Source organism: Lacerta agilis, chromosome 12 (assembly GCF_009819535.1).
Source record: "Lacerta agilis isolate rLacAgi1 chromosome 12, rLacAgi1.pri, whole genome shotgun sequence".
Taxonomy (NCBI): Eukaryota; Metazoa; Chordata; class Lepidosauria; order Squamata; family Lacertidae; genus Lacerta; species Lacerta agilis.
This window is the reverse complement of record NC_046323.1, coordinates 19,288,405-19,770,751: the sequence shown is the minus strand read 5'-3', so window position 1 is coordinate 19,770,751 and position 482,347 is coordinate 19,288,405. Positions and strand designations below refer to the sequence as shown.

General features: G+C 40.8%; 3 protein-coding genes and 1 long non-coding RNA gene across 17 annotated transcripts in view; 1 reads left to right on the top strand and 3 right to left on the bottom strand.

Moving 5' to 3' along the window:
* Window positions 1-11,779: 11,779 nt before the first annotated feature.
* Window positions 11,780-29,251, bottom strand: DAZL (deleted in azoospermia like). Its single transcript, XM_033165865.1, has 11 exons — window positions 29,153-29,251; window positions 24,913-25,047; window positions 23,457-23,548; window positions 22,418-22,469; window positions 21,875-21,941; window positions 19,872-20,002; window positions 18,371-18,448; window positions 17,574-17,624; window positions 15,762-15,863; window positions 14,424-14,522; window positions 11,780-12,655 (listed from the first exon to the last, which is right to left on the bottom strand). The coding sequence occupies exons 1-11, from the start codon at window positions 29,153-29,155 to the stop codon at window positions 12,602-12,604; spliced, it is 864 nt and encodes a 287-aa protein (XP_033021756.1). The 5' UTR covers window positions 29,156-29,251; the 3' UTR covers window positions 11,780-12,601.
* A 57,655-nt stretch (window positions 29,252-86,906) lies between these two features.
* On the top strand, window positions 86,907-168,846 carry PLCL2 (phospholipase C like 2). Of its 4 annotated transcripts, XM_033166085.1 has the most exons (8): window positions 91,908-92,046; window positions 92,176-92,775; window positions 141,879-144,365; window positions 148,242-148,445; window positions 157,936-158,011; window positions 161,422-161,531; window positions 167,547-167,702; window positions 168,640-168,846. In XM_033166085.1, exons 2-8 carry the CDS (start codon window positions 92,464-92,466, stop codon window positions 168,649-168,651), a joined length of 3,357 nt encoding a protein of 1,118 aa, XP_033021976.1. In that variant the 5' UTR covers window positions 91,908-92,046; window positions 92,176-92,463; the 3' UTR covers window positions 168,652-168,846. The 4 variants fall into 4 exon arrangements, with proteins under 4 accessions (XP_033021975.1, XP_033021974.1, XP_033021976.1 ...); XM_033166084.1 differs by lacking the exon at window positions 91,908-92,046 and adding an exon at window positions 86,907-86,973 and having other exon boundaries at window positions 167,547-168,835; XM_033166083.1 differs by lacking the exon at window positions 91,908-92,046 and adding an exon at window positions 90,761-90,932 and having other exon boundaries at window positions 167,547-168,835.
* On the bottom strand, window positions 149,410-438,756 carry TBC1D5 (TBC1 domain family member 5). 11 transcript variants are annotated; one of them, XR_004427683.1, is made up of 24 exons: window positions 438,669-438,756; window positions 428,238-428,300; window positions 347,388-347,522; window positions 314,503-314,569; window positions 299,908-300,016; window positions 298,588-298,677; window positions 298,424-298,495; window positions 294,682-294,749; window positions 292,253-292,355; window positions 285,628-285,716; window positions 284,400-284,453; window positions 284,235-284,304; window positions 283,085-283,257; window positions 248,370-248,512; window positions 243,609-243,715; window positions 237,987-238,072; window positions 233,496-233,758; window positions 228,372-228,461; window positions 223,824-223,987; window positions 214,931-215,030; window positions 209,421-209,500; window positions 207,746-207,922; window positions 150,527-150,614; window positions 149,410-149,490 (listed from the first exon to the last, which is right to left on the bottom strand). XR_004427683.1 is itself a non-coding variant. In XM_033166095.1 (24 exons), exons 3-23 carry the CDS (start codon window positions 347,485-347,487, stop codon window positions 201,456-201,458), a joined length of 2,316 nt encoding a protein of 771 aa, XP_033021986.1. In that variant the 5' UTR covers window positions 347,488-347,522; window positions 428,238-428,300; window positions 438,669-438,756; the 3' UTR covers window positions 201,249-201,359; window positions 201,454-201,455. The 11 variants fall into 11 exon arrangements, 10 of the variants coding, with proteins under 10 accessions (XP_033021987.1, XP_033021977.1, XP_033021983.1 ...); XM_033166095.1 differs by lacking the exons at window positions 149,410-149,490; window positions 150,527-150,614 and adding exons at window positions 201,249-201,359; window positions 201,454-201,566; XM_033166096.1 differs by lacking the exon at window positions 149,410-149,490 and having other exon boundaries at window positions 150,442-150,614.
* Window positions 438,757-476,287: 37,531 nt separating this feature from the next.
* The window catches only part of LOC117056053, a 14,802-nt gene continuing 8,742 nt past the window's right edge, over window positions 476,288-482,347 (bottom strand). Inside the window, exon 2 of the long non-coding RNA XR_004427684.1 lies at window positions 476,288-476,411. This is a non-coding gene — a long non-coding RNA (uncharacterized LOC117056053). The remainder of the gene's footprint in view (window positions 476,412-482,347) is intronic.

The following is a 482,347-nucleotide window of genomic DNA, read 5'->3' as shown; positions in this document are numbered from 1 at the left end:
CCAACAAAAATCCTGGCTATGCCCATGTAGGCTACACCTTGTATTTTATATTTCACGTGGCCCACTTAGGTAGGCCTGTGTTGCCTGACGCCCTTCGGAGCCCCTTTTGGGTGAATGTTGCTCACCTCACAACCCCTGAAGCGACTACCTGGGTCAAGGTGGGCAGGGACTGCTTGGGAGTGGCGACTTTGCCCTGTGAACTGTTCAGCAGGCCCTCCCTAAATTGACAACTGGCTAGGCCCCTGAAGAGCCTGCCCTGAGCGCTCCGATGCTCTTGAGTCTGCTGCTTCAAACCATGACAGACGCAACATGGAGAGTCGGTGTGGTGCAGTGGTTAGAGCGCTGGATTCAGGCGTGGGGAGACACAGATTCAGTCATGCGCTGGTTGACCTTGGGACCGTCGCTATCTCTCAGCCTAACCCACCTCACAAGGTTATTGTGAGGATAAAATGGGCGAGACGGAGAGCCATGCATGCCACCTTGGGCTCCATGGGCAAAGGTGGGATATGAGTGTAATAAATAAATAAATACAATACAATACAATACAATACACTCCTCCACACCCTGTCTCCTAACCACCACCCGTTCTCTCCCTGCTTCCTTTCTCTTGTTAAGATCATAAGAAGAGCCCCATGGCCCATCTAGGCAAGTTTCCTGCCCTCACAATGGCCAACTGGATGCCTGTGGTAAACCCACAAGCAGGATCTGATCTGAGCATAAGAGCATTCCCTGATCATGGGATTTCCAGCAGCTGGAATTCTGCTTCCTTTGGAATTACAGCTCCTTCAGCGCCCTGGTCTAGGGTCAGGAAACCTGTGGCCAGCGCCGGATTTAGGGTAGTGTGGGCGATTATTCCACATAGGGCACCAAGCCTAAGAGGCGCTATTATTCATTAGTAGTAGTTGTAGTAGTAGTAAAAACACATATTTATACTCAAATGTACCAAAATGAATTATTGTGAAAATAATAAATATTAGGAGGGCATGCCAAATATTGTCCTCCCTCAGGGCGCCATATTACCAAACTCCACCAGTACTGTGGCCTCAGGCTACAACTGACTGCAATACAACTCTTACTACCTTGACCATGGCCTGAGGTTGACGGGAGCTGGAGTCTAGCATCAGGTTCCCAACCAGTGGGTAGCGACTAGGGCAGAGCAACCTGTGGTACTCTCAAGTGTTGTTGGACTCGCAGCTGCAGCCAGCATGGCCAACGGTCAGAGAAGATAGGCAGCATTTGGAGGGCTACAGCTTAGCCATCCCTGATGTATAGAACTGCAGGCTAAAAATGCTGTTCAGGAGCATTGACACAGAGCCTACTATTGCTTCCTGCAGTTACAATGAATTTCAACTCGCTTATTACTACCACTTGTCTTATAAGGTATAAGGACGTGGGTGGCGCTGTGGGTTAAACCACAGAGCCTAGGGCTTGCCGATCAGAAGGTCAGCAGTTCAGATCCCCACAATGGGGTAAGCTCCCGTTGCTCGGTCCCTGCTCCTGCCAACCTAGCAGTTCGAAAGGACGTCAAAGTGCAAGTAGATAATAGGTACTGCTCTGGCAGGAAGGTAAACGGTGTCTCCGTGCACTGCTCTGGTTCGCCAGAAGCGGCTTAGTCATGCTGGCCACATGACCCGGAAGCTGTACACCGGCTCCCTCGGCCAATAAAGCAAGATGAGTGCCGCAACCCCAGAGTCGTCCGCAACTGGACCTAATGGTCAGGGGTCCCTTTACCTTTACCTATAAGGAGGTAGGTGGAGGTGCAGAGTTAAGGCACAAAATCATATTGTCTCTGCAGGGAAAAGAGTATTAGTGAGCCTACTCTTTAGCATGGACATAGCCAGGATTTTTGTTAGAGGGGACTGAGCCTCAGATTTGTATTGATTTTTAGTGATTTGGGAGGGGCAGCTGCCCCCCTGCCTCCCCTTGTCATCTTACTAGCCTAGATGTTAACAACTGAATTCAGGCTTCTTTTCATCAGATAAGTCCTAGTCCCTTACAAACTGCTTAGATACTCAAGTGTGTAGGAAACATGTTGCTTTCTATTCTGCCTGTATGGAGGAAAGTGGGTCCTACCATCTGTAAGTGGGGGTTTATCTCATATGGCACATGCTATGCTACCACAACCAATTTATCTTTATCACCTGAAGAGCACTATTTGCATTTTTCTGCTGCAGGTACCAACATGTCCTGGACCATGGCTGATACACAAAACAGAAAATGACAAAATCTGGTTCAAAACAGGTTTACTCGGAAGCAAGTTCCACTCAGACCCACAGCGCTTGTAAGTAAAATGTGTTTGGAACTTGCCTAAATGCAAGGCTGTAACTAGGATGGGATAGACTGTACTATACTCTCACTTTACATAATAATTACCATCTAATTAGCCTTTCTAACCTTGCTGTCATGTGCTATAAAAGACTAACTATATAGGGCACAGGCTCTTCTAAAGGTTTTTACTTGCTGCCACCTCACAATAGAAAGGAAGCTGCATTGAAGGCTTATTGAGGGATAACAGGTCTCATTTGCAAATAACAGATAATCTAAATTATGCCATCTAGCACAAAATAGAAGGAAAAATAAAAAAGCTGCCTAAAGGGAACACATTTAGAAAGAAGAGCATAAAACAGGCTCATGTCCTTCATTATGAAAACACTGCCAGGGCACATACATTTTCCAGTCATTTTACCACCTGACTTTTTATTCTTATTATCTCTTTTCTTCTTTCTCCCCTTGAATTTTCCTTTTGTGTTTGCACTGTTTTCCTCTCTCACACTCTTCCTTTACCTCATCATTTTTCCCCACTCGTTGACTTGTCTAGCTTTCTGCCTATGCGAGAAAGCAGCATGCACTCCCAACAGGGGGGCCATATAATTGCACAGGTTTTTGATAGTGGCGTTAAAGCATCTGGGGAAGAGCGAAAGTGCAGCCTTTTCAGTATATTATTACAATAAGTCGGGTCAGCAGCACTTCCAGCTCCAATCTCATGGGCACTACACCAGTGGCTTCTAATATCACCCTGTGGATGGTTTTTAACATCAAAGGTGAAACTTGAGGAATATCTAGAGCATCAAAGCTATTAAAAGTTAAAACGTAAGAGATGTTTCCTAAAAATAAAGTGGATATATCATACCAAAATGAAGCTATTTATTGTGCACTTTATTTAATTCCTGGTATGAAGCACAATTTGGTCAAGCTTTATGTGATTCAAAAGACAATATAGAATATTCTTTCTAGTCCACAGATAATAATGTTATCAGCAGCTACATAAAGAAATCATGTGTCGTAATAGTTACAGATGGAACCGGGTCTGAAATCTGCAGCACTTTTAGCCCTCACACACTGTCTTATTTGTAGGAGATTCCAGCACATACTGGGGAACTTAGGTTTGCACAATTAAAATGGATTAAAGCGCTCCATCACCCTAGCAGAACAGATTCACTTTTAAAAAGAAGCAGATTTTTTTGAGGCTAGGGAAATGATGGGAAAATGCATTGGAAGTATGGAATGTAAGAATCAGGACCGGACCACCCATGAGACAAGGTGAGGCTAGTGCCTCAGGTGGCAGGATCCACAGGGGCAGCAGATGTGGTCTCCCAATGCAGCCAATCCCAACAGAAACCAAGATTGTGGAGGGTGGGGGAATTTGATGCATCAGTTATGTGTACACATTTACTAATTTTTAATGTAGCACCATCAGAGTGCACAGCACATCACCAAGTTCAAGAGGGTAGGTCCCTACTCTGGAGAGCTTTCAGTTCAAAAAAACACTGCACAGAGGAAGAGGGGAATGGAGGCAAGGGTAAAGAGAAAGAATGTTCAGTTATAGGTTTTACCACAGGCTCAGTTTTAATGGAGAACTTGGATTTTGAAGGGGAATTTCAAGGAATGATTTGGGCAGTGGTTCTCTGCTTCTTGTAGCTCTCTGAATTTTAGCCTACATTAATAGTCCAGAAGAGCAACTCCTGTTTTTTTTTTAAATTCAAAATCAATAAAGCGGATTAGAATCTATGCATCATCCATAAGCGTACACTGAAATTTATAAACATTTATCCTTTTACCTGAGTGCAAAAGAATAGCTTAATAGGGCTAAGGAACAGATAATCTGCTCTCTTTTTATGTTATCTATTTATTTTTACTATTACGAGTAAATGGATTTTCTGCAGACAAGCATCCCATTCCATGTGGTGCTAAACTTGCAGCTCTCTAATTGATACCAGCTAAACCCCATCAATATAGTATTATTATTATTATTATTATTATTATTATTATTATTATTATTATTATTATTATTATTACTTACTGCCCCTTCATTCGAAGATCTGAGGGCGGTTAACAGTTTGAGTGTTAGACAGAACAGTATCCAAAGCTTTCTTAGTTGTCAGTGTATTTTGGGCCACATGTGTACCTTATGTTGCTTTCTAACAGTAAAGGTAAAGGGACTTCTGACCGTTAAGTCCAGTTGCAGACGACTCTGGGGTTGCGGTGCTTATCTCACTTTACTGGCCGGGGGAGCTGGCGTTTGTCCGCTGACAGCTTTCGGGTCATGTGGCCAGCATGACTAAGCCGCTTCTGAAGAACCAGAGCAGCGCACGGAAACACTGGAGTGGTACCTATTTATCTACTTGCACTTTGACGTGCTTTCGAACTGCTAGGTTGGCAGGAGCTGAGACTGACCAACGGGAGCTCACCCCATCATGGGGATTCAAACCGCCAACCTTCTGATTGGCAAGCCCTAGGCTCTGTGGTTTAGACCACAGCACCACCCGTGTCTCTTATGTAGCTTTCTAGCTAATGTCAAATTGCCTTCACCATTTTTACATTCCAGGCAGTGAATCAGGAAAGGGAAGACAATACTAAGCTGATTATTTGTTGTTGTTGTTGTTGTTGTTGTTGTTGTTGTTGTTGTTGTTGTTGTTGTTGTTTTGTCACTTTTTAACCAAGGTAACTCAAAGCTACTTACAATATATAAACACACACACATTAAAACTGGCATAAAATACAACAAAAATCTAAAAGACAATTCCATTTTTAAAGAGCTGAATTAAAACATCCCACCCACTCAAGAATGTAATTAAAAGTCAAATGCCTGGCAAAAAAATAAATGAGCTAGATGGACTAATGGTCTAAGTCGGTACAGGGCATCTTCCTACGTTCATGTGTCTCGCATTGGGACATTTCCCTTGAGGAGAGGAATGCAAACAATCTTTCTTGCTTTATTTGTGGCTTTAGAGGTGTTTGAGTTGTGGCTCTGAGCTGGCACAGATCTCACGTGTGTCTACATTAGAGACCACAAATAATAAAGTATAACTGTCTCAACTGTTTTGATACCCTAGCAGTGAGTCAGTACGCCCCAAGAATATTTGTTTGTTATAACTTCTCTTTGTTATTTGAAATCGTCAAAACCCAATATACACTGCAGTGACTAGCGCAAGGAAAATGTCAGCTCCGTGTGCAGCAGATGTGAAAAAAAGGCAAATGTTATGTTAGGGGTCATTAGGAAAGGGATTGAAACATAAAACTGCCAATATCACAACTCTGTTAATTTCTATCTATGGTATACAAGAATACTCTGTAGTTTTGGTTGCCACAGCTTAAAAGGTTTCGACATTTTGGGTTTTTCAGTTTAGAACGAGGGCAAGTCAAGAGAGCCACCATGGCAGAGGGGTATGATGTGGAAAAAGTTGACAAGGATAAGTTCTTCTCCCTTTTGCACAATACTAAAACTCAAGGTCATCCAATGAAGCTGAATGTTGGAAGATTCAGGACAGGGGGGGGAAGGAAGTACTTCTTCCCACGCTGCATGGCATAGTGAAACCATGGTACTTGCTATAATAATATGCACACCCTCCAACATTAAAATAGGGATTTTCTATAAATAATAATACCCTTCCAACTGACTGGGTTGTCCCAGCCACTCTGGGCAGCTGCCAACATATATATAAAATATTAAAACATTAAACTTCCCTATACTGGATTGTCTTCAGATGTTTTCTAAAGGTTGTATAGTTACTTATCTCCTTGGCTTGGGGGGTCACATAGTATGTAGCAATAGTCACCGACTTGAATGGCTTTAGAAGGGGATTAGATTCAGGCTAGCAACAGTTACTTGCCGGTTACTTGCCATGATGGTCATACACTACCTGGAGGATCAGAGGCAGCATGCCTCTCAATGCTGATTTGTTGTTAGGGAACAGCAACAGGAGAGGGCTATTGCCTATGAGCCTTACTTGTGCTCCTTCCAGAGGCATCTGGTAGGCCACTTTAGGCAACAGGATGCTGAACTAGATGGGCCTTTGGTTAGATCCTGCAGAGCTCTTCTTAGATTCTTACATGCATAGAGAGCATCAAGAGCAACTGGGAAAATATAAGTTTATTTATTTTGAAAATCTGCAAACTGCACCTTCATCCAAAACATGGATTACAAGGCAGTGCCCGTTTTTTAAAAAAACCCCACCTCAATACAATATTAAAACAATTTTTAATAATCAAAGCATAATAAAATCCAAGAAGAAAACAAACAAAAACCCAACCAGCTAAGGTAACACAGTAAATTTAAATAACACTCAGTGTTAATATACAAGACGTTAATTACGCATTGTGTGCTTAACCCTCTGGAACAGATTTTAGAGGTGCATGAGGAGAGGACTGTAGGGGGAGGAGAGGAAGAAGCAGCCCCCATTAGTAAGGGGATGCACTGGATTTCACGCAGTGGGAGTTCTGGCAATTCAGACTTTTCAGAGATGTTTTGCGTGTGAAAGTTTTCTCATGCTTTGTGTAGAATGCTGGTTTTAAATTTTTATTTTCCAAGTACTGGATAGCACATTTATATATAATTTTAAAAGTGTTTCCCCATATTTCTTTATGACTATGTACGAATTTATTAATTCCAACGGTCTAAATAAATTACAAAGTGTGCTACTGCTCCACAACTTTTATCTTCTACACAGCTATTAAAAGTACACAATCCCTGATCTCCTTTGCATCTTGTATTCATCCAACGGCCAGACTATTTACTTGCATTTCTCAGAGTTCAAATAAGACAGGTAGCTCTTTCTTATTACAAGTTATTTTCCATGTGGTTATGTACTGCATTTGTGTTTGCCTCAACAATCAGGATGTGGTTTCTGTTTTAGTTATCTTTCATTTTCACCTTGTTATCCCCCATATTTAAGCCCATTTGTGTATAGTCCTACAACCTTCCCATAACTTACGTTGAGAGGGTAAGCTGAAGTATAAAGAAGCTCATGTCAAAATAAACCAATGGGTCTCTAATGCACTGCAAGCAACTCTCATTGTTCCTAGACCAAGTCATGACAGTGCTTCTGAAATTTGTAGTAATACTTAAGCCTAACACCCCATCTGCTGGCCAGTGATTATGTTGCAGTGGAAGCACAGTATTCTAGCCCATGCTCCAAGTTAAAGGAAATATGCATCTATTCTGTCACTTCTTATATTACAATGTGCTATCATGCCAACCAGCAAGATTCCATTATGTTTGTGAGGACCTAGGCTAGATATATCTAAACCTATAAATCTATCAGAAAATCAGTTACGTTTTATCATTGTTTGGCGATGCCCCACTCTGCTAATAAGCACATGTATATTAAAATATTTGCATTCTGCCTTTTCACACGCATACGCGCACACACACTTGTACTCCAGCATAGCTAGCAATGGTTAAAAGCAATGTACAGGCAAAAATATTAGATTACACAAAACAAGGCTGGCAAACCTTGGGTCCAGGGGCCAAAATGTGGCCCTCCTTAACTTTTGTATCAGCACTCTCCCCGAGTCACATCCCTCACTGGCCTTTCTTAGCAAGTGTTTGTGCCAGCTTTAATGTGCCTTTAAACCCTAATAACTCATCCTGCTTGTCAGGGTGGAAGGTAGAGAAGGGCATGTGCAGAACCCTGCCTACTGTACAGTGGATTTTTTTTTTGCATTTGTTGCACCACCCACTTTGCCTCTGGCCCCGCCCACCCCTGGCAATGTGGCTCCCGAAAGGTTGCCCACAATGAAATCTAGCTCCTGGCCTGAAATTTCACGAATGAAATGATGCAACCACATTGTTAGTGTCTGTTCTGGACACCCAAAAAGCTATTTAAAACAGGATCGCCTTGGCTGGGTTCCTAAAAAAGATGAGGGCCAAAGTGAACCTCCCTGGGAACCTCCTCAGTTTTGTTGATGCCGCACAGAAGGCTCTGTGCCGCCCTCATAAAACACAAGTTCATATGAGAAACAGCAGGCAGTAACATATCCTAGACCTGAAGTGTAATTGTTGTTGTTCAGTCGTGTCCGACTCGTGACCCCATGGACCAGAGCACGCCAGGCACGCCTATCTTTCACTGCCTCCCGCAGTTTGGCCAAACTCATGCTAGTCGCTTCGAGAACACTGTCCAACCATTTCATCCTCTGTAGTGTAATACAGTAGTCTAATCTGGGTGTCATTTAAGACGCAAATTACATCAACTAGGTTTTGCTTCTCAAGGAAGTGATGCAACTGGCAAAGAACTGGTAAAAAAAAACCCATTTCTGGCCATTATTTTTGCTTGTGAACTTTCAGATGCAGCCCTGGATCTGAAAGCACCCCAAGATGCAATCCTGAGTCAAAGGAGAATGTTAGCCGCTTTGAGACTCCTTCGGGTAGTGATAAAGCGGGATATCAAATCCAAACTCTTCTCGAGTCGGAGTACAATTCTTTCTGGCACTGGATGTAAACCTCCCCTCAGATCAGATGTATTCCTAATCAACAGCATTTGTTTTGCTGGATCTATGTGCCCTGCAATCCTTGTGGCCATGCTTTAACTGCTATCTGAAGTAGCAGCCACATTACAAGATATTTAGTAGAAGTAATTTAGTACAAGTTATTTAGTAGAAGTAATCCATCCTATAATGGGACTGCTTGGCAACTGCTTTCTGCACAGGAAGCATTTATCACCTTAAGCTGTTACACATTATATAAGTTACAGGTAGGTGGCCGTGTTGGGTCTGCCATAGTCAAAACAAAATAAAAAATAAAAAAAATACTTCCAGTAGCACCTTAAAAGACGAACTAAGTTTGTTCTTGGTATGAGCTTTTGTGTGCATGCACACTTCTTCAGATACACTGAACCAGAAGTCACCGGACCCGTATATATAGTGAGAGAGTGGGGAGGGGTATTACTCTGAAGGGTGGTGGGAATGGGCGACTGGCTGATAGGTGTGGGAAAACCTGTTGACAACGGTTAATGACTGCAATTGGTCTTACAGGGAAAGGCAAGGGGTGAGATGGCTGAAGATAGCTTTGTCATGTATAATGAGATAAGAATCCAATGTCTTTGTTCAGACCAGGTCTCTCCATGGCTTTAAATTTGGTAATTAGTTGCAATTCAGCAACTTCTCTTCCCAGTCTATTTTTGAAATTCCTTTGTAGTAAGACAGCTGCTTTGAGATCTTGTATAGAATGTCCTGGGAGACTGAAGTGTTCTCCTACTGGTTTCTCTGTCTTGTGATTCCTGATATCAGATTTATGACCATTTATCCTTTGGCGTAGGGTTTGACATGTTTGTCCAATTTAAGACAGTTTTATGGATGCTGTTCAAGTTTGGGACATAGCAAGTTGTTTTTTTTGTTTTGTTTTTTTAAAAAAACATTCCAAACTTTTGGGAGGCAGCCTTTAAAAATGCTATAATGGTGCATGCATAATAGCTTCACTGAAATCAAAGCAGTATATCAAAGTTTGAATTTTATCACATTCCATAACCACAAGAGTTGCTGTGGGCAGGGGCGTCGCTGGGGAGGGGCGGTGGGGGCGGTACGCCCCCAGTGACAGGGTGAGCAGCGGCGGGTGGGGGTGACAAGCGGCGGCCCCTCCCGCCACTCCCACGTGCCGCTGCGCCCTCCGTCACCCCAGGAGCAGCAGCACACGGATGGGGTGCTGCCGCCGCTTTTTTCGGCGGGGGGGGGTCGACCAGCGAGGGGGGGTGTCACGCTTGTCACCCCCTCATCGCTGGTCACCACCTCCCGCCGAAAAAAAACCGCGGGGGGGGCGGGAAAGGAAGCAGAGCAGGCGCGTTTAAGCGCCGCTCTGCTTCCTTTTCCCCTTTCCGCTGCTTTTTTTCGGCGGGGGGGGCCCGACCAGCGAGGGGGGGTGTCACGCTTGTCACCCCCTCCTCGCTGGTCACCCCCCCGCCGAAAAAAAACCGCGGGGGGGGGCGGGGAAAGCCTGGAAAGGAAGCAGAGCAGGCGCGTTTAAGCGCCGCTCTGCTTCTTTTCCAGGCTTTCCGCCCGCTTTTTTTCGGCGGGGGGGGGGGCCGACCAGCGAGGGGGGGTCGCGCTTGTCACCCCCTCCTTGCTGGTCACCACCCCCTGCCGAAAAAAAACCGCGGGGGGGGGAAAGCCTGGAAAGGAAGCAGAGCAGCCGCGTTTAAGCGCCGCTCTGCTTCTTTTCCAGGCTTTCCGCCCGCTTTTTTTCGGCGGGGGGGGGCCGACCAGCGGGGGGGTCACGCTTGTCATCCCCTCCTCACTGGTCACCCCCCCCGCCGAAAAAAAACCGCGGGGGGGGCGGGGAAAGCCTGGAAAGGAAGCAGAGCAGGCGTGTTTAAGCGCCGCTCTGCTTCTTTTCCAGGCTTTCCGCCCGCTTTTTTTCGGCGGGGGGGGGGCCGACCAGCGAGGGGGGGTCACGCTTCTCACCCCCTCCTCGCTGGTCACCACCCCCTGCCGAAAAAAAGCCTCGGAAAGGGGGAAATCCCCCCTTTCTGCATACACGTGCGTCGTGACGTCATGATGACGTCACGACGCACGCGTCGTGCCCCTCCCCCAGGGGGGTGCCTCTGCGCTGCCGCCGCCCCCAGCAGCGCAGAGGCTAGCGACGCCACTGGCTGTGGGAACCAAATCTATGGCAGGATACTCTTGCTCTTCTAAAATATTTCCAGCTCATGGTTACAGGATTCTTAGAATATATGTTCTCTTGCAAGTGTAAGTTATCTGAACCTAAAGTCCTGTATAAAAGGTAAAGCTTTAAGTACGCAAATAAGTTGTTTCTGGCACACAAGGGTTTATGTATAGCTGCTTCTGATCCATCAGCTCAGGACTGCGATGAGACAGCTGGCAAGTGAAATGTGTATTGTTACCGGTAGATGAGTTGACCTTGGAAAGTACAGACTATAGTTACTTATTTGTCTGTATATTACTCTTGACCTAACTACAAGGTTGGAGCCCATGTACATCCTTTTGTCTTGACAGACTTGGACTGCTGCAGCCCAGGCCCCTAGTATATTAGATTGTTATATGTGGGTCTATGCATGGAGGCAAGTTCAGAGGTATGCTTTTTGAGATTATAAATTCATTCCCACCCAAGTGGAACAAATTATGCCTATTGTTGCCCCCTGTGCCTTGTTTGACTGATATCAAATGTACAAGCAGAGAACAGGACCAAAACATGTGGGTCAAAGTGGGGATAACACTATCCTAATGACTTCCTAATTGCTTTCTGGAGCAATGACTTCAGTTAGAGGCATGGGCGTAGCCAAGGGAGGGCCGGGGGTCAGCTGTCCCCCCATCAATAATAAAAAAATAGCTGAGGTTCTGTCCCCCTAACAAAAGGCCTGCCCCCCTCAACAAAAATCCTGGCTACACCAATGGTTAGAGGAGAAATGTATAAATTCTAAAGAATTTTTAATCATTCTCATGTTTTACCCACAGTAGCTGTGTTAAGACAATGTAAAAGTACTACTAGCACGCTGTAGTTATCCTCTGGTTTTCAAGATTCATTGGAATTGATAGCCAATCACAAAAGAAATCCACTTCAAAGAGTTTATTTTGTGGAATTCTTCTCATACAAAACTAAAGTCTACATAATTAAACAGTTTTACAAATTCTTTGATTTAAAGTTGGTGACCAGTTTTAAAAAGCACAAGATCACACTGTATAGTACTCATTCTTTCCACAATTTTAAGATATGGCTATTAGCCAAGATGGCTCAGTATAAAAAAAATGCAACTCACCAAGTATAATTAATACTGTTAAGTTACATTCTTGAGTACACTTTTAATTATCAGTTCTCAAACTGATAAAACTAAGCAGCACACACAGTGAATGAAGTCCCCACTGATTGAAATCTTAAGGCAACACTGTACTTATGTACTTCTGGCACTAATTGAGTTGCAACTGGATGTCTTCACCTGATTCAAGTACAGTTCTAAAAATACCTCTGGCAAAAAAAACTTCGTTTTTTTAAGTGTGAGCTGGAAGTAAATAAAAAGTACTGAAGGTACATGTTAAAATGTTAGAAGCAACTGCCAACATGCAGAAACATACATATTTTAAAGCTTAGGAATAAACACAACTTAACTCTTTTTTTAAACTGAACTCAAGAAGTTTTCTGGTTAGAAATTTAGAACAGTGAAACATCTAGACAAGGTAAAACAAACATTTCTAGAAATAGATAACACACAACATTCTAACATGTCTAGAAATAGATAACATATAATTCAAACAAACTCCAACTTGAAATAACTTTTGCCAACAAGGCTACATAATTGTCAAGTGCGTTTTTATATATGTATGTAATCTCTCTCTTTTAAACGCAATAGATGAAGCACTTCAGGCCAGTGTCATTAAATCAAACAGATTTGAGTACAGCTCTGCTTCTTCTAAAATGATGTGCCCTTTTCTCCTACAAAGGTGGCAAGGGGGATGGAGAAAGAGAAGAGAGAAATTAGAGCACAATTATACTTTTCATAAAGTTAAAAAATAAAGCTTTAGAGAACAATTCATTTTAAAGGCATCTTTTCATGTTATTAAAGTATATAGAGAATGCTACTGAAAAGAGAAGAAATTGCACTGCTTTGACACATGCATCTTCTCATGAAGATAGCAAGTCTCCTCTTTATAACAGTATTTAAAATGTGGATGTGAGGTAACATGCACCATCTCTAGCGTAGCTTCCTTGTGATGTGTGAAGCTGCTCTCAGATAACCTTATTGTCTAAGGCTGTACTATAAATCGCCACATCTACTGGTATTGAAATAACATCCTGATAAGTGTTTCAATAAGGCAATATACCCGTCAACGAAAGTTGGGAGACTTAGCAGCTTCTCTGAGGATAGTTCAGCTGAACTGATACTTTACAGATAATTTGCAGTTATGGTGTAGAGCTCAGCTAATTCTGCAGAGCCTGCTAACAATCCAGGAGGAATCTCCCATGCTAGACAATCAACGATCCAGGGGCAGAGTAAACAAATAACTGGAAAGTACTTCTTTCTTCCCTCACACCCCCACCAGTGAAAAAGAGAGGGGGAAGAATTTTTGTTTTCTGGTGGCGTTTATGTTGTTGATTTCCCCTAATATCTTTCCATATCAAAAAGGAAGCTTTTATTTATTTAAAGGAGACTCTTTTTGCTTGCTAAATGGAGAAATTGGTGAGATGAGGGCTTGTGGGGGGGCGTCGGGGGGGGGAATGGAGAGGGAAGAAGATTTAGCTGGCTGCCTTATGCTGAAATGGGAGATTGTGAGAATGATGCATAGGGCGTTTTTCAGTAAGCAGTGCAAGCAAATGCATGTCTACTCACAAGCAAGCCCTACTTAATTCAATGAGGCTTACTCCCCGAAAGTAGAAGAAAGTTTAGTTGAACTCAGGGGGCTTATGCATGCACAGAATCCATTATAAGGCCCTCCACCACCGCCCCTCGCTGCTGCAGGGAAGCACGGCACACCCTCCTCCCCGCCACCACCACAGGGAGTACAGTCGGGAATCTCTGCTGCTGGGGGAAGTGCGGTGCACCCTCTGCCGCTGCAGGGAGGTATGGCAGGACCCTCTGTTGCCATGGGGAAGTGTGGTGCACCATCCACCACCAAGGGGAGGTACAGTGGGAACCTCTGCCACCGCGAGGAAGCCCGGCAAGCCCTTTGCTGCTGCGGTGAAGTGCAGTGCACCCTCCACAACTGCAGCCAGGTATGGTGGAACCCTCTGCCACTGTGGGGAGCCCCAGCAAAGCCTTCTGCCGCCGCAGATATATCTTGTGATATATCGAGATATTTACCTGGTGATATATTATGATGTTGAAAACCATTTATCGCCCAACCTTACCATCGCCTAAACAGTTGTATTTAGTAAGAACATTTCAATGCCAAATTAAAATGTGGCAAGGCGGCTTATGAAGGCAAGTGCTTATTTGTAGTTGTCACTGTCAAGTCTGCAGTCAGAACATGCAATTATCCTGATTTCTTTAGGTCCCAAACAGGAGCAGCAGTAAGCTTTAAAGGTTGGCTTCAACTTACTTTTACTCAGAATAGCTCTATCAAAATTAATTACCATGACCAATTTAGGTACATTAATTTAAATGGGTCTACTCTGAGTGCAAGTTAGTTGACCCAACGCTTCAACAAACTAATAAAATTCAAGTGATTTGATCTCTCCTAGTAGTCTGCAATCATATTAATACCTTAAGATAGTCCTCCTGAGTTACAATATTGTTCCTCAGTCTGTTGTCTGGATTACACAGACATGACACGACTGTCTGTATGCTTCGGTCCACAGATTTCTAAAGTAATTAAATTTTATTAGTTTATTTTCAATACAGTATGTACACCATAGGTAAAAAAAAATGGTTTTATGTACAAGACCTTTGCTGCAAAGCTTGGTATCTCCAAAATCAGATCTTTATTTTCATAACCTTTCTAGGAACCACTTTGGAAGACACCACAGCACTAACACAAGATGAAAGTTTTATTAAAACCATTCCTTCTCTTTAAAAAAATACCCTTCATCTACAGTGAGGATTTCCTAGTGTTAAATAAATTATGTCCCACATAGCAGTCTTGAAAATAGTCTTGTTAGATTAGGTAGATCCTACCAACAATAACATTATCAAAATCAACTTTTGCTTGATTACTGCATTCTAGAACTAGCAACTAGGGAAAGACAGAGAGAATAGAACAAGAAGTAACTTACAACCCCAATGTATCATTTGCTTAAGGGTACAGGGTGTTTGGACAGAATGAACTGAGTTTTTACTATGATTAAAAGTTACATAAATATAATGATTGATCTGGAATTATATGGACAAAGTTCCAATACAACTCCAAATGCAGAGGTAACAAAATAGTAGTATACTGCTGACCTGTGAATATTTACACAAACTAAGTACATACACCATCCAGGGGACAAATATGAAGGACACATTCCCCACCTCTATGGGACTCATCCTCCACTTAAAAGGTTGTTCAGACATGCAAACATAGAACTTCAAAATGGCAATATATATATATATATAGAGAGAGAGACCATGCTGGGGTCAAAGGTTTTAGCAGTAAGCCAGGATTCATAGAGAAACAAGTGTACATCTCTGGAATAGAACGCATTCTACTTGGCAGAATACTACTGTAGCCTCCTGCCCATTTAAGGTATTTAATCATCTTGTGTAGTAAGAAGCAAGTAGATTCTGGTCTGGCCAAGGACCTCCAACAGCAGAAATACAAATCCCATGCTGACAAATTTAGGCCACATTGCTTTAATTATCATTGCCATGCTACTTTCTCCAGCAATGGGCTCATGCATAGGAGAATGCTAAAATGTAAAGGCCAAGCATAGGACAAGATGCTGAATGAAGCAAGACAATAGCCTTTTCTCATTTAACTCGAGTATTTCTATTCACCCTTGGCCACAAAATACTTCAGGAACAGAGAGAAGCAATGCACACACACACATCCCTTTTCCATACTCTGCATTTCCTTATCTTCTCATGTTCCCCTTTGGGGATGTTGAAAGAAATCATGGGTACCTTTTGTGGACTGTTTCCACAGGACTGTGCAGTCTCGGCCATAGAACACTCTGCCTGTTCTGCGCCTACCTCCAAATCACCACCATAATTCATGGTATAAGCCTATGTAAAATACAAAGTATAAGAGTTAATATAAATTGACAGTCTATTCCAGAAATGGTAGTATTATATGCAAGCTATTATATGAAATTGTGACCTTTTGCTCCCACACCAGTTAAAAGTTTGAAGGGTTGGATGGGCCATCCAGTAATTATAATACAACACACTGCTTTGCACAGCACTCCTACCCTACCAGCCTCAGCATCTCTTGGAACCCATCATTCCCCCCCCCCCCCCAATCTACAGCTATCACTCACAGAGCCAGTCTGGACCTTCCACCTCTACTTCTCTATACTGCTTGTTGTAAATATTGAGGGTGGCAAGATAATTTATGAGGTGCTGGACAGTCACTTTATTATGCATCCTTAACACACCTCAAAATAAGCTCTCTCGTTAGTTAGAATAGGATAATTAAACAGGAATGTGGCAGCTATCAGAAAGTTATGTCCTTATTCTTAAAATAGCTTTAACCTTAGGCTGGCATAGGAGCAACTATAGAGCCAGTAGTCACCATGCCAGTGAAGATAAACAACAAACCAATCCCACGGGTTTTGATCGCATAGTATTTATTCATTTTTATTTTTAAACTCTTTTAACATGGATTGAGCTGTATCTTTGTTTACACTGAAGCGTATGACATGGAAGAATTACATAAAATTAAAATAAAACAATAAAAACTCAGATAAATGATTCTGAATATATTAACAAAGCTATGTTGAAGTATATATACAATAAAAACAAAATCGAAAATTCTTTCTAGTAGCACCTTAGAGACCAACTGAGTTTGTTCCTGGTATGAGCTTTCGTGTGCATGCACACTTCTTCAGATCATATATAATATACAATATTACAGATATGAAATAATGTATAGTAATGGGTATTTGTATAGATTGGTGACCATAAGTAAAAAGTATTTTCATAGAACAATAACTGCAGAGTTGGAAGGGATCACAAGGGTCACCTAGTCCAACACCTGCAATGCAGGAATTTCAGCTACAGCATCCATGACAGATGGCCATTCTAACCTCTACTTAAAAACCTCCAAGGAATCTTCTTTCTTGTAACTTGAATGCATTAGTTCGGGTCCTAGCTTCCAGAGCAGGAGAAAACAAGCTTGCTCCATCTTCCATGTGACAGCCCTTTATATATTTGAAGATGGCAATCTTATCTCCTCAGAGCCTCCTCTTTTCCAAGCCAATCATACCCAACTCCCTCAACCATTCCTCATAAGGCTTGGTTTCCACACACTTGATTATCTTGGTCGCCTCCTTCTGCAGGTTCTATCCTTCCTAAATTGTGGTGCCCAGAACTGGACACAGTACTCCAAGTGTGGTCTGACCAAGGCATAATAGAGCAGGAGTATTACGCATATACAGGAATTTATAGGAAGAGGGGGAGGAAAAATTCAAATATGCACTTCATGCACACCTGACTGTGCTGTCCAGTCCATAGATTTTTGTGGCTTTCTTGAAATGTCTAGTGTAAAGGATGGGATCTAAAATTTAACTTTTAATCTTCACGTGCCAGATGCACAACTTCAGTACTCTGCCGAAAAACAGACTGGGAGCCTTTTCCAGCACTCACTTCCAATGTAGAAAAATCCTTCCATTTTTAATGAGACACTATTGTGGCAGTACTTCAGTATCTGAATTATTTTTTGTCAATTTAATTGTTAGCAATCAGGCTTAAATACATGAAGTGTGACCCTCTTACCGGAGGCACAATATAGTTTCTGGGTTCTCCAGGTGGCCATTGTGGTGGAACCTTAAAAAATAAATAAGATGTTTCAATATGCAGCAGCCTTTAGCAGTAGACAGTTCATTTATTTCAAAAAATTTTTTTTACCTCAAAGTGTTTTTTTTAAATATCAGTCCTAAGATTCACAATAATGCTATGTGTGAGCAGAAATCTGAATGTATTTTCACCAAGTTTATGAAAATCTGTTGAATCAGAATTTGCAACACACTGGATACTATAAACAGAATACACGATCTCTTCAAAGAGGCGGGAGGAGGAGAGAGAAGAAGCAAGCCATCTCAGTGATAGAATTGGACAAGGATAGGGCACCAAGGGTTGTATCCAACTAAGTAATCCCATTGGCGCAAGGACTTTTGCCTTTGTAGCAGGACATGCCTCACTGTAGCCAACATTTTATTCTTTTTAATGTGAAGTTTTATTGTAAGTATTGTCAGGATTATTTACAACAGACTAAAAAAGGTCCTATGTTTAAAACATCTCAGTGACCACAAAGGTAAATTCAATCAAATATCTATTCAGATATACTACCACCACAGCACTCAAGACTACTTCCATTTTGTTAACTGATCTTATAGCAATTTATTAACAAATCTAAATCAATTTATAGCCATTTATTCACAAATCTAAATCAATTTGAACAATCTGCCAGACATATTTAAACTAAGTATTCATCTAAAATTAAAGAGATCAGGCTTAATCAAGCTTGGCTTTCACATTTCAATAGTAGAATTGAAATGTATTTCAACACAAACCTGATAGTTGTAAGCAGGTTGAAACCCTACAGGTACCTGTTGCTGAATTAATAAAGCTGGTGACCCATAAGGATATGCCTGAAAGTTTTAAAAAAAACCTATTGTTAGGCAAAAGTATATTCTTACAAGGAAAATATAACCTGGCAAAGTGTCAGGTTAGCTACCGGTAGTAAATGTATGGTCTGGTGTATACCCAATAGCAGACGATGACTTGTTAACCATGACACAGCCTCATGCATCCTCTTCACCTTCATGCGTGGAGACAGGAGACTGTATACTTCTTAATACCAGTTGTTGGGAATCATGAGTAACTTGTGTGCTATTGTCTTTGGCCAGATCCAGCAGAGCTCTTCTTAAGTTATTTAAAACTTCCTATTCTTGCCACATCCAAACTTGGCAAATATTTTCCTCAAATCACAAGTTCAACAACAAGAAGAAGAAGACAGGAAGCTTTAAATCTCCTCCCCTCACATGTAAAGGGGATGAGAATGTGAGCCTGAGGTTACTGCTGGTTCATTTATGTTTAAACCAAATATGTCTCCACAGGTCTAAGATAAGTTTAGTTAAACCAGATTTGAAGTGGAAAGGACCTGCAAACATAACTGTATCTGAAGCTCTAATAGCAAGACACCACACAAAAAGGCTGCTGTCTTGAGCGAACTGACTAGTCAAGAGGAACATATAAACTTTGACAAATTCAAAGCTGCATTTAGTTTAGTTGAAAGCTTTGTTTCAAAAGGTAAAAAGGCTGCCGCTAGCACTTCAGCTATTTACTGTACCAAGAGTCCCACCCCATATGAAATAATTCATGAGAATCCCACCTTCCCTGATAGACAACTTAGAAGATTTACATGCTTCTGGAAAGATGTCAATTTGGAAGATTAGCAGCTTTGGGTTTAGATTAACAGTTTGTGTCATATGGGAGGCACAAACTACATGAATGTTCTGTGTCAGGAGAATGAAGCCTTTACCCCACGTGTATTTTATGTTTTCCAGTTCTCATGTCATTTTTCAGAAGTATTTTAATCAGGGCTTTTTCAGCCAGAAGTAACTGGAACGGAGTTCCAGCTCCTCTGTAGCGTTGCTGTTCCCCGTCACAGCGCTTGGTGCTGTGCTATAGAGGCACCATGGCACTTGGAGCTGCGTGATGTAGGCAGCGGCAGTTACCGTCGTGATATTTTGCCATGATGAGCGAGCGAAGAAGAGATGTCCTCCCACGTGAAAACAACTTTAGTTGGTTGCTCCCCCCCCCAAAAAAAGGTTCTGGAACCTTTTTCTAGAAAAAAAGCCCTTTCCAAGTCATTGCAATAGACAAGGAAGTAAGGAGTAATGGTTACAACATGCAACCCTGATTCTTGTAGTACTGCTTAAGTCATATTTGTCCACAATTTATGCAGAAAACATTGAATCTTTAAATTCAATTTTTTTTAGTAATCCGAAATATAAAATAGCTGTGGAGTGCTGTTCATTTGTATTAAGGGCCTACTTTAGAAAATGTTACCTGAACATATTGTGTGACAGGACTCATAACAGCTGGAGGCTGCAAATATGCTTCCTGGTTGCTCCAAACGCTGTGGAATTGAGGTGTGGGCGAATTAATCAGCACTGGTCTCGGTGGCACATGATAGGCACCTTGAACACAAGGGAAGCATTGAGAACTCTCATATACAGTAAGCCCACAACTTACGTAGGGGTTATGTTCTGGGCATAGTGCCTAAAGCCAAAATCACATATAGTCAAAACACATTGGGTGCAATGGTGGGTGCGATTGCCAAAGTTTTTTTTTTTCCTTGGGTGCCCACCCCCTTTTCAATTGTGTGTGGTTTTTTTAATTGCCAAGCGTGTAAAGCTGAATGTGCACAAGTTAAATGGGCCTAAGTTGCAAGTGTATTGTATTTTAAAACACAAGTTTAGGCTCCTTTATCCTGAAGGAATTGTACAGCTGGTACTGTAATATTTTTCTAGTTCCACAGAGGTCACAGACAGTACTAGCAGATATGCCACTAAACTACGTCATGCACAAGAGTTACTCTTGTGAATGCACATTCACCAAGTAGTAAATCTCACTGTCTTCAATGAGGCTTACTCCCTAGCTAGTGTGTTTAGGATTGCATCCACAAGAAGCAGGGGCGTCGCTAGGGGGGTGCGGTGGGGGCGGTACGCCCCCGGGCGACAGGGGCCACAAGCGGCGGGTGGGGGCGACAAGCGGCGCCCCTCCCGCCACTCCCCAGGCAACGCCGGTCACCCCGGGAGCAGCAGCGCTGCACGGACGGGGTGCTCCCTCGGCCGTGCGCTGTTGCTCCCGGGGCGAGCGGCGGCGCATGGGGGTGACAAGCGGCAGCCCCTCCCGCCATTCCCAAGCGCTGCCGCTCCCTCCGTCACCCCAGAAGCAACAGCGCACGGCCGAGGGAGCACCCCGTCCGTGCAGCGCTGCTGCTCCCGGGGTGACCGGCAGCGTGGGGAGTGGCAGGAGGGGCCGGCGCTTGTCAGCCCCACGCGCTGCCGCTGGCTCCGTCCCCCCGGGAGCAGCAGCGCACGGTGTGTGCGGTGCTGCTGCTCCTGGGGCAACGGAGCGAACGGCGGCACGTGGGGGGGACAAGAGGCAGCCCCTCCCACCATTCCCACACGCTGCCGCTCCCTCCGTCACCCTGGGAGCGGCAGCGCACGGCCCGACGACGGAGTGCGCCTGCACGCGCAGGCGCACTCTGTCATCGGATCGCCGCTTCCACAGCCTCCTTTTGAGCCGGAGAGCTTAAAAGCGAGCTCTTCGGCTTAAAAGAGGGCTGCAGAAGCGGCGCCGGCACCCCCGGAACCGCCCTGGGGGCGGAGCGTCATGACGTCACAATGTGATGTCACGACGCCCCGCCCCCGGGGCGTTTCCTTTGCCGCCCCAGGTACCGCGGAGCCTTACTCCGCCACTGACAAGAAGCAATCAAACACACACCCTACGTGAACTGGGTGGGGCACTGGAATAGCATATAGCTGTCTCTCCACTGAACTCAAGAGAAAGGAACTGCCAGCTGAGGAGAGTTTTGCCGTGTTGGCAGTCCCTGCTTTGCCCAAACAGGAAGCTATCACTGAAGGTTCTCCTGCTGGTGGAAAGCTCTGAATCAGTGTTTTAAGACAGATCACCAGTGGAGATCTTCTGGATTCAAAACTTCATGGATGCTTGGGCCTTTCAGCTATGTCAACCTAAAGAGTCTAGCAATAAGCCAGAAAACACCCATGAACACCACATTCTGCCATGGCTAGCACAAGCAAGCAAAGCTTGGGACATCTTTGCAGGTCTTCCCTGCTGTTCCCTGGGAAGAATTACAAATGCTCTGTAAAAATATTTGGTTTTATCAGCAAAACAACACACTATGGTACAAATCTGTATAAGTTATTTATGTTTAAATTCCGTAATTATTGCTGTGATTTATACTTATAAATTATAGTAACAATATTAAGTTTGGTACTACAAAGTTTCACCTGATATAGTTGAACACATTTAACGATACTCACATAGGTTTGGGTGTTTTCTTATTGCAGGTCCTAGTTTGAGTTTCTTCCCATGAAAGTTGATTTGTGACTGAAAAAAGAGTTATTTGAGTTTGATCCCTACATTTTCTTAATTGGGATAAACATTGCAGACTATAGAACATACAAACGCCACAAACACCTGCAACTGCTATCGTGGTATGTCATTCTAATTAGTACTTTATTATAATCTATTTTTTCTAGAAGTGTTAACTGACAAATTGGAAGCAGCAAATATATTCTGTAAAATAAGCAAAAAGGCGGAAAAGTACAAAACAAATGTTTTTACCACACTGGTAGTGTACTGATACACTAAACACACATTTCCAAAGAAGTTTCTTTTTAAACTTATTTGGGCAAAGAACTTTGATGTACCTTGATCTGGTGAAGCAGCTACAGAAACTTACTCATTTCTTCAAAGAGTAAAATTAGTTTTCAGGAGTGATGTACACTTGTCAATAAATCATTATTTTTCAATAGCAATTTAAAACCTGCAAGCATTGTTTGATAATACAAATGACAACTTACTTCTACTATTTTCTGTACATCGACATTGTCCAAAAATGACACAAATCCATATCTGCAAAAGTAAGTCAAAATTAGCTAAAGTAGTGTACCTTTCAGCATTAGTACCACCACTTAAACTGAACCTCATAAACTAGAAGAAAAACATCAATGCAAGTACAATCCCAACGAGATGAAGAATGGATGACAGCAGTTATGTTCCTGAAAGTTGGGGGTGGAGAGACACTACTAATTTCTCAAACCTGATTGTCACTTCCTTGTAATTCTCAAAGTAAAGGACAAGTGGATTTATTGATAGCCACATTGCTTAATAAATTCCACTTATTTTGAAGATTTATATCCCACCCTTTGGCTACAAGATCCCACAAAGTGGCTTACAATATTAATTAAACACATATGTATTATTTTATTTGTTGCATTTACATCCCACTCTTCATCAAATTGTCTGAGGGGGGAAAAATCAGGGTGGATTTGATTTAAATCAAACCGATTTAAATCAGCTTTTTTAAAAATTGGCTTTTTAAAATTTAAATCGGCTTTGATTTAAATTGGATTTTTTTAAAATTTCAATCCACCCTGAGCCTTACTGACTAGTGATTTAAATCGTGATTTAAATCAGTTTGATTTAAATCAAATCCACCCTGGAAAAAATAAAATGCTGTAACAGATATAAAATACACAGCAGCATCAAATGTAAAACAAGAACAGTATTCTACAGGAGGTGACTACTTTAAACTCATACATAATCTCTTCCAAAGGCCTGCAAACATATTTAGTAGGACAAAATCAAAACATTATTACAATAAAATACAAAGACATCAGATAAAAATCAGAGAGACACTAAACCATTTGCAGTGTTCATGGCTGGAATTTACCAATTCACAGTTCACAGAGATCTATGATGTACTGATACCTCTAATAGCAACTGATACTTCCTGTGCTTATCTTACCCCATCCACATTTACCCTAGCAGCCAATAGGCTAATTTGGTATGACTGACACCTTATTAATGGTCACATTTTTATCAAGGCAATCTACTCACCCCTTGGACACACCAGTTCTGTCAGTGATTATTTTCACTTCTTTAACAGTGCCATATCGTGCAAAGAAGCTCCGAATTTCTGTCTCATCCATCTAGAGTACATTACACCATATGAACAAAGGCATAGTGAAAATCATTGCAGTATCATGAATCTAACAAGTAGACTTCAAAATTGTTTTAAGAGTGTTTGCAGCAAAATAATTAACTCTCAGCAGTTTATGATCTTGCAGCAACAATAAATTATTGTTGCTTAACAAAGTGCTAGAAGCTGAATGGAGCCTACATGCCTATTCTATGTGCTAGCAATATGCTGATTGACAGTATTCGAAACTCCCATTGTTCTAGGTGCATTTTGCGACAGGAAATTTCATTAGCGCGAGCAGTTTATGAGCTCTAGGTGCAGTACTGCGCCTAAGATTTCAGATTAAAACTGCAGAGTGGAAGGAAAGGAGACCTTTTTCTGCCTCCCCACTACTAGCTACTCTTTGAAGACTGGAGAAGAGACCATCTTAAGAATATTAGGGGGTGGGCAGGGAAAGGACTAGACCATGTGAAAAATGAACATAATATTTTAGCTGCAGTTCATTCATTTTCAGCTTTGTATTCTTATTTTAAAAAGCACGCCTAGACATTCCGGTGTTGTGCCCATAACCTAGGTTTAAGTTGCCATTTTGCTCCTAGATTTCATGTATCAGTTTCTAACACTGCTGACTGAGGATATCTTAAAACTTAAACAAGACTTAAAATAGCTAGCTTTACTCAGTAGCATAAGAACAGAATGTAAAGGGGGAAAGGCTGTATGAGTGAGAACTGGAATTATCCTTAGTATGATGGGTTTGAGCTGGGGGAGGTTGAGAAGTACTGAGTCTCAATGTAAGAAGGCAGCACACTGCCTAAAAGTTCCCAATGGGTTTCTGAGGCTTACTGCATATATTTTCTTCAATGCATCCTGAGCACAAGATATTTCTCCAAGAGAAAATAAGGTTGTAAAAATCATTTCTAAAGGCTGTGCAGTTTTTTTAACACCAAATTAGAGATATTTTGAGTAAAGTAGTAATGCTACTAGCTCTCCAGCTGCATTTGAAGATCTTGTGATTACAATGTGTCAAACATGTGCTCATACTCTGGACAGCCACTGATTTTTTTTTTATTGTGGCAAGATGAAAATTCTTAAGTGAGTAATGTATTTAAAAGCAGCACTAATGATAATACTTCCACATAAAGCAACCAAATAGGAAATCTTAAGTAATATCTGGGCTAGAGTAGTTTTTCAGTGCAATCCTATGCATATCTAATCAGAATTAAGTCTCCTTCTTAAGTTCAAAAAGACTTAAGTTCCCATAAATGCTTATTATGCCTTTATTGTGCATATACTCATCTGCCCCAAGTCCTCAAGACAGACCAATGCACCAATTTTAACAAATCTTAATAAGCACAAAATAAAAAGAATACATACCCGAATGTCAATTCCACCCACAAAAATGGTATTTGGCATGATTTTCCCTTCAGGCAGAACATAGCCTTGGCTTGTTGCAGGCAACTGAGCATTTTCTTCTCGGGTAATGTTTTGGGAGTCTTGATTTGCAGCAGACTATGAACAAATTTTATATACCATTTTATTAAAAATTTCACACTTGTTTATTAGACATTTTCTGCTCTGTGTGGATAAAACTAACATGCAGAACAGAATACCAAGTGCATTTTTCTAGCTAACATCAGGATTCTTTTTACCATCCCTTGACGTTTGTCTGCAACATGACTGTTTTTGAATATTGCCTTGGAAAATTTTAAGTACTGTACCGCAGAGAAAAAATATTGGTCCTATTGTAGATTCATTACAGTCTCCAAGCAACACATGCCTATCCAAAAAACATTCGAAACTCTTAAAATCTTAAGACCTCGATTTAAGAATTAAACAGAACATTTGAGCGATTCTGTAGTTCTGTGGGGTCTTTACAAGATCAAAGGTACCTGTCCCTACTAGTTGCAGAGTGGGTTGTTGGGGAAAGTGTTGCACTACCTTGGTGGATTGGGCAGCTGGGGTGGAGGCGCATACAGGGCAGCTGCCTTGCTCCTTTCTCCCCACTTTGTCCCACCCCACCTCGGAGGCGCCTCATGTCCAATGAATGGCGCTGCTAAAACACCACGCTTGGCGGCGGGGCTCACAAGCTGGAAAAAGCAAAGTGCAGGCCAAGCAGGTTAGCCCGTCGGCACACACTTTGCTGTTTCCTGCTGCTTGGGTTGTGGGCGGAGCGTCCCTCCTGCCCGATGCCTCTCTCTCTCCCAGCTCCCTTTCCTCTCCAAGCGCTTGCTCCCTCATCGGCCTCGTGCTCTCCCCTCCGGCTACCGTTCTACTGTCAAGCAGCTCTTACTGTTCTTACCCAGTTCATCAAATTATGTGACATAAAAGTTCCTCCCTCCCTCCAATGAAGGAATAAGGCAGGCCCACCTCTCTTCCCCCTACTGTTGCTTTAAATCGCAGCTGACTTTGGGTCAGCATCCCCAAGCCCTTACTCCACCTATCTTTCCTCTACTCCAAACAAAATAAAAATAAAAAAATCCTTCCAGTAGCACCTTAGAGACCAACTAAGTTTAGAGACCAACTAAGTTTGTTCTTGGTATGAGCTTCCTGTGCATGCACACTTCTTCAGATACACTGAAACAGAAATCACCAGACCCTTATATATAGTGAGAGGGTGGGGGAGGGGTATTACTCAGAAGGGTGGTGGGAATGGGTGATTGGCTGATTCCTCTACTGTTGCTTTCTCAAACTCATGGAGCGCTAAGGGGGCTTTCCCCCATGTCTGTTGTTCTTTGCTTTCCCCATGAGCTCTAACCCCCAGTAGGCAAGCCAGCTTTAGGAGGGAGGAGGGGGAGGAGGAGGGGAGGAGGGGGAGGAGGAGAAGGATCCACATATTGGACATGCCTGCCCTAGAATTACAGTATTGTAGTGTTGGAAGGGACCCTGAGGATCATCTAGTCCAACCCTTTACATTGCAGGAATATGCAGCTGTCCTATCCTTTTTAGATTTGCTCTCATACCTCATTTGCCCTCCTACACACACACACACACACACACACACACACACACACGGTTGCCTCAGGTGCTAGTCCTACACAGAGTGGACTCACTGAAATGAATTAAAAATCCAAAATTTAATTTCAAAGGGTCTGCCCTAAGTAGGATTTAGTTGGATGTAGCCTGTTGTTATGACCAAAGTATCTTACCCAAAAATATCTGCTAAACTAGTTTATCTAAGTGAATTATTCTCAGGGTGGTGGGCGGGAATCATTTATTTATAATTGCTTAATCATATGGGACTAAATTGCATTATGTTGTAAGGACCTTTCATAAAATCTTATAATTGTAAAAATGGAAGGGACACCAAGGGTCATCTAGTCCAACCCCTGCAATGCAGGAATCTCAACTAAAGCATCCATGACAGATGGCCATCCAACCTCGGATTACAAACTTCCAAGGAAGGAGAGTGCAAAACCTCCCAAGGGAGTCTGTTGAACTGCTGAAGGGCTCTTGCTGTCAGAAAAGTTATTCCTGATATTTCATCAGAATCTCCTTTCATGTAACTTGAAGCCATTTTGTTTTCTATCCTCCACAGAAGAAAACAAGCTTATCCTATCTTCCTTATCGCAGCCCTTCAAATATTTGAAGATGTCTGTCATATCTTCTCACAGTCTCTTTTCCAGGCTAAACATACCCAGCTCCTTCAAACGCTCCTCATAAGGTTTAATTTCCAGACCCATTATCTTGGTTGCCCTCCTCTGCACACATTCCAGCGTATTAATGTTCTTCTTGTGGTGCCCAGAACTGGACACAGTATTCCAGGTGTGGTATGACCAAGGCAGAGTAGAGTGGTACATGATCTAAAGACTAGACGTCTGTTGATGCAGCCTAGAATAGCATTTGCTTCTTTTGCTGCAGCATCACTGTTGACTCATATTGTGGTCTACAAAGACACCTAGATCCTGTTAACATATACTGCTGTTAAACCAATTGTCCCCCATCTTATATTGGTGCAGCTGGTTATTCCTGCCTAAGCATAGAACCTTTCAGGCTGAAAGGAACTGGTGGGACTTAGAAGAACAGAAAGGAAAATTCCTTCTAATGGGCTCCAGCGTTACTTGCTGCAATTTGGGGCTTGTTGCAGGCGGGGGGGGGGCACCTATGACACCACCTAAATCCACTGTACTTATGGCTGCTCACAGAAGCAGCATGCAGGTATGGAGATTACATCTTCCCTTATTGCTCCTGCTTTGCACTATTCTTGGGTGCTTTTGCCAGGCAGGAATAGGTGCTTGAACTGTCTGTGGTTGAAGCAAGAAAAACAAAGAACATGATGAGGCATTAAGCAAAGCAGAGGTGGAGCCTGAGGTGCCAGGAACTGAGTTCCTTCCCACCCCTTGGGAAGGGGGGGGGGAGAGAAGGACAGTCGGAGGGGAGGGGAGGACCTTGGCAAATCGACAGGACTCCCACATGAGGAACAGCAAGAGGGACGGCAAACTCAGTGACCGCCCGGGCAGCAAACACTTTAACTATGCCACTTATTTTTCCTTTTTAAAAATCATTTCAATGTGTGTTGGGGGGGGGGGGACAATAAATTTTCCGCACCGGGTACCACCTGACCTTGCGAAGCCACTGACAAGCAGGAGGCATTTTCATTGGGCAAGAGATGCCTCGGGCTGCAAAGCAATCGCTAGGATGCTTAGGAGCCTTGCGGGCTGCTTGGGATCCCAAACAAAGTGCGCACTCCCTACACCCTCCCCCCCCCCCCCGATCTCGCATGGCAGGCCGCGGCGCTACCTCCTAGTTGACAAGAGTTAAGTAACTACTTGACATGTTTCATTCCAAAAAGAAACCAACCATACAATCCCGTGAACAGGTGCCCCGCACCCCTTTGATATTACTGACAACCGATGCTCGTTATTAAGACACTTCACGTTAGCAGCGAACCCAAATTGAGACCGTTCTCTTCAGTCGCAAAGCGGCAGGGCCTGATGCGCGTGCGCAAGGACGCATCGGCGGTGCCCGCCATTCCTGCGCGTTTGGAGCCGCTCGCTTCGCACACACCCCACCCCCACAAGACACGCGTGCTCAAATTCACCGTTGGAGAGGACTACTCTCTTCCAGTTCCAGACACCCAACAAAAAACATTCGCTGAGGGGGGGACTCTTCCTTTCTTCCGCCGTTTTGCGGGAGGGGCAGCGCCTTCAAATAAATTTTTTTAAAAAAATAAATCGCAGCGCGACAAAATGGTGCCCTTTCCCCCCTCACCGCCTTCTGTCTTCCCTCCTCGCGCTCTGCGGAGGCCTTTTCGACGGCTTTTCACGAAGCCTTTCGAGGCTCGCTTCTCTTCTCTTCCCGCCCCCCCCCCAGCCTCAACCCCTCAATAGGTGCGGAGAAGGAGCCGCCTTCGCCCAAGCCGCTATTTCGTGGCCGGGTCGGGTCGAGCCGGCCTCTCCTCTCCTCCCCTCACAAGCACCTTGGCGCACGCGCCACCAGATTCCGAAAGGGGCGACGATCGACCCCGTTCCCGCTTCCCTACAGGGACTGGGGGAAGCTCTCCACCGGACCCGGCTCCAATCCCCCGATTTAGCCCTCGCGGTTCTCTGAAAAGCCAACGAAGTAAAAAACGTAGTTGCCCCCTGAACTTGGAATACCACCTGTTAATTTAACTTACCATCTTATAGGGCAAACCTTTGAACTCGTTGAAATGGAAAACAAAGGCTTTCTCCCACACACACACTTTAAATAATAAATAAATGAAAACACCCCACCACAACAACCTAATCCACAAATTTCCCCTCCCCTCCCTTTAAAACATGTGAGCAGCTGCTCCACAAAGCGCCCCTAGAGAGAGACCCCGCCCACGGCTCTTCGCCACACCCAAAAGGGGCCAAGGCGGGACTTGCTCACATTTCCCCCCCCCCACCCCCTTCAATTTTTAGCGCTTATTGGGTTTATTTTTTTAACCCGAGAGAGTCTGCCATATAGCGCTGTCAACCTAGAGAGGTCGTATATGCTAGATGAAGGAAAGATAGCTGGTAAGTGGTGAACCAAGCTATTCCAATAGGCAAAATTGATTTTTTTTTTTCTGTGTAAGAGACAACCCCTGGTGCCAGTTCTGACCAGGGAATGCCAGGCTGGGGTCTGAGTTAAGAAATTACAGCACAATCCTATGCACGTTAATTCAGAATAAAGTCCCACTGTGTTCAATGGGGTATAGTTCCCATAAATAGGAACAAAGCATGAAATGGCCACCTTTAAGAATTACACTGCCTTTCAATTAATTTCCAAACAGTGATTTTATTGTTCCTATTTTAATTTTTGGAATTTTGAAAGGACTGTTTAGAAGTGAAGAAAGTTATATTACAAGTCATATTGCACCTCCAATGATTTTATTGTACAGGTAAGAAGTTTCTTGCTTCTCACAGTCATAAAATACTTTTCTCTATTATTATTTTTAAGAAAGGAAGGGCACCGTATGGCCTGTAGAAAAGATTGCTTGCATTTAGGATAAATGACAATATGGGGAGGTGTGATTTTTCTGTGATGGTCTTCCTAAATGGAGTTATGAAAATTAAGAAAGTTGTTTCCTAAGTAACCTGGTAGAAAGAACAGCAGGTGCCTCAATGTTCTAAAGAAACATCTGGATTCAAGAGGAACAATTACCATTCTAGGGCTGACATAGGTCTGAATTTTCCCAGACATTACTGGGATTTCAAAGGCAGAATTGACGTCTGGGGAGAATTTCTGAAAGGCGGCGCATTGTCCTGGATCTTAGGCAGTCAATCGAAAAATGCGGGGTTATTTTTGTGTTTTTGTCTTTAAAAATCTCAACAACTTTCGGGGTGTCCTGGTTTTTACTTTTTGAAATATGGCAGCCCCAAGTTAGGCTGTCAAGGAACAGTGACATATCCTTCTTTGTGATATCATTAACATGGTTTAAAAGTCAACTAGTCAGAGAGGTGTCAAGTGAGAACAGACAGAGATGAAGAGAGTCAGTCTAGGTTTGGCTGCTGTTTTGGGAAGAAGGGGGAGGGCTCTTATGGTTCCATGGACAGCTCACCCTTCTCATCTTCACCGCTTTCTATAAGAGGTGCTTTGGTTCTTGTGGAATTTTTAAAAGCTATACTTGTATTAAGGAAAGAATGGTTTGTTTTCATAAACAGATAAAAATATTGGCTCATAATACTACTGTTTGGGGTTATTGGTTTATCTGAAGTTTGAGGAACTATCATTCAAAGTCACAGAAGTACTTTAAGTTGTGTTCATCACCTAATGGTCAATAAATTTTGAATTAAGGAACGTGTAAGCACATTTCCTCAGATAAATTTCAGTCAAGCTCCCTGGATGTTCTACTTTTATTTACCACTGTCCCCACCACCAACAAAACCTAATTACTTGTGGCTATTAAAAGAAAAACATGAAGTCATTGTCCTCACCAGTTTTTTTTTACTAAGATGAAAATGGCTCCTGCCTTCCATCGTTTTGGCCAATGAGAGCAAAGGCACAGGAATAACAGGTAAGCACCAGACATTTATTTTTAAGCTTTATTTTGATAAATGTAGCTTTATTTTATTAATGTTCAGTACAATTAAATAACTGCAAACAGATTAGGTTATCTAGGGTATCAAGGTCTTCTACATTGATTTACCTATGTCCCATGTATCCTTAAGCCTTCTCAACATAACATTTTTTGCTAAGAAGTGGGATAGATTTTTCCCACTTTGACAATGCATTGTTGTGGTTGTTCAGTCGTTCAGTCATGTCCGACGCTTCGTGACCCCATGGACCAGAGCACGCCAGGCACGCCTATCCTTCACTGCCTCTCGCAGTTTGGCCAAACTCATGTTAGTAGCTTTGAGAACACTGTCCAGCCATCTCATCCTCTGCCGTCCCCTTCTCCTTGTGCCCTCCATCTTTCCCAACATCAGGGTCTTTTCTAGGGAGTCTTCTCTTCTCATGAGGTGGTCAAAGTACTGGAGCCTCAACTTCAGGATCTGTCCTTCTAGTGAGCACTCAGGGCTGATTTCTTTAAGAATGGATAGGTTTGATCTTCTTGCAGTCCATGGGACTCTCAAGAGTCTCCTCCATACATACTGTTAGGTTAATTGAGAGTCCTAATCCATGACAATGATTGTGAATTTGGAATCAGGGTGATAATCAGTGTGATGTGTATATATGTTGGCTGATTACTGAAAGATAAAATCTAGGTTACTTTTTTTTTTTTAACAGGATTTGTATAGTGCTTAATCATCTAAGGTTATTATGATCAGAGGCAGTGTTTGTTTTCAATCCATCATATTTTAATTCTGCCCATGAGTTTAGCAGCATGCATGATGTGACCTCAAGTCAGTAAACTTTATTACTGAGCCAGGATTTGAATATTTTAAGATATAAGAAGGCATAAAGCAAGGGGTCTGCTGGCACTGCTGCTCTTTTTGTCCATAATTAATGTTAGTGATGTGTTAAGGGAATATTATTTTTCACCAAGCTGAGGATCCCATCCTGTGTTGAAAATGCTATTATTTCAGCCCCAAATAGGCGTGCCTAGTTTTGTATCATACACGGTTGTTTTGTATCATACACAGTTGTTAAATCCTGGATTTCACTCAAGATATAATCAACAAACATTTCACACGAGGGTTCTGTTCCTGCCCCCCATGTGTGTCAGCATAAGCGTAAGCGCTTAAGTGTGCCCCATTCCGCCCTGCCTCCATTCTGCCCCACCTCCCACCCCTGTTCTGTCCTTTTAGTGACATGTTTAGTGACATCTTCAGTCACTTCTGGGTTCACCACTGTGCACATGCGTACAATCGTGTCATTCAGACATGTGTTAATCGGTGGTTGCCTGTGTATCCATGGCAGGAGTGAGGACCAAAAGTGACCATCCAAGTTTTTCTGTTTTGCCCTTGAAACTTTCCCAAGGCCAAACATCTTTACTAACTGCCATATACCCTCATTGAGTGTGTCTGGCTGGCTTGAATGTGTCCTAAACTGTGAAAATGCCTTTTGCTTGCCTGGATGAGGTTGGAGAGTTGTGGGGTGGGGATATGTAAAAAATCTGACTTTTGCGTGGCTGGAATGAAGTGTGTTGTACAAAGGTAAAAGTCACATCTGTTGCTTGGTCATTTTTGCTAGAAGGCTGCCCATATGAGACTGCATCCCTTGGTCTGAGAAGGATACCTCACCAAAGGGCTAGCCAATTCTAAAGCTGCTGACAGCAGAAATGAATTGACTGCATAGGATCAGATTATATTTTTCATCGTAGGGAGATAGAAAAGAGAACATAAGTAAATAATTGTACAGTATAGATGAGGGAATTTCAGCAAGTATAACTTGACAGAAAATGCCTATGTAATTGTGGCCACTTTGATATTATGCATTACACTTGGGAGTTTGGGATCTCCCCAGAAGAGGCGAAGGCGGTAAAGAAGAAAAACATGAAAGGGAACTGGTTTACATATAATTCTTTACTGATAGAGGAAAATAATCAAGTGACACTTAGGAAGTACAAGGAGGTTAAAGATCACCTTTCTGGCTGGCTTGATTATCATTAATTATATGAAACTTTTAAACAAGATAGGAAAATTGGATTTGCAAAAGATTCATCCAAATTCAAAACAGAAATATTAAATAATAACACCAAAATAATATCTAAAATGTACCAAATCCTTCTTGAATGGAAAGTCAAGGAGGAGGAGGTTAAGGAAGTCATGGTCAGATGGGCGCAGGATATCGGTCACCCTATAATGTTAAGTCAGTGGGAAAGCTTTGGAAATCAACGATGAGGTTCACTGCATGCTATAACATCAAAGAAAATATACTTAAGATGCAGTACAGATGGTACTTAACCTCATCAAGGCTTTCCAAAATGTATAAAAATCTTGCCAGTAATTGCTGGCGATGTGGGGAAAGCAATGGAAACATGTTCCACATGTGGTGGACCTGTAGAAAGATCAAGGAGTTTTGGAATCTAATTTATGACGAACTTAAGAAACTTATGGGAGTAACCTTCCTAAAAAAACCAGAGGCTTTCCTCTTAAGCATTTTAGGCAGCGATAGCCCAGAGAATTTAAAAGATATTTTTCTATATGCAACAGCTGCTGCACGAACACTGATACCATTGAATTGGAAGGGGGAGTGCGCTCCGAATGTAAAAGATTGGCAAAATAAGTTTCAGGAGTATGTCGGGATGGACCAACTGACCAATAGCTTGAGAGGAAATAACAGACAGGTCTTTGTGTTAAAATGGGAGAGATACAGAATGTATTTATAAGGCATTAACAACAGTATAAAGTCTATGGCGGCCTTTAGATGCAATAATTGTATGGTATAAGTTGAGACTATGTTATGATCTTAGATTGTTTTCGAAATGTTATAAAGGAAAAATGTTGACTACTTTTGCAAGCAGAAGTGGAATACTTATGGGAAAATATAGGAAATCTAATTAATTGGAATAACGTTATAATTCATTTTCTTTTGGACATTTTTTCTTTCTTATTTTGTGGAATAAGAATGAATAATATGTAAAATATATATATATAAAGAAATGTAAAAGGTGGGTGTTTGTGACCGATCAATCTTCTCCGCGCAATTTTACCGTGGAGCTCAAACAGAGGAGGCATCAACAAGAAAATGTAAACACTACATAGAAACTATTTGTGATCATTCAGAACAGCAGTAATTAATGATAATGCAGTCATTCTGGCATGGGCAATTAAAATAAACATTTGTGTGGCAAAAAAAAATCATTGTCTCTATTTGTACTCTAATGAATACAACCAAACTTCATTATTAGTTTGCAATTCAACTATTTCCCTTTGAAATTCTTCTGTTGGAAAGACTAACACTGTTCTATCTTTGGATCAGTATTGTCTATGTTGGCTGCTTCTCTCAAGCTGTTCTTTGTTCAACCTACAGATTTGTAAATGGATTTTAACAAAAATACCATAAAGTACAGGGTGCTGTTCTCCAAAGTAAACTGAGTCTGCAAAGGCTGCTTATTATGCCACTGCTCTGGGATGTGGAGCAGCACAATAATATTAAATAACTGTTTGTGGAATGTGTAACTTCCAGAGGACTCCTATCAATCTTTTTCTTTTTTTGCACTTTGTATAACAGGAATGTTCTAATGTCTACTATAGCTACAATCCTATTTAAGCATACAGTAATTACTTTAGAGGAAGTCACATTGAACTCAGAAGATGAGGCTGCATGTCTGGTTTAAAGAGAATGACAGGGAGACAAAGAAATGCCTAGGTTCATGGACTTAACACAAATCCAGAAAAATGTCATTGAATATCAGTTCCACATTAAAAACCATTTTTGAAACTCCCATCTATTTCAAAAGCAGCTTGCCATGCTGCACAAGGTCTGGTGATTTAAAAAAGCAGGGGAACTATGAAAGGTTGTTGTCGTCCAGTCGTGTCTGACTCTTCGTGACCCCATGGACCAGAGCACTCCAGGCACCCCTATCCTCCACTGCCTCCTGCAGTTTGGCCAAACTCATGCCAGACTGGCATGAGTTTGGCATGAAAGGTACTAAGGCTCACTAAATGAAATTCACAGGTTTTGGAGCCTGACAATTGTTTAGTATTTCCATAACTCATAAAATAGACGAAAGACCTGCAAGGTGCAGGGAATGACAAAAGAGGACAAAACAATCAGCAGGTATAAAAATGTGTAGCATAGGAAGTTAATAAGATGTTGAAAAAAGGAAGGAACTTAGTTATGTGTAATATTATTTTTTTGAAAAAGGAGGGATTTTGACAGTTGCCATTTCAGTCGATGATTGTTTTGGATTTATAGGCAGAATAATTGTTGCAGGGCTAAGTAATAATATCATTATAATATGGTAATTTAAAAAAAATCCAATCCAAATACATGGGTTTACTGTATATTTGTGATAACCTTTTAAAACTTTTATCCTTTAAAATCCTATGACATGAACATACAAACTTTAACATTTTAAATATATACGCTTTTGTTTGTGTTCTTACATTCCAGCCCAATAAAATTCTGCAGTCTTACTCAGCTTTCTCTGATTCAGTGTTCTAAGCACACAGATAGACTCTGGAAGCAGCCACATGGAGCTGTTATGGGGAGAAACATTCAGTTCCTACATCTTAGATTTCTCTTGGAGCCACATGTCCATGGCTACCTCTCTAGGCATACTGCATGGATTTATTTATTAAGAGTACTTTTAGTCCACCTTTTATCATATGATGCCAGGGTGGGGTACAGTATAGTTGAAACAACAAAAAAGTTTCTATATAGTTAAAAGACCAGGTAAAAACATAACAAAACTTTAACTCCCATGCAGTTTAAAAAAAACCCCTACTCACGGACTCTTTAATGCATACAGACACTAGTATCTTAACAGTAGCTCAGGCAAGATAGGCCTCTAAAGGTAAAATTAAAGGGACCCCTAACCTTTAGTCCAGTCACGGACGACTCTGGGGTTGCGGCGCTCATCTCGCTTTATTGGCCGAGGGAGCCGGCGGACAGCTTCCGGGTCATGTGGCCAGCATGACTAAGCCACTTCTGGCGAACCAGAGCAGCACACGGAAACGCCGTTTACCTATTTTTCTGATCACCACTGCTAACCAAGCAAAACTGAGACACAGAAGTGAACTGCAATCAAATGAAGAGCTGCTTAGATTATTATGAGGAAGCAGTCTGGTAGACCACTCCTGCGCATGTGATTGCAGGTCCATTTTTTGATGGCATCAATCAAATATTCTTGTGAATTTCCAGCTGGGCTTCACAAAATCATTAATGGCAGAGTTGAGTCAATAAGGACATGGGGGAAAAACTATTTTTGTGAAATGCTGTTATTCCTAAGCATAGATTTGGGTGGTGGACGGCTCACGTTTGAAGGCTATATTTATTGCTTCTGCATTCTGCATAGGGCAAACAATTTAGTCTCTACCTAAAAGAATGGGCACAGATCTGACAGCAGAAATGGCAATATATTCATAAACTACAGTAGTAGGGTTTTCAACTTCCCAGCTTATTCTGCTACTGACTTTAAAGTGTCTGTATTTCAACAAAGGGACTTCAAAGGGAGACTGCACTGTGAAAGCGTTCAATTACAATTCATTAAGAGGTTCATTGCTGTTATCTGTGAACTGAATAGGGTAAAAGGGTTTTTGTTACACAACCGATGTTAATTGGCTTCATTAGCAACAATAGCTGTTTTGTGAATGACCACTGTTAATTATATAATTATGAAAATTTACCTATCAAACCACCTAATCTACCTTGCACCTTTGTTAATATAAAAGTACGCAGTTTTTCTTTATTCTTGTTTTCTACCTACCAAGGAATCTGTGTGTTTCACCTAAGGTTGGAGAGAGACTTGGGTAACAGCAGCTTCTTCCATTTCCAGAGATGGGAAAAGTTGTGGATTCCACCTTCCCAAAAGGCTCTGGTGTAGCCAAAGACATGCAAATCGCCTAAAACGCATCCTAATGTCTGCTACATTTCCCCTTCTTAAGACTACTGTATTACAAGATAAAGACTCATGGCTTTGCCACCAGCTAACTCCCCCCTCCTCCCCATTTGCTTGGTTATCATCTAGGCTGATGAAGCATTCTGGAGAACTCAAAAGCTTGCACACTGTTTTGTTGCATTTATGCTTGTTCCCTTTCCCTGTGAACTCGCTATTTATAATCCCCTCCACCAACTATATAACTGTGGCAGGGTCATGTGGCAGGGCCAGTCATGCGCTGTTGGCTTAACTTCACATGGTTGTTGTGAGCACAAAAATGGGGAAGGGGAGAACTGTGTGTGCCAACGTTGAGCTCCTTGGAGGAAAGGCAGCATTAAAAAATGTAATAATAAACACATAGTGCATCAGATGAAGTGGACTGCAGACCTTGAAAACTCATGCTACAATAAATGTGTCTTTAAGGTGCTAGAATAACTGTTTTTGCTGCAACAAATTAAGACAGCTACCCTCTGCAAATGACTGCTTCTGTTTGTTTTTTTAATGCTTCAAAACCAAGGATGTATATTTTTAGTGCGCTCAGGACATAGAAGCCAATGATGTCCCAACACAGAAAGCTTTTAACTTGCACAGTAGAAATGAATGCAGAGTCTACCTGTGAGTTGGACATGTGTGTTACATACAACCCACATATGTAAAGGTGCAATGCAGGCCAGCAGATGACCTCACACATGGACAAGCTTATGTGGGGCAATGTGGTCCTTTTGTTACCCAGGTCCCAATCTCTATTGGGCTTTCATCATCTAGCCCATTGCTTTGAGTTCAGAAATGGACTGGCAGCCAGTGCAGCTGTTTTAAAACCAGGGAGATAGTTTCTATTGCCTGGTCCCAATTTGTAGCGCAGCAGTTACATCATTTTGGAGTAACAACAGCTTCCAAGCACTCTTCAAAGGTAGTCCCGCCTACAGCTCAGATGCAGCAATCTGATCTGAAGGTACCCCTGACCGTTAGGTCCAGTCACGGATGACTCTGGGGTTGCACGCTCATCTCACTCTATAGGCCGACGGAACCGGCGTTTGTCCGCAGACAGCTTCCGGGTCATGTGGCCAGCATGACTAAGTCGCTTCTGGTGAACCATTTACCTTTCCGCCGGAGCAGTACCTATTTATCTACTTGCACTGCGTGCTTTCGAACTGCTAGGTTGCCAGGAGCAGGGACCAAGCAATGGGAGCTCACCCCGTCGTGGCAATTCGAACCCAGACATCTGAGGCCTGGGGAGTACTAATTACCTTTGCCCATCTATAGTTAACCATTACGCTACTATCTAAAGTGGTACCTTGGTTCTCAAACTTAATCTGTTCTGGGAGTCTGATCGACTACCGAAACCATTCGAAAACCAAGGCGTGGCTTCCAATTGGCTGCAGGAGCTTCCTGCACTCAATCAGAAGCTGCATCGGACGTTTGGCTTCCAAAAAACGTTTGCAAACTGGAACACTCACTTCCTGGTTTGCAGTGTTTGGGAGCTGATCAGGAGCCAAGGTACACTGTATTTTATTGTATTTTAATTATTTTGTAAGCAGCCTCTGGAAGTTCAGAAAGTTGAAAGGATATAAATATTCCAAAGTAACTGAATAAAAAAATAATACCTGTGTAATGTTTCCCACATAATGTAGATACTCATGTGATCAAGTCACTTGTTAAATCAATTATTTTGTTTAAAAAGTATATCCAGGGGGGTTTTCAGCCGGAAATCACAGGAACTCAGTTCCAGCAACTCTCAGGTGGGCGCCATTGTTATTATAAGAAAACAAGGGAGGCGTTCATGGTGAGTTCCGGCATCTCTTTTTCTAGAAAAATAGCACTGAATATATCACAATTTTTGAAATGCTTATTGCAGCAAGAGTCTAATTTAAAGAACAATCTGGTTTAAACAGAGAGAAGCTGCTTGGTACCATATACCACACTATTGGTCCTTCCAACTCACTGTCTAGCCTCATTGGGGGCAGCTCTCCAGGTTTTAGGCAGGTATTCCCCAGCCTAATGTGGAGATCCCAGGAATGGAACTGAGGACTTCCTTCTGCATGTACTCTACTACTGGACTCTCCCAAAGAAAGGGAAGACCCACACCCTGAGCATATTAAATTTAAATTTAATGTTTAAACATATTTTTGGTAAAATATTTTGTCATTTCCAAATAATGGCACACAACATAATTCACAATAATATCACATAGTTAAATGCTCTCTAAAAAGAAAAAGAAAAAAGAGGAGGGTGGAATACCTGCCCTAAGTTTAAGCATTATAAACAACACAATAAGTCATACACTGTGTTTAACACTGGATCCAGAGACTAGCACTTCAGTACAGGTACTAGGATCGAAGACAGAGATGAGGAACCTGTAACCCTACAGATGTTGCTGGACTACAACTCTCATCCTTGCTGGTGAGAGTTATAAGGTCACAGTTTCCCCATCCCTGATAGGAGCTATTATTCCATATCTCTCAAATATTCTTTTAGCCCCTGTGAATGGTCTTCAACTTTTGTGTTCTCTCAATTATGAATATTTTAAACAGTATGGATGCTTAAATTCCATTTGGTAGGGAAACACTATTTCCCTTATTAACTACTAATTACTTCTGGAAAGTTTTGTACAGCCAGCCCTGTGCATGTTTAGCAGTACTGTAAATCCCATTTGATGTAATAGAAGTTCCTTTCAAATATGGGTATATGAGACTGATGGTTAATTAGTGGTTAGTGATGACCAAAAGTTTTCAGTTATGCTCCTAGATTTTAAAAAGGCTCTTTTTCATTTTAAAAATATGTTTTGGTTGGTATTACAACAGGTTAGTTGTTGTTCAAGAGACAGATAAATTTTACCTGCTGCTTATATTTTGATACATTTTTTTTCAATTTGTTTTTAACATTCTGCATATGAATTGGTTATAAACCAATTTAAGCTCAAATGTCCCTTATGGCATTTTTTGTCTTCAACTCCTGTTCACCTTTCCAAAATATGTGAATCTCTGCCAATTTGTAGGGCTTCTTTTTATATTATATTCATTTTGTATCTTACTGGAAACATTTTGTGAAAATCAATATCCTGAGAATATAAATGGTGTTTTGGGATATTTAATTCAAATATGAGAAAACAGGCACCTGAAGAATTGCATTTGCTTCGTTGGTAAGTTTATAACCTCAACGTAGGAGACTATGAGGATTGGTTTTGACAAGTATGTTAGATTGCATTGTTTTTATTTATTTATTTATTATTAGCAGAAACATACATACATACATACAAAACAAGCATAAACAAGAAAAAAAACACTGAAAAGGGAGAAAGAAAGAAAAAGATAGAGTAATCTTACAATTAATCCTCATCTTGAAATGAAGAGAAAATATTTAACTATCTGCGGAATTTATTCAAGTTAGATTGCATTGTTCTATATGGAATATACTCTTCACAACTTATTTTTATGGGAAATAGCTAGAGCATGTTTGTGGTGGGGGGAGACAGAATCAAGTAGTATTGAATTAAACACCTACAAGGTGACCAATTAACTTTTAATTTATGAAAAACTAAGGTATATCTCATTTCACCACAAGATGGTGTGTGATAACAGCATTGCTAGGATATGGATAAAAATATGTTGCTTATCCAGCTGGTCTATGAAGGCTTGTGTATTAAAAACGATATATTAACTGTTCTATAATGCTCTCTCTCATTGGCCTGCCTAAATGAAGAGTCAAATCTCAGTTTCCCTATCATGTCAATAGGATATATGGTTAAAGGCTGCAATCTACATTGCAGGCAGGAAGGTAAATGGCGTTTCCGTGCGCTGCTCTGGTTTCGCCAGAAGCGGCTTAGTCATGCTGGCCACATCACCCGGAAAAACTGTCTGCGGAAGCGGACAAACGCCAGCTCCCTCAGCCAGTTAAGCGAGATGAGTGCCGCAACCCCAGAGTCGTCCGCGACTGGACTTAACTGTCAGGGGTCCTTTGCCTTTACCTTTTACCTCTCTTTACACTGCATGTAACTTCTTACAGTATTTGTTAATTCATCTCTAAATGAGACAACAAGAGTCAGTTTGGATAATAAACAACAGATAACAAGCTGTGTGCAAACTTCAAGACTGGAGGGCCTGTTCCCTTTGCAAGGCCTTTACCATCTGGCCTAGGGGGCAGGGCCCGAACTCACAGGAACGAACTTTGGGGCATTGCTTGGGGGGTTCTGCTATTGTTTCCCTGCTCCAACTATCTAATGTATTTTAAAAGGTGGTCAAGTAGCTTTTGATCTATGGGGTTTTAAATTTGGGTTGTTTTGTTGGTTTGTGGTGGTTTTAATGTTTAAATGGGGTTGTGGGTTAGTTTAATTTGTGTGCCACTGTAAATTATGCTTCTTTTATTATTTTCTAGTAGGTTTATGGGTTTGTTTTGTTGTTTTTATAAGAAAGCTTGTTTTTAAGGGAATAGGTTTTGGGCTGCCCCGGGAGTGGGCCCTAACCAATAGGATGGCTGGGGCAGGTTTTACAGAGGGTGGGATGCATTGGGACACCCAATCTCAGTTATCATGGGCAGGAGGAAGAGTTACGCTACGATCAGACCATGTCAATACCGAGGAGGCAGGTTTAGTTGTTGCTTGAAGACTATCCCTTCCTCCGGGTCTGGTCCTTACCAGAAGGATACTGGAATCAAAAAGGGTGACCCAAATGATCCTAAGGTGCTGCTGCGCAATGTCAGGTCAATGATCCACAAGACCACTGCCATCCATGACTTGATCGTGGATGGAGGAACTGACCTGGCACGTGTAACAGAAACTTGGTTGGACATGGCAGATGGGCCTGTTCTTGATGCTGCTTGTCTGCCAGGTTTCTCTTACACACAACAACCCAGGTCATGTGGGTGGAGGGGGGGGGTGTTGCAGTGATTTTTAGGAAGCCTTTAGTTTGCACCAGGCGTCCTATTGGGAAGACCCAGTTTTCTGAGTGCATATACTGGAAGTTGGGCAATAGGGGCAGTACAGGATACCTACTCGTGTACTGACCTCCCCACAGCACCAAGGATTCCTTGTCCAAGCTGCTTCAGGTTGTGGCAGATGTTCTCCTGGAGACACCTAGTTTAGTTGTCCTATGGATTTTAACATCCATGCCAACACGACCTTACAAGAGGCTGCTCAGGACTTTGTGGAATGCATTGCCTCCATGGAGCTGTCCCTGAATAAGTTTGGCCCAACCCATAGCCGGGGACATGCCTTAGACCTGGTGTTCACCTCTGTGGACGTGGGTGATCTGACACTAATTAAATGTGAAACAAAAGAAGTGCCATGGTCAGATCACTTCGTGGTGCAACTAGACTTCTCCATGACCATTCCACTCTGCAGGGAGGTGGGACTGATTAATTGTTTAGTCGTTTAGTTGTGTCCGACTCTTCGTCACCCCATGGACCAGAGCACACCAGGCACTCCTGTCTTCCACTGCCTCCCACAGTTTGGGCATAGGGATTGATTAATGGACTGTCACAAAGTTTCTGTGTTGCTGTTGTTGGCTTCTCTTTTCTCCAATCAGCCTCTAATATTTTTGTTCCTTTTATGGACAGGGCTCTTCCTTTGGCATTTGAACTGAGAATTGTTGTCCTTCTAACTGCATAAATGGCAATCTTGGATCCTCCTTTTCTCCTATGCCCTGCTAAGTTTCCAATAGTAATTTGTACAACAGATGGCAGTAATTCTTTTCTCTCTCTCTCCAATGTAAAGTGTTAAGGGCAAAAGATGAATAAACAATAGACTCCATGCCAAACCTTTGTGAAAGAATGAGAGTGAAAAAGGGGAATTCATTGTTGCCGATGACAACATTGAAGTCCACACACACTGAATTGGCTATGTGATTCAGGGATAGCCAACAAATCTTTTACAATCTTTAAACTATGCATTATCAATATATGCATGATTTGATCTCTGCCCAAATTAATAGTGTGTTCAAGAACTTGTGTTTTCAGTGACCTGGTTGATCTTGAAGCTAGAACTCAACCATTAATAATAATAAAAACTGTCTCATTGGGCAATTAAAGGCAGATGCATTTAATTACAGTGGATGGTGCAAAAATGAATACAGAATACTAATTTCCTAGTCAAGTTGAATTTAAATATACACATTTTTAAATACTACATGGTTTTACTCAAAGAATGTGTGGGAAGTTCCCAGTTGCCTTTTTCTTGAAACAGATGAGAAGTTGCATGGCAATGGTGCCCTATCTTTCCATTGGAAGATAAATTTTCAATTTCATTTTAAACTAAATTAAGTTTAGTTTAGTTGTCCTCTTTATGTATGTATGGATATATTTTTTTTGCCAACAAACATAACTGCTTAAAATTTACTTAACGCTTTGTTCCCGTTGTCACTGGTTTATTTCCACTTAATTTCAGCATCAGCGAAGCAAATGTAGCAAAAGATCTTCAAAGCATTCTGTGACACCTGACGGCCCAGAATGCATTTTTGGAGCAATGCAAGGAGGACACCCACATTACAGCAGTTCCTCCTACACTGCTAAACCTCAGAAGGGGCCTCAGCTTTCCTTGGAAGAGCAGGGGTGCTTCCAGATTACCTTTTGGAACATTCCATTCTGATTTGTTGCAGGAAAGCAGACAACATTGGCTGTTTACTGAGCATTAACACTGATTCATTTGCTGTGAAGGCAGGCTATGTCGCATAACTGCAAGCATTAACCTAAAATTTCCAGTGTATTTTCTTCTCACTTGCCTTACTGCAAAAAGTCTGATCTTTTGGGGAAGCAGGTTTGTTGCACAAGATCTCCCACTTGTAACAAGATCTCCCAGTCAGCTTTAATTACACAACCTGAACTTGATGGTGTGTGCCCCTGGTGAAGTCTCTAGAGGGGTGCCATTGATGCTCCCAGCCTCTGTGTGTGTATATACAAATGTGAAGTATGTATATACAAAGTGTGTATATACTGTACAAATGTGTGTATATACAAATGTTGCCAAACTGGCTGTTTGACCCAGGTGAAACAAAGCCTGGTTTTGCCCCTGCAGCCTGGAAGCCCTCTAAGCTTTTATTTTGGCAGAGGAAACTTCCAAAATACAGTACTAGTTAGGAGATAAAACAACTGGTGTGGGGCTTGACCCCTATCCATATCACTCTTCATTGGATAACAGGCTGCAATCCTAGGCACACTTAGCTTGAAGGAAGCTTCATCAAAACATAGTGCAGGTTACTTCTGAATTAACATGCCTGGGGTTTAGACATACCACAAACATCCTCTTTCCATGCATCCTCTTTCCATTGTTATGAGTACAGTAATGTAGGAAGTACTGCTTTTATATCTGCCCTCTAGAGAGATGTCCAAACTCTACTACATCCAACTCATAAATATCCCACAGAAGAGATGTGAAAGTTGCTGTTCCCAATGTTGGGAGAGTACATGTTCTCCATGCAAAATGTTTCCAGGTTCAAGCACTGGTGCCTGCAGGTAGGGCATAGGAAAGACTCCTGCCTGAAACTCTGGGAAAGACACTGCTAGTCAGTATCAACAATTCTGAGCTAGATGGATCAATGATCTGACTTGGTATAAGGCAGCTTTCCTATGTTACTATGTTTCCTGTAAGTGTGTTAAAAGAGGCGGCACTTGTAGGTGACCAATTAAGCCACCCAGATTACTCAGTAGAACCTGCCCCACTTAGTCTGATAGCTGACCTTTTTGTGTAATCTTTGAATTAAGGCATTTGTCAGAAGACAAGCAAAATAATACCATCCAGTAATGTACATCTCTCTCTCTCTCTCTCTCTCTCTCTCTCTCTCTCTCTCTCTCTTTCACTCTCTTTCTCTCTCCTGGATTAACAACTATAAGTGTCTGTCTCGTGTGAAATATAAAATAGAGCATTCAGTAGTCCGTGCCTTGTAACCATCTAGGAAACATTTCTTTATTTAATTCATAGAGTCATGATATATATTACAGTAAACTGATGCAGCAGTGTTCAGCAGGTAGAAAAAAGAAAAAAGAAAACAATTTCTATCTTGTTTTTCAAAATATGCCATGTATGTTAAATACTGACATCTCCTTGAGGTTTAATAATCATTTGATTTTGAAGTGTAGCTATGTATCAGCATTAACAATAAACATACACTTGTGCTTCTTTAGATCAAAGAGAGCTTGTAAGACATGAGAATTGGAGGCAATTGCTGTCATCCTAACTTCAGGTATGTCTATGCTCACTTTTAAGTTAGAAGTTGTTAGAAGATAGTAGAAGCACAGCAAAATGTACACACAAGTCCCGTATCTGAACCAAGACCCAGACATAATCAGTTTCTCAATAACTTTAGAAAGAATTGGTAGGATCCTAGACTGTGTTGTTGGCATCTGTCTCGGGAGGTAATAGATTGCGTCCCTGGGGGTGAATTGAAATCACTGGAGAATCACAGCACCTGCTGTGGCTGCAGAGAGCAGTAACTCATAACTTCTGCCTCCAGCATTGTATTTGCTACATTACTAGCACCGAACTGACCTCTCCAGGGTACAAGCCTGGATAGTGTGTGTATGGAGTTTCTGGGCTGCCCAAACGCCGAGATCCCCCTCTCAGCCTCATTGATGTCCAAAGGAAAACAGAGCAATACATTTGGCACCAGCTTGGCCGCAGGAGTTGCTGGAAGGAGGTGTAAAAGATGCCCTCCATACACGTTAGGGGCTCCGTTCCAGATTTGTATAGGGTTTACTCCTTAGCCTTTTCTTCACCTTGGGGTTTACTTCTTGCATATGAGTGTAGCTGTAAGACAGCTGAAGTTTAGGATCAGAGTTTTCCTTCTTCTAGATAGGCTACCTTGATGAACCCCACCTGTCCCTCACCTCCCTCTACAGCATGTGCAGTAACCACAGAGATGGACTTTGGCTTCTGCTAACTGCTAGACTGTTTGACTAACCTATTGGTCTCGTCTGCTCAGTCTGCTGGAGCCTGTCTTAGCATGCAGAGGAAATCCATAGCTCACCAAGGGCTTGAGACCCATTGGCTACCTGGTTTAACCGGCCAGTCAAAGCCATTTCCTGGAGTGTGGCCACTGTCACATGCTGACAGCTTCTAGGAACTACAGTCATAGCTGAGTACAGAGTAGGGACCAAAGGTGGACGAACTACCCCAGAAGAAGCACAATGTGTCCCCCACCAAATGTGTGCCCCATCAGAGATATTACCTCTCCCCAACACCCATACACCTTAGATTATGGACCACTTAATTCTATAATGTATGATACAAGAATAACTTTGATACTGTAATGTTCAAATTTCTGGGAACGGATCATGCCCAGTTTTTCAGTACTATTTTTTGAATAATTCAAACATACACTAATAAACAACTAAATTTTTCATAGTGCATTTATGAGCTCATACTTGCATTGTCAGCTTGAAAAAAATGCCTTTTATATTTTAACCCACACACATTATTTTACAAGGTTGTAAAATAGTATGTGTGGGCTAAAATATAAAAAGCATTTTTATATAAAATATGCAACCCTATGCCAACATATTATATGAAACACATGTCCTTTCCATGTGGGCTGCTTGTTCTGTGTCTTCTTATAGAATTAAACTGATGGTATGATCAGAAGGCATGGGTATGGTTACAAAGGCAACCAAACTGTTAGAATTGTTGGGAGCATTTGTGTTTCCTAGTGCATGTATACAGCCTTGACAACTATTGTCTGAAGCAGAGAAAGGTGTGCACAGGAAAGATGTAATTTGGCGTGATTGACGGATGTATTGCTTGATATCCATTACCAAACTGTATGTAAAGTGCTCAGTAATTACTGCTAAGACCTTTATCTCTGTCACTGAAAACTGAGTAGAAATATTTATTGCCATTACGTTTTAAGAACAGCTTTGCATAAACAATGACCACTGCATAAAAACAGGAGGTCCTCTGGATCATTCCAGTAGCTAGGATGTATGCAGCTTATAACACTGCATTGGGCATCCTAAAATGCAGTTTTGACAGAGAACTTGCAACCAGGTAGCAGGCATCTTCCCATGACTAGCAGAAATAGTTGAAGTAGGCTAATGCGCTTAATTTGCCTGATTTACACAGGTTACAGAATCCAGTTTTTTTGTGATGAAGAATTTAGGTTACCTTCATTCAGTATGTGTGTATGTGCACAAGTATCCAGGTATTGCATGTGTCCTGTTAACAAAACCTAAAATCCTATGCATGTTTAGACTGAAATTTAGGCTGTCAGCATCTTTTTCCCTCTGCAAGAGTGTGGAACCCACTAGGGTAGCCCACTCTTGAAGGCCGATGGATCCAGTTTTCATCCAGGCAGCTCTGTGTGATTTTCTAACTGATATGCCTGACACTGTTAATGTTCTAGCTGATTTGTGGGAAGTGTGAATGGGCCAAGTTGTTGACAATTGCCAGTGAGTGCCCTCCTCTGCTTTGTAGAGCCTGCTTAGTTCCTTGATATACATCAGAGCTTAGGACAGTGAAAACTCCAGATGAATGCAATTGAACACTATTGAATGTTCATTATCAAGCTTACTCAGTGGGGTGAAGTCAGCAAAGAAGGAATACTTTGCTTCCTCTGTTGCATCCTCACAATGCCATCCAGCCGTGCCATCTAATCAACATAGAGATTAAAAAGTCTAATGCGGCCAATGGCAAAACATTTTTCCAGTTCTTCACTACCATTGTGCTATTTTCTTATAAACAGTGTAATTTTCTCCCAGTAGCATATAAAAGATATTAAATGGTGAATAGCAGATTTAGGATAGAACCCTGCATAGCCCCAATTCATATATTCTCACTGGTCTATTCACACACAAGTCTATTAATGCATTGGAAGCCTTTCCGATATTCAAAACATACAACCAAACACAAATCTAAGAAAGTACCACTGGCAGTTATACCCTACCTACTGGTTGAAATAAGATTTATTCTGGGCTGAACACATGTATTTGGTGAGAACTGCTATTTAAAATGTTATTCCAAAAATTACTCAGAATAAATTATGGAGATTAACTTTGAATTAATCCATGTACATACAATGGGACCTAAGCCTAAGGTGTTGTACATAGGATGGCGACCTTATGGATCTATTCTAACCATGTCTGCTCATAAGTCTTACTGAATTTAATAGCGCTTACTCTCAGGTAAGTGGGAGTAAGACTGCAGCCTTAGGTCTGATTGTTGAAGCATCCTCTGAGCATGCAAGCAGAGCAATAGACAGGTTTGTGCACGTGCAGGTTCATAAATTTGTTGACTCTAGTGTCAAGCAGTAACTTATATGTGCAAGTCTGCCATCATGTATTAGTCACCATTGTCAAGTCAAATAATATTTTTCTATAGTTCATCGTTCACACATTGGCTGAGAGATAGCAAGTAATAAATATGTATGTATGAAAGAGCCTTGTGTCATAGTGAGCTACAGAACATATTCCCCGTTGCATCTACCAAACACTAATACCAGGTTAAAATTGAATCTATCATTTTTTCTCATAATAGCCCTGCCATCTGTTTGCTTGAAAACTAGTTCTCTTAGTATTTATCTTTGTATTGTTTTGCTACACCACACTTTACTGAGTGATTACAAATATGACGATTAAGGATGATATTGAACAGAAATAGGAAAATATGTGTTTGTTTGATATTCATATCTATTAATATTACATAATTTTCTTATTACTGCAGCACGTCTTGCTGTTGCTAGACAATGGAGGACATTAAACGTGAACCTATATGAAGTTTGGTATGCTTATGTCTGGGAATTAATTTTGATGGAAAAGTTAACAGAAAGGGTACGTGAAAGAAAACAACTTGAGAAATTACATAACTTTTACATAACATGGTCCTCCTTTATTACATATGCATCAAAGAAAGAATACGCATTTAAACCACCTATGACACATGGGAGCATGTGGAATGATATTTTTTAAACCTGCAACTGTAGAAATGTTTTTTTAGTTGATTATATTACTAATGTAATTACCTGGACATAGTTGGGGCTGTTTTTTTTGGGGGGGGGTAGGGGGCAACTGTATTTGATTCCTTGTATTCGATTATACGTTGTTCTTATATTCAACAAATAAAATATTTAAAAAATATTACATAATTATATCTATCTGCAATAAACATACAGGATTGCAAGTTATCCATATGTATAGCTGTATTTAACTTTGTATTGTTTTTATATAACAATACATTTTTAAAAATACTAGGGGCTGCCAGTATATTAATCTATTTATTTGCAAGGACAGAGCACTGGAGACTTATGACATTTTTAATTTTGCTACAGTGGATTTATTTTTATTTACAAACAGACATTGAGCATAGGGGAGCAGGCAAATATTCAGACAGCTTGCAGTGGTCTGTAAAGCAGTACCTATCAGTTCCCTCAAAAAACAAACAAACACCCCCTTTGTGCTCCTCTTCCCCAATATCTAGCTCATACATCCAGATAGCTGTAAAACTCAGATTTCTCTCATTGGCTGCATCTCTACTCCTCACCCTATTGTATGACATGAGTCTTATTGGTTTAGTAGCCCTCATTCATCATCAATGCTCGGTAAATAAATGTTTTCTTGCCATAAAATTCCCATTGCATCTTACGCTGGCTCTTTTTTCTGTTTTGATGGTTAACTTTTGTTTCCAGCATACCAGTCAGTATCAAAAGGTTTATTTTAGAAGCAAATTTGAATTTTCCACAGCTGGTGAGTTATTGTTTGCTTTATAAAGGGCACGTACTCTTTATACTTTTCCTTGGGGCCATATATTCCTACTGTATGACTGTAAGTTAGGTTTTTTGTTTTATGAAAAGGGCAGTTCAACCAGTTTCCCATTGATGAGGTGAATTTCCCTTTGCATTTGAACTTTAGCTTTGAAAAGCAATTGAATGAGACAAATGCCATTAGGGTTGGAGTTCATCCCCAAAGCAGACATTAAACTGGACATTCTTGGAAGAGTATGAAAAAAATATTACGTGGACTCTTACAAAAACACCCTGCAGTTTAATCATTATAATCACTGCCAGACAATACACCTGATCTACTTGTAATTAATCCTTCTTTCTGCACGACGATTTCTAATTTTTCAAAAATTGTCTATAAATCTGTGGCAATCTAGTTCTGGTGCATAGTATAAACAGGTACCAGGTAAAGTAAGGCTTGTAGGAATGAATTCCATATTTTATCTCTGCACTGTGTGTAGAAGTACTTTCTTTTATCTGTCCCGAATTTCGCAACATTCAGCTTCATTGGATGTCCCCAAGTTCTAATCTTATGTAAGAGGGATAATAATATTTCTCTAGCCACATTCTCCACAGCATGCATAATTTCATACACCTCTATAATGTCTCCTCTTACATGCCATTTATCTAAACTAAAAAGGCTGAAATGTTGTAACCTTTCCTCATAGAGGAGTTGCTCCATCCGCTTAATCATTTTGGTGGCCCTTTCCTGAACCTCTGCAATATAGTTTTTGAAGTGAAGTGACCAGAACTGTACACATGATTTCAAAAAACTGTTGCACCACCATTGTGGTGTTGGCAATTTTATTTTCAATCTCTCCTATTGATCTGTAGTATGGCATTTGCCTTTTTCACAACTGCTGAGCACAAGGTCAACATCTGCATCAAGCTATCCACTACAACCTCAAGATCTCATTTCTGATCAGTCCCCAACAGTTCAGACCTCATTAGTATATATGTGTAATTAAGCAGGGTTTTTGCTCTAATTTGCATCACTTTGCACTTGCTTACATTGAACTGCATTTGCCATCTTGCTGCTCAGTTCTTCAGAGATACTTTGGGAGCTCTTCACAGTCCATTTTGGTTTTAACCAACATGAACAATTTGGTATCATCAGCAAACTCGGCTTCTTCACTGCTTACTCCTAACTCTAGCTAATTTTGAACGAGTTAAAAAGCACAGGTCCCAATACCAATCTTTGGGGACTGTCTCCATTTTCTATATCCCTCTATTGGAAGAACTGTTCATTATTCCTTCTGTGTGCTCCCTGTTTCTTAACCAGTTACAGATTTACAAGAGGTGATATGTCTTGAAGCTATCTTCCTCCCTTAGCTAGGAGCAGTGCTTTTTTTCAAAAAAAAAAATGTTTAGGGGTACTCTCTCTTTCCTACTCATATTGAAATACTGCCCCTCAATGAGGCCAAACTTAGATTCACAAAATGTTTAGGGCTATGCGTACCCCTGCATCGGCCCCAGAAAAAAAGCGCTGGTTATAAGCAACAGTTTTTAACTCCCGGGTCTTTAACAGTATTGCCACCAAGGCTTTTTTCTTCTCTTACTTTATATTAGGCTGCTAAAATGAAGAAAATCTTGCAGGGAAAACCAGGCATGGATTTCAGTGTAGGAAAAAACCTGTTCTGATATTGAAAACAAATTATTCAGCTCTGCTCTTGCTCAAGATTTTCATTTTAATCATGTGTCCTCCCCCACCTCCATGGGCAGTCATTTCCTTCCCCCTCAGTTCACGGAGTTTATAGAGTTTTAGGGTGGTGTTTTCTTTATAAAGGTGATCTCACTAATCCAACATCTGTCCTAGATAATTCAAGCTACCATATGGTGTTAACCTTGCTGAGAGGCACTCTTTCTTTCTACCTGGTTAACTAACCCCAGGTGCATCCATTTTTCTAGCCGAAAGCTCTGTGAGATCTGTTTTCCAATGCTGGGCTCCATCTCAGCAGAGTTTTCTTCCCAATTCCTGTTTTGGACTGTTCAAATCAACCAGGGGCCTCTTTCAGTTCCTTACTAGCTTGCCCTGACCTTGGGCCCTGTAACACAGCCAGAGCCAGCAAACAGCAGATAGGCTTTTTTTACTCCACCAAAAGAAATTCTCCTTGAAAAACTGCACAAGGAGTCACCCCCTTTTTTGAGCAGGTGCCCCTCTCAGGGGTTAGCAAGGGAAGAAATGAAGCAGTTGCTCCTGCTACTAGCATGATCTAAAACTCATTTAACCCCCAGCCTTGCTGCCTTCTCTTATATCAGTGTATTCCCCCACATGGAGTTTCAGATTACTGAGTTCCTCAAAATAGATTCATAAGCGGAAATAGTAACTAAAGAGCTAGACCGCCTCGTTGAAATGGTTTCTATTTTAAGGAGAATGTTAAGAGACTCCTTCCCCATAAACATGCCAGTCTTCAGCTACTGTGATGAAAACAAAAAACCATTTCCTGGAATTTAACTCTTCAGCTCCCCCACTACTGTTGTTTAACGAATTACTGATCCATTGCCAATAGCACACTGAGGGCTGAACTCATTGGACCAACTCAGCTTGCTGTTCTGTCCTATGCAACTGGCTCTGATGACAGAATAATTGGTCTCGAGAGGATCACTTCAGTGTCAGAATGATACAGTGGGTGGTGTTGGGTATCTTTCAAGGCTCTTAACATTTTATCCTTTCTGCAGCTGAATGCATGAAGGAAAAAGGTCATGGGATGGGGAAAATGAGTAATTGCCAGGCTGTTTCTGCAGTAAGTTCAAGGTTGTTATTTTAATTTGCTTTCATACCATCCGTGTTTACAAGTTCGCCTGTTGTGTAGAGCAGGGATGTGTGGGAGAAAGTAGATCAAGATCTACTGGTGTAGCCATGAGTGATGTGCAGTAGATAGCAAGTGTTTCTGGCTCCTACTTACTTGATGGTAGTGACAACAAAAATTTCCTATCCAAATTGGGCAACTGAAAGGTAGAAAGTTCATGAGAAGTGGACTTTAATGTGAAAATACTCTGTGTTCAATTCATTTATGGTACCAACAACAAATTCCTAGGCTCAGAGACACTGTATTCTTTAATTCTAACTGCATGTCTTTTGCCCATGGCTCTAGTAGATCTTGGCGTTATAGGAAACAACAACAACACAAATTTGATCTGAAAAGCTTGAAGCCTTCCCTCTCCTGAAGTAATGCACAAATGATGTCATCCACCAGATTTGACAACTGCGTTTTCTTGATTCCTAAAAGTGACACGGGTGGTGCTGTGGTCTAAACCACTGAGCCTCTTGGGGTTGCCAGTCAGAAGGTCAGTGTTTCGAATCCGTGTGATGGGGTGAGCTCCCGTTGCTCTGTCCCAGTTTCTACCAGCCTAGCAGTTCAAAAGTTTGTCAGTGCAAGTAGATAAATAGGTACCGCTGTGGTGGGAAGGTACCGGTAAATGACGTTTCTGTGTGCTGTGGTTTCCGTCACGGTGTTCCGTTGCGCCAGAAGTGGTTTAGTCAATGCTGGCCACAAGACCCGGAAAGTGAGATGAGCACCGCACGCCATAGTCGTCTTTGACTGGACTTAACTGTCCAGGGGTCCTTTTATCTTTACTTTTACCTTTCTTGATTCCAAAAAAAAAGTAACAGACTTGTGTAGTTAACATTATATGACATGCATGTAAGAAGTATAAAGTCTTAATACTTTAAACATTCAGATTAGGACAGATTTTATATCACTTTGAGCAACAGGTTGCTGTTACCTCTGTGTGAATGTGCTTTCTGCCTTATAGGCATGACATGTGTGCTCAGACTAGAGTGCATTGTGAGTTGTGAGCGTGTTATTATGTTTATAGCACATTTGTAGCTCTGGAGTTGTTTTGTGATCTTTTATCACTTACGACATCATTTATGAGCTCATTACTTTGATCTCCAGCTAATTTAGAAGGTTTGCCACTGATCTTTATGACCTTTGTTTGTGCAGTCATTCTGATTCCATTTGCCATAAAAGGTATGGACATAATCCAAAGGAGGCTGCTGAGGTTGCCTCCAGGTCACATAAACAAAAGTTTTAGATACCACCATTGCAGATATGAGTACAGCAGGACTGTGTCCATTACCTGACCAGAACTGAGCAGTAGAGCATGTCTGTATTGGTTAACTCAGCCTTTGTATGAGGAAGTTGAGAAAACAAAAATTAGCATCAGAGGAAGGAGTCCCTGCTCAGGAGGCTATCCCAGTGGCGGAGGAAGCCTCTTCACCGCCTGGGGCGGCAGAGCAGAGGCACCCCCCTGGGGGCGTGGCGTCACGACGTGTGTGTTGTGACGTCACAACGCACGTCGGATGCACTGCGCATGCCTGGAATTTACGGGCATGCGTAGTGCATCCTGGCTGGTGCTGCTGCTCCCGCGGCGAGCCAGCGGTGGCTTGTGGGGGCTGCCCCATCTGTCCGTAAAGAAGCACGGATGGGGTGCTGGGCGGCGGGGGAGTGGTGGGAGGGGCCAGGGAGTTTCACCCCCCCTCCCCGGGAACCTGGGGCACCCTGCCCCCTACATCCCTCCCTTGCTACACCACTGGGCTATCCCATGCAATTAAGTGCTTGATTTGGCCAGAAAGTGTGTCTGAAGTAGCAATTTAAGTGGACCATGTTGCAGGGCATCTGTAAGCTACACTCAGCACAGCACTCCTACATGAGGTAAAGGTATAGAAGAAGACATTGCAGGGTTGTTGTATACTACTCTCTCAGCCCAACCTACAGGGATAAACACAGTAGTTAACCCTGCAGGGTTGTTGTAAACCCAACTTCTCTCAACTTCAGCCCAATCTGCAATAAATAGGATCCAATACATCTGGACAACATGGCAGGGTTCTTGCAAGCCTTTATGAACTATACTGCAGGGCCATCATAAACTACTTCTAAGCAGCTTCCAAGTCTATCCAAGCAACAGCCAACCTGCTATTTGAGACAAAATAAAAAATAAAAAAAATCCTTCCAGTAGCACCTTAGAGACCAACTAAGTTTGTTTTTGGTATGAGCTTTTGTGTGCGTGCACACTTCTTCAGATAACACTGAAGAAGAAGTATCTGCAGAAGTGTGCATGCACACGAAAGCTCATACCGAGAATGAACTTAGTTGGTCTCTAAGGCAGTGTTTTTCAACCTTTTTTGGGCAAAGGCACACTTGTTTCATGAAAAAAATCATGAGGCACACCACCATTAGAAAATTTAAATTTAACTCTGTGCCTATATTGACTATATATAAAGTAATTCTCTTGAATAGGAATCAAATAAAACACAATTTTTCCCGCGGCACACCAGGCAACATCTCGCGGCACACTAGTGTGCCGCGGAACAGTGGTTGAAAAACACTGCTCTAAGGTTCTACTGGAAGGAATTATTTATTTTTTTATTTTGTTTTGACTATGGCAGACCAACACGGCTACCTACCTCTAACTGCTATTTGAGGACAGTTAGCTGCATTGTCTGCAATTTGGTTTGGCAAAATAGTTTTTATTTTTAGTATGATTTAAAACAAAAACAGAGTTAGAAAAAGTTGGAAGCCTCAGGGGGAGGGGGAGTTGGGCACAAGGGTGTCCACCTCCAGCTGCATTAAAATATTGGGTTTCTCCATTGATATGTGCGGGTGGCTCTCACTTCTGTCCCTTGGGACGTAGTTTTTCAGTATGAACCAGGAAGTGACATCCAGGCAATGGTTCTCCCTACACTGTGTGTGTGTGTGTGTGTGTGTGTGTGTCTGTCCTCCTGTTCCACCTTCTAAATTCTATCCTTCCCTCATATCCAGTTGTCAGAATTGTCTCTCTCAGTGCTTCCTACACACCATATATTTAAAGCACATTACTTACCCCAGAGAATCCTGGGAAATGTAGCTTACCCCTCACAGAGGTACAATTTCCAGTACAGTATCCTTAACAAACTGCAGTTTCAAGGATTCTTTGAGGGAAGTCATTTAACTCAGCACAAGTTGGTATGGGAGTTGGGGGGGGGGATAGTTATTTCCCCCCGGTATATATTTTTTGTGTTCTTGGGGGTTAATGGCAGTTTGCTGATTCCTCACTCTTCTCCATGGGTCATTTTGGATACAGAAGCCTAGGGCTATCTTCAGGTAGGTGAATAAGCCTTGGACCCTGTTCTGTGGAGCACACTGTGGCTGGTACTGGTGGCCATGGCTGGCAGCCCTGTTGCCTCCCTCCCATTTGACAATGTGGGAATGTTAAGGAATGTGGGATAGGATATATTGTTTAAGATATCCTATTCCGACTTGTGTTTACAAATCCCAGAAATTAGCAGAGCTAACATTCCCCTTTTAAAGTCACACACAGCGAAAGCTTTGCTTAGATTCGTTTGAATCTCCTTAAAGTAATATCCTGGTATTTTCCCCTTTAACCCTCTCAAAATAAGACACTACATGGTCTTCTATAAAAGATACAAAAAAAGAGTTTACTTACAATCATCAACTGATCACAATAAATTCCCAGTAGAGGCAGACTTAAGCTTAGTAAAAGTTACATGTGGTGGCTATCTCCATAAGGGAGAAGTAGCTCCTTTGTTCTCTTGGCTGGAAGCCAAGAGACCCTCATAGTGATGTGGTGTTCTTTTGAGAACGTCGTCAGGAAGAGAGAGATGGCGTCTGGCCTCAAGAGTTTTGTACACAGGTGACACCACATCCACCTCTAGTTACCCACAGGAAGTTGTCTCAGTCCAGGTAAACAGGAAATCATGGCTGGAGGACTGAGACACCCTTCATGTCCACTCTAGCAATGTTATGCTTTGACTGCTCTGTGTTTACACCCCACAGACAAGGCTCTCTCAAACCATCCCTTCCTAGAGCGAGCCTGGGAGGGAGGATGTGGAAATAGTGGGCCTCACCAGCAAGGTTGCTGCTAAAGCCATTCAACAACAACAACATTTATTAGGTTTGTGAGGTCCATGCCTTTACACAAAACACCATACAACACCATTAAAAAGTAAACAATAAAATTATTAAAATAGGTTTAAGATTTTAAAAGCCTGTGCCGCGCTGCCGCAGCAAAGGGGACAAATCCAGACCAAACAAAAAAAACAAAGAGGCAAAAAATGAAACCCAACACCCCCCATACAGGAAAAAGGATTCAACAGGTTAGGAGAGCGATGGGAGGGCCTACTCTGCCTCATTCAGGAACCTCACCCTGGTTTTCATAGCCCTCGCCATGAAAACCGCTACCACGTGGGTAATCCGTGGGTCAGCGTCCACCAGCAGAAACTTTACTTGGTCCTCAGAGTTGACTAATGACTTGGGAATAGTTTGTAAGATCGCATCCCTGAAGGCCGAGTAAATGGGACAGTACAACAAGTAATGCGTGAGGTCCTCTTTGGTTCTCATGTGGCAAGGACATAAACGGTGCTCTACCGGGATTTTTGCATATCTGCCTGACAGATAGGCCGTAGGGATAGTTTGAAAACGGGCCATGGTGAAAGCTCTCCGGAGTGTGGGATCGGTGATATTCGCCAAGTAATTGGCGCAGGTTTTAACTGATTTCAGTCGGGGAAACCAGTGGGAGGACCCTGGGTTCTGTATTTTTGTGATGTCTAACAGGGCGTCTCTCTCCAGGATCCATTCCCGAACTTTGTCCGGGCTCCACAGTTTGAGTGTATTAAACTCCGGTAGGGTGTATCTAACCAGGATATCAGATAGATTTTGACGCCAAGTGGTGTTCTTTTGAAGAGGAACAAAGGCTTGTTTGGCCAGTAAGGTGTTCGAGGTATTTGCAAGGTTGATGTAAAAACGTAAGAATCTCAAGTGGGCCCTGGCAGACACAGAAGGTAATCCTACCTCCACTCTCAAGTAAGCTGCCGGAGTTCCTTGAGGAAGGCCTAGGATCCTCTTGAGATAGTAATTTTGCAAAATTTCAAGCCGTTCCAACAGCCTCTGGTTCCACCCCCAGAGCTCTACCCCATATAACATCTGGGGAATAGCTTTCCCAACAAAAGCTCTTATTGCCGGGATCACCAATTGACCTCCCCGGGTATAGAAGAAGCTAAGCAGGACACCAATTGTTCTTCGTGTTAGGAGGGTTACAGCCTTAAAGTGGGCTTGCCAACTAGATGTAGCCTGGAATGTAACACCCAGATATTTAAAAAAAGGGCACTGTTCAATCACATGTTCATCTAAAGACCATCTAAAAGTGTGGCGAGCTCTAGTGAACACCACAATTTTTGTTTTGTCATAGTTTATCTTTAGTGAATTATGGGAACAGTAGGCTGCGATCCCCTCCAACATGCTGCGTAAGCCTCTTCGGGTGAGTGCCATTAAAGCCATGTCATCGGCATATAACAGTATATTCAGACGTTTACCTTCGAGGGCTGGAGCCGATGACTTGTACTTTGCCATATACTGGACAATGTCGTTTATATAAAAGTTAAAAAGAAATGGGGCTAGCAGGCATCCCTGTTTGACCCCTTTCCCCAATGGCAGTGGGTCCGTAAGAGTTCCCGATGGCCCAGTTCTGATTTTAACTGTAGTATCTGTGTGTAGCTCTCTGAGAATTTTTAAAAGTCGTCTGTCAATATCTGTTTCATATAGTTTTTTCCATAGTCTATCTCTACAGATTGAGTCAAAGGCAGATGTCAAGTCTACAAAGGCCACAAAGAGTCTGCTCTTATACGCTTTTGAATATTTAGCTACCAGGGTCTGTAGTACCATACAGTGACCTATCGTATTGTGGCCCTTTCTAAATCCTGCCTGTTCCTCGTTGAACAGGTTAGTGTGGTCCGCCCAGTCTACCAACTTGTTTAATAAGTACCGGGTATAAAGTTTGTATGCGATGTCCAGAAGGCTTACAGGGCGGTAGTTTGCTGGATCTTGAATATCTCCCTTCTTGTAGATAGGGGCTACCACACTTAGTTTCCAGTTTGCTGGAATTTTACATGTGTTGTTTATTGCCGTAAAAAAATTGGCCAAAAAGATGGCCCACCATTGGGCATTTGATTTAAATACCTCAGGGGGGATCATATCCTCACCAGGAGCTTTGCCATTTTTTAATGTTTTAATTAGCTGTAGGCACTCTGATTCCGTAACAGGATCCCAACTAGCTAGATGATCATTCTTCAATGGGAGGGACGGACTCGAATTAGCAGTATTTGAGGGTGCGTATAGCTGGGAAAAGTGTTGAAACCACACATCAGATGAAATACTGTTGTTTACAATTTTTCCTTTGGATGAGACTCCCTGTGCTATTATGTCCCAAAATTTTCTATCGTCTCGCAATTTAATCGCCTTATCAAGTGCCTCCCATTGTTCCTTCCTATAAAGGGATTTCTTGAGTTTTAAGGTGTTTTTATAGTAAGAACGCCATCTGTGGAAATTTACCATAGATGACAGAGTCCTCTCCTGTTTTACCTTGTTTTGTTGTTTCCTGAGCAGGGATCTTAGCTTCCGGCAGTCTTTGTCAAACCAAACCCCCGATTTGTTATATTGTTTGGGAGGCCTGGTGTTTATAAGTAATGGGAAAAGAGACTCTGAGATCCACTGATATAGTGAAAAAGGATCAAAGTTAGGTAAAAGACACTGGTCTCTCAGAACCAGTAAGTCTGGAGAGTGCAGGTGTTGTTTAATTTTAAGCTCCAGCTCGCTATTCCATTTACGCCTGCGTGGGGCCGGTGCTTGAGGAGGGACTGCACAATGTAGATGTTGTAATCCCCCTGATTCAAGGGGAGTTAGTGAGATTGCTATAGGAAGATGGTCGCTCTCAGTTCTGTTAAAAGTGCTGAGACCCTGTGCCCTCTCCAAAATTGTTGGAGAGACCAAGATATGGTCAATCACACTTGCACCACGAGGGCCGATGAAAGAAAAGAAGCCTCCTGCCCTATCCATGTAAGTACCATGCAGGTTGTACAAATTATGCTTAAAGGCAATCTCCAGTAATGTATTACCTGCCTTATTCAGAACCTTTTCATCAGAGCTCCAAGGGATAAACCAGTCTGCCTCTGGTAAAAACTGGGTTTTGGAGCCATACGAATTGATGTCGCTGCCTATCCTGGCATTAAAGTCACCTGCCAGCAGGATGTTCCAGTCAGGAAATTCTATTTTGGCCTTCTCCAAGCATGACTCCAAATCTTCCCAGATTTGTATTGTCTGAGAGGAAGTACACACGGGGGGAATATAAACGTTGAAACATAGAAAATCTCCCCCTGTGTTATTGGAGATAAGTAAAATCTGAAAATTGTTGCTCTTCGTCCACTGCAGTTGTCGCACCCTGTACCCTTGCTCTATAGGAATAAAAGTGACCAAACCTCCACTAGGTCGGCCACGGTTATTTAGTTTTTTCGCAGGGGTAGCAAAAGCCATATAGCCCTGTAAGTAAGGGAGATGAGAGTCTAGGCACCAGGTCTCCTGTAAACAAATAATCTGGAATTTTGAGAGGAAATCCAGAAGATCAGCATCGCCCTGCTTAGACAGCCAGCCTGCCACATTCCACGATAAGATGTGGAAATATGGTGGTGAGGGGAATAAAGGTAGACTCCTCCGTTTGTTTTTTAGAATGATGGAATGAATGTTTTTGTAGAGGTGGAGTGGGCTGTTAAGGTCATTTGTGGTAGGGACTAGCTTGGTGAGTTTTGTTTCCCTGGCATGGTGTCCCCTCGCTGTATCTGTCTTTCAATCCTCCACCTGAATGTCATCTAAGGATCCCGAGGCGTTCACAAAGATTGAACCGTTCCTACTCATCGGCATGGCAAGTTCTACCTGGTGTGTTGTTGTTTGAGGTATTAAGGGGTGTGTGGGAGAACCCACTTCTTCGGGGGACAGGAACCGGCACTGTGTCCAGTCTTCGTTGGATAAGGGCTTTGTTGTGTTAGTAGCATAATTAAATTCCAAAGGATAAGGGCTTTGTTGTGTTAGTAGCATAATTAAATTCCAAAGGAGCAGAAAAGCAATGAATAGTAGGTGGGAAGGAACTTGTCACTGCCACTACCATCGCCATGAAGAAAAGGAAGGAAAGTGCAGATAGGAGGATGTGGGAGCAATGGAAGAGGGTACATAGTGTTATTTGCCCCAGGCCTGCGCCCCCTAGAGACAGGGCTGTATAAGCATGAACAACATGGCAATACTCTAATAGGTACTAAACAATTTGATTCACATGTATATGAACACAGGAAGCTGCCTTATACCTAATCGGACTATTGGTCCATCTAGCTCAGTATTGCCTACACTGACTGGCAGTCGCTCTTCAGGATTTCAGCCCCACCTAGAATGCCAGGGATTTAAGCTGATTTCTTCTGAATGCCAGGTTTGGAGCTGTGGTTTTCTTCATGCAAAGCCAATGCACAACCACTGAGCTATGATCCTTTCCCAACATCCTCTGCACTTTTAACCTCTGTAGGATTTACTTGGGGTGGTTGAGAGAATGTAGTTCTACTGTCCAATGATAAAAGAACCCGCTTGGAACACTAGATCAGTTTCATGAACAATTCCCATGCCCAGTTTGCACATTTCAGCAGAAAGCAAGCAAATTAAAGAGCTAGGCAGAAGCAAATTCCCATGATGAGGCTTATTTTTCAAAACCATAACTTGAGATAGGAATCTGCATTCCGGTTAATCTTACATCTCAAAATGTGGGTACTTGGTATGTTAGGTTTGTGTATGTCACTTCTCTGCTTTAAATAATAATTTAAGAGGGGTGCTGCAGAATAGTGAAACAAAGCTGTTTTTATCTATTCTTAAAGAATGCAGAAACATAGACTCCCCCTTCACATTGCACACTGCCCTCTGAAATTAGGAATTGTCTTTCTGTGGGATGTATCAAGTTAACACAGTTGGTGGCAACAGTGTGTGATGCACCTGATGTCTATCATTGGCTTGGTAATCAACATTTCCATTATGCTGAAACATGAGTTATTTACTGGATAGCTGTTACTATGTCCCCCATCTTCCAACAGTTCCTTGTCATGGCCCCGCAGTCCTGATCAAGCCTAGAATTATGGTTTCTATGTGACCTGTATTTTGTCTAAAGAGGGATGTTCACGTTACCAGTGCAGTGAATTTGCCCCCCTTTCACAGCTGACCCCCCAACAGCTGTTCACATCAGCAGCACATTAGTTCATTTCTGTTTGTATACACACCAGGGGTCATAGACAGGGATGTATTTACCCTATGCAAAGGTGTTCACACCTTGGCTAGACATGAATTAGGAAAGGCTTAAGGACTCTAATCAGTAGGAGGCTGGGTTGAGAAACAATGCATCAGACAGTATATTATAACACAGTACAGGTGGCATGTATTTTGGATAATGTGAACACAGATTATAAATGCATCACTGGGAACAGTGTGTGTGTTCAGTATACAGTAAACAGTATACAGGTTGGTTGGTTGGTTGAATGAATGAATGAATAAATAAATAAATAAATAAATAAATAAATAAAGTTGACCACACAGATATTGGAAACAATGTAGGCCTCCTGTACTGTTAGTTCAGTTCTTGGTCAGTCAACCCCCTCTAGCCTTTACTAGAGTCTGACATACTACTGACTCAAAAGTCAAGATTTGATAATCTTTGAGAAGAAAAATTAGGAAAAGCCATATTCAGTGAGTTCCAGTCCAGTGGCCTCATTTCCAACACAGTCAAGAGACAAAGCAATGCTTTGACACAGCCTTGGTAAAAGAAAAAGCAAGGTCCTGAAAGGCACTTGTTATCAACACTGTACACAACAGTGACCAATGTGGGTACAAAAACCACATTTCACTTGGTGAATTTATCTCCCCGTGGGCTCTCACTCCCAATTAATTATTGCATTCCCCCCCTGTGCCTGCTATTACACTGAAATAATGTACAGTGGCATTCATCAGTAAGCTAAGCTTCCCAGGCAAATGGAATGGGTGTGATTTGGCCAGAATCCTGCATGCGCTTTGCTTTATTTGCTCCTAATGTTTGTTTTTTCATTATGATCGTACTGATTTTCTATAAATGAGTTTGCAGGGTCCAAAGGGCATAGAATGAAAGAAACAAATCATAAAATAAAGATGTAAAGACCAGGGGTGTAGCGAGCCGCTTGGCTGCAGGCGGCGGCAAGCCAAGTGGCAACCCCGGGGGGGGGGGGCGTCGCTCCGTGTGCATGACGTCATGACGCATGCGCACAGAGCGACGCCTCTGCCCGGGTCAGCGAGGAGTGGCTGGCGTGACACCCCTTCTCACTGGCCCGCCCCTCTCCGTTCCCTGGGAGCCCAGCCAGCGGCGAAGAAATCTTTCTTCACCGCTGGCTGGGCATGAAGAGGGGTGGGCCAGCGAGGAGGGGTGACACCCCTCCTCACTGACCTGCCCCTCTCCATACCCAGGCTCCGCTCAATTCTCTTTCAAAGCCACCCAAGGGTGGCCCATCGCTGCCTCCCCTCCGGGGGGGGGGGAGCAAGTTCCACAGTTTGACTCTGCACTGCATGTAGCTGATCAAGAGTTGGGAGGGACTGCCACCCCCCAGAGTCATCCAGTCCAACCCCCTGCAATGCAAGAATAGGCAGCCTGTCCCACACGGGGTGGGGTGGGGATTGAACCTGCAACCTTGGCCTTATCAGCACTATCCTCTAACCAACTGGGATGCTTTAGCTGAGATTTGTGCACTGCAGTGGGCAAGACCAGATGGCCCCTGGGGGTCCCTCCCATGATTCCTGAAACTTCCAACTTGCAGCTTTGCAGCTTGGGGGCAGTGGAAAAGTTTTTCTCCCTCTCCCACAATGCCAGAACGAGGGGCGGGGGATCCACCAGTTCTAGCATTGTGGGGGAGGGAGAAAAACCCTTACCCTCCATGCCATGCTTGGTTCTACAAACTTCACTAAACTGCAAAGTCCCAACACGTGGCGATCCCAGATTCATCACCTTCCTTGGGTAGGTCACGCCAGGCTCGCCGTTTTCTGGTTTCGCCCCCCTTTTGGGGTGTATGTGGGATCTTGCCCACTGCGTCTTACGAGAAGGCTGTTTACCAACAGGGAAAGGGGGGGGAGCTGCACCCGACGAGCTGCTGCCTGCTTTGCAGCGGATGAAGATGCAGAAGCTTGGTGCAGGGTCTGTGAGTGAAAATGGAAGTCCCAAGCTGGCAGGGGCGTGGGGGCGGTGGCGCCAGAGGGATCTTTGAACCACTGTGCCGGATAGGCTTAAGACGGCCCTGGGTAGAAAACAAGAAAAAAGAAAAACTGTGTACTTTTTATATTAACAAAGGTGCAAGTTAGATTAGGTGGTTTGATAGGTGGTTGTTGTTGTTGTTGTTCATTCGTTCAGTCGTGTCCGACTCTTCGTGACCCCATGGACCAGAGCACTCCAGGCACCCCTATCCTCCACTGCCTCCCGCAGTTTGGCCAAACTCATGCTAGTCGCTTCGAGAACACTGTCCAACCATCTCATCCTCTGTCTTCCCCTTCTACTTGTGCTCTCCATCTTTCCCAACATCAGGGTCTTTTCTAGGGAGTCTTCTCTTCTCATGAGGTGGCCAAAGTACTGGAGGCTCAGCTTCAGGATCTGTCCTTCCAGTGCATACTCAGGACTGATTTCTTTAAGGATGGATAAGTTTTATCTTTTTGCAGTCCATGGGACTCTCAAGAGTCTCCTCCAGCACCATAATTCAAAAGCATCAATTCTTCGGCGATCAGTCTTTTTATGGTCCAGCTCTCACTTCCATACATTACTACTGGGAAAACCATAGCTTTAACTATACGGACCTTTGTCAGCAAGGTGATGTCTCTGCTTTTTAAGATGCTGTCTAGGTTTGTCATTGCTTTCCTCCCAAGAAGCAGGTGTCTTTTAATTTTGTGACTGCTGTCACCATCTGCAGTGATCATGGAGCCCAAGAAAGTAAAATCTCTCACTGCCTCCATTTCTTCCCCTTCTATTTGCCGGGAGGTGATGGGACCAGTGGCCATGATCTTAGTTTTTTTGATGTTGAGCTTCAGACCATATTTTGCGCTTTCCTCTTTCACCCTCATTAAAAGGTTCTTTAATTCCTCCTCACTTTCTGCCATCAAGGTTGTGTCATCAGCATATCTGAGGTTGTTGATATTTCTTCCGGCAATCTTAATTCCGGCTTGGGATTCATCCAGTCCAGCCTTTCGCATGATGAATTCTGCATATAAGTTAAATAAGCAGGGAGACAATATACAGCCTTGTCATACTCCTTTCCCAATTTTGAACCAATCAGTTGTTCCATATCCAGTTCTAACTGTAGCTTCTTGTCCCATGTAGAGATTTCTCAGGAGACGGATGAGGTGATCCGGCACTCCCATTTCTGTAAGAACTTGCCATAGTTTGCTGTGGTTGACACAGTCAAATGCTTTTGCGTAGTCAATGAAGCAGAAGTAGATGTTTTTCTGCAACTGTCTAGCTTTCTCCATAATCCAGCGCATGTTTGCAATTTGGTCTTTGGTTCCTCTGCCCCTTCGAAATCCAGATTGCACTTCTGGGAGTTCTCGGTCCACATACTGCTTAAGCCTGCCTTGTAGAATTTTAAGCATAACCTTGCTAGCGTATGAAATGAGCGCAATTGTGCGGTAGTTGGAGCATTCTTTGGCACTGCCCTTCTTTGGGATTGAGATGTAGACTGATCTTCTCCAGTCCTCTGGCCACTGCTGAGTTTTCCAAACTTGCTGGCATATTGAGTGTAGCACCTTAACAGCATCATCCTTTAAAATTTTAATTACTTCAGCTGGAATATCATCACTTCCACTGACCTTGTTATTAGCAGTGCTTTCTAAGGCCCATTTGACTTCACTCTCCAGGATGTCTGGCTCAAGGTCAGCAACCACACTACCTAGGGTGTAGGAGACCTCCACATCTTTCTGGTATAATTCCTCTGTGTATTCTTGTCACCTCTTCCAAGAAAACTCCATGGACAAAGACAACAGGTTTGATAGGTAAATTTCCATAATTATGTGATTAACAGCGGTCATTCACAAAACAGCTATTGTTGCTAATGCAGATATACTGGGATTAGTAAACTAATTAACACTCGTGTAACAAACACCCTTTTACCCTATCCAGTTCACAGATAACAGCAATGAACCTCTTAATGAATTGTAATTGAGCATTTTCATAGTGCAGTCTCCCTCTGAAGTCCCTTTGTTGAAGTACAGACACTTTAAAGTCAGTAGCAGAATAAGCTGGGAAGTTGAAAACCCTACTACCGGTAGTTTATGAATATATTGCCATTTCTGCTGTCAGATCTGTGCCCATTCTTTTAGGTAGAGACTAAACTGTTTGCCCTATAGCCTTCAAACATGAGCCGCCCACCACCCAAATCTTTGCTTAGGAATAACAGCATTTCACAACAAGAGTTTTTTTCATGACCTTATTGACTCAACTCTGACATTAATGATTGTTTGAAGCCCAGCTGGAAATTCACAATAATATTTGATTGATGCTATCAAAAAATGGACCTGCAATCATATGCGCAGGAGTGGTCTACCAGACTGCTTCCTCATAATAATCTAAGCAGCTCTTCATTTGAGTACAGTTCACTTCTGTGTCTCAGTTTTGCTTGGTTAGCAGTGGTGATCAGAAAAAATGTCTCACTTCACGCATACATGGTCTCATTTTGTGTATATATTTATCTAGGACATCAGTGCCCTGCTGCTGGTCCCCGGTATCTTGAGGTAAGAAGTATGCTTCCTTTGAAATATTATGGTTCCATCTTTGGCTATTATGAGTAAGAGCCATCAACAACCAACTTCCTGCCCTTGAATTTGTCCTATAAAAGAGGGGGGGGGACATCATAGGGTCAGGGCACAATTTCATTTCCGACTGTCTTCTACTTCCTAACTCTTAAATGGAAATAAGGGACAGAGTGGTTGCAAAAGTGTGAAAATGTGTCTTCCAACATCCAGTGAAGCTGAATGTTGGAAGATTCCAGACAAATGAAAGGAAGTGCTTCTTGACACAGCACATAGCTAAACTATGGAATTTGCTCCCACATGATGTAGTGAGGACCACTAACTAGAATGTTCTAAAAAGAGGATTAGATAAATTCATGTAGGATAAGGCTATTATTAGTGGCTAAGTGAACAAAGGAACTTCAGTGGGAGGTTGCATTGTGAAACTGCTCAATTACAGTTCATCAACTGCTTCACTCAAAAACTGAACTAGGAGAAAGGATTTTTTATCACATTACATCTGTTAATTGATTTACCAATGTGACCATTGTTAATTAAGTAATTGTCGCCGTCTGCATTTTCTGCATTACACAGTTCCCACTGTTTACAGTCCCGCCTCCATCTGTAACTCAGGATAACACGTCATGCATCTGATGGAGTGGACTGTAATCCAGGAAAGCTGATGCCTTAATATATTTCTTACTCATTAAGATGCAATAAACCTCTTTCTTGTTTTGTTAGGTAGATTGCTACTTTAGCCATTTTTTAAAAATGGATTAGGAAAAAGTATCCTGATAGCCAGACCTCTTTTGATTGTTTTGAAGGAGACAACCATCAGAGTTTGAAGAAGGTGAAACATACCGGTACTTATCTACAAGAAGAGGGAAGGGGTGTGTGTGTGTGTGTGTGTGTGTAAGTGAGAGAAAAGTGTAGGGGAAAGAGAGATTAAGTTTATCATTTTCAGAAGAGGTGGATAGATGGAGCCAATTTACAGCTGGGAATTTGATATGGAATAGCAGATGTGATACCTTGCTTCTTTTCTTATCTTAGTGTATACTCTCTTTGTATATTTGCAAATAAAGGAAATATTACTACCATGTACTAAGTCTCCAGTGGTTTTACTTCCAAAGCAAACCATACTTGGGTAGTACTTTCCCGGGAACTTTTAATTGATTGAGGAAGTGGGCAATACACAAAAGAAGCCTCAGGTGTTCTCAGGCCATGGAATGAAAAGATCCCATCTTCACCACTGGCATTTCCAGTGGGGGTGGAGGGAGCATAGCTTAGTGGTAGAATGTCTGCTTTGTACACAAAGATCCCAGAAGATCCCTGGCATTTCCAGTTAAAAACTGATGGGGAAGACAACTGAGACTCTGGAGTCTGGAGCCACTGCCAGCCAGAGTAGGCTGTACTAGGATAGAGAGACAAATAGTCAGATCTAGGATGGTACCTTGTGTCCCCTTCTTTTGAAATACACAAAATCTATGCCTGCCGTTTCTATGCAAAGATCTAGCATATGCAAGAGAAGCCAGGGACCATTGACCACAGTAATTTTCTGTTCTCAAGACAATGGTTACTAGCCACAATGGCTACATTCTACCTTTACTAGTTGTACATTTCTGAATACCAGTAGCTGGGAATTGCAGGTGAGAAGAGCGCTCTTGTGCCAAGGTCCTGCTTGCAGGTTTCCCATGGTTGGCCCATCTGGTTGGCCACTATGAGAACTGGATTCTGTGCTGGACTAGGTGGATCACTGACCCAGCAGAGCTATTCTTAAATTCTCCAAATTCTATAATTGGGAGATTATAGGACAGTTGATCAGGACTGCGATAGCTATATGGAATTTGGTTGCATGAATGTCATGTTTTCGGTGAGGTATAGTCACGTTAATACACTATTTCCACACATGATACATTTTTGTACAGTGGTACCTCTGGTTACATACTTAATTCGTTCTGGAGGTCTGTTCTTAACCTGAAACACCACTTAAGCTAATGGGACCTCCTGCTGCTGCTGCTGCTGCGCCGCCAGAGCAGTTTCTGTTCTTATCCTGAAGCAAAGTTCTTAACCTGAAGCGTTATTTCTGGGTTAGCGGAGTCTGTAACCTGAAGCGTATGTAACCCGGGGTACCACTGTATCAGTGAAAACGTACACAAGCTATGCCTTCACCAAGAAGATTTTAAAAGCATTTTTTCATTGGAAGATGCTTGCATCTTTGTACTACAGCTCCAGTGTAGTAACACATTACTAGCAGAGGGACATATGGGGAATGTTGCCTGCTGGTATATGATTCTCTATGACTTGAATTGACCCTTTTGGGTATTAATGCCAACTGTATGGTGTTGCAAGCAATATCATGTTTGGGTAAGGATCTACAGTACCAGCCAGAATGTTAAGGTTGACACATTATTGGCTAAAAATGCGCAAGGAATCCCATGTGTTCAGGGCTGTAGAACTGCACTATGTTTGAGAATTGGAGAGTGGGATCTTAAGAGGTTTGAGATTTCATTTCACCTCCCCCCGCCATTAGTTTCCTCCTGCTGCCAGATGGAACTCTTTATTGTTATTATTAAGCCAAGGACCCAGGTTGGCCTGTGGAATAGCATTAACAAAGCCAAGTATCCAGTTAATGAATGTAGCTTAGTGATGTGAGATGTGCTTTCCAAGTCTCATCACAGCTTGGAAAGACACTTGCTTGAAAGACAATACTGCATTGGAAAGATCATGGTCTGATTCAGTGTGGCCATTTCATAGGTTCATATGAATAGAGAAATCAGATGCTGGATTAAATGTCTCCTGTTTATTTTAAATGTAATCATTTTTATTAATGGGAAAAGTCATTTGGCCTTAACAGTGGACTGTCAGATATATAGTCTACAAATACATAGAGAGGTTGCATAGGGTCAGAGCCTGTCAGAGCTGCAAACAGATCTTTCTGAATATAACCTACCAGTAGCCCCTAGTGGAGGAGCCTGATAATTATTTTTTTTAAGCCCTCATTCATTTCAATCTGTTAAGTCCTTGTTAAGTCAAAGGACATCCACTTTAACAGATTGGTTGTCTGGGATGGGGGTGGAAGAGGGAGAAATTTCATCACAAAGATGAAGTGATTTCTCAACTGTTGAGGAAAGGAGCAGAGGAACACACGTGTGTGTGTGTGTGTGTGTGTGTGTGTGTGATATCTCAGAATTCTTTATCACCACACTGTGAAATATAATCCTGATGTGTTGCAAGCCAATGAAAGACAAGATTACATTACAGTTTTAATGTTTGCACAACAAATTACATGTCCACTGCAGATTCCAGTGTACAATACGAAATGTAGATTTACATTTCCTGTTGTAGAATTAGGGTTAATCCATTTGGGAATGCTGAATACAGGGAGGGGCAGTTGGTTAGGGTCCCAAAGTTTTGCATGTGCAGGCACACACTCAAGTACCTTGCTTCCAAGTTTATTAAATTTGTGAGGTCCATGCCTTTACACAAAATGCCATATAACATTATTAAAAAGATAAACAATAAAATTATTAAAATATCCAGCCCTCAAAGACACTCAAGTACACACATCCTTCCACCCCCCACCCCCTACCCCCCACATAGACTTTGCAGGCCCATGTGCAGTGGGCTGGGGGCCACTGGGATGCAGAAGTAGTAAAAATGACATGACACCAGCTTGGGATCGAAATGGCCACAATATTATTGATTACAGATGCAATGAGATGCTCCTTCGTAGCTGCAGCTACTCCTTGGGACAAATGCTAGCTCATCCACCTCCCCGAGCTTGGCACTGGCAGGAAATATAGGGACATTCTGGGATCAAATCAGAAGCCAGGATGACTTTCATAATTCCAGGACGGTCCTTGGAAAATAGGGACACTTGGAGGCAATGGGAAGGAACCTTTGTAAAACATAGTAAATGCTCAGGCTAGGGCTTTGCACCTCTGCCATTAAAACAAATGGGATGTTTAGCTTACCAGTAATCCTATGCTTGCCTATTTGGAAGTAAATCCCACTGTGTTTAAGTTGGGCCTGTTTCCAAACAAGCATGCATAGGGTTGCAGCCTTACAAATGCTGAAGCTTGGCTGGACTGGATGTTGCCTATTAGTATTTAAAAGTTTACCTCCCCAGATACAAAGGGTCGAGGAGAGAGTGTGGCAGATCCAATAGACACCAGGGTATCTGCAATTTTAATAGCTGTGTAGAAGAAGAAATTTCAGCAGGTGAGAGTTTGTCATGCAGTTAAAATAAGCAAAGAAATATCCATGGAACATTCAATACAACAATGAAGGTTATATAACAGTAGGCTGGTAATTTTAGGTGTTCCACCGTTTAAAAGTTCTGTGGCTTGGTTGGTGTGTATTTGGAAGCTTAAACTTTCTGAAACTTATTCATTAGGAGGTGAAACTTTGCCAGGATATTCCCCTGTTTTCCATCTAAGAAATCAAATAAAAAATTATCACACAGTGTTCGTTATTGCTGGACATGCATGCACAGCCATATCATTTGGTTGCCTAGCAACCTGGGGGTGGGGAGAGGACTGGCAAGAGGAAGAAAGAGAAAGAGAAAGCTTAGCAGAAAACACTCTGAGCAGAAGGAGAAAGGCAGCCTGACATTTCATTTAAGGTAGGTTTGGATTGGTTCTGGCACAGCACAGTGTGGTCCAGGTTATCAATGATGGTTCATAAAGGGGAACCTCACCTGTCTTGCAAAATGGCTTAGGTATCGTAGCAAAGCTTGCTATGTCAAATCCTGTGAGTTTCAAATCTTTCTTATTTAGAAGCAGGGAGGAAAAGGTGAGGGCTTGTTTTTGTGGAAACAAATGGCATTCAGTCTGCAACAACACAATACTTGTGTTGTGGTCTTTGGTCAAGACAGTCTGTAAACATGAGAACTGTGAGTTGCTTTTGAAATATAATAGCTTCTGTGTAGAGGAGTGAGGGCATATTTTTCATCGCCACTATTGTTGCATTGCAGAAATACTTTGTGATCAGAACATGATCTGCTCAGAGGGTAATAGAATGCCCTTTCTGAAAGCAAGAAATAAAATAGTATTACAGTACTCTTAGCAGCAGGAAGACTAATTTTTAATACTGTGTTTTGATTGTTGCAAGCCACTCTGGGACCTTGTGGGTTAAAGGTTGTCAATAAACGGTAATAATTATTTTTAAATTATTTTTGTCTTACGTGATGTGCATGTTACAAAGTATACCATTATTAGAGCAGCAGGAATAAGAAGAATCATTTTGATAAAATTGGAGGAGTGGTTAGAGTTCATGTTTTTCATGCAAAAAGTTCTGAGCTATGATCAATGGTCTGACATGCTAAAAGGTCAACTTTGTGTTAGAGTATAAGATACAAACATGTGATTTAATAAATTTTCCATTATTTGTTACTCCTCCATACTTTGAAACATCCTGGCAGAAGTAGGCAGTTATTTTCCTCCACCCTCAAAACGCAATAGGTTTTTCTGTCTGCCTCTGAAAAAAGCAAGAAGTTTGGGGATATTGGAAAAAAACCCAACTGTCGACACATTATATGACAACAATTTGACTAAGGAAGAACATGCAACTCAAATGGATTTGAGCAAGAAGTTTTAGTTGTTGAGTGGCCAATGCCATTTGAACCAGGCTTTCTGATATTTGATAACTAGTCATCCATTTAGTCCACAGGGACATTATAGATATTTAGACACTGTTCTAAAAATTTTATTAGCGACTAGGCAGATCCTATTGCACTTTTTGTCCTACAAAGGGAAATATCAATATTTCAAGATCTATTAATTAAATTCTATCTATGTCCTCTTCTTGTTGTTGTTGTTAGTCTCTCTAAGCACACCCACTTTGATTTTCTTCCATGGGATTACCAATTTGATTTCAGACAATCGGAACAGGAAGTTCCATGTGACAGCCCTTTAGATATTTGAAGATGGCTATCATACCGGTAGCTCCTCGCAGTCTCCTGTTACCCAGGCTAAACATACCCAATTCCTTCAACTATTCCTCATAAGGCTTGGTTTCCCTTTATCATTGCCTTTCTCTACACAACTCAAAACCTCCTGACAAGAAAGACTGCTGCCAAAATGATACATCACTTGGGCAGCAAACACCCTTGCTGTGTTGCATGAGGTAGTATCATGGTCCTCCGAGTTACCGGTACCTGTTGTCAGACTCTTCCCTCTGCCAACAGGCAAGCTTTCTGAGGACTGAATTTTTCTAAACATTTTATCATCAACTTCAGCTCTTTGCAAGGTAAGTGCTTGAAGTTGTGTATCTGGTAGCACTTAGTGCCCCTCATCCGACATTTAAGGTACTTTTTCTCCTCCTCCTTAGATCTCTTAAGTTTAGATTACTTGAAAAGACACTGCTCCCCACCCCGCCCCCATTTCTGTTGTGGTTAATAATGAGAATAATTAAAAATGCCATTTAATTTACCGTAATCCTTAAGTGGCATTCTATTCGCATAACAACTAGAACACACTGGTTAAACAGTTGCTAGGTAACTGGAAATTCTTCTTCACTCTTCTCCACTATTCCAAAGGAAGCTCCCACACCCAGAACCTTTCACATCGTACAAGGTAAATACTTTGTCAGGAGGATATGGGAGGAGATGCTGAGGATTGGGCGTAAGACAACAACCCCTGGCTTCACGTTCCATGAACCAGGGAATGTAGCACATTTTGCTCCAATATGCCATCAGTACGCTAAGAAATAACCTTAGCTACAGAGCATAGCTTGCTGAGAACCCACAGTGAATGTAGTTTATTTGCTCTCACTGGTAGTGGAATGGAGCAGAACAGACCGAAAAAGAGTAATTAACAATGGTTGACCCTGATGCGCAGATAAGGCCAATATGATTTATGCTGGACTTTGCCGTTTCAGGAGACTGGTCTAACTAGTCTCCTTCCTATTGTGTGAGTGCCAGACTTCCCATTAGGCAGGAGATCTGGGTTTAGATCCTTGAATGCCTTTTCTAAAGCTTAAAAGCAGCTATTGAGTAGGGCTGTGAATTTATTGATAGCAGCAGGGAAAGGGCGTATTTAACCCTTTCCCCTTGTGACACGTTCAAGTCTTCTTCCTCCACCCAAGCTGAAGGTATTAATATAACTGAGGGTGGGAAAACAGGACACTTACAGAAGCCTGAACCACCTTTTGTCACCATTTGCATTAGGCATAATTTTGTTCCCATTGGGAATTCTCAAAACAAGACTAAATGTTAACCCAGTAACACTTAATAAAAACTGTTATTTTAAAGATGTAGAGCCAGTGAGAAATTGAAGTAATTTAAGGGTAGCCAATCTAGTTGCCGCCAGATGTTGTGGACTAGAACTCCCATCCCTGACCATTCACCATGCTGGCTGGGGATAATAGGAGTTGTAGTCCACAACATCTGGAGGGCCCCATGTTAGCTACTCCTGGTGTAATGCTTCGTTGTATAGAAGGGAAAGAAATAGAGTAACCAATCTGATATCTAGGCAGCCAAGTACACTATGGCGACTAGTGCAGAGAAGGAACTAAGAGATGAACTATGTGCCAGATATTGATTTATTTATTTAGGACATTTCTATCCTGCCTTTCCTCTAAAAATAGTGCTCAAGGTGGCTGATAGAAATGAAAATCAACTGTGCAAATACCATCTAAAAAAAGCTGCCCAAAATCAATAAATTAGTAACAGCAGGAGTAAAACCACACAGTGTGAAAAGCACAGGTGAACAAGATATTAATGACGAAGTTAGGCAAAGTTATCTGGAGAGGGGATTCTAAACACAGCAAATTCCAAACGCTCTCTCTGGAAGACACCCTACAAATATCTAAGGATCAGGAGGGCACACACAGAGAGAGAGAGAGGCCTCATTTTGAAGGACTTAATTTATGTTAAGTTTGTTAGGGAGTAGTGCCTTCAGGGATCATGGTCCCAATCCAGTTAGATCTTTAAAGGTTAAAACCAGCACTTTGGATTATGCTTGGAAGCAAAGCTGGCAGCCAGTGTTGAACTTTTTAAAGAAGTGGTGACAGAAGATCACCCATATGCCTTTTTGGGTGATTACTCAGCAGAACAAAGTAAACAAATATAGGCAGAAGTGAGATTCTGCTGAATTCTGAGGAAACAGACTGAGGATGTCTCTTTAGAAGGAGCAATTCTGTGTCAGGTTCTGGGGAATATTAGCAGGCTTGGTCAGTCATGCCTTCTGTTAAAGTAGGGGTGGGGAACCTTGTTGAGCCTCAAGGCCACATTCCTTCATGGGCAAACTTCCAAGGGCTGCAAGCTAGTAGTAGTAGGTGGAACAATGGATGTGACTCATACCTTTCTACAGTGGGCTATATTCCAGCCACACAAAGCCGAAAATTTCTACACCTAGATCTCCATCCTCTGACCAGGTAAGCAAGAAACATCATTGCAGTTTCAAGGTTAAATTCCAGCCAGGCAAAAGCAAAGCATTCAAGCAATATGTGGAGCAGGGCTAGTGATAGATGTGGTCTGGGGTGAGTCCCTACAGACAGAGAGGCAAAGCCTGAGGTCCCCTACCCAAGGTTTCCTCCCTACCCAAGGTTTCCTCCCTCCAGCTTTTGACCCAAGCAGCTCTGAGAGAAGAGGCAACCTGTGGCCAAAATGTGGCTCCTTGGTCTTCAGCAGTGTTAAACTTCTGGTTAATGTGTGTACACACCAGAAGTTGATTGGGGACAAGTGCTACAGAGGCTTTTAATTTCACAACTTGCCATTGTGTGTTCATTGCATTCTGGTGCCCGTGTGTTGGATAATCCTATGGATGTGGTTTAAATAATAATAATAATAATAATTTATACCCTGCCCATCTGGCTGGGTTTCCCCAGCCACTCTGGACGGCTTCCAACAGAATATTAAAATACAATAATATATTAAACATTAAAAGCTTCCCTAAACAGGGCTGCCTTCTGATGTCTTCTAAAAGTCTGGTACAGTAGTTGTTTTTCTCTTTGACATCTGGTGGGAGGGAATTCCACAGCGTGGGTGCCACTACCAAGAAGGCCCTCTGCCTGGTTCCCTGTAACTTGGCTTCTCATAGCGAGGGAACTGCCAGAAGGCCCTCGGCACTGGACCTCAGTTTACAATAGTATGCAGCAGTAGTGCCTTCAGAGCCTTCCCCTTCCTCCATTTTGTTCTGTTTTGTTAATAACTTACTATTGAGGTTCCTGGGCGTATTGGCGCTAATTTTCTTGGTGTTAGGTACCACCTGTGGGTTAGTTTCAGGGCGAGTTCTTTTCTTTTCATTGATAAGGATTTAAAGGGAGGTTTAGACCATATTCTGGTCCATTGGGTGGGGTTGATTTCATATCCTATGTCCTCCTGCCATTGTTTTTTGATTGCGTCTAGGGGGTTCGTGGGATTTTTGAGTAGTAATTTGTATATTGCAGATACCATCCCTCTGCCGTGTCCTTTTGTCGTTAGGATGAGGTTTTTGAATGCTGTCTGGGTCTAGTTGATGCTGATTTTACTGCTGGGTTGTTTAAGAGGGCATGTAATTGATTTTTTGCTAACCAGGGCATTTGGGTGTCTTCTAGTTTGTCTTGTATTTCCTGTGTTGACAAAGGTTTGTTATTTTTATAAAAGTCTGTTAGGCGATATAGGCCTTTGGTTTGCCAGGTTTTTATTTGGAGGTTTTGTGCTGCATGGTGGAATAATGGGTGGTAGGCCAGGGGAATTAGTGGGGATGGGGTTGGGGATAATATGCCTGTTTCTGTTTTCCATGCTTTGAACATGGTTTGTGTGTATCTGTTAAGTGTTGTAGGGAAACGCCCACTTACACCACAAAGAACTAATAACCCACCTACTCTCGGCAGCCAGAAACATCATAACCAGACTCTGGAGAGACCTGTCAGGAGTAAGCATGGACCAATGGTACCAAGTATTATGGGAAACAGCCCTACTAGAAAAACGAACCAGTAAGCTGAAACAGACATGGGGACAAACAGAAGAAGACGACTTCACTCTGGTATGGTTCCCCTTCATCACACACACAGCCCAAAAAGACAATGGCAAAAATCTACTGACAGCATACAAATCAATATGGCTGGCCTGATCAAAAAACACACACACCCCACTCACACAGGAAAGCAAAGACCACTGCAGCCAACCACTAATGAACAATCACACCCTACGCCAACCCCAAACTCTCTCACTATCAAAGGAGCACAAGCTAACAACAGAGAACCTGCACAAACGATGCTGACACCAAACCCTACATATATTAAGTAAAGTAGAAACATCGCCACCCCACCCCACCCATTTCCCCATCCCACCCACCTCTCTTCCCCCCTTTCTTCCTAATGTCTCAACAAACGAAACTGATGTGTAAAAATGCCGCAACTAAAAAAACGAGAGAGACGTTGCATATACCTTTGTAAAACAAGAAAATCCTTTTTAAAAAAAACTTAATATTGAAAAGTGTATTGGTTTATACAGATAACATTTCCCAACCCCTACTTCTACTTTGCCTCTCTTTCTCCCTTTAAACCAGTTTTCTCCAACCTGGGGCCATCTACATGTTTTGGATTACAACTCCCATCATCCCTGACTGTCATCCATACTAGAAGGAGGATAATGGGGACTGGAGTCCACAATCTGGAGGACTCCCATCTTGGGGGAAGGCTGCTCTAAAGCATTAATTGATATAAAGTCATTTATCCAAAGCTTACAATATTATTGGCAGCTAACTTTCACCATGGGTAGAGCACGTTGAGGAAAATACCATCAAGCTGCACATTGTGAGCCACACTTATAGGCATGGTGACTGCAGCAGGCAGTGTAGTAGATTGGGTGAGGACTGCGGAGACCTTTGAAAACAATATTGGTACCTGTGTGAACTCTTAAAAGTGGCAGTCTCTGGGTTGGGGCATAGCAATCCTACTTATAACAAAACACAACTAGAGCTCTTTATTGTGCACATACGGTAAGTCTGTAACTTAGGCACATTTAACATTCAGCTTTATGCATTTGGCAAAATAATAATAATAAATATATACTATAATAAATACCAACATGAGTCTGACCAAACTGCAGGAAGCAGTGGAAGACAGGAGTGCCTGGTGTGCTCTGGTCCATGGGGTTACGAAGAGTCGGACATGACTAAATGACTAAACAGCAACAAATAATAAATAATATTTTTTATATATTATATATGCACGATGGAGAACTCTACATAATCAGAGTTACAAATCACCAGGGCAGGGAGTGGGATGAAGCCTCCACAAGTACAAGAGATTCCCTGCTTTAACCTAAGGACAGCTGTAAAGACGGGGACCATGATATGCTGAGAAGAGGACTGGGGCTTGTCAGCATGGCTAAATAGGGCTACAGCCTTATGTAGGCTAATTCCAATTCAGTCATACATAGCCATCTTGGCTGTGAGTCCTGGAAGACCTGCCGCTTGTCTTGCTGGTCTTTTTGACATCTGGCTTGGGAAGTCAGGGCTGACTGACTCTTCCTACAAAAGTTGAAGTTGTTGAACAGATTATTGGGCTGGGGTATTGTTTAGGGCAGAGCTTTCCAAACTTTTAATGTTGGCAACACACTTTTTAGACCCGCATCATTTCGCGACACAGAAATTCAGTTTTGCCAGCAAACCAAAGTTTAAACTAACCCCTTTCCGGTCCCGGGAGGAGCGTGGGAAGTGTTCACGTGACACACCTACACACTGCAGCCGACACAGCAATGTGTCGCGACACACAGTTTGCAAAGCACTGGTATAGGGGGTTGTGTTGCTGTTACTGATATTATTTTTTGTGATTATTTTTAAGATATTATTTATGTGGAAGTTGTTCAGTTTGGTTGTGTACTTTTTGATGTGTTCTATTATTTATGACTACTTTTGCTGTGTTTGTAATGATGTATTCATTTTCATGTTGTAAGCCACCATGAGCATGGTTTTAACTATAGAAAGGCGGCATAGAAATAAAATGATGGCGATAAAATATGAAAGCAGATAGAAAAGTTGCGCCTAAATTTCCAGTTGTGAAAATGGTTTCTGATTGTATTAGTTTTTAAAGTTGTTACTGTGCTGCTTCTCTCACATCTGGTTAAACATTCTTGATATTTACTGACTTTTCTGCTCCGCAAGGGCTCCAACTGATGTCTATGTTTTAAACAAAAGAATTCTCCTCTCTTTCAATATTGACTCAACAAACATAACTATGCTTAGGGTCTCCTCAAGTATTTGGGTTCTTGCATGGTCAGCACGTAATGGATTGATCTCAAGGATCAGAGATTGGGACAAGCAGTTGCTACTACTCGGCCAGGTGTAATCAAACAGAACATCTGAATAGCAGGGAATATAACATTGGCACTGAGCCAAAGGGAAAGAACAGGGAAACAGGGAATTGAAGTGCCAGTAACAGCCCTAATGAGGATCTCTGAAAAGAACTAGATGGAAATTGATAGAAGAGCCATCATATCCTACTGTGCTAAAGAAAGAGCTGATTTTTTTTTAAAAAAAAATTACTAGCTGACCCGGCCACGCGTTGCTGTGGCGAATAAGTTGGATTGGAAAAGGAAGTATAGTGGAAAAGAAGAAATGTATGGTTTTTATACCTTAATTTGTTGAAGTGTAGGATGTGTGTAGTCTGTTTTGACGTGTAGTTTTTGTCTTTGTCCAGTTAGGAGGTGTCTTTTTATGATTGTCTTGATGGATTGTTTTGACGTTTTTGATGTCTTTTGGAGGATGGCAGATTTTTTTTTTATATAGGGTACATTCTAGTCATTTTAAAAAGTCTTGAACGTTTTTATATATATATATATATATAGATTTTTGCTAAATTACAGAATTACATTACCGACAGACTCCGCTAGTACAAACAGTCTCTACTAGTACAACATAGGTGGGGAAATAATCATGGAAACATCTGAGCATAATGCACGTTCATATTTACATTGTGAACATCTGTATCATGCTAGATGCATGATTTTAAACAGATTCATGCCCCCAGTTGACCTGAGCCAATATTATTGCTCTTATTGTGTGTGACTTTCAGATTAAGTTCTTTGTTCGCCCAGTGATTCCTATTTATAGTTTGAGCCTTAGCCTATAGGTTTGTTAGGTTGGTTTTGCAATTCCTTCACTTTCGTTTATACGAAGTTCACACTCTCTTGAAGCATTTGATGGAAAGACTAGAAACATCTGAGTACAGGCAACTTCTATCTGTGGCAAATCAACAGTGTTAAATACTACCAAGCGATTTGATCACATTTTCTGTAACACCGAGAGCTGTTACACAACATTTGACTTCTTACAAGCAATTTAAGAAGAAATGTTTCTCGTCATCACACATGAAAAAAAGCTCACTCATACAATGCGCTTCAGTACCTCCACTGTCAGGTAACATGCAAGTTTATATTGGATTTTCTTTCCTTATCAGATTATCCACAAATCCGGAGAATCCGGGAAAGTGAGGACTACCACTTGGATCAGGAGAATGTTATGTGGACACTGCAAAAACAAATAATTAGTGATAGAAGGAGTTTCAAGCCCACATTAAGCTCCACTGTAGATGAGCCCTATGAATCTTGGAACAGGCACATACAACACTGGCTGTAAACTATATTGAGGTGAAACTATATTGAAATATAGCCGTTGGAAACCACTGGCTAGTTATACTGGGAGGCAGGAATCATTTGAACACTGATGATCTAGCCTGTGCTCCTGGTGTTTCCTGGCTGTCTCTCTGTTATTTTTGGCAGCATCATTCATGACTAATCTTCCTACTGGTGCTCCTGAATCTTTTTCTAATGTGCAGAAGGAATGAGATTGTTGCAAGAGCATGAAAGAGACACCTTTAAAAAATAATGCAATATCTATTTTAGTATTGTTACAGAATGCAGCTCAGCTGTATCTTCTAAAATCTTCCTCACATTGTTCACAGAAGGCTTCCCAACATCTATGCTAGAGAGGATCTTGTGTGAGCTCCAGCAGAGGAGAAATTGCCGCACACAGACCCTGGATGATTGCCTGCATCTGTGCATTGATGCTCCCTTTCAAATAGTATATTAATAAACCAATGGTACAGTCATCTCTATTCAGAGAGCTTACCAAAGTAGCAATATTAGTACCTGTATAGTTCTTTAGAGAGTATTTCCACAACCAATAACAATCATGGGTGCTGTTTTCATATAACCACAGAAGAGTGCTTCTGCATGCTTACTACTTTACGTAATTTCCAACATGGAAATGAATGGCTTTGAATGTGCTCAGCTGAGCAGCATGTGCACAAAGGGTGAGGGGGATGGGGGGTAAAAATAGAAGCCTATTCACAACCATAAATCTTGCATTTAAGAGTTCAGGGGGATCAATAAGATAATAGTGCTGAAAATGCAGATGTTTGTCATCCAAGTGCCTCTTGGCTATATTGATGACCCTGCTTAAAATTGTGAGCAATGATACATTGCTGTTCTGCTGATTTTCATATATTTCCAGTGCACATTTCAGATAACACATTACAGATGCCTCAAATTAGCATTGGCCTGTGCAAAGAGCAAGTTGTTACATAAGCGGAAAAATGTCCTTTCTGATATAAATTTGCTGTCATTTTTACCTCGATGGGGATAAAAAATACATTTTGTTTTTTTCCCTTTGTCTTGACTCCTTTAATCTTGGCAGCATAGAATGCCAATTCCTTGACTCCAAATAGCTGCTTCCAGAGTTTCCTCCAGAGAAAATATTAGCTGCATGAGATGCCTAGTGAACCACATCTGTATTCTGAGCTGTGGAATAAAATGGATAAAAAACAGAATAAAAGAAGCTGCTATTGTATACATATGTGTTGCAAGAGCATCATGCATAGCTCAGTGGTGCCTGCAAAAGGTTCCTGCTTTGGTCCCTGGCACTGTGACTGAAACCCTAGAGAACAGCCCTCAGCCAGTATAGACAATATGACCAGATTAATCAACAGCCTGATTTTATAAAAAAGCAGCCTCCTGCAATCATCACTCCCCTTTCCCTCTCTCAAACATATTCTGGAATCAGCTACCAGAGGAGCAAGAAGAGGTGTTGCTGGCAGACAGTCTGCTAGACTCACATATCCCTGGGGATTGTGGATAAAGCTGTAGGAAGGAAAGGGGGGGGGTAGAGAAATGAGGCTGGAGCAGACTTCCTCAAACTTGGCCCTCCAGATGTTTTTGGCCTACAACTCCCATGATCCCTAGCTAGCAGGTCCAGTGGTCAGGGATGATGGGAATTGTAGTCTCAAAACACCTGGAGGGCTGAGTTTGAGGAAGCATGGGCTGGAGGAACAAGGAGCTCTTGCAGAGTGAAAAATACCATCATGGCTGCTGGAATAGGAAAAAGTTTAAACAGTGGTGATGGCAAGGTTCAGGAAGGAGATGTTGGTGTAGTCTTATCCATCACTCAGAAGTAGTTTATTCCCGAGTTCAATGGGATATACGTTGGATTGCAGCCTTAATTGTATCAATTATCATCTTGTGGCTCTTAAACGTGGGGACTTGAAATGTCATATAGTCCCTTTGATCATTTTTGATTCTACAAAATGTAGTTGTGCTTGCAGTGGAAAAGGACACAAGGCCCCCCCCCCACAATTTTTATTAGCACTGAGGCTTGTAGGATGAGCAGCAGACAATGTCTTCCTATTACTTAGCACATTTCACCCTCAAGTGGAATAGCTGTCCTTCCCTTTGTAATATGTTCAGAATTTGCTAGGCTGATGACTAAGGAGTACATATCACCTTGAAATCCTTTAATAATATTCCTTGGCTGAGGTAAGAGCAGAAAGACCGCATCAGAGCAAAAGGGGGAAAGCAGAGTAGCACAATGGCTTCTTTGAACATAGCATATTTTAAAATATTGCTATATTTTTTGGGGGGGGGGTTTAGTCTGCATAATGCCTGGCTCCTGGATCCAGCAAGGGCTAAAATCTAATGGAGGATTCAGTTGTTGAACTAGCCAGGCTTCTCGGTGAGTTAATGGGCCTAAGCATGGCTTTGTGCCAGAGGGCAATGGGCTTCTCTCACCTGACTGTTACTTAGAAGAACAATAGCTAAAATTAGTTAGTTAGTTAGAAGGACAATAGCTAAAATTATGTGAGCTGGGCTAGAAGCAGGCAGAAAGCCATAGAGTGAGAGCCATGCTTGATTTCTGCTTGAATCCAAGGCTGTGAGGATGGGAGAATAAAAGACCTTCTAGGGTATTAATGCTGTAAGTCCTCTCCCCACCATCATAGTCTCAGGTTATATACCGGTATATGTGCAAGTAAACCATATAGCATAAAGACCACAATCTCTGCTGTCCCTCATTCCAAGGAAACTGAATCCTGGGAAAGTGCCTGGAACACCTGGAATCACGGCTCATAGATTGGGCAATTTGGATTAACCATTTTTTTCTGCGCAAGGTGCATTCCAGGTGAGAAACAAATTCAAAACAAAATAGATGACTACATACAATGTAGTTGTGTGCAGATCTTCATTACCATGCGTAGGAACACTGTCTTATACTGAGTGAGTCCCTTCGTCAATCTAGCTCAGTATTGTCCACACTGACGGGTAGCAGCTCCCCGGGATTTCAGATGGGGGACATTCCAAGCCCTACTTGGAGATGACAGAGATTCAACCAGGAACCTTCTGTATGCAAAGCAATATTCTACCATTGAGCTAGAGCCCTTCCATTGTAGTTTGAGAACTCCTGGTACGGCAAAAAAAAACAAGAAAAGAAAAACCCATAATAATTATGACTGATAGCAAAAGAATACCTGCACCCAGTGCTTTTTTGGGGGGCAGGGGTACACATACCCCTAAACATTTTGTGAATCTAAGTTTGGCCTCATTGAGGGGCAGTATTTCAATATGTGTGGGAAAATGAGAGTACCCCTAAACTTTTTTTTTTTTTTTAGGAAAAAAGCACTGCTTGCACCTATGATTAGGGTTTCATTAGTGACAAACAAAGGATTTATTTGGAGTTTGGTTATTTACCATTACAAGATATTTCTCTGTTTCTCGTTTTGAGTATTCCCAAGGATACCAATGCCCTTGATGAGGAACAAAAAATTCTTATTGACATTGAAAAGTTCTACTGCCTTGGTAAGCAGCATGCTTTCAGTCCCCTTCTGTTGTGTACTTGCTCCTTAGGAATATTTACAAAATATAAACAGAAAGACAAGGCCTGAGCTTCTGATCCCAAGGACACTGGGCTTCACAGGAGAACACACCATCTGGCTAAAGCAACTCCACACAATTCATGTATTCAGTGTTCTCCTTCCTTGGCTTCTCTGTTTTGGCTGATAAATTTGAGTGCCATTAGGAAGTGTGCAGTGCTCTGTATATTGGGAAACGATTTTGTTGCACATGAAACCTTTAGTCCTTGTGTCTAAATCTCTTCTGCTGTTAGCAGATATTTTTCATTTCCTCTCTACATCTCATTTACTCATTATAGACATAATGTTTCTCAATCTAGAATCTGAATACAGGCTGAGGTTAAGAACAGACCTCTGGAACGAATTAAGTACGTAACCAGAGGTACCACTGTATATGTATTTGCTCCTAGCCAATTTTGTGCCTTAAGTTTACTGTGTGTTGCCAGCTAGTCTTGTGCTCATCACCCCACCCCACCCCCCACCCCCGTTTTTGAGCAAAATAAGTTTCTAAGAGCAAGCAGAATGAGTTCTATACCTGGGGAGTCCCTTCAAAACACAAGACTTCAAATCAGGGCTGACTAGCTGGCTGCCCTTCAGATGTTCATGGACAACAACTCATATCACCCTGATCATGGGCCATGCTGGATGGGGCTGATGGGAGTTGGAGTCCTATAATGCCCAAAGGGCCACAGCTCTTCCATCCCTGTTTCAAAAGTAGACAAACCCCTGATTTTGCCTTCAGGTTAGCACTGTATGTATGAAGTTTTAAAGCAAATCTAATTATTGCAGGGATCTATCTCATGACTTTTATGAATACTTGCCTTTGCGATACTGCACTGCGTAACCTAGGCAATTGCTTAGATTTAATCTTCAGAGGGTCTGAAGATAGATTCTGGTATATAGCTTCAAAGTCTGATACATAACTTATAATTTATTGACATTTATGTGAAGAAAAAAATTACTTTTTCTCTCTCAATTTCTTGCTCTCAACTGTAAGTATGTGTGTGCGTATATATATATATATATATATTCCTTGTGACTTTGCTGGTCTTCTTAGAGATTTCAAACAGGGAATGAGACAAAAATCTGTATCTATTAATAAGTCAATCTAGAACAGATTTGTTATCCTCATCTTTTCAGGAAAACATATGTGTTTCAGTTTAAGTGCATGTGACTCAGAGTTGATTCTCTGGGGTGTGGTTTTTTATTACTTCTGCTCAACAAAATAAGCAGGAAGTTAATTAATAACTACCATCATCATCACAAGTACAAATATGCAGAATCCTAACATTTGATGATGATTATGATAAGGCTGTGCTTGAACAATTGTCCCCCTCTTATCAAAAACAGTACACAGACTGTACTGTATGGCAAATGCATCCTGTTTATGATTGGATATTGTGGCCAGGGGTGGAGGAAGGGGGTTGCGGTCCACCCCGGGTGTCAACCCTGAGGTGACAAAATACCAGGTGGCACTCACCGTGGGGCCTGCAGTGCACCCGAGCCACACGTCTCTCCTGGGAGAGACGCAGTGGCTTGGGTGTGCAGGCTCCGTGTTGCCCAAACGGTCTGCCCGCTGCCTCCCCCCCTCCCCAAGCTGCAGGGCGGCCGAGTGGGAGGAGGCAGGCAGACTCTGAAGGCCCCATGGTGCACCCCACCCCTATGGGTTTGGATTGCTGAGGCACCACAAGGTGCTCCAGGAGTCCCTGCGTTAACTCATTCCCTCTCATACAGGTTCTGCTTTGTCTCTGAGAAGTCCAGAGTCCCTTTGAGGCAGTCCACTATGGCTTGAGAGTCTAGATTTGTGCAATCCCAGACAAAACTGGTTTAATAAACCAGCTCTATTGCAAATAGTAGTTTGGGAAGATTGCTTGTTTCATCAATCCGTAGTCAAGATTAACCATAGTTTAGGGCCTGGAAGTAAAGCTAAGCTGCAGTTCTTTGAAAAGTAAGTCAGTGCTTCTGATCTCCTCAGTACAACTGCGCCAGAGGAGGTAGGGGAGGGGAGAAGCAGCATGAATTCAAGGCTCAGGCATTAACACTAAATCTCATCACAATTACTACATGTCCTTGCTTCCCAAACTTGTTTCATTGATGCTTGTTGGCATCACAGATTCATTAAGCATATATTCAGAGAGATTTATAGCTAGACATCTTTTGCCATGAACAAGTGCTGCATAGGATAATCTCTTTATGGCCAGCATGCTTTAGGAGCATTCTGCCAAAGTATAATGCTAATGCTGCAGCTCTTACAATATCTGTTGTCAAGCTATATTGTACTGATGCAGAAGTCAAATTTTGTTATCAGTCTGATCATCAGTGGCAAGGAGATGGTTCTGTACTTGCATTTTAAGTGGTAAAATGGCTGAAATCATTACTCGTGTTCACTGCGCTGCTGGAGAGGCTACATGACAAAGTATTCTAATAACTTGGGGTTCCTGCAGCTTTTAATTTCATAGATTTAGTTTGAGGCTAATGAGGGAGAGACGGTTTGTCCAGAAGGGTTTGTAGATCTAAAGATGTTACTGTAAATCCATACTTAATTTCAGCCTGCCATTTAATTTAATTTGTGAAGCAACACAAAAAAATAAATCCAGTTTTTTATCTATTTCTTGATGATTGCATTGATCCCCAATAGTTAGCATTTCAAATGGTCTGGAATTTTTATATGAATTGTTCTTATAATATCTGATAAAAAGTGTGCACATTAGTATGTTTGTAAGATTAATATATAGGACTACCTAATCTGTTCAGAAAACAGTTTGAATAATCATATTTATGCATGTGGAAAGCTAAAAACAACCAAATATTTTCTCTAGAAAAGGCATAGACAAACTTGGCCCTCCAGATGTTTTGGGACTACAACTCCCATCATCCCTGACCACTGGTCCTGTTAGCTAGGGATGATGGGAGTTGTAGTCCCAAAACATCTGGAGGGCCAAGTTTGCCCATGCCTGCCCTAAAACATTGGATATGTGTGATAACTAGCCTCATACAACCAGTATGCTTAAGTCTAATTAATGCATGAAGGGAATGTGTGAAGGGGTTAATGCCATTGAGTGAACTGCCCTGCCAGGCTTAGCTCACTTTGGGAGAGACTTGGTAATCAAGCCTATTGTTCCCCCAGTCTACCTAAGAAGCTCAGTCTGAGCTGGTTTTTCCAAGTTCAGACCACATGGTTCTAACAAGCTTCCCTTGAAATCTTATACCAATAATTTAGGGACTTTCACCACTGTAACTAAGCCTAGTATTACTGCCTGTGTTTTCTGAATGCTGTATGGAAAAGCACATGAATCCAACCTTTGGAGAGTTTGCAAGTACACAATTTTAAACTAACAAAATGTGTAGTCTTTTGCTATGCTGGTTGAAGAGGGGAGTATTTTGGAACTCAGGTTTGAGCAGCTTATATTTCCGCACTTTACTGCATATTCTGTGATTTTAAATCTCTGCTGGGGTTTTCTCCACAGAGAGTACTTGCCCCAAACTTGGAGCTTGGCATCCAGGAATTCTCTTTTTATATCTCTTCCCCCCCCCCCTGTCATCAACAGGATGTAGACAAACAGCACAAGCTGTACAAGCAGTGAGACACAACCATTGATTTTGGGCCAGCAGCATTTATTAGGTAATTGACTGGTTATTTTGTTATTGATTTGTTCTTAATTTTGTTATTGGTTATTTTGTTATTAATTTGTGAAATGAAAAGGATCTCTTCTCTGCTGTTAGTAAGTGCATTTTTCTAACTACATTTTCTGCACGACAAATTCTTGCAGACTTACATTTAGAAATACATTTAATAGTATATTCTGGCTGTGAATTGAAATTATTAAACAAGCTAAACTAAGAGTTGTGATGGAAAAAGACACACCAGGCAAAATTACCCTCTCCATGAAACTCTTAAAAATACAAGGACTCTTTCAGGGTCTTGTCTTGAAAACCTAAAGGGCCCATGAAGCATTTAAGAGGGGAGATAAATTTTACAAACGTATTTTGAACCAATAAGCAAAATCCACCATGAAGCCAGGAAGGCAAGACTAGGATGGACCAGAATAACAGTAGCAAGGCTCACTCTATGGGGCAAGAGAAACCAGTATCATAATTAAGGTGGCAACATCGGGTTTTAATTTGCCTGTTTCCTTCCCCCCCTCTGTTTTGCTGCTGTGGCAGACTAGCAAAGTGAGTCCTAACCCAAGCAAAGGACCTACCTCCCTTTCTGGACACAGCTCACAGACACGCCATCAATAGTAGTCATGCTGCTGAATCTTATTCATGTTCCATCAGACGTGAAGCCAACTGAATTCATTGTAGACTTGCTTAAATTGAGGTGGATAGACTTGTAACCTTGGAACGTTAGTGTACAGTGTAAATGTATGGTGGAACGTGCCTAGTGACTATTTTAATACATTGGTATCCACCAACAAAGGATTTTTAATTGTACAGTGCTTTTCTAAATGGAGAAATAGGAAACAGAAACATACTGAATCGGAGGACTGACATGACTGAGCATCAATGCCATTAAGACAATATTTGTCTCCTCTTCCATTTGTCTTCTAACATTTCGTCTCCCTAGTTTTCACTCCTGATTCTCGCTGTCTCTCAGCAGTGGGTGCACAGCATGTTCTTTCTGTTCTTCAGTTATCTTGCCGATGTCCTCTATTCTATTCATCTAAAATGACTATTGCTAAGTTTCCAGCTTTCTTTCCAAACAAAATTCTATTTTCTATCCTATTCCTTGTCAACATGTCTTCTCTCTTTTAAATGATTGATATTCCATCTCTTAGCTGCTTTTCACTGTACTGGGATATCTGCATTGGTCTAAGTTATGGGACTGGATATGTTGAAAATTGCACATTTGATAGCTACAGTACATGCACATAGCATAACTCAGCTTCATGCTGCTCTACGAGTCAACACAACCAACAAGCCCCATTTGAAGGTCAAGTGGAGGCTGTGCAGTTTGAATGAAAATTTGTTTAGGGGTAGGGCAAGGTACCTGCTTTTTCCAATAACACCCCTTGTGTTGCCAGTTGTAATCTGTGTGTTGCTGTTTTTTTCAATTGCTCAAAAAGTTAATGCATCAGAGCAGCAGACTGACAAAAACGCACAGCTATACAAAATTCCTTTTTTGAGAAGTGGTTTCCTTTCATTTCTCACATCAGTGAAGGTCTCTTGGGAGTTTTATCCTCCATCATCTCAATTATTACTTTGGAAAGATACTTGTCTTATAAAGCAAATTATAACGTAATTACTGTAAGTAAGTCTTTGGGGCTATTATTTCATTCGTACAGTATTTCTTATAGACTTACTTATTCATGTTTGTTTTTGTTATTTGTTTTGTCATGTTGCAATACATGTACTTGTACGTCAGTGTTTTGTTTTAATGCCCTTTGAGAAGCCTTGCTTCTTCTTTCTGTTCTGCATTTTCTCTCCTATAGGCAATGACACAGCCCATCTTTTATACTGACCCCCTGTGGATTTCTGTGTCACTTTCAAACTAGTCTCTGTCTGTTCCAGACCTCCTTTCTTCACCCCGCTTTTATCCTTTCTTGCTTCTGCCTTGTTGTACATTCAGAAATGGTTATATGCTTGTTTACTCAGAAGGAAATTCATGAGTAATCCTATCCTATTACTCAGAAGGACATTCCACTGTATTCAGTGGGGTTTACACCCTAGTAAGTGTATTTAGGATGCAGTCCTTCTTTTCCTTCTTCAACTGTGCTAAAGCTTGTCTATCAAGTTATTCCATTCCTCTTTTAAACACTCCCACAATATATGTTTTCTTTTGCAAAATGTTTTCAGGGCCATGACAGATTATTCGGTTCTGCCATGTGCTGTTAATATTGCAGTTGCTTTATCAAACCGTCTAATCTCTCTTTCAACTTTATCTTCCATGATGACACTTAATGTATTTACTCAAATTCATTTAGCACAGACTAATTTAATGCAGATTAATTCATTGATCCTTAACCAACTTTGATATGCTTAGTGTAGATTATCAAGGTCAGTGGTTCCCAATTGGTTGTCCATGGACCCCGGGATGTCTGCATAGCCCACTCAGGGGTTCTGTGGCACCATTCACATAACTAAAACTACCATAGGGATACCAACGTTTTCAAAAGTAGGGGGTCTGTGGCTTGGCTTTTGAGAGACAGGGGGTCCACAGTCGTTAGCTAATTGGGAACCAATGATCTAGGTAGCAAAAGAGAGTGAGTGAAGCGGAGGTGTTTCCTTCCCCATACCCTTTTGGTGTGTGTTTGTGTTAAAGTTAGTGAATAAACAGCAAGAGGGTAGTAGCTATAGCACATCAGTTAAAACAAAAGTGAAAGAGTGAACTCTTGTGTGACCGTTATGTTGCCTGTTTTCACTGAATCCCTTTTGCATTTTTGTACAGCATGCAGAAGGCTGGAAAAATAATTTATTATTAATATAATTATATAATTTACCTGAAATGCCAGTATGCTTGTATAAAGGCAGGCTTTGTGGTTATTAAGTGGCTTGTAGACTTCACATCAAGAATGTGCTCTGGGCTGTCATGATGTGGTTGGTGTATGGAAAGCATGTGTAAAAAACACATATATCCTTGCTTTTATATCAGCACACTTATTGTGTTGTTTTTGTTTTGTCTGCTCTCTGCCTCTTTTTGGAAGCGTCATCTATATGTCCTTGAGCATATGGCATGTACAAACATCCATTTCAATTTGATTTACACTTTGGAAGCCATTAATGGACAGGAAAAGGATTGATTGTCCAGGAATGTGACTCTAACCCAATCCAGATGGTCCGTTGGGTTAACCACTGAAAGTCCTGAGGGCATTTTTACAAGTGAAGCCGAGAATGCATTTTAGTCTGGAATGTATCACTTCTTCTGCACATTATTAACGCAGGAGAGAGCCAGTTTTAAATGGAACGCATGCTGTAGCCAAACGAGGCTTTAGGTTCAATCACAGAAGCGGAAAATGAAAACAAAACAATTAAACACATTTGTGAAAGTGCCATGTCACACGTGGTTGTTCCCATCAAGGTAAAAAGTGAAGTTTTAAAAAAACAAAATAAAATGAGAGACCAAGGAAAATAGCCCTGGAAGAGGTCAGGAGAGGAAGGTGTGTTGAAAAGCAAAAAAATGAAAGGAATATGAAGGAAGAGCACTTTAGGCTGACCCCCTTCGCCATTAAAACAACCCCAAGCAACTGGTTATGGGGTGGGGTGGGGGGTTAAAAAGGAAGGGGAGGCCTGTGAAGGCAAAGCGCCAGGTCACCCCGAGTGGGCAACATTTGCCTGACAGATTGGCTTCTCCCTCCCTCCGCTCCACTGTAGTGTGTTGGGCTTGCCGGAGGGGGTGCTGGGCGGCTGCCCAATCTGAGCGGTGCTCGTCCGTCTGATTGACAACTGGGTCGGGCCCAGCCGGCACCGGTGCAAGATACACACAGGCAATTAGACGGAGGCGGGGGCTGTTTTCGCGGGGCTTTTCCCTGCCCTCCCACAGGCGGGGGCGCTCCGGCGTCACGCTCGCAGCTGCCCCTTTACCTCAGGCAGCCCAGGAGGGAAGCTGCGGCAGCCGCCGCCCGTCACCCTTTCTCCCAACGGGTGAGGCAAGAGACGGGGTGGGGGAAAGCACACAGCGCCCAGCCACATGAATCAGTCTCTCGGCGCGTATCCGGCTTCAGGCAGAGGCGGCGACCATAGCGGGGAAGCGGGAACTAGGGAGGGGACGCCTGCTCTGACTGCGGCCACGCCGAGAGTAGCAGCGGCGGCGGCAGCGGCGACTCCTCTGTCACCTTGCCGCGGAGGTGTGCGCATTCTTTGGACGGGGAGGGAGAGCTGCTGGAAAGGGTGCGGGAGAGAAAGGAAGGCGAGGCGGGAAAACTGACAGCTGGCCGAAACAGCGCCTGTGCGCGGGGAAGGGCAGTTTGGGGGACCCTGCGCGCGCCTGTGAGGTGCTGCCCTGGAGCCCAGAAACGGGGGAGGGGCGCGCGCGCTCTTGCTTGCCTGCCTGGTGGTGGGGAGGGGCAGGTTAAGAGTAGCGCGTAAAAATGCCGGGGGTGCGTAGGCGCCCCTGGGTGCTGGAGGAAGAGGGGCGGGTATACATGTATGTACAAGGCGGCAAGGAAATCATGCTCTCTGCGTGTGCATCCGTGTCGGCACAGGTGAACGCTTTCGAGGCGCCACTGCAGTGCCCTCAGCTGCGTGTGCAGCCGGTAGGAGAGAGAGGACACAGAGGCGGGACGGTTCTCCGGCGAGGGAGGGAAGGAGGCGCTCCTTGCCCCCCCCCCCCCGCGCACGCGGGAATTATAACGGCGAGCGGGAGGAGGACGATACGGGCATCGATATTGTGAGGAAGTGACTGGCCGCGCGACTTCCTTTCAGAGGTTGCTCGCTCTCCTCCCCGCCTTCCAGATAATGCACAAATAATCACCGCTGCTTTGAAGTCGCTGTTGGTTTAGTAGTGGCGGCAGCAACGGCAGCAGCTGCCGCCTTTTTTTTTTGCAAGGGTGCTGCGCCTCGCGCGCGCGCCCGTGCTTCTAGCTCCTGGGGGGGGGGGGAGCTCTCTTGTCTCCTCCCCTCCCTCCTCCCTCGGGGAGAGCGCCTTTGTTGTTGTGTTTCGGGGAGGACTCCTATCCTTCACCTCTCCGTGCACGCCGGGTTGTGTGTGTGTGTGTGTGTGTAAGGCGGTGCATCGCCGCCCCACCGGATGCATGCAGTACGTCGTATTTTTTTTTTTACAAAGTATGTTATTGTTTCGTGCGCTTCATTTGAGAGCTGATTGTCACGTTTCATCCCGCCCCCCTCTTTCCCCCCCCCCCGCCTTCTCTGTCGTTTCCTCTCCCAGGTGCTGAAAAGCCACGGCTGGCGCTGGCGGAACCGGGATCTGGGCAATCGCTCAGGCGCTTTGCAACCTTTGCAGTTTGACCGACGGTCGGAGACGGGAGAGTTTTGCAACCCGCCTCTTTAGAGCCTTTGCATATATCGGGGAGGAGAAAGAAAGAAAGAAAAAGCGGAAGGAGGAGAAGCCCAATCATCATCATCGCCGAGCTGCTGCAGCAGCAGCAGCAGGAGGAGGAAGGAGAAGGAGAGAAGGGTCGTCGATATTGTTGTTTCTCTAGAACTGGCGAGGCTGATGGCAGAGTTTGGCAGCAGAGGGGGTGGCACCAGCAGTGGGGGCATAGCCTCCTCCCCAAGCCCTGCACACGGGAAGGTGGCCTTCAAAGCAGGAGATGGGGAAGGTGGTGGTGGAGGAGGTGGTGGTGGGGTTGCAAGAACCCACTTGGACAGTGCCGGCAACGGGGTCTCCAATGGGGACTGTGCTCTGATGGGCACCAGAGAAGAGACAGAGTCTACTCAGTCTGGCAGTCCTGCCACAGAGAGAGGATGTCCCACCCTGCAGCCAGATGGCAAACCTGGTCACCCCAAGAAAACGAGCATCATCAAGGTAAGAGGATGTGCTACCAGGGGTTCTCTGCTATTTAGAGGTGGGAGGGGTGGGATAGGGGATGATGGAACTGGACATGCACAAATGCCAGGCTCCAGGTGAGCCAACTCAGTCATGTATGTAGCAGTAGATGTGTCTACTGACTTGTGAGGGTGAACGGGATGCACACAGCTTTAAAGCAGGGAGAGGACACAACCTGGCCATTGAATTTTGATTATATGAGTGTGGAGCTTTGGTGCGTTTGTCTTCTATGTAAAGAGGTAAAGTTGGGGCATGCGGGTGGGGATGGAGAACTTGAGCTTCTGAAATGAAAGAAGGAAGGTACTGCTGCCCAGTTAAGTACAGAATCAGCTTGCCATGCAGAGATTTCAGACTATGCAGGTTTTTGCTGATTCTGTGGGATGCTGGGTGCACCTGTGCAGAGCAATTTTGTACCCTGTTGACAGACGCACAGCAAGTGATGCGAAAACCAAGGATAAATGATGTGGGTGAGGGGGAAGAAAGATGAACGCCCTCCTGAAGGTGACAGCGCATCCATCAAGAAATTGTTTATGGCAGCTTATGCCTATAGTCTTAGCCTTTCTTAATTACTTTCTAAATATTATTGTCACATATCAAACAGGTATGGAGAGATAAGACAGTGCTGGTAGGTGAATCATAGATCCACAAAATGAAGGATCCCTAGCTATAAGTCTTACTAGTTTTAAAGAAAACAGTTGGTTTATTTTTATTTTTTAAATGTGACAGTAATTTATCTTTGATCACTATAGGGCATAGAATTCATAATAGCTGAACGGCATATAACCCTTACTGGTAATTTTAAACACAGATGAGCTGCATTAAAAGTTACATAAAATAATAGAGTTGCAATATGTATGAATACAGCAAGTCCATAGCCAATGATATCTCCTTGTTGAGAAGAGGTATTTTCAGTAGCATGTTGTAAAGTGAAATGTTTCTATAATGAATACTCCATTAGCAGCAGATCTCAAGTTGTGCAGCAAACTGCAGGATCTTGTTTTCAGAATCAAGGGGAGAACAAGGACAGTCAGTGGTAGAGTGCATTTGACAGTCTTGCACCCCTACCCATCCTGTCAGAGAGAGGTGGTGCAGGTTTGTTAACCACTTGCAGCAGTGTGCCTGTGTGACAAACATCTGCAGCACAGTGGCAAACTTCTGTTGGTTCTTGTTTAGGTATAAATTCAATATTCATTTAGCCTGTCAAAATATCTTTCGGACCAAGCACAGAGTTAATTTATAACTCTGCAATTGTGTTCCCTGGTAGTCCAAACAACAATATAATTGCTGTATTACTGGAGCTTGTTAAATAGTGGTGCGTGTGTGTGTTTATTTATTTTTAGTTTCTGTAGCAAGGTTGTGCTTCGAAAGGGTAGGAATAAAAGAAACATTTTTTCAAACCGTAGCTTGCTTTAAAGCTAGGATTGGGATTCAGAATTTGGTAACTTGAAAGTGGACTTTGCCTTCCACACATCTATGACTTATGTGGTTCATCTACCCAACCATGAGTTAAAACTGTAGATTTGTTTCCTAACGTTTTTAGGATGCCGTTGCTACACATTGCTGTAAACTGCTTTGGTATTTTTCTTTTTATGATAAAGTGGTATATAAGTATCTTTAGAAATAAAGTTAGTTGCTTTCCTCACTATCTCTTTCATATTATTACTCCCATTAGTGGTTCAACATGGTGTGATCTCCAAATATTACTTATTAACATGCCTTGGCTGATAATTATTTTGTATTGGAGTGTCAGCCATATTTACAGCTACGTCTGATCTGTGTTTACTTGGAAGCAAGTCCTACCAAGTTCAGTGGGAACGGGAATTTCAAATGAACTAAGGTTTGGAATTTATTCAGAATTTGTTTATTGTTCAAGGTCACATTAATACATATGCAAAAAATGTAAAAGCCCAAGATGCACAATTTTAAACACGCTATTGATTATGGATATACATATTGAAGTTTATGCAAATACTTGCCCTATAGACATGCAGAATAAGCAAATAATACGAGTTTCTTGCATCAGCTGTTACTTTCCATTTAGTTGAACGCAACTATATTATCTATTTTACAGTTTGAATTCTTTTTGAAGTATATGACTGCCAATACAAGAGGTTGGCAAAACACTTGTGTAAGTTAGTGGCACTAAAATAACTGCTTCCTATAGTATAATTTTAACATCATAAACACGGATTCCTATTTATTGAAACTAATCTTAGTTTAATGGTGCTTCTACCTGCCAAGTACATCTGGAGCTCCTGAGTTATATACTAGAAACTGATGTTGAAATGTAAGTGCAAATATGATAATATGATATGTAAATGTGGGATGGCATTCAATTTTGTTGTACTATGTACAATGACAATAAAGTATCTTATCTAAATCTAAATCTAAATGCCTGCTTACGCAAATAATATACTGTTGTTTAAGCAGTGCCCACCATATTGGAATTCTGAGCCTCTTCCCCCAGTGTAGTTTATTACATTTCTGTGAACAGTGGCTAGGCTTGTTGAGAGCTGGAGTAAACAATTTTAATCTTATGAAAAGTATAGGCCTGCAAAAATTAACTACAGTGCTCTGCTTTGGTAGCAGGCTTTAGGATTTGGCTGTAGTGTCCCAGTTCCAGCAGAAGTTGCCGTTTTATCCATTGTGGAATCTGACCCTTGGTTCGTTGCTAGGCTTGGCTGCATATGTAAAATTATAAGAACTGTCACCACTTTTTAGGGACCCTGTGCTGTGCTCAGGATTTTTAGTAAGAGGATTTCTGTGTTGAAAGGACTGGCTTGTGTGCTACTTCTCTGTGGTAGACCGCTTCTGTGTTGCAATTTTACATGCCCCATCTGTAACCCTTAGAGTTGTTTTACCACGTGGGCACTCCTGATTGCAACAGGAGTTTTCAGTGCAGCACTTTATGATACTAAATGGCAAATGGAACCTCATTTGGTCGTTCTTAGAATAGTGCTTTAACTGTGGTGGTGTGCATCTGGCTGAAGCTAACACAACCATTTAGGGGTGGGATGTTGCACGACGAGCTTCAACTCTGTTGTTCTGTATATTGAAGTTTTATGCATATGTTACTGATAGTAACGATGTTATACACAACATAGTTTGTTTATTTAATTTGGAGTCCCTACTTTTGCTGTATACAAGTGCTCTGCTTACATTTACATTATCACTTTTTAAAAGCTGGACAGTGAGCCTGGCTTGATTAATGCTGTTAGCGAACTGGAAAGTCTTTTGCTTTCTTAACCTGTTACTGGCTTAGCCCTCCCTTCCTCCCACTTCCAGATGATTTTGGCATGTAAGACAACTTGCCTGCATAGCCTGCTAGATTGGGCAAGCACCACTTCTGCACAGATATCCTGTGCATAGTAAACAATATTTCTAGCTCTCCACGCATTTTGGAAAAGCAGCAGCAAGAATATTTTCTCTATTCATGCTTTTTCCTTCCGCCTACTTTTAAGTTAGGGTATGTTCTCAATTTCTGCTGGAGATAAATGCCACAAAACGCAATGCATTGGTAACGTTTATAATGCAGTAACCTATTAATGCTTCACTTTCTCATTGTAACACCGTTCCTGCATGTTTTCATTCAGAGTAGTTTTTTAAAAACAAGCAGTTAGGAAGGAGATGTCTTTTCCTTAAAAAATACAACACAAATATTTGTTATACCCTTCCCCTTCCTCCAAGTTGCTTGAGATAGCAGATGTGGTTCTCCTCTCTTTTTCATCATACAGCAACAATCCTGTAAGAAAGGTTAGGCTGAAAGGTAGTGACTCTTTTAAGGTGACTCAGTGAGCTTCATTGGGTGAGTTGGGATTCAGAGCAGGGTCTCCCCCAACCTTAGTCTGAAACTCTCAACAACTATACTGCATTGGCATTCTTGTTTTTACTCCAACCACAGAGTTAGAAATCATAGTTGAATTGACATACTAATAGCACATCTGAATGTGAGAATCCTAGAAGTGTAGAGTTGGAAGGGATCCCTAGGGTCATCTAGTCCAATCCCCTGCACTGCAGGAATCTTAACTAGATCATACATGACAGGTGGCCATCCAGCCTCTGCTTAAAAACCTCCAATGAAGGAGTGTCCACCACCACCTCTCTTGTTGGACAGTTAAAATAGAATTTGGTTATCCGAAAGGAACAATACTAAGGACACTAAAAGTAGAAACTTCTGAAATGGAATAATGACATCTTTTTCACAGATTATTTCATCATATCTCATGAGTATGTATGTTATGACTATAAAAGCAGGAATAGGTTACCTGCCAGATGTTGTTGGACTACCAGATTCCTACATCTTTGACCATTGGGCATGCTCACTAGGCCTGTTGAAAGCTGGAGTAAGCAACACCTGTAGAGGCACAGGTACTTCATCCCTGCTGTAAGGTAACATGTGTTGGGATTGCTTTTCCCCTTTTGTTATATCTACAGTATAGTACTAGGACAGGTAGACAAATTAGAAGCACCCTTTTCTTTCTTTTCTTTGACCAACAGTTTTTATTGCTAAGTTGTTCTGTCCACTCTCAGCCCTAAATACTTATAATTATTAGAACAACTTCATCAGTTGTTTGATATATAAAGAAAGTGCAAATAATTTATTGCAATGTGTCAAACTGGCTTTGTTGTGGCACTATGTTACAACAAAACCAGGAGTTAAATGACTCAACATAGTCTTCATTTGTTTTAAAAGGAATTGTTTAGTCTGCAAAAATATATAATGCTATCACAAAGGACAGGAATTCATCAAGTTGGTTGTCAGCCTCTGTTTAGACTGCACCGACCTAGCCCTCCAATAGGTCTTGCTGTTGTTACTTGGAGTCCTTTGTTTATACAACAGCTACCTAAACCACAGGAAACAGAAAAAATGTTTCCAAAAGTACATACTTTTGGAATTATGTACTTTTGGAAGTAGTAAAAAAAAAACCCACCAAAAAACCCAAACCCAGATATAGAGCAAATATAGAGCATTTTATGTTAGCATTGGTCTCAGGTTCAGAAACAAGTTAAATACTGTAAGACTGTCCTAAATGTATATATGACATAAAATATTCCATTGCTGAAATACATCTTCAGACCAATAAGCGATATATACCGATACTTGTGATGCATTTTATAGGTTTTTAGCAGATTAGATCTGGTTAAAAAACTCAGTTGACATTTTAAGGTTGCAATCCTGTACATGTTTAACCTTGGAGTAAGTCCCATGGAAGTCTGTGGATCTAACTTTTGCACCCAAGATTTCCTAAAGCGTTTTTTCAGATGATAACAGACAAATAAAATGACCAGGTAGGTTTTTTAGTGTGTTGGTACTAATTTGAATATAGTGGAAGTCAGTGTACAAGGAGGTGAGTCCTATTGTCTTATGAAAAGGATATTTCAATAGGTCTTACAATGCTTTTCTTAAAATGGCCAGCCAGGATTTGCTAGTGATAAAAATGACTTGGATTTCCTAAGCTCAATAATTTTGATTGAATTCTTTAGGAACTTGCTTCTGCTTAATCATGTCACACTGGTAGAGAACTACACACTGTTTTCTATCTTGAATTTCATAAAATTATATTCTTTGTCCATCTCCTTTTTTCTCTTGACTGTTGAAGGTGATTCTGTGATGCTGTGCCCTTTTGACTTAATACACATCAACCCATTGCATGTTTGTTCAGTCTTGTGTTTTTGTGGGACAGGGTTGGAATGTGTTCTTATTCATGTATGTGTGTGTGAAGATACCATCCCATTGCCAGGTGACAGACCAGAAAGGCATTCATAGCTATGTTCTGGTACTAGGAAATAGTAGGTGTTATTGCCTTACAGAGTCCAAAAGCTTGTTTGAACTGTTTAGTAGTAATATTCTACTGTATATTATGCCCCTGAAAAAAGATCATCTTGATTAGGAAACTTAGCTTTCAGCTACGGTTGGATAAATTCATTTGCATATGACCAAAATTGGTAGAAAAATGTTTCACAAGGCTGTCCTTGGTATTAATAGCAAAATAAAATGCTTTTACACTTTAGGGTTGTATTTTGCAGCTTGAATCACAAAAATAGAAGTTACATTCATACAAAGATATGACTGTTTCAAAGGCTGGATTGGCATTCTTGACTGTCTGTAATATTAGACAGGAGCCCAGCTGAATCTCCTTCCACTAACACACCAGCCCAACCCTCCCCAAAGAGAGATTTGTTAAAGATAGTGCTGGAATTAGTATATGGGCTGCCGAAGCGAGCACTAGATAGTGCTGGAATTAGAACCCGGGTCTTCCCAATCCGATTCTACTTAGCTGTTGACAAGATCACACCGCATCTCAACTCTGCTGTAGAATGTTGGCTTGAAAAACAAAACCTTGAGTTTCTGCTCTTCATAGTTGCAGAAGTCATGTTCAAAATATGAAAAATATATACCCAACATTTATCAAAAACAGTTGCGTGCTTCTAGACAGGTGCTGCTCATGCAAGTTTTCCATAGCATCCACATGACATCATTAGCATCAAAATGCCACCCTGTATTCTGAACACACCCTTTAAAATTAATTTTCTTCACAAAATCCTCTAAATTAAAAAAAAAAAAACAGTTGCTAATAACCAATTTGCAGTATTAAGTTCCTGTCTGGAAGCAGCTTCATTCTAGATATTCCTTATGCATAGGTCCATCAAAATTCTTCTCTCTCCCCTCAAATACTCTGCCAAGTTTTTGAAGCTAGGTTTGAAGTATAGCTGCAAAAGCTGTGCTGTAGCATTCACCAAAGAGTACCGGTAGTTTGTGGAAAACAATGGAATGGCATCGTTAACAAGGCATGTATTGCCTGACTTTATTCTGGGCTGAGTTTTCCTAACCTTTCCCCCCACTAAAACAGCCGGAGGAAGTTTCTTTTCAATGCTGTCACTAGCTTTTCCACATGGAAATCCTAGGGAAGTTGGCTTCTCTCCTTCATAGTACTCAAATTGCTTCTCCCTCAAAGCATATGACAAAAGCATATGCCCACTTTTGCATGCAATACCAAGATTGTAGTCATCACCTGTGGTCAGAACAAAATAGAAGCAATCATTGTGTAATATGAACAACTACACACACATTCAGAGCATGTGACTTTACTACCTTAATGTCTATTGGCTTTCGTCATGCATGCTAAATCTGCATTTAGTTTGTAGAGGAATACAGAAGCTTGTATACATGTTCTGTGTGAGTAGCGGGTGGGTTTAACTGTATTCTGTGTTTGTTTGGTTTTTTTTTACATTTAGATCTTCCATATCTTCCAAGGAGCTCAAGGCAGCATATATGATTCTTTGCACTTCATTTTATCTTCACAACAACTCTGTGAAGCAGTTTAGGTATAGGCTGCGAGGTAATGACTGGACCAAGCTCACCCAGGAAGACGTGTATCTACTTGCAGTACATATTTGCATTGTTCACATACCCAAACCTGCCAATGATGCTTCTAAGAGACTTAAAAACTATTTTCCTTTCCCCTAAACACATTGTTGTTGTTTTTGTTGTTTTGGGGCCCCAACCAATGCCCTGTTTTTCCAGCTTTAAATAAATTAATTAAAAAAGCTATAGGGCCCAGCCTTCACTAACCTAGTGCCCTCCAGAAGATTTGAACTACTCATAGGCTGTAATGTAGAGAAAATGCTGAAACAGGAGGGTATCTAATAATATAAGGATTGTGAATAGATGAACTTGCTGAATATTATCGTCCTTACTTTTTTGTTTTCATTTCCCTTTATGGAACAAAGAGGAAGAGAGAACCTATAATCCCTTCTTTCCTCCTGCTCTTTCATTGCCCTGGATTCTTTAAAATTGTACATTTTTAGTTTGTGGCTTGGCTTTCCTTCCTCTGAATCTGCTGGATTCTTCTCTTTTACCTGTTGCTGTTATTTGTGGCACAATATGGTAGGTACTGTGTGCTTTGGTTGTGGGAGGTCTCATGTAGCCAGAGTTTGAACCAGGCATCGGTTTACAATGCCAGTTCCAGTTCACCCTGAGAACACTGAAGTGATGACTGGAGGAATAGGAATACTCTGAATGTGCAGGATTTTCTTACGGAATTGATTTTGGGGGTTGAATAATGGCAGCTTATGTCCGTTACCACAAAAGTGAAAGACAGATGGGCCTGTTGAAACGTTGTTCCCACTCTCCGGATGGTCATCTGTTAGATACTAAGAGTGGGCTTTTAGGCTTGCATTCTTCCACCTTGACTGATCAGGAATAAATGAATAGGTTATTACTAATAATCTGGCAAATTTTCATAATAGATTCCTATACAAAAAAATCCCAGCACTCTTTTACTTTAATTTGAAATAAATTACATAACAATTGAGGTGCTAGTCCTACATATTTTTATATAGACATGAATGAAATGTGACTATGTGTCCCTAAGCCTTTTTAGGATTAGGGATTTATGATATTAAAGACCTCTGTATTTAATGTTGTGGCAGATTATGGCTACATTGTGTCTAGATTCAATTTAACCAAATAATTCCTTGAATGAAATAAAATCTATACCTTGCAGCTTCTAACATAAAGACCAGTCGATCTTTTTTATCCATTATTCCCAAAATATTCACTTGGAAGTAAATCCTATGGATTATTTGAAAGTAAGCTCAGTTTTGGATACACTTGATATCTCAGTTTAAGGCAGCAGTTATTTTAACCAGTGTGTACTCCATATTTTAATGCATCACTGGAAAATATTATCTCTACATCTGGCTGTGCAAGCCGTACACATAAATGGAATGTGCATTTTCTTTTAAGGCACTAAATCCAGGAGCAAGAGGAGCTGTGATTTTTGTCACTGCTTCTCAGGCTAGCATGACTCTTTGCAGGGTTATCCCAATGGAATATATTGACTGCTCTTCATGAAGTTCTTCCAAATGTCCCTCTCATGATGGAAGGCATCCCAACAGAGGCTTCTCAGTGGAACCAGGGAGGGATGTAATTTTCACCTTTCCCCCCCAATCTGCTTTCAAGGGTTGGTGGGCCTTTTGCAACAGAATGGGAAGACACGGAGGGGATAGAATGGGAAGTCATGGAACTCTCCCTGTTCCTTTGGAAGACTCTACTGGATCAAGGGGCACTAAAGGCATACAATGAAGGTGCCAGGCAACCTCCCTTGGGGGAGGGCATTCCATAGACGGGGAGCCACTTCAGAGAAGCCCAGCAGATCTCTTGAGGAGGAGGCACACAAAGAAAATGACCTCAGAAGATGATCTAGCAGAAACAGAAGTTTTCTTATCCAGAGAAGGTAAGGGTTGCTTAGTCGTGATCGTTGACTGAGGCAGAAGACCATAATACTTGGTTCTATAAGACAACAGAGGGTAAGTAAAGGAGATGTACCTGTGGTAGTCCTTAGTAAGTCGCTTTTGAAGCAACATGGTAGACTTCATTGGGAAACCAGCTGAGGCCCTGGGCTTTCTAGCAATAGTGGCTGAACTTGATTGCAGGAGATCAGGTTCCATGAATGGCAGGGCATTATAGAACTTAATATGGAATGTGAGTTCTGGCTGAGGTGCTTATGGGCTTCCCAGAGGAATTTGTGAGAACAGCATGCTGGACTAGATAGGCCTTCAGTCTGATCCTGTAGGGCTCATGTTCTTATGAGGTGGTTGTCATAACTTTTCAAGAAAGAGCATGGTATTACTGTGTGATAGAGGGACGACAGAGGATGAGATGGTTGGACAGTGTTCTTGAAGCTACTAACATGAGTTTGGCCAAACTGTGAGAGGCAGTGAAGGATAGGCATGCCTGGCATGCTCTGGTCCATGGGGTCACGAAGAGTCGGACACGACTGAACGACTGAACAACAACAACAACAACAAGCTATTTATAGAAAGCTTTCTTTGTTAAATGTACAGGTAGATAAGAAACTATTGGTGAAGGACATTTAATTTCAGTTACAGTATTTCATTTGGTATCCTGTCCTTTTTCTACAGAACTCAAGTTATCTCATTGTATCCTTGCAACAACTCAGTGAGGTGAGAGTTGCTGACATGCACTCAGTCAGGAATTCGAGCCTTTGTATGCCTTGTCTAAGGCTAATACTTTATCCACTACATCACACTGTCTATAGAATTTACAGCTTTATGTGCACTAATTCAAATAGTTTAAAAGTTATGTAAATGCTTATTGGTTAACATGATTCACAAAAATAATAGCATGATATCATGAGCTACAGAAGCAGCTACAGTCAAATGTTTCTGTGATCCTTCAGAGGTGATTCCTAAAGTTATTTTTAAATAATGATGTAGTTAACCACATTTCTTAGTAACAGCCAACTAGGGTTGTCTTCTGCAGTGGCCATTCTAAGTATTTGCTTTTCTGTAAGCTACATAGCTAGCTAGCTAATCCACTTGACTCTTTACAAAAATAGACTGCCTCTATGTATTTTTTTTAAAGTCTTTGAAAAAATAAAATCATGTTACCCTATTTGGACAAATATTCAAATGTACCTTTATTCTAAATCCATTTTGAAAGCCTCTTGGCTGTAAAAATAACCATGTTAGAATGAGAAGCTTGCCGAAGAACAAAATGTTAGTATATTCCTCAACTGGGTACTTTGGTTTTGAGCCTTCTTCATGAATCCATACTTACAACATTTTAAAGGTAAAGGTAAAGGTAAAGGTAAAGGTACCCCTGACCATTAGGTCCAGTCGTGGACGACTCTGGGGTTGCGCGCTTATCTCGCTCTATAGGCCGAGGGAGCTGGTGTTTGTCCGCAGACAGCTTCCAGGTCATGTGGCCAGCATGACTAAGCCGCTGCTGGTGAACCAGAGCCGTGCACGGAAACTCCGTTTACTTTCCTGCCGGAGTGGTACCTATTTACCAACTTGCCCTTTGACATGCTTTCAAACTGCTAGGTGGGCAGGAGCTGGGACCGAGCAACGGGAGCTCACCCCGTTGCAGGGATTTGAACTGCCAACCTTTTGATCGGCAAGCCCTAGGCTCTGTGGTTTAACCCACAGTGCCACCTGACGTCTCTACATTTTAGTTGGTTGTAAATGCGCGTAAATGCAGATCCTAGAGATAGGCCTTTGCTCTGACATGATAGGCTATGTGCACCAATGAACTTCTTTTGTAGATATGGAAATAGTTTTCCAGTCGGTTGTCAGTTTTGCCTGCCTGACTAACCTGCTTAATGCTTACACATTGTGTTGTGCCAGCTGTGTCGTGCAAAAAAGAAAAGAAAAAAGTGCATTCTAAAATACCACAATTAATCTATGAAATTCTTTCAGTTTGTATTCTGGCTATGGGGATTTAACATCTAATTCCCCGTCACTGCATCAATTATTTGCTGCTATACTTTTTGAAAATTCTTAACTTAGAGAAGTTTTATAATTGCTTGTAACATGTTACTGCTAATGTAGTACTGATGAGAGAAAAATGTTCAGTTAGGAAGCTATCCAAGTTAAATAAGAAAACTATGCACAGGTGTTTGACAAATAGGAGGCTGTACCATAATCAGGTGAGGCTGGGTCAGTGTCTGGCAGTTGTAATGGGCTGAATGAGGACCGATAAACTCAAGTTGGATCTCAACAAGATGGAGGTGCTGTGAGTGATTTAAATAGATTACCTGTCCTATTCGACAGTGGAACAGACTCCCTTGGGAGGTGGTGGACTCTCCTTCTTTGGAGGTTTTTAAGCAGAGGTGGGATGGTCATCTGTCATGTATGCTTTAGTTAAGATTCCTGTATTGCAGGGTGTTGGGCTAGATGACCCTTGAGGTCTCTTCCAACTTTTACACTTCTTTGATTCTAGACAACCTTTTAACTATACTATTGCAATGCACTCTTTGAAGGGTGTCCTTGGAAGATGACTCAGAAGTTGCAGCTAGGAATAAACCTAACATTTATTCTGAAAGAACTGTTGTGGCTACCTGTTTGCTTCTGAGCCAGATTCAAGGTGCTGGTGATTATATGAAGCCCTTTGCCGTTTGTGACCTAAATTTTTGAAAAAGTGCCTCTGGAGCGAGACAAACCATAACACTAAACCAAACCATGGCTTGCCTCTGGGCAGCATGGCAGCAGGAAGAGTGGGAGAAGAGCAGAGCAACCCCACTTTTTTTGCCGCACACTTCCTCATACTTGGCCAATTTGTTTTACTACTGCCTACAAACCAGGTCACTGAAATTACCCCATTTTTATGATGTGGTCTAGGTGAGCTGTTGAGTGATGGGTGGGGAATAACCATTCAGTCAAAAGGAGATTACCGGTAACTATATGCAGAATAACTGCTCTAGACTGAGCACTGCAGAAATGGATGCTGGGTACTTGCTGTTCACTGGAACCAGGGAAAGAGAGATATGAATTGGGAAGGAGCTCCTCTTGAGCTCCTTTTGGAAGGAGTTAACTAAGAGGGAAATATCCCGTTGCATAGTCAGACACAGCTCAGTGTCTACAAGTTTAGTTTACTACGGTACTGTGGAAGAAAAGAGTTTTTGGGCAAAGTTGTGGGAGATGATTCCTGTATCAACAGGTCTTTTGTCATTTTTACTCTTGTTATTGTGGATCCCTAGAAACCCTGCCTACCTAGAAAGGGGCTGAAGGAAGTGGAGTTACTTGGTTGTGGGTTAAAAATCGGTTCTCGATGTGTCTAGTATGTTGGCTGACCAATGGCAATCTGTGGGATAACAGAATCGTAGAATTAAGGGGTTGGAAGAGACCATGAGAGTCATCTATTCCAACCCCCAGCAATGCAGACATCTACTGTGAACCTTTAGGATGGAAAGAATTAAAATGTTAAAATTTATGTTTATAAATACATTAGACCACTTGAGTTAAATGGGTGGATTTATAGCATTCATTTTTATATGTTCATTTGCTTGAGTGATGGTGGGACTACACATACGGGTATAAATGCAAATGAATTGGTTGCAGTTATTTCTGGTAATTCATCTGTGCATACAGGCACCAGCCCAAAGCAGCTGATTTTCTCCCCTAGAAATATCTCTTAACTCCGGACAAGCTCTGTTGCAACATTTTGTGGTTGTTCCTTCCCCATCAGGAAATGGTGGCATAAAAAGAGATTATGTTGCCACCTTTCCTGAATGACATGTAGGCGTTGGCCTGTAGTAGGACAAGTTTTATTTAAAGGATGAATATTCTAGGCACCTGAGAAAGATCCACTAGGATTTTTCATTCCATAGACCAAATGATATTTTAAATTCAGAAAATTGTAAATAACTATTTCCATGTTGGTTTTCCTATTTTGAGGTTCATATTCATGTACAGTATGGTGTCCTATTATACAGTGGTACCTCGGGTTACATACGCTTCAGGTTGCATACGCTTCAGGTTACAGACTCCGCTAACCCAGAAATAACGCTTCAGGTTAAGAACTTTGCTTCAGGATAAGAACAGAAATCGTGCTCTGGCGGTGCAGCGGCCGTGGGACGTCCCATCAGCTAAAGTGGTGCTTCAGGTTAAGAACAGTTTCAGGTTAAGAACGGACCTCTGGAACGAATTAAGTACGTAACCAGAGGTACCACTGTACTATAATGAGTGTGTCGCAACCCTGCTCACTTAAGGTGGTGGATCATCTCCTTTTAAAGTTTATTAGGAGTTTTTGCTAAGATCTTCTGGGATTCACCATTCATGGCCGCTGATGGTGTATCCGGGGTGTAGGTATGACCTGCAGTCTGTCTGGATGCAGGGTTACTATTTTAGTAAGAACTCTCAGAAACTGTAAAAGGAGGGCTAGCAGCTGTATGACGCACCCAGATTACTAGTAATATTACTTGAACATTTAGGACCCATAGGGTTATCACTGAGTGTACTAAACTACGATTATATTTTGATTTTATTTAAAAACATTTTGTTATGTACTGAGTTGAATAGGATCCAAAATGCAGCAGCCTGATTGGTCCTAGAACAATAGGATTCAGAATGCAGCCGCCTGATTGGTCCGCAGCAGCCACTCAATCCAGCTCCAGGTGGAAGTGAATCTGCAACCTGATTGGCCTACAGGAGAATCCCAGAATTAGCCAATCACGTGGGGCCTATTGTGTAAATAATGTATATAAAGCAGATGTTTTGGGGGAACTTACATTCCTCGCTACTATGAGCTGAATAACGAGCATGAAACCCACATTTGACTCAGAGCATATTTCACATTTATAACCTGCCCTTCATCAGTAATGATACCAGATAGGATATAGAATATAAAGTGGAGCAGAACCAATGAAAACAACAAAACCATGGTCATAGCAGAAAAGCAGCTAGATATAGCAGAACAGGCAAAAAGGATTGTGGATCATTTATATATGGGGTTAGGGAGGTATTCTGGCTTTGCATTTATGGTAGTTTGTTGAGCTGGTGCTGAAGACTTTGACAATTATTAAGCTAATGACTGGCATCAACATGCTCAGAACTGAATCAGAATCGTGAGGGATCACATTGTTCATTGACTGGTAATTTCTGAGTTCCCCTGTTGCACCTGTAAGACCTGCTCCTGCCCTCCCACAAGGATGCTTTTGGAGGTGAAATGTTGCTTTGGGCATGTTGGCATGGTGACTTTGGGTCACTTGCAGATTAGGAGCCAGCCAGTGGTGATATGAGATCTGAAGGTAATCCTACTGGATGAATAGGCAAATGAAAACGAGGAGATTGTCTTGTCAGGGTAGAAAAGTTCCTTAATGCTTACCACTAAGCTATGCACTTAACTATCTGCAAGCACGTATTTTGTGACTGAAGAGATGGTGGAATCCCTAGAAGCAAACATTCTGCTCTTAGCCTAGAGAAGTTTTGGCTTATTTTTAGAAAGCACTGTCTTCTTAGCATAACCCAAAAGGGTTTCTCCATCACTGTGCCACTGCAATGTGGCAAGGCTCTATGGGGATGTAGGATGATCCAGGGTTCAGGCTGTGCTCTGGGAAACACAGTTTATTGTGTTCCAGCAAGGAACCAGCTGAAATCGAGCCCTTTTATAGTAACAGCAGGTGCAAGATGTTACTTGACATAAAGGGCCCCAGACTTCTCTACTCTTTAATGTGAAGGAGTGGTGTGGGTGGGTGGGGAGGCTCAGGTGTTTTGGGTCTTTTACAGTGGAGTTGGAGGATGGCAGTACCGCATGTGTGTGTGGTTTTTTTGGTACAAAAATATTACTTTCTCTGTTGGTGAAAGAATCAGAACTTGTCCCTTCAAGGAGCCTACAGATGTTAAAATAGTAGTATATAATTACATGTTTAATTCTTTTCCCTCGTTTTTAATTCAAACAGGTTTGGGTTTCAGTTATTTCACAAAATTAGATGTGGGTTTTGTTTAAATGTAAATAGTTGTAATATTGACCTGGTTGTTACTCAGAAGACTTGCTGATCAGCGGTGTAATGAAAAGCTCAAAGCTGCACAACAGAAATTATTCCCCCCTAAAATAATGCTTTTTTTTCCAGAGACCTTATAAAACTTGTCCAGACTCATGTGGTGATAATAAGCATTGGAAGCAAGTCTGATTTTCTGTATAACTGGCAAGATTATTAAAATACAATTTAAGTGAAATTTATTGCGGTTGGATCAAAATGCTTTTTCAAAATGTGGGGAGCAGACCACACTTGGGAGACACAGCATACCCAGAAGAGGCGTGTGTGCAAAGATCTTTACTAGACTAGTTGCTTTTTTTTTTACTTTTGACCTTGATTTTTATCTTTCTACTTAAACTTTCGACTCTCTGACTGCTTTAGGCCTTAGCCCAGTTCAGCCCATTTTGGCTGAATTATCGACTTTGCTTGTTTGCTGCCATCCCCTTTGTCATTGCTAATTGCCTGCCAGCCTTAGAGCATCCATGTATCTTGATTCCGTGGATTGTATAGCTTTTCTCCTGCATCTTAATTTGTGTTAGACTATTCCCTGCATTTGGACGCTTGTGTACACAGTGTTCCTTGTAGGGTTTTCCAGATCATAAAATCTAGCCTGTATCTTGCAAAGATGGTAAGCCTCTTTTGTAGCTCATTCTGTGTGACTATTGTCATGGCAGTGCTTATTCGGATGTAAAGGATGGAGAGGGGCAACTAACCCATGCATTAGGGTAAGCAATAGTATGGGTTGACCACCTCACTGTGCAAGGAATATCAAGGGAATTTGTCTTATTCACCTGGCATACTGTTCCTAAAGAAAAACAATCATAAAATTCTAGAACCCGTAGAATTGGAAAGGGATCACGAGGATCATCTAGTCCAACCCCCTGCAATGCAGGAATCTTTTGTTCAACATGGGGCTTGAACCCATGACCCTGAGATTAAGAGCCTCATGCTCTACCAACTGAAGTTCCCCTCTTCTTTTCAAGAGGTGTTCACTGGTAATCAAACTATCATATCCATCAGCCATGTGATTAAGTAGGTGGATTCCAACTGCCAGAGGAATAAGATGGAGACTGGGGTGATTGGTACCAATTGCTAGGAACACTTCAAAATTTCAGAAATAAAAAAAAGACTCCAGGGCTGCATTGCCAAATATAGTTCTAAATGGAAATTGTATTCATATATATCTGTGGACTAAATTTTATGTAAATGTATGACACACCAACATGTCAGTTTCCAGTTTGGTGAAAATTGAATCCGTCAGCACCCACTGTCACCAGCCCCCAGCCATTTTAGCTGTCTGCTGTTTGGCAGCTCTGGGGTAAGAGATGGTCTCTTTATATAGACTGATTTCATCCAGCTGTAAGCAGAAGGCTGTGGCAGTATTTTTTAAGAACAGGAATACAGCTTTCTTTGGTGCATTAGCATGGGTTGTTGTTGTTGTTGCTGCCGTTACGGAAAATATGCATTTCACGTGACTCGGGTTTGGGAGAGAAAGGATAGGTAACATATATTCATATATTTATTAGGGAATTTTGTTAATGTAGGCAGGATATTTTAGGGATAACACTTTGTTAAGCTAGTGTGCAGTAATATGTTGCCAGTGGGCACAGCTGAAAAGTAGCTGGCTTTTTGCTGTTTGCTTTTTGCTGTTTGCTTTTCTAGGGATTTGGATTCTTTCTTACTGGAAATACATCTGGGTTTTTCTTAACGCTGGTGCTCTGCCTAGCTTATAGCTATTCCCAGATATGTATGCATAGAAATGTATCCTGATGCTCGGTGGTGCTCAGAATATCTGTTGACTGTAATGGGAAATGGCTATGTAGACATGTAAAAATTTGTCTCTATCCTCTTTGCACTTTAAGCTTTCGACAAACATCACATGTGCCAGAAATGAGTTCCCAGAAGGGGAAGGCAACATGCTCTGTTTTCTCTCCCAAATCCCAGTGGGAAAACAAAAGGGGTTGCTGCTTTTCACCTGCTCTATAACATGAAGGAAAGACTCGCTGTGCCACTTTTTATCTGTTTTCCATTTCAAAAACTAGCATTAGGTATTCTCTTAATAAGTACAGTACAAGATAAATTGAGAGCGGAGGGCAGAAGCTTAGGGTAGAGAAATACACCAAAGCTGTAAGCTAATGCAATTGCGGCTGGGGGGGGGGAGTTAAAGGTTAGAGGGTGGGTGCGGAGTCATTTTTTACAAAAACAAGCTTGGAAGAGGAACAGAGAGGGATTGCAAACTAGGTACCTAGTTGGCAACTAATTTTTAACAAGGAGCAAAAACAGCAACTTTGGCTACTTTTGTTGATTCAGTCCCATGAGAGCTGACACAGGCGAACTGCTCTCTGAATCTCAACATAGCCATGTGAATAGCCACAGGCCCTTGAAAGAGTTCCCTTGTGAAAATTATGAATTTTAGCTGTTGCATTATCTTTTGTTGTGGACAGGAGAGGGTGAAGGCAAATTTCCTAGGTCAGCACTGAAGAATAGCCGAGGTACCTAATATTTGGAAGCCATGAGATGGGAAGCATTGTTCAGCTCCACATCAGACATCTCTGGGAAACGAAATACTGTAGTCCCTCAAAGGTGCTAGTTGCCAGTTCTTAGTACAGTGGTACCTCGGGTTAAGAACTTAATTCGTTTTGGAGTTCCGTCCTTAACCTGAAGCACCACTTTAGCTAATGGGGCCTCCCACTGCTGCCACCTGATTTCTGTTCTCATCCTGAAGCAAAGTTCTTAACCCGAGGTACTATTTCTGGGTTATCAGAGTCTGTAACCTGAAGTGTCTGTAACCCGAGGTACCACTGTATATGTGTTCCAGCCATTAGGGACAGATAAATATTTGGATTTAAATTAGATTAGCATGATGGAGAGACTCTGGGTCAGCTTTGTGGTGACCCGGCAATCAATCAGGAGGGACTGGTGAGTCAGAAAATTAGAACTTTTCAGTTAAATTGTCAGATGGGAATCAATTATGGCTTGGAAAAAAACCTAGATAGGGACCTGGGAAGTGGGGGACATGTTCTGATAGGGATTGGTGTAAGCTAAGCATGGCAACCCAGGCTAATTCCCTGAGGGTGAAGTAAATATTCTTGAAGAGGCTGAGGGAGAGTTGTTGGTTTAGTAGGCCATTCTAGGTGGAAATACAGGCGGCAACCATTTTGTGTGTGTTTGATTGGTGTGTGACTGCTGACGCGCATGCCATTTTCGGCCCTGAAAGGGGGCAGATTGGGGTGGATTGACACATGCTTCACTGATGCATGTGACGACCTGGAACACCATCCCCATGCAAACAGGGAGTTGCCTGTAGTCTATCCTGAGACAGGGTCTGAGAGTTTAAGTAAGTTCTTGCCTATCTCAGATATGAGCATGTGCCTGTAACCAAGTATTGTGCTGCACATGAGTAACCATCAGGCTTGAACCCTCATTGAGCGTAATTAAATAAAAAGTCTAGAAGAATGTTCTAGAAGTGTGTCCTCTTTAAACTGAACCTCTGTGTGTGAGGCGGAAAAGTGTATACAGCACATCCTTCACATGCCATATTTACTTGAATCTAATGCTCACCTTTTTTGGCCAAGTTGCGTTGTGAAAATTAAGGTGCACATTAGATTCGATGGCACATTATATTTGAGTAAATACGGTAATACAATACCTTGCTACCACAAACAGTTAACTCTGGACCTCTCTTGCGTTATTAACAGTGAGAGTTGAATCTTTTAAACCACCAATAAACACGATTGTGCTACCCAGCTCCTGTCATTAGTGGGGGAGTCTGTTATTGTTAGATTTAATATTTTTACCCTGCTTTCCTATTTAAACTGGCTTACAATACAAAAGTGGCTCACGGTAAGTGGCTTACAGTACAAAAAAACAAAACAAAACAAAAGCCTACAACGAAAAGACTATTGTTTGAAAGCATATACAAAGCAATTTTGACGCTGAAGCTGTGTAGCCTTAATAGGAGAACACCTGGGAACCCATATATAAGTTACGCTGAGATCTTTGTAGGAAGAGTAAATTTTAGTATAAGGAAACTAATGTTAAGAGCACAGAAGCATTTGCAGAAAAATATGGTACACATATAGCAAGTCCTGGTGGTAAATATTGATAGGAATGGGGCTACTGAGAAACAAAAGTTGCTACTGGCATGCTTGGGGAAACCCCAGAGTTTGTAGAAGTTTATGTAAAAGTAACAAAACTGTGAACATAACACCCCCCAAAAAACAGCCAAATGAAGACTAAGTATATTCGGTAGCTACAGAATATGGAGTTCAAATTGGAAAATAACATTTTAAAACAGATATTGGAGTCTGGAATGTAGTGGTCTGCTTGAGCGCCTTACAGCTTATATAATACAATAGAGGAGGCCATAGATGACTGGAATTTGGAGCCATTAGGCAAGGATAAAATTGCAACATGGTATGGCCCCAGGACACAGTCTGAGGTCAGCACTTTGTTGAAACTGAGGTCTGGTCAGTGCTTGGATGGGTGGCCTCCTGGGAACCATGGTAGAAGAAATGCAGGATATAAAAGTAAGTAAACAGTTCCTACTTACAAAGGTAGAACGGTGACTGCCCATGGAAAGGATTGCACATAAGGGACAAGAGGATTGTACTAGATTTGAAAGTGGAATAGAGGCTAATTGGAAGATGAGGAGATATTTAATGAGAAGTGCTCTGTCAAGTAGTGCTGGTGCAACTATATGGTCATAAATCAGTTGGGTGTTAAGTATAACTTTTTCTCAATATTGGCGTCTGCCTCGAATAGCCTGCTGAAACATGCCCCGTGGAATTTGCAGATTTCACCTCTGGTGAGATTCATGAGCTCCAGGGGTCGTCAGGTCAAAAGTATTGATGCATAAGAGGAGTAAAAGCGTACCTGTAGCTAACTTGTGCTTTTGTTTTCTACACTTCTGTGTAACTTTTGAACCCAGGTGCCAGCTATTGCGATTGTTTTGTCTTACCTGGTGAGACATTTTGCTCCCAACAGTGAATGGGAAAGGACCGAGATGAAACATGATGGTGCATAAGCTTTTGTGCAGAGTTCCATACACATTTAAAAGGTGGGAACACAGGAAACTTATACAGAGTCAGGCCTATTGGTCCATCTAGCTCAGCACTGTCTAAACCAGGGGTAGTCAACCTTTTTCTACCTACCACCCACTTATGCATATTTCTTGATGGTAAAATTTCCTTGCCCCCCACCAGTGCTCGATGGAAGGAGGATTCAGCTTGTGCCATAAAACCCCCTACTGCCCACCTAGAATCCTGAAATGCCCACTAGTGGGTGGTAGGGACCAGGTTGACAACCCCTGGTCTAAACTGACTAGCAGTGGATCTGCAGGGTTTCATATGGGAGTGTCTCCCAGTCCTACCAGGAGATGCTGGATATTGAATTCTGGGACCTTCTGTGTTCAAAGCATGTTCTCTGTCATTCAGCTACATTCTCTCCCTGCGTTCTTAAGCTACACTGCTCGGTTTTTATTTTTAATCTTGTTTTTAATCTAGTTTTCAGGAAACACTATTGAATATTTTTGTGCAGACTGCTTAGAGCTTATATAAATTATAGAGTAGCACGCACGCACACCTCACATGTGTGCTGGATCTATTGCATGTTGTGCTAGAGCACCAAGGACCTACTCTGTGAGAGAAGCTTTGGTGGTGCATATGAGATATGAGATGCATTTTGGGGTCAGTGTGTGGATTAAGAATTTTTTGAATGTAATGTTTGGCTGCATCAAATCTTGAATGTGTAAAACTGAATGCATGCCAGCATCTTGTTTAAGTTGGACCTATGATCTGCGCTACAGAAAACAGCTCAAGTGCTGGGCTGCTTACGTAGTCACCCGTATTACTGAACTGTTTGCATTTCCAATCAGCTTTCAAAATAGTATTTTTAAGGTTAAACCTGTTGGCTTTTCTCAACTGGTGTGAGTTTGGTAACTACTATCTCCATCTTAAGGGTTGAATCCAAGCAGCTTGCAGTCCTGTGGTTTGCATTATCTTCTGTACTGAATCCACTCACATTACTCTGTAAAGATATTGGTTTTATCTGTGCTCTACTGTCTTCTTCATCCAGCCATTCCATTCCCTACTTGGGAGTCTTGGATGAGATAAAATAGCCCCCCCCCCCATTGTATCTAGCTTCTAACCCACTTAATATGAATATTCCTATATAAAAGGAGACTTTGAACAGAATACACTACCTTCCCTCTGTGGTGCTTGCTTTCTGTCATTTCACATAATTTATTTTCTACTTGACATACTTTGGCCATCTCTTTGCAAATGAATGTTTTTGGCTTTCTTTCACCAGAGGCGAAACTAGGCTTTATTTCACCCAGGTCAAAGACCCAGTTTGGCACACACACCCCACATACATTTGCACCCCCCCCACAGGCTGGGAGCCTCAATGGCGCCACTTTGGAGGCTTCGTCTGGGACAGAAAACCTGGCAAACCCACCCACCCCCCGTAGCTACAGCTCTGCTTTCACCCATGACCTAAATGATTGCCGAGTACAGAATCTGTGGCTTCTGAAAAGTTAAGATTAATAAACAAAACAAAAGGGGGTGATTTTTTGTGGGCCACTCCTATGATTCTCCCAGATGCTTGACTGTGTTAAGAGCAAACCTTAAACCTTGGCTTTGTCATATCACCTGAAATGCCACAATTTTTGCACCCACATTTTACCCATAAATCCACATAATCCAGACCACAGTTACGACACAAGCAAACAGGGTCAGGCAAGGTGCACTGCACCATAAAACAGATAGCTCTGAGTAAATCATTTGTTTACTCAGCCCACTGTGTTCTCTGGGTGAGGATGGCTTAGTATTGTAGCATTTAGCATCTAAGCTTAAGTCTAGGGGTCACTCATCACTCTGACTAAATGGGGGTGGGTGGGTGGGTGGGGGATTTTGCTTCAGTGCCAAATGCAGTTTTGTGTAGAATTTACTGGTCTTGCATGTAGTTCGTACAGAATAGCAGGATTGCCGCCAGAAGGTTTAGAACTGTCAATCTGGGAAAGCAGCCATGGGCAATTGTTACTGATGGAGGGAAAAAAACACATTCTTGAGCTGGACAGCTGATCTCACAGCTGCCCAAGAGAACCCTTGAATGGTTCTTACTGAAACACACTGAAGGATAAAGGCCAAAAAGAAGTGATTGAAACTACCAAAAGGCCCCATCAGGATGCATTGCACTGAATTTTATGTCCGGAAACATGCCCAGTTTTCCTTCATGCTACAATATTGTGCAAGTCAAAATGTGAGTTACAAATTACGTTTCATTCAAGTCAGAAGTTGCATACAGAGAGGAAGGAACAAAATGTGAACTTTTGTTGTCACACAAGATTAGTAGCTGAAAGCAAATTGGGAAAAAAAGAGAGTCATCTGCTCTCCTGTGGGATTAAAACTGTGGTAGGTTTGTGCTTTTCTGATATTTGTATTCTTCAAGTAGAATCCCAAAATGACCAAAATCCGAGTCTTGGGTGCAATGGAAAATGAGAGGTGTGGGTGAGGAATAAATAGTGGTTGATGGAAAAGCTGTACAGTATTTGTGTCCTGTCTGCTCATCAGTTCCAGTTACACTGGCTGTTACTCCACTAGTTTCCTAGTTTCAGTCGGTGCTTATCAATGTCACAATCAAAGCAAAAGTTATGTGTGATATAATCCTGAATCAGGCTGTCAGTCTGGTATGCATTACTGGAACCTGACTGAATGAGGCAGGGTTGCCTGTTTTGATCCAGATGTTGCCAGTTGAGTACACAAAAACAATAACATCCTTTCAGAGGGTAGGGAAGTGCAGCTGTTGTGAACTAGAAATATAATAAACCTTTGGTTAAGTATCCAATGGAACTAGTGTACAATCCACCACCCTTCCTCAGCTGGCAGAGGCCTTCTTGGATTTGCTATTGAAGTCACCTAGAGCGACCTCCGTTTCCTTTCTAAGGTTACATTGACAGAAAGGTATAGCTCAGGAATATATGATATAGGTTTATCTATTGGGCCCAGTAACATACAGTATGTGGGATTTGTTCTTGGCTTGTGCTGGGAATTGCTATGGGCAGCTCATGACCTAGTTAGAGCTCCGGCTACCTTTGTAGAATTGGGAGACCAATTTGAATGGTCTGTCCCTGGATCAAGATGGATTCTGTTACAGTCAAGAGACCTCCCCTGGCATCCTTAGCTCTTCTAGAGTCAATGTCGTAGATCCTTGGAATGCAGAAATGACTGGACATCATTGCAGTTTTGGTACAATCTCCTGTAGTCTGGACCTCCAATGATTCCTTAGTTCAATGAGCTATTGTGAGAAAAGCTGGAGCATAGACAGCAGAAGGTGCAAATTGAGTTGCAGCTGAAGACAACATATAGCTTACTTGAAGGGCTGCTTTGTAGTGGTGATGGTTGCAACGAATAGTGGCTTTATGGTGTTGCTGCACTAAAACATGGTTTCATTCCGTTATCTGTGGCTCATTAAAACCTTGGAAGAGACCCCATCACCAGCTACACCGCTTCTATTTTGTGTAACTGAATTGTATGTTGTCACACAGCCTTTCCCAGCCTTGGATCCCCAGATGTTGTAAGACTACAACTCCTCTTACCCCTGACAATTGGCCATACTGGCTGGAGAATGATGGGAATTGTAGCCCAGCAACATCTGGAGGCCCAAGTCTGGGAAAGACTCCTGCTTATTCTCTTCTTTGGTGATCACTCGTAGCTGAGTAAGATTGTCTTCTATGAACACGGTCTTAACAGTGAGTCAGTAAGTGACTGTGGAGGCCAATTCTGGATCTACACATCCTTCAACAGTGGGGACATTGGTTTCCAGGTGGGAGTAGATCACAGTGAGGATTTGCCAAACGTGCCTTCCTCTTAGCACATTTCTCCCTTTCGTCCTAAGTTCAGGCATCGAACTACTCTTGCCACCACTACTTGCCCCAGTCAAGTAGTGGCGATGGGGAGCAATCCCTGGAGGAAGAAGCTGGAGCTCTCTCCCTCTGGGCCCCAGTGCAAGTCACTGGTGGGTCCAGAGGAAGAGAGCCCAGCTTTTGTGGCAATAGCTGCAGTATCTGTATGAGGGAGTTCAAAGAGCTGCTTTGAATGTTGTTTGTAAGCAGGTTTTGGACAAAAATCATTTGCATTTAACCTCCTTTGGGCACCACTGTCAACAAAGCACCCATTAGCTCATGTCACAATATGCATCGTTCTCTTAGAAGGAAGCTACCTTATAGTGAGCCAGACCATTGGTTCATAGAGTTCAGTATTGTCTCTATGCTGACTGGCAGTGGCTCTCCAGGGTTCAGACGGGAGTTATTCTAGGACCTGAATTCATACAGATGCTCTTTCACTGAGCAGTGACCCTTCCCAAGTACATCTGTTGTTTCTTCCCCCAGCAACAATTCTGCTCTTTGATCTTCATCTGAATAGCAGCCTAGTGTCTTTTTCTAAAAAAAACCCACAGTTTATAAAGGTTATAAAATGAATCATAACTCTTTCAAAAACTTTATTCTTGTTTACACATCCACATGAAGTACATTTTCACTTAGGAAAAGATTCAGTTGATTTCAATGCAATTTGTTTGGAAGTAGTTGGAAAGCTGCTGGTCGGTGTGTGTGTGTGTGCTAGCATTAAGTGAAATAGCATGTTACTGAAAGGAAAGCAGAGGATTAGTGTTTGTCCCTTGCAGAAAGGATACTACTCAAATTAAGACTGGGGTGTAAGCAAATACAATTTGGGCAAAATCCTGAATCGCATTAGGAGTGTTATTTACAGATTTTTTTCTTTTATTATTTACAGATCTATTTATTTTTGGCAGAATCCAAAAGTTTGATACAGCTCTTTGCTGTCTTTGCATAATGTACTGTATAGCTTTACAAACAATAATGGCAGCTTGCACTTTAGGAGGATAATCTTGCAGCATTTTAATCTTTTGCGGTGCAATGTTTATCTTCCTTCAAATTTACATTGTTCAATCTTTTGTAGAATCACTTTAAAAACGCAAGTCTTCAGTGTGCACCCACTCAGTGTAACATTTTGTTGAAACACGTAGAAAGGAGGACGTGTTTAACTAATGCTTGGAAGGTAAACACAGAATGTAAAACAACTGTTGATGTTCATAAACACACTGCCTGAATGTAAATAAGGCACTACAGTGGTACCTCTAGTTACGTACTTAATTCGTTCCGGAGGTCCGTTCTTAACCTGAAACTGTTCTTAACCTGAAGCACCACTTTAGCTAATGGGACCTCCTGCTGCCGCTGCGCACGATTTCTGTTCTTATCCTGAAGCAAAGTTCTTAACCTGAAGCGTCATTTCTGGGTTAGCGGAGTCTGTAACCTGAAACGTCTGTAACCTGAAGCGTCTGTAACCCGACATACCACTGTATATATGTTGTAAATCTCATTCCTATAAAACCAGCTTTTAAACCATAGAAGATGTTGCAGGAGAACCGTTGTGGTCGAGAAGTGCTAAACGGATATTATAAATAAATAAGTGAAAAGCCCATGACCACAAGGCTTAAGGTTCTTGACAAAATACCTTTTCAAGAGATAAAAACATTTCATATTTTGTCAGCGTTGAGCAGTACTTACTTGGAAGTGGGCAGGGAGGGCATCTGTTCACTAGAAGGCCAGGGGGCACTTGCTGGCGAATGGATTTCTGGATGCCTCATCAGAAAAGCTGATGTGATAGGAATGTACAGCAAGGCGAGAGAAAACAGATTTGATAATACGGTGAAACAGCTTTCCATTAGAGAACAGTCTATTGGAAAGCAGTGTCATTCTTTCTCTTGACATGTTGTTGAAGCCAGAATGGGTGCAGCGTGAAATAAAGACTTAATGGATAAGAATGCTGGTCTTTATTAAATCTGTTTATTTATACTTGTTGATTAACAACATTTGTACACTGCCACACAATGTAAAGTTCTATGGCCTGCCTATAATAAGTATTTTTTTTTAAGTGCATTGATTACATAGACTTCTAATGGTGCATGCTGTTAGTTTTAATCTGTGCATTGGGCAGTAGTAAGGAACAATGGGGCTGTAACTGCAGCTGCAGCTGGTAGATGTATGGGAGCAACAGGAGGGCATGGATGGAAGTCAGCAAGGGGGCACCAGTTAGCAGGCACGTCAAAATCTCTAAGCCTACTTCGTGGATTTCTGGCTCTGAAATCCAAATCAGCCCAATTCAGGATGATTGGGGTTGTGTGTGTGTCTTCCTTAACGCCACATTTCCTCTTTCCAGCATCATTATAAGGTGGTGTGTATGTGTGCCAGTTTTTCTTATTTGTAGAGTAGTGTGAGCCTCCAAGAGGTTTTGCAGTCCAAACATATGGCCCACAATCTGAAGGGTTTTCATAAGACATGTGAGGAGGGCCAGGAAGAAACAGCTGAGAGTAGAGTCAATAAGAGGCAGAGGAAGAAGCCAGAACAGGGAGGACAGAGTTGAACCAGGATCAAGTGGAGCTTCAGCCATGCTGAGTATCCAGGGGAGCTGGGAACAGGAACTGACAAATGAGGAACAGCGCAAGGTTAGAGACAAGTCATGAGTGAAGAGCAGCTGAGGACAGTTTGAGCACCTCTCTGGGCAGAATATTGCTTAGACTTGCAGTGGACCTGGAAGAATTTATCTGCAGTAGGATCACTAATTAATTTAGCAATTCCAGTTTTCTTGTCTTTCATTATGGCTAAAAAGTGGGGTAAAAGAGGTGAGGGCTTAATTATTAAGGAAGAAGCCCATTCTCTTAGAATTCAGAAGCTGACATTTAATTTGATTACACTGTTATATCTCTGCTGGGCCAAAGTTTCAGCTGAACAAGCTCTTATCAGCCTTTTTCTTCTGCGTATGATCAAAGCTGTCATTTTAATCATCATGATAACTTTGCTTTATTTATGTATTTTTTTTCTTACTTGGGTCTTAGCAGCTCCAGGCAATGCACTTTTATAATCAATAATAATATCATCGTGTGATAGTTAGATTTACTGTTTTAACTTACTGCAAATAAAATCCTTATTAAAAAGATAATTAAAACAGTTTTAAGGGTAGGTATTGATCTGCCCATTTATAGCAAGAAAGCTATAGAGTTCTGTTTGATTTATGCATCTTAGGTTTAATGATATTCGATACCTCTTGACTTTTCATGAGACAGGGTAATCTCATCTCATATGCAGTCATTTTTCATTTTGGAAATGGTTTTTTCCAGTGATAGCCAAATACTAGGCTATCTTAATACTAGAAAAAACCCTTATTTAATGTTTTAATCTTTTTAAAAAAGAAAATTTGCATGGTTTTTAGAAATGTAGTTTATTGCAATGTTGGTTGTGCAAATAATACGAAAAACGAAACTACTTGAGTACCAGTAGTTAAAAGCAAGAAAAGAATGCAATGCTATATTAGAACAGTATTCAATTCTTCATTTGATATGAGGAATAATTATGTAATAGGGTTTAGGTTATTTTCCAGTGAATCACATATTGAACAATCCTCTTGACTTTATTTCGCAAAATTTGTTTGACTGTTATATGATGTTGATGTCAAGTGGCTGTTACCCTGCACTTTCCAATGTGTTTTCCCACCACTTACCTTACTGCAATTTTTAAAAACTCTCTTTGTTGTGTAGGAACATTATTTAGCCTTTGATTAATATCAGTGTATGGCCTTTCTTTCTGCTGGTTTATGAAGGGGCACTCTTAACACTCAAAGGACATATGCTAGTGTTTAACTGAATGTATGAGAGATCTGTGCAGAAGTGCCCATAGTCAGGAAAGAGAAGAAAATTAGGTCTTACTTCTGAGCAATGTACAATTACAGTGGTAACTTGGATTAAGAACGCTGCAAACCCAGAAGTAGGTGTTTTGGTTTGTGAACTTTGCCTTGGAATAAGAACATGTTTCGCTTCCTGTTGAGTGTGTTCCATTTGTAAATTGAGTCCCCCGCTGCTATGGGAAAGCACGCTTTGGTTTAAGAACGGACTTTCGGAACGGATTAAGTTCGTAAACCAACATACCACTCTATTGTGGCATGAATCTATGCTAGAAATTGTGGCAGCAGGGACTACTTCTGAACCAAGACAGACACTGAGGTGCTAGGTCTTAGTAAAACTGCAGTATTTAACTGCCCATCCTTTTTTGTGAAGGAGAAGGATAGAGAGAATCAGAATAGATGGGAAAGAGCACAGCTTTCCTCCCAGCTGAGTAACAATTGTGACAACAAGGATCTCTTTTGAACCAGGATGTTTTTGCTAGCTAGTATTTCAGTTAAGCTCAGAAATGTTGACAGCATTTAGTGTTTAGTGATTATCGAATCATAGAATTGTATCTGGAAGTAACCTCAAGGGTCATTTAGTCCAATCCCCTGCCACCCAGTAATCTTCAGTCCAGTGTGGGGCTCAAACCCACAACCCTTGGGATTGTGAATGCTTTACTAGTGATCATTGTATTGATTATTTTGTATATACATTTTTAAACTTGCGTTATTACATTGCATATACTATTTTTGGATATAACTTGGGCCTCTTTAATTGTTGGTTTTAACTAGAACTGAACATAGTTCACGTAGCCATTATCTTAAGCCAGCTCTCCCTACCTCAGTCAGAGTTGGGGGCGGGGGGACGGACGGACTTCCCTTATGTGGTTTTTTTAAATTAAAGTCTGAGTGACACTGAAAACTATTACCACATATACTATATAACATATACCCCACATGCTTCATGGAAAACTTTCTAATAAATTACTACACATTTTCATTTTGTATAGTGCATTATGGGTTGTTGTAAATGTGAAGCTTAATTTATTTTTAACATTCGAAACAAAGCCTTGCTTGCTGTTACATCAAATTTATGTCTGCTCTCCAAAAGCAACACTCTGTATAAATACAACTGTTAATTCATTGCTAATGCTTTCCTGCTAATTGTTTGGATAAAGAGAATTTTAATCCACCTGCCAACAGCATCCTATTTCTTATATCGGGCAATTGTACATTGCAAATTTGGTGAAATAATTAAAAGTGTGTGTGTGTGTGTGTGTGTGTGTGTGTGTGTTTATTTGATTTCTGAAATTCCAGTAAGCTATTGTAACATACATTTACTCAGTGCTATTTTTTCTAGAAAAAGCCTTGCCGGAACTCACCATAAACTTCTCCCTTGCTCTCTTATAATGGCAATGGCACCCACCTGAGTGGTGCCAGGACTTGTGTTCTGGGTGAAAAAAGTGCTGCATTTACTATATGTATGTATTATATAGAGCTGAGTTATAACTACTTTGGTTATTGTTGGGTATTTTGATCTTCATGCAGCAATTAGACCATTACGAATTTTGAGTTACTCGTTAATGTACATGTGAATACTGCTCTACATAGCACTATGAGGCTCTCAGTTCTGCAGACTAAAGAGAATTTTCTGGTTATTAGCAAAACTTAACAACTTCATATAACAAATGTTTTGTAATATAAGATACAAGAGAGATTTGTGGTTATAAAAATATATATGCAGTGTATTTGAGTTGAACCTACGGGTTCCGTGTGAGAGTATTCTTGCAGCCCACTTGGTATGAAAGTTGGACTGCTCTGCTCCAGGGCCTGTTGACTTTTTCTCCCCTGGCTTCTAGCATATGATAATACAGTATGTTCCTTTTGGCTGCCTGGAAATAATAAAGTAGAGGGCAGGCTGGCAGTGGGAAAGGAGCATATGGAATAGTGGGGAATCTGCTTCACTCCCACCTTTTAAAAACCAGCTCATTTCCATTTTTTTAATTTCAGTTTTGTGCCAAGTGTGTTGCTGCCACCCTACAATCTCACATGCTTGGCTCTCCTCATAGCCCACATTATGTTCTTCAATTCTATAGGACTTAACACCACTATTATGCCAAAGTATAAACAGAAAAATTGTCCGCAATAGAACAAAAGGATTGGAGCACAAAGTCATGTGTATAAGTACTGTCTGATATTTTGTGCCATCATTTAAAATGTACCAGATGGTTGGCAAAGGACTATCCCAGAAGCACAAAGTAAATTACCTGGGGATAATTTAACATCTGCAGCACTGTTCTCATCAATTATATACAGTAAATGGCTTGTATGCCACTTCCTAGCATCAAGTACATTTGTGTATAGCAGCCTTTATAGATTCATGGCTTTACAAACCTATCAGTACGGAAATTTGGTCCATAGCTCCTTCAGATTTATTCCCCTGTAATTCCAGTGTAAACTAAACTCTCTATTTTTATAAGGCACGTTGTTTATCATATCACATGATTAACTATTGTGATTATTTTCTAATGGGTATTGGGAGTTGAAGAAAAGTGTGTGTGTGTATGTATATGTATATATATATACATATATAATATTAACAACACACCATCTTCCATCTACTGGTTTCTATTACACCGATAAAGGTAGTGGGTTTAAGGAGCTGCCTATAGGCAGAAACCTATTCTATACAGATGTGGATATTGTTGCCCAGAACCAAATCTGAACAAGCCAATTGATTCTGCTTCAGCACAATGGTTACTAGCACCCACCCACCTCTGAACTTTCTGGCAGCAGGAATCCCCACTCACATTTGGGATCACTTTTTAATCTTGTCTTAGATAAACTTAAGCAGACAGATCTTCTTAACTCTTCCTCTGATAAAGCAGATGTTCCAGTCCTCTAATTGTTCTGGGAGCTTTTTAAACAAACCTTTTACAGACGCATATTAGATGAAGTCTGATCAGAGACTACATTTTAACTGCTTAATGCATGGGTTAGTAAAGATCTGGTAGGGTTGCCTGAGAAAGAAACCCCATGGGTATAATCTGTATATTCACAGAAACATATAGAACCGCAAAGGCATGGTTTGCAGATAAAACACAGGCTCTACATGGAACATCACATCTTTACTAGTGCAAAGTTTCTTGCACAGTTAAAATTGGTTTTTGTCAACCAGCATAGAATGGTGCATCCAAGATTCTTGGGACAAGTTGTGCTTGCACCCCAGATCAGACAGAGAAGGGCCTCTCCGGATCTTAGGGGGTGAGCAGGGTAGTATAGCAGGAGGAGGTACCTCCTAGGTGTATGTTGTTTAGGGTTTAGAACATTTAATTTTTTCTTAATAAAAAATATTTTAAAAAGTAAAGTATTGTGAGTAGCATTCAAATAATGCAAAACAGTCACAATGTAACAACAGGTAAATCTCAAAACAAATAAACTAAAGAGGATAGAGAAGGAGAGAACGAACTAACATGGGTAAATGCACAGTTTAAAAAGAATTTAAAGTAAGGTTGAGGGAAGAGGAGGGGAGGGAGATCAAGAGGAGGATAATGCAGCAGTTTGAGCTCATCACTGAATAGAGTCTTCCAGAAGCTTATCTGCGAAGATGGGAACATTGGAGACACTGATGAAGGAGGGAAAGAAGGAGGGAAAGGAAAATGGGGAATCAAGTTGTGGTAAAAGCATCGGGTTTGGCACCGTCCATAGCAAGCTGGATGGTGCAAATAATTTTCTCAGACAATGCTATAGCGCCTATACTGGCCCTCTTCTGCAATAGACATGCGGGCTGCTACAAGGAGAAATGTCCACAGATCCTTATGGATTAATTTAGGGCCAGTAAAGAGCAATAACAGAGCAAGTGAAGGGCACTTCAGAAGGTGTTGGAAGATTCAGGACAGATAAAAGGAAGAACTTCTTTAAACTGCACTTAGTTAAACTATGGAACTCAATCCCACAGGAGGCAGTGATGGCCACCAACCTAGATGGCTTTCTAAGAGTTTTAGACAATTTCATGGCTAGACAATATTGATGGCTAGTAGATTCTACAGTTGGAGGCAGTAATGGTTTTGAATACCAGTTGCTGGAAGCCACAGGAGGGTAGAGTGATCTTACGTCTTTCAAACAAATTCCTCCGCCCCAAAACCCACCTCTGAATTAGTCACAAGGTTCATCTTTTTAATAAATATATATACAAAAGACCCACTGCATGTCTCGATAATAATTGTTTCAATGAAATTTATTTGGAATTCTCCCAAATACACCATATTTCAATACAGCATACAGTCGTACCTTGTGTTGCGTTTGCTGCGGATTACGTACACGGCAAACCCAGAAGTGTTTGCTTCTGGGTTTCGCCACCCGCAGAAGCGCTCTGCGCGGTCTGCGCATACACAGAAGCGTTCTGCGCAGATGGCGCATGAGCAGAAGCGCGATATCGCCTCTCGGGTTGCGGACTTTTTGGGGTGCGAACGGCACCCCAGAACGGATAATGTCCGCAACCCGAGGTACCACTGTATTTCGAACTTACATTGCTCAAAATAAAATATTTTTAAAAATCCCCTAAGCATGTGATTGCTTAGTGGCTGCTAGCAGTGTCCAGGGTGGGCCCTGATGTTGTTACTAGCCACTCAAACAACCAGATCTGCACAGTGTTGAATTAGCAGAAGTTAAATAGAAAGGGGGCCAGAAAGGCAACCTTGTTTAACTCCTTTATCCAAGGGAAATGGGTCAGAGAGAACTCCATTAGGACCAAATTTTACTCTGGCAGAGATATCTGAGTGAATTTCCCTTAGAAACAAGAGTAACCTTTTGTCAATATTAGTATTACTAAGCAACTCCCTTCATTGTAGCGAGAGCTCATATTAGGATCATCAGCTTCTATAAAAAATTAGCAGATGCTCCAAATTCCTTACTAGCCAAGCAGGCCTTTTTAACTTTTTCCTGTAGTTACACATGGACCAAGGACGTGGAGGCCATCCTTACTCGTTATTTCCTTCCGGAATTTCCCGAGCTGGGATCAAGATAAAATTCATGACTGGATTCTAGCTAAAGACGAAGCTATGGACTTGGCACGGTCCAAGTCAGCCCGCCTCTCAATGTGGTTCCCTAGAGTGAAGGCTGTAAGATCATTCGCCAATTACTTGAGTGACCTGACGGAGCCTGCAATAAGAAGAGCTTTCTCTATGGCCCGCTTCCACACCCTACCCACGGCCTTCCTCCAGGGTATATACCTTAAGATCCCTATTGATCAGCGCCTCTGCCTCTGCAATATGAAAGATATAGAGGACCTTTTACGTTTCTTTTTTCAGTGTCCCCTATACGATTCAGTAAGACCCAAACTTCTTTTCCTGAGCCCGGCCTCCATTATATCTAGGGACGACTGCCTGAAATTCCTACTAGTAGATGCAAACCCCCAAGTCTCACGTGGAGTGGCCGTTTTTATTCTGCAGGCACTGAAAGGGTTCCCTTGACAGGGTGTGTGACCTAGCTCAGGACTATTATCACTGTCCTCATTTTGTTTTAGTTCAACCTTTAGAGCTTGCCCCAGGATTCTATTTGCTTGGTATCTGTTAGAAATTTCAGACAGTCGGCCTCAGGTGTTTTAGATATTAGTTATATTTGTTTTATTGTAATTTAAGTTTTATTACGGTATGTCATGCTATATCTCCAGTTCAGTGCGACTTATGTACTCTGTTGTTCATATTCGGCATTGTTTGTTTTTGTTTGTTGGGTTTCTGCTATGGCCAAATGCTAATGCAATAAAGAATTTGACTTTGAATTAGCAACTCTCATGCTTTCATCACCACCTCACAACATCCCCCAATGAGGGTGCTAGTTCTTCCTCTCCTCTTGCAGCTACGCTGGTAGCCTCCAGGGAACTTACCATGAACTGTTGCTAGATTTGGTTTATGAAACTAGTATATTTTATTTTAGCTTACATAGACTTAAGATCTAAAGAGCCTGTTAGACAAATGTAAGGGGTTTGCACCAGCCCATTTTTTTATTTTTATTTTTTACTTATTCTACCCTCTTTAAACAGCTGGTTCCAATACCATTTATAAAAATGCTTTTAGAATGCTTCTTCCCCCACCTCGGTCCCCAAACATTTGTTATGGAACTAAATTCCACAGGCTAGAATCCCAAGATTTACATTTGACGTGCTCCCAAATTTAGGTACATCCAGTGCCCCACCACCACCTTCTTGTTGAATTCCATTTCCAATTTCCAAAATTTCAATTTCGGAAGTGGTGTGCTATAAGGCATTGCTGGGAAGGGGAAGGACTAGCGTTCGAGAAAGCACGATTTTTTGGATCCCAGCTGCAGAGCTTTGAATTCTGATCATACGGAAAGCGGCTTGTCTCTTCAGTTGTGTTTTCATGAATTTTTAAAAAGGTATTTTGCTTATGCAGATTTATTGTTGCTAGTGCAGACTAAACTTTGTACCCAACTTTGAACCAAGTGTACAAAGTCTGGAAGGCTCCAGGCAGTTTGTGCAGCTAAATGTTAAAGGAAAATATTTGATCAGGACTTAGCTTCATGCCTCCTGTTATTTGTGGTGTGTGTGTGTGTGTGTGTGTGTGTGTGCGCACACACACACACACACACACACACACAGAGAGAGATATATAAATAACATTTTAAGGGATGTGGATGGCACTGTGCTCTAAACCACAGAGCCTAGGGCTTGCCGATCAGAAGGTCGGCGGTTCGAATCCTCGTGATGGGGTGAGCTCCCGTTGCTCGGTCCCAGCTCCTGCCCACCTAGCAGTTCGAAAGCACATCAAAGTGCAAGTAGATAAATAGGTACCGCTCTGGCGGGAAGGTAAACGGCGTTTCCGTGCGGTGCTCTGGTTCACCAGAAGCAGCTTAGTTATGCCACATGACCCAGAAGCTGTATGCCGGCTCCCTCAGCCAGTAACGCGAGATGAGCGCCGCAATCCCAGAGTTGGCCATGACTGGACCTAATGGTCAGGGGTCCCTTTACCTTTATATATATATTTTAGGGTGAGAGCTGCACTTGTTTTTTGTGCTACTTTTCAAATAAACCGGTTCCCAAAGGGACAGAAATCCACCCGTTGTGCCACAATTAAAACCTAAACATAAAGCTGCAACAGGGCAGAAAAAATTGAAGTAACATTACGACACATTAGCAGGAAATTGCAAGATACGGAGGGAAAGTGTACAAATTGATGTTTTAATGTAATGTCTTTCAAGGAAGGGAGAGAGAAAAAGATGTCACATTTACAAGGTCCTATGGGGAAGGTTCTCAGGCAGGGTGGAGGGCGAGAGGATTTGTCCATGCGATGACCATCAGGTGGAAAGCCTTGTTCATATGGTTTTTCACTGCAAACTTTACGCCGATCTCCGCCAGCAATTCCTGGACCAGCTCTGTATCCCTAGAAGGAGACCAGAGCGGGAAGCCTTGCATTTCCTACTAAAGGGGACTGACCAGGAGCTCACCAAATTGGTAGCTCAATACCTACATTTGCTCTTTTCTCGTCGTAATATTCTGCAGTCGTCTGAGTTATCAGGAGTCCCAGAGATGTGATCGTGGACAGAGGAGTCTTGTGTCTTTTCATTTCTAATATAGTTTGCCCCACAGAGAAAGTATTATTTCGCTACTGTTTTGTATGTATGTATGTTTGTTTGATGCCAATAAAAGGTTGATGATGATGATACAAGGTTTTTCTGCTTTAAAGCCGGTTGTCATAAAATGCAAAAGAAAACCCGGTGTTGAATTTTCCAAGACACTTTGATCAATTGTATTAATTTGTCTCAATGAAGAATTAATAATTTTACCAGCAGTATAATGAAAATGTTTCAGCATTAATGCAGAATAAAGTACAGTGAATGGAGGTATTGAGCCAGTTTCACCCATTATCTGTTTATTATTAAGCCTTCTAAGACTAGTAACATTAGTGAAAGATATATAGTGAAAGATATATTTCTTTAACAGTTATTTCAAAGTACTGCAGCAGCAGCTTATTTGTTGGCATCTCCATGATCATATTTTTAAAGCAGCAACTGTAGTTTTTAATGCTACTTTTTTACCTTTAGGAAAACATAGCTTGATTCCTCTGTTTTCTTCCTTGCATAATGATTGTCCTATTCAAATAGCAACATGGACTGTGACACCTCATTTACATCTCACTCGAAGTATTTTCCTTTGACTTCTAAATTGTTCTAATTTAAGACAAAATAAAATGTTCAAGAGAATAATATATCCAAGGGCTTCCTATAATACTCAGCTCCTATTCTGAGCTGCTAATCAGATGCCTTTGATTAAGCTGGTGAACGTAACATCTACACATACAGTATAGCAATTACTGGCCTCCAGAGACCATTTTTTTCCATATAAACAGCTGTGCATAGTTCCATGCATTGGTACAATTGCATATGAAGATGGGAGAGCCAAATGAGATGGGTGAATTGTAGAGAAAGATCTATTCTCTCTTAGAAACCCTAGCAGAGTTAACTTGTTTGTTTACTAAATGAGAAAGCCTGTTGTCATTCTAGCTTTTCCTATCTTAGAAGATGCAAAAAACAAGGGGCCTTTAAAGAAGGTCATAGCTCAGTGGCTATGCAAGATGCCCCAGGTTCAACCCCTGGCACTACCAGATAGCCTGGCTAAAACCTGTTTGGCTGTTGCCAATCAGTGCAGATAATACTGGGCTAGGTAGACCAATGTCTCACCCACCTAGATCATAAGTTAGTTAATTCTATACAGTGTTCTTTTGTACATACCTTGCTTGCTTTTAATCTGCTGTCTTATCTCTCTGTGCTATCAGTAATGCATGCAGCGTTGCTTGATTTTTTAAGACATCATTGAGCCCTGGGGCCGAAGAATGGTACACTAATTGTCTGAGGAAGATATGTTAATTAAATCTGTACTGTACTGTACATACGCCTGAGCTGGTATGGTGGCACAGAATGTTCAGTTGCTCAGAGAACTAAATAGTGTGGTGTCCAGCTTCTGTAAGAGAAGGGAAATGTGTCAGTTTGGCTGGGTACAGAGTAGAGAATGAACCAAGATGGGGAGCGGGAGAATGGGTAGGTGGCTTAAGGAAAGGGATTGATTGAGGGGACAAGGAATTGAAGCTAGAGGAATAAAGATGAATAATTTTTGCATTGAAGGCCTGTGCATTGTGGTGGGGACAGAAATGAGATAGTACTGGTAGGCAAGCTGGTAGAGTGTCAGGTTAGCTGAAGGGAGTGCTTGCTAGGTTCATAGACCCTGGTCAGGGGAATTCTGCCTATTGTGGGTTCTCCTCTCTTTGCAGCACTGAGGATACAAAGAGGACTCAAGTATAGTAGTGATGGTCAGGACACTAAACTCCACAGGCTGATTTCAGGAAACACCCAGTTCTTTGGCTGCAGATTCTATTAACCCTAGAAGGATATTGAAACGTCACTGGAAAGCTGATAGTTGATATTAGCCAAGCTGGCCATTATGCGATTTGTTACCATTCATAATGTAATTTTTGTGGTATGAAACTCTCTGAAGCTGATGGGAGAGCTTTTCTCTGACATGGCTATATTCTCAAACAGGATTATCGGTTTACAATGTTTGAGTTATTAAAACAGTAAAACAAACTGCTTTTAATGGAATATATCCAACACCAAACTCCAAACTGAATCATTTGACCTTTTTCCTATTCCCCACCCGTATTCCTAGAGTTCCCCCCCCCATGTGATGTTAATTTGGATTGTAAAGTTTTCCCATGACTTCAGGCTGCATTGAAATAAGAGGAAATAAGTTTTAGCTTCCTACAGTTACAGAAAACATTGGGCAAGAAAGAGGGGGAAATATTTTCTCAGATTCAGATTTAATAATAAGGCCCCACTCGTTCCCCATAGAAATCCCTTACATGTAGCTGATACGAGGTGCTGCTGTTCCGAATGGCCCACGGGTGCCGTGGTTAAACTTTTGGACGATGACCAGCTTCAGATCCTTCTCTGCTATTAGACTCTCTGTGGGTGATGCTGGGCGAGTCACACACTTTCAGCCTCACTGTATTGCATAGGGTTGCTGTGCTAGAAAAATTAGGGAGAGGGAACCGTTTCTACTGCTTTGAGTTATTTGCAGTAAACATGGCATTGAAATGTAATAAATAAATGCCACAGCATGCTCATACAAAAAAATTATATTAACACCAGCTATTCTAGGGGCACCACAGAAAAACATTGACTCTGCCATGATGGTAGATTACAAGTTCAGCCCTGTATGCAATTACGCTACCCAAAAAGTGAAAACTCATTTGTCGCATAGTTTGTTGCCAAAGGGGACTGAAGGGTCAGGTGTTTTAATGAATAACTGAGCCCACGCCCCCCAGTTCTCCACAGAGGGGCGCAAAACTGTTTATGAAACTTATCCCAGTTGTTCATCTCAGCACCAAATAGAGCAGGGGAGCACCCTCTCATTCCTATTTGAAGTTATTTTTGCCCTGCTCATGTGAAGCACACCTGTACACATGTAGCATGATTGCACATGTACATGATTGCACGATCGACTGCACTGCCTATTAAGGCATGCTGTTTAAATGTAATATATGCCATTCAGCATTAGGGCATGCCTCAGTCTTTCAACAATCACCATTTTGGGCCATGCTGTGTCGTACTTCATTACTCTAGTGGAATATTTTGCTTAGGCAGTGATGATTTTGCCGAATCATAACATTACCTTCAAAAGCTGAGAATTGCAGAGAAGAGATAGAACACATTGAGACTATTGGCAAACTTTTCCAGAGGCTTAAAGCTGATCTAGAAATAAAACAACATTCTTCATTTGCTTGTTAAACCCATGAAATTAAGGAAACTTTTATAACAGAATAATTCATGCAGCTGAAAGTCTGTGCATCTCATTTTAAAATTAGATTAATAGATAAATACAGTATGCAAGACCTCTTATTACACAAACCCATAGCTGCCATAAATACAGTTTGAGTGGTAGGGTGTGCGAGAGGGTGGCACAGAACAAATGAAAGCTTTTCAGTAGAAAAATATTTTACATGTAGCGTGGCCCTAGTGTTGAAAGACAGAGTCACCTGAAGCCATTTATGTTTTTGTCTTGATGTACTGGGTGGCGCTGTGGTCTAAACCACAGAGCCTAGGGCTTGCTGATCAGAAGGTCAGCGGTTCGAATCCCTGCAATGGGGTGAGCTACCGTTGCTCGGTCCCGGCTCCTGGCAACCTAGCAGTTTGAAAGCACGTCAAAGTGCAAGTATATGATAGATACTGCTCCGGCGGGAAGGTAAAAACGGTATTTCCGTGCGCTGCTGTGGTTCACCAGAAGCGGCTTAATCATGCTGGCCACATGACCTGGAAGCTGTATGCCGGCTCCCTCGACCAATAAAGCGAGATGAGCACCGCAACCCCAGAGTCGTCCGCGACTGGACCTAACGGTCAGGGGTCCCCTTACCTTTACCTTACTGGGGTCATAGAAGGCAATGGGGATGTATTAATGAGGATATATAAAAGCAAAATAATTTATAACCACATTATCATCACAGTATCATTTATCATTTTTAATTGATCATATTTGCCTTGATTTTTCAAGGCAACATGGTGCTTATGACCAGTAAACACCTTGCACACTTCTGGGCTTGAGCGCCAGGTGTGAACATGAAGTTTAGAACTGTGTAGCGAACATGCAAAACTGTAGCTCCAATATCTTGAGCTCCAAAATAGGTATTACATCACGCTATGTTTTTTTCCCCTCCTTGCCCCTGTTTGAAAACAGATGCATGGATCAAGCATGTGTTTGAACTATGTTATGTTTTCAATGTGAACTCTCAATCTTGAATCCATATATCACACTGTGTTTTATTTTGCATCTTTCCCGGGCCTCCTTAAAACTGAATAGTTATGACCAAGCTCTATTATTCAGCCTTGAAACACAGAATTGTGCCTTTATCATATGTGTTCATTTATTTTGTATTTTCATCCTGCTGTTCCTGTGAAAAACTTAATGTAGTGTATACAGTGGACGCTCTGGTTGTGAACGCGATCCGTGCGGGAGGCGCATTTGCAACCCACAGCGTCCGTAACCTGCGCATGCGCGGGTTGCAATTTGCCGCTTCTGCGCATGTGCGAAGTGCCGAACCCAGAAGTAACCCGTTCCAGTACTTCTGGGTATGGCGCAGTGCGTAACCCGAAAATGCGCAACCTGAAGCGGCCGTAACCCAAGGTATGACTGTGCTTCTATCCCCCCCCCCATTTTATCATCACAACATCCCCACAGGGTAGGGAGAACGGGTTACTGGTCCAAGGTCACCCAGTAACTGAGTGGGAATTTGAACCTAGGTGTTGCTGTGTAGTTTGTTTAAGGGGTGCTGAGTATTGTAGCTCTGTGAGGGGATTCTCACTATTCTTTGGGGGAAGTCATGTGCTTTAAATGCCCTTGCCCAAGTCTGATACTCTAGCTACTAGATCACACAATGACCTTCTGCTCTAAAGTAATTTCCAGTATCTCAAGTTCATTGGCGCTATCTCATTTAAAGAAACTTCCAGGTGAGTAGAATGCAAATGTGGAAGTTTAAATCAGAGGTCTCCTGATAAATATGTGAAATTTACTTTTTATAAGTGAACATAAGGAGACGCTGTATGGCCAGCTATCTAGAAAGAAAATTAGTAAACATTCCGCACACGTACCAGTAAGGCAACTGCTTAAAAATATTGTCGTTTTCTTTCATAGGATTAAATGGCTTCACACCAGTATGTCTGGAATTAGAGGATTTCATTCTGTTTATCTAAAGCTGACAGCATAATGTAGGATCTGTTTAACTTCATAAACAACTTTCTTCAACAGTTAATTTTTCAACCATGAGTCGGGAGCACTCCTTTCATCTCATATGTAGTGTATGAACCTTGTGTGAGTTTTACTGAAAACGAATGGATCTGTGCAGACTGTGCATACTGGTTGGATCATGCCCTTAGTTGTCAGTGAAGTCATCAACATTCACACCATCCTTTCTGTATAACATAAAGTGGAGGTTTAGGAAACATAGAAAACTGTCTTATACCAGGTCAGTTTATTTGCACACATATTAATTTAAGGAAGTTACACCCTGCTTTTAATTATATGCCTTGAAGCCCAGTTTTGTCTACTCACTTCCAGGAACTGTCCATGATCTCTGGTAAGGATGTTTCCCAAATTCTATCCCCCCCCCCCACCAAGAGTATGAAATTCAAGTTGGATCTCTGAGCCCCTCCAAAGGTGCCAGGGAACTTTTTAGTACCATATTCTGAGAGTTGACCTAAAATGTGGGTAATTTTGAGTTTAAACAGGGCATATAACAGCATGAGTCACAATTAGCCTATTGAAGTTAACTGCAACAATACTCTCAGTTGTTCAGCCCTGGCTGCAATAACAGTCTAATCTCAAAAATTCAAATGCTGTGTTCATTTAATCACTGTTCAGTTTTCTGGCCGAAGAAATGACAGCCCCACTATCCATTTGGAGAGCAGTTCACAGTGCAACTCTATTCAATATCACTCTGAAGTAAGTTCCACTGAATTCTCTAAGTCTTACACCCAAGTAAGTGTGCATTAGATTGCATTCTTTATATCCTGAACTAGATACCTCCCCCTTTCTATTAAAAGAAACTAAGAATTCTGGAAATGGGAGGTCTGCATTAATAGTGCACCTTTTGTTGAAATATAAAGTGCCGTATTTTCCCTTCAAAAATACAATGGAAATTTAAAAAAAATACAGTAAATGTAAACCAACAGATTTTCCAGATTTGTGTTGGAAGATTTGAAACCCTTTAAGTAGTAACGACTTATCAACAACTTTTGACTATAAAGAGGGACATTTTTAGCATAGTCTCTCCATCCCTTTAGGCAAGGAAAATGTTTGTATGTCAATGCAGAACTGTCTGTGTAATTTAATTATTTATAGACATCTGGACTAGTTGGCTTGCTGTTAACAAATCACTGGCACACATTGTACTTCCCACTTGAGACTTTAAAAAAGAATAGAAGGACACCAGGTCTTTAATTTCTTTTCATGTGCTGTTTGCTGACCATAAGAAATTAATGTGTTTCCTTCTGCAGCATTTAGGTTTTCATGTTCCATTTCTTCCCTTGCAATGCATTTGTGTCTGAGGCTAAGCCAAGCAGCCTGATCTTAAGGAGTAATTTTAGCTGTAAACAATGGTTTGTGCTGCTGTGCAAGCATCATTTCGTGGGGCAGAGCAGCAGCTTAACCGAAGTAACTTCAAAACATAAACAAGGTGGAATTTGATTCAAAAGCTAACCTTGAGATTCATTGAGCTTTGAAACTGATTCAATTATGTGGTGGTCATTTGCCCAACAAAACTGCTACAGAAGGATTGCCTTGATACGGCGCTGAGGTTCAGAAGGGGAATACGGCGAAACAAATGTGTAATTATCCACATAACAAGGTGAACTGAGCCAAATACTTTACCAGAGTAACCTCATAAGCAGCAAGAAACTTCATACTGAAGGAGGCAGAGCTGAATGTCATAAACATGGACAAGGATCCTGTGGGGATTTACAGTAGCCTTCCATCCGTATACCATACAGCAAACTACTTTTGAAATGAGGAGTTGGCAGTTGCAGTAGACTTTTGTGCTAATCACATGAGTTCAGCTGTTCAGAGTGGTAAAAGTACCATAAAAAATCCACTTGGTTAGTTGTGCCAGCTATTTGCATAAGCTTGACCAGCTGTTTGAATCCCATCTATTGCCTGTGACATATCCTGTAAATTTAATAAACTTTTGTCATTATTACAAGGCACCTCTGAGCTTTGAGGGTGTTGTAGAACACCTTAGCTAATAATTCCGCAGTATTTCTGGCATGTTGTCATTTGAATTATCGCTGAATTTCCCATCTCTGCAGGGCCATTTGTTCCAGTGATAAATAAAGTGTAGGAAATTGTTGCTGCCAAACAATATTTTGCAGTATTTTTTTTTTTTTTACTAAAAAGCATATTCTTGTTTTGAAGAGTTCACCTTTTAAAAAATAATACTTAATAATCTGTTCCCAAACTTAAGAAAGGGTGACAGCTTCAGGCCAATGAATAAATACATAGAACCTGAAAGATGTTTTTTTTTTTTGTCAAGAGGCCAATTTATGAAGCCCAAGCTCAGAGTGGCACTTCATTCACACTGTTATAGATTTATTCGTACAAATAAGAGTGCGGGCTTAAACCATATACACAAAATGTCATTGTAAACTACTACCTGATGAATCTCAAAGTAGTTTTTGTTCCTTTCTCAAAGCTTCATTGCATGCAAAGTGACTGGCTCAAACATCTGGTCTGATTGGTATAATTTTAAGGTTCGTTTCAGATTGTACAACAGAAGTGTGAGAAGCAAACTGCTCGCCATATTTAGCCTTAATTGTTAACATATTAAATCAGTTCTGTTTGGGTGTCTTGCACATTTTTCTGGGCTTTAGTGGAAAGCATATGGGCTTATTTGCTTGAGTATAACATTGGAAGCCATGTCATTATTTTGGCATTGCTGGGATGTTATGCTGACCAAGTATAGACTTCATACAAAACTATTTTGTGCTCCTTGTGCTTTGTGAACTTGCTGTCTGTTTTAATTATAGCCCACTGGCAGAGCCGTCTCATCCATAGAGGCCGGTGGCGCGGTGCGCCAGGGCGCCGGGCACCCCAGGGGCGCCCCCGCGAGCCCACCGGCATACCGGGCTCCCCCTCCCCAACCCGCCCCCGCCCCCACGGGCAGGCGGGCACTCGCGCCGGCGGGCGGGCGGGCTGTAAGCCGCCCGCCCTCGCCTCCCGGAGCCCCAGCTGGAGCGGCGCGGGGCTTTGCGCGACCTTCCAGCACTCCAGCTGGGGCTCTGGGAGGCGAGGGCGGCCGGCTTGCAGCCCGCCCGCCCTCCCGCCAGTGCGCGAGCGCCCGCCCGCCCCTCATCCTCCGCCCGCCGGAGCGCGGGCGCCCGCTCCAACGCCATGCCTCTCATCCCCGCTCGCCCACCCCCCTCCCGAGGGGCGGCCAGCGTGGGAAGGAGGCGGGCGGAGAGGCGGCAGGCTGGGGCGCCGAGGGATCGCTGCGCCAGGGCGGCCGATCCCTCTAAGACGGGCCTGCCCACTGGACTCTTTATTGTGGTTCCCACATTAAGTAGCCTCCAGTGCCAAAACTTTCATTTTCTCGGCACAACCATTTTGTTTCATGCAGTGTCAGTACGCTGCTGCTGTCTCAGTTTGGTACTAATCGAGATTGTTGTCAACAATCAGAATAGTGAACATTCTGTGGATCCTAGTGAATTAAAGGATGAAAGCGAGTGGCTTGGTTTAGTGAAAAAGTGGCTTTTCCTTGTTTGTGAGATTGTAGAGGAGCCTCTGGATTGTGGGCTCCCTTCACCATGGGCAGGAATAAATGACCGAATCAGGGAGATTAGCCAAGAAGTTGAATAGACAGAGAACACCAAGTGAAGATTTGCTCATCATCTTGCCATGGTGTCCATACACAGATTAGGGAGTAATCGGTGTAGCTGTTAAAATAAACTATAATAGCTGGTATTTGTTTTTTTTTCTAAATATTAGACTAAACCTGCTGAAATTACATCCTGCTATAGTGCAGCGATGCAGTATTTATTTATTTTTAAATGCTGGATATTCATGTATGTGGTCATACAAAGGGTCCTTCTAAGCCAGGGGTAGACAACCTAAGGCCCGGGGGCCGGATGCGGCCCAATTGCCTTCTCAATCTGGCTCACAGAAAGTCCAGGAATCAGCGTGTTTTTACATGAGTAGAATGTGTGCTTTTATTTAAAATGCATCTCTGGGTTATTTGTGGGGCAAAGGAATTCGTTCATTTCCCCAAAAAGAATATAGTCTGGCCCACCACAGGGTCTGAGGGACGGTGGACCGGCCCACGGCTCAAAAGGTTGCTGACTCCTGTTCTAAGCACCAATAAAGGCACACCTTTTTAAAATGGCTATATTCACAGTAGCACCAATCCAGAACCAAAAACAGATAATTGTTTCTGTGTAAGGGAAGAGGTACTACACTTGGGAATAGCTATACTCTCCCCCCCCCCCCGCTTGAAATGAGTAAATCAGTCACAGAGGACATCACTGGAGTGGGTGAGTGTAGAGGTTTCAAAGTTAAATACAGTGGTACCTCTGGTTACATACTTAATTCGTTCTGGAGGTCCGTTCTTAACCTGAAACTGTTCTTAACCTGAAGCATCACTTTAGCTAATGGGACCTTCTGCTGCTGCTGCGCCGCCAGAGCACGATTTCTGTTCTCATCCTGAAGCAAAGTTCTTAACCCGAGGTACTATTTCTGGGTTAGCGGAGTCTGTAACCTGAAGCGTCTGTAACCCGAGGTACCACTGTAACATTTTGCAAAGGAGCAAAATACCTATGAAGTGACATGGCATTACTGTAAGGGAGATGAGGTAGCCTTGTTGGTGTTGGACAGTTTAGAAGAGAACTGTCTGGGTTTTCTTGTATTTGAATGATATGGGTGTTTGTGTACATGTTAAGATTTATTTTTTTAAAGTGTGAGATGAAGAAGCATTAAAATACTATGGTAAGGGAAATAGATGAGCTTCCCCACTAGTGATGTCAGACTATATAGCTTTCAAGGGCTTCCACAGCCCTTTGAGTGATCTTGTGAATAATTATTACATGCATTAATAATGATCAATCGATTGATCTGTTAAATCTCTTCATTTGATGAGGTAATTAATTCTCCTGAGCGAGAATTATGTTTGAGATACAGTTTCATTTGTAGAGCAGAGTGGTAATTCATTGGCTTCCACCTAGCTTTGTTTCTTCCTGATTTGCAGTGATAGAAATCCATCAGGCTGAATGATTAATGTACACTAGTGATATATTCTACAAATGATATATTATTGCGTTGTGGGGGGTTGAACCAGATGACCCTTGAGGTCCCTTCCAGCTCTACAATTCTATGATTCTAAGCACAGCTGAAATATTCTCTAGAATCCAGACAGCAGGAAGTACTACCATATATTAGAAAATATTTTACTGAGTTAGGAATTTTGCAGACAACAGGCCTTCATCAGCAACTTTAGATTTGTTATGGTGTTCTCAGATTTATGGAAGAAGTACAACTTGGTTCTTTTGCTTTGTAATGAAAAGTCATTTGGAGTATACTGTTGTGACTCATATTGTATCCTTTGCCTGGTTGTTTCTCTGTTATCCCTGTAGATGTCAAAAGAATATACTTTCAAAATATACTTAGGATTGTAGCCACAGATATGTTTTAGTAAAACAACTCATTAAACTGATGCTGTTGTGTTTCATAAACGGGACTGATTTATTTGTATTTTAAAAAAAATGTTTTATAGTTTTAATGTAATTATTACAATACTTTGACAGAGCTTTGCACTGGAAAGCAGCATATAAATAAAAAATAAAAAATACATTTTTGAATGAATTATCTGATACCTGTTAAAATGCAGTTTGAAAATTTGGTTGTAAATTTAAGATAGTGTGTAAATTTGGGGTGAAGAGCTGTGCTCTCCACCCCAAATTCTTGATCTCTTGTATGTAGAAACAGAAGTTGCAAGATGTACTGTAAACATGAATGCCATCATCGGCTTCATTAATTTCAGTTATGGAAGTAGATGACTATATATGCATATATTTATTTGCACATAGAAATGGCAAAGGCTCAGAGCTGCAATCACATGCCTCCATGTGAATATCAGAGCTGGGTGGACACTCTGGAGAATACATGGGGCTCTATAGATGGAGGCATTAGCCTTTCAGTTTCTGTATGCTATTAGTTTTTCCTAGCATGTTTGGTGGTTAGCCACCTTCTATTTCCTTGCAACCTTACAGCATGTCTACTGAACACTAGTTTCCCACATCTATTGCCATCATTAAGTGTTCCCTTATCATGTAACAGTTGCCACGTGGAGAGATGTTAAAGTGAATTTTATGTAGCAGCTATAAATGTATAAACAGGCCCTTATATGTTAGATGTTATGACCATCAGTGTGACAGGTTTTGCTTTAGAATGAGCATTTTTTCAGATCTTTTCTCTGCTTTATTATTTTGATAATTACAGAAATTTAACCTAGTGATTCACATCCATTGTGCTCAAATAGCATTACAGTAAGCCCACAACTTATGCACTTTCAATGAACTTGGTCCAAAAAATTGGAAAAAAATTAAAGCGGGGGCAGACATCCAGGGAAAAAAAGACTTTGGCAATCCCGCCCGCCATTGTACCCAATGTGTTTTGACCATATACAGTTTTGCCTTTAGGCGTGATCCCTGGAATATAACCCCCTCTCCAGAGTTTTACTGTTGAGCTCTGCTTCCTATCAGCTTTGTGTCCTGGATTTTGCTGCAGAAATACTTGTGTAGATATCAATACTGTTGCTTTAATTTTGAATAACGTTGTGAAGTTACTAAGACCCATCAAATCTGATGTGTACGGGTTTACATACATATGTATGGGGATGGGATACGGTTCTGGTTCTTTTCCCAACCCTCCTTGCCACTTCCAAAGCCTTCTTTCTCTCCACCCAAATTCCCACTGCTCCCATCATACATGGATAGGAGTTGCCATGGGCAGTATAAGGGTTGAAACTAAGCCTATCCCCTCATTCCTTCAAAAAGATAAGCAGCCTCAAGGACTTCCCACCAACAAAGAAAAACAGCACAAGGAAGAAGGCATAAACCCCCCTTCTTTCACTTGTCTTCCTCTCAGTCTCCAAGCTTGCTGCAACTGCTGTGTGTTAAAAAAAGAAAAGTCTGGGGAAAGAATTATGAAGAGGATTTCGTGGAAAACAAAATGACATTTTAAATTATAGGCCTTTCATGATTCCCCCCCCCCCCAATAAATAGGCCAACTTTAGCCCATTTCTAATAGGCAAGGTGACATGTAGATACTAATTGTTGATGGTCATTTGATCCCAAACACTGAATATGCAAAGACTAGGACAAGAAAGACTTGCTTGGCCCATTATCTTAAGAAACCATTCCAAAAGCAGCTTATGCTCACACACACACACCCATCCCACTTTTGTCAGTTTCACTGTGCAGCCAAGAGTTTTGTTGTGCATCTTCAGTTGAAGTTGGCAGAAGCTAATGCTCCTGGATTCTGCACTGGGTCTTTTGCCAGGAGGACTTTTGAATTCTGACTTAAAACTACTGCTTTTTTCAGCCCTGTTCAGCAGCCCTGCAATGTGTAACTTAGCCTCCCACCATATCTGCTATAATGTAAACAAAGCTAGAATTCTACCTTTTCTAGGCAGTTTTTCAAGCTGTACCCATTTCCATGTTCATGCCCAGGAGCAGGATCTCAATTTAAAGCACCCCTTTACTCCTTAGCAGACAATAGTGGCTAGGAGAGTGTTTGAGGCCATGGCAACAGTAGCCGCAGGTTCCTTCCTCCTTGGTTAGTTGCTAGGAAGACATTGCTAGGCTTCATATCACACTGCTGTTTGCTCCTTAGTTTGGCATCCCATATCCTTTGACCTCTCCCTCTGTCATTGGGCCCATTCTTCTGTCTCACATTGCAGAGGAATCAGTACCCAACCCACACACAAAGTATATGCTTCCCTTCTTTCCAGGACTTGTAATAAAATTCTAGGCATTTGTATTAATGTGTTAAGAATTGTGGCCTAGAATACCAACAGATATTAAAATATAGCTATGCCCACAAACACATTACATGTTTATAGAAAATGTACAGTAATCCTTGGCTGTGTACTGTTGAGGCATAGCTTCAAATGTCTGCTTGGTTTGATGGTCTTCAGCAAGTCTCCTGATTGTGAGTGTAAAAAAAGAGAGAGGGCTGTTGCAAAAATGCAGAAAAAGTGGCCATGAAACATCATTGACACCTAAGGATGCAATCCCTTGTACACTTACTTGGTAATAAGTTGTACTGAGCTCAGTTGGACACAACAGCATAAGAGTAAATTGCATATCTGTTACCTTTTAGTGTCACTTTTAATTCATTCTGCATAGATGTCAGTATTTGTGGACATGTATGTTAGTCCTCGACAGATCTTTTAAGAATATTTTGTTTTTGTAACAAGTGGCAAGTACCTTACTAACTTTCCCTTCCTCTACTTTTCAGGATGGTACGAAGCAAAAAAGAGAACGGAAGAAGACGGTGTCATTTAGCAGCATGCCAACTGAAAAGAAGATCAGTAGTGCAAGTGACTGTATTAACGCCATGGTTGAAGGCTCGGAACTCAGAAAGGTTCGCTCCAACTCTAGAGTTTACCACCGGTACTTCCTTTTAGATGCGGACATGCAGTCTCTACGTTGGGAGCCTTCAAAGAAGGATTCCGAGAAAGCAAAGATTGACGTTAAATCAATCAAAGAAGTGAGAACAGGGAAAAATACAGACATTTTTCGTAGCAATGGAATTTCGGAACAGATTTCAGAAGACTGTGCATTTTCGATTATTTATGGAGATAATTATGAGTCTCTAGATCTTGTTGCAAATTCTGCAGATGTTGCAAATATTTGGGTCACTGGACTGAGATACCTGATATCGTATGGAAAACACACACTAGATATGCTAGAAAGTAGCCAAGATAAAATGCGGACTTCATGGGTTTCACAAATGTTTAAAGAAACAGATATTGATAATTTGGGGCGCATATCCATGTGCAGAGCTGTACAGTTTATAAAAAAATTAAATCCTGGTTTAAAAACTAGTAAAATTGAATTGAAGTTCAAAGAGCTACACAGAACAAAAGACAAACCTGGTACAGAAATCACAAAGGAAGAGTTTATTGAAGTCTTTCATGAGCTTTGCACTCGCCCTGAGATCTATTTCTTGTTAGTTCAATTTTCTAGCAATAAAGAATTCCTGGACACAAAGGACCTTATGATGTTTTTAGAAGCAGAACAGGGTATTGCACATGTCACTGAAGAGATAAGCCTTGATATTATTCACAAATATGAGCCATCTAAAGAGGGCCAGGAAAAGGGCTGGCTTTCCATAGACGGTTTTACAAATTATCTTACTTCTCCAGAATGCCATATATTTGACCCAGAGCATAAAAAAGTGTGCCAGGGCATGAACCACCCTCTATCTCATTATTTCATAAACTCATCTCATAACACGTACTTGATAGAGGATCAGTTCCGAGGCCCATCTGATATCACAGGATACATTCGTGCTTTGAAAATGGGGTGCCGATGTGTTGAGTTGGATGTGTGGGATGGTCCTGACAATGAGCCTGTAATTTACACAGGGCACACCATGACCTCGCAGATAGTCTTCCGCAGTGTAATCGACATTATAAACAAATATGCATTCATTGCTTCGGAATACCCTCTTATTTTGTGCTTAGAAAACCATTGTTGTCTCAAGCAACAGAAGGTGATGGTTCAGCATATAAAGAAAATATTGGGAGACAAGGTCCACACGCAGTCTCCAAGCACAGAGGAATCTTACCTGCCTTCTCCTGAATCTCTTAGAGGGAAAATACTAATTAAAGCCAAGAAGCTGTCTCCTAATTGTTCTGGGCTAGAGGGAGATGTTACAGATGAAGACGAAGGCGCAGAAATGTCACAGAGAATGGGAAAAGAGGGTGTGGAGCAACAGAACATTATCACAGTAAAACGGTTTCAGCTCTGCAAAGAGCTTTCAGAACTGGTAAGCATGTGTAAGTCGGTTCAATTTAAAGATTTTCAGGTTTCATTTCAGCTTCAAAAATACTGGGAAGTTTGCTCCTTCAACGAAGTGCTTGCCACCAAATATGCCAATGAAAACCCTGGAGACTTTGTGAATTACAACAAACGTTTTCTCGCCAGGGTTTTCCCAAGCCCTATGAGGATTGATTCTAGTAATATGAACCCACAGGATTTTTGGAAGTGTGGCTGTCAGATAGTAGCAATGAACTTTCAGACACCTGGATTAATGATGGACCTCAACATTGGTTGGTTTCGACAAAACGGTAACTGTGGCTATGTTCTTCGACCTGCTATCATGCGGGAAGAAGTCTCTTACTTCAGTGCAAATACGAAGGACTCTGTGCCTGGAGTTTCACCTCAGCTTCTTCATGTTAAGATTATTAGCGGACAGAACTTTCCTAAACCAAAAGGGTCAGGTGCCAAAGGTGATGTTGTAGACCCTTATGTCTACGTAGAAATCCACGGGATCCCTGCAGACTGTGCAGAGCAAAGGACAAAAACTGTGCACCAGAATGGGGACAACCCAATTTTTGATGAGAGTTTTGAATTTCAGATTAATCTACCTGAACTCGCCATGGTGCGCTTTGTAGTGCTGGACGATGATTATATCGGGGATGAATTTATTGGGCAGTACACAATTCCCTTTGAGTGTTTACAGACTGGTTATCGCCATGTCCCCCTTCAGTCTTTAACAGGAGAAGCTCTGGCACATGCTTTCTTATTTGTCCACGTTGCTATCACTAATAGAAGGGGTGGTGGAAAGCCACATAAACGGGGCTTGTCTGTCAGGAAGAGCAAGAAATCCAGAGAATATGCCTGTATGAGGACTTTATGGATTAAAACCATTGACGAAGTATTCAAGAATGCTCTCCAGCCCATACGGGATGCCACAGATTTGAGGGAGAACATGCAGGTACCGTATTCTATTCACTACCACTTATATGAGATTAGCATTTTACATACAGATATACTGGTGTAATTATATGTTTCCATAATAAATAATGTGACATAGCTAAGTGTAGTAAATCTGCTCAGAGGTTCATTGACTTTGCAGACAGTTAAAAGTAAGGATTAGAGTTATCAGTGTACTCAAGTGATGGCTGTAAGATACTCGGGAAGGATGCCACCCTAACTGGATTCAGTTTTTGTGCTGTGAGATATTTTCTGTTATCTGACTGTTCTTATGAAGGATGACTGATTACGTTTTATAGCAAGGTTGGCTAACTGGTTTTATTTATTTACAGTTGTTCCTTGGATCCCGAACGCCTTGCAAGTCGAACATTTTGGCTCCCAAACGCTGCAAACCCGGAAGTGAGTGTTCCGGTTTGCAAACGTTCTTTGGAACCCGAACGTCCGATGCAGCTTGCGCGGGTTCTGATTGGCTGCAGGAGCTTCCAGCAGCCAATCAGAAGCTGTGCCTTGATTTCCGAACATTTTGGAAGTCTAATGTACTTCCAGAACGGATTTCGTTCGAGTTCCGAGGTACCACTGTATTTTTATTTTTTAGTAGTATTATTGACCTGCCCTTCACCCTAAGGTCCCATGGCAAGTTACAACGATAAAGCAGTCCAACAATATTAAAAAACCATTTGAAACAACTTATAATCACAAACTACCCCACTTTTCCTCCAATGAGCTTGAGGTGGCATGGCACTTCTCCCTCTTCCTCATTTTATCCTGTCAACAACTATGCAAGGTAAATTAGGCAGAGAGAGAGACCGACCTGGTCCAAGGTCACCCAGTGAACTTCATGGCTGAGTCGGATTTGAACCCGGGTCTCCCCAGTCCTAGTTCAACACTAACTACTACACCACACTGCCTCTTATTATTTATTTTGGTAATATATAGACTGATCTTCATTAAAATCTGTTCCAGAATAGAATTTTAATCTCAGGGCTGCATTACGTGCTGACTAATCTGGGGGCTACATCCCAATGGTGCCTGAGATCAAAGCACTAGTGTGTTCTGATGCCCCGCCCCACCTTTTGCCCCTTCTTACTCATGGCACAAATACTTACAGTACACATACAGCATACACCATCTCACCCCACACATGGCTTGCAGAAAGCCCCCATTCCTTCTTCACAACACCTTTTTTTTACCCATGGCAAATAGGAAAGAGGTTCAGGAGCTCAAGCGTGCCAAGGTGCCCAGCATTCGACTTGATGGAGCAATGGTATGCTGCAGCATCCTGAGGTGGACTTCTTTTTTTAGTGCTAAGTGAAGGATGGGAAGAAAAAAAAATGCTCCCTCTGTAGCTGTAGTGTTCTAGCAGTGAGGGGGAAGTGGGGAGGGAAGCCAGGGAGAATGCAGTCTTCCTCCCCGGTGTCCCTTCCTTGTGAGCATTGAATGAAGTGCCTTTCCTTTCTTTGTATCCACTGCCACTGAACAGATTGCAGCTCTCTGGAAACCGGAGGGAGTACTCTGCTCTGATGTTTCCCAAGCACTCCCAGCTAGGGGTGTCAGAGAGTTCAGACAAAAACAGAAAAGAAATCAGAAATTGCTGCAGTTGGCATATTCATGTGTGGTCAGGAATGGTAAACAAATGTGACTGGTGATCGTTCAATGTTGTTCTTGTTTAGTTCTGTGAACAGTTAGTAATTAATTACCTTTCTACAGTGTTTTGACATTTCTTTTACACTGAAAAGGATGTTAAGATACATAAGTAGTTACGCAAGTTATGTTAAATTGCAAGGCAGCAAGATTATAACATAGTACTTTGTAGAAGCCACGCTGCAGCAGAATGGATACGCTGTTGATTGTGGTGAATATAGAACAGAAGTTTATTAAATTTGTGAGGTCCATGCCTTTACACAAAATACCATATAACATTATTAAAAGGATAAACAATAAAATTATTAAAATAAGTTAAAATTCATGTCGCACTGTCCCAGCAAAGGAGACAAAACCCAAATCCCCCCACCATACAGGAAATAGGATACAACAACAGGTTAGGAGGGCGATGGTAGGGCCCTCACTACATCATCCATGAACCCCACCCTAGTTTTCATAGCCCTCTCCACAAAGACCGCTACCACGTGGGAAATCCGTGGGTCAGCATCCACCAGCAGAAACTTTACTTGGTCCTCTAGAGTTGACTATTGATTTGGGAATAGTTTGGAAGATCACATCCCTGAAGGCCGAGTAGATGGGACAGTACAACAAATAATATGTGAGATCCTCTTTGGTTCTCATGTGACAAGGACATATACGGTGCTCTACCGGGATTTTTGCAGAACAGAAAGATCAGAAAGTTGCTGCCTTATTTTAATATTCCCAGTGCTCAGGTTTCCAGTGCTCTGATCTGCTCCGTGGTAGTGTATAAATTAGAGGAGAGGCACTTTGTTCAGTGGCACTTCCACTTAATTAGATGAGGGCCTGAAAGGCTGCCAGAAAAGGCTTGGTGGGTTGGATGAGGCTTGCAGGCCTGGGGGTCAGCATACTTGTTTCGCAGAAAATAGTTGTGTTTGTTTGTGCTTATAGTGTGTGATCTAAGATGGCTCATTCATATATGCAAGCCATCACTTGATTCTGCAGCCATCAAGGGATGAAAAGGCACGCATGAACTAGTGTCAGAGAAGGGGATAAACTTAAAAAGATGTAAGTTTCCAAATCCCTATATTAAATTGTTGCCGAGGCAAGACCTTCCATATCCTCAGCATTTCCATCTTGTTTTGTGCACTGTCGTGTCAAGTAGGTTGCTGTTATCACAGTTTGGTACTAATCAAGTACTAATATTAGGTACCGGTATTTTGTTTAATATTAAGTTATTCTATCTAGGGTAATAATTCCTGCCTAGGTTTCGTTTTACCTTGTTAAAGGATGAATTGAAGATTCAAGTGAATTGAAATTGATTCACTAACACTGGGCAGGATCAACAGATCTTGACCTGCATCAAAGACATAATAATACAGCACAGGGTTGGGGTTGGGGTGGAACTCTGAAGTGTAATGTAAATGACCCATGATCACTTAACTCCTAGAGAGAAAAAGTTTGCATGACAATATTGATGACTGAAAGATTTTCAAGTAAAGAGCATGGCCTGGAAGTCACAGTGACATGTTGACTGTTTCTCTGCAGGAAGGAGAAATTATTACAGTGGTGCCTCGCAAGACGAAATTAATTCATTCCGCGAGTCGTTTCGTATTGCGAAAAATTCGTCTTGCGAAGCACGACCATAGGAATGCATAGGAATTTAATTCCCATAGGAATGCATTGAAATTTTCGTCTTGCGAAGCACGACCATAGAAAAATTTGTCTTGCGAGTCACCTAAACATCGCAAAACCCTTTCGTCTAGTGAGTTTTTTGTTGTGCGAGGCATTCGTCTTGCGAGGTACCACTGTATTGTCAACTGCAGCTGAAAAGTGGGGTTACTTTAGAATGTAGAAGTATTCTAAAGCATATCTGCATAATTTTAATTCTGGATAACTACTGCAAGCCTTGTTGGTACCTTAATTACTTAGAAAGTTGATGTTTCTGCAGAACATGGCTACAGATATGGGGTGTTTTATTTTAGTAGCTACTGTTGTTTAGTCATCTTAGTCATGTTCAACTCTCCATGACCCCATGAACCAGAGCATGCCTTGGAAACTCTCACTTTCTTCTCAAAGCTTCTCCTTTTTTATGTCCATGGAGTTTTCTTGGCAAAATACTGGAGTGGGTTGCCAGTTCCTTCTCCATTGGTAGCTATTAGGATTGTACAATGAGGTTGAAATATCTTAAACTAAAGATAACTGAGATTCAAATTGTGTATAATTGAAATATAACTTATTCCTTCCTTTTCAACAGAATGCAGTGGTTTTATTCAAAGAGCTGTGTGGCCTCTCTCCTGTAGCAAACCTCATGCAATGCATTCTGGCGGTATCTACACGCTTGGTGAGATCTGATAACACACCCTTGGTTGTAATGAATCTCAGCGAACAGTATCCCGTTATGGAATTGCAAGGAATCATTCCAGAAGTTTTGAAAAAAATTGTAACAGCATATGAAACAGTGAGTAGCCTTTAATAAACACATTTTTAACAATATATTACTTTCAAAATATTAATCTAACCTTCTCCCCCACCCTGCCAAATCACGTGGATGGAAGATCATTTGCATGAATGCAGAGGGTATAACAATGTTTTTGTATGAAACTGTAGAGATAATAACACACGAACTGTGGCCTGTGTGAGTCATTGTTAGCAAAAAGAACATTTGCTTGATGTGTATGTGTATCTGATGCTATACTCTCTCTCTCTCTCTCTCTCTCTCTCTCTCTCTCTCTCTGTGTGTGTGTGTGTGTGTGTGTTATATTGCTATGCAATTTTATACCAAACTGTAGCCTTGTTTTTAGTCTGAGGGGGAAAAGAAAATGGTTGTGTTTTAAGGGTTTAGTTTTATTACAAAAATGTGAATCACATTAGGTTTCAATACCTGGTTCAGTTCAATTTTTAGAAACTTCTTTACAAGCTTTTTAAAAATATATATTTTTATTTGCTTTTCTGTTTTATCATATCAACCCATACTGTGTTACAGTCATACACAGGATAATAAGAAAGAAAGAAATACATAAAAATAAGACATACAGTATATATGTATATCAATGATAACATCTTATTTCTCCAATTTATTTGACTGTTATAAACCTTAACTTTTATTCCCCTTCCTCTCTTTCCTTGGTTTCCTAACTGCTATCTTTTCAACTGTGTTGTCTTACTCTACTAAGTTGTTTTCATTACCTTATATTATCCCACGTAGTAACCTCTACTGCTGAGTATTTTTTTGTCAGCCTGTTATGATTATTTTCTTGTTACAATATTTTTCCATATAATCTATATATAATGTCCAGTTCTCTTTTAAAATTTTATCATCTTTATTTCTTATTCTATTTGTCATGCTGACAAGTTCTATATATTCTAGTATTTTAAGGTGCCATTCCTCTTGTGATGGTACTTTGTCTGTTCTCCACTTTTGTGCTGTGGTCACTTAAAAACAACAACCAAGCTTTAACACCTTGTATATGTTTCAGAACATGTGTTTTAAAGCTAGATGTATCCTGAAATTCATAAAAAATGTGAATATTTTATTACTTAGGCTGCCTAGCAAATACAATTATAGCTATTAAATTATACAGCACATGAAAAAGGGAAACACTTGAGAACTGTTACTTAGCAAGCTAAAATGAAACATCTCCCATTATATTTCCCCAAACTTGGTTCCCTTCTCAGTGAGTTCTGTCTTTATTGAACAAATGGACTTTGAGAGTAGCTCATTCCATTTTCACATTAGGACTATAAGAAGAGCTTATAGTCTTCTTGTGGAACCATCTGATCCATGATACTGTTCCAGGGGCATGGGGGAACCTGCAGAGCAGATGGGGTGATGATGGTTGCAGAAGCTGTGGGGTGGAGGGGGAGTTAGCAAAACTGGCTTCCCTCCCCCATTCTGCTAACCATTTCCTTTTGTTGGTGGATAGACAAAGTTGCATTAGCCCCATTACCTTCACCACGAGCTGATGACGGGACTCAGACAGGGATGAGGATATTTTTGCAATATGCAAAAAAAATCAGTTTAATCTTTGCCCTTAGAACATTAATTTTTCTAAGCATTTTGTTGAGACTAGAAACTGTGATGCAGTAGGTGCACATTTGCCTAGCTTTTAGACAAAAAAATGTCATAGGAAACTCAGTACAAAAGCTATTTCAAAACTTAGCAGCGGAGGGCCGCCACATTGAAAGTTAAACGTTGCTGCTATAAAACTATACTTGTAGTTTTTCGTATGTAGCAGGAAGCATTGGAATATGTCATTAGGAATTGGTCAAGAGAACGTGATTTGGTAGGATATGTATATATGTAAGGGGCAAGGAAAGCCTCTATTTGCAAGCAATGCTGCAAATGTATTGCATGTAAATCATAGTGATGTTTACGGCAGAATTATGTCGCACTCTTCTCAAATTAAATAAGAATAGAAACCCTTTTTACTTTTGTGCTGCATAGCTAGTTTATAACTTGTGTTTTAGCATGCTGCAGCCTTTGCTCTGCAATAGAGTGAAAACATGGGCATTTCCTTATGGAATGTTTTAAAAACAAACCTTGGTTTCCATGGTGAGTGCATGGGCTATCTCTGATTTACATTGTTTTCTTCATTCTCAGTATGCTTCGTGGTTATCATGGATGTTTCTGAAAGTACAACAGTTCCTGGGTCAATGCATCTCAGATAAATATACTAATTTAATATTTAACATTTCTTTGTCAGAAATACCTCCCTTACCATAAAAAATTAGAGCAAACATTTACACTGGTAACTGAAGTAATCCTCTCTCTAGTTTAGTATTTAAAATTTATTTTTGCACTATGAGTAACTAGAGAGCTCAATATATTTGTTCATTAACCTACAAAAGGGTGTAAGCTCTCTCCATTTAAAATACTAGCCAATATCAGAGTAATTTAAAATGACAAAATACTACAGGGAATTGAGGCATTATAGAATGAAAATGTGTTGTGTGTTAAAGGAGAAATTTATAATTATTAAAGAACTAGTGTCAAGTGAGCAAGCATTTTCAGTTAATTAAGATGTCCCTGGATAGTTGTTAAGATTATACATTTTCCTCATAAAAATAAAAAGCATGATACAATTTTTTCAAAATCAGTGTACATTATTGCCTGTAAATGGTTGGGTTTGCATTTGGGAATTCCCCCCAGGCTATTCTGCTGTGGACTAATGGAGAAGTTGCTAATTATTTCAGTGGAGAGTTGAGCCTGAACCCACATGGATGTATTTATAGTATTTATGTATTTATAGTAAGTGGAGAGATGCTAGAACCATAAGTTACAGAACAGGAACATTGCTATATCTAGTTGAATGCATAACATTCTTGAAACAAGCATGAGGCCCCTTGATTAATATACAGTGGTACCTCGGTTTATGAACAGTCCGGTTTAAGAACCTTTCGGTTTACAAATTCTGCAAGACTGGAAATAGTGTCCCGGTTTTAGAACTTTACCTTGGTCTAAGAATGGAATCTGAATGGTGGAAGGGCACTGGCGGTGTGAGGCCTCATTAGGAAAAGTGTGTTTCAGTTTAAGAACGGACTTCTGGAAAGGATTAAGTTTGTAAACCGAGGTACCACTGCACTCTTTTGGGCAACTTGATTGAACGACTGAAGGATTTGGCACACCAAATCTGGGAATCAAGACTGTAACCAACCTGGAATTGACAACATAGCTCCACCCCCAAACTAGATTAAACATGAATGGTTCTATGTTCAGTTCCTACTGTAGGTTCATTATGGCAACTGATGAGTTGCAATGAGACAAAATTGTTGTACAATATTGGTTTCTCCCTCTCACCATGGGATTAGTAACACCTAATGTCCTGCATTTCCCTGAAACCCTAAGAAGAAAATGCTTTCCTTTAGCTAAAAGTTCTGATATAATGGGCAATGTAATTATGAGGTATAAGGGGATAATACAAAAACATATTTATTACACTTTTGGTGCAAGGAAATGAGACCCCCCCCCCAGGTTAGATTACATTGTGAAATACATGGAGAGATATTTTGTGACAGATCCAAAGAGTACTTAGGAATTGTGAATAGGACTGGATAGCTGGGATCCAAAAGGGGGATATGAGAGAGGAATCCACATGTGCAGACAGAGTTTTGCTTTCTTTTTGATGTAACCATTCCAAATAAGGATAAGGAAGGAAGGATAAGGAATAATTTATTGGCCAAGTACATTTTCCAACATACTTGGAACTTTGCTTCGGCTACATTGCAATGTAAACATACCTTATACAAACACTGTTCCACTCACAATACAATGACACTGCAAAGAAACCCACCCATAACTGGCCTCCCCTTCCGCTACACAACTACGAATTTAACAATTTAATGGCACAAGGGGAAAAACTGTTCCTGTGCCTGGCTGTTTTTGTGTATAAAGTCCTGTAGCGACGTCCAGATGGAAGTAGATCAAATAGATGATGACCGGGATGCAAAGGATCTGCAACAATTCCCTCTGCTCTCTTCCTGACTCGGGTAGCATAGAGTGTCTCTATTGAAGGCAAGCTAGCACCAATTACCTTTTCTGCAATTCTTACTGCTCTTTGGAGCCTTTTCTTGTCCATCTTGGAGGCTGTGCCGTACCAAGCAGTAATAGAATTACAGAGAACAGTTTCAATGACGCCTCTGTAAAATTGGATCAACACAAGTACATTTGCTGCTTTTAAAAACTGTGCAGTGGTTTCCCAGTTTGGCAGTGGGAGTTCTGTAGCAAAAAAAAAAAAAAAAAAAAAGCAGGCAAAACTTTCTTCGAATTCCCGTTCCCTCCTGCTGGTGAAAGCAAAAGTGGCTCCACTACCATAGTGTTTTGGGATTGAAAGGAATGGAACAGAATAGAAAGAATTGTGTGACTGTTTGCTCTAATCTCCTGTTCATTTTTGTTGTCCTTTTTTGAAAGTTCTACTAAAAAGGATATTACAGAGCTGGAAAAATCAGAAGAGGGCAACCAAAATGATTGTGGGATATGAGCAGTTTCCTTATGAGGGAGGGGTGCAATTGGAGTGTTCTAATGTTTTTTAAAAGTCTGTTGGGAGCCACCCAGAGTGGGTGGGGCAACCCAGTTAGTTAGATGGATGGCATACAAATAATAATAAAATGAGTAGTACCGGTAGTAGTAGTGGTAGTTTTATATATTATTTATTTCTCCTTCAAAATGCTAGAACTTGTAAGAAGATGGTTCTTTCTCCAGCACGGCTTTTGCTTTTTTATTTTTTAAAGTAGTTAAAGTAGGGAAAACACTTTTAGGCTGTTCCAGAGAGGTCAATAATGTTCTCTTCAAGCTTTGTCTACTTGTCTCGTAGATGAATAGCACCATGCAGTCCACAACGTACAAATATGATTTCTGTATTTGCGTTGTAGTGATAAATACATGGTTTTCAGACCAATTGGAAACACCAGACAGATTCTATTTCTTAAACCTTGTCCAAGCAGTCTTATATGGATGACAAGCACTTTATTGTAAACATAAGTAACACCCAGAAGATTTGTTTTCTTACAATGGCAATTTTGGACAGCACTTAAAGCAGTAGAAAGATCAATTACACTTCATTATAAATTGACTTTGATTGTCTGGGCCTAACCACAGCTGGTCAGTAATGAGGTTACTATTGATTGCCGTCTTGTTTGCCAGTTCTTATCCCTATGTGCTGTCACAGAGGTTGACGTAAAAAGCTGCTCTTAAGTGAAGGTCTATACTTCACCAATCCCAGAAGTTGTTATCATTGAAATTATAAGGTATACAAAGAAAGTAAAGTTTCAGAAAACATTTTGATAGCATGCATTAAACAAACTTAATAGCTATTGCCTATGTGTTATTGCCAACATAATTGTAGAGGTTATGAAATGCTACACATTTGCCAGAGTGGTAGGTATAATATCAGTGACCTTCTCCCAGGTAGTACTATTTCTGTAGTAACAACTTGTGAGCCTGCTCCTCTGGAAAAGCATTTAGTGAAGGCTTCTGACAAATCTTGAGGTTAGGTTAGGTTGGTGAGTCAGAAATGAAGCCCTACGACTCTGTAAAATGTTGAATAAACTAAGAACATTGCAGTTGTTTGGATACACTCGTATATTGATCTACAGTGAGAGCAGGTAACTTGCGGCTCTTCAGATGTTGTTGGACTACAAGCCGCCATGTAAGATCTTAATAAATGGCCTCGGTCCAGTATACCTGAAGGAGCATCTCCACCCCCATCATTCTGCCCGGACACTGAAGTCCAGTGCCGAGGGCCTTCTGGTGGTTCCCTCGCTGCGAGAAGCCAAGTTACAGGGAACCAGGCAGAGGGCCTTCTCGGTAGTGGCACCCGCCCTGTGGAACGCCCTCCCACCGGATGTCAAAGAGTATTTATTTATTTATTTATTATCTGTTTTCATGTGATCTGACAAGTGTCACTATCTGATAAATAGTATTTTAAATCTTCTCTCCATAGTTAAATTGTTGCCTTGTTTGGTGGGTTAGTGTAAATCCCTTACTAGATGTGCTGGAACCATCACAATTTGATACATGTATAGATCCTGAGGCCCGATTAACACTTAAGACATTCTTAACTTCTTGAGACATTGCAAATCTGTACATAATTTTTAGTTCTGCAGTCTCGTCATTAGGATAGACGTTAAAGCAGGCTTCCTCAAACTCAGCTCTCCCGATGTTTTGAGACTACAATTCCCATCATCCCTGACCACTGGTCCTGCTAGCTAGGGATCATGGGAGTTGTAGGCCTAAAACATCTGGCGGGCCGAGGATTACCTTCATATTATCTCTCTTAGTAAAGTTGCATAACTGCTCATGCCTAACTATCCGCCTAAGTTCCCAATGGACAAATTCTTACTTGAGCTGCCTAATTCCCAGGTCCTGATGAAGCTCTCATAGCTAGATGTGACCCCAAGCCAATTAATGTATTTCAGAAAGGCTGTGCCCATATTTCCACAGAATATGGACTGTGTATTTTCTCACAATGTTAATGTTTTGGGTAACATTTGAAGTGCAGCTCCATGTATACACCACTCAAGTGGCTCTAGTAGACAGTGGGAACTCAAGGACTCGCAGTCACTGAGTTCTGTTTATTTTGAGTTCTCTTTATTTTGAGTTCTTATCACAGTTCCATGAAAAATGGAAATAAATAAACCCTGTATTTCTAATGACAAAAGAATTCTAAAGGACAAAGAGTGATAAAAAAGACCGGATAGACACTAAGAAAAAGCTGGATAACTGTTTTTTACATCAATACTGAGTGTTAAGTTAGCACTATTTAAAAGTTGCTTTTACTTGTCAGATTCAACCACTTAACGTGACCTACTTTGCTAATTCAACTTTTAGTATAACAGTGTATTGGGTGAAAGAAATTCTTAAAGTAAAATCAAACCCTAAGGCAAGTAGCTTTCACCCTACAAGACTGAACTACACAATTTTGGATTCATCCTTAGTGACCCGTCTGTCGTTTTAACTTCTTCTGCATGTCCCTTAAAAACCCCAAAACCCTCCTTACTAAGCTTGTATGTTGATTGCCATTATATTACCACTAAAAGCTTTTCATGCAATCACATTTTAAGATGTGTCCCATTTCACTTTCTCATTGGAATTGTTTATGGTTGGACCTTCTTGGGCTCCTTTCCACAATCGTATATACCTTGCAATGGAATCCTACAGGGGTCGGCAAAGTTTTTGTGGCTTGGGCCGGTTCATGGTCCCGCAGACACCGCAGTGGGCTGGAGTGCACGCACACATGCGCAAACGCTATTTCTGGCACGGAGGAGGTGTGCACAGCTTCCCATTGGCTGCAGGAGCTTCCTGCAGCCAATGGGAAGCCGGCCAGCATTGCAGAAGGCGGTCTTTGCTCTGCTCCGTGCTGGTTTAGCTCGGCGCACAGGAGCCAACCAAGCGGGCGGCGGGAGTCCCCAAGCAGGCAACCGGGGGGGGGCATGGGCCGGTTAAACGACCCCCATGGGCCTTAGGTTGCTAAATCCTGGCTTGTTTGGAAGCTACTAACTACAGTTTCCAGTTCACAGGAAACTATGGTTAACTGGTTCCAAGACTTGTTTCTGCACTTTCCCCAAGGGAGGAACAAAGGGGCTGCATATCCTGGTTTATTTAGTCATTATTCGATCGGGGCAATTGGACAATTTGTTCTGGAGCTGGGTGAAGCAGGAAAATATGCCATGACAGAAGAAGGCAACAAGCTAGAATAAAGCTAAAGTAAATGAACTCCACTGAGGGGAGGTAATGAAAAACAGGTTTTTGAATGTGCTCCAACAACCCTGAAAGCGAGACACTGATATAATGAGTAAATGATAATCTGAAAACAAAAAGAGGAGTACAAATGATTTCTTTCTGCTATTGGATTTTCTGTATTTTGGAGATGGATCACATTAACTTGACAACCAGCTGAAGATATTGCTATAAGGTATTGCTTATTGCCATATATTGAAGACTTGTTGCTGTATTGAATCTTCAGAAAACCATCACTAACAGAACGCTGGGATGGCTTCAGAGTTTGTCATGCTTAGAGTAAACCAACTGAAATCAATGGGATGTAATGGGTTTACTGAAAGCATTTCAAAGCCCTTTATCATTAAACTTGTGACTTTATGAGCCAAATTTTTAAATCGGTTGGTGGGCTCAGGATATACAATCTAGCACAGGGCATGGTACAATTTCCCCCCTGCTTATTTGATGTTACTGCTTTTATTAAATGTTTCTTGAGGAGTTTTAAAATAATTTAAAGATAATTTGCCTGTGCATTATTTATAAAATGTATGGGTTGCATGATCTTTTGCCCCTTATTTATAAGAGAGTAACTGAGACCGGGCTATCTTTTGGGAGTATGGAGACTATGAAACTATATGAAGTTGACCTCACCTGGCTTGGAGATGTTTCTGCAGTGTTGTGGCAGTTCTCCTCTTTAGTGAAAACTGTTTCAACTCATCAGTGCAGTGCTATGGTAGTGACATTTCCCTGGCCTCCTTGCTGTTTGCTAGGCAGTGGATATGTGAGGAAATATTTGACAGATCTCAGGCCCTGTTCGACTGCATTTTGTTCCGACAAGCAGTACTTTGCAAGATTCAGGATTGTGGACTTTTATGTATCCACACTGGGCCAATTTAAACTCTAGCCATGAAATCAATGTTCATTGTTGCTTCTGGGATTTGTGGGTTGAAATATATATACAGCATGTTCTCATGGAAGTATTCCAAAAGGAGCAACCTATGCAATTTATTGCAAAACTACACCTGTAAATCTGTAGAATCCACAAACCCTCACACACAATTAACACGGCAAATTCTGACACTTTGAAATACCTGTTAGTAAAGAAGGATTACTCGGCAGATTAGCAAATAAACAAGTGAGTACAAATAACAGCCCTGTGAACATGTTTTCCTTAGGGAGGCAATTATTATAGAAACTTGTACATTCACATATGATCGAATTCCTAGAACAAATGTGAACTTTTCAAAGGTACTTTGAATCTCTGAGAAAAGTGGGGTATAAATCTAAATAAACAGCTTTTTTAAAAAAGTAATGCATTAGTGTCCATAGGCTCCAACTCATAGGGCTGACGTGTCTTCAGCCCCCCAAGTCTGTTGGGATGGGACTGAGCCCCCCCCCCCCAAGCTTGAGGGGTCAGGCCTCGCGGCATGTGTTGCACATGTGGCTGCGCCCCCAAGGTTGGACAGAACCTGGTGCCTCTGGTACTATCACCAGCAGTGTAGTAATCTGAGAATGTTACAATACAAAGTTTAGAGAGGAGCCACAGCTCTGTAGCAGAGTTTTGTCCCGTTTTAATCTCTAGCAATTTCAATTGAGAAAAGAGCTCGGGTAGGGAAATATGTTCTGCCTGAGAAATGGCCAGTTCATGCAGGCTGTGGGTCTGGATTGGCCAGTGCTCTGACTTCTAGCTTTCATTGCTCATTTTCTCATTGCTCAAGTTATTCTCTTGTTACAGATGATTCAGACTATCAAGACTCTGATAGAAAATGCAGATAACGTATATGAAAAAATAGTCCAGTGCCAAAAAGCAGGTAAGGACACAACTCTGTTTTTATTCAGCATTCTGCAATGGGTTAACATATTCTACTAAAAATGTAAAAATAGTCGCACATCAATATATTATATAACCAACATGATTCAACAGATGAATTTAAATTACTTACTTTTTGGTTTTTGTGTTAAAGATTTTAGGAGTTACGTTTCTTTGATACATGGAACATTGCAGCTGATTATTCTGTTCTTTCATTTTTCATTTCAATTTACAGTGAGTAAAAAAACTTACTTTTTGGCTGAGTGAAACGTTTTGGCAAGTGATTTGCCAAAGGTCTCACATTAGCCTTAACTTGGAAAAGAATCAAGATTTGCCTCAGTCTGCCAATGCCAAATTCTAAAAGCGTTAACTGGAACAAGAATTAAATGAGCAGCTTCCACCTGACAGGGAAGTTTAATAGCATTTAAAATCACATATAATATTTATAATACATAGTATACAGCTTCCCTGTCTCAATTATTTCCATCTTTTATTTGACAATGAAATAGTGAAAATATAGTGTGCTGGCAGGATTTCTCTAAGGATGGATTTATGCCATTTGGAAGCAATATATATACAGTGGTGCCCCGCTAGACGAAAATAATTCATTCTACGAATCTTTTCGTCTAGCGGTTTTTTCTTCTAGCGAAGCGGCAATGTAAACCGCGGTTTTCGCTAGACGAAAAAAACCCTGAAAAAAATCGTCTTGCGAGGCAGCCCCATAGACTTTTTCGTCTTGCGGGGCAGCCTCCCGCTAGACGAATGCCTTCGTCCAGCGAGTTTTTTGTCTAGCGAGGCATTCGACTAGCGGGGCACCACTGTATAGTGGTGTGCGTTGCGAGCCAGGGGATCTCACAGTTATAGGTCATTTAATTTCTACCTAGATTTGTTTGTAAAGCAGAAAGTAATACATGTCTTACATGTGTATTTACATTTCTTAGGACCAGATAGGAATGCATTTTTTGCAGTTGAGTTGAACAGAGGAAGATTTAATTATCAAAGTGCTGGAGATTAAAGTGCAATTGATATCATTGAATTTATCACAAAGAAAACAAAGATGTTTTTGTTGGTCTAAACAGCATAAGAAGCTTTTTAGTTAAAATTCTTTCTTCCTGTCTGATGAATTGTCTAGGAAGGTTGTGGTCTTTAACCTTTACCTGTGAGTAAGCCCATTGGGTGGTATTCAGTACTAGTCCTACTCAGAGTAGATGCATTGAGGTTAATGGACATGAACTTAGAAATTCATTAATTTAAGTGGTTCTACTCTTGAGTAGGAACCCATTGAACTTAGCAGAGTAGGCAGGCACAGGTTTGCACTGCTAAAAGTATCAGTGGAATTACTTACTACCCCAACTAAGCAGTCTGATTAGCACATGCATTTTGGAGGTGGTGTTCTGCATTCATGGGACCATTTCTTTGTGTCGGCGTGAAGAATGTTGTGGTCCTTATACACTGAAGCTCCTAGGGACAGCTTCATAAGACGGCTGTGATTTACGATGTTTCTGCAACATGTTCTAGTGCATTAGTCTTGTATTAGTTTGTTTTGCGATGCTTTCCCAAGAAGGATTATAGCTTTTGTTAACAAAAGTACAATGAAAACAAACCATTTCAGAGATTCATAGAGTTGGAAGGGACCATGAGAGTCATCTAGTCCAACTCCCTGTGATGCAAGAACCTTTTACCCAACGTGGGACTCAAAACTCATGACCCTGAGATTAAGACTGAGCTATTGTTTGTGCTATAAAAAGTTACAGTATTCCACCAGGATGTTATGGGATGTGAACTGATTGGAGGTGAAGCAAAATTTTTGCGTGCACAATCATAATAAATGGGCAATAGAAAGGATGTCTGATCGTACTAATAATGTAGACTGTTTCCATTCCCAGGCATTTTCAGTAAGACGTGTGGCAAACTGTTGATTCAAGTAGTTACGGCATGGAGCACAAAAGCCTTCAGTGCTGAAGTTGAGTTGGGGAAGTGGTGGATGCAATTGTTGAACTGGGTGTGCGTGTGAAGTCTGACTTACTCCATGGCTCAGGTTCTGATTTAGCAAGCCACTGTAAATGGTTCAATATTAACCTATCAAATATTTGTATTAATAAGTAACCTTGGTCTGGCTGATAAACCTCCAGTGTTTAGTTATCCTTATGTTTGTTTTGTGGAAAAAAAAATGTTGTGCAAAAAAACACAACTTGTTGGATATTTTTTGCACTGCATTTAATTATGGCCAAGTCGTCTTTTATGAAGGAGTAAAGAGAAATGGTAGATGAATATTTTTGACATAGCATCCTGATTTTGCAAATTCTTTCAGGAAGCAACAACCTTGACTTGCATTTTTAGTCCCACAAAAACATGGGGGTGTAACTTTGTTTGCAGTGGAATTGTCCCATGGGCTGTGTATCTTTGTATATGCATATGCATGAGTCTACATAGATCTCTACTAATTTTTTTAGGTAAAAGGTACAATAGTTTTATCTTTGCTGTAGAAGTATGTGTGTGTTTGTGTTGCCCCACCTCAGACTTCAGATGGAGGCTCACACGAGTGAATCTTCTTCCATACAAAGCAATTCCACATAAAAAAACCTAGGTCAGGTAGAACAATTGTAGCCTAGTCATCTCCCTGACAAGTTAATACTTTTATAAATAGTATTTTAAAAAGTGATTTCTCAGTGTCCTAAAGTGGTATCCTCAGCTCATCAACCAGGTAAAGCCATCTGCCTAGAGCTATTATTCTGTTTCTTTGCATCAGAAAGATACTCTCCCTGTTAAGACTTCCATTTCTTTTTTATATATGTTGTTTTATCGACAGTATTCATTGCAGCAGTAATACTCTTTAGCCGAATGGCAGCCTTCTAGTGTGTTTCCTGGGGCAATTTATCATTCATGCCGTTTGACTATTTTGCCTTTTAGAACCTTTCTAGACACTGCATTGAAACTTTCAAGAATACAGTTCTAAAGGGGAAAATATTTTAGTTATTTATAAGAGCCCTGAGATGGCCCTTTCTTTATTTGCTTTCCTCTTTTGAAATTGCAAAGATTTGTAAGTCACTGTGTTTCAGAATTAATGAACTGTCATTAACTGACACCTTGTTTAGTTGGGAGAAACCAAGCGTAATACATCCAGTATGTATTAATGCAAAAATAGTTAATGAACTATCATGTTGCATTGCTTAAGAGAGGCAGCACCAGGTGAACCTCCCTAGACCCTTGTGAAAATGAGATTATACTCAGTTGTGATCCCTGTTATTTTGTGTGCTCTCTCACACATTAATTTAGAACAAATAAATCATTGTGCTAAAGCAAATCTTACATGACTTAATATATAGTTGGCAGAGATTTCTTGTATAAGGTATCGCTTCATTTTCTTCATATTCTCTTAGGTCAGTTTTGTTTTGTTTTTCCTTCCCCCAGCGATGGAGTTCCATGAGAACTTACAAAGTATAGGAGCCAAGGAAGGTTTAAAGGAGAGAAAGCTACAAAAAGCAGTGGAGAGCTTTACCTGGAATATTACAATCTTAAAGGTATGTCTTTTTAAAGTTGAATACACTATACCAAGTGTGATTCCATTGAATACAAAGTTCGATGATAGTTAAAATGGAAATGCTGTCCTCTTGTTGAATTTACAGAAACGTGTGTCTTGGATATGAGCAGTATAGCATCACCCTTTATTAGTTAGATGCAGCTGGAATACTTGTCTAGTTTTAGCCATCAAAGACGTAAAGGATGGAGAACATCTGGCTCTCCAGATGTTGCTGGACTATCAGCTCCTGTCATCACTGGCCTTGATATCTGGGGCTGACAGGAGTTGGAGTCCAACAGCAACAGATTCTGTGACAGGCAGCAACTCTCCAGGGTCTCAACAAGAGGTCTTTCACATTGATGTGTTTAGCTGACCTTAGCTGGAGATTATGCAAATGGAAAAGTGATGAAATGAATGCAATGCAGTGAAAATCAGTGTGGGCAGAGGCGCTATTGGGGACAGGGGCTCCTAGGTGTCAGGTGCGAAGTAGCACTAATCTGCAAGGATGAAGATCTACAGATAATCTTCAGGATTTTCTGAGCAAGCAATTCCTGAAGTCTCCTTTGCATTCAGGGCGCAACCTTAGCATCAGCCCAACTCTTCTTTATTTTATTTTATTTTTTATAAGATTTTATTATTTTCTACATTAAACAACAAATACATCAAACAGGTACAATTGGCAAAAAAACAGAAGAAAAACACAACATACACATTAAAACAGCAATAACAGAAAAAATAAAAATAAAAGACTTATACATACCTACACCGGAACAATGAAATGAGTAATTGTTTAATTCTAATTTCAAATCTTATTAGGGGGACTTCCCCCGTTCTCTCAACTGCGTTCAATACTAATATACTTTGGTAACTTTGTAACTATTTTCTTATCATTCACCATTATTCTTAATAAACTTCAGAATACTAACTAATCATATATATTTCATTACTTAAGCAACATAACCTTAAACATTCCTTACCCATTCATAACATTTCTTCTTGTATACTGTTTTCATCTAACATCAACTAGCTAAAGCCACTTAAACAGACTGGTACTGCTTCAAATGTCTAATTTTTCACGATTTTTAAAATAGTCCTTAAATTTCTTCCACTCATCTTGCACCTTCTCCTCCCTCTGGTCTCGGAGTCTCGCAGTCAGTTCGGCGAGTTCCATAAAGTCCATCAGCTTCATCTGCCATTCTTCCACTGTCGGGAGCTCTTCACCTTTCCAGTTTCTTGCAAGCAAAATTCTAGCAGCTGTTGTGGCATACATAAAAAACACTCTGTCCTGACTGGGTATCTCATGATTGGTCATGCTCAAGAGAAAGGCCTCTGGTTTCTTACTAAAGGTAATTTTCATTACTTTTTTAAGTTCATTATAAATCTTCTCCCAGAAAGCCTTAACCCTTGGGCATGTCCACCACATATGATAAAAGGTACCTTCCACATTTTTACATTTCCAGCACATATTACTTGTAACATGATATATCTTAGCTAACTTCACTGGTGTTAAATACCATCTGTATATCATCTTCATAATATTTTCTCTCAGTGCATTACAAGCTGTAAATTTTATACCTTCCTTCCACAACCTTTCCCAGTCATCCATCATAATATTGTGTCCAACATCTTTTGCCCAATCTATCATTACAGATTTAACCATTTCATCTTTTGTATGCCACTCTAGCAACAAATTATACATCCTGGAAAGGTTTTTAGAGTTCAGTTCGATTAATTCTGTTTCCAGCTTTGATTTTTCTATTTGAAAACCAATTTTTTTTTGTCCAATCTAAAAGTTTCATAAATTTGGTGATACTGCAACCAGTCGGTAACATCTTCTTTCAATTGTTCGTAACTTTTCAGCTTAAAGGTCTGACCTTCTTGCTGCAGTATATCTACATATTTCGGCCATCTTGCAGACATATTTGATCTTTTTAACTTCAAAAAATCTAAACCTGTTCAGGGACAATTATGAAAAAGTTTGGACAGAGATAAAAAGAGATATGGAGATTTGGACAAGATTGAAACTTTTTTTGTTGGGCAGAATCGCAGCCGTAAAGATGAATGTGTTACCAAGGAAGCTTTGACGAAATTTATCTGGCAGGGGAAGAAACCTAGAATCAAATTTAAGATTTTAACTGACTCAAAGGAGAGAGGAGGTTTCGCCCTGCCAGATTTAAGGATTTATTTTGAAGCAGCGGCCTTTTGCTGGTTGAAGGATTGGTTTAAGTTAGAAAATACTGATGTGTTAGACTTGGAAGGTTTTGATAATGTATTAGGGTGGCACGCATATCTTTGGTATTATAAAGTTAAGGCCCACAAAGCTTTTAAGAACCATATAGTTAGAAAAGCCCTGTATCAGGTTTGGATGCGAAATAAAGATCTATTGGAGAAAAAGACCCCTAGATGGGTGCCACCTGTAGAGGCCAAAGCGTATAACAGCCCAACTCTTCTTTAACCGCTTCAGCTGCCTTGTGCACAAAGGCTGCTACTTCTTTACACCTGTAAAATATCACATGTCTAAAATAAGGGCCACTGGCACATGGAATCAATGGCCTGGAGGATATACGTTGTGTCATATTTAGACCCTACCCTTTGACACATGGAACTTGTGCAAATAAAATGAGGTCCTCAACAGTGATGTGAAGTAAATTACACTTAGAGACCATTGTGGCCATGGCCAAACCATTAAGCTTCATGGTTGAACCTCTGATTGCTATATCCACACCTCAGTAACCTCAAGACACTATAAAACATACTGATTGTTATGCACCCCCTTGAATAAGCATGGTGGTTTACTAGTTGATTTAGACCTTTGCATGGCCATATTTGAGATGGGGAAATGATAGACATGAAAGATCACTGCCCTTTTTGTTTCTTTAAAACAGTTATTTAAAACAGGCACCCCCAAACTGCGGCCCTCCAGATGTTTTGGCCTATAACTCCCATGATCCCTAGCAAACAGGACCAGTGGTCAGAGATGATGGGAATTGTAGTCCAAAACATCTGGAGGGCCGATGCCTGATTTAAAAGAACATTTGCCAATGTTGGTGTTCCTGTTTCAATTTTTTTCTTTTTAAAAAACATTCTAGTGATAGCAGAACCCCCCCCCCCCGTTGTCAGACTATAAACTTGGCATCATTAAAACCGATTTTTATGTGAAGTGGCTGGGGCTCTAAAGAGGCTCTGTGAAGCTATTAGAAATCTGTTTACTTCTTTGAAAGGAAGCAGCTAAATTAAATACTTTGCCGCTCTTTTGAAAAGTATCAATGGTACTTAATGAGGTACACAGGAGAGCAAGTATTAACATCTTTTCTTTTTAGCAACTGCATATGCTTGCTTCACAGTTCTTCTCTAGGCTTACTCCATCTTAAAATTTCTGCTTTACATTTTGCATTAATTTAAAATCATATAATAAACAAAGCTTTTTTCATATGGAAGTATACAATTAAAATGCAGATTTGTTTCTATTTGTTATCAGCAATGTTTTCCATTCAGCTAAATGGAAGAAGTGGCAAAGTTAGTGCAGCTGCCTGTCTGTATTTTATTCCCCAGAGTAACTCATCTCTGCACTAAACTCTGGAATCTATTTTAACGACATCACATTTCATGGCATTCTCTCTCTCCCCCACACACTTTTGAAAGCTTTCAGTTTTTCAAAAATACAGTTTCATCTCACCTCCTCTCAGCTTCATTCTTCCCACTCCCTAACTTGTCATAGAATTCTATTGTAGAAACACATCCAACATACAAATGTAAACCTCATCTTAATTCCCTCCCACACATCTCAGCAAAGCAGCCCACCTTTCCTGGCCTCTAGTGCTGCACTTAGGAAGTGAACAAGTCATTTAAAGAAAACTATCTTGTTGTTTGCTCTCCTAAGATACGCAAACTCAGGACCCTATGAAACAATTCATTTACTAGTAATATTTCAGAAAGCAACATTTTATTTATCAATTTATCTCTTGGAAGCCATTTTGGCATATAAGTCATTTACAACTATAAAATCAAGCCATAATTAAAATACACAACAATATTAAAATGTACGTAAAGCAAATGAGCAATTAAAACAGTTTAAAAACAAAAACAAACCACAAGTTCAATTCAGGGAAATGTTTGCCTAAACAAGCACATTTTTAGGGAGCTGGCGAAATGTCAATATTTTTATGGACTCTTGCATTTCAGTAGGGATAGTGTTCCACAAGCACTGGTGTTATCAGTAAAGTCTGCTCTGTGTTACCACAAGCCAATAATCATCAGGCCTTAAAGAAACTAGCCAGATTCCATTAGCCGATCACAGTGACCTTATGGGGCAGTGAATATGCCATTTGTGGAAATTATTTTCCATTAAAATTAACTTGCTCACCTTTAGGAACAGGCCTTGGAGCTCACTCAGTAGCAACTGTTCTCTGGAAGCCATGTATCAGCCTTAAGCTTCTTAAATAATTTGCTTTACATTTGTGATCAAAGACTTATTTTGGAGTTTTGATGGATGTGGCTATGCCCTTTTTGCAGAGAAAAATTGCCAAGTGTTGAGTTTTGCTTGGGATTCCTCTGCAGTTGCTAGCAGCTTCTGAATTTCCTGTCAGTTATAGCTCACTTTATTTACAAGCAACAGATAAGCAGACAAGGCAGCTGAAAACTGCTTCAGCTTGGCTGCAGTTGGATTCTAAGCACTCTGAAAATTGCACCCAGCATTTAATTCACTCAGTTTATTTTAGCAAGAGTCAGCTTAGATTTAAACAAACCAAAGTGAAAACATGAACTAAATAAATGATTCTGTGCTGAAGTTCACAGAAACATTTGTGATAACGTACATATGATTCATCTGCTCTGGCCATATAATGTTTCATATAACTTTGTTTCCTTTTTCATGGGAATTTTAAAAGGATACCAGTTTTGTTTTGACAGATTAAAGAATGCCACTGAAGAGTTCAATGATGTTCTTCCCTACAGAAAAAGCTCAACATTGCCATATGAATGTTCAATAAAACAGAAAGACCAAAACCCCTATGTTTATGTAACATTGGATAGCAATGCAAATAATTAGAATCATAGAATTGTAGAGTTGGAAGGGACCACAAGTCCAACTTCTTGCAATGCAGGAATCTTTTTCCCCAAGGTGGGGCTCAAACCCACAACCCTGAGATTGCAAGTCTCATGCTCTGCCAACTGAGCTATTCAGCTAGTGGTGTCTTTCCCAGTTCTGTAAGATTTGCTCTGTATTCTTAGACCATGATTTTATGGTCCAAGCTGCTTTTCTTAGAAGAATGCAGTGTCTGCCTTATGCTCAAGGTCTGGAACCTTGCCAGACTTGTGGTTTTCTGCTCTGCAGAGCATTCCACCCTGCAGAGAAAGTCTGGGGAATTGTCCTAGAAGCAGTTTTCCTTACGCTTGTGAGAGGACTATGCTGCCACCCTACCAACAGCTCCAGAGGAGTTGCTAATGAAAAAATGTGATTATTACCAGAGTATCACCCAACCCTTCCTATATGGTCATTTTCTTTACATACAAGCACTGCTCCTGTCCCATAAGCCATTCAACCCATGCCAAAACCGCTTACTTATTGGAACTCCTGTTCAGAACAGGGCTTTCCTGCCTACGTCTGGAGTGCTGGTCAACGAAACTGAAAATAACCTGAAGCCTGTGGACAAAAGCTTTCTTTTTTGAAAGGTAGCTGCTGTCCCTGGGCACTTGGTTCCCAACTCTGAATGTTACAAAGAAGCTCAGTATAAAGGCACTGCAGTTGCTGGATCACAAGAAATAATAAACTCCTGATGGCTCTTGGATTCCACCCACAACAATAAAAGTTATTTGCCAAGAATTGTTTGGTGGGAAATATTCTTGTCTTTTAAATGTATTCAACCAGTTGAATGCAGTTCAATCCAGTGTGTGTGTGTGTGTGTGTTAGCTCAAAGTAATCTGGTTTTCATCTTCACGAACTAGGCTGTGGTACAATGAATCAAGTCTAGAAAATGGTCTCATCATTGATAGTTGTGACTGCTTTTGTTCTTAACAGGGGCAGGCTGATCTTCTCAAAGATGCTAAGAACAAAGCCCTGGAGAACCTAAAGCAAATCCACTATGCTACTGTTTCGTGTGGACTGAATAAGTCAGGATCAGAAACCACCGAGGGTTCAAAGCCCCGTCGAAGCCTGGAGGCTATACCTGAAAAGGCGGGTGAAGAAAATGGAGAATGAAAGAACATTCTCATTATTTTGGAGTTTATAACTCTGCAACCATTGTAGCTGCACAAGACATTTTGCTTTGCACTTACTACTAGTGGGAGGGGAAATCCTGGAATTTTAAAAGCACAACTGGAGAAGCTAATTACAATCCATGAAAACTGTGAATGTACATAGCAATTCTGTGTGCAGAGGCAACTGAATTGTTCTAACATGGAAATAACATTGCTGGCTAAAATACTCTGTATATGTGTAAAAGATGTCATGATTCAATAACCCTGTGCAGAAAAATATCATTGTCATTCAACAGAAAAACAAATTGGTTTTCCTGACTGGAGACACATTATAATGGCAAGGGAAGGAGCTTTTGTCATTGCTCAGAAAAGTGCCTTGATTTTTGGGGAAAATCTAGGTGTGCAGTGATTCCTTGATTTAGGAGCAGTGCAGCTCTATAATAGTTTGTTGTGTTAGGCCTGTTGTTGCACATCTAACTTAAAAATCAGGGCTGAAAATGTAAGCAAATGCAGATTAAGCAAAATTCTATGATGAAGATACTTGGCAGTGTTCAGCTTTGAAAGTGCTACTCTTTTGGGTTTCTTTTTTGTTGTTGAGCCATAAATAAAAAGGGGAATGTAAATACAAAGTGCTTACTCCTGGCACAGTGCACTGTGGGAGAGCCGTTGCATAGAAGGAACATGTGCAATCAGTCAGCCATTAAATGCCTGAGTAAGGTGCATATACCTATTTCCACCTAAGAACATCTGCAGATGTCTACAGCTAATGTAAAAGTGACCAAACTGCAAACAAAATACTGTAAATAGTTTTATCATTTCGTGGTAGTGAAGAAGTAATTCACATTAAAATGTTTTATGATACAATTCCCATGTTATTGGCCTAAAACTGAAGTTCAATTTTTGTTTTGTTTCAGGTTTTTAAATAGCCTTTTTAAACTTCCAGATCCACCGATCTTCCCATTACGTGGTTTTAACATGGATTTGTTTTTCGAAATTTCATACTCACTGTAAGCTGAATATACAAACCAAGATCTGCCTCCTAATGTTTCTGCTAAAATAAAATGGGGTACGACATCACAAGGTGCAATAAATTTGAAGCAAATGAAGTCAGTTTTAAGAGATTTAAATTGTCTTTTTGAGTGCCAGCGTCAACCCCGATTTTGTTAGAGACAAGATAATCAAGTGAGTGCTCACCATGCTCAGCTGATAAGACAAGCTTGATCCAAAATGCCCCAGAGTTCTGTGCACCTCAGAAACACCATTCCCTTCCAGCAAAGCCTTCTCAATAAATGATTTCAGTTCAAGCAGTGCTATTTTTCTGGGAAAATATTCTGTTCTTTTATCATAGCAATGGTGCCCACCTGAGAGGTGCTGGAACTGAGTTCCAGCTGAAAAAAAGCCCTACGTTCAAGTATAAATAGCTGCAATGTTGTAGGCTGAAGCTTTAAGGACTGAATCAGGTCTACCACCTGAACAGTGGATCAGCCAGTGACAGTACTAGAGGCAGTCCTACAATGAAAGGCTATACATAGTAGATTGCATTATACTGAACTTTGCATCTGCAGAATCGGTTCACCAAGAGATGTTTCCCCTGGACACTTTTTCTTTGTCAGTTCTCTGCTGAATGGGTGGAGACAGGGGCACAGCCTGGGTGTTGCCAGATAAGAGGTGCAACCAGCAGAACAGCTCACTTCCCTTTTCACGAGAGGGGTGGGGGTAGGGATGGCTTTTAAATAGGCCTCTAGCCTCTGAACTGTGGGTCGCCACTTAAACAAAGGCTACAGTTGTGTTAGTCCTGTGGTCATGTGCAAATTTACCACCCATTTCAAGTCCAGTGGATGGAACGGTATCGAGTTGTGGAACTAAAGAAGGGCTATCTGTGTTCTGCTTATCTTAAACTATGCTGGGATAGATGATACATTCTTGCTCAGTGAACTAGCAGCCTTATCATTGCGTGTTGCTGTCCTCCAGTTGCCTTCCAAACACCTTTAAAGATCTAGATAAGCCTACCAGTGCAATATCAAGCCGTCAAAACACACCTAAAATCACCGGGAAGTTCTGCTTCCTGCCTGTGCCTCATCTGGCTTTGTTTTCTTCATGAAAAGAAACCTCTTCCTTAAAACTTAGGCACAGCAAGAGTAAAGTGCAATGGTTTCCTTTAATGTTGCAATCCCATTTGTGGTGTCCCTTCCTCTGCACTGCACTGCCTCCCAGAGCAAAAACATAACTGGCATGACATCCTCTTTCTGCAGTTTGTGCTGGTGACTTGGCTCATTGGCTCAGCTGCCTGAGCCCATGGAAATATGACAGAGTCACATCTATTGGCATCTGCCGATAGCATGGTACTGGGTGCACCAACCAAGCAAAGGACAGTCTGTAACAAGACTAAACAGGTATGGCAGAGGGAGGAATAATTTTTTGGTTGAGAACAGGGAATTTACAGGCCTCTCTGCTCAAGAACCGGATATCAAATCATGGCTCCTTCAGTCAAGTTTAGTTATCCAAACTAATCCCATATCCTACCATTCTTACCTGCCACAATGTGCATGAGGACCAATGTTACAGGAGCTCCAGTTTTATTCCAGTGGCTCCCTGCACCTGCCTTATTAATAAGCCAATAAAAAAATGGAGAAATGTCTGATGGACATTTCCAACCGATGTCAGAAAGACTTGTTCACAGTGCCCCCCAAAAGGCCCCAAAGTTGTGCAGGCAACAGCATGATTTGTCCCTTAACCTCTGCATAGGGGACAAATAATTCGCCCTTGCTTGAAGGTAGAAATAGTCTCCAAAGTGAGATATCGTGTGGAAAACCAGACAGCTGGCAACCCTTGTTCAAGACAAGGCTTGCTGTGAAGCGCTCTTAATGTTGCTTAAGGAACAATTCACTGTCATTATGGGATGGACAAGGGAGCAGCTGCACCTGCAGCAATTTGCTGAATCAGGGAGCATGATATTAGAAGCCGTTTATTTTGCAAAAACTTAAAAGGGCTTTTAGAGTTACATAGGAACTTGCACGATACATTGGCCTGGGTTTATTTCATATGTCCATGCTGCATAGGGTGACCCAGTGCATTGGCAACTTTTAATATTCGTGTAGAAAAGGGAATATCAACAGGAAGTGCAGTTTGTTGTTTTTAATACTAGTGTGACTGACAATGTGAACCTGCTCATATATTCCATATTCCAGACAATGATGAAAGTGACAAAAATGGCTAGGTTGCCCTAGCATTGTATGAGTCCAATTTACTTGTATGGCACCCGCTATTGAACTGTCAACCTGATACACCCTGGGTTAAAGATGTGGAGCTTCCCTCCCCCCCCCCCCACTTTGAAGCAGTTAAAAAAAAAATCCTTACATTGGAAGTGAAACACTTATCAATACTCTATCTGATTAAAGTGGAATCCAATTTTCTCTGATGAAGTGAGGTGGTACTTATGACACGCTCTGGGTTTCACTTGATAAACTTGTCTCCACCAGCGGGTATCACTTGATTACAAGGCTCTCTGCAAGAGCTGATCTGAGATAACCACTCCACACCAGCATGCTATCATATAACCATGTAAGTTATCTGATGGTGAAGCACAGACATTTGAATTACCTTGGGCTGTTCTTGCAACACTGCCCAATGTATCCTGATTTCTGCAAAGAGTATAATACACCAAATACTTATTGTCAGTATAGTGGCCCTCAGCAACAGCTTTCTGCTGAATCATTTAAACTCCATTTACATGGTTTTTAAAAGGCAAGTGCCCATTTTCATTCACACAGTCTTACTCATTTAATTGAAACACTTCAAATGGATATTGGGTTGGGAAAGGTTACATCACGTGAAAACAAAATCATCCTCCGCAGTTGTGCTGAGCTATTTCGCCTAATGATGACAATCATTCTAAGATAAGTCAGTCAAAACTTGCTCTCACGACTAAACAAACCGGTATTGGCCAAATAAAATTTAACATGTTGAGCCCGACTCAGGATACCACTGCTAAATGGTGGATAACACTTTTCATTTGGCTAACTGGCACAAGGCGCTCACAACTGGGTGGAATTTTGGGGCTTCAGCTCAATACTTTGCACATAGGAGACCTCAGGGTCAACCCCTGGCTTTTCCATGTATGGCTGCATCAAGAGGTCTGTCTGAAACCATCTCTGTAAAAAAATGCAGAAGTAGATGGACCAAATAAATCTGTATAAGGCATTAGAGCAGGGGTCAGCAATCTTTTTCAGCCGTGGGCCGGACTATATTTTTTTTTTGGGGGGGGGGGAATGGAACGAATTCCTATGCCCCACAAATAACCCAGAGATGCATTTTAAATAAAAGGGCACATTCTACTCATGTAAAAACATGCTGATTCCCGGACCATCCATGGGCCGGATTGAGGAGGCAATTGGGCCGCATGCAGCCCACGGGCCTTACTTAGGTTGCCTACTCTGTATTAGAGCTTTTCAGCACGTAATTGCTGTGTTCCAATTTGGCTGAAAACCATAGTGCTGGTCATTATTTATAGAATGGTAATGAATCATAGTACAGAGATTTGTCCCTGTTCAAAACACAGGCCAGATACATCTAAGGAAACTAGAACTATTTGTCATACTCCAAGCAGTCACATTGAAATAAATGAAATTACATTATGCAACTGTTTATTCCAGTGTGTCTGCTCCGAGTATAGCTAATGCTCAATATCATTATCCTCCTATTATTATTTACTATTTAATAATAATAATTTGGCACGCCATTGCACCCTCCTTGGATAGAACTACTTGGAAACTTTTTAAAGAACTATGAGATACCCTACTGTTTTTGTGGTCACTTGGACAACACAAGGCTAGTAAATGATTTCCTGGTACCAGCTTAGATGTGTTAATACAAAGAACTTCAGTTAGTGGTTAAATGCCACTTTATGCAGAATTAACCACATTTTTATCAGGCTGCTCACCAGCTGTGTGTGTACATTAAAGAACTAGTTGGGTGCTTTTCTTTTACCATCAACAAGTCTGAACAATTAAATGCCACTAACGCAACAAACACACTAAATCAGAAGGCTTGTCTGTTGACAAAACTCAACAGCAACTCAATGTATCTACTACAGAGCTGCAGGCCTACAGAAGAAGTTGTTTGACTACAATTCCATTCACCTTTCCCCATTGGCCATGCTGGCTGGGGCTGATGGGAATTGTAGTCCAGTGACATTCAGAGGCCACAGGTTCCCCATCCCTAATCTACTGGATGTGGGTAAAGCCCTGAGCAGCAGCCTCTGAGCAATTTCCACCACCAGGAAGGTCTTGGCTTTCAGATGGGTGTTTTCAGCTGAACTGCTCAGCCTCATTTACAATGACATCATTGGAAATACAGTCTGTGTCCTCTAAATCACTCCGACGCACGCATTCGCTTTCTCTCGGCTGAGCGCGATTTGCCTCAGTGTTAAAGGGTTTTGTACTAGAAAGGGGGGGGGGACATTTCATAGTAAGACATTTACTGGTAAATGCCATAGATGTCACAACATTAGATGGTTGAGAAGGGGTGTGTGTGTGTGTGTGAGTGAGAGAGAGAGAGAGAGAGAGAGAGAGAGAGAGAGAGAGAGAAACAGTGCAAAACAGTGCGGGGAGCTTATCAGGGAAACGACATGCAGTTAGTGGCACTTTACATGTGGTGCCTCTATGCGCTGGTTCTGTGCAGTTTTTTTTTTAAAAAAAACGTAATCTAACTGCATAAATTCCATTCAGATGCAGCCATTATTATGAGAGCATCAATAACAGGAAAATCTAATTAGGGGATAAAAGGCTTGCAAGGGATGGAGCCCTTTTTTCATATTGAAATGGTAATGAATTAAGCACAAGCCATGAAGGATATTGTTTTTTATGACTAGTGACAAGTACAAAGGCTCACAAACCCTGCTTTCCGCCACAGGATTAAGTGGAATGTCTTTCTCATTTTCGCACCCGGCCCTTTCTGCTCTCAGTCAAGCAGCACATGCCTTTCGAAATCTGCACATATGTGCTAAATATGTTTGTGAATGCATTAATGCTGTAAAGACTCTGGTAGTGGGTAAACTATGTAAACATGCCATGCACCCCGCCACATATACATTCATTCACCATGCAGAAAGCCCAACCACATGCAGAGGCTGGAAGCAAGGAAGGGCATGGCTGGAAGGCTAGGTCTAAACACAAATGGACACAACCCACATGACGAATGTGTTTGCACACAATGTGGAGTGCACAGAACGTTTATCCGTAGCACCAGCCACGGTCATCCCATGACATTTTGCTGTCTGAGGCAGGACACCAAATCCCCCTCAACCCCACATCATGTATCCAAGGCAGGCACTGGAAGCAGGAGTCCCACAAGCAGCTCTTTCCCTTCCCTGGCAGAGAAGCAATACAACAATATCTACAGGTAATAATTTTCTGCCTTTCTTGACACCCACAATCAGCTGCCTGAGGCAGCTGCTTCACAATGGTAGGGCTGGTGCTGCCCGCTTATGCACCTTTAAATAGTGAAATCTGTGTCTCAGCTGTCCTTTTACTTTGGGCACAACAAATTAAAATAGGAAACTACTTTATACCAGGTCAGACTGCCACTGAGCTGTGGTCTTTTTCCAAGAGCAGCATTTGCACTGCATGCAAAAGATGTCTGATGAACTATAGTCATGCCAGCTGCCTCATCTAGCAAGTTACCAGCAGAAAGAATCAAATGTCACAATCAGCACTACAGAATCTTCTGAGCAGGAATCTAGCAGGCAACATTTCCCTGTCTGAGTCCTTCCTACGTTAAGTAAGACCACTATGTCCCTTGGGCTACTGTAATGAGAATGACTGTGGAGAGGCACTGTCAATCCAAATCACAGAATAAATGAGCAAATGAGACTTGGCAGTAAGAAAATGGGGATAAGTACAGTAGAGCAACCAATTACTGAGAAAGGGTCTTATTTTGTCTCCCTGCTCTGCAAAGTGTGACAGTGCTGAGGCTGCTATCTGATTCTGACATATTTCGTGATGTGCCTATTTTAGCTATGATGAGACACTCACTTCTGGAACACCAAACACTTTTCAACAGGGGCCTTCTGCATTTTTGTGGCTAAGCAGCACCCACAAATTAAAGGTTTATTATACCTACCTATCTATGTTCTTATTTTTCTTCCACCTGGTGAACTCATAGCTGATAAGAACACAGAGATAACCAGCTAATCAAAACCAGGACCACAATCACACCGTACATTTAAAGAACTAAGATACCACGTTAAACAGTCATGGATTCTCCCAAAGAACTCTGGGAGTTGTAGTTTGTTAAGGGTGCTGAGAGTTGTTAGAAAACCCCTATTCCGCTCACAGAACTATGATTCCTGTTGTTTCCTGAAAGAGGAATTGAGTGTTAAGCTACTCTGAGTAATGCAGCTCTGTGAGAGGAACAGGGGCGTTAGCACCCTCAAAAAACTACAGCTCCCAAAATGTTAGTAGTGTGTGCGACTCTTTAGACTGAAGCAGCATGCCTCAGGGTAATTTTCCAGCCAGCTTCAGTGTAATACACTATTTCTAAAAAGTTGAATAATGCAGTTGACATAGTTGGCAACTAATTTCAGCCTGAATTAAATTAGTGACCATTTAGCTTTAGGGAAATGTGAAATACAACTGGACAGAGGCAATACCTGCTAGATGTTTACATTTATCTACCATGCTTAATGGTGTTTACGTTGTGTAATGATGTTGTTCAGCTAATAAATCAGTTTCAAATATAGTACAGGATGACTCGACTTTAGTGCTCAGAAGGCATCACAAAGCACAGCACAATTACAACCCACTTAAACATAAATAAATCCTAAAAGAACACAGTTAAATCAGTATGCCAGGAAATATGAACAAACTAAACCCTTTAATTTCAGTAACACAGTAGAGTTTGCATCAATTAGATACTGTTTGGTCAAGTTGCAATAGGCTAAAATTCTTTACTAAAAGGTGTGCAAATTTTTGTTTTAATTTTTCAATTCATTTTAAAAATTCATCTGAATTGCATTCATTTAATTTCTTATTCATTTTAATTGCATATGTCTAGGTCTTTCCAATACATTTTATTTTTAACATAAATATCACTGAAAGATCAAGTCAGTCTCCAACTTCTTCCATATGGCACAAAATTTCCAGGTATTCTATTACTTTCCAACAATTTTCTAGACTGGATGAAGGATTTTCATTTAGCATCTGTCATAGTTTGCTATCTCTTCCTCCTTCCCTGAAAACATTTCTCTGATCTGTATAGACAAGATTTTAATCATTCCTATTGCTATGAAAAATTGAAACAATTCGATGTGTGTACTAAATCTCCCTTGTTTCATAAAATATACAATTAAAAACTACTTAAAGGTAAAGATAAAGGGACCCCTGACCATTAGGTCCAGTTGTATTCCCCCCCCCCCACATAAATGCTTGTTTTAATAATGCTGCATCACCTTGTATTATTTCCAGAAATAACAAGAAATTATGAAGATATGCAGGATGATAGTCAAATATGAATTTAGCTTTTTTTTGTTAATGGGTACAGTATATGCCCCACTTAATGGGTATACAGTATGCCCCATCCACCAAGAAGTTGCTCAAAGAGGCTTACAAATATAAAAGCAAACATAAGAGCAAAAATAACCCAACCATTAAAGCACAAATTAACTAACTGAAAGGAGCAGCAAAACCACAAACAGCAGCACCACACACCAGATGCATTAAACAGGAACAGAATCAAATCCTTATGGGGAAAAGGAAAGTTTTCAAACGAAGAGGAAGATAACCCAACATTCCACACATACAGGGTGCAATGGTGTTTTTGCCAAATGCAACAGCTTTTTCTTTTTCATTTTGATTCAGGGACATCACATTGCTTTCATTAAATAGCAGGCTTAAACACAGTACAACAAAAACAGCAAAACAGACTTAAAGCAAACTAACATAGCATGAACAAGATAAAACACTTCCCCGTTCAGATATCCTGAGCCCCAGAGATCAGTAACAGGAAGATTCCAGCTCACCTCTTTGTCTCACCCTTTCACAGAATCAGAGTTGGAAGGACCACAAGGATCCTCTCTAGTCCAACCCCCGGCAATGCAGGAATATTTTACCAAACATGGGACTTGAACCCATAACCCTGAGATTGAGAGCCTCATCCTCTACCTCAGGGGTCAGCAAACTTTTTCAGCAGGGGACCGGTTGACTGTCCCTCAGACCTTGTGGGGGGCCGGACTATATTTTTTTTTGGGGGGGGGGGATTAATTCCTATGCCCCACAAATAACCCAGAGATGCATTTAAAATAAAAGCACACATTCTACTCATGTAAAAACACCAGGCATGCCCCACAAATAACCCAGAGATGCATTTTAAATAAAAAGACACATTCTACTCATGTAAAAAGATGCTGATTCCTGGACTGTCTGCGAGCCGGATTTAGGTGGTGACTGGGCCAGATCCGGCCCCTGGGTCTTAGCCTGCCTACCTATGCTCTACCAGCTGAGCTATGTCAGGGCCTACATTGAACCTCCAGGGATCAGACCCCACCTGAGAAATTTATATACTCTTCTACAGTGCTATTTTTCTAGAAAAAGAGATGTCAGGACTCACCATGAACGCCTCCCTCGTTCTCTTAGAACAGCAATGGCACCCACTGGAGAGGTGCTGGAGCTGAAAAAAGCTCTGCTCTTCTATACTCTTGGTGGCTACATGCTTGCTGGCCTAATACCCAAATTCAACCCACCTGTCAAACTAGGCCAATATACAGGGACCAGCACAGTTAATCAACTCTGCAGCTGCATTCCTGCTGGCAGGTACTCAGCCTACACCTGGCCCACCAGCAGGTCTTCCCACATCCTGCTGCTACTTATGCCTGGGTAAAAGCAAACAATGAAGCAAACCCCAAACCCTTGCCAGTTGCCAAGGTGCTACTAAGCAGGGAGGAAGAATCTTACAGACCAATCAACCTATCTCCTTGAAATACAAAAGTCTTTCACAGTAGGTTTCCCCTACAAATTACACATGCGAGAGGGTCAGAACATCCGTTCTTAAAGGATGGGCAGATTGTCAAAAGAGACATTTCAAGCAGCTTGGTCACATGGGCTTTATAAGCTATAACCAGCATCTTTAGGTTTAGATTCCCACATTATGCTAGCTTTTGCACTCCATTTAGCACCAGTTCAACCTGCACATTTGTAAACAGATTACAGATCACTCACAACTTACATGCATTTAAACTTGTACAATTTCAACTTTACATACTTTGTGACTGGCCAACTGAAATTGCACAAATTAAATGCAATGATGGTGGAGCGCTTAAAAGCTATTTCCATGCTGGGAAAACCTTGCACAAAAATAGCTTTTGAGCTCTTGGAGGCTCTCGTGAGATCTTGCAAGAGCTTCCCAGAGTCCATGTGAGAGCCTCCATTGGAACTGCTACACCACTGGAAGAAACTCTATGAACCAAGGCTGCCCTTGCAACTCAGGGCAATGGGAGAGTGAAATAGTTACATCAGAGAGGAGTGCTTCTACTTTCCAGTTAGCAGCTCTTATCTTTTCTCAGCAAATAATAAAATCACATGGCTACAATAAGAGGAAACCCTTTGTTTGTTATGGTGCCTGCGGTGAAGACTCATCGATACAAGCCTCATATAATTAAGTGATAATATTTATAGACTTCAGCTTCCTGCTTTCCTTTTGGTGTCCTGCTGATGGACTAACAGCAAACAAAAGCTCATGTTCTTAATGTTAGAGGCACAACATTAATGCTGCTGGAGAAACGGGAGCAATAAGCCAGTCTTCAAAAGGGAGCTGCTTATATTCCATCTCTCTTGTCCCAGGAGAGCAGCTCTAAGATTCTTGCTATATGGTACATTCTTTTCCCTGCATTCCACACGCCTTCCAAAAGACAACGGGAGTCAAGTGCATTTCCCTCCCTGCTCACAGTTCAAAAAGCAGCCTGAGGGCAATTTGGTGCTAAAAAAAAAAGTACAGGAGGGGAAAGGGTTAAGCAGACTCTCCCTCTCTACCCTTTCCCCCCATTTGGCCATAGCCTGGCCTAGGTCCCACTTTGTTCCCAATCTGCACCTCCAACATCATAAGTCTCCTATGGTTTGGCTTGTGTGCATGCACACAGGCCTCCGCAGACCTGGAAGTGGGCCAAACCATAGGAGACTATGATGGTGGAGGTGCAGATTAGGAACTATAGCTGCCCCATGTTTCCTCCCATAAAGCCACACTTGAAAAAACCGCTATACTAAAACAAACACACACCACCTCTAGGACTCGAGTGTAACTTTATATACCTCTGCAATCCATGCAATGGTAAGTACTCTTTGCTTCCCCTTGTCAGTGCAGCCTTTCACAGAATCCATGGGATACAGGATACTTAGGTCACGTCTACACTATCCATTTAAAGCACTCTCATGTCACTTTGCAGTTATTACTTTCCCAAAGGATCTTGGGAACTGCAGTTTGTTAATGGAGTTGTTAGGAGACTCTTATGCCACTCACAGAATTGCAGTCCCGGAGCTCGCTGGGAAGAAGGATTATTAAACCACTCTGGGAATTGAATCCCCTTGTGAAGAATAGGGGAGGCTCTTCTAATCCAGTTAGGGAGCCGGGTTTCAGCACACATCAGGTGATACACAGGAAGATGCATACCTTGTAGAAAGGTGGGACAGTGAGTCTAACCAGAAGGTTGGTGGTTTGAGTCCACCCAATGGTGGCTGTGAGCAGCATTCCTGCATTGCAGGGGGTTGGACTAGATGACCCTTGGGGTCCCTTCCAGCTCTATGATGCCATGATCAATTGCACTCATTTGATGGTGATGTTTGTCTCCGCCCGGTCCAAGGCTTTTTACAGATGACATGCTTCTTGTCAGCACTGGTTCAGGGTCGCGGAATTTTTTCTACCCATATATAGGTTGAGCAGAAGGTGAGAAAGCGGGTACCCTCACCGGCTATATTAGGCTTGGAGTTTCTTCCTCCCCCTGCAAACCTGATTTTTCTCTAACCAGCAGCAAAAGGGTATGCTGCGACTTTTATGGGAAGCCCTAAACCCACCCCTAATTCCCTCACTTGCCATGAATACAACTGGACAGAATGCGGGCCTCAGCCCTTACCTTGGCCACTAGGCACCACCTTCCATTGCTAACTTACCATGACTGCCAATTAAATTTAGAGGCCAAGCTAATGAGCAAGGCCTCAAGTAGCTCGCAATGATACGCAGGCTCCTTTTCAGGGGAAAAAAAAGTCTTCTCTAGACTTTTTTATTACTCACGTGGCATTGTTCTGAATTAACTTGTTACCTCTGGGAAATCTGTCTAATTCGTTTATGGCGTTTCTTACACGGGCTTAGTCATGGCTACTTGCTTAGATGGCTTTAAAAGGGAATTAGATTCATGGAGAGTAATGCCTACTCTTCATAAAGGCAATTCGCAACCTTATGCACACTCATTTCACTGAACGCCAGGCTCTGGAGAGCAACCGCTGTGTCCTAATTTTGAGCTTCCCAAAGGCATTTGACCAGCCACTGTAGGGAAAAGGATGTTGGAGCAGGAGGACCTTTGGTCTGATCCAGCAGGGCTCTGCGTGCATTCCTATGTCTCGTCGCAGAAGTGCATGACGAAGACTTGGTTTCTTTAAAAAGAGCAGACATGAAAGGAACATTCATCACTTAGGAGTGTTAATATACAAATGGCTAAAAGACTCCACCTGTTCTTACTGAGGATTTTCTGTCCAAATTAATTAATATCATGGTGCTTCTTTTTAAAGGGGAGGAAAAAAAGTATCTCACTTGTGTGAGAGACTCGTAGAGGAACAAATGCGGTTCTTAAATGCTGGATTGTCCTTGTCAGAATCTGCAAAGGAACATCCCCTTCTATTTTCTCTTAACAAACGGTCTGTGTAAAACACCCCATGGCAGTATCTCCTACGGAGGCATTTTCAGCAGACAACAAAGGCTGGAGCACTGGAAAGAAATGTTTTCTTCTTTTGTAGAGTGGTAATGATGTGATCAAAGAAGGACATAATGGCAGCTCGGCCTATTATCGTGGTCCCTCGACAAAACACCAGCCAGTTTGAAATAGGTGCTCCTGTAGGCATGAAAGGAAGCAATCAGATTGAGACAGCGTGCGTAAATGTGTATTTCCATGCTTGGGTGTTTGAACGGCTTCCAGAATTTGGTTATGGGGGAGATGGTAGTAGTGAACTGAGACTCTGCCATCTATAGGCTTGAAATCCTACGCACATGTTTCTCTAGGGAGACAAATGAGGTGCCGCCACACATTGGCCCTTTCAAAACTGGGCTCCTATTAATACTGCTGAAGCATGGCTCTTCCACGCTGAGCTTGAACCAGAATTGAAAGCGTTCTTCCAGCCTCAGCTGCTGGGCCAGCTCCAGCCTTTACTTGGGAAAACAGTCATACCTCGGAAGTCGAACGGAATCCGTTCCAGAAGTCCATTAAACTTCCAAAACATTCAGAAACCAAGGCGCAGCTTCTGAACCTGTGTCAGACGTTCGGGTTCCAAAGAACGTTTGCAAACCGGAACACTCACTTCCAGGTTTGCAGCGTTCAGGAGCCAAAACGTTCATCTTGCAAGGCATTCGACTTCTGAGGTATGACTGTATTAATTTTGCCAGTTTAAAATACTGTCATATTGTTGCACGCCACCCCTAAGGAAACAAAGAGAACATCTCTATGCTTGATGGGAAATGGGTGGGTCCCCCTTCCTCAGCTGGCTGCTGGTTATAATAATAATAATACAGTGGTACCTCAGTTTACGAACTTAATCCGTTCCGGAAGTCTGTTCTTAAACCGAAACCGTTCTTAAACCAAGGCGCGCTTTCCCTAATGAGGCCTCCCACCGCCGGTGCCTTTCCACCGTTTGGATTCCGTTCTTAGACCGAGGTAAAGTTCTCAAACCAAGACATTATTTCCAGTTTTGCAGAGTTTGTAAACCAAATCGTTCTTAAACCAGACTGTTCTTAAAGAGAATGCCACTGTAATAATAATAATAATAATAATAATAATAATAATAATAATAATAATAATAATAATTTTATACCCCACCCATCTGGCTAAGTTTCCCCAGCCACTCTGGGCGGCTTCCAACAAAGTATTAAATACAATAATTCATCAAATACTAAAAGCTTCCCTAAACATAAAGACAAAGGCTGGAGTTGAGAGTTATGTGAGCCTGAAGCTGGCAGCAAAGCAGCAGGCTGGGAAGTCAGAGAATCAGAGCCACGCCTGATTTCTGCTTGAGTCCAAGCAAGGTCCTCCATAGCACAGAACCGCTCCCATTGTTTCCTTAATGGCCTATTGCAGCGGTGGCGAACCTATGGCACACGTGGCAGAGTGGGCACGTGGAGCCCTCACTGCTGGCACACCCGCCATTGGCACATCCATGCTGTTGTTTTGTTTGTTTTTTCCATTTGCGCTCCTGATCCTCCCCACGCTACTGCATACATCCACTGCTTAAACCCGGAACTTTTTTTTTTTTTTTGCTGGTAGCCGGCGATCGTGTTCAGCGATTGGTCTGTTTTTCAATTGACTGGGGCAGTGGCTGTTTCTGATTGGGCGTAACAGCGTTCATTATTTGACCCTCGCGATTTCCCCCCCCTGCACTTTTTATGGTGCTGTGTGGTAGTTCCCAGCTCCCCCCTCTAAGCCAGGCCCCGCCCATTCCCTTCTGCCCCTCCCAGCTCCAATCCTCCGCAGGCCCCTCACCTCCCGTGGGCCTGACCTGCCTGGGCTAGGAAGGCATTTGTGCCCACCACCTCCTTGCACGCCTGGCCCAACCCAGCCTCACCCCTTTGCTGCAGAGACGTTGCCGGAGGGAGGAAGATGGGGAAGACCACGCCAGGACTGCAGCAAAGGGGAGCAGGCAGGCAGGCAGGCAGCTGTTGGGCTGGCTGACCTGGGTGGGGGCTCTCCCTCTCCTCCTGGCCGCTGCCACTCACCTGGCCTCAGGGCTGCTCCGTCCTCCCCATCGCAGCAGCCTGAGAGTGCGCCAGCAGGGTCGTCCTCGAAAATGTCTGGAAATGTCAATTGGTGCAATATGCATTGGTGAGGTTGCCGATGGTAACCCAGTTTATTCAGCCATATTACAAAACACTGATATTAGATCAGTGGCATTGGTTCTGAATTTGTTTGCTGGTAAAATTCAAGATGCTGACCCTTACCTTCAAAGCCCTGTAGGACTAGGAGATATTTAGTTATTTATTCCTGCACTCTGTGAGATGTGAGAATCTGGGCACACTTATTTTTTATTTTTTTGAAGCTAAGTAGCAACAGGGAGTCAGTAGTGGGGATGGTGAGGCAAAAGACCCTGGGCCCAAGCACACATGCATATTGTCTAAAGGTGCAAAGCCTTTCTTTCGCACCTTGTGAAACATAAATGCGCAGAATTTTTAAAAAACTGGGCAATGGCTGCGCATTTATGTTTCACAGGGTGTGAAAGAAGGGCTTTGCACCTTGCCCGGCAGAGAAACCGCATGCCTTGCACCCCTCCTGGGCAACGACCGCCCACCAGCAACTCCTGAGCCTCCCCCATTAGTCAAAACAAAGGGGGAAGGGGGCAGGAGATCTGAACCACCGGACATCCCTGGTTCCCCTTTGGCAGTGGCGGCGGCAGCAGCAGTCAGCAGCCCGGAGCCAGCCAAAGCCAACTGCACTACCAGGCTGGCTCCGGAGGCTGCTGAGGCTGCCGCTGCCAGGTTCCCCGAGCACAGATTTGCAAATGTGGGGACATTCCGGGCACGGAATTTGTCCGGGGACAGATTTGCAAATCCGGGGATTATCCCCGGGAACCGGGGACGTCTGGTAGCCTTAGTTCAGATGGCTGGTTAACCCGGTTTATATTGAATATTTTAAGAAATTGCCCACTGCTACGTGGGATTCTCCCAGCTGCTACGTGGTGCTGAATAGTGCTTTATAAACTGCTCTGGGGACCTAACAGGAATGAAAGCATAATATGTAAGTAATTAAGAAAAAGAATATAGTTGGAATTTCAAAGCATTAAAAAATGGGCAGGGGCGGAACAGGCTGGGGACAGGCAGATAAGTAGAATCAACACTGTCAAGATAAAAACAGCAGTAAAGATACCTACTTGTTTTGATATCTTCAGGTTATTTCAGTTCACCCTGCAACCATTTCCTTCTGTTTTCCTTTAGCTACTCTTTTCTTGAGCCTGTGAACCAGGTGACTGTGAAGTACATTTCACTGCATTTGGCCCTAACAGCGTCTTAATAATATTCATGTCTCTCACTGTCTCTTTTTTCTTAAAGCGTGACTCTTCCATCCCCACCATCATTCACATTTTCTACACTTGTGTCTGTCTTTTAGCTAAGAAAATAGAAAGAAGCAAGCATTTGTTTGACAGGCAAATACAAACAATGATGCAGAACACTGCGAGGATTTTATTTATTTTTTGTAAGCCTCAGAGTTCTCCAAAGGTTTTGTGCTATTTTGGCTCTTACAGAAGTTGAGCAATTTGCTATGGATTCCTTAAAGGAAGTTCACCTTCTTCAGGATGTGGAAATGCCTATACAAAAGAAAACATTGATTACGGTTTGTGAATATCTGTGACTATTCACACAAGTCCTGATCCAGGAAAAGAGCACATTTGGTAGCAAGGCAGCCAAGGGCCACAGCTCAGCAGCAGAGGTCACAGGTTTCATCTCTGGTATCTCCAGGTAGGATGGGGGGGGGACCCTGCCTGAAAAACCTGGAGAGCTGCTGCCAGTCAGTGTGGACAATACTGAGCTACATGGACCAATGTAGATGGACAGCTGAAATGGTGCTTTATCAGCATCAGTTGTTTGTTAGGGAGGCAGAGAGTCCGGGTTCATTCCCGTTCCCTGTACCACACAACACAGATCCCCAGATGCTCTCACCATATGAGTAATCTACGCAGCATATATGGTAGCACTGAGAAAAAGGGGTAAACAAAACATACTTGTACAGTATGACTCAAAGGGCAAAAAATGCATTAATTAACCGGATTCAGCATATCTGACACCTGCTATTCACACTGCGAGAGATCCCTGCTACTCCAATTGGCAAACCAGGGACTAGCAAGGGGAGTCTAAACAATGCAGCCCCGAAGGGTCATTGCAAAGGCTCACCTTAGATGCAGAGAAAGAGAAATCTGTTTTGAGCTGATATTATTCCAAGCTGTTTCTGCAGTTGGCTAGGTTTGTAGAATTCTCAGGTTTTTCAAGCTCTCGAGAGGGGAGTCTTTGTTTTTTTTTTTTATAAGATTTTATTATTTTCTATTAAGACAAAAGGAAAACATAGCATAAACACCAACATTAACAATACAGAAATACAATACATAAACACAGCACAAAAACACAATCAAACAATTACAATAAAAAGAAACATATACAAACCTTTAAACTAACACTTATCCTCTTACTTTTCTTGTTACTATCTTCTCTGTTTTAGGGGACTTCCCCCATTCCCTCCACTGTCTTCAAAATCATATATATCTTCTAGGTAGCTTTGTATCTTATTCTATTCACATTTGCTCAATTTTTAATGTGCTTTACTTTACTTAATCATATCTTAACTTAATCACCAAATCTTAACATATTTTCTAACAAATAAATCTTTCACACAAAAATATCTTGCTAACAATTTTATCTAACATAAACCTGCTAAAGCCGCTATTCTATTTAATTCTGCTCAAATATTCAATTTTACTGATTTAACTAGATAGTCTTTAAATTTCTTCCAGTCCCGTGACACCTTCTCCTCCCTCTGGTCTCGGATTCTGGCGGTCAGTTCTGCGAGTTCCATATACTCCATCATCTTCATCTGCCATTCTTCCACCGTTGGTATCTCTTCGCCTTTCCATGTTCTTGCCAATAAGATTCTAGCTGCTGTTGTGGCATACATAAAAAACACTCTATCCTGACTGGGTATCTCTTCATTAGTTATGCTCAGAAGAAATGCCTCTGGTTTCTTACAAAAGGTAACCTTCATTACCTTCTTGAGTTCATTATAAATCTTGTCCCAGAAAGCATTTACCGCTGGGCACAACCACCACATATGAAAAAAGGTACCTTTCGCATGTTTACATTTCCAACATACATCTGACATTTTGGTATTCATCCTAGCTATCTTAACTGGTGTCAAATACCATCTGTAAACCATTTTCATTATATTTTCTCTTAAACTATGACAAGCAGTGAATTTAATACCTTTTTGCCACAATCTCTCCCAGTCATCCATCATGATATTATGTCCTACATCTTTCGCCCAGTCTATCATTGACGATTTAACCAGTTCATCTTTCGTATGCCACTCTAGCAAAAGATTATACATTTTGGAAAGGTTTTTAAAGTTCGATTCTATCAGTTCTGTTTCCAGTTTTGATTTTTCTACTTGAAAACCAACTTTTTTGTCCATTTTAAATGTTTCATATACCTGATGATAATGCAGCCAGTCGGGGACCTGGCTTTTCACTTGATCGTAGCTTTTTAGCTTAAAAGAGTCCCCTTCCTGCTGCAATATGTCCATATATCTTAACCAGTTTGCAGACATGTTCGGTCTCTTATAGGCTTTGGCCTCCACTGGAGAAATCCATCTAGGGGTCTTTCTCTCTAACAAGTCTTTATATCTAATCCAGACCTGATACAAGGATTTTCTAACTATATGAGACTTAAAAGTTCTGTGGATCTTAACCTTGTCATACCAAAGGTATGCATGCCAGCCAAACATATTATCATGTCCTTCCAAGTCCAATACATCAACGTTCTCTAGTTTAAACCAATCCTTTAGCCAGCAAAAGGCCGCTGCTTCAAAGTAAAGTCTTAAGTCCGGCAGGGCAAAGCCTCCTCTCTCTTTAGAGTCTGTTAGAATCTTAAACTTGATTCTTGGCTTTTTGCCCTGCCATATAAACTTTGATAAGTCCTTTTGCCATTTCTTGAAACAATCCAGTTTGTCCAAAATTGGTATGGCTTGGAATAAAAACAGCATCCTTGGTAGGACATTCATTTTTATCACGGCAATTCTTCCCATTAACGACAATTTCAATCTTGTCCATATCTCCATGTCTTTCTTTATTTCCATCCACAGTTTTTCGTAATTGTCCTTGTACAGGTTCAAATTCTTGGTTGTGAGATTGATACCTAGATATTTTACTGTTTTGACAAAATTGAGGCCAGTGCCTTCCTGTATTCTTTGAATTTGTTCTGCACTCAAATTTTTTCCTAAAACTTTGGTTTTCTGCTTGTTTAATTTGAAACCAGCTACAAGTCCAAATTGTTCAATTATTTCCAAGGCTCTGGGGACACTGCTTTCCGGTTCCTGCAGGGATAACATCAGATCGTCTGCGAAGGCGCGTAGTTTGTATTCTTTCTCTCCCACACGAATTCCTTTTATCTGTTTGTCCTTTCGTATCATATTTAGGAGGACTTCCAGGACCGTAATAAAAAGTAAAGGGGAAATAGGGCACCCTTGTCTTGTTCCCTTTTCAACTTCAAACTCCTCCGATATCACACTGTTTACTATTACTTTAGCTCTTTGTTCTGTATAGATGGCCTTAATGCCATTCAAGAATTTTTCTCCAACTCCCATCCTTTCCAGATTCTTTTTCATAAATGTCCAAGAAACTTTATCAAATGCTTTCTCTGCATCAACAAACAGTAGTGCCGCATCTGTGTTTATGTTTCTCTCCAGTTTTTCTAAAATGTCCACAATAATTCTCGTGTTGTTACTAATTTGTCTTCCTGGCAAGAAACCTGCTTGATCTCTGTGTATATAATCTTTCAACACTCTTTTCAGCCTTGTAGCCAATACATTTGCAAAAATTTTATAATCCACATTCAAAAGGGATATTGGACGGTAATTTTTCATTTGAGTCTTATCAGTATCTGGTTTTGGAATCAGTGTGATAAAGGCTTCTTTCCACGTCTCTGGTGCCCTATCTCCTTCTAGTATTTTGTTGCAAATTTCTCTTAGCGGCTGCGATAGCCAGTCTTTCAATGTCTTATAATATTTTGCTGTTAATCCATCCGGTCCTGGAGCCTTCCCTAATTGCATGTTATTTATTGCATCTTCTATCTCCTGTGTCGATATTGGGTGGTTGAGAGTAACTAATTTTTCCTCTGGGACTTTTTGCAATCCGTTCTTTTCCAGAAATCGGTCTATTTCTGCTTCATCTATCTTCTCCTCCTTGTACAGTTGCTTGTAGAATCTTTGAAAACACCATCTGATTTCCTCCGGTTTCTCCACATTTTTTCCATTTACTACCAAAGTATTGATGACATTTGCCTTTTGTCTTTTCTTCAATTGCCAAGCTAGTAGTTTTCCACACTTATTAGCCGATTCAAATGTTCTTTGTTTCATCATTTTCACTTTCCATTCAATGTCCTGATTCATTATATTGGCATATTGGGATTGCAAGTATTTGATTTCTTTTTGGATTTTAACACATCTGGGATGTCCTCTTAATTCTTTTTCCTTTTCCTTGATTGATTTCAACAATCTCTCCATTTCTGCATTTTGTTGTCTCTTCTTTTTTGCTTTTTCACTAATGAGAAATCCTCCTCGAGAGGGGAGTCTTTGGACTCCCAAACAGGCCGCGTAAAAAATTTCTTGTACTAGTGAGCCCCTGAATAACCCCTCCCTCCTTTTTTCCTGCTTGGCCCATTTTCTCCACCTTTTGTGCATCACTCAAGAAAAGAGAGGATTACACAAAAACTAAAGCCATAAAACACTTGTTATTTCCATGTAGAGCATACCTGGATGCAGACTGGAGAGGAGCCACTCTTTTCACCCTGTCCCAACAATGGATCTTCCTTTCATAGCAACTGCATGTGGTTGTCCGCATACAAAAGCCAAGCCAAGCCAAGGTGCTTGCTCCTCCTCACGTGTAAGGGGGTGCTGCCCAATTAGAGCAGTTGGTTGTGTGAATGTGCCAATGGCACACAACCACCATGTGCAAGAAGGGGCTGGTACTTTAGCCATTGTATTTGGACAAGGAAAACCAGACAATGGGGCTGGTGGGGCTAAATGTGCAGCCCTGCTACAGCCTGCCCTTTGTGCAAGAAAGGAGTGCAGAGGGTTTATTCACTGTCTCAGCCCAACACTGTAACAACAACAACAACAAAACAACAATTTATTATTTATACCCCACCCATCTGGCTGAGTTTCCCCAGCCACTCTGGGTTGCTCCCTACAGAATTAATGATAATAATAAAAATAAAAAAGCAATAAAATACCAGACATTAAAAACTTCCCTAAACAGGGGAAGCTTACCTGACACCAATACCGATTGCCGTTACTGTACTGTCTTATTTATTAATTTATATACCACTTAATGCCAGAATAAGCTTCCAAGCGGTTTGCAAGTATAAAAACCAATTGTGCAGGCATTAAAATATAAACACCCATAATTGAAATGCACAATAAAAATCCAGTCAAAATATAAAAATTACACCTGGGATAGCTCAGTTGGTAGAGCATGGGATTCTTAATCTCAGGGTTGTCGGTTCAAGTCCCACATTTGGCAAAATATGCCTGCATTGCATGGAATTGGGACTAGATGACTCTTGTGGTCCATTCCAGCTCTATGTCTATGATTCTATATAAATCACCCTAGTTAAAATAGGTAGTAACACAATTTCATCAAAGCAACTCAGAAGACTGAAGAGATGAAACGAATGCTAAAGCAAACAGGTGTACAGTATCTTTAAAAGCCAGTAGAATGATAACACTGTTTTATTTCAGAGAGAGTGTATTTCACAGCACTGGTGCCACCAAAGAAAAAGCCCAGCTCTGCATCACAAGCGGATACTAATCCTTAGGGTGTGGCAAGATTCACTTGGTTTACATCAGGCACTTGAAGACAAGTAGGGAAATGAAATCAGACGCAGTTGCTAGTGCTGCTGCGGCCAGTTAAGTCAATGGGCAGGGGAACTGGTTGGCAGAATGGCAGTGGGACCCTCCCAGGACACTTGGACCTCAGCAGTTGGCCAAGGGAGCTACAGCACCCAACAAACTACAGGAGAAGCTGCTGTGTGGACAAGCCTTTGCAGCAATGACAGCTATTTTCTGCTTTGAATGTTTATGGCCCAGGAAGAAACGAGGGCTTGGCTTACATTTGTTCCCCAAACAGAAGAACTTTTCATTCCGAGTTCTGCAAAGGCTCTTGATAATTACCCCGATTATGCCTGCCACTAAACAGCAAGTGCCATTTATAAATACTCCAAACAATTCTGAGTGCCAGCATGCTTATTACTACCTCTGTTTGTTTTCATTAACTAAAGATTTAACTGCCTTGGTAACCAGCAATTCTGGCTATATTTGTAGTCTGACTGAGGTCAGGACAACATGTGAATGTTTCTTTTCAGGGCTGAAAGTCTGTGATTTGTGTCAAGGTATTAATTCATTATTATGCCTCGTCTGTTGCCGTTTTGCAAAACAAACAAACAAAAAAAAACAACTAACAACAACCAGCCAGTAGGTGCCTTTAAAAGAGAGAAAGAGAGAGAGAGAGAGAGAGAGAGAGAGAGAGAGAAGGAAGAATAAAAAATGTAATACACAACTGTGATTGAGCTAAATTAAGAGGAGGAGGGGAAGGAAGATTTAAAAAGATGCTGGGCAGAGCAATCCTAACTTGGGGCTGATCAGAGTGGCAGAGAAGGGTGGTGTTTCTCTCCCCCCCCCCTGCTTCTCCAAGGAAGCATAGCAGAGGCATGGTCTGGGCCAGCCTAGGATCCAGCAGATCCCGCGACAGACTTGCTCCACTCCACACCATTTTGCTACTGCCAGCAGAAACACCAACACCACCAGCTCCCATGGCACCCACACCTTCAGTGGGCACAGCAGGTGCTTCTGTGGAGCTGGATGAGCTTGGGGTGGGGGTACTGCGGGGAGAGAGACATCTTTGCCAAATTCAAACCTGCCCACCCTGCCTTCCCGGAGCAGGAGTTAGGAGAGCTCCCTAAGTGGAACAGACATATTCAGAAAATTAATCCTATATACCAATAGCAAACTCAAGATTTTGAGTATGGAGTCAACATGGGTCATCCATGCGCGCGCGCACACACACACACACACACTAAGGCTTGCAGAAACACAATGATCTTTAGAAATAAATTCTATGTGGGATTTCCTCCTCCCCATCCCTGCTCATTGAAAACTGGGTGGGATCAGTAGCCATGAAACGCTGACTACTGGGTGGGTGAGCAGAGGGAGAGGAGGAATGGAATATCCTGGGAAAGGGTACCTGGCTGACATTCTGAACAGCAGCAGTCCACACTACAACATTTTTTGTTGCAGATCTCAGTGCATTGCTTTTAAGAAAGCAAGCTTGATTGATTGAGTAGGTATAAAACATTTCCATTTCTCATTTGGGCTTTAAAAAAAAGCCCCACAGGTTTCATTCTTTTATTACAGTGATTGAATACAATGGTTCACAGCTGTGTCTGTAACTATGCAACTGTAACAATACTTCTTGAAAACGTGATAAAAACGTTAATGGGTAAAAAAGAAAACCACACCAATACTTAAAAAAGAAAGAAGAGATGTTCAAGCCATAGAGAAAGCAAAAAATTGCAATGCTTGTAAAAGCCTTGGGGAACAAAAATATATTTACCACCCCCTTGACATGCAACAAAAAGGGGGCAGTCTAACTTCCTTGTTGCGCAGTTGGGGTGTTCCTACTGATAAGGCTCTGCCCCAGGTCCCTACCGATTACAGGACACAGAACAGAGCCCCCAGTGACAAACATGATTGAAAGACAGGCAAGTTCATGTAGGAGGAGCCAAATCCATATAGCACTCAGTGGTTCAGCTGCTGAACACAGTTATATCTGAAGTGCCATCTATTTTAGTTGGATGACATGGAAAATACAACTGACCGCATTTTTCCCAGCAGTAGTGATGATAGTTTTAACTTATTGATTTGTGCCTGTTGCATAGAAATGTGCTTAACGGGCTTCAGTATGAAACCATGGGCGTCAACCTAAGTTCCTATCAGCAGAGCTTTTTCTGAGTGGGTCCCGCTCAAGATAAAATGTTAACAGTAAGCCTTAACCTTCAAATAGCGGGAACTTAAATTTCAAAATGTCCTTAATAACTGTTAATGTGTGCACCCACATCTGATCTCAGCAGGTAGGGCTCTCTTGGGCTGACTTCCAAGCTGGCTGTTTTTAGAAACCATCAATTGTTTTGTCTCAGTTTAAGCTGCTTCCTAATCTTCATAGCAGGAAACAAAGATCAAATATGGCCTTCTGGGAACACCATGTATCACTCCTAATCTTTCCAGAAGAAAAAAAGAGGTAAATGGTGGGTGAAGGGGGCAAATGTACATACTTGCAAGCCATGCATGAGTAAGGTCAGACTAGGGACATGGCCAATTTCAGTTCTCTTGTTGAAGGAGACTCCAGTAGAGTCTCAAAATAAATGAGAAACCACCAGCTCAGCATGGGTCAATAGCTCTGCTTGAGTCATGGACTGCTTTGCTTTGGGCATGCTGAGGAATTAGCCCTGATCATGATGAAAAATAATTTGTTCAGGGGAGTGTAGACAGCTCATTCTCTCATGGGCAATTTGGGAGGCGCTAAACTGTCAAGACTTTGGTACACCAAACATTGTCTGCCTCAAGAAGATAATGAAATCAAGCCAATGGCCTGATGCTTGGGGTAAGCTAAGGCAATGTATTTGCTTCTTAGCAAGAAGATCCATTGAGTAGGTCACATGCAACACAGAGCAGTTCAAAGACTACACAAACGGTAAACTGAAACATCAGCAATGTCTTTAAGCAGAACACTCTCCTCTCCTGAAGCTCAACGTATTTATCTACACACACACACCCACCCACACACACACACACACACACACCACATTTTTGTCCAATAGGTTTAGTGGCTTCCATAGTTCTCTCTTTCCTCTTTTGATCCTTACAACAACCCTCTGAGGTAGGTTAGTTTGCGAGGTAGTGATGAGCCCAAAATCACCCAGTGAGCTTCATGGCTGAGTGGGGATTTGAACCCTGGTTTGCCAGGTCCTAGTCTGACACTCCTACACCACACTTGCTCTCACTTTCCTCCCTTATTTTAAATACTTTCAAAGACATCTCTTGGTTTTTCTCCATAATTTCATACATTTGTTGCACGTGTGTGGCAATAATTTGGTTTTTAACCCATTTCTTGATATTTTTTCTTCCTCTCCAGAGTGGCCCGATTCAATTTTCAAGCCCAAGAAACCTTGCCATCAGTTGAAACTTTGCAGTGTGTTCAGCTTATAAACTGAACTGATTTCTCAATAATGATGTTATCCACAACAGAGCCTAACTCTTGTCAGATAACAAAGGCGCCAAGTCTGGACACACATGCAAATTAAATTTACAGCTACAGCAAAATGCACCCAATGTGTTTGCTGTCATGCTGGCATTATTAAATCTCTACCCATGTGTTTTGCCAAGATTTGCAATACAATAAATCTGCCACATGGTGTGCAAAGATGATATGAAGAGCTCCTGGGAGCCATGGGGATGGTTGTCAGACAAAACTCAAAAGAAAGAGCCTGATTTGCAGTGCTATAGGAAGTGGGAGAAAATTAATTTCCTGGGCCATCATTTATCTGTTGTGAAAACAGCCCTCCTTCTTGCCCAGCAAAAGGGTATGGGAAGTGCTCACACTATTTTGAATGTCTGCATGTGGATTTGGGCTTGATGTAACATTATTACCAACAACTGAGCAGATTGTTTATGATGGGGAGGATCATAGCTCGGTTGTAGTCAGTGGCCTTGCTGAGACCGGAATTCAGGGTCTGAATCCAGAGTCTTAAAGCCTGGGGATCCCTCAAACTAGTACCAGAGGCATGCAATAGTGACTGATGTAAAGCAGGAAACAGGGCCAAAGGAAAACCAGACACCCTTTTCTCTCCCCCCACCCCCTTTACACATTTAAAGGGGTTCAGGAGCCTGGCACTCAGTTAAATCAAACACCAGTGATCCAGGCACACCTGCCACCTTCCGTTCTCTAGCATCTTTCTGGACATGGCCCAAAGCAGGGTGGTCCAACTTTTCATACCAAGTGGGCTGCTACTGTGGAAGCCACAGGCCACACACTGCCTTGTGGTGTGCAGGTGCCTGTGAGTGGGAGTGAAGCCTAGATTTGACACAAACACACCAGCCCTCGCAGTGCCATCCCAAAGCTGGGTAAGTGAGGTGCTGGGCTTTGGGAAGGAGGCGTGAGGGCACTGGCAGTATCCTAGAGCTGTCCCACCTCCTTCTCAAAAGGTGGGCAAGAGTTTAATAGGTTTGGGGAAAGTGGGACCCTGGAAAGCTGCTGCCAGTCAGGGTTGACAATAGTGGGTGAGACTGATGGCCTTACCTGGTATAAGGCAGATTCCTCCAAGGAATCACTGTCAGGCCTTGTGGTCATTCCACCCACTCCCATGATCATGGGTAGAACACAGATTGTAAGAAGAGATTGCAAGCCTTTTGCACCGTTGTGTTTCAGTTGCAGTGCCAGCAGCACTGGCTCTAGGATATATACTTCACAACCCAACAATGTGTTTTACATTAAGGTAAAGGTAAAGGGACCCCTGACTGTTAGGTCCAGTCGTGGATGACTCTGGGGTTGCAGCGCTCATCTCGCTTTACTGGCCGAGGGAGCTGGCGTACAGCTTCTGGGTCATGTGGTTAGCATGACTAAGCCACTTCTGGTGAACCAGAGCAGTGCACGGAAACACCATTTACCTTCCCGCCGGAGCAGTACCTATTTATCTACTTGCACTTCATGCTTTTGAACTACTGGTTGGCAGGAGCAGGGACTGAGCAACAGGAGCTCACCCCGTCATGGGGATTTGAACCGCCGACCTTCTGATCGGCAAGCCCTAGGCTCTTTGTTTTAACTCACAGCGCCACCCGCGTCCCTTAAGGTATCAAGTAACAAAATCACTAGCAGTGAACTTCCACAAAACTCAACTTGCGATTTGGAGGTGTAAGCAAGAGAGAGAATCTGGTGCCAGTCCACCGTGCCAGTGCCACCTGCTGGCAGGGCACTGCCATTCCAGAGTAGGCTGCCATACCTGAGGAGTAGAACATGTGCATTTCTAATTCAGCCACTGCCCTAGATAAGCTGAAGCAGTTGGTGTCCCTGTCCTCCTTGCATCGGGATCAAGTGTTATTGGGACCATCTATCATGTTACATGTTGGTGCCACTAGAATTTATTGTAGACAACATGCAATTCAATAGGCACTTCCTACTCAGAGACTTCCACTTGCCTCGAAGGGCCAGGCTACATGTTACACAGGAGATTTGTGTCTGAGTATCCCAACCTCTTTTCCACTGGAGTGTACCCACTGTGGGGTAGTGCTGGTTTCTTTGGAACAGTGGTGTGGAAAGAGGTGTTAATTTTTTTCCCTTCCACCTCTGCTGTTTTTCCAGACAAGAGCAGCCCTCCAGTTGCTGTTTGCTCAGAAAAGCAAGAGCCTAGGCAAGGGATTTTGAAGGGGAGAACCCTGAAGGAGATGAGCAAAGGGCTAACTGCCCCTGACTTGCTGTTGCTAACACATACACCCCACAAGAAACCCAGGCAGGCTTCCATTGCTGTATTTTAATAGGGAGGGAAGAAGGAAGAAAAGGTGATCCAGTCATTGATCTCCTGCATAATGTGTAGTTTGGCCCTAATTTTAGCTAGCAAGTACAATGAGAGAGTTAACAGCCCTGATGATTGTCCTCCAGAGAACAGCATACTGTGGTAGGCAGGATGATTACTATCCTGCACGGAGGCAGGTTTGGTTTCCGAAATTACACCTTTCATGTTTAATCACTGTCATAAGTATACACTTGAGAGCCCCGCACAGAAGAACAGTAAAAGTAGTCTTTTAAAAACTCTGACATTCAAAAGCCAGGAAGCTGACCAATGTGGCTGTGCCACCATTTAAGCAGCCCATTGTTTTCAGAGGAGCACTGAAACCAACAGTTGTTACTGCATTGCACCAGGCCTACATTAGAAGGAAGCTATGAGAAGTCTTTAATTTAGAGCTCAGGTGGTTTGCAAAGTGCAACACAAGGGACTCTGCACCGTGCCCTAGTATTCTGCATTAATCAATCTGAGAAAACAATAATCTATTTTTATTTATTTATTCATACCTTCAAAGCATTTATCTGCCACTTTTCAGGCAGAAAAAACTCTCAGGGCAGCTAATAGATCAACAGAAATAACACAGTCCCTGCCTCCAAGCTTCCAATTTTAAAAAGGCAAGACACAAAAGGAAAAAGGAAGGAGGAAGGAAGAAGAAAACCAATAATCTCAGGCAGCAAAATCTTTACACGGATTGCTCAGTTCAGAAAACAGGCCTGAGAAATAGTTTGGCGACCCAATCTTCCAGAAATAGGCTTATTTGGATTCTTGTCCTTCCCATTGCAGAAGGTAGAGTCATGGGGACCCAGGTGGTGACATCACACCCAGGAGCAGATTGTCTTTAACAATTATTAGAACATGCTTTTCACTTGGATGTGTATATAGAAGAGGGTAGAAAATGCACACACCCTCTGTGTTACACATTACTCAGTATGATCCCTTATGAAGCCAGGCTGGATGGCATGGTCTCAGTCTCCTAACCTTGGTTGTTGGGAATGTACTGTGAGATCCTGAGTTCCATGAGCTTCTTTCCAAAGAGTACTTTGGCCATGGTGGTAACATTACTTTTACACTACACTAATTATATTTCTTCTGTTAACCAAAATTTGAAACCAGGTTTATAACCAGGTTTGTAAAGCTTGAATAATAATTTAACATCAATTACCTGGGAAAGTGGTAGATTCTCCTTCATTGGAGGTTTTTAAACAAGAGGTTAGATGACCATCCGTCGAGAATTCTTCAGCTGTGATTCCTGCACTGCAGGGGGTTTGGACTAGATGATCCCTTCCAACCCTACAGTTCTTTGAATTGGGAAGACAGTGGTCAATGGTGCTTCTTCACATCTACCCAACGGCAAAGCTGCTATAGTTGAGTTGCTCTGCCGCCTGCTGGCTTCAACAACTTGTATCTTAAGATATACTGGATGAGATCCAACGTAGAGGGAGTCTGCTTCTTTCCTCCCTTGCACATCCCTGAAGTCTACACTACAGGGCTCAGGGAATCCCCTGGAACAAATGGGTAGGGGTTGCAAGGGTTGGAGAAGAGAAACTAAAAGTTCCATTGTCACCCAGTTTTACACCATTTACTATGTTTTCTATCTAGTTGATTGCCCTTATGTTCTTGCTCTTCAACACGATACAATGAGGATTTGTATGGAGATGGGCCAGAATGGATTGTTCTTTCCATATTTTTGTGTACAGTAACATTCCTTTAACTTTATCATTTGCATACACATATTTGTACAAACTGCTGACTCACAGGAGGACATGAGGCAGTGCCTTCCGGGGGGCACAATAACTTGACGGTACTTGATCAAATTTAATTTTCTTACCTTTTGAGCAGACTGAACTCCAAGAAGGTAGGTGGGAACTGCTTTTTTTTTAAGGGAGAGGATGTAGGATAATTGTCACTTTTGCAAGAAAAACTCAAGGGCAAACGCAAAGAGTCTGCATTGTTAGTTCTTTCTTTAATAAAGTACGTCAGACATTCTTCTAGAGGAAAGATACAAATTTCCACAGCTAAAAATGAACATCCAGTCACTATATGGTCATAACCATTCTGCAGTAATGTGGACATTATATGCAACAGACTTGAAAGAGCCATGTGGTGAAGATGTGAAAAGAATCAGACGAGACTCTAAGAGGCTGGGGGGGGGGGAACAGTTTAGAGTTCCACGTATTAGTGCTAAGCAGCCATTTATACTGCATATTATTTTCTATTAGATTACTGATACCCATGAACAAGATGAGTAGGTTAATTTTAGAAGACATAATAAACTGGTACTTTAAAGTGGAAAGTACCATCTAGGAATCCAAATGTAAGGCAATACGGGATTATTATGACCTAATATTATGGCAGGCATTCTGGATCGACATGCATACAAAGCCAAGCACTTCCAGAATTATCAAAAAAGCAAATTCCAGTATAGCATTGAGATAGACTGTGTCATAGGGTTACCAATTTTGACTCCTCTAATGGAGTTACCTAGGTTTCATTGCTGTCCATCCGTAAAGCACTGTTTATTTTCTGAAACCAGAGATAATTACAGGCATTGAGGAAGTAAAGTTATACTAACTATAGCAAACATGTTGTTGTTTTTTTTTAAAAAAAATCCCAGCAAGATAATAGCAAAAAATAAAATAAATTGTATTGTTTCATGGCACTAAGACAGCTCTGACAAGAAAAATAATATGATCCCTGAATTATCTGTAGACAGCAAGGGTCAATCATAACAAAATTACAAAACCCTCCATGAACTCCCCCCACCCCCACATGATGAAAGATGATATACCATACTCCAGTTTCTCTCTTACTTGGTTTCCTACTTTTAAATAGCAGTTTGCTCCAAATGGCACTTTCCCCTATTTTATAACAAAAACAAATTTAAACAGAAAGGTTAGTCATGTTTAAAGGATCAAAATTAATCACCAGCTATGTAATCCTTTTTTGTCATCCTTACAAATTCAAAGGAAATTATATTTTAAAAAAGCCTGCACAGGCCATAAAGGCTGAATCCTGAGGTGGTTTACTGTGTAAGTTTAAATGAGGAGTGCTAGATTTAAGCTGGCACAGAAACCTTGCATAACCACAGTATGTTTTAGGTCTTGCATGCAGAAGAACAGCAATGTGACCTCACAAACTGTATTTGTTATTAAGCTCTTTACACAACCTCTCAGTATTACTCCCACTTCTACAAGGCACAAGGGCATCATCTTGTGAAGAATTACTTGACAGTGTCTGAATATGTAAATGTGAACCTGCCACTGTTCAATAGCTATTACCTGTTAATTTGGGTCATCTGCCCAGAACATTCATGAATACAAAACGAGGGGAAAGTACCACTGTATTGCTAGCTCAACTGACCTCTGGGAGAGCAAACTCACCCAACAATCTTATTCCATTCACTTCAGGGCAAAATATGATCTAATAATTTCCCACCGCTCGCATCTCCCAACCCCACAATCCCCTGTACAAAATGACAGGGGCAATATTCTCAGGAGAGCTATCCGTTATGTAACACTTATGCTTTGGGGTCAGGTTGCAATTTGGTTTAGCATGACTCATGCTGCAGACGGAGGGATAGAAGTATTCTTAATGTAAGTTACAACTGCAATTAATCACCATTGACATCTTCATGCCCTATCACTTACCATGCGACTTCATTACATGGTGGTGGTTATGCTCTCTGTGTGTGTGTCTGGAAAAGAAAACTAAAGCATACAAGCAAAGTGTCTTACTTTGAGATAAATCTTTGAAAATATCTTTCACCAGCATCTTTCTACAGAACAGGCTTTTTTTTGGGGGGGGGGGAATATGCTGCATTAATATTAGCAACTTTTGTTTGTTTGTTAGCTCCAAGGGCCCTAGAGATAATTATATATAATGAAGCACAACACCCTTAGTAAAAACTCCTTCTCTAATGGGTTACACATTTCACGGCTAAGAGGTTTTCTTTCCAAATGCAGTTAAAAAGAGAGACCAGATTAGTGGGCTAATTAGGTCTTTTTGGAGGCTGACATCATCAAACCATTGGCTCTCTCTTGATGAGATCTGGAGAAACCCTGTCATGACATATTTGCATACAGAAATGCATGGGTGGGCATATCTGGACACCCAAGCACCCACCCATCCCTTGAGTTTTATGGTGTTCAACCTGCAAACCAGAAGCTTTCTGAAATTCAGTCTGTTCAACACCAATGTATTGCTAAGGTGAAAGATCCCCAACAGGTTAGACACTTGGGGCTATTAATTTCAATAAACCCAAATTCTCCCCCTGGCTTAGTGACATTAGTCAGTGTTATCTAGAGCAATGCTGCATATACTGTTTAGCACTGGCTGCCTGGGAAAGGAAGATGCCTTTTGAGAACAGAATATGTCTCTGGGCTTATGGATACTTCCTATTGTCCTGCTGCTTTTTCCTGGGGAAAACCACTCTTTAGCGCTCAACTGGAGAAAACAGCAATTGGGTTTTCCATTGATTGCTGTTTGTTCTGATTTAGAGCTGAAGGGTGAGTTTTCCCTGGGAAAGGAGCAGGTCCATGGGAAAATCGCTCAGACCTGTGCTTCCCTGATTTTTAGCTCTTCTCTGCAGTTACCATCTGGTTATTCTCAAATTGGCCATGCTGGGTGTGAGATTCAGAGGAAGAGCTACTTTGAGAACTTACAGTCTTAAAAGCTAGAAAGGAACATAGCCACTACTCCATCAGCATTATTTACTATGCACTAGTTATGGGCACTGACATATCAGTTGATCCCAAGGCCAGAATCAGCGTTGGGAAATATTTTAGCTTACTCTTAAGATTGTGAAAGAAATTTGCGCTAGAGTGAAACATGACATCCTTGGTATAAAAAAAGCATGAGGAATCTTGTTGCCCTTTGTGGGAACTATGTGGTGATGTATACATAATCATGTGCACTCATATTAAATTAAATTTAAAAAATGAGTACCAGGGAACTGTTTCTACATGGCTAAGGAACACTGCTGCATTATGACCCTACAATGAGCCTTGGTCCTGGGCTAAGGGGATTATGGATGTCCTGAAATAGCTATAAAAGTATGTTCCAGGCTATAATATACAACAATACAATTTATTCATTGGGAGACAAGTTTATATCTAGTGGAGACTAAAGTCTAAATGTTTCAAAGCAACTAATGTGCACCCTAATTTGTATTACTTTATGAGGAAATTTTTGCATGATAGGAACAGCAGTTAGTAGTTTCTGCTGTATGTAAATTCAACAAGGAGGCCAGCCAATTGTCTTAGTGCCTGAGATGCAATCAGGGTGCAATTCTGAAACCTTTACTTTTCAGATTTTCTAGCTGCCATGTTTTGAGGAAGAGTACCCCCGCTCTCTCCTGAGACCAAATCAATCTGCCAGGATCCAAGCTGATGCTCATTTGTTTTCCCCACATTTGGAAAAGATGCTCACCTGTCTACCCACAAGATTATATACTTCATGTTATTCTACATGATGAGTGACTATGAGCTACTACTTCAATATTCCAAGAAGTTGCTAACAAAGTAAACCTATGAGTACCTTTAGTATACATTAGATCTTGAGATTCACATGTGCATGTTTTAAAGGCAATCATTACATAATTGTTGTCTTGATTTCCTTGCTCAAAAAGGACTGCCTTTACCACATCTGTGCTCTGGTTTTATGAGTTTCCCAGTCTTATTAAGTGTCAGATGCACATGCCAATGTGCCACAGCTGACCTCACAGGCTGACTTAAATTTCCAAGGGGCTAACAATGGTGAAATCAGAATCCTTGCTGTTGCTGCTGCTGTCGTCATCAGGGCTGGAACTGAGGTTACTAGAAGAGGCAGATATGGAACCCATCAATGGATCAGAAAAGCCTAAAGAAGAGTGACATGGGACCTCACTCCTGGTGGTCACATCCTTGCAGGTTGGCACAGTCTGCACATGCTCTGGAGCAGGACAAACATTCCCTCCCTCCTCTTTGGAAAGTAGAATATAGTCATCTGTGTGCCTGTCGGCAGAGTTTCCACTCGAATCGCCCACAGCCTATGAAACAAAAGAATTTTGAACAGGCAAGCATGTCAGAAAATCCATTTTCAAATACCATGCCTATTACATCCATCATCACAGCTGCACATACCTTTACAGGCGTGGCTGCCGTTGCCTCCACCATCGTTCCCGTGTAAAGGTACACACCAGTAAAGGCACATATAAAGGGGGTCCTAGTTGGGAACTCTTTAAGCAGGGTCTCTCCTACAGATTATAAAGGATGAGTGGGTTTATAGGGTCAAGGTGTCCCCTATCATAAGCATGCACAGGACCGAAGCCATTCAGAGCATATGCAATTCTCCCTCCTGCCAAAGTTGTGCTGTCGGTTTCCGACACATTAGCAAACGCACATTCTTTACAATGATCCTGTACATTTCAATTATCTCTGTGCAGAAAAAATGTCACATGAGAAGTGGCTCTTGGTGACTTGCAAAGCGCAAACCATTAATAAGTCTTGACTCTTAACTACAGCATTGCAAAAAAATCTATCTTAAAATAACTCCATTACACATTTTAAAATGAAATCTCTAAATTTATATGTAATTAAGTTTCTCAAGCCATATATAGATATATCTCCCTGCAGCATCCTTTGCAACATGCTAGCTTTTTTTTCTGACGCTGCTATTTTCAGAGGTGAAATATCTCCCCACTCCTTCCTCTGCCAGTTTCGGTTTAGGAAAACTCATAGTGATATGAAGCATGTTTTCTCCCATCTGCTGCTGCTACTGAATAAATGGAATATGACAGAATTATACTTCCAGTAGCTTTGAAAGTTAACAACCTTACACCCAGTAACATATGGCTTCTTGGAACATTTTTTCCTGATGAGTATCTTCTAGTAGGATGAAAGTTATTTCCATCATGCACTAAAGTAAGCAAACCCTTCTGATACTATGTTTTAAACAGGTCTACAAGCTTTATGGGTACATGTGTGTGCCTCCCTTTAGCTATCCATTGGGGGGGATAATGTCCTGTGTAAGAATCACAAAATGAATTTCTGCTATCTTTTATTGATTGAATGATTGCATTTCTATCCTACGTTTTCCTCCAAGGAGCTCAAGCTGGCATACATGGTTCTTTCCCCTCCACATTTAATCCACACAACAATCTTGAGAAGTACGTAAGGTCGAGAGGCAGTGACTGGCCCAAGGTCACCCAGTGAGCTTTGTGGCTGAGTGGGACTTGAACCCTGGTCTCCCAGGTCCTAGTCTGACACTCTAACCACCACACCACACCGGCTCTCTGTGTTTGCAAGGCAGGTGATGAAAGACTGAAATTTGTGTGGCTGATGGGAAGTGGTAAAGTAGTGAGCAGTGAAAGAAGGGGTGTCTGGAACCAAATCATGGAAGAGAGATAAATCAGTTGTCCTTCCTTTCATTTCAACAGCAGTTTTAGAATAAGCAAACTCTCTCTTTCCATTCCACCTTATAAGGCACCAGAGCCCTCTCTATTAAAATTTGCAAAGAAGAGAATGCTACTAGGCGTAGCTTTTGTGACAACTGTACTACCAAGAGAGGAAAAGCAACATCCTGCTGAAACTTCCTCTACTCAACATCTATACTGATGCAATATGCAAAGAATATGCAAATCCCTCTAAATTTAAATCCAGCAAGTAAAACATTTGAAGCTGATTTCTCCCTTGCGTGTTGCCAGCCCTAATTGTAAATATTACAGTGGTTCTGAATTTTGATCGTTCCCTGGTCTCGTATAAAGGAAACATAATGCGTTGATCATATAAATAATTGGCCTTTTGTAAAATTCTAAATTAATTCACCCCTTTCCCCTGCCCTATTGTAAAGCTATCTCTCTGCAAATCACAATCGGACACACACAATTGCTTTTGTTTATTATGAGATGACAACTGGCATCTCCAATAGATTTATAGAGAAAGGTCAAGTCCCAATCTTCCTATCAAGCATTCAACTGTCCTAGCTCTAATAAAGACTATAAATGACTGAGGCAGCAGAAAAAAGAGGAAAGGCTGTTCAGCCCCCCCGGCCTTTCCTTCAGGAACTTTCAACCTCACTAATCTTATTGGGAAAGAGTTAAGCATCTGTTTAACTTTGCCACTGAAATCTATCGGACTTTAAAATGCTGGATCATTTTTAATCTACACGTTAGATTACTGGCTATTTCAACACAGTTGCATCTGTATGGAAATTATTGTGTGCAAGTAGTCATGGCAAAATAAACTTTATGCATGAATAAGCCCAAGGTTAAAAAGAAGAAGCTGAAATGTGAGCAGTCACAACGTAATTGCAATACAGTGAAGCAGAGGTAGCAGCCTTGAAGCTGCCTCACACATACTACTACAGAAGGGTAGAAAAAGCAATACAATTACTTATTCTGGTGCCAATACATAAAAAGTTCAATCCAAAGCATGCCTGCTCAAAGAGACTTGCAGCCTAGTCTAAGTTTAGAACTACTGCCTTTGATAGGATAGATACTGATGCATTAAAATGTTCCAATTAATTCATGGCAATATTTTAAAAGCTTATGCTGCACTCATAAAATTCTTCCAGCCTGACCTAAAGACATCACAATACCACACCGTGCCTCATTAAAACTGAAAGTTGGCTCTGGTGTCCTTTCTGTATAAGCCATTGAACACAGCACTTATTTAACTTCTGAAAATTCATTACGGAGCTTTTATTTCTTTAAATGCTTCTGATTAAACTTAAAGCTAAGCAGAACAAAGGAAGACACGAAATAGAGGTGTTAATGTTTTCCTTTCCTCTCATTTTTTGAAATAAAAAACATAGTAAGCATTATATGTTACATATATTGGAACCGATCTACATTCTTTTTGTCTAAAGTAAGGTTGTTCCTTTATAAATCCCACAAAGAGAAGGAAAAAGGAAGAAAAAGAAGAGGACAAACAACTATCTAGCACCTCAGGTTTTTTTTTTTAATTCAGGATACCCAGGGCCCAATTTCAGGCAGAATTCCTACTGGGATAGGCCAAGCAAGATATATAATTTGGCCTCTTTCGCCCCTCATAGTAATGAGCTTGCAACACCATACTTTGGTCCTAGTGTCTGCCTGCTCTTATGGGAAGCTGCATATTCTTGGCAATGGCTGCTCACCGCCTTGCTCGGGTGGGGGTGACATCTGAGGTCCCTCGTGCACCAGCCTCGATTCCCTCTGCTTGACCGTTGCAGGAAGTTCCCCATAGCCTGGGGATCTAGGGGCGGATTCCTGCCAAAAATGACCATGCAAACGGCCCAATCAGTGACCGTGCCGATAGGGCAGAACCTTGCTGACTGGCCAGGCAGCAATACTTAAAAGGGCCACTTGTGCAGTGCGACCCTTGGTCGGCCGGCCCCAGGAGCGAAAAGTTTCCTATTCTTGGCAATGAATAGATACAGTGATCTAGATTTGTGGGAAGTGGCATTGTGAACACCAGCTGACAAGCTCACAGAATGGGGAAACCTCTTCCCCACCAAAGCTATGTGCAATGCTCACCATGTTACACTTGTTCCATGAAAGTACACAAAAAGCAACAAAACCACCACCGATTCTCAGGGCTCTCTAGCTTCACTTTCTAGTGGAGCACATTCCACCCAAACATCTGACAGCTTGCCAGAGTCAGATCTCATTGTCTTTACCTATTTGAACAAGCATTTGCCCACTTTAGTTGTAAAGACAGTGGCTTCTATATAAATCTGCACAACAGCATGATGGATAGAACCCTACCTCCATGAAATTCAAAAGGGCTAATTTAATCTATATCAGTGAATGAGGGTTTCATACTATGCATTAGTATTCTGTTCTAATGTTGTCTCTAAAATGTTTAGCAGGGCTTTCAGCAGACTGAAAAGCAGGTATAATTGCTTAAAGGTAAAGGGACGGATGACTCTGGGGTTGTGGCGCTCATCTTGCTTTACTGGCTAAGGGAGCCGGCGTACAGCTTCTGGGTCATGTGGCCAGCATGACTAAGCCGCTTCTGGCGAACCAGAGCAGCACATGGAGACACCCTTTACCTTCCCACCGGAGCAGTAACTATTTATCTACTTGCACTTTGATGTGCTTTCGAACAGCTAGGTTGGCAGGAGCAGGGACCGAGCAGTCTGGAGGCAGACTGCAATTCTCAGTAGCACCCAACCAGTTATAGGTTTCTGAGCACGTGAGCCATCATGGCAATGAATCCAGTCCAAAACATTTTGAAATCACATTTTTTTTTATGTTCTAGCAGATATTCTAAGCTGACCTGGTCCTAAAACTTTGAAGATTCAGTGTAGATTTACCACTGAATAATGACACTGGTTAATATGATTTTGGGTGGCAGTCTGCATCCCAGCCCTGTCAATGATTCAGCAACATCCCATAGTTATGAACAGAAAACTATTGGACTATGTTGCAGGGGCAACAATGTAGATCATGTCCACAAATCCCAAATTTTACAGACAAAACTGAAGCAGGATGGGGAACAGTGCCAGCTTGACTTGTATTGACAAGACAACAGGGAAGCTATTGGCCAACCCTGCAAGTTTCTATTTTCACTGAATGGATTATTCTCAGGCATTTTTAATACCTGACCAATTAGGCAGAATTCTTTTTTAAAAAATCTTTTACTTTTCCATAGTGTAAACTCAACTATGTTTTGTAAAACTTGTCTGATTCTGGTTTTTTTTCTTTGGTCACAAATTTCGCCAGTCAGCTATTAGGCAGAAATCTCTGAAGTGCTCCCCATATTAACTTTTTAATTAAAAGGCAATATTAAAGCGAATCCTGATTTAGGGCTCTCCAAGGTACTGAGATAGACAATCTTCTTCTCTTAAAAAATTGCACACCACTTAAAGAGGACTACCCAGAAAAAGGGTTTTTAAACTGTACGTGTGAAAAGAATTGACTGATACATAGCACTGGAAAGCCAATGTCAAACAACCATAACTTTTAGGGACTCCTTTATCACAGGCACAATCTGTTGGGAGCTTCCATTGTAAAATCCTTGAAATAAATGGGAATTGCTCAAGAAAACAGCTACACTACAGGTTTTCCAAATGTTCCATCTTATCATTTTATCTGTTTTTGATTAGTGTAGTTGAAACTCTTATATTTTAATTTATAGTTTTATATTATTGTGCCCTGCCCTGAGTTCGCTCTATGATGAAGAGTGGATTAAAAATAAATGAATGTTATTGCTGGTGCTTGGCTTGTATATGATCATCTACTCTGAAATGGATGTATCAGCCTACGTATAAGACAGAAAAGTCTAATGCAACCGCTTGCTACATGGAAGGCAGATAGAGCTATTTCCCTTCATAACTTGAACGAGCATTTACAAGAGAGAAAGCTACCATACAGATTTGAAGGGAAAGCCCAAACAGCTGAAAGAGGACAGTGGTTCAAAACAGTTGACGATGGACAGAGTGCAGCAATGTAGCTGGTCATATATTATTGCATAATGATAGTCTAGAAGACATAGATAATAAGAGTCAAGCAATGCCAAAAAATGCTCATCTGCTTTTGTGAAATCCCTAGTTTCTATAGTCAGATTCTGCATCTTTTAGCATATCACAGCTTATCTTCATATATACAAGAAAACAGGGAAGCAACAGAGACAATCACTTTTCCTGAAAGTCAGTAATTGTGATTAGAATAGGACATCTCAAAGATATTTGCCCCAAAGGGGGAACATAATAGCCCTGCTGAATCAGACTAAAGGCCCATCGAATCCAGCCCTTGTTTCCCAAGTGGGAACCCCAAAAGCAGGATACAAAGACAATTGCTTTCTCATTTTGTGCTTCTCGGCAACAGGTTTTCAGAGGGGTGCTTGTCTCTGATCCTGGAAGCAGTACAGTTGTACCGTGGAAGTTGAATGCCTTGGCTCCCAAACAAATCAGCTCCCGAATGATAGAAACCTGGAAGTGAGTGTTCCAGTTTTCGAACAATTTTCAGAAGCCAAACGTCCGGTGCAGCTTCCGATTGGCCACAGGACGCTCCTGCAGCCAATTGGAAGCCACACTTTGGTTTTTGAACGGTTCAGAACGCATTCTGTTGGAAAACCAAGATACCACTGTATACAGCCACCATGACTAGTAGCCATTAATAGTCTTATGGTCCATGAACTTGTCACACCTAAAAGCCATTCATTTTGGTGGACATCAGAAAGTTTAAAAGATAAATTCAGATTCTTATCAAAAAAGGTTCAAATGGAGTTGGAAGCTACTATTGCTACTTATTTATTTTGAAAGTGACTTAATTGTTGTTGTTGTTATTGTTATTATTATTATTATTATATTCTAAGCCTGCAATCCATTGGGACTTGAATTCAATGGGGCTTGCTTGCCTTGACTTAGGCCTTTATCTTTCCTGTCTGCTTTTTTTAAGGCTTTAAAAATTACCCCCGACCTTCCTTTTCTGAAATGCATGCACTTTACCTGCTTCCTTAGAGGCAGGGGCTCCTTTGCAACTGAAGGTTCTTCTACAGCTTCATTTGTCTCCTTGGTCTGATTGTTGGAACAGTAGTGATCATCTTCTATTGTAATTTGTTCATTCTCCTCGGCCTCCAACTGGCTCTGATTGAAACGTAAGGAACCTTTCAAAATATCCTTGATCTGTTTATCAAGGGGGAGAAAAGTGATTTAGTTGCATTGCAACATCTGCCACTTAAAGCCAGGCCCTCTTCAGAATCAATCTTCTTATGCATTGATTGCCTGAATTGTTGAAGACATTTATAAAAATGACAACTGTGTTTCTGTGTAAAAGCATTAGGGTGCTACTGAATCTTCTAGCAAGAATGATGAGATAAAGGAAATGCATTTAAAAGGACACCAGTTCCCCTAGATGCCATTAAAACATTGAAACGTGCCATAGTGTATCGATCTGAGCTCTTTCTGGACCCAGCCTACAATTCCACAAAGTACTGAAAAATTGCAAGAGAGAACAGACATATATTAAAACTGATAATCTAACTGAAAGCACCCATAGTGCATGATCTTACAACTGCAATGACATTAGAATATGAAGAACAAAGACTGGGCACCATTAAAAGGTCCCCCACCATTCATCCCTCAGTGGTAGTGAGTATGGTAAGAAAGTGGGTTACTGGTGCATGGGGCAGGGAGGGGTCAAGTTGCCAAATTCCCTTAGAAATTTGCAAGGTTTGGAGTTCTTGGCCTCACAAGATTTCTGGGAAATGATAGTGATGCTTGAGATACTGTGAAATCTTGCAAGGTGAGGCTATGTAAACTTAAGACAAACCAAAACTGGAACACTGAGATGAGTCAGACATTTCATCTAGCCATTCACCCTGCTGGAACATCACGGGCTTAAAAAAAATCCCTTTACTGGGCACTAGAATGTAATATTTACATGGCAACTTCACTGGCTGTGTATTTTTGGTCTTCTATGGAACTCAAAAGGACACAATTGGTCAAATTAAGGTTATTGTTCTTGCTGACCTGAAGTTTTAAGGTCATTTCATTGGTTCAATTGCTTATAGTCTTACTTGTCATAACTGAGGTAGTAAAGCATGAGATGGGTCATGGGTTTGAGCCCCACATTGGGCAAAAGATCTCTGCATTGCAGTTGGTTGGACTAGATGACTCTTGTGGTCCCTTCCAACTATACAATTCTAGGATTCTTATTTTGATGACAAGAGAATACAGAATCAACAGGGTTCCTGGTGTTTCCCTGGGGATCCTGTTAGTGAAGGAATTCATTATTAAAATGGTTTGGCCTATCATGGATATGCCCCAGAGGACTGAATTGGGGTTGGCTAATTCCCTCTGAAATGGCCTTGGGTAATTTGAGTTTGGTTGCCATGTTGCTTGCTAAAGTTGTGGCCTTTTACACTGGCTACTGTTTCTTTAGCTCACAGCAGAAAGAAGAAACTGAAAGTCAGAACTGTCTACCAGCATTATTATTTCAGTAAGTTCCACAGACTCTTCTTTTGCTCACTATCATAATAAATCTCAACAAACTATTAAAGTTCAGCAATTATAATCCTGAATAATGCAAAGTTCAGATAAAAAGAATATAAATTATAGAAGTGCCATTCAAAAAAATGTATACATATTATACATAGAATCTTCATTTTGTCAAAAGCTATACCTGCTTCAATCCAGCCAAGGATACTAGAATTTCATCTTCCTTCTCCAAGTGTTCCTGAAGAATGACTTCTTGAATATTTCCTGCAATGCCAAAAACAATTATTTCGCAAGAAAGCACCAAGATTATGTGCCTCAAGATTATTTTCAACCCAATGGCCATGAAGATGAATGTATACTTCGATATCTAAAAAAATATGGAGTCTGGATAAGAACCCTTAAAAAATCACTTACAGTTGCAGTTCAACTGAAACACTGGCTGATGAAGCTGGCTTGTTTCAATAAACCATAATTAAAATTAAGCACAGTTTAGGTTTCAGGTGTAAGGCTCAACTATGGCTATATAAAAACAAGATCAATTTTTTTCTAATCTCCTCCTCATGAGGAGGGGAGTGGGTGATACCAAGGATTGCTTAGGCTAATTTTCATATGGCAGGAAACCAGTATTTATTGTTACATATGAATGCTGCATTTGACTACAATTTATAGTCTATTGTGAGGTCAAGAGTGAAAGGGGCCATGCTTTCTATTTGAAGGCTGCATTGGCTCTCCATTAGACTACTGATCTTCATTGTCTTATACACCACAATTCAAGAGGAAATATCTGGGTAGCATTGTAAATTAAGAATGAATACGTGCAAGTTAAGTTATTGCATTTGCAGTCAGGTTCCCTTAGCACCTAAGTTAACAGAGCAAATTAAACAGATCACTAAAAGGCAAGTACCAAGTTTGCCCAATTAAGTCATGTAGGCAGGAAAAAAACCTGAACACCTGGAATAACAACAGATGGGATATTTAAATTCAGGAAAGCAGGCAAGAATTTTATAGTTCTGCCCCAGTCTGAGTCTATGTTTGTATTGATAAGCTTGTACTGCATATATGACAAAATGCCCATCTGGAAACATTTTTGCTTTGAAATATTCTTCCTATCTGATGTTGCTGTTATTCAAATTGTAAAACTTGAAATCTCTCTCTTAAAATAAGAAAAGGTTCATGAGCTGCTTCTTTTATGGAACAATGAGCACTGATACCACACAAATGAATTATGAGACTTATAAATTATTTGCAAGGCAAACAAAATCTGTTTCTGTGTCACAAATGGCTTCCTTGAGTTATGTGTCATGTTGTTTAAAAGCAGATGAAAGCCACGATTCTGCTTCAGGAAATCAGCAGTGAATATACACACTTCAGAACTTGTCTACTCTTGACAAAAGACTGCTTTGTTTCCAGACTGCTGATATATTTCAGCAATTTTTCATATATAAGTTAGGATTAAATCACTGTAAAGATGAATGACATCAACAACTCAACAAGCAATTCAAGGGAAATGATGTAATCTGCAGCCCACACTACTCAGCCAAGAGTAATGCTATGTACCTCATTCAAAATTTGAGGTTTAAATGCCAGGGGATGCAGAATTATATAAACTCTGTTATGTAACAGAGAAAGGGTGATATGTAATTGTACCCACCCCTAACGGAACAGATTTCTGCTCATGCAATAGAATTTGTTCTTCCTTCCCTCTTCCCTTCAGCCCCTCATGGTCCTGCCAAATCTGTTTTAGAGGGTTGGGGGACTCTGGAACAGATTTGTTGGGGTGAGGGGCAGGGGTGGCACAGGAGCGGAGAGGAAGGAAGCAACCTGCACAAGAAAAACGTGGAAAGGGGGCTACAGTGGAACAAATGTAAAAGACCAAGGGCCATTACAAAGGTGCGGATAGTTAGTACTATCTGCATAAACATGATAGAGATAGTAAACCAGAGGAAGATGAGCTAGGAATCAAATGTTTTCTCTGAGAAACAAATGCAGTGTATAGAGCACCTCTAGATCAACTAAAATAACTGCAGAATTAAAATCACTAATATTGCACATGCATTCATCTACTGTACTTTACTAGATGAATGTAAAGTATTTCTTTAGAGATATTCCAAAGTTTATAACTGTCCTTAATGCAAACATTTATCTATTTTAAACTAAAGCCATTCTCCCCTTCCAGCAGCACAGAAAGTTGCAACGGGTCCTCAAGGTGAAGGACAGGTAAGAAATCAATAATCGCCATTACAATAGCAGCAACGTTTTAAAAAGTCTCGAGTTATTTGATTTTATCCCAAAACAACATGTTAAGAGAATGGGTTAGATGCAGACTCTGCCTATGATATGCTTCACTTAAGGGGAAGAGACAGCTAAATATTTTTGGATGACCCTGATTTCTAGTGTTATGAGTGAGGCAGAAAAACCCCTACATTTCAATCAAAGTGTGGCAGCTAGTCATATGATTCATTAGATCTACTCAACAGGTACCAAAGTGATGTTCTGCTGAAACATTAATAAGTAAGAAAGTTTCTCCAATATTATGCTGAAGAAATGTGCTCTCAAAGCTCTTTGCACCTAACAAAATGGACTAACTACAAAATCTGAAGCCTTTTCCCCATTTATCAGTTTTCACCACAAGAACCAATTTATCATTCTTACACATGCTATACTTATGTTATTCAAGACACCACATTTATTTCCATAGTAACATAGAGGCAGGGTCCCAAATATATAATTATGTTGTCATTGTGTGGTGCAGCAAAAGAAGTGGATGAACATTTAATGAGAAAGCTTTTGTATAAACACACAAACAAAAATTACCGCTCTAACTCATCTTTTCCTCCTTCACATTCCAGGGAATACAATTATAATCTTGGCAGCCTCAGGATCAAACCCATGGTAACAAAAAGGTATGTCTGAATAGAAATAGGATGATGCCATCATACAGATATGGAAATTTGAACATTTTTAACAATCCCATATCTAATTGTAGTATGTTGTATAAGAGAAAAGTCACCTGGTTAATTATCATAAAGCTAATGAACATGAGAAGATGCTTGAACAACTTCAAGTGCTTTGTGCCACATCTGTGATTTAAAGATAACTAACACCAGGTGTAACTTAGCCTTCATATTAACAAATCATTTCAATATTAGTTCCAAAAGAAGTCATACAATTTATTTATTATATTTATATCCTATCTATTTTCAGTAGAACTCTGGGCATTGTACACTGGATTACCAAGGGGTTTCCTGCACAGGGACAGATCAGATCTGCTTAGCTTCAGCATTAAGGTTGCTGGTCCTGGTCCACCTGTAGATGGTTGTGGTACTTGCACTCATGAATCATTTTAATATTTTTCCTCCCATCCACTTTATGTGATGCAATGACACAACACAGTTGGTAAGAAAGATGAGAAGTTACGTATGATTCTCCAGGCCTTGCATAACACAGTTTCTAAACTCTGCTACAGATCACCAAAATATCACCCCATACTTTTTAGTTATCTCCCCAGATAGTTAGCTAAGAGCAGAAGAGCAAGCTTGCATGAAAAAGCCATTAGAAATACTCAGATATATAGTGTAAACTAGTATATTGACCCAAAGTCTAGAAGCTGATAAAAGCTCTAACACCAAATAATCAGCATATGGCTGACATAGTTTCAACTACCTTCTGGGTGCAGAACTGTCATATTTTTTAGAGTTGGAATATTTCCAAGTGCACTGGACGCTAAGACAAAAATTACCAAATCATATTGTGTTTTCAAGCATGAATTTTTATTTATTAATACTCTGATTCTTTCAATGGGCAGAAAATAGCTGATGCCTAGAATATGGAACTGATGTATTAATATGAGTTATGAACTTCTATGCCTGGAACATATTTAAATCTTAAATAATGTAATGATGTGTTTATATGAGTGGGGATTAATTCAGTAATAAACATCCTTCTACCTTGTATTTCCTGGTGTGGTCACAGCAATGACAGATATGCAGGCCTGGTTTGATTTTGTGTGTGTGCTTTGCTATCCTTAAAATCTCCTTAAAAGTGAACCTGTGCACAGTAAGTGCTCTTTCTACAAAAAGAAAAATGAAAACAAGTGAAAGTCCCTTTCTTGATGTTCAAAACAGCATGTCTTCAGTACTTCATTCTGAACAGCAAGAAAAGGCCTTTCACTGACTGGCTGAAGAAGGGAGAAGATTTAGCTGCTTTCTGCCTGTCTGGGAATTTTCACTTTGCTCTCTAGTGAAACTGACAAGGTAGGAGAAATCTTACTAGTTTTTTTCCTTTCTCTTCTCTTAAAAAAAGAAGAAAAAGATTACTATCAAAAGCATTCCTAAATAGGTCATTAGTGGTCTTCTTTCCTACATGCAGAAAGCCACCTGTAGGTTTCTTAGTCAGTTTCATGCTGCAAGTCCCTTGCACATACATAACTTCTGAAAGATAAAACTATCATGGGATTAGGGAGAATTTAGTGCACCTCTCTCAATGTATTAAAAACAATGAAATCTGCAAATTGAACTCAAAATCTGTTCCTTTTAAATAGATCTCAAAGAAACATTCTGAGGCTGATGTGGATAAACACCTTACTAGGTAATAAAAGAAAGCTCACACAAATGGAAATGCAAACCTGGGGCAAAAGTAAGTTGCCCATGCATCAGTTCTCAAAATTAATTAGAAAAGTTCTCTATATGCAAACAGAAAAGAGAATTATTGGCACAAGCAATCCACTGAAGACTTAAGGAAAGGAATGGAGAAAAGCAACCTCCTCGTTTCTGATGGCCTTTCTATTGTGTAAAACAATCATAGCACAACAGTTATCATAGCATAAGGTTAAGTGAAGATTTGTGCAGAGGTTTGGCAGACTATCTGAAGGTCAGACACACTTTGCATTTCATTTGTCTGGTCAAGAGAGGAAAGTAATATGAGCCTCAATCATGTCAACATAATCTGGCAATGCTCCCTTTGCACAGTTGAATTTTCAAAGGGTTGTAAAATTGTTCTATACAAAAAACTTTAGACTTAGTGATACGTTTCCTAAATTTGGGAGACAATACCCAGAAGGTGTACACATTGTGTTTAACGGCTGCCTCTGAAGACAGTTCAGAAACCTCAGCTAGTGCAGAATTTGGCAACCAGGTTGCTCACTGGGGCAAGGCTTTGAGCATACCTGTATTACACCAATCCTGGCCCAACTGCACTGGCTGCCAATTAGTTTCCGGGCCCAATTCAAAGTGCTGGTTTTGACCTACAAAGTCTTAAACAGCTCAGGACTATGATACCTCAAGAACTGCTTCTCTCCACATGAAACTACACAGAGCCAGCAATCACCATCGGAGGCCCTTCTTTGTGTGCTTCCTCTATGAGAGATCCCGAGGGTGGCAACACGAGAATGGGCCTTTTCTGCAGTGGCTCCCCATTTGTGGAAAATTCTCCCTAGGAACGTTTGGCTGGCTCCTTATACACCTTTAGGTGCCAGGCAAAAGCATTCCTCTTTAACCAAGCCCTTGGCTGATTAACATCTAATAGGTACCCTTCTAAATCTGTGGAGGGGGGGATTATTGGTTTTGTTTTGTTCCTATTTTTATTCTGTATTTTTTATAATGTATTTTCATGTTGTGAACCACCCTGACATCTATGGATGAAAGGCAATATACAAATTTAATAAACAACGACATTAATAGAGCAGCATCTTCTTACCCAGATGTGTATTCATCATCTTTGCACAGTATTTGCACATGGCCTCCAACTCATTCAATTGCCCCTGGAGAAATGAAATCTGGGCTTCCAGTTCTTCTTCCTATAGTTAAATTTTTAACGAATTAGTTAATAATAAGTATACTGATAACATATTTTATTCATGATATATCTAAATTACATTTCTATCAAACCCTTTCTCAAAGGATCTCAGGGTGGCATACTTTCCCCCCCTCCTCCATGTATCCTGCCTACAACCCTGTATTCATAACAACTCTCCAGAAATTAATCCACTGATCTTAGATAATTCAAGCTGTTTTAGAATGTATTAGCTTCTAACTTAAGAAGTAGTCCAACAACTCTTAACTCATGTTCCCCTTACCCCTTTAGCACAAACCAGATCCTTATAGTTTCCACATACTTTTTTGTTACAGACAGAATACCACCTTGCATGTCTTTAGTCAAATTGTGTACCTAGACAAATGATTTGTCATCTTTAGGGTAGGTAAGTTCAAGGAGTTTTACCAGATCTCAAGGCTGCTTATGGTCCTTTGTGGACAACAGTGATGTTCCAGCTTCTTTAACCCAACACCTCTCAAGGGCTGACACAGCACTTGGGTCTGATTCAGAGGAAGTTGGTTTTCCTTAGCTCCCATTGAAATCAATATGAAAAACTAGTCAAGACTAAAACTTGTGGTGATCATAGACCTGAAGAGTTAGAAGGGACCATGAGGGTCATCTAGTCCAATGATTGAGGAAAGGTAAAAGTTTAACTTAAATCCACAGGTCTTGCAGTAGAGGCAATGGAATAATCCTGCTTTGCTATCTCTCTCTGTGGTGCAGCCTCATATAAAAATACTCTGTGACTGTCGAAAGAGGGGGCATAATTTTGAAATTGGCTTTACCATTAGGCAGGGCGAGGCAACCTTTTTATCAGTTATGTAGTTGTTTACAGCAGAGTTCTAACCATACCTACTCAGAAGTAAATCCTACTGAATTCAATGGGACTTTCACCCAGGTAAAAGGATTAGGATTACTATTATCACTACTGGGAGCATCATTTCTCTCTCTGCCAAAGTGGCCTGGGCTATGGACTATCTCTAACGGTCTATATTTATTTTATTCTACAAATTATAAAGGCATCACATGTTTCATGCTACCGGTAATTATGAATGTAATCTTCTTTTCCACATTAATCAAACAATGCAATTCTACTTTGTTACAATAGACATATGGGCAGGATTGCAAATTGTGTTATATTTGTAGTCATGAGTCAGTAGCATTAAATTAACTGCAGCTTTCTTAGCTATTAACAGATGTAAGTTTATTAGAGGGCCCTACATAACTCTAATGCTTTTCAAATGCCCTCACAAAATTCTTTTGTGTGGAAATAGGTCTGAAGAGTATCTGTGGTGCTATTCGGACACACTTGCAGAGTCAGACTTTTAGAAGAACAAAACAACAGAGTTTCACACGGGTTCCTGTGGCATTCTAAATTTAGACAGGACCAAGTAAATGAAGAGTCTAAATTCAGACCCCAGTCCAGAGAAATGGCAGGTAAGATGTATGTGTAAAGGTTTGCTATGTTGGAAACTGTTTTTGAAAGTAGCTAAGTCAGTCCTTAAACCCAAGTTTGGGAGGAACGCTTTCTGATACGTTAACTGATAGTCTAAAAGCGATTCTAGATTCTAGATTAAAAGGTACTGGTTGTAGCTAAAGGTAACTTCTAACAGTTGCACCTTATCAGATGCTGACAATCTTTTCTGGAGACCAGGGATTTGGCAACCATCGCTTGGCAAATGATTTCATAAATGTTACATTACAAAGACAAATCTTTATGTCAGCCAAGCATTATGGGGAATTATTCAACTAGTGAAAACCTCTACAAAATGAAATAACCTATGAAGTATTTGCTTAAAAGAGATTCAATATTACTTAAGCAAACCTGTTAAGTTTCCATCTTAACAAACACAACAGAGCAATTGCTATATTGCCACTTAGATTTTTTTTTTGAAAAAAACATGGTGCTTAACTTCTTATAGATCACCTACTCTCACAGCTAATAATTTCAGGATTGACAAGAACATGTCCGCAGTAATGCTAGTAGAAGCAAGGAATGCAACAATAGTGATGTTGAATAAGTTGTTCCACTGTGAAAACAACTAAGAAGGAGAAAATTCAACCCATGAGATTGTTCTGCTGAGGGGAAGAAAACTGTCACCAGTTCTGAGAAGTTCATTTCTAGGAAACTGCAGCAAGTGCTTCCCACACATTTATACCTCTAGACCACTGTAATCTGAAGATACTCAGCAACCACTTCAATTAAACTCAAAAGTGAGCTGGATGCTTTACTGCAAGCCAGTAATATATTCAACTAGGTCACCACTTTCACAACGTAATGTTACATACAACCAAACCTTTAGTAAACACTTTGAAAACGGGTTTACTTTCTTACACATGAGACTGCCACACATACACCCAGTGGTTATTTTTTCTTTTCTGGGGGGATGCCAGATATTCCTCTATATACCCACTGATTGTGGGTAATCAACGCAAGGAATGCAGTTTTTTCCATGAGTTGACTGAATTGTGCTCCCAATCACATAGAAGAGCGTCTACGAGTACATGTGGTACCCTCTTTAGACTTTTGTCCTTTTGTTTTTGGAACCAGGCAGGCATGTGACGTTAAGGGTGGAGTCAGGAGCCAACCCCCACCCTTCCTTTCCCCCTGCACTAGTCATACAGATGGTAATAACTGAAAGGGGCTCAGGAAGTCCCCAAATCAAATTTCATCTCAGCCATTAACAGATTAGCTGGCCTTCTGATTCCTCCAGTTCAATACTAATAATGGCATGTTTTACCAGCTGTTGTAAAGCTCACAGAGATGGATACCTGTGACATGCTTTAAACTTTTGAAGGATGCCATAAAAATGCTAAATATCATGATTATGAAACAGAAGAGAGGACATTTGCTTCACACACATTGGAAGAATGAAATGAAAACTGCAACAATTGTATTTTAATTGCATAAATCCCGTTTAAATTAGAAAGCATGTTTCTTACCAACATCTTGGGAAAATAAATAGTGCTATCATATTAATTGAATTTATTTCCCCTATAACCGGGAAGGAAAGGCACAGAGAGGTGCCTTCACAAAGCACATACAACGTACACCGTCTTGTGATTAGCATCAAGTACAGCCTATTACTATTGTAAGTGGCCAAATGATGGCAGAATGAATTTTCCTTCTCGCGTCATTCACCCAAGGTTATTATGGCTATGGAAATATCATCTAATGTTTCCATTCTTTTGCAACAGTCTGCTTTCTGGCACTAATACATAAATGTTAGCTCATGATAATGTTCAAGTGACATTTAAGGAATTGTTGTATTGTCTATGCAAACAGCATGTGAGCAGCGATTACTCCACTAATGCCAAAATATTAACATACAAACATACAAACAAATCTCTCAAAAGTTAGCAGGCATAGTATTTTGCGGTGTCTGTTCCTAATTTTGAGAATCATTTAGGCCAGATGCCCTGAGTGCTCTCTCCCTCCGTGAGCCCACCTCCTTGCACACATAATCACTGCTCATTCACCTGCTTGCTCCCTCTGGCTCAATCTACTCTTGTCCAGAAGAGGTCAATGTATTGTGGATGATGCTCTTTTCATGCTCACACACAAACCTAGAGGGGGCAGGTGACCAGATAGCAAAAGCAAGGAGCAGGAGAAGGGGGAAGGGTCTCTGGAAGTCAAAAGTGGGCCCTCTGCTGGAGTATGGGCCTTGGTAGGTGTCCAGCAATGCTAATCCCCAGCACCACCCCTGACTTTAAGTACACCAACACATCCTGTCAAAATATGCATGTAGGCACTTGATCATATGCATTCTTTATAAGTTAGCTCAAAATGTATAGGTACTGGGGGGGATAGAAATGTATGGTTTCACTTTAGCAGTATTCATTGCTACTATGCACCTCAGACAATTTGCATACCTGTTTAATTCTGGATGTGTCTACACATTTATTTGTTTACAGAGTCTGTTACATGACATGTTCTCTTGTCTTTCTGGATTCAATTAGTGCTACTTATCACTCCATTTGTGTGACTTTTGCATACTGCTACGGCTTCACATAAGGGCACAGGGCTTGCTGATCAGAAGGTCGGCGGTCGAATCCCCATGACGGGGTGAGCTCCCGTTGCTCAGTCCCTGCTCCTGCCAACCTAGCAGTTCAAAAGCATGTCAAAGTGCAAGTAGATAAATAGGTACTGCTCCAGCGGGAAGGTAAACTGTGTTTCCGTGCACTGCTCTGGTTCGCCACGTGACCCGGAAGCTGTACCCCGGCTCCCTCAGCCAATAAAGCGAGATGAGCGCCACAACCCAAGTCATCCGCGACTGGACCTAATGGTTAGGGGTCCCTTTACCTTTACAACTTCACATTTTTTTTTCAGTTGTGCATTGTTTCTTTTCATCCAGCCCAGGCAATGTCTGGAAGATTAGAATCCTATGGGCATTACATGATAATGGTATCTTGAAGTCCACAGAAGTTGCAGAAGGAAATATGAGATGAAGATATCACCTAGCTGAAGCTTGTATTGGAGTTATTGATGCCTAAAACTTACTGAAGCTTGTTTTAAAGTTACAGCTCCAGCTTATCTTGAATAGTACTAAATATGTGGATTCTGTCCAATATTGGTTTCCGGCCTTGCTTAACCGGATAGATGAACTGTGGCTGTGAGATGGGCAGGAGGGGTATTGCCTGTTGATTCTCCTGGCCCTCTGTGTGACTTTTCATTATACTGACCATCAGAATTAACAATGACTTTCTGGGTCAGCTAGCTGGGATCAGTTACAGCACCTCAAAATCATTAAGAGTCTTCACAGAATATAGTAGATACTTGCTCATAGCAAGTTTTGCTTACCTTCCTACATGGCTGGACTCTGGAAATACACAGAATTGCTTACCACATAACTAACCATGGGGTGCCACTTCAGAAAACTGCAATAAGTATTGTTTGAAGCTGTATTTATGAACAAGGTATTCATTAATAACAGATTTCAACTGGCCATAGGATGGCAGCACTGTCAGCAAGACTAGATGAGCTATGTTAATCAAAGAGTCACAGGAGAAAGCAAACCTCTTCAGAACCGCAGCATTCACTTTTACTCAGTATCTTCAGATTTGTAGGTTATGACATTTCCATGTTAATATGATGTCATGTAGGTATGGGATTGCAATTTCACATTTTGGTTTCTTTACAGCTCTGATGACTGTTCGGAAGTTAGGAGTAATACAGGCATAATAATTAAGTGTAGGCAAATGTTTACAAATAAAAACACTGGCACCAAAATGCTTATTAAAAAAGTACTCTTTCATTTGCTTGTGAGGAAGCACTAGATGCCTGAAACTATAGAAATGGAAACAGGCTTAATTTCATCAAGACACCACCGCATGATTAAAATTTAAAAAAACATTCTATTTACATGATCTTCATGAGTTTTCTTAGAGCTTACTTTATCGTAATTATCTTTCATAGCACATATATGCTATACAAATAAAATAATGTATCTTGACACACACATTCATCCTGTCTCAGCTCTTCAGATATCTGAAAATTCTTCCTTCTCCCTTCCTCTCTACTACTGTCCTTTCTGTCAACTTCTTTCCCCTTTGTTGCGTTAAAAGCTTTGTTGTTCTCTTCAAACCATTCTCCATTTGGACTACCATTCTAAGGTTTTGTTCCTATATTTATCTCCTCTTTATGCTCCAAGGGATGGGATGTAATGATTCTACACCAAAACTAGAATTGGATGAGTCTTAATACTGCCTTTAAAGCATGCTGTGGTCTTGTTCCATGCTTCTTTTCTTTCTTTCTTTTTTAAAAAAATGATTTGCCTTATCCTCTAAGGCCAAGGAGAAGTGGGACTAACATCTAGTTTATCTTTATTTTTGCTACGTTTACATTTGAGGAGTCTTGATGTTTCATTACTACATAAGAATGCCTTGCATTTGAGCTGAAGAGAGGTTCAATATATCGCTCAACTCTTAAATGTATTGGGCCGAGGGCTTGGGTTAGTTGTCTTTCCTTTCAAAGTTTAAAGATGGCGATCAAACTACCTAATCACCTATCAGCTGATGACCCATTCCCACCACCCTTCTGAGCAATACTCCTCCCCACTCCCTCACTATATTTAAGGGTCTGGTGACTTCCGTTTCAGTGTATCTGAAGAAGTGTGCATGCACACAAAAGCTCATACCAAGAACTAACTTAGTTGGTCTCTAAGGTGCTACTGGAAGGAATTTTTGTTTGTTTTGACTATGGCAGACCAACACGGCTACCTACCTGTACCTAATGAAGCTTTGCTTTGTGCAATATAGTGTCATAAAATGTTAAAGTAAGCTTTCCCCATTTTACTTATTGTGTATTTAACAGTATTGAGAACATCTGCTTTGTCACATGATACTGCCATATGATACTGATGAAACTTGTTTGCCTGCTTTCGTGTTAACATAACCACAACTCTGTCATTTAAAGTAATGGGAAAATATATGTCGTTCTCATATGTCCCTGCCCCCACTATGTTTACAAGTGCTCTGATTACTTAGTTCACGTGTTTTAAATGTCAATGTGAGTGTGAGCTCTAGGAAGACAAGGATTAATCATATGGAGGAAATTGTATGAGATTATGGATCATATCTGAGTAAAAGTAGGCAAAGCAGTTGGCTCTTAAAGAGTTGAGCAATAAAAGGTTAAACTAATTCAAAATGTATTAGTTTCTATTGGTGTATTTAAATTATTAAAGGATGAATTTTCTATACTGCAGATACTTTCTTCAATTAAGCAAAATACGTTTGCTATTTTGGAGAGTTGTAACAGATATGGTCCAACCCCCCCCCCTTTTTTTGTCCTCAGCTGGTAGAACATCTAAAGCATTGCTCAGATACTGAGTAAGATACAGTAAAGGGAATGAGCACTGGGATCAGGGGTGCTCTCCACTGCCTCCCACTCCCACACATTCTTCCCTCCCATTGCACATCTGCTGCCAAGCCAGGTTAAAAGGACCCTATATATGCTCCCAAACTCACCTTAAGAACCCAGTTTCAATTTCGCAACACTTTATAGGGATGATACAAGGAGAGCTCATAAAAGTGAGCTCCTCTGATTATTCAAAAGGATATGTGGGTTGAGCAACTCCTTTTTGTAGCCTGCTGCAAGCAATGCCCCACATGAACATACATCAAGCAACCTCCACAGTGCCTGCCTGTCTTCTGCTAATCTCAAAAGCTCCCTCAACTTGCTCAGGGCAGAAAGGAGAGGTGGCAGAGGGTTTAGCTCTTTGGCAGAGCTTTGTTTCCAGCCAATGGACACACAGTATTGCTTCAGGTGGCTGGCAAAAATGTGGCTGTTTAAAAAGGCCTCCACTCTGTGTGTGTGTGTGTTTAAATGTGTGTTTCCTTTTATTTCTTAAGTTTTTGTTTGAATGGCTGCCTTGGAACTTATCATTGTAGTTTAGGGTCTTTATGTCAACACTTATGATTAAGGAATGGGAACTGGGATATATTGTGTGATGTATGGATTTGTTAGCCACCTTGAATTTATTTTTGAGAATTTGGCAGGTTATAATATTTTACAAAAACAAATAAGTAAACACACATTCCAATGTCTCCAATGGGAAAATGATGCTGTTCGCATTGATTGCCACTGATGGAAGGTGCAACCTGGCAAAAACTTATACCTTTTCAGTTGCCATGTCCTCTTTGACTGCGCTAGAAAACGATGATACTTTCTGTGTGCTCACATGCATCATGCAGAAGGGATCAATTTTGGAATGCGCATAGAGATGGTGCATTCCTACTTTTCAGTAAAGGTATCAAAAGATGCATTACAAAGTTGATTCACAGTATGATTTGTAGCACAATGGCAACAGACCAGGAGCCAAGATCTCAGCACCTTTCCTACTGTCTGATGGGGAAAGGCTAGATAAATTTGAGTTCTTGTTATTAATATACCCAAAAACATACACACCAAGAACTTGGTTCTTGGTGTGTGTGTGTGGTTTTTTTTTGATGGTGAAAGGCTGCATTGCACCTTACACTGAGGCATGAGAAACCATTACTTCCCTATTGTACTGGCACTGAAGAGATATGTTTGGAGCTATTTTGGAGGCAGTGGCAATGGCTGTGGCTCTGCACTTGCTCTTGCATGAGCAGAAAAGGCTGCATTTAAGGAGAACCTGAGGAGGCGTCAGAGAGAATTGGGACACATCTTTCCTATTCCGTCTCCCCTGCCCTCACAACTTTTATCAGTGCCATATAAGCTTCTCTGGCAACACAACAGTTAAAGCAGAGAACAGGAATGTGCTGCCTAGAAGACTGGTGTAAAGTCTGACGGAGCATTTGTCAAAGTGGTCCTCACTGAGTCCTCTTCTACATCAGTGAGTCCTTGGCCACCAACTTTCTGGTGGCAGCAATGGGTGAACGTGAGCCACCATTTAACACCCCCAAATGCCCCATTGCAATGCTAAACATGGGAGACATTGTGATAAATTTAAAACAGTCACCTAATGCCAGGATGGGATGGGGGGGGTGCATATCAGGTGTCAGAGCCAGTAGGCTTTGCAAGTGTTCTGGGACCTCATCAGCTGCTGAAGCCTGTCAGATCTAGTGCTGAAGTGGGAAAAGATTGCCTTTCTTATTTAGAGGACACCATGGCTGTGTTAAGGAAGACACACACAAAAACAGAAAGTAAGGGAAATAACCTTCCACAAAAGTTCGGAACAGATCTTTCCTGTGTCACAAGATATGTACCTGCCTGCGTACATAGGTCCTTGAATGAAAAAGCAGACCAGTGCAAATAAGGGAGACAATATGAGATCAATAAGCAGTAGGGACTTACAGACTCTTTTTTGCTCATACTTCTGCTGTGCGAACGAGAATGGGAAATAGTACTGAAAAAGGACTCTTTCTTGGTTGCAGACAAAGGTGGAGAGCCTGTGTATTCATGTCCCCCAGACAAACTTTCAATGCTTGGAGAAGCGCTGACATTTTTTGAACTCTGCCCTGTAAATCAAACAGAGGAAAACAAAAAATGATCAGTGGAAAACATTGCCATTAAAGAGCTCCCTATCTGAAGTGTCACTCAGTAACCTTCGTAAACAGATGAACACAGAGTGAGATTTTGTGACATCAAAGCACGTTTGTCCACACACAGAGGGACTTGCCACTGTGAGACAGGCAGGTCTGCATAGTGCCATGCCTTCAATGCACACTCTCCACAGGACAAATACAAGTCAAACACATAAAACAAATCCTGTGCAAGAAACATGGACAGTGCCCTATATGAAAGGCCTGTATTCAGTACTCAATCTATGCACAGCAGTGCAAAAAATAAATAAATCCTCAAACAATTTCTCTCTCCCTCCTTTCCAAATACAGAGCTTTTAATATTTGCTAGACAAGGAATTTGGAGGCAAGCAGTGAAGTGGTAGCTTGACAGAGGAGGCATTGGTAAGGATAAAATACATGTATGTGATCCTTGCATCACCAAAAATAGCAAAAAGAGGGCTGAGCATCTTCAGTTGGCATGGAATGCTGGCAATCTGCTGGAGAGGAAGGAAAAACAAGAAACCTGGGGGAAGTGGAATGGAGTATCCTGAGAACATATGTGCCTGGCTGACTGGAACAGTTCATACTGCAATATTTTGTTGCAGGTTTCATTGGTGTGACCCTAATCCCAAAATCAGTTGCATGTTCTTCCTGTTTATTAGGTGCAACAGTTAGGAACACAGGCTTAAAAAAAAGGCAACAGCTCAGATCCTGTAATATATATATGAACACTGCATAAATCAATGTTCATTTGCATATGTGATGTTTGGAGCTTAAGACAAACAGAGCATCATATGACAATAGCTTCACAACATTTAGCAGGTACAGTGTGCTTATTTATCAATAATAATAATAATAATAATAATTCCCTTACAAGGACTCAAGGGAGCAAATACATTTAATATAAAAAACTAAAATGTAACCATAAAATAAGAATATAAACAAATTCAAGAGACATATGATTACAGAAGCTAAGGAGACAGGGAGATGAGAAGCCAGTCAACAACTCAGCAGGTAAAACAACCCCTGGAACAGAAAGGCCTTCACACAGTGACAGAAGAGGCAAAACAAGGGAGGCAAATTCCAAAGCCTGAGCACAGCCAGAGGAGAGGAAAGACTCTGGCTCTCTCTCATTTCAACCAGATATAGATGGGCTATAAAAGAGAGCCTCTCCAGCAGATCTTAATGAGTACACAGGCTTATATAGGAAAAGGCTGCCCATTAGGAATCATGGTCCCAAGCCATTTAGAGATTTAAAGGGCAAAACCAGCACTCTGAATTAGTCTTGCAAATCACCCAGAAGAGTAGAAATTAAGATGCTGAGCTCAGCCATGAACACAGTTGGTGGCCTTTGATGTCTCTCACCCACAGTACAGCCTCAATTTTTATTTTATTTTTTTACTAAGATGATGCTGAGCCTGTTCAGGCTGAAAGAGAGTAGGGGCTCTGCATGACTGCCTCCTCAACAATATCCCAGACTCTGCTGGCTGCAACCACAAGTCCTTTGTGCACTGGGTGGAAAATCTGAATGTGCACAGAATCCTCCCAGCAATTGAGAACCTCGATTATGCATGATTCCCAAACACAGGGAGGCCTCTGGATGTTTCTTGAATACCCAAATGGGGCTTCAGTTAGATTGGAATTGTGCAGACTACACTGGCAATTTCAGATCACCCCTGTCTGTAATCCTTGACAGCTGTTCCTAGCCACTGCAGAGTGTACTGAGCTAGAGGGACCAATGATTTGACTCAGTACAAGGCAGCTTCCTATGTTCCTAGCATCTATTCCCTGCCAAACTTCAGGGATAACAATAAGGATATCCTAATCTAATCCTGAAGCTGAGGCTCCAATACTTTGGCCACCTCATGAGAAAAAAAGACTCCCTGGAAAAGACCATGATGCTGGGAAAGATTGAGGGCACAAGGAGAAGGGGATGTCAGAAGACGAGATGGTTGGACAGTGTTCTCGAAGCTACCAACATGAGTCTGACCAAACTGCGGGAGGCAGTGAAAGACAGGCGTGCCTGGTGTGCTCTGGTCCATGGGGTCAAGAAGAGTCAGACACGACTGAATGACTGAACAACAATCTGATTGAGATAGAAGTAATGTTGACAGGCCTTGCCAGACACCTCCGCTGACTGCTTCCACGAAGACAAAGGAATACTACTAAGATACATGCTTAGAGGGGAAGTTCACAACCAAAGAGGGAAGGAACTCTCGATGTTTCTTTTGGTCCCACCAGCTTTGGTTCACTCTTTTACTCTACATTGCACCAGTTGGTAGTTAGTCCCCTAACAGATCCTCAGCAGCTGCTTCATCACAGGTGTCATGCTTCCAGTAAAATGGAAGAGTGCATATATACTAAGCACTATCAGTAATTAGGCTTTCTACTTAATGGGGGTGGGAAATTGCCCCCATCCCATTCTTTAGTTCTGTGGAGTGGTATTTGTGAATGCTCTCTTTTGATAAATTCCTATCCCTCACTCTTGTGTCTACTGTTAAATATAACAAGAGGATATGGTGAAGAGATGTATACTTGGATCAGGGAGGCTTGAGTTCAAGTCCCCAGCTGCTTATGGAAGTCAATAGGTTGTCAGAGGTAGACTGCTTTAAGTGTAAATGGTGCTCATGGAAAACCCATGTATGGGCTCCTTGATGGGCAGGATAAAAATGGTATTTTAAAAATATGCATATTAAGAAAAAAACTGTCTGCTAGCTGTAATTGTACATATACTAAAATCACCCCAAGTGTTGGTTTCAAATCCCTATTGCAGAACTCTATTTTAGCATGAATTCTGCCCAACTAAAAAGTGTTCTTAGACACTTTAAAATGTTTTCAGACCTGAGGTTACAAAAAAAGTGTACTTTGCAAGTGGTATGCCACAGAACAAACCTTAGCTACCAATCATGGTTTTTCTAAAGTGAGATAAACCATGAGCCCATGTGCTGATGTAATGCTCAGCCAAACCATGGCTTTGCTCACAGCAGGAGGACCAGAGGAGAAGCAAAGTGCCCAGAATCTTCTCACAAGGAGCCCACGTGTTTTCAGTAAGTTGTGGCATGGCTTTGAGTTATTTGTGAACTGGATCAATATGTACTTGCAGGTCAAAAGTATCAACTTCATAAAGCAGCTTTTTAACTTTGGGATAAATCAACAATTAGAAGATTTGCTGCATTATTTAGATTGTCAGTTGGGAAAGTCTGCTAAAAAATTACAGAAGCATAATAAATTATATTATCTCTGTGTAAGATATATTGAAGACTCTACCTTTGGAAGCTGTATCTATTCTATTTTATAGAACTTATTTTTGGGGGGAAATTTAATAGTGCCAAGGCCAATGAACAATACAAATCTATCCATCAACAAAACAAGTAGCAAAGTCTGATATCACTCCTTTTTTATGAAAGCAGGAGAAGAAACACAAAATCTGAAAAACAAATTAGAATAATTCTGAATTGCTTAAGCAACTTTGCTTTTAAAATAGAGGGAGTTAAAAAGAAGAAGAATTTGTTTTACTTTTACAGTCATAAGTGACAACCATTTTGCGTGGGGGTTCCATTCCTGGCCCCCATGTGCCCCACCCCATTATGCCCCACCCCTGTTCTGCCTTCTTCTAGGTCCAAAAAGATCTGTACATCAGCGATTGCGCATCAATTGGACGCGCGTAAAATGGCCGCTGCCTGAACTCTGATTCAGCATGGAAATTAAGGAGCTGAGCTATGGGGATGTATATGGGGATGTTCTCAGAGCAGAATAACTGAATTAATGGACATGACATTAATGGACATGACAAACAGTTCATGAATTTCAATTAGACTACTATTAGTATAACTCAATTGGATACACTCCTATGGTTTCAGCAAAATCACAAAATAATCCCCTTCCACATAATACTGTCAAATGTTGGAAAAAGATTCCACCTTTGCTTCATATAAATACTAGCTTTCTAAATGAAGGGAACATTTTACTTTGTTAGATTTACAATTCACTACTTCAGATATAGACTCTTAATTGAAGATTTTTAAAAAAGCATTGTAGGCTAAGAAGATATTCTTTCCTAAAGTCCTAAATCAAAATTCCTACAGTGTGCCTGAATAGCATGATACTATAAATTATATGTTTTTTTAAAAAATTAGCAGAGAGGAAAGCTGATACATAAAGTAAAGGTAACACACTTAACCTATCTCATATGGTGATTAAATAAAGGAAATTTCTTTTTTCTAAACAACAGCACCACTTAGTGGAAGTACGATGTATGATACACACTGGAAATGACAACACCACAAATGAAATAGGCGTGGGTCTGGCTTTCCAATAAATATGTGATAGGCAAACATACCATGGATTGCTGTAGCAACTATCCCTTGGAGGGCACTTAGATTCTGGACAGGAACCGACACTTGAGCATCACTGCCTGTAACTACATCTCCTAGTAAATAAAGTTAAAAAAAAAAAAACTTTACCGTAACAGAAATATAAGTCTTTCATTTTTTGTATAAGAATGAGAAATGATCCCTTTCTCTTACAAATACAATATTTGACATCTGATCTACTTTCCCTGAGATATATGCCTAACTGTCATCTGATTCTTCCATTTCACTTTCCTTTAATGCCAACATCCCCTACATTTACAAATCTACTACTCCACAGAGTATGCATTTATTTGAACAATTTGTAAAATCTTAAAAATAAGAACACACACTTTTTTTGAACCTTGTAAAACTTGGTAAACGAAGACCACCACAGATACTTCGTGTACAAAGATTTAGGATAATGATTATGTCTAACTTCACATTACACCTCTCAAATATATGTTAAATATGAGATTTAAAAGGATTCTTAAAGTCAATTCTTGATAAGAAAATGGGAATAATTAACATTACTAATAAGTATTAAAGCAAAGTTCTTTATCTTAAGAATAAGTTAACAGTTATAAGAAGTGTATTCTATTAATTTTCAAATATAACAAGAGATATCTTTGAAAAGAAGAAATTCCTCAGTCCCTGGATACCTTTGTTTAATATTACAAACCAACTGGAATTTTGTCATTAGCTATTGCTTTTACGATCAATTTACAGCATTTCCACAGCAGGAACTCAAAATAACACACCAAGTTTCCAATGAGAAAAGGTATAAATTATTGGTAATTAACAGTGTAACCCTATACATGTCTACTCAGAAGTAAGTCCCACTGAACTCATTGAGGCTCAATCCCAGGCAAGTGAATATAAAGTTGCCGCCTAAGTTATTTATTGGTAATAATCCCCTAAACATTAATCAGAATTATATATCATTAGGGTTTAATACAACAGTCAGATCAACCAAGCATTTCTGTTCCTACTATAGCATGAATTGCCCAAGAGGTAATGCCAGTATAATGAACCACTAACACTAGAACAAGAAGAAAATAGTCTAGCTTCACTTTTAGATTTTAATAAGTATTCTGAATATTTGTTTTTGACGATAATGAGACATGCATGGTTTTTAGTCTGACATTTAGAGCACCATTACTGATTAACAGAAGAGGACCAATAAAGAAACAATGTCCATTTGGGGCTGATAGTCTAAGCTGGAAAGGTCATGAAGATACGAAATCTAACATTGCACTTTTCCTTCCTTTTTTTGTTTTGTTTTGCAGATTCTCTCTCACATGCAGATCTACAAGTAAGTAACAGGAGCAAGGCAAACAGTCAACCTCCTGCATGCTGAAATGAATACACCCTCATAAGTATCTGCGAGATTTGTGGCTTGTTCTGTGGTTGTTATGTAATCATATTGCTTCTCTTTGTAACAAACAGAAGGTAAATCAAATCCTAAACACTGTTTTGAGTTTGATGGTGCCAGACTCCTATAATCCCTGGATTAAGCAAAAATCAGAATTTAATCAGACTTTGGGGGGTTAAAATGGGTGCCAGATGACTCTAATCCCTGACTCTAGTAAGTGCTAAAAGCTAATTGACAGGCTAGTTTCCTCTTGAGGTGACAAACCCTGGGCTGTTAAGAGAACAAATGATCAAAGGGGCTTGCTGCAGACAGCAAAGGGGTAGTGCCCCCTCCCTCAACAGATTAAACCAGAGTCTAGATAAGAGAGGGGAGGAGTGATGTCACTGAAGAAAAGCAGCAAGCTAGAGAGAGAGAGATGGAGAGCAATGTTATGAGAGCTATGTTTGATGTCTGTTTGAATCTAAGGATGCAACAATGGGAGAAGCAAGACCCTCTTGGGGTGCTGAAGCCGTGAACCCCTACATTGCAGGCTCAGGTTGTAAATACAGAGATACCCCGGGTTACGTAAGCAATCCGTTCTGGGGTCGCGGTACGTAACATGGGCGTGAGTGTCATGAACGCACGGAAAAAACCAAAAAACCCGGAAGAAGCGTGATTTGAGCGCTTCTGCGCATGTGCGAAGTGCGTGGGGATCATGTGCGCTCCGGAAACACTTCCGGGTTGCAGGCGTTTGCAACTTTAACGTCTGCAACATGGGGGGTACATAACCCGGGGTTCCACTGTATGTGTAAATAAACCACATATCGTAAGTACACCACAGTCTTTGCTGGACCTCATTTCCAAAAGGAAACACAAACCCTGCGTAAGTTCCTGGAACCTCTGGAATCCTGCACTACTTGGAGACTGGGGTGGTGTGCAACAATACCAATTTGGTAATTGACTAAATTTACAAGAGTGCCTAGCATGCCATGTCATGAACCAGGCCTATAATGGTAATGATTTCTATGGTCTGGCCAACTTCCACAATACAAAAAACAACAACCCTACTTTGGGGCATGCAGGCTAAAAAAAATCCAGTTACAAGAAGTTATATTTTTTATGTTCCATTTCCTTCTATGAAATGTTCGCTGCGTATTTTTATTTATTTATGTGTTGCTTCTGCTTGTCTGTCCTCCTTTCATGGAATTCCAGCATTTGAAGTGCTAAAACCTTTGTTGTTAGGCTGATGTTCCCTACTTTGTTGGGGGGCGGGGTGGGGGGTGCCAGCCTTGATTGGTTTTTAACAAGCCTTGCTTATTGCTCTTATGCACACCGTTGATTGGTCATTCTCTCTCTCATCCTGACAGCTTTCCCCTAAAGGATGGGACACCAGAGATTCAAAACCGATTTGCAGATTGTATTTTCAGTTGCAGTTTTCTTACTGTTGAGTAAATATGCTTGTTTCTGTTCCATTAACTTAGAACTAATGGAGGCAAGTGGCAAACCTTCAATGTCCTGCTATGGTTTTGGAAAGTGGACTTGTAACTCTTAGAAGTTTCTAACTGTGCAAGTATAAACTTTAGTTTTTTTGGGCTTTTTGTTTATCTGCTCAGGACAATGAAATTCTGCTTTTTCGGCTGATCTTGAAATACCTCCCTTCCTGTATGTGTGAATGCCATGCGAATTGAGATGTCCCAAGCATCTCACAAAATTGTAATGGTGATGCCTGGTGACTAGAAGGTTTTGTGATCCTTTGAATTTTTATAGGAATAGGCTAAAGATGTTCCTAAATAAATAAGTATTGATTAGCTCTTCTCTTTACATAGTGAACAGCCAGTTTGGGGATTACTATTATGTTAACAGCAATACTTCATAGGAGTTTAGCAAACCTGATAGTGGTCTTTCAAATCCATATGTGGGTGGTCTGTCCTCAGAACACTTTTAACAAACTTTAATAGTGGCCTGGTTATCTGGGATTGCCTTTACATGCTCAGTGGCTCTTTAAACTAATAAAGGGAAGACCAAACATGATATTATACAACAACAGTGAAGACTAACCCATACAGAAATATTAGTCATAGTTTTAAGACATCATCATGAATGGAAGGCATTTACAGTGAATACATTTTTTTTTTTTGCTTAAAAGCAGAAATATTTGTTGTTTTTAAATAGTGTGTATGTTTATTAGCAGCAGCAGTAATACTAGTAAAAACAACAATGGATGCAAGGCACTTTGGTAGCATAGATTTATACATTTATGTTTGGTCACAACACGCTTCAATATCTTATTTAAAACAGGGGAGGGAATGTATTGTTACAGTTAAACCTCCCGAATGTTACCGTACGTTTCGGCTCCCAAAAATTGTAAGTGTTCCGGTTTTCGAATGTTTTTCGGAAGCCGAATTTTCGACGTGGTTTCCGCTTAAGTGCAGGAAGCTCCTGCAGCCAATTGGAAGCTGCACCTTGGTTGTCAAACATTTTGGAAGCCAAATGGGCTTCCGGAACAGATTAAGTTCGACAACCAAGGTTTGACTGTACACTATGTTTATAAATAACAACAACTTCTTGATCACTTCTGCTGTACTAAATACAGAACTCCAAGTTAAGAATAAAATACCAAAATCCAGAAACCAACAAACTTCAAGTTCACTAAAAAGAGTATATTTTACAGACATCTGTCAAATCTTATGTAGCTGATCATGAAGACAAACTGATGTGTCAGCAGAAACAATAAGAGTGTTTCTGGCATGTTAGGGTTAGGTAGTCTGTCCCAATTGCAAGATAACCTTTACATGGAGTGGTGGCTCCTTCATGGTCATCACCTTCCCGAGGAAGCAAGAGGAAGTGTGAGGAAACACTGTGACCAAGGCTCTGGCCGAGCATTTAGTGGGCGTAAGTGTGGTGGAGTGAGATACACACCTGATCATCTGGTTGAGCTACTTCCTTAGAATGAGAATTTTAGGAGTAACATGGACTTTATAGTTATTTGACTATGCTAATGCATGCTTTTCACTTATTGCCACTAATAGAAAAGAGAACATTTATAAATCATGAATGGAGCTTAGACATATGACTAGTCATGCTCCTTTATCTGAAGTCACAAACACAGCAACATTTCTCCAGAGCTAAATCAGAACAAGTGATTCAACAACTTGTTGAATTTAGTAGTTTCTTTACAAGTGTTATAAATAATCAAAATATACCAATATATATTCACAGTATCTTCAAAACAGGCCAAAATTTGAATTTTTTTTGGACAAAGTTGTAATAGTGTTTATCAGTAAAAGGGCAAACAAACTAATGAATATACTTAAAATACCCGTTTGCAATACCATATGAGAATCTATGTTGCAAAGCACTGAAGAATGGTGTGGTGATGACTGATTGAACTTTCCCACTCTCACAGAAGTAGATTTGGGCAGGGCAGGCAAACAGACATACATAGGGAAAGGGTACGGAATCAGGTCAAGGAAGGCACTAGGAGATAGGGACTAGAGAAGGTAGCAGTCAGCAGCAGCAAGCAAAGGGGTTAGGTACAGAGGGTTAGCAGATGCAATAACATGGAAAGAAGAGGGGCAGGGAAACTGGAGAAAGGGTTTTAGTTTAGAAAAGAGGTAAACATGATCAGGAGCTGCGAAGCTGAGGAAGGCTGAAGGTTACTTGTAGACTTGACAAAACTGCCCAAATACTGGGCTAAAAGCCCCTGAGCTTTGCTTATTACAGGATTCAGTCTCAAAACCAAGTAATGTCATATATTTACCTTTGCTTAGTTGAACTGGTACACTTTCAGATTTCATAATTCTCTGTTGTTGTTGTTGCTGCTGCTGCTGCGGCTGTTGCTGTTGAGGGAGCTCCACTGAGCTCCTAATGGGCACTGCAACAGAAGAAAAGCTGCCACTGCTACCTACAACTAGCCCAGTGGCACCACCTGATGTCATGGCTGGGGAAATCAGCTTTCGGCCAAAATTCAGTAAGCTACTAGAAACTTTATTGATGTTCAGCGGAGCAACCTTGGCACTGACACTGTAAAACAAGAGGAAACACAGCACTGCTACAATAGTGTTGTATGTGGTATTGTTAAAAACTTTCTGTCTCTTTCTCTCTCTCTCTCTCACACACACACACACACACCAAATAGGATTCTATAAGGACAAGCACTATTTTTCAGAGTTGTGTTTTAATGAAAGAAGAGTCATTAGCCTGTAAGGAATGAATCGTATTAGCAATTTCAGAGACTCAGGAAATAGTTTCCTCCTTGTCTGAACCACCTGAAAACCACACTGAATTTTCTCCCACAGAAGCAACTGATTAGCATTTATTCAAACGGGGGGGGGGGGGTCCTCTCACAAATGTTTTTTCAGATGGAAGCAACATTTTTCCTTCACTTGTGACTATAATGGTGACCTCAGTGTCAACTGTAGGTGGCAGTTTTTGTCTTCCACACCGACAATGCCCCAAAGCCGTGCCATAGATATGAATCTGATAGTCCATTCATTTCAAAATCACAAGCTGAGTCAGTGAGGTTTGGTGAGAAATCCCCTCCTACATTCAGACATGAACACCAAGGCTCAACCTCTGTCACTGCTGAGAAGGAAATGTGGAGCTTCCTTTCCATTCCTTACATGTTATGATTTTAATTTACAATCCACTTTCCTTTTACTGAAGTACACAAGACAGCTTACAAAGAAACCAAGATACTGTGAGGCTAAATTAGGTAAGGCACAACATAAAATCCCAGCAAAGACAAAACAATTTAAAACAGGAGCAGCATATATAACATCAGAATCCTATGGAAGTCTACTTAAGCAAAACTTCACTGCACACCTAAAAGCAGACATATACCCCTTTCTTTCCCACCTCTGCTTAAGAGGTAATGGAATAGCTCAGACACTGCTGCTGCTGAGAGGAAGATGCTGAGGTGGAGAGACTTGGGTCCTTTTAATGGACTAGCTGTGCACCAGCTGTGATCCTGTACAGTGTTCTTAGGAATTCTCCTTTCCCAAACAATAATTCTGATGCTCCATCTGCTTGTTTATTCCCCCCTTGCTATGTCCTTGATATCTTGATATAGCAGTGACTTTCCGAAGCAGCAGTTTAAGCAAACAAGGATTGGGACAGGAAGTTATAGATAGAAGAGATTTGACAAATTAAGTGCTCTCTCTCTCTCCTACCTTTGAATGTTTCAATATATGGATGTAAGAGATGGTTACAGCCACCAAACAAGGATCCATATCTATGGCTTAACCATCAAGATGCACAAAAATTACACAACAATCACCAGAAAAATGGGGATTGATTATGTTACACAGTCATTAAGAAATACATTTAAAAGCTAGGTATTACTTTAAAAACATGAATGTCAAGAAGATGTGAATCCAGACTCTGGAGAAGATGATTTTGTTTCAGCACAATAAGCATCACTGACCTTGGATATCAATGGATATTTTTAAAACAAGCTGTGTTTTGCTCAGATGAAAATGCTTTGTTTAAGAAAGCTGATTCAAATATGTTCCCATTATGTAACTACTAGGAAACTTGCTATAAATACAACACAATTGTGTGGTTTTTAATTCTGCATTTTTAATATATATTTTTTGCAAAGCATATACATTAATTAAAATTTGAACAACAATGGTGAAATCTACTATATATTTTTGAAAGTGGTTTGTCTGTCTGTCCATTTGTTTGTCCTCAATACATTTGGATGCCTGTTGAGATAACATTGCCAAACTTGGCATGAGGATTCCCAAGGTAGGGGGCTTGTTCTTCACTGACATTTAGATGCCAGCCACCATATTGAATCAAGATGGCAGACCAAAACATCACTTTGGTGTGACTTTGCCCTTTTTTTCTTTTCTCTTTTTGCATAGTTTGGACCACCTCTCAATATATCATCACTAAACTCGGAATGAGGGTTTCTGAGGTACGGTGGCAGACACTACCACTCTTTTAAATCAAAACTGTGTGACTTCGCCCAGTTTTTGACATAGTTTTGTCCACCTTTTAAGATATCGCCAACAAACTCAGCACATGGGTGGCTGAGGGGAGATTGGGGGCCTAATAAGGTGCTAGGTGGTATTTTGAATCAAGATGGGGGACTAAAATGTGACCTGTGGCATGACTTCACCCGTTTTTTGATACAAGTTTGGCTGTCTCTCAAGATACTGTGGCCAAACTCAGCACAAGAGTTTCTGAGTTGGGGTTGGCAGTCTTTGCTACTGTTTGGATGCCAGGCCTAATTGTGAATCAAGATGGTGGACTGAAACATGACTTTGGTATGACTTCACCCAATTTTTGGTATAATGGGTCCAAACTCAAAAATTAAACTATCAATTTAAAAAATCCTGAAGAGCACTTAGCGCTTCCAGCTAGCATGTAATGCTATGTTTGTTCCTCCCTCTCTTCAATTTCTGCTTTTATAATCCTTACCTATAGCAAGGCCATCCACATGTGCTCCCCCCCCCGCACAACCCTAAACTCGCTTTCCTAACTGACACTTAACTGTTAGTATTTTACACCCTGTGTCCTTTACCTCACCTTGAGATTAATCCATTTTGCTTCACACAGGCATCCTGATATGTTGAGCTTGCACATACAGTCGTACCTCGTGTTGCGTTCACTGCGGATTGTGAATGGCACGGGTTATGAATGCGCCAAACCTGGAAGTACCGGAACGGGTTACTTCCGGGTTCGGTGGTTCACGCATATGCGTCAAATGACATCACACACATGCACAGAAGCGCCGAATCGCAACCTACGCATGTGCAGAAGCGGCACTGCGGGTTGCGGACTGCTCATGATGCGAACAGGGCTCTGGAACGGATCCCGTTTGCATCCAGAAGTACCACTGTACTTGATTCAAAGAATTCAACCTAGAAATGCTGTAGCTATGTATAACACTGGAAAAATGGTATCCTCTTGTGTACTGTGGGGACAAATCTTGCCCTAGGTCTTAACTGAAGGCTTAATTAATTAATGCAACAATTAAATTAACAAACTGCAGCTCTTACTTGAAAAAGTACAATTATTTAAAGCCTGAGCCGAGTCTGTGTATCCCACTCACATATACAAACATCATTATCTAAAGGGGTGGAGTGCCAAGATGCCCTTTAACCATGTAGCTGCCCACAACTGACATTGCCAATCAGATTGTCCCTGAGAAAAAGTTTTGCCTCTACTTGGAAAACTTTGGTTCCTGACTAAATCTTATTTTTATTTAACGCTCTTACTAGAAGGTGTGTCAACTGTCATGAGGAATTACTGAGACCAGGAGCCTGCCAGGTCTGAGAAGGTCTTGGACAAAGTGTCCTATGGGGTGTTTCTGGGGCTCTTTTTGGCTGCTCCCTTCACACAATGCCACATTCTCCCACTCCCTGATGCAGCTCTACTACTTTGTCTGCAGTTTTCTTCCTTCTGCTGCTATTTTTCTGCTAACCCTAACCCTAAACCCTTAACCCTAACCCTGCTACCCTGATTGATCTGCTCACCAAGCAGCAGTGGGAGTCAGGAAGTGGTCATTTTTTCTCTTTTTTAACATTTGGGGGAGTGGGTGGGATTTTAATATGGATCTACCTTCTGCTAGTACATTTATCAAACCACTACACCATGCTGGATCTATGGTGTGAAGTCGAGTAAGGATCTACTTATTTAACCGTCAGGGAAAGGTCTCTGAAATATAACATAGGGCGACCATCACCTTTACCTATTTTGAAATTTGCTAAAAAGATCAACACATTCTTCTTAGACTAGATAAAGGACTCTGGATGAGCAGGAGTTGCCCACTTTATGTTGTCAGGGTCAGTGAATGCTCCCTGTGAACATAGCTTCGTATATATGAAATCTTCAAGTTTAATGGCAGTATACCACCAAACATTTATTTACTTAATATATTAGGCACCTGCTGGGAGCAACACTACAAATGACAATTGCCCTCATGTCTTGCTTCCCATAATCATCTGGCTGGCCACTGTGATAAACAGGACATTGGGTTACATGGACCATTGGTCTGATCCAGGCTGGGGTTTTCTTAGTTTTTCTCATTTGTAAAAACCAAGTTCAATGATCAGTTTTACTTGTTACCTAATTTAAAAACAGAAACAAATCATGGTTGCAACCATATGCAATTATACTCAAGAGCAGGCCTCTGATGTACATGGAACTTAGTCCCAAATGAATATACCGGTAGGATTATTAACCTGTATAAGTTTTTTCTAAACACATTTTATTTTGGCAAAATATGGTAAGGGCTTACCGAGTTTTATTCATCAAGTCTGCTCCACGTGCTTTGTAGTAATCCAAATTTTGTTGAAACTGGTAAGTCACAGGTCTTGGATTTCTCTAAAAATATAGAATGAACATACTGTATAAGTAAAAGTGTGGATAGCAAATTGTTGTTATACTGTAACATAATACTATTCATATCATTTGTCCCAGCTAAAAGTATTAGGGAAAATTATGGCTATGTTTCAGGTTACTATTCTTTTTCTGACTAAATCTAGCATAGCCACTAGATGGTGCATACAACCTTCTCTCCCACTATTACAAACAAATACAGGATAGAATGTTAGCCCACAATGATAGTACCTTTAAGGAACATATGCAGATAGCACAACAATCAAACAAAACTATGGTGAGATTTAAAAAATCCCAACCTAATCATAATTGAAGAAGTTTCAATGATTTGGTTCTGTGCTTCAAAATCAATTTTCTCTTAAATGTAGAGAAGACTGGTTTTAAACTGTTTTTAGAATTAAATTTCCAATAATGGGAGACTTGGTATGGTAGCAAGCTATAACCTCTATGTCAGGGATGAGGAAACTGTGGCCTACTACAACTGTTACCCATTCCTAGTTTTAAGCCTCAAGGGATTTCTGCTGGGATATTTTTCATTCAGGCTGCTAAAATTCTATATTCATTGCTATCTAGAGACACTACAGTGTCTATTCTATCTTGAAGACTTCCTAGCTAGAAATCAATAAAAAGCAACACTATTTTGAGCTCATGAACTGTAATAGGAATTAGCAGGAAAGTTTTCAGATCTGTAGTTGTAGGTTTTCTGAAGTTATATCAACATTTTTATGCACATCAATGACAATTCAATAACTTAAGGGGAAGAAACGTCCCCCCCCATCTTTTTTGCCTTTATTGTACATTTACAAAGCTTTCTATTTTAATGTCTAACCACAGATAAAACAACATTTTTGGTATATTTCTGTTCCAGAAATTAACAGGATTTAGAAACTGGACTACAAAATAAAACTCATGTTTCTTGAGTGCTAGGTGTTTATAAACTTCAGCTTCTGCTTATTCATGTGTGTGTGTGTGTGTGTGTGTGTGTGTGTAAAACAGCTGCAGCTATTAGAAAGGAATTGAAGTTGAACAGTGTTCAGTCTAAGCACTACTATTCCCAAGTATGCCATTAGATGGCAGATGGGAGCAAAGGCAAGGAGTTGGAAGGCAGAGCTGTGTGTGGCATGAGTCCTTCCCTATGTCCCCTAAGTTAGCCTGCTGCCTTAAGCTATGGTGGAACAGGCTGCCGCATCATCAGTGTTGACGTAAAATTAAACCGTTAGTCTGGTCTTCTGAACATGGAATGGATACGTGTGTGTGGCCACTTTGTCCAAATCAGACAGCAAGGTGTCTTGGGCTGTCCCTTGATTTTATTATGAAAAATCAAGCTTTTAAACACACCTTCATTTTTGTGAGCAGGACTTGTAAACAGGGGCATTTGCGAAGGTGACCTGCAACACATGTGCCATGTTTGTCTTCTTGCCTGCGGCAAGTGCAAGCTGGTTCCCTTGCTGGAAGAGAAGGTACAGCAACTTGAGACCTGCCTATCCACACTTGGAGCTACTGGACAAGATGAGGAATTTCTTGATAGAGCAGAGTGGACTGTTCTGCAACAGTGATGCGGGGGTGGGGCTGGGGATGCCCCTAGGGAGGAGATTGCCCATTGCAAGAGATGAGCCCCTGGAGGAATGTGACACACAGAAGGACTGTCCGGAGTCATGCTGGAGTTGCAAAATTGATTCTACGCCCTCACAGAATCATAATTCAAAATGACCTTAACAGACTGGAGAACTGGGCGCAGGTGCAAGGTAACAAAATGAATTTCAATAGGAACAAATGTCAGGTTCTGGACTTAGGCATGAAGAACCAGTTGCACAAATGTAAGATTGGGGGGGGGGGGACGACACCTGGCTTTCCAGCAGCACATATGAAAAGGATCTAGGGGTCTTAGTAGACCACAAGCTTAACATGAGCCAACAGTGTGATGCAGCAGCAGCAGCAAAAAATAATAATAATCTAATGCCATTCTAGGTTGCATCAACAGAAGTATAGTGTCCCAATCAAGAGAAGTAATATTACCACTCTATTCTGCCTTTGTACTGTGTCCAATTCTGAGCACAATTTAAGAAGGCTATTTACAAGGAAGAATGTGTGCGGAGGATTGTGACCAAGATGATCAAAGGTCTGGAGCAGGGGTCAGCAACCTTTCTCAGCTGTGGGCCGGTCCACTGTCCCTCAGACCGTATGGTGGGCCGGACTATATTGGGGGGGGGGGACGAATTCCTATGCCCCACAAATAACCCAGAGATGCATTTTAAATAAAAGTACACATTCTACTCATGTATAAACATGCTGATTCCCGAACCGTCTGCGGGGCGGGTTGAGAAGGCAATTGGGCCGCATCCGGCCCACGGGCCTTAGGTTGCCTACCCGTGGTCTGGAAGAACAGTTATGAGGAACAGTTGAGGGAGTTGGGTATGAATAGCTTGGAAAAGAGGAGACTGAGAGGAGGTACAATAGCCATCTTCAAATATCTAATTGTATTTATATTTATTTATATTCTTTTTATATTAAACTACAAGCAATGCATGGGCTATTCTTTCACTATTTCAATCCAATTTCTCCTTGCAAGTACCTATATCTTGGATTTTGTTGTAACAAAACATTGCTTTGATTGAAAAATTCAATAGAGTTCTAGTGGGCATAGGGAATAACCTCCCATTGATACCTATGATGGAGATGGAGCCACGTACTTGTGGATCTGCTGCTTATCACTGTCATGCATTTATAGATCCTTACGGTTGACATATGTCCGGAATTTCCCAGGCACAGCTGGGATTAGGCTGTTGGAAACAGTGTCTGGGTAGAAATCCGGACGTATGGCAACCCATGTCGGGAATGAAGATTTTGGCGAATTTCCTTAAAAAGAGTTCAACAACTTTGGAGAAAACTTTTTTTTAAAAAAACCTGAACTTTGGCAAAAAAAAAAACCCAACAACTTTTGTGTCTAGATTTTCACTTTTTGAAATATGGCAGTCCTACTCACTGGATCAGAATGAACACCTGCACATACAAAATCATGATCCTGCATTATGAGTCTAAGAGAAAACTAGTACTGTCTGGACCCATACTTAAGAGATAACGCAAAGGTAACACTCCCAACGTCTTAAAGAATTGGAATACTAGAACTGTAGAGTTGGAAGGAGCCACAAGGGTCATCTAGTCCAATCCCCTCCAATGCAGGAATCTTTTGCCCAATGTGGGGCTCGAACCATGACATTGAGATTAAGTGCCTCATTAGGGTAACTTAGCTTCAAACCATGGGTCAGGATTGTGAGACTTCTGTGCACTTCTATGCACATAAGAATATTTTGCTGATTTGCTTCTGATTACTCCCACTTGTTCTTTGCTAGATGCCACTACAGAGGTTTTAGTGGTCTTTTGTGTGTGGGACCCCTCCCCCCAAGAAACATTCTGGTACCACATGGAAGACTGGCACAATTCTTTAGTTCCAAATCCTTCTTCACTGAAAATCTATCCCAAATCTATTGGTTTAGAATAATCTAAAGCAATTTAAACTTTTAGTACTTCTTTATGATAATACCATATATTGTTTCTGGGTATCAATGCTAAACAGCCTTATTTCAAGACCCCTTCAGCTACACCACCGTTACTGATAGGAGGTTCGAAAAAGTTTTTTTGGCAGACATACTTGGGACAACTACTGTAAGTACTCAAACAAAATATAGTTGGCAACTTCTTTGTACATCATCTAAAATGGTAATGTTCTATATAACCGTTTAGCTTCATAATAAGTCATAGTGATAAGGTTAGCGCAACCACATACACCCAAAGATGAAAATTACTTTGCTTATGTTGCTGTATTAGAATTTTATTTGCTATAGGGTAAAACAGATTTGCAAAATTCACAGTTAACTTAAAACAATAGTTTAAAACCTTTTATTCCTAGGCTTGACTGCCTTCAGGAAGAAAAGAACATCTGGTTATTTAAGGAACACAATATGTTCACATTTTCTATGACTTTTGTTTCTAATTGAGTTTTTAATTTTTCTTTATTTGAACAACTTTAGTTAGAACTGTTTTTTAATCGCTTTATATTTTTGTGATTGCCATCCCTGTGTATCTATTTTCCATCTGAAAGCGTCTGCTTTGAAAATTAACGGCACTTCCCATTGGTGGTGGTGCAGGAAAAAAAAGGAAACTGCCGGATAGTAAAAATACAGCAAACACCTACTATAGGTGCTTTTGGCAAAATAATTGGTTTTGCACTCAGTATACTGTCCTTTTCACATCAGGGTAATACTTTGCTTCTGAAAAACAGTGGAGTGCGTACATTTGAAATTTATATTAAGAAAATGAAAATTTGGAGACTGCTCTCCATAGCAGTTTTATATTAAAGACATTGAGGTTAGCATTGTTTTAAGAAACCTCAACATGGTCCTTCTAGTATATAAACTAACCACTTCTGAAATGTTGCAAATGAAAAGAAAGTGTTTATCACAGTACATTTTGTAAGAATAGCTGCCAATTATCTACTGAGCTTAATTCAAGCTGCTGATACTGGTGTATGAAGCCCTACACAGCTTAAGAGCAAGGTATCTAAAAGATTGTCTACACCAAATTGATCACTGTGCTCTGCAGGAGAGGTCATCCTGCAGATCTTATCGGAAGGTCTGTTCTGCACAATGTAATAATCAGGCCTTTAGCATAGCAGCACCTGCCTCCCATCACAAGTGCCATCTTTTAGGTGCTTGCTGAAGATTATCCTCTTCCAAAAAGTCTTCTAAGTGGAGATCCCAGTTGGTATCTGTATTTGAACTGAACTTTACTAGGTTTTTAACTTTACTCAGGGTGGTTCACATAAAAAGATCACGGTATATAAAATAAAAAAGCAATAACCCAATAATACCTTCCCCAAAAGAGCCACATTTTAAAAGGGTATGGGGTGTTGATCAGGTCAACCAAAGGCCTGGTTAAAAAGGAACGTTTTTGCCTGGAACTTAGAGGTGTATAATGAAGGCGGAAGGTGAACTTCCACAGACGGGGAGCCACTGCAGAGAAGGCCTGTTCTTGTGTTGCCACCCTCTGGACCTCTTTATTAATATTAGAACACAACACCTACAATGATAATACTAAAACCAGTTTGGGACCTTAAATAAGCTGGGTTGGATCCAAAGGGTGCCCCTCTGATATATCCCTGTCAAAATGTAATGCAAGAGGGGCTATGCTTGGTAGCATGGGAAAGCATTGCCACTTGAGATTACATTTCAAAATGCTGGAGATACAGTGTGAGGCATATGACCTCAAATTTAAAAAGAAAAAAGGGTGGGATTTGCTCCCCTGTTTTCTGGGCGTTAATTTTGAATGGCCCTTAGTGAGTAATTCAGAGCTATCACTTTGCCATCCAAAGCTAGAAGCCGACAACAAGGGCCTAGGGGAAATGACAGTCGTCGTCCCCCCATTATTAATTCTTCCCTCTCCTCATGCATTAAACAAGGACTGTAACGATGTTTTAAAAGCAGTTGGGATGTGCCTCAACTACGAAGATTTAAAAGTGACTTACCTTTGGATCTCTGAGAAAAAGAGCTCTCAAGATCAATGAGTGGACATCTCCAATTGGAGGATAATGCATCAGAAGTCCCAAGCAGGTCTGATAATTACTTGATATCACTAAAAGTAATAGGAAATATGTTAAGATATTTTTTCTGTTTAACATAAAAGTAATCATTCTAAGCACAATTTGTAGGGTTCTGGAAAAAATATCGTCACCAAATAGTATACAGCTCCTTTCTCCCTTTAGTTAAACACAGTCTCAAATGGTTGAGGGCTGATTTACAACTTTTGCTTTGTTTCCCAAGTATGTAAATCCTAAAAATAGCTTAGAGAACCACTTATTGGCCACTCTTAAAAACTCGCTACATATTTTAATAGGATGTATTAAATTTCCATTATCTAACCTCCTTCTATTTAGCATACAACTGTCCCTTTCTGGGTATGTGATGAACTTAATTATGGGTGAAATTAAATAAATCTTTTCTGCCAAGACTATGTAAACTACTTCATTTCTTAGCACCATCTAAATCTTGGCAATCCATCTACTAGAGCTGTCAAAGGAGTGCCAATTATTTTTGAATTGTTTGCCTAAATTGCTAATAATAATAAATAACTTTTAGATAGTGCAACTTTACAGTTTTGATAACTTCAGTTTTTAGAAATAATATCATTTTTATTAATTAAAAGCCTTTTTGAAAAATGTTCTTGCAACACAAGGCAAAAATCATTGATAAAAAAAAGAAATCCAAAATATATTGACTGCTTTATGGCCTTAGAGACTTACTAAACTGCTTCCCTGCACCCGCTTCCATGTGAGTCAATCTCATATCCTTTGGTACCTTCCCATCTCTCCCTGAAGAGGTTTATAAGGAAAAGATTCAGGACTGGGCAAAATGAATAATTATAATCTGTGTAGGGAGCCACTTTATCATCTTCATTTCCGTTGCTGATCCGACAGCTTGTAATTTTATACATCTGCTTTCATTTGTAAAGCACTCACTTATCCTACTCATTTTTTATCTGTTCTGCCTGTTTCTTTTTCTTTCCTTTTGTTTTTCTTGTTCATGTTCAGATACCTGCTTTTTTCTCTTCTCTTTGAAGTTAGCATAATGAATGCAATACAATGGGCTCAGTCTAGTATTCTTTCTGCCGAGTATAATAGATGGGACCACGCATTATATAGAACCAATCAAATCAAACGTAACACAGTATAAGGCAGTTGTGATAAGGATTCTTTATACTTTCTTAAAATAAATAAGAACGCTGGAAGTAGTTTGTCCTAAATGGATTTTGTAAGACAACATCTGATGTATTTTCTTCAAACATACCTTTTAACACTCTAACTGAAGCCAGATTTTAGACTTTTTTATTTGTTTCTTTTTTGTAAAAAAAGACTTAATGTGATTTGATTCAATAATGAACATTAAAATATTGATCGTAGGTATTTGTAATTATAAATTATAGGTAAATGCAACAAACAGAAGAAATGAAACTTCTCTATTATGTGACCAAAAACAACCTATTATCTTAAACTGGGGGTGGCAAACGGGAGGTGAAAACTTTTTGGGGTCTTTTGTTTTGTTTGGAGTGATAGCTACTTTCCTTACATGTGTAAGACAAAAACAGGCACACCTTTATATAATACCTTGTTCTAGTTCTATCTCATCTTCAAGGTTGAAAAGAAAGAAACCCTTAAGAATTCAAATTGGCGGAAACAGTATGTTGCAACATAAGTGGAGAGAAGCTGACACATTTGGATACCAGAATCATTTCTCATTTATATCAGTTCTTTGAAAGATATAGGCAAATACCTGAAAATAAAGCTTTTTTGGGGAAATAAATTTCTACTACAAAGTTCTTTTTGAAAAAGAAAGACATCCAGCTCATAAGTGAGCAATTATATGTCTAGAAGGCTTAACAGTCTTAAGAAAAGTAGTATTTGTGAGGAGCAAAATTAAAAATACAAACTTCTAACTCTAGATTAACTAATCTGGGAAGACTATTGTTTTAGAAACATTGCATACAGACCTCATTTGCAATCTCCACTCCCTATATAACTTTATTTTTAAAAAAATATATTCAGATTAAGAGAATAATTACTTATAATTTATGTGCCAAAAGCATTAACAGTTTAAATTAAGACACCCTTGGCTAACTCCTGCACCATAGCACACACTCTACAACAGAGGTAGCCAATGTGGGGCCCTCCAGATATTGTGGTTTATGACTCATAATCCTTGACCACTGGCCATGCTAGCTAGGGATAATGGGAGTTGTAGTCCACAACAACTGGAAGGCTCGACCATGGCTAGTCCCATTTTACAGTTTCACCCATAGTACTCGCTTACAAATTAGCCTCCATACACCCACACTTCCATTTGGTCTTTTAGTCATAATCCTTTTCCTCTGCAAGTTGAGCGGCACTATAGTGCAGGACTCTATGAGGCAGTGGCCATCTAGCTGCACACTGCTTTCTTTATATGCTTTCACATGTGGGAGAGAGAGAGAGAGAGAGATGCAAGGTTGGAACCAGACAGGCATTGGTGCAAGTGTCTGTTTCATCATAAGGCATAGCTGTCAACTTTTCCCTTTTCTTGCGAGGAATCCTATTCGGAATAAGGGAATTTCCCTTAAAAAAAGGGAAAAGTTGACAGCTATATGAGGTAGCCCAAGCAAACAAGTGAAAGGAGAAAGCAGGCCCTACATTTATTTATTTTTAATAATATGTTTTATACTGTCTCCCATATCAGTCTAGAGGTGGTGTATTAGATAAAAAAATCCCACATCAATAAAAACTTAATACAGTATAATAAATAAAAACAGGTGGCTAAACTGTTTCAGAAAAAATACCTTAGAAAGACATGTATTTTTATTCACATGGTAATATAGACTTGATATTCTTTTTTCATTCATTAGGATTTGAAGAGGTGCTTAGGCTAAAGGAAGGAGCTTGTGGAAGGTCATCTTGCCTTACAGGACACTAATAAAACAAATCTAAAAAGCTTTGTTGGGCTCACAGAACAACTTTTATGATACTTTGGACCATTTAGTCCCATGAAAGACTGCAGTAGTATTATTTTTTTAAACCATTCCATTTATTCCGTGGTTCTGGATTAGCTATTGCAAGTGATATAAAAAATATTTAAGGGAACAACCCTCTTCACAAGAAACAGCTCAGTGAGGACTAATCAAGCTCAGTAGCTATGGAACATTAACTGATAATTGGAAAATAAAACCTGAAAGTAAGTGGTGGCAGTGGGATGGAGTGGAGTATCCTGGAGATGGGGATGGCTGGAACCCTGAACAGCTTCAGTACTGTTAGAAGGTGAAGATACACAGCTATATTTTGTTGCAGGTTCCTCTTAGATGGGATGTATTGTTTTTGTACCAGTGGTACTATATTGAATGCTAATGTTTATATATTCACACAGTTCTTCTGAACTGCTTTGAGGTTCCTTACAGGGAATCGGATTGTAAATTCCAAAGTAATAAAGGTCTGGTCCAGCCTTGGGGGGGGGGGGTCCTGTATCTACATATGGAAGGAACTTCATAGGACACAGACACAAAAAAGGCCAAAAGGTCCCTTGCAGATTGCAACTGCCTCACTTGGGGGTCTTTTTACAGTCGCTGCCATATGCTACCCCGATGCAAGGGAAGAAGGAGGAGTCCACCTGTAACTTCCCCTTTAGAACAGTGCTTAAGGCCTTGTGCAGAAAAGCCTAGGGATGAACTGGAAAAGAAGAGAAATGAAATAACACTTGATAGAACAAAAAGAACAAAAAACAAACAAACTGGAAAAAGCCCATTTTTAAATGGTTTCAGGAATTTCAGTCCAAATGCTCCCCCCCCCCACCTTTTTGAGCCAACCTCAAGATCTTAGATCATTGGGAATGGAGCATTTGAGGCAACAGAGTCTATCAAAGAATCAAGTGTGAATAATTGTTTGCAAGATTTGGCTCTCAGGTAGTACCCACAGGTGTGCTGGAGACTTCTGCATGATTCCTGCAAGTCAGCTAATGCACACAAAATCTTTATAGGCTTATTCACAAAGACTTCACAGACTTTTGCAGTTGGAATGTTACCAGATGCATACAAATTTGCCCTGGAAAGGTGAGCTGACTTTAAAATACAATCTACTGGAAGGCCTGGTTATTGATAACCATAATTTGTTTAATTTAGCTTTTAGTGCTTTTGCACATGTCTCTCAACTAATTAGGATAAATTAGTGGTTTTATTACAAATTTATTTCATTTACTTTTTTACCTTCCCAAGTATTCTCTACTTCCCACTTGCTTAATAGAGATTTTACTTTAGAGAAAATCTCCACATAGTTATCTATATGAAAATCAAAGTTTTGTTCTAAACATTCCCCTGAAATGTTAATTAAGTTTATGGGACTCTAATACATATCAAAAATAATTTAAGTGCTCGTGTTAAAGGCACTTATTTTAGAAATCCATAAAATATGTCAGTAGTGAATGTATAGTTTTACTCAATACACTACATGTGACAGAAGGTGGAGCTCTATACTTACCTTGGCCACTTTGTTTTATGCAATGCAATCTACGCTTCTGTGTTTTAAAAGACGCATAGCAGGAGGAAGAACATCCCAAAAACCAAAATGTGCTTTTAAGTTGTTGCTTTCTTATATATTATAAACAACTTCAAACAACTTCCAATCAAAATGATTTTTTAATTTTTAATTTCAATTAGAAATATATTGCATTAAAATATGTATATAGGCTATATGTATAATGTAATGCATACTCACAGGCATCTCTAATGTATAGCAACATGGCCAAGAAAACATAGTCAACTAGATTGAGAGTGATGCTGTCAGCAAATAAAGCATCCCAGATGACAAGAAGGTCCTGGAGGGGAAATTCTCGCCCAAATAGAAGCCTTACCCATCGTCTGCAAATAAAGTCAACAAAACATATTAAAAGTTGAACCAAAAAGAACAGGAATTAATAGTTTACAGGGAAACCCAACACACAGTAACTTATTATTAAAATTAATATAGATATGTTTACGATGTTCTCTACATTATATCTTAACCTGGTTATAGAAGGAAGTGTGTGAAAGACTTTAAAAACTCTAGCTCTCTAATAATGTTTAGATGATAGGCTTTATTAGAAAAGCTTTGTCCCAGTTTACTTATCATTTCAGCTTTATAAGCAAATGAAAGAAGCAGCTGCAAGAACAACTCCAAAAAAGTCCGCGGATGAGCTCGGCCGTAACAGGTTTCAGTGGAATTGATCAGACTTCAATGGAGAGCACCTTCCTTCTGATTTAAAAGAACTTAAAACGTCTGAACTGAACCCATAATCTTAAAATGGCATTAAGAGAAACCACTGGGCACTTAAGATTATAAATTTTACTTTAAGGATTTAGTTGTAACTGCCATCTGGTTAAACAACACTAGGTGGAAGATGGAGTAACTTTCAACGAGGGTTTATTTTGTTGTGGGCATATTAGGAGAAATAAACACTTCATGAAGAATACAGAAAAAAAAGACAATAACGTGTAATTTTAAACATATCTCACAGTAGCTTTCCTTTGGCTCCCTATGGATATCTATTTCTGAAATTTGAAGAGGTGCTACAATAGGGGAAGCAAGGAAAACATGGAGCAAAGCTAATTTTGCACAATTAATTCTAACGACATTATGTGCAAGGTGTTTTACCCAATAGTGGGAAATTACCCCTCAGTAACAAGCCTACAGGAAACTATTACCTTTCAGTGTCGCAAACATTACTCAGACTCTGCAGGAAGCCTATCACTTTAAGTAGCACTTGCTCCTTCCCTTAACCCTCCCACCCACCCACCTTTCACATTTCACAAACTGTTAGGAGTCATAATTCAGCAATGCTTGAAGCATTTGAACTGACATTATTCACAAACGACCTCATGCAATTCAGGACAGAGGATGGATAAAACTAATACACTTAAAGGCGAAAAATACACCATGGCATAATGGGATTTGTTATTAGTCTTTTATCAGAAATCTCCTTTTCTTCATTACCACTTCATTATGCAGTGTTAATCGTTTGTAAATGTAGGATTCTACTGCTCAAACCAAAATCAGCTTCCCTGCTTTCTTCTTCTATTCTGCTTTTAGAAATTCTCTTGGGAATATTAAGTCTTAGTCCCCAGAGGTATTCTGTTTTCACAGATGTAGACAGCTGACGAACTGGACTGCTTTAGTAACCATAATGCTGCCATTAATGATCTGAACCTCTATGTCTCAATGGGTGTAAGCAATTCACACAACTGAAAATGGATGTATACTAACTGCTATCTGTTCTTTTCCAGCAACATTTCCCTTGTAGCGGCTATAAACCAAGGACCCTATTGCCTCTGAACTATGTTACCATATGGCTTGACTTCAGCAAGTTTGCCTTCATAAAAAGGGATGCTTTAAGGAATTAAGTTCTAGGTTGGAGTGTTTTCTTACTAATTAACACTCTTTTATTGCTCTTTCAAATATTTAGAGACAATCTAAGTTTCACTTAATGATACTGTTGGACAAGAGGAGCCCCTTTCTTTTCAGATGGCTGTCTATAGTTTAATTATAGCCCTGTCCTGTTAATTTCAGCCTCACATCTGCTACACCTGCAGACTACTATGCTCACAACGGTGTACCCTTTTATCACATTTGGTAACACAATAATCTGTATTTTACCACACCGACATAGCAATTGCAACCAACTGCAAATACAGAAGGGAGTTTTTAAAGCAATAATAAATATAAGAGTTACTACAATCTCCTTTCTGAAATGCATAACCCCATGTTCTACACATGATTTCTATGTAATTAAACCATAATCCCCAAACAATCTGTAATTACTACCCACAGACAGTGGTTTAATAATGACCTGCAACAGAGAGAAACAAATGCTCTGGAAACTTTAAACTACAAGAGTGACATATTTTTAAAATCAAATTTAAACTTTAAAAGGAAATACTTTTTATTTAGAGTTATTGGGAACATCTTCCTGGAACCTCAGAGCAGAGCTGTCAACCCCCCCCCCCTTTTTTTTTGCATTGGGAAACGGCCATAGCTGTCACCTTTCCCTTTTTTTGCAATGGGAAACGGCACTGGAATAAGGGAATTTCCCACAAAAAAGGAAAGTTGACAGCTATGCCTCAGAGAGATGCTTCCCGTAAGGGTAGACAGACAATACTGGACTCAAAGGACCAATGATTTGACTCAGTATAAGGAATTAAAACTCTGCATAGGTTATTTTTTGATGGGGGGGGGGGGACACCTAATGAGTCATGCATTGCCTTATCTGAGTAAACTATTTCTATTCTGACTGAGAGTAACAAGCATTTCAGATACAGCTTGCTGTTTTATGTACTACATCCATAATCTTTTTCAAGAACGGTCCCACAAAAAGCTGAAGGCTCTTGAGGTTTCCAAGGCACAGATGACTGTCCTTTATGGTCTTAGCCCTCCATAAAGGGGCATGTCTGGGAAATCAAGTGGTGTTGATCAAGTGAGGCTACTGTCTTGACCTGAGATTGAAGGTATTCTGAACCTGCTCTTAACATGCCTTTCTCCCACAATACCTTTGTCTCCCTCATTCCCTTAAACATTTTAAGTAAATCTTGTTAAGCCAATTATAACCCCTTCCACATTACTCAATTCACTTTCCTTTTCAAATTTAATGGACTCTGTAAGGTCCATTGCTAACACAGGCAGTAACAGCAAATAGTGAAGAGATTCTGCATAACAAGTTTCCATCAATCAGCTTCCATATGCCATTCACAAGCACAGACTCTACACCAATTGTTGATTTATTTGCATCTCAAAAAGTCTACTACCAATATAGGTGAGTTCTTGCATGCTAGTGACACCAGATACCTGCTAAACACAATTTCATTTTTTGTGGGGAGAGCAGGAAACAAACCTTTATCTAAAATGTTCTTCCAATTTGGACTGGGGTCCTGTGCTGTTTTTCTTCTGCAAATGCCCCTGAGCTTTGCTTCCCTCCCCACAAGGTAAATAACACTTGGGGAGTGGGGAAAAGCAGCCAGCAGCCAGGAGGGAGAATACACATTCATTCAAATGTACTTTAGTCTTCAGTGGAACCAGGCATACAATGTCCTTGTTTTTGTGATGCCCAACACGTGGCTCGTTTCCATATTCTTCATTTATGTATGATCTAATCTATTTTTAATATTGACTTCTCACCAACTCATCCCACGTGCACTTGTTACAGTTTGAAGTATCTATTCCAAAACGTGTAAATAATAATAATATTCTGTAAAAAAAAATCACCAGAAAAATAAAAATAGCAGGCAATAGAGAAACCTTCACTTCCAACGCTTACACAAAATAAATACATGAAATTACTAAGAACTCAAATTCTATTATGGAAAACTAGCTCACAAATACCAAGATAAATTAGAGGAGGATAGGTCTAACAATAGCTAATTAGACATGCTAGTTAAATGGAACCCCTTTCTTTGGGAGCAGTCTACACCAGTAGATGGGGGGGGGAAGCATGGGGAGAGTGGGCTTACTAAAAAAAGTGTGATTTGCCACTATGGAAAACAGGGTGGTGAATGAGAGGTTTCATTTATTTATAATAAAATAAAAATGTGTATCCCACTCTTCCTCCCAAAGGAGCCCAGGACAGCAAACACACCAGTGATAAAACAATGCAATTCTTGGCCTGATCTAGCTGAGCTCTTATGTATATCACGTAAATAGTACAGATGGTTTATACTGCCTACAATTTACGCTTCACGCACCCATATTTTGCTTTTCTCCCTCTCTTTTTCTCTCCAGCCCTCTTCCACTGCATTTGAACTGGTGTCATTGTTATATAAATGTTTAATAAGAATTTGTTTACAAGTTGAAATTAATGACCCAGAATGCCCAATGGAAGGAACAGATTCATCAGTGATGCCAATTTGGAAATAAATTCTACTGCCATTCGCAGATCCCACTAACTAGCTTTGAAAGAATACAATGAAGCCGTATCTGTGGAATGTGGAGTGTGGGCAGAGGATGTCATGTGAAAGGTTGGTGCCGGGGAGAGTTTATGGAATGGATGAAATAACAGGGAGGAGTCTCCAGTGATTGGCACAGAAACAAGAAACTGTGTGAAATGATAGGATACGTGGAATGCCAATTGTTTTGTGGGAGAAAAATGTTATTGAGAGGAGGAATAAGAAACCATGGGAAGCACAATTATTTCACCCATAGCTGACACCCTACATTTAACTCAATATCGCTTTCTGTTACTGTCCTCGCCCATATATGTATAATATTCCTCTCCCACCCCGGCTGAGCTTCGTCCAACCTGACCTTACCAACACACATCCAACTCTCACTCCCCAAGCAACAGCATATACATACTGTACATACATTTTTGGCCATGCATATCCTCTAAAACTTGCTGATGAGTAGCAACACTTATCTCTCAGTTTTGCTACTGAATTTTTTTTTAGTATGTTTTAGCTTTACTCTGATAGTCATATCTGGGCTTTACTGTGACGGTGGTTGAAATTTGTATATTGTCCTTCATCTGAATATCCCAGGGTGGTTCACAACATTTATACCTTTTAAAACATTTATACTGTGCTTTTCATCATACAATAAATTCAAAGTGACTTACATACAAATTTAAGACAAAGCTCCAAAGCCCAACACCTAAGAAACAAAACGGCACAAATCGAAAGTGATAAAAACATATTTGGGAGGGAGCGTTCATATAACTAGTTTTAATTTATGGTTTGTTTTCGTATTACTATAAAGCACTTTAAGAGGTCGCCTGGACCCCACCCGAGAATCAATATCTCTCTCTGTGTGTGTGTTTCAAATATACTCTCCACGCCTACCTGCCTTGCATTCTTTAACTCAGTTTATTTTGTAGCTGAAAATACAGCATGCACCTATGCTGTGCCCCACTATAACCCCCCAGCAGCTATGTTCCAAATACATGACCCCCCCCAATCTTTGATTACTGCAGTGCTGTCCATTAACACACATCACCCATTTTCAGTCTTCTTCTCCAAGAACAGCCCCACACTGTTTGGTCGTGTACCATAATACACTTCCTAAAATGTCTGGTTGACGCCTACCTTCCCCCCACCCTCTCAACCTTTATTTATCAGCTATCCAATTCATAACTAACCATTTCCATGCTTTTTGGGGTCTTAACTCCTCTCATCAATCTCAGTTTTTCCAATAATTCCAATTTCCTATAAGCAGCACCAACTTCCACAGGTCCCTTTTTCGATCCATTGCATACAGATTCCAAAATCTGGTTTTCCTTTACACCTGAGAACACACTCTTAATAATTATCTTCCTGCAAATGTCCTGCTCTCACTCAAATAATTAAAACAAGCAATCTTACCTTGATACTGTAGTAGGAATGCAGAATACATTAAAAAAGCTGCAACTGTCTTGTTTTAGAGTCTCCCACTCTAAACCCAATGTGCCTTTTCTTGATTCTCTGTTTTTAGTTTCCTTGTTCCATGTTTTCTATTATTTTCAACAGAAGCATCAAGAAGGGTGAGTTTAGTGGAGGGGAAAAACAAACCTTTCTATCACTCTTTCTTCAAGCTCTTCATAGGAATGGGTGTACTCCTCACCAAACCAGATTTAGCAGTGATTTGGGAAAGGGTCATAGCTTAGTGGTACAACATCTGCTTTACAAGCAGAAAGTCCCAATTTCAATCAACGGTAACTCAAGGCAGGGCTAGGAGAGACTCCCATCTGAAATCCTAGAGAGCCATTGCTGACAATTCATGGACCAATAGTGTAACTCAGTATGTCAGCTTCTTATGCACCTAAATCAGCTCAGTTTGATACGGAAAATTGTATTGAATAGTTATAGTTTTAACAGAGAATGTAAGATGTTTAAGCTATAGATTTGCCTCTGCAGATCTTTATATCCTAATCAAGGATGGAGCCTGCTTCTCAATTGTTGGGAGAAGGGGGAAATTTTATCTGCTACCCCAATATTTTACCTGAGTTTCTCTCTTCATTTTCTATCATACAAATTAATGCCTGCCATTCACTTCAACAGAGAAAAGTAAAACAGCCTGCACTTGAGTACATCTCTATGGTGGAGGCACAATCTGTTCATAAACTATTAAGTGCCCAAACCAGGTTTTCACAGCTGGAGCTATGTTCCTCCTTCCTTTTGTGAAGGCAGAATGCAGGAGCTAGTAATAAGTTTCCAAAAACCTATTTCCAAAATCCTGCAGGAGTCATGTTCGGAAAAGGAGTGGAAATGGAAGTTAGCTTTTCAGTCTTGGAGGGATCAATCCTGTAAATCTGGAGGAACAGGGCCAGCCCAGAAAAGCTCTTGCCCTTTTTCCAGGAAGGTGTAGGGACACATAAACCACTCTTCTGCTTGGTCTTGATGCCTATTGCAAAGAGTTCTGTGTTTATAGGGTCTGGAGCAAGAGGGCTGGTCTTGACAGCTCCACTGCTTGGGGAATAGGGACAGAGAATGAAGTAAGTTGCATAAAGGACCAGTATTCTTGATGTTCTGCATTGTTATCACATTCCGAGCTATACATGATGGGCCTTTCCTGTGGACCCACAACATTCACTGTGAGAAGGATTATTTCCAGTCCAGCATAACCATTTTATTAAGCTCCAGTTGAGCCCTGTAGATGAGCAGCTGATGAACTTCTATCAAAACCAGGTTATGACTTGGGTAGTTCAGGCCACTTTATAATGAAGCACAGAACATTTCAAAAGATATTTGTTCTGCAAATTCGCAACTGAGGAAAAGCTAACATTTCAGAAAGAAGAAATAGGAGAGATTTATGTCATCACAGTATTTCATCTTATGCCTATGGTAAGCTCTAAAACTAAATTAAGCTGCCCTTCAAAGGCCATAGACAGCAGTCCATTTCAATCCATTAGTTTGGCTAAATGCCTTCATACATTCATGAAGAGAGTCATTATCATCAATCTTCCAGTTATACCGACTAGTTGACTAATTGTTTATGCATGTACCCAGGAAATACTGGGTGTTTTCTCATTGCTAACACAGTTCCAGAGAGAGCTCAGTAAACAGGTAGTCCAGTTTGAAATGTACAAAGATGATGATTTAAATACCCTGCTAAGCAAAAAGTGCTAAATTGCAGCTTTATTTACTTCCCTAGGTCAGAGGTAAAGAATAATTTTGGGCTTCTTGTAATCTCACAGTACACCTTTTTGAGATGTAGTTTTTGGCAGTGCTAAAAATAGATTGGGTGAGGATTTTAAATTTGTTAGGAAGAAATTAGAGAACCTTAAAACAGTCTTTTATATAGACGGTATTACAATGTGCTAATTTAACTACACAATTTTGTGCATTTGAAGTTATTCCTATTACTTTCTTAACAGGGCAAAGGAGGATTGTACTAGAAGTACATTTTTTACATAGAAACGCAGTTTACACACTTACTTACTGGTACTTACTTACTTACACACACACACTTTCTTACTTTTCTAAAGTAGATTGCCTATAGCTAGCAGAGATTGGGGGTGCACCTTAGTTGGGCATTTAACATTTTTGGGCAGGAAAATACGGTATCATTTAGTCATTTAGTTACTTACATATTCCTATAGAAACCCTGCTGGCACTAAAGAGTTTGGATGATAAACAGCTAATTCATTAACTACAGTATTTGCTGGAAAATATGCATTAAATAATGTAGTACAGAAATTGTGGTTCTTCTAAGTCCCTGTCTGGAGAGGGAAAGCGGGAGAGAGAGAGAGACATGCAGAGGCAAGCAATGTCTATGCTGCTTCTAATTATTCCAATTATCACGGCACACTATGAAAACTTGATTAATAACACTGAAGATATTGTTGTGGCAATTAGCCATATGGTTGTGGGACTTTATTCTGTCACGATTTAGCCATTAGCATCTACTTATGTTTGTCAGAACAGTGCATCCGTGACAAGTTGAAGTTCCGCTCACCTTGCTGATTCCCTTGTGAGCAACACTAGAGAACTGTTTATTCCTGGGAGCCCTTTACCAGAGTAAATTTTTCATGTGGCATCAGGTCTGACTGGGGACAAATGTCAAGTAGCTTATGCGACGACCCATCAAGCCTGGCTCTTTCTGCAAAGGTACTTACTAAATTGCTTGTCAAGGCAGACTTCTTTCAAAAAATGATTTGACCAGGAAAATTAGTGTCAAGTGACTTGTACTGAATGTTTTGAATGGTTAGTAATTCAAACAATATGCACTTTTCATTATTTAGACGTAATGAAATGTTCCATTGTGATTTTATGCAACTATGTAGCATGCATTACAGTACACGTGAAATGCATACCTACAAGCCCTGGGACTGAGGGCCAAGGCCACCATCACTTCTGACCAGCACAAGTTCGCACACATTTCTTTTCAATGCAAGTCAGCATATATCAGTGTTTGCATGTATTCATTCTCTCTCTCTCTCTCTCTTCCCCCCCTCCCCTGTGTGTGTGTGTGTGTGTGTGTGTGAGAGAGAGAGAGAGAGAGAGAGAGAGAGAGAGAGAGAGAGAGAGGTGAATCCATGTGGATAGCTGACCTTCAGGAAGTTTAGGTGAGTCAAGCAGATATTCTGCTGACCTATATGAATCCACTGGTGCAATAATATCGGAAGCATTATGTGAGTAGGCTATGGAAATGGTCAAGAAGAAAAGACACATAAGTTATTAAGGGAGAGGAGGAGTTAGGAATGCCAGGATTTAAACTGTAGAAATTTCAAATAACTTTTAAGATCAATAGCTAACTAGCATCTAAGAGAAGAACTACCTGCCTGTTTGTTAGTTAGGGTATGTCTTGGGAATTAGCCCCAACATCCCTGTTTGCTTGACTGAAATTTTATGTTCTGTATGGTCTTATTAACAAACCGACTTCTTTGGCTGAAATAATCTGGTGGTGTGTCCTGATGGATAGATCCTGAACTGCTGCATTTAACCACACCTGGTTGCCCTGGGGATTTTAGCCAGGATACTGCACAGGTGTACATTAAGCCTGGGGAACTGATTGGGAAATGGCAGAAGTGAAAAAAAAAATGTATTTCCACTTTTGCAGGAGTTTCTGTTCTGTAATGTTTTTAATGTTGTACATCACCCTGTGATCTTCTGATAAAGGACAGTATGTAAATTGAATAAATAAATAATATTCAAAAGTGCAACACTGCCACAGTATCAGTTACAGGTGGGTAGCCGTGTTGGTCTGCCATAGTCGAAACAAAATCAAAAAATCTTTCCAGTAGCCTCTAAAGTGCTACTGGAAAGAATTTTTGATTTTGTTGCCACAGTATCAGAATGCTTTGGAAAAACAGATTAATATTCTTTTTATTTTAAGTCACACATTTCTAGAAAGAAAGAAAGAAAGAAAACACTGGAAAGGTAAAATGAAAGTTAGCCTCCACAAGGTCTCATGTGGCATCTCAATAACCCAATGAAGCAACTTACTATCTTCATAAATATAATTTTAAATAAATATAATTTTATTACTATTAGTGTTTACATTTATATGCTGCTTCTGAACTAGACAATTCCCAAAGCAACATACAATAAAATTAAAAAGCAAGTATAACATGGATGGTGGATTTCATAGCTAACATCTTCTGGAGCGACAATACTAAAACAGAGTACAGTCGTACCTTGGTTGCTGAACGCCTTGGAATTCGTACGTTTCGGCTCCCAAACGATCGAAAACCGGAAGTGAGTGTTTCAGTTTTCGAACGATTTTCAGAAGCTGAACGTCCAGCTCTGCTTCCAATTGGCTGCAGGAGGTGTCTTCAGAAGCCATACTTTGGTTTTCGAATGTTTTGGAAGTTGAATGGGCTTCTGGAACGGATTCCGTTCGACTTCCAAGGTATGACTGTATAGGGTGCTGTGCTTGGTGGTTTCAGTAAACAGGAGATGCCAGATAGATTGTCATGTATGTCAACACTTGACCTTAATTCTCAGATTTTCAAGCAAAATGAGCGATGGAAGAGCCTCCAGGAATATATCTAATGTTCCTGACCTGAGACTATGTCATGATTCCCGCCTGTATTTCAGCAGAATGCTGAGTTTGCCTCCAGAGAGATGTTCCTATTTTTATATCTGTTTGCAGAATGTTCCTGATTGTTTAGCCACGGTTAGACAAATTTGGGATTAGGACAAGTGTTCCCTCCCTTTTTTATGAAGCAAAAATCCCTTCCACTCATCTTGGTAGAGCACTAAGTTTTGCTAGTCTTAGCTATAGCTAACTACAGGTATGTTGCTGGTTTAATCCTTAACAATGAAGTAGGTTCCTAGGATAAGGGGAAACTATATGCCAGAAGAAAGGTGTGGGTGAGAGTATACACAACCCCATAGCTCACTTCTAGTTCCTTACAACAAATCCTTTTGCATGCTCGTGGCCAGAGAACAGCATGCTTACTACTTTTGAGCACTTCTCTGGGTTGCTGGAAGGTAACCCATTTGATTCACATTTCTAGTGTCTAGACACCCATTCTAGTCAGCTAGATACTTGCTAATTGTGGAGGGCACCTTGGGCGGGCAGGGGGGGGGGTAATAATTTGTGCTCCAGAGAGGAAGCCCAATTGTGAATTTAGGCTGTTGTGATAGGGTTAGAGCCCTACCATTGTGTAACAGTGTACAAAGAGCAGTGTGTGATCTCAGAAGTACCCATGACAGTCTGGAAGAGTGTATGAAACTTGGATGAAGCCTGCATTCCTAGAATAGCTGCCTTCACAGCACATGAGGAAGCCACTAGGACAGGCATAGGCAAACTCAGCCCTCCAGATGTTTTGGGACTACAACTCCCGTCATCCCTGACCACTGGTCCTGTTAGCTAGGGATGATGGGAGTTGCAGTCCCAAAACATCTGGAGGGCCGAGTTTGCCTGCACTAGGACATCGTGACTGCTGCCTCCAAGGACTTGAGACTGAATCATAGTAGTATGATTCACCTTTGACAGGCAGGAAGTATCTTCCTTTTGGTAAAGACAGATTTCTTTGGGAAAGCCATCAAACTTAATGTGCTAGGCTTGAACAACAAGTCTCCCTTACCCTGCATTGATGTAATTAGTATTAAATGCTGCAGGATCTTTTCTTAAAGGTAAAGGTAAAGGGGCCCCTGACCATCAGGTCCAGTCGTATCCGACTCTGGGGTTGCGGCGCTCATCTCGTTCTATAGGCCGAGGGAGCCGGCGTTTGTCCGCAGACAGCTTCCGGGTCATGTGGCCAGCATGACTAAGCCGCTTCTGGAGAACCAGAGCAGCGCACAGAAATGCCGTTTACCTTCCCGCTGGAGCGGTCCCTATTTATCTACTTGCACTTTGACGTGCTTTCGAACTACTAGGTGGGCAGGAGTTGAGACCGAGCAATGGGAGCTCACCCTGTGGCAGGGATTCGAAACGCCAACCTTGTGATCAGCAAGCCCTAGACTCTGTGGTTTAACCCACAGCGCCACCTGGGCCCCACAGGATCTTTTCTTAGCTTAGCTCTAATAAGGAAAAACATTCTCAGTTCTGGCTGGATTATTTTTTAGGGAGATTGAATTTTCCTGCTGTAAAAAATGGAACACTTAGACAGTAGCTTCCCCAGTGCTTCCTGGGCCAAAAACTGAAACCGACACTGGTTCAGAGCCTTGGAACTGTCCTTCTACAAAACCGCAGAAAGGAAAGGCTTTTGCCTGCACCTTCTAGAGCCCTTGAGACTTGTTCTCACATTTCTTCTTTGTGGCTGACTTTTGAGGAAGAGAACTGTTGCCTCTCCTTCCTATTTGGCTTATGATTTTCATGTCGATAAGACTAAAGAGGCCAGAAAGAAATAGCAAGCTGAGAAATGTTCCATAATGAAAATAATTACTTTGTCCTTTCCAGAAATTTCTTAATGCCTTCAGCTGCAGAATGCTGATCCCTGGCATTTCCCGGGTTCTCTTGTGAGGTTCATTGTGACTTTATGAGTTAATCACGTCAGGAATAGTCATTTTAGCTCTCATGCCTTTAGGAGTAATTACACATTTAAATGATTAAACAAATCAGGAAAAAATATCTACCGCCTAACGAAAGCAGTTAACGCTAAAATCCTTTTTTATATATTAGTATCACAAGTCGTTTGTAAATAACATGTTCATTTTAGAGATGTAAAGAGTTCTGTCATGCCCTATGAAATAAATTATATTTTATTGGTGCCCGGGTGTTTCATAATTTCTATTTATTTGCTGCAAGAGTGGAGAATTAAGATAGAGTAGTTTATTTCACCAAAAGACTGACAAATGGCTCATTAGATACTTATGGAGCTGAAGCTAATTGTATGATTTTTGGGGGGTATTAATTGTCAATGCCTGTTTAACTAACTAATGCTGGTCACAATTATACTGCCCTTACCCTGCACTCTCATTCAGGTTAAAACACTTTGCATGTTAAAAGAAAAGGGACAATATTTTTTGCTAATGTAAACCAAAACATCACTATTTGGATTGGAAGAGCATGTAGGAGGAGTAACAGAGGATTAATGGTTCCCATTGGAGACACCAATGACAGTCATATCCAAATTGCAGTCACCTCACATCAAATAACAGCTTGAATCACAAATATTCCAAGATTCTACTTTCCCCCCACCCCAGCTACAAATTAAATATAATTTACATTACTTAGGGGTTTTTTTTTATTTCATCGGAGACATAAGGTCAGAATTGATTGAATATGTACTACCTGCATATAATGATTTCCAGTTTTTTACAATCATGTGCTAATGCTCTGCAGTAATGGCCTATGGATGAAGAGACAGATGTACTACCAGTCATTCGCTACACATTTGCATTAACAAATCATCATTTAATTGAAGCCCATCCAACAAGTTTATGCTACTTAAATAAAGTTCCTTTCAATAAAAGATGCCACAATGACACATGGTTGCTAGCTGCAATGAAAGTTTGGTGGGAGGGTGATTTATTTTCAGTTCATAGATTTAGGTGTATATCGAAGATGCATTTATTAATTTGTATTTTGCTGAGAGATAAACCACCTGACAACTAACACAGTGTTCCAAGCTAGTTTCAGTCTGAAATGAGATCATTTACTCTTTGAAATAATTATTTTGTAACACTACAATTTCATGCCTTGCAGGTTTTATCTCCCACACAAATATATAATAGACCACGAATTGTGTGTTAATATTTTTAGGCAAGCTCTAATAATGAGTCTCATATCCTGCTGTTACCAACATGGATTAATTCTTTTTTCCCTTTAGATGTCTCGTTGCAGACTACAAACTTTGGCACTACGGTTAGAAATCAAGTTGCTTTTCTATAATTTTGGTATTATTGTGGTTTTTTTTAATGTATCAGTCTGGGGAATTATTCTGGTAACTTGCACGTGACTACAAATTTCAGGTGCAGAAGAATACTTTGAATTCTATAATGGATCACAAAAGGGTAAAATGTGAAGGCTAATGCTGCAATCCTAGGCACATTTATTTGGGAGTAACCCTCATTGTATCCAGTAGGACTTACTTCTGAGTCAACAAGTTTAGGATTGCAAGGTGAAGGGTTCATCTTGTAAAGATGGGCTTACAGTAGTCTAAATGTATATTTTTTGTTAGCTGCTTTATGCATCCGAAAGTGAGATAAATTATTGATGATCTCTCTGTCAAATACAACATAGTCACCTGTTTTTACCTGTTCCTGTTTTTATAATGCTGTTTTACTGTTTTTACGGTAAGATGTTGCGGATTTTATGTTACTTTTGTATAATGCTTAGTTTTTTATATTAAGAAATTTAGAAAAGCTCTATAAATAAATCACGAGAGGAGCTGTATTTTAAATTAATATTTGATACCATCTACACAAAGTAAAGATGAACAAAGGATGCTGGCTCAAATATTGCATTGCTGACTAATCTCAGTGACTTCAATGATATCTGATTAGTCCACATACAAGATTGCAGTGTCACAGTCTATAGAAAGCATATTAATATGAGTTTGATATCTTGTTGAGACTATTATGTACTGAAATCCTACACTATTGCTGTGTCTTTTTAAACATAAAAACAATGAATATGGTGCTATTTAAGTCATGTGAAAAGAACAATGAAATGTTTAAAATAAAGACTATTCTGAAGAACAACATTACAAAATTAGCATGAATGGCATGAAGCAAATGAGGGTGTTTAAAGGCACCTTATATATAAAATATATTTTGACCTTCCTTTGAACTAATTCAGAATTCTCAAGTTTGAGTTTTTTACTTGTTGATTCAAGGTAAAATGTCATCATTCAGTGGAACTACGCTGGTGTATTTTGCAATTCCAAAATTCACAATACATATGCTCACCTTGACATTTAAATGATAGTAAAACAAGATCCCCACACTCATTTTTTTTTTAAGCATAGAAATATAACACAATACCAAATAATCACACATACAAAATATCCTACTGTGTCTTATCTGTATGTTCTCAATGATCTTTTTATATGCTAACTCTGAATAGTAATTACAGATCTTGTAAGTTGGCTTCTGTTTTTCAGAACTATGAGTTGTACATAAAACATGCATTTTCATCGCAACAATTACCATTAATCAAAACACTGAGAGCTAATACCACTCAAGTCCAACCTACCGCTGTGCCTAGCAATATATCAAACTGTCTGTTGTCAAACACTCTATACAAACTTAAACAGCCTATCACTGCAAATAACAAAAAATATGCTTGCTAAGCATTTTTTTAAAATAGTCAAACTGCAATCTTGGTAGTCCATTCTTCAACTGGATTCAGTATTAAGTATATCATCCTAGACAATGATACATTTTCTGGTTTGTGACAGCATTCACACAGTGAAAATTCCCACACATTTACTAGATTTAACACAAATATTGATAATTTTTATACATGTATTGGTTTGATTATACAGTATCAGTTCAAAAATTATTTCCACCACTGAATGACATACATGGAGTAGCTATATAGTTGTCAGTTATCAGAAATGCCTCTTTTATTACTAATAGTACAGTCTGTCATCAAGGTATGTAAAAGCCAGTTTAAATTAATCCTGGGATACTACTACGCTCTCACTGGGGAATGGATATTATCAGAAATCTGCAGATATGCAAACAGAAATGAATTCAAAGATAAAAAGACTTTACCCACATAAGATCTGCACTAAATCTAAGAATTCATTTGATGTAGCACCTAGGGTGAAACTGATACTTCCAAAAGTTTGCTTAGATACCTTGCTTTTCCTAACTAGCAGAATTATCCTGTTTTCCTCATAGAGAAACACAACTTCTATTTCTAACACTGGGAAAGCACTCTGCGCTAGACTTAATCAGTCCGTTTTGCAACCAGCACTCAATAAGAAAACTCATGAAGGAAGGATGAGGTACAAGTTAGGCTAGGCACAGTGGAATTTAACAAACAGATCAGGCCTTTATTACCAGCAAGCTCCATTATGGATTTGTGAGCTTTGTAAGCCAAGCTCCCCCAAGTATAATTAAAATTTTATTTATGTGTTTGTGACTGTTAACTTCATGTTGCCTCTGCTTGTCCCTCCGCTACCCACACACCCCAATGCGAAATGGCATGCAGAGTTTACAGCTGCAGAGTGCACAATGTGAAATTTATATCTAGACTAAAATATAAGAAAATGTTGAAAAAATAATAAAGAAAATGTTGCCTATATTTTCAGTCAGCCTCTGCACAAAACTAAGATAAGCTATAAGATTGAAAAAGAGGTATATCGTAGTCAAAAGGGCAAAACATATTAAAATGACATATTTTTCACTAGCAAGAATACTATTTATTACATGCTTATACTGTGAACCAGAAAAAGATTCAGTAACTGAGAAAGATGTAGCTTTTCTATATATATATTTGTGCTTCTTTTGAAATCTATTATTAATACAAATGTAGCAGGAAATGGTTTGCACCTTCAAACAAAGCTGTGTTAAAAAAATCAATTTCTGTAAAAAAAAAAGCATCTATACATAACTTCCACCATTTTTATTGTTCGCATTAACCCTTCCTAAGCTCAGTGAGGTAACCTTAATATACCCAACAATTTTTCATAAAACCTTAATCTAAGTAACCGTAGGGGGATCTCTTCTCCCCTTGAAAAACTGCAAATAAAGATGTCAGCTATTGAGTATATTTGTGGCGTCTCCAGCAGCTGCTGTTAAATACCAGCTGGTCTAGCTGATTAAAATTACCTCCGAGTTGGTATTATAAAGATGCCTGGGCAGCATTGCTGTATTAATGGATTATTGAGTGAGCGATGAAAACCTTGGCCAGCTGATGCGTTTTATTACAGATAGGCTTTATGATGTGTAATCACTGCAATTTTTACAACTGGAGAAAATAGGAGGGGGGGCAATGAAAAAAAACTCACAGAAACCAGTTTGACTGAGTATTTTTGCTATTCTGCTACCCAGCCATTGGATCATTATTTCCTCTTTGAAAACTAAATCTGTAAATTTGTGAATTTAGCACACATGAATGAATTCAGTGAATAGGAATCCCGTATATCATTCCTGATGCACATGAAAAAGACCGAGACTAACTTAACTGTGCGTGGATTTCAATCTTGTATTACCAGAGTCCAACTGGCTGCTTTTCAGTCACGTGATAACAGAATTTCCTTGTATTATTCACGAGGTGGGATACACACAAATACACCCCTTACTCAACAAAGTAGGCTGTATTCTTTGAGCCAATATATATAGCTTCTTCTCTCTGTCCTTCCCATAATCATCACATGGTTTGTCTGTGATGATAATCATGCACTAGGAAAAAAAACCTGTTGACCTTTGCAGTGTATGAACATGAGTGTTAAACGGTGTAGTAAAATGTAGCTTACCCTGGGCACAGTGTGTTAGCCAAAAGCCCGTGAGAAAAATCAGTCTTACAAATGTCAGCTTGCTCTGAATAGTTACAAAAGTCATACATAGCTCTTGATCCAAAAGAGTTGCTGATGTACATGGAAGGGAACCATGCACGTAGACAGGGTTTTATTGACTGGTTTTTCCAATTTGGAATGTTTGAGGAAACTGATCTTTGCACATTCCTACACAAAATGACCTGATCTACACCTGTCAAATGAATGCAAGTTTTGGAACATAGCCATTTGCAGGATTTCACACTTTCCCAACTGTTGCCATGTAATTCTTAACAGTTTGAAATGTACCAAAATGCACATATTTCGAGAGAAAACATACATTAAAATATTAAACTATTTAAAAATTAGACATTAACATACTGTGTGTGTGTGTGTGATTTTCTGCTAAAAAATTCAGATTAATATGAAAACAGAACAAAACAGAATTATGAATAAAAACACGCAGAAGTGGCATGGACTTGAAACAGGAACTGATTTGACCACTCTTGCTGCCAATAATGCAAGTTACTTAAAAATATAATCAATGGTAATTCTACAGACTTTTTATTTCCCTAGAAAAGAAAAGCAGCAGAATTGAATGTACAAGAATATACTGTATATAGAACGAACAAAGACTTTTTGGCATTTGAGTAATCTGTTCTGATACCTAACTATAATTAAGCCTACTAGTTTAAGTAATCATTTCTAGCAGTATAGCCTTTACAGACAGTGAAACAGAAATAAAAGCAAATAAGGTAGGAACACAGTATTTTCAATGGTAAACCATTTTGTGCATGGTGCCACTCAGCTGCACCTTTTGCTCATTGTACAACAGAGCAAGGTTCTGGAAACTACCTGTAAAATACTTAGTGCTTCTTTAAAAATAAACAAAAAGCTTTAGTTGTGAATACAAATGTGGGTTTGCATTATACAGGGGGCCTGAAATGTTTAGGTAGGTAACCTCTACTTAAAGGATTGGCATTTATGCTTACTATGCAGTTGTGCAATTAATTATTGCAAAACAGTATTTGCTAAATGGGCCTTTATGAAAAGTCAACATGCTATATATATTGGCTCTGCTAGGAAGCTTGCTCACACATTAGAGGAAAGCCATGTCACAGATGCTAGTTGACATTAATTTCATATTCTTTGACACTGGCAACTCGTATCATCTTATGAATGACAAACTGTCAATGGGTGAGGAGGATTGCTCATTATAGTGCAGTCTTAACTACCTTTTTACAGACTATGAAGAAACACACCTGCCTGTTTGCCCTAGCGTCTTCGTGGGGCATGAGAATAGTGTTTTTACAGTAGCAGTTAGGACCTAAGTGCATTATAACCAAGGGAAATAATCTTGACGTGTCATAGATTCTTAGCTAATGTAAATATGAACTGATAATGCCACATACCCAGAAAGCTACCACCCACATTTGGGACACCAAAACATCTAGGAACATCTTCCTTGGCTTCCAGGCTCAGACACCAGCTTAAGCTTCAGGACCAGTACATCCAAGAATACTTTATAGATTGCTCATGTGTGCTGCACATATCCAGCAGTGCTCCTGGGGTTGCTGCACATTCAGCCTCTGGGCTCTTTCAGTAAGTCTCCATGCCTAGCATACTTCTTTGTAGCTTTCCGCTCTACTTCATGTTCCCTCAAAGCCTCTGGCGGAACAGTTTCCGTAAATCCTTCTATACACAACTTCCGGCCTTCTTAGCCATGTTGGCTCCCTGTTGGCTCAGTTGGTAGAGCATGAAGCTCTTAATCTCAAGGTTGTGGGTGTTGGACTAAATGACCCTCATAATCCCTTCCAACTCTACAATTCTATAATATCCATTTGAAAGCTCTACTCCGTTTTATACATTGATGTTTCATTCATTTTCTTGCAGTGGGAGCTTAATGGCAAGCTTGCATATTAGCAGTGCTCATGGCTTTGAACACTAGAAGAAACCAAATTGGGTCTGATGGTCCCCTGTAACATATCTAATGTGTTTACACATATTATACATATGTTGTATAATGCATACTATGCTATCACTGAGAAGAAAAGGGCAGAGATTTGAACCATTACATTCAGAGACGAAAAAGAATCTAAAAGCCTGTGTTAGCATCAAAAGGATTGGCAATATCATAAATACCTATGCTATATTTTATAGTACATTAAATGCATGGTTTTAAAACAACATTCAGTAACAATTTACAATTAAAACGTATTGGAAAACTGGGAATACTGCCATTTGTTTTTGTTTCTTCTGATGTGGATAGCCCCTGTTCCTCAAACTGTATGGCTGTTACCTAGGAAACTGCCTGGAAGCAATATAATTGGATGGATTTTCAAAGTGATTGTCAGAATTGTGGGCAGAGTTTCAGGTGGAAGATCCATGGTGCTATAATGGCCTAAGTTCAAATTTGTCCTGTAAAAAATTACAATATCAAAAACCCTCTCTAAGCAGCTCAGATGAGAGATTCTACAATCATCATCTGAAAAAATACTAAGCAGGCAGAAATGTGTATTTATGTACTGTAGTAGGTTACTAAAAGATCAAATAAGAAAAAAACACTGTCTTGCAGATGTGTATAAAATGAACCATTTGCAGTTAAAAGGAAGTGCCAAATTAATTACATGCAGCCCATTTGTTACTTCACCATTTCATTAGCCTTGATACCAAAATATTTAATTTTGTATTATTTTCTCTCTCAATTTGCTTTCCATTTTTCATACTTTTTTTAAAAAATGGCGGTGTTTGCATATTTAGAGCCACAACAAGATCATATAAATTCATTTATATTTCTATAGGGCATAATCTAGAAATTATATAGGATCTCATCTCTTGTAGCAATGTGAAAACAAAGCAAGAGCCAGCTAAAAGGAAAGGGGGAAAAAGAGAAATCTGTCATGAACCTGCATCTAAAAAGGCATAATTCGGCTATGTCAAAGTATTCTCCTCTTCAATAACACTTACTTTTATTTTTAGAACCTGAAGTAAAAAACAAAACAAAACAAAACGAGATTAGAAATACTTTATTGTCACTGTATCACATGTTTACAGTGAGATTAAACAAATCAAATCAGATTTCAAGGCTACCATAAGTTTGCCAGCAAATATATGTGCCTATAAATTACTTTTAAATAAATCAATGTTGTGATTCAATAGTTAACAGGTAGATTTAATATTTCCAAAGAGGAGTTTCCCCTCTTCATTGCTTTATTAGCATCCAGCAAGGGGTATCTCCGATTCACTATTTCATGGCCATGCAAAGCTGTGATGTTACTTGGGCCACCAAGGCAACCATTATCTTTGTGAAAAGAGTAGGGAGAGGAGGCCCATCTGAAGGAGACGGCTTTATATTGGAAATGGTGGGGTCCTATGGCAAACTGGAGGTATTTGTGGCAGCTTGGGTGGAAAAGAATGAGGAGGTATACATCCTGTATGTTTATGGATGTAAGTCTTTGGTGTGGAGGGATTTCTTGGCTGAATAAAGGGAATTCATCTTGAATCCTTTTTTAAAGACCACCTGTTAATTGAGTTATTTGAAATCCAGGACCAGAAGTGTTGGTTCTTGTTTGGCATGATGAAGAATATAGAGTGGATGTCAAAGCAGAACTCTACTGGAAGTACCTGGCTTCCATGTTGAGAAGGTATTGTATGCAATCCCACACAATGCAATGTTCTCTGGGGCAATTGACACTGGTGATGATCCTGTAGCCCTGTGATATAACGTTGAGAACTCAGTGGTTTGCAGTTGTATCTTGCCAGGCATTGATGAATGTCTGGAGCCTACCCACACCTGTCTGATACTTGTGTCATTGTTTCCATTTACTGGTGTACCGAGTGGGTGAGGTTTGGAGGACCCAAACTTGTTTCCCTGTCATCATCTGGGAGAGTGGCGGTGCTTGTTCCAGGATGGCTTAGACTTGTAGTTGTGGTGCCTGCCATCTGAGTGGTAGTTCCCAAAAAACTAATTCGCTGGTAAGATGTATAACATGTAGAGTAGCACCTCACAGCTTGATGAGTGACCAAGACCTTCATCTACAGAGGTGCTCCAGGGCCTTTTCACCAAACAGTTTCCACCTACAAAGCATGCTGTGGAGAATCTGATCTTGTATGTTTTGTCTGCTTCCCAATGTTTAAGTCACTGCGACCTGCAAGTTACCACACGTGCTGCCATTGAGCACACTGTGAATTTGGTGAAGTCCAAGGTGGCATCTGCCACAAATGCCGCTGACCTGGATATTTTTAGTGTCTTGTAGACACAGTCAGGATCCTGATTCAGGTTTGCAATGTGCTCTTCAAGAGGTCAATGATCTCAATATCCAGGATTTAATGATTGTTGGCTAGTTGGACCAACTTTTTGTATTGTGTGGGAGTATCCCATCCTGTTTCAGTGAGTCTCTTGAATAAGCCTGGTACTGGTACAAATTTAGAAAGTTGGGTCTCAGGAAACACCACTGCCCCCTTGGAAGGAGCAGGGGTAGGTTCAGATGACTTAGCATTAAGGTCTAGTGCTGCTTCTGAGCGACAAAGGTGTGGCATATTATGAGCGTCTTGAAATAAGCAATGATATAGCTGTTGGTCCACCACAGAATTACCATTCCATTCCCTTTCTTTCACACCCTGAAAGGCAAAGAGGTCAGACCCTATGGAGGATATTACCCAAGAGAGGTCAGGTTCCCCAGTATTGGTAGATTGTAATGTGAAAGGATTAGGCAGAGACGACGACAGGATCCTGTTCTAGGCTGAAACAAGCAGCAAGGATTAGGCAAGGAGGGGAGTGGGGGATCTGCCCACGTCCAATAATATGCATCCAAGCAGGGTTTGTGTATGTCCTTTGTGAGTTGGAAGCCCACTGATATTGTGCAAGGAATGGTTGTGGTAAAGGCCTGGGTCCCTGGTTTGAGGAGACAATGAAGAGGAAGCTGGATTATCTTCAAAGCCCATAATTTGTCCTCAGCAGAGTGGGTGGGCTGTAGTTGAGCTGGGTCTACAATGCACAAGCAATTTTTTTTCTTCATATTTGATGTGCCGACCCTTCAATCACTTGCTGGTTGAGGTTGTTTCGCAGCTGGCCTTGCAATGCCGAAGCAAACATCCTGTTTGACTGACAATTGGAATATGGATTTTACTGGCCATCCACAGGGTATTGGAAGAGATTTCATGCCTGAGTCAGTCACTGCACTCTGAGTTAGGAGGGAGAGGTGGCTATGACCTTACCTGTCCTCCAAGGAGGTGAGCTCTCCTGGCCTCGTCCTGCTGCTAGGCTGCTTTGTCTTTTCGGTGGCCTTGTGGACTGCTGTGGAGCCAGTGTCACTGGTAGAGACTGGTCTGAAACATCTTTGTTTGATAAGCGGCTAGAGGGGTGACTGTGTTGGAACAGCCATACACAACCTTCAAGAAGAAGTGGCAGGTCCCTAGGTCTCAGCTGGGCCTGCTTCAGTGTGTTGTACCTGTCTAGCTCGCAATCTAGAATCTACATTTTCCATGTGACCAGGATAACAGAGCCATGAGGATGTGGAAAGGCCACAGTGACAGTCTTCTTCCCTGATTGGGCCGAAATCCCAACACTTTGGGGTCAAGGTGCATGTCCAGGAGCAAGCAAGCAAGCAAGCAAGCAAGCAAGCAAGCAAGCAAACAAACAAACAAACAAACAAACAAACAAACATTATTTGTACCCCATCCATCTGGCTGAGTTCCCCAGCAACTCTGGGTGGCTTCAAAGTTGCCATGGCAGCAACCCCCTGAGAATGATTTTTGGGGTCTTTTTTCTTGTTTTAGGGGGAGAAAAGGAATTAGGAAAGGATGTGGTTAAAATAGCAAAGGGTGGGAGGTAGTGTGTTTCTTTCGAGAAGGGAAGATTATATGGAAAGAAGAGTACAAAAGCAACAGGTACAGGAGAAAAGTAAAAAATACATAGTTTAAAGGAGAAGCAGAATAAACAATCCTAAAGATGGAGAAAAGTGTGGTAACAAAGGGCGATGTGACTGGATCACTGGGAGGCAAGAACAAAAACTGAATGGGAGCAGATTACTTCCCAGGAAGTTCTTCGCCTGCCTACATCCACCAGGTGGAACCAAACCCCCTATGATGTCAATAGGAAAACTTTATTAACTGTATAAGGATGAGCCCAGGAAACACTTCTATGAAATGGCTGCATTGGCTTCATGGTGCAATTCTGTACATGTCTATACAGTAGTAAGCTGCACTGAATTCAGTGCGGCCTGCTTACTTACTTGAGAGAATGAGTGCAGAATTGACTTAATTTGCCAGAATAGGCTATACAAAGAGGATTTCATATACCATATATACTTGAGTATAAGCCTAGTTTTTCAGCACATTTTTTGTGCTGAAAAAGCTGCCCTCGGCTTATACTCGAGTGAGGCGGGTGGTGGGGGTGGCGAGAAAGAAGCCCTTTCTCTCCACTCGGGCCGCCACCCGCTCTCCCCAGTCAACCATTCCTTAAGAAGTGTACAAGAACGGCGGTTCTTTACTCTCCCCAGGCAGCTTGTTCCATTCCTGAACTGCTCGCATAAATGCAAACTTGGCAAAGGAAGAAGAGGAAGGAGCAGCCCAAAGGGTTGCTTTCGGGCTGCTCGTTCCTCCTCCTCCTCCACAGCGGCAAAGGTGAACCGGCTTATACTCGAGTCAATAAGCTTTCCCAGATTTTTGTAGGAAAATTAGGTGCCTCGGTTTATATTCGGGTCGGCTTATACTCGGGTATATACGGTAATTCTTCAAGATTTTTTCCCCCCAGCTGGCATCTACTCTGCTATCATAGAAAGCAATATCATTGCAGGTAGAATTCAAAACATTTGAAAATTAAGGGAAAAGATAACTAGTAGAAACAAATACTCACTTCAACTCGTGTTTTTAAAATAGCTTTAGAACCATCATTTTTTTTTGTTTAATGCATGGGTTGTACACATAATATAGTAAGAATCTTTACCACTGGGAGCAATAACAGTAATTTTAACAAATTATTCCTTTTCATTACAATATGGTATTTTAACTGTTTGTATTAAGTAAGTTTCTCTGCATCTTTCAATCAATCAGTTATACTGATGGGCCTGCCTGTATTTCCATAGTAACGTCTCAAGCTCATGTAAGTAAATATTTTCGTACATACTGTTAAATTATTAGCACATTGTACGCATCAAAGCTGAAAGATATAATACAGAGTTAAGTTTTGCAAAGTTTATTTATTGATCTGTAAGAACAATCCCAGTTAAATTACCATAAACCTCAACATCACAACAACTGCTAATCCAGCTAATAGGAATTAAGGGACATAGAAGATACATAATAAGCATCTGGGGGATATAGAATTTATCCCATGAGTGCAGTAAAGGAATCATAATTTAAGAGTGCTGAAGCCCTTGTGCATCATGAAGGTCCTTCCTCACAAGTGACATTAATTGCATAGCCCACAGATGCTTATTATGCATTCTAGATCACTGCAAAGAAAAATATTCATTTAAAATGTAAAGGTTTAATGCTATTTTAAGTATAATGCAACACAGCTGCTTGGTGATGTCACAGGCAAGGCTGAATAACATAATTCTGAAGCACCATTTAGAAGCTCACCACTGGCACAAAAGGTATATAAAAGCACACCTCAAATGTTTAGCAAAGGATGACACACACTTGTTTTTCGGATATGAAAGATGTGACTTCTCAACAGTGATTGCAGGAGGCCTCACCAGAACATACTGCAGTTTATATTTATAATGACCCTGTACATTAAGCACACTGAATAGGCAACACGGTTGCGCAGACCTGAAAAACTGGTCTTATGCCTGCTGGCACCCTGATCATATTCCACTGTCACCTGAATGTGTTGTAAGGTATCTTTTTAGAAAAGAACAAGTTATTCTTATTAATAAGCTTCTGAGGGCATATTTTAGCAAAACAAATTAAGTTCTCTAACATATTGTTTTAACCATACTAATACAAGTATGTAGCTGGGTTGTCTAGTGAAGATTTCCTGCCGGCAGTAAGCAGGTTCTTTTATGTAGTGAGGGTTGAGGGTCACATCCTGCAGCAGTCTTCCTCGACCTAGTGCTCTCTGGATATTTTGGAACACAATTCCTTTAATTCCCAGCCACTATGTCAATGGGCCTGGCATGATGGGAGTGGTAGTCCAAAATATCTCAAGTGCCCAATGTTGCCCTACATAATGATTCTCTCTTCTTGGAGTGATCCCGCAGGTCAGTGAAACACACTTACACACATCACTACATAACCATGGCAATAACAAATGTCAGAAGGTGGTACCAATGTCGGGATGGTTGTGCTAAGCCTCTTCATAGTTTTTTTGGCATATCTGCATCTGATTCCCATAGATACAGATCCTTCCCATACACAATCTTTGTTGAGATAATTTTTTGATGTTGATTTATAATCCACTCCCTGCCACTCATGATCATAGCTCAACTGTGCAATCTGTAAGTTTACTCTAGGATAACTGAGTAGTGTTGGGCTGTTATTTTCAAGCAACAACAACAACAACAACAACAACAACAACACACACACACACACACACACACACACACACAGAGCCAACATGAGTCATTAGTAAGTACAGTTAGCACGTGCTGTCTGTCAATTAGTGTGGAAATATCCCTAATTACCCCCAAACTGATCCAAACTAATTTGCAGGCAAAAGCTGTGTACCCTTAAAGATGGTTTTAAGTTTGCCAACACTTGGGAAACACAACTTACATTCCATACAATATATTTCCATCAGGTTATCCCTTCCCTCAGTTGCAAACACAATTCTGTATTGCTCTGCTTCTTGAATGTGGCGGCAGATACTCTTAAGCAGTACTGAGATTCCTAGTCAGTGCAGTATTGGTCTTAAGAAAGTTTTACTCTAGCGCAGAACAGATACTGAAGGTTTAAATACTTTAGCTCTCAGTTTGACTAAAGCAGGCTCCTCATTAAAGTTTCTATCCTGACAGATGTGGAAAAGGGAAATTTGCCCCCCCCCCAAGATTAATGAAAACCATTGTGTGACTCACCCATTCTAAATGGTAGCACAATTTACGATACTGCTTTCACAGAGCAGGATCCCCCCATTACATATGCTCTTTGTTTACACTGACATGTGATTATTCAAACCCAACAATACATGCTGCAAAAAAAATGAACTGACGACAATCATACAGATCTCCATTTCTAGTTCTATAAAAGGACTGGAATATGTTTCTCAGTCTATAAATGTTAAAAATTATTATCATAATAATTTACTGTATAAAAGCAAATTTAAGTAAGATTAAACATATTTGCATAATACCAATGCTTTAGTAACAAACATTTTTAATAGGCAATTCAGATTTAAAACAGAAAGTTACTGTTTAGAAAAGCTTACTCTTAAATTACAAATTTGCAGTATTTCTCCTAGGAGATTTACTGGTCCTAATATGTTCAGGAAAGATTTTCTTGACTATCTTCACTTTATAAAGTGATTGTGGATGCAAATCTACATCCTGTAGATGATAGTGGTGAAACTCTTAAGTGATTTCTAGGGTAAGTCTGATTTATGGGATTGTGAAGAGAAATGTGTGAACTGGAATGAACATTAAACAATATACAGTACCCAGTAGTCATTTCCAAGAAAATGCCTGAAAACGTGCCTTCTTTCTACTCCTATGTGAGCAGACTAGATCACATTGAAGTTTACCCACACAATCTCATACATGGAGGGGGGAAAAACAAGTAACCAGTTTGCACATACAAATCTTCACTGTATTATTTTTAAGTTTAAACCTGAAGGGCTGTAGTGATCCTATTTCCAGGGTGCTAAATGGATTGCCATATACCATAATTATCCCAACAACCCTTCCACTTTATTTCATTTATATTTGCACAAGCCAAAATAGTGTCAACCCTGTATTACACATATATATGTTTTCTTCATTCTGCAAAGATCCACCCAACTGCTTCTGATTCTTTGTAGGGAAAAAAAACATTTATCAGAATATCCTTTTTGAATACAGAGCTAGACTGATTTTCATTTTAGGTTGGGTTGGAGGAAAAGAAATGAATGAATGGACCTTGCTTACCTATAACAACAGTTCTGCTGAGATCCATTTAGTTCAGCATCCTGTTTTCCTATAATGACCAACAATATGCAGTTCTTCTAAATACACATGCAAGGATATAAGGCTGCATCCTTATACATTGGCTTGTTGCTCATCTTAGCCCAAAGTAGTCACTTAGATTGAGCTACTTGTTACCCAACATACTGCTTGTTTATCAGTAGCTAAGCATAGCTACATGAGGCATTATTTAAAACAGTCTTAGGATATAGCAAGAATCTATATCTGTTGTTAAAATCATTCTACAGCTGCAAGAGTGAAGTTCCTAAAAGTTCTAACTCCTGCTATGGTTTGGAAAAAACTGAGGTCAAAACTGTGAATTATCCTTTTATAGTATGCTTCCCTAGCATTAACATTGTGTGTGAATGGAAGAGACATTCATTCTAGCAGGCTATGACCAGCTTTCACCCTGTGCACTGTGATGCACAAAGCTCCTAAAAGAAAATGTTAATATGCTGGTGACAAACATCTTCTGAATCACAACAGTCCTCAAAGTAAAAATTAAGTTTCATGCAACTTTGATTCTTCTTCTGCTTCCAAAACAGTACTATCTGATTGTGGCAAACAATTCCATTATAACTGGATTAAAGATGCATGTTTTAAGGAACTTATTGCCTTATTTGCCTTTTTTGTGCAATATGACCCACAAATCTCATGTAACTCCTTTTATGTACAACTGTTTTTTAATTTCTTTTTTTCACACTAGCAGTCATATAACATCGATCCTGGGTAGCTTAGTAGAAGGATCCATTCTTGTGGTGATCAATACTGTGAGATTACTATGCTACCTTGTGCAGTCACATCAAAGATAACAATTCAAAGAGTGGCAAAACAGTCTTCCAAATATCCTGGAATATATTTCTGGAATATTCATAATAAAAACTCACATGGCCAAAGGTCTTCATCTAGCCCAGATTTTCACTTTAATTTCCAGTGCTTAGCAATGTTAAAGTTGGCAGTCTTTTCACCCCCAGGACATTTTGACAAGAGGTGCTATGAAAGTTTACTTGCCAGACATCTATTCCGACTATACGTTACTTTCAGCACTTGAGACTGAAGGCACATCACCTGCATCTAGGAGTAACATGACAAATCTGTATTCTATCCTCACAGCTACTCAGTTCTATTCATTAACATCTCAGCATATAATTAAGTGGCAAGAGAATAGAACTCAAATGGATACTTCCCATTTCTCAACCCATCTTTCATCCTACTTATATACCAATCACTTTTGACACCATATGCAGGAAAGCAAATTACTGAACAAAGTCTAAATCCATATTTAAGCTAAAGTGGATCAAGAATATCAATTACATTATCTCTTTTCATCTGACACACACGAGCCCTCCGCTGCACAAAAGGCTAAAGGAAGAATACCTGATAGAATTTAGAATATATACAGATTCTGTGACTAAATTATAACAACCTATAAAGGCAATATAAATATTCTGAGTAATTTGTGTGTTTGCTTGGCTTTACTAACAATTAGTTATGACAGCTAACCGGAACCTCCATATGCAGAGGCAGTGTATCTTTGAATGCCAGTTGCTGGGGATAGGATTTGCAAGCTTCCTAGAATGACTGACTAGACACTGCTGGAAACAGAATACCGGCAACTCCCCATTTACGTGCGTTCTGTTTGTGTGAGATCGAGCACATGTGCAGTGCCAGGTTAGAGATCTACTGAGGAGCATACTTTATACTTCTCATGTGTTTATTTTGTAGCACAGATACAGTGCAACATTTTGGTTTCAAAATACTGCCTTCACTTTTTGAAGTAAATGCCGTATTTTTCCACGTATAAGACTAGGGGGCATCTTATACATGGGGGCGTCTTATACACGAAAAAATACGGCAATAATAATCATTCAAAATATACAATAGCATGGGGAAAAGCAGCACAGACTGATTCACTTAACAGCTCCCTTCAAACTTCTCCTTTAACTGTGTACAACACCTGCCCTTGTGTTTGTACTACAAGCGCTAGCAACAGTACAAGGCACAAAGTGGCTTGCAATAATTACTTTGCACTATAACTTATTAGATTTAAGGGTCAGAGAAATTAACATTTAAATACCATTTAATCTAGGACATTAATCATTGTTAGCTCATATAACTGTACAATTACACTGAATATTCAATCTGTCAGCATTTTATAGGATCTAATCCTTTCATTGACTTTTATTTCATCTGGAAGCAAGACATCTATACATTTTTATAAGCAGATCATTTTATAAACACAAAGGAGCAAAATGACATGTAAAAAGATGGTTTTACAAATATTGCAGATATGGTAGTTTGGGCCCCTGATATATATGTACATCTTTTGATAAATTAAGGCCTTTGACTGAGGCTCTCCTCTGCAAACCCTCAGCATCTTAAAGTACGCACATAGGGTTGTGGGAAATGACGTTTTCAGCCGTTGTGCCCAGGCTTTTGTACCCTCTTCACAGAGATGTCCACCTGTCTCCTCTCTCCTTACCTTCTGGCAGTGTCTAAATATTTTTCGTTTATTTGCAGACACAACAGCTATTATGCCCTTTGCTTGTTCTACTGGCTTTATCTTCATCTGTTTTTAAAATTGTTTTTATTACATTTCATTTGTTTTTAGGCGCATTTTGGTATTTATTTTTGTTGGCTGCTTTGAATGCTTCCGAAGCAGGAAAATGGGATATAATTGTTTTTTAAAAAGGATGAATCGCTGCACTTATGCCAAGCGTAAGGCCCAACTAGCTCTTTCAAGTAAAGTGGGTGGCTAAAGCCAAACTCTTCCTCTCAATTTGACTTTGTATACACAAACCTTGGCATGGCACAGGAGGCTCAGATACTATGCTATTGCTAACCTGTTTCCAACCATCCCATCTCACTCTCTTTTCTATTCCCTCACTGTTGATCATGTTCCTTTGCTTACTTGGTAGTTCTGCAAGAATGCCTACGCTTATCCTGATGATAAGTGGCAGAACTCCCATACAGGTGCCAGCCAAAGTAAATGATGTAGCAGTGAAAGGGCTGGTGGCACTGATCTCCACAGGCCAGTGTCCCATGTATGTGTATATGCCTTTCTTTAGGATAAGTAAAGGTAATAGGTAATGGACCCCTGGACAGTTAAGTCCAGTCAAAGGAGAATATGGGGTTGTGGCGCTCATCTCACTTTCAGGCCAAGGGAGCTGGCATTTGTCCACAGACGGCTTTCCGGGTCATGTGGCCAGCATGACTAAACCGCTTCTAGTGCACAGAGGACTGTGACGGAAACCAGAGCGCACGGAAACACCGTTTACCTTCCCCCTGCAGCAGTACCTATTTATCTACTTGCACTGGTGTGCTTTCGAACTGCTAGGTTGGCAGGAACTGAGCCAGAGCAACGGAAGCTCATGCCGTTGCAGGGATTCAAACTGCCGACCTTCTGACTGGCAATTTACCTAGGATAAGTGTGCTTGGTTGAAGGAAGACAAACAAAAAAACAAACTTGTGTTCTCTCCCTTAATATGCCCTTTGCATAGCACTATTTTTTTCATCATACTATATTTTTATCATACTATATTGTAATAGCAACAAGAGCAGTCTTCAAGGCATATGGAGTTTATAAGGAGACACACATCTGTCAACATTGTTAATTTAAATCCAGCCTAAATGGATAGAGGCAACACAAGTGATTCATTGAGCTTTTATAAGCCAGTAACATAATGAATGGATGACTTCATTTCACTTTTGTATTCGACCTACTACATTTGTTAACTATTTTTTGTTGATTTGATAGGGAAGGGATAGCAAAAACCTTCTCAATGTTAGAAGTCTTGTGTTTTTGTGACAGCACTTGGGACAACAAAGACATCTGGTCAAATCTAACCTTGAGTGGCAAATACCACAGAAACTCATTAGTATATATATTAAGGAAGGAAGTAAAGAGGAGGAGAGGCTTCATTCAGATTACAGTGGTACCTCGGGTTAAGAACTTAATTCATTCTGGAGGTGCGTTCTTAACCTAAAACTGTTCTTAACCTGAAGCACCACTTTAGCTAATGGGCCCTCCCTCTGCGCCGCCAGAGCACAATTTCTGTTATTATTCTGAAGCAAAGTTCTTAACCTGAAGCATTATTTCTGGGTTAGCGGAGTCTGTAACCTGAAACGTCTGTAACCTGAGGTACTACTGTAGTTTAGTGTGCAGATTGGAGAATGCCTGTCTCACCCTGTTATTACAAAAACCATGAAGGACTACAGCCATTTGGGCATATAAGCAATACATAAAAACAACAACGCCTGAATAACCTAAGATGGGTCAATAAGCAACAATTTCCCATTGCTCAGCAAAGACACTTAATCAAACACGTTTCAGCACCATGATTTAGTAAGTTTTTGCTGTTTTTTAAACTGTGTTTCTTGTTTATGGTTTGATTGGAAGCTACTGTTTTTGATTTATGCTAGCCCCTTTTGGCTCTTAATCTTTGTAAGTCGGTCAGAGACTTTTCTGCAGCAAGCAGTGAATAAATCAAATAAATAAATAAACATTAACAACGTGGAATTCCAGCTTCCCAGGATGCAATTTTGCAGAGAAAAATCCAGAGGTTGTGTATGATCAGAATACAAATCAACAATTTGGTGCATTAGTACAAGTGGACCATTTTTTGGGGGGGGGGGCTGTATTAATCACATCACATCCAAGACCCTAGAAGCAGTAATTTTCTTCTTGGCACCATTGGTTTACATACCTCTTAGAATAGCAGTCTCAGATCTGGGTGCTACAGTTCAAGATGCATGGTGAAAGACTTGAGAAAATTAATATAAACATTTATCCCATATTAAGTCAAGCTGAAGGAATGTTGGCTGTACCCTCAGGAATTACTTGTCAAGGACGGAACTACATTTTTCAAGCATTTTGATGAATGACAGAAAGAGGCTGATGACAAGTGTTCACCTCATCTACTAAGGGAAAGCATAAATGTAAATTTGGTATATTAGGGAAAAACCTATTTCAATCATCAACCATAAATGGCTTTGGGTGTTCTCTGTGAGGTGAGTTAGATCATCATTGCATTTGAGTCCTTCCCAACTCTTAAGAATTGTTCTGATTCCATATCCTATCCTGTGATTCACAACTTTCTCTTACGTTGCCATTGAATATACAAGCATGAACCATTTCACAACATCTCTTTCCTCTTCCATCCTGTTGGGTAGTAAATAGTTTTCTTTATACCAAACCAAATAATAGTATCTCTCTACACTAACTTTGGCCAGCTCATGAGAACAGAAGACTCCCTGGAAAAGACCCTGATGTTGGGAAAGATTGAGGGCACAATGAGAAGGGGACGACAGAGGACAAGATGGTTGGACAGTGTTCTCAAAGCTACCAAAGTGAGTTTGACCAAACTGTGGGAGGCAGTGGAAGACAGGACTGCCTGGCGTCCTCTGGTCCATGGGGTCACAAAGAGTTGGACACGACTAAATGACTAAACAACAACAACACTAACAAAATTAAGGAGACCACTCAACTTAGTACTGGAAATTATTTGTTTGGGGGGGGGGTCTGACAGCACCAGAGACAAAAATAATTACAGTATGCTGATGTTTTATACCCTTTGCACTTTTCAAATACTAGCACACAATTATTAGAAAGAGAAAAGACCCAGGTAATTTTTCTCACTGCCAATATAGTGGGAACTGACATATCACTATGATATAAGTCTAACTGTTTTGACAGTACTACAGTACTGGTAAATTATTCCACAAGTTAAGATTCCAAATGACATTTTGTTACAGTGGTAGTCTACAGCAGATTCCAATAGACTGTGCACTAATCTGCACATGAGGCTCTAGTTGGGAAATAATTGCTTTAGTAATCATACTTGATATTTCTTCTTTTATTTTTCCCCCACATTGTGCTATTTATGGTAACTTGCAACCAATAGGCATAAGTTAGACCACAGATTACCACTATCCATCCCAATGCCCAATGTCATCTTCCCACATTGATCTGAATGTCTCCTTTACATTTCCCCTACTTCAGCACTGACCTCTTATGTGTTTGCCTCCATATTACTAATGCATTATCAAAATGTGACGGCAATAATTGTAAACCACTCATCAAACTGTGGTATACAATCATGATTTGCAAGACAAGCAAATACCATAGTGTAATAATGCAGACATAGAGGCAAACTATATTTTGCTATAAGCAAGAAAGGGAGGAGGTCATCGCAGTATGTGAATAGAGGAGGAAGCATATGAGGACCTGAAGTTTGGTCAAAGTTCATTCACGTAAAGTGAAAACATGCTTTGGCATTACAGAGGAACCAAGCATTTGTCTTGTGCCAGTTTGTCAGTGGTAGTGTTAAACTACTACACATTTTATATTTTAGCATTTTTAATCTGCCACAAATTGCATCCACTGCAGTACATCTCTATTCATTTTTGTGCTCGTTGAAGCACTTTTGTTTCTTGCTTGTACATAGTTTCTGTAAAGTCTGATTAAGGTAGGTTCTAATATTGTCCATGATGCATCTCATTCAATGCTGTATAGCCTGGGTTTCCAAAAGAGTAACATTTTGCTCTTGTGCCTTATTCTTAATGAAATGCTCTGGATGCAAAAAAGCAAGTAAATGTACAGTATTTATAATACAGTATTTTAAAGTTTAAATAATGCAATGAAAGCAATATTTGTGAGAAAAATAATTGTTTTATACTAAACAAGATAAACATTACTAGATATTAAGCATTCATAAGGGATGTAATCTATGTTCATTTATATTTTTTAGGGTGCTTTATTTGCAAAATTTGGAATATGAACAGTATCTATTAGTTAATGTAGCCATCTGTAGTCCTTTGCCGGAGGATAGGCAATGAGCAAGGTGAATTTATATGCTTCAAAAGAACACAGCTGGCTGATGCTAGAATTTCTTTCCTACACAGTATGAAGATGTTTTTTGCTAAGTAACAGAAGAACATCCTAATGTTTCCTTAAGATGAATAAATCTCCCCCAGTTTTGTAGAATCTAGTCTATGTTGCCTAATTCAAAACTATATTTTAAAAAGATATGAAAATATCAAGAACTTGTTGAACACCTATAGCTACTATGGTCTCCTAATTCTGTGTTACCACTATCATATTACTGAAAATGTCACTGGCCACAGTTCAAACGTCACTGGTTCCTATAATGAAACAGAAAAGCTGAAGCATTAACAATTTAGCTTCTTTTCCTGTTTTTACTGCAGTGTTTCTGAAGTGGCAGCTAGTAGTCCCTGGACCCGATAGGGAGGTCAAGGAGGCAGGGCCCATAAGGTCACATGGGTGGAACCAAGGAGGCTACATCAGTGAGGTCAAGTTGTTCTGGTTTTTCTCCCATCCTCTCTTGCAAAAGTGTGGACATAAAAGCATTGGAGTTGGATAAGTTCATACCGCCTCCCTAAACTGAAAAATGTCTAGCCTTGGGATGAGAAGGGGTCGCTGTTGTCACACTTTCTAGAGTAGGTTAATGTCACAATAACTATACATTACTCAGAAATCAGCTCCACTAAATTCCACGTCCACCACATTAAGTAAAATAAATGGAAAAAAGACTTACAGTCCATAAATCTGGGGAGCAATCTCTAGCCTGTTCAAATGCATGTAGAGTTCGATATCGTGTTTCTTTAGCAAATAATCTTGAATCTGATTTACTTTCGCTACTATAGCAATTGATGGGCCTAGATCTTGTGGTCTAGCAAACGGAACAGGTGTCATCATTGCATCTTTCTCCTAATGAAAGAACAACAACAAAGTGAAATGTAAAATGAAATATATTATAAGAGCACATTGGAATGCAAAATTTTAGTAAAGGCCAGTTTGTATGTGACCTGAAACCACTGTTAAAAATAAACTATGGTTTAATGAGAAAAGGTATGAGGCCCACTTCGCTCCTCTGACATTCCTGTCTTTGATATGCTGGGAGGAAAACAAACCTGAGGCTGGCATAGCATTGCATTCGAACCAGTGATCATGGTTTTTTCCCTCCAAATAAACCAGTAGCAAAAGTCAATGTTTAATTGGCTTACCAATCATACTTTATTTTGGGGAAACAAACACAAGTTCACACATAGCATAAATTCAGTCTTTGCTTCCTGCCCCCTTCCAGCACAGCAAAGAGAGGAGAGGGGGGGAAAACTGGGCATGTAATGAGCAGAATGCACCTACACTTATTCTTGTTAAATCATAGTTTATTTTTAATTATTGTTTAATGTGATTGGTAAAACAGACAAATATCCAATTGTTGGAATGCAGATATTACCAGCATATTATCTCCAGCAACTGAGGGGTATTTTTTCCAAACATTCCAGACCAGAATGTCATTGGTGGGTCGGTGTATAAATTAACTCTATGATGATTGATATCAAAATACACCAAATACACCAAAACAAAGACCATGAAGTGGGGGAGGTTCCATAAAATCCAATTACACATTCCATCTAATGAATAGAAGAAGGTAGGCAGAATTGTACAGTCCACTTCTTATCACTTAACCACAGTTAAAGAGATCCTGCACCAGTACATTTGCTAAGAGGGCTGAAGGTTTGGGGAGGCTCTCAGACAAGATACCTCAGAAAAAAACACTTCAAATGTTTTGTTTCAGCATGTTTTAGAAATGTTAACTCCTGTCTTATTTCCTATTATACCTCTGTTATTTAATAATCATATTCTACAAGTTCAAAAAGTACTTTATTTTTATCAGCATGTACCTTTTGACTGTCGTGCTCATAGGTAGAAAACCAGTGTTCTGCTGTTTTCATAAGATGGATGAACATAGCACTAAAGACAAAAGTTTTTTGATAAGTACTATGATTAATAACAATAATAATAATAATATAAATATAATGGAAATGTAACAGAAACATGAAACTTACTAGGCATCGTGCTCCAGGTATTCAGGGTTCAAAAGAGCTTTCATTTCCTCACTGCTTAGAATAACAAAAACATGTAAAAGTTTATTTCTGGAAGATTTTAAGCTGAGTTATAGAGGAACTACAAGTAAGTACAACTAGCCTTTGTAATTAAAAAAGTAACTCCACTGAAGACAAATGAAGTCCTTACTCTCTCTAAAGATCAAAAACAAATTAGCTGCCTTGTCTGCACTACAATGAAGTAACCATCTAATTATTCCAAATAACAAATTACTGGGTGCCACAATGTATTATTTGAATATGCTTGATCCAGAATAATTGATCACTCCACAATCTATCACTGTTCGCTGAAAACAAAAAATATTGTTACTGGTCAAATACACAATTATCAAAGCAGTAATTTATTTTAATAGAATCTATTTTTATCACATTTTAGCAGCAATTAATCAGCGACGACACCTCTTATCCATTTTCTTCTCTGGCTACAGCTCTAGAAGGAAATAAGTGGCGGTAATATGCACAAAACACGGTTACTTTGAAAAACCTTGACATTTTCTTCCTGCATACATTGGCCAGGATCCAAAACACTATGTGTGGAACACCACATGCGCCGGAAAGTGTCCCAACCTACTTCTTGCTGCAGCCCCTTGTGCATGCTGAAGAACTTGCAATGATAAAACATTCTAACGACCCATATGTTATTTTGTGCAACAGTAGTTTGCATATCCTATGCTGTATGTGAAGATCTTCCCCTCTCACCCTGCGGAACAAATGGCTGTTAATATCAGTAATGATCCTCTGATGGGAGGGTAACTTGCTTAGAGAGCTGTTGTTGTTTATACAATCAAGCAGTATATTGATTTTTTGTTAATTTTGTTAACTAAATAAATAAAACAAAACAGGATGCAAGACTAGATGGGCCTTTGGCCTGATCCAGCTGGGCTCTTTCTTGTCTCCTTACTACGTAGGCTTTTTTCAACAACAGAATTTCCTACCTTGGGGATACAGAGGACTAAAAGGCCTCTAGACAGGTTAACAGACCTCTCTTTAAAGGGTAGCACTGATATGTCTTTTACCTGTTCTCATGCCATTGTTGAAACATGGCTTTTGACTATTTACATTTGCAGCAGTCGCCACATTGCAAACTGCATGTGGTGCTTGTTGATCCACATACTGCTTGAGATCAATACCCCAATAATTTGTTTTGTATGGAGAAATGCAAGGCACCCACCTTGGTTGTGCAGCTTCGCTTGCATGTAGATAAGCTTGGTGGTCACAATGCAGAATAAAGACAATTGGTGCTAGGAGTTCATGCATTCCCTACAGGGAAACAAAAATCAAGACTTTATTTCACATGCCTGGGATTTCTACATCAGCACCAATTAAGCCAGAAAAAGTTGTCTTAGCATAAAAATGATGGCTATCTAATAGTTTTCTTGTAAATGAAACTAATACTAATTGTTTACTCTCCTATATAGACAGGAACGCCATAAAGTTTTCAAACTCGGGTCTCCAGCAACAAGGGCCAAGTGCCAAGCTACCTACATCACCAGGAAGAGGGAATTTCTATTTTGTTATCTGCTGCACTGCAGAGCCACCCCCAGAATGGGTTTGCCATTCAACCTGACAGTTAAAAAGTTAACCTGGAACATGGCAATAGATAAAATAATGTGGGTATCAACCGCATTGTGCTAAGGGGTTAAGGTGAAGGCAGAAATGCAAAAAGAGAGAAAGAGACAACCGTGCGAGTGGCAAAATTACAATTTTAGTTCCATCTTTGTAACATTCCTGGCATAATAAACATATCTTTATGTTTTGAGAGAAGAGCTTTCAAAGTTGTATGTTGCAATGATACACCAGTTAGGTCTACATCTCATGAATTTAAATATGGCATGTAATTTCTTAGAATACAATGACCACAATGTATTTTTAAATCAAGTCAAAAGCAATTTGATATACAGTGACATTTCTATGTGCCGTATGCTGTGATGTGTGTTTTCCAGAATATTTTGAATCAGAACTTTTTTTGGGAGGGGGGATCCTATGCAAATTAGGATAATTCGCACAGGATAATTTGCATTAGAAGAAATTCGGTTGCATCAGAATTTTTTGTGATGCCCTAGAGTTTAATTTAATTTAACATTTTTATTTTACTTGTATTCAGTAAAGAAAACAAAATATTTGAAACTGACAAGCTTGCCTTATAATGTGTTTGCAGTTGTCATCCATTCATTGTTACTAATGAATGTATGAAAAGGGAAAAAAATCCATGGAAGAATATGGCACTGCCGTATCACTGGCAGTATATAAATTTTTGGTCACAATGTATTATGCTGTTCAAATATACAATAATATTGAATACAACTCCACCACATGGTGAGTATGGCCCATCACAAAATGTTGGGAGCCACAGAAGGATCTGAATGTCTCTCAGCCTTCCTGTGCAACCTGCAAGCACCTCACTGCATAACCTGCTGATCTCATCCATATTTATTCAGAGGTAAGTTACGCTGGGTTCAGGATTGCTTACCCCTAGAAAAGTGTGCTTAAGACTGCACCCTAAGAAGTTTAACAAACACATGGGATATAATTAACATGAGTAACTTAACACAATAGGTTCAGGTGATTTGCAACAAATATTGATTTAGGAACATTTTGATATAATTCTATTCAAAACTTGATTTTCCTTGTGTGTTGATAAATCTCATCTCTTACTCAGAGAAGATAAGAAGGAAGGAAGGAAGGAATCTGCCTGTCCTAGAAACAGTTATTGCACAGCAATTCTATGCATGTTTACTCAGTAGTAAGTGTGATCAATGGGGCTTACTCCCAGAAATGTGTGCATAGGATTGCAGCCTAAAATGTTTTGAGAAAAGACACAAATCAGATGGATTTGAAGTAAATAGCCCTTCAATCGCTTTTGCAGTCTGCTAAGTAAAAATGGCAACAATGTATTTGTTGCTAAATAATATACCAACTGAATGGAAATTAAGTTAGCCTTGTGTTGTTTTCAAAGTTTACCAAAGCATTAGCAGCTTTCTGGCAAAGAGCAGCATTTAACCCTTTTGCTGCTGGGTTGTGGCATCTCTCCATCAGTCTCTGCTAGAAAATTGTTGTTTGCATTGCAGTGAGAGGGGGGGAGTGTGAAGCGTTAAAAATAGTAATTTTTCTAAAAATAGTGTAACCCAAACAAACAGCAGGCTGGCTCTTTCACGGAACCTCCTCTCCTCATCTGATACCATCCTCATTCATTAAAAGCATTGTAAATCCCATCAAGGGCTGATTGCACCCCAGCTTTTCTATTTAAAAACAACAGGGGCACCACCCACGCCATCGCTAATATACACAAACAATTTTCTCTCTTTCAGCATCTCAAGGGCTTTCCCCGCTCCTATACTCCAATGCAGTCCAATTTTCTTCTCCAAAATTCCTTCCAACAAGTCAGCCAACATGAACTAAGCTTCAGTAAAAACCACCACATCATCAAAACCTTCCCATCAGCAATGCAAAGGTGCAGTGAATGGATGCAACTCAAGGTTTGTTTGATTTTTGCTGGTGCTGCTCCTGAGCACTTTGAAAACGGAATGTTAGTTATTACAATTGCAGAGTTTGAGGGGCTTCCCTCTTCAGTCAAAGGGGTTACCGGTAACTAAATGAGTACCAGGTGCCACCTTTGGTCTCTCTCTTCCCCACCCCCCCCACCCCATCACAACAGGACAGATTCCCTGAGGTTCCCTTCCCTTCCCCATCCCACCCAGGCTAGGCAAGATCTTTTCTTTCTTCACCTCCCCAAAGGTGTGAACTTGCTTTCCTGTCCATTGGAAGGGAAGCCTGCTCTTCTTACACATCACTGACCAATCAGAACAAACTGGTGAAGCATGTTTGGATATCCACCAGTGGAAATGCTGTGATTTGCTGCTGATGAACTGCCTCCTTTTCCTGACAGATGTTTGTGGCCCACAGTAGTAAGACTGTGGCCCAGTTCTAACTACTATTACTATTACAATTATTAATTAATATACTGTTCACTGACAAATTAGGTTTTTAACCTGTATAAACACCAATCAGCACACAATAAAACAATCCCATTAAAAATAGTGATAAGAACAGGAGACTCGGGTCAAGAGACTGCCTTGCATGAACTGACATTGAGAATCACTGGTAACAGTGCCAAAATGCTGAATAAGAGGCAAAAATGCTGCTCCATTTGACTTTTTGCAGGATTCAGGCACAAGGTTGGAGTGCATAGGTTTGCAAACTGAGCATAAAGAAGCATTCCGCAGGCCTGATGCCATCAGTGCCATACATCTTGAATGCAGGGAATTATTTGAAGCAGTGGCATTATGGTATAGCTTAATGAACTATCCCAGCGGTGAGCTACACATTAATTAATAATCAATTAAGTAATTATTAATTTATATATAGCTCACTGCTGGGATAGCTGAGTCACTAGAGCATGCAGCTCTTAATTCAGGGTCATGGGTTCACAAGCCCCACGCTGGGCAAAAGATTCCTGCATTGTAGAGGGTTGGACTAGATGATCCTCAGGGTACCTTCCAATTCTACAATTCTATGGCTCTATTATATTATTAGATTGAATTAAGACAGTCAACCTATCCAGTAGAATAATCAAGGCCAATGAAGTCAAAGCAGGAAGTGGCACTGAAATTATTGAAAGTTAAAAAAAAAAAAACTTTCAAATTTATAGAGCACCACTCTTTACTGTTGTAGTTAAAATCTGTTAGTTTTTAAGTGCAGTTATTAATTTATTCAGTATAAGTATTCAGCGCAGATATATTTAGTGTTTTATCTAGTCCCTTTAGCCCTAGATCAGCCATCTTCTAAAATCACTGCAATGTGGAAATGACACTCTTCAAAAACAGAGGTGAAAAAGTTTTCTTTGTTAACAGCCTGTAGGCTCACGAAATTGAACCTGTTCTTTTATCTGCCGATGTTCATTTAGCCCACCAAGCAGTCTTTATTAAAGCAGAGGCACAAGGCAGTCAAAGTTCATTAATACCATTTATATAATCTCTGCAGTTTCAATTAACTCAGCAAGACATTCTACAACATGATAACAGTCTCATTAATTCAATAAAATCCCATAACTATTAACAATATGGTCTATGTTAAACGGGGTGTCACCTAGAACAAAATAATAGCTTTAACAGCTTGTGAGGAAACTCTAAGTTTTTTTTAAAAAAAAACTGATTTGACTAAATACTCAAGCCTTATGCAGTAAGGTATTATTTTTTTGTAAAGGATCTATAAGATTTTTCAGCACAAGAAGAGGACAGTTAAGCTGTACCAAAGAAGGAAATATTATTTGCCTGTTAATTTACTCAGAGTGTGATTCTTGTGCTACTCTCTCTTTCCGTAGAAATTGGTTATATTCCCTGAAAATAAGCAAATTGGGTTCATCTCTTTAAGGAATGCCCCACATCACAGCTCCTCAAGGCAATTTTCAATTATTCATGTGACTAATGGGTTGGATCAAATAAGTCCGCTTCAGATAATATTTACATAGACAATATTTTACCTAACATTTTCCTCATGCTTCACCAAGTTATAATGTTCCAAGTGCACCATTTTTTCTTATACTCAGCCAGTGTTTTATATGGTTGGATAGCAGAGTGAAACCAGGCTGGGTTTATTTCTTAATCCCACTGACAATCTTCACAGGAGGTTATTGTGTGGGATACCCAGTGTGATATAGTGGCTACAGAGCTGGACTAGGACCTGGGAGACAAGGGTTTAAAATCTCACCTCAGCCACGACGCTCTTTGGGTGACCCTGGGCCAGTCACCATCTCTCACCCCAACCTAACCCACAGGGTAGTTGTGAGGACAAGATGAGGTGGGGGAGAGCCATATATAGCATCACAAAAATGTAAGAACATAAGAAGTGTGGTAGAGTCTCCTTCTTTGGAGGTCTTTAAGCAGAGGCTTGACAGCCATCTGTCAGGAATGCTTTGGTGGTGTTTCCTGCTTGGCAGGGGGTTGGACTGGATGGCCCTTGTGGTCTCTTCCAACTCTATGATTCTAAGAACCTGATGGACCATCTAGTTCAGCAGTCTATTCTCACAGTGGACAAACAGATGCCTATGGGAAACCTGTAAGCAGGACCTGAGCACAAGAGCACTCTCTCTTCCTGTGGCTCCAGAAACTGGTACTCTGAAGCATTACTGCATCCAATCAATAGCCGCCAAAAGCCTTCTCCTCCGTGAATTTGTCTAACTCCATTTTAAAGCAATCTCGGAAAATACCATTAACATTGAGGACTGCAGACCCTGTATTTCAGTGATTTTGTCCCTACCAAGAGGGCCTATGCTCAGCTTTACAGCATTTGTGCTGCAGACCCTTTCGCAGCTGTATGAAGCTACTGAGGCATCCCTGGATTTGGTCTAAGGTGATATCAGTTAGCAAATGAAATCAATTCCTATTTTTCTTTTACATTCAATACAAGTAGAATGGCAGCACTGCTTAACCCGTGTCTGGGATGAAGTAGTAGACTAGATGAAGGGACTAGATGAAGGTCAGTAACACTAAGTTAATTCTAAACAGCTAGACAAAACCAGATTTTTTAACACTAGGAATGCGTTATTGCGGCTTTCCCCAACCTGATGCCCTCCAGATATTGCTGGACTCCAGTACCCATTGGCCCCAACCAGCATGGGCAATGGTCTGGGACGATGGGAGTTGTAATCCAACAACATTTGGAGGGTAGAAATCCACAGAACTAAAATGATGAAGGTATTATGTGCTGCAGAATAGCTGGGAACAGATATGCTTCACTGTATGCATTTAAAGTTAAACTAGTTTTGTTGATAAACAACTTCTACTCAACTATACAACTTAGCCTTTGGCTGAAAACATTATTTTTCTTTTAAAAAAAACATTGCCGGATAAATTCACATTCCGACTTTTCAAGCAACTTACTCCAGAAGAATCATTTTAAGATTGTTAAAATTCTTCTGAAGTGCATGCTCAGCTTGAAAGCGTTTATATTTTCAACAACATGAGATACACTAATTAAAAAGATCAACTGAATTTACAAATGAATTCATTTGTATCATTTCTGCAGGCCTAACATGAACACTGCTGAAAAGTCTTTTTTTACCAGTAATCTGTTTCAAACTTTTTTCTGCAAGTCTGCGGCACTTGTACACTATTGGTAAATATATCTTAAATTGCTTGCATCATATTCCATGGTATTCTCTTGTTCCATGCACAGACAAAATGGCATTCATTTATTTTTTACTTGACTAAACAGGTCCATACTTTGGGTTGGATTCAGACAAAGTTACTTATACTTAGCTCTCACTGAAATCAATATGAGTGCAGTTAGGTCATGACTAACTTATCCTATTAATTTCAGTGAGACTCAATATAAACTTATCCAGTTCACCTGGTAGTAAGGTTTACTAAATTTAATGAGATTTACTTCTGAATTGACATCTGTAGGAATCTGTTGTTAGTCTTGATCTAATCCATTTGCAGAAGATAAACAATTGTCCCTTTGGTACATATATTTTTAATTTATGAAGAGCAGCAGAGAAAGCTTTCATTAGTTAATAAGTAATAAAAAGTTTTTAACCTTTAAAAAGTTGGAAGTAGGATTTAACAGCATTGAAGAAAACAATCTGAGGGAATGTCTTATCTTGAGTAGGGAGCATATGTGCCTGAATGGTTTGCTTTCTTTACCACACAGCTAACAAGCAGTTCTTTGATTGCCTGAGCCATCACACACAACTTTGGAGATAATAAAACCTATATTATTGTTCAATCAATTGTCAAGCGTGTAGCAGGGAAAAAACGTTGAGGCAATGGATACCACCTGTACGATAGTTTCATTACCTGTTTGTAAAGTAACTGCTCATTTTCCCGAGCATAACAGAAAAGAACATCTGTAAGAATCTTTCTCACACTCTCTTCTTGGAAATACTGCATTTCAGGAAACCTGAAAAAGAAAAAAGAAAAATACATCACTTATACATACACCACAAAGCTTACTAATATGTCTTCGGTTTCCTGATTCCCAGTCTTTTAAAAAGCAGTCTTACAATCTTTTATCTTTCTTCCACTCCACAAAGCTCTTACAGGTATCATATTTATCTTTTAAATATTGTTATAAATGACACGTTATTAACTATATTACTTAGAATAGTTCACTGCTTTACACAGGTGGATTTCTGAGAGTGATATCAGCTGGGAGCAAAACTGCATCGACATGTGATTTGTGTGAGATACAAGTGAAAGAACAGCAATAAAGAATAAAAATATCAGTTCTATAAGGACAGTCAGACATAGAATGATGGCAGCCTGTTCACATTTACATGGAAGCAAGTACAACAGAAATAAATTGTGTTTGCTTCCAATCAAACGTCTGGTCAGAATCAGGGAACAGGGCAGGTAGAAGATTCAGAAAGAAAATCTCCCCCCCCCCTCTCTCCGTGAGTATACACATAAAATGAATTCTAGTTAATAAGCAACTTTGTGAGTTCCTTCAGTTAGTTCACGAAAACTAACCAGTCATCCAGACCTTGTAAATAGTAAACTGAATTCTATGCCAAAGTGAGTGTAACATTCTTTTTACAATGCCTCCATTAACTAGCACAACTATCCAAACTTTAATTCCCCAATTATAACTTAGATAGTTATATAATCTTAAACATCCTGAACTATTCCCATTTAAAAACAAAAAATACCATCTGTGAAAATTAACATGAAAGCATACTTAGATTTTAATTATACATCTAACAGCATAAATGCATTTGAAAATACTGCTTTGGCACTGTCATACAAAATAAAGCAATAAGGGTTGTCAATATTTCCTGTGCATTGTTTTATTTTTTGCCTACCAATTCTATAAATGGAAAAGGTATCAAAATGAATTTTGCATTGTAAAACTCATGCAAACTATTTTGTCATCTCAACAGTAAAGAGTGATGCTACAACTGGAAAAGTAACATGCCATATAAGAAGTAATTGAGATGAATTGGAGCTACTCAGTGCAATCATTGTTCTAATTCTGACAAAATATTTTACGGAACTGAGTTCTAGCTTTGATAAGTTCCTTAACAGGAATGACCTAAGGGCTAAAGAGATGAAAGAATAATTACAATAGTAATAAGGAACATTTTTAAAAAGCATCTCCGACGACAGTAGGAAAGTAATACACAAAAATAGAAATGCTAAATTCCTCTAGATGAATGACATTTCTCACTAATTACACATCACTTTTTATTGATTAAGTGTTAAGAATTACAGAAAATCATCTGTTCAATCTTGTATTATAAACATAATTTAGTCACAAGATCTGTCAGTTCCTCTCATTCTTTTTTCTTTCTCACTGAAACCATTAAAAAAATTAATGCAATACCTCATAATATTAATTTACAATAAACCCACTTCAATGTCTCCAAGATGTCTCTTTGGGATTCGAAACCAAGAGAGACAATATTCCCTTATTGATCTAGATTATTTTGAATACTGTATTTTTCTTTAAGTGCCTGTCATTCTCTTGGGCAACCATCATGTCCATATTGTATCCTCCAAAGAACTGCTCTAAATTCTTATGAAGACCAGATTTTATCCAAAAAGTGATTTAGAACTTTGAAAAACTATTTAAATAAATGTGTGGTTCTGCGTGCTGTATCTGGCCCACTACCGCCTTTTACTGAACTCACGTGCATATGCTCTGCCAACAAGTACCAGCATATCTGTCAGATTTTATTTTGGGAGGTGAAAAAGGGAAGCAAAAGCTGACCACCATCTAGTTCCAGGTGTTCCAGCTGAGGTGGCCATACCCTTCCTTACCCTTCACCAAAGGGCTACCTACCGGTAAGTATCCTCTTGTCCTGAGGGAAGGAGAGAATGAGATTCAACCACCACCTTGCCCTAGCTTTCAAAAAGAATTTCCTCTTGTAAATGTCTTAGAACCATAGAATGGTGGAGTTGGAGGGCACCACAAGGGCTATCTCGTCCAACCCCCTGCAGTGCAGGAATCTTTTCGTCCAGCATGGGGCTCAAACCCACAACCCTGAGATTAGAAATCTTATGCTCTACCAACTGAGCTATCCCAAGCTCTTGACAGTACAGCATTAATTAACTGCTGCTGATTGTTTTAACATTTTTATCTAAACTGTTTTCTGAGGTCCACCTAAAAAGCAGTATATAAATATAGAATGAAAAATAATACCATGTAGGTGAGCTGGATGTTGCCTTACAGCCAAAGGTTGTCTTTCTACAGCAATGTAATTGTATTAATGTTTCACAACACTTACGTTCTTGTCACATCTTGTTCAATCATTCCTCGAAGTTCTTTATCTTGGAAAAATTTGTTCCAAAGACTCTGCAAAAGGGCAGACATTCATATGAAACATGGAATAAAACTGATAGTCTATGTAAAAAGTTTGTACACATTAGAAACATGTTGCATTTGGGCTGCTTAAAAGAAGGCAATATTAGTGAATATCAGACTTTGGGAGTTTTTCTCCTTTTGATCAAGCTGCATTTTTAAAAAAAGCCACACATGATTAGCTTTTTTCTATCATAGAATCTTAGAATTGGAAGGGGTCCCTGAAGGTCCTCTAGTCCAACCCCCTGCAATGCAGGAATAAGCAGGGGGCCCATATGGGGATCAAACCCACAACCCTGGCATTATCAGCACCACGTTCTAGCCAACTGAGCTAAACGTCATGGAACATAATATTACCATAGGTCCCCCGCCCCCCTATTTTTAGTTTGCATAAATACATTAAAACATTAGAAGTTGTAATGCTAAACATTTCTGGTGTGTTTTCTGCATCACTAAATGGTGACTTTTACATACACATATACTTTACAGGTTTTTTGTGGGGAAAAGGAAAGTTGCAATGCAATGATGTCACACCACATTCTTTGTATACCTAGACCAGAGGTGGCTAATCTGTGGACCTCCAGAATTAGCTGGACTCCATCTCCCATCATCCCTGACCACAGGTTATGTTGGTCAAGGTTGATGGGATTTAAGAGTCCAATAATAGCTGGAGGGCCACTGCTCCTGCCCTTGACTAGGGAAAAGAAGAAAAGGAGAGTCAAGGCTTCTTTCTTTGGTGACAGCCAAATGTCTCCTGCCATGTTTAAATCAACGTGATGGTGAATCTACAACAAAACATTTACAGAGCTGCTCAATAACTACCAGTATATTGTCCAATTAAGGCCAACAGCCATTCTTGAGATATTTTTACAATTCCACAGCTGCAAACATTTGCAGAAGGCCCTGATCAGTATTCATGCAAAGCTTAAATAAAATGGCTTAGCTCACTAGAAACTAACAGAAAGCGAGAAGCTTCCCAAAATGTCTGCGGGTACGTGGTCACTGGAGAGTCCAATATCGCCATCAAAGCACTGTATGTTGCTTTAAAAATAATATGACATGCTAGTTCAACATGCAATGTATCAACATTATTGGTTCCACTTGATATTCACTGGAAGAATTAATCATGGTATATTCAGCTGTTTTTAAAATTGCAGAAATGTTTAAATAAAAGAGCTGATGACTAACATTTATTTTAAATGAATAAGAACAGGTGGCAACTCTCAGAGAGAATGAAACAAAGTCCCAGCTCTGATCTCTTGCTCATCAAGACATCATCAGCTGAAAGTGATGAATACTCAGCATACTCCACTTTTGGAGAAGAGCATCTTCAGCTCCCTTTTCGTCTGTTTAGAGATGGTATATCAAGTGTCATAGGCTTCCTTCACTTGGCTACTTGAATAGTGGACCTAAAGGTGAATTTGAATAGAGGCTGAACAAAAAAAAAATTCACTAGATGCAAATGGGGAAAAGAACATCTATAGCTTGCATAAAACTGTGTATTTATATTGGGAGTGATAAGGGAGTGAGTTCACACAATACTGGATGATGCAGATACTGCAAGTGCAACAGGCTTGAAGGATTAAACACCCCCTTGCTTAATGGTTGTCAACCTGACATTAGATGCTTGGCCCAAGTAGGCCCTCAAAAAATCCACTTAGGAATCTTTTGAAATTGGACCCTGGTCTATGTCAAACTTTTGGATGTTGAATTTCTTACTGATGCTAACTCTGAATATACGCTGCCATTTGATTTATCTATTTTTTCCCTAGCTAATCATATTATAGTTCAGCGGTAGCCAATGTAGCATCTTCCATATGCTGTTGAACTCTCATAAACTCGATCATTGGGAATTATCCCTTATAGTAGTCATGACTAACTTGTCCCACTGATTTAAGTGAGGTTAAAGCATGTCTAAGAGGAAGGCACATTTGGCAAATCCTCACCATGATCAACTCCCCCCCCCCCCCGGAAACCTATGTCTCCACTGTGGAAGGATGTGTGAATCCATAATTGGCCAGTGGTGCCCCGCTAGACGAATGCCACGCTAGACGAAAAACTCGCTAGACGAACGGCATTCGCTAGCGGAAGGCTGCCCCGCAAGACAAAAAAGTCAATGGGGCTGCCTCGCAAGACGATTTTTTTTTTTTAGCGAAAACTAGCGGTTTTGCATTGGTGCTTCGCAAGACGAAAAAAATCGCTCTACGAAGACTCTCGCAGAATGAATTATTTTCGTCTAGCGAGGCACCACTGTACTGTGAACTATGATGGTAGGCCATGATACATTTAAGATTATACGGTGTTATCTAGTGCTATTTTTCTTGAAAAAGAGGTGTCAGAACTCACAATGATTGCATCCCACGTTCTCTTTAGAATGGCAATGGCACCCACCTGAAAGGTGTCAGAACTGAGTTCTGGTGAATTCCAGGTGACAAAAAGCCCTGGTGTTATCTCCTTTCCTTTGGATCAGGAGAACGCATGTTAACCACCTAAGCCAGGAACAGCAACCTTCGGCTCTCCAGATGTTTCGGACTACAATTCCCATCATCCCTGACCACTGGTCCTGTTAGCTAGGGATCATGGGAGTTGTAGGCCAAAACATCTGGAGAGCCGAAGGTTGCCTATGCCTGACCTAAGCTGAAACTATCTCCTTTGACTGTGACATTTCAGCTAGCTGTACAATGCAAACACTTTATCCTATAATGTAGTACAAAACAGTATTACTGAGTTCACCATGAGAGCAGGAATTTTGCTCCTCAAGAAGAAAACTGTGGAAATATGTTTTAAAGGTGCTATTGCACCTGTTTGTTTGTATTTACTTTAAGGTGTCCTTCCGCGTTAGGAAGGAAAGGCAAAGGATCCAGCAGGGAATTTGCTGCATGGATCCCTCCGCGTTTGGGAAAGGCGCGCCAATTTAGCCAATGTAACAGCCAATAGATGGTTTCCCGCCCTGAAACCAGCATAGAGACAAGGTTGTGATTGATTCATGTAAATGTTATGACGATGTTTGATTCCTTAATAAATAGCCTCTGCTCTCTGTAGCGTGGGTGGAGAACGTGTGAGACAAGCCAGAGAGAACATCGGTGCGTGACAAGCCAGAGAGAAACCAAAACCAAAACCAGCCGCACAGAGCAGTTGAGAGCTTCTTCACCATTGACTGCAGTCTCTTAGTTTTATTTCTTTTATTTAAAAAACTTTCATTTGGCATTCTAAGTTTTGGCCGCTACCTAGCTTAGCCTATCTTTCACTCCGGAGACCTCCGGAATCTTCAGAACCTTCAGATACCTGCAGAAAACCTTCGGAAACCTTCAGCAACCTTCAGAACTCACGACAACTACCTTCAGATCATAGCCAACGGACCCTTTCACGACACAGTGGGAGCAGGAACTCCGGGATTACTGGTCGTCCCATCTGCTGGCTATCCCCACAGAAAACAACCCACAAGCTGACATGACCTGGGTTGCAGCATTTTCAGAAAAAGAACTATTAGTGTCTAAAGACACTGCTGTTCCAGCATTTTCAGTGTCAAGGCACACCAAGCTGCAACCTCATTTCATCCCTTTTGGATTAGCTGTCCATATCAAGGATTCTTCTACTCTTTACTTGATGAAGAGCATTGAAAGTTTTATTGCAGGCTCCAGATATAATATAAACTAAGTTATAATTACCCCTTCATCCTGTGAAAGTGGGTTGTTGATCATCAAGTCTTGTTGTCCAGCTTTTCGAGGATTTGTAATATGCTGTGAATAGGAATTAAGACCTTTAGATTCTCTATTAGACATGCGGAAAATATTGAGGCAGAGGGAAGGAAATATGTCTGGGTTCAACTTACTATTTCTTTAATCTTGTTATACAGTGTTCTTAATTTTGTTGTTTTACTGATCCATTGATTTCTGTCAGAGGGGAGAACATTCAGAAACAGCTGCAGATCAATGAAACATTGGTTGGTTAGAAAGACAAGCAAGTTATATTGATATAGTGACACTATTTGGAGCTTTGGTATTTCGTGATAGGATATAGTAAACTGAAATAACCATGGTATGCCTGCTCAAAGGATTCACTGAAAGGCATCTGCCAAAGATGTTAAGCCATCAAACAGGATCCTCTTTAATACTTCTTGTGCAGTATCTTTGCTATATTTTACATCATATTGTGATATCTAATGTGATATTGTAAATAAGCTGCTTCAACAGGTTAATTATATATCCTGACAGACGGTACCTGCTTCACCTGTCAGCTCCACAGACTCCTTGCCTGTTGGCAATTGACCTGAGCAGCCCCTCCTACTTTGCTTAACCCAATCCTATAGGAAGGTTGCTTAGGGTTCTGTAAGGACGTTCAGTGGTTGCTCATGAGAAATCAGCCAAACGCAGAACTTCTAAAACTAAGTTCTTTATTGTGCAAAATATTTACAGTGGAGCAAAAGTTCAACCGTCCATCTCATTCCTCTGCAGAGTCCAGGAATGAACCCTTCCGGTTCTTTGTCCAGCAAAAGAGGTGCGGGATTCTGAACCCCCGCCTCCCCCTTCCACGTCTTTCCTGTCTGCGACTTCGGAGCGTGGGAAACTGTCCCTGTTCCCCGCTCTCCCCTTGGTGCTCAGGCTCTGCGATCTGCTCACAGCCCCTGCGCCGACTTCCTGCCTCCAACTCCCCCTCCCCACTGGAGGAATGGTCGCTTCCTCCTGAGGAGGGGGAGGACGAGCTGGTGAACAACGGAGGAGGTTCCTGGTACTTCAAACGATCCCGGGATGTTACCTGCCGTGGGGAGGGGGGTTTCCTGACAGGTTCTTATAGTCTCATCTCATAAAAAGAAAAGCATACACGGAACTATTTTAAAAGCAGGGATGACTGATAAATCCTGACTAAAGATCTTAAAGATTAGTTGCACTTTCAGTGAAAAAATACGACTTTCATAAAAAAATTCACAATGAAGCATGCCCAAGTGAAATATAATTGACATAAATCCTTCAATACGAACAGTAATTTAGTTGCAAGGTATTTCAAATCATTAATTGTTCTGTGAATTATAAAAATCAACAGAAGAACATTGGGATGAAATCTTTCAAAATTCAGTTGACTCTTTACACCAGCAATCTTCAAGTGCATCAGGTACATTACAACTACAAGCTGTAAATAAATATTTTCTTCTTACCTTCCAACAAACACTACGGAACCTGCTGCTTCTCAGCTGCCCATTAATCCCCTTCAGCCGTATTGTTGCCAAGTAATTGTTGTTTACAAATAATTCTTCCCATTCTTTGCTACATGGAATGAACAGGGGGGGGGAAGAACTTTTAAAAATTATTATTAAAGACTTAGCTGACTGTGAAGCAATATAACATGAAGTAATTTTGGGTAAACAAAAGGAAAGGAAGTTTTAAATGTATATATTTAGCAGTGTGCTATTTCTAAACGCATGGTTGTCTTTTTGGACACATTTCTTCCCTGGATTTAATGAATATGTAGATCACTATAATTATGCCAGCTACTGAAATTCATAATGTCTGTGGAGGCTATTCCATTTCCTCTAAAATGTTGGTACTGCAGTTCAGTGAATAAACAAGAAAAATGAATATTAATATAAGCACATTTGGGTTTCAACCATAGATAAAGCAGTACCTATTTGAAAGAATACCTAATTTCAAAATATGGTACAAGGAAGTATAGTGTTGACTATTACTTCTGCACATGACACATTTCCCTAAATGAAGCCTCTTTTCTACATAACGTCAAGCTGGGCAGTTAAGCATAATAGAAGATGACTTCCGTTAACTTTTAGTGCTGTTTACTATTGCAGTCTCTTCCACTTCTTTCTACATGATCAGTCTTAAAAATTTAACAGGTGCTAGCAAATTTTTTAAAAATAAATTTTAAAAAACCCCTCACTGTATAAACTGTTAAAGGCAAGCTTGAGTACCTTGCAGTACCTACGGCTGACTAGATAAACAACCTAAATATGCCTCCTAGGCACAAAGACACCAGGGGCCTAACACCTGTGCTTCATTAATGTACAAGTAAATCTACTCTACTGGGAAACAATTGGAAATTAATTGTCCCAAACCATTTAGTGAATTTGAATACAAGAATTAAACTATATTTTCTCTATTTTCCACTGAACTGAATCTCTAGAACAATACCACCCACCTGAGGATCTAAAGTGAAATAGCCCAAAGACTTCATTGAGTCGCTGAATTAACAAATATAATTTGAGTAAAACAAAAACAAAGACAAACTAAAACTCCTTCTCACCAGGTATTTACATAAGCAAAATCAGAGATTCCTTGGTTTGTGGGAGAGGGTGAAGGTAGGTCATGATGTAAAACCAGGCTATGCCTCAGTTGCCACATTTGGTGAAAGTTAAAGGTTTATTGTTTTTCTTCCTCAGATAAAAGTATGAATGGTAACTCAGACCAAACATTGGTTACAGTTCTTGATTTGTTTGGAGCAAGACAAACCATGAGGCTGGGTTCAAACACAAAGCTAACTACAACTTGGCTCAAAGTGGTGCCTCAGCAGTAGAAGGAAGCAGCTACTATCGCCTTTGCTACTGACCTGTCCATTTGCTCATTCGTGCAAATGGTTTGCCTCAGTGTTCCACAAGAACCAGGTCACTTCTAGGATTCCAAACTGGGCAATGTACTTGTTGGACAAAGTAATGTGCAACTCCTAGAAAAACTTTTGCAGGCTAAGCTTTGTTCTGATCAAGCAAATACAATAGAATAAAGAATCCAGACATACCGTATATCGTGGCGTATAAGACGACTTTTTAAGCCCGAAAAATCTTCTCTGAAGTCGGGGGTCGTCTTGTACGCCGGCAACATCATGCGATGTGACCCGGAGTTCCGCCCCGCCACTGGCTGCATGGAGCCTCTCCCCGGCGCTCCAGCCGCAACCGCTGCCTCAGCCGCCATGGAGCCCGGGCTGGGCGTGGGCGGCAAGCGCGGAGGCTTCCTGTGCGGCGACGGGGAGGTTCTCCCCGCTGCCCCAGGCGTCGCTGCCGCCGCCTCAGCAGCCATGGAGGCCGTCCTGCGCTTCAGCGGCAAGCGCGGAGGCCTCCTTTGGGGCGACGGGGAGGTTCTCCCCGCTGCCCCAGGCGTCACTGCCACCGCCTCAGCAGCCGTGGAGGCCATCCTGCGCTTCAGCGGCAAGCGCGGAGGCCTCCTTTGGGGCGACGGGGAGGTTCTCCCCGCTGCCCCAGGCGTCGCTGCCGCCGCCTCAGCAGCCGTGGAGGCCGTCCTGCGCTTCAGCGGCAAGCGCGGAGGCCTCCTTTGGGGCGACGGGGAGCTTCTCCCCGCTGCCCCAGGCGTCGCTGCCGCCGCCTCAGCAGCCGTGGAGGCCGTCCTGCGCTTCAGCGGCAAGCGCGGAGGCCTCCTTTGGGGCGGCAGGGAGCTTCTCCCCGCTGCCCCAGGCGTCGCTGCCGCCGCCTCAGCAGCCATGGAGGCCGTCCTGCGCTTCAGCGGCAAGCGCGGAGGCCTCCTTTGGGGCGACGGGGAGCTTCTCCCCGCTGCCCCAGGCGTCGCTGCCGCCGCCACAGCAGCCGTGGAGGCCATCCTGCGCTTCGGCGGCAAGCGCGGAGGCCTCCTTTGCGGCGACGGGGAGGTTCTCCCCGCTGCCCCAGGCGTCGCTGCCGCCGCCTCAGCAGCCGTGGAGGCCATCCTGCGCTTCAGCGGCAAGCGCGGAGGCCTCCTTTGGGGCGACGGGGAGGTTCTCCCCGCTGCCCCAGGCGTCGCTGCCGCCGCCTCAGCAGCCATTGGGGCCGCTGTGCGCTTGGGCGGCAAGCGCGGAAATCTCCTGTGTGGCGCGGGGGACGCTCTCCCCGCCGCTGCCGCCGCCTCAGCAGCCATGGATCCCGGGCTGGGTGAGTATACCCCAAACTCTGTTTTTTCACATAAAAAGTTGGGGGGGTCGTCTTATACGCCGAGTCGCCTTATACGCCGCGATATACGGTATGTTTAAAAGAATTGAGGCATACATCAACATACTTTACAAAACTATTCTGATCTGATAAACGACATAAAAGAAGAAAAGGCGGAAAGCAGAAACCACTGTCGCCAGCTATTTGTTCTGTGGAAGGAATAAACACACCTAATAAAAATGTGTGTTTTACCAAGTCTTCTATCTAGAAAAAATGGTTTTTGCACAGCATAGTGTCTGAAACTTTTATGGGAAATTTAGCAGAAATGTAAGAGTTGCAGATTAGTAATGCCAGCCAGAGACGTTAAAGCCTGGCCTCAGAAACAGGAAGAGCTTCAGCATTAGGACTGCAGGTGCCAAGATCAACCAGATAAACACTGTTATCTATAATTACTTCATTTTTAGCTTAAATCACAGGTAATGAGGGAACTCAGTCTCGAAAAGGCAATTAAGAACTGTACACAGTCTTTCTGCTTTTTGTACAAAGAAAAATATTTTAGAAATTGTTCAAAGATTCATCCATTTTAATTCTCATATATATATATATATATATATATATATATATATATATATATATATATATATATATATATATATATATAAAATAACATTCAAATAATTACTAGTAGTACAAAGGCAAACAGTTTACATGCATGTAGGAAATATTTGTTACTGACATTGGTTAAAATAATGAACCACAAAGACATACAACCATCTAGAAAAGTTAAAAATTATCCAATATATCATTTAAGTATCCCTGGTATTTTTATTATGTGATCATTTCATAATTTACATAAAACTTTATGTACAAATAGTTTATATGTGTACATTTAACAACAAGAAACCAGTTATTCCTCATATACAAAAACAATCTAACAAGTTAAAATAATCTCATGCTCTGTGAGAAGGCAGGTGAGGGGCCACAGAATCGAGAAGAACGACTCCATGGTAGAGATTGCAGTCTGCCGGCCAAATGGCACATCTCCAGGACAGCAGTGAAAAGCTTCACTGATGCCACTGTCCGACTAGCAATGTCCTGTGGGTGGTGGGGGTCAAAACAGGACATTCTGAAGGTGTGTGAGAGGAGACGACAGCTTTGCAGAATCCTAAGCCCCTTCACTCTCCCAAAAGGCTTCACAAGAGGCCTCAAAACCATGTCAGTTCTGGAGCTGGCATAATTTATTCCCACCCACTGCAGTCAGTGGAAGGGAGCAGGGAGAAAAATGGAACAGGGGAGGCCACTCACATCTCCCACTCTGACCCACCATGAGTCATCAGGGATTTGAATAAGGCAGTTGCTTCCTATAGAATCTGTGCCCCCTGCTCCCCTGCAATAGATCACTCAGCTAATCTCTCTGGTTCTCTAGTGCTTAGAAGTCTTGAATTTTTGGCAGAGGAATTTAATAAACAGCAAAGAGTGAAGTGGCTTTTAAGTATCAATGTTCAGCATATGGTTGTCAAGGGTTGAGGGTGGAGGTGATGAAGCATCTATTTTTTTTTCTTAAATTGACATTTCTCATCTGATTGACAGAGATAGGCATTTCAGTCCAACTTTAATTCAGATACTGGGTGCAAATATCCAGAACATGGAAAGCCAACATGCTGCTCTTGAAATATTTTGGGCTACAACTCCCATCATACCTGGCCATTGGCCATGTGGCTGGGTCTCATGGGAGCTGTAGTCCAATATAAATCTGAAGACTACCACATTGTCAGCTTCCACCTTTCTATATCAATGGTAGCCAAAGAGCCAAACATGAATCAAACTGGAACTACTTTTGCCCCATTGTCACAAATGTAGGGCACGGGATCAGAATTGAATCTGATGATGTGACCTAAACACACTAGGGAGCAAGCAATACTGAATATAATCCACTTCTGAGTAAACATACACAGGATTGCACTGTAAGACACTAAAACTTTCAACAAGATGCAGTCCCCAAACCATTTAATGTGCTCGATGCTAACAACAGACGATGGGTTGCCAAAATTTTTGGACAAGTGAGCAACAATTTTGAATGTTGACGGTTAAGCCAGAGTCAGTCACAGAATGGCTGCCATGGAAGCATCACATAACACAATATTAGAGAGGTTGCTGCTTCTTTGATCCCACACCCCTGGCCCGACAACCTCATGCTTACCATGAGAAGTCGGCAATGTCCTGCTAGCCCTGACTGAAGATACAACTGTTAAGGCTCAAGAACCATTTTTCTCATTGCCAATCCTGTACAAACTTATCTGGGATCAAGTCTCATTAAACACAAAGGGACTTCCTTCTGAATAGGCATGTGTAGCATTAAGATAATGTTTTATTATTAATAAGTGCTTGGCTTTAAGTCCTGCATAGCATGAGGCATGCCTCAGCCTTTTAGCAAAGTTTTCACATTTGTATTTGCTATTGGAGGGAGGAGGGTTAACATCCACACAACTTGTTTAGCTGTATTTGTGCAGAAAATAACTTCTAGGGACTACCTGTTCTCAGATGAACCCACCACAGGAAATATGGATCCTGGTTACTAGGCAAAAAGGAAGAACGAACTACGGAGATACAAAGGACTTATTTCAAAGGAGTAAGATGAAGCAGGAGAAAAATGAAAGCTGCAGGTATTTAGGACCTGAGGGATTCCTACTGCCTGCTGTCTAAACTACTCATTTATGGATTATACCTCTGGCTTCAGCTTTCCTCTGAAGTCAGGTACTTGTGCATGTGGGTTGGACAGATCTGATTTTCCATGTGCCCTTTTGTGCACATTAGTTCACACATGGGAACTTTCAACTGAATTCTATTTCAATGTTTCTCATTTACACTAGTGGGCTGCACCTGATGAGATGTAACGGCACTGTGTGTTGCACCCTAAACCCTTCTCCCCTCAAGGACTACTTCCCAACTCTCCCTACATTTCAGATTGTTGAGATCCACTGTGGGCATATGCACATATATTTGTTTACCTGTGCATGTGACATTTTTATTTTTCAGATACAAATTTTCTGATATATCAGATTTGCACAGAAAGTGAGTTTAAAAAGTGCACAAATGTGTGTGTTGTGGCCAGACATACCTAGGAACGTCACACCAACAGAAAGGGGGGGGTGATAGATGGCACTCAGATGGGTGAAATAGACAAATTGTTTCAATAGTGTCATGTGATGCAATAGTTGCAAACACTATTCTCTGATAAAAAGAAAAATAACTTTAAAATCTATTAACTGCAGAGTTACTGAAAGATTCTGGCACCTTTGTCTGCTACAGGATACTTGAAACTAAAATTCTAGTATTTGCAATCATCTGCAGACTCCCGAACTACTAAACTTGGCCAACAACTTGCTTGTGGTTCTGCAGCAGATGTTCTTGCTTTTAGGTCACTAAAAACCTTATGGACTAGTTTCACTCTCCAAGGAGGAAGTGCCAGCATGATTAAGATCTGAAAAAGCACAACTCAACACCACCAGAAGCATGGTGCCATTTATCTGTCAATTTCAGTCACACTGGCACAAAGATGATTTGAGCTTGGAGTTTAAATGAATCCTGATAGCATTATTGCAGTGCATTACTTAGGCCCACTGTGCTTAAGAACTTTTAATAAATATTTTAATTCACACTCACTTTAGTAATGAACAATGGCCATCTGTGTGTGTGAGATGGTACTTGTTAAACTTTAAAAACCCACGACAAAGACATTAACATAAAGCACATAAGATATTAAAGGAATGGTGGGATTTATCAGAATAAATGGAGCTGTTTCGAAATTATAGCTACAGAAGAGAAATGACTCCAAAACACGAATTATTATTTTTCTATTTACTTTTTTTTTTTTTTACTATTTTTTGCTTCTTAGAAAAACTTCCATGAATGCTTCCACTAAAGTGGCTTGTAGAAATAAGAGATGAAGAGGCAACGGCTCCAGATTTCTGGTTCTTTCCCTCTGTTGACAATATTAAAGGTCAAAGGCAAGAAGCAGTTCTTTAGCTCTCTCCATGCAGAGGTGTTGCGTGTAGGAACCGGTTCCTGCCATCTCTGCTTGTCCTAGAAGGTGGAGATTCTTAAGCACCAAGGTACTCTATGGCAGTGATGGCTCCCTGCATATCCTGGTCATAGAAACCAAGTCTCTCCTGGGTCTATTCCGTACTCGGGTTCTAAGCAAGGGAGCAACAACTATGTGATCGACCACAATAGCAGAGAGCTAACATATGGTGGCACAAGGTGGGCTGCTCATACTGTCTTCTGTCTCTGACCTTTGTTTCATCCACTAATATCCCTTTAAGGCAGGAGACAGAGTCAATCATATTGCACACATGAATGGCTGTATTTCCAGGTCTACCATTTCTCACATGTCTGTGACTGAAGTTATTAGATCTCACTAGAATTACAGTATAAGAAGGCATTATAAGAGAAGTCCTCTTGTTTGAATGGGGTAAGTAACAGGAAGCAGAGATTAGGAATAAATGGACAGTTTTTTCCAATGGAGGAATGAAGAAAGTGCTGATGATACAAAATTGTTCAGGGTCATTAACACAGGAATGGATGGTGAAGAGCTCCAAAAGGACCTCTTCAAACCCAGTGAATGGGCGGGGGAAAGGCAAATGTGATTCAGTGTAAACTAGCGTAAAGTGATGGCTGTCAGAGCAAAAAACAACTTAATTTCACATATACGCTTGTGAGGTCTAAACTGGCAGTGACTGACCAGGAACGAGACCTTGGGGTTGCAGTGAAGATGTTGACTGAGTGTGCAGCAGGTGTGGAAAACGCAAATTCCATGCTGGGGTCATTAGGAAAGGAATTTCAAATAAAGCTGCCAATATTATAACGTCGTTAATACAAATCTATGGTGTGGCCACATTTGGAATACTGTGTACAGTTCTGGCTGCCTCACGTCAGAAAGGGTATTGTAGAGTTGGAAAAGGTTCAGAAAAGGGCAGCCAAAATGATCAAGCAGAAACTTCCCCATGAGGAAAGGCTGCAGCACCGGGGGCTTTTTGGTTTTGATAAGAGACCAGTAGAAGGTGACATGATAGAAATATATAAAATTATGCATGGCGTGGAGAAAGTGGATCAAGAAAAGGTTTTCATCCTCTTTCACAACACTAGAACTTTGGGACATCCAATGAAGCTGAATTTTGGAGGACAGACAAAATAAAGTACTTCTCCACATAGCACATAGTTAAACTATGGCATTCACTCCCACAGGAGACAGGGATGGCTACCAACTTGGATGGCTTTAAAAGAGGATTACAGAAATTCAAGGAAGTCAAGGCTACCACTAGCAGCTAGCCACAATGGCTATGCTCTGCCTCCACAGTCAGGGGCAGTATGCTTCTGAATACCAGCTGCTATAGACCGCAGAAGGAGAGAATGCTCTTGTGCTTGCGTCCTGCTTGCAGGCTTCCCATAGGCACCTGGTTAGCCACTGTGAGAACAGGATGCTGGACTACATGGGTCACTGGCCTGATCCAGTAGTCTCTTCTTATGTTCTTAACCCTTTCCAAAGGCTGCTTTTTTGTTAGAGCTCTTCTTTGTGCAAACACTATTATCTAATTTTATTGCAATATGCTGAACAGGTGTTTCATAAAACAGAATCATTCTCTGATGCACCTGGAGATAATTCGGAATTGTAGACTAAATCTGTCCATTTAATTGGGAGGGAAATACTGCAATAATTTAATAAATATGGACAAGGGAGAGACAGAAAGAGTAATTCCTCCAACAAACATGCCAAAACTCAAGCACTTCTCTCTTCAGCTTGAAATTTGTGTTTCTACTGTGACGTGGATGATGTAGCATACAGTCCTCCCCCTAATTATACAGCCAGCATAGATCTCTCTCCACCACTCTGTGGACCACAGCTTTTAAGAAGCAAGCAAAAGTGGAAAGCTGTGGTCCACAAAGTGGAGGGGAGAGACCTATGCTGGCAATAATCCCTGCCCAGTCCAATGTGGATGGTTGTGACAATGTACAACGAGCAGAGCAAAAATCTCCATGGGAACTTGCTGTAAGGAAGTGACAAACCTAGATCTACAGAGAAACCAAATGACCCCTTAGTCATCCAACATAAAAGCTTATGTGGAACAGGGAAACATAAAAAAGGTAGAGAGAAGAAACATCTATTGGCTTTGTCCCTGCCTAAGCTGTAGCACTCTAAAACAAACAGCACCCTAAAATGGAAGGGTTCTACTACTCCTGCCCCCTAAAAAATGAACATGGCTGTGATCATTGCACCAGGAGCAGGGTTGAAGGGAAAGCAAAAGGAGCCATATACAATTTTTTAATGGCTCGTTTCCCTTCAAAATAAAGACCACAATATTTCCAGGAACACTTCCACTTTTAAGAAAATAGAGGAAAACACCATATTGCTTTCAGTCTGGTTTGCAAACCAAGTGGATCTACTCAGCAAGGATATACATAATTATGAATACAGTTCCATTCACATGTGCAAGCATTCAGTTGCATAAGCGATCCTTGATTGAAAAACACTGAGATCCATTGTTGAGACACTCAACAAGCAGGTTCTCTCTTACATTTTTTCTTGTCTCGTGCTGGCATGAAACTCATGTAACACTAAGATAAACCATGATGCTGAAGTGTGAATGAGCAAGCAGAAAGAAAAGAAAAGCAGCTAAGCCATAGTTTGGCTGAGTGTTGCATTCAAAGTTAGGCTTATGGTTTGTCTCGCTCAAACTGTAGCTGGGGATTGCTCTTGGCCCAACACCTGTGGCTTGCTTGAAGCAAGGACAAACCACAAAACTGAGTTTAGATGTAGTACGAAGCCAAGCTAGTCTAAGTTCTAGGTGGAATGGTAGCAACAAGACTAGGTGAGGAGCAAAGCAGCCACAATTTTTCCTCTGACTGCCTGTGTGCTTGCTCATTCACACTTAGCCATGGTTTGACTTACAATTGCGTGTGAACTGGCTATGAGGTGGACTTGGAACATAATGCTTAAGAGGTATCAGAAAGAACTTCTAAAAAAATCATCCGTACAGTGCTAGAACACGAGTGAAACAATCAACCCCCAACTAGAAGCAAGTAGAAAGCCTGCTGCACCATTCAAGCACCAATTCCTGCCTTGATCTACCCCTCCCACCTTATATACACATTGTTTATTTGTCTGATACTAGAAAGACCACCTTAAGAAGATCCATATTAGCTTGAGCATACTCTATTACAAGTCTTTCTTACAGAGTTCTGCAAAGCACTATTAACTTGGATGATATGGGCACAATTTAAATGAGCAACATTTTAAGCTAGTAAACTATTTTCAATGAAATAGGAAGAAAAATAATTTGGAAACAAAATTATATTAAGTAAAGCATGAGGTGTCAATATTTAGTAGACTATTATGCAAAATAATGCATCGAAATCATAACTCAGTAAAACAAGAGATATTAATGTTAATACTTATACGTGTTACACGTGAAATATAATTAATAGTAGTTAGAAAATCCTTAAAAGAAAGTTATTTTGTCCTCAAAATTAGATTCTACAGAGTAAAAAACAAAAGCCTAATTGCCCCTCTCCCCAATCAGTTATTCATTAGTATATATTTTTGGGGAAAGCTGTTAAATAAAAGAAGTTAAAAATGCTCACCTTCAATTTTATTTCATAGGTCACTGTTATATCATCTAATAAGATAATTAAAAACATGCAAGCAGCTGGTACTGCGGCTAAACAGATTAATGTAATAGTCTGTAGTCATATGTGCTGGCAAGAGGTTCAACTCTTTGGCGAGGAGAAGGTCAGCTGCCCTTGGGAAGGAGAGAAAGACAGTATTTCTACTTTCTAGTGGCACTGTATTGCCAACATTAAGGATGGAGCCCACGGTTTGCTGACTAAGAGAATTACCATTCTCAGGAAGTATCAAGGGCAAAAAATTGTCATTAAAGGGGATAGTTCATTTCCTCAAATTATTAACTGTGCTTTGTATTTAGAGGTTCTAGCAATCACACACCCATAGCAAATGTAATACTTTCAATTACAAGTTTTAGCAATCCGCCTCTTCCACCAGCACTTTGTCAACTCTCAATATATTCCAGAGAGGGTCTTCTTCAGGTCCCCCTGCCTGTCTGTGCGTGAAGACCCACAAGATGGATTTTTCGGTGTTGGCTTCCAACAAGAACTTGGTTAACTCAGCAGAGTTTGATCACAGAATCATAGAGTTGGAAGAGACCACAAGGGCCATCCAGTCCAACCCCCTGCCAAGCAGGAAACACCATCAAAGCATACCTGACAGATGGCTGTCAAGCCTCTGCTTAAAGACCTCCAAAGAAGGAGACTCCACCACACTCCTTGGTAGCAAATTCCACTGCCGAACAGCTCTCACTGTCAGGAAGTTCTTCCTAATGTTTAGGTGGAATCTTCTTTCTTGTAGTTTGAATCCATTGCTCCGTGTCCGCTTCTTTGGAGCAGCAGAAAACAACCTTTCACCCTCCTCTATATGACGTCCTTTTATATATTTGAACATGGCTATCATATCACCCCTTAACCTTCTCTTCTCCAGGCTAAACATACCCAGCTCCCTAAGCCGTTCCTCATAAGGCATTGTTTCCAGGCCTTTGACCATTTTGGTTGCACTCTTCTGGACACGTTCCAGCTTGTCAGTATCTTTCTTGAACTGTGGTGCCCAGAACTGGACACAGTATTCCAGGTGAGGTCTGACCAGAGCAGAATATAGTGGTACTATTACTTCCCTTGATCTAGACGCTATACTCCTATTGATGCAGTCCAGAATTGCATTGGCTTTTTTAGCTGCTGCATCACACTGTTGACTCATGTCAAGTTTGTGGTCTACCAAGACTCCTAGATCCTTTTCACATGTACTGCTCTCAAGCCAGGTGTCACCCATCCTGTATTTGTGCCTTTCATTTTTTTTTTGCCCAAGTGTAGTACTTTACATATCTCCTTGTTAAAATTCATCTTGTTTGCTTTGGCCCAGTTGTCTAATCTGTTAAGGTCATTTTGAAGTGTAATCCTGTCCTCTGGGGTATTAGCCACCGCTCCCAATTTGGTGTCATCTGCAGACTTGATCAGGATGCCCTCAAGCCCATCATCCAAGTCATTGATGAAGATGTTGAATAAGACTGGGCCCAAGACAGAACCCTGTGGCACCCCACTAGTTACTTCTCTCCAGGATGAAGAGGAGCCATTGATGAGCACCCTTTGGGTTCGGTCAGTCAGCCAGTTACAAATCCACTGAATGGTAGCATTGTCTAGCCCACATTTTACCAGCTTCTTTACAAGAATATCATGGGCCACCTTGTCAAAGGCCTTGCTGAAATCAAGATAGGCTATATGATGTATTTCTACTCACAGGCAAAGACCTTTTTTATTTCCCCAGGCCATTTAGCTGCTATTTGTGGTTTTATTTTTTCTTTTATTTTTTAATACAGGTGTTCCTGCTTTGCTTTTGTTTTGTTAAAAACCCTGTACAGGGTTGCATGTTCATAAATTCCACTGAAATCAATGAGATTTACATATATATAAATGACTGTAGCTATTGCTTCTTCCTAGTTTGACTTTATTATATATCAATTTTAAAACAAAACATTTTCAATATATTTTCCATCGTTGCTGTGGTGACACTCTTATGGATTATTGGTCAATTCCTTTTTTCTAAACCATTATATTTCCCCACAACTATATTTTAGTTTAACATTCACACATTTTTGCTCATGAAGTTCTTATCTGTTCTTTGCAGTGTAATTTAGAACTTAGAGCCAAACAATTTGCAGCTAGCCTCATTATATGTTTGGAGCTACTTCTTACTGAGAATAAAATATTCATTTCACACCTTAAATACTGTAATGCTACTTAATAGCAGTGTCGGGTCTGCCAACTATTAAAAGCCAAGGCTTTCTTCTTCTTCTTTAATATACCATATGACCTAGCTCTATCATTTTTGCTTTCTAATTGTACCAATAAATTAATACTGTGCTGCAATAATGGCCAGCTCTGATTTATGGTAAAAATGGTTTAGTATTATTTTAGCAAAGTCGTTCTTTATCACTTACTTTCAAAGCACAATTATTATTCAGCGATCTTGTAACCAAGAAGCCTTGGGGCTATGGCACCTCACTATGTGGCAATCAGCAGAATTTAGATTCGGGGGGGGGGGGGGAGGCGGCTAAGTCTCTATTTTCTGATTATCCAGAAAGTTGGACCCAATTTGACATTAATTATACATATCAAGTGCTATGAGACCTACTGTTGAACCAACAAAATTCAATGTGTGCTGTTGTATCCTGTCACTCATCTGTCTATCAAATAACCTCTACATCTCTATTTGAAAGTCCTACGGTCACTTATATTTTGGAGTCTCTACTTCTTGACAAAATAGTAATCTATGGTTGAAGATGGCAAGACCATAACTCTTGTTTTCTCCTTTGGAAGCTAATACAGAAAAATATTATTTAAAAAAAAATCAGTCAAGGAAATCAAGGAAGCTATTTCAGTTTGTGAAGTCCTGTTCTCACAGAAACATTGTTCTTGTAAAAGACAAAACTTTTCTCAGAGGTCAACTAACATATGCCACAAATCTGTTGGATGTTCAACAGATACTCAGTGTTCATGGATTCTTCTAGTGTTTCTGTCCAGATACTTCAAAACAGACTTATTCAATACAGTGGTACCTCGGGTTACAGACGCTTCAGGTTACAGACTCCGCTAACCCAGAAATAGTACCTCGGGTTAAGAACTTTGCTTCAGGATGAGAAAAAGAAATCGGGCAGCGGCGGTGTGCTGGCAGTGGGAGGCCCCATTAGCTAAAGTGGTGCTTCAGGTTAAGAACAATTTCAGGTTAAGAATGGACCTCCAGAACAAATTAAGTACGTAACCAGAGGTACCACTGCATTGCATTCATCACTAAAATGTTATGAAGGCTGCATACCCAGGCAACACCGTTTGAGGTTACTCATACCAAGACCCCAATCTCAAGTGTTACATGCCACCTTCAAGTAAAACCAGGACTTACGATACTCCAGCAGAAGGCCTTCAGCCATTGCAAACAATTGTAATTCTTTCTGAAAACACCAAACTTCAGCATGGCCAACATTCAATGAGTAACCCATGGCTTTATTCAATTGCAGTTTAGATTCATACGATAGGCAGAGCTGGCATCAGGACCTGTCACAGGTCCTCAATAACTTGACATGGTACTGACAATCCAATCAGCACCAGGCAATTGGATCTACCTACAATGCTCCTCATCCAGCACTGCTTTAATTGTGGAAAATTAAATTACTTCCTAGACTCAGCAACCCAGCAGTATTTGGAGTGGTGCTACTGTAGCCAGGAAATCCTGCATGTGCCATTGACAGGATAGGGGACCTGTTAGAGGACACTATGCTCTCAAACCTGGAGCCATCCTGATCAAAGATCTAAAAAAAAATTGTACTGAGTTAATATGGAATTTTTAAAAAAAGTGTAAGTAAACTAAGTAGCTCTAGGCAGACAAGTACAAATAAAAGCAGATCCTAATTTCTGTGACTAGCCATGAAAGAAGAAGAATTTGCCAGGAAATGCTGATAATTCCAGAGTGAGCATTCTAGGAAAGACAAAAAGGCTTTAACCCAAAAATGGAGTGGGAGAGAGAGAGAAAAAAAGAGAGTCCTTCAAATGAAAAAACCACACACCATGAAATCTGTTCCAATCACTGGTGTGACTTCAGCATACAGTATTTCCTGAAATGTCCTCCAGTCTCTGGAGTCACACCAGAGACTGGCACAGGGCTTTTTGCAAAAGTTAAGTTAAAAGAAGAAATTCAAATTAAATGCTGACATAAATAAGTTCATGTTGTTGAACTGTAATTTTAGTTCTCAAAAGCCAGAAAGCATGAGAAACTCTCACCTATATGAAAGAAATGTTCCATCAGAATCCGAAGTATGATGCAGTCTTCCATTCTCATTTGACATATCTAGGAAGATAAATGGAGGTTTTTAGCAGGTTAAAGGAGAGTGGCATGAATGTACAGAAGTACCAGCTCTTTGCACAGTAAGATTGGGCCACTGGGAGCAGAATCAACCCTGATGCAATCTGTCTCTCAAAATGTATGGATGCACTGGTTGAGCCCCAACTATGAAGGGTCTAGCAGCTGGTTTACACATGCACGGACATCACTTAATGACGAGGCAAAAAGTGATAATAAAAGATAAAAGAAACAAAATTTTGACACAAATTCAACTATAAGACACCAAGACATGTGTGTGTGAACCATCCATAAATTTCTTAGGTATCCAAGGAAAGGCATGAGTGCCATCCAAGGAGTGCAATTTATGCAAAATCCAAGATATAAAAGTATGGTAGTGGTGCCATGCAGTACAATCCCATATATGCCCCCATCGACACGATATCTGTCATACCACTTTAAACAGCTATGGCTTCCCCTAAAGAATTCTGGGAAATTTAGTTTGCTAAGGGTACACTGGAAGTTGTTAGGAGAAAACCCTATTTTACTCATGGAGCTACAATTTCCATAGTTTCATGGGAAGAGGGGTTGATTGTTAAACCATGCTCCAAACGGTAGCTCTTGGAGAGGAATAGGGGTCTCCTAACCATTCTCAGCCTCTTAGTAAAATACAGTTCCAAGGGTTCTTTGGGGGAAGCCATGACAGAAGGAGCCTGGGTCTACCCAGAAATAAGCCCCACTGAGTGAAATGGGACTTATTCCCATAGGTTCACACTCTGTTTCCCAATAAACTGAGTTTTATACTCTTGATCAGCTCTCTGTCTGATAAGCACAGCCGTACCTTGGTTTTCGAACAGCTTAGTTCTCAAAATTTTTGGCTCCCGAACGCTGCAAACGCGGAAGTGACTGTTCCCGTTTGCAAACTATTTTTGGAAGCCAAATGTCTGACGGGGCTTCCGCGGCTTCTGATTGGCTGCAGGAGCTTCTGAAGCTGTGCTTTGGTTTTGGAAGTCAAACGGACTTCCGGAATGGATTCCGTTCGACTTCCAAGGTACGACTGTATCTAATTGATTATCTTCTGCCAAAAATACATGGGCTGCTTGATGCAGCGATGAGCAGTGAAATCTTGTGGGCACAAGATATAATGGTACTACCCCCATGAACAGGGATTAGATTAGTCACTATTATATGTTTCTGGTCTGCCAACACCAGTACCTTGTTATGAGACTGCCATGCATGTTCTTCTGAATGCCAATTAATATATTGTGCCATGTAATTCTAGCCATGGGGTACAGAATCACATGCAGAAATGTGCAATGTTTTATCATACATATGTTAAGATTGAAGTGATTTCCGCAGTCATAGCTGCAGTTGCTTAGAAGTGCTGCAATCATGCAAATTACCATATGGTGAAAGCGTGTAGCGCACACACTTATCCACATACTTTGGTGCTTAAATATGGGATAATGCAGAGAAAGAAATGATATTCATTTATTTAAGCTAAGATTAGATTTGACCATTCTTTCGGCTAAGACTAGATATGACCGCACTTTGTAACCCTATACGGCGGCTGGCTCACAATATTTGTACCAATTGAAAATATGAGAAAAGGGATTTTGCTTTGAATGACAAAATGTTTTGTAGTTCAAATTTCTATCTTCCCAGCCTATAAATAAAATGATGCATTACTGCTAAGAAACTAGAACTGCATTAAATCATGTTTTCATGGTTAATGCTTGGTAATAATCACCCCCGGTTTCTGCTCTAAAGACTAAATCATATGCATATATATATTTAAAAGTGCATAATTTGTGATCTCTGAGAAGAAAAAAGTAATAGAGAAGAATTTGCTTACATTATGAAGTTACAAATTGCAGTAGCATATTTTTAAAATACCACATACTTTTATTTTAGCATATTTAAAGCTTAATAATTTAATGATTTATTCAGCTTTAATTTATACCTTCAAAACACTCTGAGATGCCACTGGAGATCATAACAGTGGTCCTGGTTAAGTCAAATAATAATTAGAGCTTTCACTTTAAAGATGAGATTATTTTTTAATTATTGAGTGAAGTACTTGAGGTACCATACTTATATAATTACACTACTCATTAAATGGTTATTGAAAGCTGAAATGTAATTTTAATGACAGCTACCTATTTTTCTTTGCACACTTTGTAGATGACAGATCAGTCAAGAATACTGGTTTGCTCAAAATTTCTTGCAGCTGCAGTAGAGCTTTCAGGTGTAGAACAATTAGGCTGTGCTTATTTTAAAACTTTTTTAAAAAAAAATGCTCTCTCAATTAAGCGGTATTTTTATAAAGTGCAGAAATAGTGAGGAAAATGAATTGCCATCAAAGATGGTAAAGAAGATTCTGGTAAGTGGGTATTTTTCCCCTCTCTGTAGCAACAGTAAACATAATATTCAAACGTGGTTGCTAATATGTACTGCTTTTGAATAATGGCCTTTGGAAGAAAATTGCTGAGGTCACAAGGTAGGGTATAAATTCAATTAACAACAACCTGGAGGCCAAATACACATATTATTAGAATACAGCACATTTACTCATTTAAAAAATCAGCAATAATTATAACAGATATTTTCCTCAAAATATATGACGAACCAAAAATTTAAAAATAAGATAGTGGTGCCAAGTATAAAAAGCTTCTGTATACAACACTATTCCATATACTGTAATATGTCCCATGATTTTTAACTCTTTATATAATACTACCAACCTAGTAGTAAAGAGACCCTTTATGTAACAGAGTTTATTATTAAGATAAATAATGTCACTGTTTACAGAATGCTTTCCCACCATTTCAAAGATAGGAATACAATGCAAAATTAATGTTTTCTTTTTCGTTGTAAAAAAACAACAGAGAAGTAAATTTATTTCATTAACAGTATTAAAGAAAAGATTTCTGGGTTTGCTGTATGGGAAAAAGGCATTTAAGTTTAGAGAAGGGAGCAACTGCTTTGTTCCTCCAATCCCCCTGTTGAAATTAATTATAGCAAATGTTTATGAAAACATCTGTTCCATACAGTTATAAATTCTTAATTTTAGTACGGACAATTTCAGGTTCTTCCTGTTTTGAAGCAGTACAGTAACAATTTCAGGGTATACAGAAAACAGACAATTTTTACTTCTGAAGCTCATGTATATGAAATCTGCAGAATTTGAGCATCTCTTTAAAAGAAACCCCACACAAAACAGAATGAGTCTTTTTTAAAGGCTACAACAAATCAAAATATCACCATTTGATGAATGCAGTAAGATAGAAACTAAAGCTTGATTTAGTTAAAAAATGAAACTTTTGCTAAATTATGCAAACGACAAAGTACATATTTGAAAGATCTGCATCAAACATACTTTGATAAATTTGATGGCTATCCAGTCATTAAAGATAATACACTTGATATGGCTTGTACATGACAACAGAGGGTGCTAGAGAGTTTAAGATCAATAAGATCCTGTGCCATAAGCGCTGCTTTTGGACTTTTTACATAACACCCTTGCAACTACAGTGTTAAATTCAATTTACACCAACTAAGCTTTTAAAATGATTAAATGGAGCAAGCTCGAAGCAGTGTACAGAAACTGAATATAATGCCTTCAGCTAAAGAATTAAGTGCACTGCACTTCTGATATTTATAAAATAATTATTAGGCAGCAAAAAATTGAAGTACATTACACTCCAAGGGAGTTGCTGAAGTTTCCCAAAGTGAAAATGCAAAAGATATTTCAGAATTTTAAAAGGGGAGGAAATCATTTAAGTGATTACTGTAGTGTAATCTGTAAAGACAAGAGTTTGCTGCTGTTGGAAGTTTTTATCTTATTTGCTAATGGGAAAAACACAAGCTATTAATAATCGGGACCCTTTAAGTCATCAGCCTATGACATCAGGCAAAGGTTGTAATTCTTCATGAAAACAAACACAGATATAATCAAGTACTAAAGTTTAAGGCAGGTTTTCAGTAACATAACATTAAATTCATAGAAGATCACACTGTATTTGAATACTGAAAAGTTTGAAAGCTACGAGCAAGGCAACTGTAGTTAGATAAATATATGGGCAGTCAATAATTAACTTCCGAAGTTCAGAAGTTTCATGTTCATTACAAATCCAAAATCACTCTACAGTGCATGTCTGGCACCTAATGGACTTGGCACTAGGCCCTTACCAGTCCCAGGTACAGATGCCCATTTCTCTTCCAGTTCAAATCTACTGGGCAGCGGCAGCAGAGAAGAATGGCTTGGAGGCCTCCATAATGCAAAGAGGAAGAACTTTCAGTGGTAATGAGTTCTTATTAAGGACCCTCAGTAATTTCATTTTCCAGGGAACTGATGCAGCATTCTAGGGTGTAATAAAAGCTCTGGCTCCAGCTGTCCTTATTGCCTCCTTAAATTTGAGGGGTATGTGAAGGAGGTTGCATGTTTTTTAGGTCCACAGAGGGGTTTTGCAGGTTTAGGTTGTGCTGCAAACGAAGACATTGGGAGTACGGCTGGAGCTGAAGTTGGTGATTTTGCAGAGCAAATAATTCAGTTTAACTAAGCTCATTCTGAACAAAGATTTGGAGGGGTGAGCTGCCCATCAATTTTTGTACTATGGATAAATTTTTCGATTGGGGGGAACACTTCCTTCTCAAAAGCTAACACTAAACTACCGGTACTGTTTGAGCCACCCAAAAGCCCAAACAGCAATATAGGTATTTTACAGTTTAAAACAGTGCTGAAGTGAAATGCTGCTTGTGGGAGGCAGTGAGGCTGCCTGAAACAAAAAGTGGGTGAAAATATTTGCACCTTCATGTTTTAGTGCAGCAACACTTGCTTCTTGATCTATAGATGCCTTGTCATAGTGGTTGGTTCCTGCAATAGTTTTTTTTTTGGGGGGGGGGATCAAAACTAACAAACGTACAACCAACTGTAAAAACATACCAAATGGCTGAAGTTCACTTCTTGAAATACAGTCTGCTTTTCATAATGAAAAGGTAGGACAGAAGTTCAACTTCTAGCTTACTCTGTGTATCAAAATTGGTCTTAAAGGTGCTGAATGGTTCTCAAAGTTAAGACAGTTAATATCTTTGTGCAATTTTAAGTAAAAGATGTTTTCATCAAGCACTACTGCAACACACACTGTGAAGCTGAAAAACCTGGAGCATTATGGTAATTATGTCAAGCAAGCAGACTATGGCTGCAATTCTATACACACTTACCTGGAAGTAAGCCTAAGTGAATACAATGGTGCTTACTTCTATTGAAGACATACCTAGGGTCACACTGTGAGCAAGTGAACTAGGAGTTGCCATTGTAAAAAAACAAAAAAATATTCTTTGTAAGAAGCTGCTATTAGTGCAATGCAAATTAGAGTAAACAAGGGTGCACAGCAGTTTGTGGGAAATTTCCTTTGAAAAATACATAACATTGGAGGTGATTGATAACCAACAAATAATGAAGTGTTTACATAGAAGCTGGGGTCTGATTTGAAAACAACAACTTTTCTGGCAGAGTACTAATGTGTAATATTGTAATAACAATAAAATCAAAGTTAAATATGAAATAAATGCTCAAAGTGTATAAATGCCACTACAGTGGTACCTCTAGTTACGAACTTAATTTGTTCCGGAGGTCTGTTCTTAACCTGAAACTGTTCTTAACCTGAGCTGCACTTTCGCTAATGGGGCCTCTTGCTGCTGCTGCGCTGCCGGCACATGGTTTGCGTTCTCATCCTGGGGCAAAGTTCTCAACTCGAAGTAACTCTTCCAGGTTCTCAACTCGAGGTACCACTGTACTCCTGTGAGTGTTATCATGCCCCCCTTCCCAAAGGATTAAATAATAATAATCAATTTTTGGAGAGGGAGTAAAAGATGCCAGAGGGTCACCTGTCCAGCTGGAAATGCTACACAGATTGTCAGTTCCTATTGGGGAACAAAGGGGCTTGGAGTCTGGTCCATAGTTCCCTAGGAGGAACAAACACATTGAGTGTTATTTGCCACCATATGGGCAGCCTACCACGGTCTACCAATCTTCATTGGAGCTCTTCACTACTCCAAGTTGAGGTATTTTTGTTCCTGGAGATGGGGTCAAGGGGTCAAGATAGCAGCTGGTCAAGAGCTGGGTGTTGAAGCAAAATGGAAGCAGTAGATCTGCATGAGGTGTGCTACTCTCACCTCAATTATACTTGCAACCATTTGAGCAGGAGTGTCCCTGGCGTGCTCTGGTCCATGGGGTCACGAAGAGTCGGACACTACTGAACGACTGAACAACAACAACAACAACAAGTCCTTATAACATGAGCACTGCTGCCTTTAGTTCTCACCCAATCTTTAATTTTATCGAATTCATGAAAATGAAAATAAACGTTATACAGATATGAATAATTCCCTTGTTAAAATTGCCAAATGCATTTTGACAGTATGCATTCATACTGCAGCTTAATTCATACTGCAGCATTCTTCAGCAGCTTAATTGATCTTGAATGTCAACTTCAGACCACCCAGTCAGGCTTTTCTATATCATAAATTCAAATTTGTAATATCAAATTTAAAAAAGCATCTCTTTTTAACAGGTTCTATTTTAACACACTACAGATAAAGACTCTCAGCATACATTAGTATGTATATATAAAACATGCCTTTACCCAAGATTTCTTCAGTCTTGTAAAAAATAAAATAAAATTACATCATTGAGCTGCTTATACAACAGACCCGCTGCTTGACAGGGTCTTCTTCCCTGCCATAGGTTCACATGACTGTATTCAATTCAATTTCAGCTTGGAAATCCAGAATAGTTCTAGCTAACCCAAGTCAGAGGCTCTTGGAACTAATTCATGCAATGCTAAACCACAGTTTAGTTTACATCCTTAAGTCTTTATTCCTTTGGTGCAGTATCTCCCATTCAATACTCTTATAAAGAATGAATGAGAAACTGCTTTGGGCTCAATTTGAAACAGGCATTGCCAAATCAAGCTACAGTATTCTCCATTGATCCTACCCTGCAACTAAGTAGAGGGAGCAATATGGAAGGAAGGGAAGGCTGGAGGCCATGAAGGGCAAAACTCAATATGACCAGACACAAATCTAAAGCACTTTGAGCTCACCTAATACTGGGATGACACTTACTGAACTCCCTCAGTTCCAAATTGCCTGCCAATGCTATACAAACTACTTGACCAGCCCCTTCCTTCTGAAAAATTATTCAATTATCTTATTTTACCTTCACAACTTGGCTACTTTAAAATACAGAATATATTTCTTTAAAATGACAAAACTTGCTAATGTCAGAATAACACAGGTACTAATAAAAGCAAGTGAAATAAAATAAACAATAACATATTAAGCTAACAATAGCAAGTTAATACAGAATTTACAGTAAAAAGCAGATAAAGTAGAATACCATTTTAAATTACCAGAATTAATTATGTTTCAATAGCTTTGTTATTATCATAGATATGATTTGAATTTCAGGTGTAATATTCATAACAATGTGTACATATCGAGTGAAGTTTTGAATTTTATTCCAATGATATGATATTGTAAAACTTACACATAAGTGTTCTATTATCAATTTTGGGGAAATATTTTACCCTAACTTCTAGGCAACTGTTGTTTTCTTTTAAATCATTTCTTCTGCCAAATCCTCATACTGTTTTTTAAACGCAGAGGGTTTTAAATAGTCATTTACAGACATTGAAAGGGCAGCTTTTGCAAGGGAAACTCAAAATAAAATTGGGTGTGCATGCAGACGGTAGCCTGTGCCCCTCTGGATCTAAGCCTAAATCTGCAGCAGCTGAAGCTAGAAGAATTGTTAAGTGGGAAAGCAAAATTGACATATAGATGTGCAAAATGACAGCTTGTTTGAAGGGAGGAAAAATCTAACACAGAGAAGCTGCTGAGACTTCACACGGCTAAAGGAGAAAACATACTACAAGGGCAGAGTGACACAACTTTCTACAAACATTCAGTAAGGAGTGTTCTAACATACTTACCCAAAATCTATAATTATTTCTGGATTGATTTGCTACTTTAGAAGAAATATCCTTTTGTTGTTGTTCTAATAGCTTCCTATGCGTTTCCCCCCCTTCAGAATACAAGACCAGCAAGGCAACCTAATAAATGATAACCTAGAACCACCACACTTCCGTGGGTTAGATGCAGGCTAACAGTACAATCTTATACAGTGGTATCTCTGGTTACGTACTTAATTTGTTCCGGAGGTCCGTTCTTAACCTGAAACTGTTCTTAACCTGAAGCACCACTTTAGCTAATGGGGCCTCCCGCTGCCGCTGCGCTGCCAGAGCACAATTTCTGTTCTTATCCTGAAGCAAAGTTCTTAACCTGAAGCGTTATTTCTGGGTTAGCGGACTATGTAACCTGAAGCGTATGTAACCCAAGGTACCACTGTACATGTCTACTCAAAACTAAGACAAATTTAGTAAAATGGGGCTTAATCCCAGGTAAGCAGTTATAGAAGCGCCTGCTGGATCAGGCAAATGACTCATGTAGTCTTACATCCTGTTCTCACAGTAGGCAATCAGTTGCCTGTGGAAAGCCTGCAAACAGGACCCAAGAACAAGAGCACTTTCCCTTTCTGTGGGTTCTTGCAGCTAGTATTCAGAGGTTTCCTGGCAATGGAGGTAGAGCACAGCCTTATCCTCTAATAATTTGTCTAATCCTCTTTTAAAGCCATCTCAATTTGATCTTAATGGGGCAGATTTCTGAGAGTACATTTACAGGAATGTATTATAAGTTAGTTGTGCTTAAATTCCATTGAAATTAGTGGCACAAATAATGAACAACTCTTCCTACTGATTTCAAGAGAACCGTAGTATAGGGGTCACCAACCTATTTCATATGGAAACTCAGAACTGGACAGAGGACTGTGAGATGGTGCCAAACTTGTCAGAAATTTCACACCAGCATATACCCTTCTTGCCAGTGCCAGCTTATTTGCCATTTGTAGGATCTAGGCAACATGGGGCTGGGACCTCTATTTTGCAATATACCCACATTTTTGCAAAATACATACATATTACACTTGGTTAAATTGGTAATAATAATAATAATAATAATAATAATAATAATAATAATAATAATAATAATAATAAAAACATTTATTTAGCTGGCTTACATTTTTAAAGGATGCTACCACTATACCACACCTCCTGTAGCAACAACAGACCCCATTCTGTTGGAAGGCAACTTCCACATGAGGATGCCTAAGCATGCATTGAACACTGAGCAATGGTGGTTGTGCTCAGCGGCATCATCATCAACTCCAACCAGCAGTGAGTTGCTTGCAGTCTATAGGCCTTGGAAGTTGCCAAGCCACAACACCACTGAACTTGCTTCCCAAGGCCATGGTTTTATTTCTTTCCCTACACACTGTTAACTCTCCTTTGTTCTCCAGGTCCTACACTATCAGTTGCCAGAAAAAATAAAGAGTTTGTGTGGAAATTCTGGGAAATATCTTAAATTAGAACTGTAAAACAAGGATGGAGAGAGTGTAGTTTTCTCAATTTATTACAACAGCAACATTTGATCAGAGAATTGTGAATTTTGGATTCAGTGCACTAAGCCCTCCTCACTGCAGACATACATAATTACAAGTGGAATTTTCAAGCAGTATCTACCTGAAATCTGGCTTCCAATATATTAATTGGAAAAGAAAGTAAAAGACAAGGTAGTGAAAACTTCTTATAGAAATATAAAGTGTTATCTTTGTGTCCCGCTGTACTCCGTGTTAAACAGTCCCTTGCTTTAAGACATGGACCCATTTCAATTGGACAGAGTGGCTTGGATCCGAATATAATCAGCATACAGATCACACAGTGCTCTAAATCTCAAGACCGCCCCCAATGGCTTCATATAAACGTTGAAGCAAAACAGCACCCTGAAGCACACAACATTCCAACTACAAAGATGCTGAAGCATGCTACTCTCTGAAATGGACCGCCTAAGCAGGAGACCCCCACAATAAAACAGTGCCCCCCCAAATAATGGAAGAGACACAGAAGCGTGCCATGGTTTATGCTATCAAAAGTGACGGAGAGATGAAGCAGGAGCCATAGGGTCATACTCCCCTTTTCATTCTCCAGAAACCAGACCCTAGAAACCTCTAAGTTATATTACTCTAACTTGCTATCTAAAAAGCCTCACAGGGCCTGCTGCTTGCTTTTTTTATTCAGGAACATCTGAAGATGAACATACAAAATGCCTTTAAAGTAGGGTTAAAATATAACATTTATTAATTTGTCAGGTTAAAAAATTAAAATATTTTAATAGTCTGAAATAGTAACCCCAGTTAATTGGGCAGCAGGTTAATTATTTTTAATATAATGCTTACCAAAATTATGGATGATGGGGAACATCTTTCAAAAGAAGCTTTCCCCCATTCAATATACATTTTGTAATGTTGAAACAAAATTTGTTGTTTTCTTTAAAATTACTACTTTTCAGGTGCTAATTTAACCAATTAACAGACTAACTAAAACTCATATAATTAATAAATTAAGATTTATTTAATTAAGTGGCAGCTCTACTTTTTAATTTTGTTGATTTTTTTCCTTGCTGTATGTTAATATTTTAATTTACAACATTAATAAATGTGGTTGCCTTATGGTTTAAAGCTATTATTTGTTATTTTTAATAAGTTACCTTAAGAACTAAATTCAGTTCAAAGACTGCTAAGAAAATTAATAAATAAACTTTGGCTCTGTCAAATTAATTAGGTTAGAATCAATCCTAGTGTTTGGTCTGCTGTAGACAATGTGTGCATGATAGAAATGATATGCTCATCATCAAACCTACACAAATGTTGCCCAACCTAATGAATCATCTGAGTAAGCAAGACAGTTAAACATTTCAAAAATTCATCTGGGACCCGAACTGATCTGCCATTCTGATAATTGGTGGTTAGCTAGGAAGGAAACATGAGGTGTGTGTATTACTGCATGGTTTATAACTCTAACATAAAGTGTTTTTGTACACATTTATTCTGATTCAGCAGTTCCCTGCCACAAAGTTGTGTCACTCCCAAGGTCTTCCCCATGAACTGCAAGAAATGGGAGGTGGGGGAAGGGTACAAAACTGCCTGTCATTTAAATTAATCAGGATGCCAACTCACGCTTAAAATGTGTTTGCTCACCTACAAAGATTCCCTTGTCCTCAATGCTCCATCGTTCAATAAATAGCTCTCAAAAACAGAATGATCTGTCAATTTCACTTCTCTCTGTTTCTCTTTTTCCCAATCTTAAATTAAATTCTCCACATTTTGCAGTTATTTGTGATTTTTAAAAAATCCTTATGAAAATTCACCAGCATTTTAGTGCGATTTTCCTCAAATAAGCACTTTATATGCAATTTTGACCAATGTACACATTTTGCTATTTTCACTAGTATTACTTTCATGTAACAACAACAACAACAACAATTTTATTATTTATATGTTGCCCATCTGACTGATTTCCAGACCTCTGGTAGTGGCATGAGACCAGACCAAACTGGAAGCAGTTCATATGTCAAAGAGATATGCTTGGATCCTATAGTAACAGGAGATTTGAATGGGGGAAATAGTTCAGTGGCAGAGCATCTGCTTTACATGCAGGAAGTCCCAGGTTCAATCCTCAGCATCTCCAGGTAGAGACACCTGTTTGAAATCAGGAGAACTGCTGCTAGTCAGTATAAACAATATTGAGCTAGATGGATCAGTGTTCTGCTTCAGTATAATCACATCTAAACAGAAGCGAGTGGGGATAGTATGCTATATTCCCGTCACACCTTTAAAGGCAAATTATGTCAGCTGGGCCTTAAAGATGAAAGGACAAACCATAGAGATCAGGAAGAGGGACATCAGTATATTTTATCCATAGGAATAAAGATATTCTAGCCACCATGGACATTTGCAATGAGAATAAGAAATAACTTCTTAACTAAAGGAACAGTAGCACAAAAACTGTTAGGGAGATTTTCACATTTCCTTTCCTGCAGCAGATGTTGGCCAAACATCTGTCAGGGAGGTTTTAGATGACTAAGCCTCTTAGGCTTGCTGATCAGAAGGTTGGCAGTTCAAATCCGTGTGACGGGGTGAGCTTCCCGTTGCTCTGTTCCAGCTTCTGCCAATCTAGCAGCTCGAAAGCGCACCAGTGCAAGTAGGTAAATAGGTACCACAGTGGTGGGAAGGTAAACAGCGTTTCTGTACACTCTGGCACCAGTAGTAGTACTTTATTACGGTCGACGACCAGCACACACACACACAAAAAGACACATACAGAATCAATAATAAATGCAATTTAAAATTGATCTGAGATTTGATCTAAAAGGGGTTGGCCGTCTTAAAATTAAAGTACATTAAAATTAACAATTATTGCTTTAAAAGAATAAATTTAGAAATTAATTTAAAAATCAACAATTCAGATTATTATAATACTTAAATCAAAAGAAGGATCAGGAGCCACCTAATTGTGCGGACCGAAGCTTAATAGCGACAGCACAGAACTTTGCCACCGCAGCTGTAACCTTAGGGTTGGCATCTGAGAGGAGCCAATGAGTATAGTGTTCTTCGGGACATCCAGGAGACTCACATAATAGCGGAGAGATAAGTTCATTCCGTAAAGCCCTATAAAAGCAGCAACAGAGAAGTACGTGGTCTGTAGTCTCTACTTCTCCGGAGTCGCATGGACAGAGTCTGTCACCCAAAGGAACTCCCCTTTACCTTCCATCCAATACAGCAGATGGCAGGACATGATTTCGGGCCAGTGTGAACGTCCTTCTGTGGGATGGGACCTCGAGCTGAGTAAAATACCTAGCTGGGAGTTGTAAGTATCTCCGCTCCTCTGGGGTTAAAAAAAGAGGGACTTTACTTAAGTCATTTTGCCTCTCGATAGCCATTAACCTCTGCTTGACTAATGCCCTTGCTGTGTTGTAACTATGTGAACACAGGTAAGCTGGATGTAGACCTATGCTCGTCATCTTGTTTTCTATGGCTTTGCTCCAAGAGGAGCGATGTTTATCTTTTAATATCAATGGGGCAAGGCCCTGAGGATTAAGATGAACTTTCAGCCAAAGGTTACAGGCCTGTGTCCAGAGTCTCGCCTCGACGCAGACCATGCCTGTTTCGAGACGAACAGCAGCATTTGGCACACATGGAGGCACCTGGAGGGCTGCTCTGATAAATTTTGACTGGACCCTTTCAAGAAGGGTCAGATTTGGTGGAGGGGCACAAAGTTGAGCCCCATAAAGCAATTGAGCTAGCGCTTTAGCCTCAAAGAGTTTTAGAGCCGCAGGTACATAGTGTGCACCGTTGGATCCTAAAAAACCTAAGATTGCAGAGGTGGACTTCTGGGCTTCAGCCACAACGTGTGTTAAGTGGGCTTTCCTCGACCCTCTATCGTGGAAGACTATGCCTAAGTATTTAAAACAATGCACTTGCTCGATTTTTCGCCAATTGATACTCCAAGGTCGTGTCTTAGGACGCTTAGCAAATGTCATTACTTTGGTCTTCTGATAGTTAATAGTAAGACAGGCCTCTTTACAATATTGAGCAAGGGACCGGAGCGCCCGTCTTAATCCGACTGGAGTCCTGGACAAGATCAGGGCATCGTCCGCATACAGGAGAATAGAGATAGGCCTGTCTGCCAGTTTGGGTGGATGGAAATCAGAACTTGATAGTTTAGATATTATATCATTAATAAAGTCATTGAACAGCAGGGGGGCTAGTACGCATTCCTGCTTGACACCCAACTGAGTAGGCACCCGTCGTGTCAGATGTCCCTGATGGGAGCAGCGGACCAGGAGGCTTGTGTTTGTATATATTGATCGTATAAGAAAGAAAAGGCGAGGATCAATTGTTGAGGATTTCATCTTCTCCCAAAGCTTATTTCGTGAGATGGAATCAAAAGCAGTTTTTAAGTCTATAAAGGCCGCAAAGAGGGAGGAAGATTTACAAGATTTCTCGATGAGGTGTTGAAATACTAGGCAATGGTCCATGGTAGCTCAGTGTGGTGTAGTGGTTAAGAGCGGTAGACTCGTTATCTGGGGAACCGGGTTCGCGTCTCCACTCCTCCACATGCAGCTGCTGGGTGACCTTGGGCTAGTCACACTTCTCTGAAGTCTCTCAGCCCCACTCACCTCACAGAGTGTTTGTTGTGGGGGAGGAAGGGAAAGGAGAATGTTAGCCGCTTTGAGACTCCTTCGGGTAGTGAAAAGCGGGATATCAAATCCAAACTCTTCTTCTTCTTCTTCTTCTTCTTCTTCTTCTTCTTCTTCTTCTTCTTCTTCTTCTTCTTCTTCTTCTTCTTCTTCTTCTTCTTCTTCTTCTTCTTCTTCTTCCTTTCCGGAATCCTGCCTGTTCTTCTGCGATTTGATCCTCCAGCCAATCTTGAAATTTGTCTTGGATATGTAAGGGATACAGTTTACTCACAATATTGAGTAAACTGATTGGCCTGTAATTTCTTGGTTCGAACTTGCTCCCTTTTTTATAAATGGGAATTATAATGGTGACACATTATAATTTTAATGCGCCAGAAATGGTTTAGTCATGCTGGCCACATGACCTGGAAAGCTGTCTGTGGACAAACACCAGCTCCCTAGGCCTGAAAAGTGAGATGAGTGCCGTACCCTACCCCATAGTCACCTCTGACTGGACTTAACCGTCCAGGGGTCTTTTACCTTTTACCTTTAAGATATGTCTGAGTAATGAGACTTACAATATGTTCCACTGGGTCTTTTCCATTATAATGATTCGGTGAAGAGATCTATGTATGGAAGTGATGTAGAGAAGATTTCTGTCACTAAGAAAGTAATTTAGCAATTTGACCAGTGTTAAATAGTGTTAAACGAGGCAACCTTGGAAATTCAGGATAAGCATATATATTTTTGCTGTTCCAAGACACAGCCAGAAACAGAACAATAGTATGATGAAACCAACATATTACTTCTTGCATAAAGGGCTTAAATACAACCCAACTATAAATAGAGTGTTCATACTGCAATACCATGCATGAGCCCTGAGAAAATTTCAATATTTACTTACAAAGGTCTGCCTCAGGATCTCTAGCTATATTTTACATGGTACCTATGCATCAGTACAGTGATCATTTTGCTGAGACAAAATCAATTTCCTAACAGAAATATTTATCCTAATGCTAGAATGTCTATATGCCACCCAGCTATACTTTACACAGAACTGAGCTCCCTCAGGCATTCTTCCGTGCCATTGCTAATTTTTTATCTGTTAGAAAGTTCCCTTAAGCTTCTTTTAACATCTAGTGGACATGGCTTCATAAAATTTAATGCTGTTCATTAACCCCAAGCACTTAACTTTGCACAGTAATGTCAGGCATCTGACTTTTCAGTGCATGAAAAATCCAACTGGGAATTGTTTGAGAGATATAAATTACAAATTATCTATTTAGTGTGAAATAAGGCAAAAGAATCAATTGGTACATCAAGATTATTTTAGGGGTGGGGAAACAAGAATTCTGACATTCAATCTAAACAAATATTTTCATACAAAATTGTGATGAATTTACATTAATTATAATAAAAATTACAGTTACAATCAAATCCCCTACTCTACCTAGATGGTCCATGTAGCACATGCCATATAAATCTTTTAATGTTCTTAAAATAGATTGAGTTCTGATACTTTTATGAAGCATTAGAAATACTGCAATTTGATAAACATTTTATTAAAAAGATGTTTTGTAAGGGGCAATAAGGAGGTTTGTTTTAGTGAAAATCAGTTCTCTTGGTGGTGTTGTGCAAGACATGTTAGGCATTCTGAAGACAAAATTTTAAATTTTAAATTTTGATGTTTTACTCTAGCATGAGCTGACCTCTGGTAGCACTTCCTCTTTAGTGAAAACAAGTGGAGATGTGATATCATACGTGGAAAGAAAGCATTCACTATTTCCCCCAGCTGCCAATAATCTTAATTTAATCTTGAAACTGCTGGAGTTGTTGTTGTTGTTGTTGATGATGATGATGATGATGTCACCTATCCCATACCTATCAAGGCTGTGAAAATAGCTTTAAAACAGTTCAAAACAACACAGAAAGCTAGAAAGTAAGATCAATGATCTAGCTAGATCAGTATTGTCTATGCTGATTGGCAGCTACATTCTAGGGTTTAAACAGCTTTTCCTAGCCATATCTGAAATTGTTGGGGATTGAATCTGGAATATTCTGCACAGAAAGCATGTGAAGTAACACTGAGCTACACAAACTTCCTATTAACCAGATCTTAGTCACTGCTGTTTTATTTATTTAAAGTATTTATAGCCTGCTGTTCATTACAAAAAAGCATCCTAGGGCAGGTTACAAAATGTAATCCTTAAAACATAATAAAGCAAAAAATGAAATAAAACAAAACAAACAGCAATAAAACAGTAAAAAATTTATCAGGGTAAATTAGCAATTTGTGTACTATCTACTTATAAAGATGGACAGATGCTGCTATATTTTTGTTACAAAAGCATTTAAGAAAACTGTTACAGAACACTGTCACCTGAAGAATTTAATACTACCCATTACCTCACCAATTAAAAAGTTCTGGGAAAAGCCTTAACAACTCACACACATTAAGATAAAACTATATGATCATAAGGGCAAAATATGTTTACACATCATTTCAACACAGAATCCTAGAATTGAATGGGACCGCGAGGGTCAGCTAGTCCAATCTTTTGCCCAACATGGGGCTGGAACCCACAACCCTGAAATTAAGAGTCTCAAGCTCTACCAACTGAGCTACAATTCAGGGCTATGTAAAAACAATCTTCCTACAAAGATGGCTCTACACTTGTGCTCCAGGAGGAGGCCATCTTCCCTACAAACAGTTCAATTCATCTTACAAGTGACAGTCACACACGCACACAGATGTGAAGTAAAGATTTACAAAGTTATTGAAACTTTTTAACAAGTAAAGTGCATCTTTACTTAGCTACACCAGAATGAGGAATAAAGGGGTTTACATATGTTCCAATTCTAAACCTATCAATCAAACCCATGTTATTCCTTTGGGAGCTTATTTACATGCATATTTATCAGCCTCACATGCTAATTCCCTGCTGTTTTATGCCTGCGAGGCATGTTTATGAGTCATAATTGTTGATCTCATTTGATGTATTTCACTGAAGTAAGACATTATTCAGTTATGTGGCCTAATGTCAATGAATTACGATGACCTGATCTTCCAAATGCAACTTGCTCTTTAATTTTTATTAGAGCATAACTTATGCAGATGAAAAAAAAAATACATTAAAATGGAAGATCAAATGAACCTGCAGTTGTGTTAGTTCACCATCCTGTCCTGATGCAATTCTTCCTTCAGTCTCTGTCCAAATGGACAGGCTATCACTCTTAAAACCTCCCTTTGGAATAATCCTAATTTTATTTTAATTTTTTATTTTAAAATCTGATGTACTGTAAATGTGTGTGTGAGAAAGAACACACATATACCTTAACTTTACTGTTTTCTGAAGACTTCATTTTACATGAAGCATATTTTTAGTACCTCCCCCATGAGTTTTGAACATCTGATGTTAGCAGCGGTGGCACAGTACCTTTTCTCTTTTTCCATGTCATACTCACCAAAAATGCCATTCCAGTCAATTGTCTGGGAGCCAAGCATGGGTTCTTAAATTACTTTAGCTGCGCAGGAGTTGCTGCAATGCTTCTTCTTGCAATGCACGGGTAATATAAAAGCCCCAAAACATGTGAGATGACAGCCTTAACAGAGCTCTTCTGTATGCAGACACCAAAACAATTTCTGGAATGTTGATACTGGAGAGGGAAGAAGTCACTGGTGGGCTTTTCCCCATGCGTGGTCCAGGACTTTTCACATTACAGTGGTACCGCGGGTTAAGAACTTAATTTGTTCTGGAGGTCCATTCTTAACCTGAAACTGTTCTTAACCTGAGGTACCACTTTAGCTAATGGGGCCTCCTGCTGCCGCCGTGCCACCACTGCACGATTTCTGTTCTCATCCTGAAGCAAAGTTCTTAACCCGAGGAACTATTTCTGGGTTAGCAGAGTCTGTAACCTGAAGCATCTGTAACCTGAAGCATCTGTAACCCAAGGTACCACTGTACTCCCATCAGTGCACAAGAACATCCACGCAGTGACTCCTTTGCCACTGGATGTAAGTATGAACTATGGTCTAGGGTTTTGGTTTCTTTTTACAATCAAGTGGTGTATAAATTTTAAATAAATAAATAAATAAAGAGTCCACAATTCAGTATGGAGAGGCAATAGAATCTGAAAATGATAAGAGTGAAGTGTAGAGCTAGTTTAGGCTTCAGGTCGTTCTGTACACACAGAGAGAGAGAAACTCACACCAACACCTAGCACATGAGGGAGGAAGACTCTTCTGGCATGTTAGTTTTCTACTTTGAAATGATTCTTTTTAAAAAAATTTAGCGGAAAATATTTTTTTGAAAAAATGCCATTCGTAGTCCATCCTGCCACTTCATTCTCACTTTATTCTGCTGCATATGTGGTCCTGGTCTAAGTTGAACAGAATAAGGTGACCAAATTCTGGTTCATGCTACTTCAGACAGAAAATGGGAATTCACATTTCTGAATAGTTCCTCACATAAAATTCTCCTTCCACACAGAAAACTACCACATCTTAGCTTAAAACAGTCCGGGAGCTTTTTACTTGCATTCTAGAATATAAGTACCAACTGCTATGTGAAGTAATTTACAATTTTACAACCTCATTCTGCAGAACTTGTAACTTAGCTTCTGTCCAGTGAATGTGGTGGTCCTGCAGCTTGCTAACAGTAATGTCTAAAAGTTGCTATTGGTGATAAATTAGGTGCCCAGTGTCACCTCAAACACTTACAATGTACACTCTGAAATTAGTTATAAATATACCTGTATGTAATGTGTATGGACACATAATCCTGAGACTATCTACTGTATACCCAACTTTCCACTATAGTGAAATTTTACTTCAATGTTTTCCATTATCAACAGATGTTTATAATGGTGCTGCTCACTGGCATCCTGTACTGAAACAGAAGGTCACTGTGTACCCCCATGGGCTAAGCTAGAAATTTGGTACTGAAAGCGGAGGGGCAAGATGACAGTTGAGGGGCAGGGAGGTTGTGGAATGATGACAGACTGCCCCAAGTGGGGAGGTGGAGAAGTAAAAGTCTTCACATTGCGAATCAGTAATTGTGGATTTAAATAAAAGAAAGTGCATGTGAAAATACTTTGCATAATCAAGTTAAATCTCAAAATGATTTACTGGAATGGGCCACAATCCAGAGATACCTATGCCCAGAGCCCTATTCAACAGATGGCTAGCGTTTTCAGCCCTGACTACACCAATCACGTGCTGGAAGGAGGCCTAGTCCCACAATCTTTCCACCTTTCCAAATAGGTGATCAGCACCATCTGTTCACTACTGACCACAAGTCTTTGATCCAGCAGCAAAAATTGTGTATGCAGCCCCCCCCATGTCTAATTGGCATGATAGAGTACTACATATATATGTTTATAAAATATGTGAAGTCATAATTAATACACCACCTATACAGAACATATTATACATCAATCTAGCAATAAGGGGGAAATAGGCAAAGAAAAAGTAAATGCAAAGTTTTGGAATTAATTAAAACATTACCAGTTCTGCGTAATTCCGTGCACTGGAATACTGAGATATAAGCAAGAATATGGTTTGTGTGTATAGAGTCTGTAAACTCCAAAGGAAATTAAACTTTTCTCTATTTTTACTAATACTGCTTTTTTCTAATTGTTTAATTGTTGTCTTAAACTGAATGATTATGGAAAAAATATGTGTTTGCCACTTCATTTCTTTTATAAAGGTCCTATAGTTATTTCTGTTTACTTTTTAATTCAAAAATTTAAGAGGTTTGTTAAGAAGGGGGGAGGAATCATAAATCTGTCCATTAGTAGGCATTTCTACCTTGCGCTCAGATGAATTCTCATCAAATTTGATTTGCTGACTGGTGGCCAGAACAGATGTTATCTTAATGGAAGAGAGAAGAAAATTAAGTGTGTTGAGCCACTGAGCCACTTCTAAATTTCTATGGCTCAGTTTGTAGTCCTTCTAAGTTGGAAAATATTAGCATGTTCTTTTCACAATGATCTATTAAGTCCACACCTAAGACTGTATGAATGACATTTTATTTTTCTTTTATTTAGTATATGGCATATGGTATTGAAAACTGAATGGAGGTGTACTTAGTCGAACAATATGCAATTGTGTTTTATTTACTTGTTTTATTTACTTGACTTGTTTCACCGTCAAACAAGTATTACAATGGGGAGCAGAGAGCAACTTCCGTGCAGAGAAGAACAGACGTAAGGGGGCTGCTGAACCCTTCTACAATTTCCCTCTCCCTTGGCTGCACCCTGATACTGGATGCTAGTCCTCCTGGGAGAAATTCAGTTCTGATGTGCACATTTTTGTGGTGGTTCGGGCACAGTAAGCACTCTAGCCTCATACATTTGGACCCTCCTGGATTTTCTAAACTTAAAAATGGTCTCCACTCTGTCATACACTTGTTTGGCAAGAACATATTCTAACATGTGGGATTGTGTTTGCCATCATATCTCATTAGACTTTTGAGCTTCTAATTTTCCCATAAAATAGACACCACCACCCAGTCCAGCACTTCTGAATTGTACACAGTGATTCATGGGAGCAGGGTCTCGCTGGTACATTTCAACACAGAAGATTCTGCTCATGGCATGAAGTCTTCCTGGTCACTCATATGAACTGGAAAGTAGCTACTCCTGCAGACATTCATGTGCAGACTGTAGCCCCAGAGAACTTCAGACTGGGTCTATCATCTTTCTCCTGCCAAAACTAAACTAGGGACTTCAACAACACAGCACATTTAAAAGAGTAGAGCTCTTTATAGAAAAATACAGAACTGCAGTCAAAGTTCAAACAACCAAAACTTTGCTGTAAACAAATCTTGTGATGCATTGTTATGTATTTTGTGAGTGTGTGTATGTGTAGAGAGGGGGGTGTGATGAATCAGGTCATAGTTAGGGGCGGTTTAGAGACCCATGGAGTTTAAGGGTTAATGGAATCCCCAGTTAGAGTGACAGACACCCTTAGGAGGCGGGACATTCCGCTGTTTAAAAAGGAGGGAGCAGCCGTTAGGGTTGGTTGGTTGAGGGTGTGTGAGGGTGTGAGAGGGTTGGAGAGTGGTGACTGAAGAAGGAGGGTGTGGGGCGAGGTTAGGTTTAGGTTAGGTAGGAACGTTAAAGATGTGTTTATGTTTATGTAACGAAGGATATACACTGATAACAAACTAAGCTTATGAACCTATACTGAAACCGCTATGCTTTGTACTAAATAAAGATCTCTTGTTTTTGAGCCAAGTTGTCATTCTTTTGGTCCAGCAGGTTATATAAGCTCTTGAGGAGGGGAAGTCAGGAAAAGGGCAAAACTATTCTGAAAGGAGATAGTTTGTGTCCTAGAGTTCCCTCAGGAGGGGCTAGTGGGCGAAAAACCTGGGATTGCCACAGAGTTGCTAAGAGGGCTTAGTCAACTGGTATAGGGAGGGGATCTAACAAAGAGAGGCCCCGAACTATAGGCAAAAGAGAGGTTAAACCCCAAAACCCAGAGCAGTGGAAATAACCGGCCACGGCCGCTGGACAGTAAAACCCGTTACTAAGAAATTCCCAGTTTATTAAATAAAGGGGAAGACAATAACAGACGGACCTCAAAGGGACAGGTGGGGTGCGTGTTAATTTGACCCAGAACACCTGAGTAAAAACGTAACTTAATAACAAGGGGAGAGTCTGAGGTGGAGGTTCGTCGCAGGGGGGCACAATTGTAAGCCCACCTTGAAAGTGTGAATAAATTCTTAGATTAATAAACATGAATGATAAAACTATGAAAGATTTAATCTTGTAAGAACAACAGCTAAAGACCAATGTTTGGGTGACCACATGGTTGCCGTCTTTCCTTTCCAACTGTTGTTTGTCCTTGTGCATGTTAAGGAAGTCTTAAAAGTTCCACAAATCTTAACAGAATAAATTTACTATTATGTTGCTGCCATATATTTCACACACAGAGAGATTTACTTTTCTCCTTCTAATTTTAATTGTATAGATTTCTAGATGGAAGAAGCAAAACCATCATGAAGTAGAATGGGAACAGTAATTAGGTAAACTGAAATAATCTAACCCTTTATCCCTTGGCCTTTTCCTTACATGAATGCAACTGTTAGAAATTCTTCCATTACCCAATTAATTGTACAGAAATTTCTTTATAGCCATTAGCTTGGATAACAAACTAGCCCAAGATCTGCTCTGGGAGTCACTGAAAAACATAATGATATGCAGTCAAGTGACAGTTTCATTATGACTTAACAGAGGAGTCCTCACCCTTTTGGAGTAGCTGTGGTACCACAAAATGCTCATGTCACAGAAGAAAACTGGCACTGCTCAGACATTCTACAGCTGTCCCAATAATAAAACACAGAAAAGAAACCACTCCTCTCCCCCAAAAAACAACTCCCACCCGCAAAAAAAACAAAAATCCAAACCTTTAAAAAAAATGTTAAAAATTGGGATGGGAATCTTGGAAGGTGCCAATAGGGGTGTCTGAAAGGACCCTGTTTGGTAACCCTGTCTTAACATAGCAGGTTTCTGGGTTTCCTTGATAACGCAGTGCCTCAGTTATATACAGTAAGCTTCTTGGGGTAGGACTTTAGTTAGTTTGCTTTGATGGTTACTTTTTATAGTATTCTATTATTCTATCGCAGTGCCTAATGATAAATAAGTATCAGTGGTATAAGCCTATGGGATGATATATCTGTGTCAACCCGCTTGTGGAACTGACCTCAAGCATTACAGGATTTCCTTTCTATTGCAGCCCCCACCCCCAAAAGGTTGGGGTTGGGAGAACCTCTAAAATAATTTGGAGGGCACAAGGAGCATCAGCAACAGAGGGATAAGGAAAAGCCGTATCATGTGCCCTTGTGCAACAATGGCTATTGCCCACAGTTTCCATATTAATACTATATTATCACCTTGCTTGGAAAAAACGAAAGTAGAGAATGTTTTACATTGGGGTAAAAAGGTAAAGGCAGGGGCGGAGGAAGCCGCCCGGCTACCCGGGGCGGCAAACCCAGAAGCACCAGGGGGCGTGGTTTCGCTCTCAGCACGCATGCGCATGTGTGCTGGGAGCGTCGCGCTGGCAGCAGGCGAGCCCCAAGCGGGGTGGCCTCGCTCCACAGCTTGTCCAGGGCCCATCAGCAATGCACAGCGCTTCATAGTGGCACACTGCCGGCAGGCAAGCCCCGAACAAGCCCGTCCGGGGCTCGCCCACCGGCAGCATGCTGCTCCCAGTGCACAGGCGCAGCATGACGCATGCGTCAGATGCACGCTGCGCCTCCACGCTGGGAGTGATGCACTGCCTGTGGGTGAGCCCCGGACGGGCTTGCTCGGGGCCTGCCGGTGGCGCGCAGCGCTCCATAGCGGCACACTGCTGGCAGGAGAGCCCCGAGCAAAGCCACGCGGGGCTGGTCCACCAGCAGCGCACCGCTCCCAGTGCTCAGGCACAGCGTCCAACGCATGCGTCAGACACATGCTGCGCCTGCGTGCTGCCGGCGGGCCAGCCCAGCACGGGGTTGCTTGGGGTCTGCCGGTGGCGTTGCAGCGCTCATCTCGCTTTATTAGCCAAGGGAGCTGGCGTACAGCTTCCAGGTCATGTGGCCAGCATAACTAAGCCGCTTCTGTCGAACCAGAGCAGCACACCGAAATGCCGTTTACCTTCCCACCGGAGTGGTACCTACTTATCTACTTGCACTTTGACGTGCTTTCAAACTGCTAGGTTGGCAGGAGCAGGGACCGAGCAACAGGAGCTCACCCCGTCGCGGGGATTTGATCCTTCCGATCGGCAAGCCCTAGGCTCTGTGGTTTAACCCACAGCGCCACCCGCGTCCCCTTTACATTGGGGTATTTTAAACTAAAATTATATCCAATTATTTGCTTCTTTTTCTGTTCCCAATTATTTGCAACCTGGAGAACATGTGGGGCCTGTGTGCAAGTCCTGTTCACTAACCTGAAAGTTTCAACTCAAGAACCTGGTACAAAACATTTATAACAAACTGCCATGATAAACATCTGCCCAGGCCTAACTCTGCTGCAATTTGTTCTTCAAGACTGAAACAATATCTTATTGAATACATCTGATGACCATTTCACATGGGGGTTCTGTACTACAAACAGAAAGGCAGAGGCACATGTGCTACATGAATTGCTCAGGGTAAAAACCAAATCCCTCTTTGAATCTGAAAATTTGATTGCAATATTGGCATGGGAATCTGCTGTTCAAAAGAAACACACACACTTCATAAATCCCACTGGACTTTAGGCACCTTCCCCACCCTCTGCACAATATATGATGATGATGATGATGATGATAATAATAATAATAATAATAATAATGTAGCTATCAATAAAGTGTTATATAAATACTAAATATGCCAAGTACAGTGGTGCCCCGCTAGACGAATGCCTCGCTAGACGAATGCCTCGCTAGACGAACGGCATTCGCTAGCAGAAGGCTGCCCCGCAAGACGAAAAAGTCAATGGGGCTGCCTCGCAAGACTGATTTTTTTTAAAAAGCAAAAACTAGCGGTTTGCATTGGTGCTTCGCAAGACGAAAAAATCGCTCTACGAAGACACTCGCAGAACGAATTATTTTCGTCTAGCGAGGCACCACTGTAGTCAACATAGTTCTTTCCCAGCCATAACTTTTTAAAAGTGCCAATTCAATGCTTCCCAGCAGAGCATACTGCTATATTTAATAAAACTCTTACTGTCTTTGACTTAATCATTCAAAGCTCAAAAACTATGTTGACATGCAAACTTAAATTGTCACATTTACACATCACTTTGCACCACAGTTAAAATAAACTTAATGCTAGTGCACAACCTGGTTGTGAAATCATGGTTGCTTTGCTTTTTCCCTGCTCCCTATCACTGTGCTGGAAAACAAGCCTTGGTCTGGCTTAGTGTTACATCTGAATCTGGGCTTCTGATTTGTTTATCCACAAACCAGGAAGAGTAAGCCAAGAACAAACATTGGTTACAAGTGGTTTCTAAAACTAAAATGTTGGTAAAAAATATGAAGAAAGACCAGATAGTTGTATTGCAAAAAGAAGCTGGTGTGAAATATTTAGGGATTTGGCTCACCCCAAAAAATATCAATTTGTCCACTGATAATTATGTATCGACTTGGAAGGAAATTAAGAAAGACCTAGAAATCTGGAACAGGTTGAGCATATTCTTGTGGGGCAGGATTGCTGCCATTAAGATGAAGGCTTTACCGAGGTTGTTATTCCTCTTTCAGATGATACCTATTATAAAAGGAACAGGACAACTCAAAGATTGGCAAAAGATATTTTCGAAATTCGTCTGGCAGGGGAAAACACCAAGAATGATGGGAAAGAAGATAAGATAATCAGAAATTACTTTCATAGCATTATATCGCAGGGTGTCCCATCTTCGGATGATGCTCCCTGAAAAAAGCTCAACAACTTAGATGGGTAGATCACTGCCAGTTTTTTTTATAGTGGGAGTAGATAGCAGTCTCTTGGAAGTTGGACGTGCCTGCATTATATGAATTAAATGCTGTAAATATTTATTATTTTTTAAAAGGAAATCAAGGCAACTCACAATGTATTCATTCTACATTTCATATAAATGTTGTAAAAGAGCAAAACAAAAATGCTGGAGATTCTTTATTAATGTATTCCAGACTAAACAGCTGAATTGTTGTCATTTAAAAAGAACTCTTATGAATGGAGAGCCACATCCAACTATTTAAACAAGGTAACCAAGATTCAACTTTTGAGTCCAGAATTTTAAAAAGTTCTAGGTTCACACCATGTTATTCCTTTGCCCTCAAGTTTGTAAACATCAGGTAATTGGCTTTTGTTAAACATGGGTATTTCTTTTTAGGGAGATGAAAGATTCTATTAGAACAGTACAAACCCAAGTAGAGGTGAAAACTATTCAGTGTGGCTATTTCACTTCATTACCAGCTATGTTGTTTAAATTGATACAAATGGTCTCCTTCTGTTTCTGACTGTCGGCTTGTCTGATTAGTCCAACTAATTGTTCGGGCTCGGGAAGATCTCCTATATCTAAATAGAAGATGTGCAGTTTGTAACCTGCTTAATTCGCCTTATGTCCTGCATGGCCCTCAGTATGGTGTTCATTAAAGTATCAGCTGTTTTGTTTGTAGAAATGGCAGTGTAAGCACAGGCATATTTTTCTTTGTTAAAAAGGCCAGATTGTCCATAAATAATAAACACCGTGTTGAAAAAGGCAAAAAAAAAAATCATCAGGTACATATGAAGGTATTTTTAAATGTCCCCGAGTAACACCTCCTCCTACAGCTAGCTATACCGAAGACAACGACAGTGATGATATATGTATTAGATGACAGAGGTTTAGGACAGAATGAGGCCAACTGGTCCAAAGCCTACATTTTGACATTTGTACTGCAACTTAACATTTAAATGACAAATCTAGAAAGCCTGAGTGTACACACACATTAGGCTTTCTGCTTAGTTCTTCACCCCTCTCCAAACTGGCTGCTGTACTGAAGTGGATTAGCAATTCAGCAGTACGTTATTAATGGGTAAACAAAGAAAAAAGAAATGTTTTCTCAATATTTTTCTCCATCAAACATCTCTTCATTCCAGCGGTTATTTTTCTGTGCCTGCATATTTTGTACCAGCTCCCGCCAACACAGCAGTTTGAAAACATACCAGCACGAGTAGATAAATAGGTGCTGCTGCGGCGGGAAGGTAAATGGTGATTCCATATGCTCTGGCACTCATCATGGTTTTCCGTGCGCCAGAAGCTGTTTAGTCACGCTGGCCACATGACCCAGAAAAGCTGTCTGTGGACGATCATCGGCTCCCTCGGCCTGAAACCGAAGATTAGTGACGCACGCCATAGTCGAATTCGACTGGACTTAACTATCCAGGGGTCCTTTATGTTCACCTTACTTGAGTTATTTATTTATTTTTATTTAAAAAAAATATTTTTTATAGAAGAATAAACAACCTAACAAAATCTAACAATAAAAAGCCAAATCAGTAAAATGACAGTAAAACAACACAATTACAATAGCAGGGGAAGCCAGAAGCCTTTATTAGCAGCCAACGAAAGCTTGGATGAAGAAAGATATTTTAAATTGCTGGTGTAGGAACCCAATAGTCAGTGCCTGCCTGATCTCCAGAGGAGATAATTCCACAATGTATGTACCACTGTGTGGTGGGCAACTGCAGGCTGTGATACAGTGAACAGGTCCTCCACAAATCGCTATGGCTGGTCTGCGAGATATTCTCTCAGACAATCTGGTTCTAAGCTGTTTGGGGCCTCATAGCTCAGTATTAAAACCTTATACTTGGCTTGATAGTTAACTGGCAGCCACTGCAGTTCTTTCAGAACAGCTATTATACTGAATGCATTTGGGAACTTACCTGCCACTTTCTGCACCAACCTTAAGGGTAGCTCCACAAATGGAGGTTTCTTAGAAAACCACTTCAGGGTTTTTTAAAAACTAGCTTTTAATATATGCACAGATCATTAGCTAACTGCTAGAGTGGGTCATAAAAAGCAGAATATTCAAAATGGGTCTTAAGCTCCTTATCAGAGATCTTTGAGGCACTGTCCAAGTAGTCTCAAGGTCCAGGTAATACTGGGACACAGACTTGCTTAAATTGGCTTATATATACGTTTATTTGTATTATGTGAATTATAGTGTAATTCTTGAAAAAAAATAACAGTGATGCTCACTGTGTTTGATGCTCTATCCAAAAAGAACACTGTATATGGAAATATTAAAGTGATTACAAGACAAGGGGACAACACTGATTAAGAAGTAAGTGACAGGGACAATTATTACAAGACATAAGTGGAAAAGTGATATGCCAATGGCCTTTGTCACTACAGATCTGTAGCTGTTCAAGTAAAAGCAAACTACACAGAAGCTATTATTAATAAATGACTATTAAAAGCTTGCTAAGTAAGCATCTGGTGTTGGAAGCAGCAGAAGAAAGCTTTGCTGCTATTTAGAGGGAATAAAATATGGCAGACTGGATAAGTTTCAGCAGTGAATGTTCTACACAGCCTGAATTGTTCATCACCATTAGCATCCTATTCCAGATAATATTTTTGAATGATATCCTAAAAACCTGCCAAAGCATTATAATTTCCTGTTTTGCTCAGCATCTATCTACATAGTTGGCTACAACACTTAGTTATTTCTAACCACCACATGATGCAAGGAGATACAACTACCAACATTTGTACCTGGGTTGCTGAAATTATTTATATAGCATCCACGTAGAAGCATATTCTAATATTCAAATGGAAAAGCACACATGAAAATAAAGAGTGATAGAAAGACAGTAGAACATTGTTCAAGAAGCTAAAGATACAATTATTATAAGACAAAAGTTTAGAAGTGATACACCAATCATCTTTTCTACACCTACCGTGTATCACTAAAACAACACACAAAGAGTTTGAGAAGCTTCCATGGAGACTCACCCAGAGATGGTCAAATCTGAGATATTTACTGGAATACTCCAGTGACTGTTATTATTTCTTGGCTACTCTTGAAAAAGCAATGTATGCAGTATTTCTACCATTGCTTATGGTTGGGACAGTCAATATGGTGCCCTCCACATCAATTGTGGCACTGGTAACTGTTGTTTTTCGGCTCAGTTGAAGAGATGCTTCCCTTTGAAGGGATGCCAACCTTGTGCCCCCTTGACACACAATGTGAGATTTTGCAGTGGAGTTGTCAGTGTGTATCAACACGTGGAATGGTGCTGAAGCTGCACAAAGTGGACCAAAGCCAACCTGGCTGCCCGCAACATGAGCCAATTGATGGATCGCCCTTTTTTTTTTGGTTGCTGTCCAAACCCCTTGCATACATTGACCTTGACAATGCCCCCCCCCCCAATCCTTGGAGGAATCTACGGGGTTTGGTCATCAGGGGATGTGGAGCAAGGTAAGGGCTGTTCAATCATGGAATGGACTCTCTTTCAGAGGTTGGATGGCCATCTGTCATAGATGCTTTGCAGAGTATTGATCTAGATGGCCCTTAGGATCCCTTCCAGCTCTACAATTCTATGATCCTATGCTATGAGTATGCTGATGACACCCAACACTATTTCACCTTGTGAACTGAGCCAAGTGAAGTTGTACCAGTCCCGAATAGTCCCTGGATGCAGTGGTGGGCTGGATGAAGGTCAATAAACTGAGAATGATTCCAAGTCTGTAGGTACTTCTCGTGCTCAGATATTAGATATATAGCCTGCAGGTTTATTGTTTTACTGTGGGTTATAGTTTTAATAATCATATCTCTGTTAACCACCCTGAGATTAGTTATGATAAAGGGTGGCATAGAAATGTACTGAATAAATGAATGGGAATGCTCCGAGATCCAACAGTGTCACTGGAGGCAGCTATAGTTGCTCCTGAATCAGGGACAGTCTTGCTACCATGATTCATTAATTCCTATAATGCAATGATCTCTTCGTTACACAGCACATCTTGCCCCTTGATATTGAACTCCTGAGTTGCAACATTTGGGCTACGAAAATTACATAAAGTCCACTCCACCCCTAATATCTGCTGCATACCTTATTTTAAATAATAACATAAAACTGAGATGATGAATCTTGGATGCATATGGCACTAAATTAAAATGCAGTCTGTGTTTCACTGTAAAAAAGCCATGAAGATGAAATGGATGCTTTATATAAAATATTTACATATAGAACGTAAAAATGTACTATGGTTGGTAACCTTTATGACTTTGGGGAACCATGTATTTACATATCTCTATCTTCGCATGTGCGTATCTGTGTGTTGTGTATATATTTTTAACAGTTGACAGCTGTTTTAGAGCATACAGAGAAGCCAAGCTGAATGAGGGCCTTGATTACTTCAAGATTAGCTATCTTAAGTTTCTATTCATTTTAAGTGTTGTTAGTGCGAAGAGTCATTAGTCACTTCCTTGTCTCATAGAACATCAGCATACATTTACATTGTTAATGAACATTTGGGGTAAATGAATTAATGGCACTTTTAAACATCAATTCAATACTAATAACTTTGTATGTTGCAGCAATGTTAAGGTTCAGATAAAAACTCTAAAGTCATCTGTGTCTAGGTAACTAATTGCTCAAGGCATGCACACACACACACACATGCACACACACACACAAACAGTACAACTGATTAAAAATACTTCCCCAAGATGTTAAAAATCATGATTAAGAACTAACATTTTATTCTATACTATTAATTGATGTAGGCTAAAAAAAAACCAAGCAATCATGAACTTAAAAATGTTTCATTAAAATAGCTTCCTAGTATGTCCAAACTTTTAAATATGAATGATATATTCTGTTGGACTAGTGTAATGTAAAATATTTGGATAACCAAATATTTGAGTAACTGTGAACATAATTTACATAAAAGCACATTAATTTTTGAAGACACATTGAATTATTAAGATCACTGATTTTTGATAAGCCAGATATGAACAACAAGGCATTTGTTATAATAACATTTCCCCTATTTTTGTGCCCTCGGGGAAGGAACAAGTGGGATAATTCTATCATAATTCCAGAATGTACTTTCAGCGGTAGTGGGCTTGTATGGTGGGACTGAGCCAATCTCCTGACACCAGCATAACTGCTGTTTTCCTGGGCAGGGCTGGGGCAATGGTGAGATCAGGGCTATGAGTGTGTACTGGAGGAGCCAGTGCTGCCAATCTGGCACTCACACTGGGGCATCTGTGCAGCCCCAACCTCAGCTATGCCTGAGAGGTATGAGCAACAGTGATGCTGGTGAATGGAAGGCCAGCTCTGTGGCTCTGCTCCCCTGCATAAGCTGCTGAGTAATAGCCACAATTGTTAAGACCCACATTTGTCTACATTCAGCAACAGAGGCTGAGATCCAAAATAGCATAAGTGGGCACCCACTCACACAATGGGGCTTCTCCTTCATTCCCTACTCCCTGAAGCAAATTCTGAGTGCACACAGGGGGTTGGAGGGGGAGAAGAGAATTAAAAGTCCTATTACACAAGTAGCCTTTGTATGTTGTGCAGAGTATCTGAAAAGGATACCTATGCACATTTAGCTATACATGCATGGACACCCCTTTCCAATGCTTCACTGTAATGTGCTGAAGTCAGGGCCAAGGGGCCAGCCACACTGAGATTCAGGCTAGGGGTGTGTGGTCCTGCTTACCCAGGGGTCAGCAAACTTACTGCACCTTGGGCTGGTGTCTCCAGCACCGATTGCGTGGCGGGCCGGAGGGCAGGGGAGCGCCGCCCATACGTGTGCGCACACGCTATTTCCAGCACACTTCCAGGTTGGAGGAGCACCGGAAGTAGCTTGTGTGCATGTGCACGGGCCTCCTCCGACCTGGATGTGCACCGGAAATAATGCTTGCGCATGCGCACAAGCTATTTCTGGTGCTCTCTGACCCAGAAGTGGGCGGCCACGCCCACGCCGGTAAGAGCGGGCGGCAGCAGCGGGCGGCGGGGGTCGTCGCGGGCCAGATAAATGAGTCCCTCGGGCCTTAGTTTGGAGACCTCTGTGCTTACCCCTCTAAGTATTGCATATGTATGGGAAGAGCATCTGAAGAACCAAATAGTGGTCAGTAATAGCAGATATGAGATGAGATGGTTGGACAGTGTTCTCGAAGTGACTGGCATGAGTTTGGCCAAACTGCGGGAGGCAGTGGAGGATAGGGGTGCCTGGCGTGCTCTGGTCCATGGGGTCACGAAGAGTCGGACACGACTGAACGACTGAACAACAACAATAGCAGATAAGTAGGAAGTTCAACTAACAAATCTGCATCATTCAAGGTACTATGTTTTCATTGCACTTCTGTTACATTTCACCTTCAATTCTGAAAATCTGTGGCCTGAAAATAAATAGTATGCCAATATATCATCACAAATCTTGGGGTGTGGCCACATCAACCTACCCAACTATTATGATCCTTATGGTTCCACTTTCAAGAATGAGGTGAGTAAGAGTGAGAGCCTTTTCAGCTGCGGCTTACTATCTCCATGTCCTTGCTGGATTCATCTCTGTTAAACTTAAGAGACTGAAAACACTTCCTTTCTCTTTCGTGTTCCCCCCCCTGCCCCTCTACTACTGCAAGCATTTTAACTGTTTTTGTTTTTATTCTTTCACTGTGCTTTTACTTTGTCGGCGATTCCTGAGTAAGTGTTTTTAAGATGCAGTATACATTATTGTTTAGCTTGAGAAACAAATGAACATCACACACAATATATTAGGACAGGAGTGTCAAAGTTGACAGCTTTGATTAACAATTAAAGGTACAAGGAGATTGGAAAGTTCTGCTTGGATTGTGTTAACAATGCCAAATTCAAATTTAATAGGAAATTGCTAAATCTTCCTTTACCGAATGAATTACAAAAGCACTAAGAAAACCAAATGAAATAATAGGAAACATAAAATAATGACTAGGTTTTGGTAATAAGAAATCTAGGGGGGGAGAGAGTTAAAGAGCTTATATTTACATGATTCCAATAGTGGATTTCAATATCACTGTTTTGTTTAAGATAAGAAAAGATAACAGGGAATTAAACATTTGACTAGTGTTTCAGTATGAAAATAGTTGAATGTTTTTGGTTTTTGTTAGTTATGTTTTGTTTGGGGCAGGGGGGATGGAAGACATCATAAACACATAGCCATTCAAAAATTCTCATACATTTTCTAAAATGTTGTGTAAAAATAACCAACTCACCTTCATCAGGCTTGTTCACATAACTTTGCAGGGGATCAATGCCTATTTCCTGCTCTTCAGCTTGTAAAGGATGGCTAGTTTCAGTGATGGAATGGTACATATTGACACTTGGCACTTTCAATAAGTAGTAATTACCTGGGTGAATAAACAAAAACTAAAGATTAATCAAAACAGCCTCCTAATTCTATACTGCAATAAGGTAGCAAAGATCTCAGAAAACTCAATATTGTTTAGCATGTCATCTAAACATACTATTTTCACTAGTTTAGCAGAAAGGGGGAGGAATATTGTATTATATGTATTTTTATATTTTTCTTCATGATACTGTATAAGATGTTCTCTTAATATGTAAACTTTCTCCACTATTGCTACAAATCTGGTGGTCTTTTCTGTTATTGTAACAATGTATGTGACAATCTTTTAATGAATGGGGAAAATATATTGGATACAAAACACTGTTGCACTCCATACATTTTTCAGGCATGATAGGATGCATGTGCTAAAGTTGTTTTGTTTTACTTTTACTAAGTGGTTAATTTCCATTTGAACAGCGTTCTTAAAGTAAGCTACTTTGTGAGAAAAATTTGTGAGAAAAATTGCCACTTTTCCTAATAGTGAACTTACTGTGCAGAGTATATTAAGATGTAATATTACCTCATTTGCACTAACTGTTTATAAAAGGATTGCTATAGCAAAGTATGTGCCCTACAGCAGTTAATGAAATCAACTCCCATTATTCTTGAACACTAAGCCATGCTGGTTGGAGCTCTGATTGGAGCTGATGGGAACTGAACATTTGGAGGTTACCATGTTGGCTACTATATAGGATGACAAATGGCTACCCCAATGTCAAAATAAAGTAGAAAAATAATTGCCAGTCTTCTTTTAAAAACATTATTACAGAAATACATGCAAAAGGAACAGACAAGATTAAAGTTCCATCCAAAGTGGAAACCAAAAACCAAAAAAAGGCTACTAGAAAATTGTTTTTACATCAGTATTAAAAAACAAAACAAAAACAATGATCAATACCTATTAGCCTAACTACTCTGAATACCAAGGAATCCCTGTGATAATTTTAGTGTTTTAATTTTTAAACAGCAAAGAAAATCAAACCATTATGGTGACTCATGGGACATTTCTTAGGAAATGAGTGATTATTTTTACTGGTTTATAATGGCCTGCGAAATATTTTTCCACTTTTATGTAAAGCAATTAAACAAAATCATTACATAATACTAAAAAGAATATTGATATGTGATTTAGGAGCTACTATTCATTCAAAAATACATTCCTAAATAAATTAACTAGGGAATAAACCCTATTGAGCACAAATGGGTAAGCACGGACACATGTAAACATGTGCAGTGAGTTATAAGACCTGTTGTTTCACCTTCTCTAGACAAATAAATAAAAATGTACAACTTTATTGTAGCTGTAAAAATGTGGGTGGGGGAAAGCAACTCAGGGTTCCTCAGTTATCTTAGTCACAGAAGCACAGTTCCTTCCTCCATTGTTGGGATTTTATTTCTTTCTTGTATTTATTAAGTCAGACCACAACTGGGGCCTCTACTCAAAGCAACAAATGAATAATATTGCATGAACTGACACCCAGTTGGAGCTTGCCAAAATTTGGACCGGCATCCTTATTTGTTGCAAAAATCCACTGCTCCAGATTGGGAAAGGCTAGCCTTTAGGGATATACAACCACATCATCTATATTGCTACTAGAATTATTATTCTTCTCTAGCCTAGCCTAAATATTTCTGTGAGTGTAGGCAATCTGTAGGAGCTAGTGATGAAGAGTAAGATTCTTTTTAACAGGATTTCTGAAAAAGTCTGTATTTAATGCCTTTCTTAAGAAAGATAAAGGTACAGCATATGGTATATAACTCTTTCAATAAAGTAATTTAGCTCTGACCCTAGAATTATAGGCTGTAAAAGATCAAGGTGATTTACCTCAGCAATTTAGATCACCAAGGAAAAAAGGCCAATTTAAACCAATGATTTAAAGCAAAAATTTCCAATTATTATTTAGATACTTCCTAAATAAAAGTGCATACTAATTGGCTGCTGTTACCATAAAAACACATTAATGGAAAACTGAATAGAGCCTTTATGCCATCTCAGAGGATACATTATAAGTTTCTATTCTTAGATAATGTAATGATCATGATCATGTCAAGCTGCATTAGAATTACAGTAACAGTACAAATGTCTAGATATAATTTCCAGGTGAAAGACCAATGGAAACATTGGTTTGGATCCATCTTTCCACTTTCTAAGTAAAATATCCTTCTGTTCACAAGCAGATACTGTCATTTTGTCCACAGCTGAAGAGCTCTGTGTTTCCTCAAAAACTCTATCAGAGAAGTGAGGAAGTTTCATATCATATTACATGGATCTATTTGTCATTTTCCTGACAAACATCTCTATCTACCTTCAGAACTTGCATACTTATAGTATTGATCCAGAGTAAGAGCTATTTTTTTGCTAGCCTAAAGCAAACAACAACCACAAAAACAAGATGGAATTTGTGGGTCAATGCCCAGCAGACTGGGGCCACCTGGGGGGGGGGGTTGGAGTGGAAATGCCACAACACCAGCTTTGGATCAAAATGCTTACAACTTTATTGATTACAGGTGTAAGTTGGCTTTGACATAGGCATTTGGTAAGTATCCTGAATCAGCCAACGCTGTTGCTGGCTGATAACTCCATCAGGGTCGATCCTCAGATTAAGGACCCCCACTCCATGATGCAAATCAAATCCCACAAGGTCACAATTTTGGGGTACAGTGGTACCTTCATTGTCAAACTTAACCCGTTCCGAGAGTCCATTCAACTCCCAGAATGGTTCAAAAACCAAGGTTTGACTTCCGATTGGCTGCAGAAGTTTCCTGCACTCCATCAGAAGCTGCGGAAGCCACATCAGATGATCGGCTTCCGTAAAATGTTCACAAACCAGAACACTCACTTCTGGGTTTGCGGCGTTTGGGAGCCAATTTGTTTGGGAGCAAAGCCGTTCAACAACCAAGGTACTACTGTATTCTATGGCTTGTTAGCCCCATCTGGGCTTTTGGCCAGAACCCTACCCTTGGACCCCTTTACTGGGGTACCCTGAATATGATACTAGATCAGAGGGTGGGGCACACCCTCCCACCCACCCACGCACACAACTCCTTAGCTTAGACTGACCCAACCCAATGCCTTTTTTTCACCAAAGGTTTTGACACTTACTGTGAGGAAGGCAAAAAAACCCAGACAGAGCCAATTTGTCTGCAGGCAAATTCCTCCATGGCCCAAAATATTAATTTCACAGAATTAATTCTGACTTATTAATTCCACAGCAAGGACATACATGTGCTATGCCCACTTACCTCCAGGTAGAGCCAATAACATACAAGGTGGGAGGGTGGGGTGTCCAATTCTGACTGCGTCTCATGCTTGCAGTGCAGCCAGCTTTTATGCTGTGGTTGTGGGCCTGAAAGAAGACTGGCCCCCACAGCCCCATCGCCAGGCCATCGTCCACCCAAGGGCCATAACTGGTCCATTTGAATTTAAACATTTGACAGGCAACCAGCCAGCCCCCCAACCGGATGTGTTCAACAGTGACATCAGCCGGTCATGCGGACAAGACTTTTCTCCCCTGCCGCCTCTAAGTGGTCTTTTATTACACTCCACCTGCATGACACTTAGACCTTAGTTGAAGAGAGCCTGATCTCCTTACAGAAACATATTCCTTAACAATTGCAGAACTACAGTAGACTTACTGCAAATTTGTTTTTATTCTTATAAATATTGCAAGGTAATTGCAATTAGATATTTCACTAATCTACATATCATTTGAAAACTTATCTGTAACATGTTTTTCATAGTAATTAGTTCTATGGGTTTGACTAAGCATTTGTATTATTTGTTTTTAAAAATATATTATTAAAATTGTTGACAATTTGCCTTTCCTCTCAAAATCTCAGCAAACAAGGCATATTAAAAGTAATATAAACTCATTAAACAATTAGCAACACAGATCATAGTAGCAGAAACAAGAAGGCCACCTAATCAGGACCGACTGAAAGATCTTTGGATGAATGCTAACTGTGGCTGATGTTGAAAAACCAAAACAGGAGGACGACAAACCCCTCTAAGGATGAGATTCAACATTTTCAGTGGTATAAAAAGGTGGCCCTGTCTTCACACCACCCTTTGTACTCTAAGGACTACAATTCCTATTATCCCTGGTGACTGGTCATACTGGCTGGGGTCAAAATCACATAGAGGGCTTTACATTGGCAATCTCTGTATAGTGGCAGAATTTCTGAATGAATTTCTGGACACTTTCCAAAAGCAGGCCCACATATTACAACAGTTTAATCTAGATGTAACTTGGGCAAGAATCACTACAGCCAAGCCATTTTTATTATTGGAAATAGTTCTGAACCAAAAACAAAAAAAACAAAACAAAACCAAGACAATGTATCTAGATACACTTTTACTAATTTGGAAAAATAATTGTTCTGCAGATGCCTATAACAAAAACATCTGGTGCTGAGAACAGAGAAAGACTCGCTTTTGACTGAATGTACATTAAAATTGTCACCTTACCTTTAAGATCAAACAGATCACAGCAGTATGAAATTCAATCTGGTATACCCACCACCACACCAACTATCAACTTTGTATTAGCATTCCCCAATAAACAGATGCTTGATTCAGCAAAGTAGTGCACAAGTGCTTGGAATATGAAGAATTATCAAGAAATTTCTGAAATCATAAGACTGCAATTCTAAACCTACTTATCTGGAAGCAGAGAATTTTTCAGAATTCTCACTCAATAACATAATCCTTCATAGGCTCAACCTAGGAACAATCCACTGATACTACAAGTAGCCTATGATTCTTAAAGCTGCTAGGAATTCTGTTTCAAAAGGATTTCTACAGTTTCCATAGAAGCACAATAATATCCCTTAAAATAAGTTACTGATATATCTATTTAGGGCACAAAATGTATTCAAAAGATCCACATGCACAAATATCACAATTTGAGATAAGAGAAATTATGTATTAAAGTTAAATGTGCTGCTTCTACCACTTCTTCCAGGTCCTCAGTGACAGTTCCACTTTCACTAATTAATGATTGAAACATAGGACAGATTCTTGAATAATGGCCCTGGTTGGCATAACTCTGTCAAAAGAACTTCACATCAGTAAATTGTGGGAATACGTTTTAAGGTGCTCCTGCACCTTTTTGCTTTAAGGTAACCTTCCGCACATTGCACGGAAGGCTAGGAGATCCGGCAGAGGTTGCTGCCTGGATCCCTCCGCGCTTGGGGCAAAGCGCGCCAAGACAAGCTTCATTAATGGTCAGTTAAGAGTTTCCCGCCCAGAAACTCACCTAGATACAACGTTGTGATTCGTTATTGACAATGTTATGACGATGTTCAACTTCCTAATAAATAGCTCCTGCTCTCTGTAGCGGTGTGGAGTGCGCATGAGACAAGCCAAGAGAGAACATCGGTGCGAGACAAGCCAGAGAGAAACCGAAAGAGAAACCAAGCCGCACAGAGCAGTAGAGCGCAACTTCACCATTGACTGCAGTCTCTTAGTCTTTATTTCATTTTATTTCAAAAATTTATTTGGCCTCCTTAGTTTTGGCCGCTTCTTTAGCTTTGCCTATCTTTCCTATCCGGAAACCTCCGGAACCTTCAGAAACCTTCGGAAACCTTCAGAACTCCCAACAACAATCTCACGACCTTCAGGTTCATAACCAGCGGACCCTTTCACGGCCAGTGGGAGCAGGAACTCCGGGAATTACTGGTCATCCCAGATGCTGGTTATACCCACAGTAAATGTAGGCCAAGCTTTTCAGTTCCTGACAAAGAATTTTGAGTTACCAAAAATTGCAATACTTCACACCACTGATCTCCTGAAACTGCAGAAAATGGAAAATGATATTATGGGGTAAAAACATCATGGCACATGCAATAAAAACAAGATGGCTTAGCATGACTACTAAAGTTGCACAATCCGCACTAAAGAAATGGTTTCATATACTAAAATAGTATTTATTGTCCTTTCAGTATCTATTGAAGACCTTCCCCTTTCAACCAGCCTGTCAGGGAACTGTCCCCGGCACCGCGCAAGGTGGTGGAAGGGCTCTCGGGATGCTACAGGGAGCCTCGGCCCCACCTGACCAGCAGCCGCACCTTTGGCAGTGGAGGGAGCAGTGAGGCTTCTAGTGGGGAGGGGCATGCAGCTCAGAGTTTTGAGAGCAGAGGCTCTGGGGATGTCGGAGAGTCCCTGCACTCCCCTAGCCTCAGGGACAACAAAAGAGGTGCACAATTTCCGTCACCCCAAAGGCGTCGAGGGATGAAACGAAAGGATGTAAGGCGGGGTTTTCGTATACCAAAACTCTTTTGTTGGGGTCAGAACCAGAAGGGGCCATTCCCAGATTCTGCCGATGTTTGATACAGACATGAATTTATTAGCTCTGCACTGTACATAGTTTGCACAATAAAACTACTAAAGGAAAACTCGGAGTTTTGACTGCTTACTCATGAGCAACTAACTGAGGACCTTACACAGCCAGATAAGTAAAGATTTTTATTCCAGTCTGAATTTGCATTGGATTTCAAATTGTTTTTATAATAAATTGTTTTGTTTTCTATATGACATTGTTTTATAGTTGATGTTTCTACTGTTGAACCACTCTGAGATGTTTTATAGGAAGCAATTCATAAGCAGAATTAAATAAGTAATAAATACCATAAAAGCAGCTGTTACTGAGCAGGTCATCTGGAACTCTGAACATGCCGTGGAACTATATAAAAGCAATGATACTTCTCATACATCTCATAGATTCCCTAATTGATCAGTGGGTGTAATGCTTGCTAGACTGTTCCATGTCTCTTCAAGCTCTGACCCCTGTTCTAACTTCAGGGATGCCTGTGAGAGCAAGACTTCTTCAACTTAACTAGAAATTTCTCCTTGGCATGGCTAAAGGGTTGCCTTGTGAGCTACGCATTCTCACCTGGGCCAGTTGGGTACCCATTCAGAAAGCTAATTGTATCTGCAAACTGTAAAGGGCTCCCCACTTGATTTCCGAATCACTGCACAAACAATCTGGTATTGGCAACGTCTGTGATCCTGCAGGCCTAGTGAAACACACCTCGCTCTGTACCTCATGTCAGGTGGTCTCTCTCTTCCTTTTACTACCTTTCTCATTTTCCTAATTTTGGTCTCTTTCAATCCTTGTATTATCTAAACCCCAGTCATTTGCATTTGTACTTTTCGCTTGGTGCATATAGGCTTAAACTACAACTCTGCCAAGAGCTCATCCACACTCTGTTAATAGGCACTCTCTCTGCTCCATCTATTTCTAGTCTGTGTAGTTGTGTATGGTCCAAGCAGGATTAGTTTGGAAAGCCTGTGTAACTTACTATTTTGTTTTGTGTACTGGCACTTCAAGACATCAAGCCATTTTACTCACTATCTGCCATTTTGTGCTAATATTTTAATTACAGTAACATTTGTGGTTCTTGCTAATTCCCACAGGAAAGCAAGACAGTATTGGTGGTTTTAAATTGGCTCATTTAAAATGGCAATAACCTAGAGCAGTTGCTATTGTGGCAAACACTTAATTCCAGAGCAAAAGATCCCCAAAGTGTTACTTTCATGAGCATACATGTACACTTTGGGTTTAATCAGTGCTTTTTTCTGGGGGGGGGGGGACCCAGGAGACGCACACCCCTAAACATTTTGTGAATCTAAGTTTGGTCTCATTGAGGGGCAGTATTTCAATATGAGTAGGAAAATGAGAGTGCCCCAAACATTTTTTAGGGAAAAAAGCACTGCTTGTAAGTGTGAATAGAGAGATGCAGATCAGTTAACAGAGCCAACAACATCACAATTTCAGACATCTGAAACAGAGTGCCTATATTTCGTTTGCATCAACCTTTTAAACTTTTACTGTACATATTTCTTTTAAACAAACGTTTCTGAAGCCCTACTCAAAAAGTGTCATTTCTGAAACCTGACATTTCTCAGAGACCTCTTCTTGAGTTGTCTGGGGACTGGCTTGTAGGGAAGGGATCAAGTCCCCTCTTCTCCCACCTCTCCCCATGTTCCCCTGCTTAAAGACATTATTCCACAGCCTGACTTTGAGACCAGCCGAGCTGAGCTGCGGAGGGCGGAGGGAGATAATGCAGGGAAGAGTTTCACTCCCCTATCCCACATACTCTGTTTAGTGTGAAATGCTAAGTCTATTCTTTATAGCTGAGCTGGCAAGCTTGTACTTAGTAAACATGCATGATCCTAATCAGCACTTCATTGCTAGAGAAAGAAGAATGCTAATTACCATAGCAGAAACACATTCCTCTATATGGCTCAGTATTGCCTACACTGATTGCAGTCTCTCTCAGGTTTTCAGACAGCAGCCTTTCCCAGCCCAACCTGGAGATGTCAAGCATTGGAACCCAAGGCCTTTTGCACACAGAGCATGTGCTCAGCTACAGCTCTTCCTGCACAGGCTGTTCATATGTACTTTCCTATATTATACAGAATACCTTCCTATATGATTGGAGCTATAAAATTACACCAGGAAAAGCCCATGAAGAGATGGCAGAAAATGATAAATTTCGTATACAGGAGGAGGCTGAAGAGAGAATTTATAGAAATCACTGAATAATCAGCACCTGCAAAACCTTCTGATATCATTTTACAAAGAAAAGAAAGAAAGAGAAAGGAAGGGAAGGGGGGAACCCTCAATGTGAATATTCTTTTGAAGTGTTTGACTGTATCCTCTAAACAAGTAAGTTCTTATGCAGGGAAACAAAAGGATGCACACAGGTCTGGATGTTCTATGTGTCATAGCTTTTAGATTTGCAAGTGAACAATCCCTACTCGAAAAGTGTCTTGTTTTTAGCAACCTCTATGTGAATATGATGGGCATTAACTCCCTTAGTCTTCACTACATACAGCAAGAAAAGTCATCAAGGACTGTGCTTCTTTCTTATTCACCTACCAAGCTTCTTTCATAATTCACTACCAGCCATCTGTCATTGAGGAAGTGTTTCCTTTAGATATAGAAAAAAATGCACAATTTGACACATTTTAGATAGTGCAAAGCAAGCAAGTTTTCTTTCATAAACTGTATCAGATTATAGATCATTAAAATGGAATGATGCAAATTAAAAAAAAACACTGCCTAATGCTATGAAGTTGATCAGCTGGATTCCAAAGTGATGTGCATGAGCTCATGTCACCAAATGACTTGTCGCTAGTTACTAGCAAATCTAGTGATTATGAAGTGCCGTTAATTTTCGTTCCATTTACTAAAAATTCTAGTCTTTTGAATACTGTAAGTCTGATCTTTAATACAAAATAGAGTCACATTGGGCTTTAAATAAGTTAATTAAGTATTAAAAATCAATCATGTGGAAGTCTTAATATTTAATATTGTTAGATTGTGTATCAAAGTGGTTTTATTATTTATTTACTCAAAACCTTTCCAGAATACTTCATTTTGCATCAGGGGGTCTGTATCTCACAAGATAAATGCATTTACAATGCCAAATAAATTATATATAAAACCATTTGTCTTAATACATGTCATTCAATATTAAATATCACCCATTGGTACCACCCTGAAACCTTAATCCATTTTTACCAACCACACATTTGTATTATTCAAATGTTGTCTATTAAATAGTTGTCTCTGGAGCTATAGAACAGAAGTGCATACCCTAAGAACTATCATCATAGGAGTTTTAAAACACTGCCTGCAGATTTAACTCTGCATTCTTTTGTGTCTTACCAGCACTTAACACAAAGCATATAAACTTTGTGGTGAATTAAAATGTCAGGCATGAAAGATAAAATGAGTAGCTTTGAATAATCAGGGCGGGGGGGGGGCATAACTGTAGAAGCCCTGGTATGAGTTTTAAAATTTTGGAATTACAATTAAAATGAGGGAATCTAGATAAAATAACCCTGAAACTTTTATAGCATATCAACTTCTGAAGGCCTCCTGACCACCCAGCATTTTCAGCATATCCTCATTGTAAAAAAATATGTACTAGCTGTCCTCTTTCAATATGCATTATGGATCGAAGAGCCATGCCATCCATCGCCCACAGTAAATGGGGAAGTAGATGTTGCTGGTTCACTTGTGACGTGCTTGACTCTCCTGCTCATATCACAATATTAAATATCACAATATTAAAAATATTGAGAAGGAGTAAACTTCTGTCTCAATCTTATGTTTACATATTCCAGAATCCCTCTTCTCTGGAGACTCCAGCTCTGAATCAATCTTTTAAGAAAGACCACTCCACTTGCTGCCTCCAATAGAGGGTTCGCCTGTGACAGAAGGACCAGAGGAACCCTGGAATGCTCTTCAAGTACCAGGAAAGAAAGCACGCCCCAAAATTATGCGAGTCAAAATCTTGATTAACTATAGTGACATGAGCAGGACTTTAACTGGATAATTCCACATAACCACAACTACCAAAAGCATTCAAACTTATCATGTATACATTGTAATACTTCTCTTTCTGAAAAAGAGAATGTACCTAGCACAAACTCGTCAGTACCCTTCCAAGCAGTAGAAGCCAACTCTAAATTTGAGGGCCTGATCTAGTCCCCAAGTGAAATTTTCTAGCCTATTTAAACCTTGACCAAATCCAGACTTGCTTAGATTCAGCAAGGTGGCGTTGAATGTACCTTCAGATCACACCCTGATGAACCTGATTAAAAATAACTATGTTTAGCCTGTCTGGTATGATACACCACCTTGCCAATATTGAGCTTCCTGAAATGCAAAACAGAAAATATACCTTTAACTCCCATGTCTCTCATCTCTCCCGTTCCTTTCACACTTTGTTGTCTTCCTACTACAATCAAACTATCTAAATTTAGACTTAAGGTTCATGAGGGCACCTGTTCATTTATGGTGCTCTGTAAAGCACCATGTAGGCAGTTGTGAAAAAACAACAATATTAAACTTTCCAGAATTATTTTCAATTTTTACTTTAGGTAACAAGCACCATGCAGTGATTTGCAAAATGATTTTATAATATTTATTTCATTATTTACTATCCTCTTGATTTACTCTACAGTTGTATTTTCTCTTCTCATAATTGTAGGAAGATAAAAATCTACATAAAATCATGATTTAAGAACCTGCTTGAATTTATGTGGATTTTTAATTTTTGCTAGAATAGCAGAAAGTCACCAGTAATTGTGCATTTTTGTTTTGAAAAAGCTTTGGTGGCCACTTGATATCTCAGTGAGAGAACTTTTAAAGCTTGTGCATTTCTGAAGAACAAATAGATGTGCGAACCCATAATACAGAGCAAACAAGCACATCTTGTCTTCTCCAACTTAAACAGCAAACAACTCTCTATAACTTCTAATACAGATAGGCAGTTTGTTCTTCAGTACTGATTTTCATGGAACCTTTGCTTTGTTGTTATTTGTGCACAACAAATACAAGACAGTAATTTCATTTTTTTCCACTGAACATTAAGAAGAGTTTAAGAAGAACATCTGGCTTTTTATTTTATATAAATCTTGTAGCACCTTGTGACTAATCTTTTAAGCCCATTTTATTAAAAAAAAATACAAGAGATGTAAACAAGTGATAGTCGTAAATCTCCGTGGTTTATTTTTTCTTTTGTTTTTAGGAAAGCTGTTGAAGTTTGCTTTATCATTTCAATTTTACTACCATTCCCGTTCTCAAAACTACTTCCAGGCCATCAAAAAGTGAGGTTTCTTAATTTTATCTACACATGCCACTCCCGTCTGTGGCTCTATGTTCAATCAATGTGCAAAAGTTACATTTTGCCCAGGGAAGAACAACATGATTTATAAGTTGTGATTGGTGCATTCTTTATGTCCCCTAACATTTACAACCTTCAAGACAAAAAGAATCAGGAAACTAAGAGACTAAACTTATTCATGAAGGCAATGGTAATGCAGAGCCAGTGTGGTGTAGTGGTTAAGAGCAGTAGTCTCGTAATCTGGTGAACTGGGTTCACGTCTCCGCTCCTCCACATGCAGCTGCTGGGTGACCTTGGGCTAGTGTCTCCCAGCCCCACTCACCTCACAGAGTGTTTGTTGTGGGGGAGGAAGGGGAAGGAGAATGTTAGCCGCTTTGAGACTCCTTTGGGTAGTGATAAAGCCGGATATCAAATCCAAACTCTTCTTCTTCTTCTTCTTCTAGCATGATATTAGGTACACATTACTAAGTTATGTATGTTAAATCCATACGCTCCCCCTTTTAAAAAATTGACTGTGGGTGTTATGTGATCTTGAATGTACACCAATTATAGAGATTCCTGCCTTTTACCAAAATTAAGATGTTGAAATTCATGGCTGGAGCCAAAAGCATTTGGTTGGCCTTCGGCCTGATGCAGCATGGCTCTTCTTTTGAGCTTGCTTCCCCATCTCTCTGCTCTCTGTCCCTTACTGAAGATATATGGGGATGGTTGTTTTGGCCCTTATAACCAGCCAGTGGGCCGGTGGCAACAGCAGAAAAGCTAGATTAGCCTGGTCCTTACTAGATAAAAACCCTTTCTACTTTTTTCTGGTATTGCCAAACATATCGCCAAACAACTTCCCTTCTTCTCTGCCTCCCCAAACCTATCTTTTGAATTGCAAGTTTGAAGGTGCTTTGTTTGTGTAGCTATATATGTCTTCTAATTAGTGTAGATGCCATAGAAAATAGCTATTGTGACAGGTGGAAGGTCTCACTCCCAGTCCCCAGTTTGGGAAGGGAGTTTGGAAGTCTTCACAAACACCTTTGTTAAACAACTTTCATTTACTATGTTTTTATATACTGTATGCTGTAAACTGCTCAGAGAATTAATGATGGTAATTAATGAGGGAAAGCAGTTCTGCCAAGGAAAGAAAGCAATACAGCCTCATTCTTTTAAGGGCAGCAGCCAGCTAGTGAATACCTGCAAACGGTTACAGGTGAGGGAAGCCTCTTAGGTGCAGCAAAGACCAACAATGACAGAACCCAATTCTACTGGCATGTTTAGCATGCGAGTATAAAAGACAGGAGCCAATGCATTACATCTAATTTCCTCACTAAAACCTTCTCCCTCCAGCTAAGTCCTGCAGCAGATAAGGATCAGAACAGTGTTTGTCACATGGGGTCTTCAGCCCAGGAGGTCATTTCGGTGCTGCTAATGCAGCAAAAACAATGTGGGCGGCAGCATTTATGGGTTACTGGTCTCTGCAGTCACAGCAATTCTCCAGTGGTTTGACTTTACCGCTGGAGGTGCACTCGACTGTCTCCCGAGACAGATGGATGCCAACCCGCCCACCCCAACCACATTTATTTATTTATTTAACCTAAGAACTTCGTGCTAACGTATTGTCCTTATGTGAAATTCCAACTACACATGATCACGACTTACTGGGAGTTTGAATACCAACGAAGTCTGCCTCCTTGGCTTGGTTTATACATCTTGAGTAGAAAAGTCTTTCTAAATGTCAACCCGCAACGTTATAAAATTATACAGAAGGAGAAGGAAACAGGGTTTACAGTGCATATAAATATGATAGTGTATTAGCCTGCATTTAATTACCAGTTCAAACAACAACCTGATCTAACCTTTGACAAGTAAAATAAATGTTCTGAATAATTTAACCAAAGCAAACATTTGCTGTTAATGCTGGCTAATTATAGTAAGAGTTGGAGGGAGAAGGAAGGAAGGAAAATGAGTGAAATGATAATTTATACACTTGTACTGCAGTTGCCACAACTATTTCTTGAAGCCTTTGAATTTTTTTTCCTTGTGATGTTTGTATTAAGCAACAATTTAGAGATATACTTTCCTTCCTTTCCTGTACAAAGTACAAGAATATCCTCTTGAATTGCATAAATAGATGAGAACCAAGAAAGTAGGTTAAGTATGCATTATTGCTTCCTAGAAAGCTTATTTTCTTTGGTAATTAAGGAATCAACTCCAGCTCTCATTTCACTGTGTTTTATTCAGTAAAAGACTCTGTAGTTGATAGTTTTTTCCTCAAATAATGTATGGAATATTTCTTCAATAACTTATGAAACTAAAGATGCCCTCATCTCCAATTTTCATTGCTTAATACAATTTATTTGCTGAAAAGGATTGTGCCCTATTACCTAGAATGCTGATGTAGCCAAAACTATTAATTAATTTCAAACCATGTGAATATATGCAATTGCCTTACGGAACCAGACCATGCTTCTATCCAAAGGAAGTAGTGGCAAAAAACAATGGTGGTGGGGGGGGGGGAGTGATATTTATTATTCCAATGCATTTCAGACCCTACTGGCCTTTCTCCAGGGAAATTCAGAGAAATAAAGATTCAACATTTAAGGTGTTCTCTCTTCTTCTCTTATGCTATTTGACCAGCCCAGTCTATACAATGTCTAACACTGGGTTCTCAAGTAGAGGATTTTCCCAGCATCAATTACTTGAGATTCTTTAAGAGCTGAATGGTAAAGCAGAACTTTACCATTGAATTACGACTCTTCCCCTCTTTTCTGTATCATCCTCTTTATAATAATGGCTATGCACTAAGACACAGAATTCAGCATCCTATGTATCTCAGCATTCATTTTTTAAAGTGTTTCAACCTATAAGCTAAGGTAGACTTGACTTGAAAATGTATGCTCAACATCAGGTGCAATAGGAAAGTAGCTACTGAGTGCAATTTTTTATGTGTACTTGTAGGCTACCTTTTTCTGCTACTCCCCATAACTAAAAGATTAGAATGAACAATGGAATATAAGCAACTTTTTGAAAAGTTGCTTAAATGTGAATAATTCAAACAGGTAACATAATTTTGCTTAACTTAAGGATCAGTTCATTTTGGAGCAGATTTCAATACATTTTTAGTGCAGAGTACATATCACAATCAGAAGTACACCTGACGATTTTCAGTCAGGAATATGGAAAACTTAAAATTTGCATACAGTGTGCCCTATCACAAAGGCTCAGTGATAATGACAGAGAAAAAATATACATATTTTTCTCTAAATTAATTGGTATCATCCAAATGCAGAAAACCATTGTTTGAAGTCTTACTATTTGTAGACAAATCTCCCTTTCTTTAGCTCAGGTTAAAATGACTTTTTATGGAAGAAGTTTTATTAATTAGTGTCATCTTGCTGCCTGGGAGTGTCTGATGCAAGATGGCATCAAGGTCAGTATGACTGTGCAGAAATTAATGGTCAACCAGCATGTACAACTTTCAGTGCTGGGAATTATGCCCCTAGCCCCTTATTGGCTAAGGCCAGGGGTCAGCAAACTTTTGCAGCAGGGGACCGGTCCAGTGTCCATCAGACCTTGTGGGGGGCCGGACTATATTTTGAAAAAAAAATATGAACGAATTCCTATGCCCCACAAATAACCCAGAGATGCATTTTAAATAAAAGGACACATTCTACTTATGTAAAAACACGCTGATTCCCGGACCGTCCATGGGCCAGATTTAGAAGGCGGTTGGGCCAGATCCAGCCCCCAGGCCTTAGTTTGCCTACCCATGGACTAAGCAGTATATGCCCTCATAAAGCCATGCCTTTTTGAATAAAAAGTGTCTCTGACTTTTGTCAGATGGCCCCCATTTTGATAAAGATCATGGACTTACATGTGCCTGGATGCAGCTTACTGGTTCAGTTAGGTCTCTGACTTTAATGCTTAGTATTAGGGTGAAGCAAGTTAGCTTTGTTATTTTCTATTCTGTACTCCAATTTCCAAATGTGACCTTACACTTTTAAGTCTTTTTCTTAACTGTCTTTTTATTGGTAAATGGTTCATGTGTCTATGCTTATAACCTCCTTAATAAAGCATTGCATTTATTCTGGTGCAGGTCTTGGTCCTAAATCTGACACCTAGATGCTTGGTGTACTGGGTAATTTGTGGGATTGGTGCTCAAAAGACAGAGAGTGGATTGTTCAACTCTGGTCTTTGTGAATCCCAAGGATGTCCAGAAACACCCTGAGTTTCCACTGGCTCATGATGAGGGACTAACAGGGTCTGGGTACAGCATTCCTTGAAGGGTGTCTTTATATGTTGACAGCACTGGGATGAGAAGCCTTTATCAATGACAGTAAAGTATTTCTGAAAATAATACCATTTGCCATCTACAGAGAAACTGTGACCAGTACTAGCCTGTTACGATTGGCTGCCAACTGATTTAAAATGCACCCTTTCAAGTAAAATGGAAGGATAAGGGTCTAGACTATCAGAAAATAGAAGACAAGCTATAAAATAATGTGCACTTTCTAGACCAATATTCTTAGAGGATTTGTTGTGTGTATTTCATAATAAAACATATTTTATATAACAACAACAACAACGTTAACTTGGAAAGCATGCTGCAACGTATTAAAGACATTTTCTGAGCACTCTTCAAAGAAGGAATCTGTCCAGATCTCATGCAAGCTAGTTTCAATACTCTAACATTAATTTATGTACATATATATTAATGAAGAGGACATGTTAATCCCCTAGTGTCTATATCTGTGAGGCATCTTAGCTCTTACTTCCTTCACTGTCACTCTTGTGTAAGTAACATACTGTGGCAACATATGAATAGTTCATAGTTCCAGCAATGAATGAATGAATGATGGCTTAAACCCTAAGTAGCAATTAAGGGTTCTGTTTCTTTACTGATCAGCTGCTGCATAGTTAGAGCAAACAAGTGTGTTTCCTGATATGCGCAGTTGTCAGTTGGTGTGTGTGAGAGAGTGGGGAATCATCAGCCAAAGATATTTCCAGTTATATCTACAAGCTCCATTTCTCATGGGTGATTATTCTAGTGGAGAAACACATTACAAGCCAAAGGCATGGAAGAGATGAGAAAGGATGTAGGGAGAGAGGGATGTATAACAGGCAAATAATGTTCTATATAGAGATTCAAAACATTTCCAGCTCCACTTCTTCAAAACTGAGGCACTAACATATGGAAACACCTTGAGGCACACTAGCAGGTTGATTTTGCTTCCTATGACTTGGTTGAATGTAGACTGGCCTCTGGGTAAATTATGGTGAAACCCTCAGATGAGTAAATATTTCTTTTTCTCATATACTTTTCAAGCTTTTCATAGATTTATCTTACATAAAAATGAAAACACTGTGTTTTTTCCCCCAAAATGATCTAGGATCAGTGAAACTATTATAAGCAGTTCTAGACTGAGGACCAGTACTTGATTTCTTAGGTTCCTACAACTCATGGTGCTCTTGGTAAATGATTTTTTCTAGCCTTGGTCATATTAAGAATGGACTGAAACTTATCACAGTAAAAGTTTCAGCCAAATTTTAAAGAGAATAAATTTTGCCCACAATTACTCTCAGAAATGATACCACATGAAAATATACCATTGCTCAAAAGGCATTGTGAGTGAAATAAAATGGTGGCAAACAAAAGCAAGATTTTGCTTATAAATGAAAGCAGAACTCTACACTCAATATGGAAGAAGAAGAGTTTGGATTTGATATCCCGCTTTTCACTACCCGAAGGAGTCTCAAAGCGGCTAACATTCTCCTTTCCCTTCCTCCCCCACAACAAACACTCTGTGAGGTGAGTGGGGCTGAGAGACTTCAAAGAAGTATTAGCCCAAGGTCACCCAGCAGCTGCATGTGAAGGAGCGGGGGACGCAAACCTGGTCCACCAGATTACAAGTCCACTGCTGTTAACCACTACACCACACTGGCTCGAAAAGACATAAGCTTCTTTTTTTAGAAATAATATCTTCAATAAAATATATGTTCATTTTCTATCCCCCTCCAATTTAACTTCATACAATTTCAAGTTGGACCAATTAGATTAGAATTCTATCAATTTAGAGAAAAGCAGATACTACTTAGTCAAACTGCAAATGAGAGACAACTGAATATTCAAAATCACTTTCATTTCAATTAGCGCTTTATGTACAGAAGATTAAATAAATATTATAAAAATAATAAAGATCAGAGTTAACCAAATTAATGATTATAAATCAACAAGATAATGATGTTTTTACAGTATTTTTTTCTTACACTTGTTATTATACAAATAAAATAATGTACATAATTTATTGGTGGGATCTAGAAGATATTAAATAAGCAGCAGACAATTCTACTCTTTTGTGAGAACATAAGAGCCTGCTAGTGACCCATTTAGTCCAGCATACTGTTCTCAAAGTGGCTGACCAGATGCCTGAATGCAACACCACTCTCCTCTCCAGCTGTTTCCAGCCACTGGTATTTAGAATAATACTTCCTCCAATAGTGGAGGAATAGACAATGAACTGGTCAGTTTGACTGATCATGCCAAAATGTTGGACTCACATAGTCCATTTCCTCCTCCTCCTCTTCATGCTCCCTTGTTAGCACAATGAATAGTTAGTCATGACATCCAAACTGGTAACTTATGGATTAGCAAAATACTACAAAGTCATTTTAAGATCAGGGCTAGTTTCATCATTTCCAGCACTGTTTTCTAAATGTGTAGCATGCACACATTTGCAAACCTTAATAAGCATCACTTCATTATTCCTACACATGATACTACGTTTTTCAAACACTTGAAGATTCTGTTAGAACAACATGTCTTATTTACAACACCTTAAGATTCCTTGGAGAATTGAACTAAGGTAAACTAAAATGGGGGGGGGGAGGAGCATCGGAGCATCATTAGAACAATTAAAGTGATTTTGTAGCAGTAAAGAAGTTACATTATTTTCTTTTAAATGAAACCATACTGTGTTTATTAAGTGATGAGGATAGCCAAGCCCCCACAACAAAATCACAAACAGCCAACATCACTAAGATATCACAGATATTCTGCAAAAATACAGTAATAGTTCCACATATGTAGTCCAGCGAATCGGCAGGAGTGCCCTCTCTCAATTAAATCCTGGGTAAATAGATTCATTTATTGGACTGGAATTTTTCCAGAATGCTGGAAAATTAATCCAGATTAGGTCTAGGTTAAATTTCTAGACTCTGGTGTTCAGTAATGGCATAGTAGCTATATGGCAAAGTCATAAAACCATGCTATGGTTTTTATTACAAAACTCTCCAAGTCTTCCCTCACCCATCACCATACATCATGAAAAACATGAAGTGGGATGATGAGTGGGAGGGTCCCAATCTCACTCAAGATTCATGGAAAGGCTAGATCCAGTCAAAGAAGCACTATGGAGGTAAAAATAATAATAATCCACCAATTTTAAAGACTAGTTTCTTGAATTTCATAGGCTGCAACAGAATGACAAAACAGTTTTCCTCTTCAAAGTGTTGGCTATGGAGCAATACGGAGACAGTTTGGTGTTAATTCTTTTCAACTTTTGGCTCACGTTCAGAGTTGGTGCCATATTTAAATGAACCACTGGGCAAGCTGCACTTTATTCTTACCAAATCATCTTTCTAAGCTTTCCAAGAGATGGGGGGGGGCAACAGTGGGGGTGGGCATCCTGTTTTATTGTTAAAACTTTAAAAAAAATACTAGGATGACAAGCCAATGGGCTTGTTAAACCCAACACTGTGTAAAAATTGAGGCTGAATCCTGACAAGACAGAAGTACTGTTTTGGGGGGACAGGGAGCAGGCGGGTGTGGGGGACTCCCTGGTTCTGAATGAAATAACTGTGCCCCTGAAGGACCAGGTGTGCAACCTGGAAGTCATTTTGGACTCACAGCTGTCCATGGAAGCGCAGGTTAATTCTGTGTCCAGGGCAGCTGTCTACCAGCTCCATCTGGTACGCAGGCTGAGACCCTACCTGCCCACGGACTGTCTCGCCAGAGTGGTGCATGCTCTAGTTATCTCCCGCTTGGATTACTGCAATGCGCTCTACGTGGGGCTACCTTTGAAGGTGACCTGGAAACTGCAATTAATCCAGAATGCGGCAGCTAGACTGGTGACTGGGAGTGGCCGCCGGGACCACATAACACCGGTCCTGAAAGATCTACATTGGCTCCCAGTACATTTCTGAGCACAATTCAAAGTGTTGGTGCTGACCTTTAAAGCCCTAAACGGCCTCGGTCCTGTATACCTGAAGGAGCGTCTCCACCCCCATCATTCAGCCCGGACACTGAGATCCAGCGCCGAGGGCCTTCTGGCGGTTCCCTCACTGCGAGAAGCAAAGCTACAGGGAACCAGGCAGAGGGCCTTCTCGGTAGTGGCGCCCACCCTGTGGAACACCCTCCCATCAGAGGTCAAAGAGATAAACAACTACCTGACATTTAGAAAATACCTGAATGCAGCCCTGTTTAGGGAAGTTTTTAATCTGTGACATTTTAATGTATTTTTATATTCGTTGGAAGCCGGGGTACAAATAAATTATTATTATTATTATTATTATTATTATTATTATTATTATTATTATTATTATTATCATCATCATGTACCAGACAAGGCAGAAGCCACACACACTCTTTGTTGCTCCAGTATTTCTGTACTCCAAAATAATGGGGCACAAAGAAATACCAAATACCTTTTGCAAACAAAGAATCTAGAGTATTGATGAAACACAGAAGAGCAAAGACTGAAAACCCCACATTATATTCTAGGTACTGAACCATTTCCTCTAGCTGAACAAATTCTTTGCTTTTAATTTTTTTAAAATTACTATTAAGAAAGGGGAATCCAGTACATTAACAGTACAATGCAATTAATGCAAACACTTTATAAGAAATAGATTCCTATCAAGCTTTGTGCATCCACAATTCATGTTCCAATAATCAATAAACACCCTTTTTGCAGTAGTAGTTGCTACAGGTGTGTCATTTTATCTATGCACAGCATCTGTTAGGTTATCCATCTCAACCATCTAAGCAAGTTAAAACAGAATTCCCTTTTACTAATTCCCTGTGTAAAACTGGATAATACATTCGTTTTAATCTGTTCCTCTAACTCTGCATTTTTAGAATTTCAATCACAAGGATGCTAGAGGAGACTGAACACTTATCTATATATGTGTCACTTTCCCTACAGGATTGTTTAACACCAATCGCAAATGTAAAAATCTACCCAAGATGCAAAACATCTCATGTGTGTGTTTTCTTTTGCAACTGTCTCCCTTTTAGTATTTCCTTTCAACTATATGCAATAGCAGTCTGTAGTTAAAGAGGGGGGGGGGGGCGATATTGCACCTGACTTGCCACATTAAGCTTGAAAGCACTAGATTCACACCTACAAAAATATAGAGGCAATGAGAATTTTCATGGACATTTTACACATTTATTAATATCATCAGTTCCATCATGTCCCAGGGAAAACATCTTATTAGTGCTACAATTAAATGATTCAGCAACCATCCACACTATCTTTGCCTTTTAACAGTTCCAATCAGTAGCAGATCTAGGTGTAATCAACAGCAGCAGGGGGCTTTAAGAAGCAAAACAAAACAAAAACAGTAGGGTTCTCTAGTAGTATACTCTAAGTGATAACAAGGAGACATATTTTATTATACCTTATTCCCAAACAGAACTTTGCAAGTCTTGTAAAACAATTCTCAGCAGCAAGACAAAAATATCAAGTCTTAAAATGCCCACAGAAACAACAACACAACACTAAAAAAGCTCCTTTCTGTTATTTATGTAGACTTTTACATGGAATTGTCCACATTTCAGAAGAAAACTGAGAGTTGCACTACCCTCAAATTACAATGAGACTTGTGAGCATGCGGATAATGAAGGCCAGTTAGTGGTGACAGATTTAATATGGAATATTTAATGTAGAATATTTTCTACATTTAATGTAGAATATTTTCCGCTTCCGCTTGAACATATAAACAAATCTAAGGCTGTGTACAGTGTGGATGCAACTGTTGTGGATGTGGGGCAAGTCCTGCTTTCCGCTAGCTTTGCTCCTGTAATGACTCATGGATGGATCCAGTGCTGCCCCTTTATCACCCACACAAAGGCTTTTGCTTTCAAGCATGTTTTAGTACTCTTGAACACTTGTTCTGCACTTTCAGAATTTTATATCAAGAAAGAAGGGAAGTAGCTTCATTCCTGAGACAAGGGTGAGTCAATTGGTCCTGTGCGTGGCTCTGCTTGCAAGCAGGCCTGTAGCTACTGGGGGTTGGGGCTAGCCAGTTTTTTGCCCGGCGTGAAGTCTCCCGAGGGGCGCCATTGAGGCTCCCTGCCTGTGCGTGTGTGTCTGCAAATGCAAGTAGGGGGTGCCAAACTGGGTTTGTGACCCAGGTGAAATAAAGCCTAGTTTCGCCCTGTCTTAAGAACACGGGATGTGGCATTGCAACTGACATATGCGGTGGCCAATCAGTGATGTGAACACTTGACCAGCAGGTTCCCCCTAATCTCAGTATGAAGGGGAAAGTTGTATGTGTGCTCTCAAACTGCAGTAAATGTGCTTTAAAAAGAGACTAAAATTATGTACTCTTGTGATGATCTGAACAAGGTACAACTTAATTCTATGTCATTGTGCACATCTATTTGTGTGCCAGTGTCAGCTAATTTCATAGCTGACACTGGCACTGTATCTGAAGAAGTGTGCATGCACACGAAAGCTCATACCAGGAACAAACTCAGTTGGTCTCTAAGGTGCTACTAGAAAGAATTTTCGATTTTGTTTTAGCTAATTTCATAGTACTACCTTCTTTTGAAAGCAGGCGCTAACATTGGTTCCAAAAGTAAAAGTGCTTGACCAAATCAAGAATCTGGTGAGAAGACCTTTCTGCCCTACCACTTTTGCAAACAGACTCTGTTTCATCAAAATTTCTGTTTCATCAAAACTAACAATTGTATCAATATGATATGTCTACCGATTTCTTACATGTACCAGTTAAGGTAGAAATCTTAGTATATACGCTTACCTATGAGTAAGTCTTGGTGAATACAATGGGACTTGCTTCTGAGAAGACATGCAAAGGAATGTGTTGTAAGAATGTTTTGGCTCCCTTTCCAAAATTCATCCCACATAACCCTCTTTAAATTAAAGATTTTGAATAGAACCAGTACTTGGGATTACGTCCCATATATTTAGGTGTTTAAAGGGTTCCATAAATATTCTTTGCCCTTCTTCATATACCCAGTTGCTTACAAACAAGTTACCACAGCCTAGTATGCTACCGACTACAGTAGCTACAACACTGATGCTTCAGAGTTACATTGAGCAATCTTATATTCTTCTTGTCATTTTTACGATTAGCTTATGAAAATAATATAAAAGTATCCAATTCTCTTTAAATATGCACACATTAAGTACATCCTTGTCTTATCTTCCAAACATTTCCAAAGTAACAATGTAATGGCAGTACTGAACTTTTAAGGTACTTGAGCAATTTCAACTTCATTTCCTATACTAACAAATGAGGATTAAATACAACAGAAAGGAAGAGACATGCCCACGCACACACGCACAATACCTACAAAAGATTTCCTCCCCTGGCTATACCATTGCTTTGCAGACAACAAGCTAATTTGGGTTCCTATCATGCATCTGATCGGTCATACAGCAATACAAAACAGAAATAAGTAAAGACGACCATCTGCTTGTTAGCTGAAACTATAAAAGTACATCTTTTTAATAAACAATAAAATTAGTTTGACAGGGCAGAGACCACCTGAATAGAAAATCAAATATTTCATGTTATTTAAGGTGTATGTCTGCTGGCTATTAAAATACTCCTCTTTAATTTATTACAGCAACACACACAATACTCATGTCATCCTCATTTTCTAAATCAATAATCAGCACAGCATGCTTCATTAACAGTGACCAATCACGAATGAGCTGGGGATCTCATTTTACAACATGAGCATTCCTAAGACATAAACCATCTGCTACTTGTAGTAACAGAAAAATCAAATTAATCCATTCTTATCATGCATTCAGATTTTAAAGCAATTAAAGATGCTCTTAGTGTAATCGCAGCCACAGAAGTAGTTCTGTAATGAGGAAAGCAAACTCTTCACTGAACTTTCTGTCATTCTCAATACATTTGAAAACTTTACAAGCTTCCTGCACTCCAGTGGGCCATTGTTCTCTGAACACAGATGCTGAAAACAACAAGCAATTTTTATTAAACATTTAATCTTTGCACATTTGAAGGAGTTTAAATACTGAACAGTGATCAAACATGGAACATAACACAAAATTATTTTCCAGTAAAATAAGGCAGAATATAACTTAAATCTATTATGCTAGAATAGCAATAAAATGTATTTTTCAGCATCTCTTTTATTCTGCTGAAACATATGGTACATAATCTTCCATACCTGATTACAGATTTCTTAGATTTTTTACATTTATTGACCCATATATTAATCTTTCTTGCCAGGTTAGCCTTCAATAAACATATCCAATGTGCAGCAGTAAACCTAATGTATTCTGTGCATGGAAAAGGTATAAATAGGGCAATCTCCATTACCAATGCCAGCAAACTAAAGCCAGACCCAGAAAGATATTCTGTGGGTGAATAATTCAGGACATGTTACAGCAAGGACAACATTAGTGACAGCAGTAGAATATTGTGTTAAACAGACTGGCAGCTTAGATGCCTCCAAGTAGTCCAGCATGCTTTGGGAGTGGCACTAACATAAGTGGAGCGTGGGCAACAAAAAAAGCCAGTTGAAAATTACCAGTAGTCTGTTGTTGAACCAAGTTCTTCAAAAGTAAAGCTTGGTGGTTTACATTTTACATGCACTTGAGACCTAGTTCCTTACATAATGTTCTACTTGGTGCCGGGGCAGTCTATTTGGAGTCCCTTTTTATAGTTTATTTATTTAAAAGACTGTATTCTTTATTCTTTAATAAACAACCTCAAGGTGGCTTACAAAAAACACAATCAAAGGCAGGACCATCAAAACCATTCAAATCACAGCAATCAAGAATAAAAGGTGGAATCAACTCAAAATGGAAATAGATTTCAACAAAGTCATCAGTCTCTCCCAAAGCCTTCCTTTAAATGCAAAGTGTTATTGAGAAACCAAAAAGAACACAATGAAGCCATGGAGACTTTCTAGGAAGGGCATTCCATGGTGCCCAAACTCAAAGGAGATACAAAAGGAAATGCCCTTTGTATCATCTCCCAAACGTCTAACAGCAGGAGACCATGGAACAGGACCTAAGTCCTAACACATTGATTAATTTATGTAAGAAGGCACATATAGGAGATGGTAGTTTTAAAAAAGTTTAAAGCTTTAAAGGTAAAAGCTAGCACTTGAAGAGGCCATGGAAATGAAAAGACACAGAGAGAAGTACCATGATCTGTCCAGCCAGGCACAGACAAATGTGTGGCAGTGACATTTTAAACCAACTGAAATTTCTGGAGGATATTTGGAGATAATTTGGCCACAGTACCACACATCTTAGTTACACCATGTTTGGATTACTACGACACTCTCTACATGGGGCTACCTTTGAAAAGTGCTGACCAGGGCTAGTTATAGGAAGCATAAAGGTAAAGGTAAAGGTACCCAGGACCATTAGGTCCAGTCGCGGACTCTGGGGTTGCGGCGCTCATCTCGCTCTATAGGCCAAGGGAGCCGGCGTTTGTCCGCAGACAGCTTCCGGTCATGTGATGTGGCCAGCATGACTAAGCCGCTTCTGGCGAACCAGAGTAGTGCATGGAAACACCATTTACCTTCCCGCCAGAGCGGTACCTATTTATCTACTTGCACTTCAACGTGCTTTCGAACTGCTAGGTTGGCAGGAGCTGGGACCAAGCGACGGGAGCTCACCCCGTTGCGGGGATTCGAATCACCAACCTTCCGATCGGCAAGCCCTAGGCTCAGTGGTTTAGACCACAGCACCACCTGCATCCCTAGTCTGGTGGTTACTAATACATTAATGACCATGGCTAGATCAGACTTCTCTAGGATAGTCTTCTCTAGTACAGGTAGTCTAGGTTGGGAAAAAGCACTCCTAACCATGTTTTTGGGGTGCTGTACACACAATGGCATCCTCAAGTCATTCATGTCTACAATATTCATTAATTTGAAGTGCAGTGTGCTGCAACAGCTATAATACATTATGTGTTGAGAATGTGCTTCTCAAGTGCTTGCTGTGTACATGTGTGCACAGAGATTGCTTACTCAGGTCACCTCATACTGATGATGCAGGGCTGTGCCATGCCCCTCACCATCCATTTTTAACTTGTCTATCAATGAAAAAAGGCAAAATAGGAAGTACTTAGCTGCCTCTGTATCCTGATATACTATATCCTCTGTATATCAGTATATCAACACACCTCTTTCCAGCCGCCCTCTTCCAAACATACTCACCTGTGTGCACAGATTATATGGATTGTAGCTGCCGTTTTAGATTATGTTATCATGTGAATTTCAAGCACACTGAACAGTTACATCACTCTGTGAGCTACGACTCATTCTTCATCTTAGCAAAGTATCTATAATCTGAATGATACCCATAGTGTGATGTTGGTATAAAACACAGTCATTATCAACATAAAATAATTGTGATGATTGGAGTTTGAGTCATCTAGCATCTGATACAGGTCATAATCTTACCCTATTACTGTATCCATAGCATCGGACTAAAACATAGATTCTAAAAGTCGAAATCATCTTCCTAAGAGCCAACTTAAAAAACAAAGAACAGAACTGCAAAAATTCGTGATTTTTCTGTTAGTAGGAATCTTAAACAGAAGAAATTAATTACAAGTCTACATTCATAGACAACTCTACAAATAGCTATGTAGTAAACATGAGGAGAAAAAGTAATAATATTCTCTGCCAAGATTAAATCTACAGTCAAAATTTATCTGAGTATCTGGAAGTACCAAGATTAGGATTATTAAGTTATAATGATAACCGATAGCCTAAACAGCAGCTGTAAGTTATCAATTATTTTTGCTCTGGTTTATTATGAGTGAGTCGGTGTTGCATTTGAAGGACTGGATAGATGCTTGCAGAATCATTCTCAAGTGCGTTCATGCACTCCTGTTAGAGGTGACCCACAGCATGGCAATGGGTGATGGTTCGTTGCATTCACGCAAATAAAAGCCAGAAGCTTTATACATATTTCTGAATATAAGAGAGAAGAGTTTAGTGGCAGAGCATCTGCTTTCCATGCAGAAAGCCCCAGGTTCACTTCCCAGCATCTCCTGGGAGGATTGGAAAAGACTAGAGCCACAGCTGAAATCATGGAGCACCTCAGTCAGTGTGAACAATATTTAGCTACATGGAACTTACCTGACTCAGTATAAGGTAATCCCCTATTTTCCTGTAGGGGTGTTTCAAGAGGAAAATGCCTTTTGAACAGGAGTACCTTCCCATAAGGAGTACCTGTTCACTGACATCATACTGAAGATATACCAGAGCTCTCTTACTTTTGAGAAATAGTAGAACTTCCCAGTGAAGAGAATGCTGGCATTTTATCAGCTTGAAATTTTTAGTATTAATTCAATTGGCATGAATGGCATGGACACTGTTGACATTTGTGATCTTAAAAACCACACAAATTTCTTTCATTACATGAACTACTAGTACCTGATTTGATAGATATAATTTTACATGCACTGTGTATGTAAGCACTTGTCTAAAAGCAGCTCCTATTTTTGAAGCTCTACCACGTGTAAAATCTATATGATAGTGAAATAAAGGTCAGTCTTTGCATAAGTTTGCAAATTATTTTATCTATGTTGTTATTGTTAAACTGCTTTGTGATCTTTAAGACAAATTGATTAATAAAGGCAAATAAATAAATAAATGTGCAACCAGACTCAGTACTCCATGACTGAAGTATCAAAGAAGGAATGAATGAATGAATGAATAAAGGTTTAAATAACTTGTGAAAACTCACAAGAAAAAGCTTAAAGACCAACATCTGAGCTACTTGCTGTAATACTTCAATAGTTAAAATGAGCCACACAGACAGTGATTGACTGAGTTGCTATGGTGTCTCAGGATACTCAAAAAATTGTGATGGCTGATAAAATGCCAACACAAATTACCCAGAACAGAATGGCTGTGCTGTGGATGGTAAAGCTTATGCTCCAGAAAACCGGATTTTGTTCTACCACAGGTATCTCATATTCAGAAGAAGAAGAAGAAGAAGAAGAAGAAGAAGAAGAAGAAGAAGAAGAAGAAGAGTTTGGATTTGATATCCTGCTTTTCACTACCCAAAGGAGTCTCAAAGCGGCTAACATTCTCCTTTCCCTTCCTCCCCCACAACAAACACTCTGTGAGGTGAGTGGGGCTGAGAGACTTCAAAGAAGTGTGACTAGCCCAAGGTCACCCAGCAGCTGCATGTGGAGGAACGGAGACGCGAACCCAGTTCCCCAGATTACGAGTATACCACTCTTAACCACTACACCACACTGGCTCTCAGAAAATCTGTTTCTCCCCCCCCCCAATGATGCCCCCTCACCCAAGTCAATTCTGGAAGTAAATCAGAATAAATGGTGGAGTTATTCCCCAAGCCATACTCAGTTATTTCTCACATGAAGGGGTAAACCAAAGACAAAGGAACTGAGGGGACTTAGGCGCCTGCTGCTGGGACACACGTTTTTAAGAATGGCCTTTATGTGGCATAAACCCTCAACTTCTAAACAGAGGCATACATAGGGTCCCTTGTGCCCTTAGCAAGGAGTTGTATTGGCAATGCCCCAACTTTTACTGTGGTGCAAAAAGAACAGGAAGCTTCTCCCGCATTTGATCTCACCACGACAGTGGTGTGTCACCACACACATATACGTCATACATTCCAGAGTCTGATTTTTGCACACACCCCTGGGCCTGGGCCCCCAGGCAGCCAGTTTCATCAACCCCTAAGTATGTGTCTGCTACTAAATGAGACTGTGCATGGTAGCATATTGTGTGCTTGACTATACTTGTAGAATTTGCCTTGCCTTCAACTGCCTACTTTTGTTTTCTGGAATTATTGCTATGCATATCCCCCCCCCCCCCGCCGCCTTAATTGTGTTGTCCCCCATCTAACAATTCACCATTACCTGTCAGGTCATTTCCCTGTATCTGTCTCCATAGCTGATTCCTACACCTGACCCTACCCATATACTTGGGTACAAAACTGTATTTATTTTGATATCTGATGTGATAGAGGCAGCACTATCAGAATGCTGAACATCTGTAATCTTGAGTGGGTAAATGGTGCATTCATGTGTCAATAGTGTGTGAGGTATATATGAATGATGCAAATCTCCGGCGTGTGTGAAAATAACGCAAGAGAACAGAGTTCTTACCAGTTCTTGCAGGCCTGCCAAATACCAGTGTCCTGTCAATGATGTTCACATTCTTAACTGCTAAGTGAAGATATAAAACAATGTCATCAAGTTGCCTCTCTCAGCAAAGTTTGGCTGCAAACAATTTATGTGAATTGTGCATTATTTAACTTTCCACTTAGTAGAAAATTGAACCAAACAAAATATGCACTGTTTGAAAAATGAAAGAGGTCTCCCTGAAAAGGAACAACATTATTAAGTATATCAGAGAAGATCAGACGTAATGCTTATTATCATAAATGCTCCGGATGAAGGTTGTGGGACTAGACTATTTTAATACCTGTTCTTTCTCACAACTTAAAAGCTCACTAAACCCAAATTAAATAATTTTCTATTTCTCTGTTGAACATACAAGTTACAAAAATACTGGACAGTCAGCCACGTAATGTTTTAGCGTTCATCTAACAGCATGATTTCATTGCTGCCAACCTTTTTATATGTAGGTGGTGACAAAATGATTTTGGCTTAAAAACCCTTCAAAGATACTTGCAAATACATCTCTTTGCTTGAAAATAGATTTGCTCAATAACACAATTAAAAGCAGTGGCTGAGAGGAGCAATTGTTAAAAAAGGAAGAGAGAGAAAAGTCACTGTAAGCACATTAGGTGTGCATAGAAAAAGTTACATATTTCAAGAAAGGAATAGAGAGAAGTGAACTAGTATCAGCATCAAGCATCTGTTGCTGTAATGTATGTATAAAATGAGTGCCAGAACAAGAAGAGAATTTTATAGATCAACTGTTTGTCGAGTCGCCCACTGAACCAAGTCTTGAAATTACCGCATTCAGTGTGGCCATCTGTTTATTTTCACTAACAAAACTCTGACCATATCTTCAAGAGAAAAATTGTCAATATTTTAAAACACTAATATCACTACTGATCATTCCTTCATGCCTCTTTCCTGATTTAGAAAAAAATCTACATACTGTAATATGAACCTAAATAACTTCAAAAGTAAATGCAAGCTTTCTCCAATGCAGGGAAGAACAGTATAAATTGGCTGCACACACCTATTTCTGAATATATGGTTACCTTAAAGAAGAAAGTTCCTCCTCCTATATGGTGAGAGAAAATGCTCTTTTGACAATATTTGTTATCTTCTGGTTGGTGACAAGCAAGCTCTTAGGGCTAGCTCACAGCTTTCTTTTTGCCACTTTTTTCACTAAATATAATTTTCAACTTGCGTGAAATGTGCAATTTGTGAGCCCATAATCTTAAACCACAGCAGATTTCCTGATCACTGAAACACCAAAATGACACTTGCAAATCAAGGATTCATGGGCCATGAGATTGTATACAACACAGACTACTCCCACGACTGAAGAAAGCAGCCAAAAGTATCTCAACCTGCTTTGGGAAAGTAAATAATTGTCTAAGCTGGTTTTAACATTTCACATTGCAAAATTTCACGGCTGAGAAGAGATTTGAATCCAAGTTTCCCACATGCAAATCCAATACTTTCATCTTTTGTATTACAGCTTTAGAAGACAGGGGAACCGAGGCATCTTAAATCCAGACATATTTACGTATGAAGAGTAATTAGCATCACTGCCACATATAGACACAAGTTCAGAAAAGAATAATGCCCTTGTTTCTGAAAGCTGATACCTCAGTGGGTTGTTTACCTGGATGCAACTGCCACAGATTCCAATGAAACACGTTCTAAGTAGGGATCAGAGCCTAACTATAATATTTTCCTGGACTCTATAAAATAATAATCAACATGTGTGCAATGTTTCAAAGTTCTTATTCAGGAGAATAACCTGACTAAAGCAGACCACATACTAATAAAGTGCAACTTAATAAATCATGTGGAATCTTATTTTGTTCAAACCCTTACTAACTCCTAGCACCATCTGTTACCATCAAAACTATATGACAAGATATGATATATAATTAATAGGTAAACAACAATCTAATTAAAATGGACAAATACTCCATGTTCCTGCCATTTGGGAACTCTAATTACAGACTAAATTTTAAGCTTGAATTAAATATTTAAGCTGGAAAATTAACTTTCCTTCTCGAGCCTTGAATACATTAATACAGATATGTGAAGCGACTTCCTGATGGGAACTTAAACATGTAATTTAGTTTCATCAAAGCAGTTACTAATTGTTAAGCAGCAGTACCTTACCATATGTACACAATAGCTATTTAGAGCTGAAAAGGTGGTTTTAAAGCACCCCTCTGCAACCCTTTTCTGACATAAATATAAAATGTATATACAGCACAGCAGTTTACACTACACACTGAAAATAAATTACATGGAAACCTCAGAGTTCAATGCTCCTAGGTATTTATATGCACAAATATATCTGGAAAAACAAGCATACTTTTTCCCCCCAATCAAGCCAGAACTTAAGTGGTCAGGTGCTAATTAAAACATCTCAACACTCAGACAACCATACACACGAAATTCGGACACAACAAGCTAGTTCTCACCCAAATCACTCCAAAGACATTTTTATTATGCATTATTTACAAAGGGACACATTGAATCCGGCCTTAATGAAGTGGCAAAAAGAAAATCAGTCACCAAGGAAGGTGCCTGAAATACAGAAGGTAGGAAAAGTTTATATTTAGATATGTGAGCCTCTCTGTCACTTGTCAACCGCAGCAGCAGTGGGAGATTATTAGAAGAGGCAAGTGTTCTATCCAGGTTTATCCTGCATGTGGCACATTTTCCATGCAACTTAACTGGGACACTGGTAAATCACATTTAGCTGTACCCAGGACAACTGGAAATTCTGAAATGTATGGGAGCTATGTAAGATGACAATTCTAATTAGACTCTTAAGTAAGTACTATATAAGAAGCAACAGTTATAAGAGAAAGGAGGAAGAGAGCTTCCCCTATTTTGCATATATGCACTAAAAAGAAATATTAGCACTGAAAAGTGCCTCTTTCAGTTCAGTTTCTCTGTTTATTGGATAGAAACTGGAGTGTAGACTCATGCCTTAATAACCATGAGTACAGTAATACCCATGATATTTTAGATCCAAAGCCTGTACCTCTACACCCATCCTATCATTCCAGGCACAGTTAACTGGTTGTTCACTGCTATCTAGGACCAAAACTCCCAACTTAATGTGAACCATTATTACCAGTAGCCAACTGGAACCAAACTGATGCAGCTTGTTTTTTCCTCAGTGTGCTGAGTGCTGGAGGCAGAGGGATTCAGGAGCGACAACAGTTTCACCAGTGATATACCGCTGAGTGAAACTGTCATCGTGGTCTGCCCCTCATACTAGTTCTGGCCAATATATTTATATATCGGCCAGGCTTAATTTGGCACAATCTACTATTAGGGCAGAGGAGAAAACCCGGACTCAATCTATAAGAATACAGTGGTACCTCTGGTTACGTACTTAATTTGTTCCGGAGGTCTGTTCTTAACCTGAAACTGTTCTTAACCTGAAGCAGCACTTTAGCTAATGGGACCTCCCGCTGCCACTGCACCGCCAGAGCACGATTTCTGTTCTTATCCTGAAGCAAAGTTCTTAACCTGAAGTGTTATTTCTGGGTTAGCGGAGTATGTGACCTGAAGCGTATGTAACCCGAGGTACCACTGTAGTGACATGTGACCAAAGGTGCGTATAGTGAGCTCTAAATGCACTCTTAATAAACCACTATAAAAGGTAGGTGTGGAAAGGCCCTCTACAACAACTGCAAAGCACCACATTGGCTATCCCAGTATAGAAATTCAATTATAGTAAACAAGTCACAGAACAACGCCCTGATATTTTATGATATGGTGGTATAGAAATACAGGGGTGACAACACAAGTTGTTGTGTGCTTGACTGACTTCTGAGTCTACTTGTAAGGTAATCCTATGTTTGGTTTCTATTGCTGGCTGATATAAAGTCTCAGTCACAATATCCCATCGTGTTAGGAGATGGATTCTAGGAGTTTAAAGCTGCAAAACGCTTAAAAACTGTAACTGACATTTTGCCACTTTTTACCACAATCATTTGGCATCATAAAAAATGACATATTGAGCTCAGTGACACGACATTTTATTGAAATATTAGGCTGCAATTATTCAAAAAATAAATAAGCTTAACTGGCTTGGTTGCTTTGTCCTGATCATTTGAAAACATTGAGCTCCCACTGAGCTATGTAGTTCTGTTGGTGACAAAATAGGCATTCAAGTCAGTATTAGTTTCTTCCTAGGGTTCTTTTTTGCCTTTCAGAAACCTACTATGATATTTTCAGCAGTTAGTGAGGTATTTTTGCCTAAAGTAAAGCTAACTTTGCTTAAACAAAATGTAACTGTGTTGGTCCATAAGACAAAATTCCAAAATCCATAGCTGGGCTGTATTATCTTTATTGGGATCAACAGAACTGTCACAAATGCCACAAAAGTATGGCAAGCTAATCTTCAGAACTATTCATGAGACAAGATGTCCCCTTCACTCCCTACTTTGTGTAACTTTTTGCAACACAAAGAATAACAGTATTGAGAATTTGAAAGCTTACCACATCTTTGTGACTCTTTGATCACAAAGGTACTCTGAATTTATTGATCAAAAACAGGCAGTTTCACTAAAACCTAATTTCTTCCTTTTCTTTACTTTTTTGCAACTAACTCAATGGACCCAATAAATATGTAGTTAATGTGTAAGGAGGCTTGTTTGTTTTGTTGTATGTATCTAAACAGCAAGTTTATTTGCTGGTTAAATGATGAAAATAAATACTGTTATAATGACATCTCCCCTCTCCTCTCTCTATAACATGACATTTTTAAAATCACAGGCTTAGGTTGCATTCCAGGCAGCCCCTTAATACATATTTCCAGGCTCAAGCATATGCAGCTAGGTTTTTCTCTTGCATTTGTGGAATATATAGAAAATTAGATTTTTCTTTAACTCTACTAATAAACTGCTGCCACCATGTATAAATTTTATGAAACAAACAAACCTTTTAAAAAAAAACGCCCTTAATTTTGCCTCTTTTTATGGTAGGCGAGTTAACATAGCATAGGCATGAGACTGCAGGTCTCAATCTCAAAATATCCCACCAATAAAAGATGAAGCGTAAATATTAAACAGAAACCAACCCAAAGGCCAGGTGGAACAGCTCCGTCTTGCAGGCCCTGCGGAAAGATGCCAAATCCCGCAGGGCCCTGGTCTCTTGTGATAGGCTGTTCCACCAAGCCAATATTGAGAAGGCCCTGGCCCTAGTTGAGGCCAACCTAACGTCTTTGTTGCTCGGGACCTCCAAAAGGTTATTATTTGAGGACCTTAAGGTCCTACATGGGACATACCAGGAGAGGCAGTCCCTTAAATACGAGGGTCCTAAACCGCATAGGGCTTTAAAGGTCAAAACCAGCACCTTAAACCTGATCCTGTACTCCACCGGGAGCCAGTGCAGAAATAATATGGAATTCACAGTTGTTACTTTACCACCAATAAGTTTAGTCCTTTTTAAGGAAATGATCAATGTGAATAGAATTGATAACCTACTTCCACAATTGTAAGCCCCCATACATTGCAACCTTTTGCAGAGGTCTGAGGCCTAATAAGATACAGGTTTACCTCATGTTTCATGTCAAACTGAAGTACTGAGCTACAGTTCTAAACATGAAACACCTATCCCCTTTATATTAAAATATAATTTCTTCACAATATATAATTACCCCCCCCCAACATAAATAGCCCAGCTAAATTAAATTGGGGGGGGGGAAGACTTCTATGTGTAGAAATGTGACTAAGACCCGCCCCCATACAAAAAAAAAGATATTGGGAATATTGACACCTTAGGTATGTATTTTTGGATAAATTCAGCAGCTTTTAAACATGTCAATGTTTCAGTATCAATCATTCCTAACTTTCCCAGCCATGGGGATCAACCCAGTGAGCACCAGTCTATTTAAATACATTCAAGCTTGGTTCATTTAGCAGGATCAAGTAATTAGAACATAAACTCTTGACTTTTTGCATTTGGGATAATATCAAATTCTTCACACTACAAACAATATGAACCGCAACTGCCTTCTACCACATGGTATCTCATTTGCAACAACACCAATTAAAACATACTTGAAAGCATCCACATGGAATTAAAAATACATGGTATGTAGCTTGATGTATTTTTGTGTTTTGAATGGTATAAAATGTTAAGCATGTGGCATGCCGTGTGTACCGTGTAAAAGCAACACTTTGGCCATAAACCTAGGGCATTCTGCGCCTTCAATCAAACCATTGCAATTAATATGAAATTCTAAATACAGAATATAATGCCACATAAATACTATAACAGCCAAGTCCTGTCTAAGAAGCCATATGTTTTTTCCCATTGTTCAAAAAAAGGAGATGACTTCCCGTCACTTATGTTTCTGATTAGCAAGGTGATTTATGCCACAATCACTAAAAATGCCAGCAAGTGAATGAGAAAATGCATAGTGACTGCACCAGATGTGCACAATAAACAGGAATCCCATTGTAATCTCTGGTACTTAGTTTATATGAAGGTAATGTAAGAAACACTCTTGGATATGGCAAAGTCACTTTTTTAACATTTGACTATAAATGATATGAAATAAATTGTGTGTTTTATACTTTATGGCATGCATACATTGATAAATTAGGTACAGTTTTGTATCCCGACTTATCTTCAAGACAAACCTGGCTAAGATCATGGGGATTAATTGCTTCAGAAGTGTGAAATGCAGCTTTTCCATTCTTTTCTGCACACTCAGTGAAGAAACAATGATTAATCACTGTTTAACTATTCTCTTGAGAATCTACAAGATTGCCAAAGCAGGATTTATCCTCATAAATCCAAAAAAACAGAGGTTTAGATTTGCTGCCAACAACTGAACGAACATGAACTTAAAGCCATTCGTTATCAGATTAAAACCATGTCAAGGCTTTAGAACCCTACAAGCACAAAATTCTCTTTAAATCTTCCACTAAACAATGGGGATTGCATTATCAAATCAGATTAAATATTAAAAATAGGTATTTCAATATTGGAACAAATACCTTGAAAAAATGTTCCTCTAAAATAAAACTTTATACCAACAAAGATCCGAAACCCAGCTTAATAGACCCAAAATAATAGTAAAAGGGGAGGGGCAGAATACAGTTCCCAGTACCAACATAAATAAATGCTAGTGCAGCTGAAATTGTGTCATTTCTTTGTTTCTTTCTTTCTTTCTTTTTGCAAGTATCAATTATCCTGAAACCAGAAAGCACAAGCTTTCTGCTATTGATACTAAAAGCGAAAAATCAAATCTATTTCAGAAATAGCAGAAAGCATATTTTTCACACTTATGAAAACAAAAACAGTTACTGTTTCCAAATATTAAAAAGGTGAACTGAAATAGCAAATGGTGTATTTAATCACATTTGCTTATGGTTCAAAATGTCAGCTGACAGCATTTGTAGAGAACTGACTGAGAAGACTGGAAAGACCTATGATATCTTGATGAAATGGGGTGCTGGTAGAATGAGCAGGTGCAAAGGGAGAGAAATGGGTGTGGGAAGAGAAAACTGGGGCCTGTTATAGTTGTCCAATTTTGCACTTAAGTTGCCTAGCGAGGTTAGATATTTTACAGTTTCTTATGCACGTGGAAAATGGCTTATTAGCACCAGTGGGTGGCACAGTGGGGCTGCCCTGCTCAACTGACATCTGTCTTGCTGAGTAACTGCAGCACACCAAGATAAGGTCAGTGCAGTGCAAACACACCAGCAGAAATGCTGGATTGGCTCTGCATCCCTCAACCTGATAGAAGTCAGCTAAGTGGTAAAGCCCCACCAGACTGTCTAATGCTACTGCTTGTTGGGGAAGGGGAGAGATGGAATAACTAATAAGATATGAGAAAGGGGGAGTATAGCAGGGAGACAGTCATAGTCATTTGTAATTTATTTATATACCACACTTTCTATAGATACATTGGACCATACAGTGTGCCACAGAAAATGGGCAATATAAGTACAGTATATTGTCATAGGGCTGCGGGTTAGTCTATATGTCAGCCTTGAATTCCACTCCAAACCTGTGGTTTTATATCTGTAAGGTAAGATTCTGTAGAAAAAGAGGCTGCTAAAGTGGCTCTCTGTGAAGGTAAGGACTCTAGCCAGGTTTGTTAAGTATCTCTTTGCATGGGGAAAAGGCCTTCCCACCCTTTGCTTGTTGTAGGTGATGTCATGGTGAGTGTAGCAAACTATAAACTTATACCAGTCTTGTGTAGAACCTGGACTGGAAGACTCAGAGGCCATGTCTGCTCTGTGTGCTGAAACCTAAGCAGGACACAAGATCTGTTTGGAATGTTAATACTATGGGCCCTTCCATCTTACATTCAGCCTGTATAAGCATGCAAATAGAACCATGCATCACATAGACACCACCATCTTCAGTGACCTTCACTAGAAGGAAACCAAGGTAAGTTTCAGGACGCTTGAAATCATTTGAAATCACAAAGTGGTATACAGTAAAGATGCATTAAAATTACATTACAACAGCTACCAATAGGCTAGGGCAGACATAGAACTAACAATGAACTGGTACTAATGGACAGCAAAGCCTGTGAAAATAGATAAGGTTTTGGCAAGCAAAAAAACCTGCTTGCTATTCCAAAACAATGGCGGTGTTAATAACTGCCTTAGTTCAGAATTCCACAGAAACAGTAAGACAACTGAAATGGCCCCTAACCCCTTTTTTGCCATGAGGACAAATATTTGCAGCTTGTAGCATAGCAACATGGTGTTCATCAGGTGCTCTTATTGACCAGGTAGATCAATATGGAAGAAGGCACGGCCTCCAATATTCTCATCTCACATTGTTTGGGACAGAACTAAAATCTTAAATCTGGACTGGTAGCACATAGGTAGCCAGTGAGCTCTTTTAAGAGTGTTGTCAGAGTGGTTTGGGGGTTATAGGTGGGTATTTTATTACTTTAATTGTATTACCGTATGTTTGTACATACTCTGACCTGTCCTTGAATGTTCTGGAGAATGGCAGAATCCTCACATAACAACTTAGTCACTGCAGTTTGCACTAGCTGCTGCTTATGGACCAGTCTTAAGGGCAGCCCCACACTGAATGCACTTTAACAGTCCAATATGGAGGTTACCAATCCATGAGGATAGTGGGAAGGCTATCCCTGTTTAGGAATAACTGACATATAAGCTGAAGTTGGTGAAAGATGCCCCTAGCCATCATCGCCACCTGGTCTTCCGGTGAAAAAAGCTAACCAACAGGCTGAAACTGACAAGGGGATAAATAACAGAGGATTTCTTCACCCCGGTATTCCTCCCCTTTATTACAAAGCCCAAGACAATAACCAGAACCCACCGACAGCACACGAATCAATGTGGCTCACTTGGCCCACCAATTCCCCCTCCCAAATAAACCTCACTGCAGCCAACTAAAGACAAGCAACCACACCCTAGACCCACCAACCTCTCTCAGTGCCAACAAAACACAATAAATGAATAGAAAGTGAACCTACCCAAGTGGCGCTTATACAAAACCTCAGACATACACTAAGCAAAAGAATGTAAGTTTCACCACCCCTCCCCCCTTTTCTTCTCCCCCAACCTTATACTGATATTACCTACAACATTAATGTCTTGCACAGAATGTAACTAATCAGTAGAAATTATTCTATGACCTGAAAAGAGACAGTGCATGTACTTTTGCAACCCAATAAAATATTTAATAAAAATTATCTAAACAAAACTCCTTGACTATGCACCTACTTCTTCCCTGGGAGTGCAATCCTATCTGGCCAGTTTCAACCACAGAGCTACTGTTTTATCAGGGTTCAATTTATTGGAAAGAAAGTACCTCTTTGTCCAGTGGGATGAACTGCCTAGTAAGTGTGCTTATGCCTGCAGTTTATTTATTTTTCTTATCCTGTTCCAATGTATCTTCATATTATATTAGATTTGTGGTAATTTGTTTAAATTTTAAAACATAAGTAACATTTTAAAACATAAGTAAGGTATCTTAATACAGTGGTACCTCTGGTTACGTACTTAATTCGTTCTGGAGGTCCGTTCTTAACCTGAAATCGTTCTTAACCTGAAGCACCACTTTAGCTAATGGGGCCTCCCGCTGCCGCTGCGCTGCTGCTGCCCGATTTCTGTTCCCATCCTGAAGCAAAGTTCTTAACTTGAGGTACTATTTCTGGGTTAGCAGAGTCTGTAACCTGAAGCGTCTGTAACCTGAAGTGTCTGTAACCCGATAAATAAGGTTTCTGTATTTCATTTTCACACCGTGCTATACATTTAATATAGTGCTACCTCGGGTTAAGAACTTAATTTGTTCTGGAGTTCCATTCTTAACCTGAAACTGTTCTTAACCTGAAGCACCACTTTAGCTAATGGGACTTCCCGCTGCTGCTCCGCCACCAGAGCACAATTTCTGTTCTTATCCTGAAGCAAAGTTCTTAACCTGAAGCGTTATTTCTGGGTTAGTGGAGTATGTAACTTGAAGCATATGTAACCTGAGGTACCACTGTATTGTATAATCTTTCTACGACATCACCCAGAGAACAAGTTTGAATCAACTCCAGCCCTAATGACTAGCTAGAAATTAAACATATTCTTTCAATTGAGTTTAACATTGATAAAATTATTATATGCAATGACACAGTTGTCTTGTGATTATCAGGAAAAATTCCCATTTAGTATGACCATTTTCTCCTAGAAGAAGAAAGTCTAAAAGCTCATAGAATGCATACACGGGAATAGAGATGCCTCCGCGCTCCTCACATTTTCTTTGATAGGGGTATATACAATGTTAGACATAGAGTAGATCCACTGAAATCAATGGACTTAAGTAACTGACACTCTGAGTATGATTACCATTGGATACCAGCCACAGAATATAACAAGTCTGCTCACCCTTCTGGTGCGGTGGCATTGCGGGATGGCAGAGGCTTCACTGGGGCCCCCAACAAGGGAATCATAGCTTCAGTGCCCCTTCCTGATAGGTGGTGGGGGTCATAAGTCTCAGGTCTGCTCCCTAGCCATTTAAACAGCCCTCACCTAGGGCCTTATCTGCTTTTCCCTTGTCAGGTTCCCCACCCACCTAATAGTCAAGGACTTGCCTGTGGCTATGGTGGTTGCCGTTTTATGGGGCCAGGTAGGAATTTGTCCACCAGGCAAATTGGTTCTAACCCGGTGGTTTTGCCTGCGTCATAGCAATCACCACAACTGGGCTGGGCATTGGGGCAATCCTTTGTCTTGGATGGAAGGGAAGTTATAATCTCCGCCTACCCCTCCAAACACTAGGGTGTTTCGTTAAAGGGATCTGGGGAGAGTGGTCATGTCTGCATGCCCAGGAGGGGCCAGGGCTGAAGAAACTCCCCCAGATGGCGGTCCCTGCAAGCGTCACCCTATTTGATGTAAGTCCTAGGCCCCCCACTTGGACTGGCCTACACATCACTTCCGGTGGCAGGGCTGGAAGTATTTCAATTGCCCCATGCCCAAGCCAAACCTCTTTCATCTGTATTCTATAAAGTTGTGGCCTGTTTCGATCCAAACCAGTCTTGGTATTCTCTTATTTATCTGGGCTCGGGGTCTGAGGAGCACGATGCTTAGGCCTGCAATTGAGTTCAGATGTCACATTTGCAGACTACTGTACAAGTCCATTAGAAAGTTCTGACTAGTTTGTGAATTTGGATGGTTGGCTTCAGTCATGCCTTTCTGTAAACAGAACTTCTAAACACAGATAGGACTCTGAACCAGTCTCTTATAGCAAGGAGACCACAAAAGCTTACAGCCTTTAAGATACTGCAGGACTTTGTTCTTCTGCATGAGCCTAATATAGCTGCTACTCTTTCTCTCTCTCCATATATGCACATACACACACGCACCAACATCAACAACATATACATATAAAAGTTATTGTCAGTTATAAGTTACTGTTACCAAGGGAGTGGAATAATTTATGTAACATCTGTTTTCATATTTTTTCTAATTAACATAAATATTTAACGCATAAATGCTCAGGCCACTTCTTTTGCTACTGATTCCCCACCACCACCACCTTTAAAGAAAAAAGTCTATACTAAAAATAGGCAGGCTCTGATATTTAACTTGAAACATCCTTATATGTGCAAGAAACAAAACATTCCTGTAGAAATGTAGTTAATGTCAGCTGGAACACTGGAAGGAATATGCCAAAAATATCAATAATACCAAACATATATCCTAAATAAAAGGGTGCACAAGCGATTTCGGAATGTTGTAGCAATTAATACATTGAATAGTATCCAATGCAAGGGATTTAAATTATGAAGCAAGAGGAATGTGTAGACTTAATGTCCAAAACTCATGCCTCAGAAAGTTTAGTAGGTTTTTCTGCACTGCCATAAGATGTAGGGATTTTTACTAACTCTAGAATTGCTGTGCTGTCTTTTAGTCTCCTAAATATGAAAGCCTACAACTTAGTTGTCTTATAAACCCTTGATATTCCTAGAAGCAGAAGACATCAAGAAGAGGTGGCAAGAATACACAGAGGAATTATACCAGAAAGATATGGAGGTCTCATACACCCCAGGTAGTGTGGTTGATGACCTTGAGGCAGACATCCTGGAGAGTGAAGTCAAATGGGCCTTAGAAAGCCTTGCTAACAACAAGGCCAGTGGAAGTGATGATATTCCAGCTGAACTATTTAAAATTTTAAAAGATGATACTGTTAAGGTGCTACACTCAATATGCCAGCAAGTTTGGAAAACTCGGCAGTGGCCAGAGGATTGGAGAAGATCAGTCTACATCCCAATTCCAAAGAAGGGCAGTGCCAAAGAATGCTCCAACTACCGCACAATTGCACTCATTTCACACGCTAGCAAGGTTATGCTTAAAATTCTACAAGGCAGGCTTAAGCAGTATGTGGACTGAGAACTCCCAGAAGTGCAAGCTGGATTTTGAAGGGGCAGAGGAAACAGAGACCAAATTGCAAACATCCGCTGGATTATGGAGAAAGCTAAAGAGTTCCAGAAAAAACATTTACTTCTGCTTCATTGACTATGCAAAAGCATTTGACTGTGTCAACCACAGCAAACTATGGCAAGTTCTTAAAGAAATGGGAGTGCCTGATCACCTCATCCGTCTCCTGAGAAATCTCTATGTGGGACAAGAAGCTACAGTTAGAACTGGATATGGAATAACTGATTGGTTCAAAATTGGGAAAGGAGTACGACAAGGCTGTATATTGTCTCCCTGCTTATTTAACTTATATGCAGAATTCATCATGCGAAAGGTTGGGCTGGATGAATCCCAAACCGGAATTAAGATTGCCGGAAAAAATATCAACAACCTCAGATATGCTGATGATACAACCTTGATAGCAGAAAGTGAGGAGGAATTAAAGAACCTTTTAATGAAGGTGAAAGAGGAGAGTGCAAAATATGGTCTGAAGCTCAACATCAAAAAAACTAAGATCATGGCCACTGGTCCCATCACCTCCTGGCAAATAGAAGGGGAAGAAATGGAGGCAGTGCGAGATTTTATTGGGCTCCATGATCACGGCAGATGATGACAGCAGTCAGGAAATTAGAAGATGCCTGCTTCTTGGAGAAAAGCAATGACAACCCTAGACAGCATCTTAAAAAGCGAAGACATCACCTTGCCGACAAAGGTCCGTATAGTTAAAGCTATGGTTTTCCCAGTAGTAATGTACGGAAGTGAGAGCTGGACCATAAAGAAGGCTGATCGCCGAAGAATTGATGCTTTTGAATTATGGTGCTGGAGGAGACTCTTGAGAGTCCCATGGACTGCAAGAAGATCAAACCTATCCATTCTTAAAGAAATCAGCCCTGAGTGCTCACTAGAAGGGCAGATCCTGAAGTTGAGGCTCCAGTACTTTGGCCACCTCATGAGAAGAGAAGACTCCCTAGAAAAGACCCTGATGTTGGGAAAGATGGAGGGCACAAGGAGAAGGGGACGACAGAGGATGAGATGGTTGGACAGTGTTCTCAAAGCGACTAGCATGAGTTTGGCCAAACTGCGGGAGGCAGTGAAGGATAGGCGTGCCTGGCGTGCTCTGGTCCATGGGGTCACGAAGAGTCGGACACAACTGAATGACTGAACAACAACAACAAATTCCTAGTTTAAATCTTACATTGGCTACAAACTTAGTGGACTCATCCAGAATATCTCTTTAGAAGATGCCTTATACCAAGTCAGGCCACTGGTCCATCTTGTTCAGTACTGCCTATACTGACTGGAAGTGGATCTCCAGGGTTTCAGAGAGTAAACTCTACCAGCCCCATCTGAAATGCCAGTGATTGAACTTGAGACCTCCTGCATACAAAGCAGATGCTCTGCATATGAGCTATGGCCCTCTTCAATGAAATGGAAATTCTACCATCATTCATCCACCAACTCTTCCTCTTCTAAATGTATCCAGGCCTTCTTCATCCTCATTATCATAAAAGATAGCTGGCAAAGTTGGAATGCTTCATAATATAACAAAAGATATAGAAGTCTCCATCCTCCTCCACTCGCTTTTCTGAAATATAATTTCATAAGAAGACAAGGAGATTTTGCCTGGAAAACCAACTTGTTGATCTTCCTTTTGCCATGATTGTAACATTCTCCAGTGGAGGGTGATTGGGAGGACCTCGAAAAGCAACAGAAAATGAGGTAGCAGCTTCAGTTACATTTTAGTAAATTGTCTCAAAATAGGGAATCTCAATTTATGGCCAACGTTTTATCCTTGGACATTTTCCTGAGTTTAGTTTAAATAGCTTTCTAAGTGTTCTAGGAAAATTCATTTTTTCATTTTGTTTCATTTTAGGAAAATTCATTTTCATTTTGTTTCATTTCACTGGTTTAAAGCAATTTTGCTTTTGTTTTAAAGCAATTTTGTTGCACTAGGGTGACAATAGCACTTTAAACTTAAAAGTTCTGGTATGTGCTTTAATGCCAGCCTTAAGTAGTGATTGTCTGGAGACACCCAACATATGGCACCAGGTAATCCACTATTTTTTCTCTCTCACACACACATACATACACAAATTCAATACAGTAATACTGACCCACATTATGGGGCTATTGCAAGGATTATTGTGATAAAGTATGTAAAATGCCTTGAAAACGTGAAATGCTCTACATAAAAAGTATCATCATCATTATCAGATAAACAGCTCATATCATTATAGAGTACTCTACCCAGCACAGGAAGAGGCCAGGTATGACAACAGAAAAAAATCCATTATAGATAACCACAATTTTAAAAAACATAGTTCATCTTAACTTTCTTCATAATGCCAATATCATGAGCAGTGCCTATTGTGAGTAATATGGGCATTAACATAAAATAGTTGCAATGAAAGAGAAAACTCAGAATAAAAGATTAAAAGGATAATAATCTTTAGCAGCGAGTTATTGTTTAAAAGTTGTGTTCCAAGTAATAGCGTGCTATAATGGTGTTAAGTATATTTAATTTCCAACAAAAATAAAGCATGTTTGGCCTCCATTTCTAAATTGCATACAAGCTGTCAGAATCAGGAAACAGCTTAAAACTAGCTTAGAACTTGTGTTTGCATGGCCTGATACAAACCTTTTCTATCTGAAACCTATTAGCAGAAGTACAGTCATCACTGACCCTACAGGATATAAATATTAGTTATGTTCTTGTAAATAAAATAATTCTCTGGATTTATCAGCAACAGAATGTCACTGTTATCTCTCATATATTTAATATTTTGCTTAAATAACAAGCTATATTTCTCCACATTTGATTGACATAAGAATCACTATATTCAGGTGAGAATGAGGAACTAGTAAACAATATTGCACCAGCTCAGCATTCAAATGGGTTTGACGGACCTGTTTTGGGAAACTGTTATGAAGAAGATATTCCATATCCTATCATTTCAAGGAATAGACATACATTTCAGGGAATAGACAATGTACAATACTATTTTGAGAAGTGATATATGTTCAAGAAACCTGCTGCTCAGTGAGAAAGAGGTCAAGCATTCAACAGTGTTCCAAAAGAAAACTAGCAAAGGTTTAGGGCTTTGTGAGCATTCAGTGCAACTACTGACAAAGTACCTGTCAAGGGCCCAGTGGTTAACAGGGTAGAGAGAGAGCCGGGGAGGGTGTGTGACAGAAGTGCCACAAGGTGGTGCAGCTTTTGACTTAAGAGACTGTGGAGACAATGGTAACATTGTAGTGTGACTCAGAAAAAGGTAAGGAAATAGGTTTAAAGAAAAGAAGTATATCATTACCTTAAAAGGTAAAGGACTCCTGACAGTTAAGTCCAGTCGTGATGGACTCTGGGGTTGCAGCGCTCATCTTGCTTTACTGGCCGAGGGAGCTGACGTTTGTCCACAGACAGCTTCCAGGTCATGTGGCTAAGCATGACTAAGCCGCTTCTAGCAAAACCAGAGCAGCGCACGGAAACACCCTTTACCTTCCTGCTGGAGCAGTACCTATTTATCTACTTGCACTGTCATGTTTGCAAACTGGAAAGGGGAAATAGTTTAAGGGAATGCAGGTGAGCATCAATCACAAACATCAAAAGGTAGGGAAGGGAAGATTTACCTGTGAAATTTGGGTAGAACTTGGGAGGGGACGGGGCATTCATGGAATCAATAGAATACTTGTATTTCAGAGCAATTATGTTTTTTGTGCCAAAACGTACAAAAGAATATGGAGAGGCAGTCCAAGGCAAAACCAAATTGTCTTTGACTTGATTAATAAGGGCTGGCAGGCTTATTATACCTCGTGCACAGTGCCCCTTCATCTTCAAGGCTCAATCATTAAATCCAGAGGAAAGTAGGGTACTTATGCTTTCAGCAGTCTCTTGTTAACTGAACATGTGTGTGTTGGGATAACAATGCCCTTGCACATATCACTGCAGGGCACCTACATCTAGAGATGTGAAGGCCTGGAAAACCCCCAGGAAAAAACCCATTTCCCCCCGTTTTTTTTCTTGAAGCCTTTTTTGTTTTTTTCCAAAAAATTGGAGAAAATTGAAAAAATAAAAAATAGATTATGGAATGTTTTATTTTAACATGATGAATAAAACATTTTAAGATAAGGGGTTCAAATATTTCATAAATAATTTCTAAAAAATATGTATGGTATCAGATTATTCTAATTTCTGTGAGGACAAGCAAGTCCTAGGTTACAAACTGAACTCTCCAATGCAAGAACAAGATACATTTCTTCCTTTAGGACAGTGTTTTTCAACCACTGTTCCGCGGCACACTAGAGATGTTGCCTGGTGTGCCGTGGGAAAAATTGAAAAATTCCCTCGCGGGGGCTTGGGAACCGCCGCCTTCTTGGGGTCTTTTGCCCCAGTTTGAGGCAGCGGCGGCGGAGGCAACGGAGGCGGCAGAGTCGGCTTCTTGAAATCCCCCATTCCTTCACAGCTCTCCTTCGCGGGATCCGCCATTTTAGCGGGCCCGGTTCTCAAAGCGTCCCCCCGCGGAAACCACCGCCGTCGCACTTTGGTTCCGGGAAGGGAGTCACCGTCTTCAAGGGCTCGGCCTTTGCACGCGCCCTCCCGCGGGGGTAAGTGGGTCCCGAGTTTATATGTTTGCGTGTGTGCCTGTGCGCGCGCTCTGCTACCTAAAGGCTGGAAATCCACATGGCATTTTTATTATTACAAGCGAGGGGGAGAGAAGAATGGAGGGTCGGGAGCGATATGCCTCTGGATGCCAGCTGCTGGGAGAGAGCGCCGCCGCCTCACTCAGGTCGCCCTTGTGGGCTACCCTCGGGGGCATCCGGCTCGCCGGTGTCTGCTGTTCTATGATATGGAGGGTGGTCACCCGAGAGACTGAGAAGGGCGCAGAAGGCTTTCCTGGCTGCCTTTGAAAGACCGTGTGTGTCTCTCTGTGTGTGTCTGTACAGGAAACCTGTGCACCCTTTGCCTGAGTGGAAATTTATTGGGCACGCTCAAACGACCTCTCCTTTTCACCTGGAGTAGCTCCCACAATGGGGCAGGTTTGCTTCACTTTGCACGTGTTGTTGATTTTGTTTGAACCCTCAACGTTCTTGCAGCCTGCCTCTGTACTAGAAAGTCAGCCCACTTTCCCTCTGAGCCTCCTTTAGTATGTGTTGTTCAACTGTCACTAAAATGAGGACACAACTTTTGCAATACAGGGACACGGTGAATACTTGCAGTGTGCAGATACCTACTTACCTGCTCTCATATGTGAAGCAGTTCTTAAAACGACTTGCCTTTAGCACATATGTATCTGAATAAAGAAGCACCCTGCTGCAGCACAGCAACATTTTCACATGTAAATGTGCCAGTGAGGAGAATCTGTGCCCCCACCTACTCCTTTTGTCTGGTGTTCCCCAGGCAAACAATCTAAACCAGGGGTCCCCACCATTTTGGGGCCTGGGGACACATTTGGAAATCTAAGAAGTGGTAATGAGCATGTTATAAGAACTTAATGTCTCAAATATATAAATAAAATGTACAAGGTAAACACGTACACAAATATATAAACCACATGTCTGGAAAAGTACAGGAAGACAGTCCTGAAACCATTTTGACTCTCCCAAACTGACCAAATGTTTCTCTGCGAGGAGGGAGAAAATGGAAAAACCTCCCCAAGTAATTATAAAATACTTTCTTTGTGTTTATTTGATTCCTATTCAAGAGAATTACTTTATATATAGTCAATATAGGCACAGAGTTAAATTTTTTAACATTTTCTAATGGTGGTGTGCCTCGTGATGTTTTTCATGAAACAAGTGTGCCTTTGCCCAAAAAAGGTTGAAAAACACTGCTTTAGGAGGTGCTGTTGTCACCAGAAAAGAAAAAGCTTTCAGTTTTGTTTTTGCATGCGTGTGGTATGCATTGGTTCTGTTCCTCTTCACTAGGCCTCAAAGCACTGAAAGAAAATACAGAGCAACAAAAAGGGCCTGAAAGTAAATACTTAATTACAGCTCAGAAAATTATTCTGATTAAATTTCATGCCCATTCATTGAAACTTCCTTCTTCAGTTCTTTTTAAGAGAATGTTTTTTTTAAATACTGTGGAAAGGGAATATAATTGTTACTTCTGGAATTTAAAAAATTGTTTTGTGGAGTTTTTTTTGTTGCACATAAACTAGTAAACAGTTCAGGAGATTGTTGCTCCATTTGTTACAAATACAAATAAATATTATTTTTAAAGTAAATTCTGTTTGTAATAATTGTTTGGATACACTATATTTTTAATATGCTAGTTGTAATAATTTTATGCCCATTAAAATTGTCCATAGTTATATTTTATGTTTCTAAAGTAACAGAATGACTTTCAATCTGGAAAAGAAAAAAAGAAGTGCTAATGTAGCATTTTTTTCAATTTTTCCGAAAATTTCCTTTTTACCCACCCCCCCCCAGAAAAAAACAGGTTTTTTTCCAAGCTTCAAAATTTTCAAAAATTTTACATCACTACTTACATCTAATTTTGCCAGACACAGAAACATCCAGGCCTGCTCCAGTCTCCCCCTACTCTCCAGTTTTACATGTTGTATCATTCATCTTAGGACTTTTAAAATCTCCTTGGGTGCCTTGGCAGAAAGGTGGTAGAGAAATGCAATGAAGAGCACTCCAAAAGCATGACCCTCTGGAAATGACCATCCAAACGGGACCAGAACCAACACAAAGCAGTGCTACCTACCCCTAACTTGGACAGCTGCTCCAGAAAGATACAATGGTCAATGGTACTGAAAGCACCTGAGAGGTCAAGGAGAATTGACAAGGACACATTTCACCTACCTCTTTCCCAAAAGAGGTCATCATGCAGGGCAACCAAATCAGTTTCTGTGCCAAAACCCGGACTGAAATGGATCTAGGAAATCAATTTCCTCCAAGAGCGCCTGGATCTGATCCATGACCATCTGCTTAAGAATCTTGCCTAAGAAGGGCAGATTAGCAACTGACTGGTAATTAGATTGGGGGGCTTGCACATTACAGAGTCACTGCCTGTGCTGTGTGCCCCTTACCTAGTCTGCCTCACCTCCCATACTGTACCTCTCACTGCCCAGAACCACTGTGATTGCCCCCCTTGCTCTTCCCAGTTCCTTTCCTCCCAGATACATCTTCCCTCCCTCCATAAAAAGGAGCAAGGCTAGAAGGAGAGAGGTGGTAGCTGTAGGTGTTGGATTGATTCCTCCCCACCCCCTCCTGTTCACCTTCCTGCCACAAATATAAGTCTCTTGGTTCTAGGACCAAACCTCTGACCTGCAGATGGGAACTTCTGTACTCTCTGGCCTTCAGCAATGTAGAAGGTGCCCGGTTCTTTGGGCCCAGGAAAAGGTGCCTGGCTGTGCTTCTAGGGCCCCTGCTACTGTAGAAACTGATGCAGCGGGCTCCTGCCCATCAGCCTCAAGTTTGGTGGACCTATGGTCACCATCATGAGGCTCAAATGGAGGAATCTGGTTCAGGCCCTAAACTGGTGACTCTGCAGCCTTGGTTGCTACTAGTCTCTGGGCTCATGATGCTCCTGTACTCAATAGTTTCATTGTGCCCTGGGTAAGGAGACTATTAGGTTCAAACTTTTTTTCATACAATATTCTAGATTAGTAAGAATAGTAATCTTAGCTCCCTCCAATCTTATTCTTACTTCTAAAAGTAATTTGACAATAATTTTACCAATGCACTTTAAATAATCAGGCTGGAGATGTAGATGCTGGTTACTTGTGTTATAATAGCAACAGTTAAGTTAAAGCTTAATATGTAGCTCTTAAAATAAAATATTATATTAATTTAACATTAACTGTACTGTATCAATTTTAGCTACAAAAGTGACTATAAACATTTGTTTAAAATAACCTTTACAGATAAATGTCAGTAAAAGATACCTGAAGGAATAAACTTCCTATTTTCATGGACCTAATAGTCAGGGATCCCTTTACCTTTAACTTTAAGGACATGAAATACAAGAAAAGTTTCTATGTTAATTTATCTTATACCTCTGAAATCTGCTAAGCTAAAATTTTAGAATTATAAATTACGCTATGCAAACAGGCGAATCTCTCCTTTTGAACCCATAGCAGGAGAAATATTCCTATGTATGCTGCCCACTGCAATTCAATTTATTTTTATGCTAAGAAAATTATGCTGCTAGTATTTTCAGATATTCAGGTGTTTTATAACATAACATCTGGAAGATTATGTAGCCTGCACCAAAAATATACAATACTTTGCTACTACATTCCTTCATCACTGTTTGTAAAAGTCAATGTCATTACTGTTGCAGCCATTTTATTTTAAGAAATAAGGTTTAGAATATGGAGTCTGTTCCTGGCCCAAAAATCTAGGGTACAAACATGTTTATTTATTTCAGTGTCAAAGAGCAATGAAGAACGAGCCTGCTTTGCTGAGGTACAGAAAAAGTGTTCAGAGTATGCTGCATTAGTCTTTTGCTTGTCTTTTTATAGTAAAGTAATTTTATGGTATTTGTGTCACAATGAAGGACAGAGATAAGCCAACTGTTTAGATTCCTCTCCTTTATGTTATGGCTTTGATCACTAACAATGCTGCGTGAACAGCCAACAGAAGGCTGACATTTCATAAAATATGCAGTGATAAAAACTAATACTGTAGCATCTGGGAACGATATATAAAATGCAGAAATACACCTAATAACTGTGATCTTAAATTACAAGTTACGAAAAGCTAGCTTGGAAGCACACACATCAGAAAGATCAAGATTAAGGTTTTTGTGTGCTTCTGATCCTAAAAATGCTTAAAATATTAATCTTGAAATATAATCAATAATTTGCCACAATTCCTCAGGTGCCTGAGAAACCTGCTTAGAAGCGTGTCTATATATTTACATCTCAGCTGTTGCTAACTATACAGCTCTTATAAATTCTCTTAACCTTTTTCAGAAGTTTCCCATCTCAGAACTACAAATCATTTTTTCTGAAAAGCTTTCTAATTTCTTTTCTATAGCAGAATATAAAAAATTCTTCAGACTGCATGGTTTACAGCCCAGTAAAATTAAATTCAAAGTCACATCTTAACATTTCACATGTGAAGAGCAGAATTTGGGTGTGCCAATCCATTGCAGTGCCTTTAAAAAAGGGGGATAAAGATGATGAAGTGGGTTGGGTCAGCCTATTGCCCCATGTCCCCTGCCCACCTCATTTACCTATGTCAGTGAGCCCCACACATGGTCCAGCTCCTCTCCTACCCACAAAGCATGGGAGAACATAGCTTCTTTCAAGGAGGAGTGGGGCCTGGGTCACTGAGTGGTCTAACACAAGGGTTGGCAAACTTACACAGCCGATCGCGCAGCGGGCCAGAGGAGCACATGCCGATACGTCCGCGCATTTGTTTTTTTGGCGCACTTCTGCCGTGGTGCCGGAAATAGCTTGTGCGCGTGTGCACGGGCCTCTGCAGACCCAGAAGTGCGCCGGAAATTACGCTTGCACATGCGCACAAGCTATTTCTGACGCCTCGCCAGAAGTGCGCTGAAAATGACACTTGCGCATGTGCATAAGCTATTTCCGGCGCCGCGCCAATCTGGAGATGGGCAGCGGCACGGCGCTGGGCCGGTAAGAGCGGGCGGCGGTGGGGGTCGTCGGGGGCCGGATAATTGGCCCGCGGGCCTTAGTTTGGTGACCCCTGGTCTAACAGAAGTATAGGTCCTTTGGTAAGCAGATGAGAGACACATGGAACATGGGCAGGATGTACATAATGCTACTAAAAGCTTTTTTATTTACTTTTCTTAATTTGAACTTGCTTTACAAAGGAGGTGAATGGATCACAAACTCTTATTGCAAGTGTTAATGTGGATCAGGATACTGAAGCAAAAATATCTAAGTGTTTATCATAATTTAGCACAAATTGCTATTTAACTTAAGACAGTGAGTTGAATCCAATAGGACTACATTTTAATCAAAATGGGAGCAGGAAGCATTGTGCTGAGCCCACAGCCTGTACTCCCCACTGAAGACTTGCCACTATGGAATGCTGCAGGCTGGGGCAGAGGGGGCAGCAGTAAGATGAGACAATCTGTAGAATTCAGGAGGGCTGCTTGCACATACAAAAGTACCCTCCTGTGCTTGTGCAGAATCAAAGTCATTATCTTAACTCAAGGCGGAAGCAAAATTATTAAATTACTCAACACTTTCCTCACAAGGAATTCAAATCAAAATTTGAGACAAGTATTTTTTTATATGGAATAAAAACCATGTCTAACTACGTTAATGGGAAGTGCAGTCCTGTGAATGGTTATTCTGTACAAGTCTCACTGACTTCAACTTACTCCCAAGACAGTACTCCCCAAACTAGCCCTAGAACGCAAATCATTTGGACTTAGATCCTCATAAGTGTGTTCACAGCTAAAAACATTTTAAAAGAAGCTCTCAGATAAGAACATAGGAAGAGCAGGGCGACAGCAGGTTCTGATGAGATGTCTCAAAATCGTGCACTCGAAGCTGATGCCACTTCTCCACCAGCAGTGGGGTGCCGACGGGGGGACCACCTATCGGGCTTCCACCACCCAAGGCATTTGCTTCACCCTGCCTCATGGGTGGGCCAGCCCTGAAGAAGAACCTTGCTGGATGAAGCAATGGCCAGTCTGGGCCAGCATCCTGTTCTCACAGCAGCCCACTAGATGCCCCTGGGAAGCCTAAAATCACAACAGCACTGTCCCCATTTGTGATTTACATCAGCAGGCATTCAGAGGCATACCGTTTCTGACAGTGGAGGCAGAACATAGCCATTGTGGATACAAACTCTCAACATAATAAGCATAAATCTCTAAAACAGTCTTAATAAGTTACATAGGAAACTTTTCAAGGTTAACAGTACGGAAAAATAAAACATAATACCCGCAGCCTCCATTGCCTAACAGGAGCCAAGTAATTTTTAGTGATTTTTCATCTACCAGGCATCAGTTAAAAAAAACCCTCAACCAGTGCATGAGCAATTTTATTATGCATCCGAAAACTCCCAACAACAGTTACATATGTGGGAGGCAATTGTCCTTGTGCTGATAATTAGCATCAGAATTTAGGTAATTCATTGCTACACTCACCTGCTTGTTATTCTTACCATATTTTGATGACACTTAATGGAGGCACACAAACCCCTTCTCATAGTTAACATCAACGCTTAAAAAAAAAAGAGACCCAACCTGTTATAATAGGTGGGAAAGTATCAGAATCCTTCTGCATCGCCCATTGGTCAAAAAATGGTATTACATTACAGGTCTGAGAGTAAACACATACTGATATTCACAATGGTCTTACTCTTAACGTTTTATGCAACTTATGATTTAATATTTGCAAACAGTAATTTATAGGTCCTCTGAATACTGTTTGGGTTTTTAATCAACATCACGTTGACTGTAAGCATGTAACAATTTGTGGAAGCTCCACTGGGCAGAGGGGAGTAGGAAAAGATACATATAATGAATGGCTACTTTAAGAGGAATTCTTATGTATATTGCTGCTGATGCAAGCCACACCACTACTGCAGGCCAGCATAGCTGAGTTGAGGTTAAGCGCTACAGCTACAGACTATCGACAATGATCATGACAAAGCAGTACTACTTTCCCTAATGTAAGATGGGAAACTAATCAACTGTGATGCAACAATCCTATACACACTTACCTAGAAATAAACCTAAGCAAACTAAGGTGGCTTACTCTTCAGTAGACATGTACATACACTATAAACCTATTTACTTGAAAGAAAATCCCAGTGTGTTCAACAGAACTTATTTCACAGTAAATACTTAGGACAGCAGAGCAAGAAGCGCAGGATTGTGCCTGGGGAACATGTTCCCGGTGCTGCAGAAATAAAGCTATCAAGTCATATCAATATCAATATTGCTGGTCCTGCAAGAGTTTTAGATCTCATGGAATATGTCATTCATCAGACACTGAAATATTTCAAGAGGATTTACCATGTCTCACACTCAGTTTTCCATTCATCCTTTTCTCTAATCCAAACAAGATTATAAACCCCATAAAGTTCTAACCTGGTGTAGATAGCTGTATTCTCAAGTGTTTAGTGACCACAGCAGTTGAATTATTTGAGGTGATAGTGTTCAAGGTGTGGTAGTCATTGTAGTCAGAAACGTATGGATTTCTGCTTCAAAAAGAGTTTGGGACATAAGATGGTCAAGGCGGAGGTGTGACTAAAGCCATGCTATAATTTTTTTGTCAATAAACTCCCACTGTGCAGTTTAGACAAGGATACAGGTCCCTGAAATCAAGTGAAAGGTACAATAATAATACAGTGGTACCTCGGGTTACATACACTTCAGGTTACATACTCCGCTAACCCAGAAATAATGCTTCAGGTTAAGAACTTTGCTTCAGGATAAGAACAGAAATCGTGCTCTGGCGGCGCGGCGGCAGCAGGAGGTCCCATTAGCTAAAGTGGTGCTTCAGGTTAAGAACAGTTTCAGGTTAAGAACGGACCTCTGGAACAAATTAAGTACGTAACCAGAGGTACCACTGTACCAGGGCGGCAAAGGGGGGAGGGGAGAGAGAATTAGTTTCAAAAGGACATAGTACAAGTTTCAAGATTTTGGGGTGGGCACATCACTAGAGGGTTCGTTGAATGCTGCGTGTATAGCACAGGTCATCCACAGGAAACGGTGTCTGCGCCAGAATCCAAAATTCAGTCTTTCTAGGAGATGATGGTGATATGGGTTGTCAGCAAGGGAAACCTCAGGACAAAAGATAAGTGAGGTGAGAATACACCATTATATGTCAGCTGTTCTAAGTGCTCACCATTTCCAGTGGGGTACTCAAGCATGAATAACAAGATGAGATGCCAATTTTTACTTACAGCACTCGGTTTAGGCCATGTAGGAAGGTGATAACCATAAAGTTACTAAAGTCCCCAGAATTCGGAAAGTGCTGGGCTAGTGAAGAGAGACCAGTGTGGAATGTGAGAACCCTCTTCATCTGCTCCTCAGCTGTGGATCTCACAACAGTAAGAACAGAGATTCCTCCACACAACCAGGGTTGATCTTTTGAAGACCAGAGACTAGCAAAGTGTGCTGATTGGAGCCAGGCTCCTCCAAGCCTTATGGACTCTGGCTTGGCCACTACTAAAGGATGCAATGCTTCTTAAACTGTGCTGGCCTGTCCACTAAACTGGTCCACTATAGCAATTTCATTCCAGGCTATATCCAGAAGATGCAAGGAGATGGCATATTCCATCACGGTTGCAGTCGGCAGATGCATTGGTTAGGGAACTTCCCTGGCCTGAGGATTATCAAAAGTTTATAAACATTCACTAACACACCCTGCATCATTTCCCCAGAGAAAGCTAGGTAGCATGTAACATGGGGTAATTCATCTTGTAGCCCCTTCAGCTAGCTAAGTACAAAACAAACCAATCATTGGGAAAATCCAAGTAAATTTTTAATTTAGCCAAGTAAACTGAGAAATCCACAAGCAGACATGAGGGTGACTGTTGCTTATCCCCAGAACTTGGTATTTTGCAATAGACTGCCTCTAATCCAGGTAGCATTTTTGCTCAATATACACAAAAAATTCCAAGCTTTGAAAAGTATTCAAAATTCAAAGTTGAACTGGGGTTAATATTATGCTACATATGGACTGGAAGCACAGTCCAGAGTTGGTGGTTTTCCCCATTCAGTTTAATGCTTGGAAACAGTGCATATACAGAATTTCTCTGTGTGAGCAAAGAAGTCTCAACACTGGCGGTAGCACTTATTATTGGACCTCACCCCCAAAGGCACACTTTTCTGTTGTTTCCCAAGACAGACCGATGCCAACAGACCAGCCTGACATTATAACCAATTTCCATATTTTATCTTACTAGCTTTGGAATCTGCTTGGTGCTATTATCAGCTGAGCAGCAACCCCTTAAGGTTGCCATATCTACCTAAGCGCTATTTAGATTTCTAATATGTTTCATTCCCAAATTTCAATATGGACAATTTAAAATTGTGATTCCCCCCCCCCAAGTGTTTGTATATTTATTATATTTTGCCACACACCCTTTTAAAAGTGTGTGTGTGTGTGTGTGTAAGCATGTTAACACAAAGAATATATATATTCAATTTAAGAAAACAGAACTTAAGTAAAGATATGCTTTTGTTCACATACTAAATAACATATATACAGAAGGTAATATACATTATTTCCTTAACGTACCATACTGGCCCAATCAGAAAATATTTTGAGAAAGTTGTCTTAAGAATACCTACAGACTACTCAGAGTTGAATATGCTATCAAAGGCTTCCTTGACTAACTATAGTATTGAAGAGAATGCACGTAAAAAGGTTTTCTTTCAAGTTAATTCCATCCAAGCCCAAGTTAGGACATGTCAGCACCATGCATAATCTTGGCATAAATAGAGACCTTCCTTGCATTATCCATTAAGCACTGACACTTAGACCTGTTAAAAATTTCCTGCGAGTATTCATTTGGAGATTATTTCACAAATTCCAATCCAAGATTAATCTATTTCCAACTAGTTAACAATGAAGAAGCTAAATATTTCATTTATTCATATTATCTAAAAGTAATTTTCCAAATTTATGCCAGTCAGTTAGGATCACTGAGCATCATGTAAACAAGTAAAGAGAATTACTTTCATTTCAAGCTTCAAGCAAATGAATACAATGAAAAATGTTTGAGAGTACCCAATTCAAGACAGTGCTAGATAGTAATAAAATCATATGCATATGTTAAGGAGTAAAACATTAAAGAAGTCAAATTTCCCAACTTGCCTTTTGACAGTTCCAAAACCAATGCATGAATCCAGAACAACTTTCTGCCCCAAGTCTGGTCAGTAAAGAAATTGAGGTTAACCTTTAATTTTTAATGTCACCTGCAGCCAGTGATTGCTTTTTCTAATGCAAGTGACAGATAAACAGAAAAACACTCCCAAGATGATACACAAAGCACCACACACCATAAGTGCATTTTTATTTTTATACCAACTCAATTTCTCAAATGGATAACCAATGTTCCTACTAATTTACATTAGGAATTGAGTGAGGCATGAAAATTGTTCTGATGCACAGGCACACTAATTCACTGTATAGGGTGTAGAATTCCTACTGCAACTGTAAGCAATACAAAATAAATTTAAAACCGAAGAACTTCATCTTCCATTTACCAGTGGAATTATGAGTGCCTTCAGAAGTAGTAGACAACAATAATATGAGAGGAGAAAACAGGACTTTTAAGTACCACTGCGTAAAACATTACTTAAGTCACCAAAAAATGTTTTTATGGAAAATTTGTCTGAAGGGCTCAAATCAACTTAGCTGGTGTTTAAAATAATCCATAGTGGATTCATCAACCATGTGGTGGACCAAAGTTGTGGACTTAACGTGGCTGAACACAAAACTGCAAAGAGTTGTCCATGGATAGACATGGTAGCTAGGTCTCCTGTTCTATATGTACTTTATGGTGAGTACCTGTTTGGTGTTGCCTGTCTCAGTGACTTGCATTCTTTTCTCTTTTTTGCAAGCCTCTGGTGTGAAGAGCTGTAAGGTCAAAACATCTCTGACTCATGTACGAGTGTAACTGAGATAGATAGATGATAGACAGATATAGATTTTTCTTTATTTCCTCAAATACAGTGTATAATATTGGTGTGAGGTTGTTTGGGTTTTTTGGATGGGGGTGCAGGAAGGCTGTATGCCAGAGTCCCTTCTAATGCTCCAACAAGCATTCAATCACTGGAACAGGCAGGTAAGTTTCTTAGTAATGGCATGGGTATAGGTCGTTAAGGTAACAAAGGAAGTGGATCGGTGCCAGATAGAAAATGGGTGGGCCTCCCTCTCTCAACTGTCTGTTAATTAGAGAGACAAAACTCAGAGTTGATATGTGTTAGCTAGAAGCTGAAAGCAGGCTGGGCAGCTGAGAAACAGAGGCATGCCTGCTGGAATCTAAGGCCTGCTGGAATTTAAGGCTGTGGCCACTGGCGGAAGAAATACCTTCTTGGGGTGTTAATGCTGTGAGCCTGTCCATTGTAGGCTCAAGTTGTATATATGTGTAAATAAACCAAATATCATAAAGACACCACAGTCTCCACTGTGCCTCATTCCCAAAAGGAAACATGAACTATTTGTCTTAATAATAATAATAATAATAATTTATTATTTATACCCCGCCCATCTTGCTGGGTTTCCCCAGTCACTCTGGGCGGCTTCCAACAGAATGTTAAAATACAATAATCTTTTAAACATTAAAAGCTTCCCTAAACCCCTGGAATCTCGCACCACTCAGAGATTGGGGTGGCGTGAAACAATATAACAGCAGAGTGTGAGAAAAACGATTGTGTCCAATGAGATTAATCTGACATGGGAGAAAGCACAGCACGCTTTGTAAAACAAAAATCAGAAACAGGACAAATTAACATATGTGGCAGTTCTAAAGCAATTCAAGATTAGTGGGCTCAATTTTTTCCATGAACTTGGTTCTGTGTTCAATAAACCTGTGAAGCCTGATGTTAAGATGGTTGTGCTTTGAAGATGGAACACTTTGCACTCAGCATTGGAGCTTTTTTCCATAACCAAACCACTTGGAAGAGAATTCCATAAGGAGTAGCCACTACTGAAAAGGCCCTCTTTCACATACTCCCCTAAGGAATTGACTGGGGCAGAACCAGCTATGTACCTATCCATATTTATGTTCTGCTGATTTCTGTACTAGTGTTCAATGTAACAATTCTGATCTCATTTATCCTGTTGAGAAATCTAATTGCTTTATGACTTCACACTTCCGTCCAGCTATCATAAGAAAGAAGTAAGGAAGAGCTATATTTTTCCTACTGAAGTTATATGTAAACACAGTACCTGCCGGAACTTCAGCTTTTGAACAGTCTATTATTTATATGACAGAATGAAGATCTAAAAACATGAAATACACCCTTAAATTATTCACTTACTCTTTTTTGAAAGAAAAGATGTCAATCTAACACTAAGAGACTTCAAGAAGATTTCTAAAGGTTTCAAGAAAATTGCCTTATTTATCAAAACTTTATTCCCTACATCAGTTCATTAAATACTGTTGCTGAGCGTTAAGGTCAAACAGTGTCAACCAATTATTGTTGTGGAAAAATACTACTCAAAACAAACAATGTAGACACAAAATTATTTTAATAGGCTGGCTGAGTACTATTTATCCAAAGTATATTTCAACCATAAAAGAATATTTTAAGGATTTTAAAAACAATCAGTTATAATGCTATTTTATCAAAGCAGCATTAAATATGACTTTTATTTGTCTGTTTAAATGCCAAGGTAACTGTCAACTATACCCAAGCCTGAATACTCAGCTGTAACCTCTTTTGTTTAGTTTTTTCTGAAAATAGGTAACGAATATTAAATGATCCAAAATATACTAATTTTAAAAATGTTTTAATACATTTTCATCTTTAAAATCAAGCACTATATTAATATGATAGCTTGTATTATAATTAAATATATACATTTAAAGAGATACATAAAACAGATGGGTGTTTGACAAACCTGCATTTTTTTCTAATATAAACAATATTAGAGTTTTCTGTTCTCCTACTGCCTTACAGTATGTTGCTTACAATACATAAAATATACGAATGCAACAAGGGCTTCAACAGTAACAATAGTGAAGCAGTGATTAAACTTCACATCACTAATTGGTCTAGTGAATGCATACTTAAGTCATATTCTAGAATTATTAGAGCATTCTCAGAAATAGAATAACTATTGGATCCATTTGGATTTGGATTCAAAATCAGGTGACATATGAAGAACACCATATGCCTTAGAATATACAATATTACATGTATGTAAACCTAATGAAATAATAACTTATGAAATACTAGCAAAGTATAGGATCATTTATGACATGTTGTACTTCTCCTCTTAATTCTCCAGTAACATCTTCTTACTTCTTCCCTAGTATCCATATACAATGGAAATTGGTTCTCAATAATAAGCCTGATTTTTGTGCATTTTGTTTAGCACGATGTCAGAACTGGGCCTTTAGTGTGGTGGCAGCTGCCCTTTGGATCTCCCTGCTATGGCATATGAGACAGGCATATTGTCTTTTTTGAGCATGTTAAAAATTATCTCTTTCAACAAGCATTCTAGTATCCTCATCTTAGGTGGCATCTGTTTTGGAGTTGAACTGGTTTTATGTATGTGCTTTAAGCTGATATTATATTTATAACTGGGTTTTTTTTTTCAAATTTCTTTATATATGTATCTCTTTTACATATGCAATTATACTGTAAATTGCTTTAGGGTGCCTCATAGGAAGCAATTTATAAAAGAAATAAATAAGTGAATAGTTATTTGACTGAAAAAGGATCACTGGTATCTATCCAAGAATGGCTAAAGATTCCTTTTTTTCTTGTAAAAGAAAAAAATCACTGCTTTACATAGATCACTTAACCCCAATGGATAGATTTATCCTATAGCAAGAGATACCGGTATATATACCGGTAGGTGGGTACAAATAAAAGGAACAGGCTAGAGGCGTGTAGAGTAAACTTTTTATAATTATAGCTGGGAACACAATTTGTTAAAGGAAGTGTACTGTACAATTAAATTTGAAATTTTAGCAAGATGCCCTGAGGCTGTCTCGCAGCTGTCAGGAACTGGTAACACTCATGTTCTTCTTATGAGGCAGCTACAATAGCACTTCAAGACACCTTTCCTGTAGTCAACTTGACTTTGAATGAGAGGAAATAGGTAGGCAGGGGGTGGTGGGTGGAATAGGTGAGACTTGTCTCTCCCCTTCCATTCACATAAGGCCTCCATAGGATTCAATCCAGGCTTTCTCAGCATCTCTCCCATACAATCCTTCTTATCAGTTCTGAAATAATCTATATAGAGGAACTTCCCCAGGTTACTCTAGCTGGAGAGATTACTCAAGTGGTAATCAGAGAGCAGGTCTCCTTAGTAAGAACACCCTAGCTTTACAATGTCCTCCTAGAAACCTATGAGGCATAGGTATCAGTGAAATAATTTTATTTGTCCATGTCTTACTATTTCTGTTATAGTGTAATATTGCTGCTTTTGTTGGGTTGGATCCGGACTTAGTAATGGCTGTAAGCATGTGAAACTTAATTCTCATTGATTTCAATGGGTATACTCCAAGCATGACTAACTCTGGATCCAAACCAGTTTTTACTTTTGTAATGGGATTGCTGCTTCTACCGGTCTTCTGTTGCTGATGGAAAAGAAGCAGCAACATACTTCCCGCTGCTCTAAAACAGGATTTGAGCAGGTTCCCTTTAATGAAATAAGATACGGTACTTATGGACTTTTGTGCTCTGTGCCTATATTTACATTGATAAAATAACATTATTCTCAAAAGTTCATTTGGACAGTTACCGGTACTTCTTTTACTACAAATCACTCCACCAACATATACACTGAAAACAAGCAGTTAATTCCAGAGGAAAGCAACAAAATGTACTATGCACGAAGTGTAGTAATAGACAGAGAGAATTCTACTAGCATATGACATCCACCATGCCATTATCATAATAAATGGGGAAAGTAGGTGCGATTCTGTCAACAGTAAGGTATGAAAGAAAGCAGCTTCATCAGAATGACAAATATGTCATTCCTAAACAAAAACAGGTCATGCTGACATTCAAAATCTACAAGTTAACATTTTCCCTTCCATTTAGTTGTCCCTTTCTCTTAAAAAAATGAAAGAAAAGATAAACACATATATTTCAACTAAAAAGATTCTTAGGCTACACTCCATTGCTTACTTGCCTGAGTAACTTAATTAAACTTATTTCTGATCAGACATGCATAGGATTGCACTGTTAATTTAGCCCTTGATTATTCTTTAAGTCAGACAATTTTCAATGGTCCATGTGGAAATAAACTTTGCTTTCTTCAATTCTATCAAAATTCTTACAAAGCAAATACTAAGAAATTTTAAAGGCTTATAGAAACGTATAGCATACCAGGAATACAGTTTAAAATTGTTTTAACTGACATGTATACTAAATCTCATGGGGATGTCATTATACATCTGGTAGCATGCATGAGCTGCAAATTAATTTTATCATATTAAAGATACCATAAAGGTACTATGCCCACTGAATGTTTAAGCTTTTATAAAACATTTCCAACGTAAAGCGTTTTCTTCATGCTTTTTGTATTCACCAGTTAGCTTCTACTCTGATGTAAAGTGGACAAACAGACTGAAGATAAAAGCATACAAACTATTTGGCACAGAAGAGAGCTATTATTCGTGCTCAGGAGGGCCCAATAGGAAGACATACTTTGGAATTGGGCTACCACAAGCAGAAGATGTGGTTCTTTTTCAATGAGAACATACAACTTCTGACCCATTGTGCCTCAGGGCACATTTTATTTTTTTGCTCCTATCAGCTATTTGATGATGCTTTTTATGGCTTCTTTCTTAACTAAATTGTTTGTAATGTTTTTATTCTATTTTTATTAACATATGGTTCAGTCGTTCAGTCGTGTCCGACTCTTCGTGACCCCATGGACCAGAGCACGCCAGGCAACCCTATCCTCCACTGCCTCCCGCAGTTTGGCCAAACTCATGCCAGTCGCTTCGAGAACACTGTCCAACCATATCATCCTCTGTCATCCCCTTCTCCTTGTGCCCTCCATCTTTCCCAACATCAGGGTCTTTTCCAGGGAGTCTTCTCTTCTCATGAGGTGGCCAAAGTACTGGAGCCTCAACTTCAGGATCTGCCCTTCCAGTGAGCACTCAGGGCTGATTTCTTTAAGGATGGATAGGTTTGATCTCTTTGCAGTCCATGGGACTCTCAAGAGTCTCCTCCAGCACCATAATTCAAAAGCATCAATTCTTCGACGATCAGCCTTCTTTATGGTCCAGCTCTCACTTCCATACATCACTACTGGGAAAACCATAGCTTTAACTATACGGACCTTTGTCGGCAAGGTGATGTCTTTGCTTTTTAAGATGCTGTCTAGGTTTGTCATTGCTTTCCTCCAAAGAAGCAGGCGTCTTTTAATTTCGTGACTGCTGTCACCATCTGCAGTGATCATGGAGCCCAAGAAAGTAAAATCTCTCACTGCCTCCATTTCTTCCCCTTCTATTTGCCAGGAGGTGATGGGACCAGTGGCCATGATCTTAGTTTTTTTGATGTTGAGCTTCAGACCATATTTTGTGCTCTCCTCTTTCACCCTCATTAAAAGGTTCTTTAATTCCTCCTCACTTTCTGCCATCAAGGTTGTATCATCAGCATATCTGAGGTTGTTGATATTTCTTCCGGCAATCTTAATTAACATAGATTAAGACAAATGCAAGATGTTTCTTTCTTTCCCTTTCTATAGTCCCAGGTCTTTAGCATAAAACACATAAAGGCATGCAAACAGATGAACTGACTCGCTTTCCTTAGGAAAGAGTTGCTAAGCTTTTGGGAGAGCCAAGTCCAAAGCACCACTCATTTGCTTTTCTCCCACTCAGAGCTCAGACCAATAGTTTTGGTCATACTGTCTCTCTCCCACTCAAATTGGAGTTTCCTTTTGAGGCTGAATTCAAACCACTTTCCCACTGCCCAGCTGCGTCCCATAGCTCCCCACATAGTGCCTGAGCTTCCTTCTCCTTCTCTGCTTCTGTGTCAGCACACAGCCCTCTGCTGCCCACCAAAGTCAGCAATCTAGCCGATCTAGAAACCACACACGGGGCAATGCATTGCCAGCTCCCACACCTCGCTGCAGTTCAATGGAAGGTGCAAAACAATTTTTGAGCTTCATATTTCTAGCATCATACATTTAAAAACCACCCCTACAGACTACAAGAGGTTAAAAGGCCATCTGCCCACCAAAAATGTGTATATATGGCCTCTTTGGAGCTCAACTTTTCATGTATAACATAACCGAGTCCTCAAATTCAAAAGAGAGGGTGATCAAGAAACAAGAAAATCAATAAAAATTTACAACCCCACTTTAAAGCATACAAAAGTTAAAATTATTTTATTTATTTGTGACAGCAAACAGGATTCTTTCTGTAACAGAACTGTGACAAAACTCTTTTCCCACAGAAGCTTGTGCATGTTCACTACTGGCTGTCCTTCAAAAATTACTGTCAGAGTGCTTATAGCCCCCATTGTCTTATGATATTAAGAATTGTTGCCTTTTGATCAATTTAATTGCTTAGTGATTTTCATAGACTACTTTATTTCTAATGGATTTGTTATGAAACACTCTGGTTTTATTTCAATCAAATGTTCATACAAGTGTTTTAGAGAACCCTTACTACACAATACTTCAAATGCCTTTGAGTAAGTTTATGTGCCAACCTTGCCAACTTCCTCCTCCTGAACTGCTTTCCTAGTGTAGGAAGGAAAGATAAAAGTTGGAGGAGAAAGGAAAAAAATCGGCTATGTTTTGAAAATCTGGGGGAAAATATTTTTCTGGAGGAAAGCTGTTCAGGTGCCCCTCATCCTCAGAACATCTTCCATATGAATATGTATGACACGTTAAATGTGACAATGTACAGATTGTACAGGGACAGGCAATCTATAGTCCAGCCTCCAAATGTTGTGAGACTACAGCTGCCATCATACCCAATACTACAATGCTGACTGGAGTTGGAGCCCAACAATAACTGGAGTGCCACAAGTTTCCTTCTTTGGAAGAGAAGAGGAGCAAGGTAAGATACTCCCATAATGGGACAGAGAAGAAAGCAAACAGGTCATGAGCAAAGGATGTATAAAGAAAAGAAAACAAGTCACTTAGGAAAGAAATTGTGGAAGATGCAGGTATCATGGGAACCTAGGTTGTGATCGACACTGGGAGGAGAAATGAGGGAAATGAAATAAGAGAGGAAGATTATGGAAAGTAGAGGCAAAGAGAAGGTGAAATCAGGACACTCACCTAGCCACTCAGTCCATTTTCAGGACAATGTTAAGATGAACACTCACTATTTGACCAGCTCACTAGAAAACACTTGAAGGTACTTCTTCCAACTTAATGCATTCCATTCAAACAAAAAAAGCAGAACAAAGCACATGACACAAATGTTAATAAGCAGCCCTATTTACAGTTCAGGCTGCTGCCTTGTTTCTACATTTCTCCATTCAAAGAATACTTTAACAGTAAGGTACTTTATTTTTAACTGATATCAGACAAATAAAAGTTTTATCTGAGGTTTTACTTAATGTACTGTAAATAAGCTGTTGACAATACGTTTATCAGTAAAGGAATTTCAACCTTGCCCTGAGGGTGGCTTAATTTGGTGAAAATTTAGAATAATGCCATACACATTTCCCAAACAGATGCTAGGAGACTCTTAAAAGATACCCAGCTCAATCAGAAGTTATATTAAAGTTCCATCTGGAAATGTGTTTTTCTGTAGCTTCCACTACAATTACCCAAGTCACTAATGTCAGGTGTTAAGCGTCATACAACATACTAGTCTTAGACATTGAGCTAGCATAGCTCCTATGGGCTAGTCATATACAGTGGTTACATACGCTTCAGGTCACATACTCCGCTAGCCCAGAAATAATGCTTCAGGTTAAGAACTTTGCTTCAGGATAAGAACAGAAATTGTGCTCTGGCGGCGCAGCAGCGGGAGGTCCCATTAGCTAAAGTGGTGCTTCAGGTTAAGAACAATTTCAGTTTAAGAACAGACCTCCAGAACGAATTAAGTACGTAACCAGAGGTACCACTGTACTCACACATTAAGTGTTGTTTTAAAACAGGGGCGGGGAACCTTTTTTCCAGTCACATTTCCTGATGGGCAACCTTCCATGCTCACAAGCCAGAGGTGGTCAGGACCAGAGAGCGAGCTCTTTGCTCAGTAGGTGATATTTTAGTTGCACGCAAGTTACGAGATTTCTACAAATCACATTTATCTATCCAGACATGATAGTGGCATCATCGCAGCTTAGTGACACATTCCAGCTACACAAAAGCACCTGAGGAGGGCAGATTCCACCCTCCCCACTGTTTTAAAGCATCAGTCACAATACTTGGGCTGCTGCTGCTGCTGCTTCTACAAGTATTGATATCTTTATTAAATACTGCTTGGGTCCAAGATACCTTAAGAATCCGTGAGCAGGACGACCAGACGTTCCAAAAAGACTGGAAGAAATTTATAACTTACCTTGAGAAACACTGTTTACATATAAGAACACTGGCAGGTCTGAGATAAACCTTACAACATACAATTGATGGAGCATTCTATATGAGATTATAGAAAGAACCATGTATAGATATAAACAGTAAGGTAAAGGTAAAGGGACCCCTAACCATTAGGTCCAGTTGTGTCCGACTCTAGGATTGCAGCACTCATCTCGCGTTACTGGCCGAGGGAGCTGGCGTACAGCTTCCGGGTCATGTGGCCAGCATGACTAAGCCGCTTCTGGTGAACCAGAGCAGCACATGGAAACGCCGTTTACCCTCCCACTGGAGCGGTACCTATTTATCTACTTGCACTTTGACGTGCTTTCTAACTGCTAGGTTGGCAGGAGCAGGGACTGAGCAACGGGAGCTCACCCCGTCTTGGGGATTCGAACCACTGACCTTCTGATCAGCAAGCCCTAGGCTCTGTGGTTTAACCCACAGCACCGCCCGCGTCCCAGATATGAACAGTATGCTGATATAAATCAATGTGTAAATATTACAGTGGTACCTCGCAAGACGAATGCCTCGCTAGACGAAAAACTCGCTAGACGAAAGGCATTCGCTAACGAAAGGGTGACTCGCAAGACGAATTTCCCTATGGGCGCGACTCGCAAGATGAAAAAATTTCACTTTTTCGTCAAACCGCGCTTCCCCCGTCCGTGCTTCGCAAGACGAAATTTTCGCTAGACGACAGCACTCGCAGAACGAATTAATTTCGTCTTGCGAGGCACCACTGTATAGTGTGGAAACAAGGAAACCAGAAGAGGGGTAAAGGGAAGTGGTAATCCTGAGAGTTTTAGGTTACTGATATTGTAAGAATGTATAAATATATAATATGAAAATCAATAAAAACAATTGCAAAAAAAGAAGAACAACGAATTGAGCCCTTATATTCCAACTCAGTAACTAAGATCATCCAGAGGAGTACTGCCACTTGTCCCTTGTTTTGCAGAGGCTCAACTGTTGGGCACTTAGTGGAGTACTTTTCCAGTCGAGATTCAGCAAGCATCCTTGCTTCTGACTTTCAGGCATCTATTGAAGCCCTTTCTATGCTGATAGGTCTTTGCAGCTGTTTAATTAGCCAGTCACTTTAATGATTATTTTACTGTTTCTAATGGTGTTCTCTTTATTGTTGTATACCGCCCTGATATTTCATGATATAGCAGTATAGAAATGCTTCTATTAATAAATAAATAGTCTAGAGTGATGACTGGATATAAACAAGTGAATCACATCTATAATCAAAATAACAAGCATTTTTTCTTTCTTCTTGTTAGCACCACAGGCCTCCAAACCTGCTCCGCAGCATGGGTTGTTTTGCTTCTCTATATGTCACTTGGGAGGGCAGACCTGAAGGGGGAACTGCATGTAATACAGCCAAGACAGAAGCTGTGGCTGGGAAGTAAAGCGATGGTTCTCGTGATTCAGAACCAGGTAACTCCACTCTAAACAAGGATAACACTTAGATCAACTCCCAGGACTGTTTTTGTTTTCTGTGTTCCACACACTGGTCCTACAAAACAATATTCTGTGTGACACAAATTATGACATGTTGATTTTCACAGTATCTGGAGAACCTGCCATGCTCAAGATACCATACAAAAAGTATGGGAGGGGGAAAGCAGCTTCATAAAAGGTTGCATACTGCAGTTTGTTTATTAGAGGGATTGTCAAAGATGTTCCACCTTCGTACAGTATCCACTTCCGAGTAGAACTGTATCTGGACAAAACTAGTTCCTGCTTTAGGTATAAGGGCTCTAAGGGCTTGTGTAAAATGGCTGCTTCTCTGACTTCAGCATAATCTCTGTGTTTAATCCATAATGGTTTAGTGCAAGTAACCTGGATTGCGGTTATCAAGAAAATATGTGGTCTTAAATAGATGCTCCTGAATTAGCCCACTCCTGAGTGGAACTGCAGAAAACTATTGATTAACAGCTAGCAGCTTCCTGAATTGTATAGTGCCTCGTCCACATACCACACATGCTCTAAAAAGACATCTTCAAAAATAAAGGCAGGGAGGACGAACAGCAATTCTTCCTTTAACCTGTAGAAAGTTTAGATAAACTTGCCTTTGATAATCGACTGAACAAGCTGCACTGCCAGCATCAAGGGATGGTGTAGGGATATCTAGCAGGTGCTGCAGTTTATCACAAAACCGTCTAAAATAATTGGAAGTGACAACCAGCACTACCACAAATGATTTATTAGTCTTTCACTCAGCTTTTCAGCTTCCTCGGGGCCAGAATAAATAATTTACCAACTCTGTATCTTCCAATCATTAATTCTTCCCTGTGCTTCCAAACTACATTTAACTCTGCTGGGTTCAGTGGAATTAAAAAACACAATATGAATACACTCCCCCACCCCACTCCAAACCATCCCCAAGTATAGTATTATCCAGCTGCATCTAAATGTAAAAACGTCATTTGAAACAAATTCAGTGTTAGGAGAGCAGTCAGAATATCTGGGTACTAAATAACAAAGACTGTCAGAGAATCTGTAGAATAATTAAAAAAAAAAGTTGAACTGAAGTGGAAGGGCAGTAGGGATAGGGAAACTATTTGTAAATTACTAAGCTGTTGTTATATCTCAGGTGCAAGCTGATTAGCAACCTCACCTCCAATCCATGAGCATAAAGGCAGTATTAAGACTAGAAAAGCTCATTTTATATGCATGCAGACAGATACCTTCCGTCAAACGGCATTAGCTTTTAATGTAAATATTCATTTAAATAACTGTTATGTGCTTCAGTCAAAAATGGTTCCAACCACAATCAATAGTCTCTGTCCTCTGACTCACAATCCAAAAAGACATGACAAAGATTGAGATGGAGAAGGAAATAAGCAAACTCAGGTAGAATTTCTTCTAATGATCAGCTCAGCTGAAAAACTTCCAGAAGAGAAGGAACCAAAAGTTGCTGGTCTCTTAGCTGTGTCAGTGGAGTCTTGCATTCCCTCTCTTTCCTCCTCTATTGCAGTGTAATGTGATGGCTGCAGCCAGCTGCCAATTGATGCAGGAAGGAGCCTGGCTTCACAGCAGAACCAGCAGCCCTTGTACTGCACAGTTCTTCTTCCTTCTTGTAATACAGCCTGACATAGCAGGTGCTGCCAAGTTGACAAAGCAGTGAAATGGACTTAAAGTGCACAACATGGAGCAGTCATTTTTCCTCCGACTAACTCCAACACATTTATGATTAATTGCACCACGGTTTCTAAAAATGACCTCTGTACTTGAAGCAAAAGGAACAAACAGAATAGTCTACCAAGCAAAACCCCAGCTTAGAAGACAAGACTGTACTATGCACATTGCATGATTCAATTTAGAACATGAGGTACCATATTCCCATTATGTAGCGAAAAACACACAGAAGACTAAATCACACCCTAAATCCATTTTTGATGTAAGCTGGTTGTGTGTCTCATTAAATCAGCATCTATGATTAAAACAGAAATCATTTTTGGTACATAATGTATTGCATTGTTAAAGCAGCATCTGTTTATAGCATAGGATAACATATTTTTCTGATACGGGGGGGGAGCAGGCAAAGATAATAAAGACACAATCCAGACTTTGATTATATAAAACTATTTTTTCTGCTAAATGTAGTAAAGGGGTTAATAACATTAATGTGCTAATATTTTGCATTCTTATAAGAAGCTTCAAGCTGTTGGAAATATTCTGAAGAATTTCATGGTACTAACAGCTTTCTTTTAAGTCCTATGGGACTGAGACAACTCAAACTTTAAGTGCTTAGAAGAAAAGCTCTGTAAAGCTATGAAGGCTAATCAATAGGGCTTTCACCAAATGATAATATAGTCTGAAATGAAATAAATTATCCATAACAAAAATGCCTCCCCCTTTTCTTCTCATTAATATCAATACAGCAGGAAAAAAATAACACTACATACATTCCCCCAAACCCCTACAATGTAGAAATCACTAGTCTTCTTTTTTGGCGATCACTCATAGCTGAGTAAGATTGTCTTCCATGAAAACGGTCTTAATAGCGAGTCCAAAAGTGACTGTGGATGCCTATTCTGGAGCCACGCGATCCATCCACAGTGGGGACATCATTCTAAGACTGAAGATATTTTGGAAGTGGCAATCCTATGTGGCTTTGAGATGTTTTGTGACTCAGGGCGAAATAGGAATGGGAAGGAAACTTCTATGGAATATGGGGTCTCATGTATTCAGCTGGTATCCCTGTTAACCAAGTCCATGGGAAGGCTTTAAAGAATAACCAAAAACGCAATCCTAACCAGGTCTACTCACAAGTAAATCCTATTGAATTCAATAGGACTTACTCCCTGGTAAGTGAAGTTAAGATTGCAGCCTAAATATTTTAAAAGCCAGTTTGCAACATTCCAATACATCCCAGAAGAAACATAACAGACAATACAAATTAGTGATACCGTAGTGGTCCGAATATAAGCAGCACCTGAAAATAAGCCGCACCTTTAAAATTCAAAGGGGAAAAAGAACAAAGAAAAAAGACAATACCTGAATATAAGCTGCTACCTTAAAATTCCGCGGGCACTCACACCCATTCCGTTTTACTGTATGTCTGTTTCAGCAGCGATATCATAAAAGCCAATTTTTGAAAGGTCACGAATTTAAGTTATACTTTTAACTTTTCACGGTCAGAATTGGGGGCGGGGAGTGAGGCTTATATTCAGGCCAATACGGTAGATGGATTTATCTGGTTCCATTTCGCTCACGGAATAGCAGCGCCCCATTTTCTGCTCTGTCTTCTGCTTTTGAGAATTTCTATAACTAATTTCAGAATGTTTATGTATTTATGGTATATCTTGCCTCTTCTAAAAGGAGCTCAGGGCACTGTCCACAGCTCCATGTCACATTTCATTATCACATCAACTCTCCGAGGTAAGAGCACTCCTTTTAGGAAGAAAGCTATTCTGCAAAATTGCTTTGCTGGTTCCACTTTTTAACTTGGCTCACCATCCACACCATTTAAAGCACTCTTATACCACTTTTACAGAAAATGAACCTAACCATTTCAATTGCGATGTTAATTTAAAGGCAGCATGTGAACTGAAGAAGCACCTCTAGTGATTATTTCAAGACATTACACATCCGCAATATAGGCCAAGATATATCAGGATTGCCAATGACATGACATTTTTTTTGCTGTCCTGTGGGAAACTACCGGTACTTGCTTTTACTTGCTGCCGTTTGCACCAAAATCTGTGGTCAATGCCATCCCCGCACCCACCTCCCCTGCAAAACAAACAAACAAACATTCAAGAAAGTTCAGTAAGGTATTTTGGAATCCTCATGTCAGCAAGTATCCTCTAAAGATGGTCATGTCAGATGGTATCAAATTTTTTTTGCATAGCCAATGAAGCACATTATCAATGAATGACTCAACTCCCTGAATTTTTCAATGATGTGACAGATGCTCATGATTTGATCATATGTGCTTGTCCTTCTCTGAAATGGTCAGGATGTGGTGGGATTTCTGCTATCATTTGCTTCAAACAATATTAGAGTCATCATAAAATTGGTAGTGACATATGAAGTACGAGAGACTTTAGCTCTTATTGTCGGGCACCACAACTAATACTGCAAATATAATAGATTTAGTAGATAAGAAAATTCCCAAAAGGTCTCTTAGAAATGTAACAAATACATAAATCTAAAACAAATTGTACAAAGTGCAAGCAATTCTTCATGATTAAATGTTGTTCTCAACCTTCAGTGGTCTCCTTAATACAGTGTGAACCTCACTAATTCATACTACCTATAATTTTTATTACTTTCACTTTCTAAATATTAATATCCATTTGTACTATAGGTGGATAACATTCCTGACTCACAGATTCTACACAGTGCCAAAGAAAAACACTAACAGGAGATGCTACACTGGGTGGCTAGATTCAGTTTGGAAACGAAGTACTGTACAGCCAAAATAAACCCAATCAGGAAATATACGTGAATTTTCTGAAACATGATCAACCCAAAATTCTTTCCAGTAGCACCTTAGAGACCAACTGAGTTTGTTCCTGGTATGAGCTTTCGTGTGCATGCACACTTCTTCAGATGCACACGAAAGCTCATACCAGGAACAAACTCAGTTGGTCTCTAAGGTGCTACTGGAAAGAATTTTCGATTTTGTTTTGACTATGGCAGACCAACACGGCTACCCACCTGTAACATGATCAACCCAAAAATTCATGAGAAAGAGTCAGAGGGGGAGGTGAAAGAACATTAACAATATACAAATATTAAAAATAGATTGATTAGAATAATCTTGTATACATTATCTAGACTGATGGGTTTTCTTAACATTTTCACATGCGCATAAAACCTCAGATTTCAGCAGCAAATATTGTTCATGTAATCAAGACTACACACACCATGTAGTACAAGTATTGCTACTGCTTTCAAAAGAGTTTATCATGCCATCATATCATCAACCAACCTAGATTGCCAGGACTATGGCCTTAAGATGACAAATCTTATGCTCATTGTTTCTTCTTAACTTGACATGCTTTCTCAACATTCTCCTCCTGAGACTCTTCAATCAAGAACAAATGTTTACTGTTATTTACTACTTCCGCTTTTTAAACTAGGGGCAGATCTTAAGTTTGGTACAAGTCATTAAAGGAGGATTTCCACCATCACCCCTTTTCAAATACCTCATCCATTCTGTCATTCCACATAATTTGTGCAATTTTTGCCACCAACCCCCAAAACATTCCACAGCATTAGCATCACCCGTTTTAATTCTAACATGTAAAAGGCACCTTTCAATTCTTAATGCAGCATTGCTGCAATGACTATCAGCTCAAAGGCTTGTTGATTGTTGATTGACAAACAATGCTGTCTGGTGACTTTTCTTGTAAATGAGCAGAACCATCTACCGGTATTTTAACTTTCATTCTACAAATCCTATGCCCCACGTATTCAGCAATACTGTATTCATATTGTTTCTCTGGCATATCCTCCAGCATTATGTATTTTAATATACACGTGAAATTTTAGTTTGAAAGGAAACTGGGGACAACTACCCTGCCAAAGACAACTGGCTCATTAGGAAAATAAAGACAAATTTCAGTGTAGCAAGAAGAAACGCTGTCTGGTGCCAAGCATACTTTCTTATCCACAAAGCAGATGAGGAAGATTCAGGAGGCCGCCAAATTCCACATTAGCCAACCTTTGGCTGCAGATATGCAGTTCTAACTATTAACAGAATCACAAGGAACTAGACCAAGGAACTCATTAGACGTTAGCATCCTCTGATACTTCAAACTGTGCAGACCCACACCTTCTGCAATGACATTATTATACTACTTTGACACTGTTGGTTTACAACATGGACAGTGCCTTACGATGTCTTTTTTCCTATCCTGCTTTTCTTGCTTTTTGAAACTGCAGTCTACATTATTCTTCATTTGCGGTTTCCCTCCATCCTTTGCTGCATTATTTCCTGGTTCCTGTTCAATCTTCATGGCTGCTACTTCAAGGTTTCCGCTAATAAATTTCCATCTTCCTCCTCCTCTTGCTATCCCTGTGTGCTCCCCAAGATCCTATCAGGTCTACTACTTGCTGAATCTTTCCCATTCTTCATTACAATTATGTTGCTTCTCATTTCTGTTTACTTCACTGGCCCACTCTTTCCTCTTGGATTCTACCTAAGCTTCTGTTGCATTGGATCCAAAAGTTCCCTTTGCTCCACTGGAGGAAGACTCCTTTCCTTAGAAAAAGAGAACCTCTGGATCTGACCCATTAAGCTTAATAGAATTCAAAATACAGCAGACACGCATAGACAAGAGAGCCTGCAAATTTAGGTGCATTGTTTATAAGAATTAAGGTTTGTTGAAGACATGTTGAGAGGAAATCCTCATGAAAGGGAAAGAGATGTAAAAGGTTATTCAATTATTATTTATATAAAACATTTATATCCTGCCTTTCAGCCAAAAAGTTTGACCAAGTGACTTATGCAAGGCCACTATCCAACAAGTCAGTCCTTGCATTTCCAAGCTTATCTTATTTACAAGCCTCACCAATGTTCAATAGATGGATGTGTCAGAAAGAAGTACAACTTCATGAGCATCTCCCTTTAGCTGGGAACTATGTGTACTATGCCCTGCCAAAGAACACTGTTGCTGTATTCTTTGTACTTACATATTATGTTGTTGGTATCCGCCTGTCTCAATAGACAATGGAGTGTGCCTCCAGGGGTGAAGTCAAACCGCTGAGTTAGCAGCATCAGAGTGAACTCCCTGGGATGCAAGCCTGGGCAGTGTATATGGAGGGTCCTGGACTGATTAAATGACAAGACACCCCTCTTCACCTTGCTGATGCGGTCCAAAGGAAAGGAAAGCAGTTCATTGGAACCAGCTTGGATGCAGGATATGCCAGAAGGAGGCATAGAAGGCAGCATTCAACAGTCTTAGGAATTCCACTCTTTAACTTTTTTTTCTCCCAAAGACTTTCCCCAAAGTGGTGGAGGTTCAGGATAAAACTTTTCCTTCTCCATGGACTACCTTCCCAGGTTGATAGGCTCCATGTGCCCCTTTTATATATAGGTTGTCTGCAATTGATAGTATTTGTAGGTTTCATAAGAAAATAACAATTGGTAGTATTTGTAGCTTCCATAATAATACAACAACAAACAACAACAACAACAACTTTTTGTTAATAAGTTGGATGTTTTATGCAGGCAGTCTCTTAGTCTAATGTTTTACTGTGCATTTTATTAAACTATCCTGTCTGGGTCAGGGTTTCAATGAAATGGTGTATGGCTAAATGCAACAAAAGTGACTTGACCAGAGATTGTTGTGTTGAAGAGGCCCAGGTTACAGAAAACTATGCACACAACTCATGATTAATTGTCACTTTTTTGTTTTCTTGCTTTCATTCTGACACATAATTAGCTGAAAAGTATCTAACAACCAAAGCCTTATGCCAGCAGAGGTTATAGAGTGGTACCTCAGGTTAAGAACTTAATTCGTTCTGGGGGTCTTAACCTGAAACTGTTTTTAACCTGAAGCACCACTTTAGCTAATGGGGCCTCCCGCTGCCGCTGCGCCGCCAGAGCACAATTTCTGTTCTTATCCTGAAGCAAAGTTCTTAACCTGAAGCGTTATTTCTGGGTTAGCGGAGTATGTAACCTGAAGCGTATGTAACCTGAGGTACCACTGTACTAGACATATGCCCTGGAAGAGGAAACCATATCTCAAAGTGCCCGTTTGCTGACACTTCCAGCTTCAAAGAGCCCTGGCCTGGGTAATACTAGAAAATGGAAACAGCCACTATTACCTCCAAAATCAGTAATAACCATCGGCTTAGAATGCCACTACAAGTTTTTAAGAAAGAAAAGTATATGGAACATTGCCATGCTTACAACACTACTTGCCCTACCCTTGCAGTAAGAAAGTACACATAATTAAACAATTAGCATATCTAGAAACTTTTTTGAAGATAGGTCATGCCTAATATTATGCCACATTAACCATTCATTAATGCTTTTCACTTTTCATGGTAATGATCGATAACCGAAATAATACAGTGGAAGTGTGAATGTATTAATTCAAGCTCATTAGCAAATAGTTTGCATGAGTATAAAGAAGGTCAATACACCAAAGGCTAAATTGAGTCTGCCCTAATTTGAAACAAAAGTATCTAATATTCACCTCCTTCCCCAAATTCAAGCACCCAGCTGTATCAAAGAGCATCACTTATGATATTGCTGTTCAAAATTAACCATAAAAACACTGGATAGAGGATGAAATTTCAGGTTCTGAAGCTGGATGACACAGACGCTATATAAGGAAAATGATGGCAACAAGACAATAAAATCCAGAGCATGGGGAAAATGTTCAGCGTGGTAGGTGTCAGGCAATCAAATGCATCAAGCTGTTTTAAAAGGATCCCTCCGGATCCAGGTACTAAGCCTTATTTGGGCTTATTTGCCTCCTACCCCAACTAATGTGTGGAGCGTTTACACACAGTAACTTAGTTGCAATAGTTTACACTGCAACTACCAGATGAAAGTCTACCACAGCCTCAGGAGTTGCTGTGACACGAAATGAATCTGGGTTGTCAGGGAGCTGCACTCCCCTGCTAGACAGAGTCTGGGTGGGTACAGGCAGCCCCAGCCACTCCTAGCCAGTGATACGTCTTCCAGCCGGTCTTCCAGCACCTCCCCTGGGGAGGAGGAGTTATCCTCAGGCAGCCAGGTGTAGTGAGGGCTCCTGGATGTTGCTCAAGGACCCAGCACCGCTGGCAGACCCGCTCTGAAGGGGATCTGCCACTTCCGTCACCCGAACTGCGCAGAGGGGTCAAAAGACCGGGAAGGCGGCACTTCAGGATGCCGAAATTCTTATGCTGGGGTCGCAGCCATAGAACGGCACTTCCGGATTCGTCTAGCAACTAGGTAGTCATGTTTCAGTAACTCTACACTGTAAATAGCCCTGCACAATAAAATGGTTAAAAGACAAGACGGACTTTGTCTTTACTTGTGAGCAACCCCTTGAGGATCCTGACATGGGTGCAGCTGTGCTTTATGCTGAGCCACAAACCTGCAGGTTACAGAATCTATCTGAAGTACCCTCAGGCCCTGTGCTTACTCTAACCACTAAGATGGAATAATATCCAGTTGACCCAAGAGAATAATAAAAAGCTTCCTCTTCAGCGTTGCCAAAACAATATGGTGCTCGTCAGCTTTGTATTCTTTAGTCTGACTCCTGGCTCCCTCTTTGGTCCTACCTCCTGGTTTGTCCTTCAGTTCTCTTACTCTTCAGTTCTGACTTATAGATACATGAGGCTGCTTTGTATTAAGACTAACCTATGACTTAGCCCCTGACACACAGAAAGACCACCATCATAATATTTTGTCATTTTCATCTATTAAAAATATATAAATATAAGACAAGCAAGGAATTGAAAATCAGACATGGCAAAATAATGTTTTAAAAAACTATAGATGCATGCAGATGTTTTCTGTAGTTAATACAGTTAGCAAACAGTATCATTTAGGTCTCTGAACTGTCAAGTACAGCAGTTTGTAAAATTATAGTTTACATTTAAACTACAGGAAAGGAAATACACATGTAATTATTACATGGAGAGACCTACTATTGTCCAGTAGGTGGTTTCAGTTCTTTTCTGGTTCTGCACAAATCATTTTGATCCACCTTAGAAACATATATAAACAGTGGAGTACTGTATTTGTTTTATTTACAAAATAGCACTGAAGTGATTACATCAGTTCCTGTACTGCACTGCAAAATGTTGGTTAAACTTGGGAGAGTTTAATTACAATATGTCTTTAAAGGGGCGGGGGGAGGAAATTAGCAAGGTTGCTTTTTTTGTTTTTTTAAAGCAGCCCTGTTGTACAAACCTATGTATACAGGGTGATTCATAATGAAGTATGCAGTTTTCATTTATAGTGAATGAAAACTGTTTACTTCATTTATTATTATGAATCACCCTGTATATATACATAGGCACATATAAGTGAATTTTTTTTCAAGGCTGGAATTAACATGTGTTTGAATAATATTATAGAAAATCATTATTGGATTTTTGTTTTAACCTGTAGCATCCAAAGTTGACATGCCATTAAAACACAGTAAGTAAAAATAGCACAATCTTTCCTAAAAATTATACAGCACAAGATATAACCAGCTATTCTCACTAATTGGTGGGTAAATGAATGGGGTGTGACAGAACTCTTGTTTAAGGTGACCTTTGGCTGTGCTTTCACTTCTCACTAGCTATTCTCAGGGCCAGTGCATAAACTGCTTTATATTACCCCTGGAACTATCATAATATGTCATTCAGGAAGCATTTAATACTAGTACAAGTCAGTGACAAAGCATACTTGCAATATTTATATCAATGCTTTACAAGCCTTTTTCAATAATGTTTTTATATTGTGAAAAAAATACAAATGAAAAGGTTAAGATAAATAAAAAAAACTTCCAAAAAGGTGTATATTACTGGGGATGCACTTCGGCATAAACTACAAAATACAACGCATTCTACTGTTATATGCTGCGATGTAGTTGACCTTTGTAAGTACAGTACGTGTTTTTTAAAAAACAAAACAAAACTGAAAGACTAATGTAAAAAGCAACCAAGGTGTTCATAAAGGTGTTACGAACAAGGTTTACAAAACTTCAGCAATCAAAAAGAAAGAAAGAAAGAAAGAAACCGCCCCCAACTTGTCATTGCCTAATGCTGTTCATCTAATACAGGAGAGAGAAAAGCCATTGATAAACACTCTATACAAGTTTTTTATCCATGTATATAAATCAAAGGAAACAGCTTCCTTTAAGGCAAGCATATGAAGATACTAAAGCAAGATACCAATTAAATATTCATACATTCAATATTTCAAAATAAGGAATTTGGATATACACATGCATAATTTAAGTTCTATAGTGAAACATATCTACAGAGGCCATTTCTACTGTATTGCAACAGCATCCCAACTTGAAATGTACAATGCATCCTTTCCCATGCCCTGTTAAACTTTAAATTCTATAGTAATTCATCTCAAGCACTAAACACTGAATAAAGGCCATGTTGTGCACACAGCACATTTATCAGAACTACAGCTTTGCCCTCATCATTTTACTACTCATTGCATGAAGGAGATACTACATTCCCCTACAAAAAAAAAGAGAGGGTGGAAAGGCTGTACAGTATTAAAATAAGCAGACTTACTGAATTTTAAAGTGAATTAAAAGTTTAGAGTTAACTGTAAAACATTTACAGCAGCTGAAGTCACAGCAGTGATTTATAGGGACATGTGCAGAAGAGCAAACTATTTATTCATATTTAGGGTAAGAGTCACTTTGCATCTTTGTCCAGTAACCCACAAACATGTAACATCTGCAGAATGATTTACCTAGAACACATCTCCATCCTACTCGTCACTGGCTTTCCCCTGACATTTATCTCCTCTTTACTGTCCAATCAATTCAGGACACTTTAAACACCAGTAGACATCGATCTTCCCTATGCCCCAAAACATGTCAGTTTTCTAAGCATTCTTTCTGTATGAACTTTTCTTCAATTATTTACACTATATTTTATGTGCCCCCCCCCCCAGAAAGGTGGTGCTTTCTCATGAAGTCCTCTCTTCCTTCTAGGATCTCACTCTGAGTAGACTTTCTGCAGAGTTTAAGGAGCAGCAAACAACACATGAAAGTTGCCTTGTAATCTAGCAACTATTAGTAATAGCCTGCTGGGTGTTTATGCATTTGTCATTCCTGTTGTGTACCAGGAGGGGGCGCCATGTGCAAAATGCCCCAGGGAGGCTAAGCAGGGTGCTGAGACTGTGTAGACATCACCTGGACTCACTATGTGAACAAAGGGCATCTGCATCCTACCTTCTCTGTATGCAGATGCCAAATCGTGCATAGAAATTAGTGTAATGCAGGAAGTAGGGCATCTTAGAAATAGAAAGAAAAGTATTAAGGGATATTAGAGATCCAAGGAGAGACTGATGGAGCTAGAACTGTCTACATTAGGCGTGATTCCACAGTAAACATTAGAAGACATTAGGAATGACACTTTGAAACGATTTGTAGGGCAGGTTAGTGTTTGTAGCGAACTTATTGAGCAAGATGTCCATTTAAAAAGAAGAGGGTACTCAAGTTTGACTGAGCTCAGAAAATCTTTCACCTATTCTCTTAGCAGCAAGTGCATGTTCTGAAAGCAATCATGAAGCTTCAACAAATTACTGAATGACAGTGCAACAATTGTCTGTATAATGGGTTTAATCAAGAGAATCTTTCCTGCAACAGAGAATGTGTCTCTATATCCAACACATAAAGAAAGTGTACAGGAAAGTACACTAGTTGTGTAAACTATGGAGAAGAAGAATGTGTTCATTTTTGCTCCAAAGGTTAAATATTTATCTTTATACAGCTATGGATACAGCACAAGCAAGAATGTGAACAGGTAAGTAAGTACGCAGTCACAAGTTACAAAATGCCATGTAAAATGTGTACCTACAAGGAAAAGTACTTCATATGCAGAAAATATATCTATCTATTGGCCTTGCAATGAATATAAACTTGCCTCAAAGCTAATACTTTAATTTTCAAGAAGCAAGTAAGGGGATAAAAAAAAAACCTAGTCAGTAACAATGCAGCGTCGAAAAGCAATAAAATCAAAATTAAGTTATAAATAATTTAAAGCTTGTCATGAAGATGTATTAATAATTCATCAGATAAATAATTTACTAAATAATCAAATAAATAAATAATGAAATACATAAATAAATCAGCAAATAAATAATTCTGCAAAATAACCTAAACAATAAGTCACTAAAACAAATGACAGCCTTACAAAACTATAATGATTTTCTAAATTCTGATAGTTTTAAATAAACAAATGTATATAAAGTAGATCAATCTTTGTTAGATAAAAATATATTTTTTCAGTGATACTGGTGAATTCCTGATTACACTGCAAAGGCTACACTTTAAATTTCATAAGAATGGAGCAATCTTCGTAAATTAACAAAACTGCTACTATATATCTTGTCCCTTACATTCCATGCGCTCCCTTTGTACAACTAATTTTTCATCAAATATATATGGACAGGCACTTTATAATATTTTTAATTCACATTCTTTTCAGTGCAGTACTTACAATACTGCTACAGCCCTCCTTCGTAGATTTCTTACTATCTTCTTCAAACCTTCAGAAGTTTTGCTGCAGGGAAAAACAAGTGGAATAACCTTAATTATTACAGATGGTATCTCATTCATTAGTGGATGACAACATTTTATTTGAAAGCATACGAAAAGCTGTTTTATAATTCTACAAAGCAACTTAATGTGAAACAACCATTACTGTTTGCCGACTACCTAAAGTTTTTAGAAGTCTTTGGTGGAATGATTTCAAGCAGACTGATGTGTGTTTGTTGTATTTAAACTGACACACAATCTGTGCAAACTGGCAGCCATTCAGTTATGAAGACAAAATGTGAGGACAAAATGCTTGGCTGACTTCTAAATCCTTTCTCAACATTTAAAGCTCATAGTCCTTGGAAATATACAGAGGTTACCAAGTTTTTACTATCTGAATGCACTCGCCATTTAAAATTAAAACAATACCATCCACATCCTTGAATGGTAGTATCAATCAAGGGCAGCTAGAAGAATGTTGCAAATCAAAATTCATTCAGGATTTGTTTTAGTATGCTAAATTGGAGCTCCAAAGCATTGTACTGCAAAACATAGTGGGACAAAAATGTTCCCAACTATACTAATTATAGTGAGTAGAATTATTTCCCACTACTGAGTTCTCTGTATTCTAAGAGTTCTCTATTTTATGGAACTGTCTTGAAATGTAATTGTTACCTGGCCCCAGTTTCTGGTAAATAGCAATCTAAAAGCAAGACTTGTAGAATTTCAAAGGTGCTTAGGGCTATTCTTACAGTTCCTGGACTTCTGTCGTGGATAAAGTCTGAACTAATTAGGGGACCATAATTAAGAGACAATCATACAAAAAACTATTTGTTATATATAATCCCTTGAACAGATTTGCACATCTCAACAAGGAAAATCAATATTGGAAGTGAGATGTGTTTTGCTGCATGGTCATGCCAAATTACCTGTAATTTTCCTGTCCACCTCTAGTTTAAGCAGTGGGAACTGTTCATAAAGATATCCAAGATATATGCTGCATCTCCTAAGAATCCTCTTAAGTGTTTCATATAGTAAACATTAAATTTCAGTTTAAAGGATATGTGCAATTAAGTGGCATCTTAGTATTAGCAGGAATTGCATTTACCGGTAGTCTATTAAATAAAACGTGGGGAAGGATGGTTCAGTGGTAGCAGCACATGCTTTGCATGCAAATTCAATCCCTGGCATCTCTAGGAAGGGCTAAGAAATACTTTGTACCTAAAACCCCGAAGAACCTCTTCCAGTCAGTGTGAGCATTACTGAGCTAGATGGGCCATGGCAGCTTCTTAGGTTCTTGTGTTTTTTCTAATTCTTTAAAATACTGTACAGCAGCATAGTTCCATAAATACTGTATAAAAAATGTATGTTTCTAATGATTACCATAGTGAACCAAGAGGAACAGTCTTTCAAAAGCAAACAATGAGCATATGATGGTGGGATGCAATACTTGATGCCGAGTATGTAGACATGGTTAGAACTGTGTTATTACATCCTATGGCACTTACTATGGCTGAATGGTAATAACTGAGTGCTGAGGACAAAAATATTTGAAGTCATCACAGAACTTACAGGGAGATGCACAACTTGTTGCAAGAGCTATCTCACTGTATCTGTTTCAATTTATTCACTCAAGTTGTCAAATTCACTGAAATTTGATCACATTTGCAAAATAAAGTTCTACTATTTTCCATCTAAGGTATTAAATATAAGGAATTTTCAAGGACACAGAACTATGGTGCAAGAGTTACCGGTATATTAACGAATACATGGCCACCTTTTTCCAAGAACACCATCCAGCTCTGGAAACTTTTGATTTATGGATATACAGTACTGTTTTAAAGCAGTTCATATATTAACAAAAATGCAAGAAAAGGTGGTAATACTGTTGCAGCTCTTATCCTATTGGCAGCATATCTACTTTAAATGGGGTGTTGTTTATTTGTTGCATATAGCAGAATTAATGACACTAGAATTAGCTTACCATTCTTGAAGCATTATATGAGATTATTCCTTGGTCTCTTCCTCTTTGATTTAGTACACCTTTTAAGATTATTTATTAATGTTTGGATATCTCATCCATCATCCATTATTATTGGTGTCGTAAATTAGAGGAATGGAACAAAGCACTGGACTATTCACTTTTTCCATATTCATCAATAAAACAATCGCCTCCTCTGGCATGTAGTGAAAGAAATAAGTTGGTTTTAGCTGTCAGACTGCAAGAACTCCCTCCTACATAAACAACGTCTTATGGATAATTTCTGAAATCTGGCACAATCACATCAAAGGACTCTGATGCAATTCTCCCCTACGAGGACAGGGAGAAATTGGGAGTACAACAGTGGAAAGATATATATGATTTGAGGATGAAGAAGAGCTGTGATAATGAGTGGGAGAAGGAAACTGGGAAAGGAAAGGTGTGTGCTGGCTGACTTGGGAAAATTTGGCATGAACTGTGGTTCAGGATGCAAGAGGCCTGGCTAGCTCTATGTAACACTGGGATTGTGTTGCCCATCAACCAGCACCAGCAACTGGGATGAGGAAGACAACCAATTTCAGATTACAAAGCAGTTTAAAATACTAGGTGACAGCTAGTGCAAACCAGCTTTGAGAAACCCCACCCTCATATCCACATGGAATGAGCTGCAGGATCATATTACTAAATGTGCTCTAGACATTTGTCATCATAATCCAGGATCCAAACTAGGTTCAGAGTAAACTGGAGCTCTCCCTGCCAATTCATTTCCTCTTCAACACTGAGAAGCTCATAGCAGCAATGGTGAGAGCCTCCTTTATGACCTAAATTGTGCATGGTAGTGCCCTGTGACATCATCAGCCACACAAGCTGTATTTCCCATGCTTCCAGGTATCCTGGACACAGATGTGTTTGCTCATATGAGCATCTAAGGGCTACTAGAAACTCTACCTGTTGCCACAAAAAGATAAATATGGGACAAGAGTGGTGAACAGGGGGGGCACAAGGAACCTAACTGGATCTATTCTGGTTTGGGTTGAGTTGAGATGAGACTGAATGTAAACTTAGTAAAAAAAGGGGGGGATTCTGGAAATAAAAGTAGGAAATGGCTATTTGTCCAATAAAGTTTAGAGACTAAAGATATAAACCACCCCACTTTGGAGATACAGCAGTAAAATTTCACTACCAGTAATGCCTTTCAGCAACATGCAATGATTATTAATTTTACTCTACAATTTCCTCCATGGGTATTTTCTCATAGGAGAAAGTTGTTATATAGCCTTTTATCTTTAAAACCCCAATCCCCAAACTATTTATATTAGGCATGATAATACATTTTGACTAAAACAACATTTTGGGCCCTCCTATTCCAGTAACAACTATGTCAGTGGAACAGATGTTAAAAGCCTAGACACAAAGCAGCTATGTTTTCCCACAAAAACTGACACAAAACTAAGTGTTCAGTGAAGAGGGCTATTACACAACTGGGGGAGAGAATAGAGAAGAGCCTGGCTGGATTTGATCTCTGAGTACAAGTTGCTGAATATAAGAGTAAGGAAAGCTACTTTAACTGTGCAATTTATTCACATTACCTCCCTTCTTCCTTCTAGGATATAGGTTGCAATGGCAGCTGTATGACTCTTCTTGGTTTTTATATCACAATGATATTGAGTAAAATATAATTAATATCTTATTTTGCTAGTATCTCTTACAAAGTCAGTTTTAGATATCTCTAAAGTACTGGATTGGACAATGGTCAACAAGATGGGAAGACTTCTGGAGCCACAGCTGTTGCTTTCCTCTCATTTACTGAAGCTTCCTTGGACTCTAATGTATTTATAGACTTTTATCACTGCAGAGGTGGTGATTATATGCAAGGGAACTGAGAAGCAATGGTTATGGATACAAATGCATGAAGCCCGAAGGCTTCTGGAGCAGAGAAGACCTCAATGCATTAAGCCCTATAAAAAAAAAAATTCTTGCAGCAAGGAAACTGTATGTTAGACTCCTTAATGACTGCATCATACGCACTGTTCACTCTAGTTAAAAAACTGATTAAAAGAATAATAAGAATAATAAGATAAGAATAATAAGATAAGCTCTTTGAAAAAAAGTCGGGTCCCATACCCACTAGACATGTAGGCAAGATAATCTCTATACCAGTATGCATAAGCATGATATGAATGTTAACTGCATTATATTCCTAAGCATTATTATAAAATTATATTGCCTTCCTTGAAGCAGTGAGATAACAAAAGCTACACTTAAAAAAAAACCTTTAGAAATATCCACCTTTTCCTGCTACTTTCAGGCAGCTTGGCATTATAAACTGCTGGACAGAGAGAGTTTTTAAGACTACTCTCGGGGGTCATATGCTCCAATTCACCAATGGAAGTAAAAATATGCCTACATCTGGTCAAAGTGCTTAGGTAATTAACACTGCTAAAAAGGCATAGAATTTCCATCAATCTGGAATTAGTCTCTGCAATCATTCTAATTACCTTATTGACTTCTTTCACCATTCCCCAGTTGCTCTTTTAAAGTTTAAGCTTACAGTAACCACACTTAAGAGCCCAAATAACTGTCCCATCTCTCATGCCCCTGATTTAATCTTTAATGGCCGATTCTAACATATATTATGTGGCCCATGAAAACTGCTAGCAGTACTTTTGCATGGTGGTAGCTTCCCACAGTAGTTTTAACATATCAAAAGCAGCTCACTGTGTGGATTGCCCAAGTCACATGGAGCCAGCCCTACGCCAGTCCCAGCTGCCATTAGTAGTGTGGGCTAAATAGCACTGGGCAGCCTCTGTGATGAGCAGCAATAATATGTTACAACTGCCATGTGGAGTCACTATGATTGTGGAAGAATGTTCAGAAGGTTCTAAGGGACTACTGTAACATACAACTCAGCCCAAAGAGGAATATAAACACCATCTATTAAAAATTAAGTATAGTGTCTGAAATACAGGAACTTTTAAACCTGCCATATTCGAAACAATAAACCTTCAATCAAGCAAGTAATGGGCAAACCCTAAAAACATGTTATCATATTAGAGGCTTGACACCAAGAAAGCACCATGACATACTCATCGTATTACACAATATACTGTCTCTCCTACCCAGTAAATTTATATTGATTCTAATGACAGTGATTTGTTAATTCAGAGTCCTATTTAAATGGAAGCTTTCCACTGCTGAAGTCAGCAGCCATGCCATTCATATATCCAAGACAATGAAAACACACCGATTTTCTTTCCTAGAACAAATATTAAACAGCCTGAAACACACAACTGGAATGTTTGACTTCATGAAATAAGTGCTTACTCAGCAAGCATACAGCAGGTAATGCGTTATTCCACTTAAATTTAGTAGCACTTTATTATCCATTTTACACAAGAATCCATAACAGCAGCAAATGTCTTGTTTGACACACAGTGAAAACCCTCAGATATTGTGTCTGACCTCTGTCAGATGAATCAATAATTTCTTTAACAGCGACAAAGCATCATGAGGAAAACAAAACAAGGTAACACAGAAGGTAGCATTCTAATAATGAAGATCGCCTCTGACAAACAATTTGATAGGTACATTGAAAAGATGGGCATAAGATTAAAAAATGGGCAAATTCAGTTTTCCTCTGGAACAATTTTTATTTGGTCAGGCATAAGAAAATTGAATTTATGATCATCATGGTGATGCTAAAATATGGCATTCTTTCTTTGTTTTGTATTTATCTGAATCTCTGTTTCCTTGAAAAGAACAGAATACTTCATACACACATTTTTATAAATATATGTATACATGCAAAACATGTGTATACAATGCACGCACACACACAACTATGTAACACTGTGTGTGTACATGCACACTGCTCAAAATACTTTGCCCTCTGAGGCCTGGAGCAAGTGTACCCAGCTGCCCCCCTCCTCTGAAGGGGCCTGTTGCTAAATTAAATCTCCAAGTTCAGAAATACTATGCCTATCCGCTGCTGGTGGAAGAGGTTAAATGGCAGGCGTTTGTTATTTCCTTCATGTTTTACAAAAATATATGTTATAAGAAGCAAAATTCAAGGTGCCAACTTCAGATTTTACAGCTCTTGAGTGGGGGATTTACAAGGTTCCCCAATACCGTCACTGTGGCACAGTGTTATATCACAGAAACAAAACACAGAAGTTAGTAAATACAATCTTATTATTATTGAAGTCTTATATTTTATATATCCTGTATACCTGAAGGAGCGTCTCCACCCCCATCATTCAGCCCGGACGCCGAGATCCAGCGCCGAGGGCCTTCTGTCGGTTCCCTCACTGCGAGAAGCAAAACTACAGGGAACCAGGCAGAGGGCCTTCTCGGTAGTGGCGCCCGCCCTGTGGAACGCCCTCCCATCAGAGGTCAAGGTAATAAACAACTACCTGACATTCAGAAAATACCTGAAGGCAGCCCTGTTTAGGGAAGTTTTTAAACTGTGATATTTAAAATGTATTTTAATATTTGATGGAAGCCGCCCAGAGTGGCTGGCAGAATGGCTCTCTCTACAAGCAATCTCTCTTCCACACACACTTACACATACAAATATGCACATACTTATGGTTTGAAACTTTTGTACTTAAAGCATTTTCTCCAGGCATATGCTTCACATTGAAGAGCAGCCTATAACTTCATTTGCCACCAGTGCCAAAGGAAGGCTCTTGCATGGTTTCATCACAAATTCTGATCAAAAAAACCCAGTGTACTGCTTTTTAAATACTTGTGGGTAGGCAGTTTCAGTGACCTAACCTGATAAACTATATCTGAAAAGTAAGCTCTACCCCCAGGGTAGAGAACTTGTGGACATTCAGATGTGGTTGGACTATGAGTCCCATAATCTCTGTCCCAACCAGGTGGGCTGGAGCTGGTGGGAGCTGGGAGTCCAATGGAGTTTCACTTGTCCCCCACTGTTTTAAATTCATGCAACAAACAAGTTAGTGATCTTTAAGGTGCCACAGCTTTCCTGCTTCTTGAAATACTTGTCATTCCCCACCCCCTTCATTTCTGTTACAGTTTCCTGGACAGAAAATTAAAATAGACATTTTACTAACCAAAACTGATACTTTCCCCACATTGTGGGTTTTATACCAGAAAATGTTACGTGTTGCATAATATTTAAATGTGCCTGTGCATGTACACAGCCACAGCCACATGAACACACCCCTATACAGAAAATTATGTGCAAGACTGGCTATTTAGTACTAACCAAAAACAGGAAGCCTCAAAAATGAAAAATGAAAAGAGAAATTTGTCTCTTAAAGTATTGTTCAATATGCCGAACACATTATTCCTTACAAACATACAAGGCATAATCTCCTTAGTTTTTAGTTACTGCCTTATTCATTATCACTCTGCACCAAATGAGGGCCAATGCACAATATATATTAGGGTAAATATCCCAGAAAGGTTTTAAAAGACAAGTATGCAAGTTATTCATGGGATGAGAATCAGCTCCCGCAATCCCAAAACTGCTATGACTCTTATGCTCCCTGTTCTCTTCCCAATCAGGAAATGCAGCTCCTGATACTTAACACCTTTGCCTATGTTCAAAGGGCATCATTATCAAAGGTTAAAACCAGCTGTCTCCAATGCCCTATGGACAGTGATGAAGAGGAAAAGGTGGACCATAGACAACTCTATGACATTAAATCCATCACCTAATGTTCTCCTTGAAGGTTTAGTAAGGTGCCTTAATCATCACTGGACTGCCACACTTATCAGAATCCACGTTGTGACAGATAAAATACAGGAAAACAAATAGTATGTGGGGAAGAGTTCCTCACTGAATGTGGCTATGCCAGTTGGTTCACTGTTTAACTCAAGTGTTCTTGAACAATTCATCCAACATAAATGGGTGGTGGTAGGGAGTCATGCCTCTGAAAACGAGGGTTTTCTGTCATTCTGTGGCTTGGAAAGCATCCTCAAGTACAATTACACTAACTGCATGCACTTTATGAATTTATTCATGAAATAATTTATTGCAAGCAAGACACGGCAGTCTCTATTAAAAGAAAATGAGTTGTGCTTAAGTCCCATTGAAATCAATGGGATAAGTTAGTCATGAGTAACTTGATGCCACATTAATTTCCACAGGACTTAAACATGACCAACTTATTCTGGACTGGGACACATAATTATTACATCCAGGCTGCAATTCCATGCAGACTCAGGTGGGAGCAACCCAGTTTAAACACAGTGGGTGTAATTCCACACAAACATGCTTACAGTTGCACTAACAGTTAATGAAACATGTTTTCTGAATGTGGCAGATTATCATTGACAGCTCAATAGTAACTAACCGTGTTTAATACTAAATGTGCACCAGCGTGCCATGTGTTTGATTGTGAACCAGGCCACAATCAGGGCATGCCACTTTTTCATCTTGTGCATAAAATGCAGTATTCATGCTCAAAATCCTATGTTGTGTCCCTAGTATACTTCCTAAACAAGAAACTTCACTGAATTATTATTTCAAAAGAGATGTGTTACTTTATAAAGATAATAGCCAGACACCAAAAAAAATACCTTACAAATATGTCCAAGTGCTTGGGCTGAACTGTAATATATAAATAGAACGCCTCTACAACACATGTAACAAACCACTTTTGAAGTCCCTGAAGTTTCATGATTTGCTATATAATAGGAACCACTTCATCTATAATATATGCCCAGAAGACACAAACTAGTTGCATGGATTTTTAAAAAAAATAAAAATCCTAGCCCATACAAATTAACACATCAACTCATAGGCACTAAACTAGGGACCTGTAAGCATGACAACTCCAAGTCTTTCAATAAAGTCTTCCACAATTCGAACACCTTAAGCCACTTTACGAAGTGGATTGATTGTGCTATTATCCCATATGTAGACTCTAATATAGTAGAGAGAAATCATACCACACTTTAAAAGAGAATCTGAAAATTGGGGAACTACAAGGTTCGTGTAACCTCAAACTGTTCTCTAAACTATGGGGTGTTCTCAGTACTTAGGAGGCAGCTTCTAGTTTGGTTTTAAAAAAGAAAAAAGCAGGAACAGAAACGATGAGTAAGCAGACGTCACAAAACTTCATTTCTGAATTTGGCAATGGGAAAACATTATTGCCCAAGGCCACAACCCTGTATCCAACTGCCTATAAATAAGCAGTGCTGGACTCAATAGGACTGAGTGGACATGTATAGGATTGCTCTGTAAAGCATGTGTGTGCGCGCGCACATACACATACATACACAATACACACACACACAACTTATTTGGTCACAAGGCCCACCAAACTCAACAGAACTGACTCCTGAGAAGACATGCATAGGATTCCACTGTCCAGAAGACTGAAGAGGGATATGAAAGTGAAACTACCATAAAACGGCAGAACTGAAGTTTTGTGGAGAGGCAACTAAGGAAAACCGAGCAGCTTGAGCCGGAGGAGCAAACAACAGCGTCGGAGAAGGGGAAAGGAAGGAAAAGTTCTACTAGCTTCACCTATGAGCAGATTAGGAGGGGGGTGGTGAAAAACGCCCACATAAGCAGCTCCCGTCCTCTTTCTCTTTCTCTCGCCTCTTTGAAAACAGCTGAGGGTGAGAAACTCGGCAACACCAAACCCAGCAACAGCGCCAGGAAGCGCCTCCCCCCAACCTGCTTCTAGAAACAGGCGCGCAGGGAGGGTGGAAGAGGAGCGGCCTTTGACGTTGCAGGCCTCAAAAAGAGCCACTTCCTCCCCTTCAGTGACAGCCGGGAATGGAGGAAGCCGTGGAGGGGACGGAAGCGGGGAGGAAAGAACGGAAAGGAAAGACCTGGGGTGGCTGCCGCCGAGGAGGCAGCAATTGGGAACGGGAAGGGGGGGGGGAGTGGCTGGGTGCGGGCGGCTTTCGTCGGCTTTTACCTGCTTGCCGTTGGTGCAGGGGCGCTGGAGAAAGCGGCTCTGCCTGCCTGCCTGCCTCCTCCCCTCCTTGCCTGCGTCCCTCCCTCTCTCCCTCAAAAGCCTTCCCCCCACGGCCCGCCAGGCTGGGGGAAAAGAGGAAGGAGGCCCAGCAACCACCTTCCTCGGAAGCCTTACGCCGGTAGCCGAGTTCAACCGCCGCCCCCTCGCCTCTTGCACCGCAGGCGCCCGCCTCGCTGAGGGGAAGCGCAGGCCGCCCACACCGCGCGGCGACGGCGCGCTGGCCTACACCGGGCGGCAGCTCGGAGCTGGGCGCTTTCGGGACGCCTGCTGCGGCCTCGTCGGTCTGAGGGGCCGGGGACTCCGTGAGCGGAGGGAGACGCGGGAAGGCGGGGGCTGTGGGCATGTCTTTGCGTGTGAGGCGTTTGGGAGGAGATGGGAGTCCGCAGCTTCCTCGCCGCTTTGGCGGGGCGCGAACCGGGAAACGGTCAGCTCAGCGCCTTAGACTAACCTTCCAGTTGGATAAAACGTAAAGGGAAAGCCAGGGGCTCCGTTGACTTTGAGGCCCACTAAGTCGAAGGGGACTTGCTTCCTGGTTACCGTGGAAGAGGGTGCTGAGGAGACGAGCGCGTTTCCTTTTATTGCCTTTGCCCTCGCCTCGCTTTCTACTACCCCCCCCCGGAAATAAAAAAAGCAACTCCCCCCCAAACCCCCCCCACCCCCCCCCCCCCACCTCAAATACATTCCTGTTGTTGCAAGCTACTTTTTCTGGAACTTGCTTTTAAATTGTTGGTGCATTTTTGTGTTCGTTTGCTTAAAGGTGAAGTGGCAGGAAGATTGTAAAGCAGGGTCCAGGGTAAAAGGCGGATCTAGACGGATCCTCATGAATTCATATGATTTTTTCATTCAAATGAAAAAAAACCACCATGATACTGTAGACCACATCTCAGTCTATGTGTAGCATCAAAAAAATCATGCATCCACTGTTTTGTGGGGCCACAATGGTGCAAAAACTTGGTTAAAAAACACGGATCCTCATGGATCCTCATGATTTCTGCATTGGGACACCCCAAACTCACCGTCAAATCACATATCATGTCCAGGGGCACAGCCTGCACCACAAAAATCTGGGATCCATGGCTTCCTCGCGACAATATGGCGCAAAAAACTTGGTTTTGAAGCACGGATCCTCACGGATCCGCACCCTTTTTGCATTGGGCCACCCCTAAACTCACCGTCAAATCACACATAATGTCCAGGGGCACAGGCTGCACCCCAAAAAACACGGATCCACGGCATCCTGGCAACACCCGTGGATCAAAAACGTGGTTCTGAAGCGTGGATCCTCACGGATCCGCACCCTTTTTTGCACTGCGCCACATCAAACTCACCGGCAAATCACACATCATAGCCAGGGGCACAGCTTGCACCACAAAAAACACGGATCCAACGCTTCCTGGCGACACCCACGGCCCAAAAACGGGGTTCTGCACCACAAAAAACATAGATCCGAGGCATGGATCCACATGAATTCATATGATTTTTTATATTGAAACAAAACAAAACCACCATGATACTCTAGACCAAATATTAATCTATAGGCAGCACCAAAAAAATCCACGTTTCCACTATTCCGTGAGGCCGCAATGGTGCAAAAACATGGTTCTGAAGCGCGGATCCTCACGGATCCTCACCCTTTTTTGCACTGGGCCACATCAAACTCACCAGCAAATCACACATCATAGCCAGGGGCACAGCCTACACCACAAAAAACACGGGTCCAAAGCTTCCTGGCAACACTAGGGCCCAAAAACATGGTTCTGAAGCACGGATCCTCATGGATCCGCACCCTTTTTGCACTGCGCCACATCAAACTCACCGGCAAATCACACATCATAGCCAGGGGCACAGCCTGCACCACAAACATCATGGATCCACCGCTTCCTGGCGACACCACGGCCCAAAAACGGGGTTCTGAAGCGCGGATCCTCATGGATCCGCACCCTTTTTGCACTGCGCCACATCAAACTCACCGGCAAATCACACATCAAAGCCAGGGGCACAGCCTGCACCACAAAAAACACGGGTCCACCGCTTCCTGGTGACACCACGGCCCAAAAACGGGGTTCTGAAGCGCGGATCCTCACGAATCCACACCCTTTTTGCACTGCGCCACATCAAACTCACCGGCAAATCACACATCATAGCCAGGGGCACAGCCTGCACCACAAAAAACACGGATCCAACGCTTCCTGGCGACACCACGGCCCAAAAACGGGGTTCTGCACCACAAAAAACATAGATCCGAGGCATGGATCCACATGAATTCATATGATTTTTATATTGAAACAAAACAAAACCACCATGATACTCTAGACCAAATATTAATCTATAGGCAGCACCAAAAAAATCACGTTTCCACTATTCCGTGAGGCCGCAATGGTGCAAAAACATGGTTCTGAAGCGCGGATCCTCACGGATCCTCACCCTTTTTGCACTGGGCCACATCAAACTCACCAGCAAATCACACATCATAGCCAGGGGCACAGCCTGCACCACAAAAAACACGGGTCCACTGCTTCCTGGCGACAACACGGCCCAAAAACGTGGTTCTGAAGCACGGATCCTCATGGATCCGCACCCTTTTTGCACTGCGCCACATCAAACTCACCGGCAAATCACACATCATAGCCAGGGGCACAGCCTACACCACAAAAAACACGGGTCCAAAGCTTCCTGGCAACACTAGGGCCCAAAAACGTGGTTCTGAAGCACGGATCCTCATGGATCCGCACCCTTTTTGCACTGCGCCACATCAAACTCACCGGCAAATCACACATCATAGCCAGGGGCACAGCCTGCACCACAAACATCATGGATCCACCGCTTCCTGGCGACACCACGGCCCAAAAACGGGGTTCTGAAGCGCGGATCCTCATGGATCCGCACCCTTTTTGCACTGCGCCACATCAAACTCACCGGCAAATCACACATCAAAGCCAGGGGCACAGCCTGCACCACAAAAAACACGGGTCCACCGCTTCCTGGTGACACCACGGCCCAAAAACGGGGTTCTGAAGCGCGGATCCTCACGAATCCGCACCCTTTTTGCACTGCGCCACATCAAACTCACCGGCAAATCACACATCATAGCCAGGGGCACAGCCTGCACCACAAACATCATGGATCCACCGCTTCCTGGCGACACCACGGCCCAAAAACGGGGTTCTGAAGCGCGGATCCTCATGGATCCGCACCCTTTTTGCACTGCGCCACATCAAACTCACCGGCAAATCACACATCAAAGCCAGGGGCACAGCCTGCACCACAAAAAACACGGGTCCACCGCTTCCTGGTGACACCACGGCCCAAAAACGGGGTTCTGAAGCGCGGATCCTCACAAATCCGCACCCTTTTTGCACTGCGCCACATCAAACTCACCGGCAAATCACACATCATAGCCAGGGGCACAGCCTGCACCACAAAAAACACGGGTCCAAAGCTTCCTGGCGACACCACGGCCCAAAAACGGGGTTCTGAAGTGCGGATCCTCACGAATCCGCACCCTTTTTGCACTGCGCCACATCAAACTCACCGGCAAATCACACATCATAGCCAGGGGCACAGCCTGCACCACAAACATCATGGATCCACCGCTTCCTGGAGACACCACGGCCCAAAAACGGGGTTCTGAAGCGCGGATCCTCATGGATCCGCACCCTTTTTGCACTGCGCCACATCAAACTCACCGGCAAATCACACATCATAGCCAGGGGCACAGCCTGCAGCACAAAAAACATGGATCCAAAGCTTCCTGGCGACACCACGGCCCAAAAACGGGGTTCTGAAGCGCGGATCCTCACAAATCCGCACCCTTTTTGCACTGCGCCACATCAAACTCACCGGCAAATCACACATCATAACCAAGGGCACAGCCTGCACCACAAAAAACACGGGTCCAAAGCTTCCTGGGGACACCGCGGCCCAAAAAAGGGGTTCTGCTAGTGCGGATCCTCACGAATCCGCACCCTTTTTGCACTGCGCCACATCAAACTCACCGGCAAATCACACATCAAAGCCAGGGGCACAGCCTGCACCACAAAAAACACGGGTCCACCGCTTCCTGGCGACACCACGGCCCAAAAACGGGGTTCTGAAGCGCGGATCCTCATGGATCCGCACCCTTTTTGCACTGCGCCACATCAAACTCACCGGCAAATCACACATCAAAGCCAGGGGCACAGCCTGCACCACAAAAAACACGGGTCCACCGCTTCCTGGCGACACCATGGCCCAAAAACGGGGTTCTGAAGCGCGGATCCTCACGAATCCGCACCCTTTTTGCACTGCGCCACATCAAACTCACCGGCAAATCACACATCATAGCCAGGGGCACAGCCTGCACCACAAAAAACATGGATCCACCGCTTCCTGGCAACACCGTGGACCAATAACGTGGTTCTGAAGCGCGGATCCTCACGGATCCTCACGCTTTTTGTATTGGGCCACCCCTAACTCATTGTCACATCACATATCATATCCAGGGGCACAGCCTGCACCACAGAAAACACGGATCCACAGCATCCTGCCGACACCGTGGACCAAAAATGTTGTTTTCAAGCGCGAATCCTCATGGATCCTCGTGGTTTTTGCATTCTGGGACCCCAAATTCACCCTTGATTCAAATATCTTGTACATAACCACAAATCTGACCACAAAAAGCATGGATCTACTGCTTCGTGGTCCTGGCCAGATGCTGCCCTGGATATAATGGCCAATATTTAGGTCTGTGTGCTGGGATGCAGGAAACGGAGTCGGCTGAATCTCAATCCATTAAAGATGGGGGTCCAATGGCTTGGCCGGAATGATTTTGGTTCGGTTTGCCAGCTCCCAGCTCTTGATGATGCACAATAGTCACCTGTACCCGCCATCAGGAGTCTGGGTGTGATCCTGGATGCTTTTGTCTCTATGGAGGCACTGGTCACAAATGTAGCCAAACTGGCATTTTAAAATCTTTACAGGTTAGGCAATTGGTACTGTACCTGTCTCTTTCCAACCTAGCCATGGTGATCCATGAAGCAGTCACCTGCAGTCTAGACTACTTTAACTTGCTCTACGCCTGAGCTGAGGTGGGCGGAGTATAAATGTGATAGATAGATAGATAGATAGACAGATAGATGATAGACAGACAGACAGATAGATAGATAGATACGCAGGGCTACTCTTGAGACTACTCTAGAAACTCCAAATGGTCTAAAATGCAGGTGCATGAGTTCTTACTCGGACTTTGTGGAGAGCCCACATTCAGTTGGTGGTTCATCAGCTGGATTGGCTCCAGGTGGAGTATCAAATCAGGTTCAAGGTTTTGGTGCTAACCTTTAAAGCCTAAACAGTCTGTAACCTTTCTTATCTGTGGGAAATCCTTTTCCGCCCCTTTAGGAAGGAGGGGGAGTTGCATACATCACGAGCCCAGCACGTGCGCAGGGGATGGTGGCATCCCCTGCGCCCACTGGCTGAGCCCTGGGCGCGGTGCCCAGCCTGCTGACCAACCGGCTCAGCTGTTGGGAGGGGCCGGCTCCATTTAAGCCGGTGCGCGGCCAGGGCTCAGCCTACTCCTTCCTGCTCCCCTCAGCGCGATTTCCCACCCTCCCACCCTCTAGGCACCCTCTAGGCAGCGCCCCCCTAGCGCCCCTTTAGGCAGGTTCGCTATGACCTTGCTATGGACCTCGGTTGGTCGCCGTTAAGGGGCCTGGTAGGAATTTTCCCACTTGGCAAATTGGCTTCCGCCTGGTGGTTTTTCGCCTACCTCGTAGCAACTCGTCACAACTTTGGTTTGGCGGTTAGGCATTGGATTATCCCAGTTAGGATCTCGGTGGGGGGGGAGGTTCGGCCATCACCTCCCCCCAAGGCTCTGAAGGGTACGTCAGTAAATGAGTCCGGGGGGGCGTGTCCCTGTCCGAAGCCGCGGTGGGCGAGGGCCAAAGGCACACCCCAATCCGGTGATCACTGGGTGAGGCCCCTAGCTGATGTGCAGCAGCAGGGTCCCTCTCCTATCAGTGGTTAACCCTTCCAGGACTGCCAGCACAACGTGCTGGAGTCGGATATTTGTTAGTTAGTTCCAATGCCTAAGCCAATACCGCTCAAATTCGTAACCAATAAAGTTGTGGCCTTTTATGCCCATTAACCTTATTTCTGGTGTCCTGTGTCGTCATTTCACCACGGGAGGGATCGGGTATTGATATGCAATTATCTTCCAATACATCCCCCAAAGAGGGTGATGCTTATCTAACAGCAACCTACTGGTGGTCCCTGGCCCAAAACATATCCAGCTGTCCCAACCAGAGCCAGAGCCTTTTTGGTGGAACGCTTTGTCTAATGAGACCAGGGCTCAGCGCAATGTATCTCAGTTATCTCACTCGCTGGGTCATCACCTTGCAGTGGTGAGTGGGCTTGCACATTCCTATGGCCCTTGTGAGCGAAGCAGGGTCACCCAAGGCAGTAAGGTCAAAGGGAAGGAGCTAGACAAAGAATGATCCAAGAAGTCCTCAACGGCAGAATAGGCGGATGTAAACAAGCGGTATGTTACAATGGCTGTGAAGGCAGATGAAGGCTGCAGCAGATAAGATCTACCAGTTTGTCATGACTACTCATGCCATTGGAACAGAGCCCTACTACAAAGACACTGTGTTGGTCATTGTGCACTGATCTACACACATAAAACAAATTCACGCACAGGCATCTTCCAAAAACCCAACCCAAACCCCAAAAGTCCCATGGTGATTGGCAAATGGTAACGGGGGCAGGATCATTAAATCTGGAAGCCCCTAGTAATGAACTGGCACATGGGCGGTAGATACAGATTCAGTTGTTCTGACTCAAGGAACGAGGCAGTTGAGCAGCTCTGCAGCTGTATCCATGACTGAGCAGCCCTTTTTAGGATCCACTCTGCTCACCCCGAAAAGGGGGAGGGGCTAGGAAAGGTGGCCTAAACATAGTCTGCTTCCCCTTTTCCCTGTCTGGATTACTGCACCCAGTGAGGTCACCACCCAGTGGTCGTAAAAGACAATCCAACTTTGGAACATGGAACATACGGACTTTGTCAGATAATACAGATAACGAGCGTCCTGAATACAGAACTGCCATCATTGCAAGAGAGCTGCAGTGTTTTAACATCAATATTGCAGCGCTTCAAGAGATTCGAAGAGCAGGCGAGGAACAGCTGAAGGAAGAAAAAGGAGGCTACACATTCTTCTGGAAAGGTCTATCTGAACAAGAACATTGAATACATGGGATAGGCTTCGCTATCAAAAACGACCTTGTGAAGCTCCTGTCAGAAGTCCCTACCGGCATTAATGAGCGACTCTCAACCCTACAAATAAAGCTCACCAAAAACCAACAGGCTACTATTATAAGCGCTCATGCACCAACACTGGATGCTGATGAAGACATGAAATAATTTTTTTACTCTCAGCTGGATACCATCCTGTCAGAGACGCCTAAGGAAGATAAAATTATCCTACTGGGTTATTTTAATGCAAGAGTTGGGCGAGATTTCAATCTGTGGCCTGGGACTATTGGGAAAGGAGTTGGCAACAGCAACCAGAACGGAATTTTACTTTTGATGATATGTGCAGCACACAACCTTGTTATTACCAACACACTCTTTCGACAGAAAAATAAATTTAAAATTTCATGTAGGCATGAAAGTCTTCTTCACCGTCGCTATCGCCACTTGGTAGGCTTGATGTTGAGCTCTAACCAGTGTCCGGTCCAATTCAGAATGAGTTTTCTGCCACCGGTGCTCTAGCTGTCTCAGCGACCGTTTCCTCACCCTCAGCTCTGGAGAACACCATGGGGCTGTCTGGGCTCCATGCAATCGGAGAGGGCGCTTCAGAACCAGAAAGTCGATAGCCCTGGTTAACTCCGCATTTCAGCGGGCCACCAGGAAATCAGATGAAAAGCCCTCAACATGGGATAAAGCATCCCCTACCACTCTCTGGAAACCATTTGGACCCATTAAGTGACAGGGGCGGACCATCCAAATTGGTCCCACCTCCCTGCAGAGGGGAAGGGTTGCGGAGAAGTCCAGTTGCACCAGGAAATGATCCGACCATGGCACTTCTTTTGTTTTGCTTTTACTTAATGTCAGATCACCAGCATCCATAGAGGTGAGCACCAGATCTAAGGCATGTCTGTGACTATGAGTTGGGCCAAACTTATTCAGGGACAGCTCCATGGAGGCCATGCTTTCCACGAAGTCCCGAGCAGCCCCTTGTAAGGTCGTGTTGGAATGGATGTTAAAATCCCCTAGGACCACCAAACTAGGTGTCTCCAGGAGAACATCCACCACGACCTGACCTGAAGCAGCTTGGGCAGGGAATCCTTGGTGCAGCGGTGAGGTCGGTACACCAAAAGGAATCCTGTACTGCCCCTATTGCCCAACTTCCAGAACATGCACTCAGAGAACTGGGTATTTCCAGTAGGACACCTGATGCAAGCTAGTGACTTCCTAAAAATCACTGCAACCCCCCCTCCCCGCCCACATGACCTGGGTTGCTGTGCATAACAGAAACCTGGTGGACAACCAGATGCTAAGACAGGCCCATCTGCTTCATCCAACCAAATCTCTGTTACACATGCCCGGTCAAGTCCTCCATCCACAATCAAGTCAGGGATGGCAGTGGTCATGACCCCATGACGCCATGACATCATGATGCATGCGTCAGGACCTGCCGAGCAAACGCCGGCTCCTGGGGCTTCCCTGTCTGTGCTGCTTTAAAAATCCGGGCATGCGTAGCCCATCTCAGCCGGCGCTGCTGCTCCAGGGGCGATCCGCCAAGCGAGCGCTGGCTCCTGGGGCTCCCCCGTCCGTGCTGTAGCAGCACGGATGGGGGAGCCCCACAAGCCGCCGATCTCGCAGGGCAGCCCCATAGCAGCGGCGGTGGGTGGACCCCGGATGGGCCACAGGGCAGAGCGGCTCCGCTCCGTGGCTTACCCCGGGCCACCGGCGGAGCGGGGCTGGCCCAAGTGTCAACCCTGCACTCCCCTGGAATCTGGGGCGGACCGCCCCCTGCCCCTATACCCCCCTGCCCCTATACCAAGGGCCATCCAGTCCAACCCCCTGCCAAGCAGGATATACCATCAAAGCATTCCTGACAGATGACTGTCAAGCCTCTGCTTAAAGACCTCCAAAGAAGGAGACTCCACCACACTCCTTGGCAGCAAATTCCACTGTTGAACAGCTCTTACTGTCAGGAAGTTCTTCCTAATGTTTAGGTGGAATCTTCTTTCTTGTAGTTTGAATCCATTGCTCCTTGTCCACTTCAGTGTGGTGTAGTGGTTAAGAGTGGTAGACTTGTAATCTGGGGAACCGGGTTCGCGTCTCCGCTCCTCCACATGCAGCTGGGTGACCTTGGGCTAGTCACACTTCTTGAAGTCTCTCAGCCCCACTCACCTCACAGAGTGTTTGTTGTGGGGGAGGAAGGGAAAGGAGAATGTTAGCCGCTTTGAGACTCCTTCGGGTAGTGAAAAGCGGGATATCAAATCCAAACTCTTCTTCTTCTTCTCTGGAGCAGCAGAAAACAGCCTTTCTCCCTCCTCTATGTGACATCCTTTTATATATTTGAACATGGCTATCACATCACCCCTTAACCTTCTCTTCTCCAGGCCAGCTCCCTAAGCCGTTCCTCATATGGCATCGTTTCCAAGCCTTTGACCATTTTGGTTGCCCTCCTCTGGACACGTTCCAGCTTGTCAGTATTCTTCTTGAACTGTGGTGCCCAGAACTGGACACAGTACTCCAGGTGAGGTCTGACCAGAGTGGAATACAATGGTACTATTACTTCCCTTGATCTAGATGCTATACTCCTATTGATGCAGCCCAGAATTGCATTGGCTTTTTTGGCTTCTGCATCACACGGTTGACTCATGTCAAGTTTATGGTCTACCAAGACTCCTAGATCCTTTTCACATGTACTGCTCTCAAGCCAGGTGTCACCCATCCTGTATTTGTGCCTTTCATTTTTTTTGCCCAAGTGTAGTACTTTACATTTCTCCCTGTTGAAATTCATCTTGTTTGCTTTGGCCCAGTTCTCTAATCTGTTAAGGTCATTTTGAAGTGTGATCCTGTCCTCTGGGGTATTAGCCACCCCCCCCCCCAATTTGGTGTCATCTGCAAACATGATCAGGATGCCCTCAAGCCCATCATCCAAGTCATTGATGAAGATGTTGAATAAGACTGGGCCCAAGACAGAACCCTGTGGCACTCCACTAGTCACTTCTCTCCAGGATGAAGAGGAGCCATTAATGAGCACCCTTTGGGTTCGGTCAGCCAGCTAGTTACAAATCCACTGAATGGTAGCCTTGTCCAGCCCACATTTTACCAGCTTCTTTACAAGAAGATCATGGGGCACCTTGTCAAAGGCCTTGCTGAAATCAAGATAGGCTACATCCACAGCGTTCCCTTCATCTACCAGGCTTGTAATTCTGTCAAAAAATGAGATCAGGTGAGTCTGACATGACTTATTTTTCAGAAACCCATGCTGACTTTTAGTGATCACAGCGTTCCTTTCAAGGTGCTAACAGACTGTTTGCTTAATGATCTGCTCTAGAATCTTTCCTGGTATTGATGTCAGGCTGATTGGGCAGTAATTTTTTGGGTCCTCTCTTTCCCCCTTTTTGAAAATCGGGACAACATTTGCCCTCCTCCAGTCTGCTGGGACTTCGCCTGTTCTCCAGGAATTCTCAAAGATTACTGCCAGTGGTTCTGAAATCACCTCTGCCAGTTCTTTTAATACTCTTGGATGTAATTCATCTGGCCCTGGAGACTTGAATACATCTAAACTAGCCAAGTATTCTTATATTACCTCCTTACTTATTCCAGGCTGTGTTTCCCCTGCTGAATCATCTGCTCTTTTTTGCAAGCAAGCTGCGGAGCGGGGTCGCTCCGCCCCGCGGCCTGCCCGGGACCCACCCACCAGTGCCACTATGGCGCGGCACGCATGCGCTGTGCGTCGCACTCAGCGATGGGCCAGCGCCAAGAAAAACCTGAAGAAGAAGAAAAAGGAAAGGAAAGCAGCACAAGCGGCTGCTTCCCTTTCTTTTTTCTATTTTAGGAAGGGAGAAGAAAAGCGTGTGGCGGCCAAAGAGCAAACTGCGCTCCATAACACATGCGCCGTGACATCGCCATGACGTCACTATGCATACGCTACGGAGTGATGCCCCCACCCCCAGAGGGTGCCGCTTGGCTTGCCACCCCCAGCAGTCAAGCAGCTCGGTACGCCGCTGGGCATGAGGACACAGGTAGGCACACATTAGCAACTGTGTTGCTCACGCAACTTGGGGCTGGGGCTGGCCAGCCTTTATCTGCCCCGAGGCATAGGGCAGCCCTGATCCTCCGGTGACTTGCCTCTCCTTCTGGCCTGGAGGCAAGCACTCCTGCAGGAACTTAGCTCCCTTTGCCTCTCTGCCCTGAGCCTCTGCAGCTCAGGAGAGGCTGGTGGGTTACCGGACCCAGGGGCAGCCTCAGCTTCCCCTGACGGGGCTGAGAGTGGAGCAACTGCAGGCAATGGGTCCTCCATCCCATCAGGAGCCAGAGCAGACTCCGCTGATACCTGCACCTGAGGATCCAGTACAGGTGAGTACTCTTCAGACTCAAGCCCCAGCCCCGGCTCAGCTGGTTCTGGAGACGGGGAATCCTGTGCATGCTGGGATACCACAGGTTCAGCATCCGAGTCTGAATCCCAGGCCATCACATTGGGTTCCGAATGTGATCAATGAGGGAGGCACGTTCGCAACCTGCAGCATTTGCAACCCGCAGTGCCACGTCTGCACACACGCGTGACGTGCTTTGGTGCTTGCACACGCACGTGACATCATTTTGCGCTTCTGCGCATGTGCTAGTGCCGAAACCCAGAAGTAACCCGTTCCAGTACTTCCGATTTCGGCGCGGTCCACAACCCAAAAACACACAACCTGCAGCACCCGCAACCCAAGTTATGACTGTTGTTTGCTATTGGAGAAATTCCAAATATGATTATAAAAATCTAAAGCAAAAATTGTTTTAAAATATGATTTCGTTTCTAGATCAGACAGACAATATTTATTCTACTATATATTTCTTTCTTTATCATATACACACAAAGCTTCTATTTTTAAACAGGAAGTATTTTTGTAACCTAAGGTCTATTATACAAATCCATACAGATGCTCATTTTGTTACAGTTCTGTTAAATTGTATACAAATTATAAAGATTCCAAGTTTTTTTTATGTTCCTCCGTGGGTCTATTATTTACTAAATTGGCGAGTTTTGCCATTACTGCATATTCTGATAGTTTCTCTTTCCATGCATCTATTTCCATATGTTAGCCAACACCAATGCTGTGGTCATATAACTAAATAGTTCCACTGACGATTTCACAATAGCTGAAGGCGATTTCCCAACAGCATAGTTATGGGGTCCAATGCAAATTCTGTTTTTGTTTTTTGTTTTGTTTTTTACATTTCGGAATGAACTTTCCTCCAAAACTTTTTGGTCTTTTAACAGGTCCACCATAAATGGAAGAAGATCCCTTGAGGTCCATGACATTTCCAGCAATGTCCATTCATTTAATTATTCATCTTTTGTATATCTTTCAAAGTTATATACAGTGGACGCTCGGGTTGTGAATGCGATCCGTGTGGGAGGTGCGTTCGCAACCTGCAGTGATCGCAACCTGTGCCGCTGCGCTTGTGCACGTGTGTGATGCAATTCGGCGGTTCTGTGCATGTGTGAAGCACAATTTAGTGCTTCTGCGCATGCCCAAGCGCCAAAACCCAGAAGTAACCCGTTCTGTTACTTCCAGGTTCGGGGCGGTGTGCAACCCGAAATCGTGCAACCTGAAGCGGCTGTAACCCGAGGTATGACTGTACCATCAAAAGAACATTTTTGTACAGTCATACCTCATGTTACAGCTGCTTCAGGTTATGTGTTTTCAGGTTGTGGACTGCGGGAAACCCGGAAGTAACAGAACGGGTTACTTCCAGGTTTCGCTGCTCATACATGCGCAGAAGCGCTAAATCACACTTAATGCCTGCGCAGAAGCGCCAAATCACACCGGCGCCTGCGCAGACGCAGCGCTTCAGGATGTGAATGCAGGTTCCACTGTACCAGTTTAGTTTTAGGGCTTAATTTGCAGTGGATTTTATTCCTTATTCATAATTGTTCTCATTGCTCCACTGTAACCTGTTCTTAAAATTTTTGCATCCATTTTGTCATACAAGGTTTTGCTTGTTTGGACTTGGTGTCATATTTGAGTAATAGTTGATAAATTTTGCCCAAAAGGTAGACCTCTGTTATGATGGACTCAAATTTTGTCTTTTCAATTATTGAACTGTCTTTCTTGAATCTGGATATTAGTTGAGAGTAATAAAGCAGATTCATATTTCTTCTCTTCTTTAATACTTCAGCATTAATTTGATCTGTTCTTGGAGACGAACCATATCTTGGTACACTATATAGTCGTACATTCTCCTCTTGGCTCTAATAAAAATGTTCCAGTGGTCACATTAACAGTGCAGGTGAGGGTATTTTTGTGTTTAATGTAGTGCAACTCATGATTTTTGTGGTGCAGGTTGTGCCCCGGGCTATGATGTGTGATTTTCCGGAGACTTCTGGGTGGCCCAAAACAAAAAGGGTGAGGATCCATGAGGATCCGAGCTTCAGAACCACGTTTTTGGACTGTGGTGTCGCCAGGAAGCGGTGGATCTGTGTTTTTTGTGGTGCAGGCTGTGCCCCTGGTTATGATGTGTGATATGCCGGTGAGTTTGATGTGGCGCAGTGCAAAGAGGGTGCGGATCCGTGAGGATCCGCGCTTCAGAATCCCGTTTTTGGGCCGTGGTGTCGCCAGGAAGCTTTGGACCCGTGTTTTTTGGGGTGCAGGCTGTGCCATTGGTTATGATGTGTGATTTGCCGGTGAGTTTGATGTGGCGCAGTGCAAAAAGGGTGAGGATTCGTGAGGATCCGCACTTTAGAACCCCGTTTTTGGGCCGTGGGGTCGCCAGGAAGCTTTGGACCCGTGTTTTTTGTGGTGCAGGCTGTGCCCCTGGCTATGATGTGTGATTTGCCAGTGAGTTTGATGTGGCGCAGTGCAAAAAGGGTGCGGATTCGTGAGGATCCGCGCTTTAGAACCCCGTTTTTGGGCCGTGGTGTCGCCAGGAAGCTTTGGACCCGTGTTTTTTGTGGTGCAGGCTGTGCCCCTGGCTATGATGTGTGATTTGCCGGTGAATTTGATGTGGCACAGTGCAAAAAGGGTGCGGATTCGTGAGGATCCGCGCTTCAGAACCCCGTTTTTGGGCCGTGGTGTCGCCAGGAAGCTTTGGATCCGTGTTTTTTGTGGTGCAGGCTGTGCCCCTGGCTATGATGTGTGATTTGCCGGTGAGTTTGATGTGGCGCAGTGCAAAAAGGGTGCGGATTCGTGAGGATCCGCGCTTCAGAACCCCGTTTTTGGGCCGTGGTGTCGCCAGGAAGCTTTGGATCCGTGTTTTTTGTGGTGCAGGCTGTGCCCCTGGCTATGATGTGTGATTTGCCGGTGAGTTTGATGTGGCACAGTGCAAAAAGGGTGCGGATTCGTGAGGATCCGCGCTTCAGAACCCCGTTTTTGGGCCGTGGTGTCGCCAGGAAGCTTTGGATCCGTGTTTTTTGTGGTGCAGGCTGTGCCCCTGGCTATGATGTGTGATTTGCCGGTGAGTTTGATGTGGCGCAGTGCAAAAAGGGTGCGGATTCGTGAGGATCCGCGCTTCAGAACCCCGTTTTTGGGCCGTGGTGTCGCCAGGAAGCTTTGGATCCGTGTTTTTTGTGGTGCAGGCTGTGCCCCTGGCTATGATGTGTGATTTGCCGGTGAGTTTGATGTGGCGCAGTGCAAAAAGGGTGCGGATTCGTGAGGATCCGCGCTTCAGAACCCCGTTTTTGGGCCGTGGTGTCGCCAGGAAGCGGTGGACCTGTGTTTTTTGTGGTGCAGGCTGTGCCCCTGGCTATGATGTGGACTTGCCGGTGAGTTTGATGTGGCGCAGTGCAAAAAGGGTGCGGATTCGTGAGGATCCGCGCTTCAGAACCCGTTTTGGGCCGTGGTGTCGCAGGGGAAGCGGTTGGACCTGTGTTTTTTTGTGGTGCAGGCTGTGCCCCCTGGCTATGATGTGTGATTTGCGGTGAGTTGATGTGGCGCAGTTGCCATGTTTTTGCCCCATTGCAGCCTCACGGAATAGTGGAAACGTGATTTTTTGGTCCTGCCTATAGATTAGTATTTGGTGTAGAGTATCATGGTGGTTTTATTTTGTTTCAATATAAAATCATATGAATTCATGTGGCTCCATGCCTTGGATCTATGGTTTTTGTGGTGCAGAACCCCGTTTTTGGGCCGTGGTGTCACCAGGAAGCGTTGGATCCGTGGTTTTTTGTGGTGCAAGCTGTGCCCCTGGCTATGATGTGTGATTTGACGGTGAGTTTGATGTGGCGAGTGCAAAAAGGTGCGGATCCGTGAGGATCCGTGCTTCAGAACCACGTTTTTGGGCCGTGGTGTTGCCAGAAAGCGGTGGATCCGTGTTTTTTGTGGTGCAGGCTGTGCCCCTGGCTATGATGTGTGATTTGCTGGTGAGTTTGATGTGGCCCAGTGCAAAAAGGGTGAGGATCCGTGAGGATCCGTGCTTCAGAACCATGTTTTTGCGCCATTGCGGCCTCACGGAATAGTGGAAACGTGATTTTTTTGGTGCTGCCTATAGATTAATATTTGTTGTAGAGTATCATGGTGGTTTTATTTTGTTTGAATATAAAAATCATATGAATTCATGTGGATCCATGCCTCGGATCTATGTTTTTGTGGTGCTACAGCGCAGCAAAGTGTTGGATTCCCGTTTTTTATGCTCCAGACTGTAGGCGTGGCTTCTAGATGTGATTTGACACTAAAATTTTTGCAGTTATTTGTAAAAATATGGAGGATCCATGAGGATCCGTCTAGATCCGCCTTTTACCCTTTTCCGTAAAGCAGGACTAAAATGTGGGCTGAGCACCCGACTCCCAGGGGTGCCGACTTGAATAAAATATTGTGGGGGCCCAGGTAAGCCCCACTCTTCATAATCGATCATATTTGAATGGGAATGGCCATCAACTTTGTGGGGGGTGGGCCCCCTCAAATCATTTATTGTGGGGGCACAAAACCCCAGCGCCCCTAGAAGTTGACTCCTATGCCATCTATCATTTTGAAGCAGTGATTTCAGTGGGCCTACTTGAGCATGACATAAGTTGGATGCAACCCTGTGGCCCTAATGTTGGCATATTGTGCTCCCTTTCCACCAGCTTTTATTTATGACAGTTTAATGCGATGGTTCTCTCTCTCCCCACTCTGGGCCATACTTTCAGAATAAAAAATTGCTTGCACCACACCCAAAAAAATATTGTGGAAACACAACTAGGATTGTCCTCGGTATCACTTCAAGGTCTTTGCTCTCATTTGGAAAGCTATCCATATTCTGCAAATAAAATATTTGATACTATACTAAAGTACACAACATTGAAATATTCAAATGTTTCTTTGATTATCCTTCATTCTTTCCACTACATCCTCTCCTGCCACACTAGTGTGGTACTCCACACCCTTCAAAAACCACTGGTTTAAAGAGACCATAGATATATCCACACATATCCCTTTACCATGTTTAATTAGGCTGTCTGCTCGTTGATATTAAACATCACGCAAAGTAATAAGGTAGCATTCTGCTTGTGATCAGCTTCATTTTTTGAGGGAAGACTCAATACACTTATTAGCGAGAAGCAGAAGCAGGGCTTTTTTTTCCAGCCAGAGCTCAGCTCTGGCACCTTTCAGGTGGGCGCCATTGCCATTCTAAGAGAACAAGAGAGAAGTTCCTGGTAAACTCCAGCACCTCTTTTTCTATAAAAATAACACTGGCAAGAAGACACTGCTGATTTTAAAGAGCCTGCATCTCTTGAAGCAGATAAGCTGCAAAGTCCTGTGTGTAATTTATAAACTTGTCTCTCTCCCTCCTGTATGGGTGATATTCTATCTTTTGAAGGAGGCTGGACTTGGTGGACAACACTGTTTATAGGACCATATGCAAAACAGCACCCTTATAAAATGCTATGTATGGTCACATTGCTTCAAAAAGCAATAGTTTCCTACAGTCCATTTTTACTTACACAGCTCTTCAGCATAGTAAAGGATTTTGTTAGAAAGAATTATCTCTTCTCTGATCAGCCTACCACTGTTTCTGATGAAGGACTGCTGACTGGTGTTTTACAGCAGCAGGTTTAAACATCCTGTTCTAATATAAGCACAGTAAAGTTAGGCTTATTTCTGGTAACAACAATTTAAAGTTGTTACCAACTGCTGAATATGCACAAGATTTCCTTCGTATTGGGACATTTTAATTTTAGCCTGCTTCCTGAAAGAAATAAGCCAGCCTTTCATTTGCAGATTCCACGGTATATCATTTAGTACAATATTGGACAGCTGGAATGTTCTTGGTGATAATTGTATAAAATATTAATTCTGTGGATCCTAGTTCAACGTTTGGCCTTAAAATCATATTGATTAAATGAACTAGTGCATAGGTATCCTGCTGGCATGTGTACTAAAGGCAGAGGCAACTTTATCACTAAGGCAAGGTGAGGTAACTGCAGATGCCAATTGTTTCTCGACGCTCCCAACCATTTTCATTTGTTAGTAGTATGCTACATAGTTGTCCTGTCCTGCATAATCAGCCCTACTGCCCTCATCTGTAATTGACTCGTATTCTTTTAAAAGAATGAAAGTATGGATGTGGACTTTATCAATGACGCCCAACCAGCAGTATTCTTGGTGGGTGTGGTCCCAAATATTTATGGATAAAAGATCTTCAGAATAAGGGCTGTACTCGGAAAGACCACAACAGGGCTGTTTTGCTTTCTTTTTCCAACAGTAGTTTCCCCATGCCTGTTTTTGCCTATCACTACAACATACCCACATTTCAACACGTTGGCAGGGGCATCACTATCCTAATGCAAACATTAAGGCAGTATCTTGTGCTGCTTCAGTCGTGAAGCCAGTCACAGTGTAATAAATGGGCTGGGTGTTTTACCAACTTCAGTTGGAACTGCTGTGCTGCCTGCCTTTTCCTTACCTGGGACCTATGAATGTGTCTGTCTGTGTGAGGTAGTGCTCAAATGGCACTCCCTTTCCCAACAAGAAAATTAACTATGGCTTTAGTTTTAGTGGGTATTGGGGTAGTGTTGTTCACTTTTAGTATGATGTTAACCAGAAGCAAGCATTGAAAATTGAAGCTTTTAATTTCAACTTCCTTGGTTGCAGCTGTACTCCCTCTTCAAATATTAGTGACAAAATAATGGAAAGTATACACCTCTCTACCAAAGCTTACTTCCCCCACCCCTTCTAGCCTTACTGCATAGGAGTGACAGAGGTTTAATTTGCAGTTGGTAGCTGCATTCCCCCAAGGACACAATCAGTGAATGATACTAATTGGAAATGATCCATAAAATAGAACAACAAGGCTGACCTTAGATGTATCCTAAGTTCAGATTTTGCAGGCAGGCTAGTGATCCTGAAGACATACTGAATAGGAATTATTTTGTCAACAAGACAGGTAGTAAACACATTGCTGTGGGCAGAATTTATCTAGGATTCTAAAGGCAGCTTGAAATTGCCATACTGTTTGTCACCCATTGTCATTTAAAAGAATCTGTGCCACAAATGGCTGACTTGGTTTCGCTGGCTACCTCCTGTTATAAAGATTTACAGGGTCACTGCAATGTTAAGTGCAGATGTTGCTACTGGTGAACTTTACTGTGTGAAGTATTCAGGGCCTATTCATATTTTAAATTAACTTTACAATAATTGTTACCTTGATGTATTGAGCATTTCCTGAAGAACATTTTAGGATTCCAGAAGAACACATACCAATGCCCTAATATAAACATATTAATTGGTATGGTATTGCTCCACTTAAATAGGCTGTAAGCAACAATATTTCATTATGTTTCTTACTCATGAAAATAAGGTCTCTGTTGTTACCGCAGTTACACTTCACTGCCTGCCACCATAACCTGGTAACAGCAGCAGCAAAATATTTTTGTTCGGGGCTTTACATTATGTGGAATATTATACAACTATAATAAGTTCGTTTTTATTTTTAGACAACCATTTCACTTTAAAATATTGTAAAGATTTAACTGAATTGTTATTACAGTTTAGGTGTACAGCATGTGGGAAACACAGAACATAAACCCAAAGGCTGAGTCACATGTTGGCCCCATTAAAATCTGCATGAACAGTTAATGTTTGATTTCAGTAAGATCTATGCAACTCAAGGTTTCTTGCATTCTAGTGGACTACATTAATGTGAATGTTACATGTGGATCAAAAACTGTTACGTCAGAACAATAACTTCACCCAATAACCACAGAAGCCACAAGTAATCTGATGCAGGTATATGTTTAAGATAACCATAGGAAAACATGCATTTTAAGCACTACATGTTAAATTTTAGTTACTGACAACACTTGTACCCTAGCTTTCCTCCAATGAGTTCAAGGCAGCATATGTATTTGTTCTCTCTCACTTTTATCCTCACAACCACTCAGATAGGTTAGGCTGACAGGGTTGTTGTGATGATAAATGGGAGTAGTGGAGAGAAACTTGCTTAGCTCCTTGATATATTTGGAGGAAATGCTGCAATCCTAAGAATACATTTTAGGGCATAACTTTCTTTGAAATCAATGGGACTTAATTCCGATTAAATTGGATTTTTAGTGAGTTGTGACTCAGTGAGGATTTGAACCTATGCCTCCTTGGCCCAGGGTCTAACACTATAACCCAGGGAGGTGGAAAGTGTGGACTCCCAGATGTCACTGGACTTCTGTGGCCATTGCTAGTATTCCTGGCTGGGGGATGCTGTGAATTTGAGTCCAACACTGCACCACACGTAAGATGAAATTATCCTGCCTGACCATATTTGAAATCAATGAATCCACTCCCTTGAGTCAAATTGGCTGCTGACACTTTGGTTTCTTTGTTTAACCTTCATTTCTAGTGTAGAGCCACACATAGTATTAGCACCTACAGTGTTTCTCAACCTTGGGTCCCCAGCTGTTGCTGGACTACAATTCCATCATCCCTAGCTAGCAAGACCAGTAGTCAAGAAAGCCAGTGGTCTAGTGGTTAAGAGCAGTAGACTTGTAATCTAGTGAACCGGGTTCGCATCTCTGCTCCTCCACATGCAGCTGCTGGGTGACCTTGGGCTAGTCACACTTCTCTGAAGTCTCTCAGCCCCACTCACCTCACAGAGTGTTTGTTGTGGGGGAGGAAAGGAAAGGAGAATGTTAGCCACTTTGAGACTCCTTTGGGTAGTGATAAAGCGGGATATCAAATCCAAACTCCTCTTCCTCATCTTCTTCTTCTAGAGTGATGGGAGATGTAGGTCCAACAACAGCTGGGGACCCAAGGTTGAGAAACACTGACCTAGAATGTGTGTGTGGTCATACCATCAGCCTACCTCCAGCTCACAGAGTGTTTGTGAGCTTCCCACAGACATCTGAGAGAATGGATCACTGGCTCTTCTCGTGTTCTGATATGCCAGCCTTCCCCAGCTTGGTGTCCTCCCAATGTTTTGGACTGCAACTCTCAACACTCATGAACTCTACCCATGATGGCTGGACTGATAGGAGTTGGAGTCCAAACATCTGGAGGAGACTTGATCAGGAAAAGCTGACATAGGCTTGTTTCTTCATTCTACCTGTCAGGTGTACTAGATCATGCTGGATAAGTTGTTGAAAGGAGTCGATGATGGAAGGAGCCAGGAATTAATGACATGCAAGCTCTACAATTTGTGTCAGCATTTATTGTAAATTACATGCTGATCAATAAACATCCAGATTTTTTTTTTATTTAACTACATAATTGCTACTTGGTTGGTTTTGCCAAATAAAAGAAAATTTCCATTAAAGTTTTACCATAAATTATGTTATATAAAATATTTGCTTTATGTATTCAAGGCTGTATGTTTGCTGTATGTTATCTAGTGACAGAAAGAGACAATGCCTCAGGAAACATCTAATCAGCACTGCTGTTCTTGGCTCTGCTGGTCATTTACATGTTCAGTTGTAAGAATTCAGAAATGGGATTGTTAGACTCATATGTTAATGTCAATAATAATATGATCCTCTCAGATTTGCTTTGATGATTGCAGAGTAAATTAAAAATACTAACACCAGCTGGTTGGAAAACTACTCCCGAGAGTTACCATCAGTGGGTCAGACAGAGCATAGACAGAGATCACACTTGGTAAGTTAAAAATGATTTACTTACAAACTCTTCAAAGGTCATATTCATGTACTTTTCCATACTAGCAGCAAGACTAATCAGGCAGTTTAACTTAGGCTCCAAAAGTGGTAAATATTTCTAAATTATTTGTACAGAAACACAAAGATGGCCATGTGGTCTAAGTTTGGAACATCCAGTTTAGACCTCCTCACTGGTAGAGTTCACATGGTGGAAAAAAAGAATAAAGGTGTTTGTTAACCCTCCCAAAGTGAGGGTGTGTGACCTAGCTAAGCCTGGCAAGGCAGCTTACTCTATGGTCTTAACCCATTCATGCATTAATTGGAGTTAAGCATGTTGGTTATTTGAGGCTGATTTATCCCACATTAACAACAACAATTTTATGCTCCATCCATTTGACTGGGTTGCCCTAGCAACTCTAGGTGGCTTCTAACAATTAAAACATTAAGCATAGTAAAACATCAAACATTAAAAGCTTCCCTATACAGGGCTGTCTTCAAGTGTCTTCTAAAAGTCAGATAGTTGCTTATTTCCTTTTCAACAATGAAATCATTGGGAAAAGTCACGAATGGGTTGGATTTCAGTGACTCACATTTGGTATCTCTCTTGACTGGAGTCAGTAAAGGGCTGGATAAAAGCCAATAAACTGAAGCTTCATCCAGATAATACAGATACGTTAAGTCTTAACAGTGAAGGGATAATGTCACTCAACCAAGAAGTGAATATACAGCTTCCTTCAAATGAGATTGCACTCCCCTTCAAAAAAAGCCAGCCAGACCTGTGACTTGAGAGTACTTGTGAGCATGGCTTTGCTACTTGACTTCTAAGTGGCAGCTGTGACCAGGAGTGCTTTCTATTACAATTGCAATTGTACTTGCTCTGAGCAACAGAGACCTCACTACTCTAATACATGTATTGAAAGGCTCTAGATCATGGGTGAGGTTTTTGGAATTCCTAGCAGTTCCAGCCAACATGGTCAATGGTCAGGGAAGATAGGATTTGTAATCCAGCAATATCTGTAGGGACATAAATTCCCTATCTCTGCTCTAGATTATATTATTGCATTTATTTATTTATTTATTTATTTATTTATTTATTTATACCTACCTACCTACCTACCTACCTACCTACCTACATACATACAGTTTTTAAACTGAGCCTTGATCCAAACATAGATTTTAGGGTGACGTAGCCTACATAAGAATGCCAAATAACAGTGCAAGGTATAAACAAACAAGAAAATCAAAACAATACAAGAAAATCTGAGGTTATGAACCAAAACTATTCAACCAAGTTTAAACAATACAATTTTTTTTTGTAAAGCCTGCGCTAACAGAAATCTCCTAACCTGGCTGTAATGCATTCTTCAGTGGCGCTGCTTTTAAATATACTTGGGAAACTATAGTTGGTCCAAAATACTGTAGTTAGGCCCTTTCAAAAACTGACGAGAGAGATTATTCTGAAAGAGCTGCATTGGCTACTATCTGTATTTTGGGCATTTTGGCTTTGAAACTTTAAAGCCCTTTGCAGTTGGGGCTCAGGTTACCTGAAGAAACACCTCTTCCCATACACAGGGGTTGCCAACATGGTGAGCACCAGATGTTCCTAACCAGAGGTGGTAGGAATTGGGGTCCAACAACATCTAGAAAGAACTACATTGGCTACCGCTTCTTCAAGAGCTTATGAAGAGACTCTGTTATGTGTACCACCACAACACTCTAGCAAAGGTACAGAAAGAGGTAGTGGACTTCTGAGCTGCTTCAATAGCATTGCCCAAATTTTGGAGCCATCTGTCCAAAATAATCTTTCCCTTTTTAAGGAAATTATAAGCATGACTCTTTTATAGAGGGCATTGACTAATTATAGCTGGACGCAGAATTGTTGTATTCTCTTGTTAAACCGATTGCTCTTGAGTGATTTAACACTTTTAGCATTGATGTTGCAACTGTTTGTATTTCCAGAATGGTTTATTGATTTTAATTATTTTGTTGTAAACTGCATCAAGAGCTCTGCTGGGATGAGGTGTAAAAATTGAAAAACAAATAAGCATAAAATAGACTGTGTTTGTAGCTGCTCCAATTCCCAAGAGGATAAGCAGCACTTACATGTGCACTTAGACATAGACATATGTAAATGTCCCTATTAATTCCTAAATGTGTCGTTTTCTTTGGAAATGGTACAAAGTGGTCCTCAGATCATCAGTAAAACTGCTGCTTACCTACTCCATCTAGTACTTCATACTAGAACCTATCAACTACTATTCATACCTTTGTAACTGTGAGACTCGTATATTGTACTGTAGTTAGTCCACTAGCTACGTTGGTCCATCTAGCTCAGTATTGTAGACACCAACCTTTTGTAACCTGGTGCCTTCACATTTTTGTATTTTTACAACTCCCATCAGCATGGCCAATGTTAAAGGATTACAGGAGGTGTGGCCCAATACGTCTGCAGGGCACAACGCACAGGGAGGCTAGTCTACACTGACTGGCAACAGTCTCTCCCAGTTCTTTCTGGAGATGCAAAGGATTGAACCTGGGGCATTTTGCACGCATTGATCTCTGGCATGAGAAGGAAGTGGGTATGTTTGATATATTTTTTAATATATTTTTAAATATTATATATATAATATGTATACACTCTTGAGACCCAGGTAAAAGTAGTTAATTGCATTTTAAGAATGCATGAAAGCCCTGGTTATAGTTGCTCTGTTATGCCATGCACAACTAAATCAAAGTTGTTTTCAAAATCCAGTTCCAAAATTATAACAAGATATGCATTGATAGGCTCAAACCCACACAAAGTTTCAGTGATGTCAGTGAGTTTAACAAGTTGCAGGAGGTCCTCGATCAGGAAGAGACATAATAGGTAAATTTAGGGTATGAGGGTGAAGGAAGATAAGAGTGACAGTATTAGGAACACAAGTTTGCATATATTAAATAAGCATACCATCTGGAGGCTTTATATAGTATTTTTGGCTTTAATGTGATTGATCTGGCCTTTACATTTTTAATATATCTTTCAGATAAACAGGAATAAATTTAGGCTCCTTTTACTAAGTGACTACTGTGGTTTTTCTTCCCCTGGTGAAGGGAATCAGAGGAACAAGAAGCCAGAACTGTGGCTTCTAGTTCAGTTATGAAATCCAGGGGTGTCTTACCCATAAAGGCTAATGGAGCAGGGCACTAGGGCGCCAAGTTCTGGAGGGTGCCAGGGAAGAGGCGGAGGCTGGACGTGGCGCCTCCCAGCATTAGCTTGCTGCCCTCGCCCTCGCCCACCTCCGCCATGCCATGCCAAAGCAGCGCCGCGCCTGGAGCCTCCACCTGCCGTAGCCACCACAGCATGAAGCGGCCAGCTGAGCTGGGAGCCACCACGTCCAGTCTCTGCCTTTTCCCTGCCGGAGGAGCTGCCTTCCAACCGCTGCCTGCCTCCTCCAGCCCCACAAAGCTGGGCGTGTCACTGGCAGCGCCATCCTTCCTAAAAAAGGTCAGCAACTCTGGGAAAGGGAGGGCACTGGAGGGATCTTTGCACCATGGCACCGGATATGCTTAAGACGGCCCTGATGAAATCATATCACAATCCTGAACCCCTGGATCTACCTGCCTGAAATTTGTTGGGGTTAATCCCCTCTCGGAGGGCTGCTATGTCTGTAATTTTCATGCACCCATGTAAAAAAAACCCCACAAAGAGTTGTGGAAATTTTGGTTTCCCAATACAAGTCAATGGGATAGCTGAAACTTCAGTTTTCCAGATATTGCTTGGGATTTGGGGTCTGAGGTGTCAGGAGTGCGTGCAGGAGCCAGGCCCCATGACCAGCAGGGCCTCTCAGGACTGGGGCCTTCCTAAGTTTGTTCTGGAGAGGCAAGGCGTGGCCACACAAGTGAGGCTGCTTGGTAACTCACTGCACCTGGTGGCAAGATCCGGGAAGGGATATAAGGTCAGCATTTCCCTTCAGCTCTTTGCCACAGCAACACTCTTCATGCCTTGCTGCATTTGGCTTCTTGACTCCTTGCTTCCTGATCCTCGGACCCTTGGTTTCTTGAATCCCGGCTCTCTGACTCTTGGCAGGGGCGTCGCTGGGGGGGCGGGGGCGGTACGCCCCGGGTGCCAGGGGAGGGGGGGGTGACAAGCGGTGGCCCCTCCCCAAGGGGAGTCCCGCCACCTGGAACCCTGTCTGTGCAGCGCTGCTGCTCCCGGGGTGACGGAGCAAGCGGCGGCGGGTGGAGAGTGGCGGGAGGGGCTGCCGCTTGTTACCCCCACATGCCGCCGCTCGCTCCGTCGCCCTGGGAGCAGCAGCGCACAACCGAGAGAGCACCCCATCCGTGCAGCGCTGCTGCTCCCGGGGTGACCAACAGTGCTTGGGGAGTGGCAGGAGGAGCCACCGCTTGTCACCCCCACATGCCGCCGCTCGCTCCGTCGCCCCGGGAGCAGCAGCGCACGGTGTGTGCAGTGCTGCTGCTCCCAGGACAAAGGAGCGAATGGCGGCACATGGGGGTGACAAGCGGCAGCCCCTCCCGCCACTCCCATGCGCTGCCGCTGCCACTCCCTCTATCACCCCGGGAGCAGCAGCGCACGGCCCGACGCCGGAGTGCGCCTGCGCAACATTTCACGCAGGCGCACTCCGTCGTCGGACCGCCGCTTCCATGGCCCCCTTTTGAGCCACAGAGCAAAAAGGCGGCTCGTAGGACTGCCGTGCACGATCGGCGGGGAGCTGCCGATAACGGTCGGCAGCCCCACGAGCCGCCTTTTCGCTCTGCGGCTTAAAAGGGGGCTGCAGAAGCAGTGACTGGCACTCTGTCGTGATGTCACAATGTGACGTCATGACGCCCCACCCCTGGGGCGTTTCCTTTCTCCTCCCCGGGTAGTGCGGATTCTTCCTCCACCACTGACCCTCAGACCCTTGGCTTCCTGACTCCTGGCTTCTGGACTCCCGTTCCTGCTCCCACCTCGCCATCTTGCCCCCGGTCCTGATGTCCTCTGCTGGGACTTTGTTCACCCGTAGACCAGACCGTGACATGAGGCAGCCACCAACTCAGCTATCTGAATCAAATAGGGGCCCAATCTGAAGTTCTGAACTGGGCTCTGAAGCGAAGCTGAGGGGTGAGCACACAGCCCTAAAATGTCATCTTTTGCTTGCTTTGTGTTGAAATCCCATCCTCAGTGAAGCCTGCAAATCTTGGATAGGGCTCTAAAATCATCTAAAACTACTGGGCATATTTTAAAAAAATACTTTTCAGCATACTGGCCCTACCATCAGGCAAAATGAGGCAAGTGTCTCAGGTAGCAGATGCTGCAGGGCAACCTATCATCAGAGTCCTCTCAGGTAGGCTGCTGCCCTCATGTAAAGTGGATGATATTGTCTCACCACTCGTTGACGTAAGATTCAATTGCTATTCAAATTGGATTCTATATGTGGAATGATATTTGAGAGAGATTGAGTGAGTGACCTTGTCCTTTGTCTCAGACAACAAAATGTCATTGTCAGGCCCTGCTTTACTGGGCATTAATAAGGAATGACATCAGAAAAACATCCAAGAGAGAGCATTCCAGAGCCCAAGGTGCCACCACTGAGAAGGCCCTATTTCTGGGTATCGCCCACCTCACTTCCAAAGATAATGGGACTTTAAAAGGGGCCTTAAGAAAATAAACAATGGCCACAAAAGAATGTAATACTTGGGTCAGGGCATTTGGGAGAGGGTAGTGATTTCAGTGGGGCCTATGCCTAAGAAGCTGCTTGAGGTCACATAAATTAGAGATGAGAGGAATATCTTCTCTCACTTCCATTTCATATTTTTCATCTAGTCCACTCTGCTCTGCATTCCATTCCTCCCAAATTCTCAACTTAAGTAGGGGAATTTCTAAATTAATTCAAAAACTGGAGCTTTCAGTTCCATCAGATTACTTCTATCTTTCCTTCATTCTACATTACCAATGCATACATGTGCATGATAAAACGCTGCAATTTTTGTGTGACTATGAGTCTAGATTCTCTTTGTGCAGAATCCTGCACATTTGATTAAAATCCCACCATATGTACAATGACATAAAACCTGCTTTTCATGTGGGTCATCCTTTATCAGTGCACAAAACTTGAGGTGTGCATCATTTAAAGTAACCTGGTGATATGCATACATACAATCATATGGTGATTGCTTTGTGCAAGTGTTTTCTTCACTTGTGTCACTTGTGTGTGTGGGAGGGAGACATGAAACAATGGAAAGTTATGCAAACTGCTCATACATAATGTTCTGTACCAAATTTGTTAAAAATCGATAATTCCTTAATGTATAGATTCCACTTCAGAAGCAAGATTTGGTATTTTAGAACGTCAAAGTCCAGGGAAAGGAAGAATCAGAGGAGGAGGATTTTGGAATCATTCCTGTCCTTAATGTTTGACTGCTGGGCCCCCAAACCTTCCGTAACCCAAGTGTTGGATTTATGTAGGCTAACCATACCCTTTGGAGCCATTGCTTATCTCATCCTCATTGTTCATTATCACCACTCATTTTGTATAAATTGTTGTTATGTTGACATTCTTCTTCCCCTTTTATTAAGGCTGTTAACCATTTACCAGTTTTATTTGAATTATCATAGAAAAATTTATTTGTTCCATAAAAATAATTGGCTCCTTTAACAGCAATATTATTCAATAGCACCTTAATGTATAATGCTTCTGCATAAGCTTTTTACTGTGGAATTTTGATGTTCTAATTTTTTTATTGTTAGCTTTCTTAATAGCTCCAGTTTTTCTTGCCCTAGGCATTTCCTAAAAACCCAGCTTCTGAAAGTCACTATAAAAGCTCCCAATACATTATGGTATGATACAAAGCCAAAATTAAAATTTATATGCTTTTTGGGTTTTATTTTAATGGCTATTAGAAATTCTTTATCCTTAAGTAATAGAGCATTGAATCTCCACTACAAGCCCCTCTTATTCTCCTCATCATATTATCTCTATTATTCCTTTAGTATATGAGCAAATAAAAATTTCCCAGCATTTTAACTTGTGGGTGGAAGGAGCATTTTTATCAGTTTTGGTGCAATGTATATCACACAAACACATGTACAGTAGATGGGGTTGGGGGACTTGTTGTGGTTGCAATCTAAATGTGCCTGTGACAATTGCCTCACAAATTCTTGGCTGTACATCAGTGTGCATGTATGTGGTGAGTTTTCACTCTTCAGAGAATTGGCCACTGGTGAATACTGTTGATATAGATAGCCAGATGGCCCTAACTCTACAGTGAGTTGTTCTAAGCGATACAAGTGAATGATATGAAATTCACTACAAAAATAACCAATTCCTGTGACCATCCACATTGGCTCACAGCTATTGAGGATGTATGATGAGTGCCTACATATATCATCCAACAAAATAAGATGTTTTCTCCTACATCTCCTCAATACAGCTGCTCCTCTTATAACCAAACTCATGCCTCCAAATGCATTAATTATATTTCTGCAATTTAGGCCTATTAATCATTATCCACCAAAAAAAATTTCAACCCATCATTTTGGCTGCTAATAAATTTCCATTTTGTTAGCCTGTCTTGTGTCATAGGGGCCAATAATAAATTCTGTTTGAAAGAATATTGAAGTGAGAGTATCTTAAGTGATATTTTTTCCTAGTCAGTATCATTCTTGCTTTCTTCTAGTTTTATTTAAACTGATGCTGCTGATGATGAGTGAAGGTATAGTGCTTTAATATGCTTTCAAGATCTATTTCCAAGGATGATTAGTGCTCCTATGATATTATGCTTATAATATATCTCAGTCTGGGCAGAAGGATTCTTGCAACAACAATACCCTTAGGTTTTCAATATGTTCTCTGTTTTGCAGAAGTCATTAAGAAATCACTAGACATAACCAGACCCTGGATGCAATAGTTTTAGACTTTAAAAATGGCTAACATTCCTCTATGTCTTATTCTGGCTATGACAGCTGGAGAATCCTGTGACCTTTTTATAACGTTATGAGTTTGGGCAGTAGGCTGTATGCCAAGACCCTTCTAATCCCTGGATCCAGCAAGTGTTAAAATATAAACTAGGCTAGCTTCCTGATGAGGTGATGGTCCATTAAGGGGAACAAAGGAAAGGGGCTCTGTGTAAGATTGCAAATGGGTGAGGCCCCTCCCCCAGCTCACAGTTAGTTAGAAGGGAAAAGCCAAAATTTAGAGTTAAAAGTTGCAGTGATGTGAGCTAGAGGGAAAAGCAGCAAGCTGGAAAGTAAAAGCAATGTTTGAATCCAAACATCTTGGGAGAAACAAGACCCTTTCAGAGTGTTAATTGTGTGCACCCCTCCATCGTAGGCTCAGGTTGTATATATGTGTAAATAAACCATATATCATAAAAATACCAGTCTCTGCTGTACCTCCTTCCAAAAGGAAACACAAACCCTGCTTAAGCGCCTGGAACCCCTGCAAATTCACACTGTTTGGACACTGGGCTGGTGTGCAACACTACAAAACCTGAAAGTCTTTCTCAAGAGGCAGAAGAAGCAACCGAGAGCTATGTGCAGCACTTCAAAGGTTTGACAATCAGCTGATAGTTGGGGCTTCACAATGCTGTGCACTACACAGAGTGAAAATGTGTCACCTGGTATCATTGTAACATCAGGTGATTGACGGCAGGCACCCCACTCCACCTGTCAAACATGACCTGTGGGGGTAGGGAGAGATCAGTTCCCCACCCCTGATGTAAAAGAGTAGATTTCTGGAGCATACCTTATGTCAAATTGCAATGAACCCTATGTTAAAGGAGCCACAACACTGAAAGTCCAACACAAGCACACTAGGGGCTCTCGGTATTCTGGTTTTGCTGTGGTGTATACGCCAGATACAACATACCTTCTGGATGAATGCATTGCAATTTTCTAGTATACATTTCCATTTCTTTTCCAGAGCTTTACACATTGCTGCTGACACAGTCACAAGGGGCGGGAGGAGTATGAATTTAACAGAGAAATTCAAATAGAAGATAAAGCCAAGCTGGTTTCCTTAGCACTAAGAAAACATATAATTTAAACATTTGGCAAACAGAGGATCAAATTCAGAAGGAAACAGCTCTATTCCCAGTCTTTCCAATGTATGTCTTAATAAATATTCAAATGTTTTCAAAAACTGCTGCATGTTTTCATGATTATTTTTTCATTTTATTTTTCTGTGTTAAACAGAGATGGTATGTTTATGTGCATATGCATTAGACTGTGATCCTAGCATAGTAGCAATGCCGCGTTTTGTGATGTGGCGCTGAAAGAGCTGCTGATGCACCTGAAGCTAAGCTCTGTTGAGCTAGTGCCATGCAAATCAGGGCCTAATTAAAATCAACAGGATAAGAACAAATAATCTGCCAGTAATTAATTTGGAATACCAGGGAAGATTGTTTTATGGTATGTCTGTAAATCGCCTTCAACATATGTAAAATGTGTGTGTGAGAGAGAAATAATACTGGGCTGCAGACCTTATACCGGTAGTCAAACATTTATCCTTATAAAAAAAAAGCATCCACCTCCCAACCATTTCTCTCCCCCCCCACCCATTTCAGGACCTCCAATGTCCTTGTTTCAAAGCCCCCCAACACCCCACCTCAAAATTAGCTGAAAGGTCTAATATTTGACTGGTCTAGTGCTATAGGAGAGGGGGAACATAAGACTTTGGTTACATGACTATCTGCCTTTTTCTCCTGTTTAGTGTCATTGATTCCCCTACTACTGCTTCTTTGCATTTTCCACCCCCATTACTATTTCTCTTTCTGTCTTGGATTACTTAGTCAATAAGATATCTTACAAAAGATGTGTGTTGAGCAGGGAGTATGATTGTGGTTATACAGACTCACAGTACATGAGAGAGTCTGAAAGGGGTTAGAGAGTGATCAGGCTATGGAACAAATGAAGCCAATTGCGAGTGATGGCATTTCTTCATGGATTAATGGGTAAAAGTGAAGCCATAACTATGCTGTGTAGCCAATATTATATGAATGTGGTGGCATTATTGGAGAATGAAGAGAAGAGAGCAGAAATACTTGACTTAAACTGGAAACCTGAATAGTAATCTTGTTATGACTCAAAATTCAGAATCCTACCTTTATCATTCCAACTAGTGGCAAAGCTGCATGCTCTGGCACCAGGGGCGGAGAGCAGGCGGGGGCGTGGCTGGCGCACGTCCCGGGGGGTTGGCATGTGTCCCGGGATGTGGCATGGCACCTGTGGGGACGTGGCAGGTGTCCTGGGGGCGTGCCGCGCCACCCACGGGGGGATGGTGCCCGGCGTGGTGCGGGGCGCGTGTCTGGGGGCAGCCAGGATGGTACCCCCTCCACTGGTACCCCCCTCCCCGATGGTGCTGGGGGCGGTGTGCTCCCCCTGCCCCTCCACCAGTGATTCCAATGACTGAAAGCCCTCTCAAATTTGGAGGTTTCAGGAGTAGCTTGCCTGGTGGTGAGGAGCTGTAGCAACAGCCTCCCAGCAGGGGCATTACTAATGTTTACTGGGTGTGGTAGGTGGCAGTGAGGTCTGGGCTGTGCAGAATTGCCTCCGCCAGTGTGCCCGTGCAACTTCTTCTTTAGTACTGTGTGTACCTCTGAGTAAGTGACAGCGATGCTTTTGCCAGGAGGCTATTGCTGTGGCTCTACCCCACCAGATGAGTCACTTCTTGGAGGCTGAAAAAGGAACAGAGAATTCCAATATAATTCACTCACCATGCACTTACTTTCAGTTACACACCACTGCGCATTACTCTTCTGTACATCAGTGAAGCCGGTGCAACTGGTTGAGCAAGGGGAAGACTGAAAAAGAAAAACTGAATCTGTTTCTAGAAGTTTGCACCTTTCAGGAGTGAAAGGAAGAGCCCACAATCATGTGTTTCCAACTTTCAGTGCATAAAGCAACAAGCAAAGTTCTTTATACTTAACAGTTTCAAATAGCAAGTGCATCAGATTTACATGCACATTTTATTTTAGTGCTTATGAAATTTCACCATTTCAAGCTACATTTTCAGTCCAATTTTTTTTTATTAGTGGGCACCTGCTAAAATCTAGGGTGAACTTTTGACAGCAAATTTATATTATAAATGAGGATCCGGCAAACTTCTCATCTAAACCAATAACTGGAATTAACTAGGATTGTTTTTGTATTAAAGTAATATAAAAAGCTGTAGCTATTTTCAAGCATACAAATAGATCCTGGTGAACTAAACTTATTTCCCCTTAGTTCTGTTATCTAGTTGTCTGGCTGTGGAATACTGTTTGGCCCATGTTTCTAGAAAAAAAAAGATTCTTTAAAATTCTGTCGGTTCAATCCCTTCCTTTTTCATAGCCATTGCCTTAGGGCCCAGTCTTGTCATCATTCAACACACAGCTCTTTCACTGAAGTCTGGATCAAGAAAATTGTAAATCACACTGCATAAGAAGATTCAGACAGTTTCATTTGAAAGTGTTAAGATGTAAGACTATAAAAGACCATATATAGAGCGTGCTTATACTATTCCAGCCGAGGCAAAAGTACCTTGAAAGCTAATGAAAACTTACTAATATACACAATCTGGAAAGATGATCAAAAAAACAATGACTAAAGTAATGTGGTATCCCTAAGGAATTTGATAAAGTAAATTTAAGCTGGAAAGCCAGTGTAAGGTGATGTATCTTTAGCACTGGGACTTCTACAACTTATGGGCTACCATCTCCCATAAGTTCCATTTACCCATTTGATCATTTCACTGTTGGCTAATATTAATCAGCTTTAAGACACCCTGGAAAAGACCCTGATGTTGGGAAAGATTGAGGGCACAAGGAGAAGGGGACGAGAGAGGACGAGATGGTTGGGCAGTGTTCTCGAAGCTACCAACATGAGTCTGACCAAACTGCGGGAGGCAATGGAAGACAGGAGTGCCTGGTGTGCTCTGGTCCATGGGGTCACGAATAGTCGGACATGACTAAACGACTAAACAACAACAACAAACCCATCATCATCACCACCACCACCACCACCATCATATACCTAACTTTATATTCATCACCACAAGATGAGTTTCCTTATATCCCTACTCATGTTATAATGATAGTACTCTATCAATGGATTCATGTTACAATAAAGGAGATTAAAACATCAGGGAAAACTTTCTGATGGTAAGAGCTGTTCAGCAGTAGGACAGTCTCCCTCAGAATGTTGTGGACTCTCCTTCCTTGGAAGTTTTTTAAGCAGAGGTTGGATGGCCATCTGCCATGGATGCTTTAGCTGAGATTCCTGCATTGCAGGGGGTTGGACTAGATGACCCTCAGGGTCTCTTCCAACTTTACAGTTATATGATCCTATGGCACAAACAAATGCATTCATTAGTCTTTTAAGGCACCAAAGGGACGTTCTGCCATTTTTACTGTTGGATGCTGGCTTTTACCTACACAATCAAGATTTCTTGTGGGATCTCCATTACAGCATCTTGTGGCTTCAACTTGATCAATATGTGTTTATTTCTGTTTGCTCATTTACCTACACGGCCATGCATACTTCTGTTCCTTTACTTTCCACCTAACCTCAAACATGGAGATGAACCTCTGCCAGCCCAATCCCAGCCATGTTTCATATTCAGAAGTACAGCTCATTGATTTCAACGGGTTGCCCAAGCGAAAACGAATGCTCAGGATTTTAACCTGAGTCATAAAAACGGGTACCTGAAATGTGTGGCCTTGGGAACTAGCAGCACCTAGAAGCCGATGAGAGAAAGCATTTTTTGTATGAATTAAGTGCAAACTAAGAGACAACTGATTGCATTACAATTGAATGTCTAGAAACTGCTGCACTACAAAACCCTAATCTATTTACCAACGTGAAACATGACTCATTCAAGGTTTGCGGTATATTATCTGAGCAATAGCTGTACTGTACGGCTTCTTGATGCATGTACCTGTGAGGCCAGAGGCAGCCGGCGAGGTGGTTTGCTAGGTGAAACCATTGCCAACCACTTTAGGTGAAAGAGAGCACAGGGGAATCTCCACCCTTAATTTAGGCAGCAGTGGTGGTGGGTATCACAGCCAGCATCATGCATGTGCATGGTTGCTGAGTGGAGAGTTGCTCCTGCATCAGCCTGCACTTAAGCCATGCATCTATACAGTACTGGCTGCCGCATATCCCCCTCCACTTCTATCTCCCTGTGTGGGAATTTTGTGCCCCATATATTGTAGCAATACAGTGGCCAGCAAGTTGGGTAAGCATGCATGGCTTTAGGATGTTATTTGCTCGTACCATTACTACTAATGGCAGCATTGTGGTGGAAGACTCCAAGCAACCCACATTCCTTGTAAGATTTGAAATTATAAATGACCCATGCATGCATGTATGTATAGTTGGGTGGTGGCACCCCTCATTGCTACACCCCCATCTCATGTGAAAATGGCTCGCCCTTAAGTAACATGATGCATGTCACAATCAAGAAGTCAGAGGTTGGATGAGAAACTCAAGAGGACCAACTGAGAACAGGGATGTATTTTTATAGGTTATGTTACATAGGCTTTAAGTGCTGTTTTAGGTTGATATAAGGAATGATGGACTATTACACTGTCAAAGTATAGATGGCACTGGAAGATGCAGGCTGAAGAGGAGGACTGAGTCTATTAATTTAGGTCTGTTGATTGAGGCAGAGCTAGAAGCCTCTTGCCCTGAAAAAAATTGTTAGGCTTTTTCCAAGTATTTCTAAATAAGCAAAACCATAATAAAGTGCAATTGGTAAGGAGTGATAGGGTGCAGCTAAGCATCAAGCTAGCGAGCTACAGTGAAACTAACCAAAGGCCAAAGAGGGAAAACTTAAAAGGGTTAAGGGAAATAAGCTCACCAATAACGCCCTCTAAAGTTTATTGCAGTTATTACAACTAACATTTGTGTCAGTTAATGCAAAATTAATAGGTTTCTAAAAACCCTCGCCTTAACAATTCGTAGCCAACTCTTCTGATCCTCCTCCAAATAGTCAAGAGGAAATAAAATATCAGAGAGTTCATCACTTCAATTTCCCCAAGACCCTTGCAGTTATTCTTCTTTGTGATTGAGTCTTTTAACTTTTTCATGACTTCAATCTTAAAAAAATAGACTTTAATTAAATTCAAGACTATTATTCCCCTTTAGGGGAGGTGGGAAAAACAAATGCAACTCAGATGCGGGACCTCTGAGCATAACACTATCCCTCTCTTTACAGTTCATTTTGGCATTTTTATATATTGCCTGCTAATAAAATGTAATGATTTTCATCTTTTACTTTGACATCTGAGACTCTATCTTTTATCTGTTGTTTACAGTGTTTCAGCCCATAAATAAATCATATGACAAAATAAATTACTTAATCTTGTGTTTTATTTGGAAACACATTAAAGCTTAGCTCTGTAAGGAAAAAATCACTTTACACCTTAGAATTGCTTATATACTTTATGATTTTTGTGTCACGTTCAAAGAGCATCAAGGTGTCATATCAATAACAAGTGTTCACAAGAGCCACATTTTAAACCTTGAGATTTTTCTGGTGCTGTTTGATAGGAATGCTCTGATATGAAAGTATATCTGTCTTTGGCAAAGAGCATTTTCAGTTATTTGACTTTAAAACAAAAAACCAGCACCTTATGGTCTTATGGAAACTCCCAATTCTTAGAATGATCTTTTAAAAAAATTATGCAGGTTTATTTGTCCACACTATTGTAATATTTATTGTCCTTTTGTGGGATCTTTCTAACATTTATTGGTCCCACACATTCCTAGCTTATTTAAAATAAAATATGAAAGCACTGGATAGCCAGCAGCCCTTAGGCAAAGTTTCAATCTAATTGGCCATTTTTGTGACTCCTTCTGGATATTTTCTAGTAAATACATACATACATTTCAGGCTAAGGATTGAATAATTCTTTTTGTCTGTAGATAAGTCAACAAAAGTTCCCATCCTCTGTGGGTTTCTTAAGTATTTGCTTCATTGATGAAACCTATTGGAAAACTAGAAATAGATTTGGTAGGTAAACTGTCTTTCCCCTGCAGCTTTTGCTTCTGAGATGCGTCTAGTCCTAGAGAATGTACCTCTTTTCTTAGGTTAATTGCTGAAATATGATGTGCTGTGGCTGCATTCTTAGTCATTTCCAGATTCTATTCCAGGACATTTGGGATAGAGCCCAAGAGCTTAGCATGTTTTCCTTTTTTCATGGTAAAATTGTGCAAATATGCATTAGAGTGTGAAAACAAACAGTCTAATACATTTTTGCAAAGCTCTTTATGTTTACTGTTTATTGCAGATACCAGATCCTAATTAAAAATGCGCTAACAAAAGCCAAGATACAAAGAACAAAGATATAATGAAGCTTCATTTTTTAAAAATGTGATTAATCCCAGGGGACTTTCCACCCTGCGTCAACTCCTGTAAAATTAAAGTTCATATGACGATGGAGAGGATGTAACATTAAATATTATGATGGGCCTCACCTAACTATGTTAAAAATGGATCGTGTCATGGTTATATTTTTGTTTTGTGGATTAAGCTCCTTTCCAAATAGCATAGCTGCATCCAGCCCTGCTCTTCAGCATTAGTTTATGGTGGCTTGAAACCTTTCCTGGTTTTTGTTTTTTGCTTTAAGAATGAAATGAATAAAGCACCTTCTGTATTTTACTAATTTAAAAAGGGAAATGATCAAATTTGTAACCTATTGTATTGGTTGGAATTAAAACAAAAACTGAAGCCAAATTAATATCAAAAAGCAGTATCGTATAAACCAGCATTTTTGCAGGATAGGTAGCAAATACTTTTTGTAAAATGAAGATTGATATTTCTATTATCTATGGGAAGGCTGAGACATGGGGTGGTATTCACCTAAGTTTTAGTCAGAGCAGGCCCACTGAAATGAATGGACCTAGCAGCAACTTAGTCACAAGCCTATAGATCTGTAAATATACAATGTGTGTAAATGAAAACATACAATTTCAATCACACCACAAAATCCAAATCTTCCAAGATCTTTTCTGATTTGTCTAGCTGTCACCCATTTCCCTGCCCCTCCAAAGTTCTTAATCTTTGAGTTACTCAGAAATATAGCGCAGGAAAAATGTAATACCTCGGGACGAATGCCTTGCTGTGTTCCCTGTGTCCCACTGTACTCTTGGTACACAGAATTTTATTTGCCATATGCCCAAAAACTATATGACAGTGTGCACTGTTCCTGTCCCTAAAGTCAGAGCCCCAGCTGCTCATATGATATGCCATACAATTAATAACTTTCTTTTAGCAAATTGTATGGATATGACATCAAACATCTGTCTAAACTAGCGTAACACTTGAATTGCAACAGCAATCTATTTCTTCTCTGGCAGCCTTTTAGGAGCGAACAGAATAGGGAGAGAGGAAAGAGGTGTCAGAAACAGAGAAAGAGAAAACGGGGAGGCCCCACCCACAGCCAGCATGTCCCCCCCCCCCAAGAGATGACCACAATGGAAATGTGGACCACAAAAGAAAAAAAGAAAGGTTGCCTACTTGTGATTTAATGGATTATTCTCTGTATCCCTGCTTTAAGTACAGGACTGGTAGCAGATAACTGCTTAGTGTGTCTGAAACCAGGAAGAAAAGCATGTCAGAATAATTCAGTGCACTGTATTAGTGACTTTTATAGAGCTGCACATGGGAATATGCTAACAATTTTGTTTGGACAGGATGGAATGCTAGCAGGTATGTGTTTTTGCTTTCCTCTGTCTTTGACTGGGATAGGGAAAAAGTAAACTGAAAACGTAGAAGGAATAAAAACAGGCAGTTTGAACAAAGCGATTAGCTGCAAACTTTGTGCTGAATGTTTATTTCTATTTTTCCCCCTAATTACATTACATTACTACTGCTAAGCCAGGCCAGTTCTTCAGCTGGTGGTATAACAGTTCTGGCCAGTTCATCCTCCTCTGACTCAGGCTTTTTACCTGTGTTCTCTTCCAGAGTTGTCCCCTACAATATGAGACATGATTATCACTCAAGCTGTGCTTACTTAGTACTAGACTCGCTGATATTTGTGGACTGACATCTTTGTAAATATGCATTGAACTAGGCTGCTTGCTGCCAAGTATTAGGACAAAATAGGCATACATAAAATATTCTCAGTTTGCCTGCACAACATGCATTCACACCTAAGAAGAATAAAGAAGAGAAGGGGTTTTTAAAACCTTTCCAAAGTTAATTTTCTATCTCCATTCGCTCAACACAGACATCCGTGCCCTTGTGCTTGATATTTGTCCCTTTGATCCTATGACATCCCTGTCCTCCTGTTTCTTCTAAATGTCCTGTACCACACCACAGAAGGCTGCAATCACCTTGTCAGAGCACATTTTATACCCCAAAGTCGCTGCCAGTTTTTGCCCTATACATCAACTCCTTCCTGATTCTGGCTGGCAGTTGCTCCTGCTGCACAGCAATTTCCAGTTATTTATTCAGCTTTAACCCTATTGTAAACAGCCTTGCCATGAATGCACAGTAATTCCATTGGGGCGAGCCATTTTGCTGAAATAACCTGCAAGTGGAGGGATGTTGGCAGTCGTTAATAGGGAAAAGACTCCATGTTGCATTCAGCCCCCATCTCTTTATTGTGGAAGCTTCACCTTTCAAATTCTCCCCATCTTTTGTTGTGCATATTTTTAGTATTTTCTTTCAGGGTTTTAACATCACAGCCGTTGGCTTTATTATTTTCCCTTCAGTGGATCCTGGACTACCTCTCAGACATTGTGCATATATCACCGTCTACTTGGGATTTGGGGTATAGTAAATTAAACAGGATACCAGCAAACCACACTTGATTTTTGTGAATATCATTTTAATCTTCCTTTAGGAAATCAATGTCCAAGTAGATTTTTTTCATGCCTTTCATAGGCTGCACCCTGTAGTAGGTTGTGTTGGCTAAATTTAGCTCCTTCATTGGATAAATATATGGTATTCATAGTACTTTGGCCACCTCATGAGAAGAGAAGACTCTCTAGAAAAGACCCTGATGCTGGGAAAGATGGAGGGCACAAGGAGAAGGGGACGACAGAGGATGAGATGGTTGGACAGTGTTCTCGAAGCTACTAACATGAGCTTGGCCAAACTGCGAGAGGCAGTGAAGGATAGGCGTGCCTGGCGTGCTCTGGTCCATGGGGTCACGAAGAGTCAGACACGACTGAACGACTGAACAACAACAACAACAAAATGGTATTCATAATTGAAAATGTTTCTGTATACAAATGAACCACCTTGTTTCAGCCACTTACGAGTACAAAGCAATTGCAGAAGCTTGCCAGTGGTGGTTAGAGAGTTTGGCTAGGACTGGAGAGACTGGTTCAAATGCTCACTCATCTTCGGAGGAAGAATAGTAGGAGGAAGCAGCAGAAAGAACCATGAAGAAAGATGACAAAGAAAAGAAAGATGCTGAAGCAAGGGTAGATGGGTAATGATGTCAGCATCCGCTTCAAGCCAGAAGTGTGGGACAAGGCTTGGCTTTAACTGTTTTACTCTCACCATGTTTCTTAGTATTGATTTTGGGGGCAATGCTTGGATCATTGTTTTGAATTTTTTGTTCTATATAAGCCACTTTGGGGCCTTGGTCAAAAAGTGGCATAGAAAAATTTACAGAAACTCACCAACAAATGAAAAAGGCTTGAAAGGCTCCCTCCTGCAGTGGCTGTTGAGACCATTAGGGGGCTTCAGGTCCTGTTGCCAGTAATTATGGCTGCAATCCTGTACTCTGTTACTTGGCGCTGAGCCTCATTAAACCCAATGGGGCTTGTGCTGCGAACTACTTTGCAGTTTCATTGTGTCCTGATTTAAGAATGTACAGTGTAAAGTAGGTGGCAAAGCAAGGTTTAATAGTGGTCAGAATACAGCACCAAATATAGGAAGTTGTCAAGAAGAAACTTCATTTATCTATGTGGGAAATGTCTCCCCTTAGAAGAATTAGGAGCCCCTTTCCTATACTGTATTTGGGATTTGTGATAAGGATTTCCAGGTGAGAGGCCACAAGTTCAAGAAGACTTCATCCCTGGCAACTCTTGATTTTCTAAATTAATCACTTTGAAAAAGCAAAGTTTTCAACAAGTTAGTTTGTTGAGCCATGCTGCTAGCTGTCATGGCTGATGATGTATTCTTGTTATAAGTAATCCTTCAGTGAAAGTCAAGCTAAACCCAACTTTACACTCTGTTTTAGATGGCTTAAGATGCCATAGTGCCAGTTTTCATTATTATTGATGCTAAACACTTCAAGAATATTTCTTGCTTATACAAAGGTCTTGAAGAGCTTCAATGATTTATGAAGCAAATAGGCTTCCTGGATGTCTGTGAAATACCACTGATGGATTTGGCAAACACAGTAGTAAGCACCCATTACGCCACCTAGAACACAGCATCTAACCTGGTTTTTTTTTTGTTCCATTAACAAGTTGTGAAAAAGTCATGATGGTGCTTTTAGCTGTAAAACACTTTAGAGTGTAATCTGTTTTTAGAAGATTAATTCAATCCCAAATACCGTGGAAAATGATAAACAATTTAAAGGAGACAGAGCATCTATCAGTATTCCCCTTTAAAGGAGACTGGAAGCAGATACTATGTTACAGCTCATAATAAAATTTCTTTCTTTTCCTCTCTACTTTTTTTTTTTTTTTGCTTTGCAAAAAATGAAGAGGAAGCCTCCCACCCACCCCCTCCCTGTTAAACATTGGCCATACCAGAGTTTCTTCAGTTGCATTGTGTGTATTTTAGCCAATTTGGCCTAGCTTAATATTTCTAGAACTGCAATCAATCTTCGTGTTTATTTTTGCATTACAACCGAGCATTACTAAGAACCACAAGCACAGCAAAGCAAAGCTGTGTGCCTGGTTTGAATGGTGATGAAATGCAAAAAGCTAAACAGTTTCACAATCCAAATCCAACCCCTAGTCTCAGCCTAGGGATCTACCCCTCACTACTGTAAAGTTCTAGTAATGAATCTAAGATGTTTTTACAATACGTGCCTGCTCTTTGGTGCTCCCCGTTCCTCACAGGGTTCAGCCAGGTGGGATTGCAAACTTCTTCTTCTTTTTACCAGGCCCTTCTCATCTGATTTTAGCAGCAGCTAGATTTGCACACCTAGGCCACTGAACGTGCTGATATTCCTGCCTCAAAAAAGCTTCAACAGCTCACTGAAGTGAGCAAGGAATCAGAATGAAGGTATGCACTGAAACACACCACAGTTAGGAAACTTTTGTTGCTTAGGCAAGGCCTCAGCTGAGACACTTTCCTGTCCAGGAATACCCAATGACTAACATGGGTGGGCAAGTCCAGTCAGGAAATGAGTTAAGCTGTAGTTCTGATAACTCACCACAAGGGGCAGCCATGACCAGAACTGAAGGTTCCTTCCTGGTTCTCCCTCCTGGCACCAGCTGATTTCTGCAGATCACATCAATGCTGAAGGCCTAAGAGTACCACTACCACCCCATTCAGCTGGCAATTCTAGAACCAAATGTGCCATCAATTTGCTGGGTGTAAGGCTTTGTCCTCGTGCAGCAGCCTATGGAGCTGATCCACATACAGAGACCGTTTTCTGAAGGTGAACTCTACTAGGTACAGGGAGAACAGCTAGAATGCCTTGGAAATATACTACACCGAAATGCCGGCTCATTTTTTTTCCTTCTCAATGCACAAACAGTACTTGTCCCAATGTCTTCCTGAATTTTTGATTCCCTATATACTCATAACTCGTCTCCTAAATTAAAGGATGCAAATGCACACAAGGCAAAGTTGGAAGTGCAGGGAAGAAACAGCAGAGGCCATACATTCTCTTAATTGTGTAAGGAAATAAGATGACAACAACAAGGCTTGAAGCGCCTTTGTTCTCTGGAAAATATTTCCAGTGATCTATGCAGGACTTAATACTTTCATGTATATTTAATATTCCATCATGAAGCACAGTACTTCATGGATACGGAAGCTTACATGATTTTCAGACTACAGCATGCGTGCATAACTCGAGTCACTCTCCTTGAATTTACATGTGAGATTAAAGTCACTGTACAAAACAACCTCCCCCCGCCCTCACGTGCCATTCTTTGATCTCTTTTATAAGCGGAGACCTTACCACAAATACCCAAAGTAATTGTCCAGATAAAACTTGGGAGTTGGGATTTTTCAGCCTTCGGGACTTCATTGATGCAAAGGTGAAGAAATGTTCCTGACTCTCTAGAGGTCAGATTAATGACACATTGATTAGAAATCCACTGCCCAGTAATTCTTAAGAGATAATTCCAGGGAATATGTTCAGCAATAGACTAGTGGGAAGCACTTCAACCATTGAACTCGTAGACAACGCAAGTAATGACCATTTAGATGGAGCCTATTTAGATGGAGGACCACAGTCCTAGATGCAGAATTTAAAAGATGCAATTGTTAGCACACAATTAGCATTTCCTCACTGCACTTGCCTTTCCTTGCTGTTATGGGTTTGCATCTCAAAATAATTTTTCAATGTACAGTGATAAATGTGAGGTCGGTTTTATTCTGTTTTGGCTTGTTTCTCAAAGTTCACTTTATTACACTGTTTTTGCATAAAATAAAGATAAAAAATAATGTAATCTATACAGCAACTGAAAATCTAAAAAAACCCTAAGTGTATAAATTAACACCCTTTTTATAAAATATAATTTATTCTACTGTAAAAACAGTCATCCCCTTTAAAAATAAGGGTAGAACTAATGGAGTAACCACTAAGGTTACATGTGCCATATGCCTTGAGACAGTGGTTCAATCTGCCTTCTGAATATTTATCTTGGATAAGTATTCATTTGTTTTGCTAAATATATGTTTATTCCAAATATAGTAGGTGTCAAAGCCTCTTCAATGCCCCCTTTTTGAGCACATATATGTACACTTGAGCAAGAACATATGCATGGTTAACAGCAAAAGAGAAAGAAAAGCCATGTTCAACACTTATATGTTATCCCTTCCTATCACAGTTTACTTTTCCTTTCCTTTCTTTTTTACCTTTTAGAACTAATGGTTTAGAACTAATGCTTTTCGGAAAATTACAGGGAGATTTGCAAAATGAGGCTTCTTCAAAAACACAATGTTATGCTTCAAATGAACCGTAGATCACAAAAATAAGTAACACGTTTACAAAAATAAGTGCCAAAGACACACTGAGATCACTTTACTAAAAGACATCCAAAAATACATTTAAATTAGTATTATTTTTACCTTCTAGTAAATCATCAATGCCTCCTTTGGTGGGGGGGGGGGAAGCATGAAGTTCAGTTTTGTGGCTCCGAGTAAAAAGAAAAGTTCTTTTGTCTTAAGTCCCCCCAAATCTTAGCATGGGAATTTGTTGAGAAGCATTGTAATTTTTTTAAAAAAATCTGAGTACAGATAAGGTACATAGGGGATATTTGCAATTGCACATTTGGCTGCATCTGGCTGCAATCCAGGAAGGCCACAGGTATTGCAGGCCAACAGTCTATGGACAGGGAAGGAGCTCTGTATGTTAACAGAACTTCCATCTGTCATAGATAGCAGCAGAAGCCTCTGCATGCCAGGGGCTCTGAGTCATGGCTACTAAATAATTGCCACAACTTTGATTTGTCCTGTTTCGGTATGGTTCAGTCTGGTACATAATGGTGAAAAAAGCTTGCTCAATCTTTTTATTTGAGAGTGTTACCCACTCCTCTCTTCTCCTGTGGTGTAGGAGCAGGCTTATAATAGAATTCCAAGCTTGTTTTGGGTGAAGGGACTTGTGGCCTGACTATTTTGCAGAATTATGTGATATTACTATACTACTTTGCCACACAATCATCAAATCGTCACCTCCTGCGGAATAGCGAACCTCGAAAGTGTCATGGCAGAGATAGCTGTTTTGGAATGAAAGCAGACTTACGCCTAATCTAGCACAGAAG

What these genes read in the sequence shown, in the direction of transcription:
- DAZL (XM_033165865.1), bottom strand. An exon ending in TGGGTGGAATTGACATTCGG is followed by an intron (nt 23,549 to 24,912) that starts GTATGTATTCTT and finishes AATGTACTCTAG; the next exon opens with ATGGATGAGACAGAAATTCG. An exon ending in ATGTACAGAAAATAGTAGAA is followed by an intron (nt 21,942 to 22,417) that starts GTAAGTTGTCAT and finishes CTCTTTTTTCAG; the next exon opens with TCACAAATCAACTTTCATGG.
- PLCL2 (XM_033166084.1), top strand. Translation starts at nt 92,464, where the DNA reads ATGGCAGAGTTTGGCAGCAGAGGGGGTGGCACCAGCAGTGGGGGCATA. An exon ending in ATTTGAGGGAGAACATGCAG is followed by an intron (nt 144,366 to 148,241) that starts GTACCGTATTCT and finishes CCTTTTCAACAG; the next exon opens with AATGCAGTGGTTTTATTCAA. An exon ending in GGAATATTACAATCTTAAAG is followed by an intron (nt 161,532 to 167,546) that starts GTATGTCTTTTT and finishes TGTTCTTAACAG; the next exon opens with GGGCAGGCTGATCTTCTCAA.
- TBC1D5 (XM_033166086.1), bottom strand. Translation starts at nt 347,487, where the DNA reads ATGTACCATTCCATCACTGAAACTAGCCATCCTTTACAAGCTGAAGAG. An exon ending in ATGAGCACGACAGTCAAAAG is followed by an intron (nt 283,258 to 284,234) that starts GTACATGCTGAT and finishes TTCTTTCATTAG; the next exon opens with GAGAAAGATGCAATGATGAC. An exon ending in TTTTTCTCAGAGATCCAAAG is followed by an intron (nt 238,073 to 243,608) that starts GTAAGTCACTTT and finishes CTATATTTTTAG; the next exon opens with AGAAATCCAAGACCTGTGAC.